General features: G+C 39.4%; 2 protein-coding genes across 6 annotated transcripts; one reads left to right on the top strand and one right to left on the bottom strand.

The window, feature by feature from the left end:
- The first annotated feature begins 94,711 nt into the window (after nt 1–94,711).
- Nucleotides 94,712–330,378, top strand: LOC136882321 (zinc finger protein 570-like). Its single transcript, XM_068229551.1, has 8 exons — nt 94,712–95,062; nt 109,722–109,800; nt 111,901–111,987; nt 147,326–147,408; nt 281,901–281,979; nt 290,837–290,923; nt 314,327–314,370; nt 328,269–330,378. The coding sequence occupies exons 1-8, from the start codon at nt 95,028–95,030 to the stop codon at nt 328,999–329,001; spliced, it is 1,227 nt and encodes a 408-aa protein (XP_068085652.1). The 5' UTR covers nt 94,712–95,027; the 3' UTR covers nt 329,002–330,378.
- On the bottom strand, nt 143,744–502,427 carry LOC136882431 (zinc finger protein). 5 transcript variants are annotated; one of them, XM_067155076.2, is made up of 9 exons: nt 502,248–502,427; nt 488,334–488,435; nt 483,257–483,335; nt 476,885–476,971; nt 451,058–451,101; nt 400,450–400,528; nt 395,983–396,069; nt 391,742–391,785; nt 370,284–371,303 (listed from the first exon to the last, which is right to left on the bottom strand). In XM_067155076.2, exons 3-9 carry the CDS (start codon nt 483,323–483,325, stop codon nt 370,679–370,681), a joined length of 1,035 nt encoding a protein of 344 aa, XP_067011177.2. In that variant the 5' UTR covers nt 483,326–483,335; nt 488,334–488,435; nt 502,248–502,427; the 3' UTR covers nt 370,284–370,678. The 5 variants fall into 5 exon arrangements, with proteins under 5 accessions (XP_068085653.1, XP_067011177.2, XP_067011176.2 ...); XM_068229552.1 differs by lacking the exons at nt 370,284–371,303; nt 488,334–488,435 and adding an exon at nt 143,744–143,884; XM_067155075.2 differs by lacking the exon at nt 488,334–488,435.
- Between the last annotated feature and the right edge of the window lie 25,766 nt (nt 502,428–528,193).

Here is a 528,193-nt window from a genome sequence, read left to right as displayed (position 1 = left end):
GGCAAGAGTGTGCAGCGATAACATCATTGTGCATGTTTAGACTTGCAGATCACAAAAGAAAAATAACAAGAATAGAATTAAACACTGTACTCGATGTCGTTAACTTCAACATGTGATCAGAACATTGTTTTATGTGTTCAGAACACTAACTAGAATCGAACACTGTACTCGATACAACATGTGTTTAGAACATGTTAGGGGATACCTTTGTTCTAAGAAGATCAGATTGAAACATAACAAGACTGGAATCGAACACTGTACTCGATGTTGTTAACTTCAACATGTGATCAGAACATTGTTTTATGTGTTCAGAGCAAAAGTACAACTTCATTGATTTGCCTAGTGTAAAAATTAAAACACACTGTTCACATATCGCGTAGCTAACTCGCTCAGTAAACGATATTGCAAAAGTACAACTTCAATGATTTGCCTAGTGTAAAAATCAAAACACACTGTGCACATATCGCGTAGCTATCCCGCTCAGTAAACGATAGAGCAAAGTACACCATCAATGATTTGCCTAGTTCGAAAATCAAAAACACACTGTGCACATATCGCGTAGCTAACTCGCTCGGTAAACGATAATCTGATTTAGTCACAATAGAGAAAACATAGATTCAAACCCTGTTCTATTATCGCAAACACGGAAAGTGAAATTAAACAGAACGATTTATGCTATAAGAAATACATTGGTTACATTTAAGTCCCTAGCAGTCGAACAATTTATCGCAAAAACATGTAACATGAAATATCCGTCAATCTGTTGGCATGGGTTTCAAGCATGTAGCTTATGCGGAAAGTAAAGTTAAACAGAACGCTAGTGCTATAAGAAATACACTGCTTACATTTAAGTCCCTAGCTGTTGAACAAGTTTTCACATACACATGTAACATGAAATATCTGTTCGGAAACATATTGTTTCAATCTGTTGGTATGGGTTACAAGCATGTAACTTATGCGGAAAGTAAAAACTAAACAGGACGCCTAGTGCTATAAGAAATACGCTGCTTACATTTAACAAGTTATCAGTTATCACATAAACATGTGACATGAAATATCTGTTCGGAAACATATTATTTCAATCTGTTGACATGGGTTATAAGCATGTAGCTTGTGTAGGAGGGACTACTATGCAGGATGATTGCAAAATGCTGAACCGAAAATATAATCGTGATAGGGAATGGAACCCAGGGGTTACGTCTTATCATGAGGGCAAAAGGATGAAAGGACTCTTCATCCACCTCCTCCTCCTGACTTCGTCCTCCTCCTCCTCCTCCTCCTGGGGCTAATGGACTAAAGGGCTAAAGGGCTAAAGGACCAAAGGTCTCCTCCACCACCTCTCCACGCCCTCCTCCTCCCGGAAGGATTTAGCTGAAGTTTTTAACTGCAGCAACACCCTCATCGATTGTTATCGGCAAGAACGCTTCTACTTTGTTAAGTGTAGCAAATTAATCTCTATAGGTAAATGGTTTTGTGTTCAGAACCGAAGACATTCATACCACACATAACAGGCAATGGAACCCAAGGGTCACGTCTTATCAGAATTACCTAATAAAGAATAAAATCCGCGACTTATTAGTGGTGCTATGAATTGCGTTTTCCTAACAGAAATCATTATCTGTTTGATTGTTTTATGTGTTTGGAACGCTGAACTTTTGAAGATGGCAGCAGTGAGGTTAGCGATGTTCTGTTGTTGGATTTCAAATTCCGCGCTACAACATGCATAAGGTGGCAGTCTTGAGGTTTAGCGCCGTAAAGATTGCAGCAGTGAGGTTAGCGATGCTCTATTGTCCTTCAAAGTGAGATTAGGGTTCGTCAAGATGACAGCTGTCAAAAAAGCACGTGGCTTTTTTACCAACAAGAGCACGTGGTCGTGACCTCACGGTCACGTGGTAGGCTACGTCAGCATGCTAAGTTCAAAGTCCACGCCAACGTATTTAAAACTCGTTAAAAGCATAAAGATTTGATCTACGTCGTTAAGAGCAGCATTAAGGATAGCCGTGTTTAAAAATCTTGTGAACATAGCAGTAGTAAGAATAACGATGTTTAACAGCGTGTACGCATCACCTTTCTATTTTGCATGCATCGACAATTTTTTCCGCTAGAGTGTACAACGATCGCTGCTACCTTAGCATGACCTATGTGCATAATCGTAAAGAACGAAGAATAGCTATGTTGAAAAGCGTGTACACATCACCTATCGATTTTACATGCATCGACTATCGTAGTAATCTTCTTCCGCTAGAGTGTACTGCTACCTTGGCATAACCTATGCGCATGTATTTAAAGCACAAAGAATAGCCATGTTTTAAAGCGTGTACACATTACGTATCGATTTTGCATGCATCGACTATCGTACCGGTACTAAACTTCTTCCGCTAGAGCATGCGGCAATCGCATTGCTATTTTAGCATAACCTATACGCACGAACTTAAAGCACAAAGAATAGCCATGTTTAAAAGCATGTACGCATCACCTATCGATTTTGCATGCATCGACTATCGTACTACACTTTTCCGCTAAGTTGTGCAGAAATCGTACAAGTGTGCTGCTATCTTAGAATAACCTAATGTACACGAACTTAAAGCTCAAAGAATGGCTATGTTTAAAGGGTGTACACATCACCTATCGATTTTGCATGCAACGACTATCGTAGTAAACTTTTTCCGCTAGAGTGTACTGCTACCTTAGCATAACCTATGTGCATGAACTTAAAGCATAAAGAATAGCTATGTTTTAAAGGTGTACACATTACGTATCGATGATGCATGCATCGACTATCGTACTATAATTTCCCGCTAGAGCATGCGGCAATCGAATTGCTATCTTTGCATAACCTATACGCACGAACGTAAAGCACATAGAATAGTCATGTTTAAAAGCGTGTACACATCACCTATCGATTTTGCATGCATCGACTATCGTACTAAACTTCTTCCGCTAGATTGTGTAGGAATCGTATAAGTGTGCTGCTATCTTTAGCCCATTAGCCCTTTATCCCTTTAGCCCATTAGGCCTTTAGCGCATTAGCCCTAACAGGAGGAGGAGGAGGACACAGTCAGGAGAAGGAGGTGGAGGAAGAGTCCTTTCATCCTTTTGCCCTTATGATAAGACGTAACCCCTGGGTTCCATTCCCTATCACGATTATTTTCTCGGTTGAGCATTTTGCAATCATCTTGAATAGTAGTCCTCTCCTACACAAGCTACATGCTTGTAACCCATGTCAACAGACTGAAACAATATGTTTCCGAACAGATATTTCATGTTACATATATATGTAATAACTTTTTCAACAGCTGGGGACTTAAATGTAAGCAGAGTATTTCTTATAGCACTAGCGTTCTGTTTAATTTCACTTTCCGCATAAGCTACATCTTGTAACCCATGCCAACAGATTGACTGATATTTCATGTTACATGTTTTTGCGATAACATGTTCGACTGCTAGGGACTTAAATGTAACCAATGTATTTCTTAGAGCACCAAACTTCTTCTTCTTCTTCTGCTTCCGAATTTGGCCAACTGTGGACGGCATGGAACTTAAGGCTTGTTGGCCTTTCTTCTCTTCTCTTCCCAGAACCTTTTAATTCTCTCGCTTCGTATTTTTCTCTCCTCCTCAGAGATTATGCGGTTGGACTTCTCTTTAGGTGGTTTGTCCTCAAAAAATTTGATTTTTTGATTATGTTTCTAAACTCTTTCCTTTTATTTATCACCTCCAGTGTAATTCCAACTTCTTCTGCATCTCTTTTGACCTCTTCTACCCACTTAGTGGTGGCCTTCAATCCTACAATGTACTTAAAGATCTTTTTGGTCAGTCTGCCTTCATCCATTCTTACTAGATGTCCATAGAAGTTCAACCTTCGCTTCCTCATTGTGTCTGAGATCTTTTCCGTATGCTTATAAAGATCCTTGTTTTTCCTTTTTTCCAGGTTCAATCAGTAGTTTTCTGGGGTCCCAGAATCTTCCTTAGGATCTTACTTTCTTTCTTTTCCAGTTCTTATAGCTCCCCTTTTTTATTCAAAATAAGACACTCTGAGGCATACTATCCTTGTGGTTTGACTACTGAATGATAGTGTCGGATTTTGGCCATGTAGGATATCGCCCGTTTGTTGTACATACTCTGGGTTAGTTTGTAGGCCAATTCTAAATTTCTGATTCTTCCTTTGATAGCCTCTTTGTCTAGCCCATTGGGTTGGATCCATTCTCCCAGGTATCTGAACTTCTCTGCCCTTTTAATCTTCCCATACTTTAATCTCCATGTACTTCTCATTTCGGTGCCTATACTCCATATACTCCGTCTTTCCTTAAGAAACTTTAAGACCTGCTTTTCCGGCGATTTCGTGCAGTTTCTCTATCATCTTTATAGCGTCTTCTCGATTTTTAACTAAGACGGCGAGGTCATCGGCAAAAGCTAGACATTTAATTTCCAAGTTCTGGCCTTCTCTTCCAAGGTGTATTCCTCTTATCCCTTCCGATTTCAGAGCTTCTTCCCAAGTTTTCATTATTTTCTCCAAAACTAGGTTGAAGAGGATCGGGGACAGTCCATCTCCTTGTCTGACCCCTGTCTTGATTTCGAACGGGTCAGATATATCTCCGAGGAACTTGACTTTCGAGATGGTATCCGTCAGAGTTTTTTAAATGAGTTCTCTAATTTTCTTGTCAATTCCAAACTCCTCTAGGACTTTAAATAAGGTTTGTCTGTCTATTGAGTCATATGCTTTTGTGAAATCGATAAAGATGACAACGGTGTTCTGGCTCCTTATTGCTCTTGTTCGCAGTATACTTTTGAGGTTGAAAATTTGCTCTGCGCACGACCTTCCTTTTCGGAAACCAGCTTGGTATTCTCCAATGAGGTGGCCAGTCTGTTCCTGAACTCTGTTTAGTAGAACTTTAGAGAATATCTTATAAGCAATTGACAGTAAAGAGATCCCTCTGTAGTTGTTCGGGTCTGTTCGATTACGTTTCTTGTGGAGCGGATGTATAAGCGCACATTTCCAGGCTGCAGGGATCTTCCCAGTTTTCCATATATCCGCTGTGATTTCTCCTCCAATCTTCCACATTTCTGCCACTACGCCATCTTCACCTGGCGCCTTGTTATCCTTGAGCTCTTTAATTACCGGTTTGATTTCGTCTAGATTTGGAGGTTTAGAATCTGGGTTCTCATGGATTGGTTGCTGGGTCTCTAGTCTGTCCAGAGGTTCTTCACAGTTTAGCAGCTCTTTGAAATAGTCTGCTAGGAGTTGGCAGTTTCATTTGTTATTGGTAGCAATGCTGCCGTCTGTTCGCTGGAAGCAGAGACTTGGTGGTTGACAACCTTGTAGTTCCTCTTTGAATATTCTGTAAACATTTCTGGTGTTGTTCTTTCTAAATTCTTCTTCTGCCTTTTCCACCCTATCTCTGTCATATTTTCTCTTTACACCTCGTATGGTTTTGGTTGATTCCTTCCTTTGATTCCTGAACTCTTTCCACTTTTCCTCTGTCTTGTTGGAATTCCACCTCTTCCAGGATTTTAATCTTTTTTCAAGTGCTTCATCACATTTTTCAGTCCACCGCCTGTGCTTACGTTTTCGTGGAGGGTTCCCTAAACCTTCAGATGCTTTGATCAAGGATACTTTCATTTCTTCCCAGTTATTCATGTCCAGGTTTGACAGATTCTTGATGTACTTTCCTTTGTTCTACTTTAGTATTTCTGTATTGATTCTTGGTTTCTTGTTAGCTTTTGGCTTGATTCTGTTCGGTAGAATCTTGTTTTGATTTCCGAGAGGTAATGGTCTGAATCAATGTTGGCACTTTTTCTTACTTTTACATTAAGAAATTATTTTCGATTTCTGGCTGAAATTCCCCCAGCATTGCATTAGGGGAACCCACGTTGTCTTCTTCTTTGGGAGTGCTTTGAAGTATGTGAACATTAATTTGAGGCTGAATTGTCTACAGAAGGCAATGAGTCTTTCACCATTCCTATTTGTTCGTTTATCTGCCGGGTAGTCTCCTACAATTTTTCTGTACTTTTTTCCCTGCCCACCTGAGCATTGAAGTCACCAAGCAATATCTTTGTGTGATGTGGAGGGATTTTTGAAGTTGCATCTTCGAGCATTTCCCAGAAATCTTCCACCTTTTCTGAGTTTTTCTTATTATCTTCATTTATCGGTGCGTGCGCATTGATAATCGTATACACCTTATTTGCAGACTTGAAAGAGAGGAGTGAGATCCTCTCTGATAGTGAAGCGAAATCAATTACGGATTCAATTATGTTCTTTTTGACTACAAAGGTTGTTCCAAGAATCGTTACGTTGGAGTTGTTCTTTATAGCAGGTTTTCCTTTGTAGATTCTGAAACTCTCTGAATCCATTGGGTTTTCATCAAGGTATCTGGTTTCTTGTAATGCCATTATGCAAATGTTCCGTTCTTCCATAACTTTGATTAGTTGCTTCAGTTTTCCCGTTTTTAGGAGGGTATTGATATTCAACGTTCCAAGCAGGTGTTTTTGCTTGGGTCGTACCTTCTGTGATGAGGTTCTGGGAAGCTCCGACTCTTCCCCACCTGATGTTTCAGGCTCTCCAGAATCCGACGGCCTGATTGCATCGCTCATGGCGATGGGGGATTTCCGTTCCCGGCTGACCCCTGGAGTAATCCTTACCGAAAGTGTTTCCATCATGCCTTAAGTTGAACATAATTGAGAGGATGGGTACAGCCCATACCTCAGTGTTAAAACTGAAGTTGTAAGCCCCAGAGTTTATTTTAGGCCGCCCCTAACCTCGAGAACAGACGCCTTTTGCAGCCGCCTCTAACCTGGAGAACAGACGCTGCGTGTGTTTCAAAGATAGTTCTTCCACCTTCTTCGCCGTTGGGAATTATATTCTTCATCCGCCGTTGAAGCTGTTGACATTCTTCTGGATTTATATTGTACTCGTTTTAATCCCGTGAGTACAGGGTTTCCCCTTCTGCCCTCTCCGCCATACCAAAGTCCGCCTTCTCTGCCGCAGACGCCATTGAGGTCATCACCCATAACCCTGGGTTGGGTCCTCCATATTTATGACCCCTGGAGAGAGGGTGTCCCAGTATTATCAACAGCCAGGAATTGGGCTGCCTGTTGGTCCGCGGGTTCCTTTCCGTGGTATTTGAACCAGCCCACATTTCTGTGAGCCCCCTATCCGCCAACTGGGGACGCGCCCTCAAGGGGTTTCAGGCTCCCCCGAGGGATAGCACCAATCGTTCTGTTTAATTTCACTTTCCGTGTTTGCGATAATAGAACAGGATTTGAATCTATGTTTTCTCTATTGTGCCTAAATCAGATTATCGTTTACCGAGCGAGTTAGCTACGCGATATGTGCACAGTGTGTTTTTGAGTTTCGAACTAGGCAAATCATTGAAGGTGTACTTTGCTGTATCGTATACTGAGCAGGGTAGCTACGCGATATGTGCGCAGTGTGTTTTGATTTTTACACTAGGTAAATCATTGGAGTTTTACTTTTGCAATATCGTTTACTGAGCGAGTTAGCTACGCGATATGTGAACAGTGTGTTTTTAATTTTTACACTAGGCAAATCAACGAAGTTGTACTTTTGCTCTGAACACATCAAACAATGTTCTGATCACATTTTGAAGTTAACAACATCGAGTACAGTGTTCGATTCTAGTTAGTGTTCTGAACACATCAATCAATGTTCTGATCACATGTTGAGGTTAACGACATCGAGTACAGTGTTTAATTCTAGTCTTGTTATGTTTCTTTTGTGATCTGCAAGTCTAAACATGCACAATGATGTTATCGTTGCACACTTTTGCCTTCGCGATGCAGGTTTAAACTTGTTAGATAAAGCTATGCCTTGACATAGGGGGTGGAGGGGGTGGTGGAGAGGAGGAGGAGAAGGATGAGGCCTTAACAGCCTATGTATAGCCGCTATTGTTTAAAGATGACAGCTGTCAAAAAAGCACGTAGAATTTTTTTCAATTACCTGCCACCACATTTCAAAAGTATGAGGTATAGTGCTGTAAAGATAGCAGCATTATGGTCTGTTGATTAAAGATGCGAGCTGTCAAAATTGCACATTACCCTCCACCACATGTATAAGGATGAGGTTTAGTGTCGTAAAGGTAGCAGCACGATGCGTTGTTGTTTAAACATGGTGGTCGACAGCTATCAAAACCAGGTAGAATTTTTCAAATTGCTGCCACCACATTTCAATGGTAGAAGCTAAAGATGGCAGCACGGTGCTCTGTTGATAAAAGATGGCAGCCGTCACGTGGACATTGCCGCCACCACATTTCAAAGGTAGTAGCTAAAGATGGCAGCACGGTGCTCTCTTGATTAAAGATGACCGCTGTCAAAAAGAACGTAGCTTTGAAGAGCATGTGGAATTTCAAATTGCCCTCTACCGCATGCATAACAGTAGCGGCTATCTTGCGCAGTAGCCTCTAAGCTAGCTTTCTTCATAAGAGCCGCCGCCATCTTGTGCGAGCACCCCTAGGACATCTCGTAAAGAGCTGTGTATAGCCGCCATCTTGTCGCTGCCATCTTGCGCAAGCATCCCTAGGGTGCCTTATAAGAGAAGCAGTCATCTTGTGCAAGCACCCTTAAGCAGTCTCATAAGAAGCTATGTATAGCCGTCATTTTAAATCCACCATCTTGCGCAAGCATCCCTAGGGAGTCTCATAAAAGCAGCAGCCATCTTATGCAAGCCCCTTAAGCAGTCTCGTAAGAAGGTACGTATAGCCACCATCTTGTAGAATTAGATAGCTTTCAATGCAAAGGGCCTAAGTAGGAACCGAACCGTTGATCTCATCATTAGACTACTTTTTTCTTATGCTATCATGTTCCTGATACTGCGAACCTAGCTACTAGGCAGAAAACTTTTGTCTGTTTTGCTCTACGATGCACCGTTTTCGAGATATATAACATTTTGCATTTAAGCCCCAAATTTCATGAATCGAATCAACACCGCATGTTATAATCTCTACCATAGGAAGACCTAATCAAGTTACGAAAACTTGCTTCAATACAAGCTAAAACTGACTAAATGCCAAAGGGGTTAAGTAGGAACCGAACCGTTGATCTCATCATTAGACTACTTTTTTCTTATGCTAACATGTTCCTTATACTGCGAACCTAGCTAATAGGCAGAAAACTTTTGTCCGTTTTGCTCTACGATGCACTGTTTTCGAGATATTTCACATTTTGCATTTAAGCCCCAAATTTAATGAATTGAACCGGCTCGGCACGTTAGCTTCTAAGCTAGCTTTCTTGATAAGAGCAGCAGCCATCTTGCGCAAGCACCCTTAAGGCGTCTCATAAAGAGTCGTGTATTGCCGCCATCTTGTGTCCGCCATCGTGCGCAAGCATCCTTAGGGCGTCTCAAGCCATCTTGTGCAAGCCCCTTAAGCCGTCTCAAGCCATCATTCGCAAGCATCCGTAAGGCGTCTCATAACGAGCCATATATAGCCGCCATCTTGCGCAAGCTTCCCAAGGGAGTCTCATAAGAACGTATGTATAGCATCCATCTTGCAGCCACCATGTTGCGTAAGCACCCTTAAGGAGTCATGTATAGCCGCCATCTTGTGCAATTAGCGTTGAGAGAGGGTTGCTATAGAATTTTTAAAATTATCCGCCACCCTATTTCAAAGGAGTAGCTAAAGAGTGCAGCACTGAGGTTTGCGATGCAAGATGGCGGATGACAGCTGACGGAATTTTCCAAATTGCCCGCTACTACGATAAAGATAGCAGCACGGTGCTCCGTTGATTAAAGATGGCAGTTGACAGCTGTCAGAAAAGCACGTGGGTTTGTTTCCAAACAAGAGCACGTGGGATTTTTCAAATTACCGCCACCACATTTCAAAGGTAAGTAGCTAAAGAGTGCAGCACTGAGGTTTGTGATGCAAGTTAATAAATAGCTAAAGAGGGCAGCACGGTGGTCTCTTGATTAAAGATGGCGGATGACAGCTGTCAAGAAAGCACGTGGATTTGTTTCCAAACAAGAGCACGTGGAAATTGCCGCCACCACATTTCAAAGGTAAGTAGCTAAAGAGTGCAGCACTGAGGTTTGTGATGCAAGATAGTAAATAGCTAAAGAGGGCAGCACGGTGCTCTCTTGATTAAAGATGGCGGATGACAGCTGTCAAAAAAACACGTGAATTTGTTTCCAAACAAGAGCCCGTGGAATTTTTCAAATTGCCGCCACCACATTTCAAAGGTAAGTAGCTAAAGAGTGCAGCACTGAGATTTGCGATATAAGATGGCTGATGGCAGCTGTCAAAAAGCACGTGGCTTTGTTTACCGCTTCAAATCTCGCGCTAGTAAGGTTTAGTTGGCAGCACTGAGGTTTAGGCCCGTCAAGATAGCAGCACTGAGGTTAGCGATACGTTGTTGTCGATGATAGCTGCCAAAAAAAGCACATGGCTTTGTTTACCCATTCAAATCTCGCGCTAGTAAGGTTTAGTTTGCACCACTGAGGTTTAGGCCCATCAAGATGGCAGCAGTGAGGTTAGCGATGCGTTGTTGTCGATGACAGCTGTCAAAAAGCGCGTGGCTTTGTTTACAAATTCAAATCTCGCACGAAAATTCAAATTTGCCGCGGGAGGTGGAAGAGGCCCCTAGGAAGGCCCCCCAGGAGGAGGAGGAGCGGGCCCCTGGGAGCCGGAGGTGGAGGTGGCTGCCGAGCCCGTGACTTTATCTACTGACATCGTTAAAGGTGTGACAGACGGGCGAGATATGGTGAAAATGATTTATGACAAGCTGAGGAGGGGGATGAACGTCCTGCTGGCAGTGCTTTCTTTTCGTGACAGCAGGTAACTGGTCGGCAATAGTCCGCCTTGTTTCCAGTAGGTGGCAGGACTAGCCACACCAACTGACGTGGAGTTGTTTTAGAAATAACGATATTCTTGAAACATGCAGAAATAATAGCTACACCAATACAATAATGCCGTATAATCCCCATATAGCATGCTACGTTAGTGATTCAGTTTATTATATCTCAGAAGAAACAACTGTTCTACTTATCGTGATCCTGGGTCGAGTGGCATGATGAAACATTCCCTTTACAGGAGATCCGTGGTTACTTCATTTGAAAGTTATCCAAATATTGAAAGTTCGTGATGAAACGTATCGTAACTTGAACAGATGGGTTATTTCGGCACCATAAATGTTGGGGTTATTACTAGTAAATAAAATACTGAATCACTTCACTTCGTTACGGCTAGCATTTTTTAAATTATTACTTACCACAATCCAGTACAAAGAGATTACAGATTTAAGTACACATATTCCCCGATAGAGTGTGTATGAGTCCTTTACTATGAATCTCCTACCAGCTTTGAAAATATATCAGATAGTGTTTGGTGTGCTTACTTGCCTCACTGGAATTAGTCCGTCCACTCATAAGCAGAATTTAGATAACACCTAATGTCTCGTTGGGGACGATTACCTTAGATGTTAAGCCCCTTTAAATAACAATCATCATCATCATCATCATGGTCTTAGTTCATCCAATCATAAGTACATATTGCTTAGTACAAATTCTATAAGCTTGTCTAGTTCAGCGCCCTCATTAACGGTTGAAATTATTATTGAATCCATTTACAAATCCACTGTTCCCACGTCTAGGATTTCCATATTAATTACTGGATTCTATTCTCTAACCGCTCTGAACGAAGGCCAAAATGTACAACTCACAAAGAACTCTGACTTCTCGACAGGCGACACGCACTTCTAGCAATAGCTCTGGACACAAGAAAGGGGAGGCATCGCACCCTCATGTTTTAAAGTCACGGCCCCTCAACGGACACTAGGAAATATTTCTTTCTGAGGGCAGCTGATTTCCTGTCATTGGTTCGCTGTAATTTTCTAGCTTCTACCAGAATGATGAATTAAAGCATGATTGGGCATGGCTGCATAATTCCATGGCCCAGAACGAATGAGTTACAATTCAAAATCTATGTTATTCAAGAGAAGAATTTTGGCCGTTTATATCATTGCCTCTCAAAAATTTACGTGTTTCATAATTTTTATGAAAATTGGTGTGTACGCGAATATTGCGTGGTTGTTATAATGCGAAAATGAATTACAATTCATAAGGCTAGTCTTTTGAATTAAGAAATTGTGACGAATTTCAGAACAATGAAAACTGTTTGAAGTGCTTGCTAAAATAAATGCATTAGATGTTGTGTTGTTACAATTTCGGAGGTCGTAGAGGTCGGCATATTGTAAACATTGACAGAAAAATCTCAGAAAATCATTTCTTGAGTTGTTACTCTTTGATTCTCCTGGCTGTTTTGCCTTTTTATTTCGCACATATCAGGTACCCGTGCGGGATAGAAATCAGTTCGTTGAGTTTTCGAACGTTGAAACATCTCATATTTTCCCCCTCACAATTAGCTATTGTATTTCCCCGAACAAATTGAACAAGCTTGCGTTATCAAATTTCTGTGACTGTCTCGTTTCAGCGTTTCTCTCTTACATAGTGTGGCTTGGCGCGCTCTGCTCTTTGCCTACCTCGTTTGAGAAATAGAGCCTTCCATCGTTGTGGGCTACTGGTTCACGGACTGATAAACGTAGAAAGTAGTGAAAAAGTAATAGGACACCGGAGATGACAAGTTTTTGAAGTGTTGTGCAATGTAGTCAATTGAGAGACAAACTCTTAAATAACGGTAATGGACCTCTCACTTTTATAAATTTAATCTCAGTATGAATCTTGTCTTGCTGTTAACACAGCAGATTTGGTCTGATAATGTACCTACGTGCGTAGTTATAAATCGTTATTCCTCACCACGATCGAGAAGATTACATCTATGAATTCGAGGACCTTGTGTACGAGGTGTCCATAAGAATGAAATATTCTTGTACTTTATCGAGATGTTTCTCCTGCTTGCAAATCTTCTGGAGGGCACTCCCGAGTTCACTACACTCATCATAGAACACCTATATCTCAGTTAACCTGGAATGTTCAGGCATGCTGTCATGTGATGATTAACAGAGGACGAGTAATTGAACCATCCATATTATGCAGTGAATTTATGAATTTTTACAGTCATCGTATGTGTTGCTACACGAGGAATCTTCAAATAAGAGAATATACTCTTTTGACTCGATCCTCACCGATGCTGATTAGCCTACGTGGTTCATTCTGGTGCACCAAATCTACAACTCAACATTGGATATGATATTATTTATAGGTTGTTTTTATTTAATTAGGAATTTTGTCTGATTTGCTCGCATAAGAGACATGGTATCTAACTTGTATGTATTAAGCTTTACTATTTAGTTTGGGGTAGCTTTGTGATGTTGATGATTATCAATCAATCACTGCGAATTAATAAGTGTTTTATTTCAAACATTCCAGGTAGCAACGAGACAGGTCGCTCCATCCCACTATAACAGCCAATATTACAATGAGAAGATGAATAAACGTATGTATTTTCCTTTCAACACAATTAAACATTTTCGAATACGTTAGCCTCGTGTCGGTAGATTTACAGGCACGAAAAATTACTGCGGGAGTAAATTCCGGCAACTCGGCGCCTCCGAAAACCATAAAAGTAGTTAGTGCGATGTAAAGCTAATGTTATTATTATTAAATTATTTTACACGGACAAATTGTTCTTGACCCCGGAGCCCAGAGTTGAGATACCAAACCTGCAAACACAACAGATCATATCCTACCAGCTGGCGACTCTACTTATAAATATAAACTTTATTCCTGCAATCTTGTGCGAGGAGATTTGATTACCCGGCAGAACGTAGGATTCATAATTACTCTCACATAGAATTTTGTTTAAGCGTCAGTGCCGTGTTTAACATTCAAGCTGACGACTACTGGAAATGTAGTCAGATGTAAGAGGAAAGAACATGAGCGGTTTCATGACAATGGATAAAATGAACACTCGTTGTTTTCATCTTGGAAGTTAGGATAAAAACCTGCCACTGTATGTTTGATACGGCCTCTTTGCAGTTATGATGTGACAAGCTTTTACACTGAGAAATACGAATGCAATTAGTGCTGTTTGGAAAGCAATTCCCAGCGTGATCTTTTCCTTGTGTGCTAGAATTTTAAATCTCGTTTCGCATCTGTTGGTATTAGTTGTTAACAGTAATTGTTGCAATTTCAGCTATTTATATATTTGGGTAAATGGCTGCTCGGATAAAAGCCTGATGGTATCGCTGTCCACAAGAGCTTTCCTCCAGCCGTGATGTATTTAGAGGATGTATCTATTTTTAAATAATTACCCTAGCTTCAGACATTTTTGATTTGCAAATTATAATTTCGGTCTTGTTTCAGCACGCACCACTACAGTGAGTAATACCTTTTCATTGAACGATAAAGTTATTCATGAAGAGAGATTTACTTCGTTGCGGACAGTACAGTACAGACATTACACACATCACGATTGTCTAAATATGATAAAATAATAATAATAATCGTATGGCGTCAGCTACCGTGTGCAGACATTTCGATTTGACGCCATCTGGCTGTCTGTTCGTCAATTTCGACGTTCCGTTTTACTCTAGGTCCTCTAGATGAGATACAGAGTAAACCGGATCTCTCTTGGGCGTCTATGGCTGAGAGTGAATTAATTTTGTCGGGTAAATACCAAATATATCACCAGAGATCTTTTACATGCCGACATCGTACGACATGGAGTGTCGAATGGACTTTTTCCCGCCCTTCAAAAATCCGACTACCTCTGCCGGGTTTGAACCCGCTATCTTGGGATTCGGAGGCCGACACTCTACCACGGATCCACAGAGGCAGCTTCTAAATATGATAATACAGTAATACAGTGTGATGCAGGTTATAGTGTGTTTCAAACAGCAAGAGAGTTAATTCTGTAAACGTAATCGGTTATTCAGCTTGTTTATCAAGACGTGGAGACCTTGTCTCACTTGATCCTGTTTCTGTGCCTGTAGGCACCTCGTTCTACTCGTATAATTTTCTGTTATTGTGCACTTTGTTGGCTTTGAGAAATGACGTACTTGAAATAATTTGGAGTTTACAAACATTCATATTTCGGACAAGCACACGACGGCAGGTCTCTCAAACCAACTGACTCAGTTTGGCACTGCTGCTCGGCTATTTTACTCCTCCATCAAATCTGTCACGTTCCGTTTTATCAAACATGCATATTTGCTACATACTCAGATCAACCGATGTGGTCTTTTTGATCATGAATGTTAGTCTGCCCTGCAGCACCGATGATAATATGCTGACTGCTGATACTGTGTTGAAATCCTCAAACAAACGACTCCCCTGCCTCTTCATAGTATGTGGTTCGATAATAAATACATTTATTATTATAACTTTGTCCGGAATTATATGGGAATAGATAGCTTTAGGGAATGTTGAGAGTAAGTTTATCTACTGTCAATAATATTACACTGGTGGAATACATTTCCAAACACAATGAAGTAAGGAATGTAGCACACGGAAATGTTGGCAATATGTTTGTCAAGGTAACGTATTCAATTGATTAAAGCTACAAGACTATATGCTATTATCCACGCGAGAAAAGCCATCGCAAGTGTGCCATGCTGGTCCACTAATAGTTGGTGTAATCGGCTGACACTTCAATGCAGGCATGCAAATGTGCATGCACTGTGTCGTACAGGTGCTGGTTGTCAGCTTTTGGGTTGGAGTTCCATGCCTTTTGCAGTTTGTAGATCAATTCAGGGACGGTAATTGCCTGTTGTGGATGACACTGAAGTTGTCGTCCAGTGATGTCCCATACATGCTCGATTGGGGGCAGATGGGGAAATACAGCGGCCAAGGCAACATCTCGACACCTTGTGGAGCACGTTGGGTTACAACAGCAGCATGGCGGCGTGCCTTATCCTGTTGGAAAACACACCGGGAATGCAGTTCATGAGCGCCAGCACAGCGGGTCGAATCATCAGACGGCTTCAGTGAGGGTGCGTGGGATTACCACCAGAGTGCTTCAGCTGTCATAGGAACTTGCTCCCCAGAGGAGAACTCCCGGTGTAAGTTCAGAGTGTCGAAGCCACAGGCAGGTGGAGTGCAGGCGCTCACCTGGCCTCATTTTAATCAACACATGGCCATCACTGGCACCGAGACAGAACCGGCTTTAATCGGAAAACACAGCGGACGTCCACTCCAACCACCAATGAGCTCTCGCTTGACATTCTGCAAACAGCAATATATTTCTTTCTATAAACGTAATCGGTTTGTTTGTTTATCAAGACATGGAGGGCTTGTCTCCCTTGATCCTGTTTCTATGCCTGTAGGAACCACGTTCCACTCGTTTTCTATTATTTCTATTTCTATTATTGTGCACTTGTGGAAATATAGTCAGATGTAGGAGGAAAGAACATGAGCGGTTTCGTGAAAATGGATAAAATGAACACTCGCTCTTTTGGATGTTAAGATAAAAACTTGCCACTGCATGTTCCATACGGCCACTTTGTAGTGAGGTGACGGGCTTTGTCTTGAAGACTACTAGTTTGGGGTAAGTGGAACGAACACCGCAGATCGGCGACGTTACTGTTGTGACAACTGCCACTGGAATTGCTGCTGCAGACGCATTCCGCTGCACCACAGCCATACGCCAAATACGGTGGTCCTCCCGCTCGGTGGTGCCACGGGGACGTCCAGAACCCGGTCTTCTTGCGAGCGTACCTTCTCGTGAGGAATGCTGCCAGCACGCATGCACAGTGGAGACATTCCTGCCTAGTCGTTCTGCAATAGCACGGAAAGAAAGTCCACCTTCACGTAGCCCTATTATAAGGCTTCCTTCAACCGCAGTAAGCTGTTCATACTGGCCTCTTCGTCGTCGTAAAGGCATTCTTAACCCACACAGTCACTCTGGCCAATCTCACAGGTAACTAACGCTCTCGCACAGTACAGCCTGTACTTAAAGCAAACCTGATGTGCAAAGTCATATGGCTGCTACTAGGGCCACGCTAATGCGATTTGCGGGAAAAATGAATCAACTTCATTTTGCAGATGTATAAACACGTCTGCCAACGTTCATTAATCTAGCATACTCCTTCTTGGTGTTTGGATATCTTAATTCCACCAATGCGATAATCATATTTTTACGCACTTATATCTGCTTTTACTGTTTTTTGAGAAACACCGAATGCCAAAATTTCGTCCCTCAGTTCTTTACCTTGAATAAGAATCTAATAAACGTGACTGGTCGATTTGACCTCCAGCAGACTAAAGAAGGAATGAACCCTTCAACTCTAGCTCAGAAGACCTACACTCTACTCTCTGAAACACTTGGCCTGGCTCACCTTAAATCCCTCGATTTTCGAACAAAACTGCAAATGAACCTTCCTGATTCTTTCGGCTGTTACTATTATTTAGATTGGAGACTGAAAGTTGTGGCACACATATGCGCGTGATGAAGTGAACTAGGATAGTAAGAAAGAAGTAGTACACCGGAGTGCTGACAGAGGGTGAGACTGCAAACACATCCCTGTACTAGTACTCGGCGTGCATAGGGTTGGTTAATTGGGCACTGGTTACTGGATACCTTTTACGACTTGTTTGGGCTACATAAGGGATACATTTTCTGCAGGTTAACAAGGTATGAATGTGTAAACAAAATTATGTGTATTTTTAATATTTTTTTTGTTGTTCATACCGTATATTTCAGTTTAATATAACAATGAGTATTACAGTATAACCTCAAATTATATATTAGAATGTATGCCCTATTTTGCCTTAGATATCGTTATTATTGATTTTTTTTCCTATATGGTGCTGCAAGCCCCAACTAACGCTGTATACGGGACTGATTACAATACAATGTAGTGGAACCGGGGATATACGTGTATCTTGGTATTAGTGATCTTGAAGTGTATATCCATTAGTGCTGGGCGAATTTTCTTGAATCTGTATTAGAAAGTCAGGTGGTTGCGGTGGTGATTTTTGTTTTGAGAGGAATTTCATCTAGGTAATTATCTTCACTGAACAAATTAAGTGAGAAGAATGTAGTGATGAGAAGCCTGAATATATGCCTATCAAGCCCAGTACTCCTAGGTTACCAGAGGAGAGGTTATGTACATGTTGTTCATTCACTTTCAGAGGCAGATCCAACGGTGAGCTGATATTGAAATGTATTCTTTTCCCTGAAAAGCATAAGAATTTAGGCCCACTTTTCAACGGACTCAAATTTTCCTATATGCTGAATTTCCACCAATATGACTCATGATGCGTTTCAAAAATATTGTCATATTCTTGTAAGATTTCTGAATAAATGTAAAAATGACTGATATTTTTAAACTAGGAATTTAGTAGTTAGGAATGAACTAGTTAGATATTCATTTCAGACCATTGGATGCATATTACAGTTGATTTTCAAGAGATTAACTTGGGTAGAAGAAAATGGTTCATTAGTGTATCAGATACACCTAATTACAGATAATCGCTCATCCTAAACAGCTAGCAGTACAGTACACTTCTGTTCCTGCTGTAAAAATGTCAAATCACATGAATTTTTGAACGAAATGTATTTTATATGTTTAAATAATTATTAAACTAGTAATCTATACCATGAAATACATGCTTTAAAGAAAAACTTCATCTAGCCTAGCTCTTTACCAGGTGGCAATGTCTCAAGAATGGATGTGACATTACCTCGCATTAGAGCTATGATGTTGCGCTGAATAAGATCAGCAGTTGATCCCGTATCTCCGTAAATCCTTAATTCCGTTGGCCAAACTCTTTGATGAATTGAAACCTTCGTTACCCCAGGTAGCATTCGTTTCAATGGCTACTGTCACGAAGAATTTGTCAAATCGCTGTATTTTCTTCTTTTAGCATATTTCCTATCCGCGGGTGCACCTCCAGCACTCAGTGATGAAAGGTAAAATCTCACAAGAGAGATTTACCCCTTTCCCATGGCACAAATGTCCTTCCGTCTGGCCTTTTACCGTCTGAAGGGCAGCAGCCAGTGGGGTCTCGTAACATCCGCTGAAATCAGAACCCGCAAAATGATATTGTTAATAGTGGAGTGGCGTATGATCTGCCATTACTTTTCAAACAGGAAATGCCATGGAGGCCACGTCGATCAGCATAGGCACAAAAGCTGAGCGCCGGTGAGGTTCGCAGACGGCTGCTCCCAAACGTAAAGTCACAGCGATACGGAAACTCTCATTGGAAAGATGAAGACCAAGGGAAGCCGACGGTAATGCTTGGAGCAATGCAGCAGATTCAGGAGAAGAAGCAGCGAGGAGACAGGCTTTGTCTTGAAGACTACTAGTTGGCTGCTGCAGAAGCGAGTGGGGGCGACTGATAAGAGCAGCATCCCAAGCAGCTTGAATACTTCTTTTGTCAATATCAGGGGGAATTGCGCCGACCAAGCTTGACCAGTACTTTAGTTTACTTATTTCACTAATACAGTCCTCCTTAAGTTTTTAATGTATTAATTAATTGATTTTAATTTGTTATTTGCATTTTAATTTAGAGGACGTCTTTCCCATTAATGTACTTCAGATCACTTATTTCAATAATGCAGTACTCATTAAGTTTTTAATTTATTAATTAATTGATTTTATTTAGTTACTTGCTTTTTAATTTAGAGGACACCTTTTCCATTGATGTACTTTAATTCACTTGTTTCACTATATAAATGATTAGTTTATTTAGGTAGGGTACCAAGAAAAATATTCTGTCCTTTCTTTCCAGATAATTCAACTATTTCTTACCGTGCCAAATATTTTTAATTTATCTTTGGGATCCCAGCTCTTCCACTTGTGATGAGTATCGTGTTGTTTTAATTTTTTTATTTTTTTATTTTGGGTATTTTTGATGTATCTTGTCTATGTTTGACATGTGCCAGCAAGCGACGGTACGGCTGGTGCAGCCTCTGTGAATTTACTTAACACCCCCAGAGTCCTCTATTTGTAAATAGCCAACGATCTAGAGCGACATAGAGGGACTGTATGCCTGACATCATCGCTAACGCAGGCATTTTCATCAAGTGCAGCCATGTTTTGAGTTGTATGTGTGACGATAGATAATGTTCCCTCTTTCCGACTTATCATAAATGGTTATTTCTTGTTAGCCTACCTGTTTATCTTTTGTCCCTGAGAGTTTATTTTTGTTTCCATCTGCTGTTGGTATGTGATTCACTGAAGTTTGATGTTTAAGTTTCTTCTTTGTTTTTTCCATAATCGTCCTGACGGCTGTGTGTCACTATGTCTTGTGCTTGGGCATTGGTTTGCTGTAGGCCTATTTCTGTCAAACGTGCACCAAGAATAGTAAAAACAGTATTTTGCAGTTGTTTATGAAGTTTGTTAAGTGTTTATTGTGGGTGTCAGTTGCATTAATAATTAAAATTAGGCTACAGTTCATAATGGACGATTTTAAGGTTACCTTTCACCTAGTAAACCCAGTACCGAGCGAGTTGACCTTGCTGCTAAGGTCGCGCATCTGTAAGCTTGGTGGCGGCGGCGGCGGCGGCGGCGGTTGTTGTTTTGAGTGGAAGTACACCTCTCAACACTAATCAAAGGGATATAACGGAAGGTGTCCGACGCTTCGAAAACTGAAGTTGTCTGCCTTAAAGGAAGATGTAGACAAAATTACACTGCTGCAATTTTTAATTTTTTGGCTATTATTAAACCTAGGAAACTGAAACTTACCAACTGAAAACTGTATACATTAAGGATTCCTACCAAATTTATTCAGTCGTCGCCATAAGACCTATCTGTGTCGGTGCGACGTAAAGCCCCTAGCAAAAAAAAATTATTCAGGGCCATGACTTATTATTTAAAATAATTATAATAAATTAAATTTAAAGTTTTGAAAAGAAATGCTATCTAGCGGTACCTTTTTCTCTTACACCGCTGGCGATAGACATCTGAAATTCAGTTCAGCTTTATTCAATGTATGTACAAAGAAATCGGTGGAAGGGAAAATGTTTGAAGTAAAGTAGTTTAAAAAACGAGGTATTTAAAATTTCATAACTTTTGGGCTCTTTACTTACGATATTTTCATGGCTTCAACATAGGTACCCCTTAATTTATCAAAATATCCTTCCACCAAAATCTTTACAGAATTTACGTGTGTATCTGTACAACATTTAATGTTATAATCTATGATACTTTCTGAGAAGAATGTGCAGGAATGTGAAAAAATCACGTTCCTTGAAAGATGCGTTCACAGTTGGACACATTTCACACTTGGAGTTCAATAAAATTCACCACATGCGTATTCTGAGTCTCTTTCTTCAAATAGTAGTTTCTTTTTCTTTGCTGCCCTCGTGTGCTGAGCTAATCTAGACATTGCTTCCACTGCTGCATCTGCAGCAACAACACGTTTGTCATCAATGTCTTTTTAAAATCCTCAATGTGAATTTACCTGGAGAGAAACCGGGGTTACTAATTGTGTCAACTCTTCCAGAATTGCCAATATTAAAAACTACTACTGCATCAAAAACTGCAATCTGTACAACCTTTGCTGAACAATGTGGTTTTTGGGCACCTTTCCTAAATGAGACTGTTCAGACTCTCATTTGGATTTTGCGTCCGTCCATGGACACATTTCTTTAGAAGGCCAAAGACTCTAAAAGTAGGCTTTATTTTATTCATCACGGCTGCACGAAGGTTATTGTTATGCTCAAATGATTCTTCATTGATTTGTGCTTTTTTATATTTGCACCAGGATTCCAGACACAAACCATGTATTTGGTGCTCATCTGTTGACAGCAAGTGGAAGTAAATAGCCCACACAGCTTTTGCATTGCTTTAATATCCTGTATGTTGTTCCTAATTGCACTGCATATAGTTTATTCTCTTGGCAGTGAGTCTATTTTTACCACCAAGTGGCTTACCATCATCCAGACTTTTCTCTTCCGAAACAGCTACCACCTTCATCAGCCTACATTCTATCCGTTTCTGCCCTATGCATTCCGCAATTTCAACTGTGGAATCAGCTCCATACGTTTGGCTTTCACACACTGCCTTGTAAACAGTGGAGTCTGCATCTCCGAGATACTTTACATACCGAAATCCGTACTTTTGGACAGAACGACTAAATATTGCATTCATTCCAGCAGCCTCCATACCGCCACTTGAACCACTATAGATTTTACCACAGGTCTTTTCGTGTTTCTTACTCCACTCGATACCCTCTTGCTTGACATTATGTTCTTTTCCTAACAGCACAAATAAGACTGTGCTTACTAACTACTTATATGTCCAGCAATTTGCCTGTGTCCACAGAAACTACCGTCGACATACCATGAACGGACTGTCCACCACCCCCATACCCTGCTACCATTACACGTCAACACGGTACACGACATATACGCGCAGATACTTACCTCGCTTACCTCTCTTCGTAAATTGCCGTGGATGGACTGGAACGAGCTAAAACAGCTCGGAGCTGGATCCCTGCGTAGACAAAGGGAAGCGAAAGGACAGAAAGGCATGAACCCGTAACCCCCATGAATAAAAGAATGGATCAAGGAAACTGGGGTTTATTATAAACACACATAATATTAGAATGAAAACAGAAATGTGAGGCTGCATTAAAAGTTACTTACATAACTGTAGAAGATTGAAACATCAAGTAGTATCCCGTTCAATGACAGAGGAAGTTTCGTGTAACACGCGGACAGTACACACGATCGCACTACACACCTACGTATGACTACATAGAATTTACAAATTCGTTTGAGAAAAATAATAACACATCATCGAAGGAATCAGAAAATGGAACCACTAAAGGAATAATACAGTCGCGGTAACACGGGCCGCATCCGCTCTCCAAGCGAGCGTCCATTCGATGCCAGCGCGTCCCAAAAAAGCAAAGCACAGCCTCCCAAAGGGAGCAGAAGCGAAGGAGAAGAAGATGTTGCCACAGTTACAAAAACAAAAACTAATCGCCGACAATGGACCAAATAACGGCCTAAAAATATAAAATAGCACACTACACATGGCCCAAATCGGCCAACTAAAACGAAAAGTATAATAAATAAAGAAAAATTAAAATTGAAATTACGAGATACGGAGAGTACAATAGACCGTACACAAGCAGACAGCACAGGCTCGCGCACACACACACACACACACACACACACACACACGTATGAGCAAGAAGAGAGACCCAATATAAAATCGACCCAGATCAGGCCGGAGTGTAAAGGCACGCGACGTATACTATCGCACAGGATAGCGAAGGATGTCATGGGCTCACGAGCATGGTTCGAACACCGCAGATACAATGCTGGACCGCCGCAAAATATAGGCAAGACTGATCCAAATCACAACACTCGTCGACCCGCTACACGGGACATCCAAATTGCCTCACGTGGACAAACATGGATTAAACCCCGTAGCGCCAAATCACACAATACACCAATGCTCAGCCATGATTTCAAATGATGAGTAAACAAAAATGCATGGTCTCAAAACCCACAAACACACACAGGCCCAAACAAACAGATAGGTAAATACCACTCTCCGTTCCCACGCGTGTGCACACAAAGAAAGAAAAAATTAAAACACACACATAAATGAAGTAATTAAGAGCCTGCAAAGACAGGTGATAAAAGACTACCGAAATACAATCACACAGAACAGTTTTTGTAACTGGCTTAAAAATGAAATAAAATGAATGAATACCTGGGAGCAGCAATCAGGTGTCTCGAAATATATACCTCAATCAAAATAATAACTTCAAGCAGAGAACCGAGCCTTGAAACAAGTAAATCCATGATAATAGCAATTCGCAGATCAAGAAGCACATATTAAATTCCAGTCTGCTTATCACGTTTGATCCGATCATTGTTGGCATCGCGAGCAGACCAACTTAACACTCGGAGAGGGAGAGACAGACTGTGTCAAAGAGACTGTGTATAATCACAGATGGCAAGAGCGCTATCTTCAATGAGAAACTGTAAGTTTCACGTCACATTCGGGTAATGTTATCGCTAATGACGACAACGACAGTCAAGGAGAAGTAGTAATAAAGGAAGTGCACCACCAAGGCATGCTTGGTTTGGCACACCTTCCCTACACACCCCGGAAAATGAGACCTTTCCTGGTGATCAGCCAAGAGGGCTCATTTTACCAATGGATGCCACTTAAATTTAAGTGCGCGCACTTATACCCCCAAAAACTTATAACTAAACTTAATCTAGGTGCAATTATATAAACAATTTAAAATAACAAAACATTATGTACAAGGATGAAAATGTATGCAGATATAAATGTTTTTTTTCTTTCTTTCCTTCTGTCACCATTAGTTATTAAGAACTCGCGGAGAGAGATGTGGTTCTATGAGTCCTATCACACACCAACACAGACTCGCGGAGAACAGCAGACGTTAAGTAAACATATATAGTTCATATCTATATATATATATATATAAATGTCATTGTATGTATGTATGTATGTATGTATGTATGTATGTATGTATGTATGTATGTATGTATGTATGTATGTATGTATGTATGTATGTATGTATGTATGTATGTATGTATGTATGTATGTATGTATGTATGTATGTATGTATTACATTTCCTCCTAAACCACTGGAGCGATTTACACCAAACTTGGTACACTTACGACTTAGTATCAGGAGACAAACCGCGTGCGGGTAAGACACCCCAAGTACCCTTAGAGGCGGGGGGCGAGGGGGTTCATATATAAAAATATACGAAAATAGTGTCGAATCTATCGTTTTCGGATTCGCTGAGATGAATAGTGATACTCTGGAATTTTTCCAAGTCCATATTAAGCCTCCTTTTGGGTGGGGGGCCAGGGGGATGTGATATATCAAAGTAATAGGAAATAGTATCTAATCCATCCTTTTCAGGGTCGCTGGGATGAATAGTGACACTGCGGATTACTTTTGACAAAATGCGTGGGGGTAAGACACCCCATGCACTAATATGGGCGGGGGGGGCGAGGGGGGTCACACATAAAATATATGAAAATGGTATCGAATCCATCGTTTTCGGATTCCCTGCGATGAATAGTGATACACCGGAATTTTTCCAAGTCCAAATTCAGCCCCCTTTTGGGTGGGGGGCGAGGGGGGTCACATATCAAATATACGAAAATAGTGTTGAATCCATCGTTTTCGGGTTCGCTGAGATGAAAGGTGATGTTCCGGAATTTTCCAAGTCCAAATTCAGCCGACGATAGGGTGGGGGGCCAGGGGGGTCACATATTAAAACATACGAAAATAGTGTGGAATCCATCGTTTTTGGATTCGCTGAGATGAATAGTGATACTCTGTAATTTTTCCAAGTCCAAATTCAGCTCCGATTGGGTGGGGGGCCAGGGGCTCACATATAAAACATAGGAAAATAGTGTTGAATCCATCGTTTTCGGGTAGATGAAAGGTGATACTCCGGAATTTTCCAAGTCCAAATTCAGCCCCCTTTTGGGTGGGGGGCGAGGGTGGTCACATATAAACATATAAGAAAATAGTGTCGAATCCACCGTTTTCGGATTCGCTGAGATGAATAGTGATACTCCGGAATTTTTCCAAGTCCAAATTCAGCCACCTTTTGGGTGAGGGGCGAGGGGAGGGTGATATAAGAAAATTATCGAAAACAGTGTCGGATCCATCCTTTTCGGTGTCGCTGGGATGAATAGTGACACTTCGGATTTTTTTGACAAACCGCGTGGGGGTAAGACACCCCATGTACTCATAGGGGCGGGGGGGGGGCGCAAGGGGGTGACATAAAATATTCTAAAATATTGTCGTACCCATACTTTTTATGGTCACTGAGGTGAATAGTGATATTCCAGATTTTTTCAAAGTTCGAGTTCTCCCCCTCTTTGGGGTGTGGGTCGAGGGGGAAGTGATTTATCAAAATAATCTAACATGGTGTCGAATCCATCCTTTTCGGGGTCGCTGAGATGAATATTGACAATCCGGATTTCTTTTGACAAACTGCGTGGGGGTAAGACGTACCCACTGAGGCGGGGGGGCGAGGGGGTGACATAAGAAACATTCGAAAAAAGTGTCGAATCCATATTTTTCGTGGTCGCTGGGATGAATAGTGACATTGTGGAATTTTTTAAAGTTCAAGTTCAGCCCCCTTTGGGGTGGGGTCGAGGGGGAATGATATAAAAAATTATCGAAAACAGTGTCGAATCCATACTTTTCGGGGTAGCTAAGATTAATAGTGACACTCCGGATTTTTTAAAGTCCAAGTTCAGCTCCCTTTGTGGTGGGGGCGAGGGGGAAGTGATATATCAAAATGACCGAGAATAGTGTCGAATCCATTCTTTTGGTGGTCGCTGAGATGAATAGTGACACTCCGGATTTCTCATGACAAACCGCGTGATGGGTAAGACCCCACGTACCCATTGAGGCGAAGGGGGGAGGGGAGTGAGATATAAAATGTATGAAAACGTGTCGAATCCATACTCTTCGTGGTCGCTGAGAGGAAGTGTGACACTCTGGAATTTTTTAAAGTCCAAGTTCAGTCCTCTTTGGGGCGGGAGTGAGGGGGGGAGTAATATAAGAAATTTATCGAAAATATTGTCGAATCCATACTTTTCGGGGTCGCTAAGATTAATAGTGACACTCCGGATTTTTTAAAGTCCACTTTTTGGGGTGGGGCGAGGGAAGAGTGATATGTCAAAATGACCGAAAATAGTGTCGAATCCATCCTTTTCGGGGTCGCTGAGATGAATAGTGACACGCCGGATTGCACCCATTGTTTTAAAGTCGAATTTCAGCCCCCTTTGGGGTGGGGGTGAGAGGGGAGTGATATATCGAAATGATCGAAAATAATGTCGAATCCATACTCTTTTGGTCGCTGAGATGAATAGTGACACTCCGGATTTTTTGACAAACCGCGTTTGGGGTAAGACACCCGAAGTACCCTTAGAGGCGGGGGGCGAGGGGGTGACATTTAAAAATATTCGAAAATAGTGTCGAATCCATCCTTTTAGGGGTCGCTGAGATGAATAGTGATATTCCGGATTTCTTTTGATAAACCGCGTGGGGTAAGACACCCCATGTACCCATAAGGGCGGTGGGGACGCATGGGGGTGACATATAAAATATTCGAAAGTAGTGTCGAATTCATACTTTCTATGGTCGCTGAGATGAATGGTGACATTCCGGAAATTTTTAAAGTCCAAGTTCTGCCTCCTTTGGGGTGGGGAGCGATGGGGAGTGATATATCAAAATAATCGAAAACAGTGTCGAATCCATAATTTTCTGGGTCGATAAGATTATTATTTTTTTTTATTTTTTTGGAATGAATCAAATACTTCCCAGTCAAATCTAGCTTCCACAATAACAAGGTTTTACTCGAATATTAAATAATCTAAAACTTGAAATCAGATACATCTAAATAACTCTAAAACTACATAATAGGTCGTAATATCAACATCTCAAAACCAAATCAATAAGCATCCACTTCACACTTAACTAACTGGTGATAAAAATACTAAAGGTAAACATTCAAAAGCTACCCGGACAACGCCAGGTACTACAGCTAGTATATATATAGTTCTTGTATCGTAGGTTATGATCTTCATTTCCGTGTTTACGTTTTATGAAATAGAGTTTGAGTCAGTCCATTTTATGCGAGCCCCATACAGACTCGTAAACATAGACATCGTAATAAATTGCACATTCATACATCATTTCTTACAACAGGTCATTGTTTCCTGTAACAAAAACAAAAGTTTAAGTACACGCCCTTCAAAACTGGGTTGGTATTTTACTCAAATCAAAGTACCATGCAATTATCAAATGAGTTAAATAGAAAGGATTACGAATTCCTGGCGTAAAATCGTTTCAGCATGGAGACGTGTGCTTTGGACTGCACACGACTGGAAAGATCCTCAAGTTTGACTGTGACAGGTCCAAAAAATTCAATGATTCTCCTGGGTTCGGACCATTTCTGACACAGTTTCCCAGTAATGTGATCCACGGCTAAACTGACGGGAAATATTTTTACTAACATCAAGTCTCCGGCATGGAAAGGTACAGATATCCTCCCCTTATTGTACCTCTTAGCCACCCTATCTCTGGCTTTGACAAGGTGCTCGGAGGCTATCTTCCATTTTTCCAGTACGCTCTGGTGGCGGGAGGGCTCTGAAAGATACCTGATATTCCACCTCAAGGAGAGCGGATCGTTGAGTACTCTACCTAGGAATAGCTCGGCAGGAGTGAACCGGCTGGATTCGTGGACTGCAGTGTTGAATCCCAGGCTGAAAAAAGAAAGGCAACAATCCCAGAGGGATTGTGTGTTATAGTGAAAAGCAGACAAGCATATTTTTAAGTTACGATGGAACCTCTCAAGAAGGTTCGGCTGAGGGTGATGGGGACTGAGGCGAACATGGCGGATCCCCCATGAAAAGCAAGGATTGCGAAAATTCGCGCTGGTGAAAGCAGAGGTGTTGTCAGAAACCAGTACTTTAGGTGGGCCAAAAATTCCGAAAATATGTTTAGACAGCAAGTTTACAGTAACGTTGGAATTGATCTTGCAAACTGGGAACAGCCAGATGAATTTAGAGAAAGCATCAATAACAGATAGAATCCCAATGTTGCCATTTCGAGATTCCGTTAAGGGTCCAAAGAAATCCATGAATAATTTCTCGCCTGGAAAATTGGCAACGCCGGCAGAGTGCAGACCGACCTGACTATTTTGGGCTGGTTTGCATTTTTGACAGATGTCACATGATCTGACGTATTCGAAAACATCTTTCTTCAAGTTTGGCCAGTAGTAGATACGGGCAATTTTGTGAATGGTCTTTAATTGGCCAAGATGAGCACCTAAATAGGAATCATGGTAGTAATTTAAAATCATGGGCCTTAAATTCAGAGGGACGAAAATTTTAGAGGAGTGACCGCGAGGATTATTGTGGTACAGAAGTCCCTGTTTCAATTCAAAGGACTCACAACCCGGTTCCTTCCTAGCAAGCTTGTCAATCAGACGAACACATTCATCGTCTTTCTTTTGAAACTCGGACAGATCAGTGAAACTGAAAGGATAATTCTGAAGTACAGAGGCAGGAAGATAATTATCGGGACTGCACCCAATCTCGCAATCAGCTCTTTCAACATCACCAAACATGCGCGACAGACAATCGGCAACAATGTTGTCCTTTCCCCTGACGTGTACAACAGTGAAATTATATGAAGATAATCTGAGAATCCAGCGAGCCGTTCTTCCTAACCTTTTGACATTTGCACTCATCCAAGACAACGCCTGATTGTCAGTATGGACCCAAAAATGCCGATGCTCGAGGTTGGAATGGAATTTTTCGACACCAAGGACTACGGCTAAACATTCCTTCTCGTATATGGAATATCTAGTTTCAGAGTCGAGTAATCTCTTGCTAAAATAGGCAATAGGAGCTAGGCTACCGTCCTCAAGCTCTTGATTCAGTACAGCCGAGACGGCTATGTCTCTAGCGTCACACTGAAGGACAAATTCGCCATTAAAGTTGGGACTGTGCGACACCGGGGCTCGACAGAGGGCATCTTTAAGTTGACAAAAGGCTAGTTCCTGAGCATCGCTCCAGAAGAATCTAACATTTTTTCTTTTTAGAGAATTTAAAGGGGCTGAAATTTCAGAGATGTTAGGGATGAACCTACTATAAAATACAATCATGCCGAGAAATCTACGGACACCACGGAGATTTCTTGGTCTGGGGAAGTCACGAATACATTTAACTCTCTCGGGATTAACACAAATGCCTGACCCGGAGACAACATGACCCAAAAATTTAATTCTTCTCGAACATAAAGATACCTTCTCAGGATTGATGGTGAATCCGTGTCTTTTCAATCTGTCGAAGAATTCCCGAAGATGACCAATATGCTCTTCAAAGGTGTTAGAATAAATAACGACGTCGTCTAAATACGAAAACAGGCAGGAAAATTTCAAATCACCGAAGAGACAGAATCAAGAATTCGACTCAGCGCTTGTCCACCTACCGAAATGCCCATCGGTACCTTATTGAACTGGTACAAGCCAAAGGGCGTGGCAAAAGCTGTAAATTCTCGGCAAGAGGGTTCGAGAGGAATTTGAAAATAGGCGGAATTAAAATCAAAAACAGAATAATATTGGGCCTTTCCAAAAGATTGAAGCGCGGATTCGATGGTCGGAAGAGGGAAGCTGTCGAATACCAGATTCCGGTTCAGGGATCGATAGTCGATCACGAGACGAGGCTGGCCGTCTTTCTTGGGAATCAGAAAATTGGGGCTACTGAAGGAGGACTTAGAGGGGCTGACGACACCTTTCTCCAGCAATTCATTAATGCATTTCCTCATGGCAGCAAGCTTGGGAGGAGAGCAACTAAAAGGGGAGTGCCTAACGGGAGTAGGGTCTTTCAGTCTAATACAGTACGAAAATTCTTTAGCACAACCTAATTTTGCGGTAAGCACATCGGGGAAATCACTTAGGAGATCGTTAAGCACGGAGGCTTGATCGTTGGACAGGTCAGATAAATCGATTAGAGGACTGGGTACTGAAATGGAAAGTTCTCATTAGATCGGAAACGAAAAGCGAACGAGCGGCTGATAAAGTCAATGGACAATCCAGTGGCTAACATAAAATCAGCACCAAGGATCAGGGGAACCGACAGTTTGGGGACAATGTTGAAATTCCAATCCCAAGAAAACTTACGAATTGTGAAATGCATTTTGGTACGTTCTTTGGGACACATGCGACGACCGTCGGCTGACATGTAGGTTATAGAACATCCGCGATCTCGAAGATATTTTCTATTCATTCCCTCCAACACAGATTGATTTACGAATGAACTATAAGATCCAGTACCAAGCAAAGCGTATACAGTGCGCGAACCAGAATGAATTTTGGCCCAGGGTGACGAAAAGGGGAGTCCACAAATTTGGCGAGGAGCAAAGGTTTTAGGCACCAACGGCGGACCTTCACGTCGGTGCAGGGTTAGTTTCCCTGGTTTCCGTTACATCGGGGGCAAATGTTGCGGAATACGTCGGCTAGACCACATTGATAGCACTTCACAGAAGGTTTTGAATTACATTGTTTGAAGCCGTGCCCACCTTTTCCACAATTCCAACATCTGATAGAAGTTGCCGTGTTACGACGGGGAACATTCTGATCAGGGAGCGCGCTGGGTACGCGGCCGCGTGAGCGAGGGGACTCGAAACGGTCGCTAGGGCGTTCAGTAGATGATGCACGGGCAGGTGACTTGGCAAAGGAAACAGATTTTGATGCAGAACGACAGGCGACGTCAGGAAAAGAGCAACTGGAGGGCGGGGGCGGTGGTTGGTACAGGTGATTCGACTGAAGAGTAGACTCGTATTCACGGCCTAGATTCACAATGTCGTCGACGCAGTTTACTTCCGACATTTGATAAACAATTTGTAATTTGGGGCAAGATTTCGATAGAATGTATCAAAAATTTCTGTCTCATGAACTTCGATATCCAAGCGATTAAACAAAGTGAGGATGCCGGTTGCATACTCGTCAATGGGTTCCTCAGGACCTTGTGTACTACGAAGAATCTCCTGTTTTAAAATGAAATTCATTTCTGAGAAACCAAACCTAGTTTTAAGCTCCTTCGTAAAGTCGGACCAACTATGAATTTTATATTTCACCAGACGGAACCATTTGCTCGCACATCCCTCTAACACACCAGGAATAACAGGGATAAAGGAATCTAGGGGCATCGAAGCACATGCAGCAACATCTTCGACCCTCTCCAAAAATTCAATAACTGAAAAACCTTTCTCCACACCGGAGAACCTCAAATTCCACTTCCGAATAATATCATGAGCAATGTTAGGTAGGGGCGTACAGTTAGCAACCGGGTGTGAAATACGACAAACAGGCTCACTGTTAGTATCAGAGATAAATGCACTAGATCGATTGTTTACCATAGCATTGGCATTGTTGTTCTCGTTATTTGAATGAATCGAAGAGCCATCGTTTGATGCGCTCGAAACGTTTTGTTGATCAACACAAGTAGGGTTTATACACACAGGGTCCTGTATATTCTCCATATCGTCAGACAGAATAGATAATGGGGAGGATAATATACAACAATGGCAAACTTAAAAACTGAAATTGTACACAATATGCAAGGGAAATTGTGTCACAGATTAACATAATTTAAGATCCATTCACAGTAGTGTCGTTCAAACATAAAGAAACGAGGTCAAGTTACAAACGAATCCAGCTCTGTTTCACCGAAATTCAACCTCTCGATGAAACCTTCCAGTCACGAACCACGCTCTGCTACCATTTCCACCACCCCCATACCCTGATACCATTACTCGTCAACACGGTACACGACATATACGCGCTGATACTTACCTCGCTTACCTCTCTTCGTAAATTGCCGTGGATGGACTGGAACGAGCTAAAACAGCTCGGAGCTGGATCCGTGCGTAGACAAAGGAAGCGAAAGGACAGAAAGGCATGAAACCGTAACCCCCATGAATAAAAGAATGGATCAAAGAAACTGGGGTTTATTATAAACACACATAATATTAGAATGAAAACAGAAATGTGAGGCTGCATTAAAAGTTACTTACATAACTGTAGAAGATTGAAACATCAAGTAGTATCCCGTTCAATGACAGAGTAAGTTTCGTGTAACACGCGGACAGTACACACGATCGCACTACACACCTACGTATGACTACATAGAATTTACAAATTCGTTTGAGAAAAATAATAACACATCATCGAAGGAATCAGAAAATGGAACCACTAAAGGAATAATACAGTCGCGGTAACACGGGCCGCATCCGCGCTCCAAGCGAGCGTCCATTCGATGCCAGCGCGTCCCAAAAAAGCAAAGCACAGCCTCCCAAAGGGAGCAGAAGCGAAGGAGAAGAAGATGTTGCCACAGTTACAAAAACAAAAACTAATCGCCGACAATGGACCAAATAACGGCCTAAAAATATAAAATAGCACACTACACATGGCCCAAATCGGCCAACTAAAACGAAAAGTATAATAAAATAAAGAAAAATTAAAATTGAAATTACGAGATACGGAGAGTACAATAGACCGTACACAAGCAGACAGCACAGGCTCGCACACACACACACACACACACGCACACACACACACACACACACACGTATGAGCAAGAAGAGAGACCCAATATAAAATCGACCCAGATCAGGCCGGAGTGTAAAGGCACGCGACGTATACTAACGCACAGGATAGCGAAGGATGTCATGGGCTCACGAGCATGGTTCGAACACCGCAGATACAATGCTGGACCGCCGCAAAATATAGGCAAGACTGATCCAAATATAATCGTAGCAATCACAACACTCGTCGACCCGCTACACGGGACATCCAAATTGCCTCACGTGGACAAACATGGATTAAACCCCGTAGCGCCAAATCACACAATACACCAATGCTCAGCCATGATTTCAAATGATGAGTAAACAAAAATGCATGGTCTCAAAACCCACAAACACACACAGGCCCAAACAAACACATAGGTAAATACTACTCTCCGTTCCCACGCATGTGCACACAAAGAAAGAAAAAATTAAAACACACACATAAATGAAGTAATTAAGGGCCTGCAAAGACAGGTGATAAAAGACTACCGAAATACAATCACACAGAACAGTTTATGTTACTGGCATGAAAATGAAATAAAATGAATGAATACCTGGGAGCAGCAATCAGGTGTCTCGAAATATATACCTCAATCAAAATAATAACTTCAAGCAGAGAACCGAGCCTTGAAACAAGTAAATCCATGATAATAGCAATTCGCAGATCAAGAAGCACATATTAAATTCCAGTCTGCTTATCACGTTTGATCCGACCATTGTTGGCATCGCGAGCAGACCAACTTAACACTCGGAGAGCGAGAGACAGATTGTGTCAAAGAGACTGTGTATAAACACAGATGGCAAGAGCGCTATCTTTAATGAGAAACTATAAGTTTCACGTCACATTCGGGTAATGTTATCGCTAATGGCGACAACGACAATCAAGGTGAAGTAGGAATAAAGGAAGTGCACCACGAAGGCAGGCTTGGTTCGATACAACGGGTGGCCTCGCTTCATCCATGTGCCATAACAAGATGCACACAAATCAGTGTCTACACTGTTCTCATTGACACTCACAGCCTGTTTAGCTGCAGGAGTGATACTCTTCTCACAAACAACATCGAGACTCCTCCAAATTACAGTATTTAGAGCAGTGAATCTCGCGGAAGGTGGTAGCATATTCATAATTCCACAAAATAAGTTTGCACCCACTCTCCCTACTCCAATACATCTCATTCCGTACACAAATCGAACGCTTACTTCATATTGCCAGTTAACAGACCTTTACGTTTTCACAGACGTACTACCTTTGCAGTTATCGCACACGGTTTGGAGAGTACAAGCAAGACCTATTCGCTTTCCATCATGAATAAGATCCATACTCTGTCTACCAAACTGTGTTAAACAACATGCAATATTTATAGCAGCAGAGAGAAATCGAATGCCAACTAACCTAAAACCACTATTTAGGCCTATGCCACATTTCACACGCTCTTCAAACAGTCCAAATTTCAGTTTCTGACGGGAGGCATTTGGTGGTGTGGTTTTCACTGGGGGAACGATACTTCCAGCCTTGTCTCTGCAAAGTCAACCTTTATTGGTGAAGCAGGATTCCTAAACTCATTTGGGAAACGCTTCTTGTTTTTTCACGTATTATTCCCTATTTGAGTCTTCTTAACTTTCTTAAAAATTCTAGATGATCAACCCATAGCTGATTAACAAATACACAGATAGTAAAGGACTTTCTGTATTTTACTTGATGTTTACATGGAAACAGTTTCAATAATAGCAAATCACGTAAGGACAAACACACAGGCTTCTAGATCATTGCCTCGGTCTTGCCTACAAGAATAGTGCAAAAAACAAGTAACAGTGTTCTTGAAAGTACCTGCAACAAATGGGAATAAAACTTACAAGCAGGCAAGTACTCTTTGACAGGTGGGCGTGACAGAAACGCACCTACGTGTATTTTCATTGTTTTATGGCAATTAGGTGCACATTTTCGTCCCTGGACTTTGGGAATACATTCGCGAGACTCTGTGCTATGATAAAATAACTTATTTTAAAAATGTATTTTTGTCATATTTTGCCTACATCTCCCTAAAAGGCAAATGCAACGAAAGGCATGAAAATGAGAGACTCTCTTAGTATTCGCAAACCTAATACCGTCGTGGACGGAAAAGAACAAAAGTTGACCAAGGGAGGTCAGATAGGATAGATGAAAGTGAGGAGCCACGCATAAGAAAGTGAAAGCAATACCTGGACTCAGCTAAGGGTCCTGTGGTGGCCAACCCACGCTCCCAAGTGAATATCACGTGGGACACCAATTAGTCGGCTCTTGGGCTCGGCAGGGGATACCGTGGTTGTTATTCTACCACCCTAACACACAAGCGGTGCTATGAGCTTGCATTCGGGAGATAGTGTGTTCGAATCGAACAGTCGGCAGTCCTAAAGATGGTTTCCGTGGTTTCCCATTTTCAAACCAGGCGATACGTTAATTAAGGCCACGGCCACCCCCTTCCCAATCTTAACCCTTTTTCATCTCTCCGCCGCCGAAAACCTTCCATGTGTTAGTGCGACGTTAAGCAAGTAATAAGTTGTCCGATACCGTGAGGAGTGTCCAACCGTTATAGTGCTACTCATGTGTTAGTGCGACGTTAAACAGGTAGCAAGTAGTCCGATACCGTGAGAAGTGTCCAACCATTATAGTACTACTCATGTGTTAGTGCAACGTTGAACAAGCAGCAAGTAATATACCGTGAGGAGTGTCCCCTACATTAAACCATTATAGTGCTACTCGCGGGAATGATTTATGGTCCGGATGAGGTTGTAACCTACCGTAGGTCTCCTTCGTTTTAATGTTTTCCGTCATAATTACTAATTTATTTCCACAGATTTTATTGCAATTTACTCTTAACCGCAACTGCCAAGAAGGATTCCGATTTCGTGGCCTGATCGTATGTTACTGTATGACGATACTTCTTATATCCTTTTCAATTGATGCTGGCCTCGCATCGCAAGGAGGATGTAGTGGCGCTATTCTCACTCTATGATTGTAATGCTCTAAGGTTTCGACTAACGGTCTCTAATTTTGCACCAGTGCTTTAGTACTGTGTGTTTTTAAAATCTTCGTCATTCAAGAACCACTTCCCTTTGATTACGTGACCACAGCAAACATGGCGGACGTAAGTTAAATTAGCTTCCGCCAGAAAGCGCTTCCGCCTCTCTATGTCATTCTAGCTCACTCTAACTAGCTCTGAGGCCTTGAGCCGCACCCCGTCCCTTACCGACAACCTACGTCAGCATAAAACACACACGTCGGGAGATTCGAGGCGTGGACCGCGACTAGGAAAGGTCAATGACACAGCACTGAACTGGAAACGACCCTCATGTCAAAGCAGAAAAGGAACGAGACTATGGCTACTAGCAATAAAATTCAAACTTATTTTAAATGAGGGTTTATTGAGATAATACAATTCAAAAAACAAACAAGAAATGAAGCCATCAATTTAAAGAAAGGATACGTACATATGCAGAGTTCATCCAATTGGAGTCCTAACATTAATGCCTGAGCACAGCTTTTCAAACACCAAGCTTAAATTATTCATACGACGGGCTCACCGTCTCAATTGCAATCTCACTACATAATGTGGTAATGTCAGTACAATCCACACGGATCAACTCGGTCATTCTTTCCACGAGATTAATATAATTCATAACATACGCGTCTATTTTACTTCCACATCGTCTCAACAATTACCACACATCAAAGTTCCCACGCAGCAAGGAGAAGAAAAGAGAAAAATCCCAGGGATGGTAAAATAAAATGAGAAAGATCACAACATAGCACAGAGAGAAACATCTCTCTACCAAGGAAACAAATTCAAACCCAAAGAGAAACACAGGCACGCGTATATCCTGAATATAAGAAAACAAACATGGCGGCCTCGTGGGCAAGCAGACGGCCATGACGATGACCAAGGCAAAATAATTATCAACGTACCGGCAACAAGCATGAGGCTCAGAAACAAAGTCAAAAATATAAATTGAGCTGACCGATACATCATCCTTTCTCTCCTTCAACTCACCAACACACACTCAAATATTCAGACTTTGCCGGTATCGGCAAAGAATACGAGCAGTTGTTCCAGTTAATAAGTTGAACACTAACTCATATAGTATGACTCTCATGGTCACAAACAAAGGTGTCACATATGTCAGAGATAACGTGCACGGCGCAGACAATTAGCAGTAGGATAATAGGGACCCAGTGGTCACGCATAAACCCATCAGCTTACGCACTTCGTACGACACGAATGGATCTCCGCGTCGACAGGCAGGGCGTACATTCATTCGATGGCAAAATACGTTACAATGTAGTGCACGTATAAAAAATCAATCAGAGACCCAGCTATGGACACATCACAATCACGTCAACAACAGACACACAGCCCATTCTCGCTGTAGAGCAGAAGGATGCATATCAATCGACCATCATTATAAGAGGAGAATGGCAAAACAGAACCGTAGAAATAATATTAATACAAGGATTACCATACCTGTAATATCAATACTCAAAATAACAAGAAGGATGGTAGTATGGGTCAAGTTTAAATCTATTAAAAACCCATTTATGGCATAAAAACGCCACTCCAATCTGCGTGGGGTCCATATTTATATTCCACACACACATAACAATGCAAAGATTCGCTCCAAAGAGATAAGACAACAGTCTCGCAGGAAGAATGATCTTCCGTGCTCATGTCCGAGGGAGCTTCCCTCTCTGGTACAATCATGGAAACACTTAACTCAATCGAGGTGAGGCCGATACAAGCCCTTTGCAAAATGGGAAACTTCATTTTTTTTGAAAATGCCATTTTAGCATGGCTCATCATCTCACTGTCCCCTTTTTAATATGTGTCTTTTCTTGTTGATCAGACAAGGAGACACATTTTAAAGCGAGGTTCAAAACCTTAAACATAAAGTGCGCGCAGTGCTAAATACTAAAGGACCTAAAATCTAACTGAAACTAGGGATATACATATTATATACATAATTACAAAAATGAGTTACAACAATGCACAATAAAAGGCAGTGCACCTCGATCTGAGGTCCTGTACATTCTTAAACTATATCACGCTGAATCAGTGTATTTCAAGCAATTCATTCAATACTTCCATGAGTTGGTGTCAGGTAAACAAGGGAAAGGTGTAATTAATCATAACATCCTCACGTCTCCAAGGGATTTGCAATTATTTCGTCTCATCTTCAACCAATGACCGATATTCCTTTCCATTCCCCTTTTTTCCTCAATATTATTTTCCCTGAAAGAAAAAGGACTTTAGAACACAACAAGCAAAATAAACATGTGTTACTACTAAAATATAATGGAAAATAGATAAAGCTTTACTGGCTCCGTTGATGATATGGCTTCAATAAAGACACATGAGCCTTTGATAGCCTCTTACGCGTCAGATCCTCCAATTCTACAGTTACAGGTCCCAGGAACCTTACAATTCTCTTGGGATTAGACCATTTATGGCAGAGTTAGGCCGCGATTTGGTTCGCTGCCGAGCTTATAGGGAACATTTTTACCACAAACAGGTTTCCATATTCCAGGGTGACATTTTCCCTCCCCTGGTTGAATCTTTTTGCCACCCGATCTCGGGCTCTGACCAAGTGTGCAACGGCTTCCTTCCGTTATGCCTCAATATTCATGTTTCTCGATGGCTCGGACAAATACCCAATGTCCCATTTCAACTGGAGCGGGTCAGCAAGGCTGCTCCCTAGAAAAAAAAACAGCTGGGGTGCGGCAGTGAGATTCGTGCACAGCACTGTTGGAGGATAGAACCAAAAATTCCAAATTATCATCCCAGCTGCGCTGATCAGCACTCAGACAGGATTTCAGATTACGGTGAAATCTTACAACGTGAGAAGGTTTGGGATAATGGGAGCTCAGAAAAACATGCTTCACTCCCCACCCAAACCCTCGAGGCCCCATAAACTCCAAAAATATGCCGAGATAAAATGCAGACGGCGCTGCTCGAGTTTATGTTGCGGATCGGGAACCACCATACGAATTTAGAAACGGCATCGACGACGGACGGGATTCCAAAGTTGCCATTCTTGGATTTCGTGAGAGGACCAAAATAATCAGCAAATAACTTTTCCCCTGGGTACATCGCGACGTCAGCGGAGTGGGGTCCAATTTGAGAAGATTGCACAGGTTTACACCATTGACATACTTCGCAGCTCCTCACATACTCTAATACGTCCTTTTTGAGGTTAGGCCAAACGAAATCACGAGAGATACGATGCAAGGTTTTGTATTGACTTAGATGACCACCCAGGTAAGAATCATGATAATAGTGTAACATCATGGATCTTAATTTGAGGGGAACGTAGATTTTGTCATTGCCATTTTTACGGTTACGACGAACCAACAACCCTCGTTTGATACCAAACGACTTGTCTCGAAGAGACCCATCAGCGAATCCTTTCAGCAGTTCTTGACACTCGGTGTCATCCTTTTGGTGCTCAGAAATGTCCGTGAAGGACCAAGGATAATTTTGCAAAATATTGATACGTTCAACACTATCAGACTGACGACAGTTTTCCTCGGACTCGACCTCACACTCATTTACCCCGTCGAACATACGCGACAGACAGTCGGCCACAACATTCCCCTTCCCACGAACGTGCACAACTGTGAATTTGTAAGCTGACAACCGGAGGATCCACCTAGCTGTCCTGCCGAGTCGCTTGACGTTGGCGCTCATCCACGATAGGGCTTGATTATCCGTATGGATGAAGAAATGACGCTGCTCCAAATAAGAACGGAATTTCTCAACGTCTAAAACTACGGCCAGGCATTTTTCATAAATAGAATATCGTGATTCAGCCCCATGCAACAACTTGCTGAAATACGCAATAGGGACTAGCTTCCCGTCCTCATCGGATTGGTTAAATACAGCAGAAACAGCAAGTTCGCTGGAGTCACACTGCAGGACAAAGTCACGGGAAAAATTTGGACTGTGGAAAACAGGGATTTGGCAAAGGGCATTCTTCAGTTGAACGAAGGTACGGGCTTGGGCTTCGTCCCAGACAAAACGGCAGTTTTTCCTTTTCAGAAGTTTTAAGGGGGCCGAAATTTGGGAAATTTGATGAAACGGCTGTAAAAACCAACCATACCTAGGAATCTTCTCACACAGCGGACATTCTTGGGCCGAGGAAACTCTTCGATACATTTAACCCTGTAGGGGTTCACAGCAATTCCGGAATCGGATATGACATGACCAAGGAAATTTAAGCACTTAGAGCGAAGCGACACCTTTTTCGCATTTACAGTGAAACCCTGCCTGCGCAAGCGACCAAGAACTTCACGCAGATGAGCTAGGTGCTCGTCAGAGCTTGGTGAAAAAATGAGAAGATCGTCCAGGAAAATGAAGCAATAGGAAAATTTCAGATTTCCAAAGATCGAATCGATCACGCGGCTCAGTGCTTGTCCAGCATTAGAGATGCCCATCGGTACTTTATTAAATTCAAATAGTCCAAATTGAGTGGCGAAGGCAGTGCAAGGACGGCTTTTGGGATCGAAAGGGATTTGGTAACACGCTGAATTAAAGTCAAAAACGGTGAAAAATTTAGAGCCATGAAAATGTTGAAAGGCACTTTCAGTGGTGGGTAAGGGGAAGCTGTCGAAGACAATATTCTTAATGACCTTCCTATAATTCACAATAAATCTAAATCTACCATCCTTTTTGGGGACAAGGAAGGCGGGACTTCTGAAAGGAGACTTGGAGGGACTAATTACCTTCTTTTTCAAGAGGTCGTTAACACATTCTCTCATAGCAGACAGTTTTGGGGGCGAGCAACCGAATGGAGGCGACCTAACAGGGGTATCATCTTTCAGTTCGATGGAATAAGAGAAATGTTCAGCACAACCCAAATCAGCAGTTAAAACATCAGAAAATTCTTCCAACAGACCGTTTAACATCAAGTTTTGGTTGTCAGTCAAATCACATGATGCGTTGGGAAGTTGAGATTTCGAAAGGGCGCATACGGTAGCACGTTGGAAAGGGGCTTCAAAAGGGTAACTTACGCCTCATTTGAATCGAAAGGCAAAGGTACGAGTGATAAAATCAATAGATAGACCAGTAGCCAACATAAAATCGGTTCCTAAAATAACCGGGGCAGATAGATCGGGAACAACATTAAATGCCCAATCCCACGAAAGATTATGAATTTAATATGACTTTTGATTCGACCCACGGGACATACCTGACGGCCATCAGCAGACATGAAATTTCCCAAGCTTTCACAGACTTGGAGATATTTTAAATCCATAGAAGACACAAGGGATTGCTTCACGAAGGAAACGCAGGAACCGGTGTCTAATAAGGCATAGAGTACGCGCGATCCAACATAAATCTTCGCCCAGGGTGTAGACGAGGGAAGGCCCCAGATCCTTTTATTAAAACCAACATCAGGCGCCAACGACGGGCCATCACGCCCGCGCGCATTTGGTTTCCCTGCCGAGAGTTGCCCCGAGGACACGCATGCTGAGTGACACCAGCTAGACCACACTTCGAGCATTTCAGAGGAGGCTTAGACCGACAGTTCTTTGAAACATGCCCTAGTTTCCCACAATTCCAGCACTTCCTTGCTGCAGTATCGCTTACTATAGGCAAGTTTGAAGGTTGAATGGCGTTTACACAGCGTGGAGGCGGAGATACAACGCTGGACCTGCGATCGGGACTACCAAAGGGGCAAGACGGCGAAGGGGTTGCACCAAAAGAAACCGACCTGACGGGCGTACGACAGGTAACGTCGGGAAATGAACAATCGGTCGGAGTAGGAGGCGGACGGTACAATATATTCTGACTAACTGTCGACTCGAACTCACGACCTAAATTAATAATATCTTCAACACATTCAACCTGTGATCTTTTTATGTATAGTTTATAATCAGGGGCTAGATTTCTATAAAACCGGTCGAAAATTTCAGATTCAGGCACCTTGACACACAAACGGTTTAACAAGGTCAAAATACCGGTGACATAATCATCAATTCCTTCCCCTACTCCCTAGGTCCTTCTGAAAATGTCTTGTTTTAAACAGTACTCCATGTCGGACAACCCAGAGCGCTGTTCGATACGAGTAGCAAAATCGTCCCATGACTGAATGGTAGCTTTGACCAGCCTGAACCATTTTAACGCTGGCCCTCCCAGCATCCCCGGGATGACAGGCACGAACAGGTCAAGGGGTATTGAGCTACATTCGGCGATATCTTCCACCCACTCAAGAAATTCAGTGACACTGGAGCTGTTCCCTTCTCCAGAAAAATTTAGCTTCCATTTCCTAACGACATCAAAAACATGGTTAAGATTAGCGTTACGATCACTAGCGGGTCTAGAATTGGGGAAAATGGGCTCCACAGGGTTCTCGTCGAGGGCAAAATTTCTACTTGCAATAGCATTCTACCGTCAGGGCATCTACCACTATCGCTACCAGACACGAGTGATGCATTAACCTCATCAATACATCCCCTCTTTTCTCTCTCAAGTTTGGAGATTTCCCCGGTAAAATCTTCGCTTTCGTTCACCATAAGAGGCTACAAATTACACAGAAGCGACAAGGCTAATAGAGTCGGAGGTGTGGCAGTTCTGGTAAGGAAGGACATTAAACATATGGAACTAGACTTACCAGAACTGGTCGAGCTGGAGGCATGCGGAATTCCCATGCCAGTGCGAGGAACACTCATCAATGTCATATCGGCATATGCCAGACCTAAAAGCCTTAACACACAAGACATTGAAACGGTACTAACTCGTTAAATTAAATGTAACGGCTAAATCGAAACACAATCCTAGGAGGAGACCTAAATTCGAAACACGCCAGCTGGGGCTGCCTGAGACCTAACTCAGAAGGCACAAAACTGTAAAACCACATGCTATCCCAGGGCTATGTGGTAACAGCCCCCAGTGAACCCACGTTCCTAGCGCCAAATGAACAGGTCAACGGCATACTAGACATAGCCCTACTGCGACATATTTCCCAAAGACACGGCATAAAAGTCATAAACGACCTAGGCTCAAGGCATCAACCACTGATATTTACACTGGAAGCGAACCCAGAAGAATATGAGAATAACCCTAAGCGCCGACTCAACTATAAAGCAGCCAAATGGGGTTAAATTTGGAAGAAAACTCGATTCACTCCTACAGGGGACCGAGGACATACAAATAGTAAACCCAGCCCAAACGGATGAATCCTTAAAACCACTCATAAATGCGATCCAGGCAGCCACAACAGCGAGCATCCCGGTACACAAACCTAAACAACACACTAACATCGAAATACCGGCCCACATTAAAGATCTAATACGCAGACGCAACCAACACAAGCGCAACTGGGACCGATACCACCGCGATGAAGTCCGGATACGTAGAAACGAACTCAGAACTGAAATCGAAACCGAACTAATGGAATACAGGTCGCGGATCTGGAATAACAAACTGAGTACGTTCGACACAAATACCAGACCGGTGTGGAACTCAGCGAGATATTTCACGCGAGAACCACATGTGATCCCAACAATTAAGGGATCTAACGGACCAGTATACGAAAACCAAGATAAAGCCGAGGTGATAGCTGACTTGCTGGAAGCGGCCTTTATCCCCAGTGATGAACCGTCAGATCCCGCCTTCATTAGACAAACAGAGGCCAAGGTAGCGGAATTCTTAGCAAACTCACCTAAGCCCGAGGTTAAGAAGACTAATATCCACGAAATTAAATGGATAATAGATCACTTTAACCCGAAGAAGGCACCCGGCCCAGATGAGATTCAGAACATAATACTCAAAAAGCTAACTCCGAAAGCCCTCGCACTACTCACTAAAATATACAATGCAATGTTTCAATTGCAGTATTACGCGGAACAGTGGAAAAAGGCGAGAATCCTTGTATTTGGCAAACCAGGCAAGGACAAATCTGATCCAAACAACTACAGGCCCATCGGCCTCCTGAACGCCCCCAGCAAAGTATTCGAGAAAATACTGCTGAAAAGGCTAGTAGCACTACGCCCCGCAACTGCTTACCCGGGTCATAGAACAAGCGACCATCGGACTAAACAAGCGGAGGGACACAGGCACGGTATTCCTTGATATCCAGAAGGCATTAGATAAAGTCTGGCACGAAGGACTTTTAGCGAAATGAATAGACCTCGAATTCCACCCAAGGTACATAAGATTAGTTAAATCATACCTGGAAGGCCGAGAGTTCCAAGTAGATGTTCACAATACACTGTCAAGCACGCGACCGATCAGGGCGGGCGTAGCCCAGGGGTCACTAATAGGCCCAATCCTGTTCATCCTATTTACGAATGACATGCCGACAGCGGAACTCACTACCACGCACCTCTACGCGGATGACACTGCTATCACAGTACAACACCCTCAGCTAGCATGCACCCGAAAGATACTACAAGTAGCACTGCGAACCCTCAAGCCCTGGCGAACCAAATGGCGTATCAAGGTCAGCGTTGAAAAATGCCAAGCTGTGCTGTTCACTAGAAAGAACAGACACACACACAGGCCAGCCAATATCAAACCGCTCAAACTATTTAATCAAGATATAGCTTGGCTCGATAAGGTCAAATATCTAGGAGTATTCCTAGATAGAAAACTAACCATGCTACATCACATTAAAGACATCCAGCGGAAAACACACGCATGACTGTCACAGCTCAATCCTATACTGAATAAAAGAACCAGTATTGACAAGAGAGTAGCAATCAACATGTACAAGGCCCTAATTATGCCAATAATAACGTACGCAGCCCCCGCCTGGGGCTACACTGCTATGACGAACCTGGATAAGCTGGAACTAATACAAAACAAATACATTCGAGCAGCGGCTAGACTCCCGAATGACACACCAATACGCCACCTACGCGCAATTGCGAAAGTCAGCTCGATAAGGCAATATATACGAAAACAAACACTCCGAACGTACATGAAGTCATGGGGTAATAAGATCAACCCACTAGTCAGTGGAATAGGACGCTACGACGTCGATCTATTCACCAAATACCCCACGCCGAAACACATTCTGTTCAGCCACAGGGTAAGGAGGCCGGGAGTCCAAAAACGACACCCCTCCTAAGCTGACACCAATCCACTACACCGCTCCACTTAATTCTACGCACACACACCACACTGCAATCACCTGTATATATGTACATGTCTATCTATGTCTCCTATCTTATCGCATGTTACAGGGCATCAAGCTAGGGAGGACTGAGAGAAGAAATACAACGACGAAGGCACCACAGCCATGATAAGAGACGACCCAGTCCACCACCACCTCCCGCCAGTGACAAGGGAGTGGACAGAAAACCACCCTGCAGCTATTACTTAATGATTTAATTTACTAAATTTACAGGACATGAGAGCGGAAGAACGGCCCGCACTCTAGCGAGAAACGTGTAAAGCCTATATGATAACGATGTATGTAAGTGTGTATATGTATGTATATATATAGGTGCAGAGACAAGCGTGTGCCACCAACACCGCAAAGAAGGGACGTCATCAGGCGAGAAGAAGCCCCTTACCCCAAGTAAGGCTTGGCTACACTCTCCTTCGCCTTAAAGGAGACTTGGCACCAGGGACCGCTGACTGCTGGACCAAGGGACTAACCTGTGGCCCATAGCCCAGACGCCAGGGGACCCGAGCCACACCAGGCAGTGACAAGAAGGATTGATTCCCCATTATATAACTGACAAAAGCTAGTAAAATGGTTATGATTGCATGACACATACTCCTAACTAACACAACCTCTGGAATTTTCCAGCCCACAGCCTTGCATGCCTATCAAAAGATGTCAGGTTTTACATGTAGGCTCTTTCTCTTTTTCTGCCTATGTGGTTTTTCCCTGACCCTTCAATACCACACCTTAACACCACCCAACCAATACAAACTCGCCTGGTAAGGTGTCTAACATGGAAACAGGCAGGTACTCCTTGTATCATTTCCCACTCTTCCCAGCCATCTCCTTCTACTTAGAACTATTAGCATGTCGGAGGCAATATAGATTGAGTCGATTGCCACGATGGGGGAGCGGGCTACAGGGGCCCCCCTTAAAAAAATAAAACCGTAAATTTCATACCAGGACGAGCTGACTGTCGCAGCGGAAGGACGTACGTGCCTCTCGCTCCGCCGTCCCTCTCCTCCCACCGAGACCTTCTAGAGTCTACACTACCTGCCCCAACCGGTTACCGCTACTTGGTACCTAGGGTTAGTTAGGGAACACTGTGGCCCAGGGACCCGCTGAACAACGGATCATCCCGCGCCCACAAGCTCGCTCTAGAATGTCCACACACTTACACACACGGAACCAGGTTCGCAATTCCCGAAAGAACAATAATGCGCTTCGGAAAGAGCAATTTGTCGGCGAGCCTGGGACCATCACAGACGCAGTCGATGAACTTCGAGAACTGACGGAGAGTGAGGAGCTGCCGATTTCACAGCACTCTGACCACTCAACGGTCGTCAACCCATCAGCGGAGGGCACAGCTCAGTTCTCACAACGCTCCCCCCTCCCGCCAACCACTCCCAATATGGTAGAGCTGACCAGCCCCATGCCATCAGTCCGGAATATCATTAAGGAAAATCTCTTTAAAATGCCCCAGTAAGTCCCACATAAGCGCATAGCCTATTGCTAGTGACCCCCACTACGGCCAATGACCCGGCCGAGTGGGTACCGTTGGCGACTCACCGCCGCGCGCTCCGTGAGCAGTAAGCGAAATGCGTCAGAGGAGCAGAGAACAGACTTCACCCCTGATCCTCTGCAAGTAAACCTGGCGCAGGAAGTTTACGCAACGGGGTACGCATGCAGCGCTTTGCGCTCACCACCACCACAACCACTACCACAAGCATGACAACTCCTATAACCACCCCGTCAATAGCCACTGTTAAGCACATACCGGTGCAGCAGCCGCCCACTCGGCAGGCCAGCTCTCGAGCCGAGCACCGAAGCAAGAGCGCGCAGCGCCTGAAAAGTGAACCAGAGAGCATGACGCTATGTGCAAGTGAACGGGAACCGGGGCTAGGTCCCGAAGTGCCGGAAATCGCACTTTGGAAGGAACAGTCACATGACTCCACTGAGCCAGTGACTGAGGAGCAATACAAACAGGGGACTACCTCTCCCCCAACACAAACCATGCCCTCAAACCCAACTTAGTGGTCAGCCAGCCGGACGCCGAGAAAGCGGGACGCATTTCCACCAACCCGAGTGAAGAGGCGGCGCACAGGGGAAGGAAAGAGGGCAAGAAAAGGCGGACTCGGCGGATGTTGCCAACTAAAATCCTACCCCCCCCCCCCCCAAGCGAGCCGGCAAATCGGACCCCGACTCGGATGAGCCTAAACTGGTGATTGACGTATCAAGTACATCCCAGGATGCCGACTCTGAAGGTTCGGAGGGAGAGGAGCTTTGCGCGCACGGGGTGACCGAAACCTCGGACCCAGCCAGCCGGGAAACCAGGATGACGGTTTCAGGGAGTCCAAGAGGGGGAGAAGGAGTAAAAGAGAGGGGAAAGGGAAATACCCCCAAACCTCTGAACTGCAAGGCCCCGCAAGGCGGTGTTCGAGACCCGAGTACCCGAGCCGAAAGCTCCACAGACACAACAATCAACATGATTATGCCACCACCAACATCACAAAAACAAACGCGAGGCAGCCACATCAGAAACTACCTCAACCACCCCAACCAACAAAACCAGCCACCCATAAAGGGTCGACCCCCCACCCCTTACGGTTTACACCAACAACATTAAGCAGATAGAAATGGAGCTTCTCAAAAAGCTGACACCTGAGCAGATAAATTATTTCTCCAAGCCGAGAATAAATGCGTACGACGCAGTCCGGCTACATATGTCTAGCTACGAAAGCTACGAAATCGCCATATAACTGCTGAATGAGCTTAATATCAAATCTGTAAAGATAGTGCCCAACGCTACAGTAAAGCTATTCGTAGAGAGAACGCCCAACAACAAGTATGAGCCAAAGGATATCGGGTTTGCGATGCAAGCTCAGGGAATCAATGCTCTTCCGGTGCATCGGATGCGAACAGGAAACCGGCCAGCCAAGGGCTGTCTCTTCCTAGTTGCCGTGGTGGACACCCCACAAGCGGACAACCTGCGGAGAATGCGGATGCTCAAGAATATGCTGGTGACAGTTGAGCCGTACCGCCCCGCAGCCACTGGCGCCCCATGTGGAGTGTGTCAGAGTCATGGGCATACAGGAGCGGCCTGCCAGCTGGATCCCAGATGCCGCAGATGCGCCACCTCCCACTTGTCTCGCGACTGCCCCCACGGCAGCGACCCCGCATAATCCAAGTTCGCTAACTGCGGGGGGAAACACGCGGCTATTTCTTAACAATGTTATTTGCTTTACGTCTCACTAACTACTTTTACGGGGTTTCGGAGACGCCTAGGTGCCGGAATTTAGTCCCGCAGGAGTTCTTTTACGTGCCAGTGAATCTACCGACACGAGGCTGACGTATTTGAGCACCTTCAAATACCACCGGACTGAGCCAGGATCGAACCTGCCAAGTTAGGGACAGAAGCCCAGCGCCTCAACCGTCTGAGCCACTCAGCCCGACCGCGGCTAATTTTAAGGAATGTCCCAGCCGCACGGAATTCGAAGCCGCTTATAAAGGCAAAGAGCAAAAGGGAGACAAGCGGGGCGACATTAAAGCACAAACAGGCCCCTCAGGCACAGGCGCATCACGCAATAAGAAATCAGGTCCCCCAGGCAAAAAGGACCCTCCAGGTCCCGCAAGCCCTTCAGGCACAAAGGGCCAAAGACAAGGCCCTTCAGGCAAACAAGGCCCACCAGACGGAGGCATTTTGAATTTTATACCAGCACGAACGGATGGTGAACACAACCCCGGGCCCTCAGCCCAACCAGCCCCTACCACCGTCCAAGGAAAGACCTCCAACCACAACAGAAAGAAGATGGCACTGCCCCCTAAAACCAACATAAGGCAGGTCAAGTCCAGGCACGTTGCCCCCGAACTGCCGCAGGGCCCGCCCCAGGCCAGCTCCAACCCCCGTAGGGAACCTCCCGCCAGTAAACAAGCAACCGAAGCACCACCCCCAGCACAACACCAGTCTCACCCATCCCCCCACCTACTCCCGAAACCCTAATACAGGTGCAGGAGCCAGAAAGGAACATGGCAGGAAGGGCGTTCAAGGAAAAGATAGACGAAATTCTGTAAAACGTCTTCCCGAACTAGAACTTAACCGCGATCATAACCATGGGAGTTATGATAGCCAAACTGCTGGCTGCGACCCTATCACTCCCATGGCTAGGGAACTTAGCGAACGCGATCTCCGAACTCTTAATCCAAGATGGCTGGTCACCCCAACGAGGATAATAATAATAATAATAATAATAATAATAATAATAATAATAATAATAATAATAATAATAATAAATATAATAATAATAATAAAAACTCAAAAACTCATGAACACAAGAAAGACGGCAGGCCCATAGTGAAAGGATGAGGAAGTTTTGGGAAGATAAGAAGAACAAGAAGATGAAGAATATCAGTGCTATTGAATGGTTCCACGTGCTCCTTAAGGGGCTAAATGAATGTATATATAATAACAACAACACACAAAGGCTTCGAGTACTAATATGGAACTGCCAGGGCGTCAGATCCAGAAAATACGAACTCCAACCCTTCTTAGCCGCCAACACTATACTTGTAGCACTCCTAACGAAACTTTTCTCCCACCGGGGAATAAGTTCAACATAAGAGGCTACAAAATACACAGAAGCGATAAGGCTAACGGAGTTGGAGGGATGGCAGTTCTGGTAAGAAAGGACATCAAACATATGGAGGTGGACATACCAGAGCTGGTCGAACTGGAAGCATGCGGAATTTCCATGCCAGTGCGATGAACACTCATACATGTCATAGCACCATACTCCAGACCGAAAAGCCTACACAACAGACATAGAAGCAGTACTAAGGCTAGATCGGAACTCGATACTAGGAGGAGACCTAAATTCGGATCCCGCCAGCTCGGGCTGTCTGTACCCTAACTCAGCAGGCACAAGGTTGTACAACCATATGATATCCCAGGACTATACGGTAACAGCCCCCAGCGAGCCCACATTTCTAGCACCAAAGGGCAGGTCTCCGACATATTAGACATAGCCTTACTGCGACATATTCATCAAGGGCATAGCATAACAGTAATAAATGACCTACGGTCGAGGCACCAACCAGTGCTATTTACGCTGAATGCAAACCCAGAGGAATATGAGAACAATCCCAAGCGCCGGCTCAACTAAAAAGCAGCCAAATGGGATATATTCGAACGAAAACTAGATGCACTACTACAGAGGACGGAGGACAGACCAATATAAAGCCCAGCTTAAATTGACGCGGCAGTCAAAACATTAGTAGTTGCGATCTAGATAGCCACAACAGCGAGTATCCCGCTAGACAAGCCTAAACAACGCACTAACATTGAGATACCAGCCCACATTAAGGACCTAATTCGCAAGCGCAACCATCACAGGCGCGAATGGGCACCACACCACCTCGATGAAGACCGGGTAATTGAAAACCACCTCCGAGTCGAAATCGAAACCCAACTAATGGAACATAGATCACGGGTCTGGAACAACAAACTGAGTACGTTTGACACAAACACCAGACCGGTCTGGAATTTAGCCAGATATTTCACGCGAGAGCAGTGGCGGCTCGTGGATATCAGCAGTGGGGGGCGCGCCTTAGTTTCATAATTCCATAATATATCTCAAGTTCTTCAAACCATGTTATCAAGATACACACTTCGAACACTATACGGTGCAATGCATATGCAATTATTATTATTATTATTATTATTATTATTATTAACATTTGCCTGTTCTTGTCCACGATCGAATTATGTTTACGAATAGTTTCGCTGTAGTGATCACTCAAACAAGACACGACATTGATTTTACCAAGCATTTCAAAGTCCATGGTACTATTGATATCACCCCTGTGGTGATCCATTTATCTCCTTTCCTAGAACGGGAGAATAGCAGGCAAGGAATGCAGTAAAAGGTTTCTGAGATATCACTTACACATATCCGCGTGTTCTTGTTATATACGTCAGGAGAATTAATTTGTCTTTGGAAAGCCCTATTTTCATTTTCCTTGGTCTCCGGTCTTTTCAACGAGAAGTCTGGTGTCGGCCTACCACACTCCATCAGTTCGACTTTCTTCTCGATAGAAAAAGAAGAAAATGTTAGTTCTTTAATATGTTCGACGGTAATCATACTGTACGAAGTGCAAACATAACACTACGCCAACATATAAATCACAACCTTTCTCCTAATTTCACCTCGTCACAGTCACCTCACGAGATCATACATCAACACACAGCTAAACATCGCGCTCTCCAGTGAGTATGGCCAACATGAGTCAAGTGCGAGGAGACAGTAGCTACAGTCGTTACTCGTTTCGTTAGTTAATAATCCTAAAAACTACAAGACTATTTTAAATATATACCGGCACATTTAACTCAGGTAAGTGCCTCAGTAAAATAGTTCCTAGTTTAGGAGAGAAATGGCACAAACTGACCCCTGTTAAATAGAAATCAAATCAGCAATGTTTCGGGTAGGTTGGCTGCAACCATGGGCTGCGGCAGAAACGCGCCGGAATCTCCGTTAGAACAGCACATCTCTACTGTGCCTCTGATTGGCTCCCTCAAGGCCAGTCAAGCGAGACTCGGAGTATTTGGTCCGCTATGAGAGAGCGCCCTCCTGCGTCGGGCCAGCAGCGCTTCGGGCCGCAGTACAGTACAACTCGCGCCCTTGTTAATAATAGTAAAATATTTCGCTTGTTAACATTTAAGATTAAAATTCCCTAATTTAATGGAACCCCGTGGGGGGCGCGCGCCTTAGCGCCTCCCAAACGAGCCGCCACTGCGCGAGAGCCACACGTGATCCCAACAATCAAGGGAACAAACGGACCGGTATACGAAAACCAGGATAAAGCCAAGGTTTTAGCAGACTCACTGGACTTTTACATCCAACGAGGAACCGTCCGATCCTGCTTTCATTACCCGAACAGAGGCTAAGGTAGCGGAATTCCTACCAAACGCACCTAAGGCTGAGGTTAAAAGACTAACATACACGATAGTAAATGGATAAGAGATCATCTTAACCCGAAGAAAGCACCCGGCCCAGACGAGATCCAAATCACAATACTCAAGAAACTAACTCAGAAAGCCTTAACACTACTCACCAAGATATACAATGCAATGCTCCAATTGCAGTATTACCCAGAGCAGTGGAAAAAAGCGAGAAACCTTGTGTTTCGGAAACCAGGCAAGGACAAATCTGATCGAAACAACTAGAGGCCCATCGGCCTTCTGGACGCCCTCAGCAGAGTATTCGAGAAAATACTGCTGAAAAGGCTAGTAGCACATATTAAGGAAAGAAGGAATCATTCGAAATGAACAATTTGGTTTCAGAAACGGCCATTCCTCACCGCAACTACTCACCCCGTTCGTCGAGCAAACTACCATAGGACTAAACAAGCGGAGGGACATAGGCATGGTATTCCTTGATATTCCTTGATAAAGTGTGGCACGAAGGCCTATTAGCGAAATTAGCAGACCTCTAATTCCACCCAGGGTACAAAAGATTAATTAAATCATACCTATAAGGCCAAGAGTTCCAAGTAGATGTTCACAACACACTGTCAAGCACGCGAACGATTAGGGCGGGCGTAGCCCAAGGGTCACTAATAGGCCCAATCCTGTTCGTCCTATTTCCAAACGACAACAGAGGAACTTACTACCACGCACCTCTACGCTGCCGACACTGCCATAACAGTTCAACACCCTCAGCTAGCGTGCACCCGAACGAGGCTACAAGTAGCACTGAGAACTCTCGATCCCTGGCTAATAAAATGGCGTATCAAAGTCAATGTTGACAAATGCCAAGCTGTGCTGTTCATTAGAAAGAACAGACGCACGCACAGGTCTGCCAATATGCAAGTTATTTAATCAAGATACAGCATGGCACGACAAAGCCAAGTACATGGGAGTAGTCCTAGATAGGAAATTAACCATCGTATATCATATTAAAGACACCCAGCGAAAAACAAACGCATGACTAATACAGCTCTATCCTGTACTAAATAAAAAATCGTGTATTGATACGAGAGTAGCTACCAATATGTGCAACGTCTTAATTAGGCCAATAATTACATACGCAGCGCCCGCCTGGGGCCACACTGCTATGACGAACCTGGATAAGCTGGAAGTAATCAAAACAAATGCATTCTATCACCTACGTAAACAAACACTACGAATGTACATCAAGCCATGGGGTAATAAGATCAACCCACTAGTTAATGGAACAGGACATTATAACGTCCACCTGTACACTAAATACCCCACGCCGAAACACATTCTGCTCAGCCACAGGGAGTCCCAAGAGACCCACACAACATCCTGCACACATCCTACACTGCAAACGCCTGTATATATGTCTATCTACTATGCTACAGCTTTAACCAGCGCAGGGAAGCAAGCGATGAAGGATTGAGGGAAGAAATCCAAACAATGAAGGCAACACAGCCATATAAGGGACGACCCAATCCACCTCCGCCCCCGCCAACGACAAGAGAGTGGAGAAAAAGCCCACCAATCCAGTTATAATTTCCAACTATTGTATATGTGGTTATCACTTTTTCCTACAGGACACGAGAGCGGAAAATGTATAAATGTATAAATGTATATATGTAGTTATATATGCAGTGACAAGTGTGTGCCACCAACATCGCAAAAAAAGGAAGGTTATCAGGCGAAATTGAAGAAGCCCCTTACTTTAAGTAAGGTTTGGCTCTGTTTCCCCTTCTCTTTAAAGGAGACTTGGCACCAGGGACCACTGGCTGCTAGACCAAGGGACTAACCTGTGGCCCAAAGCCCAAATGCTAGCGGACCCGAGCCGCACCAGACAGTGACAAGAAGGACTGATCCCCATAATAACTGACAAACGCAATGAAAATAGTTATGACTGCATGACACATATTCCTAACTTACACAACCTCTGGACTTCTCCAGCCCGCATCATTGCACGTGCTATTAAAAGATGTCAAGTTTTACGTGCAGGCTCTTTCTCTTTCTGCCCATGTGGTTTTCCCCTGACCCTTCAATACCACGCCTTACCAACACAAACCTTGCATGATAATGCGTCTAACGTACAAACAGGCATCTACTCCTGTAATACGTTTCCCACGCTTCCCTGCTATCTATTTCTTCTTAGAAATTGTACCGGTTGGTACACCTCTACGCTGCAAATTTGAATTTTCCGCCTTAAAGTACCTCTCTACAGGAGAAACCCTGAACTGTAACAACTGAATCAACTCTACTGTTTATCAGAAGATGTCACTGGGTGTTTTTGATTTGCTTTTGTTGATCAAGAAGTGTGGACATTCTCTAACAGATGTCTCTACTAAAAAACTATGATAATGCACTCTGGTGTGAAGGCATGAACTTTCTTGGAGAAATTTTGTATTCATAAGTTTTGTCTTTACTAAATTTTGTTCTTTCACTTGGGGGTTGGCAATATTAAGCTTTCTTTCCGCCTGTTTTGAATTTAACCAATCTTAAATTTATGTAATTAATTTCCCACCAATAAGGTGTTTCTTCATCGATTTGTGTGTAACTTTTGCTGTTAGCCAATAAACGTTTGTGGGCGGGTCTTAATCATTCATGAAAGGTCTCGAATTTTCCGCGATGGTATAAAAACTGCTGATTTTCTTGTCTCCGCGCCACTTCAATAACATTTAGCTTAGCGTGTGGATATGTAGCAGGGGTCGGGAAGCGCCTCTTTCTTCGGGAAACAGATCTTCAACAAGGTAATGTCCATTTAACATCTTTTCTTGCTAGCTCAGCAGTTTAACTCGCGGGGAAGGTTCGAAACCTTTAATATGTAACCCATAAAATGTAAATCCCTTTTCAGTCTATGTAAAAACTAGAAATTTCTTCCACTGTAAATCGGGGATAGAGAGTGCTTTACCCCCTCGAGCTCTCCTTCATTTTTGTATTTGAGGTGACTATGTTCTCGTAACCGGTTTTCTCTTCCTTCTAATGTGTTAAATTTATTTTGTATACTAGTCACCTCCATAGATTGGGATTAGCCCCTGTGTAATCGGCCTAGTGCCTCTTAGGTTTTAAAATGTGGATTTAGGAGAGTTAACTCATGCCTCCATTCCTTTTGCATTTATGGCCATTTAAAGTAACCCATTATTTTTCCATTTTAGGCCCAGTAGAGTGGGTACAAGTTACCCCTGTTTATTTATAAATGTGCCTTGAGGGCAGTTCGTAGTAAAGTCCGTTTATGGCCTCTTAATAGGCTTGAAAGATTGAGAGCGGGTCAGCTCTTTCTGGTATTTTGAAAGGTGCCTCGGGGAGGCGTGACATTTTGATTGCTGGGAGCTAGTGCTCCATGTAATTAGGGGCGTTCTGCCCTTTGGTATTTTGTGGTTGTGAGCTGAGAGCTCAAGGATTGACGAATTTGGGCTCGTAGCCCAGAATTTGTAAATACCCCTTAACTTGTGCTTTCTTTTGTAAAGTTCCATTGTACCTGATTTTTTTTTTTTTTTATTTCACCTAGTGAAAATTGTTAAATGTTGTTATATGTTGAAAATATAACCTTTATTTAAATTTAAATTCATCTTTAAGACTTGTAGTTAGACCCATTCCAGCCCGCACCTTCTTTCACCACTGCCTTCCACGGATAACTCCGTAACAGAAATAATAGCATGTCGGAGGCCATGTAGATTGAGTTGATGGTCACGCGGGGGAAGCGGGCTTCTGGGGCCCCCGAACAAAAAAAACGTAGAATTCAGTGTGTGTTTCGTCGTGTCCCAGCTGCCACGGCGTGCGGGCCAGCTGTGGGATTATAGACTCTTATTCTGTCCGGCTGAGGGCCGATGTTGGAACGTACGCGAGACGGTTCGAGTCTCTAAGTGTCGAACGTATACTCGTGGGATTTTAACTTCGTGTGAAAGAAGTAAGTTGCCTCAGAAGACTTGTTCAATAGTAATACAAGTGATAGAATCGGTTTAGCTTATCAACATTATTTTTGACTTGTGAATTTCGTTAATAATAATAATGTTATTTGCTTTACGTCCCACTAACTACTTTTACCGTCTTCGGAGCTTGTGAATTTCGTCTTTCAGGGAGTGTACATTGCTGTCGCATAGACCTTTTTGAAAAACTGTGCTTTTATAAAGAGTGTGATTAACTTAGTGTATAATGTCTGCGCCTTGGTGAGAATTAGCTTCATTTCATAAAAGGTTGTACCTCAAAGTTTAATTTACTTCGCAAAAACTGTGCCTGCATTTCTTTTCGAGAGACTGTGTTTATTTACTTCGTAAAGACTGTTTATCAGCGGAAATTTGTCCGACTCGTTGGCTGAACGGTCAGCGTACTGGCCTTCAGTTCAGAGGGTCCCAGATTCGATTCCCGGCCGGTTCGGGGATTTTAACTTTAAGGTTAATTCCAATGGCACGGGGGCTGGGTGTATGTGTTGTCTTCATCGTCATTTCATCCTCATCACGACGCGCAGGTCTCCTACGGCAGTCAAATAGAAAAACCTGCACCTGGCGAGCCGAACCCGGCCCGGCACTAAAAGCCATACGACATTTCATTACATTTCAGTGGAAAATTAATCTTTTGAAAGACTGTGTTTTATGTATTCCATAAAGACTGTACCTACTTTTCTTCTCGAGAGACTGTGTAACTTACTTCGTAAAGACTGTGTCTTAGTGGTACTTAGTTTTCTTTTCACAAGACTGCGCGTTACAATTCATAAACTGTTCCTCTACGAAAACTTGGTTTCAAGTCACGAGACTGTACTGTGATCAATTAAAACTCTCTTCGTAGAAACCTTAATGTATTTCCAAATTTGAGTGTGCTAAAACATTACATTCGCTTCATCGTATTCATTACGAACATTACGGAAGACTGTGTCCGAGGGACTTGATTTATTTCTTTTCTTTGAACTGTGGTTAAATAAAGTTGCACACGGCTGAACCTCAAAGTCACAGAAAGTTCCAGATTTTGTGTTGCCTATAATTTCAAGTACGTCAAAGACTATTTCATTTACTGAACAGTGCTAACTTTCATCATCATCACGGAACTGTGATTCTGAAATTTTTCTTCGAAGTATTTCTTTTTCCTAGTTGCTTTATGTCGCACCGACACAGATAGGTCTTATGGCGACGATGGGATAGGAAAGGCCTAGGAGTTGGAAGGAAGCGGCCGTGGCCTTAATTTAGGTACAGCCCCAGCATTTGCCTGGTGTGAAAATGGGAAACCACGGAAAACCATCTTCAGGGCTGCCGACAGTGGGGCTCGAACCCACGATCTCCCGGATGCAAGCTCACAGCCGCGCGCCTCTACGCGCACGGCCAACTCGCCCGGTCGAAGTATTTTGCGTCCGACACTATTGACAGTGGAACTCGTGCCACAACCTTCATTGCAGTGCTGAGAGGAGTTCCATGGTGAGGGGAGGAGTTCAGCGACGAGGGACGACGCCCTTCTCTACATCTTTCTGCACACTCACACCCCAGCTATTCATCTGTAAATGTGATATGATTTATCTGTTTTTTCTTGAACAAACTTCAAGTTCCACTTAATGAGAACTTATTGCACTATACTTCTCTCTCCGACTCTGTGAGCATGGACCGTACACACCCTAGCGTCAATCCATGTTCTCCACCAATCTGAAGTACGAGCGTTCCTGTTTTAATATATATATTTCCTGGCATATTTCAGCACGAGAGGGGCCTAGAAAATTCTCTGAGTCGTATATATTGTAACTAATAATCAAGTAGCATCTAGAGTTAAGTTAATCATTTGCTGTAGTCTATATTGAAAACGAAAAGAAATTTAGAAATACAAAATCCTGGTCACTAAGCCCAAACTCTCGTTATTTCTCCGTTTAATTTCTCTCTGTAACCTGCGTTCCTTCAATAGTCTAGAATTAATATCACTTATCTGTCAACCTTTCCCGTGAACCATTGTTATCATCCAGTTGGAATTGAATTTCTGAATTTATTGATAATGATGGTTTACATGCCACTGAGGCTGAAAAGCCCCTTTATGTAGCGTCTCCTTATAACACAATATAGATTTATGAATATACTAATTACATTTTATAATATTAAAATATTAAATTAGATATTAAACGTAAAAATGAAAATACAGATACCAATTCCAATAAAATTTAAACGTAAATTATATAAGAAGTAATAAAGTATATCATTCAACTTATTTAATATTTTAGACTACAAGAATCTAAAGAATATAAAAAACAGAAACAATTTTCTTAGAAATATACATATTTCTGATTGCGAGACACAAGAATGCCTGATCTCAGCCCCTTGCGTACTCTTCCAGGGAGATAGATGTTAAGGACTGCTTTAGTTGAGTACAGTTTCTGTCATTTGCAAAACAGTGAAGATTAAAGACATTGAAGATACGAGATGCAGTGCAAACAAAAGATTTGTTAAATTTAGTGGTACGATAAAGGGGAACTTGAAGGGTAGTTTTTGTAAACCTATTACCTCTGTTATGTACTGACTCCATAGATTTAAATGCATTATAAAGGTGGGGTTTTCAGTTTCAGAATTTTGTGCGTAGCAACGGCTACTAAGATTTCCCGTCGTTCATGGAGTTTCAACCATTGCGGCTGTATGTAATAGTGTGTTATGTGTTCATCACGCCTGGCATTTGTCACATAACGAACACATGCGTTTTGTACCCTCTGTAGTTGTATGTTCAAAGTTTCAGATAAGTCGTTGTATACGACTGATCCATAGTCAATTATGGGGAATGTAAGACTTTGAACAAGTAGTTTTCGCATAAAAGGTGGTATATATGTCACGTTACGTTTCAAAATATGCATGGATGACACAACTTTTCTGGTCACATTTAACGTATGATCAGACCAGGATAGGGTTTTGTCGAAAATGAGTCCTAGAATGTTAACGGTGTCACTATAATGGATATCTGTATCTAGACTTTTTATTGCTGGGAGGGATATGAGGTCAATTGTTTTCAGGAGTTTTGAGTAACCTATGCAAATAAGCTGGCTCTTAGCCACATTCAATTGGAGGTTATGATTTGCGCTCCATTCGATCAGTCGAAAGATATAATGGTTAAAATACATTATACAACAAGGTGCGTTAGTGGGACTGAAGTGGAAGTAAGCTTCTAAGTCATCAGCATACATAATACGAAAGGTACTACTTTTAAAGACTTCAGCAATGTCATTAATATAAATAGAAAACATAAAGGACCGGGGACTGATACTTGTGTTACGCCGCAGTTTACTGATTCCCAGATAGAGGATCGTCCGTTAACAAACGTGACTCTTTGTGATCTACTTGATAGATATGATTCAAATCACGGCAGAGCACTCTGCGAGAAACCTATTGACTTCAACTTTGCAAGAAACAACTCATGATTAACCGAGTCAAATGCCCTAGAGAAATCTAAGAGACATAATATAGTAAGAAAGGAACAAGAAACTCATCAATTAAAGCGTCATCCTCACTAGAGTTGATAGCGATACTGTTTGTTCTGCTTGGCCACTTAAATCAACGAGTTTACACCCGCAGAAGCTCAGCGCAATGGATGACCTCCAAGGACCCTGAGGATCACATTCTGATAACCGAGGGGAGATATGGCATTCAAACGTCCACGCTCACTGACTCATGATAATGACATATGACATGTGTCACATAACCTGTACAAGAACTGCAAGAAATGACCAGAGTTTGGCGAAAGTTTGGGTTTATTGACCTGTATTTTGTATTTCTACATTTATTTTCGTTTGCAGTATAGACTACAGCAAATGATTAACTTAACTCTAGATGCGACTTGATTAATAATTACAATATATACGACTTTGAGGATTTTCTATGCCCCTCTCGTGCTGAAATATGCCAGCTGAGGGAGTATAAATCAGAATGTCGGCCTGTTCCTTATAGTAATCTATAAAGTTTCACCAATCAGAACCAAATGTTGTATACTTAACTTTTAGAACACAGAGGATAACGCTGCCTACAAGAAATTAGAACAACATAGGCTACTATAGGCGAAATATTGAATTTGTCGTACAAGGACGAGACAAAGCTCATTTAAGCTACGTGACACGAAGAACAAACCTTGGCAAGTCGCTGTGGCACACCAAACACAACGTTTTAAGGCTCTGAATCTAATTGTTTTTGAGATAATGTCACTACACTATCCTCGCTTTAGGAATCGGTGAAAAATGACTAGCCGTATCCATGGCAGTTTCAGCTCAAGGATTCTATAATAAAGGCCTGGTGTTCCAAGTGGGCACATACCTAAGTGGAGGCAAGGACTAGAATAGATTCTGTTTAAACATTTTAAGCCCTAACTCGGTGATAATCTGCCGAGATACTTATTGTTTCTGGATCTGCAATTCGATATATTATCAGTATAATGATTGCGAACAGCACCAAACTGTTGTTTTCGCTACTTACAAGGCAGAGAAACAGAAGGGAAAACCTGGCCCTCTTCCGGTAATACCAAATATCGGACATCTCCACAGTCAAAGACTTTTCAGTGAACCTTATAAATTCCTCCCATAGAAATAATACACATTAATATGTATATATACAGGATATTTAATGTGTGTTTTCACGGCTCGCTGTCTTCATAGAAGAAACACTTACAGCACCAGGATCACACGTGTTTCTATGTTTTATCGGACAGCTTCATACTGCTGCTTTAACTAACTGTCATTCGTCATAGTGATTAATGTATGAATAGGAGCGCTATTCTGTCTTGTCTCGGCCTTTTTTTAACTTCTTCTCCATGTTAGGTTATTCCTACTTATCTTATGACACTGTGGAATATTATTTAGAAGTGTGCAAATATGATTTGACAATATATGTGCTATTTTATTAGGCAAGGGACTTCAGAAAATGTGAAGCCTTTTTAATCGTTAGACCGAGTGACAGTTAAACTGATATGAAGCATTCCTTCCATAAATATAATTTTCTTCTGTAATCTGAACCATTAGTGCTTGATGCAGACATCTATATCTGTATTAAAATCACTGCACAAGTCATAAACCTTGTAAGCACTACCACTAATGTAGTATGTGATTTTCTTCAAGGAAATGGAAGTACTCTGGGGAAATCTTGCTCCATAAATTCCTTGAGACTTGCACTTCCTGTGTAATGAACGTCGATTGCATAAGACACAACATCACCTATTTCAGTTCTCACAAGGAGCCATCGACGTTATAAAGAAATATTAGACACTGTGTCCTCTCCACGTACGAATTCCAGACAATGTCTGTGAGTTTTTATAAACAGTTCGGATTCAACATAAAATTGCGTGGCCTGAGGTTATACCGCTGATATCACGAGCCTTGTGAAACTCTGAGACCGGTGGCTATCATTGTGACATGTACTGTACTGTAAGGTAAAACTGCAGGTCCTGTGACTACGTTAATGCCAAGAGTCCCGTAAAACTGGAAAATTATTTCCGTCCCAGTGACTTCTCAAGTAATTAATTTTCAGTGACATATCCGGTCTTCTTCCTCACATGTTCCTTCTCACTCTTTGAGGATCTGATTTGTGAAAAACGTGAAATAGAACCGTCTGAAGTGGTAGTGTCAGTAGTTACAAGAGAACAATCGATGAGAGTACACTTACCGTACTGAATACGGTGCCCATTTACATGTAAACTCGAAATCCTTAGTATCTCGTGGCCAGAAATATTCATTTCTGGCAAGAAATCAGTACAACCGTCAGAACGACCCACTACCTGCTTACACTCTCTCTCATTGGTCGCATCCATTAGATGCGTTAACACATGCACACATCTGAAGAGCGAGGGGAGGTGGAGAAGTCGAAGCATGAGGATATCTGGCATGAACGAAACACACGCGGAGGGGAAGGTACTTGCTTCCGCACCTGCCCACCCGTCGCACTGGCTCGACAATGAAAGGAGAGATGAATGAAGGGAGGAACCACATGGCTCCTTCAAGGCAACAGACGTAATGTGTATGTCAACTCATTGAGGGTCAAATTATCCATTTTCTTTGTAATTCTTGTGTGTGAGGTCTGGCTGAAATGTTAGCGGTCTCGACTATGACTTCCTTATCAAATGGCATCCCGCCCAAGGACTGTAAGAAAGAATTACCCTTATTTTCGTCAATATAGGCCCAGTTAAATACTACTACTAATACTACTACTACTAACACTAGTACTATCACTACACAACTAAAATCACTACTGATCTGCATTTGGGGCAGTCGCCCAGGTGGCAGATTACCTATGTGTTGTTTTCCTAGCCTTGTCTTAAATGATTGCGTTGAAATTGGAAATTTATTGAACATCTCCCTTTGTAAGGTATTCCAATCCCTAACTCCCCTTCCTATAAACGAATATTTGCCCCAGTTTGTCGTCTTGAATTTCAACTTTTCTTTCCTACTTTTACAGACACAACTCAAACTTATTCGTCTACTGACGTCATTCCACGCTATCTCTCCACTGATAGCTCGGAACATACCACTTAGCCGAGCAGCTCGTCTCCTTTCTCCCAAGTCTTGCCAGCCCGAACTTTGCAATATATTTGTAACGCTACTCTTTTGTTGCAAATCAAGCAAAACAAAGCAAAGCCAACTCCGTACAGGCCACAAAGGCCCTTGGAGGAGTGGAAGGTAAAAGCTTCCACCATTGTTAACCTCGGCACGTGATGGGGTAGAGTGGTGAGCTCTACGCCTGTCCGCCTTTGCCCCCAGGAATTAACCTGGTACTCATTTTTGGTGCAGGATGAGTGAACCTCAGGGCCATATGCACCTCTGGAAGTGGAAATCTCGTGTCTTAAATTTTACGACTTCCTGACGGGGAATAGAACCCACGTACTTCCGGGCGAATCGAGGACGCCTTTACCGCCTCGGCCAGGCAGCCCCTTTTGTAGCAAATCACCCAGAACAAATCCAGCTGCTTTCCTTTGGATTTTTTCCAGTTCTGGAATGAAGTAATCCTGGTGAGGGTCCCATACACTGGAACCATACTCTAGTAGTTTTCTTACCAGAGACTTATATGACCTCTCCTTTGCATCCTTCCTACAACCCCTAAATACCCTCATAATCATGTGTAGAGATCTGTACGGAACCCTTTATTTAAAATCATATTTAGGTGATTTCCCCAATGAAGTTCTTTCCTTATATTAAGACCTAGGTACTTACAATGATCCCCAAAGGGAACTTTCCCCCCATCAACGCAGTAATTAAAACTGAGAGGACTTTTCCTATTTGTGAAACTCACAACGTGACTTTTAACCCCGTTTATCATCATACCATTGCATGCTGTTCATCTCAAAACATTATCGAGATGATTTTGCAGTTGTTCACAATATTGTAACTGATTATTTACCATGTACATAAAGCTTTTTCTCTGATTCCACTTCTTTACATAATCATTGATATATACAGTCGAACCTGCTCTAACGGACACCCTTATTCAGCGGACACCTCCCTATACGGACAATTTTCCTCGGAACCGATTTTATTTTACATAAGACAAGTGTTAAATGGGCCTCATTTAAGCGGACGCCTCGAACTCCGGGCAGCGGACATCGCCATTTGTCCCGTCGACTTGGCTTAAACGGACACTTTACACGTTACAGGACAATTTATTACGCCGGACCACATGTCATCCTTTCTTTTAAAACCATTCTTCAGACATAAGGAAATCCCTTTTGAATGTTTGTACTATTTCGAATGCAAGGGGAGAGAAGGTGCATCGGAATGCAATTCTACCTAGTGCTGTATAGGCCTATTCCGAGAATTCTAATTGCTCAGAAATGCTGCCAGAGACTGTTGACTCACAAGTTATACCTGGGGATTTTCTTCCCTCCTTGCATCATTCTATTCATAACTCGGGTTGTGGCTGATTAGATCGAGCTCAGGTAGTCAACTTGAGACGGAAAAGACAGTACAGGCGCTAATTAGTGAGACAGAAATACAGTGCCCACCGTAGCATTTCAGTTGTCTGTTAAACATGAGTAACAAGGGACGATCGTGTTTAGATCTCGAGGCAAGAAGAAGTGTAATATTATAGAAAGTGACAAGAGACCTTCAGTGAAAAATTTAACTGCGGGAAAACTCAAATAAATACTATTGTGAAGAATAGAACTGAAATTTTAAAGGATTTTTCGAGAATATCCCAGTTAAGAAAACATGTGCTAAATTTACACAGACGAAGCTTCACGATTACTTCACGAAGCTGTAATGTTTGTAAATGATTTAAAAACACTTATAATAACTCTATGAAATACTAACACAGAAATGACTTAGAATAATAAAAATGAATACAAATGTATGCTTATATTTAAGGTGGATGTTCTTTACCGTTAAAATGTTCGATTATTTTTACAAACTTGTTTTAGCGGACACCTCTCGTAACGGACATTTTTCCTCGGAACCGACGGTGTCCGCAGAAGGGAGGTTCGACTGTATAAGAAATCATAAAAGAAAACATAAACCTAAACTACTACTACTAATCTTTATCCTCAAAAAACAAGGTAAAAATAACCTAGCATTAAGTAATTATTATTATCAGCGGCGCAAGGGCGTTTAGAATACCATTCCTATGATTTATTGTCAGCGCTTATCAAACAATTAAATGCCATGTGATGGGTGGAATTACATCGTGCACACTTCATCGCAATTAAATTATTGTTAATATGTTTTCCTTGATTAGGAAAAGCTAGTATAGCCAGAATGTTTAACCATACAAACATCTTAATCAGCTCCCGAAGAAATGGAGTTGGGAGTGACCTCTGATCGCGCAACGTCGCAAGCCACACCTCCTAGAAGACGAACAAATGTGACGTTGCCTTGGTTATTTCTCCTTCATCCTCAGGGTTGGCCAAAATCTTCACCAAAACATTACCTGTTTCCTTTTCCACCCGAAATTTTCGTGATCGCGATGGTAATAACGAGTATTGTATTGAAAACGATAAGCAGGATAGACGTAAATAAACGATACAGAGATATACCGTCATTTCTATTTGAAAGTTACATTAAACGTTCTATACTGAAAATAGATATTTACTACACGAACACGCTCTACAGAGCTATTTTACTGACGCGTGCAGTTTTTGAATATATCAACATATTTTGAGGTGTTAACATTTCTGTATCATTCATAATTGGAAATGAGATATTATATAGTAGGCTACGAAATTAAATCTCCGACATCTATATTCGTGCTTCTATTGCTATAAGCTCTTACTATCACAAATTAACTGATTGCAATTCAGAATGCCTCGCTTTTTAATGCAGTGTACAGCCTATATCCTTTAATCGATGTAACCCATCGCGACCTGATTGATTGTGATATTTTTAATGTCTTATGGTTGTATGGTCTTACGGTTGGAGGTCATCTAATAATTTGCCTTACGGAAATGAGAGGCGTCACAAAATATGTTACGGAAGTATAATCTAGTAACCGTGCAGCTGTAGTGTAAGGTCACCCCCGACGGATTTATTTATGAACACTTGATTTTCGCAAAGGGAAAAGTGGTTTCATTTTAATCAAGAATGGTTAACGTTGGTTAGTACTTTCTGTACCTAATTTAATACCGGGATGTATTTAAGGGAAGAACGGCGTGAGCAGGTTTTCTATCTTTCGGCATGAAAATGACCACCTTCAAAGGAACCTTTTGTGCGTGCTTAATTCACTTTCGGTCAACTATTTGACTGCGTAAGTTTGAAACTGTGTTATGAAACAAATGACGTCATAATACCATGCGTTGGGGTCATGGTAACCAAATACCGTATAAACAATACACGATCGTAGTGGCGTGACCTGGAAGTTCGCACCGATTTCAAATATCAGTTGAAATTGATATACGGAAGGGGATAAATAAATAAAGAAAATCAATAGAAAGGAAGTGTTGTTAGCATATTGACTTCAAAGTCACCGAACCAATTCTGGATAAATGAAGGAAGAATTACTTAGCAGCTTATTATTTAAAGCCTAAAATTAGACGTATATTCAAGATATGAATGCATTGCTGTGAAAGGGCTTGATCTTTCATTCATGAATTACTTTTTTGCTTTAGCATTCCTACCTGAACGTTTACGGTTAGATTTGTCTATTCGCCCATTTAAAGAGGATTGGAACGTCATATTAAGCCACTTGTAAATAAACAAGTCGGCACATTCCTGTCTTTTTCTCTTGGGAGGACTACCTATTTTGGAAGTGGCGGTAGCATATGGTGCTTCATTCTTTGGGAGATTCTGTATTGGTACAGATCACGGCTTTGATCTGAGGAGAGGGATAAAAGAAAGCAAAGCACGCTAATACTACTGATAGTTACATTTTGAGGAACATTTACGTACAATTAGAGTAAGAATGTAACATACACATACACTTCGCTTTATAGTCTGGGAATTGCAAAGTCGCTGACCTGGAAATTACCTGAACAGATCTTATAATTCTTATTCAGGCGTAATGTCCTTCTATCGTATATGTCGTATCCAAGTCACTTCTCCGACATTTCAAAACCCACAGTTCACACTTTCAACAACACATCGGTATTGAAGGTTAACTGCTGCACTATTCAATAAAATAAGCTTATTATATTTATCGCGCAGCTCAGAAGTTTAGAAAGTACTATAAAACTCTCGTTGGCACGGGCAGCAGCAGCGATTAGTTGGTGGTGGTGGGGCAATCCCCCACATTGTGGAGGAAACATTACATTTGTATTATTAACTAGCTGTAGTAACCGGCGTTGTCCGGGTAGCTTTTGAATGTTCACCTTTAATATTTCTATTACCAGTTAGTTAAGTGTGAAGTGGATGCTTAATGATTTATTTTTGAGATATTGATTTTACGACCTATTATGTAGTTTTAGAGTTATTTAGATGTATCTGATTTCAAGTTTTAGGTGATTTAATTTTCGAGTAAAACCTTGTCCTTGTGGAAGGTGGAATTGAGTGGGAAGTATTTGATTCTTTCAAAAAAAATGTAATAATTATATGTATTTACCACTCGCACCGTACATAATGATGTACACGATTTCGGCAGTCATTGAGACTGTCACAATCAGCCTAGTGACTCTAAGAGCAGTGTATTCAACACTAATCTCGGTCATTTTATACTATATACTTTTAAACCCTTCTCAGCTCCTGTCTCAATGAATACTGAACGTGGACTTAAACGGTATCAAGAGCGTCACAGTTCGTATAAGAGACACATAAACAATGGCTTTCGACATTAATATAGGTTATTTTCCATCATTTTTGCACGTCAGCCCCTCTAATTCCCCAACCCAGCGGAGGCTGTGATTCTTCATCTCCATAGTATGTTTTCTAAGATGGTAAGTCATATGTGTACCAAGTTTCGTTGAGAGCAATTCTGGAACATACCCACATACAGCACATCCATAATATCCGTTATATTTACATTCATTTTCACCCCCTCTCAAGTGATTGCGGCTGAAGAATGACTTAACCATCCAGAGTGTCACAGATCAACTCTGTGACCTCGTAAGGAACGTATTCGAAATTAATATCAGTAAAAAATTGTTTATATATTTCACCATTTCCCGTAGGTGTGCTAGAGGTGTTTTACCCCAACAGTATTTTTTTCAGATAGCAAGTCATATGTGTACCAATTTTATATCCGTATATTTGATCATTTTGAACATTTTTCTTTCCACCCCTTCTAATATCCACGCCGATAAGGGCTGAACAACGGTAACCGGAGTGTGATTATTCATCTCAGCGACCTCGAAAAGTATGGCTGTACCTTAATTAAGGCCACGGCCGCTTCTTTCCAATTCCTAGGCCTTTCCTATCCCATCGTCGCCGTAAGACATATCTGTGTCGGTACGACGTAAAGCAAATTAGCAACAAAAAATAGAAATGTATGGATTCGACACAATTTTCGATTATTTTTATATATCATTCCCCCATTGTTCCTCCACCCCGAAGGAGGCTTAAATTGGACATTAAAAATGTCCGGCGTGTCAGTATTCATCTCAGCGACAGCGAAAAGTATGGATTCAACACTACTTTTGATTATTTTTATATCTCAACCCTCACTTCCTACTCCTAAGGGTAGGTGGGGTGTCTAGTTCCCACGTGGTTTGTCTCATGATACTAAAAATTCGGAGTGCCGCTATTTATCTCAGTGACCCCGAAAAATGTAGATTCGACATTATTTTCGACCAGGGGAGCTGAATTTGGACTTATAAATCCGAAGTCTCACTATTCCTCTCAACAACCACGAAAATTATGGATTCGACACTATTTCCGGTCATTTGGATATATCACTCCCCCTCGCCCCCCACCCCAGAGAGGTCTGAACTTGGATTTTAAAAAATTCCGGAGTGCCAATATTCACCTTGGTGACCCCGAAAACTATGTATTCGACACTATTTTCGATTAATTTTATGTAACACTCCCCCCGCCTCCACCCCAAAGGGGGTTGAACATGGATTTTAAAAACATTCAGATTGTCACTATTCATCTCAGCGAACACGAAAAGTATGGATTCGACACTGTTTTCGAATTTTTTTATTCGCTCCCCAATGGGTACATGGGGCGTCCTACCCCCAAGGGGTTTGTCAAAACAAATCCGGAGTGTAACCATTCACCTCAGCGAATCCGAAAACGATGGATTCGACACTATTTTCATATATTTTGATATGTGACCCCCGCCCCCCCGTCCCAAAGGGTACATGGGGTGTCTTACCCCACGCGGTTTGGACTTAAAAATATTCCGGAGTGTCAGTATTCATCTCAGCGACCACGAAAAGTATGGATTCGACACTATTGTCGAAAATTTTATGTCACCCCCTCGCCCCCCACGCCCTTATGGGTACGTGGGGTGTCCTACCCCATGCGGTTTGTCAGAAGAAATCCGGAGTGTTACTATTCATCTCAGCGCCCCGAAAAGGATGGATTCGACATTATTTTCTATTATTTATATATATATCACTACCCCCTCGCCCCCCCGAGCAAAAAGGGGACTCAATTTGGACTTGGAAAAATTCCGGAGTATCACTATCCATCTCAGCGAATCCGAAAACGATATATTCGACACTATTTTTGTATATGTTTGTATGTGACCCCCTCGCCCCCCCCCCCGCCCCGACCCTAAGGGTACTTCGGGTGTTTTACCCCAACACGGGTTGTCAAAAAAATCCGGAGTGTCACTATTCATCTCAGCGCCCCGAAAAGGATGGATTCGACATTATTTTCTATTATTTTGACATATATCACTACCCCCTCGCCCCCCAAGCAAAAGGGGACTCAATTTGGACTTGGAAAAATTCTGGAGTATCACTATCCATCTCAGCGAATCCGAAAACGATATATTCGACACTATTTTTGTATATGTTTGTATGTGACCCCCTCGCCCCCCCCCCGCCCCCAACGGTACTTCGGGTGTCTTGGTCCAACGCGGTTTGTCAAAAAAATCCGGAGTGTCACTATTCATCTCAGCGTCCCCGAAAGGGATGGATTCGACACTATTTTCGATTATTTTGATATATCACTCCCCCTCGCCCCCCACCCCAAAGGGGGATGAATTTGAACTTTGAAAAATTCCGGAGTGTCACTATTCATCCCAGCGACCCCGAAAAGTATGGATTCGACACCATTTTCGAATATTTATAATGCGACCCCCCTCTCCCCCCCGCCCCTAAGGGTACTTGGGGTGTCTTACCCCCACGCGGTTTGTCTCCTGATACTAGGTCGTAAGTGTACCAAGTTTGGTGCAAATCGCTCCAGTGGTTTAGGAGGAGATGTAATATATACATACATACTTACAATGACATTTATATATATATATAGATTAATTAAATTATTAAATAAAGAAATTTGTGCAAGCCCTGTTGTCTTATCGGCTATCTTTTCCTTTATTTTCTTTAATTATTAACACAATTGTTAGTGGAAATACGCACAGAATGTCGTTCGTCGTGGCTAACTGATTTGCCGCACGCATTCTCCAGTCCGGCAGTCTCTTTAGTGTCCCTTAGTTTCTTAGTGTGTGGGCAAATACTGCCCTGTATAATCACGGCGTACTTTATTTAATTGCAATGAATGTGTAAAAGTGCTCCTTTGGTGAAAGTTTTATTGTAGGCTATAGAATTAAATCAAAATCTCAAAAATCTATTATTGCCGCACTTGAGTTGTTAAACTCTCAACCTGGACCACTCTGACGAAATTTGCTCAGAGGTCGTAAAAACTTACCATTTTGTAGCTTTGTTTTTAGTTTTGATGTATAGACCCCCCCCCCCCTATATCCCATAAAACCGGGTACTTTTTGTTGGCTGTACATTTCCCCCTCCCCCACTTCTCATTTCCGATCAGTGCTGCTGGTCACTGGAAGAATATGTACGTAAACGGGAAGTGGAGGAAAGGGCGCAAATTCGTCTGGACTTCATAATTATTACAGCTAAATACAGCTCATGATGAGAGGAGATATGAGTGAATGTCACAAGTTATTATTTACTGATTTTAACTTACTCCAAACGCATAAATAACACCAAAAACTTCACAAAGTAATGCACGCCCTCTTATGACAGGCTATCTAACTCCACCTCACACCGCTAGACAGAGTTTTAATCGCTCTCCCTCGATATCTCACAGACTGCCCTGTACAGAGGTGTGCAAATTATTAGATTCAAACAAAAAATCCACATACAACCCAGTTTCTTTTGCAAAACACGTTTATTAAAACACTCTACATAATGTTTAATACTTAGTATGGTATCCCTTGTTTTTTAATAATCATTTTCATACGGTTTGGCATGCTGTTCATAAGTGTTTGACAATTTTCCTTGATATCTTGATCCCTGTGCCATATCTTCACAAGCTACTCCAAAAGCTGAATCTTGTTCGTGATCATCTTCTTCCTCAGCCTTTTTTTAACTACTGCCCACAGGTTCTTGATAGGGTTTGCGTCTGGGCTGTTACCTGGCCAGGGAAGGATATTTACATTGTTTTATTCTAGGAATTTGAGCACTGATTTGGCTTTATGACAGAGTGCTCCATCCTGCATGAAGATGAAATCTCCATCCGGAAACAATTCCTTCAATTGTCGAGTTTCTAGCACTTTCTTGTACTGCTCTTGTCTCATAGAACCTTCTACCAGATACAACCAGCCAGTTCCCTTGGATGACATGCAGCTCCATACCATCACAGAGGGGATAGAACTCCTCATCCTTTGCTCGGCGAACGTACTGAGCGCTTTCTTGGCTTATAGAGAATATTGATTCATCAGAGAAGACGGCCTAAAAAAAGAATGAAAAGGGACCATAAATATCATGCTACAGTAACTTTCGAAAACAAAAAAATATATATCCTGTTGTGAGTTATATATTCACTTCATGAACTGCAACTTCCTTCCTGCTACTGGTTTAAAAAAATTATATTACTTACCCTACTCCAGTCACTACCAAATTTCTCCTGAACTTCCTTGGCCCGAATCAGCCTTTTTGTGGCCATTGCAGGCTTGATTCCTGCCTTCTTACGGGGTCTGTTGCTAACAGACCGACGGCAAATGTCTCCGAACAACAGACGGTGATATCTCCACACCATACGTTTTCAGATCGTCTGAAATGTCCTTACTGGATGCCCTTCTGTTCGCTTTAGCTATCTGCATAAGTTTTCTAGTCATTCGCGGAATCAATTTAGGCTTTCGACAACAGCTACCTTTTCGTTTTGTAACAAGTTCATCACCAGCCTTGATTGCCACATTGATTCGGCTCACTAATTTCTGTGAAACACCAGGTTTCTTGAAATATCACGTTGACAATATACCTTTTCTTTCAAGAAGCATGCAACCAAGGCTTCTTTTCCTTGGTGATAAGTCTGCTGTCTTCCCCATAACCACTTTTAACAGAAAATAAACTTCACAGAAGAATCAGTATTGAAGTATCAAATACAATAATGATACCGCCTTTTTTGAAACAATGAAGCCTTGTAAATCACTAGAAGCAATCCTACTGACCACACATTATCACATACTCCTCAACAAAGCAAGAATGATATAGCAAATTACATATCAAGAGGCTGAACAGAACAGCTTATGTAGAGAAGTAAAACGACCATTATTGCCACCTCCAGAAAAAGAAACTTACCTACCACATATACTTAATACCATGGCCCAATACTATGAGCAGCACATAAACAAAGCTCAATAAAATGAAATCAGTCATTCCCCCCCGTATTTATTAAGATAAAAATCGTGATAAACACAAAAAATGTGAAAATATGATGGTGAGTCTAATAATTTGCACACCTCTGTATTATATCTACTGTATTTGATGGTATCTCAGCGTGCACTGGAATTCAGTAACCGTCCTCCTAAAATGGAACTGCCATTCATCCTTCATGGGACGTCAGGTGTTATTTTAGTTCGTTGTTTTAATTCTTGGGTGTATTTCCCGGTTATTTCTCTTCTTTTATTATTTCTTGGTGTAATTTTCTTTGTGTTTCACTCACCTATAATTTTCTATTGTTATCTTCACGGTACATGTGTGGGTGGGTTTGTTTTCATGGTTATTCTTTTGGGATTGTTTTTGTTGATTTGGTTTGATGTAGAAGTACTGACCGTGGTGCTTGATATTTTTAATAAATTTTGGGATTTTTGTGAAGTGCAGTTGAGCTTTTGTGATTGTCTGTGTCATCTACCTTTGTGTTATATAAAATTTTCCCTCTCTTTTCATTTCAGTTTATTTCGTTTTAGCGGTGCTGAGTGTATATTTCTACTTGAGATTTATCTTTTGTTTTAATGTGACGTTACTGATATTTTGCTCATAATTTTTCTTTGAGTTATGGTACCTAACCTGACGGAACCTTATGTTACTTACTCCAAACGCACAAATGGCAGCAAAAATTTCACGAACTAACGCACGCGCTCTTATGACAGGCAAATTAACTCCAGTTCACACCGCTAGACATACAACAATAGAACAGTTACAGGTGACTTGGACAAAGGAAACTTCCACTCAGGCAGAACAAAAGAAGAGAAGTAACCAGGCAATAAAGCCAACAATTAAAACTATAAACTAAAATAGCACCTCACGTCCCATGAAGGATGAATGGCAATTCTTAACACTTCATTATAACATCGGCCGATAACCATTTTTGAAAGGGACAAACCTAACTTAACTACTCTTTTAGACATGATAGTGTATAGGCTTTTGGGCTTGTGCCGTTTCAAGAAAATAAGGTGAAATTCTTAACGTTTCGCAGAGAATTGTGCTCTGCGTCCTCAGAAAAAGTCTCGACTGTCCACGAGAAAGGCTCCTTAAACAATGACACTTTGAATTTGGAACGTTATAATAGAAGTGGAAATGGTACGTTCATTCGCCACCAGATGGCCCCCAGGACGTGGCACAACGCTAGCGTTCGAAGCGGAAGCTGACTGAACCATCACGATCAGATTAAGCGGTTCACATAACGTGTTTGCGTAACACATGACAGGTGTAAGAAATAGACATAAGCCTGAAATGAAACGTCTGGCGACGAGGAACGTACGAATTTGGAAAACACCGAGACGAAATAACAAGAGTGAAGGGACAGGGAAGAGAACTACCTACGTAAATTCTTAATGGTTAGCAACCAGGTATTACTTAATTGATAGCCGGTGTCTCTGTTGAAATTGTTAGGATTTCTACGTATTTCCAGAGCTTCCCGTATAATCCTGGACCTGTAGTGTCTAGTTTGGGTAAGAGCTCGAGCATCTTGGAACATGACATCATGACCCGACGATAGAGCGTGCTCAGCTATTGCCGATTTGTCAGGTTGGTTGAGACAAATATTACGTTCATGTTCTTTGATACGGGTACCAATGGACCGGCATGTTTGGTTGATGTATACTTTACCGCACATACAATTTCGTATTCCCCAGGATGTAAAAGTTGGGACAATTTGTCCTTGGTTTTACTCAGACTGTGAGCAATTTTAGTGGCGGTGCCAAACACGGTTTTTATATTGTGTTTGCGGAGGACCTTGGCAATTCGATCTGTGGTATTGTGAATGTAAGGCAACTAGGCAGTTCCCTTCACTTCACCCTTCTATGAGCTTTGCCTGGTCGTTTCTCTGGGATGAAGGGCTCTATGAATCTGCGAATCGCTGTAACCATTAACCTTGAACGCGACTTTGAGCGTGTCCATATCCATCTGGATATGGGATGGCTCACAAATTCGTCTCGCCCTCTTGGCGAGTGTCGTGAGAATGCCTTGTTTTTGTGCTGGATGGTGGTGAAAAACTGCATGAAGGGAGCGATTTGTGTGGGTAGGCTTACTATAGACGGTACGTCTATCGGCGAGACGAATTTGTGAGCCATCAAATATCCAGATGGAGATGGACACGCTCAAAGTCGCATTCAAGAGTAATGGTTACAGCGATGTGCAGATTCATAGAGCCCTAAATCCCACAGAAACTACCAAGTAAAGCTCATAGAAGGAAGAAGTGAAGCGAACTGCCTACTTGCCTTACATTCACAACACCACAGATCGAATTACCAAGGTCCTCCGCAAACACAATATAAAAACCGTGTTTGGCACCGCCACTAAAATTGCTCACAGTCTGAGTAAAACCAAGGACAAATTGTCCCAACTTTTACATCCTGAGGTATACGAAATTCCCTGTACGTGCGGTAAAGTGTACATCGGCTAAACATGCCGGTCCATTGGTACCCGTATCAAAGAACGCGAACATAATACTCATCTCAACCAACCTGACAAATCGGCAATAGCTGAGCACGCTCTATCATCGGATCATGATGTCATGTTCCAAGATGCTCGAGCTCTTACCCAAACTAGACACTACAGGTCCAGGATTATACGGGAAGCTCTGGAAATACGTAGAAATCCTAACAATTTCAACAGAGACACCGGCTATCAATTAAGTAATACCTGGTTGCTAACCATTAAGAATTTACGTAGGTAGTTCTCTTCCCTGTCCCTTCACTCTTGTTATTTCGTCTCGGTGTTTTCCAAATTCGTACGTTCCTCGTCGCCAGACGTTTCATTTCAGGCTTATGTCTATTTCTTACACCTGTCATGTGTTACGCAAACACGTTATGTGAACCGCTTAATCTGATCGTGATGGTTCGGTCAGCTTCCGCTTCGAACGCTAGCGTTGTGCCACGTCCTGGGGGCTATCTGGTGGCGAATAAACGTACCATTTCTACTTCTATTATAACGTTCCAAATTCAAAAGTGCCATTGTTTAAGAAGCCTTTCTCGTGGACATTCGAGATTTCTTCTGAGGACGCAGAGCACAATTCTCTGCGAAACGTTAAGAATTTCACCTTATTTCCTTGACACGACGTAAGCCCAAAAGCCTATGAACTATCATGTCGATAAGTACGGGCCGTGAAAGCATTAATGGCAACATAACTTCTCTTTGTTTCATATGTGCTTTTCCCTCCAAATTCCTGTTAATTTTTGTTTTGCATTTGAAAGCTACTCTAGGCTTAATGGGATTAATGGTAATTTCTAATGAAAATGCAATTTGGTGTGGAGAAGAAAGATATTGTCTTAAAACTAAGGTCTTGTTATTTGATTGCTGATTTTGGATATCACTGATCATTTTCAACAATTTCGTGTAATTCCTCTAATTTATATTTTGCCTTCTCTGTTAATTATATTTTATATTTATATTATTTTATTACTATATTATATTATTATAATTATGTTTTCTGAATTTATCATGTTATTTAGCATGTATGCAATAGCACTAACTATTATAATTAAATTTAAACTTGAAAGTTTATTTTTGTTGTCATTTTCTACTCAAATTATATACAAGGATTCCTTCCCGGGTATGGGTTTTATGCACCTTTTCTTGTTGGCTGATATAGGAGCAAGGTGGGATTCTTTATATTTTTCTATTATGATGTAATTATGGATCTTGTATATTAACTTCTTGTGTGATTTTGGTTTTTACTACTCTTTGTTTCATATGTTCTTTTTCCTCCCAATTCTAATAGTGCATGCTCCCCCGAGTTAACAGAACGGTGGCGTCGTAAGCCCTGGTCATTGCAGTGTTGTTGTAGTGGAGAGCATGGTTCATTTTTGAACTAGTATCGAACGTTACTCTGACATTCAGTCAAAGGAGAAAGGTGGTCACTACAATATATATATATATATACACCCTGGTGAAACTATTATAGTTGTGATTTTATCACCTTACCTGTGCTGAATTACGGGATCTTCCTGGCATTATTTTGGACATCTTCACCTTCCCCTTTGATTTTATGTCCTGGCTTGTATCTTAATGAGATAACTGAATGGTAACAAATAAATCTAAATCTAAGATTACTATTGTTAGACTGAGGTGCATTTCACTGATAGCCTTGCTTTCTCTGACTGTGTATTCTATGTCACTTTCCACCGTAACAGTAAAAGAAACACCTAACCCGGCACCTACGTAATGTAGAGTTAATATGTGAATTTACCCCTTAACACTCATATTTCTTCATGCTCCCGTTTTTGTTTGCATACATTGTGAGTGGCTACATATATGGACACTTAACTCACAAATATTTGACCATCTTTCACTTGCTGAACCTGGTTGAATAATGGTTAATTATTTATCCACCCACTACCAGAACAACTATGATAATAAGCGGTCTAAACACACTGGCCTGAACAAAACTACACCCATGCAAACGGTACTAACACAATATCTTGTAGACTAGGGGAAAAAATTAAGTCCAACATACAGAGAAAAAAGCGGTGGCTGTATATTTTGCCACTAAGCTATGAAGCAGGGACGCGCACTCTGAGTTCACAAATCAGGATAAAGTACAAATCCTTTTATCCTGCTCACATTCCCGTTACTCCACCATTGCTTGATCATGAAGGAATTTGTAAGTCGATGACTCATATTTCTTCTAATATTCAGGGAATGGTAGGATTTATCACCTATCTGACGATACTACGTCTTCTTTGGCTCAAGTTAGTAGGATTTAAACTAGAACCGCACACTATGTAAATCGAATTAATGACCTTTTATCGCTGGAACTTGGCATAGATCCTCACCTCGCTGTACTGATTTGTTAGCTTCAGGTACTGCCTTGTCTGCGTTATCCACACCTTGGATATCTATAATGAAACGCAGAATTTATCAGTGACTTTGATTTCAACTAGTCTGATGTCTATCTTCAAAATGGTTAAACTCCCATCAATCGGGAGATAGATGACATGAAAGGGTAACTGTTTATGTGAAGGATTCCCAGTTTAATGTAAATGTTGTGCCTTCACCTGTTTCCAAAGTGTCTGCCTCAATTCAGTTGAAGAAACTGTCCAGTTTTTTGCATAGTGGGTCGAGCTGTTAGACAAATTGAATTTCTTTGATATGACAACCCTCACAATGTTAAAACTTTATTTTCCTCATACTCAAGCGAGGTTGAAGAACAAATTGAATGAGGTAATTTCGGAACATGACATGATATGTCTGAAAATTTTCACAGTGTCTGTTTAGAAAAATACATTCGCTGGAGCACTAAGCTATCTTTGATAAAGAATTATTCCTTTGGGAGTCAGTCCATTAGTTATAACAAGGGGGCGGATTTCTATGACCTAAAAATGTATGAAATATGTATGCACTTATGACCTAAAAACATAAAAATATGACCTATAAAATTCAAAATATGACTCAATGAATAGCATCTACGTTACATACAAGCACTTTTATTACGATTGCTACAGGCTGCAATTAATTTAGAGTTTAAAAAATGTTTAATTCTTCGAAATCTTTAACCCCAAATCAACTAAAATAATGAATATTTCATGAACTCGTTAAGGTTACACTGCATACTCCTAGGCAAGGACGGACTCTGTGGAAGACATAAACACTACAGTTAATTTCACTGTTCGATATTCAATCAGTTTTAATTTATACACAAAACATATGTTATTTGAATGAAACATTCATACCTGATCTAGTCTCCATTACCAGAATTGTTGCAATTTATGACCACATGCATCTTAAGATTGTTGAATGAGAATCCCCTCCTGTTGTCGCTGAGTATCGTCTTGTAGCAGACGTTGCGTATTTTCGAGTACAGAATATCTAGTTACACAATTCTTATGTTTTACAGTATTACAGTGTTGTTGCACAGAGAAGCGTTTTTCGGCAGTAACTTTTACCTCACACAATTTACAGAATAATATCACTACATCCGTACTGAATATGTTTTCACCGAACTCGCGAACAAAATTTCGCAACTTTCCACAAATTGAGACTTTCGTTTTAGGCATCTTGAAAGGAAATGAATGACTGAAGCTCCCTAATGACCAAGGTCATTCAGTGTGTTGAAGGTGGAAGAGGGAAGGGGAAGGGGAAGGGGAAGGGGAGGGATAAGAATGACAAATAACTGCAGAATTACCTCTGCTTCCGTGTAAACGATTGCCCGGTTTCCAGGAATTGGCCCAGCTAGCAAACAATAGCTCCTACCTGTTATAAACATTCCATATACACTACTTTATAATAGTTCTTCAGTAGTATATTCCAGTCTATCCTGAAAAATAATTTCTAGAGCTTATTCTGATTTTTATAATATGAAATTAAAATGAAAATTACCAAAATATGCCGTTATAATGATATTTTGTTGAAAATATGCCATAAAACTTAAGAAAGCCTAAATATGAATATATGCCCAATAAAACATGTTTAATTTTGATTATCATGCTTGGAAACGTGTTGAAAATACAAGTATAAGATATAATGTTAAGGGAAAAAATATGACTGGTCATAGAAATCCGCCCCTAGTTATAACTTATCGAATTTATGGATGTACAACATTTTGCAAGGATTTCAGGCAAAATATCCCAACAGGAAATCTGGTTATCCACGTTCTTTACGATTGGTTTAACGTCGGTCCACGGGCAAACATCTACAGGGCTGTCTATAATGAGTCTCGAACCTACTATCTCCCGAATGCAAGTTCACGGCTGCGCGTCCCAACTCGCTCGGTGGTTAGCCACTTAGTGCGAGGTATTTCACCTCAATACCGATGTTATATGTGCTTCATTTCAAAACCTTAAATCAACTTGCGGCTGCTTGTGTTGAAGCAGAGAATATCCGCTACGAATATTCTTGTCGAGTGATATTTTCCTCCTCGAATTTCTTACAGCTCAATTTGCCCTAATGTTATCTCAACCACTACCGTGTTTGTTAAGATATATCATGCATGTGGTTCCAGGAACACCTCAAAAACAAATGTCCTTTGGTAAAGAAATCACAACCAACTGGTTCTTAAATTAAACCAAATCCTAATTTCTTTCGTTTTAATTATGAATCCAAGATACTTATTGGTACTAAGCGTTTTTGCCGAGTACCTAAGGATTTTCATCCTAACCGACCAAAATTCTGACACTCAGTGGTTGATAATGTAACCGTGTACTCCCCGTTACCTGATGCTACTGAAGATGCATGCAACTTGCTACCCGAATCCATTTGCCCGTCTGAATGTAGAATTATTTCTATATATTGAGCGAGTTGGCGAGTAAACTTGCATTCGGGATGTAGAGGGTTCGAATCCCACTGTCGACTGCCCTGAAGATGGTGTTCCGTAGTTTCAGTTTTTCACATCAATCAATTGCTGGGTTTGTACCTTAATTAAGGCCATGGTCGCTTCCTTCCAACTCCTAGTCCTTTACTCTCGTCACCGTAAGACCTATCTGTAAATGTGCGACGTAAATCCAATTGCAATTGTAAATAAATCTATACATGTTGAAATGCACGTGCTTTCAAAGGGTGTGGAAGAAAATAATGAAAATGTAAGCGTATTTATTGATACTGATAGTGTGATTTCATTAAGTTATTTAATCTGGTATAACCGCATAAACTCTCCCTGTAAGTTATAACCTATTACTATGTGGGCTGATGGTAATGAACAGAGTTAGACCTGTTTTATTAAAAATTCGTATCTCCAGCTTCACACGGAACTTGGGATGTTTTGTAACTGAAAACTTACGTTGTCAGCTTATTCTTGGTGCTTATATTACTTCTAGCGTTGTTATGATCTCGAATTTCAAGCACAAGTAATTGCTTTAAAAATTTTGTCCTATTGTTCAATTTTATATCATGTTCACTTCTAAATTGTATAACCATGTGTCATTCGATGATGATGTGCTGAATTTTGATACGTCTAACCTAGATTTGGTACTCCGTCGTATGCATATCCTTAGGTTCCTAGATTCCCTTACGGGGCTAATCCAGACTGTCACACGAGATTTGCCTCAGGGCTATGGTAATGCAGTCCGGTTGTGGATATGCCTCCTAACTGCGAACGGCTTTATAATTATTTAAGATTTGGAATTAACTTCAAATATTATGGTTGACTAAGTATAAATACAAAGGTATTCTTGGATAAATGTTAATTTAATTATCATGCAAATATTCCGAAATCTACAACTCTAAACAATAAAATTAAATCCCAATCATAATATGCAAGAATGGCTTTCGTTGATGAACAATTTTCAGATTCAGTTGTTATCATAATGTTAATAGTCTCCATTTGATGTCACGAAAGTATCGCGTCAGTCACAAATAATGTTGGCCGAAAATACACTGACTGACAGAGCAAATGCAACACCAAGAAGGAGTGGTCAGAACTTTATGCCAATTGCAGGGTAGACTGACGTCACTGAGGTATGCTCATGATGTGAAATGCGGCGCTGTGCTGCGCACGTAGCGAACGATAAATGGGACACGGCGTTGGCGAATGGCCCACTTCGTACCGTGATTTCTCAGCCGACAGTCATTGTAGAACGTGTTGTCGTTGTGTCACAGGACACGTGTATAGCTAAGAATGCCAGGCCGCCGTCAACGGAGGCATTTCCAGCAGACAGATGACTTTACGAGGGGTATGGTGATCGGGCTGAGAAGGACAGGTTGGTCGCTTCGTCAAATCGCAGCCGATACCCATAGGGATGTGTCCACGGTGCAGCGCCTGTGGCGAAGATGGTTGGCGCAGGGACATGTGGCACGTGCGAGGGGTCCAGGCGCAGCCCGAGTGACGTCAGCACCCGAGGATCGGCGCATCCGCCGCCAAGCGGTGGCAGCCCCGCACGCCACGTCAACCGCCATTCTTCAGCATGTGCAAGACACCCTGGCTGTTTCAATATCGACCAGAACAATTTCCCGTCGATTGGTTGAAGGAGGCCTGCACTCCCGGCGTCCGCTCAGAAGACTACCATTGACTCCACAGCATAGACGTGCACGCCTGGCATGGTGCCGGGCTAGAGCGACTTGGATGAGGGAATGGCGGAACGTCGTGTTCTCCGATGAGTCACGCTTCTGTTCTGTCAGTGATAGTCACCGCAGACGAGTGTGGCGTCGGCGTGGAGAAAGGTCAAATCCGGCAGTAAGTGTGGAGCGCCCTACCGCTAGACAACGCGGCATCATGGTTTGGGGCGCTATTGCGTATGATTCCACGTCACCTCTAGTGCGTATTCAAGGCACGTTAAATGCCCACCGCTACGTGCAGCATGTGCTGCGGCCGGTGGCTCTCCCGTACCTTCAGGGGCTGCCCAATGCTCTGTTTCAGCAGGATAATGCCCGCCCACACACTGCTCGCATCTCCCAACAGGCTCTACGGGGTGTACAGATGCTTCCGTGGCCAGCGTACTCTCCGGATCTCTCACCAATCGAACACGTGTGGGATCTCATTGGACGCCGTTTGCAAACTCTGCCCCAGCCTCGTACGGACGACCAACTGTGGCAAATGGTTGACAGAGAATGGAGAACCATCCCTCAGGACACCATCCGCACTCTTATTGACTCTGTACCTCGACGTGTTTCTGCGTGCATCGCCGCTCGCGGTGGTCCTACATCCTACTGAGTCGATGCCGTGCGCATTGTGTAACCTGCATATCGGTTTGAAATAAACATCAATTATTCTTCCGTGCCGACTCTGTTTTTTCCCCAACTTTCATCCCTTTCGAACCACTCCTTCTTGGTATTGCATTTGCTCTGTCAGTCAGTGTATAAACTACAATCAAATCCTCAATAATATTTTAGATCACTATCGTCGATTTATTTCAGATGAGTGAAATCCCTTGCTTATATTATGAAATAATACATTTAAATATACTAAAGAAGAAATTTGCACTTATAATAATTCCCCGTGACTTAAATAAATAAATAAATACATTATTATATCGCTTGAGGAAAGAAATTACGAATATTCACTACAGATGCTGAAGACTATCTAAGAAAGCAACACAAACAATAATACATTTCACTCATATCACAAATTGGATGTTAACAACAACTACTTGCAAATACATCTACTCAAATATCTACTTAAAATATTAACTCAGAAAAAAAGAACTGGGTTTAATTCAACTGGGGTCAAATAATTTATAACTCACGTATAAAAATCATGACCACTTACATATGTGGTATTTAATACTCTTGAGTTATATCGTCGGTTTGAATTTATTGTAATCACCTCTTACCTTTGCCCATTCACAACTGTGTTTGTAAGCCCTTATGGATATAAATATTATATCTGACAATATCATATCAATGAATTTACATTAAAAGCCAAATACTCTATCCCTATCTTGCAACATCTCATCTTTTCAGAACAAGTTATTTATTCGCAGCATGATAATTTAAAAATATCAATTTTCTCATCATATATTTTCTATAACTTATTAGGACATTATCGACACATCTCTGCATAAATTTCAAACCGTATCCTCATACATTACTCCCGTAGACATTGATATTACGTTTCATAATATTCTTATCATTATCATATCCCTCAAATACAGGTATTAAACAATCTTTCTGCGGCCTTATTTCATCCTCAATAGGTTAATTCCTATTCATTTCATATAAAGGTATGGAAGCGCAAAAGTTTCTAGGACAAATGAACAACATTTAGCATATATCACTCTCTGAGCTCTTTTCAAGTAATATAGAGTAATATATTGTACCAGGAACTGTTCCAGCCCGGTACATTATTTTAAAATTGCCGGAATATGTGGAAAAGGGGCGGCAGAAATATATGTTCGTATGTCCGACTTCTTGTGCGAGCGCAATACGACGTTACTCGTGGCGAGCTGGACACGTCACGAGCAATTAACCTGCGGTTGACGTCACTGCCACATGTGGCACGCCTTTCTCTCGAATGTTCTGGAAGGAAAATTTCTAAATTTTCAGCCGATAAAGATACGGAAATGAGACATCTATCATCGTGTAGCTCATGTTCTGAACGTAAACATATGTTAATTTCAATAAAACCCATCATGGTATTCAAGAGATATAAGCGAGAAAGGAATCGCACTTTCCCCAGTGATGTGGCAAGCAACATTGGGTCGTACGGAATATAAACAGCAGACCAGACCGTAGCATTTCAGTTCGCATTCTTCACAGCTGACTCTCATGTCATGCTGCACGCGACGAGTCGAACTCAGTATTCATCGGGCCGGAACATCGTCAAACTTACACAATTTCGACTCCAAGTTGACACTTCGTTTCAGTGAATACCTGTGAGTAACTTATAAATTGTTGGACTTGTAATTCGTCAGACGTTCAAACTTAGGAAATTAACATGTGTGTAATATGAAAGTCATAAGACTTGTAATATTTCGCCAATATGTGGACTTGACAAATATCTCAAGTTTCGTGTGAATGACTTGAACAAACTTGAAGTTAGCACGGCTACTTTAAATTGAAATGATCTTGAACTGTTTATCGCGAGTATAGGTCGCAACACATTGACTATTTTGAGTAGTATCAGAGCCTAGAACACTTTAATTTGTGCCGAAAGACTGTTCGCGTATTATCGTAACTGATTGTACTATATGAAAGAGCCTGTGTGGATAGACTGTATAATGAACTTTGTAATTCAGTGATATTGTGAAGTATAAAATTCATACATGAATACTTGTAGAACTGTGATAGTGAAAGGAACATTATGAGATAAAACGAGAGACAGTAGCGGCGACTGGGGATTAGAAGTGGGGGGGATATACAACAGAAGGTAGCCGGGTTGAGGGATATAGCGGGTGGGGGAGGGTGTTATACACAACAAAACTGAACAAAAAGCTACAAAATCTTAATTTTTTAATGCTCTTTCAGCGAATTTCGACAGAGAGGTAATGATTGACAGTTTACTAACTAAAGTGCGGTAATAGTAGTTTTTTGTGATTTTGATTCAATACTATACAATGAAACTTTCACCAAAGAAACAATATTACACACGTATTACAATTAAACACCAGTACGGCGTGATTACAAAATTAAAAATCTTTAAGTATATGACTACACTCTCAGAAACTAACAGACAATATTAAAGAGACTGCCAGACTGACGAATGCACGCGGCAAGCACGCGAATCATACCTCAGTGTCCACGACCTTGGCAAAAAATATACCCCTCTTACCCTTCCTCATAACATTTGCAAAATCTCCACTACTTGCTGTGGCGCTATACAAATCGGCATTTAGTACGTATTTTCAATAATAATTTTGTTAATAATTAAAAATTTGCACAAATTGCTTTTAATAATTCCTATAATTCCTGGTTTCAGCCAGTTAAAATGGAATAAAAATTTAATGTTTTCTCTACAAAGTGGGGGGCTACTGCCCCCCCCTCGCCCCTTTAGTCGCCGCTACTGACGAGAGAGAGCTATTTATGTCTTTGTTGTGAAAGTGAGCCTTGATAAACTGTGCTTCGAATGAAAGTTGTTCTTGACAATACGAACAGTGTACAGTAAGTGTCAAGATAAACTATACGTGGAAGTGTGTTTTCTTATTTTTCAATCATCGAAATTTATGATAATAGACAGTGTTTCGACGTATTTCTCATCCAGTGAATGGTGATTATTTATGAGACAATCATAATCAGTCCTAACAGTGCAAATCAAATGGTGAACATTTCAACCTGGTCAGTTGGACTTTCTCGTGTTAAAGCCCCTGAATTGAGACGGGGGAGATCGACGGAGAACGACGGAGATCAACGGAGAACGACGGAGATCGACGAAGAACGACGTAGATCAACGGAGATTTGATGCAGATCAACGTGGACTTGGTACTACGAAGGACAGCCAGGAACGTGGTACTATGGAACATCGTGGTGTTGGCTGTTGGCTGAGATCCAGATTGCTGCCGGCCGAGCAGTATTCAACTGTTCGAGCTCAACAAGAAGGCGTATGTCAGGTGATATCAGTGCTCTTTTCCATTCAAAAACATAAATCTAACTTTGAACAGAACTTTAATAAACAGTGGCATTGCTGACAAAGAACAACAGAAGCTCACTTATTTAATATTTCATAAAGTTGAAAAATGAACGCTTTACGCTACTCAAAAGTAAAGACTTCCAAATAACAGTGTGCTCTCGTAATGTCGTATTTTCTCACTCATTGGAACATTAGGATTTCAACCGAGTGTTTCATTCATATTGAAAGTGTATCATAAACTCTTTGATTTACGACATTTACGCTAAGTGCATAATAAATTACAAAAAATAGGACAAATACTCAGAACTTTATACCAGAAGATCAGATTTAATTTCAAGTGTCTCATATTTGAGTTTTATGTGTTTACAAGAAGGAATTACAGATTTTACTTTATTTAGTTTATGTAGAAAGCATAATCTGAAATCGGAAGTGCCAATAGAAAAGCCTTTTGGATTTCTTCTTTACTTACAACATGCTTTATTCATAATTTATGCCATGAAAGTTATGATGGACATGACTGAATAAGAAAGACATTATTCAGTTGAATTTTCGATAATCTGTTGTTAAAATTGGGATTTATTTTCTATTAAACATCTATGATTCGGCGATATAATAGGATGACATTCCAGAGATTGAATAAAGGACGCCTTGCGATCCTCCCTCTCTGTACCTTCCCTAAGGACTAGGCAACTCTTATAATGACCTCATGCTCCTGAAAATCAACTTTTCCTGGTACAATATATATAGCATCTTAGGGCAAGAGCATATAAACCTTGAGCATTAATACTATAGAGTGCGCTTAGCGCCACCTCGTCCATGTTGCGGCTTGAAGCCAACATCTCGATCAGCTGACTGGGGGGTAGTTCGAAGCAGAGTCCGAGAGGATATAAGGAAATTGTCAAACAGTGACATTCGAAAAGGCAGCGAAATCGAAATATGATATGTACCCTGCTTAGCTGTTGTAGTTAAGCGTAAATTACAATAAAAACCGTGGACATAAATGCATAATTACGACGGAAATGTTTAAAACCAAAAGAGACCTACGATAGGATATACCCTCATTATGATCGTTTTTTTTTTTTTTTTTTTTTGCAATTATTACATCCCCGTGAGTAACACTAATTGTTTAATGTTAATTATTTATTATAATGTAAGAGACAAGTAATTTTTTCCAATTACCGCATCATATTGGGATTAATAGCTAACCTCTGAAAGTTGTCCGTAAGGAAGTGTAGCCTAATTTGAAATATTAATGCGACTGGCATCTACAATAAATACTTCATAACTTACAAAAACAACTTTAAAATACTGTATTTACCGTGCTTGGTGTGCTTTTGACTGAAATAGGCCTACTCCAAACCAATGCCCAACAACACAAGTTGCAAAGAGTGACACATAGCCTACAGGACCATTATGGAAAGAAAAGGACACAAGTGTTATACTTAAGTGAACCATACACCACCAACAGATGGCAGGGTAAAGGATAAACAGGCACCATAACAAGAAATATTCACTTATCATAAGTTATAAAAATTCACTATACAGTAGGGTCAATTGCATATCAATTGGCACTGGTTGTAGTACCGGTATCTATTTATGCCCATGAAGCAGGGATCTGTTATAGTATGCTGCTTCAACAAAATAATAATAATAATAATAATAATAATAATAATAATAATAATAATCATAATAATAATAATAAAGGGATACATAAAATGCAACACAGGTAAAATTTCACTCCACTGCCACCTACTAAATTAAGCTTAGTTTAAAGCCCAACATAAACTAATGTACATGCCACATTTGAAGTAGGCCTAAAATAGGTTACATCTGAAAAAAAAGAAAACATCCTGCAGCATTCAGTAATGTTGTTCCCAAAGTACAGAATGAATTTATATAAAAATCAACCTGACTCATAGACAGAATGATTAGAGGGAATATGCCTAAAAGTAGAACACTAATACAAATCAGTGAAACTAGCATACCACACCAGCATCCTCTTATATTAGCAACTTGAGTCTATATAAATATTCCAGTCACAGGAAGCATAGAAATCTTCATATAGGCCTACACACTCTAGCACGTTTATATAACAAATGCAACAATTATATTATAAAGCCCTCGTACTGTGGATATTCTCTGCTTTCAATGGTTACTGCCATCCCTTTGAACAAAGATTACGGCTGTTCAAGATATCAAATATATTGTTCATGAGCCTAACAAATTTTACAGTCTCCTCACACCCTTGAAACTGAGGAAGATTTAAGTCTCTGTCACAATATGTCATTGCACTTGCAACACTTTCACTGAATGTTTGTGTGGCGAGCTTTACTTTCATGGGTTCCTTCTCCCAGTGAATGTGCCTCTTGGTAAGTTTTGTTCCTAGATGAAGGCCCTCGATACTCTGAAGTTTCTCTAACTCTTCTATGTACCAGTGGTGGTTTCTGGTATAGCGCAATGGAGCAATGAACCTCCAGTTTATATCAAATTGTACTCAACTATGTAATTTTCATAACTCCCTTGTCAATCTCGAAGCTCTTGCTAAGTCCCTCTATCCGTAATATACTCGTACTGGCTTTCAATTCATGTGAGCTGCGCAAGGTCTGTGGCTGGATACTTGTCTGGAATGAACCCCCTTGCAAAGGCGATCCCTCCGTCCGTACATAGGCGAAGGGAGTGGCGAGGTGCGGGGGGACGAAAGCCAGCACTAAGGCAAGACCAGGATATCGCAGAAACGGATCTCTGTTCTTTACGCATGCGCAATAGGCCACTGTCTCAAGACTAGCTAGCCGTGTTGTTGGGGTTGGAGTATGTGCCTGCCATCTGTTGGCCTTACGGGCATTTGACTAGGCAACAGAGAATAGTGCACCTAACTAGCGCTAGTGTTGAAAAGCATCGTTACTACCAAAAGTCACATTAAACTGTCAAATTCCAATTAATATCTTGTCCCAAATATATCATTACTTACTAAACACCTATTAATTTGCCTTCTTTGGAATAATTACCTTTTGGAGAGAAACTTAACTCAAAAATCATTGAGGCAAAGAATAGCGGCAAGGTAATACCAATGAAAACTTTTAAATATAGTTGTTGTTATACGATTCCCATGACATCGGAAGCAGAAAGGTGTTTCTCTACCCTGAAGAGAATAAAGACTTTCTAGCGCAGCACAATGACCGAGGATAGACTTATTGTTCTTGCTATGTTGTCAATTGAAAGGAACTTTGTTCGAGACTCTGAGGACTTCAATGAAGCAGTTATTTCTTATTTTGCATGTGGTAAAACTCGGCATGTAGGCCTACCGTATTTTCTGCTCCTCTCGTATTTGATCACATTTCTAGAACTTTATGTCATCTTAGTTTAGGAGGTCAGGGCCTACGATGGAAGAGAAGCTGGCGGAGATGGGGAGAGGAGAGGTTGGGGGGGATGCAATGTTTTCTTCTTTTGAACCCCCAGTGATGAAAGTCACGTGCCGCCACTGCTATGTACCTCCAATCTATAACATTATTACCCCTGACAAAAGTTCTCTTACCTCCTAAAGTATTCCTCACTAATTTTATAGCATGGCAAGCATCTAGAAGAATAAACACTTTAGAATCATTTGAGGGATTTTCAAACCAGTTCACGATATTATATTCATCAAAAGAAGCTCCCAGACAACGGGCCATGGATAAATTAGAAGCAGCACAATCAAAAGTAAGTGACACTACAATTACATTTAGGTCATTTAAAAATTTAAGGCACTCAATCACTAGGTTTGCTCTCTCCGAGCCACTTAAACCGTTAATCAAAAAATAACCCACTGGAATTTTCCAGTGTCCATTTAGTGAGACCACCATAAACACTAAAGCCTCCTTGACTTCTCGTAAATCCTGATCCTCGATTTCAGTACCACAATTCACATAAACAAAAAATTGTTTTCCATCAAATTCAATGTGCTTCCGGATACACATTTCATCCATCTTCAGTGCACACACTAGGGGCTTTCCATTGATAGCCATCTCCTTCCCTTTCGAAATGAGAGCAGTTGCGGCCTCTGAACTGAATCCTGGCTTACCATCCACCAACTGATACCACCTCCGCAGTGTACTTGGATGGGGCAAACCTTGAGAAAATATATCCCTCAAGTAGCTGTATGCACGACTTGAATAGAAATTCAATGTAAGTGCAAAGCAGCGTAGTTCAGGAGTATACTCTGCTCTTGTATCACCATCCTTTGTTACATCAGAAGTTGGGCAGCAGCAGGAGAAAGACATTTCTGGAACAATGGAAGTTGAAAGGTGCATTATGCTTTTTCACAAGTTAATTTATGGTATTACATTATTTTTGAAATATTTGTTTAACAGAGATTGTGATACAATAAAAACAAATTACAGACTTCTAAAGGCTCCACATTTTATGTGTGTATGTCTGTCTGTTAGGTCATCAACCCAGAGACTGGTTGGATCCTCAAATAGCACCACCAGTCTAGCGGATATAGGGAAATCGAAAAAAAATTAAGCTGTTGTTTTCTTACCTCAAACGTGCAAGCGGCATCTGCAGTTATCATCATTTTCTCCTTCAGATGGTTTACTAAGGCTTTCCCATTCTGCAACTGATTAATAGCTCGCCGATACTTCTGCCTTTCCTATTTAACTACTTATGGGATTTATGAACAACTTCCCTGGCAACCTGCATGAAGGTCTGGGCTTTCCTTGGCGACTTTACCATTTCCTCAGCGTAATCACCAACATAAGATTTTCTGAACACCTTTGTTTTGGGAAGAGACTCATTCTCCTCTTCCTGAGGAACACTGAAAAAATATGAAAATCATAAGGGTCAACAACAAAAATGTCTTATCTATGTGTAATATAGTAACCTGATATGCTGCAATAGACGTTGCAGTTGAACAGTATGTTAAATGTCTTAAACACAAATATTTCACATAAGGATGACAGGACACATTCCTGCATAAATCTATGGAAAATAATTTTAAAATTAAGAAAATCTGCTCACACACAACTTATTGATGCAACAGGATCCACTTGAAGTTTACTCTTCGTAGGAGGTTTTCTCCTCTTCTCAGCTGGTAAAAGGTGGGGTAGAAAATTAAAAATTGTTGGTACTGCATTTGGCTTCAGTTTAACTCCTACACCAAATGCTTCATTATTAAAACATTCCGGTGAGAAATGCTTAGAGCATAATCTTGAATGCTTTCCAGGCAAGAAATTCTCTCTTCTTAATGCAACTACCCATTGCTTTTTTTCTTGCCAAATTAGCAGGAAAACTGAAATCAATAAAAGCACAGTATTCAAAATTGCTGTAACCGGGAAACTGGAACTGTAACCAATAAAATAAATTACATGTAATTGTACGTATTCTACAGACACCTGACAACAACTCTATGAAACCCCTTACATCATCATCATCTTTACGTAAATATTTACTTACCCGTGAAAGGAAATGCCAGATACTTTTTTGAAGGTCTCCTTGCATCCATACGCTACGAAATAGAGCACCATCGCTTCATTAACAGTAGCTAAAAGTCACTTTTAAGTACGCTGATCACTATTCTCGCCTATAACACAATGTTCAAAACTCTCGCACTACCCACCAGTCAGCTGATTGAGATCCTTGCTTCAAGAACGTGACGTCATGAGCCATCTATTGGATATATGATCGAAGATATAAACAATGACTGGCCTGGTTCAGTCAAAATCCAACCGCTGGTGTAATGGCTTTTAAATGACGGTTTATATCGACCTACACATTCGTAAATATCTTTATCATGTTTCTCTACACCATCTTATACCACTCAAAATGTCAAGAAAACTACATTCTTATAAATAAATTTACAAGCAAAGCAAAAATACGGAGATTCCACTCATCTGACACAGGTCGAATTCCGTTTCATGACATCAGATCAATATTCATATTATTCCCGCCCTCCTCGCACACCTATTTATAATCAGTCATGATTTCCTCTATGTAAACCGATTGAAACTTAACATCCAAAGCAGACATAACTGAATCCTTTCCTTGATACATAGAATAGCACAGTTACCCATTTATTCAACATTATGATATACGGTATTCAGTATTGTAAAATTTAAGATTACTCCGATCATTTAAATTACATTTTATACATTATGTTTTGTTCCTTTAGTATGATTAACTTGTAAATTCTATTCTCTTGATCGACTATCTTATAAATATGATCTCTTAACACGTTTCTGCAGTTCAATCTATTCCGTATATTGTCTTCAATAATCTAATTTTTTAATAGAAAGATTAAACGACAAAATCATGACAGTAGTAACTCCAAACCTTCAAAAGTTAATGTTGTCTGTTGTCCGTCATCTCAGAATAGACAACCAATTTTCATATCCATTTTCTCTAAAACGGCAGCCATTTTGCTGGACCTGATTTCTAAAATATGAAAGATTTAAACGTTAGTCTTACGAATTAAACGCAAGCCAGCGTGAACTTTTTGTTAAATTTCTTGATGTCTTCACTAATCGTTTGGGATGTACCCATGTTTTACAGTATAAGATTGATGTTTCTGAATCTGTTCTAGTCTGATCACCAACATATAGTTGAAGCCTTCCTAGAATCAAGGTTTTAAAAGATATACCGTAATGAAATGCTCCAACAAGTTATAAAACACCCTCCATCTTCAGCATATACATGCCTAAATGAAGCCTATTACCAAATCTTTCTCGCCGAAGAATCTAAGCACTGCATCGCCTTTTCCGCGGACTGGAACTTATTCAAGTTCAATCATGTTTGACATTTATACCGGTGCCGGCTTTCTCACTCTATCTCGGTTCAAACCTTGGTGACATTCAGCTCAACATCATTTATCGTTCTTTTTCTTGACGATTTTGTAATTTATAGTAAACATATTTTACCACCTTGTCCATATCCAGCAAATCTTGGAAAGATCGAAAAAAAGTCGGCTTAACCGTTAAATTGTCTAAGGTCATCTTCGCTATACATTGAATGTCATTTCCTCATTGGTTTGGTATTGCCTTGAGTATATATAAACATTCTTAAACGAGTTTACAAGTATATTGTCCACCTGTTCAATAAAAACTGTTACTATTTAATAAATGATCTGTCTAAAACATTATAGGAAATGGTATGTTTCGGCCTTTTATTGAGGTCGTCTTCAGCTTGAGAGTACAAAGAAAAAATATATTTATATAAAACAGAAATATGTAAAGAAACTAATGAGATAAAAATTATTTAACAGGTATAATAAAACCTCAATATTTAAATTGTTCATCACTCTTAAGACTTTCTCGTGGACAGTCGAGATTTTCTTCTGATGACGCAGAGCACATTTCTCTGCGAAACTTAAAGAATTTCACCTTATTTTCTTGACACGGCAAAAGCTCAAACAGTATCAAGTCTACTTGTATAAATACGGGCCGTGAAAGCATCAAGGGCAAAATTATAAATTAGTTTCTGTAAGGCACGAACGAGGACGCTGTAAAGACACTTCACAGAATCCTCTGCAAGGTATATTTCATTGGATTCGATACTATTCTGGATAGCTGTTCGAAGATTATCCTCTTCTACAACAGCAAGACGTCTTACTTTAGGAGTTGTATTCGAACAATATGAAGGTGTATTGGAAAAACAGTTGGCACAGCATTTTCTGTAAGTTTCGGGTTTATTCTAGCGAACTCTTTCAAATCTGCCTTAACCGTATTCCTATCTACGGTACTCGAATTATTTACCGTACGACTCATCAGAATGTTTCAGGCATACTGTACGTTACTAATGGGTTTTACAGTTTACAGAAAACCGTCCATATGTGACGAAGCCATAAATTACGGCGGCTTTCATCCGTCGGGTAAATAAATGGGCCTTGTCTTTTCCGCTTCTGTGTTATAATTCGACTGATAGTCGACACTACAGCGACGAGGCATTTTCAAGTTTTCACATATCTGTAAATAAATAGGATACCGGTATTGATTAATAAATCCATAGCACCGAAGTTGTAATTTATCCAACATTTTAGGAACCCGTGTATTGCAGCTTAACATTGCTGAACGAAGAGAACGTTGAGGTTACATACATATTTTTGTTGATAAATATTTACTTTCACTTCCATACAGAATACTGCCAATGTAAGGAACTGACGCACAACGACTATGTATATACCGCATAAACTAGCATTAACACCGCAAGGACATATGCTAACAAGCTTTACTCCGCCAGTCCTCGGACTACTCTAATCACGCGACTTTACCAGACTATGGCCTCTCTTTCTCGTAGGCCTCGATCTATGACTAACTTGAACTTCAATTATCTGTCGTGTAACTATTCATGAACAGAAAATGTTATGGATCTCTAATCTGTGGATTCGTGTTATTCTGACGGTGGTGACGTGGTGAACTCCATAACATTGGAGACGGGCTTGTAGCGCATCATTAATGTGACCTTCAGATAGTACGCATGTCTTCCAAGTGAGATCGCTTTCGTAGGAGATTGCTTTAAGTTCTTGCTGTCATCTGGTAACTAAACTGTAAACTGTTATGACAAATTCATCTGTTCCGGGGTAATCGCTGACTCAGACATCGCGCACGGCTACCTGCATTATATTATTATAAGTTTCACCCGTATAATTTTTCTTGTACCATAAATAAATTATTATGCTAACTTTCCATTCTGATATTATAGAATGAACGTAGATAAAAAGCATTTTGTCATACTATTTCACTTTGACAAAACTTTCCCACTGCCCTCAATTCCTTTCAGAGTTAATATTAGATATAATTTCTGTTACGATAAAAGAATGACAGTGTTGGCTACACTAATGTAAATACAGTGATAACGTCTCTTTACCCACTGAAGTTTTTATTAATTCGTTTCACACAATTCATTATAACAAAATAGCACAACATTACCGGTACTTTATTTTACTTAAGCGATCCTCTCGTACCGGTTTGTGCCAGGTTTGGCAGACAGATCATCATGTTTTCTTGTCTTCCATCCTTAACTGGGGCATTGTCAAACTCACTCCTCTAGATTTCAGAAAAAGATGCTATGTTGTCTTCTAATTTCATCCACTGTCTGCCTTTTGATAACTTTATAACAAATAGGAATGCGTGTTTTGCTGTGCAACAGTGTGTGTAGTGATGCGTGGGCGCATGTGCGAGTGAATGAATGGCAATTTGCAACACAGCTGTAAGGGAACAAGCTTGAAGCCGTGACCAGGCTGTGACCAGTAAAAGGTGAATAACGTTGGACGTTGTACGGAGACAAGCTTGAAGCCGTGACCATGCTGTGACCGCACAGAACACCAATGTGTGACCGGTAAAAGGTGAGTAACGGTGGACGTTATTTTCCACTAATACTTTTCACAGTTACCTCATTGTAGCAGTGACAGGTGTAGCAGTTACATAAAATAACCGTTTGTCACACACCTCTAGTAGGTTGGATCAACAATTATTACACGAGCTGCAAGAGAAACGGAAGGAAATATGGGGCGATTTCTATGCGACCGAAGCAATGATGTCAACTGACTGGATGGACTCGAACTACGAGCTTCGACATATAGTTACCCGTCTTGCAGTACATGGGTTTCACCATAGAGTGTGCAGCATGAAGAAGTTCCACGTCCCGGATATACAGTGTCTGTGTGAACTATGCGGCCGGCCATGTGACAGATATCACGTACTGTGGTGTAATCGACGCGGCTTCTCTCTAAGAAAATTCTGTGAAAATTAACTACTCCATGCACATTGTGGGAAATTCTATACTAATTTATGTATTACATCGTTCCGGATAAGTATAATAGTGTGTAAGTAGGTCAGAATGCATCTTGGAATGACGACTCCGATGCTCAGATGTAATTCAGCTTAGTATTGATTTTGAAATTCATTTATTTGTAATTAGAAATCAACCCCAACAACACGTAGCTTGTGTATAGAAAAGTGGAAGTAAAATCAATCTTGTAACATTTTCAGTCGCTTATTATAATCAGAACTCTTAAAGCCAGATAAGCTAATGACTCGGTTTAAAATCTTAATTTCGTACTTCTTCAGTACTTGTATAACATGAAACATTTTAGAGGTATGTTTAAATAATATTTCATTTATCCCATTGTTTTGGAGGAAAAACAAAGGGAGGTTTCTCTGTTGAACAGGGCGTCCTTATGTATTTTCCTAGAGTACCGTGGGTAACCTGTCTGGAAAAATCCACATGGAATGAAACCGCGGAGTCGTGTATTTATCAGGATATTTAATTTTATTTTCATTTTTCGATAAAGGTAGCTTTCATGCCACATGACCATTTTAAGAATGATATCAAATGAATGCCTCGTAGTTTTTATGACTGTACTTAATTGCGTTGCCGTGGTACAGGTTGAGGGGAATTCAACTGTAATGTTAACCCTCGAAGAGGAACTCGTCTTTTTCTGTGATGTCGACTATATTGTACTGGAGTTGCTGGCTCTTAATATAAATTCCGACAAAAATATTGGCGAGCTTTCCATCTACAAAACAGTATATTATCTTATTTAAAAAATTGGAAGCAATAAGGAGATTTATAGACCTCGTGCGAATGGCGAAAATTTACCTGCTGGCGCTCCTAGCGGCAACTCGCTCAGAACATTCATGTGACGACTGTGTATAGTGGCTTGTGCGGGAGAATCAAGTGTGACAGTGAAGGAAGCTATTTAAAGCTGAACTGTCGTCGTCCATAGAGATTTGTGTGGAGTTTCAGAATATTCGTTGGGATAAGTCATATTTGAGTAATCACATATTCCAGGTGAAAGAACGAGTGGGAGAAGAAATATCCAGCTTCTGTGTGAGGGAAACGAGCATTAATCAAACGCCTTATGCAGTTAAACTTACAGTAATAGTTACCTTTCTTTTTACACCATAAGTCATATGTATATACAGACTATTAATTTCAAACATAACTTTAATATAGACCTACAGTACACATTTTCCGTGTCCATTGCCGTTGTAAATTATTTTTTCATTAATTAATGCTAGTCTTGTTTTAACATTTAACAGATCGATTCCAACAGGAATATTCAGCCAGCCGAGTGTGAATGCAAAGCAAGCTTTGCCAAATGCTGTAAGCACATTGCTGCGCTTTGCATTTATATTAATACAGAAAGAGATTCTTCAAAGATTTCCTTTCTGCAACAATGGGAAAAACCGAAAAATGTTGCCGCAGAATATTCTAAAGGTGAACATTTAGGAGAAATGTTCAAGGACAGGTTAAGTAAGCGGCTAGTTTGTAGCGTACTGGAAAGTGAGGGATTTGAAACAATCAGCAAAACTGAACTATATGATTAGATTAAATTTATAGACTGCTTTTACAGGCCGAGTGTGAAGGTGAATCCTTAATTATCTCCAATTCCACTGTTGAAGCTACAGTGGACGATGCTGTAGAACAGAGCGAAACAAGACTTTTACTTCAGTGTCTACAGCAATTAGACCTTCAAAACGTTAATAAACTGTTTAGATGCTATGGAATAAATTACTTGTCAAGTGGCAAGATATCAATAGTGCCAAACAATTATTTTGAGTGCACGTTGCAAAGTGACGTCCTGAATTTTTATTATGACAGCGTAAAAGTCACAAAATCGTAGACGTATGCTATTGCGATTGCGACTAGGGCTCAGTCTAAAAATCCTGCGTGGTTCGATCAAAGAAAATTACACATCTGCCAGCCAGAGTGTACACAAGATCATGACACTGCAGAGTGGAGATTTTAATAAACTGGCAACTCAGCTTCTTCTTTCTAAGGACATAAACAGTCCTGCAGTGAGATATGGCAGAGATAATGAGCAGAAGGCACTTCAGGAGTTCTGTTTATCGTCCCAATGTTGCGTGTCACAGCTGGTTTTGTTAATAAACGAAGAGCAACCCTAGTAGCCTGGATGGGATAGTGCTAGGTCAGGACTGACCCTCTCTTTTGGAGATTAAGTTCCCTTACTCGTGTTGGGAAAAGCTCGTGATTGATGAGAACATGTGTAATGTTCCAAATTTGTATATTGACACTGATGGTGATATCAAGTTAAGGAAACTCACGTATATTACACCCAGGTACATTGTGTATTTTGAACCTCAACTCCCGTGACTTTTTGTATATTCTCCAAAGAAAAGTGTGAAAGTGGGTGCCTCCAGAAAAGAAGAATTCCTTTCAAATATTATTCTCACGGCACGGAGGTTTTATTTCGAACATTACCTTCCACTAATTTTCAAGCGTTATGAATAGTGTTACATTGTTACCATACTCAAGCATAGATGTTACCACTATTCAGAGATTTCAAACATGATATATTTCTACTTGAGTTAGAAGTTTAAAAAAAATTAAAAAATAGTGAACTAAATCGATGTAATCATGCACAATTCAATAATTATATAATCATGTTTAAGTTTAGGCCTTTACCTAAAATATACTAGTCGTCTGTTTTATTGATCGGAGGACTGAAGTTCACTAAGACACCTACGAGACGAACAATTCTGTCTAAAAGAGTTAGGTACCGGTACTAAATGTGTGCTTATTGTTTGGGAATACGAAGAATTTCGTTCCATGAGGACAATTTGTATAGGAATAGTTACAACCAACCACAGACCAATTTGTTCTACTCTTTGTAGAACTTTCTTCCATCTTGAATTTGATTTCGTCTCTCAACAAACGCAGCCTGATAATCGCGTTGCTTCACTTCACTGATGAGAGCAAGTCACATGAACTATTCGAGCAACTTGCCGCCAGAGCGCAGCAACATCCATGCGCATGAGGTCTATACTGAAACATTTTATATTGCAAACCAACTTAAGGAAAAAAGAATGAATTTTTAATTCTTTTTCATATTTGCCAATCATTTACTATATCTAATTTGATGAAATGAAATGGCGTATGGCTTTTAGTGAAGAGAGTGTCCGAGGACATATTCGGCTCGCCAAGTGCAGGTCTTTTGATTTGACTCCCGTAGGCGACCTGCGTATCGTGATGAGGATGAAATGATGATGAAGACGACACATACACACAGCCCCCGTGCCAGCGAAATCAACCAATGATGGTTAAAATTCCCCGACCCTGCCGCGAATCGAACCCGGAACCCCTGTGACCAAAGCCCAGCACGCTAACCATTTAGCCGTGGAGCCGGACTGTAATTTGATTACATTTAGATTTTAAATTTTTATAAACATACATGAAAAGGAACATAATTAAATAGCTAATAATTTAATATTTATGCCATGTAAGAGGGATGATCAAAAACTAAGGTTACAAGGCCAATATTCCTGGAGTTTCATCTGTTGTAGTAGAGAAATTAGTAGTGTGCAGTAATTCTAATACATCCAGTTGGCAACTGTGCAAAGTTTTATCCACCCGCCACCTACAGAGCTAGTTGTAGGTAGACACAAATGGTGACTTGTTTGGAAAACTGCCCCTGAAGAAATCCGCCTTGTTATTTGAATTCTGCGGGCGAAACATGTAACTGTGGCTGACATTCACCGGCAGCTTGAGGTTTACAGAGAGACTGTAATGTCCTGTCAGCATGTCGCAGAATGATGTCGAAAGTTTTCGGTCGGGAGAGTAAAGGTCACCGATGAGGATCAGAGTGCCCAATCCAGCACAGCATCAGCAGATTTGAACATAACTCTCGTGGAAGAGCTTATTAATGACAAAAAATAACCTAGGAGCTGGACAATTCACCTCAAAGTCGACAAACTTGACCATGTAAAAGTTTCAAAATTTTTTAAATTTAAAAACCACCATTCCAATACTTTAAAATCTCTAAGTCTAAGATACAAATACTACATACATGTTAAAAGGGGACATGTTTTGCTTAGGCTTTGTAAGCATCTTCAGCCATACTTAATCTAAAGCTAAGTCAGGGCCCTGAACTGGGTTTCTCATTAAAGTATAATAATACAAGATAAAACAGTCATAAAATCTGGTTTGTGGAAAAAGCAATACTTAAATGCAAATAAAATTCAATAATGAACTTGTCATAGTATTATATGTACATGGAATGAATACTAGTTACACATTACTTATTTGTAGAACGAGACAGTCATAATGATCTGACATACATTTGGATTGTACAGATTGCTTGACAAATTACATTACAAAAAGAAATCACTTCTGAATCTACAACTTTACAGAACACATTTGGAAACTTCTTCAAGTATGCCCCCCTTAGAATGGGATTCTTTCTCCAAATTTGTTAATGACAAAGTATCAGTTATAATAAATAAAAAACAAGAAACCCTGGCTAAGAAATTGGAACTTCTAAAGGACACACAATTAACTAACTCGTCTAAAACAACCAAGTCACATTCGCCTAATTTAAACGATATTCCTGTGACAGTTAATTTGTCTAACACTAGTTTTTCGGACAGTGAAATGGCTCTCCTAAATAAAGGGTTGAAATTCAATTGGCCTAATCCTAATAATACGGACGATTTAATCACTACAAGTGCCGAAATTGAGTCCAATATTTCAAAACTTCCCGTTGATAAACAAAATGACATCAAATACGAAATAAAAAAGAAACTCCCTTCTTTAGCAAATGAACTAAGATCCAAGTCCGATCCCATTCTCGAGAAACAGATACGCGAGATAAAGAGTAAAATTAAGAAGAAGAATATAATCATTACGAAAGCAAACAAAGGTTCCACAACCGTGTTGCTTAACACGTTGAGTGCCGAGCCGATTGTAGCACACTATTCCACTGGTGCCAGGCATGTTTTTGAATTGCATTCCGCTGGTGCCAAAGCAATTGTGCGCGTTGTAGTCTGTTTATATAATCTTGGGATGCATTTATATGATGTACGAAGTAAATTTTATCTCACCATACCATGGTCATGTGTGACGCCATACGGTGTCACATCAATTTTTAGGAAAGATAAAATATAGCGTGACGCCATATGGTGTCACAGAATTATTTGTCATGGAATGTGCAATACGAATTTCAAATACGGGATATTTATTTGCTAATTCAAATTTGCGCAATATTTATGAAAACCTAGTAAAATGCAAAACAAGTACTCATATTACATTACATATTGTTGTGAACAGTTTTCTGATAACTCTAAACAATGAAAATATGCGTCTCGGCACGCCCGAGTTCTTGTTACTCGTAATTCTTCAAACCTTATTGGCATCGTTGTTCAAACATCGTCCTTTGTACACTTGTTTCATGTGCTATTTTCATATTTACGTTTTGCACATCTGATCGGGAAGTTAAGGGGAACGCGCTAACTACACGCTTCCTGGCTGCTAGCGCAGCTCGATGCAGTCCGGTTGGTTCACGTCCGCTGCTTCGCTCCTCCCTACCTCTCCGCCACACCCCGATACTCCCGCGGCACTTCTACTTTTATGACTATTTATTTGTTCAATTTTGGCGTTTAAACTTGCGCTGGGTACATGCAGTTTTCACCTTAGCATTCTACTGCCTCCCACGAATATTCCTACCAAATTTCAACCGAATCCGAGTGTAACACATGTATGTGTTCCCTCGTAAGGTTATTACCAATAACTTCCATTTCTTATATTTTTGCACAACTATATAAACTGAGTGATAATACGTACGTAAACGAGGAATATACAATGCCTGGCGCGCTTTCACCTGTGACAATGACCACTGGCCAGTCAGTGGCTTTGGAAGAATACTGTGGCGCCACATGGTGGCATAGAGTAAAAATACATAGCTGGAATAGACCCTGAAGTTCGCACTTCACGTAGTACCAATTTTACGCGCATAGATGTCACAGCTGATTATCTACGGTGCATCACCTGAAACTCAACTGTGACGCCATATGGCGTCACGCCAACTCTGATTTCAAGAACGGTGTGCCGCCATATGGCGTCACGCCTCTCGGATTTGAAGACCACCGTGACGCCATATGGCGGCACGTGGCACCCAACGTGTTAATAAAGATGACTACATCAAAAAAAAAACTGAAGACTTCTTTTCTGCTAATACATATACCATAATAAATAAAGACCCAATCCCTAAGATCCAACGAGATTTAAAGAATTTATTGAAAAATTCGTCCTTTCTCTTACAAGAACACGAATGTCACAAGCTTATTTTAATGAATCCCAAACTACCAACGGCCAAAGCCTTACCAAAAATTCATAAAAACGAAGTACCCGTTCGCCCTATCATAAACTGCAGAAACAGCCCCACCTACGATGTCTCTAAATTCTTACACAGTTTCTTTAGTAATCACTTTAAATTTAATAACCTCGCCTACGTCAAAAATTCCATCGAGTTTTGCGAAAAACTCTCTAAATTTAAATTACAACACAATCATATAATGGTTTCATATGACATTGTCAATATGTATTCGAATATACCTATAAACGAAACTATCAACATCATTAAAACTAATCTTTCAAAACAGAATAACTTAAGTAAATTTGAAATAGAAGAATTCATCAATCTATTGAAATTCGTTCTAAACAATAACTTTTTCACTTTTAACGACAAAATCTACCATCAAAAGGGCCTCGCAATGGGCGACACAATTTCGGGTATTCTTGCCAATATTTTCATGGACAACTCAAACGAATAAAATAATTAACAGAATCAATGGTCTTCAATTGTGGCTGAGATTTGTAGACGACACGTTCGCTATCATTGACAAACATCAAAATAACAGTGATAATATATTAAAGTACCTTAATGACCTTGACAATAATATCAAATTCACTAAGGAAGACGAATCCAATAATTCTCTGAATTTCTTGGATTTAAATTTAACAAGGGCTAAGGATAAATTTATATTCCAAATTTACAGGAAACCTTCGTCTGCTCCGTTGACTATAAAGAATGATTCTTTGCATCCACATTCTCATAAGTAGGCGACTTTTTACAGTTTAATTCACAGGGCTCTAAAAATCCCACTGTGTAAAGCTAACAGACAGAAAGCATTTGGTTACATTAAAGATCTAGCTGAATTCAACGGCTACAAACCAGATATGGTCAATAAAATTATAGGTAAAATCAAACTAAAATCCGCTTCAAAATTAACTCCCGAATAACCCGAAAAAACGAATTTTGATGCTTTTACCTTTACTGACCCGGCTGTATATTGTATAAACAATCCGCTAAAGAAATATGACGTCAAAATCGCGTATAAAACTCGTAACATGAATCGTAATATTTTTTTTACTCCAATACCATAAATTCAATACACAATAAATTTTCGAATTCCGGAATTATAGACTCAAATGCGCCCAGTGTAACTTTACGTACATAGGACAAACCGGACGCAGTTTCAAAACTAGATATTTGGAACATTACAATGCTTCAAAACATAGAAAATATTCCGCCATGAGCAATCATATGAAGGATACCAGCCATAACTTTACCACGATTGAACAAGACCTTCATATTATAAAACACGTCAACAAGAGTAAACTGATGACCGAGTTTGAAAATGCTTACATTTTTCTAGATCATCTTTATAACATTAATAGTAATCTAAACGAAGTTCTTGACACAAATAGCCCATTAATTGAACAAATCCCTAAATTACTCACAGTGTCCAGCATAAATACAAATAACTTCATGAAAATATTCAATTATAAACACGTCAGCAATTTCCATAACGCAGTAGTAGCCACTACCAAGTCACCGATTCATGCCACATCCCCTCCACCTACTCCTAATGTCCTCAATGCTCCGCCTACCTCCCCTCTCCTGACTCATTCTCCGGCTTCACAGACACACCCCTACAATACACGTAGCAGTAGAATAACAACTGCCAGATCGTCTCAGACAACCAACAAGACTAGTCACCTCTCTGTCAACACTAGGGGTAAGTGTTGTTAAACTTCCACTCATTAATAGAATGTTCTCTATGCTTCAAAACTTACATTTATTTTCTTACACATTTCAGTTTTCAACATGCGCTACATTGCGAATTCTCCCACATCTAAGGCTTTATTGAACACCCTATTTGTTGAATCTACGCTAGACAGCTCGGGACTACAATCTGTTACAAAGATTATTCTAGAAGGAAACACAACACTTCTATACTGATGCTTCAAGCGCCTTTTGACCTTATTACGCAACCACTTGGAGTCAACAGCTCTACCGTATTCTACGTACCTGATTCTCTGTCAACAACGCTCGTTTTATTTTTCGACATTTTCAATAAATCCACGCTTCATTAATGTCAAGAAATCTGTACATTCCAAATATATGTCAGATATGACTGTCTCGTTCTACAAATAACTAATGTGTACTTTTTTTAGATGAACACTAGTATTCATTCCATGTACATATAATACCATGACAAGTTCATTATTGAATTTTATTTGCATTTAAGTATTGCTTTTTCCACAAACTAGATTTTATGACTGTTTTATCTTGTATTATTATACTTTAATGAGAAACCCAGTTCAGGGCCCTGACTTAGCTTTAGATTAAGTATGGCTGAAGATGCTTACAAAGCCTAAGTGAAACATGTCCCATTTTAACATGTATGTAGTATTTGTATCTTAGACATAGAGATTTTAAAGTATTGGAATGGTGGTTTTAAATAAATTTGTTTGAGACTTTTACATTCTGTACTCCAATATGGCTATCAAAATGAGACTCATAACGTGTAATAAAACTTGGCCATATCGATCCTTTATGTAAGTCCTAATAATTTACATTTATAAAAGTATTTTAACATGTAACATAGCTTGCTTTTTTTATAGTACTGGAGGAGCATTAGCAGAAACATAATGGGAGGTTTGTTCTGCTCTGTTTTAAAGAGTCCGGTCCTGCAATTGTTGAGCATAACGTAATCTGACCTGATGGCACATACATGGCTAAATTTTAATATGTATACAACTTTGTAATAAATCAGTGCATCCTATAAAGATGTCAAAATTGGATGATAAGATGGTAGATTCCTAGTGGCAGCAACAATACAAAAATGTAGGACAATGCATAATGTTAATAGGATATGATGTTGTATCTTGAGATTTGGATAAGTTTGTTTTTGATGTAAATATGCTGAGGAAGGGAGTTAAGGCTCCCAAAACATCGAACATATAAATAATTCAAGTATTAATAATATATTGACAGGGCGGACTAAACAATCACCCATTGTACATTATTATTATTATTATTATTATTATTATTATTATTATTATTATTATTATTATTATTATTATTATTATTATTATTATTATTATTACTATGATTCACCTCAGATAAGGCGAAACACTTCGTGACAATGTGGCTGAACCTGCAAGGACAGGATTTTTACCAGGAGAGACTATTCAAACTTATTCCATGAATCAAAAAATGCCTAAACAGTTATGGAGACTAAGTTGAAAAATAACCTAATGTATGTACTGTTGGTACTATATGAAATAAAGTGTACACATTTCACTTCAGGCTTCGTAACTATACTTTTTGATTACCCTTCGTATATAGGTTAGACTACTGTACTGAATTGAAAAAGTATTCAGCAACTTACACAACAGGTTTTTGCCACAACTTGTTCACTTCATTCTGGAGTCACTTCCTTTTTACTCCATTCTTATGAGGTCTCCCTAAGTTTGCTATTTTATGATAACCCCTGGTGAATTCCATCATTAGGCCTACACCCTTTACAAAAGTATATAGTTCACTGGTATTTTTATTTCAAGCAAACAACCTGCAGGTTTTTTTTTATTGTTTAGCAGTTTTTCGGGGGCGTGAGAGGGGTCTGCTGCATGACCTGCTGACCCCGCAACTGGTAAGGGAACTGGGCTGGAACTATGCCAGAATGTGCTAGTGCATGTATGATGTCATATTTGTGGGACCTACCTGTGTAGTAACAGGTTTTGGGTGGAGAGAAGCTAAAATAAAAATAAATAAATAGATATGCTAACCTGATTACAGCCATGTATATATTTAACAAAGCCGAGCTTTCTGCCAAATTATATTGGCCTACTTCAGGGCATGTCAAGGTCTGTCTCCAGCAGTGAGCAAATATAATTTTTTCTAAAGAATGTGGAATCACAACCATACTATCCACAGCCCCTCCCCCACCCAGTAACTGGACTGAGGGATTGGTGTGCTGTGGTGGTAGGGAGAGAAATTACAGATTCACCACCATCTGTAGACATTTTCTTGAGTGTGTTATGCTGTGTCATGGCAGTGTTATGGACGTATTTCTTGAGTACAGATCTCCATGTATCGTGTCTCTAAAAGACTTCGATGCTCAATTTCTGAGGGAAGCCATATAGATAGAGCTGCACCCAAATAACATCAACAGGGAAGACGGCTTCAAGTTATCAAATACATTGAGATCTCACCACTAACTTTTCTACTCAGCTGATATGTTACTTGGCAGTTTGATATTTAAAAGTCATATATATGCAGATTCCTAGTACATTAACAGTAAAACAGTAACACAGATTAGCATTGCAAAGTGTTTATCACAAAAGGTGTCTGTTCCATTTAGTACACCTTCCATGATCCTTAGTTTAATATTCTGTCTGCTTGCCTGTTTGAGCAAGACCAACAGCAATACTTGGTTCATATCTGACAAGATACTGTGCTTGTCAAAACACATTTCAATCTTCTGTGATGTTCTGTACTCGTTCTATAAACAATCAGCAAAAACTAAACTTTAGAAAAAAAATTGTGAGCAACTTCCTATTTTTCCTATTTTTTGCAGTAGTGTCCTCATAATTTTAACATTCTCCTGAGATCGGAGGGTGAAATGCTGTGCAGTGAAAAGCAAAGTTCTTTGCAACCAGAAGTGTTGGGATATTTCTTTTCTTTAAAGAATGGAACTAATTGTAATTTCATATTCTGTCTTACTGATTGCTGTATGCTACCTATGTATGTTGTTGGTTCATCATTTCCAATAATTTGTTTAATTTTAATGTTCATTGCCATCAAAAGGGTCTGTCTATTTGGAATACTCTTACCCATAACCAAAGCTAACCCTGGGACTATCAATGGTTTTCGGTGAATTACAGTCTAATCTGTCAGTATGATTGGTTTTCGGTCGATTACAATGATCTTGTCACTACCGAATTCTCCCCTCAGGGGATGCTGGAGGGCTGTTGGCTGCTTTGTGGCCCTAACCTCCAGACCAATGGATTTGTCACTACCTGAGCCTAACCAACCCAGAACAATGGTTTTCTCACTAGCCCAACCTAATAAAACCAATCCAATGGTTTTTCCGCTGGCAGGACATACCTCATATTCCGTTATTTTTTTGTCATGTCATCTGAGCTGCGTTACATTCGATTCTTAATTTATTTTTACTACTTAGTAAGGTTTTAATCCCATGTACCGTGATCACATTGTGTTATGTCAGAACAGCCAACGGTACCAGATCATCATTGTTTTGACATAGCCGGTGCTATATGTCCCTTCAAGTTATCCGTCATTAGTGTAAATCCAAACCTTTCAATGATGTCACACAGTCACACAGCCCACAGTTATGAAGCCCGTGCAGGCTCATGGCAGCAGATCCTAGACTAGTACTCAATTCATTTACCAATCCTCTTAATTATACTGACCGTGAAATCTCATCTCAGTAAAGACTTACAAGTGTGTTTCAGGTACAGGTGTATGCATCAGGTAGTCCCATATCTAGAAGGTTTGAAAAATATCACATGCTTCCTGTACATTCTGGTTGGTATTGAACAGATGGCTAGGTAAATGCACATATCTTTATTATTATTATTATTATTATTATTATTATTATTATTATTATTATTATTATTATTATTATTATTATACCCCCCCCCCTCCCGAAATATATTGTACTTGTGGACCAATTGTGGGATCAAACCTTGTTTTCCCTTTTGGCTCCTAACAATTTTGTTCTCGGTGTGACACCCAGTTGTGAGCCAAAAACCTGGTTTTAATGTTTTCTTCCCATTACAAGCAACCAGTGGAAAGCTTGTCCTAAGTCTACATGTATTTCTTTTTATGAGATGGTAGGACATCCTAAGAAATCCCAAAAATTATCAGTCCTAATAAGGGTGTTTACACATTTACAAATTGAAGATTGTGTATAAATCTACTACAACAATATTTAGAGGCACAGACACAATGTGGAACATTACTCAAGGCTTCAAAAGATTTCTCACTAGCCATTCACATTGAATTTTTCTCACAAGGCAGAAAATTCATTTTGACAGCAGACAGGAAATATTTCATTCATGTTGATATCAGAAGGAAAACTAGGGATTAAATGTAGCTGGCTCAGCTGAGGCATACATGTGGCTGACCAGTGACTATGTAGTGGCAAACACAAGGCAGGAACATTACAAAGCTAGTCCGACAGCTTTACTGTGTGTCTGAGGTTAATGAAGACAATGTACACTGACTGTCAGAGCAAATGCAACACCAAGAAGGAGTGGTCAGAACTTTATGCCAATTGCAGGGTAGACTGACGTCACTGAGGTATGCTCATGATGTGAAATGCGCCGCTGTGCTGCGCACGTAGCGAACGATAAATGGGACACGGCGTTGGCGAATGGCCCACTTCGTACCGTGATTTCTCAGCCGACAGTCATTGTAGAACGTGTTGTTGTGTGCCACAGGACACGTGTATAGCTAAGAATGCCAGGCCGCCGTCAACGGAGGCATTTCCAGCAGACAGACGACTTTACGAGGGGTATGGTGATCGGGCTGAGAAGGGCAGGTTGGTCGCTTCGTCAAATCGCAGCCGATACCCATAGGGATGTGTCCACGGTGCAGCGCCTGGCGAAGATGGTTGGCGCAGGGACATGTGGCACGTGCGAGGGGTCCAGGCGCAGCCCGAGTGACGTCAGCACGCGAGGATCGGCGCATCCGCCGCCAAGCGGTGGCAGCCCCGCACGCCACGTCAACCGCCATTCTTCAGCATGTGCAAGACACCCTGGCTGTTCCAATATCGACCAGAACAATTTCCCGTCGATTGGTTGAAGGAGGCCTGCACTCCCGGCGTCCGCTCAGAAGACTACCATTGACTCCACAGCATAGACGTGCACGCCTGGCATGGTGCCGGGCTAGAGCAACTTGGATGAGGGAATGGCGGAACGTCGTGTTCTCCGATGAGTCACGCTTCTGTTCTGTCAGTGATAGTCACCGCAGACGAGTGTGGCGTCGGCGTGGAGAAAGGTCAAATCCGGCAGTAAGTGTGGAGCGCCCTACTGCTAGACAACGCGGCATCATGGTTTGGGGCGCTATTGTGTATGATTCCACGTCACCTCTAGTGCGTATTCAAGGCACGTTAAATGCCCACCGCTACGTGCAGCATGTGCTGCGGCCGGTGACACTCCCGTACCTTCAGGGGCTGCCCAATGCTCTGTTTCAGCAGGATAATGCCCGCCCACACACTGCTCGCATCTCCCAACAGGCTCTACGAGGTGTACAGATGCTTCCGTGGCCAGCGTACTCTCCGGATCTCTCACCAATCGAACATGTGTGGGATCTCATTGGACGCCGTTTGCAAACTCTGCCCCAGCCTCGTACGGACGACCAACTGTGGCAAATGGTTGACAGAGAATGGAGAACCATCCCTCAGGACACCATCCGCACTCTTATTGACTCTGTACCTTGACGTGTTTCTGCGTGCATCGCCGCTCGCGGTGGTCCTACATCCTACTGAGTCGATGCCGTGCGCATTGTGTAACCTGCATATCGGTTTGAAATAAACATCAATTATTCGTCCGTGCCGTCTCTGTTTTTTCCCCAACTTTCATCCCTTTCGAACCACTCCTTCTTGGTGTTGCATTTGCTCTGTCGGTCAGTGTAGTTACACATCCCAGAATAAATAATGCCAAGTTTTGTCTAGCTCTCATAACTCTATACAGCTGGAGTGTGTTGTGCATGCACTGCACAAAAGTGATTAGAGATATGTAGGCATAGATCTGTCATTGTCTTTTGTTGTTCCATTTCTTTTGTAAATGGCTTTATTCTCTGAATGGTAGGTACTCCTCCTTTTCCTCTTCTGACTAGAATTATGATAAGTTGTTTTTGCCCTTAACACAATAGTGACCACCTGTCAATTTGTTTAAGGGCATATCCATGGGAATATTATTTGTATGTATGTATGTTCAGTCTGTCAGTGATGCTGCTGGTGGATCCTCAACAGCTCTGCCATCAGCTGTCATAGATGGCCTAGGCATCACTGAAGAGGTGTACTAGGGAAATGAGGAGTGAGGTACTTTCCTGTTGCTTTCCTCACCGAGCCAGAGTTACTATTACATATCAGTCTGCCAAGCCCACTGAAATGCATAAACCAACCGACCCTATGAGCAACATTTTCACACCATTCATAGCAGGGACTGGCTACTTAAGGATTGGCATTACTAGCATCGCTCATACCTCAGCCTATACCAGAAGACATAGTAAACTGTAAACTCTAGGTCCTGCCAGCAAAGGCGGAGTATTATTTGAATGATTAATATTTAATACAATAGTTTAAGGTGATTCATAATTTGTGTGCTGGTCTAGTGTTAACAATTATATGGCTTGTATTTTACAGGTTGAAAAGTATGGAGGAGCCTGTGTTTGTCAAATGTGAGCCAGCATGGCCTGCAGATACAGAAAAACCCTCTAATTTTGTAAGTGTATGATCATAAAGTACATTCCTCCAAAGAAGGAGAGAACTTTTTCATTTTACTACAGTTTTTGTATAAAATGCCCTCTTCAGTTAGATGGGCTCCCACCTCATCAATTCCAGCTACCTCATGTTCCTGTTAGGTTTTGTTCTACTTCTCAGGTTCATTGCAGCAGAAAAAACTGGAAGTTCTTGAGTGTACAATTTCAGCTGTGAATGTTAAAATGTTATTTTGTGTCCTACTCCAGAAATGTTCTCTATAAGTTAGAGTTTGCTCCCCCCCTCCCTGTTGGCGCAATAGCCCCGTAAGGCCATGGCCTACCAAGCTACTGCTGCTCAGCCCAAAGGCCTGCAGATTAAGAGGTGTTGTGTGGTTTGCACAACGAATCCTCTTGGGCATTATTCATGGCTTTCTGGACGAAGGCCACTATCTCACCATCAGTTAGCTCCTCAATTGTAATCATGTAAGCTGAGTGAACCTGGAGCTAGCCCTCATATCCAGGTAAAAATCCCTGACCTGGCCGGGAATCAAACATGGGGTCTCCGGCTAGGAGGCAGGCACTCTATATCTACACCACTGTTTGTAACTCTGCATATTTTGTTTCAGTGTAGTGTTTTTATTGGTGGTGTCCAGATTGAAATATAGTGGAAGATGAGTAGGAAAGTAAAAAATATAGTGATTCATTTTTGTATGTCAGTGATACTGTTGGTCATTTAATCTTTGACATAATTGCTGACCTTAAACTTCTAAATAGTTGGTTGGTGTTTAATAAGTTATCATTAAACAGTACCTGTAATTGGCAGTTACAAACAAGTTATGAATTGATTTTATCGTAAGAAATCATGTTGAGCCAGAATTAGTAGAACAATCATTAATTACTGTCAAGGAACTAGTGCAATTTTTTTGTTATATATTAAGTTGCTATGAGATGTGATGAGTATTAATACTGGCTAATACAACAAAGTTACAAAGCAAACAAATAGGAATATTTTAAGGAATTAAAGTGTTGTATCGTCCTGTAAGAAAAAGTTATACTGTGATTTCTGACACGTTTCTCACTGCCTTAACATGTGGTGAATGCCGTCCAAAGGGAAGGAGGGTGTTGTTTGAGAGGCACAGTTTATAGTTCATCATCAATGTGGCAGCATTTGTTACTCAGAAATATCTTGAAAGGCTCCAGCAAATGAATATCACAGGTGATAGGGTGGGTGATCAAGAATCTTAACCACCATTTCCTCACAAACTCTGCTCCACGATCCTAGTGTCATGCAGATATACATTGTGATGAATTCTGAAAAAGAATAATAGGATATAGTTTCCTCCTTCTGCAGCCTCATGGGTTGATGTGCCTTCATTCGAGCAAGCAGTGCGTCCTGGATGGGTTTCATTTGTTCCCACTTCATTGAAACCCTTAAGACCTTGTCCAGTTTGAAATTAGAAAAATGTTAAATAAGCCATCTTTAAGTGATTGCAATTGTGTGAAAATAACTGAACATATTTAAACAGCAACCCCTCATTAAAACAAAAAGCCTTGAATTCTTGCTTTGATATATCGCTAGGTTCAGTGTGGCAACTCTTACCATCACCACTTGGGCTACAATGGTAGAATTGTCAGTTTCAAACAGTAACATGTTGGAGTATTGTTAAGAGTGAAGCGTGGAGTTACGACGAACTGTGGCTTATTTACTGTGTTAACTTTGTTACATGAAATCTGTATATGTATATATGAAATAAACATTAATTGTTTTATGGTTAAAATATCTTCAGACATTTGAAGAAAGGCTATTTCTCGGAGTATCGTATAGTTATCGGCCAATAATGTATTTAAATCTAAATTTATACTGAGGTGTCTATATTAAAACAGGTCTTCCTATCCTGATATTCCTTTCAGTGTCATATTTTGTCATCTTTTTTGTTTCTGCAATATTTTCGCTGCACAAGCCTTTAGTGGAGTATATCAAACTAATAATAATCAGTTTACACTTGTGATATTTTTAGTTTGTTTTAGTATTTCTCTGTGGGTCTGTTACATGACCCTAGGGTTGTATTTTTTTTAAGTCTGCTGTGAAGACATAACTACCTCCTGATATATTTTCCTTATAGGAGGAAAATGCTGTCCAAACCTCTTACGTTCGAGTTAAGATTAAGGAAGATCCACATGCTGCAATTGCTGAGCTGAGTCTCCAGGAGGTATGTGATTTTTCATTAATTTATCCATGCTCATTTAGGGTGTTAAATGGGAAATGGGCAGGCGTGCAGCATACATTTAGAATTCTTCACTAACATAACTACATTAATTACAGTAGAATCTGTCATATGAACTGCTATCTAATTTCATTTCTTCTAAGTTTATGCATAATTTAATATGATTTTGAATTAATACTTGAAATGGATATACTTCCTACCTGGGTCTCCATTGCAGGTGCGGTGCTTCTCATAAAAGGGGCCCAGAGGCTCTCAGATTGGAAGTGTGGGTTGGCAACCATAGTTCCACCAGCTGAGTCAGGCACTACTTCCTCTTGTGTTAAGCTCCTCTCTTTCATCTTTCCTATCCAGTCTCCTTGGTGAACTCCTACATACTCTTCTGACTCAATTTTTTATTAGGTGTACAATACTTAGGGAGTCTTCCATTTTCATGCCCTTCATAGCTGTTGCCTTTTGCCATTACTTTGGTTATATTATTTGATAAAGCTAGTATAAATGTCCACGTAGTCAATTCAAAATTCTAGAAACGTCATGAAACAGCAGTACATGTTTCAGCCTCATTAGGCCATCTTCATATGTCTAGAAATAACTTTATTTGGGAGATAGTAGGTTCTAACCCCATTGTCTGCAGCCCTGAAGATGGTTTTCTGTGGTTTCCCATTTTCACACTAGGAAAATGTTGGGGCTGTACCTTAATTAAGGCCACGGCCACTTCCTTCCCAGTTATAGCCCTTTCCTATCCCATTGTCGCCATAAGACATATCTGTGTCGGTGCGACATAAAGCCAATGGCAAAACAAAAAAAGAAATAACTTTAACTTAAAATTAATGAATTGAAAATTGCAAAACGTGAGTAAAATTTACATTAATATGATATTAATACTTTTAACATAAAATAGGTGCTTGCACAACCATCATTAGATGAAAGAGTTGCTTGATGTAGTGTGATTAAGTCAGAATGCGTCTGACTGTGAACAGTTTTGTGTAATAAATGACAATTATAATATAATTAAAAGTTTCTTCAATTCCTTAAAACATTGACAGTAAATTAATTAAAATTGTTGTTCCACTTTATATAAAATCTTCTAGAATGTTAGAGTTTACAAATGTAGATTAAATTTAATTTAATGCCAGTCAGACAGTTGAGTAGAAAATTAAATTCTGTCAGGTCATGTTGTGAGACATGAAATCTAGAAGGAAACAAAATAAACTTCTTAGTTGAATATTAAAACGAGGGAAGGAAGATTTAGGGATAGAAGAACCATATAGACATAATCAGACATAAATCTCACTTTCAGCAGGTTAATGTTTGCATCATATCATGTATGTATGCTGACTAAATTTACGTTAAGTCTGCAATGTGTTTGTGATGTGTGAGTGTCAGCAATGTTATCGGCAGAGCGGATCGTGGGAGTTGAGGGATAATAAAAAAAAAGGAAGCGAAGTGTATAATGCATACGTGGGAGAGGCGTAGGCAAGGGATAATACAAAAAAGGAAGCGAGGTATAGAATGCATATGTGGGACAGGCGTGTAATTGAACTTATTATAATAATTTATGTTTTCATCATATAAGACATTGAGCTTCTCTGAAATGTCATTGAGATTGGAGGCTGCATTAATGTCTTGGGCACGCCCAAGAAATTCTCGGGTGGTGCGCGCTTGTCCATAACATCACCGCCCGAAAAATTCTCGTTTAGCTGCATTGTTCATTTCGCGATCGCCCAATAATTTCTCGGGTACTGTAATCTCTTTGAAAATTTTTTTCCAGCATTTTCAACAGATGACGGGAGAGTTTACAGCTGTATTCATGAAGTCTCTGGCCTAAAATATGTCTTAACTTATCTACTTTATATATATCTCTGGTCAGCTGGTCAGCTGACGAGGTAAATAGAAATTGCGAGCGCGAAATGGAAGAAATGTTTGAAGACAAAATAAGGAACTACATCGAAGATGAATCTCTACATGACATTAGTATTTCTGATAATAGTGATAATGATTACTTTGATTCATCGGATGATGAACTTCTTAGTATTTCTAGTGAAAGTGATAAGATATTACGTCAAAAGCTAAGGTGATTGTAGAAGATGTTGAACGTACATTCGTGTGGAAAAAGTGTAAACCTGGGGATAGTGTGCTCCCTAATATAATTCCATTTACGGGAAATACTGGTGTTAGGGTTGGATTATTACCAAAGGTGAGTGCGATAGATAGTTTTGAACTGCTTCTAACGGATGAAATTGTAAATTTGGTAGTGACCAAAACTAAAATGCATTGAAAAACTTGTAAATAAATCCCCGCATACAAGGGCACAGTTTTGGGAAGAAACAATCTTTTATGAAATTTGGCAGTTTATTGTGTTAATGTTGTTGGTGGGAATAATACAAAAGACTGAAATGAAAATATTTTGGTCAAAGACAGTATTCTAAAAACACCACTATTTTTATGCAACCATGTCACAGGCCTACTTTAAAAAAGTGTAAATAGAGTTTAAAATAAGTTTTTATTGAAAATTAAAACCTACAACCTGTTTTCCAGTCTTTGACCGGGTCAGGGATGTAATGAATGAAACAGATATAGGCTGTTGTTACAATGGGGTCACTACTCCCAAGGTGATTTATTAATGACTAATAAATGCTATGAAATGATAATGGGAAGTGTTGCTCGAATGAAAGATGACAGGGAAAACCGGAGTACCTGGAGAAAAACTTATCCCGCCTCTCCTTTGTCCAGCACAAATCTAACATGGAGTGACCGGGATTTGAATCGAGGTATCCAGTGGTGAGAGGCCGACGCACTGCCGTCTGAGCCACGGAGCCTATAAGTTCTTATTAACCTTGAATAATATATGAATGTGTTCCCTTAATAACAGTTACTCATTCCTTGCTTCCTAAAAATGAATAATTTCCTCCGAATAAACATCACCTTTCTGGCACAGGAGGTCTGCCAGAATCTGCCATTGAAGGGGTTACATCTTTGATCAAAGTGAATATGGATTTCTTCCTCGATATTGAGTAATTTGCCTTTCTGTAAGATCTTCAGTGTGTTCATGACATTTTCAGTGGATGTTAGGAGTGATTGAAATCTTTCATGTGTTCACTCATGGTAGAGAATTTATTGCACTGACATGTTCTCAGTAGCAGATATTGAAATTCCTACCTGTTGGACCTATATAACTTGTCCAGCCGTGATTGTATTTCATGCTATAGGCCCCTGAATTCAAAAACTTATTAGTAATGACATTTGTTTTGTAAAGTAATCTAGCAGTGTTTTATAGCCAACACTTCAGTTAAAAATTCACTAGATTTCCATAAAATTACTAAGCAAGTAAAATTAAAACTTAATTGTACCATTCACTCGTATGATATAACAAACATGTATGCAAATATACCTATAAAAATCACCATTGATTTAGTAAAAGATAATTGTATACATTGAGTACACTTAGTATGTTGGAAATTGAAGAATTCACAACAATCTTAAGTTTTTCATAGAGAACGTTTTCTTTTCTTTCTTTTTTTTTGCATTATCAGTGACCACGTATGTCAATAAAGCAGGTTTTCTATGGGCTCACCAGCATTGGGTATCCTTGCAGATATTTACGTAGACCTCTTAGAAAATCCCAAAAGTAGTAATAAATACAAAGTTATTTGTCACTGCTACAGATTTGTGTAAAATATATTTACAATTATTGATAAACAGAAAACAGATTAAAAAACTATAGATTTTCTCAACTCATTACTCCCATACAGTAAATTTACTTTCGAGTGGAAATTTGACAATTCATTGTATTATTCAGACCTTAAAATCACCTGGAATCACAACTGTCTTCTCTATGATATCTATAGATAGCCCACTCAGATGATTAGTATAATAAAAAAGGAGTCTTGTCACTGTAATTCTTATAAGAAAACTTTCTTTTACAGTTTGATATGTAGAGTCTTGTATATATAGCTTTAAAAATCTACATCTACATCCTACATTTGGTCTGTTCTGCTTGTAATATTCATACCTTGGTCTCCCTCTACCATTCTTACCCTCTACACTTCCCTCAAAAACCAACTGCAGAAGTCCTGGGTGTCTTAAGATGTGTCCTATCATTCTATCTGTTCTTCTCATCAAATTTAGCCACAGCAATCTCCTCTCACCAATTCGATTCAGTATCTCTTCATTCATGATTTGATCTGTCCATCTCATCTTCAGCATTCTTCTGTAACACAACATTTCAGGAACGTCTATTTTCTTTTCTTCCTGAGCGAGTCATCGTCCATGTTTCACTTCCATATATTGCCATGCTACAAACGAAAGTCCTCAAAAACATTTTTCTAATTCCTATATGAATATTCGTAGTGAGCAAATTTCTTAAGAAAGGCCTTCCTTGAATATTGAATTTTCACGACCGCATTGCAATCGAAAGCGACTTTCAACCTATTAGATCGTGTTATGTACATTTAGTACGTGTTGAAGAGATGTTAAGTACAGAACAAAAATGGCCAACCAGACACCAGTGGGATCCGAACCCACAACCTCCCGATTTCGTGTCGGTTGCTCTACCATTTGAGCTATGGTGGCTTAGGCTATCTTTGTTCTGTTGGAAAGGATCTAAGCTACAGGTCTGGTACTACTACCATCACACTGTAGAGTGCGTTTAAGTTGCCCGTTGAGGGCCAAGTCAATGAATATTGAATTTTCACGACCGCATTGCAATCGAAAGCGACTTTCAACCTATTAGATCGTGTTATGTACATTTAGTACGTGTTGAAGAGATGTTAAGTACAGAACAAAAATGGCCAACCAGACACCAGTGGGATCCGAACCCACAACCTCCCGATTTCGCGTCGGTTGCTCTACCAATTGAGCTATGGTGGCTTAGGCTATCTTTGTTCTGTTGGAAAGGATCTAAGCTACAGGTCTGGTACTACTACCATCACACTGTAGAGTGCGTTTAAGTTGCCCGTTGAGGGCCAAGTCAATGAAAATTGAATTTTCACGACCGCATTGCAATCGAAAGCGACTTTCAACCTATTAGATCGTGTTATGTACATTTAGTACGTGTTGAAGAGATGTTAAGTACAGAACAAAAATGGCCAACCAGACACCAGTGGGATCCGAACCCACAACCTCCCGATTTCGCGTCGGTTGCTCTACCAATTGAGCTATGGTGGCTTAGGCTATCTTTGTTCCGTTGGAAAGGATCTAAGCTACAGGTCTGGTACTACTACCATCACACTGTAGAGTGCGCTTAAGTTGCCCGTTGAGGGCCAAGTCAATGAATATTGAATTTTCACGACCGCATTGCAATCGAAAGCGACTTTCAACCTATTAGATCGTGTTATGTACATTTAGTACGTGTTGAAGAGATGTTAAGTACAAAACAAAAATGGCCAACCAGACACCAGTGGGATCCGAACCCACAACCTCCCGATTTCGTGTCGGTTGCTCTACCAATTGAGCTATGGTGGCTTAGGCTATCTTTGTTCTGTTGGAAAGGATCTAAGCTACAGGTCTGGTACTACTACCATCACACTGTAGAGTGCGTTTAAGTTGCCCGTTGAGGGCAAAGTCAATGAATATTGAATTTTCACGACCGCAATTGCAATCGAAAGCGACTTTCAACCTATTAGATCGTGTTATGTACATTTAGTACGTGTTGAAGAGATGTTAAGTACAGAACAAAAATGGCCAACCAGACACCAGTGGGATCCGAACCCACAACCTCCCGATTTCGTGTCGGTTGCTCTACCATTTGAGCTATGGTGGCTTAGGCTATCTTTGTTCTGTTGGAAAGGATCTAAGCTACAGGTCTGGTACTACTACCATCACACTGTAGAGTGCGTTTAAGTTGCCCGTTGAGGGCCAAGTCAATGAATATTGAATTTTCACGACCGCATTGCAATCGAAAGCGACTTTCAACCTATTAGATCGTGTTATGTACATTTAGTACGTGTTGAAGAGATGTTAAGTACAGAACAAAAATGGCCAACCAGACACCAGTGGGATCCGAACCCACAACCTCCCGATTTCGCGTCGGTTGCTCTACCAATTGAGCTATGGTGGCTTAGGCTATCTTTGTTCTGTTGGAAAGGATCTAAGCTACAGGTCTGGTACTACTACCATCACACTGTAGAGTGCGTTTAAGTTGCCCGTTGAGGGCCAAGTCAATGAAAATTGAATTTTCACGACCGCATTGCAATCGAAAGCGACTTTCAACCTATTAGATCGTGTTATGTACATTTAGTACGTGTTGAAGAGATGTTAAGTACAGAACAAAAATGGCCAACCAGACACCAGTGGGATCCAAACCCACAACCTCCCGATTTCGCGTCGGTTGCTCTACCAATTGAGCTATGGTGGCTTAGGCTGTCTTTGTTCTGTTGGAAAGGATCTAAGCTACAGGTCTGGTACTACTACCATCACACTGTAGAGTGCGTTTAAGTTGCCCGTTGAGGGCCAAGTCAATGAATATTGAATTTTCACGACCGCATTGCAATCGAAAGCGACTTTCAACCTATTAGATCGTGTTATGTACATTTAGTACGTGTTGAAGAGATGTTAAGTACAAAACAAAAATGGCCAACCAGACACCAGTGGGATCTGAACCCACAACCTCCCGATTTCGTGTCGGTTGTTCTACCAATTGAGCTATGGTGGCTTAGGCTATCTTTGTTCTGTTGGAAAGGATCTAAGCTACAGGTCTGGTACTACTACCATCACACTGTAGAGTGCGTTTAAGTTGCCCGTTGAGGGCCAAGTCAATGAATATTGAATTTTCACGACCGCATTGCAATCGAAAGCGACTTTCAACCTATTAGATCGTGTTATGTACATTTAGTACGTGTTGAAGAGATGTTAAGTACAGAACAAAAATGGCCAACCAGACACCAGTGGGATCCGAACCCACAACCTCCCGATTTCGCGTCGGTTGCTCTACCAATTGAGCTATTGTGGCTTAGGCTATCTTTGTTCTGTTGGAAAGGATCTAAGCTACAGGTCTGGTACTACTACCATCACACTGTAGAGTGCGTTTAAGTTGCCCGTTGAGGGCCAAGTCAATGAATATTGAATTTTCACGACCGTATTGCAATCGAAAGCGACTTTCAACCTATTAGATCGTGTTATGTACATTTAATATGTGTTGAAGAGATGTTAAGTACAGAACAAAAATGGCCAACCAGACACCAGTGGGATCCGAACCCACAACCTCCCGATTTCGCGTCGGTTGCTCTACCAATTGAGCTATGGTGGCTTAGGCTATCTTTGTTCTGTTGGAAAGGATCTAAGCTACAGGTCTGGTACTACTACCATCACACTGTAGAGTGCGTTTAAGTTGCCCGTTGAGGGCCAAGTCAATGAATATTGAATTTTCACGACCGCATTGCAATCGAAAGCGACTTTCAACCTATTAGATCGTGTTATGTACATTTAGTACGTGTTGAAGAGATGTTAAGTACAGAACAAAAATGGCCAACCAGACACCAGTGGGATCCGAACCCACAACCTCCCGATTTCGTGTCGGTTGCTCTACCAATTGAGCTATGGTGGCTTAGGCTATCTTTGTTCTGTTGGAAAGGATCTAAGCTACAGGTCTGGTACTACTACCATCACACTGTAGAGTGCGTTTAAGTTGCCCGTTGAGGGCCAAGTCAATGAATATTGAATTTTCACGACCGCATTGCAATCGAAAGCGACTTTCAACCTATTAGATCGTGTTATGTACATTTAGTACGTGTTGAAGAGATGTTAAGTACAGAACAAAAATGGCCAACCAGACACCAGTGGGATCCGAACCCACAACCTCCCGATTTCGCGTCGGTTGCTCTACCAATTGAGCTATTGTGGCTTAGGCTATCTTTGTTCTGTTGGAAAGGATCTAAGCTACAGGTCTGGTACTACTACCATCACACTGTAGAGTGCGTTTAAGTTGCCCGTTGAGGGCCAAGTCAATGAATATTGAATTTTCACGACCGTATTGCAATCGAAAGCGACTTTCAACCTATTAGATCGTGTTATGTACATTTAGTACGTGTTGAAGAGATGTTAAGTACAGAACAAAAATGGCCAACCAGACACCAGTGGGATCCGAACCCACAACCTCCCGATTTCGCGTCGGTTGCTCTACCAATTGAGCTATGGTGGCTTAGGCTATCTTTGTTCTGTTGGAAAGAATCTAAGCTACAGGTCTGGTACTACTACCATCACACTGTAGAGTGCGTTTAAGTTGCCCGTTGAGGGCCAAGTCAATGAATATTGAATTTTCACGACCGCATTGCAATCGAAAGCGACTTTCAACCTATTAGATCGTGTTATGTACATTTAGTACGTGTTGAAGAGATGTTAAGTACAGAACAAAAATGGCCAACCAGACACCAGTGGGATCCGAACCCACAACCTCCCGATTTCGCGTCGGTTGCTCTACCAATTGAGCTATGGTGGCTTAGGCTATCTTTGTTCTGTTGGAAAGGATCTAAGCTACAGGTCTGGTACTACTACCATCACACTGTAGAGTGCGTTTAAGTTGCCCGTTGAGGGCCAAGTCAATGAATATTGAATTTTCACGACCGCATTGCACTCGAAAGCGACTTTCAACCTATTAGATCGTGTTATGTACATTTAGTACATGTTGAAGAGATGTTAAGTACAGAACAAAAATGGCCAACCAGACACCAGTGGGATCCGAACCCACAACCTCCCGATTTCGCGTCGGTTGCTCTACCAATTGAGCTATGGTGGCTTAGGCTACCTTTGTTCTGTTGGAAAGGATCTAAGCTACAGGTCTGGTACTACTACCATCACACTGTAGAGTGCGTTTAAGTTGCCCGTTGAGGGTCTGGGGTCTGGTGTCTGGTTGGCCATTTTTGTTCTGTACTTAACATCTCTTCAACACGTACTAAATGTACATAACACGATCTAATAGGTTGAAAGTCGCTTTCGATTGCAATGCGGTCGTGAAAATTCAATATTCATTGACTTGGCCCTCAACGGGCAACTTAAACGCACTCTACAGTGTGATGGTAGTAGTACCAGACCTGTAGCTTAGATCCTTTCCAACAGAACAAAGATAGCCTAAGCCACCATAGCTCAATTGGTAGAGCAACCGACGCGAAATCGGGAGGTTGTGGGTTCGGATCCCACTGGTGTCTGGTTGGCCATTTTTGTTTTGTACTTAACATCTCTTCAACACGTACTAAATGTACATAACACGATCTAATAGGTTGAAAGTCGCTTTCGATTGCAATGCGGTCGTGAAAATTCAATATTCATTGACTTGGCCCTCAACGGGCAACTTAAACGCACTCTACAGTGTGATGGTAGTAGTACCAGACCTGTAGCTTAGATCCTTTCCAACAGAACAAAGATAGCCTAAGCCACCATAGCTCAATTGGTAGAGCAACCGACGCGAAATCGGGAGGTTGTGGGTTTGGATCCCACTGGTGTCTGGTTGGCCATTTTTGTTCTGTACTTAACATCTCTTCAACACGTACTAAATGTACATAACACGATCTAATAGGTTGAAAGTCGCTTTCGATTGCAATGCGGTCGTGAAAATTCAATATTCATTGACTTGGCCCTCAACGGGCAACTTAAACGCACTCTACAGTGTGATGGTAGTAGTACCAGACCTGTAGCTTAGATCCTTTCCAACAGAACAAAGATAGCCTAAGCCACCATAGCTCAATTGGTAGAGCAACCGACGCGAAATCGGGAGGTTGTGGGTTCGGATCCCACTGGTGTCTGGTTGGCCATTTTTGTTCTGTACTTAACATCTCTTCAACACGTACTAAATGTACATAACACGATCTAATAGGTTGAAAGTCGCTTTCGAAGGCCTTCCTTGCTTGTGTTGGGCTGCATTTTCCGTCATCCTTACTTCTACCATCGTTAGTTATTTTACTACCCAAATAACAATATTCACCTACTTCCTTTAAGACTTCATTTCCTAATCTAATATTTCCTGCTTCACCTGACTTCATACAACTGCACTCCCTTACTCTCTTGTTGCCTTGCTCTCCCCATAAGTCTTGTCAACAGTTTAAAATCTCCACTCGCTTCACTGCCTATATCCTCTTTTATCCAGATCTTCCCTTATTTTAGGTTACCTACGTTACTTAGGACAATTTCCGCCAGCATGGTAGATATTAACACAATTGTAATTGGCCTAGCACCTTTCCCTTTCACTCTTTCCACTCTCTGTACCCTCATCAACATCCATCTCACTAATGTTTATCTTCATTCTGTTCTGTATCATCTCAACCACCTTATAAACTAGTGTCACCCTACCTTCTTTCGCAGCTTCTACTACACCATATACAGAGTGTTAGGGGTATACGTGCAGATATTTTACTAGTGGTAAAGAAAAATACAAGTAGAACACCTGTTATGTGCTTTTTACCTTGTCCTTTTAGTTCCCTTATAAATGAGCCGAATATTTCACGTCCTAATGTGTTTCTTTGCTATTTGCTTTACATCGCACTGACACAGATAGGTCTTATGATGACTGTTGGACAGGAAAGGCCTAGGAATTGGAAGGAAGCAGGCATCGTCTTACTTATGGTACAGCCCCAACATTTGCCTGGTGTGAAATGAGGAAACCATGGAAAACCATCTTCAGGGCTGTCAACAGTGGGGTTCAAAACCACTATCTCCTGGATGCGAACTCACAGCTCTGCGCCTCTAACCGCAAGGGCAACTCGCCCGGTCCTAATGTTTTCTAGAAACAGCCGTAGTAAGAAACGCCGGTAATGCCATACTGCTCTCGTGTAGTAGAGTACAGTAGCAGAGTATAGGGGTTGTTGAAACTGTTTGTTATTGAAGGCCAACACATATTGCTGTGCCGTTCCCTAGCCGCTGGGCAAGTAGGGGTGGTAGAAGCACATGCCAGACCACTTCTTGTATTCGAAAACCTGTCTAGGGTACTCTGCGAGAAGTACACATAATCCTTACCGATGTATCCACTCTTGTACCTTCTCATGTTGCCGCTGAGTGCTATTTTGTACTCGTACAAACCTTTTGTGATAAATGTAATTATTGTGTTATTCGGGTTTGTATGGAAATATTCGTTGGTTGGAATGGAATTGAGCTTATAACGTAATTCATAAAAATATCTAAGGTTAATTTGTTTTAAAATTGTCAATCTTCAAGACTATGTCCGGTAGAAATTCAGTCTTTACTAAGGGCTACGACAATTAAACCCATATGTGACATGGAGTATCCGTACCAGTGCATGCAATCAAGGTGGTGCAGTGAGGTGCAGTGGTGTGTGATCTATAAGATGTCAGTACATTACTCAGTGATCCAGGCTGACAAGAATGAAGGGAAATAGTTAATGAGTTAATGAACAGTAGGTGCACGATTTCAGTCCTATTACTGTGCCAGTCCATCTTGAATTTCTGATAACAGACAATGCGAGTTGTCTATACTATTTTCGTAATATTTTCAGGTCGGCGAAAGAACGGTGGACACTAAAAAGAGCGCTCTCCGTAGATTCAAAGAAATTGTTATTCATGCCACAAATTTCAAGAACTGTAGTTGCATCCATGCTTTTGAAAATTGCTAGGAAGATAAAGTGCCGCGCTGGGCTGAGTGGCTCAGACGGTTGACGCATTAGCCTTCTGACCTGAACTTGGCAGATTCGTTTCTGGCTCAGTGCAGTGGTATCTGAAGGTGCTCAGCCTCGTGTCTGTAGATTTGATGATGATGATGATGATGAATGTTGTTGTTTAAGAGGCCTAACGGCTAGATCCTCGCCTCTAATGGTACAAGCTGCAACGAAATAAAAGGACAATTAAAACCTAAAAATATATCCACAGGCTAAAATCTAAAACGCATGATGATGAAAAAATGACCATGAATTCAAACCAATCAGTGGATCCAATTCACAATGCCTCATCTTCTGAGATGGTGCTTGTTATCCACCAAACCCAAAAACAAAACACCATAGCACAATAGTCTGGAAGGACCAAGGCCTACCAAGCGACCGCTGGTCAGCTTGAAGGCTTACAAATTATGAGGTGTCGTATGGTCAGCACGATGGATCCTTTCAGCCATTATTCTTGGTTTTCTAGACCGGGGCCGCTATCTTACTGTCATACAGCTCCTCAGTTATAAAGACGTAGGCTGAGTAAACCTCGAGCCAGCCCTAAGATGCAGATAAATGTCTCTGGCCTGGTCGGAAAACAAACACGGGGTCTCCGGGTAAGAGACAGGCATGCTACCCATACACCACGGGGCTGGCGCTTGTTGTCCACAGGGGTCCAAAATTTAGATCAACGGCCCCTCATAATTGCACTAATCACTGGTAAATCAGAACCTGGTGTTCCTTGCATGACGGTGCTAATCACAGCTAACGTAGACTCATGGTGTTTCTTGCATGGTGGTACAAATCACTGGTAATGTAGACCCATCATATGTCACATACAGTGGCACAATCCACAGGTAAGAGACCCGTAGCATTGATCACATAAAGGCACTACTCACAGGCAACACAGATCCATGGTGGTACTACTCATTGGTAACGCAATTCAGTGCAGCGCACAGCAGCTCCTCCCGCACAAACGCCAGTGCGTGATGCCGCGCGCCCACTCCACGTGTCGGTGGAATTCACACGATTGTACTAATCATAGGCAATGCCCAAACCAACGGTGTTCCTCACATAATGGATCTAATCGCAAATAACGTAGACTCATGGTGTTCCTAACGTATGTTCAAGCAATCACAAGTAATCTCAAGCTTCCAGTGCCTTCATCACTTGGTCACCCCTTTTACTTGCCTCTTACGTCAGGCAGGAACTACCGTGGATGTATTCTTCGTCTACATTCGCAGTCTGCGGGGGTATTAGTAGATTGCTGGCACGTAAAAGAACTCTTGCGGAAGAAAATTCTGGCACCGCAGCGTCTCCTAAAACCGTAAAAAGTAGTTAGTGGGACGTAAAGCCAATAACATTATTAATATCACCTTACCTGCCAGGTTCATTGGTGTATCGTACCTGGATTTCCTCATAGGTATGTTACTGGAGCTTTCAGAAGCCACGTCCATTCGATTACGCAGAAGCATGTGGTTTTTACACGATGGTGCACTATCTGATATAAGCCGCTTACTACGTGATCATTTGGATCAGACAATTTGGTCAATGGTGGATAGGACAACATGGACCCATCATTTGGCCGCCAGATCTCCAGACTGTAATCCAATGGATATTTATGTCTGGGGAGACATAAAAACTAAGTATATTGAACTGAAGTAACCACTTCGGATGACCTCTGAGAATGTATTTTTAAGCAGCAGAGGATCCGGAACAACCCTGGTGTCTTGGCTCGAATGCATCGCAACTGGATTCGGAGAAGTGATGCTTGCATAGAAGCCTAGGTTGGTCACTTTGAACAATTACTATAAGTTTGAATTTGGTACGTCGGATGTCACACCATTTCTGCAGCTTATTGATTTGGGAGTACAGTACTGAATCAATGTAGCATTTTGAGTCTCAATAGTTTGATAGTTCCATAAATCTGAAGAGAAAACTTGAAGTACCGGTAACAAAAATTATAAATCGACAAGTTCAGTGCGCAAGCGCCTTGTACATTGCGAAAGCTGAACACAACGCATGGAAGATGTGCTCATTAATACATGTTTTAAAGTGTTACATAACATAAGAATAACCAGTTGAACTTTTTATAAATGTTCTAAAGTGTTCCATTATGTTTTAAAGTGTTCCATTACAACAAACATTATCAAGAAATGGTCATTACATGTGTATGTGTTAAAATAGTAGTATATATTGATGATGTCTTATGTATAAATGAGTAATGTTAGACCTTAAGATATGGGGAATATTGATTTATGATGTAGAAATTGCTGATGAAGTGAGTTGGGGCTTCCAAAACATGTACGAGTGAAATAATTGTACAAAATTAGAAACTGATAATATATTGACTGGACAGACCCAGAGTATATTATGTGCTGGATGTCATTTTGTTATTGTTATTGGAAATATTGGATAGTTGTTGGCATTGGAACCTTGTATTCATTATTTTACCCCATGGATAGTTTCATGATTGGTTACATAACACTACTTCTTTTCAGTATAAATTAACTGAGCAGGCCCTATTCTTTAATGAATGAGCACCTTTATCTTACCTACAAGGCCCCAGTAAGACTTCCAATGAATTTGAGATCAGTACCTGAATCCTAGTGCTTTTTCTGGATCCTATCAGTACTATGGACTTTTTTTCATTAGGTAAAACTACTAAGTAAAGTAAACTCATGTCCTCATCCTGAGGTGGTGCAGCTCTTTTCAGGCACACCCCCATTGGAGGTAAGCTGCATGTACCATTTCAACCACATACCAGCCCTCCTGCCAATTTTAAATTTCTGGCAGTACCAGGAATCGAACCCGGGCCCCCGAGGATGGCAGCTAATAACACTAACCGTTACACTATGGGGTCAGACAGGTAAAACTACTGCAGTGACATTTCGGTTACTGTTCATGATAAAATTACTGATTGTGACTGGTCGCTTCCTTTTCGCATAAAATCATGAGGGGATCAAGTCCATTAATGCAGTATTGATAATTCTATATTATCATCCTTGGTACGAACAGATTTAAATTAACATTTATATGGTGAGCTTGCTCATTATTGATATTTACTCATCTCTTCTCCTGATTGAAAAGGTTTTATAACATTGATGGTCAACATTGGATTTTCCACTGTCACAATACTCTTATGGCTTCCTAAAGTGTTTCTTTTGAGATAGCACAGAGGAATAAATCTAAGGGAGTAGTATACTTATTCCCTGTTAGGTTGAGGAATTTGCAGGGCGCATATGGATTGTGAGATGGTTAAGTACTCCAGTGAAATGAAAAGTCACCTTATACTGCATTTAAAAACCAGTTAACCCTTTCCCGCCCGCATTTTTACTCCGCTTATCCCCAGGTTTCAACCTATTATTTAGCAAAAACTGAAACAGACCGTATTGTTTCAGAAAAAGTTAAATACAGTAAAAAACTATTGGTCACAATGAATTCAAATTTTCAATAACATTAGAAAGTATACCATCACATCCATTTCTCTGTTTATTGAGACATAATGTGTCCCCCCCCCCCCGCCTCCTCGTGATACTCGACACAGAGCAGTCTGCATTTGTCACATTCCCATGTTGTCTGAATCCCTCAAAACCAATAATCACGTGATTTTAGAAGTGGAATGATGCCCTTGTATATAAGATTTTATTTCATCTGGGCAAGGGTCTTCCCATTCTGTTTTTATCATACCGGAATGCGACTGTTTGAAGGCTGCATTGTTATATGCGCAATAGTCTATGCCACTGAATAGTTTTTCTCCTCCTAACATACGTAAAAACGATCTCTTTCCCCAAATACTCTTTCCGAATTATGCGCAGGTTCAACATCATCCATTTAATCATTTGGAGTAACGAAACGTACTAATATTTGTGTTACCTGAATTGCCGTGGCATCGCCATCAGGTCCGATTTATCGATATTCGTTTTTCATTCATATCACTCTTATCACTAAAATTATCTTCGTTGATACATTATTAACTCATTAAAAATTCACCTGCACCCCTACTCAAGGATTCTGTGTCACTTTTTTCGCTCATATTCAGCTCAGTTTCAATATACGTGATATTCAATCCCGCCATGTTTACGGACGAAACAGCTGACCCGTGCTCGCGGAAGTTCAAGACCGTTGCCTGGGCAACGTCAAGACAGATTATCTCTCTTCCTTTATTCCCTAAGACTTGTAGATTGCACTGCGTGTTCATAGACGCCTTATAAACACTTCTCCGATGAGAAAAATAAAAAACCATCACACAGATCACAGACAAATGCAGATAATGAAGCCGGGTGCTTTCGGGCGCTAAGGACCGGAAGGCTAAATGGACTTTTGGGCGCTAAGGGCTGGAAAGGGTTAATGGCAAAATAGTTGACCGCCTCTTTTTCCATCATGATATTACAACACTGGTTTCACCTGACCTGATTGTGTGGCTGTAGGTACTGCAACAGCTTTATTTATTATTTTTTTAATGCTGTTTGTTCGGGGCTTTTGCCCCTACTTGCACCATGTAATATGAACCTGCATGTAATTGGAATGGAGGAAGTGGAGTGTGATGAATGTGAGGAAAGGAACATTAAGGATGACACAAATACCCAGTCCCCAGGCCAGGGATATTAATAATTTACAATTAAAAACACCTGACCCAGCCAGGAATCTAACCCGGGGCCGCCGGGTGACAGGCGAGCGCGTTGCTCCCTAAACCACGGGGACAACTTTATTAATGTTATATGAAATCTAGCACAACTGAAGGAATGTTGTAGCAACCATATTATTGTTATCTTTTAAGAAACAAATTTCTGCAGGATTTCATTTAGTTTAGGAGCAAGTCTATAAGTTTAAGAGTGATAGGGCAGGCCGTGATATTAATGAGATAAAAGAATTGTAGTAAATATTAGTTTAACTACAGTGCTCTCCGTAAGACCTCTTAATGGGTCAAGTGCCCTGCCATGTTTACAGACCGCCCAGCTAACATAACCTAGATATGCGCCAATTACATATTGTAAAACGGTTTAGTTAAATGATCAATCATTATTCTCAGCATAATTTCATCAAAGTTTAAGTGTTTAGTGGTTTTGAATGATGTCACAGACCCGTATGGCTCTCCACAGCAATGGAATAGTAATCCCCGGTATTGAAGGATTATGAATGAGTAGCAGAACACTAGAAGTTCAAAATCCTCTGTTGTCTTGTTCAGTGTAAAAATACTAAAATAGTTCAATTTTGCAGTTACTGTTACTCGTCTGTTAATACGAATGCCATGAGGGGAATAGGTTGAAATTTTTTCGTATCCATTTTATTACATACAGTAGTATTCCCCACCTAGCCACTCATTCCTGATACCCGGCTGACAAAATTTCTGGGGAAAACTGTGCACTTGTTAGAGAAGAAGCTGGTAGGATGGCATAAACTGAATGGAAACCTGCATCATTCTATTCCATGGAATGATAAGACATGCATATTAGTAACGACTGTTATCTATATAAATTAAATTGTAACAACTGTGTATTGATATATTCATTATTTTGGCAGCATTTTCTTATAATTATCCATTTCATGTGTAATAATGATACCTAAATATTTTTTAACTTAGGGGTCTTGCCTTTCTTTTTTGTTGTTTGAGTTCTTGTAACTGAAAAACTACAAGATGTTTTTGAACCTACATTTAGAATCCTCTTATCCATGGATAGTTATAGGTTTAATATCATTTCAACATCCATGAACTGACTGGGGATTTATGTGAAGACTGAAACATTGATTTTCCTCTCCCAAAAATATACATGGCCAATCTTACTTGAAATGTACCAACCTCACTGGAAATCTATTTGTAAAACTTTCTGCTCATGTACACTATTTTGATTCGAGGATTAATGAGGGAGATATCTTTTCTGAATGCCTTATAGTCTTAATTCCTAAAGCACATAGCTTGTGAAAAACTTATTTCTACCTGAGAGGAAGTTCACATTTATTGTAAATCACTTAGATTTAATCAGTTTTTATATTCACATGAAGCAGTAGATCTGCTGTCATAATACCATTTTCAGGAGTATGATGAGTCAGACTGTTCATGAGAATGAAAGCTACTGGGACAGTCTTCAGTATCCTCCTTTGGAGTTCTTCCCATCAGCTGCAAGCAGAACCACATCCCCTTCTCCAGTGTTTACTGACATCTTAAAGTGCGCCTGGATCAACTGACTTCGGTACTCTTCTCAAAATCTTGTTGCAACTGTACTAGAAATCAACATCTCCTTGATAAGTTCACATAATCCAGTTGATCAAAATCTAGTATTCCCATGCAGATATCATCTTGCGAAATACTTGAAGGTGAAAGTTGGTTGAGATCTTGAGGCTTCTCAGGCATGTAGGTATGGGGATGGGAATTAACGATGGCTTCACACTCGTACAGTAGCGTCATCATCTCTTCACAACACAGTAAAGCTCTCCCGAGCACTCGTCTCAGATTTCTCTTTACTATATGAATCAGACTTCGCCACCAACCACCCCACCAGCCTGCTGTGGGAGGGTTAATCATCTACTGTATTCCCTGCATTGTGGACTCTCTTTCTGTGTGGACCGAGCTCGATAGCTGCAGTCGGTTAAGTGCGGCCAATGTCCAGTAATCGGGAGCTAGTGGGTTCGAGCCCCACTGTCGGCAGCCCTGAAGATGGTTTTCCGTAGTTTCCCATTTTCACACCAGGCAAATGCCAGGGCTGTACCTTAATTAAGGCCACGGCCGCTTCCTTCCACTTCCTAGGCCTTTCCTATCCCTTCGTTGCCATAAGACCTTCTTAGCTTTGTGCCGTTTTTCATGTCATATGGTCTGGCTGCTCCTTCGTCCTTATATAACCGAAAATCTTTCATGCAAGTGCAACAGTAACTTGAGTGCCAATACCCACAGCCTCTCTATAAACCTGAACAGAACAGAGGGAATAAGTTCAATTAAGTTTGGACCTTTGTCATACAGTCATTCAGTGACAACTCCCCCGTACTTTTACTCGAAGTGTCGAATATTGGCCTAATTTGCATCGTTGCACTGTCTTTAAATACACCCCAATCAGGTAGAATGTAACCTTTACCTCTAGCCTTTTCATAATGGCTCTTTTCAATAATACCATTTTTAGCCCATTCTTGCAGTACAGCATCATACTCTTCAAATGAATTCTCATGAATAATTTTCTCAGTCATAGAACACAGTCTTTTTTCTGCAACATTGCTGTGTCATATATTACTTGCAATCCCTATCTCAACTCTTGTGTCAAAAGGGCAATGATATTGGTGAAATTATTCTTAAGGAATTGGAAAGGATGCTAGGTAAACTCCATTGTCATAAAGCAGCAAGAATAAATGATATGAGACCTGAAATTTTGAAGAATAGTGGGAAGAAAGGGTTGAAATGGCTTCATAAAAAAAGATGATCAATAAGTGTTAGAAAGGTACCTTCAGATTGGATGAAAGCTGTATTTGCAAGCAAAGAGGAAGGATTGCATCAGTTATCAAGGTACCTTAATAATCAATATACCTGATAAGGTGTTCACAGCATCTTGGGAGGTAGGGTGAGGTCAGTGGTTCAGAGGAAGTAAGATGAAAAGCAGTGTGGTTTCAGGCCATAAAGGGGCTGCCAGGATCAGATTTTCTGTGTTTGCCAGAATATTGAAAAATCTTTGTTGTCCGTAGTTTATATAGATCATCTGCTAAAAGGTATAAAGTGGCAGGAAAGTGAAAATTTAGTAAGCAATCTGGCGTATGCTGACAACTTTATCTTAACAGCAGATTTTGCCTAAAACCTGCAGTGGAACTTGAAAATACTTACAATGAATATGGTTTGAAAATTAGCCTTCTAAGGCTAAATTGATGTCAGTACATAAGACGTCCAAGATAATTGAATGTCAGATTGGGGATATGAAGTTGGAACAGGTAGATTCAATTTCAAATATTTGGAATGTTTGTACTCCCAGGCTGGTAATATAGTAAGTGAACTTGAATCAAGCTAATGCAGTCTGCTCACAGTTGCAATCAACAGTATTCTGGAAGAATGAAGTCAGCTCCTGGATGAAACTATCTTTACATAGCTGTGTTTTCAGACCAACTTTGTTTTACGGAAGTGAAAGCTCGTGGAACTCAGGGTAACTTATTCACAACTTAGAAGTAACAGACATGAAAGTAGCAAGAATGATTTTTGTTAAAAACAGGTGGAAACAACAGCAGGAAGGTACTTGTTATGAAAAAATAAAGGCTAGGTTAGGATTGAACTCAATGGATGGAGCTGTAGCCATGAAGTGAATCATGGTGGGATCATGTAAGGCGAATGGAGCAGGTTAGGTTGCCTAGGAGAATGATGGAGTCGGTCATGGAGGGTAAGAGGAATACAGGGAGACTAAGGCGATGATGATTAGACTCAGTTTCTAATGATTTAAAGATAAGACATATGGAGCTAGTTAGAAATCGGGGATTGTTGTGGTGATTAGTACATACACAGAGGATTGCAGAATGAACACCAAAAGGAATAACAGTCTATAATGAATATGTATGTATCTATTCCTTTAACAGGACATTTCATAATGTGCTCTGGATAACAATTACATTAGGGCAGTGTCCGTGTTTGCCACTGTTGGAAGCATGGTCTGAAGTTATCAGGAAGATTCCTCTGTTCTTTATGCAGTACAAAATACTAAATGCATTCTTATATACAATCATCAGTTTATTGCCTTATTACATGATATACAAAAATGCTATCTGATTTGAGTGTTGGTTCACTTTTAATTCACCTCCTTGTTGATGATTTTTGATCAGTCAGCCCCATTAAGGAAGAGTCTTGCTATTAGAATAAGAATGAAACAAATTTTTTTAGGAATGGTCCTTCTCATCTTAATTTGGCCATTCAGAATATTGATAATAATATAATAATAATAATATTAATAATAATAATAATAATAATAATAATAATAATAATAATAATAATAATAATTGTGGCCTGTTGCAGATTTTTTGAACTGACACCTATCGAAAGACATGAATGGCTAAGCACTGATGCAAAGAACAATAACTGTGTCATATCTTCCATACTGTGTATCTCAACCATGATGTTAAGAAAAGGATGTGTTTCATGTAGACTCATTACACTGCACCAATCCACATGTGTCAGTGCTTGTGCAGTACAAAGAAATTATACCTTTATAGGGCTCTATTGGATCCTCATATTCAATACAAGATATGAGTTGCATTAGTGCAGTGTCTGTGCTTTTGCCTATTGGCAGCATGGCCTGAAGTTAACTGGAAGTTTGTGTTGATTAGGAGTATGAAATAAAGTCTTGTAGGTGTGTTATTCAGTACTGCCAGTATGGATATGAAGCTGATATTATGTAACACTGCAAAAGACGCAAAACTGCACATACTTAATTGATTTAGAGGTATATTTTACACACTATTGAGTTAAAAGTAGTATGATGGTTCTGGTATAAATTTTGGACTGGGAACAGTATCCAGAAACACTTTTACAGAGTTTGTGAATTTTAATAACAAACTTGGCTTTTTTGGAAGGATTGTATTGCACAAATGGGAGTCTACCTAGAAATTTCATAACACTGTTATCAATACCTATATATCTGTCAAGATTGTAGATATTCTGAAACTTCGTTTGCAAATACGAAATAACTGGTATGATTTTTCTTAGATGGTCATTTGGATCTGTAAACATGTCATCAGAGAAGTGCATAAATCGTGAAATTTGACAGAATAGTTCAAATTTCATAGTCTATGAAAATATTTTACTTTCTGAACCTTCCTGTTAGAACTGTACAACTTGAGTTTAGGGTTTCTTACCCAAATCATGAGAATCATCAGCAAAAAATATGCTTTTATCTCTCCAACTGTGCAAGGATACCATTTACTGTCACATTTCAGATTTTTCTCATCAAATTATTCAGCTGGAAAGCAGCATTGTCATTGGTTCCTATCGCAATCATTTCCAGAACTCATCCCCAGAAATTCTGAACACATATCTAATACAGTCTTCTCAAAACAATGGCACTGAGACCAGAAACACCTGTGAATGTAATTACTTTTGGTGTATTGGAAGTGTTTGACAAATTCCATGTGGAAGATCCATCTCATAAAGCAGTCACGCCACCTTGGTCTTCTTTTACATTGTCCGTGCTGTTGTCATCACTAGAATCATTTTCCCTAACACTATCATTATTAGGATATGAAATAGCACAGTCTTCTGAAGAAAAATCATTCTCATTATCATTTTCTCAGCACTTGAAGATATCTACATAATCATGTAGAGTGTAGTGTAGTCAAGTGAATATAAATAAAAATCAGCTGACCTTGTATTCCATTCATTTGTACTTCTGAGTAGGTAGTTAGTATCCGTAATTTATATTTCGCTCCCTCGATCTTTCAGTATTTATGAGCGGTTAGCTAATAATAATAATAAAGTTCATATATCCCAGTAATTGCAGTTCAAGTCCCTGGAGTAGTAGTAGTAATTTTGATAGAAATATTTGAGAAATTATTGTAGACAACCTCGTATTTTTCAGTAGGCCTAATATTCTCCGTCCCGTGGAGTAGGGAAAATAATAGTAATCCACCAGCTGTAATAATCACAACCACATTTCAGTAGAATTGTAGTGAAGATAAGGTATAATATATTAGATAGTATCTTGCCAGTTATATTCGTGTTTTTCTTCGTGTACGGCAATCCTTTCGATACTTAAGCATTTAACCAAACGCAGTGTAGTGTAGTGTAGATACACTACATTTAGATAGTGCCGTATCTTGCCTGCTATATTCGTGTGTTATCTTTCGTGTGTATCTATTAGACCCTAATACTAATAGTAATTTGTCTAAGCATTTAGCTTCGTTGGTAATCTTTGAGTACAGTAGTTCTTGCAAATTTCATTTCTGTTGTGCTTAGTAGTGACATACGGTACGGTACCGGTATCGTAATTAGGATACGTCTGAAAGTAGTTTAAAAATTACTGTAGTGTACTGTACAGTAGTATACGAGTAATATCCTATTAGAAATTAGTGTGCTTATTTTGTTATTGTAAAATATTTGTGTAGTACTGGTGTAGTAGAGGTATCCATAGAAACTCTTACTAAAATATTGTTGAAATTAGGATAGGCTTAATTGCAGTTTGGAATTGTGTAGTTCTTGTGTATTACTTTCGATATTCAGTAATTAACAGCAATTTTATCCTGTTAGGGGTTGTAGGATTTAAAAAAAAAAATAGAGCACGACTAAGTAGTATTGTAGTGTAGTCGTATATTAATTACCTTATTGTTGTGTAGTATCCCAGACAATATATCCCTCCGTTCATTTATTTTTTTGCAAATAAGTTACTTTATTTTTTAATTTAAAATTTTCCCCCCGTAAAGAATGGCTAAGGAGCGCGAGTGTACTTATTGTGGGTGTGGTGAGGCATTGAGGGGTATGAGGGAGGAGTTGGAAAGTTTGAGGGAGATAATTAGGATTCTCACAGAAGACAGGAAGGAAGATAGGACTCCCTCAAACAATGTACAGGTTACAGTAGGTGTACAAGAGGGAGGGGAAGGAAAGGGAGGAGTTGTAGAAGACAGGTGGTCTAATGTTCTAAGGGGAAGGAGATTGCAGGCCAAGGGCTCTACTCAGGATCAGAATTCAGGACAGGTGTCTGTGCGAAATCGGTACGAGTCACTCCAGGTAGAACAACAGAGGGAAGATGAGGGACAGGGAACTGTTGCTGAGATGCATGGAAGTAGGAGGAAGGGAAAAGGTAGGAAAGGGAAATGTAGAGTAGAGGATAGGAAAAGACAGGTGGAACAGGGTCATGGGAAGGAGAAAAGGGAGGAGGAAGTAGCTTCTGCAGCTATCAGGAAAGATAGGGCTGACCAGGAGGGGAGGGGATCAAATGAGGTGGGTAGGGTTGAGGCTCTGGTCATGGGGGATTCCATCGTTAGACACGTGGGGAAAGTGTGTGGAGGAAAGGGAACCAGGGTAGAATGTTATCCAGGAATTAGGTTGAGGCAGATGTTGAGGAAAGTAGAAGAGAGGGAGGAGGGGAAGGAGAAGGTGGTAGTGTTTCATGTTGGTACCAACAACGTAAGGCAAGCTGATATAAGTACCAACATAGTTGGAGATGTGTGGGATCTGGTAAATGCAGCACGGGTGAAGTTTAAGAAAGCGGAGATTGTTATTAGTGGAATACTGTGTAGGAGGGATACTGACTGGAGGGTGATTGGGGATTTAAATGAGACTATGGAGTGGGTATGTGGGAAACTGAGAGTGAGATTTCTAGATCCTAATGGGTGGGTAGGAGATAGGGATCTGCGCTCGGATGGCCTTCATTTAAACCGCAGTGGTACGTATAAGTTAGGAAATTTGTTTGGAAGGGTAATAGGGAGGTACATTCAGGGAAACGGGATGGCCTAGGGAGCGGTGATAAGGGAACAGGGAACTGGAAATCAAGTAGGGATGACATAAAATTGTTAGTGTTGAACTGTAGAAGTATTGTAAAGAAAGGAATAGAATTAAGTAATTTAATAGATATATATTTACCAGATATTGTAATAGGAGTTGAATCATGGCTGAGAAATGATATAATGGATGCAGAAATTTTCTCACGGCACTGGAGTGTGTAATACCAATATAAATGGTCCGTTATTGGACATTATAAATTTTCCAGCTAACTCATTCCAGGTTGCCAGCGTTTCGCCCCCGTGTGCTAGGCTGGGCTCATCAGTTGGTACCTAGCACACCTACCAAGACGCATGGCCAGTGCATACCGTGGAGGCCACTGCGTAGGCTAATTGTAGCCACCGGCAGTGCCAATGCACTATGAGACATTGTCTCACTACTAAAATTGATGCCTGCTTGGCCATCAGATGATACAGATGTTGATTCCCATAGGGGATGTGTAATATTTATATTGGTATTATAAATTTACTCATTCGGAACAAATATTACACATCCCCTATGGGAATCAACATCTGTATCATCTGATGGCCAAGCAGGCATCAATTTTAGTAGTGAGACAATGTCTCATAGTGCATTGGCACTGCCGGTGGCTACAATTAGCCTACGCAGTGGCCTCCACGGTATGCACTGGCCATGCGTCTTGGTAGGTGTGCTAGGTACCAACTGATGAGCCCAGCCTAGCACACGGGGGCGAAACGCTGGCAACCTGGAATGAGTTAGCTGGAAAATTTATAATGTCCAATAACGGACCATTTATATTGGTATTATAAATTTACTCATTCGGAACAAATATTACACATCCCCTATGGGAATCAACATCTGTATCATACTGGAGTGTGTATCGTAGAGATAGGATAGGAAAGGTGGGAGGGGGAGTTTTCATTCTGGTGAAAGAAGAATTTGTAAGCTACGAAAAAGTTAAAGATGAGACACATGAAATTCTAGGTGTAAGGCTGATTTCTAAAGATAATAGGCAACTTGATATATTTGGAGTGTACAGATCGGGAAAGGGTAGCACTGATGCGGATTCGGAATTATTTGATAGGATAGTCAGCTATGTGGGAAACGACATGGAAAGAAATGTGATTGTAGCGGGAGATCTGAATTTGCCAGATGTAAATTGGGAAGGAAATGCGAACGACAGGAAGCATGACCAACAAATGGCAAATAAGTTAATATGGGAAGGACAGCTGATTCAGAAAGTGATGGAACCAACCAGAGGGAAAAATATCCTGGATGTGGTGCTGATAAAACCAGATGAGCTCTATAGGGAAACTGAAGTAATAGATGGTATTAGTGATCATGAAGCTGTTTTTGTGGTAGTTAAAAATAAATGCGATAGAAAGGAAGGTCTTAAAAGTAGGACTGTTAGGCAGTACCATATGGCTGATAAAGCAGGTATGAGGCAGTTTCTAAAAAGTAACTATGATCGGTGGAAAACGGTAAATAAAAATGTAAACAGACTCTGGGATGGGTTTAAAGAAATTGTTGAGGAATGCAAAAACAGGTTTGTACCTTTAAGGGTGGTAAGGAATGGTAAAGACCCACCTTATTATAATAGAGAAATAAAGAGACTAAGAAGGAGGTGCAGACTGGAAAGAAATAGAGTTAGAAATGGCTGTGGAAGTAAGGAGAAATTGAAGGAACTTACTAGAAAATTGAATCTAGCAAAGAAGGCAGCTAAGGATAACATGATGGCAAGCATAATTGGCAGTCATACAAATTTTAGTGAAAAATGGAAGGGTATGTATAGGTATTTTAAGGCAGAAACAGGTTCCAAGAAGGACATTCCAGGAATAATTAATGAACAAGGGGAGTGTGTATGTGAGGATCTTCAAAAGGCGGAAGTATTCAGTCAGCAGTATCTAAAGATTGTTGGTTACAAGGATAATGTCGAGATAGAGCAAGAGACTAAGGCCAAAGAAGTAATAAAATTTACATATGATAACAATGACATTTACAATAAGATACAAAAGTTGAAAACTAGAAAAGCGGCTGGAATTGATCAGATTTCTGGGGATATACTAAAGACAATGAGTTGGAATATAGTACCATATCTGAAGTACTTATTTGATTATTGTTTGGTCGAAGGAGCTATACCAGATGAATGGAGAGTTGCTATAGTAGCCCCTGTGTATAAAGGAAAGGGTGATAGACATAAAGCTGAAAATTACAGGCCAGTAAGTTTGACATGCATTGTATGTAAGCTTTGGGAAGGCATTCTTTCTGATTATATTAGACATTTTGTGAAATTAATAACTGGTTCGATAGAAGGCAATTCGGTTTTAGGAAAGGTTATTCCACTGAAGCTCAACTTGTAGGATTCCAGCAAGATATAGCAGATATCTTGGATTCTGGAGGTCAAATGGACTGTTTCGCGATTGACATGTCTAAAGCATTTGATAGGGTGGATCATGGGAGACTACTGGCAAAAATGAGTGCAATTGGACTAGACAAAAGAGTGACTGAATTGGGTTGCTATATTTCTAGAAAATAGATCTCAGAGAGTTAGAGTAGGTGGAGCTTTGTCTGACCCTGTAATAGTTGAGAGGGGAGTTCCTCAGGGCAGTGTTATTGGACCTTTATGTTTTCTTATATATATAAATGATATGAGTAAAGGAGTGGAATCAGAGGTAAGGCTTTTTGCGGATGATGTTATTCTCTATAGAGTGATAAATAAGTTACAAGATTGTGAGCAACTGCAACGTGACCTCGAAAATGTTGTGAGATGGACAGCAGACAATGGTATGTTGATAAACGGGGCTAAAAGTCAGGTTGTGAGTTTCACAAATAGGAAAAGTCCTCTCAGTTTTAATTACTGCATTGATGGGGTGAAAGTTCCTTTTGGGGATCATTGTAAGTATCTAGGTGTTAATATAAGGAAAGATCTTCACTGGGGTAATCACATAAATGGGATTGTAAATAAAGGGTACCGATCTCTGCACATGGTTATGAGGGTGTTCAGGGGTTGTAGTAAGGATGTAAAGGAGAGTGCATATAAGTCTCTGGTAAGACCCCAACTAGAGTATGGTTCCAGTGTATGGGACCCTCACCAGGATTACCTGATTCAAGAACTGGAAAAAATCCAAAGAAAAGCAGCTCGATTTGTTCTGGGTGATTTCCGACAAAAGAGTAGCGTTACAAAAATGTTGCAATGTTTGGGTTGGGAAGAATTGAGAGACAGAAGAAGAGCTGCTCGACTAAGTGGTATGTTCCAAGCTGTCAGCGGAGAGATGGCGTGGAATGACATTAGTAGACGAATAGGTTTGAATGGCGTTTATAAAAGTAGGAAAGATCACAATATGAAGATAAAGTTGGAATTCAAGAGGACAAACTGGGGCAAATATTCATTTATAGGAAGGGGAGTTAGGGATTGGAATAACTTACCAAGGGAGATGTTCAATAAATTTCCAATTTCTTTGAAATCATTTCGGAAAGGGCTAGGAAAGCAACAGATAGGGAATCTGCCACCTGGGCGACTGCCCTAAATGCAGATCAGTATTGATTGATTGATTGATTGATCAGCCATGTTTGTTTACTAACAGGTGCAAGCAGATAGCATTTTCTTTAATACAGTATTCTGTGGTCTGGGAAGGGTGGATTCCATTTACACTAGTGTCCAAAAGTTAAGCATAAGTTACAAGTAGGCAGGGCAACAGGAAATAGACCACAAATCGCACGGCATACGCACCTATTCAAAGATATTAACTACATTTTTGTTTCCGTATTGAACTGGGATCACAGAGATAAGTTTTTTAAGGTTCAACCTTTTCAATACAATTTACAAGTTGTATAAGATATTATTTACAACATTTATTTAATAATGATACTGGTTTTGACATTTAAATGTCATCATTAGCCATAAAATACATTAATCACACATTTGAGAAAGGACATGGTAATTAAAATGGATGTTATGATACATAAATACATACATAGATTTGTAACAATAAAGGATTAAAAAAATTGAATATGTTATCAATGTATAAAAGTCTTTTGAAACGCTTATTTACACTGTGTGCTGAATAAAATAGTTAAAAACTTATAGCAGTCACTTGATACACTGTTTTTGTTGATCTGTTTATGTGCTAATACTCAAATCATCACATATCATATTTACGGTTGCATTTGAATCTTTGGCGATAATTTGTCCATCGTTTCAGACACTTGTTATTCAAATGTTGTCAAAGTGAAAACATAATTTTAGTTGATAACATCTTGTTCATGTAAAGAACTTGTACAAATATGCGTTTGTATATCTCATTACACTCATTGTCTCAAAAGGCTTGTTGCGGTCGTTAAAATTATACAATGATGTATTGATAAAATGATAAAGTATGAAATGATTAATTCTAATTGGTTGTCCTTCCAACTTCTCTTCTGATGTAACTCAGGTGAACTAAAATTTTCCAGTTCAGTCGGAAGGATTTGAATCATCGTAAAGTGAAATCAAAACAAAGGAATTATAAGTATTAAAATATAATGGTCCTGGACAAGCTAAACTGTGAGTAATATACGATATATATGGTTCACCTTGGACAGCGTGTTGAGAAGCTACAGTTTGTGAGAAGGTACTGTCCCTTATCCCAGGGTCACTCAGTCGGTGGAGCGAGAGTCCCAGCGGGTCGAATGTTCGTTGCGCTGTCTTTACTATTTTGGGACAGACCTTACAAAATTTATATTTGTAGGGTTATAGGTGATTGGATAGGTGACATAGCATAAATGAAAATCAGAACAAAACAACAATAATATTTATTAAATTGACAGTCTGGACATGAAAATAAAATTTAAAAAAAAGGAAATTAATAATATTCAGTTTCAACATAATATGAATGCTTTTGGTTTTGTTAACATGAACTTGTATACATTGCATGCTTTTGGTATCCATTTTTTACAATCCACTGTTCCTTAAACTCCTTGTCTGTAATAATGCCTCTGGTCTCAACCGTTGATCTAATGAACTGCATCATTGAACAGATTACAGTATTAGCGAAAGTGTTGTTACAATCAATATTACTACATTTGATTATTTAATTATTCAGTTTTTCTTTAATGAATAAATTCTTCAGCGATTATTTCAAATCCTTTACAAATTCTTGGTGAATTCTTACAAATTAAGTCACAAATTCTTTACAAATTTCTTTGGAAAATTCTTTGGCAATCCTTCTCAGATTACGTCTGACTGTATTCCTATATTCAATTTTCAAATAATCATCCACTTCCTAAATTACTTATTAGCTGAATAGTAGAGTATCTCATAAATAAATGCAACAAACTGTATCAAAATTAACATGACAAGAGTACATGAAAAATCACCAAAAGAAATCCTACAATTTGAAATATACTGATAAACTATCATGCAATCGCATAATCTCCCCAATTATTTATACAGCAAATTTTATCATCGCATCAAGATTATTATTATTATTATTATTATTATTATTATTATTATTATTATTATTATTATTATTATTATTATCTCTCCCTTCGGGATTATGTTGAACACCCTTGCATAATAATATTCATAGATCATAGCAATGAATAACACCGTGATATGCAATAAATGACCATAATTAGACGAGCAAAAAATCATCACCACCATCAGTTATGGATGCTTCAAAGAATACACTCACTTAGCATCATGGAAGAATTTCTCTCTGTATTACATAATACTAGTTGTTGAGCCTTATATTATTATTATTATTCCCTGAATGACTTATTATATTACTATAATCACAAATATCTTCATGACTAACATGTACCCTAGCGGTCATCACGTTGTCACTTATATTAATAAACAGGGGCGGTTTCTCCATAAGGTTGCAGGTTTGCGCTACCCCCAATAAATTTTTGTTTATTTTAGGTAAAGTTTTATCATTTGGATTACTCAACTACTGTATTTTCATTCAACAAGACAAGCCTTTCAAGAGCTTGAAAGTGCAAGTATTGACTACAGGGTACTTTACAAGCCGGTACTCTTAGATGTTCCTGCAGGAGCCGAAAAGTTTGCAGCTGGAAGTCAACCTGAGGTAGGATGAAACTTTGGCTGCTCGAGGGGTGCGCGGGGCTGCTAGAAGTGTGCTTTTAGGCTGCTAGAGGGGTGCGCGGAGAGAGGAAAAGATAGGCGGGGCTTCTTATACATTGCTTAAATGGAGGTTTATCAACCTGGCTCCTCCTACCACGGCCGATTGGATCCCTCGCTGCACTAAGGAGCTACCTAGAGCGACGCACCAAATCGGCCGTGCTCCTACGTAACAGACTACTAGCAAAGTCGCTAGAGACCGTTGCTGCTCAATCTGAGATTCTGTTATAGAACAGGAGTGTCATCTAGCGTCACCGGATGGAAGTTAGTCTGCTGGATCACGGCTGGTTGGATCCCTCACTGCGTAAGGAGCTAGCTAGAGCTATTCATCTTGGCTAGAGCGACGCATCAAGTCAGCCGTGGCTGGATATATAACTAATATCTCTAAATTTGATAATAAACATCGCCAGTTCTTTCAGTATAGTAGTGAGCTTTGTTATGTGCATACAAGCTAAGTAGCTTATTGATTTAATTGTGTAAACGTTCGTGTCAGCATGTGTGTTTTTATTATTGTGCGTTTTAATCAGTTAGTGGTATTTTGCCAGATCATGAATTCGGTGCAGTCTTTAATGTCTAGGCCGTTTCCGCAATGGACTGCCGAGGAACAATCCGAGGTGAAACGAATGGGAAGGCCCATGCGACGTTTAATTTCGAAACCAGATACATTACAAAAGGATATTTTTTTCAATACCGGAATTAGGCTACCTCAAAGTGTTTCATTTCAGTATGGTAAAAGAGTTTTTAAATGAAAAAATGTTAATGCGTTACAGTAATATTCCTGAAAATAGAAATGTAAAATGTTTGTTTTATTTGTAATATTAAAAAAATATTGTTGATGTATCTAGATTTGAAAATTAGCCTGTAATCATATTATATCATTGGTAAAAATTGTGCACCACTGAACTTTTAAAGCACCAGCCGCCACTGTTCATAAAGAAAAATCATCACACAATCGTCACTCGTATTTATATCTCAACAACATCATTACATTATTTCTACACATTATTATTATTATTTCCATGATTATTATCCCGATGAACTGCCTACTGGCTAACAGCTATCACCTTCCCTTTCAAGGTCAGAATTATTCTCAAAAGTCATTCCTTATCAACGCTTTGGTTAAATCATCACTTTTAAGTTGACTGATAAATTTTTCATATTATTATCATGATTTTTAATGCAATCTTCCAGCGTCATTATTATTATTATTATTATTATTATTATTATTATTATTATTATTATTATTATTATTATTATTATTATTATAGCCTTTATTTCCCAGTAATCCATTTTGAGATCTTAATTACTCTCATACTCTCATGAAATTCACCAACAAATGGGGATTAATCAATGAATCAATACAGCAATAATTCAAGAAATCAATAAAACAAGAATCAATGAATCAATAAATCAATATCTACTCTACCAAAACCAAAATTGAGAAATTCTACTCCTCTAACTAAACTCAGCCTTTTCTTTACATAAGAATACAATCCAACTAGTAATCTACAGAAAGAAAGGATAATGTTACAAGAGTACTTATTATTTCGATGTAACTCCAGCGTTAGAAATACAGATGTGGCTGCAGTTTCTTCCTCTGGATTATGGCAGATTATAGATGAACAAGTTCATTGTGCTGGCTCACACATGTCGGCTTAACAATGTATGGTTCCAGTGCAGCCAGATAGTATGGAATCATTCCAGCGATGTCGTAGAGTTCCCCAGGATTTCCTTCTTGGCTGGTCCATGATGTTAATTGGCTCTCGTAGATTTTCTGAAACTAAAATTTTATATTAGAAGTGGATCCTCACTCGTATTCCGATAGTGTACCTTACAATATTTAATTAATGCAATGATGTACAAAGCGGGTCACCACTTTTTAAAGACCTAAATCTTGACCTTATTATAAATTTACAGCACTTCATTGAATCCTCATAATATTGAATACTACACACGAGCTGTTAACTCTTTCTGAAACGATGTTCATCAGCAAGGTTTACTCTCGAAGCTTCCAGTTTGATGATTACATTGCCTCATGGTGCCTACTAGAATATTCTAGAGGTTACTGCGATCAACATTTGGTGAAATGTCGTGCTGTGATGGTCCATGGTTTTTAATATTACACCCAGTTCAATCTAATGCGATGAGATGTCGTACTTTGCTGATCTGTCTGTACGGTAAATTAATATAAACATACTGGAATGCAATAATGCCGTGCAGTACTGTTTCGTAATTGACAAAGACCATCAGTACGACATAGCAGTAACTATCGTATTCAATCCATCTGTGCCAGGCTGAGTGGCTCAGGCGGTTAAGGTGTTGGTCTTCTGACCCCAACTTGGCAGGTTTGATCCTGGCTCAGTCTGGTGGTATTTGAAGGTGCTCAAATACGTCAGCCTCATTTCGGTAGATTTACTGGCAGGTAAAAGACCTCCGCGGGACTAAATTCTGGCACCTTGGCGTCTCCAAAAACCGTAAAAGAGTAGTTGGTGGGACATAAAGCAAATAACATTAAATTTAATTATCAGTCCATCCGTCGCTCAGTCTCACGCTAAAGATACTGTTTCTCTTCCTTCCAGAATGATTTTTGTCTGTAGAGCGGTTTCATTCCTTTTGATTGGTTGACAGCTATTCTGCAACGTGACTCATTCCATATTTGGTATAGATGTTTCTGGAACTCGTTCTCGATTCGTCTCTGGCGCTTGCTGTATGACGTAAGCCATATGACGTAATCTATGCCCTTGGCCGCTTGACCCAGTTTAGCTTGCTCGCACCGGAAGAGCCTGGTAACCAGCTGATGCTTGTTCGTGCGTATACCATGTCTCAAATTACTGAAACTGAACCAATCTCTATAAATTCTATAAAACACCATTTTTGGACCGGTACAGTACGGACTAATACTGACGGGCAGAGTGTGGTGAGGTAGGTTATATCTGGTGGGGAGAGGGGGGCGGGGTGGAGCAGGTTGCGGGAGGAGATGATAGGAGGAGGGGTTTTAAGGCGGGACCTGTGAACAGTGTATTAGGGGTTTGTAACGTCATAGGGTATTGTGTGTCACGCTAAATATTGGCTGTCTATTTGGAAGATCGACACATCTAAAGACTTTAATTAAAAATCAAAGAGAATGTTATTTTTTCTGAGATTTTGTTCACATTCGAATTGGAGTTAAAGAACTGATCGAAGTGAATGAAGCATTCTTCTGTGACGTCGAGAACAGGGCCTTTGTTTACAATCATAACAACCTCTGAATCCTGTTTAATGTTACTGAAGTAATGCTTGAAATCTCAAATGTGTTGTCTGACTGCCGGGTATCTATTACTTTTTATGGCATTTACATGCTCCATGTATATGATTTTGAAGCGTAACGATATTGAATAAGAAAGCCTCTTCTTTGTACTTACAGTACTCCAAATGGTTATGAGCAGCATCGTATCGTAATCATTTCTGCATTTCCGTTGAATCACGCTGAACCCACTTTGATGCAATTTTTCTCATGCCCAGGTGTTCCTTCTAATATGAAGCACAGTCGTATTCACTAACCTGGTGTCTCGGGCCAGCTCACATATCATGACCTTGACCAGTGTCCTTTAACACGGCAAGAGCATGCTCTTCTCCTTCGCTGACACTAGGATGACCGGGCTGACACGTCTGTCACTTATTGGCATCCCTCATTAAAGGCTTTTACCCACCATGCCACTGTCCTGTAAGTCTATGCAGTTTCACTGCAAGTTTCTTGAAGACCTTGAGGACGCTCTCGTGCTGTATGATCTCTGGCACAATTAATGTTGATCCAATTCCATTGTTCCTGTTTCAAAAACATCGTGACAACACTGACTTAGATTGCCGGCTAACCCGAGGCTGTGTTCATTAAGCCAATTTGCATGCATGTGATGTGAGAAGGTATGCCTGAGGTACGGTAGGTATACAACTAACGTGTACTGTCACTGACATTATTAGATTCCATTGCATGGCGTCTCATCAGCAGTGTTGTCACTCCTTTAAGTTCCAACTATCTTATCTTCCGTACTTCAGTTCGCCTTCATTTTCTAGAGCTAATTAAACATCATTTCTGTTTTCATCCATTTGTGGCCTACTTAATCTTCATATGACCAGTCCATTGAAAATATTTTATGGATATATCTGGAGAATCGCCTGTTTCAAGCATGTTTCTTCTCACGAAGTTAATATAGATTGTTGTTTAAAGCTTTGTTGTTGTGAACAAATGGGGTTGCCTTTCCGGTATTAAATTTTACACTGAAGTCAATATAATTCTACATGTGCTTCATGGCCTTAATCTAACATTGCATACAATGTAAAGTATAGACTACTTCAGTTGAATGATAATTTGTAAAAAATGTTAGGCTGTTCTGGTCATGTCTAGGAAACATAATAGGTAGCTTTAACTCTCTGAACAGAGTCTTTTTAAGACCAAACCAAAACCTGTGGCTCTACAGCTCTGATGTGCATTACCCTGTCATGCGACCCCTGCTCACCCTGATGGCCTGCAGTTTTAAAAGTCTGTGTGTGGTGAGCAAAAAAATTTTCTTGGCCTTTATTCTTGGCTTTTTAGACTAAGGACTCTACCTCTCTATCAATTAACAACTTCTTTGTTCTCATACAGCCTGACTGGACCAGCAACTAGCCATCAGAATCTGATAATAATCTCTAAGATGTCTAGCATTGTCCTTTAAAATCTGAATGTAAATGTTGTAAGTCTATATTAATAAAGCCTTCAAATTGTCTAGAGTCAATTAAAAGTCCAATAACTACTTGTTGTACAAACTTGAACATTGTAGGCAAGAGATCAACCTTTCTCTGGTTAAGATCCAATGTATGTCTATCTGACAATCAGAGTCATCTGTGGGAACACGAGAAACAAACAAGTGACCAATCATTTAAGAACACATAATAGGATGAACACGATGACAGGAAGTTGTAGGAAGAAAAAAATTCAAGTTTTTCTTCTTCTTTTGCTCCCTCTTCCAGTGCTGTCCTCTTTATCTTATTATGAGTTCCTTTTCTTGTTCGTGTTCTTCATATAATTTTGTCTTGACACTTGTTTGCTTGTTTCCTTTTTACATTGGGAGAATAAATTGATATTTTTATTGTGCAACTATGCAGTTTATTTTGTCAGCTGTGTCAAGTCTGTTTATAAACTTTTACTCTAGTTATCTGTTTACTCTACATTTTTTACGTTGTTTTGCATATTTGTTCCTTACAGCCTTCCAGTGATATTAAGAAGGAAATAAGTGTAGATGAACACGCAGTAGGTCAGTTGGTCGCTTGCTTCAAAGAAGAAGACAAGTAAGTACTGTTTAGCTTCATTATATTTTATACCCCTAACCCTCGACAGTATAGAATTTGCGATTTATATGTTGAGTAGCTCCCTCTGCAGACAAGAGGTGGAGTGAAGTCCTCGATATCTCAATATCTTGGATTCAAGGTGAGCACAGGTCCATCCAGATCATTCTCGAATTCTGTCCCCTGTATTTTACTCATGGTCCGAACTAGTTGGTTTGATCATGGCTTGTGAGAAAATTCCACAAAATTAGAGTAAGTCAGCCTGTAGTATGTAGTGATCAGCAGCGTGCCTAGTTAGTACCATCAACAAATTATTAAACAAATTAATTTAAAACACCACCTAATCGATACTTTATTTCTTGTCTTTTGGCACAATTATAAAAACATTATCATATGCAGAACATGTTTCGACCACTTAGTGGTCATCTTCAACTGTCTTTTAATAGTTTAGGTGAAACAATTTGATTAGTAAATACATTAAAATCTTTAATTACTTTCCCATGGGAACTTAAAATTTTCCTTAAAGCGTTTGAAATTTGGGGGGAAGGGGGAATAAGTGGGGGGATGTTTTTGTGATGCGGTATGTAAAAAGGTACTTAAAATACAATTCGCATCTAAGGTAATATTAAAGAACTTATTTTCTAATTGAACATATTTTTAAAATCTTAAAACGTCTGTGTGGGCAATTTTTGTAAAAACACAAGGTGGCTTGATCTTGCTTATGTTAAAATCGATATGTATAACAGTCTTCAAGTTTCTTATTGATTGCTTGTTGTGTTGATTATCCTCCTTTAAAGTTGCTTTTTATTTTTAGTGCACCGGGCGAGTTGGCCGTGCGCGTAGAGGCGCGCGGCTGTGAGCTTGCATCCGGGAGATCGTGGGTTCGAGCCCCACTGTCGGCAGCCCTGAAAATGGTTTTCTGTGGTTTCCCATTTTCACACCAGGCAAATGCTGGGGCTGTACCTTAATTAAGGCCACGGCCGCTTCCTTCCAACTCCTAGGCCTTTCCCATCCCTTCGTCGCCATAAGACCTATCTGTGTCGGTGCGACGTAAAGCAAGTAGCAAAAAAAAAAAAACATATTTTTAGTGCCAGGTTGTGTTGAACTGTTAATATACAACTGTCCTATGGTGACTTCTGTATTGACTTGCATCAAATAGCGTTCTTCATATTAGGGCAGCTTGCCTCACGATCTGCAACCAGCAGAAAGATTGCAAAATGTTAAAATGTGTCAGTAAATGAAATTGTTCTAATTTAGTTTGATATCAGGAAGAACATGGTTTTAAGGGGTATATTGTTTTAACTCGCCTTTCTGAAATGGTGTTTATACTCCGCCGCCTTGGGACAGTTTTCTTGTGCATGACCTAGTGTCATAGCGATGTGTCACAGTTTGTTCGTTTGTGCGATTCACTGTAGAGAGAGGAAGCGAGGTCATGTCGTCATCTAATACGTCTCATGAATGAGGAGGGAGTACTAGCTGTGCTTCCATGACATCATGTTTGGTTATTTCACTTGTTCGTCTTATTTTTCTTCTGTTTACGTATTGTATATATTTACTTATATGCTCATATAGGAGGTTATTTTGGTCATTCATTTAAATTCCATTCTTTGTTTTCTAATTTGTCGAGATTAATATGGATGTTTTCTAGGTTATTAATCCTACTAATGATTTGAAGATCTTGCTTAATGTTAGTGAATTTATAGCTTGCCTCTTTCATATGAGCCCCCATAGCAGAGAATCTCCTGTAATTCTCTGCATTATCATTGACCTGTTACGTAGTCAAACACTGCAACTACTATGGTAACGGCAGCCCAAAATACCAACTAGCAGTTACACTACTGCCTCAGTTCATTAATAACAAGTGGAAGCACAAACAGACACAATTCACTCCACACAAAATAACAAATAAACAAGAACTTACCTTAACTAGTGGAGAGGTGTCACGACAAACCGTGGATATTTAAAACAAACCACTGTACCGGACATCAGAACACATAATATGAGTGAAAGGAAGAACACCTTTACTTTAAGAAAAATAAGAAAATTTTAATTCATAAAATTAAATGGTAAATCTATAACATCATCCTCGTAACAGAAATAGACTTCAATAATTTAACGATCTTAAAAAAAAACCATCAGAAGGACCAAATATTAACTAGTTGCGAGTGCTCACTTAAAAGATACAAATAAAATAAACCAATACTACATTTCTGATAATATTACGACCGTAGGGTATAATAGACTAGCATTTACTTAGGTCACATAAAAGGAACAATTTTCAACCTTTTTAAAATTACTACAGTGTAATCCGGTGAGTTTCCCCAAGAGAGTCCAATGCAAAATACATACGTCAACGTAAAATGAAAACAAATCTGTCACAAGGACAGAATTACCAACCCCGAGAAAGGAGAAGGGTAAATTAAATAACATAAAAGGTTGAGTCAAAATAACCTAAATTCCATGGTAGTAAGGGGCATAATCACAAAGGCACAAATTAACCCCAAGAAAACACAGGAAACAACCACAAATCATCATCACCAGTACAATTGTATTGTCATGGCAAAGAAAACAAACTAGGAATGCCACAAACGACCAATCCACATAATACCAAACCCAGGTCATTACCAAAAGGCACGAGCCTCAAAACAAAATTAAAAAAAGAAAATTTAACCATGGGGAAAAGAAAAAGCTCAAATGTAACTTCGGACTTCTTGGTGAAAACACACATAGGCCTAAAACCTACACAGGCTTAATTCTTTGAAACCGTAGATAGGATACATTTAACTTCTTACCAAATTAATTATGATAATAATAAATATATTTTGATTTTACCAAGGTAGAAATAATTTTCTAAAGTTCAGTACATGTAGTATGAAACCAGCACAAGGGCGCCCATGCCTGGGAGCAAGGGAAAGGCAAAAATCTAATGTAGTCAGGCGTTTTTCTTCCAGTAAAATGATTTAAAAGTCGGTATTACATAGAAGTTGTAGTACCGCCCTCACCAACAGGCAGGGGATATCATGGGTGTTATTCTACTATGGAATGCAAGTCGCTGTTCACCTTCCAAAATTTTAAAAATACTACATATCCGCAGGTCTAGGCCCTCCTCTACAAACTGTCATATGGGCACCCTTGAACCAGCACAATATAACATATGAAACCCGAGAATGCTGATACGTAAGACAGACTAAAGAAAATGCCGAGAAATGCTGAAATAGAAACTTGAGAGAAATAGCTTGCACCCAAATCCATAATAATATGATTTCCTTAGTCAACAGTCCAGATGTTGAAGGTCACTTCCAAAGTAAATGGTAAGGAACTTACAATTTCCAGGAGACTGAGGGGAACGCATTAGCTCCCAAATACAATACTCACACTGTTTGTTATCAGAAAGATGCAAATATCCAAATTAAAGGGACGATTACAGAAGGTCAGAAGATGTAAAGGTGAAAAGACCCCCTTTTCAGTGGGAATTTAACCCACATCCATGGTTTGGGCTAAACTCCAGCCCCAGAGAAGACATCAAGCACGCCTTCGTTGCATCTTCGTCAAGCGACCCAACGTTAATGGCGGGCGACAATCGACTAAGACTCTGCCAGCAAGCAACATGAAGCACAGGCTGGCAGGAAAGTCAGCGAGCCTCGGAAGAAACTCGCCCCACACCTAGCTCAACACCAGACCAAAAGATAATGATGGAATTTAAATCAATTTGCTTTCCATACTCAGAATTTATTCTGACCTTTGAAAATTTGATCTTGGGATCCAGTTGCTGAAAATCCAGCAATGTTCCACAGTGGCTGGTGTGTTATATTCCATCATATGCAATCATCTGTATCTTGTTTATTCTTCTTCGCCTCTATCACCTTATTATAAACACTGCTCCATGTAGTTTGGAGATATTTAAGTGTCTAAATGCAAGTCTTTATTGCTCTCCAACATTTAACTTGGCCTCCTGTTGCTCTTTCACAATCTCTGTTCTTACATCTGACTGTAGTAGCTGATTTCTGCACAATCATGGGCAATGTATGGTAGAAATGCAAAACACCACTTACTCACTCATCACAATATTCCAAGAACTATCAAATCGATAAAACTGAAATATGGTCATGAGTAACAGGTAAGCAACCTACTTGAGAAATGCATCCTGGTATAGTTAAATTAAGAAAGTAAACAAAAGCAAAATTGGGGCTGATTCAGTGCGAGAGGTTGGCCTCAGCATCCTCAGTGTTCAGGCAGGTGGAAAGTATACAGGGTGAAGTGAAATTCGCACACTCGGGCATCGCAGTGTGACTCCTTACATGCCAGCAATAAAAAAATGTATCTCACGAAAGTTCGTCCTGCGAGTATATCAGGCAGAAAAAAGACGTTGAAGAGTGGCAATCTGGCAACACTGTAACCATATGTCCAGTAAGTACCTCTGTCAGCAAATATTATGCCTGCTGTACAGTTAATGCAGTGGATAGAGTTTTGGGTTGGCATGCAGGAGGTCGAGGGTTCGAACCTGGGTTGAGACGCATTCTTTTATTTGCTAATTTCTATCGGACATTACATACTGTAATGCAGTCACATGTATCCTACATCTACAACATTTTGTAACGTTGAACACAACAAATACTTTGCTAGGCCTACTGGTAATGTAAGGCCCTAACGAAATGTAATGGACTTGAACGAGGCAAGGATAATAGTTGGTACTAATCTATGAGACCATTGGAGGAGGGTACAAAGAAAACAGGTTTCGCATCTAGCATTATGAAGTGGTGCGAATAAATTCACTCCCACGACGTGGAAAGGGCGTCTTTCAAAGCTGACGAATGAAAATGATTGTTCATCCATTTCTAGGATCGTAGTATGTAAGTGCAAATGGTTTCTAGAGGACCCGCTGCAATCGCTGTTGACGATTATGATGCCAGATACCATACCGCCTGGACTGCATTTATGAAATAAAATACATACACTTCAACCCAGGATCGACCCCTCGACTTCCTGCATGCTAACCCAAAACTCTATCCACTGCATGAACTGTACAGCACGAATGTTGTGTGCTGAAAGAGGTAGTTACCTTATATGTGGTTACAGTGTTGCCAGATTGCCACTCTTCAACATCCTTTTTCTGCCGGATATACTCGAATAACGAACTTTTGTGAGAGACTTTTTTATTGCTGGCATGTGAGGAGTCGCGCTGCGACACCAGAGTGCGCGAATTTTGCTTCACCCTGTATTCTGGGAGAGGAATGTTGGCAACACTACCTCTTGTCTGGCTGTGTTGGATGAAAGTGAAGGATTCAAATGTTTAGTTAGTTCTGCAAGAATGATATTCTTGAATATTTAAATCTGCAGCTCATCGCTACAAAATAACCAGAAAATAGTTCAAGATGGTGGCAAGCAGCTCCGTAGTGGTACGAGTTCTCCGAGTTTGTGTCGTATTTTTAATGGTATAAAGTGTAATAACATCTGCAAAAGTAGTATCAAAGTACTCCTTGATGAACAGAGCATTGCATAGAGTTTTTTTTTCTTGCTAGTTGTTTTACATGTAATTAATCTCATAATAGAACCGTATTGAGGACAATATATTAAAATTATAAAATCTTTTTATTAACAACCACCTACTCAATACAATACATTACTCATTGAATTATAAAATAATCATGAGGTGTCTCAAATAATGGAACATGTTTTGTTCGACATAGCGAACATCATCAGCCGTTAATTTACAAAGATTAGGTCAGGGCCCTGAGCTGAAATGATAAAAAATGTTAAAAGAGTGACAATGCCGTAATAAAAAGTAAAATGATAACATTAGACTTGAAATTATAACAATATGTACAGATTAACAGCAAGTATTTGTAGTTCAATACATTGAACGATGGTAGTCTGTAAAGTTAAAACAATCATGAGGTTATCATTTAGACTTTCACGGCCCGTGTAACTATTCATGAGTTCTATTTTTGGGCTTATGCCGTGTAAATAATTATAAAACACACTCAACGTTTCAACGTTTCAACGTTTCAAAAGGAAAGGCAAGGTTCCTTTTGAAACGTTGAGTGTGTTTTATAATTATTTACACGGCATAAGCCCAAAAATAGAAGAAAGGCAAGGTTCCTTTTGAAACGTTGAGTGTGTTTTATAATTATTTACACGGCATAAGCCCAAAAATAGAACTCATGAATAATCATGAGGTTGTTAAAGTAAAAAAATAGATATAGTGGACCTTAAAATATATGTCAATGCGTGAAGCGTGGATTAATTATTGACGATGGAGTTCTTTAAATTGAGCAAAAACAAAAGTTGAAATAGAGTTTATTGAATAGTACGAGTCAAACTGAACCAGTTAAAAGGCGCATGGCGACGAAACTAAGGTTGATATGACGTGAACTCCAGTAGTTAGGAATTCTGTAGGAGAGCCAAACACAATGCCAGAAGGAAATACAAGTTGAACTAGTCCGTATTTACACGCTAGCAGTAAAATTAATCGTATACAACGCAGGACATCAATGGTGGACTCGTTAAAGAGTAAGTATAATCTTGAAAGTAGGGAGAGTTCCAGCAAACCAGAGACGGATGGAGCATATTATGGCACAATTGGAGTTAGAAATCTGGAATGAAAGAAAAGGGAGGAAAAATGAAGTTATGTTATGTTGACGTCAAGATTATTAAATCAAACCTTTTATAACACAGTAACCTTAGCAAATGCGAAATAGATAATTTCATCAGTCTGTTAGAATTTGTACTTAATAATAACTATTTCACCTTCAATAATAGAATATATCATCAAAAGGGCTTAGCAATGGGTGACCCGATCTCGGGCATTCTAGCTAATATCTTTATGGATGATTTGGAAAATAACAAAATAATCAATAATATTAATGGTCTTCAATTATGGTTAAGGTATGTTGATGACACTTTTGCCATTATTGATACACAGAAAAACGATAGTCACAGTGTGCTAACATCCCTTAATGAGCTTGACAATGATGTCACATTCGCTAAGGAAGACGAGATCAATGGTTCTCTAAACATTTTGGATTTAAACGTTTCAAGAGAGAATAATAAGTTCATTTTTCAAATATTTAGAAAGCCTTCTTGTGCCGTCATTACTATAAGAAACGATTCCTTACATCCGCAATCTCATAAACAGGCTGCATTTTTTAGTCTTGTCTATAGAGCATTAAAAATCCTGCTGACAACTGAAAATCGCAAAAAAGAACTAAACTATATTAAGGATTTGGCCAGAATTAACGGCTATAATCTCTTAATGATTAATAAAATCATTAACAAGATAAAATTAAAAACCGCAACGAAATTGATTCCGGACAAGCCTAAAAAAACGAAATATGCTCCCTTTACCTACACGAATCCAGGCCTATTTCAAGTTACTAACCCTCTAAAGAAATACGACATTAATATCGCTTATAGAACCCGATATATGAACCGTAATATATTCTTCAATTCAAATATAGTTAACATTAATCACAATAAATTCTCGAACTCTGGTATCTATAGGCTTAAATGCACCCATTGTAGATTCTCCTATATCGGACAGACTGGACGTAGCTTTTTGACCAGATACCTTGAACACTACAACGCTTCGAAACATAAAAAGTATTCCGCCATGAGCACCCATATGGAAGAGACTGGCCACAGTTTTACTACAATTGAAAAAGACCTTCAAATCTTGAAATACCTCAATAAAAGTAAACTTATGACAGAGTTTGAGAACATTTACATATTCCTAGACCAGCATTTTAACGGAAATCAAAATTTAAATGATATTCCAGAAATTAAAAGTCCAATAATCGAGAAAATTCCAGAACTACTCTCTCTTTTCAATATAAATAACAATAACTTTACGAGAATCTTTAACTATACAACTGTTAATAATACAACAACTACTACTCTACTGCCCTCTCATGCGACACTCCCTCCACGAATACCCGACCCGCCCAAGGAATCGGTCACCCCTCCTCCTCACATGACTCACTCTCCGCCTCTACGAATACATACATACAACACTAGAAGCAGCAATAAGGTTACTCGCCAGTTTGCTTCACGCAGCCAACGCTAGCGAACACCTCACACTAGTCCCAAGGGTAAGCCTCCTTTTTAAATTTTTTTTTCGTTACAACATAACTTCATTTTTCCTCTCTTTTCTTTCATTCCAGATTTCTAACTCCAATTGTGCCATAATATGCTCCATCCGTCTCTGGTTTGCTGGAACTCTCCCTACTTTCAAGATTATAGTTGCTCTCTAACAAGTCCACCATTGGTGTCCTGCGTTGTCTACGATTAATTTTACTGCTAGCGTGTAAATACGGACTAGTTCAACTTGTATTTCCTTCTGGCATTGTGTTTGGCTCTCCTACAGAATTCCTAACTACTGGAGTTCACGTCATATCAACCTTAGTTTCGTCGCCATGCGCCTTTTAACTGGTTCAGTTTGACTCGTACTATTCAATAAACTCTATTTCAACTTTTGTTTTTGCTCAATTTAAAGAACTCCATCATCAATAATTAATCCACGCTTCACGCATTGACATATATTTTAAGGTTCACTATATCTATTTTTTTACTTTAACAACCTCATGATTGTTTTAACTTTACAGACTACCATTGTTCAATGTATTCCACTACAAATACTTGCTGTTAATCTGTACATATTGTTATAATTTCAAGTCTAATGTTATCATTTTACTTTTTATTACGGCATTGTCACTCTTTTAACATTTTTTATCATTTCAGCTCAGGGCCCTGACCTAATCTTTGTAAATTAACGGCTGATGATGTTCGCTATGTCGAACGAAACATGTTCCATTATTTAAGACACCTCATGATTATTTTATAATTCAATGAGTAATGTATTGTAGTGAGTAGGTGGTTGTTAATAAAAAGATTTTATAATTTTAATATGCTAGTTGTTTTACGTCGCACCGACACAGATAGGTCTTACGGCGACGATGCATAGAGATTTAGAAATTAATAAGCGCTTATTAGTAGTATCTGAATGTGAGATTAATTCTTGAGCATGGTGTAGACGTGAAGGTCTACAGTCCACCGTAGGAATGGGTGTCAGACGTCTGGGGGTTTGGAGGGCCGCTGGAGGGAGCAAAGTTGGCAAATCGCTCATATCATTCCCCCTCCTTGTGATGTGTTCAATTGCTCTTAGTGGAGATGTGGAATTGAATCCTGGACCTAACTCAGAAGTCTCATTCAAATGCCTGTGTAATGTGCGTAATTCTAAACATCATGCGAATCAGCTATTTGTGATGTGTACATTTTTTTACTCACCAGTCCGGAGAACATGTGCAATGATTAATACATCTCTACTGTAGAAAATTAACTCAGGGGTGCAGACATGGTCATGTTGGAAATATAGTTCTCCTCAATCTCAGAATCATTTTTAGCATGACATCAAGTAGTGTAAATAGTGATGTTAGCAACTCAGAATATTGGACTGCACATTACAGGACAGTTACCTTGTTTTGATTTAGTGCTCATAGCCTGAAATATGTGAAGTGTAAACAGGCAGTTCTGGCCACTCCTGCTGCTTTAGACCCACCAATTGTGTGTGTTAGTGAATCCTAGCTAAATTTGTCAATCTATGCCATATACATGGTACCTCAGTCATACACATTATTTAGGAAATCTCAGGGGAAGGAACACTTATTGCCATGAAACCCGAATTCAACCGTGTGTGCTTTGAGCTGCTGGAAACAGAGGCAGAATTTGTTTGGGTGGAATTCATGTGCGCTGGATGCAAGTTACTTTTGGGTTCCATGTACCGAGCTCCGAACTCCAGTGGCGACATCAATGAGGAATTCTACTGTCTCTAAGCCGTACACAAAATATACAACATTTATTCAAAAGTATCTAGAAGGCTGGTGATTTTATCTTGAAAATGTTCTGGCTGCATGATCGCCCTCACCTCCTGCCTCTTCCCATCAGTCAGTTAGCAGCAACTTTCGTTGTAGAATTCTACAATGTGTTCCTTGAACAATTAATTACTGAACAAACCTGTATAATGAAAACTCTTGTCCTTACTAACCTTCCTTCCTCAGTACTGAAAACAGCAGTAATCCCCTGTTCCTCCAAATGCCTAGCAGTTACAGCTACCACAAAATACAAGAAACCACCAGTAAAGAAATGTAATAGAGTAGTCTATTACTACAAAAAAGCTGGCTGGGAACTGCTATTATAACTTCTAAATAGCCATCTACCCATCGTTACCAAAAAAATCTCTCCATAGATCACAAAAGAAATAGTCAAAATGATATCCAAAAGGAATATGCTGTACAGGAAATGGAAACAGGATACAAGCAATCTTATGTGAGACAAATATAAATGTGTGAGGTTCACACCAGGCAAATGCTGGGGATGTACCTTAATTAAGGCCACGGCTGCTTCCTTCCAACTCCTAGGCCTCTCATATCCCATCGTCACCGTAAGGCCTATCTGTGTCGGTGTGTCGTAAAGCAACCAGTAAAAAAAATGTGTGAGGAATACCACCAAGAACCTCATCCACAAAGCATACACAAACTACATAAACAAGATAAGTAACAACAGCAAAGGCATGTGTTAATACGGCAAATCAGCACAAAGTGCATTCTACTCTAATGACAATAGTTGCCTTTGTCCATGCCATTGCCTCAACGTTCAGTGAGAAATTTGAAGGGGGCAATAATGAGCCATGGAAAAGTACAAATATGTACCCAAACACAGCTAAGCCATTACCACTCTGCCTCTCCATCCTTTACTTCACAGAGATCGAGGTAATTAACAGCCTTCAAAATACTGCTTCTGACCTTGACAACATACTTCCAACTATCTTTTGTGCAATGTGCAGAAGCATTAGCTCCCTTGCTGCGGAACTTGGAACAAAATTTCGGCTACACATTGTACTAATGAGACTAGGGACATGGAGTAAGGCTCAATACGTGTGCTTTACTCATAGAGGGGAAAGATTGGAGGGTGATCTTTGGGACTTGGTGCTGGACTTGGAATAGGATGGTGGCTACACATTTCGTTAATGGGACTAGGGAGATGGTGTAACGTTTAATACTGATAGGGGCATAATGGAAGGCAACCTGAAGGAATCTAAGTTGATCTTGTAGTTCTGTACAAGATAGTGAGTATACATTGTTTATATGGGACTAGGGATGTGATGTAAGGCCTAACACATTTGAATTGCTTATATGGATGTAATGCAGGTCAATCTTAGAGCTGAGCGACCACAGAGTCACTCAGTTGTTGGATTTTAGCTTGTTAGCTTACAGATTTGAACTTTAGAGACATCTAGTTGCATACCATAATGTTTACATCACTTAGAGGTTAAAGCTTTTGGTTCAGAATTTTAAAAATGTGTTAAATGATAGTTGTCAAGTGTGTGTAGAGTAACTTAGGAGGTGAGCGCTCCACTGTCATCAGCCTAAAGGGCTGATCTAAGGATCACTGGACAGAGCAGATGTTGAAACATTGCAGACTAACTTAGGCTGAGTAGCTTAGGTAGCAGAGCACTTTTTCTTGAAACACTGCATGGCCTAAGAATGATACTCAGAAGTGAACTTAAAAACTTAGTAGCATTTATTTATTTATTTATTTATTTATTTATTTATTTATTTATTTATTTATTCATTTATTCATTTATTTATTTATTTATTTATTTATTTATTTATTTATTTATTTATTTATTTATTTATTTATTAAATGTGCCACCAATGGAGACACACACATTATAGGTAGCTTTTACAAATTATTTGACACAAATCACACAGAAATACCAAAAAGAAGAAAATATGAGATGATGAAATGGATGAAACAGTATCTCATATACAGAAGTCTGTTACTACATTTAGAAAATAAATTGTAACCAAATCATGTAAATATTATACATATAAACAAATCACTTTGATGAGTACAATTCCTTTAATATATTTACATATGTGTCATATTCATACATAAATTTAAGATCTATATGATATTTATTAATTAAGTTATTGTATGTTTCACACACATATTGATAAATGGAGAGTTATAAAAAAATACAGTTTTGGAGACTCGAGTTATGAACAATTGCTGAAATCTTAAATTTCCTTTTCTAACATTAAAGCATAACTCGTGAATCAAACTATTATCATCAGTTAATGCATTAACAATCTTATAGAGGTAAATTTGTTGAGCTATTATAAGCCTAGTGGCTAGCGATACATATTTAAATTCATTCAACAAAAATTCATATGAAACATAATTTCTAAAAGGGAATATCTTATATTTTTATAATAATGATATCTTAAAAAGCATTTCTGCACTCTTTCAACTTGATTTTGATAAATTATACATGAATATTCAATTTTTAATCGGACAATACTCTTGAACAATAAGGTGAGTGCATACGTGTTAGTGAAATCTCTTTAATTTCCAATTAAAAAACCCAATTTCTTATAGGAATCATTAACCATGGTATTAATATGCTCCCTGAAATATAAATTTCTTGTAACAGTTACCCCTAAGTCATTAACAGAGTGAACAACTTTGAATTCTTCATTATTAATTTTATATTTATAATTCAATGTACTCTTCTTATTTGAAATCTGAAGGAAACAGCATTTATTTATATTAAGTTGCAAACAGTTTTCAGTACTCCATATGTGTAAGTAATCCAAATCACATTGTAATTTCAACATATCATCAACATTTTTATCTCTTTATAAAGTTTGACATCATCAGCATATAATAAACATTGAGAAAATCTTAATTCTAGTGGGCAAATTGTTAATATATAAAATAAAGGATAAAGGGCCAAGGTTAGACTCTTGTGTACAGCAGAAGTAACATTGTATGCGTAAGACTCATGTTAATGATAGCAAACATATTGTTTCCATGCACTAAGATAAGATGTAAGCAGTTTAACCAAGGATGGGTCAGACCAGAACACAACAATTTTCTCATTAAAATGCCATGATCTAATTTACAAAGGAAAAAGTTAAATGTATCCTCCTAATTCAATACAAAACATAATTCCATCATTAGATGGAGCAATATCATTAAAACATGTTTCACCTCATTTGAGCCATCTTCAGTGAGAAAGGGGTTAAAGTAATCTACGTAATACAAGCTAGAAATGTGCTAAAACATAATGAAGGAACAAATGAAATGCAACGGAGACATGACGGAAGTAAAAACAATAACAATATACCATAATAATATTTACATTTAGAATGAGCAATAAATAATTCGCTGAGACAAATTCAGTGAAAAAACATAATTGAGTCCATGAAGTGTGCTTAGCCTAAGAAGAAAAGAAAAGAAAACAAATGATACAGACAGAAACAAACAATAAGTGCTTCTGGTAAGGTTGCGGACCTCTTAATCTAAAAGTTTTTGTTTGATGACAATCCAATAAACAGGATGAAAACACTGTGTTGAAGATTCAGGCTGACAGTGTGTTGTTTTGTAGAAATGCCAACATCATGAATGGCTAGGAGGGGAGCAAAAAGTCTTCAGAAACAAAGTTTGAGAAGAGACAATGTTCCAGATGAAATGCATGTGATAAGTGATTGAAAAACGCCATTGAATTTAAAATTTTTAGAATAGCATTCTCAATTTCTTCTCAGTTTATCAGTCGCGTTCTTGAAGATTTTTCTAATATTGGCTAGGTAATGTAATGATCTAATTTGTCAAAAGCTTTAGAAAAATCTGTGTATATTATGTTGATCTCTCTGACTATTCATAATGGCGTACAAATATTGTATAAATTTTAATATATTAGTCATAGTTGATCTACCTGGCATAAAACTGTGCTGATTAAAAATATATAGCGACCCTCACATGATTAAATATTCGTGTGTGCATTATTTGCACAAATACTTTAGCCGGTGTACTTAAAATACAAACAGGGCAATAGTTTTCAATATTTTTACTGTCCCCACATTTAAAAACTGGACACACTTGCTATCTTCCATACTTTTAGAAAGGTTTGCATTTTTACCACAATGTTATATGAGGCTTGTAAGAGGAAATCCAACACATTCGAACATGCTTTCAGTAGGTACGGCGGTATTCCATCAACACCACATGACCTTTTGGATTTTAATTTTTTAATAGCTAATGTATATTCCTTTTTATCTACAAATTCTAAAGATAACGGATAATTAAGATATAAATCAGGTGTGAAGAATGTCATAGGTTGGTGGAGGTTTCGAATATACCGATCCAAAAAAGGTTGCAAAGCCATCAGCTATACTTTTGTTATTATTAGTAAGATATTGTTAAATTTCATGCCCTGTTGGAGGCTTTCCTTGGTATTTCTTTTGCATTTCATATAGCTCCAGAACTAATTAACATCACTTTTGATATTCCCTTCAAGTCTACAAATATAATTCTTATACACTTTATTGGTCATATATTTTGTTACTCTCCTTATCTGGCTAAATATTTCCCTCCTATACTCTGAATATTTCCCTTGCTTTCTATGGAGGATTTCCTTCAGTTTCAGATTATTTATTATGTTTTTAGAAAACCATGGAGGATATTTTTCTTGGTGTGAAACTTCTTCATTGGTACCGTTTCACAAAACACACAGTGCATATGAGCATAGAAGTACTCAACAGCCTGATCAGTGTTTGTAAATTCTACAATCATACACCAATCCATTTGCTCAAACATTTTATATATTTGAAAGAAATTAGCCCCTTTAAAGTCAAATAACTGGTTAGATTGTTTAAGTTTTTCTGAAACATGGCTACACTCTCTGTTTAATAGTAATGTGACTAGAATCGCAGGATCATAACTATCCTCCTTAACTAAGGGGCACTCATCTCTATATACTGTTAATGTGTTAACATTTACAATAATAAGATCAAGTGTACTTCCATTTGCGTTAATAATATTATTGACCAAGTGCAACTGATAGAATGACATAAACTCAGCTAAGGATTTATGTGCAGGTCCAAAATTTACAAGATTACTTTGCTCGCCAGTAATTAATGGCAAATTAAAGTCACCAGCCATAATAAGATCTAAATTTAAAAGGTCCTTATGGACTTCAAACCATCTATAAAAGTACAAATATGTTTCAAATTTGGTTACAGGTGGAAAATACACTTACTTTATTACATAACTGTGACCATAAAATATAATTTTTATACAAACTGCTTCAGTATCACCAAAATCTAGCATTATTTGTCTTAATACTATAGAAACTTTAACAGCTATTAATGCCCCTCCTCCTTTCTCTTTACCTCTACAATCCTTTCTATACACATTAAAATCCCTACTAAACAGTTCGCTGTTAGCAACATGAGATTGTAACCATGTTTCTGTAATCAACAGAACATCATATTCTGATTCACTATTCTTAACATAAAACTCTGAAATTTTACTGTTTAACCCTCTTACATTCTGGTAGTAAATATTAATTACATTAAAAATCATTTTTTGGAAAATACAACAGCTACACAGTCTCCTTTAACCCATTCACATCATCAAGGGTTTTAAGATTAACCTTCTTGGAGCCACGAGCTGATCTGGTTGGCCGCTCCCCATCAGCTGGAAGAGGCCAGAGCTCCGCCTCCACTCTACTACTGTAAAGTGCCAGGCCGTTTACAGTGGAAATACGTGTATTTTAAAATTCGCGTATATCTACCGGTGTATAGCAAATACCGGCATGAAATTTTCTACATATCGACTAAGTAGAATAACAAACTGGTTTGGAGTGATATAAAGAGTCAAAGACGTTTTATTGTTGATTTATAGTTGTCGATAATGTTTGTTTTTAGGAAGAGAAAAATATTTTTGCACTTTCTCTCTTAATATCCACTTTGAAAAAATAATTTACGATACAAAAGAATATACATAATTATGTATACTGTCTTTCTAAATACAATTCTATAGAATAACTAATTTGAACGAGAAAAATAAAAACGTAAAAAATAAAAATTCAAACATATGTCACTAATAAAAACAAGACAATTTTACTCACCTATAAAATTCGGGTGTATGCATCGATGTTTGGCAAATACTGACAAAAAATTTTCTACATACGGACAACACAGTATTAAAATAATTCTGAATTATTAAATAAGTAAAAAATAGTACTTGATATTATAGTTTTTTATTTTCAGAAAAAATAGTTTCTCGTTTTCGGTTGTAGTATATATTAGAAAAATAAGTTTAAAATACAACAGAATTTACGAAATTAAGAAATGTATGGCACTAAAGCCGTGATTTGCTTTGACCTACTAAGCGACCGCTGCTCAGTTCGATACCTGCAGTTTACGAGGTGAATCATGGTCAGTGAGGCGGATCCTCTCAGTAATTATTCTTGGTTTTCCAGACCGGGGTTGCCCTCTCACCCTCAGATATTTCCTCAATTGCAATCACTTAGGGTCACTTAGATTGAGTGAACCTCGAACCAACCCTCAGGACCAGGCAAAAATTCTTGACCTGGGCTGGAATCGAACCCAGGCACGCTACACTTGGCCCGCGGAGACCGGCATTTAGGTAATGATAGAGGACTGTATGTGACTATGAGGTTTAGCAGAGAGTAAGTGAAAAGTAAATTGAAGTGTGATATGGGCGGAGAATCAGACGGTAGGTCATGTTTAGATCCAAGAACTTCCTTGAAGGAGACAGGAGGTTGAGGAATGTTGTCGGGTTCATTGGGACAAATTTCCACAAAATGTTCTCCAGAGACATCATCATCATATTCGATATCACTAGTTTCATCTACCACCATATTCAGAGTAGCTTTAGTGGTGTTAGACACAATTAAACGTCTCTTCTTTAGCTGCGGTGATTCCGCGGATGTGTCTGGTATAATTTCGTCGCTACTCTCTGAACTAAATTCCCTATCGCTATCTGATAAATCATCTGCATTAACTTCGCACTGTTCTAAATACTGCATTAATTTATTGTCATCAATACCTGCTGAAAAATTATCACGTGAACAACATGCCATTTTCCTGTCACAAATCCAGTCACTGCAAGGAGCAATCTCTTACTGAACGGTTATTGGTATTTGTAAACACAGGAAACGACTCTTGTGAAAGGTATAATACCCTCTTAGAACTGCCAAAGCAAGGCCAGGCACACAATAACGTGTAGCTCCTTTACTACAGGTTGTAACAAAAGTATGCACGTCACTATAGGTTGCCTCAAAATTATGTATATCACAGAATTTTAAGCCGGCCGATGTAATCGGCTCTGGCAACTTCCGACTGGATTGTTAACGGCCGACTAGATCGGCTCTGGCAATTTAAAGGGCGGATGCTCGCACTACCGCCTGGCACCAAGAGAGTTAAGCACCTGCCGGTCACCCTCTCTTTTTTGGAGTTTAATGTTACCTCCATGATATAGCCATAGATAAGCATAATTTCTCTCCTTAATTTTTTGAGCTTGGCCAAGGACCTTTCTTCGTAGGGACATCAAACTATGGTTTATATACACCGTCTCATACTCAGAGAATGGGAGATGAGACGCATTTAAATCCTTTTTAACCTTGTATTTTTGAATGAGTTCATTCTTGACTCTACGGTGTACAAACTTCACTACAATTGCACCTGAAGCTTGATGCAATTGCCTCTTCAAACTTGACATTCATCAATCGATTCATTCTTGATCTCCACATTTTTTTACTCGTCCTACATGCTTAACAATTTCATAAACATCCTCATTAACTCATTCAGGTACGCCTAAAATTTCAACAGCGTTACGACGACCATACTGATCGAGTTCATCTAACCGTGTTTGTGTGTCTTTTCATTGTTTCTTAAGTTTAAATTTTCTGCTCTCAATTTCTCCATCTTCTCCATGCATTGATTTATTATTTCCGACTGTTTTTAATAAATGTTGCATTTTCTTCAACCTTTATGTGAGCTAACTCCAAACTTTTGCCTAACACTCACTCAACCTCTACACTTGATTTCATAACTTCTGCAATTTCTTTCTTCACCTCAAGTAAGAGCTGATAGATGTCCCCAATAGATGGTGCTGTTGCTAGTTCCAGGCCATGTGCACTATTTTGTATTTCCTTTTCACAACGAGCACACCTCCAAACTTGATTTTCAGATTTTAAGAAATTTAATTCAACGTCTCCTATATTAACACATTTGCAATGGAACTAATCTTGACAGTTACTACTCTGAATCTTAGAATTTATATCTTGCCTAGAAACATCCTTCTGACATGCTGCACAAGAGCTCATGATGGTGAAGAATGGTATCACGATCGACATAGAAATCGATTATGTAGGCTCCGGGTAACTGCACTTCACTACTCTTTGGAAATATGTTCAAGTCGGTAGCACTTCACCTCAATGTTAATTATACACAGATTCGTCCTCAAATAACTTAAACTTGACTGGTAACATCACTAATTAAGATCTAATAACAACCTAATACCTACATCAGTTCTTCAAACCTTAGTAATCCAGCGGCACACAGTATCACTTCATTATTCAATTTAGGTACAACCGTAATCACAAAATATTGAGGAGCACTACCATCACACACCCACTACTCAGCCATTGCCATGTAGCCATATATAGTTTGTATAGACTAACTTAGGCTGAGAAATTGTCATCTAACTCTAAATATGGTGCAAACACCCACCCATCTTCCTAGCTTGGTAAACTGCCTAGGTGAGGGGTAAGACTGTTGAAAACTGTGTGGTCATTAGCAATGAACAGTCACTAATGAGCAAGGATCAGTTAATCATCACATAATGAGCAGGGTCTAATAAGCAATTGCAAATGATCAGGGGGCAATTGAGCAAGGGCGTATTAGCAGTTACTAATGAGTGCAGGCTAATTAGCAGTGACTAAAAAGTGTGGATTAATGAGGTGTTCATTACAAGTTTTTTTTTTTTTTAATGCAACTATCTCCTTACAACTCAGTTAAGTTTATGTTCATGAACATCTGTGTTAATATAGCCTGTACAAAAACTTGATGACTCAAGTTCAACCAGATATGATTGGAAATGTTATGTTTAACATCTTTACTTATATAACATTTTTCTATAGAACGACTACTAACACTGTTATACAAGAAATACATTTTATACTTCCCCCTAAACTACCATTTTAGCTAGCCCACTATTTCGGATGTTTCCAGGCTTGAGACCTGCTCTACGGATAAAGTTGGAGATAGATGTTGGTTATTGAAGAGTCTGCAACATTATAGTGTACTGTATGCTACAGAAGAAAAGAAAGGTACTGTGCTGACTGTACCGTAAAATCTATTACTCAGTAATACCCACACAATGTAATTCTTTCCCTATTTCTATAATCTCTGCTTCATACTTTGTGTAATGACAGTCTTGATTGGCTCTTATCTGTTACAAGTGTTCTGCGTGTAGGTTTTGGATCTTACATCTACATACAGTAACACAGGCTTGTTGTTAACATTTCAGACTACGTGTAGACAGTTGATATGCAGAAAACTTTATTTAACTTGCTTTGTTGGGAAAGAGGCGTTGAGACCTTCTCGGTCGTCTTCTTTTTCATCGCCTTCTACATTTTGTACCTCATCCTGCTGCTTTCCTTCTTTAGATGCTTGCACTGTGATAGAGGATGTAGTAGGCTTAGACAATGAAATAAAATTAAAAACTCTGATGGTAAATACCATTCAGATCCTCTTTTTCTTCCTATTCTTTATCTTGCTTCTCTTCCTCTTGAGATGTGTACATAGGAACAGAACTTGTTGTAAATCTTGACAATGAAGTAGAGTTTGAAATAATTTGTTAAGGCTTACTATTCATAAATAAATAATTATCTGGTAGAATACATTTCAGCTCTTTAAACTTCTTTCTCGATGAAGCTACACTACAAGCTTCCTCATGATGTTTGCTGTTGGAAGGGTAGTAGAACAGACTTTTACAGTGTTTGCACAAAAAAATTGTACTACGACATCTTCTTTTTGCTAGTTGCTTTACGTCGCACCGACGCGGATAGGTCTTATGGTGACGATGGGACAGGGAAGGGCTAGGAGTGGGAAGGAAGTGGCCATGGCCTTAATTAAGGTACAACCCCAGCATTTGCCTGGTGTGAAAATGGGAAACCATCGAAAACCATTTTCAGGGCTGCCGACAGTGGGGTTCGAACCTACTATCTCCCGAATACTGGATTTTGGCCGCACTTGAACGACTGCAGCTATCAAGCTCGGTACACGACATCTCTTGGCACTCTTGTTGTACCTCAGAGGAAGCTTCTTCTACAATCTTTGCAGATATAACCTGGGGTAGGTTGTTTCATGGTAGATATTTTCCTAAAGACAGAGAGAGGCAAAGAGAGATGAACCAATCTTTTTAGTTTAATAGTTATTTGATTATCCCCACTACGGGAGCAAGCCATCAGTCTAACAAATGGACACTTTGGCCAATTACATTTACAGATATTTGTTTCAGTTATGGTTGTGTGCTATTTTCACATGTTTTATGGAAGTAAATTTTAAAAAATTCTTCTGCTTTTGTAAAACATGTTGTCAGAAATGAAAATAATTTTCTTGATGAAATATTGAATCACTACAAATATGTCCAACTCATTGGCTGAACGGTCAGCGTACTGACCTTCGGTTCAGAGGGTCCCAGGTTCGATTCCCGGCCAGGTCGGGGATTTTAACCTCCATTGGTTAATACCATTGGCCCGGGGGCTGGATGTTCGTGCTGTCCCCAACATCCCTGCAACTCACACACACCACACGTAACATTATCCTCCACCACAATAACACGCAGTTATCTACACATGGCAGATGCCACCCACCTTCATCGGAGGGTCTGCCTTACAAGGGCTGCACTTAGCTCGAAATAGCCACACGAAATTAAAACTACAAATACATAGTAACAGAACAGAAAACATTATTTTCTCGAAGTGAAACAATGTTAAATATATTTATTTTATATTTTTACTTAGATATATTTATACATATTTTAAGTTTCAGTATACAATCGATGACATTAAATTAGTAACGAATTCTTCTTGATGTGAATACGCCAAGTTGTCATAATTTCTGAGAGAAAAAAACAAGGGGAACCTCGCCCAGAGATGTTAATCTGTATTTGTCCACAATTCCATTTTGATTTTAAATTTATCTATGGTATGACTCCGAAGCGGGAAGTGGTGCTTGGTAGGAGGTGTGATTTGTATGGCTTTTAATCCCCAGGTTTGACCTAACAGCCAGGGGAGGAGGTAAATCCTTGTGGGATGCCTTTTTATAAATTTGTTCCAAATGTACATCCCATTGAAAATTATTTTGAAATGTTATGCCTAGGTAGGTAAATGTAGTCATTACAGCAAGGAGTTGATTATTTAAGGTTAGAAAAGTTTTGTTAGTTGGTCGGCATCTACTTCTACGATTAGGAAAAAAATGATACATTTTTTTGCTGGCATTAATTTTGATATGTCAGAGATTGAGCCATTGTTTGAGTTCATTTAAATTGGTTTAGGGATAGAATTGCAAGGATCAGTTATTGGATTCCACAGCCAGTATTGCTGTGTGTTCAGTAAACTGACACAATGAACATGGGAATATAGTTTGGGTAATATTGATAGAAAACAGGACGTACAAAAGTATCCATCACAAAATATTTACCTACAAAAATATGCGCAGCCCTTACCAGTCTTGATGTTGAGAATGCCTTTCAACGGACTGATATATAAATTCCATCATCTTCCAGTTCCAATGACAAACATCAATTTCCTAGCCAAAATCAGTATCCAAAACACATTTATCTACAACTCTCCAATTAAAGCAGGAGTACCACAAGGTATCCCACTGTCACCACTTTTGTATACATGACCATGTATAGAGTGCTGAGGACAGAAACTGGCATGTTACTGAGGTATGAGATGGAGGGAGTCAAGATAGGTGTTTATACAGTGAGGTAAGATGATTTCTAAGATTTTAGAACACTCGGTTAGAAGATTATGGGACAAAATTATGAAGTTAATTGGGATGGTAGTTTTTGAAGTTTTCAAAATGAAATATTTTTGGTATGTACCTAATTTGGGGGGGAGGGATGGGAAAGAATCCAGTATGGATAATTGTGGTGTATACTTCATTTTGGAGTTGTAGGAAGGGATGTGGAGCTTCTATTATGTGTCAATAAGTAATTTGATCTAGTCGAGGGGCAGTGTTCTCTTTAGTCCTGAGTGTGTCTTTTATATCTTGGACTATAATAGGAGCATTAAGGGGATGTTGGAAGTCAAGAGCTGAATGGAATTCAAAGGTAAGTCAAAGAGCATTTTGTGTGATACCTGAATATTCCGATATTACATCGTGGTCAGAATGATAGATATTTGGATGGGAAGATGGAGAGAAAATTACTTTATGATGATCTGCAAAAATGTCATTGTTTTATTACCACTGAGTGCAGGTTTGTTATGCATTATTAGATAATAGGGGTAGGATTGTTTTATGTTTGTCAGTAAATTAAAGGTATTTTGGGTCCACCTTTTCAACACTAATTTATTGACGTGAATTATATCACATACAGTTTATGAAAGAGTGGTACTAGTTTTGACATTATTTACATGTCATCATCAGCAGCCAGTGATACAATTGAACAAAATACAAACATCCAAAAAACAGTATCAAACACATTGCACACATACAATACTGATTTAAAATAAGTTAAAATTATGGTACAAAAATATGGAATGAGATTACTGTGCATCAGATCATGAAGTAAAATTCTTTAATATCTAAGGTTAGAAACTCTGTTAAGTCCATACACACATGAAAGATGATCCAGCTTGAATCATATAAGTTATAAAATGTTTATATCTGTCTTGCTAAATGAAAATTGCAAAACATGTCATTCATGTGAAGAATAACTCTTGTTTGTATAAGTTGTGGTATTCGACAGTCTTAACTCAGGTTATTCCAGAGAAAATAGTATGGTCTTATTTTGAAACTATGCTTGATTCCCAGTTTGATATGGGACTATGGAAACCTGATGAAAAAATGATGACATTCAAATTAGTCATGTTGGAATTACAAACGCGGAAGGAAGAGTAGAAAAAGGTTTGAATTCTTCTCTTCCTGAATATTTGATGCGCTTGATATGCCACCGAAGTGGGTCCAACTTACTACTGCAAGGAAAACTATCCTTTAGCATACCGTCAGTAGCACTGATGTCATCACAGCGACAGTTGTTGGCGAGAACAAGTCTCAGATAGACCCTAAGGCACCGGACTCTGTTGTTCCTGAATATTTGTTTCACACTTTCGAAGGTATTCCTTGTAATGTTCATGGGAATATTTTTTAATATTTGGAGTGCTGAGGGAGGCAGGGGAGGTTTGCATAGATGGGAGGTGTGGTGAGGAATGTGGAGTCTTTTGACACAATAGTTAGTAGAGATTCTAATTTCTTAACTTTATCTTGTAATAATTCATGCTGTGAAGTAGGTGGTTCAGTATTGCATATTATGTCTGATATTGTTTGTCTGTATGCTACCCAGTAGGTTTGTGTATACCGTATGACTGTTTTGGGATGTTGGTTATGTTGCTATGGGTTTGTTAGTACATTTTTTATGGTTAGTAAGGCAGGCACATGGTCATTACCCTTTGAAGGTGGCATGGTAATGTCACGGTTCATTGCTAGGTTAGGGCTGAGGATCAGAAATTCAGGGCTCGTATTTTATGTAGGACAGGTTGAGGGAAGGGAAGAGTGAGTATATCATGTAATAGTTGATCATAAATAGCTTGTTGTTGTTGTTGTGTATATGAAGTAATTTTAAAATCTATGATCATGATGTAAGTAGTGTATTTATGATCAGTATTTTCTAAAAATTTCTGAGGTGGGGAATAATGTTGTTCTTAAGGGATGGAATTATGAATAATAATTGCTACCCCTCCGTGACATCTATTGGGGCAGCAGTCACTTGACCCTTAAGGAACACACATTAATGTAATAAACATTCATTTACTACGACAGTGGACTAGGATCAAGGAGAAATAATGGTGCATTCACATCCCAGAGAAAGTTCCGTCAGAGTCTGGAAGATCAATCGCGCTGCTAGCTGAATCTGATACAGAACATCAGGACATTGAAATAGGACAATATTCTGGAGCTCCATAGTGATAATTTTCAGTATGGTCTCAGTGGAAGGAGGGAAAGAGTGGAAGGGGAAGGTGGGGCAGGGATGTCAATTGGTGTGATGGGTAATACTTTTTCCAGCTGAGTGGCAGCAGGTTGACGTTTACCCTTGCATTTAACTGAGAAAGGTGGATGATCTTCACTACAAGTGTTGCATTTGAGTGATCCCTTTCTCCTGCAAGCACTTGAGGTGTGTTGACCACTACAAATCGCACATACATTTTGAAGAAAGCAATAGTAGGATGGTCATAGAATTGGCAGCGTTCGCAGTGTCTGCACTGTGGTCAAGATGACCAAGAGGCCTCCACATGATGTCGTTTCACATAGATCAGCAAACCATCCCTCAGAAGCTGGTTAGTTGTTGCCATAATCTGGGACAGGATACGCATCAGCAAGGTGTGTCCGTTAGAATTCCGGATCTAAATGGCCTGGAATGTTTGATGTCCCTGTTTCTGAAGATGGCCAGTGATAACTTCCTCTGTGTAGCTGCTATCAACCCCATGTACTATCGCTGACCAGGTGGAGGCTGGACGCAAAGGCGGTTAGTTGTGCCGCATTGTTGAGCCAGGTTCTCTGCTGCAGCATGTGTACAAAATGTGCCAGTCCTATTTTGTTGAGTAGGCATGTGTAAACATTTCTAGAAGTTTTGATGGGGTGGCCATCTTTGCTGTACTGAATTTGTAGGAGATAATCTTGTGTGGCATTGGGCAGAAGCTTGGTGATTATACTGTAGAATTCGAGCGAGTGGTTGATATCCAGGTTCAGATTTCTCATCTTTACTATGTAGAATGGGACAGGAAGACCAGTGTTTGTTGTTGTGCCACTGCGTTGTACTTTGTATGAGCAGTGTGGGTTTTTTGCTGCCTCTGCTTAGCTCCTGATATTTAATGGCATAAATACCAACAAGCGGTTTGCAGCTTTTAAATGGAACTGTGCTAGAATATCACTCTGATGTTGAGATGTGATGTGCCGCCTGATTGAGAGTGGTGTGTGTGTTCTCCCAGTCAATGCAAGTGGGATTTACTCATCTGGAGCAATAGCAATGTACGTGCAATGATTTGGGCTTGGAGAATCACTGTCTTCTAGGCTCCTAGCCTCTTTCCCTTCATTCTCCTCCATTGTCCTCATGGTGGTAGTGATGGCGTAGAATTTCCAGACACCATGGAAGAAGCTTTTCCTGCAGGTAGTATATTTCTTACTGATGTTGCTCTCCGTTTGCATTGGTTGAAGTTGTTGTGTCGCAGCTCATAGTTGCTTTGCCATACTAAATATCATAGGATATAAACTTCATGGTTTTGATCCATATTGAATTGTGATCACAATGGAAATTAAACTTATATTTTAATGGTCCACCTTTCCAATACTGTATATTTTGTACACATTGCATAATATAGGATTGAAAAGGTGGACCATTGAAACATAATTTTAATTATAATAGTGATACTACTCAATAGTCGAATCTCATGATGAACCGATTCTCTGTCAAAAGATTATATCAATAGCAGTTTGCTATGTGAATACGAGTGTAGTTTTTGTTGTAGTTTTTGGAGTTCAAATCTCTATCTCAGAACAACCACAGACATACAGTAAATAGACTGGCAGCGCCCTATCTCGTAGCATTGGTGCTACAGAAGCCGGAAACTTGCGTCATCTTACGTCACTACAGAGCCACTGTAAACATGCATGTTGCTGCGTTATGTGCAGTTTTGTTTTGTGTTGTTTTTATGCACATTTCACATTAATCCTTCGGCAGACTACTGTGTGGCAAAATGGCGAATATGCGCGTTGTGTTTAGGTGTGGTTTTCCCTATTTACAAAGAAAGAATAAGGAAGAAATATGAGTTTCAGTACATCGGTAAGTGGCGTATATAGACTATGCTCATGTAGCCTACGCCTGTTGCCTAATTATTAATGCAATTAGATTTACTATTAAAGGTGCCTAATTCACTTCTCTCCGGGGTATAGTTTTCGGCGTTAGCCCCTTATGATGGAATGCGGCAAAAACAAAATGCCGGGAGTGTCCGAGGACAAATTCGGCTTGCCAGATGCAGGTCTTTCGATGTGACTCCCGTAGGCGACCTGCGTGTCGCGATGAGGATGAAATGATGAAGACGATACGTACTCCCATCCCTCGTGCCGGCGAAAACCAGTATGGTTAAAATTCCCGACCGTGCGACCCCTCTGACCAAATGCCAGCACACTAACCATTTGGGCATGGAGTTGGAGTGGAGTACGGCTAGGGAATAATAATAATGATAATAATGAAATCATAATAATAATACCAGTAATAACAATAATAATACAACATTTGGTTATAAGTTAACATTTTGTTTTGGTGGTGTTAAAAATGGATAATAATGGTCTCGATCTCTTCTATTCTTTACAGATATATTGTAAGGATGTCAACATTACTGTTAAAATTGGAGTGGAAGGATTGGTAAGCTTTTATCAATCGAAATAGGTGTTGGCTTTATTATCGCAGAATATTATTGAATATATCTCAGAATTTGTAGTAAAGATGTTATTCAATTATCTACAGTGTGGTACTTGCAAGGAAGTACCACGTAATTCTTAGCTGGGCTGAGTGGCTCAGGCAGTTTTGGCGCTGGCCTTCTGACCCTAACTTGGCAGGTTCGATCCTGGCTCAGTCCGCTGGTATTTGAAGGTATTCAAATACGTCAGCCTCTTGTCGGTAGATTTACTGGCATGTAAAAAACTGCGGGCAAAATTTCGGCACCTCGGCGTCTCCGAAAACCGTAAAATTAGTTAGTGAGACGTAAAATAAATAACATTAAACATTATTATTAGAAAATCCTTATCCATTCATTTCTTTCCAGAATAGAGGTAATCTGTATGTTCCTACGTAACTTCTTGAGATGTATTTCGGTAAGCCCAGTCATGAAGTCACAGCTCACTGCTATGAAACATGCTTTAGATCTAAACTCGAAGGACACGCACGTTTATCGCCTTATTAGTGTACTTTCATTACTGTACCTGAAAATACGTGTGAGAGCCCGCCTGGGAGCGTTGAAGTCTCAAACAGTCTGACACCGTGGTTAACTGGTTCGATTCCTATTGGTCAGAATGTTGGCCGGCAAGGCAGGGGAGGTGGTGGTATACAATTTCTAATCAAGAAATTGCGTGCCAAGAGCCTGCATTAAATTCCAAACCTCTCCGCAGTGCTCATATGGAATGAGGGCATATGACGCTGTTGAATGTGATTCGTCTGTCGGATGGAGACGTTAAGCCTTCAGCACACCCCTTGGTGCTATTCGACAGGAGTAGGAGGCTATGTGCCGGCATCTCGCTTCCTACTGTCTATATCACGTCATTCACTTCATCTCTGTTGAGGTTGACGTCAGGAAGGGCATCCGGTCATAAAACTCGCCACCTCACTTAAGACCCGACCCTGTTCGGAAACCAACAAACGTGAAAATACGTATGGACCGTCCCCTAAGAGAGTTGATCATAGATAGGTCTAAAACAGGTTGGCTAGTTTTAAGCATTTGTAAATTGATATACCAAGGTTTCTTTTTTTAACAGTAAAATGGAGAACCTGGTTGTTCTAATTAATCAGTGTTATTATTATTTCTATGGGCTTTTAATTATTGTAATTATCTCCTGCCCAATATTCCCGTTTCGGCTACTATTTTACATTAATGATAGATAGATAGATAGATAGATAGATAGATAGATAGATAGATAGATAGATAGATAGATAGATAGATGTCTTTATTTTCCTCCAGACCTATGGCATTGAAACCTTATTGATCTATTAAAGGAGAAAAATAATAATGCCCAACCTAGGCAGCTTAATCTGACATACACATATAATAATTCTCGTAAAATGAACATAACTAACATCAAAACAAAGGAAAAGGGAAATATTAATGTAAATAATAATAATCAAGTGGCAATGAGGCAGAATGGTCTGTTGACGCTAGTATAAGGCAGTATGGCAATAAGAAACTAAACTGATAACATGTTACTGTGTAGAGTACAATGGTGTGACGGACTGCATCTGCACTTTAAACAAAGAGTATATCACTTCCGGCGGGTTCGCACTCAGCGCATTCTTTCTTAAATACTGACCTCTCTGTTTTTCTACTTAAGTAGTTTACATTAATGCATCGGGGTAGTGTATTGACGCATACTTCAGACTTCAGAATCCTGCTGTTCATTGTCAGTCTATATGTATATGTCTGTACTCAGAACTCGGAGATTCAGCGTTTGTTTCTTTATGGTGGTGGTGAGGAAGGCATTTATTTTAATCTGAATGGATGAAGTATAACTTTTAACAGCAATTCATTTAGGTCTATTCGATAAAGGCGTATGTTTGGTTGTCTGTTAAGAGGTCCGAGAGATAAATCTGAGGTTTACTCAATTTTGCAACAGAAATGTGTACTGAGTAGTACGCCGTTCCCGCGTCCAGGCCTGGTCGCAAATAAATCCTGACTAGCTCATTTTAACATAAAAATTCCTAACTTCGAATATTCTTGAGGTCATGGGTCCCGAGAGTAAAGATGTTGGGTGTACTCGACGGCTAGATTCGCTTAAATTAGTCTAATGGACGTCTCCATCTCGCAAATCAATCCTTTTCGCTTCATGAAATTCCATAATACTTAACCTACTGTTGTCTATAACTATTAGCCTATACTTAAATATCATAAACAAGTTACTAAGTTTGTCCAGGATGATTTATTAAATTAAAAGAATCTTGAAGTAAAATAAAATTGAAAAATTCTTGGAAATAAGTCTCTCTCTTCTCCTAAAGATAATTAATTAATGAATAAAATGTTCAAAGATCTTTGACTCAAAATAAACATTAAATATTTACATTCATGCTATTGGAAAGGAGAAAAATAATCTTGAGATGCTTCGTAACACACTATCAGATTAAATTAAAATCACGTCCCAGTTCATTATTTATCTGCTTGGATAAAAGTATTTCCCTAGACTATTTTAAAAATCACAACACTTTGAAGATCTATCTGGAAAATTACCGGGCATTCCTTTTTGCCTAGATTTATATATTAATATCTTATATAGTCATGATTTTATATCATCATAGCTAATCAATGATATAAGAAAAGTACTAACCTACTGATTTATATCCAGGATTTCAGTTTCATTGGTTCTCATATGGGGATGTGTCAGGAAGAAAAGATAAATGATAAGTCATTCAAGATCATTGCATTCTAAAATGATTAAAATTACCATTACCAATAGCTCATGTGGATACCGTGTCTCTAAAAAATTCCAAGAACTAAAGTTTGTGCCAATTATTTATATCAGGTACAACATATTAACGTGTGATCAGTGACTTACAACACCTTACTCATCATTATTTCTGAAAAATATGTGGTCTATCACCTAACGAGACTTTTACAACCAATATCATCATCAACTAGTTATGGGCAACCTCTTCAATAACATTATTGAGATGAATAAGTATGCATTCTATCTCTATTTACTACAAGAAGCACGACTGTGGTCAAGAATTCGGGTTTGTGTTGGCTAATTCTGCTCATTTTTCTCTATATTGATTCATTTCGAAGATCTACCAGTGCCTATCCGATATGTGTAAGCTGTATCGATCATATTTAATGTTGGAAGTGGAATACCAAGGAATTAACATATATCATGAAATTAAATATATGCACTCTTAACCTTGCGTCCGCTAACTCAGTATCACCATAAAAATAAATCTATTTCTTCTCTCTCTACGAAATAATAAGCATCACCATCATTACTCTTCTTCTTATTCAACTATTCTTCATATGTATATCATCCCTTTCATATTTTCATATCATATTTCTTCTTTCATTTCAGTAACTCTCATGTATACCTTAACTCGACGCAGATGAATCCATAACTATCATCTGTTCATTTAAATATTCCCTTTTCTTCTCAGTTCCTTTCGGATTCACTTCATATTACTCATATGTTTTCATATAATCCAAGTATAACCTGTACATTGCACTGTATCATCTTCACTTCGTAACATAACATTCCAACTTACCCATTACGTTAACCACAATGTCGGTATACTACTCACAATTGAAGTAAATTAACCTCTTATTTATGATAGATAACATTACGAACGCATAATTAGGTTACCATTGTTCTAACACATCCTAGCCGAAGAATTGCTATTTTCAGTCAGATGACTACCTATTATCCTCCTACATCGTCATATGTACGCGATTTCATATATAAAATCACTCTTCTTGAGCTAAATCAACGTTTCCACCGCACAATTATTTGTTTAGCATAGTCAGTAATGCCACTTTCCCAAAAATATCTAATTACTTACTGCTTAAATATTATCAGACTTAGGCCTATCTTTTCTTCCCTTCACTCCATCGATGTTACGGTTACATGTACTGGCACATCTAGCTAGGTATGGTTGCACATTCCGCTGGTCTCTGGGAACTTGTAGGCCAGTCATCAATCCTTCTCCGTCAACTCGGGTCATCTTCCCCGGATATTCGGCCTCGGTCTTTTTAGTGCATGTCGCTGTACATATCTTGCGCAGATAGAACAAAAATATAAACAGACATGGTTAGTTTCGTCATCTTAGTATGTTCAAAGCCTTCTAACATTCATATATATATGTTGAAAAGATTGCTTCTCTAAGTTTAATTCAATTAATATCTTCCAGATTACCAATAGGTCTACCAAACTTCAATTGTATAATTTGATTTTTATTTTTATATGTCGCTTGTAATTCCCGTGGCTTTTTATATTTCTTGCCAGCGATCTTAAAAGAATATCCGCTGCTCCTGTCCGGTGTTTCGTGACGTAGTCTATTATGTAATGTATTTCAGTAAGCCACCTCAATTTCTTGGTTTTTATTATGCGACCCGACGCACTACTTATATAGAATTCGGCTCTCTTCTTCAAAATATTGTATTAAATTCTCTGAACTCTGATCTGCTGCTCGTAATACGCTATTATTCTTGCAGTTAGAACGTTGCTCCGTGTAGCTTGCAATTATTTTTCTTGTGGAAATTTTAATAATAATATCCTAACAATCCTATGTCTTTGTTCATTTTTCACCGCCTTCTTGATAATAATTTCCGGCTTATTTACGATATAAATATTATCTTCTTGACATTGATGATTGAATTCGCGTGCCTTGTTTATTCTTCTCGCGACATAGCGTCCATTTTTGTTTCAAAACGTTAAATTGTACAAGATCCACCTTTTCGATACAAGATATGTTGTTGATCAACATTACATCATCATTTATTAAATGGTACCGGTTTCAACATCCATGGACGTCGTCATCAGCTAAATAGGGTCATTATACAAAGATACACATTAATGTTAAAACACATAAAATTTACCCTCACAATTAAAATTATCTATAACAAGTTAAAATATAAGGCATATTTATGCTAAATGTCCAGGTTTGAATATATAATTAGTACACGATTGACAACTTGTTAGTCATTAATAAAATAAAAAACTGAAGTTAGGAAGCTCACAGAGGAACATCATCACTTCTTTCAACGTATTTAACATTACTGCATCGCACTTAGCATACATTTCTCCATATACGTTGATGCCAATGCTGCACAAAGCACCCAAATCTAAAATATTTTAAAACTGTCAATGACTTCGAATTTATTTCTACGAGGCTTCTCAACTTCAGTTTTTATTTTTGTTTTATTAGTGACTAACAAGTTTTCAATCTTGTGCTAATTATATATTCAAACCTGGATATTTAGCATAAATATGCTTTATATTTTAACTTGTTATACCGAGCTCGATAGCTGCAATCGCTTAAGTGCGGCCAGTATCCAGTAATCGGGAGATAGTGGGTTCGAGCCTCACTGTCGGCAGCCCTGAAGATGGTTTTCCGTGGTTTCCCATTTTTACACCAGGCAAATGCCGAGGTTGTACCTTAATTAAGGCCACAGCCGCTTCCTTCCACTTCCTAGGCCTTTCCTATTCCATCGTCGCCATAAGACATATCTGCGTCGGTGCGACGTAGAGCAAAATAGTAAAAAAATTAACTTTTTATAGATCATGAAAATGTGAAACCACTTTAAAACTATCTTCTTAACTGCGGATTCGAACTTACCATCCCTCGAGTGGATGTTCTTGGCTGTAGGGCATAAGAAACATGTAGCAAAGTCGCTCTATGGAGGAGGAAAGCACGCTGACTCCGGGATGCAAACAGGCTGGTGCAGCATTGAGCATTGGGACTCCAAGCTAAGTTGTATGTTTTATCCCAAAGTTCATTCTAATCCTACCCTGCATAGTGAAGTCATTGAAGCATTGTCAATCGGATCCACTGATTGTTCTGAATTCATGCTCATTTTTCATCATAATTTACTTTAGATTCTTGTCAATGATTACATGTTGAATTTTTAATTATCGTTTAATTTTGTTGCACCTCATACCAGTAGGGTCTGGTTACCTAGCGGGTAGGCCCCTTTAAACCAGAATTATGATGATGATCATCATCATCATCGTCATAACTGATCTAGTCGGTGACCGTGTTTAGTCCCACTATGTGAGGAACACCGTCGGTCTGCATTGCTTGTGAGTAGTACCTTAATGTGAGGAACACCATTGGTCTATGTTACCTGTGAGTGGTGCCATTGTGTTTGGCATGCCATGTGTCTATATTACCTGTGACATACCTGCCATGTATTCCGGTTTTTCCGTAAAATGTACGGATTTTGAGTGTGTTTTACGGTTGTACGAATGAACAACGTTATTTTACGGATTTTGATTATCCGCGCTTGGTTTCGCTTTCTGCGGTCAAATCGGATTTGTTTGACTTTCGATAGTACCTGGTAATACGAGATGCAGTGTTTGAAATTCGACCGGTAAATGTATCGATAGTCACATTATTATCACCGTACTTTTGTCACCTGTTCTACCTTAACTGCTACTTCATTGAATGAGATTTTCCCAAACAAGTAGCAGGCAGCGATTTTGAAGAAACGAAAACCGTGAAAAGTAGCAGCTGAAAGGCTTTGTTTGCGTGTGTAACATTGGCGGTAGTTCTGAAACTCGTGGAATTGTGTGACGAACTTCTAATTGATTTAGTAATGTTCGTAATGTGTTCATCTAAGAAATGATAATATCAGTCTTTTCGTGAGGCATATTCTGCTTAATTTCCTTGTTTTATACGATCACGGGAAGTGTTCCCAGTATTAAGTGAAAACAGATGAGCACTCAAGATGTAACTTTGTGTAAGTATTTAATTTCAGTGGTGAACATAACAGATACAGTAAAACCAAATACAGTAGAGACAGTACGGTAGGTACTGCACGAAGGCAGGTCCGAACCTCCGCAGAGGTGTGCCTGAGCGGGAGTTTACGTACGGTAGGGTGGCCTGTTCCTTTCCGCTCCTCCATTCTCTTACCCCCACCAACAGCGCGTGGCAACCCATCCAAATCTTGACCGCGTCCAATGTTGCTTAACTTTGGAGATCTCACGGTTACGAGCGTTGGCTGAGACAGTACTGTATTTGATAAAACCTCGATGCATCGTTTTTCAGGGGGCAGGGGGGAAAATGACGACGGATGCGGTAAAACTATAAACGCGGGCAACAAAAAAGGGGAAAACAAAAAAATTAAATATAAAAGAAAGGACATCATTTAGGAAGAAGGTTGCTGGATTGAGGGATGCGTCTGAAGAGCAACATGCGAAGCCACGGAACATCTCGGTGGAAGAACGAGCAAGAAGAAGTCAAAGACTCAAGAATCTTTGGCGAGAGTGTAAAGAGATGGGTATCAGTTTGCGTGACAGGAGGAAGATAGTGTAAACGTGTCCCACAGGTGGCCGTATCGATAAATAATAATAATAAAATACGGGTACTGTATTGGGACATTTTTCGTTATGTAAATATATTATTATAAAAACAACAATAATGGCGCGTTGGCTCCGGACCCAGGAGCAGGTTTGTCGAGTTGACGCGTGATAGGCGATCTACGCGCATATGTAAATGCGGCCCTACCTAAGATGAATTCTAATGTTCAATTCGGCAAACAGCAGCCGTATACCGTTGGAATTAAGCAAGGAAAGTTAAAATCCTCGACCCAATCGAAACCCCTTGAACCGTAGGCCAACACGTGCTAACCACCGGTATCAAAATATTGCAACCATGATATAGGCCTACGAGATGAAAATATAAAGCGTGACTTTTACGCCGTTTCGTTTCACATTTATTTACACATTTCGTAATAATTGAAAACCTTTAAGTTCAGTTCTCTTATTCCAAATTAAAGATATACGTGGATATTACGGTCATAACTTGTATTTAGGAAAAGATTCCGCAGACCCTTTGTGAACGATGGGTTAGATACCCAACACGGCGCGGCTCCCGCAGCTCAGGTCACACGATGTCACAGAGGTTAGAACTTCAACGCGGCGCGTCTCGAACGATGTCACAGCGGCTTGTGCGAAGCTGGCCAACTTAGGAACTAGTTACAAGACTAGACTATGAGAAAATATTATTGGTGGGGCTTGGTTAGGTCCGGCTTTTCAAGACTGTTGGGCAGAGGGCAACAAAGCGGTCAACAGGCCTCTAGCATCCCACATACTCCACAAGGTACGACGCGATTTATCACCCTGTGACTAATTAAAACGTATCTGGTGCACTGCGCGATTTTCCCCCTTTTTTTTTCAACGAAGTTGGCAGTCATAGCCAGCCAGCCTATACCAACACAGACAATGGTGACAAATTTGAGTTTTACGCTGTGTACGTTTTAATTCTTGTAAATAAGAATAATTCTAGGGGTCGCTTAGTGGGCCGAGAAGAAGCGTTGTCACCAGGAGGCACGTAGTGAGGTTGCGCGTGAATGACCTGGGCACAGCACTCCAGCCTACAAGATCCTTGTTCAAGACTACCAACTACGAATCGCTCGTACATTCTCGCGTAACAGTTTGCCGCTATTATTATATTATATGATAAAAGTATTGAGCAGTTCCTCTAAATTAAAAAAAAGTCTTATGCATATATTTTCTTACGTACGATCGATAAAGGCGGGAAAATTGTGACCGAGGACAAATAAATTTTCGACGATCGATGCGATGAAGTGATAGTTCGAGAAACGATGGATGCGGGGAAGTTTAACATTGGTTTATATGGAACATTTTTGGGACCGAATAAATTCAACGATGAATGCGGGAAAACGACAGTTGCGGGAACGATGCATCGAAGTTCTATTGTATTTGATATATATAATCTCCACCCTCCCCCTTGCCGTCTTTTTCATTATGTCAAGACTGTTAAGCATGCGCGTGTTGTTAATCATTTTACGCTTAAGGATCTTCCGGATTTCCCTTTTTGAAAGTTGGCAGGTATGCTGTGATTATTACCACTATAGGAGGAAGGCAGTGGTTCTGCTTTACCAGTAATCTTATAAATAAAGTTGTTCGTGTCTGTTTGTTCCACCATCACGTCGAAACGGCTGGATAGATCTCAACCAAACTTCATATTTAGAGTATACTCACCCCGGGAAAGGTTTCGATATGCATATCATTTTAAAATCTTTGAAAAGACGGGGGGTTTTATAGGAAAAACACAACGGTTTTATAGACAAAATATCGAATTTGTCGTATAAGGACGAGACAAAGCTCAATTTAATCCTCTTGACGCAAAGAACAAATCTCGGTAAGCCCTACGGGCCCGAGGACCATGTTTTAAGGCCCTAAAACCAACCGTTACGGAGATATTGGCACCACACCACCCCTGCTCTAGGAATCGGATAAAGAAATGTACTGCCGTAACCATGGCAACATCAGCTCCAGGATTCTAGAGCAGTGAGATTATGTATGTACGTTTGGGCATACTGCCAACCAAAATTAGTACAAATAAGACTTAATATCTGGAAAAAATATACTGCTGTGTAAGGCACTCATAGGACTCCTTTGGGCGGGGATGGAAAGGGGGTGAAGTACGAGTATAAAATCTTACTATATATAGGAATGGAAGTGTGTGTGTAAATGACACATCTCCTCCTAAACCACTGGAGCAATTTCAACCAAACTTGGTACACGTATTACTTACTATCGGGAGACGATCACTGTGAGTGGTAAGCCATCCCTAGCGCCCTTAAGGGAGTGGGTCAAGGGGGGGGTGTAGTTACAATAATAATCGAGAATAGTGTCGAATTCATAGTTTTCGGGGTCGCTGAGTTGAAAAGCAATACTCTAGAATTTTTTAAAGTCCAGCCCCCTTTTAGGTGGGGAGCAAAGGGGGTGAGATATAGAAATAATTAAAAACAGTTTCGAATCCATAGATTTCAGGGTCTCTGAGATGAATAGTATTACTCTGGATTTTTTACAAGTCTAAGTGGGGAGCGAAGGGGGTGAGATATAAAATTAATCGAAAAACTACATATAAAAATATTATCTTCTTCTTACTATATATAAAAATTGATGTATGTGTGTGCGTGGGTGTGTGGGTGTGGGTGTGTAAATGACACATCTCCTCCTAAACCACTGGAGCAATTTCACCAAACTTGGTACACTTATCAATTAGTATCAGGAGACAAACCGCGTGAGGGTAAGACACCCCTAGCACCCTTATGGCCAGGGGGCGAGGTGGGTGGTATAAAAATATAGAATATTATCGAATCCATAGTTTTCGTGGTAGCTGAAATAATTAGTGACACTCCGAATTTTTTTTAATTCATGTTCAGCCCCCTTTGGGGTGTGGGTGAGGGGGTGTGAGATATAAAAATAATCGAAAACAGTGTCGAATCTACAGTTTTCTGGGTCACTGAGATGAATGGTGGCAATCCAGATTTTATATCTCTTAGTGGTGGAGGGCGGGAGGGGGACAGTCTCATTGACAGTTGAAATCCTATACATCGTATCTATAGTGCGACGGCTAAATACATATAGTTATCACATTAATTTTTGACAGGATCAAATACTTCACAGTCGATTCGAGCTTCCATAAGGACGAAGTTTTATTCGAAAATTAAATAATCTAAAACTTGAAATCAAACACATCTAAATAATTTTAAAACTACATAATAGATCATAACATATCAATCTGCAATTCAAAAAGGAATTCTATAAAAATTCACATCACACATAACTAACTGGTAATGTAAATCTTAAAAGGTAAACATTCAGAAACTATCCGGGCAACGCCGGGTACTACAGCTAGTTAATACTATTGCAAGGTTGGACACCAAGCATTATCCCTGAAAATAAGGCGGCATGAATTGGATCCACTGATTGTCTTTGATACATGGCCTCTTTGTCATTGTCATTCGTCTTAGATTTTATTTCACAATACCAACAAGAGCATTTCCTTTAATTGTAAGTGTTGAAATCTTGATCATCATAGCAATTCTCATTGTGGAAAATTCAAACAAACATTGATTATCGCCGCAAGTATGTGAGGGAAAATAGTCTTTGGTATCTGTTTTTTTGCTTCTCATTTATCTAAACAGTCTAAGCGACACAAGTGCCCCGGTACAATGGACCCCACACCTTATTGGTTTGTAAAGAACGAACAATTCCCAATAATGATATAAATGTTAGAAGTTCTGCAATTGGTCCACCCACTCAAATATTCAGTTAAGCACAGCTTTTGTGTAGCATTGAAGAACAGTTCAGGAGAGGTTGTACTAGTGAAAGATTTTTTTGGATTCGGGGAGTCATTTATCCTTAGTGTCTTATAGTCATGTCTCGAAGCTTGGCATTTGTACGAGGATTTGTTGGCTGCCCATTTTCGCTATAGGCAATACTGGTGTATCGCCTGGATGATCCACAAGCAACCTTGTTTCGTTCTCTAATGTGTCACATTATACATTGAAGTTGAACTGTGCAGTTGTGAATACAACCACAAGCCAACTTCCTGCAGAGCAAATCGGTTGTTCCAGTTGGTATGTTGCTCGTGATGTCATTTTAAGTGTTAGTATATTTAAGCAGCGTTCTGCTATTTATATCTTGCTAAGAGCTGAAGTCTACTGCGATAATTTGTCTTCTAATACCTTGCATAAGAAAGGTTATCTCACCTTGTTAGATTACCTAATTTGGTTGGGAATTGTCGGGCACCATCACTGAGTGTTTTGTTAAGAATAATGCAAAGGTTCGGTATGACAGGCTTATAAAACTTGATTCTCTTTACACAAAATTGCAAAGGTTCTGGAAGCTTGAAGAACTCCATCAACCATTTCTTACTCCTGAAAAAATGGCATGTGAAGAACATTTTCTTGAATAATGATCAAATGGATGATTCTGGCAGATTCAATGGCAAATTTCCTATTCGTCCTGAAGCTGTAGCTCAGTCTAAGCATAATGCTGTTAAAATGCTCGAACACATTGAAAATAAGTTTTCTAGATTTCCAGATTTGAAACAGCTCTTTGTAATTTTCATGCGTGAATACAGTGAAACGGGACACATGGAAAATGTACCGCTTATGACTTCTAACGCATCAAGCTTTCATATGCCTCATCATTGTGTGCTCAAAGATTCTAGCATGACAACCAAGCCAGGAGTTGAGTTTGACAGATGTTGTGAATCTTGAAATGGGATAGCTTTGAACTGTTTGTAAATGGTTGACCCTGAAATTCAGCCTGACTTCCTGTCTATTGATCGATTGATGTTTGTTGTTCAAAGAGGCCTAACATCAAGGTCATCGGCCCCTAATGGTTCGAAATGAGACGAAATGAAATGACATCTTAAAAGTCCAAAATCCTCCACTGACCAGAATTCAAAGCATGAGGACGAAGAATGAATGGATGGACGGATATGAATTTAAAACGATCAGTGAATCCGACCCACAGGTCCTTACATGCACAGAAGCTGGCACAAAACAATAATATTACTGACCAAGGGACTGCTTCCATAGCACAATTTTGAATCGATTATGCTTATAGTCGAAACGGGTCCAAAATCCAGGTCATCAACCCCTCATAATGGTATTTATCGCTAGGAAAGTAGGACCATGCTATGTGTAATGTTGCAGTACTAATCAAAATTAGCGGAGACTCGCAGTATTCCACACATTATGGTACTATTCACAGGTAGTGTAATGCGCACATGTAACACAGACCTATCGTGTTTCGTACATTGCGGGGCTATTTCCAGGCAACGCAAACCTATGGCGCCCCTCACATAAGTGGACTAACCACAGGGACTCGTACTATCCCGTGGAATTCCTCACATAGTGGGAACTGAGCATAGGTTAGGCAGAACCATGGTGTCGCTAATCCCATGGTGTCGCTCATATAGGGGTACGAATCACAGGTATTGTACGACCCACCTCCTGATTCACACAATGTCGCTACTAATCACAAATCTATTGCGTACATAACATAGTGGTACTACGCGCAAGTAAATTGCACCCATGGTGTTCCCTGCGGGATGGTACTAATTACAAGTAGTTTAATGGTTCTAATTGGATCATCCCTTGGTTGCCCCTTTTAGTCGCCTCGTACGACAGGCAGGGGATACCGTGGGTGAATTCTTTCTCCACCCACCCACAGGGTGTGTGTGTGTGTGTTTGGTTCGGGAGAGGTATTTTATTTCCCTCAAGTGCGCCGGCAAGCCGGTAAGGACCCCCCTATCTGCCACTTGGGACGCGCCACGTGGGAGTATCACCTCTCCCCCTGTTACGCCAGCGTAGCAGGTTCGTAGTTCCTGTCTATTGTTTTAAGGTTCATAACTTATCTTGTTACTCATTCAGGTGATATTCCTAAGTTATACAAATATGTGTTAATACATCCCGACTACAGGAATCTTAAGAATATTGCGTGGCATGAATCCTCTGATGAAGAGATCAAGGACTACCACCTTACTACTGTTACCCTACTGCATATTCTTGTTTTTACGTTGATGTGTTGACAGGTACTAGCTCAGTTGAAGTAGCTGAGGAGCTTCAGTAAGAAATTTCTTCTCGATTTTATAGTACACATGTGTATCTCAGTAGTTGGACGTCAAATTTTCCAGAAGCCCTTGCCAGTGTTTCAGTAGATGACAGAGAAATCTTGTCAACATGTAACCTCCCTAAGGATGAAGCTATTAAAACATTAAGTATTATTTGGCATCCTAAATATGATGAGAGTAGAGGAGCAGTGATGGTTCTAAATTCGCTGAGTCAGCACTTTTTCTGCAGCGTTATCACCCGATGTCATTGACCCCTAGTAGTGTACCTAGGCCGGTTCCGACTTCGCGGTCATTGACCCCTAGTATAGTAGAAGGGCTAGGCCGATTTGTGGATTTTGCGTAAGAGAGCAATCCTAACCTCACAGTCGCCATTTTGAAGGGCGTAACCTCACTTTAACGCCTAGTTGCCCTTCCCGATGCCTAAGAGAGCGAGCTTAACCTCACATCCGCCATATTGAAGGAAGCTATCCTTAGTTTAAGGCAAAATGCCCTTCCCCACACCAGTTGCACAAGATGGCGGCTATACACTGCTCGTAATGAGACGGTCTAGGGGCGCTTGCGCAAGATGGCGGCTATACACGGCTCCTCATGGAGAAAGATGCCGGCCATGGGTGCTTGCACAAGATGGCGGCTGCTCTTATGAAACGGCTTAAGGGCTCTTGTGCAAGATGGCGGCTGCTCTTATGGAGAGAGCTGACTGAGGGGCCTGCTGCGCAAGATGGCGGTTATACACAGGGTGCAACAATGACGTCATCATAGGTGTACATGTTTAGACTTGATCGTTATGAGTGATGCTAACTGAAGGCATTATAGATAATATGAGTAAGAATTTTTCTTTAGTCTTCGAGATACAGTAATAGAGAGTAGAGCACTTTATTCAAATATGACGAAAACATTAATAGTTGATGTACAAGCTTCAAAGTAAACGGGAACAAATTTGTGTTTAAAGATGTGGCTGTGTTTGATTGCAGTGTGTTGTGGGCATCAGAAATTGTTAGTTTAGTATTTAGTCCACTTTTCCCCTGCTGTTTGCAAAAAGATGAAGATAGAAAGCAGACTCAGTGGATTGAAAAAGTTAGGTTTTCAGTGGGAAGAAAAAGGAATACGATATCGTTTTCTATCTTTCGTGGTGAACGCACATTTGGCAAGAGCAGATCTTGGTTTATTTAAGGGTTGTGAAAAGAAAGAATGGTTGCGTCAGTATCTACCATCATCGTGTGAAATTATCGACATGCATGAATTAGGGTATCCATCATTTAAAACTTTTCTTAAGGAGCATAGTGGAGAAACAAGTAAACAGTCCTTACAACTTGTGTGCATGCTATTTGATTGGTTGTGTTGCAGTGCAGTGCAGGCCGGGAGGTGAACAACATATGTAAATTGCACTGCCAAAGTAATGTTAGTGTGAAAGAAGCATTTGTAGAGTAAAGCCATCATGTCATTTCTAAATGATAATAAGTGTAACGCAGTTCAAAAGGCAGTGGTGAAGTTTTATGCATGCAAAAATATACTAAAGACTTTTACCAAAGGCATTTTTGTCAATGTAGCCGCGAATGCTGTAAAGAAGATCTGGTATAAGTTGCCTCGTGAGTGGACTCAAGATCCTGTTTTGTCAGAGCTTCAAAAGTGTAGTTTACATCATGAACACGTGAGTTTAGGTAGGATACCTTCTGTGATACAGTGTCGTACATGTCAACTGATTAAAATGTATCACGTACCTAAAACTAACGAGTTGTCATCAGTCATAAACACTTATCATGGCTGCGAAAAGAGTAAACCAGAACAGTAAGAAGAAACGTGCTGGGAGAAAGGTGAGGAGGCATCTCTTCGAGCTTCATCTTCCTAGTTACGAGTACTGCGGCCCTAGAACACGACTGGACGTTCGCTTGGGACGTGATGTTCCTGGTATTAATATGTCATATGCTGCCTGCAGAGAGCATAACGTTGCTTATCGACAAAGTATCCTGAACTAAGACGTGTAGCTGATTAAAATCTGCTTCATAAAGCGATGCTGCGTGTGTCGTCACCCAGTGCTTCAGTTGCTGAGAAGATAGCAGCACTTGTCGTTGCAATAAAAGGAAAACTGTTACTAGGTAGTGGCAAAGACAGTACAATAAAAAAGGATAAAACAGATGAACAAAAAATGCATATATTATAAAATAAATAGGATTTGTCAAAACATATTACAGGCGTTGTTTAGTATTAATTCTATCCTACAGCATGTCCTAAATGATCTAGTTGTAATAATGTTGTGTATTAACTTAGAAAGAAGAAGTAGAGGATCGAGAATTAAAAACACGCACAAGATTTAAAGTACATCCTCTTTATTAATTCATGAATTAAAGCTGTTATTAGGACTAAGCCATTTAACATAGAGTCCCACAACGTCGAATAACACGTTCAATTAAATGGTGATGAGGATATTAGGTCATGTTACGTACATGTAGTACGTGTTGAAGAGATGTTAAGTACAGAACAAAAATGGCCAGCCGGACACCAGTGGGATCCGAACCCACAACCTCCCGATTTCGCGTCGGTTGCTCTACCAATTGAGCTATGGTGGCCTAGGCCATCTTTGTTCTGTTTGAAAGGATCTGAGCTACAGGTCTGGCACAGCTGCTAGCCCACTGTAGAGTGCGTTTAAGTCGCCCGTTGTGGGGCAACTCAATGAATATTGAATTTTGACGACCGCATTGTAATCGAAACAGACTTTCAACGTATTAGGTCGTGTTACGTACATGTAGTACGTGTTGAAGAGATGTTAAGTACAGAACAAAAATGGCCAGCTGGACACCAGTGGGATCCGAACCCACAACCTCCCGATTTCGCGTCGGTTGCTCTACCAATTGAGCTATGGTGGCCTAGGCCATCTTTGTTCTGTTTGAAAGGATCTGAGCTACAGGTCTGGCATTGCTGCTAGCACACAGTAGAGTGCGTGTAAGTCGCCCGTTGTGGGGCATGTCAATGAATATTGAATTTTGACGACCGCATTGTAATCGAAACAGACTTTCAACGTATTAGGTCGTGTTACGTAAATGCAAAATTAAAATCAAAATATTTTATTCCATCTTTAACCAGATCGTGCATTACAGTTTGTAGAATAGTATATAGCGGTTGATAGAGTGACTTTGCAAAGACGTAAATATTCTCGAAGCGTATACCATTTACAGAAGTAATAAGTGTAAGTAAAAGATTTGTTTTCCCGCATTCCGATGGACCTGATATAATACATCGAACAGTAAAAGGAAACAACGTTCCATGACGTTTTCTTGTAATTGCACTAGAACTAGGTAAGAGATGTGGGTCATTGTTACTAACAGCTAGTGTGTCTTGCTGCTTTATAATCTTCATGGTAAGTGAGAAATAAAGTGGGCAATTATATATATATATATATATTAAACGAAACAAGAGGTAACGATTAGTTTATAATTTCTTCTTGACGAGTAAAGCCGTGTACAGAAAGGAGAAACAACGATATCGAAACGATATGAAGAAGATGAAAACTAAAACTGTTGGACGGAAAGATGTTACAAAGGCTGCACAAAAAGCTGTTCGAGGGGAATACAATCCGCTTGTAGGTATTACTAAGACACTACGCGCTGCAAGAGCGAGAATTTCTCCAAAGTGCACAGCAGTGTTTAATAAACGTGCACGAATTATTCCTGTACCAAAACGTGGAGGATTTCTTCCTGCGCTGTTTGCTGGACTAGCAGCTTTAGGGCCATTGCTGGGTGGTGCTAGTGCTGTAGCAAGAACTGTTAAGGCTGTAGAAGAAGAGAAACAACAGATGAAAGGGAGTGAATGTCATAACAAGACGATGGAGGCAACTGCATTACAAGGCAAATGTGTACACATGAAACTAACACCATACAAAAAAGGGCTTGGCACCTACATTTCTCCAAAAACGTCTACTGAATGCAGTACCACATCGAGCTCCTACGCATGAAGAAGTGTTTACGTTTGGTAAATAACTATGAATTCGTTATTTCCAATGTGTGTATATGTGCAATCAACTACCAGCGTGTCCACATGAACGTGAAAGTGCCGTAATTAACGTAAAGAACAGTCGCGGACATGGAACTCATTACGTTGCTTATGTAAAACAAATCTAAAGTAAGGTATTTCGATAGCTATGGAGACTTACCTCCTCCCTTTGAGTTCATACGTTATTTCGGAAGCAGTGCAGACATTGTTTACAATAAAAACCGTGTGCAAAAATTCAATGCACGCATGTGCGGGCGATTATGTCTTATGTTCTTATATCAAACCCGGACAGTAGAGAAAGAGCATTAGTGTGCACGTGATGACTAACAGTGAAATAACGTTTGCTGTACGTGGAGAAGGACCTGAAACAACCGTCTATTTTAATCCACCGATCGAACTTGGATATCAGCTACATAGTCTTGGACTAGTATCGTTTGAAAGCTACAATAAAATCTATAATGTGCGTGATTGTGTAAATAAGTTATATTACGATGAGTATATGCTAACGCTACCCTCAGGCAGTTATTCAGTAGACGATAACAATAACTACATTGAAAGTACGTTAATGGATCAATTTGGAGACGAGAGTTTTAGTAATCATAATTACAAGTTCTCATTTACTGTAAGCAACATCACACGTAAATGTGTTATTGAATCATCATTTAAGATTGACTTCAAATTACAACCTGATTCGATCGGCCCATTGCATGGATTTTTGCCAAGGGAGCTCCTACCGAACGTACGTTACGAATCTGATCTACCTGTAGTACAATTCGATGATCATCATGTGAACATTACTTGTAATATTATTACAGATTTGAATAGTAATCAGCAACCTTCGCACGTCCTGCACGGCATTATTATTATTACAGAAGAACGTGGATTTACTATTAGCGAGAAACCGGCAGTAGTTCTTTACCACCCTGTGTCTGTAAAACGCATTAGTAACATTTTACTCCTAGGCTTGTAAATAATCAATCAGCTTATTCATTTAGATCAGCACACGTACGTAGCTTACAAAGTTCATCTACAACGAGTATAAAAATAATATATAAAACACGGTGTACTTTCCGAAGACATACTACATATTTGTGAAGACTCGTCGAGTTAACAGATAACCCTAAGCAGATACTTAGGTTATATGCTACAACAACAACAAAATCGAGGAAATGCTAGACATTATGAATACAGTAGGAACTCGTGAATATGTAGTACGAAGTGAGCTTCATTCTCATCAACCTTTTACGTTTGGATTAAATAACAATGATCATTTTCGCTTTATCATTAATCAGCAAGATGTATACACCTACCACACGAAAGCTACCTCTATATTGAAAGATGACTAGATATGTCAGATGGAAGAGCACCAATACATCGCAACTAAACAACCATCCTTTAGCTTTTGTCTTTTCTGAAGCGCGATATGTAGTAAATAATGTCGAAATATATAGAACGAAGGATGTTGGTATTACAAGTGCAATGAAACTCTACCCTTCTTTTTGTGATGAAGAAAGTAATCTTTTGCGGATGGCAGGATGGTGTCCCAAAGCTACTAACAACCTGATGATTAATGACTTTACACGTATTATAATCAAGGCAAAACAAGAGCTTATTCTGATCCGTGATCGAAGTGATTACAATTGTCTTAAAGCAGCAAAAACACCAGTAGACTTGAAAATTACACTTCATCGTATATTGTGGAGGATTCCACATGTAACCTTATCTGATCGTGAAAAACTTATATTGCTCAAGATTGTACAAAATGATACGCCATTACCTGTGTCTTCAAACTTGGGAGCTGCATGAATTTCCTGCGTTGCCACCTACAAGCAAGCGTAACTGGGGTGTTAAAACGTCACTTTTTACTGAGAAGCACTTGTATATTACTTTTGGATTTCAAACCAATCCTAGATTCAATCACGAAAAATATAGCTCAATGTTTGATCGCTGTAAATTAAGAAATACTAGACTGTATCTCAACGGAATTACGTAACCCTACGAAAACGTAGGCTTTAATTTTAAGAAATATAAATTTTGGATATTCTATGGCACGTTTTGTGTATCCCAATCATCGTATTATCAGAAAGAAGATTGTCCGCTATTTTCGCCTCAAGAATTTAAAAATAAAGCACCGATTGTAGTTTTAGACTGTTCTTATCATGAAGAATCTGTGAAAGAATCTCCCGTCGATATTCGTTTAGAACTTTCAACATCTGAAAACATTCCCGCTAACACAGCAGCCTATTGCCTTATTATTCATATGAGTGATGTTACTTACCATCCGCTAACGAATATTGATACAAGACTATAAGGATAGCCGTTTATCATCAACAGTAGTGTGTGCGTGACATCGTACGCTATGTGACAGAAAGATTACATTGTTAATAACAAACAAAACTCAATGCGCATGCTGTTTGCATGCTCATACGCAACATCTTATTTATCTTACACCGAGCTCGATAGCTGCAGTCGCTTAAGTGCGGCCAGTATCCAGTATTCGGGAAATAGTTCGAACCCCACTGTCGGCAGCCCTCAAATGGTGTTCCGTGGTTTCCCATTTTCACACCAGGAAAATGCTGGGGCTGTACCTTAATTAAACCACGGCCGCTTCCTTCCCACTCCTGGCCATTCCCTGTCCCATTGACACCATAAGACCTATCTGTCGGTGCGACGTAAAGCAACTAGCAGAGCAAAATTATCTTACATGAGTAAGTGAGGCTATTAAGAAGTTCTATAAACATAGAAACTTATATGAGATGCCTAAACATCTCATTCAATATATACTGCCAGGATTTTTATCTACGTACGCTGCCCCGTACGTACATGAATTTTGGGACATCCTTCCTCTACACAGTAAGATGTCAATCGATGTAGCTTTATGCAGAACCTGTCAACGTCATTGCAAGCATCGGGGTGAAAATGGTGATGATGATTGGGATGGACCAAATCCGAGGTTTGAACACTGTACACAGTGTATGGATGAACTTCTTCCAGTACCTAATGACGCTGATTCAGAAAACGAACAAACCACATGAATAACAAGGTAAGAACTGCATTATCTTCTTTGTAAAGCATAACATACCTAGGATAATATATTTCTATACGTTTTGTTCAATATGAATGTTGGGCAGGAGGCATTACAATTTCGGAAGCACGCTACCTCTTTGCAATACGCTGTTAAAGAGCATAACAACCTTGTCAGCGGCAAAACGAGCACTGTTCTAGTACATTGTAAATAAAAATTTCATTGCATTCAAAATGTACTTATTGCATTTCTTTGTCTCCTTACACCTACTCATTCTATCTATAAAGGCCTGAGGAAACGAACAAGGCTAAACTTGCATAACTATAATGACGTCATCACTGCAGGTTGAAAAACAATAATAGCACGTGCTCAATCTAGCGTCAAGCACAATATCGCGTCGTTATAGTAATGCATGTTTAAACTTGTTCGATAGAGATATAAAGCTATGCCCCAAGAGAGGAATAGGAGGAGGAGGTCATAACAGCCTATGTATAGCTGCCATCTTGTGCAGTAGCCTCTATGCTAGCTTTCTCCATATAAGCCTGTTCATAACAATCATCTTTGTTTGCCTCCTCAGCCAGCTTTCTCCATAAGAACCTGTGTATAGCGGCAATCTTGTGCAAGCGCCCATGGCCGTCTCATAAGAGTATGTATAGCAGCCATCTTGCGCAGTCGCCCGTGGCTGGCATCTTTTTCCATAAGAAGCCGTGTATAGTCGCCATCTTGTTCAAGCGAACATAGCCGTTATCCATAAGGGCCCATGTATAGCCCCTATCTTGTGCAAGCGCCGACTGTCGTCTCATAAGGAGCTGTGTATAGCCACCATCTTGTGCAATTGGCGTCGGTAAGGGCATCTGGCCGCATAACTAATGATAGCCCCCTTCAAGGTGGCGGATGGGAGGTTAGGCTCGCTCTCGTAGGCGTTGGGAAGGGCAACTAGCCGTGGAAGTGAAGTTACGTCCCTCAAGTTGGCGACTGTGAGGTTAGGCCCGCTCTCTTACGCAAAATCCTCAAATCGGCCTAGCCCTTTTACTATACTCTGACCGCGCAGTCGGACCGGCCTATGTACACTCGGGTCAGTGACGTCGGGTACTGACGTTGCAGAAAAACTGCTAATTCAGCCAATTTAGAACGATCACTCCTCCTCTGATAATGAGTCTCAGTTAAAATAAAGTTGAAGAACGCACGTAAGGAAATCTCTAAGGGAAGCCTTCTAAATATAATTTCATCCATATTCGACCCTCTTGAATTGTTTGGATGTACTGTCGTTAAGTGGCAACTTATCATATATATTATTTGGCATTTGGAACTTATATGGGCTTATGTGTTAGAGGCTTTTGTCTCAAATTATTAATATTTGGAGTGCTATGTAATGTGATAAGAAGCCATCTTAATACATATTGCGTTTGCTTCTGAATATTGTATTTGATTTTGTTATATTACTCGTAAAATATACTATCTTTTTGTTATATGTTTTCTAGTTTTGGGAACGTTTCAATATTTACCGGAGGTCCAGTGTGTGCATGTAACAGTAGGTGCAAGCTATTAAAAGAAGGAAGTGAGGTAATGGGCATTTTGCCGACTCGTAATGAATGCAACCTACACATGTTCTCTGACTCTGATCAAAGGCCAATCCATCCCAATAGCCAATGCGCACTCCGTTGTAATGAATGTAGTCCGGAGTTTCCTCGGAAATCGCATCTTCGACAACCCCTAGTTAAACTTACTGGAGACCGTTCATATTCATGTAAAGAATGTGGTAAAACGTTTTCTGATAAGTCGAATCTTCGGCGCCACCTTTTGATACATACTGGCGAGCGGCCACATTCATGTAACCAGTGTGGTAGGAAGTTTTCGGAAAAGACAAATCTTCGGAAACATATGGATATACATACCCGGGAGCGTCGTGCATCCTGTACTCAATGTGGTAACAGGGGGTGTCAATATTTATGTGAACTATGTGGTAAGGAGTTCACTCTGAAGTCGGTTCTTCGGCGACACCTGCGTAGACATACCGATGAGCGAAATTATGGGTGTAAACAATGTGGTAAGAAGTTCTCTAGGAAATCGCATCTTTTGACACACCTCCTTACACACACTGGTGAACGGCCTCATTCCTGTAAACAATGTGGTAAGAAGTTTTCTCAGAAGTCTGTTCTTCGGCGTCACGTGCTGACACATACTGATGAGCGACCACATTCCTGTAACCTATGCAGTAAAAGGTTTTATGAAAAGTCAAATCTTCGAAAACACTTGCTAACACATTCTACGGACCGTCGTCACTCCTGTAAAATATGTTGTAACAAGTTTTCTCAGTAGTCGTATCTACCGCAATAACTGATTCGACATAAACTTGAGCGACAGTACCCTGTGAACTGTGTGGTAATATGTTCACTCAGTTGTCGGACCTTAGGCATCACTGTATGTTCAACAACACCTGCTTATGTGTACTAGTGAGTAGTATAATTGGATGGTTCGGCGGCCTCCTCCTCCTCCGGCTCTCGGAAGAGGCCTCCTCCTCAGCCAGTGGCCTCTCACCTCCACCTCAGCCAGTGGCCTCCCAGTGGCCACCTCCACCTCAGCCAGTGGCCTCCTCCACCTCAGCCAGAGGCCTCTTCCAGTGCTGCCAACTTAACCTAACTAGCGCGAGATAAACAAAGCCACGTGCTTTTTGACAGACAACAACGCACCGCTAACCTCAGTACTGCCATCTTGACGGGCCTAAACCTCAGTAGTGCCAACTTAACCTCACAAGCGCGAGGTAAACAAAGCCACGTGCTTTTTGACAGCCACGTGCTTTTTGACAGCTGTCATCGACAACAACGCATCGCAAACCTCAGTACTACCATCTTGACGGGCCTAAACCCCAGTAGTGCCAACTTAACCTAACTAGCATGAGGTAAACAAAGCCACGTGTTTTTTGACAGCCACGTGCTTTTTGACAGATTTGTAAACAAAGCCACGTGCTTTTTGACAGACAACAACGCATCGCAAACCTCAGTACTGCTATCTTGATGGACCTAAACCTTAGTGGTACCAACTTAACCTCACTAGCGCGAGGTAAACAAAGCCACGTGCTTTTTGACAGCTACGTGCTGTTTTGACAGCTGTCATCCGCCATCTTTAAACCACAAAGCACTGTGCTGCCCTCTATATCGCAGTAGCTGCAAAATTCGTCACCTGTCATCGACAGTGCTGCCATCTTGACGGGTCTAAACCTTAGTGCTACCAACTTAACCTAACTAGCGCGAGGTAAACAAAGCCACGTGCAGCTGTCATCCGCCATCTTTGAGCACAGTGCTGCCCTCTTTAGCTACTTACTTTTGAAATGTGGTGGCGGATAATTTGAAAAATGTTTTTTGACAGCAGCCATCTTGCATCGCAAACCTCAGTGCTGCCCTCTTTAGCTAGATACCTGTGGTAGCAGACAATTCCACGTGACAGCAGCCATCTTTAATCAAGAGAGCACCGTGCTGCCCTCTATGTGGTGACGGCAAATTCCACGTGCTCTTGTTTGGAAACAAACTCACGTGCTTTTTTTGACAGCTACCATCCACCATCTTTAATCAACAGAGCACAGTGCTGTACTCTTTAGCTAGATACCTTTGAAATGTGGTGGCGGCAATTTGAAAAATTCTATGTGCTCTTGTTGGGAAACAAAGCCACGTGCTTTTTTGACAGCTGTCATCCGCCATCTTTAATCAATAGAGCACTGTGCTGCTATCATGCGGGCAATTTCGTTAGCTGTCATCCGCCATCTTTAATCCAGAGAGAACAGTGCTGCACTCTATGTGGTGGCGGTAAATTCTATGTGCTCTTGTTTGGAAACAAATTCACGTGCTATTTTCTGACAGCTGTCATCCGCCATCTTTAATCCAGAGAGAACAGTGCTGCCCTCTATGTGGTGGCGGTAAATTCCACGTGCTCTTGTTTGAAAACATACTCACGTGCTTTTTTGACAGCTGTCATCCGCCATCTTTAATCCAGAGAGAACAGTGCTGCACTCTATGTGGTGGCGGTAAATTCCATGTGCTTTACAAACCTATGTGCTTTTCTGACAGCTGTCATCCGCCATCTTTAATCTAGAGAGAACAGTGCTGCACTCTATGTGGTGGCGGTAAATTCCACGTGCTTTACAAACCTATGCGCTTTTCTGTCATCCACCATCTTTAATCTAGAGAGAACAGTGCTGCACTCTATGCGGTGGCGGCAAATTCTACGTGCTTTACAAACCTATGCGCTTTTCTGTCATCCACCATCTTTAATCTAGAGAGAACAGTGCTGCACTCTATGTGGTGGTGGCAAATTCTACGTGCTCTTATTTGGAAACAAATTCTACTCGCTCTTCAGCTGTCATCTACCATCTTTAATCAAGAGAGCACCGTGCTGCCCTCTTTGTGGTGGCGGATAATTTGAAAAAATTCTTTTCGACAAGCAGCCATCTTTAATCCAGAGAGAACAGTGCTGCCCTCTTTAGCTACTTACCTTTGAGGCGGTTAATTTGAAAAATTCTTTTCGACAAGCTGCCATCTTTAATCCAGAGAGAACAGTGCTGCCCTCTTTAGCTACTTACCTTTGAGGCGGTTAATTTGAAAAATTCTAGCTGCCATCTTTAATGAAAAGGGCATCGTGGTGCTATCTTGCGGGTAATATTTTACGTCACAGCTGTCATCCACCATCTTGCATTGCTAACCTTAGTGCTGCCCTCTTTAGCTACTTACCTTTGACAAGCTGTCACCCGCCATATTGCATCGCAAACCTCAGTGCTGCACTCTATGTGGTGGCGGATAACTTGAAAAAATCTTTTTGACAAGCAGCCATCTTTAATCAACAGAGCACCGTGCTGACATCTTTAGCTACCACCATCTTACATCGCTTACCTCGCTGCTGCACTCTATGTGGTGGCGGTTAATTCGAACAAGTTTAATCACGCATCGGGTAAGCTAGAGTAAGCACGTGCTGCAGTGATGACGTTATCATGCATGTTTAAACCCGTTCGTTGACTAAAAGCTTTAGTCTTCGGGAAACAGTGATAGAGTGTGGAGTGCAAACATGACGAAAACATTAATAGTTGATGTGCAAGGCTTTAAAGTAAACGGAAACAAGTTTGTGTTTAAAGAGGTGGCTGTGTTAGATTGCTGTGTGTTGTGAGCACCAAAACTTGTTAGTTTAGTATTTAGTCCACCGTTCCCTTACTGTTTGCAAACATATGAAGATAAAAAGCAGACTCATTGGATTGAAAACAATTTAGGTTTGAAGTGGGAAGAAAAAGGAATACCTTATCGTTTTCTACCTTTAATGATGAATGCACATTTGTCAAGAGCAGATCTTGTTCTTTTAAAGGGTTGTGAAAAGAAAGAATGGTTGCGTGATTTTCTACCATCATCATGTGAAGTTATCGACATGCATGAATTGGGGTGCCCATCATTTAAAACTCTTCCGAAAGAGCATAGTAGAGAAACAACTAAACAGTCTTTACAACATGTATGCATGCTCTTTGATTGGTTGTGTCGCAGTGCATGTCGGGAAGTGAACAACATATGTAAAGTGCAGTGTCGAAATAACCTTAGTGTAAAAGAAACATGTGTAGAGTAAAGACATCATGTCATTTCTAACAGATACTAAGTGTAACGCAGTTGAAAAGGCGATCGTAAAGTTTTATGCATGCAAAAAGAAACTAAACACTTTTACTGAAGAAGAGTTAAATGCATTACCAAAGGCATTTTTGGTCAATGTAGCTGCGAATGCTGTAAAGAAGATTTGGGATAAGGTGCCTCGTGAGTGGACTCAAGATCCTGTTTTGTCAGAGCTTCAAACGTGTAGTTTACATCATGAACACGTGAGTTTAGCTAGAAGACCTTCTGTGAGACAGTGCCGTACATGTCAACTAATTAAACTGTATCACGGACCTAAAACTAACGAGTTGTCTTCGCTTATAAACACTTATCATGGCTGTGGAGAGAGTAAACAAGGAAAAGGTGAAGAAACGTGCTGGGAGAAAGATGAGGAAGCATGTTGGGCGTGGACTCATCAATAGAGTGATTGATCTTCTTTTCTTCGTGCTTCATCTCCCCTGCGGCCCTAGAACACGTTCGCCTGATACGTAGTTACATGCTGCCTGCATAGAGTGTAGCTGTTAAAATCTGCTTCGTAAAGTTATGCTGTGTGTGTGTGTGTGTATGTGTTATTACCTAGTGCTTTAGCTGCTCAGAAGAATATAGCAGCACTTGTCGTTGTTGGTGCAATAAAACGAAAAACTGAGTGACAAAGACCGTAACATGAACAAAGGATAAAAATGTATGTATATAGTCTAAAATAAATATGAATTGTCAAAACATATTACAGGTGTTGTTTAATCCTACAGCATGTCCTAGTGACTTAGAAGAAAGGAAACGTAGAGGATTAAAAGAAAACACACTTAAGATTTAAAGTACATCCTCTTTATTAATCCATGAATTAAAGCTGTTATTAAAACCAAGCCATTTAACATACAGTTTATTACCACGACGTCGAATAACACGTTCAACTAAATAGTGATCAGGATATTTTGTTTTCTGCAGTTCTTCGATGTAGAATCCTCCTTCAATAGGCTGTCCTCTGAGATCGCGAAGTAAATACGTAACTGGATTAGTAAGCTTAACACTTCTGATTTGAAAAATTTCAGTGCTCCAGTTAGGTGTGTATCCTTTTGCAAAGATAGACTTGTGTTTGCTGATGCGAACGAAATCACCTTCTTTAAAGCGATAGCGACGTGGATCAGCTGTTTTGATTACAAGATGAATAGCATCTAGACGAGGTGTATTCTTTGTAACAAGACGTGGCTTTGTTCCGATAGTGCGATGAGGTGTATCGTTGTAGGTAGATAAAAGTCTAGGTAGCAGATCAATCCAACGATATGAACCTTGCGCTGTAAATTCTCGCCACATCATTGTTTTGAGTGTACGATTAAAGCGTTCTACAACACTTGCCTTGAGATTACTGAACGTAGAGTAGTGTTGAATGCCAAGTAACTTGAGGTAAGAAGAAAAATCCTTGTTGTAAAACTCTTTACCTTGATCAGTTTGAAGAAGCCTTGGGCAGCGTTTCGATTCTTCAACAATATGTTTAAATGCTTCTTTAACTTGAGCTGCTGTTTTAGAACGCACGGGTTGTGCAAAAGCAAACTTTGAGTACACATCGATAACAGTAAGTAGATACTTATAGCCCTTATTACTAGAAGCATATGGAATCATTTCTACTAAGTCTGCTTGCCAGAGATCATCTTTTCCTCGTGTAATAACGCGTCTGCGACAGTAGGTGCGACGTGCTGGTTTATGTAACTCATGTGCGATGTTTACCTTTACAGGTGAGATCTTCTCTTGACGAGCCATTATAAAATAATACCGGCATAACGTAGTTCTCTTTCTATTTCTAGAATTTCTGATCCGTGACCAGTGTGACCAGCCTCTTGCGATGCTCTTAAAAGTTGTAATCGTTCAACGAGTAAGTTTGGGTCATTCCAGTATCTTACATCCACATACGGCAACAAAGGCTTGTAGATAACGTCTAGACTACGTGCAGTCGGAAACAGCTTAGAAATAAACTCACGATACTTGTAACTCTTATTCGCATTTACAGCTTCTGTTCTCTTGTAATTACGTCGTGTTGCATCGGTAGCAAAAAGTATTGCTTTATACTTTTTAAGATCATCTTGTAAAATTATATCCTTGTCAGGTATTCGTGAGAAAAGAAGTTCTAAGAGTCCTTTCGTAGGTTTATAGGTAACACCTTTTACAATGAGTTTGTTGCTATTAATCTTAACATTTGAATTTCCTATCCGGAAACAGTCATCTTCGTAGCGAATACCATAGGTAGTGTCAGTTTGTCCTGTAAAAAGTTTTTCTATATAAGGTGCAAAGAGAGATCCATAGGTATCTTGAATAAAAGTTCTAAACTGATTGCGATATTCTGGTGTAATCATAACCTCAGACAAAGATGGTAGATTTTGCGTCGATGTAGTAGGTGTTTCTGCAATAACATCTGTAGTTAAAAACTCAACACGCTTAGATGGTGATGCATCATTAAGTTCTTCTTCTTCTTCCTTATCTTCCTCTTCTTGATCTACATCCTGCTTCTTCTCTTCCGTATCTTCTTCATGCTTTTCTTCTTCATGCTTCTCTTTATGATATGATGTTTGCATAGAAGCAAAACTTGAAGTAGACTGCGGTAATGAAGTAGAATTAAAAATTTCTTTGAGTGGTGTACTTAGTTGTGTTTTTAAAAATAAATCCGTGTCTGCTTGAATACGTTTAAGCTCTTTAAATTTCCGTCGAATATTGTTTCGAGCTTGGATGATATGTTTTGTGATCTCCTTGCTAGATGTTAACATGATGGTGGTTTTTAATCAAGTAGTTACTGTAATTCTGTGTTAATGCATATAAAATGATCGAAACCCATGCGATATCGTCCATGCTGTACATCACTTTCTTTATCAATAACTAAAAAGCTGTAACGGTGTAATGACCAACATTTAGCACACATACGTTTAAAGTCATCGAATGTCATATCAGTGTTAACATGATCGTTATACACATGTCGCATGTTGCGCTCATCTTGCCGAAAAAGCACAATAACATTTGCGTTGTCGCGTATCAACTGCTTGGGCACACGAGAATAGGTTTGGCACAAATAGATGCAATCAACATATTTATGTCGACCCATACTAAAGAATGCACGAATAACGTTTTGCTGTTCTGTTGCGACATCATCAAAGATCATTAGAGAATTAGGAAGCACATCGTCTGGTGATGGTACTTGCTCATGTGAATTAAATTTAAAATATCTTATTCCATCTTTAACTAGATCGTGCATTACAGTTTGTAGAATAGTATATAGCGGCTGATAGAGTGACTTTGCGAAAACGTAAATATTCTCGAATCGTATACCATTTACAGAAGTAATAAATGTGAGTAAAAGATTTGTTTTACCGCATCCAGACGGACCTGATATAATACATCGCACAGTAAAAGGAAACAACGTTCCATGACGTTTTCTTGTAGTTGTACTAGAACTAGGTAAGAGATGTGGTACAATGTCGGTAACAGGTAGCGTGTCTTGCTGCTTTATAATCTTCATGATAACTGAATCATAAAGTACGTAATAGTAATATATATATATATATATTAAACGAAACAAGAGGCAACGGTTAGTTTATGATTTGCTCTTGACTAGTAAAGTCGTGTCCAGCATGGTGAAACAACGATATCCAAACGACATGAAGAAGAAGAAGAAAGTAAAAACTGTTGGATGGAAAGATGTTATAAAGGCTGCGCAAAAAGCTATTCGAGGGGAATACAATCCTCGTGTAGCTATTACTAAGGCGTTACGCGCAGCAAGAGCGAGAATTTCTCCAAAGTGCAGAGCAATATTTAGTAAACGTGCGCGAATTATTCCTGTACCAAAACGAGGAGGATTTCTTCCTGCGCTGTTTGCTGGCTTAGCAGCTTTAGGGTCATTGCTAGGTGGTGCTAGTGCTGTAGCGAGAACTGTCAAAGCTGTAGAAGAAGCGAAACAACAGTTGAAAGAGAGTGAACGTCATAACAAGACGATGGAGGCAATTGCGTTACGAGGCAAAGGTGTGAACATGAAGCTAGCGCCATACAAGAAAGGGCTTGGTATCTACATTTCTCCAAAAAACGTCTACTGAATGCACTGCCATATCGAGCTCTAACGCATGATGAAGTTTTTACGTTTGCTAAACAACTAGGAATTCATTATTTTCGAGGAGTGTATATGCGTGATCAACTACCAGCACGTCCACGTGAACGTGAAAGTGCCGTAATTAACTTGGACGACAGTCGTGGACCTGGAACTCATTACGTTGCTTATGTAAAACGTAAATCTAAAGTATGGTATTTTGATAGCTATGGAGATTTACCTCCTCCTTTTGAGCTCATACGTTATTTCGGAAGCAGTGCAGACATTGTTTACAATAAAAACCGTGTGCAAAACTTTAATACACGCATGTGCGGACGATTATGTCTTATGTTCTTATATCAAACCCAGACAGTAGAGAAAGTGTATTAGTGTCTACGTGATGACGAACAGTGAAAGAACGTTTGCTGTACGTGGAGAAGGACCTGAAACAACCATCTATTTTAATCCGCCAATCGAACTTAGTTATCAGCCGCATAGTCTTGGACTAGTATCGTTTGAAAGCTACAATAAAATCTATAATGTGCGTGATGGTTTAAACAAGTTCTATTACGATGAGTATGTGCTAACACTACCCTCAGGTAGTTATACAGTAGATGATATTCACGACTATATTGAAAGTACGTTAATTGATCAGTTTGGGGAAGATAGTTTTAGTAATCATAATTACAAGTTCTCAATCACTATAAGCAACATTACGCACAAATGTGTTATTGAATCATCATTTAAGATTGACTTCAAATCACAACCTGATTCGATTGGTCCACTGCTTGGATTTTCATCGAGGGAGCTCCTACCGAACGTACGTTACGAGTCTGATCAACCTATAAAACTCTTCGATGATTATAATGTGAACATTACTTGTAATATTATTACAGACTTGAATAGTAATCTACAACCTTCGCACGTCCTGCACGACTTTATTGTTACAGAGGAACGTGGATATACTATTTGTGAGAAACCAGCAGTAGTTCTTTATCATCCTGTGTCTGTAAAACACATTAGCAACATTACTCTTAGACTTGTAAATAAACATAATCAGCTTATTCATTTAGATCAGCACGCGTACGTAGCTTACAAACTACATCTTAAACCAGTATGAAAACCATCTATAAAACACGGTGTACATTCCGAAGGCATACTACATGTGCAGAGACTCATCGAGTTAACAGATACCCATAAGCAGATACTCCAAGATTTAGGATATACACTACTACAACAGAATGGAAGAAATGCTAGACATTACGAATACAGTAGAAAGTCGTGAAGGTGTAGTACGAAGTGAGCTTCATTCTTATCAACCTTTTACGTTTGGATTAAATAACAATGATGAAATTCATTTTATTATTAATCAACAAGATGTTTACACCTTACCACACGAAAGCTACCTCTATATTGAAGGACGATTAGAAAAGTCTGATGGAAGTGGACCAAGCACTTCACAACTAAACAACCATGCTCTAGCTTTTCTCTTTTCTGAAGCGCGATATGAAGTAAATAATGTTGAAATAGATCGAACGAAGAATGTTGGTATTACAAGCGCAATGAAACTCTACCCTTCTTTCTGTGATGAAGAAAGTAATCTTTTGCGGATGGCTGGATGGTGTCCAAAATCTACTAACAACTGGATGATTAATGAGGATGGAACTTTTACGGGTATGTTATCACTGAAACATATTTTTGGATTCGCAGAAGACTTTACACGTATTATAATCAACGTAAAACAAGAGCTTATTCTAATCCGTGATCGAAGTGATTACAATTCTCTTAAAGCAGTAGAAACACCTGTAGAATCGAAAATAACACTGCATCGTATACTGTGGCGGATCCCACATGTAACCTTATCTGATCGTGAAAAACTTCGATTGCTCAAGATTGTAGAAAATGATACACCATTACCTATACGTTTTAGAAGTTGGGAGCTGCATGAATATCCTGTGTTACCACCTACAAACAAGCATAGCTGGGCAGTTAAAACATCACGTTTTACTGAGAAGCCCTTGTACATTATTTTTGGATTTCAAACTTATCGTAAATTCAATCACGAAAAAGATAGCTCACTGTTTGATCACTGCAAATTAAGACACGTTAGACTATATCTCAATGGAATTACGTATCCCTACGAAAACATCGACATTAACTTTGAGAAAAATAAGTTTGGGATGCTCTATGACATGTTTTGTAAATTTCAATCATCGTATTATCAGAAAGAAGATCGTCCGCTATTTACACCTCAAGAATTTAAAAATAAAGCACCGATTGTAGTTATAGACTGCTCTTATCATGAAGAATCTATAAAAGAATCTCCAGTTGATATTCGTTTAGAATTTGAAACATCTGAAAACATTCCTGCTAACACAGCAGCCTATTGTCTTATTATTCATATGAGTGATGTTACTTACCATCCGCTAACGAATATTGTTACGAGACTATAAATAAGAATAGATCTTTATCATTTTCATTAGTGTGTGCTTCGACATCGTACGCTATGGAACAAAACTGTAAATGTGCATGCTGTTTGCATGCTCATACGCAACATCTTATTTATGTTTCACGAGTGAGTGAGGCTATTAAGATGTTCTATAAACGTAGATCATCGATGCCGAAACATCTTATTCAATACTTACCACCAGGATTTTTATATACGTACGCTGCCTCTTGCGTACATAATTTTTGGGACATCCTTCCTCTACACAGTAAGATGTCAATCGAAGTAGCTTTATGCAGAACTTGTGAGCGACATTACAAGCATCGAGGAGAAAATGGTGATGATGATTGGGATGGACCAAATCCGAGGATTGAACACTGTACACAGTGTATGAATGAACTTTCTCTAGTACTTCATGATGATGATGATGATTCCGAAAAGGAATAACAGCAAGGTAAGAAGTACATGATCTTCTCTGTAAAGCATAACATACTTAGTATAATATATTTCTAAATGCTTTGTTTAATTTGAATGTTGCAGGAGGCATTTCGGAAGCATACGTTGTTAAGAAGCACACCAACCTTGTCAGCAGCAAAAACGAACACTGTTGTAGTACATTTGTAAATAAATATTTGATCGCATTCAAAAAATGTTGTACTTATTGCATTGCTTTACACCGACTTACTCTTAAGAAAACGATCAGGTCTAAACATGCACAATGACGTCATCACAACAGCACTTGCTTACTCTAGCTTTCCCGATGCATGTTTAAACTCGTTCGAATTTACCGCTACCACATTCCTTTACATCGACTTACTCTTAAGAAAACGGACAAGTCTAAACATGTATGATGATGTCATCACAACAGCACGTGCTTACTCTAGCTTACCCGATGCGTGATTAAACTTGTTCGAATTAACCGCCACCACATAGAGTGCAGCAGCGAGGTAAGCGATGTAAGATGGTGGTAGCTAAAGATGTCAGCACGGTGCTCTGTTGATTAAAGATGGCTGCTTGTCAAAAAGATTTTTTCAAGTTATCCGCCACCACATAGAGTGCAGCACTGAGGTTTGCGATGCAATATGGCGGGTGACAGCTTGTCAAAGGTAAGTAGCTAAAGAGGGCAGCACTAAGGTTAGCAATGCAAGATGGTGGATGACAGCTGTGACGTAAAATATTACCCGCAAGATAGCACCACGATGCCCTTTTCATTAAAGATGGCAGCTAGAATTTTTCAAATTAACCGCCTCAAAGGTAAGTAGCTAAAGAGGGCAGCACTGTTCTCTCTGGATTAAAGATGGCAGCTTGTCGAAAAGAATTTTTCAAATTAACCGCCTCAAAGGTAAGTAGCTAAAGAGGGCAGCACTGTTCTCTCTGGATTAAAGATGGCTGCTTGTCGAAAAGAATTTTTTCAAATTATCCGCCACCACAAAGAGGGCAGCACGGTGCTCTCTTGATTAAAGATGGTAGATGACAGCTGAAGAGCGAGTAGAATTTGTTTCCAAATAAGAGCACGTAGAATTTGCCACCACCACATAGAGTGCAGCACTGTTCTCTCTAGATTAAAGATGGTGGATGACAGAAAAGCGCATAGGTTTGTAAAGCACGTAGAATTTGCCGCCACCGCATAGAGTGCAGCACTGTTCTCTCTAGATTAAAGATGGTGGATGACAGAAAAGCGCATAGGTTTGTAAAGCACGTGGAATTTACCGCCACCACATAGAGTGCAGCACTGTTCTCTCTAGATTAAAGATGGCGGATGACAGCTGTCAGAAAAGCACATAGGTTTGTAAAGCACATGGAATTTACCGCCACCACATAGAGTGCAGCACTGTTCTCTCTGGATTAAAGATGGCGGATGACAGCTGTCAAAAAAGCACGTGAGTATGTTTTCAAACAAGAGCACGTGGAATTTACCGCCACCACATAGAGGGCAGCACTGTTCTCTCTGGATTAAAGATGGCGGATGACAGCTGTCAGAAAATAGCACGTGAATTTGTTTCCAAACAAGAGCACATAGAATTTACCGCCACCACATAGAGTGCAGCACTGTTCTCTCTGGATTAAAGATGGCGGATGACAGCTAACGAAATTGCCCGCATGATAGCAGCACAGTGCTCTATTGATTAAAGATGGCGGATGACAGCTGTCAAAAAAGCACGTGGCTTTGTTTCCCAACAAGAGCACATAGAATTTTTCAAATTGCCGCCACCACATTTCAAAGGTATCTAGCTAAAGAGTACAGCACTGTGCTCTGTTGATTAAAGATGGTGGATGGTAGCTGTCAAAAAAAGCACGTGAGTTTGTTTCCAAACAAGAGCACGTGGAATTTGCCGTCACCACATAGAGGGCAGCACGGTGCTCTCTTGATTAAAGATGGCTGCTGTCACGTGGAATTGTCTGCTACCACAGGTATCTAGCTAAAGAGGGCAGCACTGAGGTTTGCGATGCAAGATGGCTGCTGTCAAAAAACATTTTTCAAATTATCCGCCACCACATTTCAAAAGTAAGTAGCTAAAGAGGGCAGCACTGTGCTCAAAGATGGCGGATGACAGCTGCACGTGGCTTTGTTTACCTCGCGCTAGTTAGGTTAAGTTGGTAGCACTAAGGTTTAGACCCGTCAAGATGGCAGCACTGTCGATGACAGGTGACGAATTTTGCAGCTACTGCGATATAGAGGGCAGCACAGTGCTTTGTGGTTTAAAGATGGCGGATGACAGCTGTCAAAACAGCACGTAGCTGTCAAAAAGCACGTGGCTTTGTTTACCTCGCGCTAGTGAGGTTAAGTTGGTACCACTAAGGTTTAGGTCCATCAAGATAGCAGTACTGAGGTTTGCGATGCGTTGTTGTCTGTCAAAAAGCACGTGGCTTTGTTTACAAATCTGTCAAAAAGCACGTGGCTGTCAAAAAACACGTGGCTTTGTTTACCTCATGCTAGTTAGGTTAAGTTGGCACTACTGGGGTTTAGGCCCGTCAAGATGGTAGTACTGAGGTTTGCGATGCGTTGTTGTCGATGACAGCTGTCAAAAAGCACGTGGCTGTCAAAAAGCACGTGGCTTTGTTTACCTCGCGCTTGTGAGGTTAAGTTGGCACTACTGAGGTTTAGGCCCGTCAAGATGGCAGTACTGAGGTTAGCGGTGCGTTGTTGTCTGTCAAAAAGCACGTGGCTTTGTTTATCTCGCGCTAGTTAGGTTAAGTTGGCAGCACTGGAAGAGGCCTCTGGCTGAGGTGGAGGAGGCCACTGGGAGGCCACTGGCTGAGGTGGAGGTGGAGGTGGCCACTGGGAGGCCACTGGCTGAGGTGGAGGTGAGAGGCCACTGGCTGAGGAGGAGGCCTCTTCCGAGAGCCGGAGGAGGAGGAGGCCGCCGAACCATCCAATTATACTACTCTAGTGAGACACCAGATTCTGGTAATTACTCTGCGAAGGAGTTTTCTGTAAGAAAAGTTCTTTAACAATAAATGCTGACCTATACTGGGAAGCGTCAACACTTTTGTAGTCGATGCGATGATTAGTTTTATTACAAAATCCAGTCTTCCAAAACACAAGATATATTGCAGCTCTCCCTCTTTGTTGAAAATGATGTGTGTGCCAGGCTTTTATCAAAAGTCTGAGTTGAATATGCACTTGCTTATATATCTTAGTTGTGCGAAAAAGGACAGCGGTTATTAGACGCGTGCGCATCATTTTGTTCAATGTGGTAATATTATGACCTAATTTAATATTCGACAACACATTTCTACTATTAATGTATAGCGCCCACATTGTCGTATTGGATGTGGTAAGAAGTTTCTTGAAGAGATCAAACTGGATATACAATATCTTACACACACAGTAATATATGTGAATAACAATTAAAATCAATAATAACCATCGGCATACGACTAAAATAATCGAATGAAATACTAAAGCGCCTCACGCTGGGCGCCATTTGTAATACAATGTTAATAATTTACCATTGCAATATGATTAAAATAAAATCAAATATGAATAAAATACTTAATCGCCTCAAGCTTGGGCGTCAAATGAAATCTGAATAAATTACTAACATAATTAAAATATTAAAATACAGTGCTCTCCCCAAAAAAAATTCGTCAGCCGGGTATCAGGAATGGATAGCCCGGCGGGAAATACGGTGCAAAAAATGGATATCATAAAATTTCAGTTTATTCCCCTCAGGGCATTAATAATATCGGGCAGGTAAACATTAACTGCAAAACTGATCTATTTTAGTGTTATCACAAACAAGACATAACAGGGTATTGTGAACTTCTAGTGTTCCACTCTTCGTTCAAAATCATGTAACATGGGGGCTTACCATGTTGCTGCTATGAAGTGCCGTACGGGTTTGTGACATACGGAATCGCATGCTATTCCACGCTAATCCAGGCACCGGTCGCACACGACACTATGTGGTACTCAAGCTAAATATTTACATTTTTCTTTACATCGCGCCGATGCAGGTATGTCTTATGGCGACAATGGGATAGGAAAGAGCAAGGAGTGTGAAGGAAGCAGCCGTGGCCTCAACGTACAGCCCCAGCATTTGCCTCGAATGAAAATGGGAAATCATGAAAAACCATCCTTAGGACTGCCTAAATTAGGGTTCGAACCCTCTATTTCCCGAATGCAAGATCACAGCTGCGCACCCCTAACTGCACGGCCAAGCTAGACGTTTAAACTACGATGTAATCGATGCAGTTATTCTGACCAAAATGAAGATTTGTCATTTAAGTAAACAGTTTTACAGTAGTTAATTTCAAATTTTGATCTCCCAACGACTCAAATATATATTATGGAACTAGCACATATCTAGTTTATGCTAGCCGGGCGGTCTGTAAAAATGGCAGGGTGGTCCGCCCCTTTAAAAAGCTTCTAGGCAGGACAGTCAAATATTATTTCGAAATGTCCGTAGTATAGGCACCCTCGAATTTGAATAGTGCATGATAATTCCTTCTCTAGCAGGGCATGTACATAAGGCTGTGTACTGGTACATCTCCTTCATGCCTTACCTAGCCTTCTGAAAACGACTTAATAGGTAGGGACTTCAGCTAGCTTCATCAATAACTCCACTGATTCTAAAATAATTAACTATATTCTGAAAAATATCCGTGATGGGCACCTCATCAACACACCAAAATATATATAAAATACACTTAAATATATCCCTGGAGGACTCCATATTTACTCAATAATCGACAACGAAAACAGTGCATACCAAAAGCGAGGACCAAGCCACCACTTGCAGTAAAAAGAAGTCGTATGGCTTTTAGTGCCGGGATATCCCAGGACGGGTTCGGCTCGCCAGGTGCAGGTCTTTCTATTTGACTCCCGTAGGTGACCTGCGCGTCATGATGGGGATGAAATGATGATGAAGACAACACATACACCCAGCCCCCGTGCCATTGGAATTAACCAATTAAGGTTAAAATCCCCGACCCGGCCGGGAATCGAACCCGGGACCCTCTGAACCGAAGGCCAGTACGCTGACAGTTCAGCCATCGAGTCGGACACCACTTGCAGTCAACCCATTGAACAATGCACATATTTAGATAAGTACCCTTCACTGCATCTATGTATCAACACAACTTGCATATTCTCATTATTGGCATTTTTTATATCACACAGATGCTGTACCTTTATAATACTGTGTTCACTGACTATAACACTTGGTTTAAGGATACATCACTCGAGCAACACACGCTTGTTGTTCCGGATCATAAATTCTGGAAAGTCTGAAATACAGTACTACATACTGTGCCCTGGTGGGGGTGTGATAAGCGTCATGCAATTATAATTAGTTATGGAGGAATATATATTTCATTTTCAGAAGCAAGAAGATCGTACTGTACATACAGTAAGAACAGGCCAGGCCGAGATGGTATGGTGAAACATGCACAGAATATTGTCTCCATTGAGATTAACAAAAACAATGAACAGCAGAATTAGAATTCTCAGAAATCGTGACGAGGGGGAAAGAGAAAGGCACGAGTTGTTGACTAGTTGTGGAAGGTTTTCATAGCCCCGGGCAGTCTAGGTAGTGGAAAGAGCGCAGAGAGCCGGGTGCAAAGTTCTGAGAAATGATGGCGGGGTATCTCCATGTAACTAGCGGGAGTTGAACGCGGGGTTGGCACTGGAAGAAATAAATATGAGCCTTCCCGGTAACGTGGTTTAGGTGGACCAATGGAAAAATTCACTTGACCAAAGCAAGGCAACAACTTCGTATTGTAAGAAGCACTAGCGAGGCTAACTCCGTGGATTAAACTGATAGAAGGAAGTGAATTATCAATTCAGAATAAAGTGGAATTTAGGAGCCTTACTATATCATAAAACTTCAGTGAATAATTGCGGGAGATTGCATGGTGTAATTCTGAGAATTCATGGACGCTATTCGTTGATTGGCTGAAGGCAAAGGAAGCCACAAAAGAGCGCTAAATCCCGAGCCGGGATATGGCAGCTAAATTCGCGAATATATCCATTACCAGCGAACGATAATAGTTGAGAATTGGTATAGAGCATTTGAGAACATAATTACATCATTGGATCATATACTAAAGCCACGGGCCAAACCGCAAAGTGTCGTATGAAGATATTGGGACTGCGCGTCCCAAGATGAACTCCGGTGAACTCGGAAGAGAGGGGATACAAGTATAAATATGAGGTCGTGGACAAGGACTGACAACTACTTCTGACAAAGTGTTCGGGCGGTCACCATGCCAGTGGTGTGTAACTATTTTTGACAAAGCGTTCGAGCGGTCACCACGCCAGGGGTGCGTGACAACTTCTGATATTTTGTTCGAGCCGTGATTACGCCAGAGGTGCGAGTGTGTACTTACTCGTGGAGTAGAGTTCGAAGTATTATATTGTTACATAGTACAGTGATTCATGACGTGATGTAGCTCATATTACAGTCTTGAGCAGTATACTAGTATGAAGTGTTTCAAATAGACAGGACTCAGTAAAGCATAACTTACGGAGTGTGAGATTCTACCAACAGATTAGGAAGTGCGTTACATGAGAACGGTCACGAGTGTTTGTCACCTAGTAAACAGTCGATTCTAAACTGATACCTGGTCAGCTACACGAACGTGAGACGGGAATTTCAAGTGCGCGCACGGGCCGTTGTAAAGGGGATCCCGAGGTATCCCATGTTCCTATGTCCGGGAAAGGAATGAAGAATGTATATCTACATTAAGTGGGCTAGATACAAGGCCGAGAGTGTAAAATTTGTGAGTAGAATTTGGGGTGGAAATTATTCCAAAGTGCAACAGTTATTTTATTTGTTTTTATTCAAAATGTGTAAAGTTGAAAAGTGTCAAGGATTAATTCTTCAAGCTGGCATGAATACCAGTGGAATGCAGGGCTAAAGACTGGACGGGGCCTGTGCTTCTCGTCCGGTTTTAGCAGACTACAATGGCAGAGATGAGTAACCTTTTAAAATATTTGTAGATTGCTATCGTTAGGGGGAGGAAATCATATTATTTTATCATGGTAACTTGATTGTGAAACGAGCCGTTTCCGGCTCGTATAAATTCAAAGATAGATAGGCAAAGGGACAAATTAATATGTACATGATTAGATCGAGCACTCATCATAATTTTGATTATTAAATAGAGTATAGTAGTGCTTGAGTTGTTTGATATGATAAGGAGCACGTTTCACGTACAGATAATGTTAATATTCATTTAGAAGTGCTTCCAAAGTGTTTTTCCGTTATCAGAACCTTTATAGATATTAAGGCATGTTGTTAAGATAATCCAGAGGTAGGGTTTCCAAGTGATTTAAATTTTTGTGGGACGGAATGAAGTCCATTGAAATGTTTGTAAATATCGCGTAGTTCGCCAGTGGACAAAATAATGATAATCTGTACAAGTGTCGAAGTAGTACATTAAAATTTGGTAATGTGTAAAGGCGTGTTTAATAATAATCTTTGAGAATAAAGGCACGGGCCTAGTTGGATAGAAAGATTGCAAATTAAAGTAATTTAAATGTGGAGATCACATGTACCATGAATAAATATAATTTGGGCATTGAATCCGATTTTAACACTAATTGTTGATTTAACGTTTTTGGACTCCATAATAATCGTAAATAAATTTGGTAGAAACGAGATAGGAACTTTTTATAATATGGTCACGCTATGTTTGAGATCCAGAGGGATTTGAGCCACAGGTTGAGATTTGGAGTTTTATGGGACAGAAATTCGGCCCGAAATGAAAGTGAATTGTACTGATGTTGATGAAGAAATAGATGGATCTTAAGGCCCACATAGAGGTTGTATTTATATACCGGTGTATTGAGTGGCAGAATAGAGCCCACACACCGACGGTTAATTAGTGAAAATGTTTTGAAGAGTTCCGATGGATAAATGGACTTCAAAATGTAAAAGGAAGGAATAATTTAACACTTGCAGAGATTGGAGGTATTTGCCCAACTGCGAGGTGTTATGGGATTTGAGAATTGTCTTAGGAGCATATGTTCTCCATTAATTAACGACAGTACGAAAATAAGGTTGCGGGTTCGAACACTATTATGTCCCGACCGATGTGAATTCGGAGCTTGGTGTTTTCTGTTTGGGAGAGAACGTATGTGACTACATTATAAAGATGGGGAATAAAAATAAAGATTCTCGAAAGAATAATAATAATAATAATAATAATAATAATAATATTCCAAGTAAATCATATCTGGATTGATTAGTGCCAAAATAAATCGGAATTGTAAAAGGGGTTATGCGTTAAACATATTAAGAGTGGACTACCGTGTAACAGGCGAAATTAATTTTTTAAATTAATAATAATAATATTTTTTTTATTTTTTTTTTATTATTTCGGATGCTGATGATGGATGATACTATGGAAGTCAGCTGGCGAATTAACGTAATAATGTCAATTGGTTGTAAATAATAAGTTAAGTTAATATGTGTAAAATGTAGGCAAATCCCTACATCTGGACCATTAGGTTAGAGTCCCTTTGTCGTATTCCTTCAACTAACGATTAGCATATCTTGGTTAGAAACCCGGGGAGAGTTTGTAGTTTCCCGGGTTGGTCTCATCTATATCAAAGTGGAGGCGATAACATGGTCCATGTGATCGCGCCTACTTAGCCAACAGGTAATTGGTCCATGAGCAAATATGGTCATTGTGTTAACGAAGGTAAATCTGACACCTTCAGATATCAACGGTTCCACCACCCAAATGGAAGGGTGGTCAAAAGTGACAAATATTATGTAATCATTTTTCAGGAATAATTTGCCAAATTACCGGCAAATCAAGGGTCAACAAATTTTGTTGTGTGTAAAAATTATTTTGTTTACTTAAATAAAATGCTCCTTTAGCATTTGCAAGGAAACAGTTCCAGGTTCTTGTTCTTGTAGAATAGTAAACCCTTAGTGACCGTTTAAATATCCGTCCCCATCCCTAGGATGGAGCCTTCATAATTTCCCTTTGATCTGAATATATATATAATTTGTGTGTTTTATGATGAGCCTTAAAGTTAAAGATTAGAGTGTCCCGTTCAACCCTGTAGTACTGATTGGATGGCGCCCTTACATTTAATTTGAGATCTTATATCTCAAAATATTTTTTATTGTTTATGAGTTGCGATAGATTCGGACCGTAACACTCCCTGAGATAAATGCTGGTTGGGACTCAGGCTTTGAGCGGGTACAATACCTCTCACCAGCATATAATACAAAGCTATCTAGAGTGGTACAATACCAAGTACCTAAGCACTCCACAGTTATAGGTTATTACCACAATTCACAAACACAATAAAGCCAGGTTCTTACAAGTTACGTCTCCTCTCCTCCGCTATTGAAGTCAAGTTTTCTCCACTAAAGTTTGAAGTCCAGTCCAGTATGCTTCTCGCCGTTTGATCACATGCCTATATAGACCTCTTACACGATACGTCTAGATTGATCCTGGCCATCCAATCACGTGTAGAAGATCTTGTCAAGACCACGCTCCGAAACCTCTCCCGGATCTCATGACATCAACAAGGCCAGCTCATCAGACTGTGGGCTATTCACATGACTCATAAGAACTTTTCGACAACATCAACATGCTCACCTCATCGGGCTCTGGGATGTCCGCATGACTCATGAAAATTCCCGAGTTGTAATTAGCACTGTTTCCCATCCGTTTGTACAAAATAAATTACTCATATCACATATGGATACCTTCCAGTTTAAAATATTAAATATAAATGCACAAATGAAATAATGATAATAATAAATCAAATGCTGACAATAATAATATCTTCTACTTTTGAACATAGTGCGACGGTGTGATATATGTACTCTCACAACACACACTGGATGGGTATTGTCACACTTTCATGTTGAATGTTGTAGTGCGTTTTCCGCCAATATATTTTTCGGAAACATCTGTCGCTCAAACTGTCGTAACTAATGTGGTAAAGTTTCGTGAAAGGAGCACACACAATGGGCATCTGCTTAAAGGCTTTTATAATCTTCTGTACTCTTGTGGTTAGCGTTTCTCCTGATATCTTGTCTTCAGACACACCTGCCCACTCATATTGCTGGGTGCCTACAAATTTGTAAAGAATATGACAGTAACTCAAGAAAATTAATTTGATAATGCACAGGGTCACTAATAACGGTAAACGTTCAAACTGGGGTACCGAATGAGGTAAAAGATTTAGGGAAGACGCATGTTGGAAGACATCCGGTGAGTCATCCCAAGCTACGGTCACACTCTTGATGTCAATGTGATGGTAAATTTTCTCAAGCGGGCAATAAAACTACATTGCTGAATTGTGGTACGGGACGAGTGTGGTAATTTTTGTAAACATCTGCTCACTCAGTCTCCAAAATAGATGCTTCAGTGTTATGAGTGCGGTAGTAGATTTCGTAGAAGAATTTATCTTAAGAAGAACTCACCTGCCAACACTGCAGAACGATCAAGCCATTTTAATAAATGAATTAATAACGTTTTCGCACAAGACTCGTTTCTGGGCAGACCTGGTAGCTCACCTTAGTGAATGTCAGTACATCAACACTGATATTATGAATCATTGGTCGTTTGTTCTTTATGTAAGTAAGTAGTGTAAATAGGACAGTTCGGCCGCCACCTCCACCTCTGGCTCTCGGGAGAGGCCTCCACCTTCCGCGGGAAATTTGACTATTGGCGGGAAATTTGAGTTTTGGCGCGAGATTTGATTTGTAAACAAAGCCACGTGCTTTTGACAGCTGTCATCGACAAAAACGCATCGCTAACCTCACTGCTGCCCTCTTGACAGGCCTAAACCTCTGTGGTACCAACTTAAAGTCCATTCGACACTCCATGTCGTACGATGTCGGCATGTTAAAGATCTCTGGTGACACATTTGGTGTTTACCCGACAAAATTCATTAAAATCTCAGCCATAGACGCCCAAGAGAGTTTCGGTTTACTCGGTCTGCCATCTAGTGGGGGCCTAGAGTAAAACGGAACGTCGAAATTGACGAGCAGACAGCCAGATGGCGTCAAATTGAAATGTCTGCACACGGTAGCTGAGGCCATACGATTATTATTATTATTATTAACCTTACTAGCGCGAGATTCGAATTTGTAAACAAATCCACGTGCTTTTTGATAGCCACGTGCTTTTTTACAGACAACAACGTATCGCAAACCTCAGTGCAGCCATCTTGACGGACCTAATCCTTAGTGGTTCCAACTTAACCTCACTAGCGCGAGATTTGAATTTGTAAACAAATCCACGTGCTTTTTGACAGCTGTCATCCGCCATCTTTAAACTACAGAGCACCGTGCTGCCCTCTTTATCGCAGTAGCTGCAAATTCGTCACCTGTCATCCGCAGTGCTGCCATCTTGGCGGGTCTAAACCTTAGTGCTACCAACTTAACCTCACTAGCGCGAGATTTGAATCGGTAAACAAATCCACGTGCTTTTTTGACAGCTGTCATCCGCCATCTTTAATCAAGAGAGCGCCGTGCTGCACTCTATGTGGTGGCGGCAAAGTCGAAGTGCTTTACAAACTCACGTGCGTTTGCTATCCGCCATCTTTAATCCAGAGAGGACCGTGCTGCCCTCTTTGTAGCGGTAGCAAATTCCACGTGCTCTTGTTTGGAAACAAACTCACGTGCTTTTTTCTGACAGCTGTCATCCGCCATCTTTAATCAAGAGAGCACCGTGCTGCTATCATGCGGGCAATTTAGTCAGCTGTCATCCGCCATCTTTAATCTACAGAGCACAGTGCTGCAATCTTTAGCTGAAATGTGGTGGCGGTAAATTCTACATGCTTTACAAAGCCACGTGCTTTTTGTCATCCGCCATCTTTAATCTAGAGAGCGCCGTGCTGGTATAATGCGGGCAATTTCGTCAGCTGTCATCTGCCATCTTTAATGAACAGAGCACCGTGCTGCTATCATGCGGGCAATTTCGTTAGCTGTCATCCGCCATCTTTAAAGAACAGAGCACCGTGCTGCCATCTTTGTGGTGGTGGCGAATTCCACGTGCTTTACAAACTCACGTGCTTTTTTACAGCTGTCATCCGCCATCTTTAATCAAGAGAGCACCGTGCTGCTATCATGCGGGCAATTTGAAAAGCTGCCAAGAGAGCATCGTGTTGGCATCTTTATTCTTTGACATGTGGTGGCGGCAAATTCTAGCAGTGATTCATTTTCAGTCTTGAACACACATACTACTGTTAGAAAACCTATTACGACTAGAATCGCATACTATAGTTCGATGTTGTAGAACACAGCATTGCAAGACTGGAATCAAGCACTGTTTAGAAAAGCAAAAAATTCTCTTCTCAACATACTTACTGAGCTGTTCGTCCTGCTCTGTGATTGTAAAACATAACAAGACTAGAATCGAACACTGCGCTCGATGTTATTAACATCAACATGTGATTAGAACAATACATCAGATTAAAACGTAGCAAGACTAGAATCGAACTCTTCCTGCTTTGTCAAGGTACATCTCTATCGAACATGCATTGCAAAAGCAAGATTGTAAAACATAACAAGACTAGAAGCGAACACTGCACTCGATGTTGTTAACTTGAACATGTGATTAGAACATTAAAACATAGCAATACTAGAATCGAACACTGCACTCGATATTGTTAACCTTAAGATGTGATCAGAACATTAATTGATGTGTTCAAAACACTATATAAGTGATCAAGACTAGAATAGAACACGATACGACATGTTTGAGAATACCTTTATACATATCGCGTAACTGCAGTGATGCATGTTTAGACTTGAACACATACTGTTGTTTAAAACCTATTACAACTACAGTTCAGTTATTATGAGTTTCGACTTGACGTTTGAGCGCTGCCTTTTGGCGGAGGGTAAGTGAATTAATCGACAGCCAATCATAGGCAGCCGATCGCTCCGAAAGAGCGCGTTAAACTCGAGTTCCGGTTAGCAGTGTTGTCGTCCTGTTGTTTACGGTAACCACGTGCTATCAGCTGTGTGTCGTATTGAGCTCCGTTCTTTTCGCGGTCTTTGTGTGTCTTTGTGCTAGGCTGTTGTTCGTTTATATTTCGTAGTGTAGAGTTTATAAAAGTATTGTTTATTTTTTAATAGTATAGCGCGTTATATTGTAGTGAATAGTGTGTAAAAAGTGATCTAGTTTATATAGTAGCTTAGTTTAATATTTCGTTCGGTAGTTATATTGTAGGTTAATTTTAGGCCCGTGTGTGAATTTGATATTCTGTCATGTCGACGCCTACGTCTAAGGATGAAACTCCCAAGAGAAGAAAGCCCTTCGGACGCGGTACTCCACTAAGGAGCCAGGCCCGGGAAATTGTTTGCAATGTTAGGGAGTATTTCGAGAAGGAGAAAGATAACGGCGCGCCTCTCTTGCCTGTTGCGAAAGCAGTTCAGAGAACAGCCGATGCGACCAAAATCAACAGGAGCACAGTTATAAGCATAGGGAAGGAGAAGTACTCTGCCGAGGACCAGACAGCGGGGCCGTCCAAACTTGAAACTCCAGGGAAGAATAGGAAAAAGCCTAAATCTGTAACGGAATTAGACTCTTTTCAACAAGATGCTATTCGCCGGCATATTTACGCCTATTACCGTAGGAAAGAATATCCTACTCTTGAGAAATTGGGTCGTTCTCTTGAAAGCAGTGAACTTTTTAGTGGGAGCAAATCTTCTCTTAGAAAAGTAGTTAAAAATCTGGGTTTTAGGTACAAGGAATTTAACGGGCGAAGAGTGCTGATGGAGAGAAGCGATATCGTGATGTGGCGGTGTAGATTTCTGAGAGAGATTATAAAGGAGAATTTTGATTCTATTGTATGGTTGGACGAAACTTGGGTTAATGCTTCTCATTCCCAGAGCAAAGGCTGGACGGATGATTCAGTAGAAGGCACTATGCTAGTACCTGTTGGGAAGGGGGGCAGAGTCATAGTGATTCACGCCGGTACTTCGCAAGGTTTTGTGCCAAATTGCTTGTACATGTTCCGATCTAAGAAAACCGGAGATTACCACGAAGAAATGAATAGTGGCACATTCCAGAAATGGTTTGAGGAAAGGCTGCTGAGCAACTTGCTTGAAAAGAGCATTATAATCATGGACAATGCCCCCTACCTCTCCGTCATTCTTGACAAAGCACCAACAATGGCGGCTAGAAAGAATGAGCTGATTAATTGGTTGAAGGAGCACGATATTTCGGTTCGCGATGACATGAGGAAGGGAGATCTCATGCAACTTGTGAAACAAAACAAGCCCCAGCGCCCAGTTTATGTGGTGGATGAAATAGCTAAGAGGCATGGCCATAAAGTCGTTCGCCTTCCACCATACCATTGCCACTTTAACGCGATAGAACTGATTTGGGCCCAAGTGAAGGATTATGTAGCTGAAAATAACCGACTCTTCACAGTTTCGGAAGTTGAAAGACTTATTTTAGAAGCCATAGGCCGTATAAGTGCGGAGGACTGGAGCAACGTTGTGAGACACACGAAATCAGAGATGATTAAAGCTTGGGAGAAAGAAAGTCTTACAGACGATTATGTTGAAGAGTTTATTATCTCTTTAGGGTCAGGCGAGAGTGACACCTCAACAGACGATGACAATGCCGATAGTGACTCAGAAATGAGTGGTGTGTTCCCTTTGTAGGATTATTTCCTTCATTAGGGGAAATTGAATCTAACAGCAACGCGAGCTCTTCTACATGGTGAGTAGAAATTTAATTTAATTTACTCACGTTTCATCTTATCTTTCCGAGCATTGATATATGTTTGTCTTGTAGTCTTATCCTAAATGTGTTGTGTATTTTTGTTCATCTTATGTGAATTATGTATGTTGCTACAAAGAATAATTGATTATAGACATATTCCAGTATATATATTTCCGTTCGTGTTGTGTATCGTAAATCAGCTGTTTGAATTCGTAGCAGTTTGGCACCACAGTCTGACTTCCGGTTAACTGTCAAGTCGAAACTCATAAAAACTGAACTATAGAATCGCGTACTATAGTTCGATGTTGCAGAACACAACATTGCAAGACTAGAATCAAGCACTGTTTAGAAAAACAAAAAATTCTCTTCTCAACATACTTACTGAGCTGCTCTTCCTGCTCAGTCAAGGTACATCTCTATCGAACGTGCATTGCAAAAGCAAGATTGTAAAACAACAAGACTAGAATCGAACACTGCGCTCGATGTTAACTTCAACATGTGATTAGAACATTACATCAGATTAAAACACAGCAAGACTAGAATCGAACTCTTCCTGCTTTGTCAAGGTACATCTCTATCGAACATGCATTGCAAAAGCAAGATTGTAAAACATAACAAGACTAGAAGCGAACACTGCACTCGATGTTGTTAACTTCAACATGTGATTAGAACATGAAATGAGATTAAAACGTAGCAAGACTAGAATCGAACACTGCACTCGATGTTGTTAACCTTAACATGTAATCAGAACATTAATTGATGTGTTCAAACCACTAGATAAGTGATCAAGACTAGATTCGAACACTGTACTCGATACAACATGTATTTAGAACATGTTAGGGGATACCTTTGTTCTAAGAAAATCAGATTGAAACATAACAAGACTAGAATCGAACACTGCACTCGACGTTGTTTACTTTAACATGTGATCAGAACATTAATTGATGTGTATAACTTCCTTTACCTTTACTTAATCTGCCAAGGTACATCTTTATCGAACATGCATTGCAAAAGCGAGAGTGTGCAAGTTTAGACTTGAATACATACTACCGATCAAAAAACATATATATACATACTATAGTGCGATGTTGTAGTACACTGCATTGCAAGACTAGAATCATGCACTGTTTAGAAAAAAATCTCTTCTCAACATACTTACTGTGCTAGACGATAACATACGAATTTAATCAACACCTTCTTTCTTGCTCTTATTCTTCTTCGAGAGGAAGGAGTAGGAGGAGAAGGTAATGCCTAATCTAAAATAAAAGAATATGCCAATTCTACAGTATTTATTTACATCTTGTATGTACAAGTTTTATCATGAATGATTTTACTTGTAGTGATGTTTGCGTACTTTTGCCTCCTCGATGTAATTCTTGTATGTACATGCTTTTACGCGTCAATAAAACTAATAACACAAGATTTGTTCTCTATCCCGCGATATATAATGAAAATAGAACGCTGATTTAGTTCTTATATTTCTAAATCAGTTAGCACGCTAAATCTATTAGGTAAAAAAACTTGAAAGTCTTTGCAGACGCATAAAATCCTTTCTCCAAATTTCGTTTTTAATCTTCGTAGTGAAATTACTTTAAATTGCTCATTTGGCGGTAGACTTGTTAGCGGCTTGGTAGTTGGAGTTGAAATATGACCTAGCTGGTTAATCTTCTCCATGGTTTTTCTAATAAGAACAAATATATAAATGTAGCGTTAGCACTTGCATCACATATAGTAATAATAGGATATAAAAGGGTAAGTGTGCTAGCCTAGAGTTACGATGTTCGGAAGAAACCAAGTTTCAACCTACAGAGGTCAGACGTTGCTGTAAGTTTGAAATTATAAGATTAACCTCTTCTACAGCATGAGGATAGAAGAGAATAACTATTTATCAATGAAGCTTAGCTTAAACTCACGATGTTCGGAAGAAACCATGTTTCAACCTATAGAGGTCAGACATTGCTGTACGTTTGAAATGATATGATTAACCTCTCCTATTGCATGCGGATTAAAGAGAAGAACTATTTATCATTAGACTAAAGTTACGACGTTCGGAAGAAACCAAGTTTCAACCTATAGAGGTTAGACATTGCTGTAAGTTTGAAATTATAAGATTAACATCAATAGAGATTAGTTTAAAGTTACAATGTTGTTGCAACCTATAGAGGTCGGGCATTGCTGTAAGTTTGAAATTATAAGATTATCATCTTCTATAGCATGCGGATTAAAGAGAACAACTATTTATCATTACACTAATGTTACGATGTTCGGAAGAAACCAATAGAGTTAGACATTGCTGTACGTTTGAAATTATACGATTAACCTCTTCTACAGCGTGCGGATTGAAGAGAATAAACATTTATCAATAGATATTAGCTTAAAGTTACTATATTCGGAAGAAACCAAGTTTCAACCTATAGAGGTTAGATATTGCTGTAAGTTTGAAATTTTAAGATTAACCTCTTCTATAGCATGCAGATTAAAGAAAATAACTATTTATCAATAGACTAAGGTTACGATGTTCGGAAGAAATCATGTTTGATCCTATAGATGTCGGACATTGCTGTGAGTTTGAAATTATAGGATTAACCTCTTCTACAACATGCGGATTGAAGAGAATAACTATTTATTAATAGAGATTAGCTTAACGTTACAATGTTCAGAAGAAACCAAGTTTCAACCTATAGAGGTCGGACATGGCTGTGAGTTTAAAATTATAAGATGAACCTCTTCTACAGCATGTAGATAGAAGAGAATAACTATTTATCATTAGACCAAAGTTACGATGTTCGGAAGAAACCACGTTGCAACCTATAGAGGTCGGACATTGCTGTAAGTTTGAAATTATAAGATTAACCTCTTCTATAGCATGCGGATAGAAGAGAACAACCATTTATCATTAGACCAAAGTTACAATGTTCGGAAGAAACTAAGTTTCAACCTATAGAGGTCAAACATTTTGTAAATTTGAAATTGTAAGATTAACATCTTCTATAGCATGCGGATAGAAGAGGGAAACTATGTACTAATAGACTAAAGTTACGATGTTCGGAAGAAACCATGTTTCAACCTATAGAGGTCAGACATGGCTGTGAGTTTGAAATTATAAGATTAACCTCTTCTATAGCATGAGGATTGAAGAGAACAACTATTTATCATTATACTAATGTTACGACGTTCGGAAGAAACCAAGTTTCAACCTATAGAGGTTAGACATTGCTGTAAGTTTGAAATTATAAGATTAACCTCTTCTATGGCATGCAGATTAAAGAAAATAACTATTTATCAATAGACTAAAGTTACGATGTTCGGAAGAAACCAAGTTTCAACCTGTACAGGTCAGACATTGCTGTGAGTTTGAAATTATAAGATTAACATCTTCTATAGCATGTGGATTAAAGCGAACAACTATTTATCATTAGACTGAAGTTACGATGTTCGGATGAAACTAAGTTTCAACCTATAGAGGTCAGACATTGCTGTAAGTTTGAAATTATAAGATTAACATCTTCTATAGCATGCGGATAGAAGAGGGCAACTATTTACTAATAGACTAAAGTTACGATGTTCGGAAGAAACCAAGTTTCAACCTATAGAGGTCAGACATGGCTGTGAGTTTGAAATTATAAGATTAACCTCTTCTATAGCATGAGGATTGAAGAGAACAACTATTTATCATTAGACTAATGTTACGATGTTCGGAAGAAGCCAAGTTTGAACCTGTACAGGTCAGACATTGCTGTGAGTTTGAAATTATAAGATTAACATCGTCTATAGCATGTGGGTTAAAGCGAACAACTATTTATCATTAGACTAAAGTTACGATGTTCGGAAGAAACCACGTTTCAACCTATAGAGTTCAGACATTGCTGTAAGTTCGAAATTATAAGATTAACATCCTCTATAGCATGCGGATAGAAGAGGGAAACTATTTACCAATAGACTAAAGTTACGATGTTCGGAAGAAACCAAGTTTCAACCTATAGAGGTCAGACATGGCTGTAAGTTTGAAATAATAAGATTAACCTCTTCTACAGCATGTGGATTGAAGAGAATAACTATTTATCAATAGACTAAAGTTATGGTGTTCGGAAGAAACCAAGTATCAACGTATAGAGGTCGGACATTGCTGTGAGTTTGAAATTATAAGATTAACCTCTTCTATAGCATGAGGATTGAAGAGAACAACTATTTATCAATATACTAAAGTTGCTATGTTCGGAAGAAACCAAGTTTGAACCTTTCGAGGTCAGACATCGTTGTGAGTTTGAAATTATAAGATTAACATCTTCTACAGCATGTAGATTGAAGAGAACAACTATTTATCAATAGACTAAAGTTACGATGTTCGGAAGAAACCAAGTTTCAACCTATAAAGGTCAGACATACCTTAAAATATTCGCGCTGCAAACTGTTACTCGGATGAATGAAATGCGTACCTTCAAGCCTGTAACTCGAACGATAATATTCTAGTTGTACCTAAAAAGAAAACAAAATATATGAATGTAGATGTTTATTACCTAGCGTAGAAGTTTCTTTGCAAACACCAACCAACAGTTCAAGCTTGCCTTAAGTTGAAGGCTGAAGAATAATTTTCACAGCAGACAGTACTTAGACGGGGATGTGCACGCAATAAACACACACACAAAGAACTGTGAGCGCTTCACCCAGACTGCAGCGAGTAAATATGCTGCTTGTTACCAAGCGGATATCAGAGTCGCTGACATCTGCATCTTGTTTATGCAACAAGAGCTCTCCTGAGTGCCTTACGCTGAGTTCTGCAGGCTGATGTATTTAAGCACTAAGCCGGGATCGAACCTGCTGTCGATGCCGAGGTGCTAGAATTTAGGAGTTCTGCAGCGGATCGAACCTGGGAAAGTTAGCCCGTGATCCTCGACCTCTGAACTTAAACGGGAGGGTACTAAGCTAAGCAAAAAGCCGACATCCGCGGTATTCCTTGCCTGTAGGTACTTAAAGGCACTGAGCTTAGATCACATCTACGGTATCCCCTACCTGTACTTAGCGGGGTGCTGAGCTAACCCTACATTTACGGTATTCCTTATCTGTAGGTACTGAGCTAAGATCACACCTACGGTACCCCCTACCTGTACTTAGCAGGGTTGCTGAGCTAAGCCTACATCTACGGTATTCCTTACCTTAGGTACTGTGCTAAGATCACATCTACGGTATCCCCTACCTGTAAGGGTGCTCAGCTAAGATCACATCTACGGTATCCCCTATCTGTACTTAGCAGGGGTGCTGAGCTAAGCCTACATCTACGGTATTCCTTACCTGTAGGTACTGAGCTAAGATCACATCTACGGTATCCCCTACCTGTACTTAGCAGGGTGCTGAGCTAAGATCACATCTACGGTATCCCCTACCTGTACTTAGCAGGGGTGCTGAGCTAAGCCTACATCTACGGTATTCCTTACCTGTAGGTACTGTGCTAAGTTCACATCTACGGTATCCCCTACCTGTACTTAGCAGGGTGCTGAGCTAAGATCACATCTACGGTATCCCCTACCTGTACTTAGCAGGGGTGCTGAGCTAAGCCTACAACTACGGTATTCCTTACCTGTAGGTACTGAGCTAAGATCACATCTACGGTATCCCCCGCCTGTAAGGGTGTTCAGCCAAGTAAAAAGCCAACATCTACGGTATCCCTTGCCTGTAGGTACCGAGCGAAGACTGCATCTACGGTATTCCCTACCTGTACTTAGCAGGGTGCTGAGCTAAGCCTACATCTACGGTATTCCTTACCTGTAGGTACTGAGCTAAGATCACATCTACGGTATCCCCTACCTGTAAGGGTGCTCAGCTAAGATCACATCTGCGGTATCCCCTACCTGTACTTAGCAGGGGTGCTGAGCTAAGCCTACATCTACGGTATTCTTTACCTGTAGGTACTGAGCTAAGATCACATCTACGGTATCTCCTACCTGTACTTAGCAGGGTGCTGAGCTAAGATCACATCTATGGTATCCCCTACCTGCACATAGCAGGGGTGCTGAGCTAAGCCTACATCTACGGTATTCCTTACCTGTAGGTACTGAGAAAGATCACACCTACGGTATCCCCTACCTGTAAGGGTGCTCAGCTAAGATCACATCTACGGTATCCCCTACCTGTACTTAGCAGGGGTGCTGAGCTAAGCCTACATCTACGGCATTCCTTACCTGTAGGTACTGAGCTAAGATCACATCTACGATATCCCCTACCTTTACTTAGCAGGGTGCTGAGCTAAGATCACATCTACGGTATCCCCTACTTGTACTTAGCAGGGGTGCTGAGCTAAGCCTACATCTACGGTATTCCTTACCTGTAGGTACTGTGCTAAGATCACATCTACGGTATCTCCTACCTGTACTTAGCAGGGTGCTGAGCTAAGATCACGTCTACGGTATCCCCTACCTGTACTTAGCAGGGGTGCTGAGCTAAGCCTACATCTACGGTATTCCTTAGCTGTAGGTACTGAGCTAAGATCACATCTACGGTATCCCCTGCCTGTACGGGTGCTCAGCTAAGCAAAAAGCCAACATCTACGGTATTCCTTGCCTGTAGGTACCGAGCTAAGATTGAATCTACGGAATTCCCTACCTGTAAGTAGACAAAGAGAGGACTAGGCTAAGAAGCGATTTTCAAAGGCGCTAGGCTGAGAAGTAATCCTCAGGAGCACTATGCTAAGCCTACATCCACAGTACCCCCTACCTGTTAGCAACAACACGAAACGCTGAGTTACCGAAATATACAAGTTCTACAAGCAGACGTATTTGTACTACGATTAAACGGGAAGGTTTGAGCTCAGCTCTACAAGCTTCTAATAATTTTAATGCGAACTGTACGCGTGCAGTGGACTTCGTACTCCGCTGAGGCAAACACATTCCAGGTAGGAGCTCGCTAGCCGGATGCAGCTTGCGCGCGCGCGCGCGCGCGCGCGTGTGTGTGTGTGTGCAGGCATGCTTCAAAACCACATCCTAGATATTTTTTCTCGTTCTAGAGTCTGCTTATTCTAAATCCGGTGTTAGTACATAGCTACTCGTAAGGCATAACACCTGAAATGCACTAGGAAGCAGCTAGCTGCTGCTCTCCTCCTGTTTTTACAACCGGTTGCCCCTTTCTAACATGAGATTTTAAATTGTAAGAACTTATTTTACGGCCGGATGCCCTTCCTGACGCAAGAATCTGTTTTTACAGCTAGAAATTTAAACCACAGTTTCTTGAGCTATTGTTTTACCGCTAGATGCCCCTCCTAGCACTGAAAGACCAGGATTTAGCTAGTTAATATTCCTGATGTAACAACAAGCATGTTAGGTGCAAGTTATGCTAAGCAAACAATCGCTGTCTTACGCAAGCTATTCAAAACTGTAGTCTGGTTTTCTCTTAGAACAAATCGATATTCTGATCATATATTGTATCGAGTACAGTGTTCGATTATATTCTTAATCGCTTCTTTTTAAATTGTCCGCTACTACGATCAAGAGCGCAGCACGGTGCTCTCAGATGGCGGATGTGGAATTTGCCGCCACCACATGTCAATGAATAAAGATGCCAACACGATGCTCTCTTGGCAGCTTTTCGAATTGCCCGCATGACAGCAGCACGGTGCTCTCTTGATTAAAGATGGCGGATGACAGCTGTCTAAAAGCACGTGAGTTTGTAAAGCACGTTTAATTCGCCACCACCACAAAGATGGCAGCACGGTGCTCTGTTCATTAAAGATGGCGGATGACAGCTAACGAAATTGCCCGCATGATAGCAGCACGGTGCTCTGTTCATTAAAGATGGCAGATGACAGCTGACGAAATTGCCCGCATTATAGCAGCACGGCGCTCTCTAGATTAAAGATGGCGGATGACAAAAAGCACGTGGCTTTGTAAAGCATGTAGAATTTACCGCCACCACATTTCTGCTAAAGATTGCAGCACTGTGCTCTGTAGATTAAAGATGGCGGATGACAGCTGACGAAATTGCCCGCATGATAGCAGCACGGTGCTCTCTTGATTAAAGATGGCGGATGACAGCTGTCAGAGAAAAGCACGTGAGTTTGTTTCCAAACAAGAGCACGTTGAATTTGCTACCGCTACAAAGAGGGCAGCACGGTCCTCTCTGGATTAAAGATGGCGGATAGCAAAAGCACGTGCGTTTGTAAAGCACTTCGACTTTGCCGCCACCACATAGAGTGCAGCACGGCGCTCTCTTGATTAAAGATGGCGGATGACAGCTCACAAAAAAGCACGTGGATTTGTTTACCGATTCAAATCTCGCGCTAGTGAGGTTAAGTTGGTAGCACTAAGGTTGAGGCCCGCCAAGATGGCAGCACTGCGGATGACAGGTGACGAATTTGCAGCTACTGCGATAAAGAGGGCAGCACGGTGCTCTGTAGTTTAAAGATGGCGGATGACAGCTGTCAAAAAGCACGTGGATTTGTTTACAAATTCAAATCTCGCGCTAGTGAGGTTAAGTTGGTACCACTAAGGTTTAGGTTCGTCAAGATGGCTGCACTGAGGTTTGCGATACGTTGTTGTCTGTAAAAAAGCACGCGGCTGTCAAAAAGCACGTGGATTTGTTTACAAATTCAAATCTCGCGCTATTAAGGTTAAGTTTGTACCACTGAGGTTTAGGCCCGCCAAGATGGCAGCACTGCGGATGACAGGTGACGAATTTGCAGCTACTGCGATAAAGAGGGCAGCACGGTGCTCTGTAGTTTAAAGATGGCGGATGACAGCTGTCAAAAAGCACGTGGATTTGTTTACAAATTCAAATCTCGCGCTAGTGAGGTTACGTTGGTACCACTAAGGTTTAGGTCCGTCAAGATGGCTGCACTGAGGTTTGCGATACGTTGTTGTCTGTAAAAAAGCACGTGGCTGTCAAAAAGCACGTGGATTTGTTTACAAATTCAAATCTCGCGCTAGTAAGGTTAAGTTGGTACCACTGAGGTTTAGGCCCGCCAAGATGGCAGCACTGCGGATGATAGGTGACGGATTTGCAGCTTCTGCGATAAAGAGGGCAGCACGGTGCTCTGTAGTTTAAAGATGGCGGATGACAGCTGTCAAAAAGCACGTGGATTTGTTTACAAATTCAAATCTCGCGCTAGTGAGGTTAAGTTGGAACCACTAAGGTTTAGGTCCGTCAAGATGGCTGCACTGAGGTTTGCGATACGTTGTTGTCTGTAAAAAAGCACGTGGCTGTCAAAAAGCACGTGGATTTGTTTACAAATTCAAATATCGCGCTAGTAAGGTTAAGTTGGTACCACTGAGGTTTAGGCCCGTCAAGATAGCAGCAGTGAGGTTAGCGATGCGTTGTTGTCGATAACAGCTGTCAAAAAGCACGTGGCTTTGTTTCCAAATTCAAATCTCGCGCCAAAATTCAAATTTCCCGCCAAAATTCAAATTTCCCGCGGGAGGTGGAGGCCTCTCCCGAGAGCCAGAGGTGGAGGTGGCGGCCGAACTGTCCTATTTACACTACTTAAGTACACTCGCAAGGAACACATATTTAGACCTTATCGGTAACGCCCATGTTGTTATATGGTACGTTTCAACGTTATTTTCTGGAATTCTTAATCTTAGAAAGGATTTGATAGAACGGCTACACCCTTGTATTCAACGTGCAGATATGTTTACGTCTGAAGTCTCATCTTGTTCGACTACTGTTTAACCCTAGAATATGATTCAAAGCCTGACCCTGATTTTGTGGTAACGAGTAATATTGAATTCAACAGCTCATTTATTGAAGGAGAAGAAGATATTTGATATGCAAATATAGCTAATTCCAGCTTTACGGTGATTGCAAAGGATTCGAATGCAAATAGTTCTCCTCGTTATTTTGTTGATATAGGCAGAAGAAACCAACGAATGTGATCCATTTGGAACTTCTCTGAGTGTCATATACATGTTACATTTTGCATGCCAAATTGAGAATCATTGTGTTCATTTTTGGACAATACACTTAACAGATAGATAGAGATATTATTATTATTATTATTATTATTATTATTATTATTTATTTTCCTTAAACATATTGCTTAATACAAATTTTCATATCCGTGTGTTTTGAACCCTAAATGTTATGCTGATATTTTAGTCGACATTTAAAAAATGTATTAAGTCGACTATTCTAAGAATGTTTTCAGGGTATTGACATGCCATTTTATTGTAAAATATTTTTGGTGCAAAATTTATCACTAAAATGTTTTACGTAATTTTTTATATTGGTTCTGTCACACGTAGTCCGACCGTTCATGTTACGATTTTCACACTATTATTATTATTATTATTATTATTATTATTATTATTATTATTATTATTATTATTATTTATTTTCCTTAAATTGTACATGTACAATTTAGGGGTGGTAGATGGAGAAAGGGCAAGCCCCACATACACGGAAGTGCCTCCATCGTGGAGATGTGTACATAAACTCTACTGAATATTTACATACAAACTTGTGTAGACAATTTTAAATTTACATATTTACACTACAAACACTGTGCCCTTATAATAATAATTATCTTGATTTATCCTGAAAATATTAGAGTAAGAACACCCAGCCATCTATACTCTCACTCAGACCCCTGTACACACACTCATTTACAACCACTCCCACACGCGCACGCATACAGTACATATTCGCCCACATACACCTGTACTTGCACCCATCCTTCTTACAATTCTAATTTATACAAGTTATATACATCGCATATGGGTTTCTATTTACATATACATTTTCTTTACTTCGCGGAGGAAGTGAGGAAGAGGAAGTAGCTTTACCTCAGATGGTATAAGGTTCCAGGTACGAGCAGCCCTTGAGTAAAACCCATTTAAATATGAGGTTGTTCTAGCGAAGGGAGGGACAAGAGTAACTCCTTGGCCTCTTTTAACAGAGCGGTAATTGAGCTGCAGGCGGTGGAAAGGGAAGAGGTGTGTGTTATCTGTCAGGGATTTCCTAAGGAAGGCTACATCTATTTTTGTACATAACGAGCTCACTGGTGGCAATGACCTGGCTGTGTTTAAGGGGATTGTTCTAGGGTTAACATGGTTTGGGTAACGCCCATCCATAGTGATGTATACGATAGTAAATTTTCTCAGTGGCAAAATCGTCGATGTTACCAGTCCACTAACACACGATTGAGGCTACACTTTTCTCATGTATACAGTGCCACGTTTTTCTAACAGGCCTTTCCTTAAACAGGCGGGATGTGTGGCTCAGTAACATTATTGCTATTATTACATAAAAATTCTTATCTCTCTCTGGAGAAGTGTCGTGTAGTTTTGCTGTGCCTGAAAATTTGTTTATCCAACTAGTTCCCCTTTATGTACTTCTATCTACCTACTGTGGAGTATGAGGGATGCGCTTGGGAACGGTTGGCTCTTGAGAGAGCTCTTGCATTATTGTAGTGATAAAGTAGTTAAAACCTATTGAAGTAGCTTAATTTTGTGTATTTCTGATTCATTTAGTGCTGTTTATATAGTGGTGTTTAGTGCTTGTTGGTAGTAATTGGGAGTAGTGATATTTATTTAAATTTTATAACAAGTAATTCAGTTGGTCTTCACTAAATTACGTTTTCTACGTTAAGTAGGCTGGCTAGGTGTAACTTGTTTCGAATTTAGGTTTAGGAAATGTTTTAGGTAATAATATTAACTTAAAAATATTTGTAAATATCTATAGGTTCGTTGGTATAATACTTACGAAGGTAGATTATCATAAGGAATAGTACCGTAACTTCGGTATTTCGTACAGATATCCGTTCAAACTATCGCGAAGGTAATAATTTACTACATTAAAAAACACGATACGCCTGTAAACTTCCATTTAAAAAGAAATTAAAGAGATTACACGGTAATAGTTAACAGTCGTTGTACTGTTATTGATTTTTGTCGCTCTTCATATTCAAATATTGCATTGTTGGCTACAACCGTGAACGAAGGGTGTAGTGTAGTCACGTAAATATAAATAAAAATCAGATGATCTTGTATTCCAATCATTTGTAGTTCTGAGTAGGTAGGTAAAGTATCCGTCATTTATATTGCGCTCCCTCGATCTTTCAGTATTTATGAGCGGTTAGATAATAATAATAAAGTTCATATATTCCAGTAATTGTAGTTCACGTCCCTGGAGTCGTAGGAGTAGTTTTGATAGAAATATTTTTGAGAAATTATTGTAGACAACCTCGTCTTTTTCAGTAGGCCTAATTAAGAACACTTGTATTCTCCGTCCCGTGGAGTAAGGAAAATAATAGTTATCCACCAGCTGTAATAGTCACATAACCACGTTTCAGTTGAGAATTGTAGTGAAGATAAGGTATATTAGATAGTATCTTGCCTGTTATATTCGTGTTTGTCTTTGTGTACGGCAATCTTTCGATACTTAAGCATTTAACGAAACGCAAGGTTTCATTTCTATTAGAGCATAGTAGGATAAAGTTATACCCTAAAGAAATAATCTTCTGTCTACGCGTTTAACTTTGTTGGTAATCCTTGAGTACGGTAGTTCTTGCGAATTTCAAACTTTAGGCCTAATTGCGAATTTCATTTCTATTTGTGCTTATTAAAAACCTATTGTAATTAGGATACGTCTGAACGTAGTTTAAAAACTGTTGTAGTGTATTGTAGTGACTTATTAGGATTTAGAGTGTTTATTCTATTATTTTGAGTAGGGAAGTAGTATAATTGGATGGTTCTGCGGCCTCCTCCTCCTCGCGCGGCGCGGGAAATTTGAATTCTGGCGGGAAATTTGAATTTTGGCGCGAGATTTGAATTTGTAAACAAAGCCACGTGCTTTTTGACAGCTGTCATCGACAACAACGCATCGCTAACCTCACTGCTGCCATCTTGACGGGCCTAAACCTCAGTAGTACCAACTTAACCTAACTAGCATGAGGTAAACAAAGCCACGTGTTTTTTGACAGCCACGTGCTTTTTGACAGACAACAACGCATCGCTAACCTCAGTACTGCCATCTTGACGGGCCTAAACCTCAGTAGTGCCAACTTAACCTAACTAGTGCGAGGTAAACAAAGCCACGTGTTTTTTTGACAGCCACGTGCTTTTTTTGACAGCTGTCATCCGTCATCTTTAAACCACAAAGCACTGTGCTGCCCTCTTTAGATGCAAAATTCGTCACCTGTCATCCGCAGTGCTACCATCTTGACGGGTCTAAACCTTAGTGCTACCAACTTAACCTAACTAACGCGAGGTAAACAAAGCCACGTGTTTTTTGACAGCTGTCATCCGCCATCTTTAATCACAGTGCTGCCCTCTTTAGCTACTTACCTTTGAAATGTGGTGGCGGATAATTTGAAAAATGCTTTTTGACAGCAGCCATCTTTGTGCACCTTGCTGCCCTCTTTAGCTAGATACCTGTGGTGGCAGGCAATTCCACATGACAGCAGCCATCTTTAATCAAGAGAGCTCTGTGCTGCCATCTTTAGCTAGATACCTTTGAAATGTGGTGGCGGCAAATTGAAAAATTTCACGTGCTCTTGTTTGGAAACAAACTCACGTGCTTTTTTGACAGCTACCATCCGCCATCTTTAATCAACAGAGCATAGTGCTGCCCTCTTTAGTTTGAAATGTGGTGGCGGCAAATTCCACGTGCTCTTGTTTGGAAACAAAGCCATGTGCTTTTTTGACAGCTGTCATCCGCCATCTTTAATCAACAGAGCACCGTGCTGCTATCATGCGGGCAATTTCGTCAGCTGTCATCCGACATCTTTAATCCACAGAACACCGTGCTGCCCTCTTTATGGCTACTACCTTAAGCACGTAGTAGCGGGCAATTTGAAAAGTTCTGTTAGCTATCATCCACCATCTTTAATCAAGAGAGCACCGTGCTGCCATCTTTAGCTAGATACCTTTGAAATGTGGTGGCGGCAAATTGAAAAATTTCACGTGCTCTTGTTTGGAAACAAACTCACGTGCTTTTTTGACAGCTACCATCCGCCATCTTTAATCAACAGAGCATAGTGCTGCCCTCTTTAGTTTGAAATGTGGTGGCGGCAAATTCCACGTGCTCTTGTTTGGAAACAAAGCCATGTGCTTTTTTGACAGCTGTCATCCGCCATCTTTAATCCAGAGAGCACCGTGCTGCCCTCTTTATCGTAGTAGATAAATTCGTCACCTGTCATCCGCAGTGCTGCCATCTTTAGCTAGATACCTTTGAAATGTGGTGGTGGATAATTTAAAAAGAGAAATTCTACAGCAGCCCTCTCTCGACGCTAATTGCATAAGATGGCGGCTATACATGACTCCTTAAGGGTGCTTACGCAAGATGGCTGCTATACACAGGTTCTTATGAGACGCCCTTGGGATGCTTGCGCAAGATGGCAGTTATACATGGCTCCTTATGAGATGCCCTAGGGATGCTTGCTCAAGATAGCGACTGCTCTTATGGGACGGCTTAAGTGTCCTTGCACAAGATGGCTTGAGACGCCCTAAGGATGCTTGCGTAAGATGGCGGACACAAGATGGCGGCTATACACAACTCCTTATGAGACGCTTTAAGGGTGCTTGCGCAAGATGGTTGCTACTCTTATGAAGAAAGCTAGCTTAGAGGCTAACGTGTCGTGCTAGTTCGATTCATTAAATTTAGGGCTTAAATGCAAAATGTTAAATATATCGAAAACGGTGCACCGTAGAGCAAAACGGACAAAATGTTTCTGCCTAATACCTAGGTTCGCAGTATGAGGAACAAGAAAACCATAGTCTAATGATGGGATCAACGGTTCGGTTCCTACTTAGGCCCTTTGACATTTGCTCTGTTTTAGCTTGTATTGAAGCGAGTCTTCGTAACATGATCAGGTCTAACTATGGTACAGAGTATAACGTACCGTGCTGGTTCGATTCATTAAATTTGGAGGCTTAAATGCAAAATGTTAAATATCTCGAAAACGGTGCATCGTAGAGCAAAACGGACAAAATGTTTCCGCCTAATACGTAGGTTCGTAGTATCAGGAACAAGAAAAAACATAGTCTAATGATGAGATCAGCGGTTCGATTCTTACTTAAGCCCTTTGGCATTGGCAGCTATCTATTTCTACAAGATGGTGGCTGCTCTTATGAGACACAAGATGGCTTGAGACGTCCTAGGGATGCTTACGCAATATGGCGGACACAAAATGGTGACTATACATAGCTCCTCATGAGACAGCCTAGGGGTGCTCGCACAAGATGGCAGCTACTCTTATGAAGAAAGCTAGCTTAGAGGCTACTGCGCAAGATAACAGCTGCTGTTATGCATGTGGTGGAGGGCAATTTGAAATTCTATGTGCTTAATCAACAGAGCACCCTGCTACCCTCTTTAGCTGAAATGTGGTGGTGGATAATTTGAAAAATTCTTTTGACAGCTATCATCTTTAAACAATGGCGACTATACATAGGCTGTTAAGGCCTTATCATTCTCCTCCTCCTCCTCCTCCTCCTCCTCCTCCTTCTCTACCTCCTCCTCCGCCTCTTATGTCAAGGCATAGCTTTATATCGAACAAGTTTAAACCTGCATCGCGAAGGCAAGCGTGTGCAGCGATAACATTATTATGCATGTTTAGACTTTCGAAACATAAGAAGAGTAGAATCAAACGCTGTACTCGATACGACATGTGATCAGAACATTGATTGATGCGTTCAGAAAACAAAATAAGTGATCAAGACTAGAATCGAACACTGTACTCAATACATCATGTGTTTAGAATATGTCAGGGGATACCCTTGTTCTAAGAAGATAAGATTGAAACATAACAAGACTAGAATAGAACACTCTAATCGATGTTGCTAACTTCAACATGTGATCAGAACATTGATTGATGTGTTCAGAACACAAAATAAGTGATCATGACTAGAATCGAACACTGTACTCGATACAACATGTGATCAGAACATTGATCGATGTGTTCAGAACACAAAATAAGTGATCAAGACTAGAATCGAACACTGTACTCAATACAACATGTGTTTAGAACATGTTAGGGGGTACCCTTGTTCTAAGAAGATCAGAATGAAACATAACAAGACTAGAATCGAACACTGTAATCGATGTTGTTAACCTCAACATATGATCAGAACATTGTTTGATGTGTTCAGAGCAAAAGTACAATTTTGATGATTTGCTTAGTGTAAAATCAAAAGCTATGGAAACACACTGTGCACATATCGCATAGCTAACTCGCTCAGCAAGCAATATTGCAAAACTACAACTTCAATGATTTGCCTAGTGTAAAAATCAAAAACACACTGTACCCATACTGCGCAGCTAACTCGCTCGGTAAACGATATAGCCAAAGTATAACTTCAAATTATTTACCTTCCATCATTCGTCTTGTGTGAAAATCAGTCGAACAAGTTATCGCATAAACATGTAACATGAAATATCAGTCAATCTGTTGGCATGGGTTACAAGCATGTAGCTTATGCGGGAAGTAAAATTAAACAGAACGCTAGTGCTATAAGAAATACTCTGCTTACATTTAAGTCCCTAGCTGTTGAACAAGTTATTACATAAATATGTAACATGAAATATCGGTTCGGAAACATATTGTTTCAAGGATGAAAGAACTCTTCCTCCTCCTTACCGCACATTCCTTGTAGGGCTAAGGGGCTAATGGGCTAAAGGGCTAATGGGCAAAAGGGCTAAAGGGCTAAAGCGCTAAAGGGCTGAAGGAGCAACAACCTCATCGATCGCTATCAGCAAGAACGCTTGTACTTTGTTAAGTGTAGAAAATTAATCTTTATTTGTAAATGGTTTCATGTTCAGAACAAGGAATGGAACCTAGGGGTGACGTCTTACCTAATAAAATCCCCGAGGTGCGATGAGTTACGTTTTTCGAACTAGTGTTTGGAACACTGAACTTTTCAAGATGATAGCAGAGAGTTTAGCAATGTTCTGTTGTTGGATTATAAATTCCGCGCTACAACATGCATAAGGTGGCAGCCTTGAGGTTTACTGCCGTAAAGATGACAAGAGTGAGGTTAACAATGTTCCGTTGTTGGATTTTAAATTCCGCACTATAACATGCATAAGGTGGCAGCCTTGAGGTTTGCCGCCGTAAAGATGGCAGCAGTGAGGTTAGCGACGCTCTATTATCCTTCAAAGTGAGGTTAGGGTTCGTCAAGAAGACAGCTGTCAAAAAAAGCACGTGGCTATGTTTACCAAACAAGAGCACGTGGTCGTGACGTCACGGTCACGTAATCAATCCTTAGCTCGACGTCGTTAAGAGCAGCATTAGGATTAGCTATGCTCAAAAGTCTTGGGGACAGAGCAGCAGTATGAATTGCAATGTTTCAAAGTGTGTACACATCACCTATCGATTTTACATGCATCGACCATCGAACTAAACTTCATCCGCTAGATCGTGCTGCTATCTTAGCATAACCTATACACATAAAATTAAAGTACAATGAATAGCCATGTTTCAAAGCGTGTACACATTACCTATCGATTTTGCACGAATCGACTCTCGTACTAAACTTCTTCCGCTAGATTGTGCTGCTATCATAGCATAACCTATACGCGTGACCTTAAAGTACAAAGAATAGCTATGTCTCAAAGCGTGTACACGTTACCTATCGATTTTGCATGCAACAAACATCGTACTAAACTTCTTCCGCTAGATTGTGCTTCTATCTTAGCATGTCCTTAAGGTACAAAGAATAGCCATGTTTCAAAGCGTGTACACATTACCTATCGATTTTGCATGCATCAAATCTCGTACTGAACTTCTTCCGCTAGATTGTGCTGCTATCTTAGCATAACCTATACCCATGAACTTAAAGTACAATGAATAGTCATGTTTCAAAGCATGTACGCATCAACTATCGATTTTGCATGTATCGACTCTCGTACAAAACTTCTTCAGGTAGATTATACTGCTATCTTAGCATAACTAAGACGCATGAACTTAAAGTACAAAGAATAGCTATGTTTCAAAGCGTGTACACATCACCTATCGATTTTGCATTCATCGACTCTCGTACTAAACTTCTTACGCTAGACTGTGCTGCTATCTTAGCCTAACCTATACGCATGAACTTAAAGTACGAAGAATAACCATATTTTAAAGCGTGTACACATTACTTATTGATTTTGCATGCATCAAATATCGTACTAAACTTCTTCCGCTAGGTTGTGCTGCTATCTTACCTGTACGCATGAACTTAAAGTACAAGGAATAGCCTTGTTTCAAAGCGTGTACACATTACCTAATGATTTTGCACGAAACGACTATCATACTAAACTTTTTCCACTAGATTGTGCTAAAATCGTGTAAGTGTGCTGCTACCTTAGCAAAACCTATCGATTTTACATGCATCGACTATCGTACTAGACTTCCTCCGCTAGAGCATGTAGCAATCGCTTTTGTGTATCCCTAACCCATGTGCACGAACTTAAAGCACAAAGAAGAGCTATGTTCTAAAGCGTGTACACATCACCCACCGATAATGTATCGAATATCGTACTAAACTTCTCCTACCGGAGCGTACGACTATCGCTTGTGTGTGCACGAACTTAAAGCATAAAGAATAGCAATGTATAAAAATCTTGTAAACAAAGCAGCAGCATTAAGTATAGCCATGTTTAAATGCGTGTACACATCATATATCTATGATGCACGCAGTACTAAACATATTCTATTAGAATGTACAAAGTTCGCATGTGTTTGTGCTGCTATCTTAGCATAGCCTATGTGCATGAACTTAAAAGCATAAAGAATAGTTATGTGTAAAAAATCTTGTGAACACAGCAGAATGTTTACTACGTAGGTGTAGACATTGAACTTTGCATGCTGAGGCAGCATACTACATGACCGTGACGTCACGACCACGTGCTCTTGTTTGGTAAACATAGCCACGTGCTTTTTTTGACAGCTGTCTTCTTGACGAACCCTAACCTCACTTTGAAGGACAATAGAGCGTCGCTAACCCCACTGCTGCCATCTTTACGGCGGTAAACCTCAAGGCTGCCACCTTATGCATGTTATAGCGCGGAATTTAAAATCCAACAACGGAACATTGTTAACCTCACTCTTGTCATCTTTACGGCAGTAAACCTCAAGGCTGCCACCTTATGCATGTTGTAGCGCGGAATTTATAATCCAACAACAGAACATTGCTAAACTCTCTGCTATCATCTTGAAAAGTTCAGTGTTCCAAACACTAGTTCGAAAAACGTAACTCATCGCACCTCGGGGATTTTATTAGGTAAGACGTCACCCCTAGGTTCCATTCCTTGTTCTGAACATGAAACTATTTACAAATAAAGATTAATTTTCTACACTTAACAAAGTACAAGCGTTCTTGCTGATAGCGATCGATGAGGTTGTTGCTCCTTCAGCCCTTTAGCCCATTAGCCCTTTAGCCCTTTTGCCCATTAGCCCTTTAGTCCATTAGCCCCTTAGCCCTACAAGGAATGTGCGGTAAGGAGGAGGAAGAGTCCTTTCATCCTTGAAACAATATGTTTCCGAACCGATATTTCATGTTACATATTTATGTAATAACTTGTTCAACAGCTAGGGACTTAAATGTAAGCAGAGTATTTCTTATAGCACTAGCGTTCTGTTTAATTTTACTTCCCGCATAAGCTACATGCTTGTAACCCATGCCAACAGATTGACTGATATTTCATGTTACATGTTTATGCGATAACTTGTTCGACTGATTTTCACACAAGACGAATGATGGAAGGTAAATAATTTGAAGTTATACTTTGGCTATATCGTTTACCGAGCGAGTTAGCTGCGCAGTATGGGTACAGTGTGTTTTTTTTATTTTTACACTAGGCAAATCATTGAAGTTGTAGTTTTGCAATATTGCTTGCTGAGCGAGTTAGCTATGCGATATGTGCACAGTGTGTTTCCATAGTTTTTGATTTTACACTAAGCAAATCATCAAAATTGTACTTTTGCTCTGAACACATCAAACAATGTTCTGATCATATGTTGAGGTTAACAACATCGATTACAGTGTTCGATTCTAGTCTTGTTATGTTTCATTCTGATCTTCTTAGAACAAGGGTACCCCCTAACATGTTCTAAACACATGTTGTATTGAGTACAGTGTTCGATTCTAGTCTTGATCACTTATTTTGTGTTCTGAACACATCGATCAATGTTCTGATCACATGTTGTATCGAGTACAGTGTTCGATTCTAGTCATGATCACTTATTTTGTGTTCTGAACACATCAATCAATGTTCTGATCACATGTTGAAGTTAGCAACATCGATTAGAGTGTTCTATTCTAGTCTTGTTATGTTTCAATCTTATCTTCTTAGAACAAGGGTATCCCCTGACATATTCTAAACACATGATGTATTGAGTACAGTGTTCGATTCTAGTCTTGATCACTTATTTTGTTTTCTGAACGCATCAATCAATGTTCTGATCACATGTCGTATCGAGTACAGCGTTTGATTCTACTCTTCTTATGTTTCGAAAGTCTAAACATGCATAATAATGTTATCGCTGCACACGCTTGCCTTCGCGATGCAGGTTTAAACTTGTTCGATATAAAGCTATGCCTTGACATAAGAGGCGGAGGAGGAGGTAGAGAAGGAGGAGGAGGAGGAGGAGGAGGAGGAGGAGAATGATAAGGCCTTAACAGCCTATGTATAGTCGCCATTGTTTAAAGATGATAGCTGTCAAAAGAATTTTTCAAATTATCCACCACCACATTTCAGCTAAAGAGGGTAGCAGGGTGCTCTGTTGATTAAGCACATAGAATTTCAAATTGCCCTCCACCACATGCATAACAGCAGCTGTTATCTTGCGCAGTAGCCTCTAAGCTAGCTTTCTTCATAAGAGTAGCTGCCATCTTGTGCGAGCACCCCTAGGCTGTCTCATAAGGAGCTATGTATAGTCACCATTTTGTGTCCGCCATCCTGCGTAAGCATCCCTAGGACGTCTCAAGCCATCTTGTGTCTCATAAGAGCAGCCACCATCTTGTAGAAATAGATCGCTGCCAATGCCAAAAAGCTTAAGTAAGAATCGAACCGTTGATCTCATCATTAGACTATGTTTTTTCTTGTTCCTGATACTACGAACACACGTATTAGGCGGAAACATTTTGTCCGTTTTGCTCTACGATGCACCGTTTTCGAGATATTTAACATTTTGCATTTAAGCCTCCAAATTTAATGAATCGAACCAGCACGGTACGTTATACTCTGTACCATAGTTAGACCTGATCATGTTACGAAGACTCGCTTCAATACAAGCTAAAACAGAGCAAATGTCAAAGGGCCTAAGTAGGAACCGAACCGTTGATCCATCATTAGACTATGGTTTTCTTGTTCCTCATACTGCGAACCTAGGTATTAGGCAGAAAAATTTTGTCCGTTTTGCTCTACGGTGCACCGTTTTCGATATATTTAACATTTTGCATTTAAGCCCTAAATTTAATGAATCGAACTAGCACGACACGTTAGCCTCTAAGCTAGCTTTCTTCATAAGAGTAGCAACCATCTTGCGCAAGCACCCTTAAAGCGTCTCATAAGGAGTTGTGTATAGCCGCCATCTTGTGTCCGCCATCTTGCGCAAGCATCCTAGGGCGTCTCAATCCATCTTGTGCAAGGACACTTAAGCCGTCCCATAAGAGCAGTCGCTATCTTGAGCAAGCATCCCTAGGGCATCTCATAAGGAGCCATGTATAACTGCCATCTTGCGCAAGCATCCCAAGGGCGTCTCATAAGAACCTGTGTATAGCAGCCATCTTGCGTAAGCACCCTTAAGGAGTCATGTATAGCCGCCATCTTATGCAATTAGCGTCGAGAGAGGGCTGCTGTAGAATTTCTCTTTTTAAATTATCCACCACCACATTTCAAAGGTATCTAGCTAAAGATGGCAGCACTGCGGATGACAGGTGACGAATTTATCTACTACGATAAAGAGGGCAGCACGGTGCTCTCTGGATTAAAGATGGCGGATGACAGCTGTCAAAAAAGCACATGGCTTTGTTTCCAAACAAGAGCACGTGGAATTTGCCGCCACCACATTTCAAACTAAAGAGGGCAGCACTATGCTCTGTTGATTAAAGATGGCGGATGGTAGCTGTCAAAAAAGCACGTGAGTTTGTTTCCAAACAAGAGCACGTGAAATTTTTCAATTTGCCGCCACCACATTTCAAAGGTATCTAGCTAAAGATGGCAGCACGGTGCTCTCTTGATTAAAGATGGTGGATGATAGCTAACAGAACTTTTCAAATTGCCCGCTACTACGTGCTTAAGGTAGTAGCCATAAAGAGGGCAGCACGGTGTTCTGTGGATTAAAGATGGCGGATGACAGCTGACGAAATTGCCCGCATGATAGCAGCACGGTGCTCTGTTGATTAAAGATGGCGGATGACAGCTGTCAAAAAAGCACATGGCTTTGTTTCCAAACAAGAGCACGTGGAATTTGCCGCCACCACATTTCAAACTAAAGAGGGCAGCACTATGCTCTGTTGATTAAAGATGGCGGATGGTAGCTGTCAAAAAAGCACGTGAGTTTGTTTCCAAACAAGAGCACGTGAAATTTTTCAATTTGCCGCCACCACATTTCAAAGGTATCTAGCTAAAGATGGCAGCACAGTGCTCTCTTGATTAAAGATGGCTGCTGTCATGTGGAATTGCCTGCCACCACAGGTATCTAGCTAAAGAGGGCAGCATGGTGCACAAAGATGGCTGCTGTCAAAAAGCATTTTTCAAATTATCCGCCACCACATTTCAAAGGTAAGTAGCTAAAGAGGGCAGCACTGTGATTAAAGATGGCGGATGACAGCTGTCAAAAAACACGTGGCTTTGTTTACCTCGCGTTAGTTAGGTTAAGTTGGTAGCACTAAGGTTTAGACCCGTCAAGATGGTAGCACTGCGGATGCCAGGTGACGAATTTTGCATCTAAAGAGGGCAGCACAGTGCTTTGTGGTTTAAAGATGACGGATGACAGCTGTCAAAAAAGCACGTGGCTGTCAAAAAACACGTGGCTTTGTTTACCTCGCACTAGTTAGGTTAAGTTGGCACTACTGAGGTTTAGGCCCGTCAAGATGGCAGTACTGAGGTTAGCGATGCGTTGTTGTCTGTCAAAAAGCACGTGGCTTTGTTTACAAATCTGTCAAAAAGCACGTGGCTGTCAAAAAGCACGTGGATTTGTTTATCTCGCGCTAGTTAGGTTAAGTTGGCACTACTGAGGTTTAGGCCCGTCAAGATGGCAGTACTGAGGTTAACGATGCGTTGTTGTCTGTCAAAAAGCACGTGGCTGTCAAAGAACACGTGGCTTTGTTTACCTCATGCTAGTTAGGTTATGTTGGTACTACTGAGGTTTAGGCCCGTCAAGATGGCAGCAGTGAGGTTAGCGATGCGTTGTTGTCGATGGCAGCTGTCAAAAAGCACGTGGCTTTGTTTACAAATTCAAATCTCGCGCCAAAATTCAAATTTCCCGCCAAAATTCAAATTTCCCGCCAGAATTCAAATTTCCCGCGCCGCGCGAGGAGGAGGCCGCAGAACCATCCAATTATACTACTTAGGGCGTCTTGAAAATTTCAAACTTTAATTGCAATTTCTATTTCAGATTAAGCTCAGTAATAACCTGTTGTATTATAATTAAGTTACATCTGAACGTAGTTTAAAATCATTGTAGTGTATTATAGTAGGTATTTTATTATAAATTAGTGCGTTTGTTCTATTACTGTGAAATATGTGTGTAGTATAGTATCTGTAATATCTATAGATTCCGTGGTATCTATATTAACTCTCTTACTAGAATTCTGTTGCAGTAATTAGGGCAGACTTAACTGCAGTTTAGAATTGTATAGACCTAATTCTTGTGTATTACTTTCGGTTTTCAGTAATTAACAACAATTTTCATTCTGTTAGTGTGTTGTAGAAAAAAATTCGTACAACTAAGTACCGGTAGTATTGTAGTGTAGTAGTAGCTTATATTAATTACCTTGTTGTTGTGTGATTTTTGTGAACTATCGTATAAAATATTTCTTTCCTTTCATTTTTATAGGCAATATTTCTTTCCTTTCATTTTTATTTGCACGGAATAACTTATTTTATCTTTATTTTTCTTCCCATTATTCCGTAAATAATGGCTGAGCACTGCAACTGTAGGAACTGTAAGTATGAGGAAGGAGTTGGAGAGTTTGAGGGAGATAATTAGGATTCTCTCAGAGGACAGGAAGAAAAGTAGGCCCCCTCAAATAATGTACAGGATACAGTAGGTGTAAAGGAGGGATGGGAAAGAAATGGGGGAATTGTAGAAGACAGGTGGTCTAATGTTTTAAGGGGAAGAAGATTGCAGGCTAAGGGCTCTGTTCAGGATCAGAATTCAGGACAGGTATCTGTTAGAAATCGGTACGAGTCACTGCAGGTAGAACAACCGAGGGAAGATGAGGAACAGGGAACTGTTGCTGAGATGTATGGAAGTAGGAGGAAGGGAAATGTAGTATAGTGGAAAGAAAAATACAGGTTGAACGGGGTCATGGGAGGGAGAAAAGGGAGGAGGAAGTAGCTTCTGCAGCAGTGAGAGAAGATAGGGCTGACAAGGAGGGGAGGGGATCAAATGAGGGGGGTAGAGTTGAGGCTCTGGTCATGGGGGATTCCGTCGTTAGACATGTGGGGAAAGTGTGTGGAGGAAAGGGAACCAGGGTAGAGTGTTATCCACGAATTAGGTTGAGGCAGATGTTGAGGAAAGTAGAAGAGAAGGAAGAGGGGAAGGAGAAGGTGGTAGTGTTTCACGTTGGTACTAACAACATAAGGCAATCAGGTATAAGTACCAACATAGCTGGGCATGTGTGGGATGTGGTAAATGCAGCACGGATGAAGTTTAAGGAAGCGGAGATTGTTATCAGTTGAATACTCTGTAGGAGGGATACTGACGGGAAGGTGATTGGGGATTTAAACGAGACTATGGAGTGGGTATGTGGGAAACTGGGAGTGAAATTTCTAGATCCTAATGGGTGGGTAGGAAACAGGGATCTGCGCCCAGATGGTCTTCACTTAAACCGCAGTGGTACATATAAGTTAGGAAACTTGTTTAGAAGGGTTATAGGCAGGTACATTCAGGGAAACAGGGTGGCCTAGGGAGTGGTGTTAAGCGAACAGGGAACTGTAAATCAAGTAGGGATGACATAAAAATGTTAGTGCTCAACTGTAGAAGCATTGTAAACAAAGGAATTGAATTAATTTAATAGATACATACTTACCAGATATTGTAATAGGAGTTGAATCATGGCTGAGAAATGATATAATGGATGCAGAGATATTCTCACGGAACTGGAGTGTGTATCGTAGAGATAGGATAGGAATGGTAGGAAGGGGAGTACTCATTCTGGTGAAAGAAGAATTTGTAAGCTACGAAAATGTTAAGGATGAAAGACAAGAAATTCTGGGTGTAAGGCTCTTCTCTAAAGGTAATAGGTAACATGATGTCTTTGGAGTGTACAGACCGGGAAAGGGTGGCGCTGACGCTGATTCAGAATTATTTGATAAGATAATCAGCTTTGTTGCAAACGATATGAAAAGCAATGTGATAGTAGCAGGTGATCTCAGTTTAGCAAATGTCATTTGGGAAGGTAATGCGAACGACAGGAAGCATGACCAACAAATGGCAAATAAGTTAATATGGGAAGGGCACCTGATACAGAAAGTGATGGAACCAACTAGAGGGAAGAATATTTTGGATGTGGTGCTGATAAAACCAGATGAGCTCTATAGAGAAACCGAAGTAATAGATGGTACTAGTGATCACGAAGCTGTTTTTGTCGTAGTTAAAAATAAATGTGAAAGAAAGGAAGGTATTAAAATTAGGACTATTAGGCAGTACCATATGCCTGATAAAACAGGCATGAGGGAGATTTTAAAAAGTAACTATGATCGCTGGAAAATGGTAAATGAAAATGTAAAGAGACTCTGGGATGGGTTTAAAGCAATTGTTGAGGAATGTGAAAATAGATTTGTTCCTTTAAAGGTGGTAAGGAATGGTAAGGATCCACTATATTATAACAGAGAAGTAAAGAGACTAAGAAGGAAGTGCACGCTGGAAAGAAATAGAGTTAGAAATGGTTATGGAAGTAAGGAGAAATTGAAGGAACTTACTAGGAAATTGAATCTAGCAAAGAAGTCAGCTAAGGATAACATGATGGCAAGCATAATTGGTGGTCATACAAATTTTAGTGAAAAATGGAAGAGTATGTATAGGTACTTTAAGGCAGAAACAGGTTCAAAGAAGGACATTCCAGGAATCATTACTGAACAAGGGGAGTGTGTATGCGAGGATCTTCAAAAGGCAGAAGTATTCAGTCAGCAGTATGTAAAGATTGTTGGTTACAAGGATAATGTCCAGATAGGGGATGTGAGTAACACTAAAGAAGTATTAAAATTTACCTATGATAACAATGACATTTACAATAAGGTGCAAAAGGTGAAAACTAGAAAAGCAACTGGAATTGATAAGATTTGTGGGGATATACTAAAGGCAATGGGTTGGGATATAGTGCCATATCTTAAATACTTGTTTGATTATTGTTTGGTTGAAGGAGCTATACCAAATGAATGGTGAGTTACTATAGTAGCCCCTATTTATAAAGGAAAGGGTGATAGACATAAAGCTGAAAATTACAGGCCAGTCAGTTTGACATGCATTGTATGCAAGCTTTGGGAAAGCATTCTTTCTGATTATATTAGACATGTTTGCGAAATTAATAACTGGTTTGACAGAAGGCATTTTGGGTTTAGGAAAGGTTATTCGACTGAAGCTCAGCTTGTAGGATTTTAGCAAGATATAGCAGATATCCTGGATTCAATAGGCCTAATGGACTGTATTGCGATTGACCTATCTAAGGCATTTGATAGGGTAGATCATGGAAGACTACTGGCAAAAATGAGTGCAATTGGACTTAAAAAAAGAGTGACTGAATGGGTGGCTATATTTCTAGAAAATAGAACTCAGAGAATTAGAGTAGGCGAAGCTTTATCTGACCCTGTAATAATTAAGAGAGGAATTCCTCAAGGCAGTATTATTAGACCTTGACGTTTTCTTATATATATCAATGATATATGTAAAGAAGTGGAATCAGGCTGTTTGCAGGTGATGTTATTCTGTACAGAGTAATAAATAAGTTACAAGATTGTGAGCGGCTGCAGGGTGACCTCGATAGTGTTGTGAGATGGACGGTGGACAATGGTATGATGATAAACGGGGTTGAAAGTCAGGTTGTGAGTTTCACAAATAGGAAAAGTCCTCCCAGTTTTAATTACTGCGTTGATGGGGTGAAAGTTCCTTTTGGGGATCATTGTAAGTACCTAGGTGTTAATATAAGAAAAGACCTTCATTGAAGTAATCACATAAATATGATTGTTAATAAAGGGTACAGATCTCTGCACATGGTTATGAGGGTATTTAGGGATTGTAGTAAGGATGTAAAGGAGAGGGCATATAAGTATCTGGTAAGACCCCAACTAGAGTATGGTTCCAATGTATGGGACCCTCACCAGGGTTACTTGATTCAAGAACTGGAAAAATATCCAAAGAAAAGCAGCTCGATTTGTTCTGGGTGATTTGTGACAAAAGAGTGGCATTATGAAAATGTTGCAAAGTTTGGGATGGGAAGACTTGGGAGAAAGGAGACGAGCTGCTTCACTAAGTGGTATGTTCCAAGCTGTCAGTGGAGAGATGGCGTGGAATAACATTAGTAGACGAATAATTTTGAGTGGTGTCTTTAAAAGTAGGAAAGATCACAATATGAAGATAAAGTTGGAATTGGGGCAAATATTCGTTTATAGGAAGGGGAGTTAGAGATTGGAATTACCAATAGAAATGTTCAATAATTTTCCCATTCCTTTGCGCTCGTTCAAGAAAAGGCTAGGAAAACAACAGATAGGGAATCTGCCACCTGGGCGACTGCCCTAAATGCAGATCAGTAGTGATTGACTGATTGATTAGACGTTCGATTTGTGGAAATATCTTTAAAAGTGTAATTGTGTGAAAACAACAGTGGAAGTAGATCTTTGATTTATTGTATGAATAGAATAATATTGTTGCCGCTCAGCAACCTATAGTTCCACACTTCGAGCTCGATGACACTCCAAAATACTGTTATGCACGTTTATTTACTCTGTAATAGTGTTCCGTGCTATAGTCTACAAATTACTGTGTTGTCTGAAATCTATTAAATGTGTAGTCACCTGTATTGATTGTAATTGTGATGTATAATATCCGTGGGGCGGCACAGGGGCACAAGTAGGTAATTTTTGTTTAAAATGTTTTAGGAAACGCTATACGAGGAGTAAATACTCTCTCACTGCAGTAAACGGGAATTTTAAATATTAGAAGATTGGTATTCATGTGCAGAAAGGCAACACAGATGCGATGGCAACTTGAGATAAATGAGCAATAGAAATTATACACAAGGATATTATTATTTACTTGCCACTAGTCATACACAATTCATGTATACTACCAGTTACCATGGACAGACCTTTTAAATGTAATTTGATGTCACATAAAATTGACATCATTACATCTGTAATTGATGGTAACTCGGAATATCGGAAGGTAAATTGTAATTCTCCTCAAGGATATCAGACTTATTTTCCAGTATGTTTATAAAGAAGTAAATCAGGATATGTGGTGCAATGGCTGTTGACTCTTTTATTACCTTCCTACCAGTTTCATAATTTATTATTTCCCAAGCAGTGTAACATTACTTTTAGAATCTCGAATAAATTTGTCGTTGACAATTATTTTTATATTTCCATTCCATATAACATTTTGTTCGATTTCTATCGCCATTTTTCTTCAGAAATAACCTGCTTAGTTATGCAAGATGAGGAATGTAGCTTTTAATCGTAAGCTTTCTTATTGTAGTGCTATGAATTTTGTAATACCTTAGTTTGGTGTATAGCTGTCTTTTGGGGAAGAGCTTAAATACATTTCAAATATTTCAGTCTCAAAATATTAGTGTGTTTCTGAGTTTCCTTCTTCCACTGGGATAATATTCTTCTGCCTGATCATCACGGCCCTCTTCCGGTAATACCAAATATCGGACATCACCACTCTCAAAGACATTTCATTGAAACTTCTAAATTCCTCCCGTAGAAATAATACACATTAATATGTATATATGCAGGTTATTTATCGTGTGTTTTCACGGCTCACTGTCTGTATAGAAGAAACACTTACAGTACCTGGATCACACGTGTTTCTATGTTTTATCGGACAGCTCCATACTGCTGCTTTAATTAACTCTCATCCATCATACTGATCAATGTATGAATAGGAGCGCTATTCTGTCTTGTCTCGGCCTATTTTTAACTTCTTCTCCATGTTAGGTTATTCCTACTTATCTTATGGCAGTGTGGAATATTATTTAGAAGTTTGCAAATATGATTTGACAATATTTTATTAGGCCGAGTGACAGTTTAACTGACATGAAGCATTCCTTCCATAAATATAATTTTCTTCTGTAATCTGGACCTTTAGTGTTTGATGCAGACATCTATATTCGTATTATAATAATTGCGCACGTCATAAAGCTCGTAAGCACTACCACTAATGTAGTATGTGTTTTTCTTCATGGAAATGGAAGTACTCTGGGGAAATCTTGCTCCATAAATTTATTGAGACTTGCAGTTCGTGTGTAATGAACATCGATTGCACAAGACACAACATCACCTATTTCAGTTCTCACAAGGAGCCATCGATGTTATAAAGAAATATTAGACACTGTGTCCTCTCCAGGTACGAATTCCAGACAATGTCTGTGAGTTTTTATAAACAGTTCGGATTCAACATAAAATTGCGTGGCCTGAGGTTATACCGCTGATATCACGAGCCTTGTGAAACTCTGAGACCGGTGGCTATCATTGTGACATGTACTGTACTGTAAGGTAAAACTGCAGGTCCTGTGACTACGTTAATGCCAAGAGTCCCGTAAAACTGGAAAATTATTTCCGTCCCAGTGACTTCTCAAGTAATTAATTTTCAGTGATATATCCGGTCTTCTTCCTCACATGTTCCTTCTCACTCTTTGAGGATCTGATTTGTGAAAAATGTGAAATAGAACCGTCTGAAGTGGTAGTGTCAGTAGTCACAAGAGAACAATCGATTTTAGTACACTTACCGTACTGAATACGGTGCCCATTTACATGTAAACTCGAAATCCTTAGTATCTCGTGGCCAGAAATATTCATTTCTGGCAAGAAATCAGTACAACCGTCAGAACGACCCACTACCTGCTTACACTCTCTCTCATTGGTCGCATCCATTAGATGCGTTAACACATGCACACATCTGAAGAGTGAGGGGAGGTGGAGAAGTTGAAGCATGAAAATATCTGGCATGAACGAAACACACGCAGAGGGGAAGGTACTTGCTACCCCACATGCCCACCCGTCGCACTAGCTCGATAATGAAAGGAGAGGTGAATGGAGGGAGGAACCACATGGCTCCTTCAAGGCAACAGACGTAATGTGTATGTCAACTCATTGAGGGTCAAATTTCCATTTTCTTTGTAATTCTTGTGTGCGAAGTCTGGCTGAAATGTTAGCGGTCTCGACTATGACTTCCTTATCAAATGGCATCCCGCTCAACCACTGTAAGAAAGAATTACCCTTATTTTCGTCAATATAGGTAATGTTAAATACTACTACTACTTCTACTACTGTCATTAAACAACTGAAATCACTACTGACCTGCATTTGGGGCAGTCGCCCAGGTGGCAGATTCCCTGTCTGTTGTTTTCCCAGCTTTTCCTTAAATGATAGCATTGAATTTGGAAATTTATTGAACATATCCCTTGGTAAGTTATTCCAAGCCCTAACTCCCCTTCCTATAAACGAATATATGCACCAGTTTTTCGTCTTGAATTTCAACTTTTCTTTCCTACTTTTAAAGACACAACTCAAACTTATTCGTCTACTGACGTCATTCCACGCAATGTCTCCACTGACAGCTCGGAACATACCACTTAGCCGAGCAGATCGTCTCCTTTCTCCCCAAGTCTTGCCAGCCCAAGCTTTGCAACATATTTGTAACGCTACTCTTTTGTTGCAAATCAATTAAAGCAAAGTCACCTCCGTACAGGCCACGAAGGCCCTTGGAGGAGTGGAAGGTAAAAGCTTTCACCATTGTTAACCTCGGGACGTGATGGGGTAGAGTGGTTAGCTCTACGCCCGGCCACCTTTGCCTCCAGGAATTAACATGGTACTCATTTTCGGTGTAGGCTGAGTGAACCTCAGGGCCATATGCATCTCCGGAAGTGGAAATATCGTGTCTTAAATTTTATGACTTCCTTACAGGGAATCGAGCCCACGTCCTTCTGGGCGAACCGAGCACGTCTTTACCGCATCGGCCAGACAGCCCCTTTTGTAGCAAATCACCCAGAACAAATCCAGCTGCTTTCCTTTGGATTTTTTCCAGTCCTTGAATCGAGTAATCCTGGTAAGGTTCCATACTGTACCGGTAAAAGAGCCCGACTCTCAGATTATATTTTAAAGTAAGAAAGAATATAGTTCTCAGGGCTAAAACTGGGTGACTAGTAGCTAGGGCTCGGTACAGGAGGTAGGGTCCTATATACAAGAAAACTTTGACTCTGACTGAACATGAGTTTATTAATATAAGACATGAAATTGCACATCACCTCCAGGTAGATATGAGTTGTCTTCCACATAGTCCTATAATATGGCTCGGGTTCTCCAGTTCACCAAGCCGAGCAGGTTGGAACACGTTCCAGAAGATTCCAGGGACTCCGTACAGAAGCGGCTGGACTGTCTGGGTTGGTAGAAGGTAGCGATGCCTCGAAATTTCGAGGCCCAGGTTGAACCCCGACGATCTTGGTGATGTTGCAGATAATCATTTACTACCTCAGTCCAATGTGACTGAGAGGGTTGATGTCTCCAAGGTCACTCGCAGTACTGATAAATCTGAGTTCATAAAAACCTTGGGTGATTAACCTATTAGCGAAGTCACTGGTTATTATTCGTCAAGACTTTCACAATTTAACACTCGTAAAATGATATATCTCTGTATACGAGGAAAATAATTTCAGAGTTCACCATTAGCAAAAGTCTTCGCCTCTGAATAAATACTGGTAAAAAAAACACAAGTCCCTTCTCATGAAACTATGACCAAATTTAAAGTTCATCACTGGCGAAGGTACAAGTCTTTGAATGAACACGGACGAAAAACATAAGTCCATCCACATGAAAATCTGAATAGATTTAAAGTTCATCACTGGCGAAATTTATAAAGTTTTGAATCAACACTGGCGAATGTACAAGTCTTTGAGTGAACATGTACGAAAACACAAGTCCGTCCACATGAATAAATTTATAGTCTATCACTGGCAAAATATCCAAGTCTTTGAATAAACACAGGTGAAATCTTAAATTTATGTTTTAAAGACGTTGAATGAAGTTAGAGTTCATCACCGGCAAAGTTTATAAGTCTTTGAACCAGTACCGGCAAAATCACAAATTTTAGCTTACGGGAACTTTGAGCACATTCAGAGATCATCACTAGCAAAGTTTATAAATCACTGTTTATTAGAGGAATGAGTCTCTTAACACTCGCAAATATTGCAGGTTCAATTTATGAAGAATTCGTTCTTTAACACACGTAAATAATACAAGTCCAATTATGAACTTAACACACGTAAATAATACAAGTCCATTTCTTGAATAATTGGAAAAATTCCAGTCTCGAACACCCGTAAATATTGTAAGTTCAATTATGAAGACTTAGAAAATGTTCTTTTACACTCGAAATATTGCAATTCCACTTGAGAATACTTGGAAGAATTCGTTCTCGCACACTCGAAAAAAAAATACAAGTTCACTTTATGAATACTTAGAAAATTACAGAGTTCCTCGTCGGGACTGTCACTACACGACGATAGTAGCAGCGAGAGTGTCCACGCTGACTACTCAGCTGTAACTGAGTGAACAGGCTACAGTGGGCCCTCCTTTTATTCGATCCGGGACGTCTACGTCACAATACGGCTTGACTGAATATCTCCTGAATCCCTCGATGGATTTACTTGAAACTCGAACATTGCGACGTTCAGATGATCCCAAATAAGATGACATATCGCTCAAGCCGCTAGCATAATTATTACGGGAGTTACACAATTTTCCCCGTCGAACATTCCGGAGGGTGCGACGTGGAATCTAGAATATACGAGTCCAGGCTGGGAACACGTGGCGTGACGGGCGGGCGGTCTAGCTAGCCCCTGTGGCTACGTCACAGCTCACAGCTGACCTTCACTCGCTTGCTTGCCCTGCTGACGGTAAACAAACCAGGCGTGCTCAGAACATTACGCGTGATAATTAAATGTCATTTATACTCAAAAAATAATCATGTACAGGTCGTAACCGGTACAATACATTGGAACCATACTCTAGTGGCGTTCTTATCAGAGAAGTATTTGCCCTCTCCTTTACGTCCTTACTACAACCCCTAAACACCCTCATAATCATGTGCAGAGATCTGTAAGGTACCTTTTATTTAAAATCTTATTTAGGTAATTTCCCTAATGAAGTTCTTTCCTTACATTAAGACCTAGGTACTTAGAATATTCCCCAAAGGGAACTTTCACCCCATCAACGCAGTAATTAAAACTGAGAGGACTTTTCCTATTTTTGAAACTCACAACGTGACTTTTAACCCCGTTTATCATCATACCATTGCCTGCTGTTCATCTCACAACGTTATCGAGGTGATTTTGCAGTTGCTCACGATCTTGTAACTTATTTTTTACTCTGTACAGAAAGCCTTATCTCTGATTCCACTTCTTTACACAATCATTAATATATATAAGAACACATAAAAAACATAAACCTAAACTACTACTACTAATCTTTATCCTCGAAAAACAAAGTAAAAATAACCTTGCATTAAGTGATAATGATTATCAGCGACGCAAGGGCGTTTGGAAAACCATTCCTATGATTTATTGTCAGAGGTTATCAAACAATTAAATGCCATGTGATGGGTGGAATTACATCGTGCACACTTCATCGCAATTAAATTATTGTTAATTAATATGTTTTCCTTGATTAGGAAAAGCTAGTATAGCCAGAATGTTTAACCATAGAAACATCTTAATCAGCTCCCGAAGAAATGGAGTTGGGAGTGACCTCTGATCGCGCAACGTCGCAAGCCACACCTCCTAGAAGACGAACAAATGTGACGTTGCCTTGGTTATTTCTCCTTCATCCTCAGAGTTGGCCAAAATCTTCACCAAAACGTTACCTGTTTCCTTTTCCACCCAAAATCCTCGTGATCGTGATGGTACCACCGAGTATTGTATTGAATACGGTAAGCAGGGTGGACGTAAATAAACGATACAGGGATATACCGTCATTTCTATTTGAAAGTTACATTAAACGTTCTATACTGAAAATTTTTACTACATCAACACGCTCTACAGAGTTATTTTACTAACGCGTGCAGTTTATGAATATATCAACATATTTTGAGGTGTTAACATTTCTGTATCATTCATAATTGGAAATAAAATATTATATAGTACGCTACGAAATTAAATCATCGTCATATATATTCGTGCTTCTTTTGGTATAAGCTCTTATTATCACAAATTATGTGATTGCAATTCAGAATGCCTCGCTTTTTAATGCAGTGGACAGCCTAGATCCTTTAATCGATGTAACCCATCGCGACCGGATTGATTGTGATGTTTCTATTGTCTTACGGTTTTTGACATAAATACGTCTTATGGTTGGAGGTCATCAAATAATTTGCATTACGGAAATCAACGGCGTCACAAAATATGTTATGGAAGTGTAATGTAGTAACCGTGCAGCTGTAATGTAAGGTATGGATGGACGGCCACGCCCCAGGGATTTATTTATGATCATTTGCTTTTCGCAGAGAGAAAAGTGGTTTCATTTTGATCGAGAATGGATAACGTTGGTTAGTGCTTTCTGTACCTAATTTAATATCGGGATATAATTAAGGAAAGAACGGCGTGAGCACGTTTTCTATCTTTCGGCATGAAAATGACCATCTTCAAAGGAACCTTTTGTGCGTGCTTAATTCACTTTCGGTCATCTATTTGACTGCGTAAGTTTGAAATTGTGTTATGAAATAAATGGCGTGGTAAAACCGTGCGTTGGGAACCATGGTAACCAAATACCGTATAAAAAATACACGCTCGTAGTGGCGTGACCTGGAAGCTCGCACCGATTTCAAATATCAGTGGAAATTGAAATACGGAAGGGGATAAACAAATAAAGAAAATAAATAGAAAGGAAGTGTTGTTAGCATATCGACTTCAAAGTCACCGAACCAATTCTGGATAAATGAAGGAAGAATTACTTAGCATCTTATTATTTAAAGCCTAAAATTAGACGTATATTCAATATGTGAATGCATTTTCATTCATGAATTACGTTTTTGCTTTAGCATTTCTGCCTGAACGTTTACGATTAGATTTGTCTATTCGCCCATTGAAAGAGGATTGGAACGTCATATTAAGCCACTTGTAAATGAACAAATCGGCACATTCCTGTCTTCTTCTCTTGGGAGGACTACCCATTTTGGAAGGGGCTGTATCATTTGATGCTTCATTTTTTGGGAGATTCTGCATTGGTACAAATCAATGCTTTGATCTGAGAAGACGGATAAAAGAAAGCAGATGCTACCGATAGTTACATTTTGAGGAATATTTACGTACAATTAGAGTCAGAATGTAACATACAATATTTGCGTGCAGTTTGAGTAAGAATGTAACATACATCTCGCTTTATAGTCGGGGATTTGCAAAGTCGCTGACCTGGAAATCACCTGAACAGATCTTATAATTCTTATTCAGGCGTAATGTCCTTCTCTCGTATATATCGTATCCAAGTCACTTCTCCGACATTTCAAAACCCACAGTTCACAGCTTCAACAACACATCGGTATTGAAGGTTAACTGCTGCACTATTCAATAAAATAAGCTTATTATATTTTGTCGCGCAGCTCAGAAGTTTAGAAAGTACTATAAAAATCTCGTTGGCACGGGCAGTAGCAGCGATTAGTTTGGGGTGGTGAGGCAGTCCCCCACATTGTGGAGGAAACATAACATTTGTATTCCATTTTAGCCGACTGAAACTAGGAATTACTAAATAAAGAAATTTGTGCAAGCCCTGTTGTCTTATCGGCTATTTTCCCTTTATTTTCTTTAATCATTAACACAATTGTTAGTGGAAATACGCACAGAATGTCGTTCGTCCCGGCTAACCGATTTGTACAGCGCTACGGAAAGTAGTGGAGAGTTTGCAAGTGCTCTGAGGAAGGGTAGCAGGGGTATGTTTGCCAAGGCCGTGGACACTGGGGTATAGTTCACCCAATTGCCGCGCGCATTCCCCAGTCCGCAGTCTCTTTAGTGTCCCTTAGTTCCTTAGTGTGCTGCAAATACTGAATGATTTTAATTGTATAATCACGGCGTACTTATATTTAATTGCAATGCATGTGTAATAGTGCTCCGTTGGTGAAAGTGTTATTGTATAGAATTAAATGAAAATCTCAAAATCTATTATTGCCGCACTTAACTTGGTAAACTCTCAGCCTGGACCACTCTGACGAAATTTCCTCAGGGGTCGTAAAAACTTACCATTTTGTAGCTTTGTTTTCAGTTTTGATGTATAGACCCCATCTTCCCCTATATTCCATAAAATCGGGTACATTTTCTTCCCCTCCCCCACTTCTAATTCCTGATCACTGCTGCTGGTCACTGGAAGAATATATACGTAAACGAGAAGAGGAGGAAAGAGCGTAAATTCGTCTGGACTTCATAATTATTCCAGCTAAATACAGTTCGTGATGAGAGGAGATATGAGTGAATGACACAAGTTATTATTTACTGATTTTAAATTACTCCAAACGCATAAATAACACCAAAACTTCACAAAGTAATGCACGCGCTCTTATGACAGGCAAAGTAACTCCAGGTAACATCGCTAGACAGATAACAATAGAACTGTTACGGGTGACTTGGACAAAGAAAACTCCCACTCAACAGAACAAACGAAGAGAAGTAACCAGGCAATAAAACCAACAAGTAAAGCTATGAACTAAAATAGCACCTCGCGTCCCATGAAGGATGAATGGCAATTCCTAACACTTCATTATAACATCGGCCGATAACCATTTTTGAAAGGGACAACCCTAACTTAACTACTCTTTTAGAAATGATAGTGTATAGGCTTTCGGGCTTATGCCGTGTCAAGAAAATAAGGTGAAATTCTTAACGTTTCGCAGAAAACTGTGCTCTGCGTCCTCAGAAGTATCTCGACTCTCCACGAGAAAGTTTTCTTAAACAATGACATTTTGAATTTTGAACGTTATAATAGAAGTGGAAATGGTACGTTCATTCGCTACCAGATGGCCCCAGGACGTGGCACAACGCTAACGTTCGATGCGGAAGCTGACCGAACCATCACAGTCAGACTACGCGGAACACATAACGTGTTTGCGTAACATATGACAGGTTTAAGACATAGGCATGAGCCTGGAATGAAACATCTGGCGACGACGAACGTACGAATTAGGAAAACACCGAGATGAAATAACAATAGTGAAGGGACAGGTAAGGAAACTGCCTACGTAAATTCTTAATGGCTAGCAACAAGGTATTACTTAATATTGATAGCCGGTGTCCCTGTTGAAATTGTTTGGATTTCTACATATTTTCACAACTTCCCGTATAATCTTGGACCTGTTGTGTCTAGTGTGAGTAAGAGCTCGAGCATCTTGGAACATTACATCATGACCCGATGACAGAGCGTGCTCAGCTATTGCCGATTTGTCAGGTTGGTTGAGACAAATATTACGTTCATGTTCTTTGATACGGCTACCAATGGACCGGCATGTTTGGCCGATGTATACTTTACTACACATACAGAGAATTTCATATATCCTAGGATGTAAAATTGGGGACAATTTGTCCTTTGTTTTTCCCAGACTGTGAGCAATTTTAGTAGCGGTGCCACACACGGTTTTTATATTGTGTTTGCGGAGGACCTTGGCAATTCGATCTGTGGTGTTGTAAATGTAAGGCAAGTAGGCAGTTCCCTTCACTTCTTCCTTCTGTGAGCTTTGCTGGGTCGTTTCTCTGGGATGAAAGGCTCTATGAATCTGCAAATCGCTGTAACACTTACCCTTGAACACGACTTTGAGCGTGTCCATATCCATCTGGATATGTGATGGCTCACAAAATCGTCTCGCCCTCTTGGCGAGTGTCGTGAGAATGCCTTGTTTTTGTGGTGGATGTTGCTGAGAATCTGGACGAAGGTTGCGATTTGTGTGGGTAAGCTTACAATAGACGGTATGTCTATCGTATATTGAAGTGCAGAATTTATCAGTGACCCTGTTTTCAACTAGTCTGATGTCTATCTTCAAACTGGTTAAATTCCCATCAATCGGGTGATAGATGGCATGAAAGGGTAACTGTTTATGTGGAGGATTCCCAGTCTAATGTAAATGTTGTGCCTTCACCTGTTTCCGAATTGTTTAAATGTCTGCCTCAATTCAGTTGAAGAAACTGTCCGTTTTTTGCATAGTGGGTCGAGCTGTTAGAAACATTGAATCTTTGATATAATAACACTCACAACGTTAAAACTTCATTTTCCTCATACTCAAGTGAGGTTGAAAAACGAACTGAATGAGGTAATTTCGGAACATGATATGTCTGAAAATTTTCACGACGTCGGTTTAGAAAAATATATTCCCTGGAGCATTAAGCTATATTTGATAAAGAATTGTTCCTTTAGGAGTCAGTCCATTATTTAAAACTTATCGAATTTATGGATGTACAACATTTTGCAAGGATTTCAGGCAAAATATCCCAGAAGGAAATTTGGTTAGCAACATTCTTTACAATTGGTTTAACGTCGGTCCACGGACAACCATCTACAGGGTAGTCGACAATGAGTCTCGAACCTACTATCTCCCGAATGCAAGCTCACGGCTGCGCGTCCCAACTCGCTCGGTGGTTAGACACTTAATGTGAGGTATTTCACCTCAATGCCGATTTTATACGTGCTACATTTCAAAACATTAAGTCAACTTGCGGCTGCTTGTGTTGAAGCGGAGAATATCCGCTACGAATATTCTTGTCGAGTAATATTTTCCTCCTCGAATTTCTTACAGCTGAAGTTGCCCTAATGTTATCTCAACCACTACCGTGTTTGTTAAGAAATATCATGCATGTGGTTCGAGGAACACCTCAAAAACAAATGCTTCTTTGTAAAGAAATCACAACCAACTGGTTCCTAAATTAAACCAAATCCTAGTTTCTTTCGTTTTAATTGTGAATCCAAGATACTTATTGGTACTAAGCGTTTTGCCGAATACCTAAGGATTTTCATCCTAACCAACCAAAATTCTGACTCTCAGTGGTTGATAATGTAACCGTGTACTCGCAGTTACCTGATGCTACTGAAGATGCATGCTACTTGCTACCCGAATCCATCTGCCCATCTGAATGTAGAAACATCGAGCGAGTTAGCAAGTAAACTTGCATTCGGGAGATAGTGGGCTCGAATCCCACTGTCGACTGCACAGAAGATGGTGTTCCGTAGTTTCACTTTTCCATATCAATCAATTGCTGGGGTTGTACCTCAATTAAGACCACGGTCGCTTCCTTGGAACTCCTAGTCCTTTACTCTCGTCGCGTAAGACCTCTCTGAAAATGTGCGACGTAAAGCCGATGGCAATTGTAAATAAATCTATACATGTTGAAATGCACGTCCTTTCAATAGGTGTGAAAGAAAATAATGAAAATGTAATTGTATTTATTGATACTGATAGTGTGATTTCATTAAGTAATTTAATCTGGTATAACCGCATAAACTCTCCCTGTAAGTTATAACCTATTACTATCTGGGCTGATGGTAATGAACAGAGTTAGACCTGTTTTATTAAAAATTCGTATCCCCAGCTTCACACGGAACTTGGGATGTTTTGTAACTGAAAACTTATCTTGTCAGCTTATTCTTGGTGCTTATATTACTTCTAGTGTTGGTATGATCTTGAATTTCAAGCACAAGTAATTGCTTTAAAAATTTTGTCCTATTGTTCAATTTTATATCATGTTCACTTCTTCTAAATTGTATAACCATGTGTCATTCGATGATGATATGCTGAATTTTGAAACGTACAACCTAGATTTGGTACCCCATCGTATGCATATCCTTAGGTTCCTAGATTCCCTTCCCGGGCTAATTCAGACTGTAAGTCACACGAGATTTGCCTCAGGGCTATGGTAATGCAGTCCGGTTGTGGATATGCCTCCTAACTGCGAACGGCTTTATAATTATTTAAGATTTGGAATTAACTTTAAATATTATAGTTGACTAAGTATAAATACAGAGGTATTCTAGAATAAATGTTCATTTAATTATCATGCAAATATTCCGAAATCCGCAAGTATAAAGAATAAAATTCAATCCCAATCATAATATGCAAGAATGGCTGTAGTTGATGAACAATTTCTAGATTCAGTTGTTATCATAATGTTAATTGTCTTCATTAGATGCCATGAAAGTATCGCGGCAGTCACAAATAATGTTGACCGAAAATATACAATCCGCAATCGCTACGCATAAACACATTAATTCAATCAGCAATATATAGACTATAATCAAATCCTCAATAACAATTTAGATCACTATCGTCGATTTATTTCAGATGAGTGAAATCCCTTGCTTATATTATGAAATAATACATTTAAATATACGAAAGAAAGAAATCAGCACTTATAATAATTCCCCGTGATTTAAATAAATAAATAAATACATTATTATATCACTTGAGGAAAGAAATTACGAATATTCACTTCAGATACTGAAGACTATCTGAGAAAGCAACACGAACAATAATACATTTCACTCATATCACAAATTGGGTGTTAACAACAACAACTACTTGCAAATACATCTACTCCAATATCTACTTAAAATATTAACTCAGCAAAAAAGAACTGGGTTTAATTCAACTGGGGTCAAATAATTTATAACTCACGCATAAAGATCATGATAACCTACATATATGTTATCTAATACTCTTGAGTTATATCGTCGGTCTGAATTCATTGTGATCACCTCTTACCTTTGCCCATTCACAACTGGTGTTTGTAACCTCTTACGGACGTAAATATTATATCTGAGAATATCATATCAATGAATTTATATTAAAACCCAAATACTATATCCCTACCTTGCAACATCTCATCTTTTCAGAATAAGTTATTTATTCGCAGCATGATTATTTTAAAATATCAATTTTCTCATAATATATTTTCTATAACGTATTAGGACATTATCGAAACATCTCCGCATAAATTTCATACCGTATCTTCATACATTACTCCCGTAGACATTGATATTACGTTTCATAATAACCTTATCATTATCATATTCCTCAAATACAGATATTAAACAATCTTTCTGCGGCCGTATTTCATCCTCAATAGATTAATTCCTATTCATTTCATATAAAGTTATGGAAGCGCAATAGTTTCTAGGACAAATTAACAACATTTAGCATATATCACTCCCTGAGCTCTCTTCAAGTAATATAGAGTAATATATTGTACCAGGAACTGTTCCAGCCCGGTACATTATTTTAAAATTGCCGGAATATGTGGAAAAGGGGCGGCAGAAATATATGTTCGTATGTCCGACTTCTTGTGCGAGCGCAATACGACGTTCATCGTGGCGAGCTGGACACGTCACGAGCAATGAACCTGCGGGTGACGTCACTGCCACATGTTGCACGTCTTTCTCTCGAATGTTCTGGAAGGAAAATTTCTAACTCTTCAGCCGATAAAGATACGGAAATGAGACATCTATCATCGTGTAGCTCATGTTCTGAACGTAAACATTTGTTAATTTCAATAAAATCCATCATGGCATTCAAGAGATATAAGCGAGAAAGTAATCACACTTCCCCAGTGACGTTGCAAACAACCTTGGATCGTACGGAATATAAGCAGCAGACCAGACCGTAGCAATTAAGTTCGCATTCTTCACAGCTGACTCGCATGTCATGCTGCACGCGACGAGTCGAACTCAGTATTCATCCGGCCGGAACATCGTCATACTTATACAATTTCGACTGCAAGTTGACACTTAGTTTCTATGAATATCTGGGAGTAACTTATAAATTGTTGCACTTGTAATTCGTCAGACGTTCAAACTTAGGAAATTGACATGTGTATAATATGAAAGTCATAAGACTTGTAATATTTCGCCAATATTTGGAATTGACAAATATCTCAATTTTCGTGTGAATGACTTGAACCAACTTGACGTTAGCACGGCTACTTTAAATTGTAATGATCTTGAACCGTTTATCGCGAGTATAGGTCGAAACACATTGACTATTTTGAGTATTATCAGAGCCTAGAACACTTTAATCTGTGCCGAAAGACTGTTCGCGTATCATCGTAACAGATTGTATTATTTGAAAGAGCCCGTGTGGATAGACTGTATAATGAACTTCGTAATTCAGTGATATTGTGAAGTATAAAATTCATACATGAATACTTGTAGAACTGTGATAGTGAAAGGAACATTATGAGATATCACGAGTCGAGAGAGAGCTATTTATGTCTTTGTTGTGAAAGTGAGCCTTGATAAACTGTGCTTCGAATGAAAGTTGTTCTTGACAATACTAACAGTGTACAGTAAGTGTCAAGATAAACTATGCGTGGAAGTGTGTTTTCTTATTTTTCAATCATCAAAATTTATTATAATAGACAGTGCTTCGACATATTTCTCATCCAGTGAATGGTGATTATTTATGAGACAATCATAATCAGTTCTAACAGTGCAAATCAAATGGTGAACATTTCAACCTGGTCAGTTGGACTTTCTTGTGTTAAGCCCCTCTTTTATTAACATGAGAAATCCTGAATCGAGACATGGAGATCAACGGAGAACGACGGAGATCGACGAAGAGCGACGTAGATCAACGGAGATTTGATGCAGATCAACGTGGACTTGGTACTACGAGGAACAGCCAGGAACGTGGTACTATGGAACATCGTGGTGTTGGCTGTTAGCTGAGTTCCAGATTGCTGCCGGCCGAACAGTATTCAGCTGTTCGAGCTCAACAAGAAGGCGTATGTCAGGTGATATCAGTGCTCTTTTCCATTCAAAAACATAAATCTAACTTTGAACAGAACTTTAATAAACAGTGGCATTGCTGACAAAGAACAACAGAAGCTCACTTATTTAATATATATATTCGTTTACGGCCATTAGAGACCACGTTAGATAACAATTACATGTTTCTGGAAGCCTTCCTCACAGCCCAGAACTTCAGAACTTCAGCATCCTCTCTCTGGCAGCCTGTCTTCTTTCGTCTGTCCACCCACGGTTAAGTTTTGGTTCGTCATGGAATCCCTGAAATCTGTCGATCACTGACCTAAACTTTGTTCGGTTTGAGATGTCTTCCGAATTTAGTCCTACCTGTCTGAGATCCTTTCTCACCTCCCTGAACCATTTGTCCGACACTTTAGGTCTGCTGTCTAGTATTTTGGCTCACTTATTTAATATTTAATAAACTTGAAAAATTATCGCTGTACGCTACTCCAAAGTAAAGACGGACTTTCAAATAACAGTGTGCTCTCGTTATGTCGTATTTTCTCACTCACTGGAACTTTAGGATTTCAACTGAGTGGTTCATTCATATTGAAAGTGTATCATAAACTCTTAATTTACAACATTTACGCCAAGTGCATAATAAATTACAAAAAATAGGACAAATACTCAGAACTTTATACCAGAAGATCAGATTTAATTTCAAGTGTTTCATATTTGAGTTGTATGTGTTTAAAAGAAGGAATTACTGATTTTACTTTATTTAGTTTATGTAGAAAGCGTAATTTGCAATCGCAAGTGCCAATAGAAAAGACTTTTGGATTTCTTATTTACTTACAACATACTTTATTCATAATTTATGCCATGAAAGTTATGATGGACATGACTGAATAAGAAAGACATTATTCAGTTGAATTTTACTTGATCAACTTGATTTTTCGATAATCTGTTGTTAAAATTGGGATTTATTTTCTAGTAAATATCTATGATTCGGTGATATAATAGGCTGACATTCCAGGGATTGAATAAAGGAAAGAAAGATATAATATCAATTATTTCGCCTTCCGATCCTCCCTCTCTGTACCTTCCCCTAAGGTCTAGGCACCCCTTAGAAAGACCTCATGCTCTTGAAAATCAACTTTTCCTGGTACAATATATATAGCATCTTAGGGCAAGAGCATATAAACAATGACTGGCCTGGTTCAGTCAAAATCCAGAATCGCACTGCTGGTATAATGACTTTCAAATTAATGGTTTATATCGACCTACACATTCGTAAATATCTTTATCATATTTCTCTACGCCATCTTATACCACTTAAAATGACGAGAAAACTGCATTCTTATCAATAAATTTACAAGCAAAGCAAAAATACGGAGATTCCACTCATCTTACACAAGTCGAATTCCGTTTCATGACATCAGATCAATATTCATATTATTCCCGCCATCCTCGCACACTTTCTATTTATAATCAGTCATGATTTCCTCTGTGTAAACCGACTGAAACTTAACATCCAAAGCAGACATAACTGAATCCTTTCCTTGATACGTAGAATAGCACAGTTACCCATTTACTCAACATTATGATATACAGTATTCAGTATTGTAAAATTTAAGATTTCTCCGATCATTTAAATTAAATTTCATACATTATGTTTTGTTCCCTTATTATGATTAACTTGTAAATTCTATTCTCTTGATCGACTATCTTATAAATATGATCTCTTAACACGTTTTTTAGTTCAATCTATTCCGTATATTGTCTTCAATAATCTAATTTTTAATAGAAAGAATAAACGACAAAATCATGACAGTAGTAACCCCAAACCTTCAAAACTTAATGTTGTCTGTTGTCCGTCATCTCGGAATAGACAACCAATTTTCATATCTATTTTCTCTAAAACGGCAGCCATTTTGCTGGACCTGATTTCTAACAAATGAAAGATTTAAACATTAGTCATACGAATTAAACGCAAGTCAGCCAAATTCGTGAACTTTTGGTTAAATTTCTTGATGTCCTCACTAATCGTTTGGGATGTACCCATGTTTTACAGTATAAGGTTGATGTTTCTGATTCTATTCTAGTCTGATCACCAACCTACAGATGAAACCTTCCTAGGGGTTTTAAAAGATATAATCGATTCAATGCTCCAACAAGTTATAATACGCCCTCCATCTTCAGCATATACATACCTAAATCAAGCCTATTACCAAATCGTTCTCGCCGAAGAATCTAAGCACTGCATCGCCTTTTCCGCGGACTGGAACTTATTCAAGTTCAATCATGTTTGACATTTATACCGGTGCCGACTTTCTCACTCGTATCGTGGTTCAGTCCTTGATGACATTGAGCTCAACTTCATTTATCATTCGTTTTCTTGACGATTTTGTAATTTATAGTAAACATATTATACCACCTTGTCCATATCCAGCAAATCTTGGAAAGATCGAAAAAAAGTCGGCTTAACCGTTAAATTGTCTAAGGTCATCTTCGCTGCCATTTCCTCATTGGTTTGGTATTGCCTTGAGTATATATAAACATTCTTAAACGAGTTTACAAGTATATTGTCCACCTGTTTAATAAAAAGTGTTACCATTTAATAAATGATCTGTCTAAAACATTATAGAAAATGGTATGTTTCGGCCTTTAATTGAGGTCGTCTTCAAATTGAGAGTACAAAGGAAAAGCACGTTTATATAAAACAGAAATATGTAAAGAAATTAATGAGATAAAAATATTTAACAGTTATAATAAAACCTCAATATTTAAATTGTTCATCGCTCTTAAGCCTTTCTCGTGCACAGTCGAGCTTTTCTTCTGATGACGCGGAGCACAGTTCTCTGCGAAACGTAAAGAATTTCACCTTATTTTCTTGACACGGCAAAAGCCCAAACAGTATTATGTCTATTTGTATAAATACGAGCCGTGAAAGCATCAATGGCAAAATTATAAATTAGTTTCTGTAAGGTACGAACGAGGATGCTGTAAAGACACTTCACAGAATCCTCTGCAAGGTATACTTCATTGGATTCGATACTATTCTGAATAGCTGTTCGAAGATTATCCTCTTCTACAATAGAAAGACGTCTTACTTTAGGAGTTGTCTTCGAACAATATGAAGGTGTATTCGAAAAACAGTTGGCACAGCATTTTCTGTAAGTTTCGGGTTTATTCTAGCGAACTATTTCAAATCTCCCTTAACCGTATCCCTGTCTACTCGAATTATGTACCATACGACTCATCAAAATGTTTCAGGCATACTTTACGTAACTAATGGGATTTTACAGTTTAGGGAAAACCGTCGATATGTGACGAAGACATAAATTACGGCGGCTTTCATCCGTCGGGTAAATAAATGGTCCTTGTCTTTTCAGTTTCTATGTTATAATTCGACTGACAGTCGACACTAGAGCGACGAAGCATTTTCAAGTTTTCACTTCTCTGTAAATAAATAGGATACCGGTATTGATTAATAAATCCATAACACTGAAGTTGTAATTTATCCAATATTTTAGGAACTCGTGTATTGCAGCTTAACATTGCTGAATGAAGAGAACGTTGAGGTTACATACATAGTTTTGTTGATAAATATTTACTTTCACTTCCATACAGAATACTGCCAATGTAAGGAACGGACGGACAACGCCTATATATACCGCATAAACTAGCAATAACACCGCAAGGACATATATGCTAACTGGCTTTACTCAGTCAGTCCTCGGACTACTCTATTTACGCGACTTTACCAGACTATGGCCTCTCTTTCTCGTAGGCCTCGATCTATGACTAACTTGAACTTCAATTCACTAGCCTGCAAAAAAACATTTTTTTGTGCGGTAAAAACGAAAATGTGTGGTTTTTATGAATTTCTTAACGCAGAATTCGAGAAAAAATTAGTTTTGGCGTATCACGTCTGGTTTTGTGGCAATTTTACAAAATGTTATTTTGTTCCTACGTAAAATTGTTGATACTTAGTATTGATTAAATTTGATATATTAATGTAAATTTCAGCTTGCAAAACGTAATCATATTTTTAATGCATTAAATACACATAAATGCTGCTTTGTAAGCAAGTAGATGGTTTGTATTATATTTTTAATTTATATTGAAATTCATGAAACTGAAGCATAAAGCGCCTATTTAGTTTTGACTGTACAGTTGCTTTTTAATTAATATAACCGTACCTTGAATAAAAATCACATGGTTAAACATACATAGTTTTGTTACTTACATTATGTGCAGGTTAGATTCACACCTCCGTCTTTTTCCGTTTTCCAAGGAATTTCCGGGTTTTTGAAGTTCTTGAATGATTTCTAGAAAGGTCGTCCCGTGCAGTCGACCAACGGTAATCGGCCCTCATATTCACATCCCAGCGTCGTTCTGCATCTTTGATATCCTAGTGAAACCTTTCACCTTGTTCTTCACTGACAGCTCCTAAATTTGGAGGGAAATAATCCAGATGCGACGCTAAGAAATGAAGCTTAAGGCTCATATTACAACCGAGTTCTTTAAACTTTACCAACATTTTCCTTGCAATTTCTTTGTATTGAAGGTCCTTAACCCGCGAGTGGTCGCTAGCCGAAATGTAACGTGAGTGATCGCGCGTGAGACTTTCTCTCACATTAAAATAAATAGGACATTTTTCACAGTTTTGTGGGGCGTAAGGCTGAAATTTATTACTGAAATAAAGCAAAAGTTCTACCTTATATATTTTACATAAAAATGAAATGATTAACTGTGTGTGAGAGAGAGATGGCGTATGGCGTTTAGCGCCGGTAGTGTCCGAGGACAAGTTCGGCTTGCCAGATGCAGGTCTTTTGATTTGACCCATAGGCGACTTGAGCGTCAAGATGAGGATGAAATGATGATGAAGACGACACATACACCCAGCCCCCGTGTCAGCGAAATTAACCAATTAAGGTTAAAATTACCGATCCCGCCGGGAATCGAACCCGGGACTTCTGTGACCAAAGGCCAGCACGCTAACCATTTAGCCATGGAGCCGAACATGATTAACACGTTCCGTGCGGCTCGGTTCACCATGTGCCCCGAAACATGTTACATTTATCCGTCGGCGCGAACTTCCCAAAACTGCGAAGTAACTACGTCCTAGTTAAGAATTTCCGTTAACTAATGGCAACATAGTGTTCCAATTGAAGTAAAGGATCGAGGCATACTGCTAGTTTTGATCGGCCCAACGGTGACCCGAAGGAAGTTTTTTTCATCTTCCATTCATATCGCTTCGGGTCACCCTGAGTCCCGATTGTTGTCTGACCCATATTTTTACGCGGGAATCGCTTGGCGCGATTACGGTGAATGAAGCCTTGAGTGTTGCTGCCCGCAGGTGGTAGATTGTTGGTTAAGGAGTACCACCCTTCTGATATCTGCTTTCTGCATTGCTCTTAGGTAAGCGAATAGAGGTTACTGGAGTAGTTATTGACATATTTGTTATCTTCCGTAGATAGCCTAATATTTACAAGCAATTTCACGTCCTTTTTAGGCATGGAGCCTTCACATTCTGACACAGCGGTGGCACGGAAAAGAAAGAGGTTTAGGACAGCACTGGATCCCGGACGAATTGTTCATTATTTGGAACAAAGTGACGACAGTATAAAATAATTAACATAGGCCTCTCATATTACAATAAAAACTGATCAATGAACGAGAATCTAACTCTTAATTCCGGGGTAATTTCTGTTTCACGCAATTGTTGAATCGGAACAGTGTCGCACAGGTAAATACGCTGGAATGTCTCCTCAACAATGACGCACACAACTATGCACATGCATTGTTTAGGATTTCATACTAGGGAGTAAACAAAGTCAATTTCGTCAGGTCACCGGTGACCCGAACCGATAATAACTAAAGGCAGCATCGGGTCACCGGTGGGCCGATAAGACGTAACATTAAGTCATCGAAATTCACTGCCGCAGGGAACGTGTTAACTGTTTATTAAAGACACAAATGACTACTTAAAATAACATATGCAATGTACATAAAAATAACTTCCGTCCTGAAGTTGTAAAAACTAAAATCTCAAAACTTGCATTATGTCTAATAATATTTACATGCAAAGCAAGGTTTCTGAACACAATAACATTTAAAAAAAAAAAAGAAGTTTCCCACTCCACTTCAAAATAACACCAACGTCATTGGTCGCGCGATGAGAGAAACTCTCACGCAGCGCGCTCGGACACATAGGAACCTTTGTCCTGACTAGTGGAGGGGGTGCTTACTCTTCAAATGTGAATCACTTTACTCACGACAGTTATAGACTCAGCTAGAAGAGGGAACAGTCACCTTCCATTCATCACTGTGAAGTAATATCACAATAAAGAATAATTTGAGAGAAAATCTCATAGAGCGACCACTCGCGGGTTAATGTTGCCAAGGATTTTAGTCACTACATCTTTGAATGCGTTCCATGTCTCCTTGGTCATCGTGTCGGTGAAATTTTTATCCTTCATCAGTTTACGACAGTTTACGAATCTGTGGTCCTTCTAATACGCCTTTTTTTTTTTTTTTTTGCATCTGATAATGAGTTAAATTTAGTGGATAAATATTGGAAACATAGGCTACTTTTATCTAATGCCTTGACATACTGTTTCATCAATCCTAATTTGATGTGCAAGGGTGGAAGTAGAATTTTTTCACGGTCAATAAGACTTACATTCAAGACATTTTTGGATCCTGATTGTAGTTGTTTCCTTTCTGGCCAATTCACTGTATCCCAGTGTTTATCCCACGCCCTGCTATCCCATTCGCATAGTAAATAGGGAAATTTTGTGTAGCCTTTTTGTTGTCCTAGCAACAATCCAATGTCTTCAAATCACCGCAAATTTGCCACCCATGCTCGTGATATTTAATTTTTTTAAGCACCAACGTTAAGGTCTCGTATGTTTCAGACATTTTTGTGGCGTGTGCAAGTGGTACGGATGCCATAACATTTGTATTATGAAGCAAAACAGCCTTTAAACTTATTTTGGAAGAGTCAATGAAAAAACGCCAGTTACTAGAATTATACTCTTTCTCTCCCAATTGACGCAGATGATTTGAAACATCCGTACAAAGTACAAGTTCATCTTCTTGAGCATAATACTTTCGGAATTCTTTGTCACGATTGCGGTACCAGGAAAATGTAACACCGTGTGCCAACATATTCTTTTCGCGCAATCTTGAACCAAGTAATTCACTTTTTTTCTCTGGTTAGCTCTAAGCTCCTTATCAGTTCATCCTACATATCTCGCGGTGTATTGCGTATCTGGGGGAGTTTGTTATGAATTTACCAGGAAGCCCCCAACTATACAATGAAAATTTAGACAGCAATAAACCTATAATAAAATGCAAACAATAACAAATCAAATTACATAGTTGTATTCTAAAAAATGTTGCGCGAGAACATCTCTCAACATTACATCTTACGAATTCATGCAGATATTAAAACACCCAATTGCGTCAAAATTAGACGTGATAGGAAAAAAATAGCATCATTTTCGGAATCAGGGCAGCGATTTCCATAAAAATTAACCGCAAAATCATGTTGGCTAGTGTTATCTGTCATGTAACTATTCATGAACAGAAAGTGTTATGGATCTCTAATCTGTGGATTCGTGTTATTCTGACGGTGGTGACGTGGTGAACTCCATAACATGGGAGACGGGCTTCTAGTGCATCACGCGGAGAATTTGCTTTTTCCTGATTGGAGGTAGGTTGGATTCTATGTATTACATCGATCCGGATAAGGAGTGTGTAAGTAGGTGAGAATGCATCTTAGAATGACGACATCGATGCTCAGATGTAATTCAGCTTAGTATTAATTTTCAAATTAATTTATTTGTGTTTAGAAGTCAACCCCAACATCACGTAGCTTGTGTATAGAGAAGTAGAAGTAAAATCAATCTTGTAACATTGTAACATTTTCAGAACTGTTGAAGGCAGATAAGCTAATGACTCGGTTTAAAATCTAAATTTCGTACTTCTTCAGTACTCGTATAACATGAAACATTTTAGAGGTATATTCAAATAATATTTCATTTATCCCATTGTTTTGGAGGAAAAACAAAGGGAGGTTTCTATGTTGAACTGGGCGTCCTTATATATATTCCGAGAGTACCTTGGGTAACCTGTCTGGAAAAATCTACACTGGAATGAAACCGCGGAGTCGTGTATTTATCAGGATATTTAATTTTATTTTCATTTTTCGATAAAGGTAGCTTTCATGCCACATGACTATTTTAAGAATGATATCAAATGAATGCCTAGTAGTTTTTATGACTGTACTTAATTGCGTTGCCGTGGTACAGGTAGAGGGGAATTCAACTGTAATGTCAACCCTCGAAGAGGCAGTCTTTTTTTTGTTTTGTTTTTTTGTTTTTTCCTGTGATGTCGCGGATATTGTACTGGAGTTGCAGGCTCTTAATATAAATTCCGACAAAAATATTGGCGAGCTTTCCATCTACAAAAGAGTATATTATTTTATTTAAAAAATTGGTAGCAACAAGGAGATTTATACTCAAACATTTTATATTGAAGATTTATATTGAAAACAACTTACGGAGAAAAGAACGAATTTTTAATATTTTTTCATATTTGCTAAACATTTACTATATGTAATTTGATTAAATGAAATGGCGTATGGCTTTTAGTGAAAGGAGTGTCCGAGGACATGTTCGGCTCGCCAAGTGCAGGTCTTTTGATTTGACACCCGTAGGCGACCTGCGCATCGTGATGAGGATGAAATGTTGATGAAGACGACACATACACCGTGCCAGCGAAATCAACCAATGATGGTTAAAATTCCCGACTCTGCCGCGAATCGAACCCGGAACCTCTGTGACCAAAGGCCAGCACGCTAACCATTTAGCCGTGGAGCCGGACTGTAATTTGATTACATTTAGGTTTTAAATTTTATAAACATACATGAAAAGGAACATAATTAAATAGCTCATAATCTATATATATAAAGCAAGATGTCCTGACTGACTGATAATCAACGCACAGCAAAACCTACTGGAGATAATTGCATGAAAATTTGCGGACATGTTCCTACCGTAGCTTAGATGCGCACTAAGGAAGGATTTTTAAAACTACCTATTTTAAAGGGGTGAAATGTGATTTTACTTTCTTGTTGAATTTCTCCATTTCTGTGAAAAAATATTATACTTATATTCATTCAGATATTTATTTTCATGTATCACAAATATCATAATACTATTTTTAAAAAATTTTTAAAATTCCTTTTTTAAAGGGGTGAAAAGGGGTGATATGTGGTTTTACATTTGTGTTCAAAATATCCGTTCTTTAACAATATTCTACATATATATATAAATTCAACCTTCCATATCGTCTCAATAGTACAGCAAAAATCTTGCATTTCTTTAAAAGTCAACGGAAATATATTTATTTTCAAGATTTTCCAGATGAAATGCTTGTCTTGCGCGCATGAATCTTTGGCTTTTGCGAATTAAAAATGGCAGCGGCACTTTTCCAACACATAAGTGTACGCGCCGATTCAATCCGCTTCCGCGTATTTTAAGACGGTTTTAAACCAAATCCTTAAAGAAAAGAAAATACAATTAACAGTACAGTATATAGGCCTACATATACGAATGTTTGTGAGTTAATTCGTAAGCAATTGTACGCTGTGCTGATAGCGCAACGGTTAAGTCAACGGACTAAAGACTCCAAGAATGCAGGTTCCAATCTGCCTGTGGGCAGCCTTTTTTTAACTCAGGAATATTGTTTTATCAATGAGATTTATTACAGTTTTATATTTTGTTAGTGAGTTATGCAGCCGCTTACAGTTTAAATGAATTGTTTCATCCGTACAACTGGTAAAAAAGGCTAGGCGAAAGCAGTACCAGTTCGGCGCGCGCATGCGCATTAGCAAAGCTGTCTACTGTTCGAAGATATGTCACTCATATTGACAAAGGAGAGACCGGAGGCAACTTGCATAATATTGTCGACCAGTAATGAAGTGAGTGTGATAGAACTCTTAAACAATAAGGGTTTGAACCTTGGCAATCCTTGCTAATAACTACTACTCCTCAGAAGAGTACAAACATTTCATACCAGAAGATTTAACGTACTTGCGTGTGATATTTCAAGGAGACAGCTAAATAACAGACTGCAGCGCGATAACGTGAAGTTCGTGAAGCTATTGTTTCGTAAGTTGTCTCCATTTTGTCCGAAAATCATCTTGGTAATAACTATTCCTCTTCATAATAGTGCCGACTTTTCGTGTCAGAAGATTCAACTTATGGTGGAACATGTGAGTTGACGGCAGCAGGCAAAATATTTCCATTCCGCTTTGAAGTTTATCGTGATAAAAAGTTATAGTGGACATTTAGTGATGAAGCTAATCCCGTAAAAAGATTGCGATTTACTGGTAATCTCTCTGTGCGAAGAAACAAGTGCTTCATTCGTTGTTACAAAAGTTTCTGAAAAACGTCGTACTCGATACTCAAACGCTACGAGAAAGATACAATTTAAAAAAGAAGCAGCCACATTTTTACAAAATAATCCTTCCGCACGTACCATTGCTGAAAGTAAATACCAAAATAAAAATCCCGAAGTCCATAGAGCAGCAGCGGACACGTACCAGAAGAATAATCTCAAGGTTCATAGAACAGCGGCAGTCACGTACCAGAAGAATAACCCCAAGGTTCACAGAGCAGCGGCACCGATATACGAGAAAAATAATCCCGAGTTTCATAGAGCAGCGGCAGCTACACACCAGAAAAATAATCGCGAATATCACAGGACAATTCAAATGCGATTTGAGCAACATCACCCTGGGGTCCGAAAAGAAAGGCGATTGCGTCCATGTAAAATTAAATTTCGTTCCAGGATGTCTTCCAATCCTGAAATTAATTTCGAAGATAACAGCTTGATAACCATTGGTACAGTGATCCATAAATGCCAACTCTGCAATGCTCTCAAGTGGAAAGATGAAACACCAGGCATGTGTTGCGATTCTGGCAAGGTTCAGCTGCCACCATTCTAATCTCCACCTGAACCATTGTACAGTTACCAATGGGTGCCCATCCAGATCATGGTCATTTTTTGATCGAATTAGAAAACATAGCAGCTGTTTTCAAATGATATCTTTTGGTGCTAAGCAAGTCATCCAACCCGACTTTATGCCAACTTTCAAAGTACAAGGTCAAATTTAGCATTCCATAGGCAGTCAATTACCAAATGCTCATCAAGATCCTGCATGTTTGCAGATTTACTTTAATGATACGGCTAATGAATTAAATCAGGGCCTCTCAGGGTGCATGCGCCTGGTGTATGCACTGTGCACGGTGCAAAAGACGACTTCGCTCGGATGACCAGAGTGCGGAGCCCCACTCCTCGATTTGGAGCAATAGCGCTGCCTCTCTCTTTCCCCACGCCTGTCTCGCTCGCTCCCCCTGTCTCTCTCTTACTCATTTGCTCTGTAGCGCTCCAAATCCGAGTCGAGTAGCCCAGAGACGAAGCGTTGGTGCGAGCCGAGCCGAGCGGGACCGATGCACAGTGCACGGAGCTCTTGCGCCTCGATTTGCATGCGTGAGATTTTGGGCGTTTGAGAGTTCCTGAATTAAATGAAGCATTACTTACATATTTTGATGCAGAAGAAATAGAGTCTAAATCGGTCGACACGGTGTAACAAACGGACGATGCTCTCAGTTATCCTGTAGAATTCCTAAATACTCTTAATCCTCCAGGATTCCCATCTCACAACGTTTGAAAGTAGGAGCACCTATAATGTTGTTACATAACCTCAAACCACCTAAGTTGTGCAATGGCACTAGATTACGTGTACCGAGCTCGATAGCCGCGGTCGCTTAAGTGCGGCCAGTATCCAGTATTCGGGAGATAGTGGGTTTGAACCCCACTGTCGGCAGCCCTGAAAATGGTTTTCCGTGGTTTCCCACTTTCACACCAGGGAAATGCTGGGGCTGTACCTTAATTAAAGCCACGGCCGCTCCCTTCCCACTCCTAGCCGTTTCCTTTCCCATCGTCGCCCTACGACCTATCTGTGTCGGTGCAACGTAAAGCAACTAGCAAGAAAAAAAGAAAAAGATTACGTGTGACGTGGTTAAAAAATAATAGAAGCTATTGTTATTACAAGAGAATTTCATTTAAATGCGAACTCGGAACACGCGTGAAACTTTCAATTCCGGCCGAAGCCGGAACGGGAAAACACATCATTTACGTTCATGTCTTACATTTCGTACAAAAGTCGATGAACGACGCATAAGGTTGGTTCAGTGGACTTCAAAAGAAAATGGGAAATAATATAATGGGACATAACTCAACTATGACACGAGCGAAGCCGCGGGCAAAGCGCTAGTTTACTATATATGCCATGTACGAGGGATGATCAAAAACTAAGGTTACAAGGCCAATATTCCTGGGGTTTCATCTGTTGTAGTAGAGAAATTAGTAGTGTGCAGTCATTCTAATACATGCAGTTGGCAACTGTGCAAAGTTTTAGCCACTCGCCACTTACAGAGCTAGTTGTAGGTAGACACAAATGGTGACTTGTTTGGGAAACTGCCCCGAAGAAATCCGCTCTGTTATTTGCCTTCTGCGGGCGAAACATGTAACTGTGGCTGACATTCACCGGCAGCTAGAGGTTTACAGAGAGACTGTAATGTCCTGTCAGCATGTCGCAGAATGATGTCGAAAGTTTTCGGCCGGGAGAGTAAAGGTCACTGATGAGGATCAGAGTGCCCAATCCAGCACAGCATCAACAGATTTGAACACAGCTCTCGCGGAGGAGCTGATTCATGACAAAAAGATAACCTAGGAGCCAGACAATTCACCTCAATGTCGACAAACTTCACCATATCGGTCCTCTATGTAAGTCCTAATAATTTAAAATTATAAAAGTATTTTAACGTGTAACATAGCCTTTTTTTACAGTACTGGAGGAGCATTTGCGGAAACATAACGGAAGGTTTGTTCTGCTCTGTTTTAAAGAGTCCGGTCCTGCAAATGTTGAGCATAACGACATCTGACCTGATGGGACATACATGGCTAAATTTTAATATGTATACAACTTTGTAATAAATCAATGTATCCTGTAATGATGTCAAAATTGGATGATAAGATGGTAGATTCCTAGTGGCAGCAACAAGACAAGCAGTGGCAAGTAACATTTTATCAGTGTCTGACTTCGCTAATTGATGCACCCAAGGTGATGATACACGTTGTAAGAGTGTAAAGGATAGGAGGAATGAGTGAACTGTTCAAGAGTGTTTTTAAATATGTTCCATGTCGTAAGTGTTGGGTTACAACAGACATTAATATAAAAAAGCAAAGTCTACATATGTTGGTCAAGAGTTGATGTTATGTAGGACAATGCATAATGTTAATAGGATATGATGTTGTTTTTTGAGATTTGGATAAGTTTGTTTTTGATGTAAATATGCTGAGGAAGGGAGTTAAGGCTCCCAAAACATCGAACATATAAATAATTCAAGTATTAATAATATATTGACAGGGTGGACTAAACAATCACCCATTGTACATTATTATTATTCTTTTATCGATTTTGGCCTGCTATGGACCACGTAAATAACTCCTCATGATTTAAACTTTCTTTGGTGCCAGTACTCATCCCATGAATCGAAAAATGCCTAACCGGTTATGGAGACTTAAGTTGAAAAATAACCTAATATATGTACTGTCAGTACTATATGAAATAAAGTGTACACGTTTCACTGCAGGCTTTGTAACTATACTTTTTGATTACCCTTCATATATAGGTTAGAGTACTGTACTGAATTGAAAAAGCATACAGCAATTTATACAATTTTGCCACAACTTGTTCGCTTCACTCTGGAGTCACTTGGGTGGGTCTTCCTTTTTACTCCATTCGTATGGGGTCTCCCTAAGTTTGCTATCTTATGATAAAAAAACCCTGGTGAATTCCATCATTAGGCCTACACCCTTTACACAAGTATATAGATCACTGGTACTTTTCTTTCAAGCGAACAACATGCAGGCGTTTTTTTTTTTTTTTTTATTGTGTAGCAGTTTTTTGGGGGCATGAGAGGGGTCTGCTGCATGACCTGCTGGCCCGGCAACTGGTAAAGGAACTGAGATGGAACTATGCCAGAATGCGCCAGTGCATGTATGATGTCATATTTGTGGGTCCTATCTGTGTAGTAGCAGGTTTTGTGTGGAGAGAAACTATAATAAAAATAAAGAAATAGATATGCTGCATTGATTACAGCCACATATATATTTAACAAAGCCAAGCTTTCCGCCAAATTAGTGTACATTGGCCTACTTCAGGGCTTGTGAGGGCCTGTCTCCAAGAGTGAGCAAATATAATTCTTCGAAAAAATGTGGAATCACAACCATACTATCCATAGCCCCTCCCCCACCCAGTAACTGGACTGAGGGATCGGTGTGCTGTGGTGGTTGGGAGGGAAATTACTGATTCACTGCCATCTGTAGACAATTTCTTCAGCGTGTTGCACTTTGTCATAGTGGTGTTATGCATGTATTTCTTGAGTACAGGTCTCCATTTATCACACCTGTAAAAGATTTCTGTGCTCTATTTCTGAGGGAAGCCGTATAGATAGAGCTGCACCCAGATAACATCAACAGAGAAGACAGCTTCAAGTTATCAAATATATGGTGATCTCACCACTAACTTCTCTACTCAGCTGACATGTTACTTGGCAGTTTGATATTTAAAGGTCATATATGTGCAGATACCTAGTACATTAACAGTAAGACAGTAACACAGATAGCATTGCAATGTGTTCATCACAAAAGGTGTCCGTTCCATTTAGTACACCTTCCATGATCCTTAGTTTAATATTCCGTCCGCTTGCCCATTTGAGCAAGACCAACTGCAATACTTGGTTCATGTCTGAGAGGATACTCTGCTTGTCAAAACACATTTCAGTCTTGTGTGATGTTCTGTACTCGTTCTATGAACAATCACCAAAAACTAAACTTTAGGAAAAAGTCGTGAGCAACTTCCTGTTTTTGCAGTAGTGTCCTCATATTTTTAACATTCTCCCACGATTGGAGGGTGAAATGCTATACGGTGGAAAGCAAAGTTCTTTGCAGCCAGAAGTGTTGGGATATTTCTTTTCTTTAAAGAATGGAACTAATTATGATTTTATATTCTGTCTTACTGATTGCTGTATGCTACCTGTGTATATTGTTGGTTCATCATTTCCAATTAATCTACCAGACAGAACCTTGGTAGATCAATAATTTGTTTAATTTTAATGTGTCTGTTTTATCGTGTCTAATGATGTCCTTTGTCCTCGGTATTTGTATCAATTGCGCTTTTATCCCATTTTAGTTTGTGTTGCGTATTTTAATGTGTTATTTTAACATCTAATGTAAATTACATCTATATATCTGCACTACCAGGCAATGCCTTATTCCTTTCTTCCTGTATTTTCTCTTATTTTATTATAAACTAGGGCATTGCGAATTAGATCCACTGCTGTTTTAATCTCATACTCATTTTCCCATCACCATTTTTTTAACTCTTGTCAGTGGATATATTTTAAAATTTTGAGTATCATGTATCATGTCGTCCATCTCGTTCCATTAGGGGCCGATGACCTTCAATGTTAGGCCCCTTAAAACAACAAGCATCATCATCATTTAATTTTAATGTTTATTGCCATCAAAAGAGTGCTTCGACAATAGTCTGTCAATTTGGAATACTCTTACCCACAACCGAAGCTCACCCTGTGACTATCAATGCTTTACGGTGAATTACAGTTTGATTGGTTTTCGGTCGATTGCAATGATCTTGTCACTACCGAATTCTCCCCCCAGGGGATGCTGGAGGGCTGTTGGCTGCTTTGTGGCCCTAACCTCCAGACCAATGGATTTGTCACTACGTGAACCTAACCAACACAGACCAATGGTTTTGCCACTAGCCCAACCTAATAAAACCAATCCAATGGTTTTGTTGCTGGCAGGATGTACCTCATATTCCGTTATGTTTTTGTCACGTCGTCTGAGCCGCGTTACATTGGATCCTTAATCTCTTTTTTTAACTACTTAGTAAGGTTTTAATCCAATCTATCGTGATCACATTGTGTTATGTCAGAACAGCCAATGGTACCAGATCATCAGTGTTTTGACATAGCCGTTGCTATATGTCCCTTCAAGTTATCCGTCATTAGTGCAAATCCAAACCTTTCAATGATGGCACACAGTCACACAACCCACAGTCACGAAGCCCATGCAGACTCATGCCAGCAGATCCTGGACTAGTACTCAATTCATTTACCAATCCTCTTAATTATACTGACCATGAAATCTCATCTCAGTAAAGACAATAACCTGGTTTTAATGTTTTCTTCCCATTACAAGCAATCAGTGGAAAACTTGTCTTAAGTCTACATGTATTTCCTTTTATCAGATGCTAGGAAATTCCAAGAAATCCCAAAAATTATCAGTCCTAATAAGGGTATTTACACATTTACAAATTGAAGATTGTGTATAAATCTACTACAACAATAATTAGAGGCACGAACACAATGTGGAACATTACTCAAGGCTTCAAAAGATTTCTCACTAGCCATTTACATTGAATTTTTTTCACCAGGCAGAAAGTTCAGTTTGACAGGAGACAGGAAATATTTCATTCAGGTTGACATCAGAAGGAAAACTAGGGATTAAATGTAGCTGGCTCAGCTGAGACATACATGTGGCCGACCAGTGACTATGTAGTGGCAAACACAAGACAGGAACATTACAGAGCTAGTCCGGCAGCTTTTCTGTGTGTCTGAGGTTAATGAAGATAATGTAGTTACACATCTCAAAATAAATAATGACAATTTTGTCTAGCTCTCATAACTCTAAGCAGCTGGTGTGTGTTGTGCATGCACTGCACAAAAGTGATTAAAGATATGTAGGCATAGATCTGTCATCGTCTTTTGTTGTCGTTCCATTTCTTTTGTAAATGGCTTTATTCTGTGAATGGTGGGAACTCCTCCTTTTCCTCTTCTGACTAGAATTACGATAAGTTGGTTTTTTTTTTCCTTAACACAATAATGACCACCTGTGAATTTGTTTAAGAGCATATCCATGGGAATATGATTTGAATGATTAATATTTAATACAGTAGTTTAAGGTGATTCATAATTTGTATGCTGGGCTTGTGTTAATATCTATATGGCTTGTATTTTACAGGTTGAAAAGTATGGAGGAGCCTGTGTTTGTCAAATGTGAGCTAGCATGGCCTGCGGATACAGAAAAAACCTCTAATTTTGTAAGTGGATTGATCATAAAGAACATTCCTCTAAAAAAAGGGAGAGGACTTTTTTATTTAACTACATTTTTTCTATAAAATGCCCTCTTCATTTAGATGGGCTCCCACCTCATCAATTCCAGCTACCTCATGTCCCTGTTAGGTTTCTTTCTACTTCTCACGTTCACTAAAACAGAAAAAATTGGAAGTTCTTGAGTGTACAATTTTAGCTGCGAATGTTAAACTGTTATTTCGTGTCTTACTCCAGAAACTGTTCTTTATAAGTTACAGTTTGTTCTCTCCCCCCTCCCCCCCTCTGTTGGCACAATAGCCCCATAAGGCCATGGCCTACCAAGCTACTGCTGCTCAGCCCAAAGGCCTGCAGATTATGAGATGTCATGTGGTTTGCACGACGAATGCTCTTGGGTGTTATTCATGGCTTTCTGGACCAAGGCTGCTATCTCACCATCAGATAGCTCTTCAGTTATAATCACATAAGCTGAGTGAACCTGGAGCTTGTCGTTCTCTATATGCGATTTTCTATTTTACGCAATAAAAATATCACATGAGAACACTTTTACGTATTTCTAAAACTACTTTATTCCACTACGAAACTCATCCTGTCAGAAGAAGAAAACATTCAGTGCCTCTCTCAGAATACAAAAAAACAATCGCTCTCTAAAACAATTCTTCTTCTTTTTCTTTTTCTACCGCTTATCCCACACCTGTGGGGTCGCGGGTGCGAACTGTGTCGCACATGTGGATTTGGCCCTGTTTTACGGCCGGATGCCCTTCCTGACGCCAACCCTATATGAAGGGATGTAATCACTATTGCGTGTTTCTGTGGTGGTTGGTAGTGTAGTGTGTTGTGTGAATATGAAGAGGAAAGTGTTGGGACAAATACAAACACCCAGTCCCCGGGCTAGAAGAATGAATCAGAGACGATTAAAATCCCTGACCCGGCCGGGAATCGAACCCGGGACCCTCTGAACCGAAGGCCAGTACGCTGACCGTTCAGCCAACAAGTCGGACCGCTCTCTAAAACAATCTACATAGAATTTATACATGTTTTACATCAGAGATCTAATGGTGCTGTTCCTTGACGCCATATTGGAAGTCTGTGTGTCCGTACGTCCGTTGCTATGTTAACCAGGCTAAGCATATGCACGTTATACGTCCATGGACACGAAACATAAATACAATAACATAATACTTTCGGCTCATCGTAAAACTCAAAATAAGAGTATTGAAGGTTTTATCCTAATTAGGATACCTGACCTACGACAATTATCCCCCCTAAAACCTTCAATACTGATTCCGGACCTTCTCTTCTCCAGGTCCCAAATTACAACTAGTCGTCTTGTTATCTATGTCTACAGCTATTCCATCCTCCAGAACAGGTATCAGTGTATGTTGATCCTCTCCGAAGTTCGTACTCCTCCGGGACCCCCTAGTGAGTGCCCACTCTCCGGTCCCTCCGCTATCCTGTAGGGATCGAGATAACATCTTCTCCTTGAGAAACCTCACTGCCATTTCAGTCGTCTTTTTTCTTTTTCTTGGAAGATTCACCTGTTGTATCTTCTGAGCTTTTCTCACCATCCTTCTCACTTTTTTTCTTATTTTCCGCTGTTTTACTATCTGATTGATCCTTCTCTCCAGATGCCTTTCAGAACCTTGCTTCTTTTTCAGAATCTTTCTTGCCAACTTTTTCTGATGAAGTCTCTCAGCCTCTTTTCTAAGAAATCTATCTTCACGATAACGTACATGTCGCCGTAAGCGTGCCCTTGAGTGATAATGGATGGTTAGAACACTCTCTTGTTCTTCATACAATGACAAGTAGGTACGACACCAATCATAGTAATACACCCCCACAATCCGGGCATATTCAGCACCTATGGTTTCAGTTTTGTCTTTAGATTTGGGTACTATTTCATTCTCTTCTTCTCCCCCGGCTTTCTTTTCAGCTTTTCCATCTCCTCCGCTTTTTCCTTCCTTACTACCAACAGAACCTACTGAATCAAGAATCATAAAGTTGACAAGGTTGAGCTCCTTTTCATCATCTTTTCCACCACTCTCTTCATCGTCACTCTTGGATTTGTCGGCCAAGAGAGCCTTGAACTTGATGTGATCTAAGGAACACAGATGATGTTCGTAAGACATTAGTGTATTGAATCTTTGTTTACACACCCGGCAATATGGATTCAAGAATTTCACCATATTCTCATGATCCTCAGAAGTCATGTGTGTTGATTTGGGTTGCTTGTAATTGAGCTTACAAATGGCACAGAACTTCGTTCTATCAGACAGTGTATGCCGGAACTCTTCAGTTTCATCTAGCATGCGGTGCTTTTGACGTTGATTCATACGCATTCGCTGCAAGGTCTGCTTATGTAGTAATGGTTGTTTCCTCATGACATTTATGTGTTTAGGTGAATAGAGGTGCATTTTGTACTCCTGTACTGTGTCACATTGTATTAAGCAATGAGGACAGGACAGATCATACGCAGGTTTCCTTCGTTGATCTTCTTCAGTTGTAGAATGAGCATCAAAATCTTGATCTTTTGCATTGTTAGCCTCTGAAATGGTTTTCTCTTCGTCTTTCTTCTTCTTGACTTCGTTTTCCAAGGTGTTCATATCACTTACTACTTTATCTACCAGTACATCTAATTCTACGCTGTTGCTTTGGTCATTAATTTTGGAAATATCCTCTTTCAGATCTCTTACCAAGGAATCGATTCGGCCTTTTATCTCCTGAGCCTGGGCCTCGATTTTCCTTTCGAGTTTTTCAGATTGTATCCCAATCAAAGTAGTTAATTGCGTAAGCATCATGCCTACCCGGTCGTTGGCTTCCTTCTCCGAGACAACTTCAAAAGCGAAACTACCTGGGTCTTCCTCATTTTCTATCAGATCCCGGCGTAGTCTCTCTTGTAGTTCCGACTTGCTCCCAGCCGTCGGTAACCCTCGGGATATCAGCGCCTTTCGTAAAATCACAACGGTCATTTGATCAATCTTCATCATTAAACTTCGAAAGTCCTGTCACGGTCGCCAATTTGTCGTTCTCTATATGCGATTTTCTATTTTACACAATAAAAATATCACACGAGAACACTTTTACGTATTTCTAAAACTACTTTATTCCACTATGAAACTCATCCTGTCAGAAGAAGAAAACATTCAGTGCCTCTCTCAGAATACAAAAAAACAATCGCTCTCTAAAACAATCTACATAGAATTTATACATGTTTTACATCAGAGATCTAATGGTGCTGTTCCTTGACGCCATATTGGAAGTCTGTGTGTCCGTACGTCCGTTGCTATGTTAACCAGGCTAAGCATATGCACGTTATACGTCCATGGACACGAAACATAAATACAATAACATAATACTTTTGGCTCATCGTAAAACTCAAAATAAGAGTATTGAAGGTTTTATCCTATTTAGGATACCTGACCTACGACAAGCTAGCCCTCAGATCCAGGTAAAAGTCTCTGACCTGGCCGGGAATCAAACATGGGGTCTCCAGGTAGGATGCAGGCACTCTACCTGTACACCACTGTTTCTAACTCTGCATATTTTGGTTCAGTGTAGTGTTTTTAGTGGTGGTGTCCAGATTGAAATATAGTGGAAGATGAGTAGGAAAGTAAAAAATATAGTGATTATTTTTTGTATGTCAGCTATACTGTTGGTCATTTAATCTTTGACATGAATGCAGACCTTAAACTTCTAAATAGTTGGTTGGTATTTAATAAGTTATCACGAAACAGTACCTGTAATTGGCAGTTACAAACAAGTTACAAATTGATTTTATCCTAAGAAATCATGTTGAGCCAGAATTAGTAGAAAAATCGTGAATTACTGTCGAGGAACTAGTGCAATTTTTTTTGTTATAAATTAAGTTGCTATGAGATGTGACGAACTGAAACCTGTGTATTAATACTGGCCAATACAACAAAGTTACAAAGCAAACAAATAAGAAAATTTTAATGAAATAAAATGCTGTGTTGTCCTGTAAGAAAAAATACTGCAATTTCTGACACACATCTCACTGCCTTACCATGTGGTGAATGCTGTCTAAAGGGTAGGGGGGTGTTGTTCAAGAGGCACAGTTTTTAGTTTCATCATCAGTGTGGAAGCATTAGTTATTCATAAATATCTTGAGAGGCTCCAGCAAATGAACATCACAAGGTGATAGGGTGGGTGGTCAAGAATCCCAACCACCATTTCCTCACAAACTCTGCTCCACGATCCTAGTGTCTTGCAGATATACATTGTGATGAATTCTGAAGAATAATAGGATATAGTTTCCTCCTTCTGCACCCTCATTATGGGTTGATGTGCCATCATTGGAGCAAGCAGTGGGTCCTGGATGGGTTTCATTTGTTCCTACCTCATTCAAACCCTAAAGACCTTGTCCAGTTTGAAATTAGAAAAATGTTACATAAGCCATTTTTAAATGATTTTGATTGTGAAATAGCTGAACAGATTTAAACAGCAACCCCTCATTTTGAAAAAAAAGCCTTGAATTTTTTCTAGTTACTCTGATGTATTGTGACATCAGCGTCTTGCCCCATCGATTAGCACTGGGAGCACTCTACACTCAGGGTCTTGACGGGTTCTTCTTGTTGTGGGGCTGTTTCAGAGAGACGCATGTATGTGTGCCGCAGCTAGCTGAGGTATTCAGATGAGTACGTTTCGCGTCTGTGGTGGGAGATCGGATCTGGAATTCTATTGGGCGACCTGGATTCTGAATCTATGCATTGAGGTTTTCAGGCCATCGCTGTTTTGTTTGCATTACCTATTTTTGTGACTTGAACCATGCATGTAACGAGCGTGACTTCGTTTTAGGTTAAAGTTACTTATATTTCAGTATGACCTTGAGGTTTGAATCAAGTTTACAGGTAAGGTTGTTTACATCTAGTTTATAATGAAAGGATGGAGATATTCAGGATTGGATTCCGTTTATTCATTTAAGTGATCCTACCTAACCAAGATGAAACCAAAGTGTGATCTTAATTTTAGATATCTGAAATCATTGCTACTGACACTATGACTGCTAAAATTATTCAATTGATTTAGCCCTATTTCAACATAATGCAGTAATCTTGAGTTAATCAATCCTCATTTTCCAAGAGCTATTCGTAATTACGAACACATGTTTACACTTATTCATTAATCTACATGGACCTTGAAATTAATAATTATTTTCGAGATCTCGTTTTTAACCTGTTCTGTTTGAATGTATCACCTATCTGATCATACTCCTTGTTTACTTTCATTGTTATGGGTACCCTTTTGTTACTTTCGTACAAGGTTTACATTATGCGAAGTTTAATTTTATTTGCGTCGAATGAGTCCAGCCAATAATGCCTTTTCATGTATTACCTATCCTAACTAAAATCAATAATCATCACTATCCTAATTAACTTATGTTTTTCTGATGAGGCTCATCTTGACGCAACAATAATTACACGTCCATCCTCACACATACCTTCGAGGATCGTATCAACTTAATACTACTGCATGAAATGAATAATAAGAAACAACACATGTAAGAACAAGAAATATGTACACTCAAATGTCAACAAGGCATCACATGATATCTCTACTACTTAAACTTAACTACCATGTCCATGAAGTAAAACACCTAACCTAACCGATATCATGGTATGTGTCTTCGATGCTATGTGCGTGATAAGCTTCCTACACACCGCAAGCGTATCACTATCGTACCAACTGAAAATCATAATAACCAAACGTAAATTCCGAATATGGCATCCGTGTGTCGTGATAATCGATTGAATAACCGTGGCCGACATCGCATCACAATTAATAATCATCAACATCACCATCTTAGCTTACACTTACATATGAACATTACAATCTTAGCATTCACTCATGTATGGATATTACAACCTTAGCATTCACTTACACATGGATATTACAATCTCAGCATTAACTTGTACATGAACACTTCCATTTACATGATCTATCTTCACAGTAACATAACACAGTTAAATAGCACGTTCTACATAACGAATTTAGGATAAATTTTCACTATCACATCTCAGCTTATTACCTCATTCTCATGGCGCAGCACCTTTCACTATCTGAATCACTTAATATCACATGAGCTTGCCCACGCATCAATAGCATACCACGATATCACCCTACACTATATTATTTATCAACACAATAACTATCACCATTGCAGGCACTTAATACACTTGGCACTCACATCACCATCATTATTATATTTATTTCACATCGATTCACATTATTATTATTATTATCACTCGTACCTTCATTATATTTGTATCACTTACCTGCATAACATCTTCATTGATACCTCGATATGCCGTTGCTTCATAACCATTCTCGTAATTGTAGTAAACCTGCTGTAATTATCATTCGAGGAACAATTTGCCCTTGAATTTACAACGTTCACTGTCTCCTTACACGTATTAAATGACGTCTCCATTTCCCTGCGTTACCTGTGTTAACTTCACAGTAAATATGCTCAGATTGTATGGAAACGCATGTTACATATGCACACGTAAGCTCGTACCTTCCAGTAATCACGATACCACAGCATAATGTAAACAATGCCGAAGTCGCCTACTACCATAACTAATCGTTCACTCACAAGATACCATAGGATTTCTAATACCGTGTCGCCAAACGCGTATATGAATTAATACAGACCTAATTACATAATATCACGTCGCTCATTGTGCATTTATTCTTACGTCTTTACGAACTACTTCAGGACATGTACTGTATTTATACTACTATCTACATCGTGTATACTAATAAATGCAATGGAATGCAAATAAATGTTGCATAAAATAAATTGCGAAAAGACATTATTAATAATGTAAAGGTTACTGGCTTGGTTGGCCAAGGTGGCAGAAAGCGCATGGCCTATGTTATACTTCCTCGTAACCACGCCATCATCTCAGCTGGACACGCTTTTACTTATTTAACTCTCCATGCTCTCCTGTTTGTTTCCTGAATACCTTTCTGGCATTGTTATCTTACTTTCATGCAGATCACAGTTGAAAAAGGCTAATATTAGATTATTCAGTACACACAATCACTATTGAACCAACAATGCGTATACTTCCTATTATACGTAGCCGTTTACGAGATACCGACAATTTTTTTAAGTATCACGTTGCTTTCCTTGTAATGGCTTTGCCTCGTACAACTCTAAGTATTTCCTTGTTATTTCACACTGTTGGCACTCATTTACTGCGTACGTAACACACAACAACTATCTTCACACTCAATTTGCATACGCTTGAACTTCTCTTAATGTATACCAGTAATATGCTCATTTAACAACAACTTTTCTTAAGCTTCCCATATATCAACTTCACGGTACCATTACATCGACAACAACAATGGCCAGGCTTTGTGTTCCGCCTTTCTCGTTTAAACAAGACGTGGAATAACAGAATTATACACTATGTGGAAGTTTATCTTACATACCTACTGACATCTATCGATACCTAGGTGTCGCCACCATCCTTCTTAACAACTATTGATGTTTTACCCTGCATAACATTACCTTTGTATGTAAGATCTTTGGTTTTGTCTTATTTTATACATTTTATATTCTTCATTTAACTTAATTTTAACATTATATACTTGCTTTTACACGTCTTTTTGCTCAAAGAGGAAAGCAAAATATCTCTCTTCACGCACACACGCCGGGCTGAGTGGCTCAGACGGTTAAGGCGCTGGCCTTCCAACCCCAACTTGGCAGGTTCGATCCTGGCTCAGTCCGGTGGTATTTGAAGGTGCTCAAATTCGTCAGCCTCATGTCGGTAGATTTACTGGCACGTAAAAGAACTCCTGCAGGACTAAATTCCGGCACCTCGACGTCTCCGAAAATCGTAAAAGAGTAGTTAGTGGGACGTAAAAAAATAGCATTATTATTATCATCTCTCTTCACGAACACTTCTTCGCATATTTGACGCATATAGTTGAATTCTTGCCTAGACTGTTCCAGCACCATGTTTCTGGACCTCGTGCTTGCTGTTCACACTCGCGCTGTGGCGTTTGTTCCACATGGAAACGGCACAGTAGGCCAGTATCCAGTATTCGGGAGATAGTAGGTTTGAACCCCACTATCGGCAGCCCTGAAAATGGTCTTCTGTGGTTTCCCATTTTCACACAAGGCTGTACCTTAATTAAGGCCACGGCCGCTTCCTTCCCACTCCTAGCTATTTCCTGTCCCATTGTCGCCGTAACACCTATCCGTGTTGGTGTGACGTAAAGCAACTAGCAAAAAAAAGAAAACGGCACAGTATGGGTAGGTTCCATGTGGCAACTCGTACCATCACCACTTGGGCTACAATGGTAGAATTGTGAGTTTAAAACAGTAACATGTTGGGATATTGTTAAGAGTGAAGCGTGAAGTTACGATTAACTGTGGCTTACTTACTGTGTTAACTTTGCTACATAAAATCTGTATATGTATATATGAAATAAACATTGTTATATGGTGAAAATATCTTCAGATATTTGAAGAAAGGCTTTTTCTTGGAGTATCATATAGTTGTCGGCCAATAATGTATTTAAATCTAAATTTATACCAAGGTGTCTATATTAAAACAGGTCTTCCTATCATGACATCCCAATATTCCTTTCAGCGTCATATTTTGTCATCTTTTTTTTCTGCAGTATTTTCGCTGCACAAGCCTTTAGTGGAGTATATCAGACCAATAATAATCAGTGTAGACTTGTGATATTTTAAGTTTGTTTTAGTATTTCTCCATGGGTCTGTTACATGACCATAGGGTTGTTTTTTTGTTTTTTGGAGGGGGTTCTGCTGTGAAGACATAACTACCTGCTGATATATTTTCCTTATAGGAGGAAAATGCTGTCCGAACCTCTGACATTCGAGTTAAGATTAAGGAAGATCCACATGCTGCAATTGCTGATCTCAGTCTCCAGGAGGTATGTGATTTTTCATTAATTGATCCATGCTGATTTAGGGTGTTAAATCAGAAATGGGCAAGCGTGCAACATACATTTAGAATTCTTCATTAACATAACTACATTAATTACAGTAGAATCTGTCATATGAACTGCTGTCTAATTTCATTTCTTCAAAGTTTATGCATAATTTAATATATTTTTTAGTTAATACTTGAAATGGATATACTTCCTACGTGGGTCCCCGTTGCAGGTGCGGTGCTTCTCATAAAAGGGGCCCAGAGGCTCTCAGATTGGGAGTGTGGGTTGGCAACCATAGTTCCACCAGCTGAGTCAGGCACTACTTCCTCTTGTGTTAAGCTCCTCTCTTTCATCTTTCCTATCCAATCTCTTTGTTGAACTCCTATACTCTTCTGACTCAATTTTTAATTAGGTGTGCAATACTTAGGCCCGGTTTCACAGTTTGAGTTTAAGCCGAAGCTTTAGTAAGCCACGCACGCCGCTTAAGCAAGGCTTACTCTTTGGCTTAAACACTACGAGTTTCACAGTACGGGGACCATGTGCAGCTTTACTAAGCTGAACATCTCCGAAGTTGGTAATGCTTGCGCATGCGCAATGATTCAGTTCTCATCTTTGTTTACATCCGTAGCCTATGATTGATTGACTTGTAGGTTATACATCGTTTACCAGCCAAGATAATTGAGAAAAATGAACGGAAACTGTGATTCAAATAAGCGTACTGCAAACTTCAGTTCGCAAGAAGTTTGCATTTTATTGGAGATTGTAAGAACTTATAAGCATATAATAGAATGTAAACAATCAGATAAATTATTGTGGAATAGGAAAGCTCAAACATGGAACAAAATTGCGGATACATTTAATGCCAGGAGTGGTGCAGTGCATAGAGATGCTAATGTGTTAAAAAAGAAGTATGAAAATATGAAAAAAATCACCAAAAAGAAGTATGCGGACGAAAAATGTGCTCTTCGAGGTACAGGTGGTGGTCCAAGTAAGCCATCGCTAATAACACCAGTCTGTCATAGAAAGAAAGAGATCCACCTTATCAATACTAAATTTAATATTGTTATTTAAAACAGGACCGGTTTCGACTTATTACAAGTCATCTTCAGCTGTCATTTACATACACATTAGAATACATGTTCAAACAGTTGTATCTTACAAATAAACATGTCGTGTTTGATAGACATTAGGTAGTATGTCTAGAAGTGAAATTCTGCTTCTTACATCTAAGTTTAAAGGATCAAGAATATAAAAAGATATCTATCTTTAACACATTAAAAAATTACAACACATGATAAAATTTGTTGTTTACACCTGACCTTGAATATAGCATTATCGTTCAAGTTTTACTAATAATAGTTCTTTAAAAGGACTTTTATATTGCATTGTTTTTAGTCGACTAAATATGCTTAAATGTAGCCGCATGTGCTTATACAGATACTTCTTATTAGGCTTAGACTTTGTCAAAATGAGTACAAAATAGTACACGCCAAGCTGCCAAGCGATACACTTCCCAATCATCTCACGACTATAGTTAGCAAGTATCATAGACCGAAAAAGAACCACCTACAACAACAGCTTTCATAACCCCAGCAGCACATTCATCTTCAATCTGTATATTCAACAAGACAATATAAATTTATAGTGATTGGACTTTAAGCAAATAGTGGCCAATAGTGCCCCATTTGAACTTGGCATGTACACGTGAAGAACAGTACTTCATATGAAGTTTTACAAATTTGCAGGACTGCCTCTTACCTTTTAACTTATATTGAAAGGTACCATTGTTTTATGTTGAATTTATGTATTTTACACAGTATATATTTGAAGAGGTCATTCAATACAGGTTTTAATTACCTGGCATTTCATTTCTCAACGCAATCTCAAAATTCAGTTTCACATTACTTAATTTGACAAAAGTTTATATAAAGTATACTACCCCATTTGAAATTGACACATACGCATGAGGAAAGAACATTACTTCATATGAATTTCACAAAACGTATATGATTGTTTTTATACCTTTCTACTTTTATATATTGAAGTGTGCTAATGTCTTCTTTGCATGAAATGTATTTTAAATAGCATATAATTGCAGGAGTTATTCAACAGAGGTTACAATTACCTAGATCACTATTAATTCAAACGCACTTCACTTTGTTATTGTAATTTCAACTTTGAATTCACATTACTCATTTTGACAAAGTCTAAGCCTAATAAGAAGTATCTGTATAAGCACATGCGGCTACATTTAAGCATATTTAGTCGACTAAAAACAATGCAATATAAAAGTCCTTTTAAAGAACTATTATTAGTAAAACCTGAACGATAATGCTATATTCAAGGTCAGGTGTAAACAACAAATTTTATCATGTGTTGTAATTTTTTAATGTGTTAAAGATAGATATCTTTTTAATATTCTTGATCCTTTAAACTTAGATGTAAGAAGCAGAATTTCACTTCTAGACATACTACCTAATGTCTATCAAACACGACATGTTTATTTGTAAGATACAACTGTTTGAACATGTATTCTAATGTGTATGTAAATGACAGCTGAAGATGACTTGTAATAAGTCGAAACCGGTCCTGTTTTAAATAACAATATTAAATTTAGTATTGATAAGGTGGATCTCTTTCTTTCTATGACATACTATAGATATCAATACGGAACATCATGAAAAAAAAATTTATTAATCAAGAATAACACCAGTCGACGAAGAACTGAAAGAGTTAATTGGTGTTCAAATTGATGGGTTCGTTTCAGTTTATGACTGTGACGACATTAATATAGTGCAGAGTAAGTAGGCATATATTCCATTTTCTTTCATTTTGTAAAATGTTATATAGGCTATTCTATTGCATGTTAAATGGAAGTAGGCATTGGATTTAAGTGGCTCGATACTATTGAAATATTGTCCATATTTCTCTGTTTTTAATTTCAGATTCGAGTGATATTGCTATTGCTGGTTGCAGCTACATTGAAAAAGATAAGTGTGTGTCAGGTCAGTAACTGATTTTTTGTTTGTACAATTTGCTTTACATCGCACCGACGCAGATAGATCTTATGGCGACGAATTTATTTTGTAGAGTGAATATCAGTGTTCTATTTTCTGTGTAAAAGAGGCTTCATTCATTTCATTTAATCCTTGATATTATCCTTCGGTAGATTTTTATTCTAGTTTCCCATACATTTATATAATTGTATCTCATTTCTCTATCTTGTAGGCTAATGATTCCTTCACAAAAATTACCGTATCTGTATTTCATCTTACATGGTGTGTCATTTCCTAACTGGATCATTGCTGATTTGTTTGTTGTAATATAGAATTATTATATACTCCAACCTAAGATTCATCCATTCACCACTGATCTGCAGTTAGGACTGTCGCCCAAGTGGGAGATTCCCTGTCAGTTCTTTACCTATTTTTTTCTGAAATGATTTCAAAAAAGTCCGCCTCTGTAGTGTAGTGGTCCTGGAGCGTGATTATCTGCCACCTCAGCCATCCTCAAAGTGGTTTTTCTGTGGTTTTTCTGTGGTTTCTCAGTTCACCTCCAGGCAAATGTCGCGATGGCCATGACCGCCGCTACCTACCCTCTTCCTAGCCTATCCCTTCTAATCTTCCCATCCCTCTGCCAGGCCTCCGTTCAGCATAGCAGATGAGGACGCCTGGGCAAGGCACTAGTCCTCCTCCCTAGTTGTATCCCCCGACCCAAAGTATCACGCTCCAGGACACTACCCTTGAAGGGGTAGAAGTGGGATTCCTTGCTGAGTCCGAGGGAAAAACCAACCCTGGTGGGTAAACTGATTAAGAAAGAAAGAAGGATTTCAAAAAAGTTGGTGATTTCACTTACTCCACCCTAGCTTACCTCACTTGAATCTTCTTTTCCATAGACTGGCAGTCTTTCGTATATAGTTTCTGGTTCATATTTGCGATTCATTGAGTTATGGTGGTAGGCCTAAATAAATATAATGTGTCTGAATATTTAAAAAACTACATGTTTTTCACTGTGCTGCTCTAATTCATATATTTATATTTCAGGTTCCAGTGATAATGCCATTGCAGAATGTAGTAACACTGGGAAAGACAGCAGCTTATCAGGTCAGTAATTGTTCTGTAAAGTGAATCATATGCATAGAAGGATTGCTTTATTTGTCATGAACATATCAAAGGTATAGGTAATGAGAGTTATAATATAGTACAAGAATGCATTATTCAAATTTTAAAATGATTTTAATTGCTTGAAATTTGTAGGACCAGTTTTCAGTATTACATCTGTAAAGGGTTTTTTTTTTTTTAAACTGTGCCATCAATGTTGAGGCAATCCATATCAGTGTGCTGTTCAATGACCCAGATGATACCTTTTAATTGTTAAAAAAAATAGACTTTCATAGTGGCACATATAGCAATCCATGAAATTTTTTAAAGTTTGTTGGATGCATTTTCATAATTATTTATTATTTTAGGAACTCCCAGCAATGACTGGAGTAAATATGTGCCAGCTATGTTGAGGCAACCGATGTCCAAAGAACTGAGATTTGTAGTGGATGATGATGATGATGATGATGATGATGGGAATTATTTATTTCCTGAACCTACTGTTTGTGGTGAGTCTGTACATACTGTTAGCATGCTTATTTCTCTGCTAGGTAAATATCAGTTTTTAGGTTTATGTCATGACCAATTGAATAAAAAATAACTATGAATGTTAAATAATATATGTCCTATTTCATAGTTGCAGCATATTAGGTGAATAATAATTATTCACCTCATAATTATTATTCATACATGTGCTATATTGTTAAGTTCCATGCATTTTAAGAATGGTTTACTTATTTCTACCATTAGGTTTGTTTGGTTTTCATGTAATAATTCACACACCTCATGACAAACTAAATTTATATTCCTACCTATTTCTTCAAAAATGGTGTGCATATGGGAATGTATAATAAGCTGATAAACACATGATAATGATTGCTGGCTTAGAATGCATATTTAGGTATGTGGGAATTAATGTTTGTAAAGCAATATAGTAAATTATGAAGGATGATGAAAAACATTTATTTTCTAGTTACAACATCACCGGATGTCAAGAAGGCAAATCAGAAGAATCCAACTAAGAAAAACACAGGTATTTTTATTTAAACTGTTAATGATTAAATGCAGAACACAGAAAAAAGTGTTCCAGTTAGTGCTTCCACACAATGTGCCAGCCAAGATTTTCTCATGTTTTGTAGTAATGTACATTACCTACTGGTAAAATTAACAGTATTTTTTTAATTTGTGGTATTATACTTGCAGGTAAAGTCAAAGACTCTACTGGGCAATTAATGACCAGTGAAAAGTGGGATCGACTGGCAGAAGCAAAGTTGAAACTTGTCCACTTACAAACCACGCTTCTTCAAAAAGAACATGAATTAAAAATCAAGCAAATGAAAGAACAGCACGATTTGATACTGGAGAGTCATGCACTGAAAATGAAACTACATGAAGATGAACACAATTTAGTGAAGGAAAAGTTAAAATTAGAGATAGAAATATTTTTAAAAAAGCCTGTGATATTTTTATTTATTTATGAAGTATATTGTACATTACATTCTTGACAATTAAAACATGTTTTTAACCTTGAATTTGTCTTAAATTTTTGAAATGGTCATAAATAATTGCATTTCTTACAGAGTTATTGAAATTCTGAGTTTCCCTAGCATTAGGTACATTATTCACAACATGAACTGCATTTTCAATATGTGGCTCCAACACTGGTAAGTTCATGTCATTATTAAGGCAGCATATATTGTGTAGTACAGCTGTTGCTACCACTATACTCTGAACTTTGTTATGGTGAAGTCGTATGCCTGTGGAGAGTATTGGGAATCTTCTTTTCCATACACCATAACTCCTTTCTACACAGTTTCTGGTTCGAATTTGTGATTCATTAAACAATTGTTCTTCAGGTGAATCGGGTGCAGCTAGTGGCGTTATCAAATATGGCCTGTTTGGGTAGCCGCTGTCTCCAACGATTAGACTACCATCATCGATAACACCACTCTCAAATCGAGCTCTTATAACAGAATTGTTAAATATAGTAGAATCGTGTGTTGAACCAGGCCATCGAGCAACAATGTCAGTGATCTTTAAGTCAGGATCACACAGAGTCTGAACATTCATGGAAAAAAATCCTTTCCCGTTTTGGAAAATCTCTGCATTCTCTCTTCCTAAAATGAGACAATGACAAGTGGTAGTTAATATGTCAGAGTACAAGAATGTAAGTTACATGGAGTAGTAATAAAAATTCAGAAAGGTTACATGCACAAATTTGCCATGAACAGATAGAAAGCTAAGCTACCTGCTTTTCTATCTAACCTAAACTTCTTCATAGAATCATTCACCCTTTAAGGTGACCTGGATGTGAATCTGTATGTTTATTGGCTTATTTCTGAAGACCCATATCCATGAAATTAATGGCATTTGTCTTAATTTATCAGCCATAATTATTCTTATGCAAGTTAATAACACTATTACCTGAAATAAAGACTTACAATTATATCCAAATAGTTATTGCACCTTACTGAAATAGGTTCTCAAAAAATAATTTTTTCCTTCAAGAAGTTGGAGAGGGTGAGTACCATGTAACTAATATTTTGGGGAAATTAACTTCTATAAGCCTCTATTGTAGCCATTAGGGTTTTAAAGAAGAGTGCTAAGTTTTCTTGCACAAGATCTTACAGTTCCCGAGGAAACTGAACCTAAAAATTGGAAAACATCACTTTTGGTGAAGCTCAAAGCAGACACTTCATGATGTTCAACTCACTCTTAACTGTTTCAAAATTTTCCAGCTCCATATTCACTTTCATCCTATTTTGGTTAAATTGGTGTTAATAGCCTTGAGAACCTCATAGGAGGGGAAGTGTTTGTGGCTATAATGCTTTCCAGTGACCACAGCTTTTTTGGTACAAGACAAAAACTAGGTATTTAACTTGTAATGATAAATGACAGATGAGAGGGATTGTCATGGGTTCAACCATATTTAAAAAAATAAACTTTTGTTGTGCTACCCCATACACATTATATACCTATGAATTCAGGAAAACTCAGTCTGTACACAGAAGTGAAAAACCAAAATACTATTTTTTGATGACTTTTTCACATCCAGGTTCCCTTAAGACAGTCTTCCATACATGAGTGCAACCTTCAAAATGAAAACCCAGCCTTGGAGTTTAAAATTTAACTGTTTAAACTGAATGTACACATCGGTGTAGCCTTCCTGGAGCTGTCGAGCTGATCACAACAGGAAAAGGTCAGTTACATACCATAGGCCTACAAATACAGAATGGATGCATGCACGAGTACTCATCCTAGGGTAGAAAGGTAAGGTTATTCATGCACTGTATTACATACATTTACCACAGGCTTCAGTGCATGCGTGCAGCATTTCAACTGAAATGTTAAACTCCAATGTTAGGTTCTAAGCGGGGAAGTTGAAAGTGTACATTAGTGAGGTATCCATCCTGCAGCTGTTTAGCTGAACACAACATAAGCCCATCATAACAGGAAAAGGTCAGTTACATACCATAGGCCTACAAATACAGAATGGATACATGCACGAGTACTCATCCTAGGGTAGAAAGGCAAGGTTATTCATGCACTGTATTACACACATTTACCACAGGCTTCAGTGCATGCGTGCAGCATTTCAACCGAAATGTTAAACTTCAATGTTAGGTTCTAAGAGGGGAAGTTGAAAGTGTACAATAGTGAGGTATCCATCCTGCAGCTGTTTAGCTGAACACAACATAAGCCCATCATAACAGGAAAAGGTCAGTTACATACCATAGGCCTACAAATACAGAATGGATACATGCACGAGTACTCATCCTAGGGTAGAAAGGTAAGGTTATTCATGCACTGTATTACACACATTTACCACAGGCTTCAGTGCATGCGTGCAGCATTTCAACTGAAATGTTAAACTCCAATGTTAGGTTCAAAGCGGGGAAGTTGAATGTGTACATCAGTGTATCCATTCTGCAACTGTTCACCTTAGCGCAACAAAACCTCAAAGCTAGGAGTGACACAAAATATATTTGTACAGAGAAAAGAGAATAATAATAATAATAATAATAATAATAATAATAATAATAATAATAATAATAATAATAATAATAATAACTGATCATAATGCATACCTGGTGATACAATTCTGACATGAGTGCAGTCGAGAGCTCCGATAAGATGAGGAAATCTGGCTATTTTATAAAACTGTTCCCTCAGTTTAATCCTTTCTTCCTGAGTGGCAGGGAACTTGATAAATCTATCCCTCAGCAGAGCAATGTGGTGTGAAACAACTTGGACAGCTCTGCATGCTGTCGATTTCGAGACGCCACAGAAATCGCCGACCGTAATTAACATACTGCCACTTGCATATAACCTCAATGCTAAGAGGAGGATTGTTTCGGGTGAGAGGGCCTAGTTCCTGAAATATAAAGTAAATTGTTGGTTATGCGACGACATGAATGCGATAGAAAAATGAATTGCAAATGCAATATCATACATGTACGGTATATATTAATTAATAGGTCTATTATATTTGTATCTATTATATACCGTAGGTACTTACCAGTCGGTTTTATGTTTAATAGCATCACCAATCATTTCTAGTACCATCATTGCTGACTCTTTACTTAACCGAAATCTGTCGTAGAATTCTCTGTCATTCCACACATGAAAATGATTTGGACGCGTTCTAAATATTCTTGGTCTTGGTCTTCTTCTGTGCTGCATATGAGCTAAAATAATTTGCATTTCCTCGTCATCAAAGTCGTCTTCTTCAGAAAACATCGTGGTAGAGTGAATCCTTAGCTTAAACCTCAGTTGCATACAGCTTAAGCCAGTCACAGATAAGCTCGGCTTACCACTTGCACTCCCCACTGTGAAACTCGTCCAGAGTTTAAGCTCCCACTTAAGCCCTATCCAAGGCTTAAGCGTATACTGTGAAACCGGGCCTTAGGGAGTCTTCCATTTTCATGCCCTATCATGGCTGTTGCCTTTTGCCATTACTTTGGTTATATTATTTGATAATAATAATTTCGTGTGGCTATTTCTAGCCGAGTGCAGCCCTTGTAAGGCAGACCCTCCGATGAGGGTGGGCGGCATCTGCCATTTGTAGGTAACTGCGTGTTATTGTGGTGGAGGATAGTGTTATGTGTGGTGTGTGCGTTGCAGGGATGTTGGGGACAGCACAAACACCCAGCCCCCGGGCCATTGGAATTAACCAATGAAGGTTAAAATCCCCGACCCGGCCGGGAATCGAACCCGGGACCCTCTGAACCGAAGGCCAGTACGCTGACCATTCAGCCAACGAGTCGGACATACTATTTGATAAAACTAGTATAATTGTCCACCTAGTCAATTCAAAATTCTAAAAACATCATAAAAGAGCAGTACATGGTTTGGCTTCATTATGCCATACTCATATGCCTAGAAATAACTTTATTCGGGAGATAGAAGGTTCTAACCCCACTGTCAGCAGCCCTCAAGATGGTTTTCCATGGTTTCCCATTTTCACACCAGGCAAATGCTGGGACTGTACCTTAATTAAGGCCACGGCCGCTTCCTTCCCAGTTCCTTTTTTGTTGCTTTACGTCGCACCGACACAGATAGGTCTTATGGCGACGATGGGACAGGAAAGGGCTAGGAGTGGGAAGGAAGCGGCCGTGGCCTTAATTAAGGTACAACCCCAGCATTTGCCTGGTGTGAAAATGGGAAACCACAGACAACCATTTTCAGGGCTGCCGACCGTGGGGTTCGAACCTACTATCTCCCATATAATGGATACTGGCCGCACTTAAGCGACTGCAGCTATTGAGCTCGGTCTTCCCAGTTCTAGCCCTTTCCTGTCCCATTGTCGCCATAAGACCTATCTATGTCGGTGCGACGTAAAGCTAATAGCAAAAAAAAAAACTTTAAGTAAAAATTAATAAATTGAAAACTAAAAAACATGAGTAAAATTTACATTCATATGATATTAATACTTTTAACATAAAATAGGTGCATGGAAAAACATTGTTAGATGAAAGAGTTGCTTGAGTAGTGTGATTAAGTCAGAATGAGTCTGTGAACAGTTTTGTGTAATAAATGACAATTATAATATAACATAAACCAGAGAAAGACAGTGTACATGGCTTTCCAAAAAGGGGGAAAACTAGCAGCGGAAAACAAAATAACTCTCGGCGAAGAAGAACTTACGTCGGTCAATACCTACAAATACCTCGGCGTCACCCTGCACACAACGTGCCACTCTTTCAGACACCACATAAAGCAACGAGCAACAGCTGCCATCAGAGGAATATATGATCTGAAGAACATAACCAAACTCTCACTACGAACAGCAATGAAACTCTTCCACGCCAAAATAACTCCCACTATCTCATACGGTCTAGAGATAATATGGGAAAGGCTAATCACAAACGACCTCACCACGATAGAAAAAGTGAAAGCACGATTCCTTAAGAGAGCACTGGGCATGGCAAGATCGTCACCGTCCAGACTAATCTATGAATTAGCAAGGGAACCTTTCTATATAGAAGTCCTCCGATTCAAACTACACCTGCTTATCTACCCTGCAAATGGAGAAGGTACTTGAGCAGAAGCATCTGAAGCAACAGGACATACCACTGGATTTTTACGCAACGGAAGCAATGACCGATAGACGATGGACACAGGAAAATCAGGAACTAAGAAACGTAATCACTAGACTCGCCGTACACGGCTTCCATCACAAAATTTGCAAAAACATAAAATATCATGAACCGAACAAAGAATGTATATGTTCTCTGTGTAAGAAGCCATGCGACAAATACCATATAACACTGTGTAGTAAAAGGAAAAAGAGCATAGTTGACTATAGTAAAGACTAAACCGCCTCGAGCATCTGTGAATCGCAGTATGTAGTGTGACAATATTTCATGCTTACTTTGTAACCTTGAAACCTATTGTTGTATCCCATTATATGGCCATCTGGCTGCAATAAATTCTTTTTAAAAGTTTCTTCAATTCCTTAAAACATTGACAGTAAATTCATTAAAATTGTCGTTCCACTTTATATAAAATCTTCTAGAATGTTAGAGTTTACAAATGTAGATTAAATTAATTTTAATGCCAGTCGTACAGTTGAGTAGAAAATGAAATTCCTTCAGGTCATGTTGTGAGATATGAAATCTAGAAGGAAACAAAAGAAACTTCTTAGTTGAATATTACAATGAGGGAAGCAAGATTTAGGAATAGAAGATCCATATAGCTATAATCAGACATAAATCTCACTTTTAGCAGGTCGATGTTTGCGTCATATCATGTATGTGCGCTGGCTAAATTTACAGTAAGTCTGTAATGTGTTCGTGCTTGTGCGAGTGTGAGCAATGTTATTGGCAGAGGAGATTGTGGGAGGCGAGGGATAATACAAAAAAGGGAGCGTAGTATATAATGCATATGTGGGAAAGGCATGTAATTGACTTATTGTAATAATTCATGTTTTCATCATATAAGACATTGAGCTTCTCTGAAATTTCATTGAAATTGGAGGCTGCATTAACCTCTTCAGTGGCACGCCTGAGAAATTCTTGGGTGGTGCGTGCTTGTCCATAATGTCACCCCCCGAAAAATTCTCATTTAGCTGCAGTGTTCCTTTCGTGATCGCCCAATAATTTCTCGGGTACTGTAATCTCTTTGGAAAATATTTTCCAGCATTTTCAACAGATGGTGGGAGGGTTTCCAGCTATATTCATGAAGTCTCTGGCCTAAAATATGTCTTAACTTCTCTACTTTACATATATCTCTGGTCAGCTGGTCAGGTAAATAGAAATGGCGAGCGTGAAATGGAAGAGATGTTTGAGCACAAAATAAGGAATTACAATGAAGATGAATCTCTACGTGACATTAGTATTTCTGATAATAGTGATAACGATTATATTGATTCTTCAGATGATGACCTTCTTAGTATTTCTAGTGAAAGTGAGAAGATATTACATGAGAAGCTAAGGTGATGGTAGAAGATGTTGAACGTACATTCGTGTGATCCCTAATATAATTCTATTTACGGGAAATCCTGGTGTTAGGGTTGGATTATTACCAAAGGTGAGTGCGATTGATTGTTTTGAACTGTTTCTAATGGATGAAATTGTAAATTTGATAGTGACCGAAACTAACTCGTATGCTAAAAGTGCATTGAAAACAGTTTTGGAAAGAAACACTCTCTTATGAAATTTGGCAGTTTATTGTGTTAATGTTATTGGTGGGAATAATACAAAAGACTGAAATGAAAATGTTTTGGTCAAAGACAGTATTCTAAAAACACCACAATTTTTATGCAACTATGTCACAGGCCTACTGTAAAAAAATGTAAATAGAGTGTAAAGTAAGTTTTTATTAACCTTGAATAATATATAAATGTGTTCCCTTAATAATAGTTACTCAGGGCCAATGACCTTCGATGTTAGGCCCCTTAAAACAACAAGCATCATCATCATCATCATCATCATCAATAGTTACTCATTCCTTGCTTCCTAAAAATGAATAATTTCCTCCAAATAAACCTCACCTTTTTGGCACAGGAGGTCTGCCAGAACCTGCCACTGAAGGGGTTACATCTTTGATCAAAGTGAATATGGATTTCTTCCTCGATATTGAGTAATTTGCTTTTCTGTAAGATCTTCAGTGTGTTCATGTCATTTTCAGTGGATGTATAGGAGTGATTGAAATCTTTCATGTGTTCTCTCATGGTAGAGAATTTATTGCACTGACATGTTCTCAGTGGTAGATATTAAAATTCCTACCTGTTGGACCTATATAACTTGTCCAGCCGTGATTGTATTTCATGCTATAGGCCCCTGAATTCAAAAACTTATTAGTAATGACATTTGTATTGTAAAGTAATCTAGCAGTGTTTTATAGCCAACACTTCAGTTAAAAATTCACTAGATTTCTATAAAATTACTAAGCAAGTAAAATTAAAACTTAATTGTACCATTCACTCGTCTGATATAACAAACATGTATGCAAATATACCTATAAAAATCACCATTGATTTAGTAAAAGATAATTATATACATTTGGTACACTTAGTATGTTGGAAATTGAAGAATTCACAACAGTGTTTCCTAGAGAACATTTTTTTTTTTTCATTATCAGTGACCACATGTCAATAAAACTGGTTTCCAGTTGGCTCACCAGCGTTGGGTATCCTTGCAGATATTTATATAGACCTCTTAGAAAATCCCAAAAGTAGTAATAAATGCAAAGTTCTTTGTCACTGCTACAGATTTGTGTAAAACATATTTACAACCATTGATAAACAGAAAACAGATTTAAAAACACTTTAAATTTTCTCAACTCATTACTCCCATACATTAAATTTACTTCAGAGTGGAAAATTGACAAATCTTTGTATTATTCAGACCTTAAAATTGCCAGGAATCACAACTCTTCTCTATGATATCTATAGATAGTCCACTCAGATGATTAGTATAATAAAAAAGGAATCTTGTCATCGTAATTATTATAAGAAAACTTTTTTTTTACAGTTTGATATGTAGAGTCTTGTATATTCCGCTTTCTAAATATAATTATAAAAAAGAGGTTCATACCATCTACGAAATAGCTTTAAAAATGGTTGTAACAGGAACTATGTTATTGTTTGAGTCATCATTCCATAGACTTGTTTGATGCAGCACTCCATGCCACCCTATCTTGTGCTAACATTTCAATTTCTATATAACTGCTGCATCCTACATTTGCTCTATCCTGCTTGTCATATTCATACCTTGGTCTCCCTCTACCGTTCTTACTCCCTACACTTCCCTCAAAAACCAACTGCACAAGTCCTGGGTGTCTTAAGATGTGTTCTATCATTCTATCTCTTCTTCTCATCAAATTTAGCCACGGCAATCTCCTCTCACCAATTCGATTCAGTATCTCGTCATTCACGATTTGATCTATCCATCTCACCTTAGCATTCTTCTGTAACACAACATTTCAAGAACGTCTATTTTATTTCTTTCTGAGCGAGTTATCGTCCATGTTTCACTTCCATATATTGCCACGCTACAAACGAAAGTCCTCAAAAACATTTTTCTAATTCCTATATGAATATTCGTAGTGAGCAAAATTTCTTAAGAAAGGCCTTCCTTGCTTGTGCTGGCCTGCATTTTATGTCATCCTTACTTCTGCCATCGTTAGTTATTTTATTACCCAAATAACAATATTCACCTTAAGACTTCATTTCCTAATCTAATATTTCCTGCATCACCTGACTTCGTACGACTGCACTCCCTTTTGTTTTGGACTTATTTATTTTCACCTTGTACTCCTCACCCAAGTCTCCGTCAGCACCATTCAGCAACTTCTCCAGATCTTCTGCAGTCTCAGATCAATTAACAATATCATCAACAAATCTCAGTGTTTGATTTCCTGTCCTTGCATTGTGATTCCCTTTCCAAATTTCCCTTTGATTTCCTTTACTGCCTGTTCTATATAATTGTTGAAAAGGAAGGAGGGACAAACTGCAGTCTTGCCTCACCCCTTTCTGGATTGCTGCTTCTTTTTCATAGCCCTCGATTCTTATCACAGCAGACTATTTTGTATATAGATTGTATATCATTCTTCTTTCTCGGTACCTGATCTTGATCACCTTCAGAATCTCAAATAGCTTGGTCCAATCAACAGTATCAAGTGCCTTTCCTAGATCTACGAATGCCACGTATGTAGGCTTGCCCTTCATAACTCGATCCTCTAAGATCAGACATTAAGTCAGGATTGCTTCACGTGTTCCTACATTTCTTCTGAAACCAAATTGATCTCCTCCCAACTCAGTTTTGACATGTCTATCCATTCTTCTGTAAGTAATGTGTGTTACAATTTTGTAGGCATGAGATATTTAACTAATGGTGCGGTACTTTTCACACTTGTCAGCACCAGCTTTCTTGGAAATAGGAATAACAAAATTCTGCCAAAAATTGGATGAATAAAATCATCACCAAGGTGAAAAATATGCCTGTACAAACTTAAAGAAATATTTCTGGTTGCTACTTGCTATATTTTTTAGAAACTTAGGGCCGATTGTAGAAACTGTGTTTAGATGATGTTTATGGTTAAACAATGTCTAAGTATGGCTGCCGCATTGCAAAGACGTTATTTGTCACTTAGACACTGTCTAAAACTGATGTTCAATTGGCCAAGTTTAAACACTGCTGAGAACACTGTTTAGCCTGAATTTTTAGGAGTGAATCACAATCAGAAGTTATGTACCATGAAACATATTACACAAGGGGCAGTCCAGTAACTGTCAACTTGAATAGAATTCTTGGCAACCATTGTATTCTATTATATTTGGGATAATTTCCCTGGAATTATAGGTCACTTAGACTACATCCATATCAGAATAACTTGTCCCGACTATCAGAAGGATGTCACATACATCGGCTGGAAGGGATTGAGTTATTACATTTACTGCCAAGTAAGCGCACATAATATTGACACTAAAAAGTAGGTTGTGTGTGCGTGAGTGTTTCTTTTAAACTGATAATCATCACGCTTATTTAGGTATGGTAAGTTTTTAGCAACTATGAGATAGAATGCAAGCACTGGGAAGGAACAGCCATGGCCATAATAACAACCCCAGTATTTGCCCGTTGTAAACATGGGTAAACTACGGAAAACAATCTTCAGGGCTGCCGAGGGTGCATTTCGAATGTATAGCTACATCTGTGGCCAGTACAACTCATTTGGTTACACAGTACTATAGTTTCATCTTCCCTTCGCAGAAACTATTTGGATTACTCTCACCGTAACAACACTACGATCAAACCTACACTTCCTTGTACGATGGCGTGTCACTCAAGTGTTGATAATATGTGATTTCATTTCCACCAAAAGCAATATTCTTATTTGTGAGCAAGTTATGCTCATGCTCATTTGAGTGATGTGTAGGAAGACGACAGCTGACTAACGTTTGGTGCACGCACTGACGAATTTCATTGGTTGTGACAAGCAAAGAGTTGCATGGAAATACTTGTATTTCCATTTTCAAACCAACCTTGAAACTATAACTGATGTGTAGCTATTCAACCACACCTTACTATTCATTATACTATTTCCGTTCTTTGACATGTATCGCACCGTGCGATCTATTATATTGGCTCAATATGGCTGATCACCCAAAGAGTATGTCTGCATTATCGAACAACTCATCTCTATGTAGACAGATGGCAACTCTCGCTGTCAAGTCTTGTCATTTTCGTCTGCCCTCTTGTTTATTCTTGTTCATTTTTGAAAAATTAAATGGCGATTGAGGTTTATGACATGGCTTTTCTATCCTATAAAAGATACATTAACCATTTTAAATATTTCCACAAGATGGCAGCCGGTGCAGTGTGAGTGTAAAGTGCTCTCTGTTATATCTTGCAAAAACAGCAAGAACAACCACATCTACGTACGAACTGTGTCACTAAAAACATCTGTGTAGTGTTGTAGTTAAAAATTATCACTAAAAATGACACTTAAAGTAGTTAATCAAAGAATTACTGTCTTTGAAAGTCAACTGAGTGACTTCCAAGCTCACGTAACAGCAGCGACCACCAGTGCTGTGGCCACTACTGCCAACTCGTGACAGGAAATACTGAGCCTGGCTGCCGAATTTGAAACCTTCAAGGACCAAGTGACCACTGAAATTGCCCAACTAAGGACTAAGATATTGACGATGGACGAGGCTCTAACCCGCCATAAAGAAATTTTGACAATTTGGCTCAGTATGGCTGTCATAACTGCCTTCTACTGCATGGTATTTCTGAGGAACCTGGTGAAGATGTATAAAAAGTTACGGACTTCATCACGGATAAGCTACAACTGGACATCTCACTAGGAGACATTGACTGCTGCCACAAGCTTGGTGAGCGGAAACATACAACAGCTGAAGCTGTAGCGATAGGAAGGCAACCGATCATCGTGATATTCCTTAGGTTTCAAGATCGTAACCGGGTGTGGAGAGTCGCCAAACTTCTCAAAGGATGTAAATTTCTAATAACTGAATCGCTGATGAATATCCGAAAACAGATTCTAAACAGAGCTAGAGATATCCTAGGGCATAAGCGGGTATGGACAGTCGAATGGCGCATAGTAATGCTACTAAATAATGGAAGAAAATGATATATTAGTACTGTAGGTGAATTGAACAGAGCTCTAAACTCAGCAGGTGTAACAGTGAATGAAGGTTTAAGTCTGAAAATGTTAAGTAGTTTTCATGTGTATATATTTGTGTGTGTGCAAATTGAGTCAACGGATATACCTGGGAAATTCTCGATAAGTGTTTAGTTATGCGTGATAATGGCTCAGACTAATGAGCCTGTGCTTGTAGCATATAATGAATTCCTTCATGCCACTAACCTGGACGCAGTACAAGGTAGTGACAACCCTCTTTCACATTCACCAGTAGTTCCCTTACCCCCAACCTGAGCCCATAGGAATCCTATCGGAATGTGCCTTGTCGCAGTTTCCTAGAACCCTGCAATGTTGCCACATTAGCTGTTTATCACTTTCAGTCACTTTGATGAAGTCTGTTGTCTAGTTACTGATACGAATATGCATTTAATCGGTCTGAGTGAAAGTTGGTTGACTAAGAGTATCAGTTCCGCGCTTGTAAAAATACATGAGTATACCTTACACGGGCATGACTGTGCAGGTAAACAAGGCGGTGGTGTGTCAGTGTACTGTAGAGATGACATTAAGAGCAAAATAATCTGTAAATCTTCTCCCGATGACACCCCGCATACGGAATATATGTTTCTGGAGGCAATTGTCAACCAGCAGAAAGTGTTAATAGTAGAAGTCTATAAGCCACCCAAAGTAAGAAATGTAGACGCACTTGAAACAGATCTGCTGAATCTTATACCAGGTTACGAACATACCATAATCCTTGGTGATTTTAACATAAATCTCCTGACCCAGGCTAGTGACTCGGACCGAATTCGCAGACTGTTCACTTCAGTGGACATGACCATCTTACCTTTAGATGGAACTAATCACATATACACATGTAACAGCTCAACCCACACCCTAATTGACTACTTAGTGACAAATAATCCCCATAAATCTGTCAAGCATGGGCAAATCTCTGCCCCTGGTATCGCAACACACGATTTTATTTATCTGTGCTACTCACTGCGGGTGCTGTAGTGTAAAGCTAAGTATATAAACTACAGAGACATGAAAAATATAGACTTAACTCAAGTACAACATGACGCATATAATTTGCCTTGGGATGACATACAACAGTTGCACGATGTGAACTTAAATGTACATCGATTTAACTCCTTATTGATAGGACTCTGACAAGCATGCTCCCTTTCTGCAAGCAAGGGTTACTCGCTCCCCTGCTCCGTGGTTAAACACTGAGATAAAAGCAACAACCTGCCGTGATGCTTTGTTTCGTTGGTACAGAGCAACAAAAGAACAAACGGACTTCAAACATTGCTGTCTTTTACAGAACAAAACGTAACAATTAATTACAAACAGTAAATTTACGTATATCAGAAATCAAACCAAAAATCTCAATACAGTTAATGCTTGGAATCAATTACTGTATATTCAATAGGAATAGGAAAAATTAAAGAGCCTCATATTCCAACAATATCGCCTGACGCACTTAACTCTCATTTCACTGGTAAACAAATTAAAGAAACTCGTCCCCAATCTGGAATCCAGTCACACAAAGATGGCAATTACTTGAATATTGAACCAAAATTCTCATTACGAACCGTCAGTATAAACGAAGTAAAACGAGTCTTAAATTCCATTAAATCTCGAGTGAAAGAAGCAGATCATATTCCAATAGGCTTCATAAAATAATGTCTTCGGTGCATTGTTACTGACAATTACTCCCATCTTTAATTACTGTATAAATTCAGGAACTTTTCCAGCCATTTGGAAGGATGCTCTACTGATTCCAGTATTAAAGAACACCACTTCAAATTATCCATCAGATTACCACTCTATATCTATACTCCCTCCGCTTGCGAAAGCCCTTGAATGACTAGTAAATGAGCAACTAACTGAATATCTCAGAAATCATTCACTATTAGACCCGTTGCAATCTTGCTTCAGGAAGGGCCACAGTACGACGACAGCACTTCTTTGGGTAACAGATTATATCAGGATTGCTATGGATAAACAACAGGTGATGGTACTCACACTCCTTGATTTTAGCAGTGCATTTGATACAGTCAATATACAACTCCTCCTTTCAAAATTGCGCTCCCTTGGCATCGACCAGAGTGTGCTCAATTTCTTTATATCCTACCTCACAAATCATTGTCGATGTATCTCAGTAAACGATGTTATGTCCAAATGGGCTATCAGATTATCTGGCATGCCTCAAGGACCTGTGCTGGGACCTTTATTATTCAGCCTGCATATTAATGATATTTCATTCCCACTCGTCCACTGCAAATACCATCTGTGTGCTGATGACTTACAGGTATATTACCATACTAGTATAGATAGTATATGTGAAGCGATCCAACATATGTATACAGACCTACAATGACTCACAACGTTCAAGAGAAACAACGCCTTACTCATCAACCCACGAAAGACTCAAAGCATAATAATTGGACACAAACAACTACTGTGTGCTCTAAATAATAATCACAATCCTCCTCCAATTGCAGTTGATGATGCTGAAGTGCCATACTCCAAGATAGTTACAAACCTTAGGGTCACATTAAATGAGGCTCTGACCTGGAATGAGCATATAACTAATGTGTGCAGAAAAGTACATGCATCCCTTTGTCCTTTAAAGCATCATAAAATGTTCTCCCACTGGACCTTAAATTAAAACTCATGCAAACATTTATATTTCCAATTTTGGACTAGTGTGACAGTATACTGATTGACCTAACCTGCGTACAAGCAGCAAAACTACAATGTGTACAGAAGTCTTGCATTTGATATGCCTTCGAGCTCCGACATGATGCTCATATAACACCACTACAAAAAGTTGGGATGGCTACGTTTAAATGACCATAGAAAAACCCACCTAATAACCGTCATCTATCAGTTGCTTTCTTCAAACAGTCCCACCTATCTGTCGTCCAAGTTTGGCTTCTTTCTTCATTCCATGAAATTAACTTTTTCCCAATCACTACTCAAAACATCACCGCATCGAAAAGATACCTACAGCCATTCATCCCCGGTCTCTGCTTCGAGAGAATGGAATACGATCCCGGAAGATATTAAAAAGTCTTGCTCATCTAGGACATTTAAAGCAGCCTACTGTAAATTCCTCCAGAGTACATATAGTTGACTTGAATGAATGTAAGAGTGAATGACTTGTGAATGAAACCAAAAATTATGTACTAGATTTAAGTATCGTAAGCTATCCCATTTACATTCTTACTCCCCTCATTTTTTTTGTGCTAGGGGCTTTACGTCGCACCGACACCGATAGGTCTTATGGCGACGATGGGATAGGAAAGGCTTAGGAGTTGGAAGGAAGCGGCCGTGGCCTTAATTAAGGTACAGCCCCAGCATTTGCCTGGTGTGAAAATGGGAAACCACGGAAAACCATTTTCAGGGCTGCCGATAGTGGGATTCGAACCTACTATCTCCCAGATGCAAGCTCACATCCGCGCGCCTCTACGCGCAAGGCCAACTCGCCCGGTACTCCTCTCATTTAAGGCCGTGTACTGTTGCTAGAAATAGATTACATAGTAGCATCAATTTTATTATACTCAGATTGTAACATAGTAATACGCAGTTAATTTAGTTTAGCCTTATATTTGAATAAGTTTTCCTTTAAGCTAGTTAGTAGATTTATTCTTTAGGTATTAAGTAGATATCATTTTGCTATTATCCACTCTCTGTTTATCCTATAATTTTTCATCAATAGTAATCTTAATTAATTGTATTATTGTTATTCCTTATCTGACTTACTTATCTTATCTCAATAACTGTAACTGATTACAATGATATTTTAAAATAATACTGTGAAAATCCAAAAAAAAGTATGTGGTCAAGTATAAGAGAGGGCCAAGAGCCCTAACTTTGCCACTTAATAAAGACACAAATAAATAAATAAATAAATAAATATGGTATTGTGGAACTGTCAGTTCCTTCGGGAGACTTCTTGTTCTTATTAACCATAAGGTAATTATTTTCTTCAACTTATTTTGCTATTTTTGATCCCCCCGAGACTTGCCATGATTGTCTTTACGTGTTTTCTGGGGTTACGTATTTGTTCTACTTTAATTTTATTGCAGATTTGTTTCTCATTGATCTTATATTCTTGTATGTCTGCCAATTTTTATGGTCTGTTTGGAAACCAAGGGCAGTGTAGAGCCTGTTATGTTTTCTGCTCAGTTTGATTGGTTCGTTTTGTATGTGTACAAGTGTGGAGACTTATTTTTTGTATGCGTGGGCATTCCATATTTTGCTCGATTCCGACACCCATTGGTGTTTTCTTGCTCGTCCACTCTGTACTATTCATGTCCACTCTTGGTGCGTGGTATGGATGTGTACTGATAATGAGAGTTTTGAATGCGTGATACGTTGTTACTGGTGTGGTGTATGTTTTCCCTATTGCCCTGTTTCTTTGTTTTACCAGACCGGATTCACGAGCAAATTGATTGTTTTGATTATACTTGTAAACTATTATGACATGCTTTACTGGCTTGTCCCTCTGCCTTACGTTTCTGTGTTTCGGTCTCTGTGTGTGTTCATCTGAATTAGTTTGATATCTGGACGTACATTGGTTTTTTTAGGTGTCAGATTTCCAGTATCTTTGTTATTTCATTCTTGTTTCTGGCTTCCCCACCCATTCTCTTATTTTATTTTTGGCTCTGCTAACTTTTAACTTCATTTGTGTATTTTGAAGGTAACCATGAAAATATTTTATTTGTTATTTTTTTCTCCATGTTCGTATTCTATGTATACTTCCTTGCCTCGCCCACCTGCCCTCACCTTACTTCTTATTTGTGCCGAAGGATAATAATTTTTGGGAGGGGGGGGGGGCGAATTGTTGTTGCCGCAAAAATGGGAGGTAATGTGGTAAAAAGGAGGAAGACACTTTGATTCGTGGTCACTTCAGGGACTCAAAATATAAAAGAGTAATACTCTAATACCCTCTTGTAATAGCCTTTTTCTGCATAAGTGGTGGTGGTGGTGATTATTGTTTTAAGAGGAAGTACAACTAGGCAACCATCCTCTATATAACACTAATCAGAGGGAAAAATGGAAGGGGTCCGACACTTCGAAAAATGAAGATATCGGCCAAAGGAAGGCAAGGGCCACGAAGGGCGTGAAAATGAAAGACTCCCTAGCCCTCGCAAACCTAATAGCGTCGGGGTCGGAAAAGAACAAGAGTTGACCAAGAGAAGTCGGATAGGACAGACGAAAGTGAGGAGCCCGACACAAGCAAGTGGAAGAAATGCCAGGACTCAGCTAACGGCCCCGCGGTCGCCAACCCACGCTCCAAAGTTCAGAGCCCCTGGGGCTTTTCTGCATAAGAGAGGCGACTTCTTAATTCGGTGTCATTTTTATTTCATTCTGATGATAGTGAAAAAAAAGAAAAGAAGGAAAGACAGAGAGAACCTGGCGTGGCTCAACCATACATATTCTGATGTACCTGTATGTTATACGTAAGTAACGTACCCCATTGTATTCTTTTCTTCTCTATTATGAGGGTAAGACAATTTTTATTATGTGTTTCCTTTTCATTTGGATAAACCCCCTGTTATTTAAGAGTATCACTGTCTTAAGGTATGTGTATCAATTTTAGTGTTGCTCCCTATACTTGGTCTATTGGTATCGGAAGCCAAGTTCAGCTACTGACTCTTTCATGTCAGTTTCAATCACGATCTGCTTTTATCCTCCCTCTGCGTCACTTTGCTATTCTATTTAATGTGGGGGTGAAGAAGTGACTAAACACCGGTTGAACATTGTTGATGTAATGGAAGATTGTGCTCAACTTAGACATTGTTTAGGTAGACATTGTCTAAGAATTAACACTTGTATCGTTTCTGCAGTCAGCCCGTAATCTTCAAGTTTCTTTTAAGACTGATAATATTATTAATGTTCATTAACAGGGGTCAATCCCACATCAGTCCTATTGTAAATATTACCAGGCCACTTTTATTTTTCCCACCCTGTATTGCTTGATCCTTTTCCTATTTCTTTGTGTATTACATTTTTATTTGTTCATTTCCAGTTCTTATATTTTTAAGTTGAAAGATAAATTAATACTTTTTTCTTGTGCACACATGATACTTATTTTCAGCTTTGTCTTTATTTATATATTTTTATTCCTGTTACTTCTTTACTATACTTTTGTTAATTTCCTTTCCATATTTCTTATTTATAGCCTTCTGTCTACATTAAGGACGAAATAGTCAAAGAAGAAAACAAGTAAGTACAGTTTAGCTTAGTTATGTTTTGCACGTTTAACCCTATACAATATGGAATTTGTCATTTATCTATCCATCAGCTGCCTCTGTGGATGAAAGTTAGTGTTTCTGTCTCTAGTTACAGACATCTGAGTTCAAACCAGGCGCAGCTAGTTGGATTATTGAAGGGTGGGAATGAAGTTCATTCGGCACTGCATGTTGTACTGTGTCAGCAAGTAAAAACTCTCTGGTGACACACTTGGTGTTTACCTGACAAAATTCATTAAAACACAAACGTAGATGCCCAAGAGAGATTCGGTATACTCTGATGTCTAGTAGGCCTTTGTTAAAATTGACTAGCTTCAGGTAGCATCAGATGAGGCTGCCTGCGCATGGTAGCTGAGGCCATAGATAGCCTTCAATAGGAGAGGATTTGTCAGAGTATATGTAAATTATTTCAGACTGAATAAAACTATACTGTTGCTACTTACTAGGTGTGGTTGTCCCACTGCTATTACTCTTGATTACCTTCACAGAATATTCTTTAAAAGCTGTTGAGCACCAGCCATTAATGATGAAATTGGAGAGCATACCTCTTATATTTGCTATTCCCAAGGTTCGAAGTGATAAACTCACACACATGGGCAGTATACACAAATATTGATTAAGACAGTTATAGTTTGTGATCACATTCCCACAATAATTGAGGATTATATTTTGGGGAGTACGTTAAGTTTTATTCATTACAGTATTCAAAAGCATAAGACACAGGACTTCCATTATCCTGCTCCTCATTTTCTACAGAAGCTGCAGTATTCAAGGATTCAACATACGTAAATGAATGATTTCAGGTCCTCTGAAAGTTTTCTGGACTGAGTACTTCCTAGCCTCATTATTATTATTCTTCTTCATATTTTTTCTTCCTCCCAAGTATTGAACAAATACTTGAGGTGCCTAGTATCAAACATGGACAAAAGCCATTTTGTTAATTTTTCAGTAGGGCCACATTTTTGTTTCTCTATGTTAAACCCCCGTTACATGTGTGAAAATTTTTGTGTGTCATATTTCTAGCCCTATGAAAAAAAATCATGGTCGACACTTAGGAATTTCAGTCTAAGTCAATGTAAAACAGGTTCAGATATGACGATGTCCATTTCTGAAACCAAGATTGGCTTTTGTCCATTTTTGATACAAACATCCATGTAATTGTCCACTTTTGAAATGAACTATCCCAATATTGGGAAAAAATGTTGCAGGATGACACGGAAGTAAACTTCCATTTTAAAAGAAATATAATTAAAATATGAAAGAAATAAGGCTATTGTTATATTTTGTTATCATTTTTAACATTCATTTCAGTACTTGCTTCACTGTATTTTTGGGCAAATAACCTCTGGTTCACCACAAGGGTCTTCAAAACAATCACATTCATAAATAATAATTAACAGCTTGTTCATTTTTACTAAATATGTTCTTATTGATGACTTCGACATACCACTTAAGAGAGGCATTCCTTTCCAATCTTTTCCAAAGTGCTTTCCTAGTAATTTGTCAACAACTTTAAGTTTCTGTGGGTTTACATTCATGCCAATATCAGTAGGTAAATGATTCATCAACATTAGACTTACCTGTCATGCTTTCGTGATCTTATGCTCAATACCTGTTTCCAATTAGTAGCCTACCTCACCTTTAACTACAACATTGCCTCTTTTCGTGCTCCTGAGTACAATTCTTTTACACTGTGAAAACATGAAATGAAGTTGACTAGCAGATTTCAGATAAATCTGTGCATGTTCTTTCTAGTTCAGTTGTTCTAAGGTTTGTCCAATCACTTTCACTGTGCCGTATATTTTGAACACCTCAAGATATTCATCAGGACTTACTATGGTCGTCATCTTCTTAAGGTCTTTCTCAGTGAGTCCAAAAATCCTATCTGGAGGCAAATGTGAGTGTCCAGTAACTGGAACTACCAGTTTTTACTTGTCAACAGAGGATGGTGCATACGTTGTAATCCACTTTGCACACATCGCCAACATATTAATGTTTTTATTTTGGCCAGCACAGCCATCAGCAATCAACTTGACTGAAGTGAAGCCTTGTAAATCATTAGATCGTAACTCATTGACAACCGCTGATGCTATTTCGTTTGATGATTTCTTTCCATCATCCTGCAGGCACGTATAAACAGACACATTGTCAGGGCGCAGTTTGCTTTGAGATGTGCCTATTACAACAGATAGATTGCAACAGTAGAGTTGTCTGGACTAATAAGCCGATTGATCACTTAATTTTGGCAAAACGAGGTTCTTTTGTCAATCCTAGGACATTAAAGAACAGTCCTCCTTTTCCCTTAAGATGTCGATAAAAATTCTCTGGTCACCATGACAGTTTGATGTCACTTGCAGCAATATGATTGGCTGAAACGGTCATGTCCGTTTTTTATATATATAAACTACATTTGGAGGTGTCCGGTTATGAAAGAAACTGCATATTTCTATGTTAAAAATTACATAGAAATATTTGTTTATGAAAAACACGGACCACTAATTCAGAGAGAGCATTACCGGGCGAGTGGCCATGGCGTAGAGGCGCGCGGCTGTGAGCTTGCATCCGGGAGATAGTAGGTTCGAATCCCACTATCGGCAGCCCTGAAAATGGTTTTCCGTGGTTTCCCATTTTCACACCAGGCAAATGCTGGGGCTGTACCTTAATTAAGGCCACGGCCGCTTCCTTCCAACTCCTAGGCCTTTCCTGTCCCATCGTCGCCATAAAGCCTATCTGTGTCGGTGCGACGTAAAGCCCCTAGGAAAAAGAAAAAAGAGAGAGAGCATTAAAAATGCTATAAGGATCAATCCTTAACTCATTTTTGATATAGGTGTCGCATGTCCATGTTTGATATTAGGCACCTCAACAGATACTCTAGTAATGCTGTGTTATTGAGATATTTGTACTTCAGTCAACTTCAACACTTCAGACACTCGTATAAACTTCCTCTAGGAATATTTCCTCAGCTTCAATTTTTAATTTCACACCTGCGCTAATAAATATTTTTCTTCCTCTTATACTTAAACAAAATAATACTTCAGTTAGTAATGTACCTATATTGTTCTAATTTGTCTCCTTCTTCACTCTCCTAATCATCAATCTCATAACCAAACTCAGATCTCATTTCATTTCTCTCATCCATCATCATGGCAACACATTTACATTGTTTCCCTACGAACTATAATCTATATATATAAAGCAGAATGTCAGCCTGTACCTTATACAAATCCATACCATTCCACCAATTTGAACCAAATTTTGTATAGTTAACTTTTAGGACCCCGCAGGTAACCCCATCTGCAAGAAATTTTTAACACCCCTCTCCATTCCCTAGATTTAGGTCATTTGGCACATTAACATAAGCTAATTCATTCCGGCGACATGCTTGTAATCCAAAGCGCTCGTATACCAAAGCAAGTTTTCCCATGAGAAACAATTGAAACGTGGATGATTCATCCATAACACAAATATATTTATTCGCATACCATTTCTGAAACAAAATATAACTTAAAACAAATTAAATTGCACTTTACTTTACAACAGAATCATTGTTGGTGTGAGGGAGATGTGAGATGACATAGGAAGAATTACTGTGTAGCACGAATTTCACTAGGAGAATCACTGCTATCTGTTGGTTCAATGGAATTGTTTCCTTTTCGTGCAAATTTAATGAGGAACCTGACCGATGACTGTGTCTTTTGCCTCGTTTTGAGGATTTCATGAAAATATGACCTTGCATTGTCATTGAACTGGTTCATCGTTCGTACTACTACAGCCTTATTCAGGTGGTGTTTTTCTACAAAATTGTGCACCATTTCCCACAATTTGCACTTCTCCCGAATCTCAGTTGAAGTGAGAGATTCCATTGACTTTTCTTCCTCCTCTTCCCCACGCGAGATCTCCTCCATAACCTCCTCCTGCGATTCGCGATGCAGTTCCATCAGTTTATTGGTGGACAGTTCCTGGCTATTTTCTTCCACCAGCTCTCGAATATCCACGTTATTCACCTCCAACACCATAGTCTTCTTTAAAGACACAATTTCATCGACAATCGGTAGCTCATTTTCACCAACAGTCCCCTCAAAGTCTCGCCCAAGAACACAGTCAGGCCACTGCTTTCCACAAGCGGAAGTGAGAGTTCCCTTAGTGAGTCCATCCCCGGCTTCATCGATGATCTTCAGGCAGTTCACGATGGGGAAATGATTTCTCCCAAGCTCTCCAAGTGTAAGGTTTGTTCCTTCGGTCACTTCAAAGCATCGCCGAAGTAGTGCTTTGATGTATAGCTTCTTGAAGTTTGAAATGACTTGCTGATACATAGGCTGGAGTAGTGTTAGGAGGAAGGAACTTAACAAACTTGAATTCCTCCAGTAAGGCCTCAAGGCCTAGAGGATAAGCAGGAGCATTAAGGTATTTCTTCCCTACAGGAACAAATACCTCATTCCTCCATTCAATAAAGGCACAGGGGAGGAGAAAACATAGGCCCACGTGATGCTCGTACAGCGGAACCTCACTCGCTTATCAAGTTACAACTTATTTAAAATGTTTGCTTGTCTTGCAAAACACTCATAGACCGAGTTACTCACATTCCGAGGTTTCACTGTATAGGCAAAATATTCAATTTGTCGTACAAGGACAAGACAAAGTTCATTTTAAGCCTCAAAATGCCTAAAACCAACCCTTTTGGAAATATTGCCATCACATACCCTGCTCTAGGAATCGGATGAAGAAATGACCAGCAGTAACCATGGCAATGTCTGCTCAAGGATTCTGCAGTAGATTACAGGCCTGGTGTGGAAAAATAATTACATGGGTAAGACACCCCTAGCACACCTGGCGGAGGGAATGATACTAAAATTTATTGAAAATGATTATTATTGCTGTTGAATCCACAGTTTTTGGGGTCGCGTAGAAGAATACTGACACTCTGGATAGCATTTAGTTGAAGGTCAAACCCCATCACAGCTCTCAACCAAACTCGGTATGGATATGAGCTACTATTTCAAAAAGATACTTTAGTGGTAAGACACCCCTAGCACCCCTGGCAGAGGGGATGATACTAAAATTTATCGAAAATGATGATTATTGCTGTTGAATCCATAGTTTTGCGGGGTCACTGAGATGAATAGTAACACTCCAGATGTCGTTTTAGTCCAAGTTCAGCACCCATTGGCATGGTGATTTAGAAGGGGGATAAATAAAATGCCCAAATTCACTGAGATTAATGTTGTTTACACAGTTTTAGGTGTCGCTTGGCTGATTGGTGGCAGTTCCAGGGATAGATAGAATTGTGTACATCATATCTGTAATGCGAGACATAAATACATTACGTTATAACTTATTTTTATTATTGTTTGGAAGGATCAACTACTTCTCAGACAATCTGAGCTGCCACAAGAAAATACTTTGAGGCAAAACAAAATAATTTGAAGCTAAAATGTAAAATTATACACACAACAATATTTCTATATTTACGAAAGAATTCATAAACAGTCAGTCAATGTTACAATTAAGAAAACTTAAAAAGAACCACTTGAATCAAGTAATACAAATTCTAAAAGTAAAAGGTGTGAAAGAAAATTACAAAAATTGTAGATGTACGTGTGTACAATATCTTCCAGAATAGCTCTCAACCAAACTTCATACAAATACGAATTACTATCTCCAAAAGATACTGGATCAGTTTCATGTCTGTATTGATACTTGGTATACACAATTACAAAGATGGGTACCTTCCACCTAATCAATACTTTATTATATCTTGTTATTATACAGTACCAGTTTCGACCTTCACAGGGGTCATCTTCAGCTAGTCATGAGATCTAAAGTTACCAAGTCTAATGAATGTCATATGACAGGCGTGATGATATTAAAATATACAATGATATTAAGTGTCCCCTAGTTTTTAAAAACAAGCGTCGATGTTTATGTGACATGTTTATGCTACTTAAAATTCTGGTGTACTGTTCGTGAGTAACACGTAATTTGTTCAGATACAATTTCTATAACTTAAAATGCTCACAGTATTCTTGAGGTACACTTTGGAGTTTAATTAATGTTGGTAAAGCGTTGCGTACATTCACAGGTATGTTTGTACCAAGCATTCTAGAATATTCAATGATGTGGATTGTTCATCTTGTGCATTCATGCAGTTCTTATGTTGAATGATTTACATCGAAATATTGTAGCGTGTTATTAGTTTCTTTAATACTAATCTCATTATATGATATTATATGATAAGAAACATTGACGCTTGTTTCAAAAACCAGAGGACACTTAGTGTCATTGTATATTTTAATATCATCACTCATATCATATGACATTCTTCATTAGACTTACAAATTATATATTCACTTTAGATCTTATGACCAGGTGAAGGTCGAAACCGGTACTGCATTGTAACAAGATATAATAAAGTATTGATTGGGTAGAAGGTACCCGTCTTTGTAATTGTGAACATACTGGAAGAGTAAAACACCTTGTACCAAACCTATGGGAGGGGATGACGAACAAGAATAAGTGAAAACTACCGATATTAGCGTTGAATCCATTGTTTCCGTGGTCGCTGAGTGGTATGGGGGCACTATGGATGCCGTACCTGTTCAGCTGCGTAGGCATGGCGAAAAGTGGTGTTTTAGAAAATGTCCAAACTTACCAACATTACTTTGATTAATTAGAAAGAAAATAATCTATACAACTTGAAATTATATACAAGATGCACACTTACCTCGGTAGAAGTAAGTCCTTCTCCGCACATCGGGGCCAATAATGAGTAAGTAATACGATTTTATTACATTACGTTATATTTATTTCATCTTCCATTTCACGTTACTTACACTTATATTATTTTTTATTTTTTCATTTTATTTCAGATCAAAATTATATCCATTACCACACAGAACTTTACCATCACGGCCCCGATCTGACTTTAAATTCTGAAGCACTTAAATTTTATTATATCATCTAAGGAATGCTTATTAAGTTTTAACAAATCTTCTACCTAGAGATACACATCAAGTGTGCTATTTACAACAAATGATAATTTAAGATTTTATAAGCAAAACTGGTATTTCCCAAGAACATCAACAAGAGAAATATGGACAATTTAACTGTTTTATCTGTCTTATGACTTGCAATTTTAACAAAAGTTTGAAGATCTTATTTTAAATGTCAAAAAGTTTTAATGTGTCCTTCCAATTTTAATAATATTTATTTCTGATATATTAATGTTAATTTATTATTAGCTGATGATGTCCCTTAGGGGACGAAACATGTACTAGATATAATAAATTATATATTTTATTGAATAGGCAGACCACTTAATTACAATATTTAAGTTTATCTTGAATATTCATTGATTGATTATAGTCAATACGGGATTAGTATTACTTGAAATGAAGCTGTTACAGCTTATCACTTGTAATATGCTTCTTATGAATTGCCATTTGGAAAATCTAAAGTCATGGATAATTATATGTAGAACATGTGCTTAACCCTCTTGGAGCCAGGAGCCGATGTGATCGGCCGCTCACTAGCAGCTGGAAGAGGCCAGAGCTCCGCCTGCACTCTACTACTGTAAAGTGCCAGGCCGTTTTTAGTAGAATTACGTGCATTTTAACATTCGCGTATATCTACCGGTGTATGTCAAATACCGGCAAGAAATTTTCTACACGTCGACTACATAAAATAAACAACTGATTTAGAGTGATATAAATAATTAAAAAGTATTATTGTTGATATTATGGTTGTCGATAACGTTTACTTTTAGGAAGAGAAAAACATTTTTGCACTTTCTCTCTCAATATCTACTTTGAAAATATCATCTACGATACAAAAGAATATACGACTAAATGCAGAATTTATTTCCAAATATAATTCTATAAAATAATTATTTTGAACGCGAAAAATAAAAATATAAAAAATTAAAATTCAAACGTATGTCCCTAATGAAAATAAGACAATTTTACTCACCGATAACATTCATGTATATATCGATGTATGGCAAACACTTAAGATAAATTTTATATATGTGGTGTAGATTGTATAAAAATAGTTCTGAGTTATTAAAAAGTAAAAAAATAATAGTTGAGATTATAGTTTTTATTTTATCGGAAATCCCCTTTTCTAGTTTTCTGTTTCAGTATCTATTTTTAAAAACATCTTACAATACAGTACAATACAATATGCGTAATTAAAACATCTATGGCACTAAAGCCCTGATGGGCCTTGGTCTACTAAGCGACCGCTGCTCAGTCCGAAGACCTGCAGTTTACGAGGTGACGCATGGTCAGTGAGACGAATTCTCTCGTTCATTATTCATGGTTTTCTAGACCAAGGTAGCTCTCTTAGCCTAAGATCTCTCCTCGATTGTCATCACTTAGTTTGAGTGGACCTCGAACCAACACTCAGACCCAAGTAAAAACCGTTCACCTGTCCGGGAATCGAACCCATGACCTCCGAGTGAGAGGCAGGCACACTACACTTGACCCGTGGGGACCGGCATTTACGTAATGATAGAAAATTCATTTATGAACAGAATAATTGCTCTGAACGAGAAAAAGAAAAACAAAAAATGCAAACACAAATTTACTATGTCACTAGTAAAAAAGAAGGAAAATGACAAAATAAATTTACTCACCGAAAATTTTTGATAAGAAGACTCGTCACCGCTATATAATGTTGTTCAAAGTTTGAGATCACTGTTGAAGCACTTAAGGTTATTTACACTAACACTAATCACTTATCACTAACACTAATAGGAACAATAGAAAGCGTAACGCAACGTCATATAAAATCTCTGTTTTTTGTTCAAGTAGAAGTTTAAATATATTTTGTTTATTTAGGGCATTTATGAAGAGCTGCACATTTAGTATGCAGGCCTTTATCGCACTTGATGCACACAGTTCGCGACCTCTTTCTCTGTTGCGGAGAGCTACATACAACGCACCGTCTTTCTAATGTACCTGACAAAAGTTTTACGCCACACACGGGAATATTCGTGATAATCTTTTGTCTATTCTCAAACCATTCAGTACTCAGAGATTCAATTATACTGGAGTAGAACTGGAGCCTAGTCATTTTCTTTCCGTTACAGTTTTCTAAATACATCAAATAAGCATTTAAGACCATTCTCGAAATTATATTGAATGCAACTTTTTTCCAGAATTTCAAAGTTCTACGTTCATCTAAATAAAAATACACCATCATGTCATTTGTATCAATGCCACCCATATAACGATTATAGTCTAAGATCACGTTAGGTTTCTTCTTGGGTTGATTAATGTTTCTAGCAGTTGCAGGCACTTCTGTTTCTATTGCAGCTCCGCGTGTACTTATAAGCACCACCTGATTTTTCTGAGATTTTTTCTGTTTGGATCCCACTAGTAAAATTGGCCCCTGTCTGAAATATTTATTACAAACTAATTTAAATGGCTTTTTCACAGCATCTGGTAGTCCCTTCCTGTTTCTTCGTATAGTGCCGGTAATAAATGTTCCAAGTGAGTATAAATGTTTTGCAAGGGGGATTGACGTAAAATAATTATCTGCGTAAACGTGAAAACCTTTCATAAAATAATTCCCTAGGGACATGAGTTTGGTCACTACAGTGTAGGCCAGTCCATTAATTCTGATTTCGTTTCTGTCTTCAGTGGATCTTGCTCCTCGGTAGGTATAAAAACCAACACAATACTTACTAACTGCATCACACAACATCCAAAATTTTATCCCCCACTTGTGATGGTGCTTATTCGGCATGTATTGGAGTAGTTGTGTATGGCATTTAGTTCCAACTAAACTTTCGTCTATGGAAAGTTGCTGATGGGGAGTATAATGATGTCTAAATAGCCTATTAGCATGATCTACAAGAGGCTGGAATCGAGCACAGGGATCGTAGTTTGGAGAGCCAGGAGGAGAAAGCTTACTGTTGTCAACTAAATGAAAAAATTTCAAAATAAGCTGAAACCTATTCCTTGAGAACATTTCACCAAACCAAGGGGTAATGAAATGGTCTACAGTACTCCAGTACGAAACAATGGTAGGTTTTCTTATTAGTCCCATATTCATGATGACAGCTATGAACGCCCTTATTTCGTCAATTGTAGTGCGTCTCCAACATCGAGAGCGGGAATTAGGTGACAGTTCATTACAAGTAAGGAGTTGGTCAGCATAGCGATTGGTCTCGGTGACTATAAGGTTTAGCAGAGAAAAAGTGAAAAATAAATTGAAGTATGATATGGGCGGAGTATCAGGCGCAGGGGCATGTTTAGGTCCAGGAAGTTCCATGAACGAAACAGGAGACTGAGGGACGTTGTCAGGTTCATTGGGAGAAATTTCCACAAAATGTTCTCCAGAGACATCATCATCATCATCATCTTCGTCATCACTAGTTTCATCAACAACAGTATTCACAGTAGCCTTACTGCCATTAGAAACAAATAAACGCCTCTTCTTTAGCTGTGGTGATCCCGGGGGCGTGTCTGGTATAATTTCATCACTACTCTCTGAACTAAATTCACTATCGCTATCCGATAAATCATCCGCGTTCACTTCGCATTGTTCCAAATATTCCATTAATTTATCGTCATCAATACCTGCTGAAAATATATCACGTGAACTACTTGCCATTCTGCTGTCAAGAATCCACTCACTGCAAGGAGCAATCTTGTACTGACCGGTTAGCGGTATTTCTAAACACAGGAAACAACTCTTGTGAAAGCTAGAACACCCTCTTAGAAATTCCAAAGCAAGGTCAGGCACACAATATCTTGTAGCCCATTTACTACAGGTTGTCACAAAAGTATGCACGTCACTATAGACTGCCAAAAAAGTATGTATATCACAGAATTTTCAGCCGGCCGATGTAATCGGCTCTGGCAACTTCCGCACGGATATTTAAAGGCCGATCTCATCGGCTCTGGCAATTTAAAGGGCGGGCGCTCGCAGTACCGCCTGGCTCCAAGAGAGTTAAGCATCTGGGAAGAATTAGAATTGAACAACTCCATTTCATTGGCTTGATACAATTCCAAAATATTCTCAAGGACAGAATTCTGATTGTCAGTCATTCAAAATTGAAAACTATTGAAGGAACATAGAACAAATATTCATATTCAGCAGGAAGTAGACATATTCATGTTTCTCAAATTAATTAGATTAGAATAAAATAACATACATTATAAATTTATGTGGAATATTTTCTGTCTGCAAGCTTCTGTGAATAAACTAGCACATTCACAAAATCTATATATATGCACACCTCTTTATGATAAAAACGTTAAACACCAAGTCTAACTGTCATCACCAGGTGAGTTTGCCATGCAGTTAGGGTCACCTGGCTGTGAGCTTGCATCCGGGAGGTAGTGGGTTGGAATCCCACTGTCGGCAGCCCTGAAGATTGTTTTCCGTGCTTTCCCATTTTTACACCAGGCAAATGTTGGGGCTGTACCTTAATTAAGGCCATGGATGCTTCCTTCCAACTCCTAGGCCTTTACTGTCCCATTGTCGCAATAAGACCTACCTCTGTTGGTGCGACGTAAAGGCATAAAAAATAAATGTCATCACCCACTTCTGTTCCTTTTATTCTACCTGGCAGGGTCTGTTATTGTCCTAAATAACCTATCCCCCTCCATTTTCCCGATATGGCCACACCACAGAAGATGGTTTATATCTGTGGAATTTCCACTTGGCCTTTATCTCCTAATTTTGAATACTTTTCTGATATTGTTCCTCATCCCTTAGCAGTCATTCTTCATCATTTCTTATGCGTTACATTTAATATGAAAAAATACATCCAGAATTCTCACCTTACCTTATTTTCACTCCACCGTAGAGCAACGGAAAGATAGCCATTTTGATAATGGAGAAGAGATTGAACTTCCAAGTTGATGAGCATTAGCTCTCTTATTTTAACAGCAGATGATATCCTGATATCCTGTATGTGCCAGCTTTTCCTAATGGCTACATCATTGTTCCTTCTATCTAGCTTGAGACGCTGTCAACCTTAATGGAGTAAGGTACCATCTTGAATATGCAACTGTAGTTGTTGAATGATAGTTTCCAGAATTTTCATAGATATTTAAAATTGATTTGAACTTACAGCAACCTTGATAACAGTACTCAGATATTTTATTTGCATTTTTAGGAACCATGTTTATATGACTTAACACATTTAATTGGTTTTACCTTGTTGAACAACAAGATGTCAAAATACAGCCTGTAAAACTAAATCTGTTAAAATACTCTTTGTCTCCATGGCAAACTGTAAGTGCCAAAGAAACTTTTTAAATTATAAATATGCATGTTAATATTTAGTTTATTAAAAACCATACCTTTTCTATCCAGGTTAATGGATAACCAGGCAGATATTTTTAGAATATGCATGTTCCTCATCTTAGTGGAGTAGGTGTAAAGATAGAAAAAATGCGTACCAAAAATGACACCCAACAAAGACTGACTCCAATGGGGATGTGTATGTATGTGATACAAACAGTGCAAAACAAAACGTTCTTGAATCCAAGAAGAGGTTGTGAGAAAATTTGGATAATAAACTGGGAGGGCTAGGTCAAGCAGCAGCAAAACTTTTCTGGACAGTAATAAAAAATCTTAGAGAGAGAGAGGGGTTAAGGAAATGAATAGTTTTTGGTAAATCCGGTAAACTCTTAATAGATCCCGGGGAATCATTGGACAAGTGGAAAGAATATTTTGAAAATCATTTCAAAGTAAAAGGAAATCTTTCTGTGACGTTTAAATAAGTGAGCTCATGGGGAGGAGGACAATGATGTTGGTGAAATCATGCTTTTGGAAGTGGAGAGGATGGTAAACAAATTCATTGTCATCAAGGTGCAGGAATAAATTCAAATAGACTTGAAATGTATAATATAGTGGAAGGCAGGGATGAAATTGCTTCATAGAGATATGGGATTAGCATGGGATTGTGGAAAGGTACTTTCTGATTGGACAGAACCAGTAATTGCACCTAGTTATAAGCAAGGGAGCAGGAAGGATTGCAACAACTATTGAGGTATCTTACTGATCAGTATACTCGGCAAGGTGTTCAGTGCGAGCAGTGGCCAAGAGTACTGTAAGTTTGATAAAGACCAGTGTGATTTCAGACCACAGAGGGCCTGTCAGGAATGAACTTGATGGATGACTTATTAATTATCTTTGGTGTTGTGGTCATGTGAGGTGAATGGAGGAGGATAGGTAGGTTACCTAGGAGAATAATGGATTCTTTCAATGAGGGTAAGAGAAGTAGATTGAGATGAAGATTACAATTGTCGGACTGAAGTTCTAACGATTTAAGGTAAGATATATAATGCTAAATGAGGCCACAGAACTAGTTGCAAATAGAGGAATGTGGCAGTAGGTAGTAAATTCAAAAAATCTTGCAGTCTGACTGCTGAAAGTCTTCGCAGTCTATGCGACGTTGTATGCATGCGTGTGTCCATAATCGGTATACGAGTCTTCAACATTTTGCATGTTTCAAAGCTGTGTATCTAACTACAGAGGCTATTAACTCATTTCACCCCACTGGATTGTCAGTGCACAAGACTGCTATTAGACAAATACCAGTTTTCTGTTGATTTTCCATAACATTGAAAAGAGTGCACTTAACTCCAAATAGTTGGCATTGAACGATTTGAAACAAAAGATTCTTACTAGCTCCTCCTCCAGCATCATTAGCTGAATTCATGAACAGGGTACACTTTAGGAATCTTATTAAGCAGAAAGAACAATAGTCAACTCTCAATAAATAAATTAGCAATAACTAGTTACATTGTGTGATGTGAGAAATGCACGCTTTCTATTATCATTTTCTTGCTAGAATCTAAGCCTGTTTGTTCATTGTTCCTCAGAAATGGTAATAACTTTTGTGTATTCCAGTCTGGAGGATTTTGCACGATTGACCGAAGTTCCAGTGCTTTCATCCGATGATAGCCGTCAGGCATTCAACGAAGGAACTCGTATTAAATGCCAATCGCTATCTGCAACTGCAGAAGTGTCGGATCCTCCTTTCTTCTGCAGCAATACAGTATCCCAAGATCAAGATGTAATGTCAGAATTGTTAACTACCTCTCCAGCAATGCGCTTTGTATGCAAGTTGTGTAATGAATCTTTTTCGAAGAAGGAACTTATTCATGAACATTTGTCGATACATTTTAGACTGCACATATGTGAAGTGTGCAATAAAACTTTTGCTCGGATGAGCTATAAGAAAAGACATATGCTAACTCATAGTACAGAAAAACCATTCTTTTGTAATATATGCGATAAGAAATTCAAACGTGAACGATCTCTAAGGATTCATAAGGAAATGCATATCGGGGAAAAGCCATACTCTTGTAATGTATGCGGCAAGAAATTTTGTATTCGGAACGAGCTTTCAAATCATACCGCAACTCATTCCGTTGAAAAGCCATACATTTGCAGTGTGTGTAAAAGCGGTTTTGCACAGAAATATACCTTAAATAGACATATGGCTGTTCACTCTAAACAAAGGCAGTTTCCATGTAATGTATGCAGTAGGGTGTTTGAATTCAAGGCGACGCTTACTCGACACTTGTTAACTCACTCTAAAATAAAGGCCGCGTCCTTGTACTGTAATGCAATGCAGTAAAATGTAATATTCCAAGGTGCCTCCATTTTGAAACCAAACTTGGCACTCGCTTTCCAAGACGGGTGTTTGTGGTGTGTGCTTGATGTACTTTTGAACCATTTCCGAATTTTTTACTTCGAACAAATCATTTTCCGTGTGCCATACTCTATGAGGCACTGACATGTTGTTCCTTGTGTTTTTATTGTATTAGATTACGATTCGGGAAGTCTTTTTTGATGAGGACTGTATTCAGCTTAAAGTATGTAGAAAAGAATTCTTTATATCCAGCAACATATATAAAAAGCCATTTGAGGTCAAGCATATGATACTTCGAGAACACCTGCTTTATTTCATATGAACATCGTCCATTTTACCTTGCAATATTTTGTAATGAATGCTAAAATAATTTCCAACATCCAGCTCATTTCAACTGTCGCCTTGGAGCTGTCCTACAATGTATATGCCAAACATTGTGAAAGGCTGCTCCCAGTAAGTTCCTCAAAGCTCATAAAATTGTTGACTACCTTATTTGTGAAATAATGGCAGACTGAAAAACGGGCAATTATGAAGAAAGAATTAAGCTTTAATTTCGTGTTTATTTTCTCTTGGAAAACTACTGGGAGTGAATATGTGTGTCTGTTAGGTCATCAGCCCAGAGGCTGGTTGGATCCTCAAATAGCACCACCAAAGGCTATGCAGTTATAGGGAAACTGCAAATACCAATGGCAGAGCCCAAATGAAGCATACTAGGCAAGATGAGGAGTGAGGTAGTTTGCCATTGCTTTCCTCACTGGGCCAGAAGGTGCCACTGCACACGACTGATCCTATGAGCAACATCTTTCATAACACTCAGACACTACTTGTGCCCCAAATGTCATTACTCAGCACCACCCATACCCCAGCAGCTTCCACATTATCACAGCCATGCATGAGACTGGGACTTCGGTGGAAGCTACACTTTGCTCTGGCCTGTGACAAGAGACGGATTCAAAAATACTGCATCCATCAAGAAATGGCAACATGCGAGGGGAGTGGATATAAAAGACATTATTTTTCTCTTGTTTACTTTTGAATCATTTTACTTCAGCTTGCTAAACATATAAATATGTTATTTTCAACAAAGGTCAGTGTTCATGTGTTGCACTTGTGATTTCACAGATTGATTTTGTAGAGATTCATTGAATATTGGATTCAGAAGATTATTTTAGAATAAATTTGCATTATCATTCATTATATATTTTCAGGTAATATGCCCTGAAATAAACTGTTTGAAAATGTAAGTTAAAATATAAAAATTTAATTAAAAAATAAAAATACTCACAACCCGACAATTTAAGAAATTTACAAAATATTTTGTTCAAAATTTATTACAATGTTTCTCAGTATTTTTTGGGATATCCTTTTGATTTAATTACTGCCTCGAATCTCAGTGGCAATGAGTGTTCCAAACGTCAGAGATCATCTGGTTTGATCATGCTGAACTGTGAATTGACGATGACCTATAGCAATTCTTTATTGTTACCTGGATTCCATCATAAAACAAATTTTGCGGCATGACCACAAGTTCTCGATTTGTTTGTGGTCGGGACTGTTGTCAGTCCACGGATGCGCATTACAGTACAAACAATAACAAGGTCCTAATAATAATAAATGTAATAATAATTGTCTGTGAACCACGATTCTGGTGCTAAATCATGGCACACTGTCTTGATGAATGATGGACTGATGGTTGCTGCCTTGAAATAATTTATAGACAGAGTGCCGGTAAGCCTTCTTTTTGGTTGCTTTTAGTGTTAATGTTGAGATGTAAAATGTACCGACGCCCAATGCCATGTATTGCCATGCAGCCCCACAGCATGCCACTGATGGGATGTTCCATAGTAGCATTGGTGCACTCATGCAACAAGTCTCTGCCAACAGACAGACATTATTCTGTTGCTTTCAATGATGCTGATCTTGGGCTTGTCACAGTAAACGACTCTGGCATTGAATGTTTCTTCCCCTACATTTTGTTCTCTTTCCTGGAGTCCTCACTCACAAACACTTCTTGAAATTTTTTGCCTGAAACATTAACCTCTCTCCAAATCAAGATGGCTTTTATATATTTCGGGGTACACTGACAATCCTCCATAGAAGGACAGAATATTCTAGGACAGTCTTGATTAGTCAGTATTGGTTTTCTGCCAGTGCTTGGAGCAGTTTTTGTGGATGAAATAACTTCATACTGCTTGCAAACTTCCTCCCACCTGATACTTTAGCACCTCCATCCAATCCTTTTACTGTTTCTGCATAAGTATAATTGTCATAACAGTGTTATTTCTGTACTCCTATCCTTCAGTGACGAATCAGCATATTTTAGTACAAGAGAGATTGCATTGCCTTCCGTCTCATCTCGGTTCACTTTGAAGGAAAATATTTCAACAAAAATATTTTGCTGACTACTACTCTTACAACAATGATCAGAACACATTTCTTAGTTAGATCAAGCAATAATAATATGCATTCATCATTTGATTTATCAGAACAGAAAACATGTCAAAATTGCTTTGCAGCTGCAGAGGCATGTAAAATAGTGAAGTATTAAATCATTGTCATTTAAGATTATTTTATCCTTTTAAAGTGATAAATATTTAGTGTACATATTGGCATATAAACTTATTTGACTATCAGGCTTCATCCCTTCTGATATTAAAAGATGCATATCCTTATCAATTGAAGGAGGGCAGTAGTGTTATGTCTCACCTATTCTAAGTTTTGAGAAGCTGAAACAGTCTCTTTCCTTACACAGTTCTCTACAAGTATACCACAACAACTATCTCATATCTACCAGTTACATATGTCTACATTGTACCTAGGACTAACACTACAAACAATAACAAGATCCTAATAATAATAATAATAATAATAATAATTGACAGTAATGTACTAATTAAACATTCTGAATTCAGCAACAATAGAATAGTGTCATACAATAAATTCAAACTTTTATAGTCTTTTTTTATTGTTTGGTCGTTTTTCTACAAGTTTTAGGCCATTATTGTGTTTATATTTTGCATATATTATAAACTTATAACTCATTGAATACTTTGCCGTGGTAATAAATATGAACGAGAATTTATCAAAATGGTAAAAAAATGCAAATCTATATGCACACTACATTTTTCATGACTGCCATGTTTCCAGCATTATAAAAAATTTATATACATTCTATTCGTTGTAATTGGAAGAGAATGCCCAAAATTTTAGGTCATGTGATAATGGAGGAATTAAAAGCAAAAAATGGTGGTACAAGTTTAAAATGTACCCTTGTTGCTAATAGAGTTATGTCTGCCCTAAATTATAGAAATCAATATAACCACAGAAGAATTTTCTTCTGCAAGAGTTATTTTACGTGCCAGTAATCTATCAATACCCCCCGAGGACGGGGAACGTAGACGAAGAATACATCCACGGTATTTACTCCCTGTCGTAAGAGGCCAGTAAAAGGGGCGACCAAGTGATGAAGGCACTGGAACCATGAGGTTACTTGTATTGCTTGAAAACATGTGAGGAACACCATGATTCGATGTTACTTGCGATTAGAACCATTATGTGAGGAATACCATTGGTTTGGGCGTTGCCTATGATTAGTACAATCGTGTGCATTCCACCGAGGCGTGGAGCGGGCATCCGTGCGGGAGGACCTGCTGTGCGCCGTGCTGAATTGCGTTACCTATGAGTATTACCACTCTGTGAGGAGCACCATGGATCTGCGTTGCCTGTGAGTAGTACCACTATATGAGGAGCACGCTGCATCTGTGTTGCCTGAGTAGTACCACTATATGAGGAGCACCATGGATCTGCGTTGCCTGTGAGTAGTACCACTATATGAGGAGCACGCTGCATCTGTGTTGCCTGAGTAGTACCACTATATGAGGAGCACAATGGATCTGTGTTGCCTGTGAGTAGTACCACTATATGAGGAGCACAATGGATCTGTGTTACCTGTGAGTAGTACCACTATATGAGGAGCACAATGGATCTGCGTTACCTGTGAGTAGTACCACTATATGAGGAGCACAATGGATCTGTGTTACCTGTGAGTAGTACCACTATATGAGGAGCACCATGGATCTGCGTTGCCTGTGAGTAGTACCACTATATGAGGAGCACAATGGATCTGCGTTGCCTGTGAGTAGTACCACTATATGAGGAGCACAATGGATCTGCGTTGCCTGTGAGTAGTACCACTATATGAGGAGCACCATGGATCTGCGTTGCCTGTGAGTAGTACCACTATATGAGGAGCACCATGGATCTGTGTTACCTGTGAGTAGTACCACTATATGAGGAGCACGCTGCATCTGTGTTGCCTGAGTAGTACCACTATATGAGGAGCACCATGGATCTGTGTTACCTGTGAGTAGTACCACTATATGAGGAGCACAATGGATCTGCGTTACCTGTGAGTAGTACCACTATATGAGGAGCGCGCTGCATCTGTGTTACCTGTGAGTAGTACCACTATATGAGGAGCACCATGGATCTGTGTTACCTGTGAGTAGTACCACTATATGAGGAGCACAATGGATCTGTGTTACCTGTGAGTAGTACCACTATATGAGGAGCACCATGGATCTGTGTTACCTGTGAGTAGTACCACTATATGAGGAGCACAATGGATCTGTGTTACCTGTGAGTAGTACCACTATATGAGGAGCACGCTGCATCTGTGTTGCCTGAGTAGTACCACTATATGAGGAGCACCATGGATCTGCGTTGCCTGTGAGTAGTACCACTATATGAGGAGCACGCTGCATCTGTGTTGCCTGAGTAGTACCACTATATGAGGAGCACCATGGATCTGCGTTGCCTGTGAGTAGTACCACTATATGAGGAGCACGCTGCATCTGTGCTGCCTGTGAGTAGTACCACTATATGAGGAGCACCATGTATCTGTGTTACCTGTGAGTAGTACCACTATATGAGGAGCACCATGTATCTGTGTTACCTGTGAGTAGTACCACTATATGAGGAGCACGCTGCATCTGTGTTGCCTGAGTAGTACCACTATATGAGGAGCACAATGGATCTGTGTTGCCTGTGAGTAGTACCACTATATGAGGAGCACAATGGATCTGCGTTACCTGTGAGTAGTACCACTATATGAGGAGCACAATGGATCTGCGTTGCCTGTGAGTAGTACCACTATATGAGGAGCACCATGTATCTGTGTTACCTGTGAGTAGTACCACTATATGAGGAGCACCATGTATCTGTGTTACCTGTGAGTAGTACCACTATATGAGGAGCACCATGGATCTGTGTTACCTGTGAGTAGTACCACTATATGAGGAGCACCATGGATCTGCGTTGCCTGTGAGTAGTACCACTATATGAGGAGCACCATGGATCTGTGTTACCTGTGAGTAGTACCACTATATGAGGAGCACCATGGATCTACGTTACCTGTGAGTAGTACCACTATATGAGGAGCACCATGGATCTGCGTTGCCTGTGAGTAGTACCACTATATGAGGAGCACAATGGATCTGTGTTACCTGTGAGTAGTACCACTATATGAGGAGCACCATGTATCTGTGTTGCCTGAGTAGTACCACTATATGAGGAGCACAATGGATCTGTGTTACCTGTGAGTAGTACCACTATATGAGGAGCACGCTGCATCTGTGTTGCCTGAGTAGTACCACTATATGAGGAGCACCATGGATCTGTGTTACCTGTGAGTAGTACCACTATATGAGGAGCACCATGGATCTGCGTTGCCTGTGAGTAGTACCACTATATGAGGAGCACAATGGATCTGCGTTACCTGTGAGTAGTACCACTATATGAGGAGCACAATGGATCTGTGTTACCTGTGAGTAGTACCACTATATGAGGAGCACGCTGCATCTGTGTTGCCTGAGTAGTACCACTATATGAGGAGCACCATGGATCTGTGTTACCTGTGAGTAGTACCACTATATGAGGAGCACGCTGCATCTGTGTTGCCTGAGTAGTACCACTATATGAGGAGCACCATGGATCTACGTTACCTGTGAGTAGTACCACTATATGAGGAGCACCATGTATCTGTGTTACCTGTGAGTAGTACCACTATATGAGGAGCACGCTGCATCTGTGTTGCCTGAGTAGTACCACTATATGAGGAGCACCATGGATCTGTGTTGCCTGTGAGTAGTACCACTATATGAGGAGCACCATGGATCTGTGTTACCTGTGAGTAGTACCACTATATGAGGAGCACCATGGATCTGTGTTACCTGTGAGTAGTACCACTATATGAGGAGCACCATGGATCTGTGTTACCTGTGAGTAGTACCACTATATGAGGAGCACCATGGATCTGTGTTCCCTGTGAGTAGTACCACTATATGAGGAGCACCATGGATCTGTGTTGCCTGTGAGTAGTACCACTATATGAGGAGCACGCTGCATCTGTGTTACCTGTGAGTAGTACCACTATATGAGGAGCACCATGGACCTGCGTTGCCTGTGAGTAGTACCACTATATGAGGAGCACCATGGATCTGCGTTGCCTGTGAGTAGTACCACTATATGAGGAGCACCATGTATCTGTGTTACCTGTGAGTAGTACCACTATATGAGGAGCACCATGTATCTGTGTTACCTGTGAGTAGTACCACTATATGAGGAGCACAATGGATCTGTGTTACCTGTGAGTAGTACCACTATATGAGGAGCACCATGTATCTGTGTTACCTGTGAGTAGTACCACTATATGAGGAGCACCATGGATCTGTGTTACCTGTGAGTAGTACCACTATATGAGGAGCACGCTGCATCTGTGTTGCCTGAGTAGTACCACTATATGAGGAGCACCATGGACCTGCGTTGCCTGTGAGTAGTACCACTATATGAGGAGCACGCTGCATCTGTGTTGCCTGAGTAGTACCACTATATGAGGAGCACCATGTATCTGTGTTACCTGTGAGTAGTACCACTATATGAGGAGCACCATGGACCTGCGTTGCCTGTGAGTAGTACCACTATATGAGGAGCACCATGGATCTGTGTTACCTGTGAGTAGTACCACTATATGAGGAGCACCATGGATCTGTGTTGCCTGTGAGTAGTACCACTATATGAGGAGCACCATGGATCTGCGTTACCTGTGAGTAGTACCACTATATGAGGAGCACCATGGATCTGTGTTACCTGTGAGTAGTACCACTATATGAGGAGCACCATGGATCTGTGTTACCTGTGAGTAGTACCACTATATGAGGAGCACCATGGATCTGTGTTGCCTGTGAGTAGTACCACTATATGAGGAGCACCATGGACCTGCGTTACCTGTGAGTAGTACCACTATATGAGGAGCACCATGGATCTGTGTTACCTGTGAGTAGTACCACTATATGAGGAGCACAATGGATCTGTGTTACCTGTGAGTAGTACCACTATATGAGGAGCACGCTGCATCTGTGTTACCTGTGAGTAGTACCACTATATGAGGAGCACCATGGATCTGTGTTACCTGTGAGTAGTACCACTATATGAGGAGCACCATGGATCTGTGTTACCTGTGAGTAGTACCACTATATGAGGAGCACCATGGATCTGTGTTACCTGTGAGTAGTACCACTATATGAGGAGCACCATGGATCTGTGTTGCCTGTGAGTAGTACCACTATATGAGGAGCACCATGGATCTGTGTTACCTGTGAGTAGTACCACTATATGAGGAGCGCGCTGCATCTGTGTTACCTGTGAGTAGTACCACTATATGAGGAGCACCATGGATCTGTGTTGCCTGTGAGTAGTACCACTATATGAGGAGCACCATGGATCTGTGTTGCCTGTGAGTAGTACCACTATATGAGGAGCACCATGGACCTGCGTTGCCTGTGAGTAGTACCACTATATGAGGAGCACCATGTATCTGTGTTACGCGTGGGTCATGCCACTGTATGTGACATACGATGGGTCTACATTACCAGTGATTTATACCACCATGCGAGAAACACCATGAGTCTAAGTTAGCTTTGATTAGCACCACCATGCAAGGAACACCATGGTTCTGCTTTACCAGTGATTAGTGCAATTATGAGGGGCCAGTGATCTAAATTGTGTACCCCTGGGGACAACAAGCGCCGGCCCCGTGGTGTATGGGTAGCGTGCCTGTCTCTTACCCGGAGGTTCCGTGTTCGATTCCTGGGCAGGTCAGGGACATTTATCTGCGTCTGAGGGCTGGAACGAGGTCCATTCAGCCTACGTGTTTACAGTTGAGCAGCTATATGACGGTAAGATAGCAGCCCCGGTCTAGAAAACCAAGAATAACGGCCAAAAGGATCCGTCGTGCTGAACACACGACACCTCGTAATATGTAAGGCTTCGAGCTGACCAGCGGTCGCTTGGTAGGTCATGGTCCTTCGGGGCTATTGCGCCATGGGGTTTGGTTTTTGGTTTTGGTGGACAAGAGGCATCATCTCAGAATATGAAGCATTGTGAATTGGATCCAATGAGTGGTTTGAATTCATGGTCATCTTTTCATCATCATTCGTTTTAGATTTTAGTCAGTGGATATATTTTTCGGTTTTAATTGTCGTTTTATTTTGTTGCTGCTCGTACCATTAGGGGCGATGATCTAGCTGTTAGTCCCCCTTAAGCAACAACATTCATCATCATCAAATCTACACACACGAGGCTGAGCACCTTCAGGTACCTCCGGACTGAGCCAGAACGAATCTGCCAAGTTGGGGTCAGAAGGCCAACGCCTCAACCGTCTGAGCCACTCAGCCTGGCGCGGCGCTTTATCCTTCTAAAAATTTAGAAAAGCATGGATGCAACTACGGGCTTTGAAATTTGTGGCGTGAATAACAATTTCTTTGAATCTACGGATAGCGGTTTTTTTAGTGTCCACCGTTCTTTCGTTGACCTGAAAATATTATGAAAATAGTATAGACAACTCACACTGTCTATTATCAGAAATTCAGCATAGACTGGCACAGTAATAGCAGTGAAATCGTGCACCTACTCTTCATTAACTCATTAACTAGTTCCCTTCATTTTTGTCAGCCTGGATCACTGAGTAATGTCACTGACATCTTATAAATCACACACCACTGCACAACACTTGATTTGCTTGGATGCACTGGTACGGATACTCCGTATCACATACTGGTTTAATTGTCGTAGCCCTTAGTAAAGACTGAATTTCTACCGGACATAGTCATGAAGATTTACAATTTTAAAACTAATTAACCTTAGGTATTTCTTATCAATTACATTATAAGCTCAGTTCCATTTCAACCAACGAATATGTCCACACAAATCCGAATAACACAATAGTTACATTTATCGTAAAAGGTTTGTACGAGTACAAAATAGCACTCGGCGGCAAAATGAGAAGGTACAAGAGTGGATACGTCGGTAAGGATTACGTGTACTTCTCACAGAGTACCCTAGACAGGTTTTTGAATACAAGAAGTGGTCTGGCATGTGCTTCTACCATCCCTACTTGCCCAGCGGCTAGGGAAAGGCACAGCAATATGCGTTGACGTTCAATAACAAACAGGTTCAACAACCCTACACTCTGCTACTGTACTCTATAGTACCGCACAAGGGCAGTATGGCATTACCGGCGTTTCTTACTACGGCCGTTCCTAGAACAAATAAGGACCGGGCCAGTTGCCCTTGCGGTTAGGGACGCAGAGCTGTGAGTTCGCATCCGGGAGATAGTGGTTTCGAACCCCACTGTTGACAGCCCTGAAGATGGTTTTCCATGGTTTCCCATTTTCACGCCAGATAAATGCTGGGACTGTACCATAATTAAGGCCACGGTCGCTTCCTTCCAATTCCTAGGCCTTTCCTGTCCCATAGTCACCATGAGACCTATCTGTGTCAGTGCGACGTAAAGCAAATAGCAAAAAACACATTAGGTCCTGAAATATTCGGCTCATTTATAAGGGAACTAATAGGACAAGGTGACAAAACACATAACAGGTGTTCTGAGATGTATTTTTTTACCCACTAGCAAAATATCTGCATATATACCCCTAACACTCTGTATATGGAGTTGTAGAAGCTGCGAAAGAAGATCGGGTAACACAAGTTTATAAGGTGGCTGAGATGATACAGATCAGAATGAAGATAAAAATTAGTGAGATGGATGGTGATGAGGTATAGAGAGTGGGAAGAGTGAAAGGGAAATGTGCTAGGCCAATTACACTTGCGTTAATATCTACCATGCTGGCAGAAATTGTTCTAAATAACGCAGGTAGCCTAAAAGATGGGAAGATCTGGACGAAAGAGGATATAGGCAGTGAAGCGAGTAAAGATTTTAAACTATTGACAAGGCTTATGGGGAGAGCCAGGCAACAAGAGCTGAGGGCGTTCATTAGAGTCCAAAAGCTGATAGTGGGGAACGGCAGATGGTGAAGAGAATGGTCGGTTAAGAAGTTGCAGGAAATTGATAAAAACCTATCTTCAGACTGTTACGGAAATGGTAGCGGAAGGTGTAAGAAGAGACGAGAGGGTCCGGCTGGTTATGACAGGGCACAGGCTGAAGGTGATGGGAAGAGTAAAGACCAGTGTGAGGAAGGAAGAGCTAGCAGAGAATACCGGAAGGACGAGGAAGCGACTGATCAACGAGCGTCGACAGAAGAGGGCAGCAGAGCGACACCGGCAAGTGCTGTGTTGATTGGGGAGGAGAGAAGCTGAAGAGAGGTAATGTGCAGGGCTAGAATTTTAAGCCTAAAAGATCTGTCGGGGGGAAGCAAAGTGGAGGAGGAGAGGAGATGAAATAATTTACAAAGACGTTCAGAAAAGGAAGAGAGCAGTGAGGAAAGAGAAGAACTAGAAACCCTCAACTCAGTGCAGGCTAAAGAGGACTTTCCCACTACTGGTGAACAGTGGGAGTGGCAGGAGGGGGTGACCGTATGTGTTCCCGTGGAGGGGGATCTAGACTACCTGGGAGAGAATTGTCCTAGGTCGGGAATGATAGGGAAACACGTGCGGCCACACGCCCAGTAAGAAGCTTGTAGGTGGTGTTAACCTTTTATTGTATTTTGTGGTATGTGTTTCTGGTTTTTATTTGTATTTCTGTTTTCTCCGTATGGATCAATTAGTTTCATTACTGTAAAGATCTGGAGAAAATAAATTTTGTCATCTTATGCATTACTTAATTAAATATTTCACTGGTATTTACTACGTTTACGTATATTACATTACATTCCGAATCCTGCTCATAATTCAAATGTTCAAATTAACACACTAGGGCTCTGCATTCACGAGATGAATGGTTCGAACCACTCTCTCATTGTAGTGAGAATGGTATTCCATGCTTTTGCATTCTTATTATCACTTCCAACACCTATTCATAAGCCATAGTCAATTACACCGATTCCCTCACTACTCAATTTTATTTTCCATCACTCATTTCATCTTCATTAGCTCTCCAACTGAGCTTAGCATCTAAAAGGGCATCCTATAAAAACTTGGCATATAAATTTATCAGACCTCATTTCCGACGAAGTATCAGGAGACCGGGACTACATCGTTGAGGATTTTCAATCAAAACTGATTTAAAATATCTTAGTAATATCCAAAATATGTATGTAGGGTAAATTTAGATCAATGAACCTCTCATGAGGAAACTGCTTGACGATTTGAGTAGCGTTCGTGAAATTCGTTTTGGAAGAAAATAAATGAACATTCTCAATTTTGCACAACTTCTTAGATTGGTGTGAAGGACAATGTTTGTACAAATCAGCAGTGTTCGTGATTATCAATTAACTCTGGACACTTTTTTGAAATGTTCATTCATTTTAACCTCACGAAAACAAAGTCACTTTATTTGCAAATGAGGTGTCTACCTCGGTGGCACCTGAAGGGCCTTCATAGCTACCGTAACGGTCCCAGGGCCCTCGAAGTCCCCGCCGTACTTCACCCCTACAGGCAGTCCCCTACTTCGGCTGTCCATTGTCCATAGACCAGGGAATGGAATTAATTTATTCACAAATATTTTTTATTTAAAATAACCTGCACTGGTGGAATACCCTCTAGCATTGTATTTCTTTTCACTGTTGCTGTTTATTCTCTTCTTCAATATCTGTACAGATTTTGGAAAAGGATCAAACACTACCCCTGGTTAAACTATTCCGCTCTTTCACGCCCTTCCCAATGAATGAAAATTTACCCAAATCGTAAATGTACGTACGGTTTACTTTGACTTTATATAATGACTAATGATGGCGAGATTCTGGTCAACTTCCAGCAGAAGTTTACTGCGCGATCTGCTTGTTTATATTCAGGTTGATTTGACAGATTCATCAATAACACTTTCATCCCAAAAGTTTACGCCAAGTTATCTGATGCGTCCGTCATTTTTTGTGAAAAAATGTGTAATAAAACCGTCTGAAGTGGTAGTTTCAGTACTAACAAGACAACCATCGATTTGAGTACATTTACCGTACTGAATACGATCCCCATTTACATGTACTACTGAGTACTGTATTGAATACGGCAAGCAGGATGGGCGTAAAAATACGATAAAGAGATATACCGTTATTTCTATTTGAAAGTTACACACTTCATACTGGAAATAAGACTTTTTACTACATGAACACGCTCTACAGAGCTATTTTACTGACGCGTACAGTATACGAAAACATCAACATATTTTGGGGTGTCACAATTTCTGTATCATTTATAATTGAAAATAAAACATTATATAGTACGAAATTAAATCTTCGTCATCTATATTCGTGCTTCTATTGATATATGCTTTTATTAGCACAAATTGTCTGATTGCAATTCCGAATTCCTCGTTTTTAATGCAAGGGACAGCCTAGATTCTTTAATCGATACAACTCATCGCGACCTGATTGATTGTGATGTTTCTGTTGTCTTACAGTTTTGTGACATAAGTAAGTCCTATGGCTGGATGTCATCTTAAAATTCGCAAAGGGAAAATTGGTTTCATTTCGATCAAGAATGGATAACGTTGGTTAGTGCTTTCTGTACCTAATTTAATACAGGGAAATAATTAAGGGAAGAACGGTGTGAGCACGTTTCCTATCCTTCGGCATGCAAATGTCCATCTTCAAAGGAATATTTGGTGTGTGTTTAATTCACTTTTGGTCTACTATTTGACTGCGTAAGATTGAAATTGTGCTATGAAACAAATGGCGTCGTAAAATCACGCGTTGGGAGCCATGATGTCCAAATACCGTATAAACAATACAGGAAACTTATTAAAATGGGAGAAAATTCGCAAGCAGCGCTCGTAGCGGCGTGACCTGGAAACTCGCACCGATGTTAAATATCCGTGGAAATTCATATACGGAAGTGGATAAATAAATAAAGAAAACAAATAGAAAGAAAGTGTTTTAGAATCTTCACTTCAAAAACGCCGAACCAATTTTGGATAAATGAAAAAACTACTACTTAGTAGCTTATTATTTAACGACTGAAATTAGACGTATATTCAAGATATGAATGCATTGCTGATAAAGGGCTTCATTTTGCATCCATGCATTATTTTTTCGCTTTAGCATTCCTGCATGAACGTTTATAGTTAGATTTGTCTATTCCCTCATTTTTAAAAATTTTTATCGTCATATTAATCCACTTGTAAATAAACAGATGAGCACATTCCTGCCTTTTCCCCGTGGAAAGGGGCGGTAGCATTTTCTATTTCATTTCTTTGGAGGTTCTGTATTAGAACAGATCACGGCTTTAATCTGAGGAGAGGGATAAAAGAAATCTAAGCATGAAATTACTACCGATAGTTACATTTTGAGGAATATTTATGTACAATTAGTGTAGAAATATGACATCCTTCGCCGTATAGTCGGGGATTTGTTAAGTCGCTGACCTGGAAATTATCTGACCAGATCTTATAATTCTTATTTAAGCGTATATATCGCATCCAAGTCACTTCTCCGACATTTCAAAACAAATAATTCACACCTTCAAAAACACCGGTATTGAAGGTTAACTGCTGCGCTATATAATAAAATAAGCTACTGTCGCGCAGCTCGGGAGTTTAGAAAGTACTATAAAAATCTCTTTATCACGGGCAGTAGCGGCTATTAGTGGGGGTGAGGGGCAGTCCACCCACTTTGTGGAGAAAACATTACATTTGTATTCTATTTGTATTCCATTTTAGCCGACTGAAACTAGGAATTATAGGAAATATTAAAAAAAGAGAATGTACAAGCCCTGTAGTTTTATCGGCTATGGTTTTCTTTTCTTTTCTGGAATACTCCGGTCACATAATGCGGAATGATAAGTACAGAAACCTGCAGCTTGTTATACAAGGACGAATAGAAGGACGTAGGAGTAATGGTAGACGACGAACTCTAGTGTTGAAGAACCTCGTAGGCTGAAATGGGCTGGACACGATGTCTCTGTTCCGTGTCGCTGCACCCAAATTCAAGATCACCATGTTGACCGCCAACCTTCACTAGAAGATGGCACATTGAGAAGAAGAATTATTAACAACATTTTTAGTGGAAATACGCACAAAATGTCGGTCAACCTCTGCTGACCGATTTGTAGAGTGCCACAGCAAGTAGTGGAGACTTTGCAAGTGCTCTGAGGAAAGGTAGCAGGGTTTTCTTGCCAAGGTCGTGGACACTGGGGTATGGTTCAACCACTTGCCGCGCGCATTCTCCAGTCCGGCAGTCTCTTTAGTGTCTGTTGTTTTTTAGTGTGTAGGCAAATACTAAATGATTTTAATTGTATAATCATGGCGTACTTCTATTTAATAGTAATGCATGTGTAATAGTACCCCTTTGGTGAAAGTTTTATTGTATAGAATTGAATCAAACTCTCAAAAATCTGTTATTACCGCACTTAAGTTGGAAAACTGTCAAACTTTACCTCTCCGTCGAAATTTGTTCAGAGATCATAAAAACTTACCATTTTGTAGCCTTGTTTCCAACTTCAATACCTCACAAACCCGGGTACATTTTGTTGTCTATACAATTTTCCCCTCCCCCACTTCTAATTCCCGATCACTGCTACTGGTCACTGGAAGAATATATACGTAAACACAATATCAACTTATATTTCCTTGTCACGAAAGAAACGGAAGAAAGACCATGAATTCGTCTGGACTTCATAATTATTACACCCAAATACAGCTACAACAGTTACAACCCGTTAAGATTACAGCTGCTATCTCGGCATGTCCTAATCACGTGCACTAACTTAATTACGTGGAGCGCGGTACTACTTGCAAGTGAAGGCGACCCGCGGTGTTCCCCGCGTGATGGTACTAATCACAAGTAGTTCCATGGTTCTAATACAATCATCTCTAGGTCGCCCCCTTAAGACAGGCAGGGGATACCGTTGGTGTATTCATCGTCTGCGTCCCCCACTCACAGGGGGTTTTCAAGGCTTTGACAGAAGATTATTACAACCTAGCTTTATTTCAAATACAATTTGTTTATTGCAAAGCTGATAAAGTTAATTTGCGGGGATGTGTAGTGTGATTGTGGAATGCTGGAAGTAGAAGGTGAATTGATGTTAATATGTCCGTCGGACATGTTTGATTTTGGAAAGAAGTGCGAAGCTAGTGCGTTGAGCGCAGGTGCGTTGCTATCCTTACCCAATGGGTCGAACATTTGTATCATAATGAAAATCTGAACGCTGATTAGTGGAGAACATGTATCATAATGAAGCAAAAACTATAATGAGCCTCATTAAGATTCACCTTTCTGACATAAGTTATAAATTTTATATGTCGACATCGTCGATCATAAGAATTTTTATTTCAAGTTATAAATGATACAGAAATATTAACACCGCAAAATATGTTGATATGTTCATAAACTGCACGCGTTAGTAAAATAGCTTTGTAGAGCGTGTTCATGTAGTAACAATCTTATCTACAGTATAAAGTGTTTAATGTAACTTTCAAATAGAAATGACGGTATATCTCTGTATCATTTATTTACGCCCATCCTGCTTGCTGTATTCCATACAATACTCAGTAATACATGTAAATGGGGATCGTATTCAGTACGGTAAATGTACTCAAATCGATGGTTGTCTTGTAACTACTGAAACTACCACTTCAGACAGTTCTATCACACATTCCTTCACAAAAAATGACGAACGCATCAGATACCTTGGCGCAGACTTTTGGGATGAAATTGCCATTGATTAATCTGTCAAATTTAAGAGGACCTGACAGTTTTGCTAAGGATCGGTATTGTAACTGGTTGCTTCAGTCAGTTCACGATGGGTATGTTGACCCAGAAATTGTATTTTATAGTGATAAAGCATGGCTACACTTAAGTGGCTATGTAAATAGTCAGAACAATTGCTACTGGTGTGCAGAAAATCCCCATCTTACCTGTATGAACGATTTCATAGCCTTTCTGAACACCATGATAAAAACACCAGAGCGCTGAGGTCGACATTGCTCGCTATTCCTAAGCATAAATCCTCAACCTACAACAATTCCTTCACTGTTGTGGCCAGCCGTGAATGGAACTTCCTTCCGCAGGAGGTCAGAGGGATATCAAACCACGGAAGATTTAAAAGTATGTGTTCAAAATATCTCTATGAAACGAGCTCGTAGTGCGTCAGTCTTATTCTTCTTTTTCTTCTTCTTCTTCTTCTAATGGTCATTATTCATCATCATCTTCCTCTTCTCCCCATGTTCCTTCTTCTTCTTCCTCTTCTTATTATCATTATTGATTATTATTATTATTATTATTATTATTATTATTATTATTATTATTATTATTATTATTATTATTATTATTATTGAAATTGTAATTCGTTCTTTGTTGTATGTTGATTTCTTCGCAGGAAGCAAAATGTTAATTTATATTGTGTATTATAATAGTTATTTTTATGTACAGCAGGATATCATAGTACCGTAGTAATTTGTTTCATTCTCTTTTTTCATTTATTCAGTATGTTATATATTTTTATGTTAATTATGTATTTCACTGGTTAAGTGTAAGACAGGGACACATGTCCCTAACTTTGCCAGTTAAAATAAATCATGTCTATCTATCTATCTATCTATCTATCTATCTACCAGCTTCATATCCGTCCACTTCATGATGTGGAGATAGGAGTTTGGTGCGCAATAAGTGCTCGCAGAATTATAGGGCCTATATTTTTCCGTGAAACAATAAATGCTGATCGATATATAGACCTCATTCTCAGACCATCCTTTCAAGAACTGACGGAAGAAGAAAGGAGTAATGGTTACTTCATGCAAGATAATGCGACGGCACACACTGCTAATCGGTCTATGGAGGAAATACGGGAAGTTTTCGAAGATCGTATATCTCCTGATTTAAATCCCTGTGACTACCTGTGGGGGATGCTGAAGGGAAAAGTGTATGTGAACCACCCTCACAAAAGATGAGAACTACAAGAGAACATTACACAAGTTATTTCGAACATCACACGGGCTGAGATTCGCGGAGCGTCTGCAAACCCATTTACGAGGTGTCAGGCGTGTTGGACAGCTGAGGGAGAACATTTTGAACGTTAAATGTAATGCCACGGAGGTTTTAGACAATTAGTTTTACTAGAAATGGACTTCTATAAGTGTGGTACCTTCCCATCACCCACAAGGCCCCCTGTTCAGCATAGCACGTGAGGCCGCCTGGGCGACGTACTGGTCCTAATTCCTATTTGTATCCCCGACCAAATGTCTCACTGCCCTTGCTGAGTCTGAATAAAAACCAACGCTGGAGAGTTGATGGATTAAATAATAATAATAATAATAATAATAATAATAATAATAATAATAATAATAATAATAAATGTCCATTCAGTGAGCGCGTCTGAGCTTGTTCGTTGGCCTGATGGTTTTCGCCTTCTTATTCTCCCAAAATCTCTTCATGAATACACTGTGTTGCATCTTGCATTCAATGGAGCACTTCCTACCAGTTTTGTTTCTAAAATTCTCCATGAATTTGTGCTTGGCTGCTATTGTACTAAAAGCTCCACGATTTTCTATGATGTCGCCCGTGATGTTCATTTCTTGGAGGTCGGCCTTCTTATTATTATTATTATTATTATTATTATTATTATTATTATTATTATTATTATTATTATTAATAATTTATCAGTGTTTGTTACTAAATACTCTTACATCGCAGTGATAATCCAAGGAAAGGTTATGCGCCGAACAAATTACCCAGCTAAATAATGACATAAGAAGTGATAAGGATTGCAAGTATTAAAAAACATGACCTCAGATATGTGTTGCAGTTACCTTCTATGTCCCGTATATTAAAGGAAAACAGAGCACAAGAAAAACAAATTTCTTTATTAATTGCTAAATATGTATTCTAATATGGAGATTTAATAACAGTGCCGTTAATCACGCTATCCGTTCTCAAGTTACGCGCGGAAATAGTAACTGCTCGTGACGTAACTGCGCTATCGAGTCAACACAGTAAACATACAGGGCCGATTGCAGAAACTATGACTAGTTTTAAGCCTTACACAACGTCCAAATTGAGCACGATCTTTCATGGCATAAACAATGTTCAGCCGATGTTTAACTAGACATCGTTTAAAGTTTCAATTTTGGTTCGATAATGGAGATAGAAGTACTTTTCATGCAACTCTTTGCTTGTCGCAACCAATGAAATTCGTCAGTGCGCGCGCCGAACGTCACTCAGCTGTTTGTCTTCCTACATATTACTCAAAAGCATGATCATGACTTGCTCACAGATAAGAGTATCGCTTTCGGTGGAAATTAAATCTCATTATATTATCGACACTAAAGCGACACGCCACCGTAAGGGGAAGTGTAGCTTTGATTCTAGTGTTGTTACAGTGAGTGTAATCTACTTGTAAATACAGTAGACGGTAGCTTCGACGAAGGGAAGATGAAGCAACAGTAATATGTAACCGAGTGTGTTGTACAGGCCACATACATGTAGCTTGCATTCTGGAGATCGTAGGTTCGAAACGCGTCATCGGCAACCCAGAAGATAGTTTTCCGTATTTTCCTATTTTTCATCAGGCAAATACTAGGGCTGTTATTATGGCCACGACGCTTCTTCCCCAGTCTTCCTTAAACAATAATCACCACCATCACCACCACTTGCCTTTTCCTATATGATAGTTGCCGAAAACTTATACGATTATATACATAAAAACCACATACAACTTACTTTTCAGTTTTCTCTATTATGTGTGTTTACTTGGCAGTAAATATAAGTGAAACCTTCCTAGTTGATGTATGTGACAGCCCTCTGACGATTGGGACAAGTAATTCTGACATGTACACTGACTGACAGTGACAATGCAACACCAAGGAGGAGTGGTTCGAAAGGGATGAAAGTTGGGGAAAAACAGAGTCGGCACGGAAGAATAATTTATGTTTATTTCAAACCGATATGCAGGTTACACAATGCGCACGGCATCGACTCAGTAGGATGTAGGACCACCGCGAGCGGCGATGCACGCAGAAACACGTCGAGGTACAGAGTCAATAAGAGTGCGGATGGTGTCCTGAGGGATGGTTCTCCATTCTCTGTCAACCATTTGCCACAGTTGGTCGTCCGTACGAGGCTGGGGCAGAGTTTGCAAACGGCGTCCAATGAGATCCCACACGTGTTCGATTGGTGAGAGATCCGGAGAGTACGCTGGCCACGCAAGCATCTGTACACCTCGTAGAGCCTGTTGGGAGATGCGAGCAGTGTGTGGGCGGGCATTATCCTGCTGAAACAGAGCATTGGGCAGCCCCTGAAGGTACGGGAGTGCCACCGGCCGCAGCACATGCTGCACGTAGCGGTGGGCATTTAACGTGCCTTGAATACGCACTAGAGGTGACGTGGAATCATACGCAATAGCGCCCCAAACCATGATGCCGCGTTGTCTAGCGGTAGGGCGCTCCACAGTTACTGCCGGATTTGACCGTTCTCCACGCCGACGCCACACTCGTCTGCGGTGACTATCACTGACAGAACAGAAGCCTGACTCATCGGAGAACAAGACGTTCCGCCATTCCCTCATCCAAGTCGCTCTAGCCCGGCACCATGCCAGGCGTGCACGTCTATGCTGTGGAGTCAATGGTAGTCTTCTGAGCGGACGCCGGGAGTGCAGGCCTCCTTCAACCAATCGACGGGAAATTGTTCTGGTCGATATTGGAACAGCCAGGGTGTCTTGCACATGCTGAAGAATGGCGGTTGACGTGGCGTGCGGGGCTGCCACCGCTTGGCGGCGGATGCGCCGATCCTCGCGTGCTGACGTCACTCGGGCTGCGCCTGGACCCCTCGCACGTGCCACATGTCCCTGCGCCAACCATCTTCGCCACAGGCGCTGCACCGTGGACACTTCCCTATGGGTATCGGCTGCGATTTGACGAAGCGACCAACCTGCCCTTCTCAGCCCGATCACCATACCCCTCGTAAAGTCGTCTGTCTGCTGGAAATGCCTCCGTTGACGGCGGCCTGGCATTCTTAGCTATACACGTGTTCTGTGGCACACGACAACACGTTCTACAATGACTGTCGGCTGAGAAATCACGGTACGAAGTGGGCCATTCGCCAACGCCGTGTCCCATTTATCGTTCGCTACGTGCGCAGCACAGCGGCGCATTTCACATCATGAGCATACCTCAGTGACGTCAGTCTACCCTGCAATTGGCATAAAGTTCAGACCACTCCTTCTTGGTGTTGCATTTGCTCTGTCAGTCAGTGTATGTTGTCGAAGTGACTTGTAATTCCATGGAAATTACCCCATGTATATAATAAAATATATCGGTTGCCAAAATTGTATTCAAGTTGACAGTTACCGGACTGTACCTTTGTCAGTCTCAAGAAACAAGTCTCTTGAAAAGCGAAACCTTATTTTAAGATCTATCTCCTCGTACATGTTAAATAAATTGCTGCGATTTAGCAGCGGACGACCCGCAGACTAACCTTTCTTCCCGAAATCATCTCATCATGATAATACAAATTACATGTTTCATGGTACATAACCTCTGATTGTGATTCACTCCTCTCATTTGAGGTTAAACAGTGCTCTTCGGCAGTGTTTAAACATGACCGGTTGAACATCGGTTTTAGACAGTGTCTAAGTGATAAATAACGTCTCTGCAATGCGGCAGCCATTCTTAGGCATTGTTTAACCGTAGACATCGTCTATACACTGTTTCTCAAATCGGCCCACAGTAGCTCCCTTTTGGAGGGAAAAATGTTCCCTCTTGCAAAATTGTACCCAACTGCTGAACCTACGGTGCGACTTACTTCGATTTGGAAATCTATGGAAATGTATCTTTCCCTTTACACTTTCGGTTTCTACTTCTTGTGTTTTTACAGCCGTACACATTACAGGTAGACATATGATTTTTTCTTTTAATAAACAATGCTTCAAATAAACGGAAGATTGGCAGCGCGCGTATTCTTGCAATCAACTGGATGGAGCGGTTACCTCACTCAGCGCAGTGACGTCATAGCCACTCGTGTTTCCTTCGTATACAGGCCTGCGCAGCGGCGCTCAGCGAAATGAAAATACGGTATATAGTCGAGAACAGGAGAGGTAATTTGCCTTTTTTGATTTGATCTCCTTTAAGAAGATAAAATGCGCCAGTATTTGTTTGTAGTACGTAAAACAAGTAATATTAACAAATACTGAACTTAAAACGTAGACTCAGACTTAAGGATTTACAGTGTTAAGTACTCGTAGTACCGGTACCACAAATTTCACATTTGGGAGATCATGGGCCTGCAGCGTAATGGTTATCGCGGTCGTCTTGAAACTAAAAGACACGAGTTTCGAATCCAGTCGCTTTCAACTTGTTTTACTGTAAGAAAATATTATTTCAGTGAATTACTGGCATAGGACTGAACACCAGTCCAACCAATGTAATACATACGTATGATAATTCTTCACGCATAAAGTTGTAAAAGAAACTTTCTGAATCACCAAACACATTTTCCTTGCCAGGAACATCGGAGTTCACTTGATGTCAATAGCCTGTTAAGCATTTCTGTCCTCAGAGGTAAAACAGAACACTCAAAGTACAGCAAAAGCGAGATAGCAGCCTGAGGTGAGCTCCGGCCGTATCGAAGAATAAATGAAGAAGACAAACTGGGATACAAAACTTTCTTCTTAATATGTTTACCCTCCAGGGTTCGTTTTTACATTGAACTCAGTACGGGATTCCACCTCTGCCGCTTCCTGAAGCGTGAAACTTTGGATCAAGGGGTCGCAACTGAGGAGGGGGGCAGTATCTCGCGCAGGCAGCCTCACCTGCTATGCTGAGCACATGCCTTCTGGGAGACAACGAAGGGTGATGATGATGATGCTTGATTAAAGGAGCCTAACATCGAAGATCATCGGCCCCAAGGAAGAGTAAAGAAAGAGACCGTGGCCTTAATGCCATCGCAGAATTTGCCTGGAGCAGAAGTATGACTGAGGTGGGAATCGCAACCCCCTCAACTAAGTTGACCCCCATGTTGAGGTAGACGCGTTAAAGCCTTCGTACCACATTTCAAATTTCAAGGCAGAGCCGGGAATCGAACCGGGGCCACTGAAGGGGTGGCAGCTAATCACACTAAACATTAGCCATAGAAGCGGTCATGGACAAAATTATTATTCCTTAATTGGGGAGAATCAGTTCAAAAATCGACATTTCGACCACATGCATTACAGTAGTTGAATATTATGGATTGCCACGAGAAATCCACACCAAACAGATATAATTCCTTAATATTTGTGCAAACCCGATCAAGAGTACGTTCCTTGTGAGTTTTATTTTACGTTTCTTGCGCTTTTACCACAACATTCTTAAGGTGGATATAGTGATGCAGTATCTGACAGACAGTCTTCAATTATAGCTTCTCCTTTCCGAGACGTTAATAAAGCATGTATGTTGTTATCTGCCCCGTCCGGCGCTTTGGCTGAATGGTCAGCGCTTCGTGGCCCCTGTTTCTTTTGACGATTCTTCAAAGTATTGGGCCTCCTTCCATATTCTTTCTGGTTGGTGTTAATAGAGGAAGGTTGCCCGCTTGCAATCTTTCTTAAAACAATAATCACCACCACGGAATGATGAGCGTACTGGTCATCGGTTCAAGGGCCCCGGGTACGATTCCCAGGAAAGACGGCAATTTTAATCGTGTCTGTTAATTCCTGTAGCTCAGGGGCTACGGGTTTGTGTTCGCATACATACGCATCTTCGGATACGTACAACCACAGAAACAAGCAATAGTGTTGTGCGAAATCGGTTAGTATAATCTCTTTGATTCTTGTGTAACTCCGTAAATTTGTTCCCTATGACTATGAAATAAGAAAAGAAACGCACTTCAAGAGACTAGATTATGATCTTTTGTTGAAATTGAAAATAAATAATAAATAAATGCATATTGATATTGCATTAAGGAGTGTTTTAGTACCAAGAATATATGTAGTTTCTTCCCACGACATCCCTTCACATAGGGCTGGTGTCAGGAAGGGCATCCTGCCGTTAAACTAGATTCAGTCCCTACAAAGTACTAACCCCAGGTAACTGGGAAAACGCCAGAAAGAAGAGTAGAGGTTAGGTTAAGTATTCCGCCCGGAAGATTGCAATTACAGGCAACATTTCTATTAAAAATACAGCACATTTGACGATTCATTGAAAACAGTCCACCTAAAGTATTTAAGGAACTCTTCCAGCCAAACTTATTTTCGTTCAAATCTGGATTTATGTCTGTTCAAATAAGCATTCATCTTACTACAGCAAGGCTGAAGAACGATGAACATTTAAATACTGAGTCTTTATTATAACTGTTAAATATATTTTATCTAATCAGTTTCTTCAAATCAAAATCAAATCAAAATCTCTTTATTTGCAAATGAGGTGTCCAGCTCGGTGGCAAATGGTACACTAAAATACATTATTATCAAGCACTAAATATTAAATTAACAAGAGAAGAAAATTTTCCTATAATACAATATTATATAATTTACGCTAACAATTTTTTCTATTAAACACACAGCTCATCCTTAATAAATTTACATTGTCTACAAAATTCTACTTATAATATCTCCTGTACTACTTACAAATATAGTCAACTGATATACAGTATGTGGAATTACTTCAAATGATACTGTACAACAGGTATAAGATTAAAATTTACATTGCATTTATTTAATTTTTCTTTACACATTCTGGAACTTAAGTAGCATAACGACCTGCTGCGTCTTAACCAGAGCCCCTTTTACCACCACTTTTCAGAGTTCCTGAAGGGCCTTCACAGCTACCGTAGCGGTCCCAGGGCCCTCAAAGTCCCCACTGTACTTCACCCCTACAGGCAGTCCCCTACTTTGGCTGTCCAAACTCCTTAGACCAGGGGATGGAATTGATTTATTCACACACATTTTTTTATTTACATTAACCTGCACTGGTCGAATGCCCTCTAACATTTCATTTATTTTCTCTGTTGCTGTTTATTCTCTTTTAGAATATATGTACAGATTTTGGAAAAGGATCAAACACTACCCCTGGTAAACTGTTCCACTCCTTCACACCTTCCCAATGAATGAAAATTTACCCCAATCGCTTCGGTTAAAATTCCTTCTAATTTTATATTTGTGGTCAGTCCTGCCGATATAATTATTTTCCAACTGAAGCCTCCCATGGATATCTCCCCATGCTTCTTCTCCTGTATAGGCTCTATATAATCCTATAAGTCTAGTTTTCTCCCTTCTCTTACTTAAAGTTTCCCACCCTAGTTCCTTTAACATTTCTGATACACTACTCTTTCTCTTGAAATCCCCTGTTACAAATCCTGCTGCTTTCCTCCGCACACTATCTATTTATTTTATCAGGTATTCTTGGCGAGGATCCCAAACACTGTTTGCATATTCCAATAATGGACGAACCATACTCAAGTAACTTTTTTCTTTTAATTCTTTCAGGCATCCTTTAAGTAGCCTCATTATGACATGTAACAATCTGTATGCTTTCCCAACAATGTCATCCACATGACCCTTCCAGTGCAAATTACTTTCAAATCTCACATCTAAGTATTTGCACTTGCCATCTTTTGGGATAACTACCCCATCCAAAGTATATTCAAATTCAGTTTTAAAACTCCTGTTTGTAAATGTTGTAACAGTTGATTTGCCTCCATTAACCTTCATGTTATTCTCTTCAACCCATTGTTGGATATTCTCAAGGTCCCTTTGTAATTCTGAACAATCCTCAATATTATTTATTTCCCTATAAACAATTATGTCATCTGCATACTATCTTATTTTTGATGTTATATTGTTCCCTAAATCATTTACGTATATTAAGAAAAGTAACGGACGGATTATACTACCCTGTGCAATTCCCTTCCAAACTTTCTCTTCCTGCAATATGTTAATTCCTACTTTGACTTTCTGAACCCTTGAATTTAGAAATGTTTTTACCCAACGTGTAACCCTTACGTCCAATCCTATTCCCTCCAATTTCTTTAATAATATTCCATGTTCCACTATATCAAAGGCTTTGGAAAGATCTATGGCTATGCAATCTAACTGGCCTCCTGAATCCAATTGATCTGATATGTCCTGCTGAAATCCCACCAGTTGTGCCTCACAAGAAAATTTCTTTCTAAATTCATACTGGCTCCTCATGAACCAATTTTTATCATCACATATCCCTCTGATGTACTTTGATATTAAACTCTCCAGTATTTTACAAACTATACTGGTCAGGCTGATTGGTCTGTAGTTCTCTGGCTTCCTTTTATCACCCTTTCCTTTATAAATTGGTATTATTATAGATTCCGTCCATTCCTTTGGTATTACACTATTATTTATGACATAGTCAAAGGGAAATTTTAATTAAGGCACTATGTACCACACCATTGTCTTAATCACCTCCCCAGTAATTTGATCACTTCCTGCTGCTTTTCTTTGCTGAAGCAGTTGGATTTCTCTGAAAATATCTTCATTTGTGAATGAGAAGCTTCTTGTTTCCCTCTGTGTCTCTCCCTCTGTAACTTCTGTTTCGGTTTCCAACTCCTGACAATCATCTACTGAATCTCTGAATTCCTTACTAAAGTATCTGTTAAATAGTGTTCACTCCCTTCTCCCATCATTGTAGGAATTTGGATTCCTTTTCCTTTTTGATTCCTGATATATGAATACAGCTTTTTCCATTTCCCTTTGTGGTCATTACACTCTTGAGAATGCCATTTATATAATTCTCTTTTGCTTCCTTTTTCACTCTATTCAGTTCGCTCATTAGCTGTTTTCTACTTTCTCTACTCTCCCTACCTTCTTTGATTTTCCTATCTACTATTCTACATTTTCTTTTTAATTTTCTTATTTCCCTTGTATAATAAATAGGGTCTGAGATCATTTTACCCTTCTTAACAAGTACAAATCTCTTCTCTCCTTCCCAAACGACTCCTTTGAATTTAGCCCAAAGAGTATCCACATTACTCCCTTCACTTATCCAACAACTGAATTGTGATTTAAGGTAAGTCCAAAATTCATCAACTTTAGTTTCTCTGTACAATTTCTTGTCATGTGTGACCCTCTTATCAAGCCTTTTTGGTACCAGTCCTACATCCATTATTACAGCCTTATGGTGACCTATTCCTTCAATTACCTTAGTTTTATCAACAATTTCCCATGGTTTAACCAAGAATACATCTAGTAAGTTATTGAGACGACTCAGTTCTTGTACTACTTGTGTAAATCCTCCCTCCTAAATTAACTTATTTGCCACTTTATGTTCATGGGCTTCACTTGCAGCTCCATTCCATTCAATCTCAGGCAAGTTTAGATCTCCCCCAATTAATACCACATCATTATTATTGTTTTTATGAGTATAATCTATTATTTTCTGAAATATTTCCATGTCTCTTTCCTCTCTTCCAGGCCCCCTGTATGTTCCTATAATTCCCACCTTCATATTATCACAAATTAATTTTATCCCTAATAGCTCATCCCTTTCATCGGTAAACCATTCATGTGAACAATAAGTTTCCTTCTCCAGAATAAACACCACCCCTCCCTTTTTATCTCCTCGGTCTCTACGATAGACTGTGTATATATATGTATCTTTCTTTGTACCTCCAACTAAGATAACCTCAACTAAAGGCCGAAATATTGCATTTCCTGTAATGTTTTAGAAAGATCATTTATTAAATGGTAATAACTTTGTATTGAACATGTGGACAATAAAATTTTAAATTCCTTTCAGAATGTTTATATATGTTCAAGGCAATACAAAACCAAAGATGAAATGATATTCAATGTATAGCGAATCTGACCTTAGACAATTTAACGGTTAAGCCGACATTTTCGATCTTTCCACGATATGCTGGATGAGGTCAAGGGGGTCAAGAATTTTTCACTAAAAATGACAAAATCGTCAAGATAATGATAAACGAAGTTGAACGCAATGTCACCAAGAACTTAACCGAGAATACGAGGGAGAAAGCCGGCACCGGTATAAAAGTTAAAGGGGATTGAAGTCGAATAAGTTCCATTCCGTGGGAAAGATGATTACGTCTTAGATTCTTCGACGAGGATTTGATAATAGCCTTGATTTAGGCATGCTTATGCTGAAGTTGAAAGACGTATTGTTCCTTGCTGGAGCATTTCATCGATCATGTCATTTAAAACCTTAATTCCAGGAGGGTTTATCTGTGTAGAGTGGTGATCAGACTAGAATAGAGTCAGAAACATCAATCTTACACTGTAAAACATGGGTATATCCCGAAAGATTAGTGAAGACATCAAGAAATTTAACAAAATGTTTCCCAATTTGGCTGGCTTCCATTTCATTCGTATGACTATACCATTATAGAATTCAGGTCCAGCAAAATGGCTGCCGTTTTAGAGGAAATGGATATGAAAATTAGTTTTCTATTCCGAGATGTCAGATAACAGATGGTACCACGAAAAACATTAACCTGTAAAGGTATGGAGTTACTAGTTACTGCTGTCATGATTTTGTCGTTTGTTCTTTCTACTGAAAATAATATTACTGAAGATAATATACGAAAAAGATTGAACTGCAGACACATGTTACGAGAAACTAAGATCATATTTATAAGATAGTCGAGCAAGAGAATAGAATTTACAAGTTAATCATACTAATGGAACATAATATAATGTATGTAATTTAATTCAAACGATCGGAGAAATCATAAATCTTCCAATACTGAATACATCACTATGTTGAATAAATGTGTAAATGTGCTATTCTAAGTATCAGGGAAAGGATTCAATTATCTCAGCTTTGGATGTTAAATGTCAGTCGATTTACACAGAAGAAATCATGACTGACTATAAATAGGAGTAGTGCGAGTATGCCGGGAATAATATGAATCTTGATCTGACGTCATGAAACGGAATTCGACTTATGTCAAATCTTTGCTTTGCATATAAATTTCTTTATTAAAATTCAGTTTTCTTGCCATTTTAAATAGTATAAGATGATTTAGAGTAACCTGAGAAAGATACGAATGTGTAGGTCGATATAAACCACCTTCTTAAAATCATTACTGCAGCGGTTCGATGCAGGATTTTGACTGAACCAGGCCAGTTATTATTTATATGTTCTTGCCCTAAGATGCTATATATATGCAACAAAGTTCAGTGAATAGTCCTGTACTATCAACATAGATAGATAATGCACAACAGTGACCTTACAGTCCTTCGAAATACTCCCCTCCCATAACTATGCACTGCTGAGATCGACGATACATACTTTTTCATATATGCTTTTGATCGCTCTTCTCATTTTCTCCCCGACTCCTACCCTCTCCAGTCTTTCAAAACAAGGCCGCCCTGCTCACTGTATCGAACGCCTTCTGAAAGTCTATAGATGCTATAAACACTTTGGTACCTTCTTTTTCACGTATCTATCCATTATTGGTGTAACATTCATTAAATTGTCCGTCGTCCTCCTCCCTTTTCTAAAGCCACTCTGGAATACTGATCAAATATAGTAGTCCCCCGCCCTCTCCCTCAGCCTATTAGTCCTAGTTACTATGCAGAGAGATGTGACCGGTAGATATGAGGTAGTTGTTGTGGTATACTTTCAGGCAACTGTGTAACGGAAGAGATTGCTTCAGGTTCTCAAAAATTAGAATAGGTGAAACATAACGCTACTTCCCTTCTTTGTTTGATAAGGATGTGCATCTCTTAAGATTAGAAGTGGTGAAGCATGATAGTGTGATAATTTTATTTGCCAATATGTATACTAAACACTTATCACTTTAAAACATCAATAGTATTAAATGACAATGATTAAACACCTCAATACTTTACATGCTTGTGCAGCTGTAAAGCAAATTTGACATTTATTCTCTTCTGATAAATCAAACAATTAATGCATATTTTTATTGTTTGAGCTAGTAATAAAAAGTGTTCTGATCATTGCTGTAACAGTAGTAGTCAGCAAAATATTGTTGATGAAATATATTTCTTTAAAGAGAGCCGAGATGAGATGGAAGACAGTACTAAAAACAATGTCTCTTGTACCAAAATATGCTGATTCGTCACTGAAGGAAAGGTGTAAGGCAATAACACGGTGATGACAGTTATATTTATGCAGAAAAAGAAGGCGCTACGATATCGGTTGGGAGGAAGTTCGCAAGCAGTATGAAATAATTTGGTCCAACAAACTGCTCAAAAATTGGCAGAAAACCAATATTGACTATTCAAGACTGTCCTAGAATCTGCTGTCTTCCTCTGCAGGGTCGTCAGTGTACCCCAGAAGATATAAATGCCATCATGAAGACTTCAGGGTTTGAAGTTTCAGACAAAATACTAAAAAAGTATTTGTGAGCGAGGACTCCAAGAAAGAGAACAAAATGCAGAAGCAGAAATATGTGCAATGGGCTAGACTACAATAGACTCGTTTTCTGTGACAAGCTCAAGATCAGAGTCATTGGAAGCATAATGTCTGCTTGTCGGCAAAGACGCGAAGACTTGTTGCCTGAGTGCATTACTGCTATTAAAGAATATCCCATCAGTCATGGTGTGGGGTTGCATGGCAATTCATGGCATTGGACGTCTTAATGTTTTACAGCGCAACATTAACAACAGAAACAACCAAGAAGAAGGCATAGTGTTGAAATTGCTGCACGCTATTAGTTGTTTCAAGGTAACAACCTTCAGTCCGTTGTTCAGCAAAACAGTCTGCCATGTCTTAGCACTAGAATCGATAAGAAATGGTTTACTAAAAATCGCATTAGTGCGCTTCCGTGGCCTAACAGTCCCGACCACAAACAACTCGAGAACTTGTGCTCAAGGCTGAAAATTATTTTAATGATGGAATCCAAGTAACAAGAAAGAACTGCTAGAGGCCATCGTCAATTCACACTTCAGCATCATCAACCCAGATGATCTCCTATATTTGGTACACTCAATGTCATAGAGAATTGAGGCAGTGGTTAAATCAAAAGGATATCCCAAAAACACCGAGAAACATTATAAAATATTTTATACAAAACTTATTGCAAAGTTCTTATACTGGAGTTGTATTTTTGTTTTTCAATTTTTAATTATTTCTTATATTTCACGTAAATTTTTAAACATTGGATATTAGGGCATATTTCCTGAAAGTTTGTAATAAATGACAATGCTAATTTATTCTAAAATAAACTCCTGAATCCAATATTCAATGAATCTCCACACAATGTACAGAATTAATGCCACAACAGTATCCTTTTGGTGACCAACACAAACCTGTGTTGAAGATAACATGTCAGCAGGTTAGGAGAATATTTAGATGATTATCAAGGTCAAATAAAATGTTTCTAAAGTAACCAACTGAAAGAGAATGCAAAGCAAAAAGTCTTTTACGTTCACTCCCAGCAGTTTTCCAACAGAAAATAAACAGCAAATTAAAGCTTCTTTCTTCATATTGGCCCGGTTTTCAATTTGTCATTATTTCACAGTTAAGGTGGTCAACCATATTATGAGCTGCCATGTGCCTACTGGGAGCAGTCTTCCACAATGTTCGGCATATACATTGTAGGACACGCTCCAAGGTGACGGTGGAAAAGAGTTCGATAATGGAATTATTTTAGCAATTATTACAGAAAATTCCATGGCAAAAAAGACGGTGTACCATATGATTCACCACAAATGACTTTACACACATTGTTGGATAAAGATATATTTTTACATGTTTTCAACGAAATGGAAAACAGGAAATTAAAATTTATTGTACACGTCATCAGACACAACACTTTCATCACTAACATTCTTGAAGGGAAATTGCTGGGAAAGAAAGGCAGAGGAAGACTTAGGATGAAGTATTTGGACATGAAGAAGAGGTTAAGTTGGGTCAATTACATGGAACTGAAACGAACAGCCAATCAAAGAAAAGGCATTAGCCTTTAGAAGATTGATTGATTGATTGATTCATTCATTCATTCATTCATTCATTCATTGATTTTTAACCCGAGTACTGTACTCATCAAAAAGGCCTAATTGAATAGATGGAAAAGATAAATCAGTGCCCTGTAAAATACGGCAACACTGAAAATGACTTGTTACATGTTGGAAATTTGGAAATGGTTCAAAAGTATGCGATAAAATTTACGTAATCAATGCTGAGTGACCGAGCTCGATAGCTGCCGTCGCTTAAGTGCAGCCAGTACCCAGTATTCGGGAGATAGTAGGTTCGAACCCTACTGTCGGCAGCCCTGAAAATGGTTTTCCGTGGTTTCCCATTTTTCACACCAGGCTCTACCTTAATGCCACGGCTGCTTCCTTCCCACTCCTAGCCCTTCCTGTCTCATCGTCGCCATAGGACCTATCTGTGTCGGGGCGACGTAAAGCAACTAGTAAAACAAATGCTGAGTCAATACATCAAGCACACACAACAAACTGTACAATGGAACACCCTTCCCGGGGAGTATTCCCAAGTGTGGTTTAAAAAATACAAGCATCTAGGATTATTACTACTGCACAGCATTATAGCGGACTGCAAAAAGCTTTTCTTTTCCAGAGTGAGTTAACAGGTGTCGAGTAAGATGAGACTTGAATTGAAACACCCTACTGCAAATTTTACAGCCAAACGGGGGTTGCTCAAAGTGGACTGCCATATGTCCTTTCATGTTAGATTTTTGCGCAAAGCCCTTCTTACACACACTGCATTTGTACGGCTTTTCTGAGGAATGAATTACGGCATGACTGATTAGGTAACTCCGAAATGGAAATTTCTTCCCGCACATTACACAGGAAAATGGTTGTTCTGCTGTATGAATTCGCGAATGATTTCTTAAACATCCCTTAGATTTGAATTTCTTATTGCATATATTACAACAGAATAATCTTTCTTGACTGTGAGTTAGCTTATGACTTTTCATGTTGCCCTTCCTAGCAAAAGTTTTACTGCACACTTCACATTTGTATGATCTGAAATGGGTTGACAAGTGTTCATGAATAAGTTTCTTCTCTGAAAAAGATTCATTACACATCTTGCAAACGTAGCGCATTGCTCGAGAAGGAGTTGACACTTCTGCCGTTACATCTCTATTTAGAGATAACGTATCGCCGGACAAGGAAGGAAGATACAGCACTTCTGCAGTTGGACTTAGCGATTGGTACATAATACGAGGTCCTTGATTGAATGTCTGCCTGCTATCATCAGATGAAAGCACTGGACCCTCGGTCATTCGTACAAAATCCTGCAGACTGAAATACGCAAAGGTTATCACCATTTCTGAGGAACAAAGAACAAACAGGCATAGACTCCACCAGGAAAATGATAATAGGCAGCACGCATTTCTCATCATGGCACAATATAACTATTTATTGCAAATTTCCTTACTGAGAAATGACTATTGTTCTTTCTGCTTATTAAGTTTCGTAATGCGCACCCTGTTTATAAATGCTAGAAGAGCAGTAAGAAACAATCATTTGTGTCCAATTTTTCATGCCAACTACCTGCAGTTAAGGGCACTTTATTCAGCATTATGGAAAATCAACAGTAAACTGTTTTTGTCTAATAGCAGTCATATGCATGGACATTCCAATGGGATGAAATGAGATAATTGCCTCTCTAGATAGATACACAAATTTGTAAACGTGGAAAATAATGAAGGCCCGTATACTGATTATGACCACATATGCAAACATCATCATACAGACGCTGATGACTTTCAGCACTCAGACTGCAAGATTCTGTGAATTTACTACCCACTGCCACAATCACCTATATGTAACTAGTGCTGTGGCATCATTCTGCCCTATAGCTATCATCTTTACGTAGTTAGAAACTTGAGTCTGACAATCATAGTCTTGGTCTCCCTCGGCTTGCCTTACCCTCATTGACAGAACCCATTATTCTCCTTAGTAACCTACCTATTCTCTTCCATTCACCTCGCATGACTCCGAAACCAAAGATGGTTAATAAGTCATCCATAAGTTCATGCCTGACAGCCCCTCTGTGGTCTGAAACCACACTGGTTTTCATCAAGCTTACTCTCAGCCACTGATTGCACCCTTCCAAAATCACATTGAACACATTGTCTGGTTTACTGATCAGTAAGATGTAAATCCCATTAATCTATAAAGCCATTTCATCCCTGCCGTTACACTGCATTTCACATTTTGATTCTATTTTAATGTATTCCTGCACCACTTTCTCAAGCGTGATTTCACCAACACCGCTGTCCTCCCCATTAGCGCAGTTGTTCGCAACATCACAGGAAAATTCTCTTTATGCAGAAATAATTTTCAAACCATCCCTTACACCTGTCCAATGATTCCCTGTGGTCTATTACGAGTTTATCTGATTTACCATAAATACTATTCATTTCCTTTTCCCCTCACTTTCTAAGGTTCTTTATTACTGTTTTTAGTGTTTAGTTCTTTTGGTTTTGCTGCTGCTTGATCTAGCCTCTCCAGGGTATTATCCAAATTTCCCCACGACTTCTATTTGTTTTGCTTTGTTTCTGTCACCTACTTCCACATACCTGTTTGAATCAGTCCTTGAAGGGTGCCGTTTCTGGTTCATCTTCTTTTCAAATTTACAACTGCTCTTACTTCATCACACCACCAAGATGATAAACATTCATCTTCTAAAAATATTTGCCTGATGATTATCCATAAACCTGGATTGAAAACGTCTGTTTTTTTATAAATTAAACATTAAAATGCGTATTTATCATAAAAACTTCTTTAGCACTTGCAGGTTGCCATGGAGACAAAGAGTATTTTCACAGATTCGGTTTTACAGATCAAAGATCAGTTTTTCAGATCACAAAATACGATCATGGCCACCAGATTGGCTTACGATAGTGATGGGTCTATCATGAACGAACTGACCTCTTCGAACGACTCAACAGAAAAAGCTAGCTCCTTGAGAAATGGTTGTTCAAATACGAGTTGACAAGAGTAAAGCCAATCAAATGTTTTAAGTCATATTGTAGCGGTATAATTTAAGGACTATGTGAAATTACCGCTACACCGGAAATTTGATTATGTGGAATTCACAAAAAAGGGGGAATGGAAACCATCGTTTAATCTTGCCCCAAAAGAAGGGAACTCTGCGATAGCTAATTGTTGTACTGTTGGGATTCTTATTGGTGCAAATTATAACATAACTGTGGGCAATTGCTTCGCCATTCGACTTTTATTGAACGTTGTAGTCTATGAGTTTGTTATTGGGTAGCTCCGCTGCTCGATAGTTAACTGTTCTGCATGGCGCGCCCTAGCGGCCATGATTCCAAACGAACACTTCTGTTCCAGCGGTCGGCTAGTGCAGGCGTCATGTCGCTTTGGCTTGCTGCCAGTCGCTATGGCAGGCAAGAATGATTTGAAACCACCGTAAGGTGATTGTGAAGGAAGGCGTAGGCCTGTGTAATGACATTTATATGTGGTGGTGTAATTTTAACTTGTAAGTGTGGAATGAAATTTTTTCGACTACGAGTGCCTGCGGCTGATTATAATATTTTTCTTGGGAATGTTTTGAACCAAACTGTATAAGTGAGTATTTAAAAATGTCTTCAACAATCCGGTAACTGATCGTCTGGCATCTTATTTACCCTAACAGACCTTCCATGTAATCTTCAGCAAATTATTCTGCAGTGAGTAAATCGCCAACACGGCTACCTGCATCGATGTTTTGAATTAATAATAATTTCTTTGGGAGACGTCTTGTGAATCACAACCTCGACATACCACTTGCACGAGAGCAATGTGTATTCGCCAAATTATGTTCTGAGACGATTCCCGTGTGAAACCTCTTTGATACGCTGATATTTGAAAGTAGCATTAATAATAATAACTGCTTCCGTCGAGAACTCATAAAATCTAGTCGTGAACAATGTGCTTGTTTCGTAAGCAGTCTTGTGGGTTTCTTCTCCCAAATCTGCTTGGGTAAATATTATATTGTGCCACATCTTTGTGATGTGATAAAGCTGCGGTCCAGGCCGTAATAAATGCAATGTTTCGAAACTACTTGTTAAAAATATTAGCTGCTGGACACTCTCGCAAATTTATATTTGTTAATTTGAAATTTTAGGTAGATTCATTATATTTTCTTCCTTCTGAGTTATACGGAAATTGCTAATGTGCATACTATTATTGTAATATTGATCTTGTGACCGTTAGGTTGAGTTATATTGATCTTATTTGTGATTCTCGGTCGCATCTTCCATTATTGAATTCCGCTAATCTAAATATGCCCTACCAATAATTGGTATACTTATGTTATACTTAAATAAGTGAATAATTTTTATTGATGCACATACTTATGCGTCACCGGAACAGTGTGGTTTAAAATGATCTGCTCTTTGAACTGGAGCTGTAACAAGTGAAGGTTGTGTAGTCTCTTGTATCATTAGCCTCATAAAGGCAACTGGATATGTAAAATTATTTTAAACCCTAGTAAATACTGAAGCGTGCTTTAGATCGAAGTGAATTTAATTTAATTTTCTCTTTCAAATTAAGTTTTATTATTATTATTATTATTATTATTATTATTATTATTATTATTATTATTATTATTATTATTATTTTGAAATCTTCTTGTCCCTGAATTTCGATTAATGTTACTGATCTGCAGCTTCACTCCATTTCTGTTCCATTGTTGTTGGTATGCTTTCATTTGTTTTTTCTGATAACGGTGTGATAAGTTTGCATTGTAGCGGTGTGAGTGTTTTAACAATCCTCGTGACGTGCAGACGTTCGTTGCTGCATGGCGTACCTGTGTTGGTGATGGGATGTACTGGTCATAAGATGAGTTTTAGTTCTTTCTACATTATTGTGCTGCCTTATTATTATTATTATTATTATTATTATTATTATTATTATTATTATTATTATTATTAATTTCCTTCCGTAATTCTTTTTTTTCTTTTTTGCCTTCCTAATGTTTCTTGAGGACATTGTTAGTGTGTTAGGGGACGCGGTTGTAGGTATAAATTTGAAACGCTTCCATGTTCACTGACGAATTTCAAAAATGTAATAAGTTATCATTTTGGGGAATTTTATTGGGACGCGCATACCCACAACTGGTGCACCTGCGTTATTTATGACTTCCCTCAAGGAAAGATGGGTTCGAACTCGAACAACCAAATTGTAATTAACAAGTAAATTATAATAAACAAGTAAATTGTCACAAACTAGCTAATTGTAATGAAACTTTTAAATCTACTGAAGTTAATTGTGTCTGGGAAATATTGTTAAATTTCTTCTAAAAAATCAGTTGTAACTACTGGTACGGTGACTACGATTGGTGGTTTTTCTGTATACGAGCACTGTCATCAGTTTTCTCTTAAAGAATAATGTTTTGTTTTTATTTTCTTATATTTTAAATTGCACCACCCACCCTTATTATTCCTTTGAATCAAATTATATTTTGGTCTTTTTAAGTGTGACTGAGTGTGTCACTATTGTGAATTGCTCTACCTCATACCCCTTCCACCCTCTGTTATGGTTGTTAAGCTATTGGCTTCGCCCAGATTCCCATCGCTTCCCATTTCCGGTTTTTGTGTTCTATTGAGGCCCTTCTCTAAGTAGCTGGCGTGATTCACGCTGAGAAGAGACTCTTATCTCTTTGTGGTTGCGCTGACGGTCATGGACTCGGGCTGCGGTGTTGTGCCGCCTGTTGCTTGATTGCCCTCTTCTGCGATTATCAGTGTGCCACAATATAAACATGGTTCCTAAAATGCAAATAAAACATCTAAGTATTGTTATCAAGGTTTTTAAGACCTAATCAATTTTAAATACGCATCAAAATTCTGAAAACTATCATTCAAAAATTACTGTTCCTCATTTAAATTGGTACCTTACTCCATTAATCGAGAAATGCTTGCCAGTTCACTTCCTGCATGCACTCATGATCTATGGGAGATGTACTGTAGATCCAGTACGTCAAGTGCAAATAAACTACACCAAGTTGACGTCAACTACCCTAAACTAAGCTCGAACAACAGTCACTATACAGAATACTGAATTTACCACCTTCATCTTCACTTCACCTGCTTCACATTTTAAATCCAGTCACCTCTATTTTTAATCATGATGAAAACATATGCCTTTCTTGTAAAGTGTAGTTTACATATAGATTCAATTATGCACTTTATACCATTTTAATAAATTCCCATTCATATTTATTATTAGGGCAAAGTATTTAAAGAGTTCTATTTTTACAATGTACGCAAAATATCAACACAATTATGGCCTAAAACTTGTAGAGAAAGGACCAGACAATTAAAAAATGACAATAAAGGTATGAATATATTGTATGAGACTATTATTGCCGAATTAAAATGAGTATATTACTGCCAATCATTATTATTTTATTATTATTATTAGGATCTTGTTATTGTTTGTAGTGTTAGTTCTAGGTACAATGCACACATATATGAGGTAGTTGTTGTGGTATACTTGTAGAGAACTTTGTAAGAACAGAGGGTGTTTCAGCATTCTCACCTATTCTGCTTCACTACAGGATTCTAAGAAAGACTGTCTTTGTAGTTTTCCTAACTATAGTTAATTTACGCCATTACAAAAACGTCAGTAGGAATGTAGGGGTTAAAAGCAATGTTAACATATAAAATACTCGCTCGAAAGAAAACCCGCACATTTTCTCACTTTTAACGAACAGTACTACGATGCAGATCTAACAGTCCAACGTTCCAGTGCTGGTATGACCAGGCCGCAGACAGCCGTGAACACTCCTCCGCCATTGTTCCATTAAATATACACACTGCTCATTCCAGTCAGTGCCTCAGGATAGGGATTGAAAGCTCTAGAAAGCTACGATGAACCAGTTTGTTACGTACCAGTAGTATCAGAATATGTATGAACCAGGGGAATGGCATGCTTAAGAAGATAGTTATCTAACTCCCCAGCTACTTCCCGCCAGTATTCAGGCAGGTTGTTATACTCGGTAGACCGGACGAGTTGGCCTCGCGGTTAGGGGCGCGCAGCTGCGAGTTTGCATTCGAGAGGTAATGGGTTCGAAAACCACTGTCGACAGCCCTGAAGATGGTTTTCCGTGATCTCCCACTTTCACACCAGGCAAATGCTGGGGCTGTACCGTAATTAACGCCAGAGCCTCTTTCTCTCCACTCCTAGCCCTTTCCTATCCCATTGTCACCATAATACCTATCTGTGTCGGTGCGACGTAAAGCAAATAAAAATACCACGTATACAGCAGTTATCCCATCTATCGGACATGACTGGCAGCGGAAGACACAAAGTACATCACAATAAACAATGGTGAATGTAATGTTACTGTTGTTCGATGTTATAAAGCTTTCTGTATTGTAGGCATTGACATTTAGTATTCTTTCGGCTCTGTGATGTCACGGGGCCTTATGAAATTATTTTCAGCGTAGGCTGCAGTTCCTTATTCCCCGACTTTACATAACGATTTTCATTAAATTCTGTTTAACCTTCTTCTCAAGACTTGGCACTGATATAAACTTAGCAACAAAAATCCAAATTCTTGAATATCTCCGTTATCAAAGCCGGTACGGAAACAATGTATGACATAAATGATCAAAAATTTAACGCTATATAACTTTAGTAATGTAGTACATGGCGATAGGACCACTAATAACACCCACGTTTGAGAATTACATTTTGGGCCTTCCCCTAAACTACCATTCCACTCAGCGTGAATAAAATTATTTACATCCCAGGTTGTAGCAACTTATTTTCCGACTTTACATACCGATTTTCATTAAGATAGGACCATTAATGTCATAAAAATTTGAGAATCAAATTTTAGGCCTTCCCCCAAAACTACCATTTCTCTCAGTGTGATTATTTATGGCCCAGATTGTAGCACTTATTTCCCGACTTTACATACTGATTTTCATTAAATTCTCTTCAGTCGTTTTGTTGTGATGCGTGCACAAACAAACAGACAGACAGAAATTACGGAAAATTAAACAGTGCATTTCCTTGCTACAATGGACATGATCGAAACAGAAATACCATCCTTTTTAAATTCTGAGCATTGTAAAGTCAAAACTTATTTTATATAGAGGGATTTATACTAAATAATTATCACATTAAAAAATTAATAGTCTTAAATCACAATGATTAAAAACTTCACTATTTTACCTGCTTGTACAGCTGTAAAGCAAGTTGACATTCATTCTGTTCTGATAAATCAAACAATGAATGCACATTATTATTGTTTGATCTAAATAAGCAAAAGTGTTCTGATCATTGTTGTAACAGTAGTGGTCTGCAAAATATTGTTTTTGAAATATATTTATTTCAAGTGAGCCGAGATGAGATGAAAGGCAACACTAGAAAACAATCTCTCTTCTAGCAAATTATGCTGATTCGTCACTGAAGGAAAAGAGAAAGACAATAACACTGTGATGACAGTTATACTTGTACAGAAACCGTTAAAAGGTTGGGTGGAGGTGCTACAGTGTCGGGTGGGTGGAAGTTCACAAGCAGAATGAAGTAATTTGGTCCACAAAAAATGCTCCAAGAACTGGCAGAAAACCAATATTAACTAATCAAGACTGTCCTAGAATCGTCTCTCTTTCTCTGCAAGATTGTCAGTGTACCCCAAAAGATATTAATGCCATCCTGAAGATTTCAGGGGTTTAAGTTCGACAAAAAATGCAAGAAGTATTTGTGAGTGAGGACTCCAAGAAAGAGAAAAAAGTGCACAGGAAAAAACATATGCAATGGGCTAGACTATGCTAGAGTCATTTTCTGTGACAAGCCCAAGATCAGCACCATTCAAAGCGACTGAATAGCGTCTGTATGTCAGCAAAGACACAAAGACTTGTTGCCTGAATATGCCACTGTTATTATGGAACATCCCACCAATGACATGGTGTGGGGCTTCAGGGCAATACGTGGCATTGCGTGTCTGTATGTTTTACTGTGCAACATTAACACCAAAAAGAGCCAAGAAGAAGGCTTATTGTTGAAATTGCTGCACTCTGTGACTTGTTTGAGTGTAACAACCACCATCCCTTCATTCAGCAAAAGTGTGCCATGTCTTAGCATTAGAATTGATAAGTAATGGTTTACTGACAATCACAATAGTGTGCTTCCATGGCCTGACAAAAGTCCCGACCACAAACAAATCGAGACAATGTGGTCAAGACTGAAAATTTTTGTTTTATGATGGAATCCGAGTAACAAAAAAGAACTGCTACACATAAAGGTCATTTCACACTTCAGCATGATCAACTCAGATGATTTCCAACATTTGGTACACTCAGTGTCGTAGAGAACCAAGGCAATGATTAAATCAAAAGGATATCCCTAAAATAATGATAAACTTTGCAATAAATTCTGTACAGAATCATTTCTAAATTTCTTAAATTGTTGGGTTGTAAGAATGTTGTTTTTAAATTTTTAATGATATTTTTATATCTTAACTTAAATTTCCAAACAGTAGACATTAGGGCATATTTTCTGAATATTTGTAATAAATGATAATGCAAATTTCTTCTAAACTTAACTCCTGAATCCAATACTCATTGGATCTCTACAAAATATCAAAAATTAATGCCACTACAGTATCTTTTAGCGACCAGTCAGTGGAATCACAAGTGCAAAACATGAACACAAACCTGTGATGATTAGCAAGGTCGAATAAAATGTCGCAAATTGTAACCAACTGAATAAGAATGCTAAGCAAAAAGCCTTTTATGTTCACCACCAGCAGTTTTCCAATAGAAAATAAACAGCAAATTAAAGCTTTATTCCTTCTTCAGTCTGTCATTATTTCACAGTTAAGTTGGTCAACAACATTATGAGCTGTCATGCACTTACTGGGAGCAGCCCTTCATAACGTTTGCCATATACATTGTATCACAAACTCCAAGGCGACGGTTGAAACGAGCCGGATGTTAGAATTATTTTAGCAATTCACAGAGAAAATTCCACGGTAAAAGGGAAGATGTACCATATGCTTAACACCAAATGTCCTTTACAAACTTTGCTCGATATGAAGATATATTTTCTACATGCTTTCACTTGAACACTCTCCTCATTAAGAAAGGCCTAACCTAATCATAATCTAATACAACAAAAAGACAATGCATTTCATGTCAATGCATTGTCAAGTATGGCAACACTGAAAATGGTTTGTTACAAGTCGAAAATTTGGAAATCGTATAAAGTATGCAGTAAACTTTACATCATTAAGGCTGAGTCAATACATAAAGCACACGCCACAAACCGTACAATGAAACACACTTCTTGGAGACCGAGTCCCAAGTTCGGTTTGAAATTGAAGGCAAGTTGGAATATTACTACTGCATTACAGTATAGTACACTGCTACAGCTTTTCTTCTCCAGAATGAGTTAACAAGTGTCGAGCAAGCAGGGACTTGAATTGAAACGCTCTATTGCAAACTTTACATTCAAACGGGCATAGTTCAAAGTGAACTGCCAAATGTGCCTCCAGACGACATTTCAGCACAAACCCCTTCTTACACACACTGCATTGGTGCGGCTTGACTCCTGTATGTATTAGGGAATGACTTGTTAAAGCTCGTTTAACTTTGAATTTCTTGTTGCATATACTACAACAGAATAATTTTTGAGTACTGTGAGTTAACATATGTCTTTTCATATTGCCCTTCACAGCAAAAGCTTTACTGCACACTTCACATTTGTGCGGTTTAAAATGGGTTGACAGGTGTTCATGAATACGTTCCCTCTCTGAAAAAGATTCGTTACATATCTTGCAAACGTAGCGCATTGCTCGAGTGGGAGGTAACACTTCTGCCGTTACAGCTCGATTTAGAGATAAAATATTGCTGCACAATGAAGGAGGATAAGACACTTCTGTAGATGGAGTTTTCGATTGGCACTTAACATCAGTTTCTTGATTGAATATCTGACTGCTATCATCGGATGAATACAATGGACCTTCGGTCAATCGTACAAAATCCTGCAGACTGGAATACACAAAAATTATCACATAGCACAATGTAACTATTTATTGCAAATTTATTTAATGAGAAATGACTTTCTTTCTGCTTAATAAGTTTCCTAATATGCAACCTGTTTATAAATTCACCCGAGGATCCTAGAGGTGCAGTATGCAACAAACTTTTGTTTCAAATTTTTCATGCCAAGTAGCTGGATTTAAGTGCACTCATTTCAGTGTTATGCAAAGTCAAAAGCAAACTGGTGTTTGTCTAATAGCCGTTATGTGCATTGACATTCAAATGGGATGAAATGAGTTGTTTGCCTCTGTAGACACGATAAACAGCTTTGTAGCTGTGAAAATATTGAAGACCCGTATCCGATTATGACCACACATGCATACATCATCATACAGACTGTGATGACTTTCAGCACTCAGACTGCAAGAGTTTGTGAATTTACAACCCACTGACACAATCCTCTGTTTGTAACTAGTTCTGTGGCTTCATTCAGCTCTATAGCTCTCATCTTTAAATAATTAGAAGGTTGAGTCTGACAATCATAGTCTTCATCTCCCTCGACGTCCCTTACCCTCCTTGACAGAATACCTTATTCTCCTTATTAACCTACCCATATTCCTCCATTCACCTCACATGACCCCAACAAGAAAGATGGTTAATAAGTCATCCATCAACTTCATTCCTGACAGGCCCTCTGTGGTCTGAAACCACACTGGTTTTTTGGCCACTGATCACACCCTCCCTTCCAAAATTATATTGAACACCTTGCGTGGTTTACTAATCAGTACGATACCTCAATAGTTGTTGCAATCTTTCCTGTTCCGTTGCTTATAGTTGGGTGCAATACTGGTTCTGTCCAATCAGAAGGTACCTTACCACCACTCCAATCCAATCCCATTATTCTATGAAGCCATTTCATCCTTGCCTTATCACTGTATTCGACCCTTTCGAGTCTATTTTAATTTATTCCTGTACCTTGATAACAATGAATGTATATACCATCCTCTCCACCCTCTCAAGCGTGATTTCACCAACACCACTCTCTTCCCCATGAGCTCGGTTGTTCGCAACGTCACAGGAAAATTTCTCTCATGCCGAAACGATTTTCAAAACGTTTCTTACATATGTCCAATGTTTAACTGATTTACCATAAATACTATTCATTTCCTTTTCCTCTCTAATTCTAAGATCCTTTATTACTGTCCACAAATGTCTTGCTGCTGCTTGATCTACCTTCCCAGGTTATTATCCAAATTTTCCCATGACTTCTTCTTGCGCTCAAGATCTATTTGTTTTGCTTTGTTTCTATCACATACTTACACATCCCTGTTTGAATCAGTCCTTGATGGGTGCCATTTCTGGTATGTCTTCTTTTCCAATTAACAACTCCTCTTACTTCATCATTCCACCAAGATGATGCATATTCTACAAAGATTTGCCTGATGATTATCCATAAACCTGGATTGATAAGGTATGGTTTTTAACAAATTAAATATTAAAATGCGTATTTATCTTTAAAATTTTCCTTTAGTACATGCAGGTTTCCATGAAGACAAAGAGTATTTTAACAGATTCAGTTTTACACGCTGTATTTTGACATCTTATATTTCAACAAGAGTAAAAGCAATTAAATGTGTTAATTCAAATAAACATGTTTCCTAAAGATGCAAATAAAACATCTGATTACTGTTATTAAGGTTGATGTACGTCCAAATCAATTTTAAATTTTAACATTTTAAGTAAACCTCGGACCTAAGGGAGTAATGGAGTCCCACTCCCATTTGACAGGCGAGGGACTCCTTGGAAACAACTTGGCGAACGAAATGGAATTCGATGGGGAGCTATCAATATTAATGGGTCTTATGGAAGAAAGAAGGTAGAACTGGCTGAGTCAGCAAAGAGGATGCATCTGGATGTGCTAGGAGTAAGTGATATTCGGGTAAGGGGAGATAATGAGGAAGAGATAGGAGATTATAAAGTGTACTTGACGAGTGTCAGAAAGGGAAGGGCAGAGTCTGGGGTAGGGCTCTTTTTCAGGAATAACATTGCACGCAACATAGTTTCTGTTAGGCACGTAAATGAGCGAATGATGTGGGTAGATTTGTCAGTTGGAGGAACTAGGACAAGAATTGTGTCCGTGTTTTCACCATGTGAGGGTGCAGATGAGGATGAAGTTGACAAGTTTTATGAAGGATTGAGTGACATCGTGGTCAGGGTCAACAGCAAGTATAGAATAGTGCTAATGGGCGATTTCAATGTGAGAGTTGGGAATAGAACTGAAGGATACGAAAGGGTGATTGGTAAATGTGGGGAAGATATGGAAGCTAATGGGAATGGGAAGCGTTTGCTGGACTTCTGTGCTAGTGTGGGTTTGGCTGTTAGGAATACATTCTTCAAGGATAAGGTTATTCACCGCTACACATGGGAGGCTAAGGGTACCAGATCCATAATAGATTATATCTTAACAGACTTTGAATTCAGGAAATCTGTTAGGAATGTACGAGTTTTTCGCGGATTTTTCGATGATACAGACCACTATCTGGTCTGTAGTGAACTAAGTATCTTTAGGCCTAGGGTAGAGAAAGTGAAATGTCTGCAAACGAATAAGGGTAGAAAATCTCCAGGACGAAGAAATTAGACAGAAGTACATGGATATGATTAGTGAGAAATTTCGATCAGTAGACAGTAAGCAGGTTCAGGATATAGAAAGTGAATGGGTGGCATACAGGGATGCTGTAGTAGAAACAGCAAGGGAATGCCTAGGAACAGCTGTGTGTAAAGATGGGAAAAGGCAAACATCTTGGTGGAATGATGAAGTGAGAGCAGCCTGTAAACGTAAAAAGAAGGCTTATCAGAATAGGCTCCAAACAAGGGCCGAAGCAGACAGGAATTTGTACATAGATGAAAGAAACAGAGCGAAACAAATAGTTGTTGGATCCAAAAAGAAGTCATGGAAAGATTTTGGTAACAACCTGGAAAAGGTAGGTCAAGCAGCAGGGAAACCTTTCTGGACAGTAATAAAAAATCTTAGAAAGGGAGGGAAAAAGGAAATGAACAGTGTTTTGAGTAATTCAGGTGAACTCATAATAGATCCCAGGGAATCACTGGAGAGGTGGAGGGAATATTTTGAACATCTTCTCAATGTAAAAGGAAATCATCCTGGTGGTGTTGCAAACAGCCAAGCTCATGGGGAGGAGGAAAATGATGTTGGTGAAATTATGCTTGAGGAAGTGGAAAGGATTGTAAAAAAACCTCCATTGTCATAAGGCAGCAGGAATAGATGAAATCAGACCTGAAATGGTGAAGTATAGTGGGAAGGCAGAGATCAAATGGCTCCACAGAGTAGTAAAATTAGCATGGAGTGTTGGTAAGGTACCTTCAGATTGGAAAAAAACAGTAATTGCACCTATCTATAAGCAAGGGAACAGGAAAGATTGAACAACTATCGAGGTATCTCATTGATTAGTATACCAGGCAAAGTATTCACTGGCATCTTGGAAGGGAGGGTGCGATCAGTCGTTGAGAGGAAGTTGGACGAAAACCAGTATGGTTTCAGACCACAGAGAGGCTGTCAGGATCAGATTTTCAGTATGCGCGAGTAACTGAAAAATGCTACGGGAGAAATAGGCAGTTGTGTTTAGGTTTCGTAGATCTGGAGAAAGCATATGATAGGGTACCGAGGGAAAATATGTTCGCCATACTGGGGGACTACGGAATTAAAGGTAGATTATTAAAATCAATCAAAGGCGTTTATGTTGACAATTGGGCTTCAGTGAGAATTGATGGTAGAATGAGTTCTTGGTTCAGGGTACTTACAGGGGTTAGACAAGGCTGTAATCTTTCACCTTTGCTGTTCGTAGTTTACATGGATCATCTGCTGAAAGGTATAAAATGGCAGGGAGGGATTCACTTAGGTGGAAATGTAGTAAGCAGTTTGACCTATGCTGACGACTTGGTCTTAATGGCAGACTGTGCCGAAAGCCTGCAGTCTAATATCTTGGAACTTGAAAATAGGTGCAATGAGTATGGTATGAAAATTAGCCTCTCGAAGACTAAATTGATGTCAGTAGGTAAGAAATTCAACAGGATTGAATGTCAGATTGGTGATACAAAGCTAGAACAGGTCGATAATTTCAAGTATTTAGGTTGTGTATTCTCCCAGAATGGTAATATAGTATGTGAAATTGAATCAAGGTGTAGTAAAGCTAATGCAGTGAGCTCGCAGTTGCGATCAGCAGTATTCTGCAAGAAAGAAGTCAGCTCCCAGACGAAACTGTCTTTACATCGGTCTGTTTTCAGACCAACTTTGCTTTACGGGAGCGAAAGCTGGGTGGACTCAGGATATCTTATTGATAACTTAGAAGTAACAGACATGAAAGTAGCAAGAATGATTGCTGGTACAAACAGGTGGGAACAATGGCAGAAGGGTGCTCGGAGTGAGGACATAAAGGCTCATTTAGGAATGAACTCGATGGATGAAGCTGTACGCATACGCCGGCTTCGGTGGTGGGGTTATGTGAGGCGAATGGAGGAGGATAGGTTACCTAGAAGAATAATGGACTCTGCTGTGGAGGGTAAGAGAAGTAGAGGAAGACCAAGACGAAGATGGTTAGACTCGGTTTCTAACGATTTAAAGATAAGAGGTATAGATCTAAATGAGGCCACAACACTAGTTGCAAATCGAGGATTGTGGCGACGTTTAGTAAATTCTCAGAGGCTTGCAGTCTGAACGCTGAAAGGCATAACAGTCTATAATGATAATATATATATGTATGTATGTATGTATGTATGTATGTATGTATGTATGTATGTATGTATGTATGTATGTATGTATGTATGTATGCATGTATGTATGTATGTATGAAAATTCTGGAAATTGTCATTCAATAATTACCATTCCTGATTCAAGTTGGTACCTTACTCCATTAATGTTGACAATGTATCCAGCTAGATAGTAAGGATCAGTGATGTAACCATGAGGAAAAACTGGCTCATACAGGATATCAGAATGTTAACTCCTGTCAAAATAAGAGAGCTAATGCACATCAATGTAGAAGTTTAATCTCTTCTCCAATATCAAAATGACTATATTTCCACTGGTCTACGATCAGGCTGACTTTGCCACAGTGGAGCGAAAATAAGGTCATGTGAGAAGTTTGGACTTTTTTATATATTAAATGTAACATATAAGAAATGATCAAGAATGATTGTTAAGAGGTGAGGAACAAGTTCAGAAAATTATTCAAAATGAGGAGATAAAGGTTAAGTTAAGTGGGAATTTGATAGATATAAACCATCTTCTGTTGTGTGGCCATTTGTGGCAAATGTTGGAGGATACGTTAAGTAGGACAATAACAGACCCTGCAGGTAGAGTAAAAGGAACAGAGGCGGGTAACGACAGTTAGACTTGGTGCTTATTTTTTATGATAAAAGGTGTGTAGCAAATAAATATTCATGAATACTGTGCATGCTACATCATTCACAGAGGGTTGCACACAGAACATTATGAATCCACAAAAAACTGTAATGTACGTTATTTTATCATGATTTGATTAATTTGCAAAACATGAAGATGAACAAAATACGCTTGTTATGTCATATACTTTGGACAATCGACGGTCTACGCGACATATATTTAAATTGTCTCTCTCATCGGCACTTGTAATTTCGGTGAATTATTTCATTCTGTTATGGACCTCGTATTCACGGCCTAGTTATTGTACGGAGCTGTGATTATACCATGATTATATGAGACTGGAATTCTACTATATTTGAAGTATTGGATGAATAAAAATTTGTATCTGGTGGACTCTGATAAATTGTGCCTAAGCACTTTCAACTCTTTGCCTACTGGTCATCTACTCTGTCTATACGAGGAGAAGTGAAACTTTCGTCACTTAGTTATACTGTGTGTTATTATTTCTAAGGGTATAATTGCACTGCGGACAGCTACACATACTCTTACGCTATCTATGAGACCACATTGTTACTACAGTGTGTATTTAGACCATTGCCTGCTCGATCAGCATCCGATGGCTGCTTATACTGCCTGCTCATTTCAAATTCATTCGTGTAACACGACTTACAAACAATCTGCGGCTAGATGGCAGCACCAGGCGTACCCAGTTATCGTGTGAATACAACAGGTAAGAGAAAAATTTAAGAATTTTACGTATAAAGTGGTGCTGTAGAGAGTTATAGCTTCAGCACTTTTCGAGAAAGAGGTTTTGACGAAGAAGAAAACCAGGAAACTTTGTCTGTATGGTACTTCCCTGCATTACTAAGTAGAGGTTTCACGAATTTGGCCAGCACTGTTTCTGACACAAGTTCCTGGTGATTATTGTTACTAAAACACTTTAAAACCTTACATTGGCACAAAGAAGGTAGAACACAGTTTTTTATAGTCTGGAGCAGACTTGCAGAGTTCTTGCAGTACGGTAGAGCCGCCTCAACAAATTTCTGTAGCCCCATAATTAGGCCAATAAATCGTTACTAGGGATAGCACAGGCCTCCTCTATCCGACTGTGTGATCAAGTTCATCAATGGGGATGCATTAAATGAGGTGGAAACGTTAATCAAGCACGTGCTACATTGTGTTTCTTCTTCGATTACACACACTAATGCCTGGTAATCAGTTTCCAAAGTGACACACACTGACTCAGGGGGCTCACGAAAATCTCTCGAGTAAATCAAGTACATACTCAGGGAATAATAATAGACGGCCTATTAGGCGACTTGCATGTCTGTGAAGATAAAGGCCCTACCTAGAATGATTTCTAATGCTGAAGACGCCACACACACCCAGCCCCCGAACCACTGGAATTAACCAATTACCGTTAAAATCCCCAACCCGGCCGGGAATCGAACGCGGGACCCTGTGAACCGAAGGCCAGTACGCTGACCATTCAGCCAACGAGTCGGACATACTCAGGGAGCAACAATGGTTCTGTTTCGTCAAGTCCGGGAGAGAATACTGAGGCAGTAAATTTTGAATTTTGCTGTGGATAACGTTAGCCACATCGGTGGAGAGAACCTGACATTAGTTTAGCTATAACTGTAAAACCAAAACAACTAAATAGGCCCCACTTGCGTAAATGATAATAGTAATAAAAAGAGCAGGATATTGACACGATTTTATACTGCTAGCAAACGACTCGTAATGGAATCAATCTGCTTACCTTCCAGGGTTGGTTTTCCCTCGGACTCAGCTAGGGATCCCACCTCTACCGCCTCAAGGGCAGTGTCCTGGAGCTTCAGACTCTGGATCGGAGGGATACAACTGGGGAGGATGACCTGTACCTCGCCCAGGCGGCCTCACCTGCTATACTGAACAGGGGCCTTGCAGGGGATGGGAAGATTGGAAGGGATAGACAAGGAAGAGGGAAGGAAGCGGCCGTGGCCTTAAGTTATGTACCATCCCGGCATTTGTCTGGAGGAGAAGTGGGAAACGACGGAAAACCACTTCCAGGATGGCTCAGGTGGGAATCGAACCCACCTCTACTCAGTTGATCTCCCGAGGCTGAGTGGACCCCGTTCCAGCCCTCGTACCACTTTTAAAAATTTCGTGGCAGAGCCGGGAATCAAACCCGTGCCTCCGGGGTTGGCAGCTAATCACACTAACCACTGCACCACAGAGGCGGACAATGGAATCTATGACAGCATATTATTCTGTTTTGTACCTTCACATTAACAGTACAATTGTCCCCAGAAAATATATTACTTAGTATGTAATACTTCAATCCTTATATAACGCTTACCATTTTCTGCAATGATGTTTGAAGAGCTCTTGTTAGACGTCTCTGAGCTTGAATCCCTTCTCTTAATCATCGCTGAAATTAGCGGTTGTTTATAAGCTGGATAATCAGGGAAAGGGCTGGGTACAGATCCTGTTTTTAATTTTCGCGTTTTGCTGATCACTTTGAAATCGTCATTTACGAAATGTAGACTGCAAAGCGCGGAATAATCAGAAGAAATCCATTTACTTCCCTTGCTGTTTCCTTCCCTGGATATAATACTTAACCACTTTCGACGCAATTGTGTACTTGAAGATATTTGGAATGAAATATCACGGCATTCTGGTTTCCCTTTCTTTAATTTGCAGAAAGGCACGCAGCAGTACACCATTTTCACTGAAAACAAGTATCCTATTACCCGCTATTTCATTCCGACAGGTCTGGAGCCGGTTGGTGCTGCTACCTGCTGCGGGTATTTGTAAACGGGGTGTTTCATTTAGTGCCATGTTAAAATGTTGTAATGAGCAGGCAGTATAAGCAGCCATCGGATGCAGATCGAGCAGGCAGTGGTTTAGACAGCACCCACCAGGGCGACTTTCAGTCTAGTCCGTGTCGCTGATCTAGTGGGGAACTTGGTAGTTCACGAGTCTACGCTTGGTGGTGTTTGAAGAGAGACGTTACCTGGTCACCTCGCAGCTATGGCTTACATTACCACTGCCAATACTATGCGTCTCCAGACTGGTATTGTATTGTATTGTATTGTATTGTATTGTATTGTATTGTATTGTATTGTATTTTATTTCGTCCAACTGATCATACAGTGATATGGGACACGTCAATAATCATATTTACAGTAACAAAGGATAAAACAGTAATATACATGCCATGATAAATAAAGAGAAATATACAATGTGGTAAAGAGGCCCAGATTTAAAAAAATAAAACAAAAGTGATACATAAGTTAATTTTCAAGAGCTAAGTATTCTTCAATAGAATAAAAACAATGGTTAGAAACAAATTTGAATAATTCTTTCTTAAATTTTGAACATGGTTTTATCTGCTTAATGCAGTCTGGTAATTTATTAAATAAATGTACTCCTGCATAACTCAAACTTGATTCATATAGCTTAGTTTTGTGTGGTTCTATGTGCAGACTGTGTTTATTTCTAGTATTATACCTATGTACATCAGAATTTATGGTGTAGCTGTTTACATTCTCCTTCATATATACAAGTGTATGGAAGATATAAAGGCTAGGCAATGGTAAAATAAAATAAAGTTTAAAGTATTTCTTGCAGCTTGTCCTCCTGCCGACACCGGCCATTCCTCTAATTATTTTCTTTTGTAACTTAAAGATGACTTTGCTATATCGTGAATTCCCCCAGTAAATGATTCCATAGGTTAGTATGGGATGGACATATGCAAAATATATAATTTGGCAAGCCTTTAAATTAAAACTATTTTTCAAAGACATTATCATGAAATAAATTCTACTAAGCTTTTTCCCTATAAACTCTGTATGTTTATCCCAGGTTAATGATTCATCCATCCACAAGCCAAGAAACTTTGTTGATGATGAGTACTCAATTATGGTCTCTCCAAATGATATTGGACTAACTTCCATATTTAAATTAATCTTATGGTGAAATCTAATCACAGAAGTTTTCTGTTTACTTAAAATTAATTTATTATCCTCAAGCCAGCTCAGGATATTACTCACTATATTGCCTGCCTTCAATTCTAACCCTTCAGAACTTTCATCAGCTACAAAGACAGTAATATCATCTGCAAACAAAATTAATTGCACTCCTTGAATATCATCAACAATTTGGACGATATCATTAATAAATACTAAAAATAATAATGGTCCTAAAACTGACCCCTGTGGAACACCATGATCTATGTTTCTGGCACAGGAATACACATTCTTAATTACATTTTTGCTCAAATCAGTACCGGTATATGATATTTCAACAATCTGCCTTCTATCCCCTAAAAATGATTTGAACCAGTCATAGGCCATTCCCCGAACTCCATACATGTATAACTTTTCTAAAAGCAAGCTGTGGTCAATTATATCAAAAGCTTTTGTTAAGTCCAAGAAAATACCTAAACATGCACCCTTCCCATCTAGTGTGTCATATATCCGTTCAATAAAGTTAATGAATGCTGTGGTAGTTGATCTATTTTTACGAAAGCCATTCTGGCAACCAGCTAATATATTATGCTTCTCTAAGAATGATAACAGTCTATCGTACATAATTCTTTCCAGTATTTTGGAGAATACAGAGGGGAGGCAGACAGGCCTATAGTTACCAGCATCTTCTTCACTACCCTTTTTATGTATCGGAACAACTTTGGTTACCTTGAATTTGTCTGGAAATTTACCAGTGGTTAGTGACAAATTTATCAAGTAACAGAGAGGCTTGATTATGTATTGGTAACAGCATTGAATAAGGTAGTTTGAATAACCATCTAAACCAGAAGACTTCTTTTTACCCATCTGTTTTATTATCTTATCTATCTCTTGCTCAGTCACAGGAGTAAGAAACATGGATGATACATTCCTGTGAACTGTATTCAAGTTTGTTCTTGTCACTGATGTTTGAAAATTTTCCGTTAACCTCAAAACTGCTTCTATAAAATAGTTACTAAATATTTCTGCAACTTCTTCTGGATCACTGATTTCTTTCCCTGCATTTGTAAGAGTAATATTATTTTTTAATGGAACTAGAGTACCTTTTTCCCTTTTTATAATGTTCCACATACATTTAGACCTGTTTTTAGAATTTTTTAGCTCATTCTCATTATGCAATCTTTTGGCAGCCTTCAAAACTTCTTGATATATGTTCTTATACTTCTTATAATAATCCTTCAATTCAGATGAGGTGTTACTCCCTTTCACACATTTGCTTAAAAACCTTAATCGTCTACTTGAATTTCTAATTCCTGTTGTAATCCACCCATTCCTATAATTCTTTACAATTATCCTTTTGACTGGTATTGCCCCTTGATAATAATAATCGAACAAACCCAAAAACTCACTGAAGGCCTCATTAGTTGAGTTATTTCTATATACACTCTCCCAAGTTTCCTTGGCCAATAACTGGTTAAAATATGAAATATTTTCCTTGTTGCACATTCTAGTTTCCCTGTAAATTACATTGTTATTTTTTAAATTATGGTTTCCTATTACCCTAAAATTTAGATGCACAATTTGAGCAGAATGATCTGAAAAACCTGTATCATAAACTTCTATTTCATAGTTCCACATTTCCTCATTCAATACGACTTGATCTACTGCTGACTTTGTATCCCCAGATATTCTAGTTGGTTGATTTACAACTGCCTTTAGACCGTACAAGGAAAACAACATTTCTAGCCTTTGCTTATCTCGCCCACCATTATTCCCTAAAAAATCTACATTGAAGTCACCCATGATTATTACATTTTTGTTATGATTCTGTAGGTCATCTAAAATAATTTCAATATTATTATAAAAAGTTTCAACATTACTAGAAGGATTTCTATAAATGCATATAAGTATTAACTTATAATCCACTAGTTCAACAAAGCTAGCCTCGAAATGCTCCTCTACATTCAGATATTCAAATTTATCCAACTGCTTACATTTGATATTATTATTCACATATATACATGAACCTCCACACTTCATTTTCTTTCTACAAAACTTACTTGCAAGAGCATAACCTTCTAATACAAAATTTGAAATCTCATCCTCCATCAACCAATGTTCAGTTAAGCATAAAACATCATACCCTTGTAGGTTATCTGCCAACAGAACCTCCATACTTAGAATTTTATTTCTTAAAGATTGAACATTCTGGTGGAACAAATTTAGCTCTCCCTTTAGATTATAACTATTGCTACCGGTACCTTTTACCATAAAAAATCCTGCTCTAGTATAGGGTGATGCCCTTAAACCTTCCCATCTGGGGATTTATGTATGTTTTTTTTTTTGTTTGTTTGTTTTTTTTTTGTTTTTTTTAATGTGTAAATTTGTTCTAGTGTAAATATGTAGTTGTATGTGAATATTTAAGTTTATTTCTTACTGGTGAGCTGTAAAGATAGTTCGGAAACACGATTGCCTTACCTAGGGATACATGGATTAAAGTATGTACGCCGTTATCATTTCGTTGTGCTCATATTTTTTGTGTATGTATGTTATATGATCGTGCGTGTCCTTTGTGATTTTAAAATATACATAGTTTTGTGGTAAGGCGTAATGTTTCAAGTGTGTTCTGTGTTTAACGAGTAGGCCATTATTGCCTAGGTACTTTCTAAATTCTCCTCCACCTTGTCTGAAAGTTGATTTTCCATTCGGTTTATTTGTTTCTTGTATTTCTGCGAGCTATTTTAGCCTTTGTTTGTTGCGTGTGCCGTTCCTATTTTGAATATTTTTAAAATGTTGCTGTCGTGGTGTGTGTTTGGTACACATTCCCGCGTGTGATTTTCATCTAAATTTTTCGTACATCTTTCCGCGTGTTTTGGCATTTTATTTGCCCATGTTCGAACTAACACTACGCTTACACTGGTTTCTCAAGTTTTTTAAGTTTATTATTATTATTATTATTATTATTATTATTATTATTATTATTATTATTATTATTATTATTAATTTGAAATTTCTTTTTCTCTCTCTGGGAATATTTATTTAGGTTTAGTTAGTTTATTTTCATCCCTATTGCGAGCTTTTAATGAGATCCTTGTTCTAATTATTTCAGTAAACCCGCATTTACGTTAACGTTTGTCAACAATGCCATTGTAACGTATTCATTTCAATCGAGGGCTTCGACAACCCGAGTGCGGAAGATATGGAGCCTGGTCCTTATCTTATCGATCATGATTATCATTGTGTTATCTCTTCGTTCCTGACGGTTACGTAACATAATATTATTATCATCATTATTTGGGATATTGTGAATTGTCGCCGGCGCGATAAGAGCATCTTGTGGATTGCTCCATGATCATGATTATTATTATTATTATTATCATCATTATTATTATTATTTGTTTCCTTCTGAATCTGTGTTTTTGTTGTTTGGGTCTCGGTGATGTTATGTGAACTGGATCTATCCTGTAAATTATGTTTCTGTGTTTAATTTATTGTCTCTCTTTAACACGACATTGTGGTCTTAAATTTTGGTTTTATCTGGGTTGTATTTTATATTTTCGGGACGTGTTTGCTGTGTTCTGTATTAATGGTGATATGACGGGTTTCTTCATTAATATGAGGTTTGGTGGGATTTTAGTTTCCACTGGGGTGCTGTCAAAAGCTCTCGAATTACAATCCAAACACTTCCTTTTTCTGTATTAAATTTTAAATTCATTTAATATTAATATACTTCAAACATGTGTCTATTAGTGGTAATTGTTAAGCTAAGCTGATGCATCACTATATATATATATATATATATATATATATATAAATTTTTTAGGAACAGAATAGTACTATTTATTAGGGATACGAATTTATTTACATCCAAGTCATTTATTTATGAATATTCATTTTACGCCTTAATGTTGTGTTCGTTTGTATTTTCCAAGTTTTATTATCCCTCTGAGTTGTTTACTTTTTTCAAATTTGGTGTATAGTTGTAACCATTATTTATATTTTTATTTTATGAAAATTCTGGTGTCATTTTGGAGATGTACTGCCTTGTGATTACTTGGATCCCCTCCTCTATCCTATTTTATGGGTTGGTTCCAGTACTCTTCCTTACTACCTTTTTATTTTGATGTGCTATTTCCTGTTCTGGGGTTTATTTGCTCCTTGTTTATATTTATCTTTTTTTTTTTTTTTTTTGCTAGTTGCTTTACGTCGCACCGATACAGATAGGTCTTATGGCGACGATGGGACAGGGGAGGGCTAGGAGTGGGGAAGGAAGCGGCCTTGGCCTTAATTAAGGTACAGCCCCAGCATTTGCCTGGTGTGAAAATGGGAAACCACGGAAAACCATCTTCAGGGCTGCCGACAGTGGGGTTCAAACCTACTATCTACTGGATACTGGCCGCACTTAAGCGACTGCAGCTATCAAGCTCGGTTTATATTTATCTTGTGTGCACACGTCCCTATGACGCATGTCATTCATTACCATTGTTAGGGGGTGTTGCAGATTCAACAGAAAGGGTTACCTCTTTGAGAAATGGATGTTCAATACAAATTGACTCCATCATGGTCTGCATCATCAACGGGGGAGAGCTACCTCATCTTGTCTCTCGTCATTTGTAGCCTATACTTCAGATAATCACATGACATGCAGTCTAGCCTCTTCCTGCACTCAGTCAGTACAGAGTTTGTGCCATGGTCTTGGCAGCCTGCTGCCTAACTAAATAATAAAATGAACATTTTATTGAGAAATGGTTGCCAGTTCACTTCCTGTATGCACTCATGATCTATGGGAGATGTACTGTAGTTCCAGAACATTGAGCGCAAATAAACTACACCAAGTTGATGTCAACTATCCTAAACTAAGGTCAAACAACAGTCTCTATCCAGAATACTGAATATACCACCCGGTAAGTAGTAATAGCATAGATTTGTTCTGTCTGAAATTATTTAGAAATACTCTAACAAATCCTCACCTATTTCTTAAATGCAGTCAGTTATGAATCAATATATTGTCAACATCATTTAGTTTCACAGTAGTGCATAGAATGATACACCGTACCATAAAACTGAAATTAAGAAAAAGCTAAAATAAAGCTAGTTTTCCATTTTTTTTATCCATGGGAGCAGTAATCGCAATCATAGCTGGATTTATTCAATTATATCCTGTATTTACAGGACTAACACTAAACCCTAAATGATTAAAAATTCAATTTACAATTATATTTGTAGGGGTAAACTTCACATTCTTCCCCCAACACATACCACATAAAGTGGTATACTGCAGTATACCACAGCATATTTTCAAATAATTATTTAATAATATACAGTTGTGTAAGTAGCACCAATATATCGAACGTAATCACATGGTGCCAATCAGTCTTGAAAGACAACATTTTAAGAAAGAATGGTGGTACAATTGTAAGATATATTTTCCTAAGGGCTGTGTTATTTTGACCTACTTTGTATTTCCTCAGATATTACAAGCTAACATTTTTGGCACTCTTCAGTGCTGACAGATTTATTACTTCCCTTCACCATGTTAGTCTTAAGTCATCAAATCACCCAAATCTCAGAGAATTTTAAACTCATGACCGGCCAAAGGTAACTAACTAAGGGTGAAATGAGTGTTTTGTTTCAAGAAAATATCCTCTGTGAAGATTCACTGCTTTAAATTTGTTATTATGTAATACACAACAAACTTTACAAAGCATTCAATAAATATCATATATGATAATATTAAGGCTCTAATTTATTTTCCCCTAGGCTTGCTAGCTGTGTCTTACCCCCATAGTATCCTTTTCCAGATAGTAAGTCATAATATTATGTAATCCACCAATTTTAATGACAGGCAATTTTTTGTATGTGATAAAATTATTTTCATATTTCCATAAATTTGCATAACATATAAATTTTAGGATATTTCTTTACTGATATCTTGTCAATGGAATATGATAAAGCATTTCACTGAATCATCATCATCACTTTCATCTCCCCTTGCCGAGCTCCTGCCACAATTCCCCTTTAATAATTGTATTAAAGTCCAGTATTCTCTTTCTTATACTGATCTTGACAGAGTCCATCCATCTTGTTCTGGGCCTTCCTCTTACAATCTTCCCTTCTATCTTAGCCTTCAACACTTCTTTTAGTATTCTCCCATTCTCCATCCCCATAACATGTCCAAACCATCAAAATTTACTCTTCCCCATCCCATCGCTCAGTTTTTCTAACCCCATCTCTTTTCTGACCTTAACATTTCTTACCTGGTCTCTCCTTATCTTCCCTACCATACTCCTCTGGATCTTCATCTCACTGTCGTGAATTTTGCTCTCATTTCTCGCTGACAAATTCCAAGTCTCTGATGCATACATTAATATAGGGGTATAATACATCTTTAATGTTATCTCTTTGCATTTGATAGGAACTTTTCTGTTCCACACCAGGTTCCTTACATTCTGGTAGAGGGAATTTCCTGCTTGCACCCTTCTGCTGATCCTATCCAACCTTGCATCTTACATGATTTCACTTCCTGAACATTTCAATATTAAACCACCACAAGGTTTTGTCCCCTAATACTAACAATTCCTTCTCTTCACCTCTTGTCATTACCACTATTCTGCTTTTCTCCACACTGATTTTCATACCATATTTCACAAATATTGTCATTTAAAATCTCTACCTGGATTTGCACTTCTGTACTGTTGCTTATCTGCCAACTTTTGAAAAGGGCTATCAGTAAAACTCTTATGCAACAAAAAATCTAAGGATTTTTGACATAGCCCAGCTTTGCATGTTATAAACCTCACTCTTACACCATCAAACACTCCTCTTCACTCTTACATGCTTTAAAAGGACTAAACATACATTTTCAAAAAAAAAATTCCCTCCGCTTTATTCTAATTTCAAGCCATTTAAGATTTAATTTGATTTCCTACACTCTCAATCCTTTGCTGAGCGCCTTTTAGCAGTATTAACTGTTTCTACAAAATTATATTGCTATAGCTACTTATAACGCAACTACTTGTCATCGAGCACTCTTCCTCTATTACAGAATTTTTCCCATTAAAAAAATTCTTAGTTTCGCCAGTCTATTAATGCTACAATTTGAGTTCTTAAACGCTTTACTGTACACCTTTTAACGAAATTAACTGAGTTCTTATAGAACTTTATAATTATGGATGTTTACTCTCACACTTTCCCTCGCTCCCGCATCGTAATTCGATAGGAAGGCTAATTTATCTCCTCACAAAAGATTGACTATAGACTGGTCCTAACTTTTACTTGAAATCCACTTGATGCTGATGATATCGTTCTCTTTATATTGTTCTAAGGATTGAACTCATTTCCTGCTACCCGCCACGGCCAATAGCATATAAACCTGGCACACCGCTTCGAGCCTCTACTCCATTATTCCCAAATCATCTGTAACACTAGTAACTTAAATATCAGTTATTTCAACGCTACCTTAGCAACTATTTAACTCTATTACTATTGAAAATAAATGAAATTACACACAACGTTTTTCTCTCCAACTCTTCTTTACGTCAACCAATTTAAACATTACTAAAGAGGTAAGTGTTTTTACACACTTCGATTTCCCTTTAAACTCTTTCATTCAATTTCATTCATTAACACGTAAATTCTCCTATTGTTACAGACTTCATATTTAACACAGCTACTTACCATCAAGCACTCTCTTTCACTCGTGCTTCTAAAACACTGCAGTTTCATCTCTTCACATGAGAGTTTCAACAGTCTAACAATTTTTATCCTGACATTTGAACTGTTGAATACCTGATAAATTCCTCTAAAACCCTCAAACATCAAAAGGCCCCGCTTTACTTGTTTCAACGTAACAATTTATTTCAAACCTCACTTGAAGTGAGCAACGGAAACGTCTCCTTACAAAATTTACGTTCTTAAAAAACTACCAGTATACAATTTGTTACCAATTTTTAAACACGGACATTCATAAATTTACGACTATTTGTATATTAGACTTTATTAAGGTTTCATTTTAAGAATATCAAAACTATTGTCAACCATTTCGCTCACCATTTGAAACACATTTCCAACATCACCTTCATATTCATATGTAATTTAATTACAATCAGGTACCTGATTAATTAACTTTCAGATTGAGATCAGACTGAAGATGCCGTTAATTAAAGAGCGAAACATGTCTCTATAGTTTTATTTACAGATCTAATTCTTTATTAACATCTCTTTTTATGTATTGAATAGGTGGATTAATTAAACTTTATTATTTATTTGACTTCATACCCCGGCTTGACGAAAATATTAATACTTCTGGGCTACAAAATGCAATAATTCATGCTTTCAACAGAATATTTCAATGAAATCAAATCTACTTAAATCATAGGCTAATGATTTGTAGAAGAAAGTAACAATCAAGAAGATTAAGGTGGCAAATGCAACCTATGACGGCAATACCTGGTTGAACTTCCTTCAGAACTGCTGAAACCCCATTTTTGTGTCCTATCATAACAGGAGCATTGTCGGAGCAGAAAGCCACACAGTTTTCAATTGGTATGTTATGAGAATATCAGGATAATATCAGGTTACCTATGTTTCACCCCGTTGAGTCCCCCTCTAACGCTGGTATGGATAGCACAGTGCTCACTACTTTTTCCCGCAGAGTATCGTAGAATGTAACAACAATAGGATACAACTTGGCATTCATATCATTGCTTCCATCTGTTGCTAAAGAAAATGGTCCATTCTGAAGGCACTTAATAACTTCAGATGATACTTTTTTGCAATTTTATTTACAATGCATGCCATTTTTGTGCGACCGCAAATGTATACCTTTGCAACTTCTGATGTGGGAAACATCTTCTTAAATAAAGCACCAGGATGATCAGCCGCATTTAAAGGCACATTGTGCTCCAACACAAAGGAAGTAAGCAGACACTCAGCCCTAATTACGTCATTGTCAACATTTCCAGACTTGGCAAAAAAGGTGTTGATTTTCTTGTTGTCTTCCTTCGATTTAACGTAACTTACGTATTTACTGCACTTCACATGATTAAATAAATCGTTTCTTCTACCATGTGCAATATTAATATCACACCCACATACCGTACAAAAGGCAATTTTTCTCCCTTTCTTGATTTTAGTATGGACGGAAAATCAACAGAATATGATTCTTTAAATGTCTGGAATTACTGTTTCTTGTTAGATTTATTCATGATAACCTATAATAGGAATACAGCGTATGAAAATGTCCAAGAAAAAGTGTCTCTATATCCATTCAAACATCGAAAAGAACCTGGATCACATAAAATTATAAGAAAGACACAAGGCAGTCAAACACTTCCTTAAAACATGGCGAAGCACAGAAAGCCTTAAAAGATTAAATAAACACGACACCAACCTCGTAAATGAAGAATGTGCACATGGTAAAAACATACACCGTGGAACAAATGTAATTATTCTTCTTCTTTGTAATTTAACGGGCTTCGCTAATAGCGGTATACCCAGTCATTGGAACGAGTGTAATTAGTCCAAGGAATACAGGAAACTGCAAAGCACGAAGTTATAACACAAAACCTCGAACCCCTCATTAAAATATGTCATAACCTCAAAAGGCCACCAAAGAACAACAATCACGTGGTCAAAGAATATAGGATAAATCACAAGCGAATGGAGCATCATAATAGTTTGTTTAAAAAATTATTAAAAAAAGGAAAAGAGAAGCCTATAACTGTCAGACATTTCACTTCACAATCCAACGAACGGAGCAGAACAAAGAATTTGCAGAGTTGAGCCTGTTGATACCTAAGATTCACACGGGCACAGAAGTACTGTTATCCCAGCTTTAAATTCAATTCCAACAATGACACAAACATCACACGATTAAAAATACCAATCGTATCAAAGGATGAGTTATCGACTATCGTGGACTTGCCTTCGACCAAGACTTTTTTTTTTTTTTCTTTTTGCTAGTTGCTTTATGTCGCACCGACTCAGATAGGTCTTATGGCGACGATGGGACAGGATAGGGCTAGGAGTGGGAAGGAATCGGCCGTGGCCTTAAGTAAGGTACAGCCCCAGCATTTGCCTGGTGTGAAAATGGGAAACCACGGAAAACCATTTTCTGGGCTGCCGATAGTGGGGTTCGAACCTACTATCTCCCGATCGACCAAGACAGACTACGATATATTGTAGTCGGTCTTCCCAAGACTGAGCGTGCTTTGACCCATGCAAACAATCGATTGTATAGAAGTGGAGTGATTATCTAATGTTAATGTTTCAAATTTTTGTCCACGAAGTCGTAAAATGACACTGTCCATCCGATAAAACCATAAAATGCTGCAATTTCCGTAAATATTATGGACAAACCATAAAAGTTGGCAAGTATGCTGTTGACTCCCCAGATCACTATGTCATCTGCACATAATATTTTTATATCGCCTCCATATCTTGCCTTTGTGTCCTTTAGAATTTCATCCATAACCATTATTAACACATTACTACTATACACTAATATTAGCAATGTTCATGTATTTTGATGCTTGGTAAATATTTTCGAAACATGATGAAATAAAACTTCTAATTTCCATAAATTCACATTAAATCTTGAACACTGATATAAAAATATCAACTTACATACAATCTATACATTATGGTGTTTTCAAAATGAGCTCCTAATTTCACCGAAACCAGGAAAACATTGCAGGCTAGTGTAATCTATGGCCTCAACTATCATTCCCAGGCAGCTTCATCTGATACCATCTAGCGGCACTCAAGTTTAATAAAGGCTTACTAGACGTCAGAGCATACTGAATCTCTCTTGGGCATCCACGTCTGTGTTTTAATGAATTTCGTCAGGTACACACCACGTGTGTCACCAGACATTTTTCACTTGCTGACACATTGCCGAATGAACTTCTACCTGCAGAAATCCAACTAGCTGTGCTGGGTTTGAACTTGGATACTTGCATCCTAAGACAGGGACACTAACACTCATCCACACAGCCAGCTAGTGAATAGGTAAATGACAAATTCCATATTGTGTAGGATTAAGGGTGAAAAATTTAATTAAGCAAAACTCTACTTACTTGTTTTCTTCTATGATTATTTCATCCTTGATATTGACAGCAGGCTATAAGTAAGAAATATGGAAAGTAAACAGTCTCGTAAAAATAACAGGAAGAAAAACAAATAAAATAAATAAAGACAAAGCTGATAATAAATATCATGGGTACACAATAAAAATACCATTACTTTGTCATCCAATTTAAAAATATAAGAACTGGAAATGAACAAAAAATGTAGTACACAAAGAAATAGGAAAAACCACCACACAATAGAGAGTGGGCAAAATAAAAGTGGCCTGGAAAATATTTACAATGAGACTTATGTGAGATTGGCCCTTGTTAATGAACATTAATGGTATTATTGGTCTTAAAAGGAACTTGAAGATTATAGTCCGACTGCAGAAATGACCATTTTTAACACTTAGAAAACGTCTACCTAAGAAACATATAAGTCGAGCACAATCTTCCATTCCATAAACAATATTCAGCTGGTGTTTAGCTAGACGTAGTTTACAGTTTCAATATTGGTTCGAAAATGAAAATAGAAGTAACTTACATGCAATTCTTTGCTTGCCACATCCAATGAAATTCGTCGGTGTGGGTGCAAATGTTAGCCAGCTGTCATCTTCCTACATATTAATCAAATATGGCTCAGCAAGAACATGGCTTCCCCACAGAGAAGAATATTGCTTTCGATGTAAATGAAATCGCATAATATTATCAACACTAAAGCGACACACTACCGTACAGGGAAGTGTAGCTTTTATTATTGTGTTGTTACGTTGAGCGTAATCTAAGTAGCTTCTGCAAAGTGAAGATGAAACTATAGTACTGTGTAACCAAATGAGATGTACGGGCCATACAGATATAGCAATACTTTCAAAATACACCACTGGCAGCCCTGAATATTGTTTTCTGTAGATGACCCATGTTTACATCAGGCAAATAAGGGGGCTGTTGTTATTGCCATGGATCGTCCTTCCCAGTCCTTGCCTTCTTTATCTCATAGTTGCCAAAAATTAACCGTACATAAATTAGGGTAATGAATATCTGTAAAAAAAAACCACGCACATACACGCAACCTACTTTTTAGTGTCACAATTATGTGTGCACACTTTGAGGTAAACGTAATAACAGAATTTCTCCCAGCTGATGCATGTGACAACCCTCTGACAATCAGGCCATGTTATTCTGATATGGATTCCAGTCAAGTTGACAGTTACCGGCCTGCTCCTTGTGTAATATTTTTCATCGTACATAACCTCTGATTGTGATTCACTCCTAAATTTGATGTTAAACAGTGTTCTTGGCAGTGTTTAAACATGCCCCATCAAACATTGGTTTTAGACAGTGTCAAAGTGATAAGTAACATTTTTGCAATGTGGCAGCCATACTTAGATATTGTTTAACCGTCAACATCGTCTAAATACCGTTCCTGCAATCGGTGCTATGTGCCTTAATATTATAAGTAGCAACCAGAAACATTTTGTTACTGTTGTATGTGAACGTAACATATTACATTTTACTGCCAGCGGTATCTTTCTTTAGGTGGAGACAGGTATATTTTTCACCTCGGTGATGATTGTATTCACATAGTTTCTGTTAAAAACATTTTTAAAGTTATTTCATAGATGGTAATAATCTCTTTCTTATAATTGTACTTCGAAAGCTGAATATTCAAGACTCTATGTATCAAACTATAAAAGGAAGTTTTCTTATGTGAATTTTCAGTGACAAGAGTTCTGTTTTATTATATTAATTTTCTCAAAGCCTTTCCACAGATATCATAGGGAAAACGGTTGTGATTTCTGCTGATTTAAAGTCTAAATAATTCAAAGACTTGTCAACTTTCGACTCGAATGTAAATTTAATGTATGGATCAAAAGACTTGAGAAAACCCAAGGTGTTTTTTTTTTCTGTTATCTGTTGGTAATGATTGAGAACATATTATACACAAAACTGTACCACTGACAAATAACTTCATATTTATTAATACTCTTGTCTATTTCTAAGAGGTCTGTATAAATATCTGCAAGGATACCCAATACTAGTGAACCCTAAGGGGATCTGTTTTATTGACATATGTGCTCATTGAAAATGAAAAAATTGTTCTCTAGTACAAAACCTTCGATTGTTATGAATTCTCCAATTTCCTACATACTTTTTTTTGCTAGGGGCTTTACGTAGCACCGACACAGATAGGTCTTCTGACGATGATGGGATTGGAAAGGCCTAGGAGTTGGAAGGAAGGGGCCATGGCCTTAATTAAGGTACAGCCCCAGCATTTGCCTGGTGTGAAAATAGGAAACCATGGAAAATTATCTTCAGGGCTGCCGACAGTGGGATTCGAACCCACTACCTCCCGAATGCGAGCTCACAGTCGCGCGCCTCTACGCGCATGGCCAACTCGTCCTGTCCTACATACTAAGTGTATTAATTTTATTCAAATTATCTTTAACCAAATCAATGGTGTTTTTATAGGTATATTTGCATACATGTTTCTTACATCAAATGAGTGATAGGTGTAATTAGGTTTTAATTCTAACTGTTCAGCAATTTTACAGAAATCTATTGAATTTTTAACTGAAGTATCGGCTAAAATCATTGCTACAATACAAATATCATTAATAATAAGTGTTTTTAATTCAGAGGCCTATAGAATGAAATGCAATCAATGCCAGGCTAGTTATATAGGTCCAACAGGTAAGAATATTTATATCTGCATAGTGAGAACATGAAAATGCAAAAAGATGCAATATATTCTCTACTATGAGTGAACACATGAAAGATTTCAATCACTCCTATACAACCATTGAAAACAACATGAACACAAAGATGATCTTACAGAAAGACAAATTACTCAATATCAAGGAAGAAATCCACATTTACTTAGATCAAAGATTTAATGCAGCCTCCATTCTCAGTGAAATTTTAGAGAAGCTCAATGTCTTATTTGATGAAATCATAAATTATTATAAGTTCAATTTATTGCCATTTCCATATTTCACGCCTACCTCACATATGCATTCTAAAACTCGCTCCCTCTGTTTACATTAACCCTCACCCCCCACAATCCGCTCTGCCCATAACATTGCTCACACTCACGTAAGCATGAACGTACTACCGAGTTAATGTCAATTTAGCCAGCACACAGACATATGACACAAACACAGACGAGCGGAAAGTGAGATTTATGTCTGTTAACGTCTATATGGTTCTTCTAATATTCAACAAAGTATTCAAGAATTCAACTAAGTATTTTCTTTCGTTTCCTTCTAGATTTCATGTCTCACAACATGACCTAACGGAATTTCATTTTTAACTCAACTGACTGACTGACACTAAAAATTAATTTAATCTACATTTGTAAACTCTAACATTCTCGAAGTTTTTATATAAGGCAGAACAAAAATTTTTATGAATTTACTGTCAATATTTTACATGAAACAAATTTTAAGGAACAGAAGAAACTTTTAATTTTAACTGTCATTTATTACATAACACTATTCAAAGTCAAACTGATTCTGACTTCATCACACTTCATCAAGCGACTCTTTCACCTAATGATGTTTTAGCACTAAACTATTTTATTTTTAAAATATATGATTGTAAATATTATCCCTGTTTTGCAATTTTCAATGCATTAATTTTAAGTTATTTCCAGAGAGCTCGAGACACTAGTTTTTTCAAATAATATAACCAAAGTATTGGCAAAAGGCAACAGCCATGAAGGGCATGAAAATGGAAGGCCCTGTAAGTATTGCAAACCTAATAAAAATACAGTCAGAAGAATATGAATATATATATATAGGAGTTCACCAAAGAGAATGGATAGGAAAGATGAAAGGAGCCTAACACAAGTGGAAGTAATGCCAGACTCAGCCAGTGGGACCATGGTTGCCAACCCACACTCCCAAGCTGAGAGCCCCTGGGGTCTTTATGACAGGTAGGGAATTCTACCACACCCACAATCTCGCATGCAGAGCACCTCTAGTCCAATTTTTATTTGCCCGTTATGACAAGACCGCACCCGCGAGGGGGAGCCAGGTATTAAGTGTACCATTTCAAGTATTACATAAAAATCATTTTTTAATCTGTGCATAAACTTTGAAGAAATAAGATTAGATAGCCGTTCATATAACAGATTATACTGTAATTAATGAAGTTATGTTAATGAAGAATTCTAAATGTATGCTGTAGACTTGTCCATTTCCCATATAGCACCTTAAATGCATATGGATTAGTTATGAAAAAACAGGTACCTCCTCAAGATTCAGATCAGCAATCACAGCATGTGGATCTTCCTTAACCTTAACTTGATTGTCAGAGAGTCGGACAGCATTTTCCTCCTATAAGGAAAAAAGTAAATCATATCAGGAAGTAGTTATGTCTTAGAGCAGATCAGAAAATACACCTCTGCAGTCATGTAAAAAAAACCATGGGAAATACAGAAAAGAGCTTATTAGATCACAACTCTAAACTCTATACTATTAGTCCGATGTAGTTGACTAATGGTTTGTGCAAATAATATTGCAATAACAATAAAAGGTAACAAAATATGGCACTGAAAGGAATATTAGGATGGTAGACTAACATAATCATGCCACAACAACAAAACCTGTTTTAATATACACAACAAATTTAAAATTAAATTATTGCACCACAACTACGAGATATTCAGAGGAATTACATGTCTTCAAATCTCTAAAGACATTTTCACAATAAAACCATTACTGCTTATTTCATATATAAATGTACAGATAATATACAGCAAAGTTAACACAGTAAGTAAGCCACAGTTCGTAGTAACTTCACGCATCATTCTTAACAATACCCCACTATGTTACTCTTTGAAACCAACAATTCTACCATTCTGGTGCAAGTGGTGATGGTAAGTGTTGCACAGGAAACCTAGCCACACATCAAAGTAACTAACAAGAAAAATACAAATCCTACTCAAACCTTTCCTTTTTTTCAAAATGAGAGGTTGCTCTTTATATTTGTTCAGCTGTTTTCACACAATCTCAATCACTAAAAAATGGCTTATGTAACATTTCTCTAATTTAAAATTGCACAAAGTCTTTAGGGATTGAATGAGGTGGGCTCAACTGAAACAATTCCAGGGCCCACTGCTTGCTCCAATGAGGGTACATCACCCATAATGAGGCTGCAGGAGGAGGAAGCTATATCCTATTATTCTTCAGAATTCATCAGAATATATACCTGCACGACCGTAGGATCGTGGAGTGAAGTTTGTGAGGAAATGGTGGTTGAGATTCTTGACCACCCACCCTATCACCTTGTGATGTTCATTTGCTGGAGCCTTTCAAGATCTTTCTGAATAACAAATGGCTTCTACACTGATGATGAACTAACAACTGTGGCTCTCAAAAAGCAATGCCCTCCTTCCCTTTAGATGGCATTCAGCACTTGGTAAGGCAGTGAGATGCATGTCAGAAATTGCAGTATACATTTTTCTTACAGAATGATAAGGCAGTTTCATTCCTTCAACATTCTTATTTCTGTTTCCTTTGTAACTTCATTGTATTAGTCAGTATTAATAAATAGGTTTTACTTCATCACATCTCGTAACAACTCAATATATAACAAAAAAATTGCACTACTTCCTCAACAGTAATTCATGATTGTTCTACTAATTATGACTCAACATGATTTCTTAGGATAAAATCAATTTGTAACTTGTTTGTAACTGCCAATTACAGGTACTGTTTAGTGATAACTTATTTAACATCAACCAACTATGTAGAAGTTTAGAGTCTGCAGTTATGTCAAAGAAGATCAAGAGTATTGCTGACATAAAATAATTAATCACTATATTCTTTACCTTCCTTTTTTTATATGGCTTCTTTCTTATCTCACATTAACACAGAAATATTTCAAAATGGTCTCCTCTCAATGTATATCCTGATGATGGTGAATGCCAGACTTGTTCAGAATCCAGGATCAAAAGGCCTTATCAGAACTAGGAAAACATGAGAGCCTATTATTATGAGGATCTCGAGTTTGTTGTCGTGTCAGCTTCAAGTTCCTCCCTCTTGCCACCACTGACCTAATACTTTTTTTTTTTTCCCAATGTGTGTTCCAACCCCAGCTCCTACCTTCCTCTACTTCAATGATCACAACATTGCTCAGTATTTTAAATATGACAAGCAGAATAGCAAACATGTTACACTACACTACCATTTCTGCCGAATCTCTTCTCCAACGCCAATATATTAGATTCAAAATTTTCTGCACCACCTACCATTATGAACAAGTCATTGAAATAAGCCAAAACACTTCCTACATTTTCACTCAACTTCATCCTTCAGTCATTTTATACCTTTCACTTAATGACTCAAGAATAATATAATTTACCTTTTTACAATTTACTTTACAACACAACAGGTCTTTATAATAATGTTAGAGCAGGAAAAGGCTAAGTGTGTGAAGGATGTGATCATGGCATTTATACGGAACAGCCCAACTTTTGTCTAGAGTGAAAATAGGATGACGATGATTATGATGATGCTTGTAGTTTAAAGGGGCCTTATATCTAGGCCATCAGCCCACGTGAATATTGGAAACCATGAAAATTTTCCTTTAGAGTTGGCGACAGTGGGGGGTCAAACCCACCATATCCTGAATTAAAGTGGACAGCTAAGTGACCCAAACTTCACAGGCACTCACTAGTTCATGCCTATTATGCATATCAAATCAAGATTACAGACCCTACTAACCTCTGCAACTGCTTTGAACAAATACTACATTCAGTTATCAATTCTCGTAGTGGTTTGATGGTCAACATTAATACGAATGGTTGCCTGCAGTACCATACCCTTCATCCTGCAATTCCCTAGCATGGTTGCACATATTTCTAGGCACCCTGTCATTTGCCCACCATAGAGGCTAACTGGCTTTCCAAATCTTAGCAATATTCTTCATACTCTTTACTACACTGCAAATCATCATATTGCCTGGCATGCAAATAAATGAAATACACTACTCACTCATCCCTACTCCCTGACAATATGCAATCATGCAATTCCTGTAATACTATATAACACATACATTTCTACATTCTCAATATAGCCTATTAAGCATTTTTAGATCTAATTACAGCTATTCTAGCTGCATTACAAGGCTGTACTTTATTTACCATTCTCTTTAATTCCTCAAGTTTAATTTCACTGTCATCTATGTTCTCCTCCAAACAGGCAACAAGAAGAAAAATGACCTGATTTAAGCTATCCAAGTACACATCTATAGTGATTCTAGGAACCTTTAACCCTATGAACACCAACCAAAATCCACTTAACAACTAAATTAATACTTAAAGTATGAAATTCCTATTACTAGGGATTACTGAAGATTTGCTAGTAACTGTCAGATATATTATGTACTCCTAATACAGTATAACAAAACAAACATAATTACTGACCAGTAAGTAAGAAGTAATGATGAACTTTTGATGCATGTTTGAAATTAAGAAGTTTCAAAAGAAAAGTAAATTTATAACTTCAAAACTATTCTCATGTGTAATAGATACACAACACTGTATGTATGTCTACTCCTTACATTTTGTTTCCTGGTGCGGAGTTGGGGGTGAGGCAAGGTGAAATTACATGGCTTGTTTTTATGGCTGATAGCCCATCCAGACATCAACCCCATTTGACAAACTAATGACTATGAAAATGAAAGGTTGTGAATAACTGAATGGGTATGGAGGTGGAGAGAATCAACTGTAGCCTATGAATCAAACAGTCACACCACCTGCCTGGAAGAAAAAATTGAAAACTAAGAGGAAACTCTATTCTCAGGAGAGCCGAGGGTGGGATTCAAACCCTCTCGTCTCCTGAATTCAGAGCTCATAGCCATAGTGTATTAACATGCATGCCCATTCTACTCAGTATAGATACATAGCATTACATTTAACAAATATAATGAATATTTAAATCAGTTGCCTGAATTACCAGCTGTTTCATAAAAAAGACAGTAGCAAATAGCTACCCACTGGTAGCTGAATGGAAGAACATAATTCCTCCCCATTTTACTTTCTAAATACTCATCTTCCACTATATTTCTATCTGGACAGAACTTTAAAAAAACTACATTGAAACAAAATATGCAGAGTTACAAAATGTAGGTATGCTGGCCCCATGTTCTTACCCACAGGCCCCATATTGAATTCCCGGCCAGGTCGGAGATTTTTACGTGGATCTGCGGGCTGGTTCGAGGTTTCACTCAGCCTACATGATTACAACTGAGGAGCTATCTGATGGTGACATAACGGCCTCGGTCCAGAAAGCCAAGAATAATGCCCAAGGGGATTTGTCATGCTGACCACACTACACCTCATAATCTGCAGGCCTTTGGGCTGAGCAGCAGTGCTTCGTAGGCCATGGCCATTGGGGCTATTCTGCCAACGGGGTGAGGGCCAACTCTTAACTTATAAAAAACAGTTTCTGGAGTAAGGCACGAAATGACATTTTAACATTCGCTGCTGATATTGTTCACTCATCGTGACAGTTTAGTTCATAGTCAAGAACTTCCAATTTTTTGGCTTCAATGAAGCTGAGAAGGAATAAACTCATTGGGAACATGAGGTTGCTGGAATTGATGTTTTGGAAGCCCATCTAACTGAAGAGGATATTTTATAGAAAAAATTTAATTAAATAAAAAAGTCCTCTCCTTCTTTAGAGGAATGTGCTTGATGGTAATTAACTTACAAAATTACAGGTTTCTTCTGCATCTGCATGCCATGCTGGCTCACATTTTACAAACACAGGTTCCTCCATACTTTTCAACCTGTAAAATACAAGTCACATAGATATTAAAACAAGCCAGCATACAAATTATAAATCACTTTAGACTATTGTATAAATATTAATCATTCAAATAATATTCCTGTGGATATGCCCTTAAACAAATTCAAAGGTGGTCATTATTGTGTTAAGGGAAAATAACAATTTCTTGTAAATTCTAGTCAGAAGAGGAAAAGGAGGAGTTCCTACCCTTCAAAGAATGCTATTTGCTTTACGTCGCACTGACACAGATAGGTCTTATGGCGACGATGGGATAGCAAAGGCCTAGGAATTGGAAGTAGCTGTGGCCTTAATAAAGGCACAGCCCCAGCATTTGCCTAGTGCGACAATGGGAAACCATCTTCAGGGCTGCCGACAGTGGGATTCGAACCCACTATCTCCCGAATGCAAGCTCAAGCCGTGTGCCCCTGACTGCACAGCCAACTCGCCCGGACTTCAAAGAATGAAGCCATTTACAAAAGAAATGGGACAACAAAAGATGATGATGGATCTTTGCTTACATATCTTTTATCACTTTTTTGCAAAGCATGCACAACACATACCGGCTGCTCAGAGTTATCAGAGCTAGACAATACGGCCCTATTTATTTTGAGATGTGTAACTACACCTTCATTTATTTATTTCTCATTAAGCTAAGACACATAGGTGAAGTTGCCAGACTAACTTTGTAATGTTTTTGTCTTGTATTAGCCACTGCATACTCACTGGTCGGCCCTATGTATGTCTCAGCTGAGCCTGCTACACTCAATCCCTAGTTTTCCTGATATCAACCTGAAGTACTGACATGCATTCGTATTACCAAGATCGAAATATTTCCTGTCTTCTGTCACACTGAATTTTCATCTTGGTGAGAAAAATTAGATGTCAATGGCTAGTGGGAAATTTTCTTGAAGCCTTGAATAATGTTCCACATTGTGTTTCTGCCTCTAAATATTGCTATAGTAGATTTATACACAATCCTAAATTTGTAAATGTGTATATACCCTTATTAAGACAGATAATTTTTTTAATTTCTTGGCATGTCCTACCACCTGATAGAGAGAAATACATGTAGACTTAAGACGAGATTTCCGCTGGTTGCTTGTAAAAAGAAGAAAACCTGAAAACCAGGTTATTGTCTCACGATGGGGAGTCACACCGAGAAGAACATTTTAAGGAGCCAAAAGGGAAAACAAGGTTTGAACCCACAACTGGTCCACTAGTACAATATATTTCTAGAAGGTATAATAATAAAGATACATGCATTTACCATGTCACCTGTTCCATACCAACAAGAATGTACTGGAAGTATGTGTTATTTTTCAAATCTTCTAGATATGGTATTACCTGATGCATATACCTGTACCTGAAACACATTGGTAAGTCTTTATTGAGATGGGATTTCATGGTCAGTGTAATTAAGAGTGGCAATGGTTATGTCAAAAAATTGATAATCAGGTACTGTTGGTTGTTCTGACATAACACAAAGTGATCAAGGTAGATTGGATTAAAACTTTCCGAAGTTGTTCCTAAAAAAGAGGATAAGAATCCAAGGTAACATGGCTCAGACGGTGTGACAAAAACATGACAGAATATGAAGTATATCTTATTAGTGACAAAACCACTGGAATGGTTTTATTAGGTTGGGCTAGGGAAAAAAACATTGGTCTGGCTTGGTTAGATTCAGGTAGTGACAAATCCATTTGTCTGGAAGTTAGAGCCACAAAGCAGTCCACAGCCCTCTAGCATCCACTGGGGAGAGAATTCTGTAGTGACAATATCATTGTAAAAGTAACTAATCTCATGTTTGTTCCGTATTGAAGACGGCATTAAGTAAGATTTCATTAGAATAAAATTTATCGTTGCCACCTACTTTATTCTAATAGAATCTTACTTAAGATCATTGCAATTGACCAAAAACCAATCGTACTGCCGGATTAGATTGTAATACACCAAAAAAATTGATAGTCACAGGGTTAGCTTCGGTTATGCGTGACAATATTCCAAACTGACAGATTATTGTCAAAGCACACTTTTGATGGCAAGGATTTAATGCAATAAACATTAAAATTAAACAAATTATTGGTCTATCAAGGTTCTGTCTGGTAGATTAATCAGAAATGATAAACCAACAACATACATAGTTAGCATACAGCTATCAGTAAGACAGAATATGAAATTGTAATTAACATCATTCTTTAAAGAAAAGAAATATCCCAATACTTCTGGTTGCAAAGAATTTTGCTTTTACCTGTATAGCATTTCACCCTCTCTTCATAGCAATAAGTAAAAATATATGAGGACATTACTGCAAAAAGTAGGAAGTTGGGCACAATTTTTCTCTAAAGTTTAGTTTTTGTGAATTGGTTATAGAACAAGTACAGAACATCACAGAAGATTTAAATGTATTTTGAGAAGCACAGTATCTTGTCATACATGAACCAAATATTGCAGTCATACTGAGTTCGATAGCTGCAGTCGCTTAAGTGCGGCCAGTATCCAGTATTCGGGAGATAGTAGGTTCGAACCCCACTGTCGGCAGCCCTGAAAATGGTTTTCTGTAGTTTCCCATTTTCACACCAGGCAAATGCTGGGGCTGTACCTTAATTAAGGCCATGGCCGCTTCATTCCCACTCCTAACCCTTCCCTGTCCCATTGTCGCCATAAGACCTATCTGGGTCGGTGCAACGTAACGCGACTCAAACAGGCAAGCAGACAGTATGTTAAACTAAGGATCATGGAAGGTGTACTAAATGGAATAGATGCCTTTTGTAATAAACACTTTGCAATCCTATCTGTGTTACTGTCTTACTGTTAATGTACTAGGTATCTGCATATATATGACCTTTAAATATCGAACTGCCAAATAACATGTCAGCTGAGTAGAGAAGTTAATGGACAGATCTCCATGTATTTGATACCTTGAAGCCACCTTCCCTGCTGATGGCATATGGGTGCAGCTCTATCTATGTGGCTTCCCTCAGAAATCAAGCATAGAAGTCTTTTAGAGGCACGATACATGGAGACTTGTACTCAAGAAATACATGCATAGCACCATGACACAGCGCAACACACTAAAGAAATTGTCGGCAGACAGTGGTGAATCAGTAATTTCCCTCCAAACCACCAAAGCGTGACGATCTCTCAGTCCAGTTACTGGGTGGGGGAGGGGCCGTGGATAGTATGGTTGTGATTCCACATTCTTTCGAAGAATTTCTTTGCTCACTGTCAGACACAAACCATCACATGCCCTGAAGTAGGCAATGTAATTTGGTGGAAAGCTCGGGTTTGTTAAATATATATGTGGCTGTAATCGAGTTGGCATATTTATTTGTTTATACCTATTTTAGTTTCTCCCCACACAAAACCTGCTACTACAGAGATATGTCCCACAAATATGACGTCATACATGCACCAGCGCATTCTGGCAACGTTCCATGAATCCATCCCAGTTCCTTTACCAGTTTCTGGGCCAGCAGGCCAGGCAGCAGACTACTCTCATACCACCAAAACACTGCTACACAATAACAAATGTCTGCATAGTGTTTTTATAAAGTAAAGTACCAGTGTAAATGGTGTAGGCCTAATGATGGAACTCACCAGGAGCTTTTATCATAAAATAACAAACTTAAGGAGATCTCATAAGAATGGAGTAAAGAGGAAGAGTGAAGTGAACAAGTTGCAGGAAAAAAACTGCTGTGTAAATTGCTGTATACAGTTCAGTACAGTATTATAACCTATATATGAAGGGTAATCAAAAAGTACAGTTACAAAGACTGCATTGAAACGTGTACACTATTTCATACAGTAGTGATAGTACATATATTAGGTTATTTTTCAACGTAGTCTTCATAACCGTTTAGGCACTTGGTCGATTCGTAGGATGAGTTTGAATCTTCCCTCCTGTTAAAAATCCTGTTACCGAGCTCGATAGCTGCAGTCGCTTAAGTGCGGCCAGTATCCAGTATTCGGGAGATAGTAGGTTTGAACCCCACTGTCGGCAGCCCTGAAAATGGTTTTCCGTGGTTTCCCATTTTCACACCAGGCAAATGCTTGGCCTGTACCTTAATTAAGGCCACGGCCGCTTCCTTCCCACTCCTAGCCCTTCCTTGTCTCATCGTCGCCATAAGACCTATCTCTGTTGGTGCGACGTAAAGCAACTAGCAAAAAAAAAAAATCCTGTTCTTGCAGGTTCAGCCACATTGTCACCAAGTGTTTCACCTCCTCGTCTGAGGTGAATCTTTGGTCTCCTATGTGATCCTCTTCTTGTTCTGAATCAGCTACTCCACGAGAGCTGGGTTCAAATCTGATGATGCTGTGCTGGATCAGCCACTCCGATCATCGTCGATGACCTTTACTCTCCCAGCCGAAAAGTTTCGACGCCATTCTACGACATGCTGACATGAAATTACAGTCTCTCCGTAAACCTCTAGGTGCCAGTGAATGTCAGCCGCAGTTACATGTTTTACCCGCAGAAATCAAATAACTGAGCGGATTTCTTCGTGACACCAGTTCTCCCAATGGGTCGCCATTTGCGTTTACCTACAACTAGTTCTGTAGGTGGCGGGTGGCTGAAACTCTGCACAGTTGGCAACCGTATGTATTAGAAATACCGCACACTACTAATTTCTCTACAACAGATGGAACTGCAGGAATATCGACCTTGTAACCTTACTTTTTGATCATCCCCCGTACGTGGCATATATATTAAATTACTAGCTATTTAATTATGTTCCTTTTCATACATGTTTATAAACCTAAAGCCTAAGTGTAATCATATTATATATAGTAACTGTTTGGCAAATATGAACAATATTGAAATTTATTGTCTTTCCCTTACGTTTATTTCTAAGATAAATAAATGTTTCAGTATAAATCTCCTTATTTCTACCATTTTTTTAAATAAAATGATGTGCTCCTTTTTTAGATGTAAAACTCGCCAATATTTTTGTCAGAATTTATATTAAGAGCCTGCAACTCCAGTAAAATATCCGCGACATCACAGCAAAAATGACTGCCTCTTCGAGGGTTAACATTACAGTTGAATTCCCCATAACATGTACCCCGGCAGCGCTACTAAGTACAGTTATAAGAACTTCGAGGCATTCATCTGAGATCAAACTTAAAATGATCATGCGGCATGAAAGCTACCTTTATCGCAAAATGAAAATAAAATAAAATATCCCGATAAATACAAGACTCCACGGTTTCACTCCAGAGTGGATTTTTCCAGACAGGTTACCTGTACGGTACTCTTACAAGATATACAAGAACGCCCAGTTCAACATAGAAACCTCTGTGTTTTTCACTCTGACCAATAGGTGAATGAAATATTATTTAAACATGCTTCTAAAATGTTTCATGTTATACTGGTACTTAAGAAGAACGAAACTCAGATTTTAAACCGGGTCTTTAGCTTATCTCACTTGAACAGTCTACATCAGTGACACACTAAGTTCTGAAAAGTAACAAGCGACTGAAAGTGTTACAAGATTAACTTGTACTTCTATACAAGCTACGTGATGTTGGGGTTGATTTCTAAATACAAATAAATGAATTTCAAAATAAGTACTAAGCTGAATTACATCCGAGCATCGGTGTCGTCCAGATCAGTGGTGTCGTCATTCCAAGCTACATTCTAACCTACATACTACACACTCCTTGTCCGGAACGATGAAATACATAGAATCCAACCTACCTCCAATCATGAAAAAAAACATTCTCAACGCAATGTACTAAAAGCCCGCCTCCATTGTTATGGAGTACACCACAGTCAGACTAACACGAATCCACAGATTACAGGTCCGTAACAGTTTCTGTTCATACATAGTTACACGACGGATAGTTGAAGTTCAAGGTAGTTATAAATCGAGGCCTACGAGAAAGAGGCCATGACACGGTAAAGTCGCGTGAGTAGACTAGTCCGAAAACTGGCGGAGTAAAGCCGGTTCGCACGTATGTTCTTGCGGTGTTATTGTTAGTTTATTGTGAATTATGGAAGTAAGTTACGGATATTTTTTTTGTTTATGCGGAATGTAATATAGGTGTTGTGCGTCAGTTCCTTACATTGGCAGTATTGTGTATGGAATTGTAAGTAAATATTTATCAAGAAATGTGCATGTAACCTCAACGTTCTCTTCATTCAGCAATGTTAAGCTGCAATACACAAGTCCCTAAATTGTTGGCTAAATTACAACTTCAGTGCTATGGATTTAGAAATTAATATCCTATTTATTTACAGATATATGAAAACTTGGAAATGCCTCGTCGCTGTAGTGTCGACTATCAGTCGAATTATAACACAGAGACTGAAAAAACAGGAACCAGTTACCTATTTACCGGTGGATGAAAGCCGCCGTAATCTATGGTTTCGTCACATATCGACGTTTTTTTTTTCTATACTGAAAAATCCACTAGTAACATACCGTTACAGTATGCATAAAACATTTTGATGAGGCGTACGGTACATAATTCGAGTAGATAGGGATACGGTTAAGGGAGAATTGAAACAGTTCTCTAGAATAATTCCGAAACTTGCAGAAAATGCTGTGCCAACTATTTTTCGAATACGCCTTCATTGTTCTAAGTCAGCTCCTAAAATAAGACGTCTTGTCGATGTGATTAATTTAAAAGTTCAGAGTGGAGTGCCGAGGATTAGGCGCGCTGGAAAGTGGAGGCAGCGAGCGCAGTGTCCGCAGTGACAAGCAGGCATAGACGGCTGAAAGAAGCGGCATTATTACGCCTACAGAAACTAAACGAAACTGAACTCTTCGGCTACACAGATGCTCTAGACAAATAAGTAAATGAATAAACAAATAAATAAATCAACTAGGAAATTAAACTGAACTCACTGGTGTTTACAGACGATGCTGAAAGTGATCTCCTTCAGCTGCAATGCAAGCCTCACATCTTGTAATGAGATTTCGAAACACACTTTGTACTTCACGGACACCGATAGAACGCACAATGTTCCTAATTTCAATTTTTAATTCTTCTGCAGTTCGAGGATCATTCCTGTAAACTTTTCCTTTAAGATTTCCCCATAGATAAAAATCACATGTGCTTAAATCAGGCGAACAATGAGGCCGTAATCTATGGCCTTTACTGATGATCTGATCATCATCGTACACTTCCCGTAAACCGTCCCATAGAGCTACGAGCCGTATGGGCCGTTGCAGTATCCTGCTGGAAATAGCCGTACCCTTTCTCTTCTTCAGTCAGTTTAGCAAAACTGGTTCCAGAATGTTGTGAATATAACGGTCAGAAGTAATCGTGTCCTGAAAAAAATATCGGACCGATAATTTGTTGGGCACTGATAGCGCACCACACACCCACCTTCACATCGTGCAGAGGTTTCGGCTGTAAAATGTGCGGGTTGTCTGTATCCCAGATTCTATTGTTCTGTGAATTGACATATCCACTCAAATGAAACCAGGCTTCGTCGCTCATAAAAAAGAAAGTTGGGATCCACAATACCGTCGTGGACACTAAGCCAATTGCAAAATCGTATTCTTGCATTGAAATCTGTAGACAGTATGTTATGGACTGAATGAGTCCGATAAGATCGTAAATGTAATAAATTTGTTGCATTACGTGCTGAAGAAGGTGAAATACCACTTTCCTGAGCTACTCTCCGAAGCGACTTATGTAGAGTGACGTGGAGTCTTCCCTGTATATCTTCTAACCTCTCCCGTATGAGAGCAGTTCTCCTTCGCTTCTTTTTTCTGATTGCTTACGGAACCAATTCTACGCCATTTGTAAACGAGCTGATGCATGTAACGTTTTGATGGTACTGTCGCACCGGGAAATTTTCTACGGAATTTTCGAAGGTACCTTTTAACTGGTTTTTCTTCTTGTACAAATAACACTCGACAAAAAAATATATTTTGTTCTATAGTGTATTTAACGATCGTGATAATAACCTCACAACACACCTTAAAAGTGCAATAGTTTCTAGCGAACTGAGGGACAGAGTGCTAAACAGCTACGGACCGGCAGTGAACAATTCTTAGCTCCCGAGTGTTGACACAAGCCATTTGGCGCTCGCTCGGGAATTCCCACGGCATGCGAGCAGAAGTCTGAACTCTTAAATTATTCTCCCTGTAGAAGAGAATAATCCTCGAACAGCTATTCAGAATAGTATTGAATCCAATGAAGTATAACTTGCAGAGGATTCCGTGAAATGTCTTTACCTCATCCTCGTACCTTACAGAAACTAATTTCTAATTATTAACTAGCTAACTAGAAAAGTTTTACAAAAGTTTAAATGTGATTGCGATATATGTAGTGACTTTACCTAAGTAAAGAAGTTAAGGTGGATTCATATGATTTTGTTAAGGAACTGGATACAAGTAAATTAACGTTGCCATCTGAGGTAGTTGTATTTACAGTTGGATTGGTGTGGCATACCGTCTCTTTACTTGTGAAAGATTCTATACAGCATTTTATGTAATGTGGGAAACAGTTCTATGATGCTCAAAATAAAAGCATGTCAAAATTAGAGAAATCAGACATAAATAATTCTGAACGTAAGTGTTCTCTTAACAATACACTGTTAAACGAACATGAAAGGGTGTCACTCTGTGCAAACAAAATTTTATTTAATAATTTTTAGAAGAACATAATGATAAATCGTGTTGTTCCATGGACTTCTAGAAAGATAGAAAAACTTAAGAATTATGTATGATGTTGAAGCCAGATGTGGAGTGGAACATCTGTAAGTTTAAACATGCCATTTAAAAAGAATTTTAAGTAGCTTACGATACCTTTAATTCTGGATTCAATAAGATTTATAACATGATTGTTATTGTCGACTATCTGGGAATATTAGGGAATCTGTCACCTGGGCGACTGCCCTAAATGCAGATCAGGATTGATTGGTTGATTGATTGATCGATCGATCGATCGATTGTACATTAACCAATTACATTAGCAATATTTGCTCTCGATGAGTGTGCATATCTTTATTGCCGTAAGATTTTACTTTTTGTTCAAACAAGGATAATAAGAGACACTGTGTTTCATTTGATCTGTAATTGAATAGCGTATTTTTCGTAGGTTGCAATGCGCTTAAGCATATTATATTTACCACGCTGCCATAGTCTCTCAAGTCAACCTCGGGATGTATTCCCTAGATAAGGGGTTTCCAATTAGTAAGAATTCAAGGGCCACATTGGAACCTGAAGCATGACCGCGGGCCGCACTTTAATAATAAACCAGTTTCCGTAAAATTCCGCAAATAGAACAGAGGTACCAGTATACAAAATAATATGCAGTGTTCAACTGAAATTAGGGTTGAATAATTTTAATTGCTTAAAACACTATTTTAAAATAGCATAAAAGGGTGAAATTAAGAATAATCGCTATTATACCCAGGACGATTGAATTTGGAAGAAGAGCAACAATGTCAGTACATTTGAATTAATATTTGAGAAATGAAAAAGTAAAACAATAGACAAACAAAAATTAATAATGTAGTCAAAACAAAAAGAAGGCAAACTTAGTGGGAGTAGTGTGAAGAGCGCAATGCTACATATTTGTAAGAGCCTAAAATTCCAAAAATGTACTCCCAGGAGTACTTCCCTGAAAATTTTCACTGTGTACCATGGTGCTTCCAATGAGAGAAGACCAAAGAAATGAAACCACTTCTTACATCAATGGCTTTTAAAGTATTCAATGCATGCTACGTTGAATATAAAGATCACAGTGAGGTTGGCATGGAGTTCAAGAAGTGATATTAATCCCATAGCCATTTTTATAATGGTTAAGACCTAGAACTGGTATTTATGAGGACTTATTTTCTGGCGAAGTTTGGATTTTAGTTTTATTAAATGAAAGAATCTATTTAGCACAAGTTAATACTAAAAAAACAGGAGATAATATTAAAGAATGAATTAGTTCTGACTTTGGTCTATACAGGATATAAAAATGAATACATCTTTGAACGACCTATGAAATGTTTTTCGTAAATTTTCTCCACATTTCTTTAAATACATTTTTAAAGCCCTTGCGGGCCGCAAAATATACCTTCCCGGGGCACATGCGGCCCACGAGCCGCCATTTGGAAATCACTGCCCTAGATCTAGGCAGACGGGGAAAGTCGCGTGACGTTCAATGTGTGACGTGCGCGTCACGGCCTGTCTTTCTCGTCGGTCTCGTTATAAATAAACATTGATGGTGCCTCACTCCATCCACATGTGTTAAGTGCACAGATTGTGTGATAAAATAAAGCAGGAAAGTTATTTTGTTACGTCATCAGCCTAGCAATAGCTGAATCCTAGAATAGAGGTGAGGCCAAATACTATATGATACAAAACCGGACAGCTTCCGATTTTCAGAGAGAAAGTCGATAGTGGTCTAATAAAGGTTTTTTTTTGTTTTTTGTTTTTTGTTTTTTTAGCTGGCTCCGTGTGTCAGGCGTACATGCACGGAAGGCGATAGCGCGGCCGGGTGACTCATTTGCCGAGAAGAATATTGCTTCATGAGCGGCTTCTACCGCTTCTACCGCTTCTACCCGCTTTAACAGGAAATAATTATTATTTATTTTCCCCTTGAACCTCTTACCGCCCAACACGCCCGGTCAGCCTGCTGTTTATCTTTCGACTGCGCACGTTGTTCTCACTCTTGCTTTTATAAAATAGAAGCGGATAAAGACATTTTAATCTCCAAAGTATTTATGAAAAGTGTAATTTGGGACAAAAGGTTGCAAGCCCATGCCAACGTTGTTTACAAAGTATGGAAGGAAATAGCTGCGAAATGGGTGTTGAAGACGGTAAGTGAGAAATAGACAGTTCTTTTATTCTTACAATTATTATTATTATTATTATTATTATTATTATTATTATTATTACTGGGTTACCCATCATGCAGAGGTGAAAGAAGGTGCAGGCTGGAATGGGTCTAACTACAAAGCTGAGATATTGATTAAAATGGCATTAAAGGTTATATTGTCAAAAATAGCAAAACAATTTTAAACATAAAACTTCAGATTTTAACAAGTAACAACAAGTCAAATCAGGTACAATACCAGGAAAGCCAAGATTTAGAGACACTTTAACAATCTGGGCCACAAGCCCTAATTTTTACAATTTCTGAGCACTCAGCTCACAACCACATATTACCAAAGGGCAGAAATCCCCTAATTACATGGAGCACTTGCTCCCACCTAGCAATGTCAAGCCTCCTAGAGGCACATTTACCACAAATAAGAGAGCTGACCCGCTCTCAATGTTCTGAGCCTACCAAAGGCCACAACGGACTTTACTATAAACTGCCCTCAAGGCACACTTACAGAGAAACAGGGGTATCTTGTACCCAACCTAATGGGCCTTAGTTGAAAAATAATAGGTTAAGATAACGGCCCAAAATGCAAAACTGAATGAAGGCGTGAATCTGCACTCCTACATGAAACATGGAGGTGACTCGTATACAGAATAAATTTAACACATTAAGGAACAGTAGAAGAACGGTTACGAAAACGTAGTTACCTAAAATTCGAAATGAAGGGGAGCTCGAGAGGGTAAAGTACTCTCTATCCCTGATTTACAGTTAAAAATATATGAAGTTTTACGAAAGTGACGGCAATTTACATGTTTGAAGATAGATTACATAATAAAGATTTCGGACCTCCCCCGCGGGTTTAACTGCTGAGCTAGCAAGAAATAAAGATGTTAAGCGGCCATTAACTTGTTGAAGAACAGCTGCCTGATGAAAGGGGCGCTTCCCGCCTCCTGCTATACTTCCATACACTATGCTAGATGTTGTTCGAGTGACTGAGAGACAAGAAAATCAGCAGTTCTTATACCCTTGTGGAAGATTCGAGACCTTTCATGAATAATCAAGCCACCAGTGGCGAAACTACTTGGAGTCATTTGAGGCAATGCCTACCCTACGAAATACGATTAAACATAAATATCGTAACAAATTTATCTGCCGTTGTTATTGTGTTAAATCAACAATAATCTCTCTTTGATGTGTGCTACATGATGACAGCAGATGATGTGCTTCGCTGATCGCCCCGCTAGATGGCGACAGCAGACTACTTGCTCTGACAAGGAGGCAGTCTGTAAGTTGTCTCACCCAGGACGTTTTTGTTTTGTTTCCCTTCAGTCAGTTTGAAGACTGGTCCGGGGCGGTGGAGGGAAGATAGGTTTACCGCCCGCACTCCTCTCTCCACAAGGTCTAGACCCCAGTGAGGCAAGCCTCCTGTGTTATTTGAAAGCGTAGTTACTCCCAGCGCGAAGGTGACAATGAAGTAGCGGTACCCTATTGTTAAGTGTGTGTTTTTTGTTTTGATTTTTGGAATTTGTGGGAAATCCGTGCATTACGTGATTGGCTTTATTCGTAACAATTCAGACATGGATTGTGAGTTGCGTAAAACGAGGCTGACATCATCCGGTTGAAAAATCGCGTTGAAATGATATGTGATGTAGGCCCCTTCGGGAACTTACCGAGTCTTTTGAACTCTTTAAAACGTAAACCGTTCTCATCTTGGACTTACGAAAATAAGAGTGAAGCCAAATACATACAAAAGATGTATGCCTAATTTGGTTATTAAGTATTTTGACGGTAAAGTAGCGAAAAAATTTCAATTTTCTTGGTATGCACGATAATCGTGGTTAACAGCCTGTTCCGAAAGCAAAGACCTTTTTTGTTATACGTGTGTTTTGTTTGGTAGTGAAGCCCTAATTATGCAAATGGAAATACGGTTTGGCGATTTTGAAAGCATCCGGTTTGTTGAGTTGTTGGATCCAAATCAGTTCATAGTTTACAACGAGAGCTTCCCTGCTATTAAACTGGACAGTCTTATGAACATTTATCCCTTTTTAATAGGGAATTATTGGAAAATGAATTGATTAACATTTATTCCGATATAGAAAAACATTTGTCGCCTCAAAAAAATTACATTATATTGTCCTCAATGACCTCGAACCAGTGTATGAGGAAGTGTCAAAAATGATTCATTTAATATATACATTTCCTCTACCGGACGAGTTGGCCGTGCGGTTAGGCGCGCGCGCCTGTGAGCTTGCATCCGGGAGATAGTGGGTTCGATTCCCAATGTCGGCAGCCCTGAAGATGGTTTTCCGTGATTTCCCATTTTCACACCAGGCAAATGCTAGGGCTGTACCTTAATTAAGGTTACGGCCGCTTCCTTCCAACTCCTAGGCCTTTCCTATCCCATCGTCGCCACAAGACTTATCTGTGTCAGTGCGACGTAAAGCCGCTAGCAAAAAAACATTTCCTGTGACCACGGCTTCCTCTGTAAGGAGTATGATCACTCTGAAGAGGATAAAAACATTTTTGCGTAAGTCAACGAACATTGAAAGACTCAGCAGTCTCAGTACCATTTCTATCGAGAAAATGCTTGTGAATGAATTGATGAGTGATCAAGTACTGAAGGGCCGTGTGATTGATCATTTTACAACCAAGAAAACTCGACTTAAGGAACTCCTCAACAAGAAACTTTAATGTAAGATTTCCTGCCTACCCGTTAATTAACTGATAGCTTTGCCAATGCAAGCCACAGCCTCTTTCTTTATTGGTCCGTCTTGAAAATACACTCAAAGTCGAAGAAGCAATACATTAGTGGTCAAAAAACAATTACAGAAATCTGGATTGGCTCATTTCAAAACTGGCGGAAAGAAGAGATTAATATTTCCAAACCACAAATGAAAAAACGAAATTTAGTAAAGATCAAACTTATGAATACAAAATTTCTTCGAAAAGTTCCTTAACTTCGCACCAGGGTGCATGACCATAGTTTTTTTTTTTTTTTTTTGTAGAGACATCTATCAGAGAATGTTCACACTTCTTGATCAATAGAAAATCAATAGAATAGAAAACAAAACAAGTTGAACTCCACACAGTATTGACAACTTCGTAAGCACAAAATTTACGGTAGTGACATCTTCTGAGTTTTTAAAGTTCAGAGTTTCTCCTGCAGAGGAGTACATTAAGGCGGAGAATTCAAATGTGCGGCGTAGAGATGTACCAGCCAGTACAGTTATTATTAATATTATTATTATTATTATTATTATTATTATTATTGTACCGGGTGGTACACCTCCACGCCGCTAATTCAAACATTGCGCCAGTTGAAACTCCTCTACTGGAGGAAGTCTGAACTTTATCTACTGTGTTAATTCTCAAGTTTCTCTGAAGATGTCCCTACTTGTAAATTTTGAAGTTTCTGAACTGGTTCGGTTGCGATGTATTTTTATTTTGCCTGGGGTAAGAAGTGTGAACATTCTCTACTAGAGGACACTACTGAAGAACTACAATTGTGCACCCTAGTGCGAAGTGAAAGAACTATGCTTTTGGAGAAATTTTGGGTTCATAAGTTTGCTCTTTGTTAAATTTCTTTCAGTCATTGTTTAAGTTGGCAATATTAACCCTTTCTTTCCGCCAGTTTTGAATTTGACCAATCATAATTTTCTGTAATTAATTTTCCACCAATAATGTGTTTCTTCTTCATCTTGTGTAGCGGTTTTCGTGGGTAGCCAATAAAATTCTTGTGGGAGGGTGTTCTCATTCCTGAAACGCCTAGAACTTTCCACGAGGGTATATAAACTGCTGAGTTTCGGGTCTACGCGCCACTTCTGTAACTACTATCAGTGTGTAAAGTAGCAGGGGGCGGGAAGCGCCTCTTTCTTCGAGCAGCAGTTCAACCATCAGGTAATGGCCGTTTAATAACTTCTTTTCTTGCTAGCTCAGCAGTTTAACTCTCGGGGCAGGTCTGAAGCCTTTCACCATGTAACTTTCCTCTAAAATGTAAAGACACTTAGTTTCAATCCTATCTTTTTAAACTACAAATTGGGATAGAGAGTGCTTAACCCTCTTGAGCTCCCACTCATATTGCATTGAGGTGAACTTATTTTCTCAACCGTTTCTTCCTTAACGTAATGTAAATTGTCTCCTTCTATAAGTCACCTCTTTAGTATGGGATTAGCCCTTGCATTAACGACCTAGTGCCAAGTAGGTTTTGATAAGGCGTATTTGGAGTGCAGTTTCGCCTCCTCTCTAGTTGGTATTGTGCAGGCCATGTAATATTTCTGTTTCTTCACTGAATAGGCCTCAGTAAGTTGGGTATTTTCACCCCTGTGTATATGTCCTGGGAGGACAGCTTGAACGTGGAGTTTGGTGTGGCCTTTGAAAGGCTTGAACTTAAGAGCGGGTCGCTCTTTCTTAAAATTTGTTTCTGTATGCCTCGAGGAGGCTTTTCTGTGTAATTGGGAGCAAGTGTTCCTAGACATGATTGGGGTTTTCTCCCCCTTTGTTGAACCCTGTATATAGTAAAGTTGGGCTCATTGCTCAAGAATTATGTGTCTGGCTCTCGGAGCCCAAATCCTGTAATTACTGTAATTGTACATTTTCGAATTGTGTTTCGGCTACTGAGTACCTGTTCTATTTGTTATTTCTTAATCTTGAAAAGAAAATATAACCTTGTTAAATTTTATCTTAACTTTAATTTCGTATTTTGAGACCTGTTCACCCCCGCACCTTCTTTCACCTCTGCTAAACCACCAAACTACGGTAACAATTGGTAGCAGAGCGTGGTTGAATGGGTCTCAATTTAGCCCCTTTTTACGGCTAAACATTGCTTTGATTCGAACTCTAACAATTTTCTCTGTTGCTGGAATTTTTTTATTTTTCCTTTGTCAAAATTGTTCTGTCATCATGTCCGGCCCTCGCGACGTTCTTCATCCTTTTTATTTGCGTAAAGAGGAATTAATTTATGAGCTATCTCTCAGAAATGTTCAATCTGGAGGCACGGTTGCAGTCGACTCCAATAAGCTAAAAGATTCCCTTGATTTGCCTATTACCATCCCGACTTTGGGAGAGAAAGAAATTGACGACGCTCTCTCCACGATCAATGATAATACTACTGAGCTAGCATCTGTAGTTAGTTTTTTTGAAGAAAATGACCCTTCTCCTAATCAAATTAAACGTGTGCAAGCAAGGTTATTTCATTTTTCGAATAGAGTTAACGACCTATTGTCTCTGAAGTTGAATGACATTCAAAGGAAGGAAGCTAATGTTATTCGTGAAAATCTTTCCGAATTGTCTAGTAAGGTGACCCAATTGTTAACTGGGGAAGTTCCTTCCAAAACTGATCAACCCTCTACGGCGAATGTAGGTAGCGAGGAAGAGTCTCCTAAGGGGGAAGTCCATAGGAAAACTGTTGGAGCTCAACAAACCTCTGCCCCATTAGACCATGAATCTGAACGACGCACCTCATTGAATAATGTACGTTCTGAACTAACTTCTTTGCCACTTAAACCTTTACCTACTATGTCACCCGGGTTCAGCAGCTTACCTCATCCATTAGCAATGTTGCTTAGAGGTATTTCGAAGTTTTCCGTTAACACTACTAGTGAAGTTATTTCATTCTTAAGGTTTTTAGTTGAATTTCAGGATCTTGCCCTTGTTTTTTCTCTTTCTCCGTGTCAAATTTTGCAGATAATTTATCCTTATGCAATTGGTGTTCTCTCAGACAAAATTGTTAGAGCAATAGCTGAACAGTCATCTATTGAAGATTTTCATGCAAACCTTCTTGCAAATTTCATTCCTGCTCGTGCGAGGTCATCCCTGATTCAGAAGTACTATTATCGTGTACAGCGGTTGGATGAAAACTTGGCAGATTTCATCCAAGATATTAAGTTCTATACTAGGGTATTTGCTCTTCATTTTCCCGAAGACCAAATAGTTCATGATATTGTGGACGGTATTTCACCATCCTATAGGTCATATTTGTGTTTCGCGGCGTGCCCGCAAACCTTCTCTGAACTTAAAGCATTGGCTGTGTCAGCCGAAGGGGTTAGGTATGCGGACACATTACGTGTTGTCAGGGAGCCCCCTCCGCCATCAAGTAACTTTCGGCCAACACCTCGCCGAACCATCACGGTCCGTAAATGTTATGCTTGTGGGTCCCCTGACCATCTTCGAAACAAGTGCCCATTAATTAAATCTAGTGGAACAAGGAATGGAACAGGGTCATCGCAAGGTTGCTTTAAATGCGGCACGTTTTCTCATATTGCCAAGAACTGCACAAATTCGAATAGCACCCCCTCCTGCTCAATTTCTGGTGCAAATTCCACCAATGCCAATAATAAAAAGTGACTAGTGGCTTCGGCTGAGTCAACTAATCCATCTTCCCGAGGCTCAGCCCCTGGTAAACAGGTCGAAAATTCAGGGAAAACTCAGTCTTCAGATTTATCTTTTGAATGCCCCAAAGAATGTCTTAAGATTGCGGCGGATTCCCCCGCACCTGTGCCCTTCCTCAAAATTGAGTTAAACAATGAACCTGTAACAGCTCTTTTAGATTCAGGCAGTGTTTGTTCAATTATTTCGGCTCAATGGTATTCGAAATTGAAATCTATTTGTAAACTTCCTGACTATTGCTCATCTCCTGTTCAATATGTTTCGGCTAATTCTTCTCCATTAGAAATTTTAGGTTCCTTAAAAGCCAAAACTCGAATTTCTAAATTTACGTGGAAAGTTAAATTGTTTGTGGCCAAGCACTTGTCTTGCCCCATTATATTGGGAGCTGACTTCATTTCTCATACTGGTCTTGTGCTCGATCTTCAGAGTATGTCGTGCACTTTCAAATTTGCTTCTAATTGTAAAATCCCCTTATTGAAATGTAATTCTGCACCATTTTCATCTATTTCGCATACCCAGGATGAGATGTTGTTAGACCTTAGACATCTACCTGAGGAGCAGGCTGATAGTATTCGTAAGTTGTGTCAGTCGTTTCCAGAGGTGTTCTCTGATACTCTTGGTGTTACTGACCTGATCGAATACAAAATTGAGGTCACGGATTCGATCCTTGTGCGTTTTCCACCTTATAGGCTATCTCCACCTAAAATGAAGGCTCTGAAAGAAATCATCGATTAGATGTTAAAGGATGGTATTATTCGGCCCTCTAAGTCGGCGTATTCTTCGCCTATTTTTCTAGTCCCGAAACCCCAAGGGGGTTTCAGGCCTGTCATTGATTATAGGGCTCTCAATCGGAAGGTGGTGTTACAATCGGTGCCCCTTCCTGACCTTCCTTCTTGTTTTTCATGGTTTCGTAAGGCCAAGTTCTTCACCATCTTGGATTTGAATCAGGCTTATAATCAAATTCCCCTAGCTGAAGAGTCTAAACACCTTACAGCGTTTGCCACGGATTGGAACTTACATGAATACAACCGCGTGCCTTTCGGGCTCCCCACGGGAGCAGCTGTACTCACTAGACTGCTAGATAGGGTCTTCTCCGACATCAAATTCGAGTACTTGTATCACTATCTTGATGATGTCGTCGTATTTTCGGAGACTTTTGAAGAACATCTAGATCATCTGCGATAAGTTCTCAATCGCCTCCGTAAGGCCGGGTTAACTGTGAAGTTGTCCAAGGTTGCCTTTGCTAAGCCCTCCATGTCGTTCCTAGGGCATATTGTGTCACCTGATGGTGTTGCAGTCGATCATTCTAGAACACATGCCATCCGTGATTTCAAACCTCCCAAGGACATCAAAGGTATCGCCAGGTTCATTGGTATGGTGAATTTCTTCAGGAAGTTTATTCCTAACTTCGCTAATAGAGCGGCGCCCTTGAACCTTCTTCGTAGGAAAGGCATCAAATTTGAGTGGGGACCTTCTCAACAAGCCGCTTTTGAAGATCTTAAATTAGCTCTCTGTAATGCCCCTGTCCTTGCTATGCCAGATTTCTCGAAGAAATTCATCGTCCAAACCGACGCGTCGTTGTCGGCGGTACCTGCAGTCCTTCTTCAAGAGACTGAACTAGGGAGGCGAGCCATCGCCTATGCATCTAGGACTCTATCGGCTCAAGAAGCCAAGTATTCCATCTATGAGCTCGAAGGTTTGGCAGTCTTATTTGCCTTAGAAAAGTTCCGTCTCTATCTGGAACATGTCAAATTCGACCTGGAGACGGATAATCAAGCCTTAAGCTGGGTCTTAGGTAGGCCGCGTCGTACTGGTCGTATAGGCCGGTGGGCTATCCGAATTTCGGCATTCCAATTTGACGTTAGGCATATCAGAGGTACTGAAAATGTTGTTGCAGACGGACTCAGCCGTATGTTTTCCAACAACTTCGAGACCCATGAACTGGTCGATAGGTCATCATCTCCCGAGTCCATACTATCTGAGGTTAATGCCATCTTAACAGATGCTCCCATGCTCTTTAGGGACATTGAGAAATACCAACGTGAAGATCCGACGCTGGCTCCGATCATGGAAACCCTTTCTTCTGGGGAACATGTTGTCCCTTATGTATTGAGGAATGGTGTTTTATGTTGCCCGTCGAGGCATGATCAAAAAATGAAAGTTGTAGTTCCAACTGTACTTGTGCCCATGATCTTCAAGTACTATCATGAGACCCCATTAGGGGGGCATTTAGGAATCTTTAAAACCCGTGAAAAGATTCGTGAAATGTTCATCTGGAAAGGCATGGACGGTGAAATCCGTGAACTAGTAAAGGCTTGTAAATCCTGCTTGCTTAGTAAACCAACCATGTCTACCAAGGTAGGACTTTTGTCTTCTCATCAAGCGTCGCGCCCCATGGAACGTCTCTACATCGATTACGTAGGACCCTTCCCCCAGTCAAAGGGAAATGCCAACAAGTTCATCTTTGTATGTGTAGATGGTTTTACTAGATTTTCCTGGTTATTTCCGACCAAGCTGGCTACCGCTCAGTCCACCATTACTTGTTTAAATTCAATCTTTGCTTCTTTTGGTCCGTGTCAATATATTGTGTCTGACAACGCCAAGGCTTTCACATCCAATCTCTTTCGTAAATTCTGTTTTGATCTGTCCATATCTCATGTGACAACGTCTGCTTATTATCCTCAACCCTCTCTGGCTGAACGGGTTAATCGTAATCTGAGGTCCGCGTTGATTGCCTATCATCATGAAGATCATTCTAGGTGGGACACGTCCCCGCATTGGTTAGCTTTTGCTTTGAATTCGGCGGTTCACGAATCCCATAAGTTTACTCCAGTTTCTTTGATGTTCAAGTTTGTTCCCAACTCGCCGCTCTCTAACCTCTGGTCTCTGAGTGATATTCTACCTGAGACAATAGATCCTGATAATATTAAAGATCTTTGGAAGAAGGCTAAAGCCAATCTTAAAGTGTCTCATGAAGAAGTCAGGGAAAGATATGATCGTGGACGGAGACCCACCCATTTGAAGGTAGGCTACCAGGTGATGGTCAAGAATTTTGTTCCCGCGGGCAAGCTTGCCCCCAGATTTCATGGGCCGTGCATAATTCTCGATTTTCTTACGCTGGTCACATTGTTATTAAGCAATCCAGCCACCGAGAGGATATTTAGGGTTCACCTGTCGCAGGTGAAACCTGTATAATTTCTGTGCTAACTTGCTTCGTATAATTTTGAAAGAAATATGAAGGTTATATTTTTGTTTGAGGGGTTTCTCTTTTAAGGCCTTCTGCCCTTGGAATCTGTTTCCCTGTATGTATTTTGTAAACCTTCCCCGACCAGTTAAACTGCCATCCTGTCCTTACCACGGCCATTACCACGCTCCCGTCTCCTGCTCCACAACACACAGTGGCTTGTATATGAAATGAATTTCTCCACGCCGCTGGCCCCTCAACCTCACCACAATGAATGTACCCTAAAATCATTCTGGTCCAACAAAAATTCTGCCGCCGAGCTTTAATGTTTCAGCGCCCCCGCAGCAGCGCGGCGCCGTACCGCTACTGAGGTAGGGTATGGGCCCGCCCTTCTCCAGTGAGGCCAACCAGTGTACGGCGAGCCGGAGTCCTCCTCCCGGCCAAGGATGATGTGCGGCGCACGACCTGCTACTTGCCCGCAGCCTGTATATGTTCGCCGCGGGCGCGGCGTGCTTCAACACCACTACTCCTCTCATAGTGCGGGCGAGCGGTATCTCAGGGTACTTGAGGGGTCCGAGCGGCCTCCTCTGGACACAAGCTGCAGCGGCCGGTCTGGCCATCCAACTTAATCAACCTTGAAAATATTTAATCAGCTACATGGACATTTAATATCAACAATTACTACCTTTTTGAATTCAACTGCAATATCTGGTGGACTTAGAAAATTTTCTTCTCTTTCAAGAATGTAAAGTTTTTCGTTCTGAATTCAACTTCTACAAACATAAAGACATTACATCAACTATAACTACAAAGTATTTTGAAACTGGATCCAATAATTTAAGAAAATTTGGTTGTAAAAACTTCTACTATTAACTTCGATATCAACATCATAACTTGGACCTTATTTTAAAACAAAAGTTTATGTTCTTCTGTGTTACCCCTTGGAGGAACTTTTGGGGGGGGGGAGGTCTGTACCGGGTGGTACACCTCCACGCCGCTAATTCAAACATTGCGCCAGTTGAAACTCCTCTACTGGAGGAAGTCTAAACTTTATCTACTGTGTTAATTCTCAAGTTTCTCTGAAGATGTCCCTACTTGTAAATTTTGAAGTTTCTGAACTGGTTCGTTTGCGATGTATTTTTGTTTTGCCTGGGGTAAGAAGTGTGAACATTCTCTACTAGAGGACACTACTGAAGAACTACAATTGTGCACCCTAGTGCGAAGTGAAAGAACTATGCTTTTGGAGAAATTTTGGGTTCATAAGTTTGCTCTTTGTTAAATTTCTTTCAGTCATTGTTTAAGTTGGCAATATTAACCCTTTCTTTCCGCCAGTTTTGAATTTGACCAATCATAATTTTCTGTAATTAATTTTCCACCAATAATGTGTTTCTTCTTCATCTTGTGTAGGGGTTTTCGTGGGTAGCCAATAAAATTCTTGTGGGAGGGTGTTCTCATTCCTGAAACGGCTAGAACTTTCCACGAGGGTATATAAACTGCTGATTTTCGGGTCTACGCGCCACTTCTGTAACTACTATCAGTGTGTAAAGTAGCAGGGGGCGGGAAGCGCCTCTTTCTTCGAGCAGCAGTTCAACCATCAGGTAATGGCCGTTTGATAACTTCTTTTCTTGCTAGCTCAGCAGTTTAACTCTCGGGGCAGGTCCGAAGCCTTTCACCATGTAACTTTCCTCTAAAATGTAAAGACACTTAGTTTCAATCCTATCTTTTTAAACTACAAATTGGGATAGAGAGTGCTTAACCCTCTCGAGCTCCCACTCATATTGCATTGAGGTGAACTTATTTTCTCAACCGTTTCTTCCTTAACGTAATGTAAATTCTCCTTCTATAAGTCACCTCTTTAGTATGGGATTAGCCCTTGCATTAACGGCCTAGTGCCAAGTAGGTTTTGATAAGGCGTATTTGGAGTGCAGTTTCGCCTCCTCTCTAGTTGGTATTGTGCAGGCCATGTAATATTTCTGTTTCTTCACTGAATAGGTCTCAGTAAGTTGGGTATTTTTACCCCTGCGTATATGTCCTGGGAGGACAGCTTGAACGTGGAGTTTGGTGTTGCCTTTGAAAGGCTTGAACTTAAGAGCGGGTCGCTCTTTCTTAAAATTTGTTTCTGTATGCCTCGAGGAGGCTTTTCTGTGTAATTGGGAGCAAGTGTTCCTAGACATGATTGGGGTTTTCTCCCCCTTTGTTGAACCCTGTATATAGTAAAGTTGGGCTCATTGCTCAAGAATTATGTGTCTGGCTCTCGGAGCCCAAATCCTGTAATTACTGTAATTGTACATTTTCGAATTGTGTTTCGGCTACTGAGTACCTGTTCTACTTGTTATTTCTTAATCTTGAAAAGAAAATATAACCTTGTTAAATTTTATCTTAACTTTAATTTCGTATTTTGAGACCTGTTCACCCCCGCACCTTCTTTCACCTCTGCTAAACCACCAAACTACGGTAACAATTATTATTGCATTTCACAGTAATATGTGTTCAGATTTTTTCTAATGGTTGAATAGTTTTGAACGGGACTTCAGATGATCGGCGAGTTATTAACAGTATAAAACTAAGTAAATAATCGATAAACTAATAATTCTGTTTGTTTTCTCAGATGGGGTTCTGCGGAAAAAGTGGAAGTATCTGAGAGACCAATTCGCCATAGAAATGGGAAAGTTCCCTTCCTGTCGTTCAGGTGGCCATATTCTAAATCACTGATGTTTTTAGTGGGCATCGTCAACCCAAAAACTATATCGAGCAACTTGAAAAACAGTAAACTCCAGCTCGTGCGGTAAATAGGCATTCTGAAATGGTTGCTCACACTGCTGCTGGGTGTGGAATTGTACTTACGGAGGGTGTTTAGGAAGTGGAAACTCAACACAGAGCTCAGGAAACACAGCAAGATGAAACCATACGCTTGCCAAGAAAAGCGAGACGAACTAAGTTCAAAGTATTACGAGAAAATTATACTGATTAAGGAAAAAGAGGCTTCTTTGTTGGAACGCGTCATACAAGAACGCAGATGTGACGACAATGATGATGCATTGTTCTTTCGAAGCCTTTTGCCTTATGTAAGCAAAATACCGCAACATTTGAAACTGCGGTTCAGAAATAGGGTTCAGCAATTAGTTGACGAGTTCGTTTACCCGAGTACCCAGGATATTCCACACATTCTCAGCCCTCATTCCAGTCATGGTGGTACTTCATACTCAAACGAACAGACCGTTCAGACCGCACTTCATGGTGATGCATTTGAGAAATTGCGCACTGCATCAGACGAACCTGTTTGGTAAATTTGTGTTACGTTAAAAAGTGTAATGCTAAACATTTTCATTAATATTTACTTCGTATTCTTTCTCTAATAAAATTAGTTTTGGAAAAGTGAACTTTTAACGTTTCCGCCATTAATTTATCGTTGAAATTAAATGTGTTTTTTATGTTATAAGTTGATTTACGTCGCACCGACACAAATAGGTCTTATGACGACGATGGGAGAGGAAAGGTCTAGGAGTGAAAAGGAAGTCTCCGTGGCGTTAATTAAGGTACAGCCCCAGAATTTGCCTGGCGTGAAAATGGGAAACCACGGGAAACCATGCACAGGGCTGCCGACAGTGGGGTTCGAACCCACTATGTGTAACTCGGTGTAACGTAAAGCCACTAACAAAAAATGTTTATTTCGTGGACGTTTGTAATTCTTTCTTATTTAATTTTATGATAAATATTATCTGTTGTCAACATACATATTAGATCCTCGCGTGACAGCTCCATGTTGCCTATTGACAGATGCTTTCGCGAGCGGTGCACTATGGACGTACCCTAAGATGATCTAATGCAGTACGGTAGCGATAACCATTGCTTCACAGCAATAGTTTAACATCTGTCGTATTGGTAGCGTGTTCAATGTGTTCGCCTTAAAATAGCGTCGTTTCTGTACGAATATTAAAGTAATCGTGTATTCATTTAGTTGTATTATGTGTGAAGCGTTCTTCTTATACAGAGTGTTGCTTTCGATTCATTCGCGAATTTCCTGGCATCCTCCCTCCCCATAGGAGTACGGTAAGGAAGTTCCGCACCACCGGGTCCATTCTTAACAAGAAATCACGCAGAAGACGAACCGTTTTAACAGAGGAAAAGCTTGACAAAACAGGAGCTCACTTGGAAAGAATTCCAACAAAATCCCTGTCGCGTCTCGCTGTATGAGCTAATGGGTCATTATCTTTTGCCCACAAAGCAACAAAACTCATAAAAGCAAAACCGTACAACCCACACCTGTCCAATATTTAAGAGGACCTGACAGTTTCGCTAGGGTTCGGTACTGTAACTGGTTGCTTCAGTCAGTTCAAGATGGGTATGTTGTCCCAGAACTTTTATTTTATAGTGATGAAGCATGGCTACAATTAAGTGGTTACCCGTTTTTTTCAGCCGTGCAGCAGTATCAACACAGCTAAGCCATGTTGAGTATTATTACGAGGCCATATCAGTCGATCAACCTGACTGCCGCCCTTGTAAATTCCAAAAGGCTGCTACCCCCTCTCGATGAACTATTCGTTAGTCTGGTCTCTCGACGGATACCCATCTGGTATGGTTGCACCTGCGACTCGGCTATCTCCTTCATTGGGACCCGCAAGCCTCCCCACCACGGCAAGGTCACATGGTTCGAGGGGAGAATCATTACAGTAATAAACCTAACTGAGATATACGGAGAAAATAGAAATACAAATAAAAACAATACCACAAAATATAATACAAGGTTAACACCATCTGGGCGTGTGGCCGCACGTGTTTCTCTCTTCACGGCGATTCCCCTCCCACTGTTCCCCAGCAGTGGGGAAGTCCATTTTAGCCTGCAATGAGTTCACATTTCATGTAACAGGATCATCCACTACCTCTCCACTTCACACGCCTGAGATTTTGCTTTAAATGCAGGTGTACATCTGCACTTTATTCTACTCAAAAACTTACATATCAGTCACTAATGATTTGTATTTAGAGCAGTCGCCCAGGTGTCGGATTCCCTATCTGTTTTATTTCGTAGCCTTTACTTAAATAATTGCAAAGAAATTGGAAATTTATCCAACATCTCCCTTGGTTAAGTTATTCCAATCCCTAACTCCCCTTTCTATAAATGAACATTTGCACCAATTTGTCCTCTTGAATTCCAGCTTTATCTTCATATTGTGAGCTTTCCTACTTTTAAAGACACCACTCAAACATATTCGTTTACAGATGTCATTCTACGCCATCTCTCCACTGACAGTTCGGAACATACCACTTAGTCAAGCAGCTCGCCCCCTTTCTCCCAAGTCCTCCTAGACCAAACTTCGCAACATTTCTGTAATTTTGTCCGAAATCATCCAGAAAAAATCGAGCTGCTTTTCTTTGAATTTTCTCCAGTTCTTGAATAAAGTAATCCTGGTGAGGGTCCCATATACTGCAACCATACTCTAGTTGGGGTCTTACCAGAGACTTATATGCCCTCTCCTTTACACCTTTACTACAACCCCTAAATACCCTCGAACCTTATTCCGAGATATGTGCCCTTTAGTTGCAATCCCATTTATGTGCTTGTCCCAACGCAGATCTTTCCTTATATTAATAAGTAGGTACTTACAATTATCCCCAAAAGGAACTTTCCCCCCATCAAAGCAGTACATAAAACTGAGAGGATTTTTCCTATTTGTGAAACTCACAACCCGACTTTAAAATCAGTTTATCATCATACCATTCCCTCCTGTCCACCTCACAACATTATCGAGGTCATTTTGCAGTTCCTCACAGTCTTGTATAATTTAATACTCTGTACAGAATAACATCAAATGCAAAAAGCCTTAACTCTGATTCCACTTCTTTACTCATATATATAAAAGAACACGAAAGTACATTAATACTGCCTTTAGGAATTCTCCTCTTAATTATTAAAGGGTCAGATAAAGATTCAATCATACAATCAATCAACTTATACTGATCTGCATTTAGGACAGTCGCCCAGGTGGCAGATTCCCTATCTGTCGTTTTTCTAGCCTTTTCTTAAATGATTTCAATTACATTGGAAATTTATTCAACATCTCCCATGGTACGCCTCCTCTAATTCTCTGAGTTCTGTTTTCTAGAAATATAGCAACCCATTCAGTCATTATTTTGTCCAGTCAAATTGCACTTATTTTTGCCAGTAGTCTCCCATGATCTACCCTATTAAATGCCTTAAGATAGGTCAATTGCGATACAGTCCATTTGACCTCCAGAATCGAAGATATGTGCTATATGTTGCTGGAATCCTACAAGTTGAGATTCAGTGGAATAACCTTTCCTAAACCCTAACTGCCTTCTATCGAACCAGTTGTTGATTTTTTAGACATGTCTAATAAAATCAGAAAGAATGCTTCCCTAAAACTTACAACATGCAATGCATGTCAAACTGACTGGTCTGTAATTTTAAGCTTTATGTCTATCACCCTTTCCTTTATATACAGCGGCCACCATAGTAAATCTCCATTCATTTTGTATACCTCCTTAATGCAAACAATAATCAAATAAGTACTTCAGATATGCTACTATATACAAACCCAATTGCCTTTAGTACATCCCCAGAAACCTTATCAATTCCAGCTGCTTTTCTAGTTTTCAACTTTTGCATCTTACTGTAAATGGCATTTTAATCATGGGTAAATTTGAATACTTCTTTAGTATTAGTCACCTCCTCTATCTGGACATCATCCTTGTAACCAACAATCTTTACATACTGCTGACGGAATACTTCTGCCTTTTGAAGATCCTCGCAAACACACTCCCCTTGTTCATTAATGATTCCTGGAATGCCTTTCTTGGTAACTGTTTCTACCTTAAAGTACCTATACATATACTTTCATTTTTACTAAAATTTTCATAACCGTTAATTATGATTGCCATCATGTTATCCTTAGATGACTTATTTGCTAGATTCAATTTCCTAGTAAGTTCCTTCAATTTCTCCTTACTTCTACACCCATTTCTAATTCTATATCTTTCCAACCTGCACGTCATTCTTAGTCTCGTTATTTCTCTGTTGTAATATAGTGGACTTTCACCATTCCTTATCACCTTTAAAGGTACAAACATGTTTCCACATTCCTCAGCAAATGCTTTAAACCCATCCCAGAGTCTGTTTACATCTGTTCCACCGATCATAGTTACTTTTTAAAAACTCCCTCATGCCTGCTTGATCAGCCATGTGGTACTGCCTAATAGCCCTAATTTTAATGCTTTCCTTTCTATCACATATATTTTTAACTACGAGAAAAGCAGCTTCGTTACCGCTAATACAATCTATTAGTTCGGTTGCTCCATAAAGCTCATCTAGTTTTACCAGCACAACGTCCAGAATATTCTTCCCTCTAGTAGGTTTCATCATTCTCTGAATCAGCTACCTTTCCCATGTTAACTTATTTGCCATTTGTTGGTCATGCTTCCTGTCGTTCGCATTACCTTCCCAACTGACATTTGGTAAATTAAGATTACCCGCTAAAATCACATTCCTTCGCATATCGTTTCCCACATACTGATTATCTTATCAAATAATTCTGAATCAGCGTCACCGCTACACTTTCCCGTCTGAACACTTCAAAGACATCAAGTTTCCTATTATCTTTAGAGATGAGCCTTACACCTAGAATTCCATGTTTGTCATCTTATCTTTTTCGTAGCTTACTAATTCTTCCTTCACCAGAATGGATATTCCCCCTCATACCATCCCTATCCTATCTCTACGATACACACTCCAGTTCCGTGAGCATATTTCTGCATCCATTATATTATTTCTCAGATATTATTCAACTCCTATTACAATATCTGCAAGTATATATCTACTAAACTACTTAATTCTATCCCTTTCTCTACAATACTTCTACAGTTCATTACTAACATATTTGTGTCATTCCTATTTGACTTTCAGATCCCTGTACCCTTATCACCGATCACTCCAGCTTGTGCACCACCTCTGTTTCCTCCCCGTTTATTATCCACTTTTTCCAGTTTTTCTTTATGTTACCTTTCCTACGAACCATAGCAGTTTTTTCTTGCTACTGTTGATCTTCAATGACCATTTCATATCAAAACTACAAACCTTGTTCAAACTCCTTTGCATGCTCCCCGCTGACAACGTCAACAATAATACATCATCGGCAAAAATCAGCCCTGGAATGTCTTCTACCCCTTCAACTGGACGGGCCCATTTTGTTTCCCCGTGGCCACCTAATAATTCGTTAAGCAGCAGGAAAAGAATTGGCGAGAAATTACACCACTCAGCCCAACTTTCGATTCAATGAGTCCACTAATGCTACAACAGACTTTTTCATACATGTTTTTCATCGCTCTTCTCATCTTCTGCCCGGTGCCTACATTCTCCAGTCTTTCAAAAAAACCTGCCTTGCTCACTATATCGAACGCTTTCTGAAAGTCTATAAGATGCTCTAAACACGTTGATACCTTCATTTTTCACGTATTTATCAATAATTTTTCTAACAATCATAAAATTATCCGTCGTCCTCCTCCCTTTTCTAAAGCCACTCTGGAATATTGATGAAATAGACTAGTCTTCCACCCACTCCCTCAGCTTATTATCCAAAATATCCATGTATACCTTGCTTGGATATTCCAGCAAGATTATACCTCTATAGTTGCTGGGGTTGGCCTTCTCTCCTTTGTTTCTATAAATAGGACATATAATTCCTTTCTGCCATTCATTAGGGAATTTCGCACCTTCGAATACCTTGTTTAAAAGTGTAAACAGAATCTCCCTAATCTGACTAGTTTTGCCCCTTCCTTACAATAAACATGTCATTCCATTTTTCCCCTCCTGCTATCCCGTTCTTTAATTTACTTATCAATTCCATCAACACATCACCTGTTTTCCCTTGTCCAACTCATGACTACCCATCTCTAACTCCCATTCAACTTCATATCTTTCTTCAGCCATTATCCACATTTCCTTCTCTCCTAACAGTTTTTGGAAATACTTCACCCACATTTCATACTCTATTTCTGACCTTGAAGCTCTAATTTAACACCTGTTAATTTTAATCACTCTCACCCATACCTTTCCTCGTTCCCTGCTTTATACTCCCTGTTTATCTGTTCCGTTTGGATTTTTTGCCATGCCTTTTCTCTCTATACTACTATTTTCTAAAATTATTTCCTCAACCTACAAAACTCCTCACTTAAACGCCCCCCTCCATATTTCCTGTACTCACCTAGAGTTCTCATCGCTAACTTAATCTTCTCCTTACACTCCTTATTGTACCAGTCCTCTCCCTCTTCTCTAATCATCGTCCTACATGATTTTTCCACTGCCACTCTCCTAATAGGATATTCCAGTAACTTTTTTTTGCTAGTTGCTTTACGTCGCACCGACACAGTAGGTCTTATGGCGACGATGGGACAGGGGAGGGCTAGGAGTGGGAAGGAAGCGGTCTTGGCCTTAATTAAGATACAACCCCAGCATTTTCCTGGTGTGAAAATGGGATACCACGGAAAACCGTCTTCAGGGCTGCCGACAATAGGATTCGAACCTACTATCTACCGAATACTGGACATCGGCCGCACTTAAGCGACTGCAGCTATCGAGCTATAGAACTCTAAAGCCCTACCAAAATTATTACCCTCTAATGCTACATCGATCCCTATCCTAATAATCTGAAATTCTGTATCTTCAAGGTAGTTATTCAACTTCGATTTGCCCTCCTCTATCCATATACACTTGAGAACTCTACGATTTTTTCTCCTTCCCCCCTCTCTACTAACCCACTCCTATTCATAATTACATATACCGGGGAATGGTGTGATTCCACACAAACTCGATCTTGCTTATTCTAATATATCTTCCGAACTAATTACTAAATCAATAACACTTCCTCCCTCTTTCGTAATGTATGCCATTTTCCCTTCCCTATCAACCTTCCACCACTCGTTCAGAATGTACAAGTTCCACACCCGGCAAAATTCTAGCAACTTTTGCCCGCAGCTGTTTCTCCCTTCATCTTCACTTCACCTGCTTCCCATTTTTAATCTGGTCACCTCTACTATACTGGAGCCCTATTCTCGCATTCCTACCCCATAACAAAATTAATCCACCTTTTTCATACTTCTCACCAATCATATTTTTCCTCTCCATCAAGCCTTCAAAATAGTATACATTCGCACATATATAACAATAACAATATACCCCAGGTTTCCTTTCCCTCCTTCCACGTTGAATTCCTTATCACGAATCCTTTCCATGTTAAATGTTTTCCTTTTCCGAGCCATGTCTCTAGGAGGGCCGCTATATCAAAACTCTGCAGGATCGTACCTACATTACTTCTTCATTAGCAAGCTTACTTACTACCCCTTCAATATTTACAAAGCCTATCTTCCACCCTAGTTATCTGCTACTCTCTGTTGTCCCCTCTTTCTCTCCCTTATTTCTATTTACGTCCGCTGCATTTGTCATTTTACTTCTAGTTCTCTGCATTCCTTCTCTTTCCTCAGTGCTCTCTTCCTTTTTGGACGTCTTTGTGAATTATTTAACCCCCCTCCTCCTGCCGTTAGACTTAAACTTCCAGCCCTGCTCATTACCTCTCTTCGGCTTCTCTCCTTCCCCATCACCACAGCACTTACCGCTGTCGCTCTGCTGCCCTCTTCTCTCGCCTCTAGTTGATCAGCCCCTTCCCCGTCCTTCCGGACTTATCTGCTGACTCTTCTTTCCTCACAATGGACTTTACTCCTCTCATCATCTTCAGCTTTTTCCCTGCCATCACCAGTCGGATCCTCTCGTCTCTTCTTACACCTTCTGCTACCGTTTGCATACCATTCTGTAGATAGTTTTTGTCCATTTTCTGCAACTTCTGAGCTGACCATTCTCTTGACCAGCTGTTGGACTCTAATGAATGCTCTCAGCCCTTGCTGCCTCCTCTCCCCATATATCTTCTCAATAGCATTAATATAGAATCTGTCTTAAACCCCACTAAGTAACCTAAATAGCAGGTAACCTTCTATCCTGAGGCACAGTGAATCACCAAGTACTTCTCCAGGCTTTTCATTATGTTTTTCTGGCAGTGATGCAATAAAATTGCCTTGTAGGCTGATAAGGACCATTCAACATTGTGAAAAGTTACCAGTGCATATTTTATAAAACTAACTTTTCTTGCTTGCCACTGATGATGTTGCAAAAAAAGAGAGCATAAGCAACCTAGATTTCATTTCAAGAGCATAGAGTTTGTCAGCAATAAAAGACACCTAGCCATCCCAGATTCTGAGAAAGGATTATTGCTGTTGTATGCAGTTGAGGCAGTCAGACCTTCTGTATTTCACAGTCAAGGGGTTAGAAATTCCACTATTAAAGGAATTTAAAAGCTAACTTCAGGAATTCAAACCTATTCCATATAATCAAATATTTTACTATAATCTGAAAATTATACGAGATGAAAAATGTTTTAAATTTTTATTAAACAATTACCAACTGTCGATATGTACAAGAATATTACATTATTCACATAACGTGTAAAAATATTTACTATTATTAAGAATATGTAAAAATATACAAACCACAATTTTCTGAATTTTTTAATTTCCAGTTGTCTACAAGTAAAGAAGGGAATATGTACTTATATAACAATCTGGGCCCCAGTAATAAGCTTTCGTAATGATAGTAGTTACATACTACAATAATTTTAGGTAATGTATATACTTGGCATGCCTCACCTGTTGTGAAAGCCTTTTCTGGTTATATTGATTTCTATAATTCAGGGCAGACATAACTCTGTTAACAGCTACATTTTAAACTTGTACCACCATTTTTTGCTTTTAATTCCTCCATTACTGCATTACTTAAAATTTTAGGCATTACTTTCTAATTACACTGAATAGCATGTATATTTTTATGAAGCTGAAAACATACGGCTTTTATGAAAAATTTAGTGTGTACACAGATTCAATTATGCATTTTATATCATTTTGATAAATTTCTGTTCATATTTATTACTGAGGCAAAGCATTTAATGAGTTATAAATTTACAATCTATACAAAATATAAACACAATGATGACCTACAACTTGTACAGAAAAGACCAGACAATTAAAAAAGAGAATGAATGTTTTAATTCATTGCACGACACTATTCTATTTTTGCCAAATTTACAGAGTTTAACAAGCATATTATTATCAATTATTATTATTAGGATCTTGTTATTGTCTGTAGTGTTAGTCCTAGGTACAATGAAGACAGATGTAACTGGTACATATGAGGTAGTTTTTGTGGTATACTTGTAGAGAACTGTGTAAAGAAAGGGGATTGTTTCAGCTTCTCAAAAATTAGAATATGTGAGACATAACACTACTGCTCTTCTTTGTTTGAAAGGATATGCATCTCTTAAGATCAGAAGGAATGAGCCTGATAGTGTGATAATTTTATATGCCAATATGTACACTAAATATTTATCACTTCTAAAAATAGTCTTAAATGACAATGATTAAAAACTTCACCATTTCACATGCTTGTGCAGTTGTAAAGCAAGTTTGGCATTCATTCTGTTCTGATAAATCAAACAATGAATGCATATCATTATTGCTTGATCTAGTATGAAAAATTGTTCTGATCATTGTTTTAAAAGTAGTACTATCAAAGGATAGCGAAAGGTCCACCTATTCAATACCATAAACTTGTATATTGTCTTATAAAACTGGGACTAGTTTCGACCCCACATATACTGGGCCATCTTCAGGCATGCTAAAATTGGAATAAATTTTGGAATAAATATGCACACATATAATCATTAATAAATTAAGCACTTGGGTATGCCACAATTTCCAATCATAATATAAAACATTTTTTTTGCTAGTGGCTTTATGTCCCACAAACACAGATAGGTCTTATGGTGACTATGAGATAGGAAAGGCCTAGGAGTTGGAAGTGGCTGTGGCCTTAATTAAGGTGCAACCCCAGCATTTACCTGATAGAAAACCATCTTCAGGACTGCCAACAGTGCGATTTGAACCCACTATCGGCCACATGCAAGCTCACAGCCACACGACCCAACCGCATGGCCAACTTGCCTGGTAAGAAAAACATTTATGAAGTCCAAATAACACATCCAAACTTGAAACTAAATGACACATCAAAACTGCTGTGGTTGATGCCAGACTATGTCGTCGCTCCTACAGCAGTCAAATGTTCCCAAGTTGATCTGGGAGTTTGCATCCCTATCTGTATAGACAAGCAACACACGATGGTGTTGGTGTCCATGCCAGATGCACACAACTTACAAAGAACTCAGGAACATTCACTTCAAACCAAATTAAACAATAGATCACATCTGACGAAAAAAGAATACCTATTCAAAAATACAAATGTTCCCCCTCAGGCCACATAAAAGTCATTACCCACATTACATTTAACAAACATAAATTATAAACCAAGTTGCTTGTCTATATGGATAGGGGTGCAAACTCCCAGATCAACTCGGGAACATTCAATTGCTGTAGGAGCAATGACAGTTCAGCATCAACCACAGAAGTTCTGATGTGTCATTTTCTTTTAAGTTTGGATGTGTTGCTTGGAATTAATAAAAGTTTTAAATTAAGATTGTAAATTGTGATATACCAAAAGGTTTAATTTATTATTGGTTGTACATATGTCTTCTGACTGTAGCAAGGCTGAAGATGACCCAATATATATGCAGTCAAAACTATTCCCAGTTTTATAAGACAATATATAAGTTTATGGTAGTGAATAGCTGGACCCTTCTATATCCTATGATAGTGATCAGTTGTCAACATGGACCATTATAAAAAAAACTTTTGATGCAACAGTAGTAATCAGCAAAATATTGTTGTTGAAATATATTTCTTTAAGTGAGCTGAGATGAGATGGACGACAGTACTATAAACAATGTCTTTTGTAACAAAATGTGCTGATTTACCACTGTAGGAATGGAGTAAGGCAATAACACTGTGATGACAATTATACTTATGCAGTGTGATAGTATATATATCACACCCCCGAATTATCTGTAGAAGTTAGAGATATTATTGTCAGTATTCGATTTATTATTAATAATATTATCATCATCATCATCACCATCATTATCAGTATTTCATTTGTATATTTTGCCATTTATATTTGTAAGCTGGAAGATATCCACATATGTAGGTATGAGTAATTTGTTTTGCACGAGTGGGAAAACATTGCTTTAATAACTCTGGTGATTCAGATGAGTCATGTGGCTACCCCAGTGTTTGTTGTGATGTACTTGTGTCGGGATATTCCATGAGTCATGTATATAACCCAGCCTGATAAGATGAGCTTGTTGTTGTATTAGGGAAGTTCGTTGACTCATGTATATAAACCCCAGAGTTTATCTCTTGGAAGCAAGGAGAAGTTCAGGGCTTGGTCTTGACTAGAGATCATTCATGATTTGCTGGCAAGGACCAATCCAGACGTATCATCTGAGAGGAAGGGGAATGCCGAAGTCTTTATATATTCCGACATCACAGCGGAAGGGAACGACTACAACTACAAGCAGTAACACTGTATGAAGGAACGACAACTGACACACTGTACGGGAAGGAAGTGGTGCTGATAGACTGTACTCGAGTGACACGGCTGCAATGGACTGGACTTCAAATGTTCGTGGAGCGTAGTCTGGTTATGTTCGTGGAAAGTGGATGATCAACAAATTGTGGAGGGCGTACGCATTAAGTGTTGTTAGTACTTGTGGAGGTCTGGCTTTATATGTTGGTGAAAGCTATCTCAGACTTTCCATAATTTATGTTGAGGATCGACAGACGTGTGTATATATCTTTACAACAAGTGTTAAAATATGTGAACACAGTATTACAAGGTACAGTATCGGTGTGATGTGATAACTGCCAATTATGAGAATCGGTAAGTCGAATTGATATAGAGACAGTGAAGGGTATTTATCTTCATACATGTACATAGTTCATCGGACTATCTACAAATGGTAGCTTAGTTCTCGCTTTCGTTTTCCCACTGTTTTCATTGTTATTATTGTTGTTGTAAATATGGAGTCTTCCAGCAATATTTTGTGTGTATTATATGTATAATTATGTGTGTTGATGAGGTGCTCATCCACGGATTTTGTTAAGAATATAGTTAGCTATTTTAGAATCAGTGGAGTTATTGATGAACCTAGGTGTAGTTCCTACCTATTTAGTCGTTTTCAGGAGGTTAGGTAAGGCCTGCAGCAGATGTACCAGTACGCAGCATTATGTACACGCGCTGGGATATAAAGTTTATCATGCTCTATCAAAATTCGAGGGATCCATTCTGGTGAACTCTGGCGCCCATACTACGGACATTTCAGTTAATTATGTTTATTAATTTTATTACGTTTTTGAGTAATTTTATTTATTTACATGTTTTTATTTATATGATTTTATTTATCAGTATTATCAAATAGTTACAGCAGAAACAGTAAAACGGCTGGGTGGAGGCACTACAATGTCAGGTGGGAGGAAGTTTGCAAGCAGTATGAAGTAAATAGGTCACCAAAACTTCTCCAAGAACTGGCAGAAAACCAATATTGACTAACCAAGACTGTCCAAGAAGCTGCTGTCTTTCACTGCAAGATTGTACCTCAAAAGATATAAATGCCATCCCGAAGGCTTCAGTGCCTTAAGTTTTGGACAAAAAATTTCAAAAAGGGCTGGTGAATGAGGACTCCAAGAAAGAGGAAAAAATGCAAAGGCAGAAACATATACAATGGGCTAGACTATGCTACAGCGTCATTGGAAGCAATGGAATGTCTGTGTGTCAGCAGACATGAAAACTTGTTGACCGCGTGCACCACTGCTATTATGGAAAATCCCATTAGTGTCATGGTGTGGGGATGCAAGGCAATAATGCCACTGGATGTCTGTAAGTTTTACAGCACAATATTAACACCAAAAAACCAAGAGGAAGGCTTATTGTTGAAATTGCTTCACTCTGTCCATGATTTGTGTCAAGGTAACAACCATCAGTCCATCATTCAGCAAAACAGTGTGCCTTGTATTAGCACGAGAGTCAAAAAGAAATAGTTAACTGGCAATCACATTAGTGAGCTTCAGTGGCCTGACAACAGTCCCAACCACAAAAAAATTGAGAACTTGTGTTCAAGGCTGAAAATTGTTGTTTTATGATGAAATCCAAGTAACAAGAATGAACTGCTGGAGGTCATCATCAAATCACAGTTCAGCATGATCAGACCAGATGGTCTACATTTGGTACACTCAATGCCATAGAGAATTGCGGCAGTGATTAAATCATAAGGACATCACAAAAAATACTGAGAAACATTCCAATAAATTTTGTACAATTTCTTCAATTGTTGGGTAGTATTTCTTTGTTTTCAAATTTTTCAATTAAATTTTCATCTTTGGACTTAAATTTTCAAACAGTGTAATAAGTAAGAATACAAAATTCTCCTCAAATGAAGTCCTGATTACAATAATCAGTGAATAACTAAAAAATGTCCAGAATTAATGCCACTAGAGTATCATTTTGGTGACCAATCAGTGGAATCACAAGTGCACTACATTAACATGAACCTGTCTTGGAGATAATATATCAGCAGTTAGGAGAATATTTAGATGATTAGCAAATTCTAATAAAATGCCAACTGAAAAAGAATGCAAACCAGTTTTTCAACAGCAAATATAGAGCAAATTAAAGCTTCATTCTTTCTTCTTAGTTCCCCGTTTTTCAGTCTGCCATTATTTCACAGTTAATGTAGTCAACAATATTATGAGCTGTCATGTGCCTACTGGGAGCAGTCTTTCACGTTTGGCATATACATTGTAGGACAGGCACGAAGACGACAGCTGAAATGAGCTGGATGTTGGAATTATTTTAGCAATTATTACAGAATCTTTCCCAGTACAAGCGGCGAAGTTCATATGAAATATAGCAGGTGTTCTTGAAGTATCATATGCTTAACCTCGAATGGCTTTTTACACACGCAGCTGGGTATAATGAATTATTTTCTACATGCTTTAAGCTGAATACTGTCCTGATTAAAAAAGGCTTTCCCCAATCGTAATGTAATACAACAAAAACAAAAGGCATAACATGTCAGTGTCTTGTAAAATCCGGCAACACTGAAAATGATTTGTCACGAGTCAAAATTTGAAAATGGTTGAAAAGTATGAAGTAAAATTTATATCATGAAGGCTGTCATATCAGTCACAAACCACAAACTGTACAACGAAACACCCTTCCTGGAGCGCGGGTCCCAAGTTTGGTTTCAAAATGACGGCATTCCATTATACTAAACAGTTACGGCTTTTCGTTTCCAGAGTGTGTTAACAAATGTCGATTAAGCGTCGACTTGAATTTAAACACCCTACTGCAAACCATACACCCAAATTCCCTTTCCTCAGAGTGAACTGCCATATGTGTTTTCAAGCGAGATTTCTGCGCGAAACCCTTCTTACACACACTACAAATGTGCGGCATTTCTGCATAATGAGTTGCGGTATGATCGACATAGGTACTCCGATACAGAAATTTCTTGCCGCATACTTTACAGGAGAATGACTTATCTCCTGCATGTTTTAGCGAATGTCTTGATAAAGCTCCTGCAACTTTGAATTTCGTATTGCATATATTACAGCAAAAAGATTTTTCCGTACTGTGAGATAGCATATGGTTGTTTTTGTTCCACTTCCGAGCAAAAGTTTTACTGCACAATTCACATTTGTACGGTCTAAAATGGGTTGACATATGTTCAAGAATAAGTTCCTTCTCTGAAAAACATTCATTACACAACTTGCAAACATAACGCATTGCTCGAGAGGGAGTTAACAGTTCTGCCGTTACATCTCGATCTTGAGATAAAGTATTGCTGCACAAAGGAGGAGGATAAGAAACTTCTGCAGTTTGAGTTAGCGATTGGCACTTAATACGAGTTCCTTCATCGAATGCCAGACTCCTATCATCGGATGAAAGCACTGGAACTTCAGTCAATTGTGCAAAATCCTCCAGACTGGAATACACAAAATTATTACCATTTCCGAGGAACAAAGAACAAACAGGCATAGATTCCAGCAGGATGATAATAGACAGTATGCAATTCTCATCATAACACAATGTAACTATTTATTGCAAATTTATTTATTGAGAGTTGACTATTGTTCATTCGGTTTAATACAATTCCTAAAGTGTACCTTGTTTATGAATTCACCTGATGATTCTGGAGGAGCAGCAATAACAATCTTTTGTTTCAATTCTTTCCATGCCAACTACCTGGAGTTAAGTGCACTCTTTCAACTGTTTTGGAAAATCAACAGTAAAATGGTGTCATGTGCACTGCAAATACAATGGGGTAAAATGAGTAAATCGGGGGGGGTCTCTTCCCGCATCGCGCTCACTTTTTTCTCTCCCTGGCCGCCTTCTGCGTGACGTCATGTGATATGAGACAGCGCTCGCCCTTCCTGCTGACACGTACTACCACTACAGTCTAAAATGGTCATAACTTCTGAACCATCCATGCAAATAATGTCCTGACAAGGTTATTGTAATCCTTAAAAAATACTGGAGGAGGTCAAACAATTTATTTTGATGAGGAACTCGAGGATAATATCGAAATAATTATTTAATTTTAAGGAGTTATTTTTTTACCGCGGACTGTTGCATAAAATCGCTTCTATAGAGCATCCAGAGTTAAGAAAAGACTACAGGCCTTATGGGCTTGCTGCCTTCCACTGTTGCCATACACGCTCACTCACCGCGGCTCGGACACTGCTTGTGAAATACAGTGATGACATAAAATTATACATCGCTTGGTACAGCTGTTGTAAATGCCAGATTATCTCCAGTCATTAATGAATTAATGAAATTACAGTCATGACATTTCGTTTTGCCATAACGTTTCTAAGGATAATAGCCACTGACTGTATCATTCGAAATAGAGTAAGAGTTTGAACATGCAGGGATGCAAACTAAATAAGAAGAAGAAGAAGAAGAAGAAGCAAGCCCAGAAACCGAAATGATAGTCTTGTTTCTTATATCTGAGAACGTTTCATGATCGTTGTTGCTTTAAGGGAGCGCAGTGCCGAGTCTATTAGCCGCCAGAAATATTTCATTATTAAGGCAAATACTGTGTGGTTACAACACAGGAAGCTGACGGCGAGATATCTCTATCTCGGTGATGTATCCTTCAGCTCATTTCAGATAAATTTTCTCGTAAGTGACAACAGATGCAAGGGCTTCATGTTTATCACAAAATACGATAACTTAAATATTCTTCCGCAACATAAAATACAGAATGCTGAATGACCTATTCGTATGATTTCTTAAAATCAGGTAGTTCGGGGTTGCAGTTTACGGAAGTGAGGATTGTGTTCAGAGTTGGCGGTTCATCTCTAAAATAGAATTCATGAACAGTGCGCCGTATTCCACTTCTGACAAAATCATGGTATTTAATGAGTTTGGAATTACTGCGTTCCTTTCCCGCTTCTTGCTGGGACTCTGGAATGGCCCTTCGCTGGCTTCCTTCCTTATTTTAAAGACAGAAGACCTCGAAATTCCTAAAAACTTTGCGGCTTTATCTACTACCCAGTTTACACTTCGTCCTGGATGCTTTGTTTTCAAATATGAAAATGAATTAAGCACCATTTGCCGTTCCTTTCTCCTGACAACTTCACTACTTCTCCTTTTCACATGTTCAGCTATAATTTAAATGTATTACTCGCTGATTGATTATATAAAATACTAAACAGAAAAAGACAATACACGATACACACAACAAAAAGCAATGCAATACACGAAAAATGAAACACAATATACTGTATTTATAACAAAACACTATGCGCACCAGGAAGACGATCACTTCACTCTGCCGAATATCTCCCTTACATAAGCAATCGCTGTAATGAGTGACACACACAAAAAGGGAAACATGCCGCACTGACCTCTTCAATGATGATTCGCAGTGGTTAAGCTGAGTTATTACACGTGTTGACTACTGTACACACTTCCGCACTACACGCTGAAATGTGGCGCGCAGTGCGACAAGCATGGCCGGCTGTTCCGTGCACTGAACCGCATATACGATATTTAAAAGGATAAACTCAAAGATATCAAAATGATTTTACGTCTTCTTTAGTATTGTATGGCATAACCAATGCTTGTTTCATAAGAAAAATTATACATTTCGATAGGAATTAATTATAATTTTTATATACATGTAGAACTAAAATGGGTAACACCAATAGAAGTAAAAGCCCATAAGGCCTGTAGTCTTTTCTTAACGCTGGATGCTCTATAGAGGGCAGCCGGTTGGAAATAGGTATGTGCCATCGCGGACTTTTTTTTTGTAGAGGTTTCTATGCTCTACATTTCGTATGCTTACACTTGGGGTCTATCGTTGATGGTTCACGCAGCATAAGCCAAGAAAGCAAGTGACCGACCGACCGACATTTTTATCTCTTTCTACGTATTTACTGTATATCGGATCACGGATACATAATACTTTTATAGTGGTTCACTACGTGAACAGTGTTCGTGTTGTCAGTATCTGAAGTAGAACCACTGTACTGATTAAAATGCAGTCAACATATTATGGAAACGTGTGTGACGCTATAAATTGTCGGCACGTAAAAGAACTCCCGTGGGACAAAATTACGGCACCTTGACTCTCAGAAAACCGTAAATGTTGTTAGTGAGACGTAACATAAATTACATTATTATTTTGCATATTATAAAGATAATAACGACAACAACCATCATAGCCAGTTAGTTTGCTACTGTGATGGCATAACAATGCTTCCTCGTCAGCAATGCTTGGTTGTTGAAACACTTTGTAATAAACTCTTGAATGTCTCCATTATTACAGTAAAAAGGTGTCAGATATATATGACTGAATAAAAATCATATTTTCTACAATTATTGTTAAGTGCTAATAGCCGGGCTGAGTAGCAACTCAAATGGTAGAGCGCCAGGCTTCTTAGCCCAACCTAGCAGGTTCGATCCAGTCTCAGTCCGGTGGTGAAGGTGCTCAAATACATAGTGGGACGTAAAATCCAATAACATTAACATTATTATGTGCTAATAACTTATATTTCTGAATATATTTCGAAGCTTGTGAAATAATACAGTATCTGTGATTCGATATATAGTAAATACGAAGAAAGAGATAAAAATGTCATGTGAAAAGAGATCTGTTACTGGATCGCGGTTATTTCAAAAGGGGCCTCACACATCCCAGTCATGAGTAGTTAAATAATATAGCCCAGTTCGAAATTTCATATGGTGTGTTTCACGCTAAGACTGTATCCAGATGCAAAAACGTAATGAAAACTCTTATTTCTATTATTTAGTCAAAATTTCTAGTATTCCATGACAAAATAATTTCTCTCTACGTAAGGACCAGGATATTTATGAGGATATGGCATTTTAATGCAAAGAGTAAGGAGCTAGCACTGAGAAAATATGCCAATAAGAAGGCTAAGCTTTGGGCTGGTTCATCAAGTAATTAAGTCTCCTGATATGTACGTTTTAATAATTTAATATAATTCCATAAAGATGTCCATATGATGTATATTTTCCTATGCCATTTGATATAGACGTTTACTTCATCAGGAAATAAATTATTTTGAATTGCATGGCAATATTTTATTTCTTATCGTATTATATGTCATGTCTTTGATAGTTAATGTTCTACCTGCTCAGCATGTGACGAAATTTAACGCATTTTCACGTTTTTAAATCTATTGGAAGTGCCGTTACTTATCGAATCGGACTAAACCAGACTATTATTTGATGAAAGATTGAGAAGATATCTCACAGGCACGAGAAATCACAGGTTGCTGTACTGCGACTGTGAACCTTACTCGCTATCGTTCATATCCCGTGACATCATAGTGCTCCAGCCAATGGAAGCTTCAACCGCCGGAGTAGCCTACCTTTTATTCGTTACCTTGTGAGTAAATAGCCTCTGTAGTTAGATACAGAGCATGGTAAACATGCAGAGTATTGAAGACTCATATACCAATTATGAACACACACACACATGCATACATTTTCCTATAGACTGTATTGACTTTCAGCACTCAGACTGCAAGATTCTGTGAAGATACTACCTGCTGCCAAAATCCTATATTTGTAACTACTTCTGTGGCCTCATTTAGCTCTATAACTCTTATCTTTAAATCATTAAAACTTGGGCCTTTCAATCGTAGTCTTCGTAATCCTCTACTTCTATTAGCCTTATTGAAAGAATTCATTATTCTCCTTGTTAACCTAGCTGTCTTCCTCTATTCATCTCACATGACCCAACAGCAAAGATGGTTAATAAGTCATCCATCAAGTTAATTCCTGACAGGTCCTCTGTGATCTGAAACCTCACTGGTTTTCATCAAACTTACTCTCAAACACTGATCACACCCTCCCTTCTAAAATCACATTGAACACCTTGCCTGGTATACTGATCAGTTAGATACTGCAACAGTTGTTGCCATCCTTCCTATTCCCTTGCTTACAGCTAGGTGCAATTACTGGTTCTGTCATATCAGAAAGTACCTTACCACCACTCTATGCTAATCCCATTACTCTATGAAGCCATTTCATCCCTGCCTTAACACTAGATTTTACCATTTTGAGTCCATTTTAATTTATTCCTGCACCTTGATGACAATGAATTTATATACCACCCTCTCAAATTCCTCAATCGTGATTTCACCAACACCACCGTTCTCCTCTCCATGAGCTCAGTTGTTTGCAAATTCACAGGAAAATTTCCTTTTGTGCTGAAATGATTTTTAAAACATTCCTTAAACCTGACCAATGATTCCATGGGATCTATTGTGAGTTTACCTGACCTACTCAAAATACTATTCATTTCCTTTTCCCCTCTCTTTCTAAGATTCTTTATAACTGTCCAGAAAAATTTGCTGCTGCTTGATCTGGCCTTCACAGGTTATCCAAATTTTCCCACGATTTCTTCTTGGACTCTATCACCTACTTACAACATCCCTGTTTGAATCAGTCCTTGATGCGTGCCATTTAATTTTAAGTTTACAATTGCCCTCACTCCATCATTCCACCAAGATGATGAACATTCATATATATGCATTAGGCCCTCTAAGGAGCACGTAGAACCATTAGTTAGCATTCTTCTTATTGTTTCTCTTATCCTCCCAAAACTTCTTCATCCTCGCACTGTGAGTCTGTCGTCTTTCTTGAGTCCATGCCTCCTGGAGTTTCAAGTTTCTTGTACATTGTCTGGCTGCAAAGCTGTGCAAGTTAATTTTGTGTCTAAATGTAGCCCGTGTAGTTGTCAGTGGGTCAACGCCGACTTCTGCGAGATCTTTTTGGGTGTCAGCAAGCCACCGTACTTTAGTTTGTCGGGTTCCGCTGATAATGAGGAAGATTTTCTTCGTCAGTCGCAAGTCGTCCATTCGTGCTAGATGTCCGTAGAATTGCATACGTCTTTTCTGAGCGATTGAAGTGAATCTTTCGGTCAGCGAGTAGAGTTCTTCCGAGCTTTTTCGCATCCATATTCCATCTTGGAACTTTGGTCCAAATATTTTCCTAAGTATTTGCTGTTCCATTTTCTCGATGCCATTGATATTGATGGTCAGTGTTGATGTTTCAATTGCGTAGAGTGCTTCAGGAAGAACTACTGTATGGTAGTGACGCAGCTTGGCTTGGATGGAAAGGGATTTCTTATTGTAGATATTCCAGGTGACTGTGTAGGCTTTACGTAATTTTTCGGCACGGGTTTTGTTGGCTATCCTGTCATTACCAGTGCTTCCGATAATTCCACCTAAGTACTTGAAATGTTTAACTCGTGTGATATTTCCATATTTGGTCCCAAGTGATTCCACACTGGTGTTCTTGGAGTCCATGTATTGTGTTTTCTCATATATTTGGAGGCCAGTCTTAATAGCAATCTCATGCAGATTCTCAAGAGCAGTTCTGGCTTCCTCGGGAATGAGGGTGATTACTGCTAGGTCGTCAGCAAAGGCAAGACAGTTAATATTGATTCGCTTATCTCTCGTTCCCATATTTATCCCGTGTACTTCTTTCTCCCATGTTCTAACGATCTTATCTAGTACAAGATTGAACAGCAGTGGAGATAATCCATCACCCTGCCTCACGTCTGTTCTTATCTCAAATGATTCAGAGATTTCGCCCATGAATTTCACTTTAGAAGTTGTGTTAGTTAAAGTCTGTTGGATTAACTTCGTTGTTTTGTTGTCAACACCACATTCATGAAGTACATCTAATAGGGTGGCACGGTCAATCAAGTCGTAAGCTTTTTTTAAAGTCAACAAAAGTGACCACTGTTCATATTCTAAACATTTTTACCTAATCCATTAACCTTGATTGAAATGGTATGGTTTTTAATAAATAAAATATCAAAATGCATATTTATCATTAAAAAATTTCTTTAGCTCTTGCATGTTGCCATCGACACAAACAGTATTTTAACAGATTCAGTTTTACATGCTGTAATTTGACATATTATATTTCAACAAGAGTAAAACCAATTAAATTTGTTTAATCATGTAAACATGTTTCCTAAAGATGCAAATGAAACATCTGAGTACCGTTATCAAGGTTGCTGTAAGTGCAAATCAATTTTAAATATCCATGAAAATTCTGGAAACTATCATTCAACAATTACAGTTCCTGATTCAAGTTGGTACCTTACTCCATTAAAACTGACAGTGTCTCCAGCTAGATAGTAGGATCAACAATGTAACCATGATGAAAAGCTGCCTCATACAGGATATCAGATTGTCAACTGCTGTAAAAATATGAGAGCTAATGTACATCAATTAAGAAGTTTAATCTCTTCTCCATTATCAAAATGGCTATCTTTCCACTGGTCTACGATCAGACTGACTTTGCTACAATGAAGTTAAAATAAGGTCAGGTGAGAATTCTGGATGTCTATCTTCATTTAAATGTAACACATAAGAAATGATCTAGAATGACTGCTAAGATATGAGGAACAAGTTCAAGAAAGTATTCAAAATGAGGAGATCAAGGCTAAGTTAAGTGAAAATTTGATAGATATAAACCATCTTCTGCGGTGTGACCATTAATGGCATATGGGGGGGGGGGGATATGTTAAGTAGGACAATAACAGAACTTGCAAGGTAGAGTAAAAGGAACAGAAGTGGGTGATGATAGTTGGACTTGATGTTTAATATTTTATGATAATAGCAAATAAATATTCACTGTGCTAGTTACATATAGAATATTGTGAATGCTACTTTATTCACAGAGGGTTGCAGACAGAACATTCTAAATCCACAAAAATCTATAATGTATGTTATTTTATCCTGATCTGATCAATCTGAGAAACATAAATATGTCTACTTCCTGTTGAATACAAATATTTGTTCATGTCCCTTCATTAGCTTTCAACTCTGAGAAGCTGACCATTAGAATTCTGTCCGTGAGAAATTTTGCACCTGCCACAATCCAATGAAATGGAGTTGTTCAATTCTGATCTTTCCCAAATCCTTGAGCACAAGTTGTACATTTAATCATTCACGGCTCTGAATTCTTCAAATGGCAATTCATAGGCAGCATATAACAATGTAAGCAATTCTGATGGTGTAATGTCACAGATGAGCACATCACATGCACTCGCTAAATGTGAACATTGCAGCAACGTTTGGAATGAATCCAGAATTTTGATTAGAAAATGTATACTAGCTGCCAAGACTCGATCCACCTACCATAGTGAAAGACCACAAAAGACGTTATGCATTAACGATCATGGCCACCAGATTGCCTTATGATGGTAATGGGTCTTTCATGAATGAAGTGACTCTTTCGAACGACTCAACCGAAAGAGTTAGCTCCTTGAGAAATGGTTGTTCAAACATGAGTCTACTCTTATTTCCTCAGATATTATGAGCTAACATGTTTTGCACTCTTCTCTTCAGTGTTATCAATGCTGACAATTTATTACTTCCCTTCTCCATGTTGGTCTTACATCATCAAATCATCCAAACCTCCGAGAATTTTAAACTCATGGCGAGCCAAAGATAAAGCACTATGGGTGAAATGGGCGTTTAGATTCAAAAAAATATTCTCTGTGAAGATTCACTGCTTTCTACTTGTCAGTATGTGATACACAACAAAGTTTCTGAAGCATACAATAAATCTCACATACAATAATATTGAGGCTGTATTTTATTTTCCCCTAGCTGTGCTAGATATGTCTTACTTCCATAGTATCCTTTTTCCACATAGTAGGTCATAATACACTGACTGACAGTGACAATGCAACACCAAGGAGGAGTGGTTCGAAAGGGATGAAAGTTGGGGAAAAAACAGAGTCGGCACGGAAGAATAATTGATGTTTATTTCAAACCGATATGCAGGTTACACAATGCGCACGGCATCGACTCAGTAGGATGTAGGACCACCGCAAGCGGCGATGCACGCAGAAACACGTCGAGGTACAGAGTCAATAAGAGTGCGGATGGTGTCCTGAGGGATGGTTCTCCATTCTCTGTCAACCATTTGCCACAGTTGGTCGTCCGTACGAGGCTGGAGCAGAGTTTGCAAATGGCGTCCAATGAGATCCCACACGTGTTCGATTGGTGAGAGATCCGGAGAGTACGCTGGCCACGGAAGCATCTGTACACCTCGTAGAGCCTGTTGGGAGATGCGAGCAGTGTGTGGGCGGGCATTATCCTGCTGAAACAGAGCATTGGGCAGCCGCTGAAGGTACAGGAGTGCCACCGGCCGCAGCAAATGCTGCACGTAGCGGTGGGCATTTAACGTGCCTTGAATACGCACTAGAGGTGACGTGGAATCATACGCAATAGCGCCCCAAACCATGATGCCGCGTTGTCTAGCGGTAGGGCGCTCCACAGTTACTGCCGGATTTGACCTTTCTCCACGCCGACGCCACATTCGTCTGCGGTGACTATCACTGACAGAACAAAAGCGTGACTCATCGGAGAACACGACATTCCGCCATTCCCTCATCCAAGTCGCTCTAGCCCGGCACCATGCCAGGCGTGCACGTCTATGCTGTGGAGTCAATGGTAGTCTTCTGAGCGGACGCCGGGAGTGCAGGCCTCCTTCAACCAATCGACGGGAAATTGTTCTGGTCAATATTGGAACAGCCAGGGTGTCTTGCACATGCTGAAGAATGGCGGTTGACGTGGCGTGCAGGGCTGCCACCGCTTGGCGGCGGATGCGCCGATCCTCGCGTGCTGACGTCACTCGGGCTACGCCTGGACCCCTCGCACGTGCCACATGTCCCTGCGCCAACCATCTTCGCCACAGGCGCTGCACCGTGGACACATCCCTATGGGTATCGGCTGCTATTTGACGAAGCGACCAACTTGCCCTTCTCAGCCCGATCACCATACCCCTCTTAAAGTCGTCTGTCTGCTGGAAATGCCTCCGTTGACGGCGGCCTGGCATTCTTAGCTATACACGTGTCCTGTGGCACACGACAACACGTTCTACAATGACTGTCGGCTGAGAAATCACGGTACGAAGTGGGCCATTCGCCAACGCCGTGTCCCGTTTATCGTTCGCTACGTGCGCAGCACAGCGGCGCATTTCACATCTTGAGCATACCTCAGTGACGTCAGTCTACCCTGCAATTGGCATAAAGTTCTGACCACTCCTTCTTGGTGTTGCATTTGCTCTGTCAGTCAGTGTATCATGAAATCCACCAATGGTTATGATAGGCATTATTTTCATATTTCCATAAATTTGCACAATATAAGAATTAAAGGATATTTTTAATGATATCTTGTCGATGGAATATGATAAATCATTTCACTGAAACATCATCATCATTTTCATTTCCCCTTGTCCAGCTCCTGCCACCACTCAGCTACCATAATTGTATTCCAGTCCAGTTTTCTCTTTCTTATACTGTTCACACAGAGTCCATCCACCTTGTTCTGCACCTTCCTCATGCAATCTTTCCTTCCATCTTAGCCTCCAACACCTGTTTTGGTATTTTCCCCTCCTCCATCCTCACAACATATCCAAACCATCAAAATTTATTTTTCTCCATCCTATCGCTCAGTTTTTCTACTAATATCTCTTTTCTGATGATGATGTTGATGCTTGTTGATGAAAGGGGCCTAACATCAAGGTCATCAGCCCCTAATGGTATGAAAGGAAAAGAAATGTAATGACAAATTAAAAGTCCAGAATTCAAAACATGACGACAAAGAATGAATGGATGGATATGAATTTAAAATCATCCAAGGGACTGCTTCTATAGCATAATACTGAATCGATGAAACTTGTAGTCCAAAGGAATCCAAAATCTAAGTCATTGGCCCTTCATAATGGTACTTATCACCAGGAAAGTAGAACCATGATATTTGTCATGTTGTGGTACTAAACAAAAGTAGCATAGACTCACGGTATTCCTCACATTATGGTGCTACTCACAGGTACTGAAATTTGCACGTGTGATACAGACCTATGGTGTTTTGCACAATGTGGTGCCCTTTACAGGCTATGCAAACCTATGGTGTCCATCGCATATGTGTACTAACCATAGGGACTTGCTCTATCCTGTGGTGTTCCTCATACAATGGGTACTAAACATATGCAAGCCAGAACCATGGTGTTGCTCACCCATGGTGATGCTCCTAAAATGGTACTAATCACAAGTACTGTACAAGCTGGCAACAGACTCTGTTGCTACTAATCACAAACCTATCTTGTACCTAACATAGTGGTACTACACACAAGTAAAAGTGACCCATTGTGTTCCCTGCGTCGTGGTACAAATCACAAGTAGTTTCATGGTATGAATACAATCATCTCTTGGTCACTACTTTTAGTCACCTCTTACAACAAGCAGGAGATAACGTGGGTGTATTCTTCGTCTGTGTACCCCACCCACAGGGGGTTGTATGTTTGGTCTGCGAGAGGTATTTTATTTCCTTCAAGACTGTCGGCAAGCTGGCTAGGACCCCATTTCCCGCCACCTGGGATGCACCGCGTGGGAGTATTGCCTCTCCCTGCTAAGCCAGCGTAGTAGGTTCGCGGTATCTCGTTTCTGACCTCAACATTTCTTATTCTGTCTCTCCTTGTCTTCCCTACCATACTCCTCAGGAACTTTATCTCACTGGCCTGAATTTTACTCTCATTGTTTGCAGTCAAACTTTAAGTCCCTGATGTATACGTTAATATAGGTGTACAATACATCTTTTATGTTATCTCCTTATTTTTCATAGGAATATTTCTGTTCCGCACCAGGCTCCTTACATTCTGGTAGAAGGAATTTCCTGCTTGCACCCTTCTGCTGATCCTATCCAACCTTGGATCTTACATTATTTCACTTCCCAAATATTTGAATATTCAACAACCTCAAGGTTTTGTCCTCTAATACTAACAATTCCTTTTCCTTCTATTTCACCTCTTGTCATTACCAATATTTTCCTCTTCTCCACTCAGATTTTCATAACATGTTTCACAATAATGTCATTTAAAATCTCTAATTGGATTTGCACTTCTGTACTGTTGACTCTCAAGATCACTATGTCATCTGCACATGACAATATTTTCATATCCCCTTCATATCCTGCCTTTGTTTCCTTTAGAATTTCATCCATAACCATTATTAACACATTACTACTACACACTAATATTAGCACTGTTCACGTATTTTGATGCCTGGCAAACATTTTTTAAATATGAAATAAAACTTCTAATTTCCTTAATTCACATTAAATGTTGAACATTGGTATATGTAAAATATCTAATTACATAATATCTGTACATTATGGTGTTTTCAAAATCAGCACCTAGTTCCACCAAAACCAGGAAATCATTGCAGGCTAGTGTAATTTATGGCCTCAGCTATCATGCCACGGCAGCTTCACCTGATACCATCTAGAGCTAGTCAAGTTTAACAAAGGTCTACTAGACGTCAAGAGAATACCAAATCTCTCTTGGGCATCCACATCTCTGTTTTAATGAATTTGGTCAGGTACACACCACGTGTGTCACCAGAGATTTTTCACTTGCTGACACATTGCCAAATGAACTTCATTTCCTACCTTCAAAAATCCAACTAGCTGTGCTGGGTTTGAACCCAGATGTTTGTATCCAGAGACAGTCACACTAACACTCATCCACAGAGGCAGATAGTTAATAGGTAAATGACAAATTCCGTACTGTGTAGGGTTAAGGGTGAAAATTTAATTAAGCAAAACTGTACTTACTTGTTTTCTTCTATGAATATTTCATCCTTAATGTTGACAGCAGTCTATAAGTAAGAAATATGGAAAGTAAATGAACAAAAGTCTCATAAAGTAACATAAACAAAAATAAATAAATACAAAGCTGAAATAAATGTCACATGTGCACAGTAAAAATATCATTACTTTACCTTTCAATTTAAAATATAAGAACTGGAAATGAACAAAAAACATAATATACAAAGAAATAGGAAACAGACCACAAAATACAGGGTGGGCAAAATAAAAGTGTTCTGGAAAATATTTACAATAGGACTGATGTGGGATTGACCATTGTTAATGAACATTAATGGTATTACCGGTCTTAAAAGAAACTTGAAGATCATGCGCCGATCGCAGAAACGATGACTAGTTTTCAACCTTAGACAACATCCACCTGAACAATGTGTAAGTCGAGCATGATCTTTGAATGCATAAACAATATTCAGCTGGTGTTTAGCTAGACATCATTTAAAGTTCAAATATTAGTTCAGAAATGGAAACAGAAGTATCTTTCTTGCAATTACTTGCTTGTCACAACCAATGAAATTCATTGGTGTGGGCACCAAACATTAATAAGCAACCAGAGTAGCAACCAGAAATATTTTGATACTGTTGTATGTGAATATAATGTATTACTTTTTACTATCGGTGGTATCTTTCTTTTGGTGGTGACAGGTATATTTTTCACCTCAGTGATGATTTTATTCACAGTTTCTGTTACAACCATTTATAAAGCTAGTTCATAGATGGTATTAATCTCCTTCTTATAATTATACTTAGAAAGCAGATTATTCAATACTCTATGTATCAAACTGTACAAGGAAGTTTTTTATGAGAATTAGGGTGACAAGAGTCTTGTTTGACTATATTAATCATCCGAGGGCTTTTCTAGAGATATTATAGGGAAAACAATTGTAACTCCTGGTGAGTTTAAGGTCTAAATAATTCAAAGATTTGTCAAATTATGACTGTTTTCAGCCTTTCTCCCAAGCATTTCAGGTCTAGGTCACTCGCCTTTGAAATTTGTATCACTTTGGAAACTTATTCCACCTCTGTTTTAATTTTATTTCCTGTGCGATTTAGGTTGCTATTCGTAACTGTCTTTTCTGTCAGCGGAGGAACTGCCATCGTTTATATATAACGTGTTTTCCTATTTATTTTCAGATCTCATGTCTCTTGTCTACTGGTCTAATGGCAGGCCAGCTGAAGAGCGAGCCTCTATGGTCCGCTGGCTAATCCTATGCTCTACTGCTGGACATCGCCTTGCTGCCATGAGTTCAGTCGATTGTCGAGCTACCGAGCTCGATAGCTGCAGTCGCTTAAGCGCGGCCAGTATCCAGTATTTGGGAGATAGTAGGTTCGAACCCCACTGTCGGCAGCCCTGAAGATGGTTTTCCGTGGTTTCCCATTTTCACACCAGACAAATGCTGCGGCTGTACCTTAATTAAGGCCACAGCCGCTTCCTTCCCAGTCCTAGCCCTTTCCTGTCCCATCGTTGCCATAAGACATATCTATGTCAGTGCGACGTAAAGCAAATAGCAAAAAAAATTGTCGAGCTCCAAGATGGCTAGAAGCTTAGCGCGTGGGCTCTCTGAAAGAGCATCCTTTCTTTTAGATATGCTTGGATGATATGCAATGGATATGGGCTAAGGCCCTGAAGTGTTTTATTTTTCCTTAAAAATGTATTATCTTCTTTTCTCCAGTGGACGTCTGTTCTTTATTCTACTTAAATTGTATGCTACAAGGATGAAAGTAAACTGCATCTCAAACTGACGCCATGCGTTAGTTTTCTACTCATGGATGAAATGTAAGTCGACTATTATTTCTCCTTTTTCTCCAGGAGCTGGATTGCATCGTTTTAAAACCTTAATTTGACCAGTGAACGTTAATCTGTTCTATGACCTCCAATTCCAATAGACCTTCATTTTGAATGAACTTGAAATGTTCACTACATGAAAGGTTTTCAGCCTACTGACTGCACTGTTTAAACCAATTAATTGTGGGAGTAATACTTTTCGGTGAAAAGTTAATGGGACTAAAAGATTTTTCTGTTACAGTTGGTGTTAAAGAAGTCGGGAGTAATGTAATTTAAAAAAATGTAAAGGCATCTATTGAATGGTACGAGATCACGAGATTACCTCTGTGGGTCGGAACCTGTTTTCTGCTTTAATTTGTTCTTTTCTGTATTTTTTTTCTAGGGGCTTTACGTCGCACCGACACAGATAGGTCTTATGGCGACGCTTTTCTGTATTGATCAGGAGGATTTTATAAATATTTTCATTTGTAAAGTGATAACCGTCAATACGGAATGAGATTTTCAACTTGCAATGAAACAATACTGGACGAGCCATTGATGAAACAGATTTGCAACAGAAAAATAAGAAGCGATTAGAACAAGAAATTGCATTTTCTTTTGGTGAAATTTTCTTTTTATGCTCCGGTAACGCTGACTCTTGTTGACGTTTTCATGGCAACTGTAGCCCATGGGAAGTATTGTTCTGAATAATTTAAAAAAAGATTGTTGTGAATTGCCTCTGAATTTTGGCGACGTACGTGTCATTACAATTAGAATTAAAGAAGGTTCAACCTATTCAATACAAAGTGTGTTGTACAAGGTGTTCACAACATGTTATTTATTATTACAAGTACCGGTTCTGACGCTTAATGGCGTCATCATCAGCTAGAAATCACAAAGTGGGCAGGGTACATAACATAAAATTGTATACATGATACATGCATTGCAAAGAACAAATAATTGACTGTTTTTACATTAAGAGCTGGATGAATAATGAGTAAAATATGATGGCATAATATAACACATAGAGGTGTAATAGTCTAATGGGGCAGGTAGGTATTTGTACAATAAAATTGGTCTGATGATCTCCATTGATAACAACAGTTGAATGGATAATTTTACCGCATCATTTTATTATTATACTAAGACTTTTACTCTCATTCATCATTCATCCACGAGTATCTCCGCCAACCTAGAAATTATTCTTGCCAGTAGGTAAATGGAGAGTTTGTCCATTACAAGTAATCAAGGCTATTCTAGGCCTAATTTTGAGAATGACTAACCAGGTTGCCTCTAATTATTGCTACCATAATGCATGTTGTGTGACTACTCCTGTTTTAGAGACTTTATTGTCATGCTAAAATGTCACTCCTCATAATTCGCTGAAAGAGTTATTCCATGGAGTTAGGAATTTTTCAGTTAATTCAATTGATGAGTGTATTCACTTTTTGCGGTTTCTTGTTGAAATGACAGAATCGGGCAGTGTATATTCTGTAGATGACCTGGGTATATTCAAGGCATTATTCCCCCATTCTGAGGGTATTTTAAAGCGAGAAATTTCTGAAGCTCTTTCTAGGAATTAAAAAATAAAAGAATTTCATGACTTAGTCCTCTCAAAACCCATCCCCTCATTGTTCCTCCAGAGGCTGATCCTTCAGCACTATTTTAGGGTACAGCTTTTGCATGAAAATTTGTTGACATACATCCTTGACTTGAAATTTTACTGTAAAGTATTCAGAATAGCCGTACCAGAAGAAGAGATGGTAACTAGGATTATTAAGGGTTTTATTTATTTAGCGTATGGCTTATACAGACATAATCAGTAATATACATATATACATATTTACAGCTGAGAAACAAAGCAACTTGTGCTTCACAATTGAATGTCTAATTCTTCGATCCAGCGTGCAGCATCCGGAGTTAGCAGCAGGAAGTCATCCTCATCACCGTGATAGGCTCGAATCCTACATTCCCTGACGATATGACGAACAGTCTGGTGTGGAGCTCCGCAGTCACAGTCTGGGTTAGGTAGCTTTTTCCACTTATGGAGAGCGGCTCTGCACCGACCATGTCCTGTTCTGATTCTATTCAGGGCAGTCCAGGTCTTGCGTGGTAGGTGGGATCCACTTGGAAGTCTGGGACCTGAGAAGAAGGTATGAAGGCGCACATCCGTTGCTGCTTCCCATCTACTTTTCCACTCATCAAGAGATTTAAAATCTTTAGCATCCATGTTAGAGGCATCACGCAGAGTTGGATGGCGTGATTTTAGTCTGTTAAGATTCAGAAGTGGCAGGTCACTATTCACGGGTAGACTAGGATTTCTTGAGATCTTGTGAAATTCCTTCATAAGGGCATTAGATCGGCGTAGATCAGGTGGCATTATACCAGTTAGCAGTGGAAGCCAATGAACTGGAGTAGATGTGATTGCGCCAGATATGATGCGCATTGTGGTATTAAGCTGGGTGTCAACAAGCCTTGTATGATGACTGTTCATCCAAACAGGTGCACAATACTCGGCACTTGAATACACCAAACCCAGGGCTGAAGATCGCAAAGTGGTTGCTGAAGATCCCCAAGTAGTTCCACACAGTTTATGAAGGATGTTATTTCGAGACTTCAACTTTTGTGCTAAGTTCAGGAGGTGTTGTTTGAAGGATAGTGTACGGTCCAAGATGACACCAAGGTATTTTGGGTTCCAGTTATGATGAAGAATTCTCCCTCTGAAACTAACATTCAGTTTCACGTTCGCCAAACGATTATTTAAATGAAAGCAGGACACTTCTGTTTTGCTCGCACTGGGTTGGAGTCTCCAGATTTTGAAGTAGTCTTCCAGTAAAGACAGGTCTTTGGTCAGAATCTCTTCAGTCGTCTCCATTACCTGATCTTGTACAGCTAGAGCCAAGTCGTCGGCATAGCAGAATTTTCTGGATGAAGTGTCAGGAAGGTCAGAGAGATATAAGTTGAACAATAATGGTGAGAGAACTGATCCTTGGGGCAATCCGTTGTTCAGCTTCCTCTCCTTGCTTATCTTGCATCCAGTGATTACTTGGAACTTCCGATCACTTAACATGTTGTTAATCAGTTGAGCCATCTTTCTGCATGGTATGATACGAAGAAATTTGTAGATAAGGCCTTCCCTCCATACAGTGTCAAAGGCAGCAGTAAGATCAACAAATGCTACAGATGTTTTCAGCTTCATTTGATATCCTGCCTCAATGAAGGATGTAAGAGACAATACTTGGTCACAGCAGCTACGTCCTGGTCTGAAGCCTGCCTGTTCAACTGGAATATGCTCTAGGATTGCGCTACTTATTCTGTTATATATCAACTTTTCAAAAAGTTTGTAGCAGCAGCTAAGAAGGGCAATGGGTCGATAGCTTTCTACCTTGTTGCTGGGTTTGCCAGGTTTCAGAATAGAAATTATCTTTGCCTTCTTGAACTCCAATGGAAGTTGACCAGTCAGTAGGATGTCAGTAAAGAACTCTGCCAACCATTTCTTAGCATATCCTCCCAAATGAATAAGAAATTCTGGATGGATGCCATCGAAACCAGGTGACTTAAAAGGTTTGAGGTCCTTCAGTCCCATGTCAATGTCTAAAACTGTGAAGGGGCGTGCATATTCAGATGAGGGAGATGTTGTCTTTTTCAAGTCACGAAGCTGCCGTCTGATATGTTTGGTATGTTTCTTGTCGGGAGGCACTCTTGATGTGGTAATGATGTGGGAAGCAATTTGGTCAGGTGTTACTCCTGAAGGTTTCCTGCATACTGATCCACTTCCTCCCAATCTCCTCAGAAGACTCCATGCTTCCCTGCTTGAGTGGGTAAAGTCCATACTTTCAATTGTGTCTGTCCATTTCTGCCTACGAGATAAGTCTAAGCTGGTCAAAAGTTCTGTAGCTATCTCTTGGTCACTACTTTGCTGGAATTGTTGGTACAGTGTTTCACTTTCATCACTCCATCCTGGGATATATTCTTTTCGATATCCTCTCGGCATACACTTTTTAGCTGTTGTTGTTACTGCACCGATGAACCGATGGTAGTTCTTATGAGATGGAGGGATCCAGCGAATGCACTTATCCAGTTCCCTCGAAAACTTTGCCCAGTCAGCTTTCTGGAAGTTCCATCGAGCATGTGGAGTTGATCGTATGACAGGGACCGTGCAACCAATTTGTATTATTACAGGTCTGTGCTGGCTGTGGGGGAAGGCATCTATCACTTTTCTTGTGGCATTGATCGGGAAACCTCTGTCATTGCAGGTAACAAAACATAAGTCAGGATTAGAATCCTTACTCCAAGCAGCTGACCTGAAAGTACCTTGATCTTTGGCATCGAACACTAGATGAAGATTGTTCACTTCAGCCCATTCTGCAAGCATACTTCCATTCTCATCATTGTCAGAGTATTTCCAAAATTCATGGTGACTATTGAAGTCCCCTATATAAATTGCAGGATGTTCTGCAGTTTGTAAGACAAAATCGGGCCAGGGTGTCTTAGGTGGCTTATAAACATTTGTTATAGTGATATCATGCACTTGCATGACAACCGTATGTATATCTTCCTCCACATTAACAGATATTAGTGAAGCCTTGTTTAGGTTGCTCCGAACATACGTAGCAATACCATATACCTCGTGATAAGTTGCACCAAGAGCAGTATATCCAGGAATTCGACCTCTGCTTCGGAATGCTTCTTCGTTGGAAACATGAGTTTCCTGAATGGCGACAATGTCGATGTTATTGTCCAACAGGAATTTCGACAAATAGTCACACTTTGCCTTGCTAATGCCCTCGACATTCAGTTGTAGGAGTCTGATAGATGGACCAATGTTTCTCGCTAGTGAGTTCTGAGAAGAACTGTTTCTATTATTTCGTCGAAAATATGTCATTGCCAGGAGATCCTGTGGATAGTCTGGCTGCCTGTTTGCACTGTTCACCCGCATACCGTTCTTACTTGTCACTGACAAAATGCCCAACTACCTTTTCTGATCTTGCGGCTGCATGTTCGTTTGCGGAAGACATTAAGCATGGAGATGCTTCCCGATAAATTCAACATCCCCCACCTACTAATCTAGTAAATTCGGTTCCACATCAACTTGCTAAAAACAATCTGAATGTCAAAAAATGCTTTAATTGTGGTAGTAGGGAAAACCTAAGAAATAATTATCCTTCGGTGAAGCGAAGTTCTGGAATTTGCTGTTATATCTGTGGTTGAGACAACACTCCAAAAATAACTGCCCCTCGTCTTTCCAAAATCATGGTCAATGACTACTGAAAAAAAGATATCAATGGTAAAATTCATAATGTTGAAACCTTTGATAATTGTGACACTGTTGTATGTCCTCAAGGATATGGCAGAATCACAGCTAATATTGTGTCCAAGGGAACCTTTGTCCCTGTTGAGGTTTATAATGAACCCCTAATTGCCTTAATTGATTCAGGTAGCGTTGTGAACGTTATCAATTCTGGTTGGTACTGTCAAATGAAGTCACCTTGTAAACTGCCTGATCTACAGAGTATTAATGTTGAATGTGTCACTGCTGATGGAAAAAAATGGAAATTTTAGGATCTATTAAGGTTAAACTTAGAATTGGTAAATTTACCTGGAAAATAATGTGTCTGGTTTCTTCTAATCTTTCATGTAGCATGATTCTTGGAACTAACTTTCTTTCTAGTGTGGGGCTAGTGTTAGATCTACAAGATAGAATTACTTTTTCAAATTTGCCCCTGATTGTAAATTTTATTTAATTGATGCCCCTTTTAAGGCTGTTAATGTTTCTGGTGTTGCTAATCCCATTCAAGATGAATGTAGTGACATCAAACAACTAAAACTTAACCATTTGAGTGAGGATAAGGCCGATCAAATTCGTGCTCTTTGTCAACAATTTCCTGAGGTGTTTACCAGCAAACTTGGTCTAACTGATGTCTTGGAGTATGACATTGAGTTGACTGATAACCAACCTGTCAGATCTCCTCCTTATGGACTCTCACCTCCACGTATGCTCGAACTGAAAAAGATTATCAATCAAATGCTCGATGGTGGTGTTATTCGGCCCTCTACCTCGCCTTATGCTTCTCCGGTATTTTTAGTGTCTAAGTCCTCTGGTGGCTTCTGAGCTGTTATAGACTACTGTTTGCTCAACCAAAAGGTGGTTCTGCAATCTATACCATTGCCTGATTTGCATACTTGTTTTGGGTGGTTTTCTGGAGCTAAATTATATACAGTACTGGACCTTAACCAGGATTATTACCAAGTGCCTCTATCTAAGCGGTCCATACCTCTTACAGCTTTCATTACTGATTGGAATCTGTATGAATTCGTCCGTTTGCCTTTTGGTTTGAGCTGTGGCACAGCTGTTCTAACTCGTTTACTAGATTCTATCCTCTCAGATGTTAAATTTAAATTTGTTTTTAACTACTTGATGATCTGGTGATTTTTTCAAAAACCTTTGAGGAACATGTGAACCATGTCTGGGAAGTTCTTGAACGCCTGAGAAAAGCTGGTCTTACTGTTAAGCTATCTAAGGTAGCCTTCGCTCAGCCCAGTATGTCCTTTCTTGGGCATGTTGTGTCGTCAAATGGAGTTTCCATTGATCAATCTAGGACCCAGACCCCCTAAAGATGTCAAAGGCATTGCCCGTTTTGTGAATGGTTAACTTTTTCCATAAGTTCATCCCAAATTTTGCTGAGGTAGCAGCTCCCCTTAATCATTTGAGCCGGAAGGATGTGAAGTTCTTCTAGGGTCCTTCCCAACAAAAAGCTTTTGAGAAATTGAAACTTGCCCTTTCAAATGCTCCTGTTTTGGCCATTCCGGATTTTAATCGCCGTTTCATAGTTCAGACTGATGCTTCTGGAAAGGCTATAGCTGGCGTACTGCTTCAAGGATATGAGGATGGACGCAGACCTGTAGCCTATGTATCTAGGATCCTCACAGACCTAGAGAGCATGTACCCTATTTATGAGTTGGAATGCCTTGCCGTACTGTTTCCTTGAAGAGTTTAGGTCGTTCATTGAGCATGTTAACTTTGATCTTGAGACAGATAATCAGGCTCTGTTGTGGGTACTGAATCGCCCCAAAAGAATGGTAGAATTACCAGATGGGCTCTTCGAATCTCTGCTTTCAGTTTTAATGTTAAACACATAAGGGGAACTGAGAATACCATTGCCGACAGCCTATGTCAAATGTTGATGGTCTTGAGGCAGTTGAGGAAAAATCTGATTCAAGTTATCCTGAAGTAATTAACGTGTTTGGAGTTAATGCTATTCTTTCTGATCTACCTTTGCTATTTCATGAATTTGCTGATCATCAAAAGGCTGATCCTGAATTGAAAGAAATCATGGATAAAATTACTGCTGGAAGTTCGGTAAAACCCTATTCATTGTCTAAAGGGGTCCTTTGTTGTAAAGGTTGTGATGACCGCAACCTCAAAATTGTTGTTCCTAAAGTTCTAGTGCCAATGATATTGAGATATTATCACTCTTCTCACCTAGCTGGTCATTTAGGCATCTAAAAAACCAGACAAAGAATTAGGGAATTCTTCATTTGGAAAAGAACGGATCAGGATATTAGGAACATGGTCAGAGCATGTACTTCTTGTGCTATTAGCAAACCTTGCATGAATTCCAAGGTTGGTTTTTTATCTTCCTCTCAAGCGTCTCGCCCTTTAGAGAGACTATTTATAGATTTCGTGGGTCTGTTTCCTTGATTCTCCTTGGGGAACACTCACATTTTTGTGTGCGTTGATGCATTCTCTCATTTTCCTTGGATTATGCCAACTAGATCAACTAATTCACGGATGTCTTATCAATTGTTTAAATGCTATTTTTGCATCATTTGGTCCTCCCAAGTTCTTGGTTTCGGACAATGCTAGTGCCTTCACGAGTCACTCATTTAAAAGGTACTTGTTTGAGTTGTGCATTTCCCATGTCACTACCATTCCATACTACCCCAACCCATCTTATGCTGAGAGAATAAATAGGAACCTGAAATCTGCCTTGATCACCTACCATCATGATAATCAGGCTAAGTGGGATACTTGTTTACATTGGTTGGCTTATGCTTTTAATTCAGCCTGTCATGAATCACATGGCAAAACCCCTATGTCCCTCATGTTTTGCTACACACCATATTCTCCCATCTCCAACCTTCTTCGGATTGAAAATCTCCTGCCTGAACGGTCAAGGCCTAACAATGTTCATAAAATATGGAACAAAGCTAGAAAGAACTTGTCTGTGTCATATATGAAGATAGAGAAAAGATACAAGGGTAGGAAACCTACTAAGTTAAAGGTTGGTGATCAAGTTTTCATCAAATGTTACCCTATTACTAAAGCTGTTAACAAGTTTTCAGCAAAACTTGCCCCAGGTATCAAGGGCCTGTACTATCTTACAATTCCTGTCACTGGTGTCAATGCTGGTGAGTGACCTCATTGCCAAGCAAATCCGACGGATTCACCTCTCTCAGGTGAAGCCGGGTTAATGTCCAGTGTACAGTTGTCATTATTAAGTAAATGTACCCACAGAGTTTTCTAGTTCTACTTGAGAACCGTATGTGCAAACTACGTTTCAGTGATCTGAATAATTAGAATCTGTTTGGTAAAGTGTCTCGATTAACCAGGTAATAGTGATTTCTATTCCGGTAATAATTGAACTACTATTGAAACTAGATCTGAAATACCCTGCAATATCTTTGCCATGGAGTAACATTTTGATCATTTTATTTGTAATAACTATTGTGTTTATTTTTTGTATGGTGTGTAAGGTCAGTATGTAGTAAAATATCCTAAAATCATCTACTTTCAGTATGTCTATTAATGTGTGCTGTTGGTGTGAATATGGTTGATAATTTCTGAGTATATGCCATTCACTGTTTATTGTGAAAGGTTGTATAATTGCTACTTACTCACATAGTTGTGTGTCACCTTCATTGTGGGAAATGGTCACTACTGTAAGGTACTATCGATTGGGAGTGCGGAAGGGTAACCTGTTTGCCTCGTGCATGGATTTTTAATCTTTTACTTTGTTTCCATTTCTGGTTCCCTGTTGTGTGTGCTTCACAGAGGTGAACCTTATTTGTAAACCTCATTTTATTAATAATTATTTATCTATCATACCTTCTGCACCTTCAGTTAACCCTTATTATGCTTGTTACCACATCTGAAATCTGGTAAGGTTGAAATTACATCTATTCATCAGTAACCCTTGTTACTCTCTCAACGTGGTTGTAGTTAAAGTAAAGCTCTGTTGTGGATGTTGCCTCTGTGCCAAAGTAGTTCTGTGCTCTACTGAAATACTTATTTACCTGGTTAATTGTTCCTGAGTCTACCGATTGTTCTAGCGTGTTGTTCCATTTGAGTTGCAGTTGCCCTTTGTGTGAGCTGAGTGCTATCCTTTCCCTTCATTCTTGTTTTGGTGTGTTATGCAAAAGGGACCCTAATCCTGAGGAGCTGACTTCTCTTTTAAAAATTAGATGGATGGTTTTGGTCCTGTAGTTGGGAGAAAGTGGTATGGTATTGTGAGATTATTAGGAATTACCTTTTGACTCTGGAGCATGCTCTCGAGGTTATTATACCTTTAGCCCTTAGGTTGACACATGTCTCTATGGGTGTTCTTAATGGTGTGCATACCGACCTCGATAGCTGCAGTCGCGTAAGTGCGGCCAGTATCCAGTAATCGGGAGATAGTGGGTTCGAACCCCATTGTCGGCAGCCCTGAAGATGGTTTTCCGTGGTTTCCCATTTTCACACCAGGCAAATGCTGGGGCTGTACCTTAATTAAGGCCACGGCCGCTTCCTTCCCATTCCTAGGCCTTTCCTATCCCATCGTCGCCATAAGACCTATCTGTGTTGGTGCGACATAAAGCAAAATAGCAAACAAAAATGTGTACATTGTGATAATAAGGTATTGGTGGTATTTTGGTGTAGGGATGTGTTGTATTTAATTAACTGATTGATGCTGTAACTTTGGAGAGTAAACTCTTGTATGATTTTACAACTCTTTTGGGATGATGGTGCAACTTATTGGTTCTGAGTGGTTGTCTTCTTTATTTCTTCATCTTTTATGTCATACATATCCTGCTAAGCTGATGTCTTCTGGTATTTCATTTAAAGCCACGTAAAGTTCATTTAATCTTACCTGCCACTCTATGGTCTTTTCCTCCTCAGTGGGTTTTGTATCTCTTGACGAAGTCAACTAGTCATTTTACCGTTCTGTGAATCACTTGTGAAATATGGAATTAACCTGTGTTTCCTAGGTGGTACTGAAGTCACCCTATTGGCAGACTGTGGGATCGGTTGGTTGGGGTCCCTTCCTCTTCACTGTCTTCTGTACTTTCTAGCATGCTGCATCATTATCTACCTTTATATTTTATTTAACTGTCCTCCTGTGGGATGGAGGAAGATACCTGTTCGCCATGAAACGACAGGGTGGTTGATATATAAGTAATAATAATAACAACGTAAACGTTTCCACCTTTTCAATACTAAAATATATTCACAAAATTATAAATTACACGGTACTAGTTTCGACCCTTCTAGGGGTCATCGTCAGCCGTATTGGAGCAAAGATCACTTTTGGCGAAATCCTAAGTGATCTTTGCTCCAATACGGCTGACGATGACCCCTAGATGGGTCGAAACTAGTACCGTGTAATTTATAATTTTGTGAATATATTTTAGTATTGAAAAGGTGGAAATGTTTACGTTGTTATTATTATTACTTATATATTATTCTCAGTTCAATACGGACCAAAAAACATGAAATTCATAACCATTAAGGGTGGTTGATATCACTTATCTTTAGACCGGTTAGCTACCGAGGCCTTATAGGCAACTGGTAGATTATGCTCCGTGTGACATTAATTGTAACTCTCTCAGTTATCTGGTTTGAGGGTATGTTAGGCACTTTTGTTCAAATTTAATCAGGTATTCTCTGTGGAGGGTAATTATTGTAATTATGTGAAACTGGGATGTTTTGTGACTTCTGATTTTTCTGTTCCCCTGAGGTGGTTCTTCTCAAACATCATTCTGTCCCATTTTTCATGGAGTCCTAGGTGAATGGGTTAAACTGAAACTGTAATCTATTCTTGGCTTGATACTGGTGGATATACCTGTTGTTGATGACAAACCTCTCTGGACCCCACCATCTTGCAATACGTAGAGGTCTCCGACAGTGTTTTCCATGGTCGTCCTAGCCTAAAAATATATATAGATATTGCCCTAACCATGATTTTGATTATTGTCCAAACTTGTAATTCTGTGTGTTACTGATTATTCAGCATAACTGTTTCCTAAATTCTACTCTTTTCTAAGCAGGTAGTGTATTGTGCATGTGAGATCATTAAACTTATTTTATATTGCAAAATTCTTAAATGGTTATGGTGGCTAACGTTGAGATTTTGGAAATTATTGAGATAACTGATTTGTGGTTCTGCACATCTTACAATTTTATTTTACTCTGTAATTCTAAATCCCTTCAGATAATATGTTGGAAACCTATTTCGATGATCATTGGCTTTATATTTGGTGCTCTTGTATTTGTGGTTGGTGTATTCCTGGTTGGGATAATTCTTTCTCTCCTTTTAACTAATGAATCTGGGAATTTTGATGATGCAGTATCTATGCATTTGTGTATGCCTGTAGATGGGTGTAAATAACTATGTAGTTGAACCTTGTGAGTTATGCACTTGTATGGTAAGTGTGGTCTAACAAATGTTTTGGTGTATTTTCCCCTACATCATTTAATCTGTTTGTAGTTGTTTATGCCATTTTATTTTTTTAGTTGCCTTGTGTTTCCTGTGCATATCCCCTATTTCCCTATGTGTTTGTGTGCTCTGAGGATGAGCCGATCGATTTGTATGTAGAGGTATGTTTAAACTAATTTATGGTAATGGACATCATGCGGTGACTCATTTACCTATTTCTTTAACCTTCGATTTTTTTCCTTGGGTTTCTTTTCTTTCTGGTTAACCTAACTTGAGGCTTAGAAAGAAGCACAAACTTGCACTACTTTAATTTTGAAAAGAAGTTCCAACATTGTAAAAATGTCTTTTCAAGTTACCCATTTGATGAAGTAACTGCTGGTTGTGTAAAACTAATCACTAAAGCTTGAGGTACCACAGACTGCTTGTGGTTATGAGGAAAAGTGTATCTCTGGTTGTAAAGGAACCTTGGTAATTAATGAAAGTGAAAATTATCTGATCAACATTGATTTGGTTGAAATTATATTTAAATAAGTAACTTCTTATGGATAAGTGAGCAAGATGAACGGAATTATTCTCAGTGATTGCAAAGGAGGTTCAGTGTGTAACAATCATATTAGATGGTTTATGTGATGAACTTCTGTTGTGAAAGTGATGTTCACCAAACATTGAACTGCTCTTGAGAGTTGTAAGTGATATTAGTGATTGAAAATGAATTGAAACTGGGTGTTCTAGAGGTATGCCATGATGGTTTTGGGTGCAGTGATCATAATCTCTTGTGGACTTATTACTTGGAAATTTAGTTTGTTTCGGGATCACTGTACGTGGAAGGAGATTATCGTGTGTTTTCCAGGGGGAGGCTGTCCCTGCGGGGACATGTTTTTAGCCTTTCTCCCAAACATTTTAGGCCTACGTGACTCGCCTTTGAAATTTGTATCACTTTGGACACTTATTCCAACACTGTTTTAATTTTATTTCCTGTGCGACTTAGGTCGCTAATTGTAACCGTGTCTTCTCCGTCAGTGGAGGAACTGCCATCGTTTATATATAATGTGTTTTACTATTTATTTTCTGATCTCATGTCTCTTGTCTACTGGTCTAATGGCGGGCCAGCTGGAGAGCGAGCCTCTATGGTCCGCTGGCTAATCCTATGCTCTGTTGCTGGACATCACCTTGCTGGCGTGAGTTCAGTCGATTGTCGAGCTCCAAGATGGCTAGAAGCTTAGCGCGTGGGCTCTCTGAAAGAGCATCCTTTCTTTTAGATATGCCTGGATGATATGCAGTGGATATGGGCTAAGGCCCAGAAGTGTTTTATTTTAACTTAAAAATGTATTTTTATCTTCTTTTCTGCAGTGGACATCCATTATTTATTCTACTTAAATTGTATGCTACAAGGATGTAAGTAAACTGCATCTCAAACTGACACCATGTGTTAGTTTTCTTGTCATGGATGAAATGTAAACCAACTATTATTTCTCCTTTTTCTCCGGGAGCTGGATTGCATCATCTTAAAACCTTAATTTGACCAGTGAACATTAATCTGCTCTATGATCTCCAATTCCAATAGACCTTCATTTCGAATGAACTTTAAATGTTCACTACATGAAACGTTTCCAGCCTCCTGACTGCACTGTTTAAACCGATTAATTGTGGGAGTAATACTTTTTGGTAAATGTTAATGGGACTAAAAGATTTTTCTGTTACGGTTAGTGTTAAAGAAGTTAGGAGTAATGTAATTTTTTTTAATGTAAAGCAGTAGCGTGCATTGTGGGTATGCAGGCTAAGCCGGGCTTACCCGTTGGACTTGAGAAGCAAATTAAGCAGTAATGCAACTGTAAGTGCAACAAATAATTTTATCTTGTCAGTTGGCAATACTATTTTTTTAACTAAGAGCATTTACTGCAGTATGGTTTTCTACAGTATGCAGTAAGGTTATTCTGCAGTACGAATTTCTGCATTAGCGAGGGTACGCGACACACCTACCGCTTGGCTCGCCCAGCGTTGAGTTCAAAGTGAGGCATGCGTAGTAACCGCACCAGTAAGTGAGCTTGGTAAGCCGACAACTCAACACTGCCCGGCTTGATCGCGTGGTGTAGCAGTGTGAAGCAACTTTGTGCTGGTTTATGATACGTTTATTTATTGTTATTTGGCTTATTGCTGAAACAGCTCTTGCAAGTGATAACTGACAGCAGTGAAGAACATTTTAAAAGTACGAATACCCAGTTCATTTTAGAATTGAAAATTATTTTTTTCTTAAATGTAACAGTGTGGGAAAAACTTGCCTTCTATATAGTAGATACCAGCGTTGTTGTGGATCATGTGGCGTGTTTGTTGGGGCGTACGTTCTAATGATTTTCATAATAATAACATGCAACGTGGACAGTGCTGTGTTGTGAGTGCATAATTGTGTATTTACGTAGAAATATTAGTGAAATATACGGTACGGTAATTTCTTATTAGTTTCAAGTATCGTAATATTTGCGATGGCTGACTCTATTTGTGTGATTGAACAACTGCTGGACAAACCGTTTCATTTTAGGAGCTTATGTGAGAAACTAGAAATGGTTCAATCTGGGAAACCTTCTCCAGATATGCCCAACCTTAAAGGGATGCATAAAAACAAGAGTCAAGAGTACGTTCGTCATTTCCAAACTTCACAGTACAGTAAAACAGAATGGATTGCTGGAAGTTCCAAATTTAATAAACTGTTTTGCTGGCCATGTTTACTCTTTGCAAGAGACCGAACTGTTTGGTCTGACACTGGTTATGATAATCTGAGTAACTTGCATAACGCCATTCAAAAGCATGAGAAATCGCAGTCACACATTTCTGCACTATTAGAGTTGAGAACATTTGGGAAATCTAGAATTGATATTCAGCTTGATGTTCAATTCCGTGCAAGCACTGCACAATATAATGAGACCGTTCGGAAAAACAGAGAGGTGCTCAAGCAATTGATTGATTTATTGTGGTTTTTAGCTACTCACGAATTACCATTCCGTGGACATTCTGAGGATGAAGATTCTTTGAACAGGGGTGCTTATTTGGGTGCAGTGAACTTACTCACCACTTACGATGCGACGTTAAGTACACACCTAGAAACATCGACCGTGTTCCGCGGGACTTCAAACAGGATACAAAATGACTTAATAAGGGCAGTCAGTAATGTAGTTTTGGAAAAAGTGAAGTCAGAAATAAAACACGCTATTTTCGTTGCTCTTCTTCTTGAAGAGACTTCAGACATTATGAATTTGTCTCAACTATCAACCACTCTGATACAGATACGTTGATTCTGAAAGTGGTAAAGTTCACGAAAGGTTCATTACTTTCACTGATGTCAGCGCAGATCGAACAGCCAGCAGTTTGTTTGTACATGTGAAAAACATTGTTACTGAGTTTGACTTAAACTATAGGTTGGTTGCACAAACGTTCGACGGAGCAGCTGCGATGGCCGGCCATACAAGTGGACTAAGAACCAAAGTACAAGAACTCTTTCCCAAGGCCATATTTATCCATTGCTTTAGTCACAAGATTAATCTGATTTTGTCACAGTCAGTTTCCTGTATCAAGGAATGTAGAATATTTTTTCAGACCTTAACGGGATTAGGATCATTTTTTCACAAGTCCTCTAAACGATCTCATGAACTGAAAGAATTTACCGCAAAGAGGATGCCTAGAAATGCTCCAACACGGTGGAATTTTTCATCTCGTCTTGTCCACACAGTGAAAGAACATCGCGCTTCATTCCTTGAATTATTTCGAAATGTTTTAGATGAAAGCTCAAACTGGGACAGTGAAACAGTTGTAGCGGCACAAGGCTTCATGAAATTTCTAACCAGCACTGAAACTTCCTTTTTGTTACTGATTTTTAGCAACATTTTCACCTTCACTGATATCGTTTTCAATATCCTTCAATCCAAGCATTTAGACGTCCTATATTGCTCCCAAAAGGGGCTGCCTGGACGAGGTGATAAAGGCGTGCTCGGTTCGCCCGGAAGGACGTGGGTTCGAATCCCCGTCAGGACATCGTAAAATTTAAGAAACGAGATTTCCACTTCCGGAGGTGCATATGGCCCTGAAGTTCACTCAGCCTACACCAAAAATGAGTACCAGGTTAATTCTTGGGGGCAAAGGTGGCCGGGCGTAGAGCTAACCACTCTACCTCATCACGTGTCGAGGTTAACAATGGTGGAAGCTTTTACCTTCCACTCCTCCAAGGGCCTTCATGGCCTGTACGGAGGTGACTTTGCTTTGCTATATTGCTCCCAAAAGGTTCAGGAAATCAAAAGAGAGATACTAAACCTCAGGAAAAAGTGCGATGTAATTTGGGCCGAAACTCTGATCTAGCGACAATGTCGGGAAGAAGATCCAATAATGTCAAGGAAATGCCTTTACCACTCTATTTTTGACAACATTGTTGTACAATTAGACGAACGATTTGGGTCATTAAACCAATTATAGTTTACTTCCTTGTTGGATCCTCTGAAGTATGAAGTGTACAAAGCTACTTTTCCTCATTCTGCCTTTGAAAATCTTAAACTGTCCTATAAAGACTTGTTTGATTTTATCCGGTTGAAGAATGAACTTACCGTGCAGTATTCGTTTGATGAATTTTATGGTCAACACCCTCATTAGTTAGTGTGTTCCCTGAAAAGCAAACAATTAGATACAACCCTGGCTGAAGTGTACAAATTGGGTGTACTTAGAGTAACTGTTCCAAGCACAACAGCGTCAGTTGAAAGATCGTTTTCAGCCCTCAGGAGGATTAAAACTTATCAGAGGTCAACACAGAGTCAAGAGCAGCTATCAGGCTTGGCAGTTCTGTCCATAGAAAAGGAAGTTCTGCATGATAATGTCATCACAATATTCACAAAACAAGAGAGACGACTAGATTTCACCTTCAAGTAGACTCAAAGGAACCAAAAATCTTGTGGAGGGACTTAAGGCATACTTTTGTTAGTAGTAGAGCATACAGTGGACAATAGAAGAACTTCTCACAAAAACGTAGCAAATAATTTACTATCAATTTTTGATAGACCTACGTGTACAATATAATATGCATGATGCTGTTGCATTAGTGTCAGAGGTATTTCAAGTTGGCTTCTATGCTGAAGGGTGAAAAGTGTAACAGGACAGAGAGTTTTCTGATACATACATAAGAGATCAATAGACGTGATTTCTACTAATCAATGCACTTTGATGTAGGAAACTGAATAAAATAATTTTTAGACAAAAACGCAACAATGATACGTTTGTCTTCCTTTTTTAACGGATTATGCATTGTCATTGGGCATAAATAAACTATTTCTATAAATCTCAATAAGTTAATTGCAGCTTTAAAAATTATATCGATTTTTTAAATCTATAGATGTGATGTCACTAGTTATTTTGTGTTTCCTGAAGAGCCAAGGATTTGACATGATATCGTACGCTCTGGTTAGAAGTCCTTCAATTTTCATGAGATTACACATAGGTAAGTCTCTATGGTTACAGATTTATATAATGATGCACTTTAAATTATACTTCCTACGCCCGGTAATTAGTACGCCCTACCTTGGACAGCATACCCACTTTTCAAAACCACCGCACGCCACTGATGTAAAGGCATCTATTAAATGGTATGAGATCACGAGATTACCTCTGTGGATCGAAATCTGTTTTCTGCTTTGATTTGTTCTTTTCTGTTCTTTTCTTTTGGTGAAATTTCCTTTTATGCTCCGGTAACGCTGACTCTTGTTGACGTTTTCATGGCAACTGTAGCCCATGGGAACTATTGTTCTGAATAATTAAAAAAACGATTGATGTGAATTGCCTTCGAATTTTGGCGACGTGCGTGTCATTAGGTTGGGAGCTGTTGGCTCTTTATTCTTCTCCCTAAGTGATCTATGATTTAATTGTGGGAGCTTTTCCTGGAGGATTGAGATACCTGGCTTTATGACGATATGATTTTACTTGTGCGCGCTCTGTTATGAGTTGAACTGCTTGCCCTGATAACTAATGATTGAACTCTAATTTGGGTGGGCGCGTTTTCAGCCTTTGAGCTATCTTGTCCTTCCATTTCTAAGCGTGGCATATTTTACAGTCATTTGGTTCCCTGTTTCATGTCTACTTATTTTGGTGTGGGCTTTCCATTTTGGATATGCCTTCTAGACACGTTAAATAATTTTCCAGTTGTACCCATTGTGATCCAGTTTAAGAGCAAGATCTCGCAGTCTCACCTGAGCATATTTTGACCTAGTGTACAAAATATTCCTGGAGAAAGAATTTGTTTTTTCTAATAATTATAATTTTCAAGTAAATCCTTGTAAGTACTTACTCGAGCCCTTCTGACAGGTGGTAAAAATCAGTCCGTGGACATTATTGGCAATCAAGTACCTTTTAATTTGATCTTCTTTCAAGTTTACCTTTAATTAATTATTTTACATCTGAGGACATCCCTCAACTCCAAGAATCCTTTGCTTTTTCAATCCTAATCTATTTAGTCAATTTAATGTTTCATTAATTTAGTTCAAAGTTTATTTTATTAATCAATTGAACAGTTAGGCAATTAATTTTATAGTTTTTTAAAGGTGCACCACCTAGTCATTATAGGTTTGTTTTTTTAATCATATGTAAATGTCTTTAATCACAGTAATTAAATAATCAAGGTTTTTTTAACTCAACAGCATTTTTCTTTCATGTTTTCCGATATTTACTACTGTGAAGCTCTTTAGGTTACAATCTAGTTGCCTCTGATTTATGGGCCATTACTGAACTTTGCGTGAGTATTTGCTGTTTCCTTTTTTTCATGCATTTTGCTCTCTCTTGTTCTTATTTACTCGTAAGAGTAATTGCTGGTACGTCTGGTACACGACGATTAAGTAAATTTAATGTATGGGGCTAAAGACTTGAGAAAACCTAGTGTTGTTTCGTCTGTTTTCTGTTGTCAATGACTGTGAATATATTAAACACAAATCTGTAACAGTGACAAATAATGTCTATTTCTAACAGGTCTATATAAATATCTGCAAGGATACCCAATCCTGGTGAACCAATAGGGAACCTGTTTAATTGACATATATGCTCATTGAAAATGAAAAAAATTTCTCTAGTACAAAAATTAAGGTTATTATGAATTCTTCAATTTCCAACATACCAGGAGTACTAAATTTATTCAAATAATCTTTAACTAAATCAATTATCTTTTTATAGGTATATTTGCAAATGAGTTTATTGTATCAAACGAGTGAATGGTATAATTAGGTTTTAATTCTAATTGTTTATTAATTTTACAGAAATCTATTGAATTTTTAACTTAAGTGTTGGCTAAAAATGTTGCTAAAATACAACTATAATTAATAATAAGTTTTTTAATTCAGGGGCCTATAGAATGAAATGCAATCACTGCCAGGCAAATTATATAGGTCCAACAGGTAAGAATTGTAATATCTGTTATTGAGAACTTGTAAATGCTAAAAGATGCAATAAATTCTCTACCATGAGTGAACACATGGAAGATTTCACTCACTCCTATACATCCACTGAAAATGACATGAACACAATGAAGATCTTACAGAAAGGCAAATTACTCAATATCAAAGAAGAAATCCATATTCATTTAGATCAAAGATTTAATGCAACCTCCAAACTCAATGAAATTTCAGAGAAACTCAATGTCTTATATGATGAAAACATAAATTATTACAATAAGTTCAAATTATTGCCATCACCACATTACATGCCTGTCTCACGTATGCATTCTATACCTCGCTCCCTTTCTTTACATTATCCCTCACCTCCGACAATCCGCTCTGCCAATAACATTGCTCACACTCACACAAGCACGAACGTATTACTGACAATGTCAATTTAGGCAGCGCACAGACATGACATGATGCAAACACCGACCTGCTGAAAGTGAGATTTATGTCTGTTTTTGCCTATATGGTTCTTCTATCCCTACGTCTTACTTCCCTCGTTTTAATATTTAACTAAGTATTTTATTTTGTTTCCTTCTAAATTTCATGCCTCGCAACATGACCTTGCAGAATTTCATTTTCAACTCAACTGTCTGACTGGCATTAAAATTAATTTCATCTACATTTGTAAACTCTAACATTCTAGAAGTTTTTATATAAGGCAGAACAACAATTTTAATGAATTTACTGTCAATATTTTCAGGAATAGAAGAAACTTTGAATTATATTATAATTGTCATTTATTACATAAACCTGTTCGAAGTCAGATTCATTCTGGCTTCATCACACTACATCAAGCGACTCTCATCTCATGAAGTTTTAGCACTCACCTACTTTATGTTAACAATATTAAAATCATAGTAATCTAGTTAGACGGGCAATTTTTTTTTTTTTTTTCTCTCTATCAATCATACTGCCCAAAATGTCGGCCATTTTACACAGCCATGGAGACTACGATGCAGATGGGAACTCTACCCTATATTTTATGCGTTGCCTAGCCCACAGAATTTAAATTATTTATTTACACCTTCTGCCCTTACTTAGCCATCTTCAGGCCGGGGTCGACGTTGCTTCACGTCCGTAGGTATTAACCACAAAGTGCCCTACACATGACCCTCGAGTGGTTCTAAGGAAGCAATAATTGTGGCTGCTGGACCTATCTTTTTAAAGATCTCCCAGCAATGACAAGAGTATTTCATGGAAATAGCTCTTCTCAGAGCTACCAGACAAGAAACATTGGACCTTTCATCCGTGTCTTCCAGCTTAATATAGAAAGCATCAGCAGAGCAAAATGTGACTACCTATCCAAAGTTCTCCTGGATAATAATATATAGATGTTCTGGCTATACAGGAAACCCACAGAGCCAATGAAGAAGAGTTTCCGAAAAGGGGCCGCATTAATGGTTACACAGCTCTTGGTGCAACATATCAAAGTGCACATGCTATAGCTACTTATGTTCATAATAATATCCAAGATGCCTCACTGCTCTTTCAGAACGAAAACGAAGACATCCATTGTGTTGCTGTCCGAGTGGCACATGTTACTATTTTTAACATTTATAAACCCCCAAACGCACAGTGGCCAAGTACCATTCTACCTACTGCTCAACACCCTGCAGTTTATATAGGCAACTTCAACAGCCATCACGAACTATGGAAGTACTCGAATAACAGTGAATGTGGAACTAAACTCGTAGAATGGACAGAAATGAACAATCTCCATCTGATTTTTGACCCAAAAGATCTTGGTACTTTCCAATCAGCTGCATGGAATAGGGATTCCAATCCTGACCTGTATTTTGTTAGCTGCAATGAGGTAGGTCAGCCCTTACATAACAGTCGTAAAGTGTTAAGGCATTTTACCTACAGTCAACATCACATTATAGTGGATATTGGCATCAAAATTCCTGTTGTACGGTCAATACCACATGCTCAGTGGAACTTCAGAAAAGCAAATTGGTCAACATTCACCACTGAACACAAGCGTTTCGTAGGTGCAGTTATGATGGCGGCTAAGAAGAGTATGCCTAGAGGCCATAGAAAAGAATACATCCCTGGTTGGAATGTTGAGGCTGATGCACTCTGTAACGAATATCTGCAGAGTGGTGATGAAGACATAGCATGGATACTACCCGGAGAGAACGGTAGATTGAAACAGTGGAGAATATCGACCTAACTCATTCCAGTAGAAGAGCTTGGGGACTCCTCAGAAAACTTGGAGGAAGCACACCTTTGGTGAAGCAACTGCCTGGAGTTACTCCGGATAATGTAGCATCTCACATCGTCACAACTTCCCAAACTCCATCAGATAAGACACATACTAAATACATACGGTACCAGCTCCAAACTCTGAAATCAGAAGCACCACCCACATCAAGATATTCACAACCGTTTACAGTGCAAGACATCAATGCTGCTCTCAAAGATGTTAAACCAAATAAATCTCCAGGTTTTGATGGCATTCATCAAGAATTTTTTATTCATTTAGGGAAGAATGCCAGAAGTTGGCTGGCAAGGTTTTATACTGACCTTCTACAGAATGGACAACTCCCAGCAGAATTCAAACGAATGAAAGTGATTTCCATCTTGAAACCAAGTAAGCCTGCCAAGACCCAAGCAGTTATAGACCAATTGCCCTTCTTAGTTGCTGTTATAAGCTTTTTGAAAGGCTAATCTACAACAGAATCAGCGCAATTATTTTTCAGCATATTCCAGTTGATCAAGCCGGGTTCAGAACAAATCGCAGCTGCTGCGATCAAGTGCTTTCACTAACATCCCACATTGAAGCAGGTTTCCAGAAACAACTCAAGACCTCACCTGAATTCATTGATCTTACAGCAGCATTTGACACAGTCTGGAGGGAAGGATTAATTTACAAGCTTCTCCAAATTGTACCCTGTAGGACCATCGTGCAGGTTATAATTAATATGCTCAGTGACAGAAGATTTTGAGTGTGTATGGGAAACAGTATGAGAAGAGAAAGGAAGCTCAAAAATGGATTACCTCAAGGATCGGTACTGTTTCCCCTACTGTTCAATTTGTATATCTCTGATCTCCCACAAACATCATCACGAAAATTCTGTTATGCTGATGATATAACACTAGCCCACTCAACATCATGACCTGAGTGTGACAGAAGTGGTGCTACAAAGAGACCTGATTTCTCTTGAAATGTATTTCAAGAAATGGTGACTGAATCCTAACCCTAACAAAACAGAAGTGTCATGTTTTCACCTGAATAATCGCCAAGCTGGCATTAGGCTTCACACGTGTTTTTGTCATCGTGAACTTAAGCACAGCTGGCATCCAAAATATTTGGGCATTACACTTGATCTCACACAATCTTACAAACAACATCTTATGAATCTGTCCAGAAAGCTCATAACACATAATATCCTTCAGAATTTGTGTGGCTCAAGTTGGGGTTCATCAGCAAAGACTTAGATCTTCTGCTTTGGGACTGGTTTTCTCGTGTGCTGAGTACTGTGCACCAGTTTGGCTGAATAGCCCACATACAAGACTCATTGATACTCAACTGAATGCTAGCATGCGGTTAATATCTGGTACTATCCAGACCACATCCCTTTATTGGCTCCCAGTTCTGTCAGGAGTAATACCGCCTGATTTAAGAAGATCAAATGCTCTGGATGATATTCCTGTTCTCGAGATAACAAGGCTCAAGTCACGTCATCCATCTTTGCATGATGCTGTCACATTGACTGATGGGAATTTTCACCCTTTAGACGAATGGAGAAGTCGCTGGAAAGCTGCCACAGACAGTTCCTTGCACAACATCCTTTCTGGTGAACATCATCTACCGCGTAAGATTTGGACCAGTATGAATCGGGTGGGAACAAATCATGGACGATGCAGGGATGCCCTTTATAAGTGGAAATTTATTTCATCACCAGAGTGTGACTGTGGTATATATCAGTAGACAATCCCCCATATTGTAAGTGAATGTACACAACGTTCCTACACAGGTAGCCCGAGTGACTTTTTGGAACCAACAGAGGAAGCCATGCAGTGGATCACCTAACTGGACATTCTGCTATAAAACATGTTTCTTGTCTGTGTATATTTGTAAATATTATATACTTGTATATATGTATCTAACTTGTTGCCATACACCAATAATAATAATCATGAGTAATGTAAATTTTACTCATGTTTTGCAATTTTCAATTCATTAATTTTAAGTAAAAGTTATTTCTAGACAAATGAAGATGGTCTAATGAGGCAAAAGCATGTAGTTGTTTTAGTATTCTGAATTGTGAATGAACTTATGTATTGACTAGGTGAACAATTATATGAGTTTTTCAAATAATATAACCAAAGTATTGGCAAAATGGAAGGGCATAAAAATGGAAGACTCCCTAAGTATTGCAAACATAATAAAAATTGAGTCAGAAGAGTATAGGAGTACACCAAAGGAGACTGGATAGGAAACATGAAAGAGAGGAGCCTAACACAAGTGGAAGTAATGCCAGACTCAGCCAGTGGGACCACACTCCAAAGCTGAGAGCCTCTGGGGCCTTTATGACAGGTAGGGGATTCTATCGCCCTCACAGTCTCACATGTAGAACACCTCTAGTCCACATTGTAGTTGTCTGTTACGGCAAACACCCAGCTCGCGAGGGGGACCCAGGTAGGAAGTGTACCATTTCAAGTATTACCTAAAAAGCACATTTAAACCCTGTATAAACTTTGAGGAAATGAAATTGGATATCAGTTCATACAGATTCTACTGTAATTAATGTAGTTATGTTAATGAAGAATCCTAACTGTATGTTGCACACTTATCCATTTCCCATGTAAGTTAACACTTTAATGTGCAAGGATCAGTTATTGAAAAAGCACATACCTCCTCGAGACTCAAATCAGCAATCACAGCATGTGGATCTTCTTTAATCTTAACTCGATTGTCAAAGGTATGGACAGTATTTTCCTCCTATACGGAAAAAATGAAAAGTTATCAGGGGGTAGTGATGTCTTACAACACGAAAAAATACATCTCTATGGTCATGTAACACACCCTGGGAGGGATACTGAAACAATAGATCATATATAGTTCACTAATGGTTTGTGCAACCAAAATATTGCAGTAACAATAAAAGATAACAAAATATGGAACTGAATGGAATATCAGAATGGTAGACAAATATAATCATGTCACAACAGGAATACCTGTTTTAATATACCGGTACATCCCAAATTTAAACTTTAATAAATTATCATACTACAACTACCAGAAACTCAGAGAAATTGCTTGTCTTCAAATGTCTGAGGACCATCTTCACCACAAAAGCATTAATGTTTATTTCATATATGCATGTACAAATTATATATAGCAAAGTTAACACAATAAGTAAGCCACAGTTCGTAGTAACTTCACGATTCATTCTCCACAATTCCCAACACCTTAATGTTCAAAACTGACATGTCTACCATTATAGCCCTAGTGGTGATGGTAACAGTTGCCACATGGAACCTAGCCACACATCAAAGTAACTAGCAAGAAAAATAAGAATTCTATACAAGCCTTTTTTTTTTTTTCTTTCAAAATGAGGGGTCGCTGTTTAAATCTGTTCACCTATTTTCACACAATTTCAATCACTTACAAATGGCTTATGTAACATTTTTCTAATTTGAAACTGCACAACGTCCTTACGATTTGAATGAGGTGGAATCCAGGACCCGTTGCTTGCCCCACTGAGTGAACATTAACCCATAACGAGGTAACTATATCCCATTATTCTTCACAATGTATATCTGCATGAGGCTAGGATCATGGAGCAGAGTTTGTGACAAAATTATGGTTGAGATTCTTGACCACCCACTCTATGGAAATGATATGTCACCTTGAGATGTTAATTTGCTGGAGCCTCTCAAAATATTTCTGAATAACAAATGTTTCCACACTGATGAACTAAAAACAGTAGCCCTCAAACAGCAATGCCCTCCTTCCCTTTAGACGGCATTCACCACTTGGTAAGGCTGCAAGATGCATGTCAGAATTTGCAGTATAACTTCTTCTTACAGGATGATACAGCATTTTTATTCCTTAAAATATTCTTATTTCTGTTTGCTTTGTAACTTCGTTGTATTAGCCAGTATTAATACATAGGTTTCAGTTCACCACATCTCATAACAACTTAATATATAACAAAAAAATTGCACTAGTTCCTCAACAGTAATTCATGATTGTTCTACTAATTCTGGCTAAACATGATTTACTCACAATAAAATCCATTTCTGTAACATGTTTCTAACTGCAAATTACAGGTGTTGTCTTGTGACAACTTATTTAACATCAACCAGCTATTTAGAAGTCTAAGGTCTGCGTTCATGTCAAAGATTCAATGATCAACAGTATCATAGACATAAAAAAATGTATCACTATATTTTTTACTTTTCTTTGTTTATATGGCTTCTTTCTCATCCCACATCAACACAGAAATATTTGAAAATTGTCTCCTCTGAATGTATGTCCTGACGAAGGGGGGTACCAGACTTGTACAGAATCCAGAAAGAATTGGACGTAACAGAACTAGGGAAACATGACAGCCTATTGTTATGAGGATCTCAAGTTTGTTCCTGTCTCATCTTCCAGTTCCTCCCTTTTGCCACACTGACCTACCACTTTGTTTTTCTCAATGTGTGTTCCTACCCCAGCTCCTACCTTCCTCTACTTCAATGATCACAACATTGCTCAGTATTTTTAAAATTACAAGCAGAATAGTGAACATGTTACACTACACTGTACCATTTTTGCTTAATCTCTTCTCCAACACCAAGATATTAGATTCGAAAGTTTCTGTACCACCTACCATTCTGAACAAGTCATTGGAATAAGCCAAAACGCTCCCTACATTTTCACTCAACCCGATTCCCCCATCATTTTATACCTTTCACTTAATGACTCAAGACTGTTATTTTTTTTACAATTTGCTTTACAACACAATAGGCCTTTATAACGACGTTAGGATAGGAAAAGGCTAAGATAGTGAAAGATGTGATGATGGCATTTATAAGAAACAGCCCTGCATTTGTCTAGAGTGAAATTTGGACGATGACAATGATGATGCTTGTTGTTTAAAGGGGCCTTAATTCTAGGCCATCGGCCCACGTGAACATTGAAAAGCATGAAAACCTTTCTTCAGAGCTGGCGAGAGTGGGATTCAAACCCACCTTATCCCGAATGAAAGCGGACAGCTAAGTGACACAAACCGCATAGGCACTCACTAGGTTCATGCCTGTTACACATATCAGATAAAGATTACAGACTCTACTAACCTCTGTAACAGCTTTGAACCAGTACTACATCCTGTTATCAATTCTCATAGTGGTTTGATTGTGAACATCAATACGAATGGTTGCCCTCAGTACCATACCCTTCATCCTGCAATTCCCTAGCATGGTTGCACATATTTCTAGGCACTCTGTCATTTGCCTACTATAGAGGCTAACTGGCTTTCCAAATCTTAGCAATATTCTTCATACTCCTTATTACACTGCAAATTATCACATTGCCTAGTTTACAAATGAATGAAATACAGTACTCACAATCCTCCCTACTCCCTGGCAATATACAATCATGCTATTCCTGTAACACTATACAATAAATTCATTTCTACATTCTCAATATAGCCTATTTGGCATTTTAGATCTAATTACAGCTATTCCAGCTGCTTTAAGAGACTGTACATTATTTACCATCCTCTTCAATTCTTCAAGTTCAATTTCAGTGTCATCAATGTTCTGCTCCAAACAGGCAGCAAGAAGAAAAATGACCTGACTTAAGTTTTCAAAGTACACATCTGTAGTGATTCTAGGAACCTTTCACCCTATGAACACCAACCAACATCCTCTTAACAACTAAATGAATACTTACAGTATAAAGTTCCTATTACCAGAGATTACTGAAGTTTTGCTAGTAACTGTCAAATATATTATGTACTCCTAATACAGTATAACAAAAGAAACATAATTATTGACCAGTAAGTAAAAAGTAATGATGAACTTTTGATACATGTTTGAAATTAAGAAGTTTAAAAAGAAAGTACATTTATAACTTAAAAATTATTCTCATGTGTAACAGATACACAAAATTATTCTCATGTGTAACAGATACACAACACTGTACGTACGTCTACCCCTTAAGTTTTGTTTCATGGTGCGGAGTTGGAGATGAGGTAAGAAGAAATTACATGGCATGCTTTTATGGCTGGTGTCTCTTCCAGACACCAACCCCATTTGAGGAACTAATGAATATGAAAATGAATGGTTGTGAATGACTGAATGGGTATGGAGGTGGAAGAAATCAACTGTGGCCTATAAATTAAAATTGTCCCACCATCTGACTGGAAGAAAAAATGGGAAACTAACAGGAAACTCCAATCTCAGGAGACCCGCAGTTGGGATTGGAACCCTCCTGTCTCCTGCATTCAGAGTTCGGATCCAGAGCCATAGTGTATTAACATGCACGCCCATTCCACTCAGTATAGATACATAGCATTACATTTAACAAATATAACTATTTTTTTATTCAGTTGCCTCAATTACCAGCTGTTTTATAAAAGTGACAGTAGCAAATATCACTGTCCTTTATCTACTAGTAGCAGAATGAAAATACATACCGTATTTACTCGCGTATTAGACCCTCCCGGCTTTTCGAGACAAAGAAAATGCAAAAATATATCTTGCCTATAAGACCCCCCAACATAATTTGTCAGAGAACGATGACGATTCCGCGATTACAAGCCTTATTGCAGCTCTGATGACATCACACAAATTTGTGAATAGTTTTGTCCGTACGACATACGCAATGAAAACGCGTCGAATCCATGCAGTACATCTGTGTTTCGTAGTTAAGAAATGTCCACCTCTGTAGCGTAGGTATACTGCAGCTCTGATGATGTCACACAAATAGATGAATAGGCCTAGCTTCATGTCCAACCTGCGCATTGAAAGCATGCATCAGTCATGCTATATGTCTGTGTTATGTAGTTAATAATGTCTGCCAGCACAATGGTTAGCACAATTAGTTGCTGTTTTTAGGGGTCTGACTTCGATTCCCAGTACTGTACTGCCAGAGATTTACGAATGGCAGGAAGGTTGATATGCGGTAAAAGCGGTACATGTAACTCCCCTCCACTGGGGCTGTGTCTAAAAAGAGCTGTACCACCTCGGGATGAGGGAACGAGTTTACCTTAGTTGAGAAATATTCGCGGTTTTAGCTAATTATACAGCAGGCGAGATCATTAACAAAGTGGTCGTTTAATATCTCGTAACTCGGGCCAATATAGGTATATATTTGGAGACAAGTAGGTTTAAAATGTGATAAAAACTACCCAATTAAAATGACTGTTTTAGTCACCAACGTACCTAAAAAATAATAGTAATAATTTTATGTCCCCACGTATTTTAAATGATTTTCACAGATGCTAAACAAAACATACTAGGGTATGCGTTAATTTCAAAAAAAGTACTAAATTAAACATTATGATGATAAAACGCATTACCACTACACCTGTAGTTATCCATAAATGCGGTATATTTTCCTGTTATTTATTTTTCCCATTGAACTTTTGGCACTATCAGGGTGATAATATACCTAACCTAAACAATGTAGTCTGTCTTATCTCATGGACAGATGTTTACCAAAATCCTGTTGTGATAAATGTAGAGAACAAGCATGAAATGTACTTAAAAATAAGGGTCTGTGTTTCAGCAGCCGCAGTTATCAAAAGAATGTTTCCAGTTACTATATTTTACATTCGGAAGTACAACTCATCAACATATGCTAGTTATCAGCTGGTGGTTTGGCATGCCTTCTACACACGGCTTTATTCGAAAGGAGTGCCTTCTGCTACATATACACCAACTGGGAATAGATTTACACTGATTAGATTCTATAGTCGGGAACGAAATTATTTTTAAGCGGTTCAAAAAGACGGGACCTCGTATGCTCTTGATTGCACGTGACTGATGAGAGATAGCAGTGAAGATGTCACTTGAAATGCCGACACGCCGGTAGCAAAGCAGGAAAGTTGGCAATAATTCAAATTAAAGCAGTGATCAGGTTTATTGTGTGGTAGGCCTACTGCTGAACTGACAGAGACAAATGACTGGCCATTACGTTCCTTTTACGGCCGTATGCCCTTCCTGACGTCAACCTCACCAGAGGAATTAATGAGATGTAACGAATGACATGATATGAGTAACTAAAACAGACTTTTATATGCACCGTAGGCCTAAAAGTCGTGTTCACCATTTATTGTCTATTTACATTTAGAAATATTGCCTTCCGACGAAAATAGCCAGTATAACTTATATACATTCTAAGTTTGTTAAATAATAGTATAGAATGTTTACACGTACAATTTATAGCTCTTTATAACCTAGAAGTCATGTGTTCGCTGCACAAAATTTTGAGGTTATTGCATATTGGACCCCCCTTTTAATTTTTGGCTGTAAAAGTGGGAAAAAAAGGGGTCTAATAGGCGAGTAAATACGGTAATTCCTCCACATTTTAATCACCCCCACTCATCTTCCACTATATTTCAATCTGGACAGAACTAAAAAACACTACATTGAACCAACATATGCAGAATTACAAACTGTAACACATGCTGGCTCCATGGTGTAGAGGTAGCGTGCCTGCCTCTTACCCGAAGGTCCCATGTTTGATTCCCAGCTAGGTCAAGGATTTTTACCAGGATCTGAGAGCTGGTTTGAGGTTCACCCAGCCTACGTGATTACAATTGAGGAGCTATCTGATGGTGAGATAGCAGCCTCAGTCTAGAAAGCCAAGAATAATGACCAAGAGGATTTGACGTGCTGACCACATGACACTTCATAATCTGCAGGCCTTCGGGCTGAGCAGCGGTAGCTTCGTAGGACATGACCTCTTGGGGCTATTGTGCCAACAGGAAGGGGCAAAGTCAACTTATAAAGAACATTTTCTGTTGTAAGGCACGAAATAACATTTAACATTCGCAGCTGACACTGTACATTCACAGTGACAAATTACTTCATAGTCAAGAACTTCCAATTTTTTTGCTTCAATGAAGGATGAGAAGTTGAAAGAAACTCATCAGGGACATGAGGTAGCTGGAACAGATGAGGTGGGAGCCCATCGAACTGAAGAGGGCATTTTATTAAAAAAAATGTAGTAAAATAGAAAAGTTATTTCCTTCTTTAGAGGAATGTACTTTTATGATAATCCACTTACAAAATTGGAGGTTTCTTCTGAATCTGCTGGCCATGCTGGCTCACATTTGACAAACACAGGTTCCTCCATTCTTTTCAACCTGTAAAATACAAGCCATATAGATATTAAAACAAGCCCACCATATGAATTATGAATCACCTTAGACTATTGTATTAAATATTAATAATTCAAATAATATTTCTACAGATATGCCCTTAAACAAATCCATAGGTGGTCCATTATTGTGTTAAGGAGAAATAACACCTTATTGTGATTCTAATCAGAAGAGGAAAAGGGGGAGTTACTACTCTTCAAAGAATGAAGCCATTTACAAAAGAAATGGAACGACAACAAAAGATGATGATGGATGTACACCTAAATATCTTTTATCAAGTTTGTGCACTGCATGCACAACACACTCCAGCTGCTTAGAGTTATGAGAGCTAGACAAAACTAGGCTCTATTTATTATGAGATGTGTAACTACACTGTCTTCATTTATTTATTTCTCATTAACCTAAGACATACAGGTGAAGTTACCAGACTAGATTTGTAATGTTTCTGTCTTGCATTTGCCACTACATACTCACTGGTCAGCCCCATGTATGTCTCAGCTGAGACAGTTACATTTAATCCCTAGTTTTCCCTTCTGATATCAACCTGAAGTACTGACATGCACTCATATTACCAATATCAAAATATTTGCTGCCTTCTGTCACACTGAATTTTCTGGCTGGTGAGAAAAATTACATGACAATGGCTAGTGGTAAATCTTATTGAAGCCTTGGGTAATGTTCCACATTGTATTTGTGCCTCTAAATATTGTTGTAGTAGATTTATACATAATCTTAAGTTTGTAAATGTGTAAATACCCTTATTAACACTGATAATTTTGGGGATTTCTTGGGATGTCTTACCACCTGATAGAGAGAAATATTTGTAGAATTAAGACAAGTTTTTCACTGGTTGCTTGTAAAGAGAAGAAAACATGAAAACCAGGTTATTGCCTCACAGCTGGGTGTCACACCAAGGAGAAAATTGTAAGGAGCCAAAGGGGTAAACAAGGTTTGAACCCACAACTGGTCCACAAGTACAATATATTTCTGGGAGGTATAATAATAAAGATATGTGCATTTACCACCACCTGTTCCATACCAACCAGAATGTACTGGAAGCATGTCTTACTTTTTAAATCTTCTTGATGCATACAACCTGAAACACAATTGTAAGTCTTTACTAATATGAGATTACATGGTCAGTATAAGAGGATTGGTAAATAAATCCATTACTAGTCCAGGATCTGCTGGCACGGGCCTACATGTGCTTAGTGACTGTGGGTTGTGAGACATCACTGGAAGGTTTGGATTTACACTAATGTCGGATAACTTGAAGGGACATATGGCAACGGCTATGTCAAAAAACTGATGATCTGGTACAGTTGGCTGTTCTGTCATAACACAACGTGATCAAGGTAAATTGGGTTAAAACTTCACTAACTTGTTCATAAAAAGGAGGTTAAGAATCCAATGTAACGTGGCTCAGACAATGCGACAAAAACATGACGGAATATGAGGTACGTCCTGCCACTGACAAAACCAATGGACTGGATTTATTAGGTTGAGCTAGCGACAAAACCATTGGCCTGGGTTGGTTATGTTTGGGTAGTGACAAATCCATTGGTCTGGAGACCTGTACTCAAGAAATATATGCATAACACCACCATGGCACAGCACAAACACACTCAAGAACTGTCGACAGATGGCGCTGAATTAGTAACTTCACACCCATACACCACAGCATAGCCGCAAAGCAGCCAACAGCTCTCTAGAATTCTTTGGGGGTGAATTTGGTAGTGACAAGATCATTGTAATCAACCAAAAACCACTGATATTGAGACATTAGGTTGTGATCCACTGAAAACCATTGATAGTCACAGGGTTTGCTTCGGTTATGAGCAATAGTATTCCAAATTGGCAGACTGTTGTCGAAGCACACTTTTTATGGCGAAGACTGAATGCAATAAACATTAAAATTAAACAAATTATTGGTCTATCAAGGTTCTGTCAGGTAGATTCATTAAAAATGATGAACCAACTACATACATATATATATTACAGCAACCAATCAGACAGAATATGAAATTATAATTAGCACAATTCTTTAAAGAAATGAAATATATCAATACTTCTGGATGCAGAGAACTTTGCTTTTCACTGTATAGTATTTCACCCTCTGTTCACAGGAGTATGTAAACAAGATGAGGACACTATTGCAAAATATAGCAAGTTGCTCAAAATTTCTGTTTACGTTTAGTTTTTGTGGATTGTTTACAGAACGAGTACAGAACTTTACAGAAGACTGAAATCTTTTTTGACTGGCACAGTATCTTGTCAGACATGAACCAAGTATTGCAGATGGTCTTGCTCAAACAGGCAAGCAGAGGAATGTTAAAGTAAAAATCATGGAAGATGTACTAAATGGACAATACACCTTTTGTGGTAAACATTTGCAATGCTATCTGTGTTACTGTCTTAGTGATAATGTACTAGGTATCTGCATATATATGATTTTTAAATATCAAACTACCAAGTAATATGTTAGCCGAGTAGAGAAGTTAGTGGACAGACCTACTTGTATTTGATAACTTGAAGCCGTCTTCCCAGTTGATATTATTTGAGAGCATATCTTTCTATCTGGCTTCCCTCAGAATTTGAGCATAGAATTCTTTTACAGGTGTGATATAGGAGACCTGTACTCAAGAAATATATGCATAACACCACCATGGCACAGTGCAACACACTCAAGAAAGTGTCGACAGATGGCGGTGAATTAGTAATTTCCCACCCATCCACCACAGCAGTGTGTGTCAATCCCTCAGTCCAGTTACTTGGGGGGCCGTGGGTAGTATGGTTGTGATTCCATATTCTTTCAAAGAATTTCTTTGGTCACTCTCAGAGACAGACTTTCACATGCCCTGAAGTAGGCCAATGTAATTTGGCAAGAAAGCTCGGCTTTGTTAAATATATATAAGTGACTTTAATCAAGTAAGCATATTTATTTCTCTATTTTAATTTTAGTTTCTCTCCGCCCGAAACCTGCTACTACACAAGTACGTCGTGCAAATATGACGCCATACATGCACCCTGTTCCTTTACCGGTTTCGGGGCCAGTAGGTCATACAGCAGACCCGTCTCATGTCCCCAAAGAATTGCTATAGAATAACAAGCGCCTGCATGTTGTTTGCTTGAAAGAAAAGTACTGGTGATCTATATACTTGTGTAAAGGGTGTAGAGCTAATGATGGAATCCACCACGGGTTTTTATCATAAACTAGCAAACTTAGGAAGACTTCGTAAGAATGGAGTAAAGAGGAAGACCCAACCAAGTGACTCAAGAGTGAAGTGAACAAGTTGTGCGAAAAAACTCTTGTGTAAATTGCTGTATACTTTTCTGGATCAGTTCAGTATTATAGCCTATATACGAAGGGTAATCAAAAAAGTACGGTTACGAAACCTGCAGGGAAGCGTGTGCACCTTATTTGATATAGTACTGATAGTACATATATTAGGTTATTTTTTAAAACGTAGTCTCCTTAACCATTTAGGCACTTGTAGATTTGTGGGATGAGTTTGAATATTCCCTCCTGGTAAACATCCTGTCATTGCATATTCAGCCACATTGTCATGAAGTCTTTCACATCCCCATCTGAAGCGAATCGTCGCCCTCCTAGGTGATCCTCTTGTTGTTCTGAATCAGCTCGTCCACACAAACTGTGATCAAATATGTTGATGCTGTGCTGGATCAGCCACTGCTATCCTCTTCGGTGACCTTTACACTCCCGGCCGAAAATTTTCAACACCATTCTGTGACATGCTGACGCGACATTACAGTCTCTCTGTAAACCTCTAGCTGACGCTGAATGTCCCCTGCAATTACATGTTTCACCCGCAGAAATCGAATAACTGAGCGGATTTCTTCGTGAGACCAGTTTTCCAAACGAGTCATCATTTGTGTTTACCTACAACTAGCTCTGTTGGTAGCGGGTGGCAGAAACAGTTGCTAACCGCATGTACTAGAATTACCGCACACTACTATTTCTCTATAACAGATGAAACTCCAGGAATATCAGCCTTGTAACCTTAGTTTTTGATCATCCATCATACATAGCATATACTAAACTATTCGCTATTTAATTATGGTCCTTTTCATGTACGTTTATAAAATTTAAAACCTAAATGTAATGAGATGACATATAGTTAAGTTTGGTAAAAATTAATAATATTAAAAATTAGTTGTTTACTTCTTAAGTTTATTTGGAAGATAAATTACTGTTTCATTATAAAAATCCTTATTCCTCCTAATTTTGTAAATAAAACAATATACTGTTTTATAGATGTAAAACTCACCAATATTTTTGTCAGATTTTATACTAAGAGCCTGCAACTCCATTAAAATATCGGCGACATTACAACAGGACGAATAGAAATGCATTGTATGATGACTTCTGCTGGTTGATATATTCCTACACTACATGGCGCTGGTGTAGATAGGTGATCAGCTGTCTCTGAACATGTGATTCTAAATGAGAACTGATGTGATTTAATTTGGAATTTATTGTTCAAATAAATGTTTTAAACCGTGAGTAAATTATTGGGATGTTTTAGGATTGAGCCTTATGTTTACTGACCGATGACTGTGTTTATGGGAGACTGTGTTTTTGTTCAAATTAAGATATAGTGTTTGTTGTTTTGAATGTAATATGTGAAAAGTACGTAGGAAATACTTTGTACTTAGTAATAATTTAATGACATTACTTCTAAAATTGGTTCGTCAGTATCTTAACGAATATCTCAAACGTGTATGTGTCTACAGGGCTACATGATCTTTCATTAATTCACTCCGAAATCAAACTCAGGTACAATTATCAGTTATAACCTTAAAAACCTATGTTCAACTGTTAGTGTACATGCTATGTAATATAAACATATTATAACTCTACAGGCACCCACATGATTGTTGCGTACCGGTATGTCATACACATTTAATTCCCATATAACCACTTAAATTATATGTTAATGTGCTCAGCTTAATGAATCTTACCAGCACTTCACCCCATCAGACTGTTAACTGGACACATTTGACATTTTCTGGGTATGTTTTGTGGTCGTATGAGCCTGCATTTCATTCCTTACTTCTTTTACTCTGAAATAAAATCGGTATCGTATGTAATGGAAAATTAATTTTGGTACCAAGTCCTGAGCATGTTCAGTACAGCACCCAAGTCCATAAGAAACAGTAATTGGAGGTAAACTATCCCAGCAGTCTTGAAATATTTATCCTCATAATGCTTTTTGTACACCAAAGTTTCTCACAACTTCCTCTACATGAGAAAACAAAAATGATAATTAATTCCTCGTCAAATCAGAAATACCTGTATCTCTTCTGTATTAAATAACATGGCGTATGGCTTTTAGTGCCGGGAGTATCCAGGGACAAGTTGGCTCGCCAGATGGAGGTATTTTGATTTGACAAGGCGACCTGCGCATCATGATGAGGATGAAATGATAATGAAGACAACACATACACCCAGCCCCCGTGCCAGCAAAATTAACCAATGATGGTTAAAATTCCTGACCCTGCCGGGAATCGAACCTGAAGCCCCTGTGACCAAAGGTCAGCTTTAGCCATGGAGCCGGACTCCTCTGCATTGTTTTGCAGAGAACCACTAAATGCTGTAAAATCTGTCACTTTGCTTGCATGTTTAACAATATACCCACAGAGGTGTTGAAAAACATTCATTTTTGAACTGGTGAAAGGAACTATTTGTTCGTCTTCCCAACTTGATAATAGTGGCTGATCAAAGGTAAGCTAGCTGTAATTCTTTTCCCGAGCTGTACTTACGATTTTGGAATTCTCTTTGACAACAGCTTTTGCCATGGCTCTAATCTGACTGCAAAATTATGTTAAGGGTAATATCACTTAAAGGCAGATCTTGGCATGGGATAGGCTTTGACCACATTGAGAACAGAGTGCGATCCTTTGCGGGTGAAAAAAATTCCCTTTTTCATTTGAATGTTTATCGTAACCCGACTTGCAACCCTGGACATAGCAAGTTGTAGGCATATTCACATGTGTTAGTAAATTGAAGCACATGCCAAAGTATACGCCCTACTTCTCAAATGTTTAATCTTTTTCACTTTTCAATTCACGAAAAGTTAATACCAGATATTTTGCACGTATAAAACTACCGAAAAAGACCACAAACTGTTTACACACTTCCACATTAAGCCGACAAAAAGAGCACGTACATGGACTTTTATCGACAGCAGTGCTGCAGGTGGTGGAGAACATGTACACTATGTCTGTTAACATGTGATTCAGAGGAAGTTGTCACACTATTCATTTCTATCAGTGGCAGCTCGTGCATTGAACACTAGTGGGGGGAGGGGTTTGCTGCATATATTAATTACTGAATTTCAAGTTATTTATAGATGAGCTGCATTCGGCGAGACTTGTAGGTTGAAGATATGTTGATAACCTCCTCGTTGAAATTTTGTATATTTCTCATCAAAGTAGTTTCCATCGACAGCATTGCCAGAGCTGTCAGTCTTTCTTCACCCATAGTGCTGCAAGGTACGTTTTTGTCCTTTTCATGGCTGAGAAACACCTTTCTGGTTCACTCGTGGTAGTTGGCAGAGTTGCTGCAATGCGAAGAAGTTTCACTACTTCTGAAAATGATGACTGAAGATTGTTCGAGGTGATGAACTGAAGCAGCTGGATAGCATCAGACAGTGATCTGAATTCTTCTCTGAAGTGTAAAACAGATAGTTCCGTTTGTAGTTTTTCTTTGTCAAAAGTAGGAAAAACGTAAGATAGGAAACTTAAAAGGGTCCACCTTTTCAATACAAATAAATGTTATAAGTTTATTTACAGCATATATTTACACTTGGAACTAGTTTCGACACTGTTTGGCGTCATCTTCAACCAAAATGTGGGAAATAGGCATAGGCATAAGCATACAGACATTTACATTATACAAGATGTTAAATCAGTGTGATTAAATAAGAGACATGAAATAATGAATTACAATGTCAGTTTACAAAATGGTCATGAAGGGTGAGTCAAAATTGTATAAACATGAGTTAGGGCTCAAAAACATAATCACTTAAAAAAACATATAAACCGCAACAAAACCACACGGAAATTCGAGATGATATTGGCATTGGAGATTCAAATTATTTCAGACACTCTTCATTGAATGTTGCCTGCTGCGAGTGTATTACAAGACATAGGTTAGATTTTAACAAACACAATCGTCTCAAAAATGCACATAACATTTTTAAAATATTTTTGGGTTGAGATGAAATTTGGCAGTTAGGGATTGAAATCACTTATTCACTAAGCATCAATTCAAAACCAGCTGTGAAGGGTGAGGCAAAATTTCACAAGCATGAGTTTGGACTCGATAAATGCAAAACCTGAAAACACATGCAACACACTTAAAACTGTAGGTTCGCGATGAATTTGGCACATAAACGTCTGCGTTCACTCATTCATTGAATGTCACTGGTGCGAGTGTAGTTCAAATACGAGCTCATCTCGTGCCATAGCTTTACCGCCTTACGTCCCGCAATGAACTGTGAACATTATAGAAACTGCCCCCACCCTACATGTAACGTTGCAACAATAGACCACAAGTATTAGTACAGTCAACTTCTAAACTCTCGGAGGAGCGTCTTACATAATTCGAATTTTGTATTCTTGTCGAGCTGAATATGTTTACTACACCCTCAACAAATGTGATTCTTTAACTACCATGTTCATCTCACACTTGAATTTAAATATGTTATATGCATTTGTACAAGTTTGGATATGTTGAGCCCTGTTCTCATACTTATGCTGCGCTTGACCTATATGGCATCTGACGAAGAAGTGCCTACAAAATTTTAATTCTTTAACTGCCAATTTCACCTTGTACTTACGAAAATTTGAATATGTTATATGTATTTGAAATTAGTATTTAATGAGTCCTAACTCGTGTGAGTTATAGCTTTTGTTTCACCCTTCATGGACTGTTTTGAAGTGGCATTACTGAATATCTACAAATTCGAACCTTTACTGCCAAGTTCATCTCTCACCATGGGTTCAAATGTCACGTGCAATTTTAAGAGGCTTGATTCTGTTAAATAATAACTTGTATTTGAACTACACTCGCACCAGTGACATTCAATGAATGAGTGAATGCAGACGTTTATGTGCCAAATTCATCGCGAACCTACAGTTTCGAGTATATTGCACGTAATATATAAGTAATAATAATAACAACGTAAACATTTCCACCTTTTCAATACTAAAATATATTCACAAAATTATAAATTACACAGTACTAGTTTCGACCCATCTAGGGGTCATCATCAGCCGTATTGGAGCAAAGATCACTTTTGGCGAAATCCTAAGAAAATGTTATTTTAAAGAATAACAAGTGAAATGAGATGTTATTATGGTAATAGTTAATAATACAAGGAATATACATACTAAGAGGTTTTTAACAAAGAATAAAGTATAAATGGGGTGTTGTAAAAATTATAATCATGGAAATCAGTAAGTTCTTGTATTGAAATAACATATATAAAAATTATATATGGCTTAGGAAGAGGGCTTAAGGTGGGGCTGAAGGGTGCGGGAGAAAGTGTAATTGTCTTGGAAAAGTACCTTTGATTAAATTTAGGATTGAGTTTAGGTTGGCTGCATTATTGTTTCTGAGGAAAGTGATAAATAGATCGAAGAGTATGTTGGGTTTCTCTGAGATTTCATTGAGATTGTGACTGCAATTAAAGTATTGGTCTAGGTGTATGTAGTAATTTTCCATTATGTTGAGTAAAGGGCCCTTGTTTGCTAATACGAGGATGTCCATGTCTTGTTCAATATTGGTGAAATTATGGTTATAATCTTGCATGTGTTGGCCGATGGCTGAAAACCTGTTGTATTTTATTGCGTTAGTGTGCTCGTGGTATCTGATAATGCAGCCAACTTAAACTCAATCCTAAATTTAATCAAAGGTACTTTTCCAAGACAATTACACCTTCTCCCACACCCTTCAGCCCCACCTTAAGCCCTCTTCCTAAGTCATATATAATTTTTATATATGTCATTTCAATACAAGAACTTACTGATTTCCACGATTATAATTTTTACAACACCCCATTTATACTTTATTCCTTGTTAAAAACCTCTTAGTATGTACACTGACTGACAGAGCAAATGCAACACCAAGAACGAGTGGTCAGAACTTTATGCCAATTGCAGGGTAGACTGACATCACTGAGGTATGCTCATGATGTGAAATGCGCCGCTGTGCTGCGCACGTAGCGAACGATACATGGGACACGGCGTTGGCGAATGGCCCACTTCGTACCGTGATTTCTCAGCCGACAGTCATTGTAGAACGTGTTGTCGTGTGCCACAGGACACGTGTATAGCTAAGAATGCCAGGCCGCCGTCAACGGAGGCATTTCCAGCAGACAGACGACTTTACGAGGGGTATGGTGATCGGGCTGAGAAGGGCAGGTTGGTCGCTTCGTCAAATCGCAGCCGATACCCATAGGGATGTGTCCACGGTGCAGCGCCTGTGGCGAAGATGGTTGGCGCAGGGACATGTGGCACGTGCGAGGGGTCCAGGCGCAGCCCGAGTGACGACAGCACGCGAGGATCGGCGCATCCGCCGCCAAGCGGTGGCAGCCCCGCACGCCACGTCAACCACCATTCTTCAGCATGTGCAAGACACCCTGGCTGTTCCAATATCGACCAGAACAATTTCCCGTCGATTGGTTGAAGGAGGCCTGCACTCCCGGCGTCCGCTCAGAAGACTACCATTGACTCCACAGCATAGACGTGCACGCCTGGCATGGTGCCGGGCTACAGTGACTTGGATGAGGGAATGGCGGAACGTCGTGTTCTCCGATGAGTCACGCTTCTGTTCTGTCAGTGATAGTCACCGCAGACGAGTGTGGTGTCGGCGTGGAGAAAGGTCAAATCCGGCAGTAACTGTGGAGTGCCCTACCGCTAGACAACGCGGCATCATGGTTTGGGGCGCTATTGCGTATGATTCCACGTCACCTCTAGTGCGTATTCAAGGCACGTTAAATGCCCACCGCTACGTGCAGCATGTGCTGCGGCCGGTGGCACTCCCGTACCTTCAGGGGCTGCCCAATGCTCTGTTTCAGCAGGATAATGCCCGCCCACACACTGCTCGCATCTCCCAACAGGCTCTACGAGGTGTACAGATGCTTCCGTGGCCAGCGTACTCTCCGGATCTCTCACCAATCGAACACGTGTGGGATCTCATTGGACGCCGTTTGCAAACTCTGCCCCAGCCTCGTACGGACGACCAACTGTGGCAAATGGTTGACAGAGAATGGAGAACCATCCCTCAGGACACCATCCGCACTCTTATTGACTCTGTACCTCGACGTGTTTCTGCGTGCATTGCCGCTCGCGGTGGTCCTACATCCTACTGAGTCGATGCCGTGCGCATTGTGTAACCTGCATATCTGTTTGAAATAAACATCAATTATTCATCCGTGCCGTCTCTGTATTTTCCCCAACTTTCATCCCTTTCTAACCACTCCTCCTTGGTGTTGCATTGTCACTGTCAGTCAGTGTATATTCCTTGTATTATTAACTATTACCATAATAACATCTCATTTCACTTGTTATTCTTTAAAATAACATTTTCTTAGGATTTCGCCAAAAGTGATCTTTGCTCCAATACGGCTGATGATGACCCAAGGTTCATAGAGAACAGTAAGGTTAGTCATTCCGCGTTACGGGCTGCCATTGGCTGTCGCTGTGACGTCACCATGGAACATCGCTGGTAGCCGCTGACGGCAGACTGTATTAGCGTGCGGGTAATGTTTCACATTTTAATAATATACTGTAGTGATATTTTAGAATTTTTGAACGTCATACAATGTATTCTATAGAAACATACATTCTGTACAAGATAAAGTACGTATAACATCGTAGCGCTACAAAATAAGATGTATTTAGAAGTGCGCGATATGTTAGGTTTAAATCAACAGATTCGGGACAAATAAGACTATTTTTATTTACTGTTATTCACTCTTACCTCAGTGAAGATGATGTTGACGAAATTCATGGAATCTTCACCTCACTCTGACTAACAGATGGGTTTTGTTTTATATCACAAACACTGTTAATTTGTTCAACACTTCACGGTGAAAACTTACAGGATACATTGCGATATGTAATAACTTCAAGTCTTGGAACGCTAGCACCAAATAAACGGTTTGTCTTTCTTTCCGTTAACATAAGTCTAGAAGAGTATCGCAGTCTAGTATATTCACTATCTATCCGATTTTCATCAAAAGGGCTACAGTTCGAATCGTAGTCAATGAAAGCGAGACAGGGTATGAAATAAGTTCTTTTCCGAGTTCTGCGCATAAGGCAAAGGTCCCGTGGCTTTGCACACGAAGTTTAAAACAACAAATACAACGGTAACGAACATTTCTTGACATTTACTTTGTTGATAAATGCCACATTCTCGTTTTTCGCTTACGGGCAGCCTCTTTGCCGGCTGAGTGGCTCAGACAGTTGAGGCGCTGGCCTTCTGACCCCAACTTGGCAGGTTCGATCCTGGCTCAGTCCGGTGGTATTTGAAGGTGTTGAAATACGTCAGCCTTGTGTCGGCAGATTTACTGGCACGTAAAAGAACTCCTGCGGGACAAAATTCCGGCACCTCGGCGTCTCCGAAAACCATAACAGTAGTTAGTGGGACATAAAGCAAATAACATTAATTAATTATTACGGGAAGCCTCTATTGTTTTATTTCTGTTTTGCAGCCAACCAACGCAAACGGAGTAAGGTTCGGATCTTAGCACATGATTTCAAGACTTGTGGATGGACATCAGGAAAACGGCTTTTCAACTTCACAAACATATTGTTCACAACTTCTGGTTCCCTGTTCAAATATGTTCGTCCGTGAACTTCAGCAAATATCAGTTCGAATTTAGTGATAATTTCCATAAAACTATCGGAAGGGACGAGCAAACCTTCCCAAAACAGCACGTGTACCCACCCCAGACTTGGGTCATCATGTGGTATCAACAAATCTCCTGTAGGCGTGCCTAGGGACCTGTCAAATTTTCGGCAGCGATATGCGATGAACCCTGCAACGTATTTGAATCCCTCCAGACTACACTCAGTATTTTCCTGTAAGGATAGATCATCACTATCAACAGCTTGCAATTCAATGTCATTAATATCCTTGTCACCCTCAGTCATCGCCAGAGCTTGTCATATGGAAATTCTAAGTTCCCATGAAGGGAATTAGATTCTTTTCCACCAATAGAGCATATCAAAATCAGATCAAAAATTAGATGGATGGCTTTTCCGGCGTTTGCCCACTCTGAAGAGTCTAGTGTCAGACCTAAGACGAAACGCTGGTTAATAGAGCAAACGCCGGAAAAGCCATCCATCTAGAGCTTGTCATATCCGGGAGGATGTTGCCAAACATAGCCGATGTAACAAATTCTCCTCCTTCGGCAGGAGCTACAGGTGACTCATTGGAATGAGGAATATCGCTGGAATTGGCTCCTAACAACAACAGTCTGATGCTATTTTTCACATCAGGTGGAGATGGATGATCGTAAAAATGCCCAAGACCGCTTAGGCGCGAAAAGAAATTTTCCAGGCAATCTTGATTCAAACTTGCTGTGATAATGTATTTAAGAATAATTAATGTTATTTGTTTTACGTCCCACTAACTACTCTTTTACGGTTTTCGGAGACGCCGAGGTGCCGGAATTTAGTCCCGCAGAAGTTCTTTTACGTGCCAGTAAATCTACCGACACGAGGCTGACGTATTTGAGCACCTTCAAATACCACCGGACTGAGCCAGGATCGAACCTGCCAAGTTGGGGGAGAATGTATTTAACGCCGAAAGATTCCATGTATTTGAACAGCACAAACGAAAAAAGAAACTAGGTCCTCTGACACTCTTTTAAACACCCACGCACTTTAAAGGTAAACAAATACATCCGATACATGTGATAACTGAAGAATTTGCCTCGGTCTACCCCGGTCCCGCGTGGTTAGCTGTTCCACCGTGACGTCATGCGCTAAGCGAGGAAAATGCAACACCTACTGCGCACGGCTGAGTGCACCCCCCTGATGATGACCCCTAGATGGGTCGAAACTAGTACCGTGTAATTTATAATTTTGTGAATATATTTTAGTATTGAAAAGGTGGAAACGTTTACGTTGTTATTATTATTACTTATATATTATTCTCACCGAGCTCGATAGCTGCAGTCGCTTAAGTGTGGCCAGTATCCGGTATTCGGGAGATAGTAGGTTCGAACCCCACTGTCGGCAGCCCTGAAAATGGTTTTCCGTGGTTTCCCATTTTCACACCAGGCAAATGCTGGGGCTGTACCTTAATTAAGGCCACGGCCGCTTCCTTCCCACTCCTAGCCCTTCCTTGTCCCATCGTCGCCGAAAGACCTATCTGTGTCGGTGCGACGTAAAGCAACTAGCAAAAAAAAATATATATTATTCTCAGTTCAATACGGACCAAAAACATGAAATTCATAACCATTATATTGCATGTGTTTTCAGGTTTTGCATTTATCGAGTCCAAACTCACACTTGTGCAATTTTGCCTCACCCTTCACAGCTGGTTTTGAATTGACGCTTAGTGAATAAGTGATTTCAATCCCTAACTGCCAAATTTCATCTCAACCCAAAAATATTTTTAAAACGTTATGTGCATTTTTGAGACGATTGTGTTTGTTAAAATCTAACCTATGTTTTGTAATACACTCGTGGCAGGCAACATTCAATGAAGAGTGTCTGAAATAATTTGAATCTCCAATGCCAATATCATCTCGAACTTCCGCGTGGTTTTGTTGCGGTTTATATGTTTATTAAGTGATTATGTTTTTGAGCCCTAACTCATGTTTATACAATTTTGACTCACCCTTCATGACCATTTTGTAAACTGACATTGTAATTCACTATTTCATGTCTCTTATTTAATCACACTGATTTAACATCTTGTATAATGTAAATGTCTGCATGCTTACGCCTATGCCTATTTCCCACATTTTGGCTGAAGATGACGCCAAATAGCGTTGAAACTAGTTCCAAGTGTAAATATATGTTGTAAATAAACTTATAACATTTATTTGTATTGAAAAGGTGGACCCTTTTAAGTTTCCTATCTTACGTTGTCAGTTCAATACGGACAAAAAATGAAATTCTTAGATTTAAAAGTAGGAAAAAGTCATACACCGTCATTTAGCTCTTTCTCAGGAAAATCTTATTTGAAGGAAGAAAAATTTGATGGCATCACCAGAGTTGACACTTGGAGATGATTTGTAAATTGAAACCGGCTATTTGCCTGGGTTATGATGACATCCCATATATCCTTGGCCGCAGACACTCTTGTCTCAGTTTCCTGAACATGGCGTCGTTTGTTTATATTTCCAGTTTCAGAATTTTCATTGGAATTCAGTACTGTATTTCTCACATCATTAACAGCTTTAACAAAGTTTGAAACAAGGCAACGAATTTTTGCTACATCTGCCTGGCAATTTTGAATCTGATTGTGTAAAATATCAACATGATGCATGATATGATGAAAGAATTTCAGCCAGAAGTTGAACTCTTCATCCTGAAGGTACTTGCACAAAGCAGATGCTTCTCTGACTGTGATGTCACTTGAAGACTCAGATTCCATCAGTAGTTTAAAGCAATCAATTAAAGTATCCTTTTTCTTGAATACATTATTGACTGTTCTCGATTTAAAATTCCATCTTGTGGCTCCAGCAGCATGTATCCATTTAGCCACACAAGAACCTAAAACAGACATTCTTTGGGGTGATCGGGAAAAGAATGCCGGTGTTGAAGACAAATTTGCAAAAAAACATTCTTGCTTTCGTGTTTTGCTTAGCAGCTCTCTTCATTATCAAATTAAGTTGGTATGCAAAGCAATGTATAAAACGGGTACACTTCCTTAACTCTCATCTGCATGCCAGTGACGGCACTACTCATAACAGACGCGCCATCGTACGTCTGGGCAATGAGTTTATTCTTCTTATCTTTCAGAATAATGCCAAGCTGGAAAAGAATACATTCTGAAATAATCTCTGCATTTTGACCAGAAGGATTAAAAATTCCCAAAATGGTTCTGCAGCATTACCTTGTGAATCACAGTACCGTATCACAAGAACAAGCTGAAATTCATCCGACACATCCATCGTCTTGTCAGCCATGATTGCTAAAAATTCTGACTCGGATACCTCTTCCAAAATAGCCTCTCTGCATACCTCTAGCATACAATGCAACAATTCTTCCTGGATCATGTTTTATGTTCCTTTGAAACACGAAGCACTCTCTAGATGTGACTTTAAAACAGAGTCTAGTTCACTCTTGTATTTAATTAAATTAAGAAATATACCAGGATTCTCGGAGTCTGGCCTCTCATGTCCTCTCAACGCCAGTTCGTTTGACCCACAAAACTTAATACAGTGTATTATTCTGGATATTACTTGCCAATTTTTGCTTACTTCATTGTTATGACGCTGTACAGATTCCTCGTAGGCCTTACTTAAACCCTGGTGCGCATCTACGGAACCTAGAAGAGCTAAGTCTAGCACACTGTTCACATGTTTTTCTGATAATTTTATGTTTCTTTATTTTATCACCAAGTCTCTTCAGATCACAAACTCCTTATCAACCCACGCACTGTTTGCTCCTTCACTGGCACTTCCATAAATAAAGCACAGGAAACCAAAAAGTGCATTTTGAACTTCGCACCCACACAACCATTCATGTTTACTATATACCGTACATCTGGATTGAAAATTCTTGTTTACTCTTTGTCACGGCTCTTACAAGTCTGAGAGATTTTTCAATTCAGGGGTAGGTGTTTCTGGAGCTTTAATATCACACTTTTCATTTAGGGTTAAAGTGTTAAGTTTGATAGTTTTTAAAAACTGCACTGAGTTAACAATACTCATGTCAATGTTAGAACTTCTACTACCGCGATCGGTGGACAACAAATAAGACACACTGGTCTGCAATGCATGTAGACCGCTAGAGCGGGGTTGGCGGGCGCCTTATAGCGCACACGAAGGGGGAAGTGGATTCAAAGCCTTATGGCCAGATAACAGAGCATGTCCTGGCAGTCCCAAGAGAGGGAAGTGGAATCGTACGACATTATCCTGTGAAGAGAAGCATTCCATTATTGCACTATTCCGAAGTTGAAAATCAAGTGTTAAAGGAACTCGCAGAATGGATTGGCAATATTTCCCTATTGAATATGTAATGTTGCTTCGTGTAAACTACGTGTGAAGAACCGAGAGGGCTGCAGTCCTGCAGACCACCCACTAAATCCGCCACTGATTTCTATTCGTCCTGATTACAGCAAAAAAAAAGTACTGCGTCTTCGAGTGTTAATATTATAGTTGAATTCCCGTCAACCTGTACCCCGCCACCGCAACTAAGTACAGTCATAAAAACTACGAGGCATTCATGTGATATCATTCTTAAAATTGGTCACGTGGCATGAAAGCTACCTTTATCGCAAAATGAAAATAAAAGTAATCTATATATATAAAATAAGAGTTTTGTCTGTACATTGCTCAGAATTTGAAAAGAATTGTATTTCTGTATCGGTCATGTCCATAGCAACAAGGAAATGCACTTTTTACTTTTCCGTAATTTCTGTCTGTCTGTCTGTCTGTCTGTCTGTCTGTATGTATGTATGTACACGCATCACAAGAAAACGGCTGAAGAGAATTTAATGAAAATCGGTATGTGAAGTCGGGGGATGAGCCCCTACAATCTAGGCTATAAATCATTTTACTCACGCTGAGTGAAATGGTGGTTTAGGGGAAGGCCTGAAATTTAATCATCAAATATTTATATTATTAGTGGTCCTATCGATACATACTACATAACCAAAGTTATATAGAATTAAATTTCCGATCATTTATGTCATACATTGTTGCCGTACCGGCTTTGATAACACAGATATTCAGGAATTTGTATTTTTGTTGCCAAGTCCATATCAACGCCGAGCCACGAGAGAACGGGTTAACAGAATTTAATGCAAGTAGGTATATAGAGTCGGGGAATAAGAAACTACAGTCTAAACTATAAACAGTTTTATGTACCCTGTATGAAATTGTAGTTTAGGGGAAGACGCCTAAAATTTAATTTTTAAATACCTATGTTATTGGTCCTATCGAAAAGTACTACATAACAAAAGTTATAGAGAATACAATTTCCGACCATTTATGTTTTATTCAGTTTCACCGTACCGACTATGATAAGAGTGGTATTTCAGAGTCGGAAGAAAACTAAATGTGAAGGCCTACAATATTGAAAGCGCGTAACATTGATCAACAATAACATTACATTGACCATTGTTTGTTGTGGTGGGCATTGTGTCTTCTGTTGCCACACATCTACGATAGTTTGGATGAAAATTGCCTTACGTCGCACAGACACAGATAGGTCTTATGGCGACGATGGGATAGGAAAGGGCTAGGAGTGTGAAGGAAGCAGCTTTGACCTTAATTAAGATACAGCCCCAACATTTGCCTGGTGTGAAAATGGGAAGCCACGGAATACCATCTTCAGGGTTGCCGACAGTGGGGTTCGAATCCACTGGATGCAAGCTCACAGCTGCGCGCCCCTAACCACATGGCCAACTCGCCCGGTCGTACCGCGTGTAACAACCTGCCTGAATATTAGCGGGAAGTAGCTGGGGCGTTGGATAACTTTCTTCTTTAGGATGCTATTCCTCTGGTTCATAAATTTTCTGCTACTACTGGTACATAACACACTGGTTCATCATAGCATTCGAGCTGTTCAATCCGTACTCTGAGGCACTGATTGGAATGAGTAGTTAGCATATTTAAGAGAATTATGGCAAAGGAGTGATGACGGATGTCTGTGGCCTGGTCATTCCAGCTCTGGAACTTTGGACTGTTAGATCGGCACCGTAGTACTGTTCGTTAGAAGTGAGAAAATGTGCGGTTTTTCATTTGGTCGAGTATTTTATACGATAATATTGTCCGGCTCCATGGCTAAATGGATAGCGTGCTGGTCTTTGGTCCAGAGGTCCCGGGTTCGATTCCCGGCCGGGTCGGAGATTTTAACTTTAAATGGTTAATTCCCTTGGCTCGGGGACTGGGTGTTCGTGCTGTCCACAACATCCCTGCAACTCACACACCACACACAACACTATCCTCCACCACAATAACACGCAGTTACCTACACATGGCAGATGCCGCCCATCCTCTTCGGAGGGTCTGCCTTACAAGGGCTTCACCCGGCTAGAAATAGCCACACGAAATTATTATTATTATTATTATTATTATTATTATTATTATTATTATTATTATTATTATTATTATTATAACATCGCTACTTTCCTACTGACGTTTTTGTAATGGCCTTTGTTTACTTCAGTTAGGAAAACCACAAGGTCAGTCTTTCTGAGAATCCCGTAGCGAAGCGCGGGTACATCAGCTAGTATTCTGATAAATACAAGACTCCGCGGTTTCATTCCAGGATGGATTTTTTCAGGCAGGTTACCTGTACTCTTAGAAAATATATAAGGACGCCCAGTTCAACCCAGAAACTTCCCTTTGTTTTTCCTCCAGAATGGGATAAATGAAATATTATTTAAGCATACCTCAAAATGTTCCATGTTATACAAGTACTGAAGAAGTACGAAACTCAGATTTTAACCCAGTCATTAGGTTATTTTACTTTAAACGTCTATATCAGTGACACACTAAGTTGTGAAAATAATAAGCGACTGAAAATGTTGCAAGATTAATTTTACTTCTACTTATCTACAAGCTACGTGATGTTGGGGTTGATTTCTAAATACAAATAAATGAATTTCAAAATCATTGGTCCTAAAGCCGAATTACATCTGAGCATCGGTGTCGTCATTCCAAGCTGACCTATTACACACTCCTTGTCCTCAACGATGTAATACATAGAATCCAACCTGCCTCCGATCAGGAAAAAAGCTAATTCTCAGCGCGATGTACTAGAAGCCCATCTCCAATTATATGGAGTAGTGATGGGTAGCTCGTGAATGAGTCGCTCAAAATTAGCGCTGTGAAGAGGAGGTTGACCTCCTGTTGATTGAATCGGATAATACGATTACAGCGTTCCTCGTTCCTCCGGAGACCTCCGGTAGTCCTCCGATTGAATTCACTGGCGGAAAATTCAAATACTTTGATGTGGGCAATGTTGCAACGGTGATCTTAGGAGGAATTACAATTTAGATTTCAGTACTAATTCCACAGATGCATGTGTTCCCCTACGTTTGTCATTCAAATGATGTAGTCGTCTCAAGATCGCCGTTATGAATAACAGATTTTGATCTGTTGACGTTCAGTTTGCAATAGGTGCAGGTGGATAGGATACTGTAGATTGAATATTGGCATATATTATACCGTTGCAAATGCGTTAACAATATTATTAATACTCGTAGTAAAATAGTTTAAGTGGTAATTATATTCCATTGCATGTAAACATGTATTATATACGATGTTCTTACATTAATTATACTCGTAGCTCATTTATTACGGATCAGTACTCCGGCTCCATGGCTAAATGGCTAGCGTGCTGGCCTTTGGTCACAGGGATCCCGGGTTCGATTCCCGGCAGGTTCGGGAATTTTGACCTTAATTGGTTAATTTCGCTGGCGCTGGAACTGGGTGTATGTGTCGTCTTCATCATCATCTCATCCACATCACAACGCGCAGTTCGCCTAAAGACGTCAAATCAAAGGACCTGCATCTGGTGAGCCGAACTTGTCCTCAGACACTCTCGGCACTAAAAGTCATACGCCATTTCAGTTTTTACTGAAGAGTACGAACTGATTGGAACTGGTTATAAGCTGTACCGGGCTGAGTAGTTCAGATGGGAGAGCGCTGGCCTTCTGAGCTCAAGCTTGCGGTTTCAATTCCGACTTTGCTCGGCGGTACCTGAAGATGGTTAGGTGTACCGGCAGTAGCGGCGATTGGGAATTAGAAGTAGGGGGGCAAAAAATGTAAAGACAACAAAGTACCCCAGTTTGTGGGATATAGCGGGGAGGGGGGTATATACGTTATACATTAAAACTGAAAAAAAAAAAAAAAAAAAAAAAAAAAGCTACTAAATGGAATTTCGACAGAGAGGTAAAGATTCTCAGCCTACCAACTTACCTGTGTTGATAATATTTATTTGAGATTTTGATTCAATACTATAGCCTAAATGAAACTTTCACGAGAGGAACAATATTACACATGTATTACAATTAAATAGATGTACGGCGTGATTATATAATAAAAAATCATTTAGTATTTGACTACAAACTTTAAAAAAACTGACACTAAATAGACTGCCAGACTAACGAACGCACGCGTACCCTTCCTCACAACACATGCAAAGTCTCCACTACAGTACTCGCTGTGGCGCTATACAAATCGGTCAACCGCGTGAACGACTTTGTTGCGTATTTCCGCTAATAATTTCGTTATTAATTAAAGCAAATAATTAGCTGATAAGACAGCAGGGCTTGTACAAATTGCTTGTTGTAATAATTCGTATAATTCCTTGTGTCATCCAGCTAAAAATGGAATATAAATGCAAAGTTTTCTCCACAAAGTAGGGGAGCGACTGTCCGCTCTCGCCCCACCTAATCACCGCTACTGTACCGGCACATGAAAGAACTCCTGTGGGACAAAATGTCGGCACCTTAACGTCACAGAAAACCTCAGAAGTGGTTATGGGAGTACAATAATAATAATAATAATAATAATAATAATAATAATAATAATAATAATAATAATCCTTCCATCAATTTACCCTCCAGGGTTGGGTGTTCCCTCGGACGCAGAGAGGGATCCTACCTATACCGCCTCAAGGACAGTGTCCTGGAGCGTGAGACTTTGGGTTTTGTTTTATGTCGCACCGACACAGATAAGTCTTATGGCGATGATGGGATAGGGAAGGTTTGGGAGTGGGAAAGAAGCGGCCGTGGCCTTCAGTTAGGTACCATCCAGGCATTTTCCTGGAGGAGAAGTGGGAAACCACGAAAAACCATCTTCAAGGCTGCCGACAGTGGGATTCGATCCCACTATCTTCCGGATGAAAGTGGGTTCGAACCCCACTGTCGGCAGCTCTAAAGATGGTTTTACGTCGTTTTCCATTTTCACGCCTAGAAATTACTCTCCTTAGCCGTTCCTATCACATCATCGTCATAAGACGGCATGACGTAAAGCAAATTGTTACAAAAGTAATCGACAAATGAAACACGAACGATAAATGAGAACGTATATATTTCCTATATTCTCCTTCGTCATACTTATAAAGCAGTATTTACTATGTCGCTAGCACATCCGTTGCGCACCACGGATGGAACGGCAAGCGAGGCACACATTCAGTACTGTTGCTCCGTCCTCCGCTCGCCCTCCGCTCGCGTGCCGAAGCACCGATTGGTTTCCCAGCAACAGTTTACTACCGGTAGGGATGGGTCCAGTCAGTTCATTCGCTTGAACTAGTTCATTCGATACCGTTCATCGCCTTGAGTCGTTCAAATGAACTAGTTCAAATGAACGAGGTAGTTCATAAGCAGGTGAGAAATGTGCTGTCACGTGACCATTAACATGGCACGCCATTGGCCATTTTTGAACGAGCTTATTTTGTCGTTCAAATGAACGAGGTAGTTCATTTGTGCTCCGCGGCATTTCGTTCAAATAAACGAAGTCGTTCAAACGAACGAAGTCGTTCAAATGAACGAGGTAGTTCATTTGTGCTGTCTTCATGGAAACGCTCTCGTGGTACGTCGTTCAAATGAACGAGGTAGTTTATTATGAGCTCTCTTGGCAACAGCACAAGCGGCGTGAGGAGAGGTAGTTTACCGTACCGCACGCGAGCTAGTACGTAAATTTTACAACAGATGGTACTTGCGAACGTCTTCGTCTTCCTTTAATTGAATGGCAAACCATACAGCCTTGACCCCACCCCACCTCCTACGTTGTTTAAAGCTCCGTGGTTTTAAGGGGCGTATGAATCAGCTGTTTGAGAGAGAAGAAGCTACTGTATTTACTGCCTTTATACACGGGAAAACATTTTGCACTAAGGTTATAATTGTCCTTTTTATCTGTTAAAGAGCTGGGAGGACGAACCGTATGAAACGCCCTGTTAATAAGGGATGTTTCTGAATAGCTAACTAATAAAATGTCAGATGTAAGTCCTTTAAGGCGTTTGCTGTATAACACTAGAGTTTCGTCTTAGGCCTGACATTACACTCATCAGAGTGGAATGTGTCAGGCCCTATCCACTGACGATGATAGGGTGTATGCACGTGAATTTATCAGAAGCCCATTAACTTTTGATATGCTCTATTCGTATGAAAAATCTAATTCCCTCATCGATAAACATTCCCCATTAATATTACAACATATTACAGTGAATTGTGACTGACATTATGAACTTGAAATGCGGTCAGTGGATTCTTAACCCAGACGTAATTAATAGTTTCGTTGTCAGGGAAGAAATGTAGGAGATACACAATTTCAATGTGTCTTCGTCACACCATTGTTAAAGCGTAGTTCTTTGCTCTATTCACTTGATCATAAGAATGTACGGTAATTTCGAAGGAATATGATAGAAAAACATTTTGTATGCGACAGAGTGACAATAAATACGTACTTAGGTTAATGGCAATGCAAAACTCCCTCTGTAGATCAGTAGTCTACTTCCGATCCGCAAGATTGGGGGTTCAAACCCGGCAGAAGTACTCGGATGTTTGAAGGGCGGAAAGAAATCCGTTCGAAACTATATCGTGCTATATCGGCATGTAAAAGATCTCTGGTAACACATATGGTGTTTACCTTAAGTCAGTCAGATCACCCTGCTGGTGAAATAAAGCAGAACGTCAAATCAAAATGCCTGTACATGGTAGATGAAGCGTACTTAAAATAATAATAATAAATTTATTTATTTATCTGTTTACCCTCCAGGGTTGGTTTTCCCCTCGGACTCAGCGAGGGATCCCACCTCTACCGCCTCAGGGCAGAGTTCCGGAGCTTGAGACTTTTGGTCGGGGGATACAACTGGGGAGGAGGACTAGACCTCGCCTAGGCGGCTTCACCTGTTATGCTGAACAGGGGCCTAGTAGGGAGGGGGGAGATCAAAAGGGATAGACAAGGAGGAGGGAAGGAAGCGGCCGTGGCCTTAAGTTAGATACCATCCCGGCATTTGCCTGGAGGAGAAGTGGGGAAACCACGGAAAACCACTTCGAGGATAGCTGAGGTGGGAATCGAACTCACCTCTACTCAGCTGACCTCCCGAGGCTGAGTGGACCCCGTTCCAGCCCTCGTACCACTCTTCAAATTTCGTGGCAGAGCAGGGAATCGAATCCGGGCCCCCGGGGATGGCAGCTAATCACGTTAAGTACCACACCACAGAGGTGGACATTATTATTGTTATTATTATTATTATTATTATTATTATTATTATTATTATTATTATTATTATTATTATTATTATTATTATTATTATTATTATTATTATTATATTTTTGCTGGTTGCTTTACGTCGCACCGACACAGATAGGTCTTATGGCGACGAAGGGACAGGAAAGGACTAGGAGTAGGAAGGAAGCGGTCGTTGCCTTAATTAAGCTACAGCCCCAGCATTTGCCTGGTGTGAAAATGGGAAACCACGGAAAACCAACTTCAGGGCTGCCGACAGTGGGGTTCGAACCTACTATCTCCCGAATACTGGATACTGGCCACACTTACGTGACTGCAATCGAGCTCGATATTATTATTATTATTATTATTATTATTATTATTATTATTATTATTATTATTATTATTATTATTATACAGCAATTGAATGAGTGCAGTTGTTAAACACATGACCACTTCCTTTTAAAATTTAAAATTTGTGCTTGGAGCTGTAAAAACGGTGGTAGGGTGATAGTATTTACATTTTTATACAGGAAAACTGAACAGTTTTCAAAGCCCGAAACTGAAATATTGATAGGCCTATTTTAAGGGAAATAGCCAAATTTTCACTCCTGATTCACCTCAGCGTAGTTTACGGTATTATTTGCTCAAGATGAATTTGTTTAGAGAAAATATTCTTAAGGCGTATTTTTTATGTGGTTTATGATGGTGGAAATGATGAAAACTTTCGCGTATTCTGTGTCAATCGCATCTTAAGATAATTTATGTGTACTGATGTCTTGTATCTGTTACCATGTGCTAGCATGGTTTTGCTACTCCGTTCCAAATGCGTGTAATTTCGTTGTTGACATTGTTTATTTTGTGTGTAGACAGAGTATTTATTTACCGGTGCCCGTGTATTATTCCCCACAACTGTCTTGTGTGATAGAACGCTTACGTAAGTGCCAGACAGTGAACGCGGTTTTTTTTTTTTTTTTTTAATAGAATTCTGAGGAATCTCGAATACGGTATTGTTCGTTAATATTATGTGGGATAACGTTGTTATAAGAGGTAAACCAGCGACATTATCACCCCATCGTGTGTTTCGTGGACCGTATCTTGCATAGGACCGGACTCGAACCAACATGCGCTCAGTTACAAAGCTAAGCGACTAGTACGACATTCTGTGAACTTGGTACTTCATCGTCTTGCGGAGCGCCTAGCACGAGCAGAAAACAGCTGCCCAGTGCCCAGCGGCGCCGCCAGCCTGCCTAGGTGGAGAAGTCATCTACGAGAGACAGAGATACAGGTAAACTTTCTAATTTTTTATAACTCTTCTCCCTGCTCCATCACCAGTTGAGAAATGTGCTGTCATGTGATCATTAACACGGCACGCCATTGGCCATTTTCGTGCGTGCTTATTTTGTCGTTCAAATGAACGAGGTAGTTCATTTGTGCTCTCGCGGCATTTCGTTCAAATGAACGAGGTAGTTCATTTGTGCTGTCTTCATGCAAGCGGCCCTCGCGGCATTTCGTTCAAATGAACGAAGTCGTTCAAATGAACTAGGTAAAGCTATCTTAGCAACAGCACCAGCGGCGCAAGAGAGATACCTAGTATTCCGTGCTGGACGTGAGCTAGTACGTAAGTTTTACAATAGATGGTGCTTGCTTACGTCTTCGTCCTCCTTTAATATGCTGTATGCTCGCGTGAACGACTCGTTCAAAATATTTGAACGAACTCGAACTAGTTCAAATAAACGAGTCGTTCAAATGAACTAGTTAGTTCATGAACGACCCAACTCTACTACCGGAGAATACCGGAGGGAGCGCTGCACTCGCACTACCGATTGCAATCATAGGAGCAACTGCTCCGTTCCCAGGTCTATTCGCAACAGTAGCTCCGAGTGTAAGGACTTAGTGGGCTGTAATTTCAAACGTACGTCCATGAATGTAGGCGCCCTGTAAAAATCGTTACCTACATAAACAAAAATTGATCTATATCACCGATATTCCATACAATACCCCTTAACAAAGAACGTATAGTCATTCAGAATAATTAATGCATCCTCTCATTTGTTATCAAGAAAATGCAATTATATCGACATATAATACATACCCCATATACCTGTAGGTATAAACCCTGTAGATACAACAAACAATATATCTAAATAGGTTCAGTTGTTTATCAGAAGTCCGCCTCTGTGGTGTAGTGGTTAGCGTGATTAGCTGCCACCCCCGGAGGCCCGGGTTCGATTCCCGGCTCTGCCACGAAATTTGAAAAGTGGTACGAGGGCTGGAACGGGGTTTTCCGTGGTTCCCACTTCTCCTCCAGGCGAATGCCGGGATGGTCCCTTCCAATCTTCCCAGCAGGTGAGGCCGCCTGGGCGAGGTACTGGCCATTCTCCCCAGTTGTATCCCCGACCCGATGTCTGAAGCTCCAGGACACTGCCCTTGAGGCGGTAGAGGTGGAATCCCTCGCTAAGTCCTAACCTGGAGGGTAAACAGATGATGATGATGATGATGATGATGATGATGATGATGTTTCCCAGAAAAGTGCAGGCCCTACCTGTGTAGAACTTACACAGTACACTTCGTTCATTATTATTATGTCCGCCTCCGTTTAGTGTTATTAGCTGCCGTCCTCGGGGGCCGGGGTTCGATTCCCGGTACTGCCAGAAATTTAAGAATGGCAGGAGGGCTGGTATGTGGTTGAAATGGTACATGCAGCTCACCTCCAATGGGGGTGTGCCTGAAAAGAGCTGCACCACCTCGGGATGAGGACACGAGTTTACTTTATTATTATCATTATTATGGAAATATTCCCATTGTATTGGCACTAGAATACAGTAGTTTCAAGTTAAATTTGAATTCGCTTTTAATTTCTGGACATATGTAAAAAACGCGAAAGACGTGCAGAAGTAAATGATGATTATTTACGAGTGGACGGAGGAGTTCAAGCGGTTCAAGTCTGTAAGTGCTGCTCTGTAAAACATGGCACAAACAACTCGTAAACACCGGTCTCACGGTGTAGGTGGCAACGCGTCCGCTTGTCACCCGGCGGCCCCGGGTTCGGTTCCCGGCCGGTTCAGAGTTTTTTATTTAAATTATTAATATCCCTGGTCTGGGGACTGGGTGTTTGTGTCGTCCTTACCGTTCCTTTCATTACATTCAACACTTTACAATACCGCCATTTACATAATATACGCAGGTTTCCTCACATATGGTGCAAGTAGGGGAAAAATATCTTCAAAGGTCGACGCCCCGAACATGTAGCATTCAAAAAAAAGTTAAAGAAGGGGTGTAGTTTCGCGCAATAATAGCGACAAGTTATAAATTCATGTGAGAATGCTCGTTCATTCCTCCCGTATGAAGTTCACACTACGCGCTTGTCATTCAATGTCTTTTCTTTTTGCTAATTGTTTTACGTCGCACCGACACAGATAGGTCTTATGGCGACGATGGGACAGGGAAGGGCTAGGAGTGGGAAGGAAGCGGCCGTGGCCTTAATTAAGGTACAGCCCCAGCATTTGCCTGGTGTGAAAATGGGAAACCACGGAAAACCATTTTCAGGGGTTCGAACCTACTATCTCCCGAATACTGGACACTGGCCGCACTTAAGCGACTGCAGCTATCGAGTTCGATCATTCATTGTCTGTACGTAAGAATGCTATCTGTATTATCGTCCATTAATAAGGGTACCGGTATAAACTGAGGGACCTAGTTTCTCCCGATAATAGTGACAAGTGATAAATTCCTGTGAAAATGCTCGTTCATTTCTCCCGTACCAAGTTCAAACTACGCGCTTGTAATTCAATCGGAGGTTCTGTTACATAATTATTATGTTTGTACGTAAGAATGCTATCTGTAATATCGCCAAATAACTAAAGTATTAACGGAGGGGCGTAGTTTCTCACATTAACAGCGACAAGTTATAAATTCCTGTACAAATGCTCGTTCATTTCTCCCGTACCAAGTTTAAACTACGCGCTTGTAATTCAATCGGAGGTTCTCCGGAGGCACCGATTGAAAGCGCCCGGAGCCTCCGCTCCGTAAACAACCGCTCCGTTAACAGCGCTACTCAAAATGAACGCTTCACTCCTATGAAGTGTGAACTAACCACTCAAATCAATGAACTGGTAGTTCGAACACTTCACAGTTATCACACTTCATATCATTCACAGGTCCCAAACTTCACATCATTCACAACTCATTCTCTCTCTCTCTCCCTCCCTCTCTCTCTCTCTCTCTCTCTCCCTCCCTCTCTCTCTCTCTCTCTCTCTCTCTCTCTTTTCCCACTCTGACTATCTACGTCATTCATTTCCTCCTTCACTTCCAGTCCCATCCTACTTGTCAACTGTGTTATTACACTATATACGAAGACACTGCCAGTCCGACAGAGTAAGCAGAGCAGACATGCAAATAAAATGCTTACCTTGTGAATCTGGAAGTTAAAAATGCGTTGAATCCACAGCCGAAAGAGTATATTCCTTGCAGGAGTGTTTATCTCATACCCAACACTTAATTAATAAAACAAAGGTGCACTTGGGGAATAAACTAATTAAATAAAAATATAAAAATAAACGGACATTCTATCACTTCTTAAAAGTAAAGAATGGTACTGTGAAGGTCATCTTTGAAAGTCAACATCTCCCCAAAAGTGTTTCCATCTTTAATGTGATTTTAGAGGTTCAGGCATTTCTTTTTAACAATGAATATTCAAACGCTGTCAGCGGTATGGCCATACTGCTACAAATTGTCGCTCAAGGGAACCTAGATGTGGTAAATATGCCCTCAATTACAATTCAGAAGACTGTAATCAACAACACTTCAAATGCGCCAATTGTGCAGGTAACCATCCAGGGAGAGCTGAACGATGCGAAAGTCAAAAATAACAAAAAGGAATTTAAAAGTTTAAAAGTATTGAAAAGAAATCATACTTAAAGTCAAAAATTATTTTGCCCCATTAGATTCCGTATTCAATCCCCTCATGATGCCTCAACACTTCCCCTCCTCCACTACCAAATGCAAATTATCAACAATCAGAAGACACCTTTCCTCGAAATCGGAAATATACTATGGTGGTCAGTAATCCTCCGCACCCACCCATCAAATCAACTTATGAAAAGACAACGTATCTTAATATTTTAAGTAATCCGAAGGTAGAGTAGTTTAAGAAAATTCTGGACCTCCAGTAGTAAGACTGATAAATGCTAATACCAACGAGGCTGCATCTACCTCACGGGGGCCGAATCAACAGGGACAAACTTCAGATCAGGGTGCCCATATATCTGTATTCACCTTCTCCGCGGAGGTGATAGATTATAGTAAAAACGTTAATTCAAATGAAATAATGTCGAATCTCTTCTAAGTAATTTGAGTTATAAACGGATCTATACAGGCAAAACGTTCAATGGAAACCCCTTGTAAATTCCTGACATGATGATGTTCTTTTTATTGGGAAATTCCGCTATCTCAAAGGAAAACATGCGGTTATTTACAACAGAACTGTCGGAGTATTCTGAACATGAATTAGTGAGTCTGTTAAACTCTTTCGCTCCCCATCTATTTTTATTGAGTGGAACTTGGCTGAAACATCATTTTAATTTTCATATGAAAGGTTTTTCTTCGATACGGCATGATGCGAACATATCCGGAGGAACTTGCAGTTTAATTCCCTTAAATTAGATTACACAAGCAACTCAAACTATCGCAGTTCAAATTAAAGATTGTTATATGGTTTCAATATACTGCCCACCGTGGGTAGAAGTCAGTTATACTCAATGGGACACCTTCGTTTCACACCTTTCGAAAACACGATATTTCAATTCCCACAGCCCTGTTTGGGGAAGCATATCCAGTTGCCCAAAAGGGATGAACATAGAAAAAATTACCGTAGAAAACGAACTAGTTATCCTGAACGATGGCTCTCATACTCGACTAACAGCTCCAAACATTAATAAAAGTGCTGTAGACCTAACGATTTGCACTGTTAATTTAGCACATAAAACAAATTGGAGTGTAGTACATGATACACACCAAAGTGACATTTTCCCAACAATAATAGACACGATGATGCTTGTTTAAAGGGGCCTAACATCGAGGTCATCGGCCCCAACAATAATAGATATATTCACACAATTTTATAGGAATGTCTCTCATTTTACTATATCCCGTAATCTCCGTTCTTTTGATCATGACTTATTCGCAAATTTCATTGCTGATAAAATACGCTCTACACTTCAAAATAAAAATTCTCTCGACTGCAATCTTCTATTGTAGCATCCGTAGCTCAGGCGGCAGCGCGCCGGCGTCTCACCGCTGGATAATGTGGTTCAAATCCCGGTCACTCCATGTAAGAGTTGTGCTGGACAAAGCGGAGGCGGGACAGGTTTTTCTCCCGGTACTCCGGCTTTTGCTGTCATCTTTCATTTAAGCAACACTATCCAATATCATTTCATCTGTCAGTCATTAATCATTGCCCCAGAGAAGTGCGACAGGCTTCGGCAGCCAGCACAATTCCTATCCTCGCCGGTCACTGACTGGAAAACAGGTTGTAGGTTTTCATTTTCACAATCTTCTATTACATTTTATTCATTCATATTTAGATACCTATCATCCCATCGTAAACAAGCAGATATTTAAAATAGCAGAACAATCCCATTAGATTATGGGATTCCGAATGTCTTTCTTTAGTCCAACGAAGACAAGCTGCCTTAAAAGCATATCGAAACCATGGAACATACGATAACTATGTATATTCGGTATAAAAATAGTCGCTTCTATACAGTACATTTTTAATGAAAAAATACGAAATGCGTGGAAGGTTTTTATCATGTCTCTCAATATACAATCTCCTCTGCAATATATATGTGCGGCCATTAAACATCTAAGCCATACTCATAAAAATCATGTCATTAAATCAGACCCCATCGAAATTTCTCAATGTTATCAACAACTGATACCAGACTACGCGGAACCTTCCTACGAATATAATTTCATACACTCCTCCATTAAAATTCTCTAGTCACTAAATGAACTTGATATGGTACTCGACCATCGAAAAGATACTAGTCCAGGTAGAGATTATATAACTTATAAAATGTAAGTATCTACCGTCTCACGCTAAGTGTACGTTACTAAATAAATTAACAACATACTCGTCTGCAATACAATTCCTATCGATTGGAATGATTTTCAAATCATACCAATATTAAAAAAGGGAAACATCCTCAGGATGAAAACGAGTATAGGGGGATGGCTTTGGCATCATGTCTTCGGAAAACATTCCAACGAATTCTCTTGCACCGTCTAATATGGTGTTTGGAATATTATAATATACTCCCAATCTATCAGTTTGGTTTTTGGAAAGATAAAAGTACGGCAGATGCCCTCAACATATTCTTTACCGACTTATTACTTGCTAAAAGTCGAGGCGACTGTTTGACTGTTTCTTGATATCAAAGGGGCATATGATAATGTGGACATCGGAGTACTCCTCGCCAATTTCCTATCAAGTTTATTAAAACAAAAGACAACTGTTAACTAACCGTCGCATTTTCGTAAAGAACAACGGCCAAATCCTCCATTCTACGTACACTTCCAAAGGACTTCCACAAGGCGATATTTTGAGCCCGATTTTGCATCTTTTATATACATTCCAATTAGAGCAAGTGATCACTCAACAAGCTAGAATCAAACAATACGCCGATGGCATAGTTATTTATTCCATTAAAGAATCTGTAATAGAATCACGCATTACTATTGAAAATACAGTAACGATTCTTCATAGGTGGCTTCTAAATCATGGTTTAGAAATAGAATAGAATAAATCTACTGCAATGACCTTTTTCTAGGAAACGTAATGACCATACGCCAATAAAATCAGGCCACCATGAGATTAGTATTAAAAATTCGGCCAAATATCTAGGAATAAAAACTTTATAGTAAATTACTTCTGCCTGCTGTCATTTCTTGATGGATACAGTACTTTTGCATCCATCTCTTGGCACAGGCCAGAGTAAAGCGTAGCTTCCACCGAAGTCCCAGTCAACATCCATGGCTGTGACAATATGGGAGTAGCTGGGGTATGGGTAGTGCTGAGTAATGACTTTCAGAGCATGACTAGTGCATCTGAGTGTTATGAAAGGTGCTGCTCATAGGGTCAGTCGTGCTGCAATAGAACTTTCTGACCCAGTGAGGAAAGCAATGGCAAACTACCTCACTCCTCATCTTGCCTAGTACGCCTCATTTTGGTGCTGTCATTGGTTTTTGGGGTTTCCTTATAACCGCATAACCTTTGGTGGTGCTATTTGAGGATCCAACCAGCCTCTGGGCTGATGACCTAACAGACAGACAGTAAATTACTCTCAAAAGAACATATCGATTATTGTATCTCCGCATTAGAAACAATATATAATATTATAAAATCTCTCACCAAACGCACATGCGGATCTCATCCATATACACTTCTTACAGTATATAATAATATAATCCGATCAGTATTTGAATATGGTTGCAATTTTATTGACGTAGCTTCCTCTTGCCACATACGAAATCTAGATACCATTCTGTTTAAAATAATCTGTTTAATAATGGGAGCTATGTCCTTATCCCCAACGAATGCACTCTTAGCTGAAGCATCGGAACCGCTATTAAGGTTTAGACGACGACTACTTGCAATCAAATATCTAAACAAATTAAATAAATATCGCCATCCCATTCTTCCAAAATTACAGCTTTTAAAAGAATATTATCAAAAACGGAATGTTAATGAAGAACATCAACCTGCTCTATTATAGGCATTTAACCAATTTCGACATTTTCGTATTAGTATGGTACAAACTTTAAGCCACCCAGAAATCTCAATACCTTTCCGAGCTAGTACATTTAAACCCGACATCCTTCACACTACCTTCGGAGACAGCTATTCATTACTAAGAAAAAGGTAGCCACGTTACGAAAATTATAATCAACCGAGTTTTAAACAATCACGATCAGTATATTACTTTCTACACGGATGGTTCAAAACATCTTATATCTCCAACTGGCGTAGACGCAGCATTTTACTCGCCACAAATGGCTGTTGAAAAAAATACACTCTACCATATCTAGCTTCTTCGTTTACAGTCGAAATATTTTCAACACGACAGGTATTATCTATGTTATATAAAATAAGAGTTTTGTCTGTACATTGCTCAGAATTTGAAAAGAATTGTACTTCTGTATCGGTCATGTCCACAGTAACAAGGAAATGCACTTTTTACTTTTCTGTAATTTCTGTCTCTGTCTGTATGTATGTATGTATGTACACGCGTCACGAGAAAACGGGTGAAGGAAATTTAATGAAAATCGGTACGTAAAGTCGGGGGATGAACCACTACAATCTAGGCTACAAATTATTTTGTTCACGCCGCTAAGTGAAATGGTAGTTTAGGGGAAGGCCTGAAATATAATTCTCAAATATTTATATTACTAGTGGTCCTATCGATAAATATTACATAACTAGTAGTATAATAGGAGAGTTCGGCGGCCTCCTCCCGCGGGAAATTTGAATTCTGGCGGGAAATTTGAATTTTTGGCGGGAAATTTGAATTTTGGCGCGAGATTTGAATTTGTAAACAAAGCCACGTGCTTTTTGACAGCTGTTATCGACAACAACGCATCCCTAACCTCACTGCTGCCATCTTGACGGGCCTAAACCTCAGTAGGGCCAACTTAATCTAACTAGCGTGAGGTAAACAAAGCCACGTGTTTTTTGACAGCCACGTGCTTTTTGACAGACAACAACGCATCGCTAACCTCAGTACTGTCATCTTGACCGGCCTAAACCTCAGTAGTGCCAACTTAACCTAACTAGTGCGAGGTAAACAAAGCCACGTGTTTTTTGACAGCCACGTGCTTTTTGACAGACAACAACGCATCGCTAACCTCAGTACTGCCATCTTGATGGGCCTAAACCTCAGTAGTACCAACTTAACCTAACTAGCGTGCGGTAAACAAAGCCACGTGCTTTTTGACAACCACGTGCTTTTTTGACAGCTGTCATCCGCCATCTTTAAACCACAGAGCACTGTGCTGCCCTCTTTATCGTAGTAGATGTAAAATTCGTCACCTGTCATCGGCAGTGCTGCCAGCTTGGCGGGCCTAAACCTTAGTGCTACCAACTTAACCTCACTAGCGTGAGATAAACAAAGCCACGTGCTTTTTTGACAGCTGTCATCCGCCATCATTAAACCACAGAGCACTGTGCTGCCCTCTTTATCGCAGTAGCTGCAAATTCGTCACCTGTCATCCGCAGTGCTGCCATCTTAACGGGCCTAAACCTTAGTGCTACCAACTTAACCTAACTAGCGCGAGGTAAACAAAGCCACGTGCTTTTTTGACAGCTGTCATCCACCATCTTTAATCTATAGAGCACAGTACTGCCCTCTTTAGCTACTTACCTTTGAAATGTGGTGGCGGATAATTTGAAAAATGCTTTTTGACAGCAGCCATCTTTGAGCACCGTGCTGCCCTCTTTAGCTAGATACCCGTGGTGGCAGGCAATTCCACATGACAGCAGCCATCTTTGAGCACCGTGCTGCCCTCTATGTGGTGGTGGGAAATTCTACATGCTCTTGTTTGGAAACAAACTCACGCACTTTTTTGACAGCCGTCATCCGCCATCTTAAATCAACAGAGCACAGTGCTGCCCTCTATGTGGTGGTGGCAATTTGAAAAATTCTACATGCTCTTGTTTGGAAACAAACTCACGCGCTTTTTTGACAGCCGTCATCCGCCATCTTTAATCAACAGAGCACAGTGCTGCCCTCTTTAGCTAGATACCTTTGAAATGTGGTGGCGGCAAATTCCACGTGCTCTTGTTTGGAAACAAAGCCATGTGCTTTTTGACAGCTGTCATCCACCATCTTTAATCAATAGAGCACTGTGCTGCTATCATGCGGGCAATTTCGTCAGCTGTCATCCGCCATCTTTAATCTACAGAGCACCGTGCTGCCCTCTGTAGTAGCGGGCGATTTGAAAAGTCCTGTTAGCTGTCATCCGCCATCTTTAATCAACAGAACGCAGTGCTGCCCTCTTTAGCTACATACCTTTGAAATGTGGTGGCGGCAAATTCCACGTGCTCTTGTTTGGAAACAAAGCCATGTGCTTTTTTTGACAGCTGTCATCCACCATCCTTAATCAATAGAGTACTGTGCTGCTATCATGCGGGCAATTTCGTCAGCTGTCATCCGCCATCTTTAATCTACAGAGCACCGTGCTGCCCTCTGTAGTAGCGGACAATTTGAAAAGTTCTGTTAGCTGTCATCCGCCATCTTAATACAAGAGAGCACCGTGCTGCCATCTTTAGCTAGATACCTTTGAAATGTGGTGGCGGCAAATTCTATGTGCTTTTGTTTAGTAAACAAAGCCACGTGCTTTTTTGACAGCTGTCATCCGCCATCTTTAATCCACAGAGCACCGTGCTGCCCTCTATGTAGTAGCGGGTAATTTGAAAAGTTCTGTTAGCTGTCATCCACCATCTATAATCAAGAGAGCACCGTTCTGCCATCTTTAGCAAGATACCTTTGAACTGTGGTGGCGGCAAATTCCAAGTGCTCTTGTTTAGTAAACAAACTCACGCGCTTTTTTTGTCAGCTGTCATCCACCATCTTACATCGCAAACCTCAGTGCTACACTCTTTAGGTACATACCTTTGAAATATGGTGGCGGATAATTTTAAAAGAAAAATTCTACAGCAGCCATCTCTCGACGCTAATTGCACAAGATGGTGGCTATACATGACTCCGTAAACGTGCTTATGCAAGATGGCCGCTATACATAGGTTCTTATGAGACGCCCATGGGATGCTTGCGCAAGATGGCGGTTATACAAGGCTCCATATGAGACGCCCTAGGAATGCTTGCGCAAGATGGCGGTTGCTCTTATGAGGTGGCTTAAGGGTCCTTGCACAAGATGGCTAGAGACGCCCTAAGGATGCTTGCGCAAGATGGCGGACGCAGGATGGCGGCTATACACGACTCCTTATGAGACGCCTTAAGGTTGCTTGCGCAAGATGGCTGCTGCTCTTATGAAGAAAGCTATCTTAGAGGCTAACGTGTCATGCTAGTTCGATTCATTAAATTTGGGGCTTAAATGCAAAATGTTAAATATCTCGAAAACGGTGCATCGTAGAGCAAAACGGATAAAATGTTTCTACCTGATACCTAGGTTTGCAGTATCAGGAACAAGAAAAACATAGTCTAATGATGAGATCGACGGTTCGATCCCTACTTAGGCCCTTTGGCATTGACAGCTATCTAATTCTACAAGATGGCGGGTATACATGGCTTCTTATGAGACAGCTTAAGAGCGCTTGCACAAGATGGCTGCTGCTCTTATGAGACGCCATAGGGGTGCTTGCGCAAGGTAGCAGCGACAAGACGGTGACTATACACCGCTCCTTATGATACGGCCTAGAGGTGCTCACACAAGATGGTGGCTGCTCTGATGAAGAAAGCTAGCTTTGCATCGTGCAGGTATCTTTACAGCACTAAACCTCATACCTTTGAAATGTGGTGGCGGCAAATTCTATGTGCTTTTGTTTAGTAAACAAAGCCACGTGCTTTTTTGACAGCTGCCATCCGCCATCTTTAATCCACAGAGCACCGTGCTGCCCTCTATGTAGTAGCGGGTAATTTGAAAAGTTCTGTTAGCTGTCATCCACCATCTATAATCAAGAGAGCACCGTGCTGCCATCTTTAGCAAGATACCTTTGAAATGTGGTGGCGGGTAATTTGAAAAATTCTACGTGCTTTTCTCTTAACAGCAGCTATCTTTAAACAATAGCGGCTATCCATAAGCTGTTAAGGCCTCCTCTTATGTCAAGGCATAGCTCTATCGAACAAGTTTAAACCTGCATCGGGATAGCTAGAGTAAGCACGTGCTGCAGTGATGACGTCATTATGCATGTTTAGACTTGCAAATCACTAAAGAAACATAACAAGACTAGAATCGAACACTGCACTCTATGCCGTTAACTTTATCATGTGATCGGAACATTGATTGAAGTGTTTAGAACACTAAATAAGTAGAACCGAACACTGTACTCGATACAACATATGTTTAGAACATGTCAGGGGATACCTTTGTTCTAAGAAGATTAGGTTACCGCACATTCCTTGTAGGGCTAATAGGCTAAAGGGCTAATGGGCAAAAGGGCTAAAGTGCTAAAGGGCTAATGGGCTAAAGGGCTAAAGGGCTAGGGTGCCTCTCCTCCCTTTATCCGGGCTTGAGACCGGCTCTACAACTAGAGGCGGAGTTAACACCCTAAGGAAGGAAGAATGTTGGGAAATAATCTATACGAATATAGCTAATCGATCGACTATATACTACAGACGGATGACTTAGGTGGGGGTAAGCGCTTACTTAATAATACCTATACGACGTAATTCATGCTCTATTTCAAAAATATCTTCTTTGTACTGTATGTAACCAGCATCATGATAGGCTCTTAGCAGTTGTAAACGTTTTACGAGTACGTTGGGGTCTTTACAGTATCTTATATCTACATAGGGTAACAGAGGCTTCTTGTGAACATTGAGTCTATATGCATACAGTTGATGTGTAGGGACTTGTTTTGATGTAATACGTGCTTCAGCAGTAGCGTTTCTAGGTACAAACTTAACTTGTTTCGATAGCGATGAAGCGTTGAAATTTCCTTCTTCTTTACCTTGCATCTCTTCTTGAGATGTTTGCACTGCGACAGAACGTGTAGTAGGCTTAGGAAATGAAGTAAAATCATCAAGCTGTAATGGCAATGAAACATTAAGATTTTCTTCTTCTTCTTCTACTTTCCCTTTACTACTGTTTCGATCAACATCATTATCCTTATTATCATAATCATGATCTTGCCTCTCTTTATCTTGATGTTTGTGCTTAGTAAAACATAAATCAGTGTTCGCTGGAATATGGTTGAGCTCTTTGTATTTTGTTCCCGATGAAGCTACATTACACGCGGCTTCATGACGTTGAGCGTTGTATGCGTTCTTGAACTCTCTTCCACAATGTTTGCATTGAAAAATTGTCCTACATGATATCTCATGACGTCTCCTGTGATAGCTTCGGGAAAATCCTTTTCCACACTCTTCGCAAATATACCTAGAAATAGGTTTTTCCATGACGGACTTTTATCTTCTGCTAACAGATTCTTCTTTGAATCTACTTGACATTTGTTACTCTCTACTTCGATGATGCGAACAGCTTAGCGATTAACAGTAAACTAACACAAAAGCGTATAACCAAGGTAGCAACAGTAAGGTTTAAGCCCATCAAGATGGCAAGAGTGAGGTTAGCGACATTCTGTTGTTGGATTTCAAATTCCGCGCTATAACATGCATAAGATGGCAGCCTTCAGGTTTACCGCTGTAAAGTTGCAGCAGTGAGGTTAGCGACGCTCTATTGTCCTTCGATATGGGGTTAGGGTCCGTCAAGAAGACAGCTGTCAAAAAAGCACGTGGCTTGGTTTACTAAACAAGAGCACGTGGCAGTGACGTCACGGTCACGTAATCAATCCTTAGCTCTACGTCGTTAAGAGCAGCATTAGGATTAGCTATGTTTAAAAATCTTGGGAACAGAGCAGCAGTATGAATAGCCATTTATCAAAGCGTGCATACATCACCTACCGATTTTACGTGCATCGACCCTCGTACTAAACTTCTTCATTTAGATCGTGCTGATATCTTAGCATAACCTATACGCGTGACCTTAAAGTACAAAGAATAGCCATGTTTCATAGCGTGTACACATTACATATAGATTTTGCATGCATCGACTCTCGTACTAAACTTCTTCCGCTAGATTGTGCTGCTATCTTAGCATAATTTTATACACTTGAACTTACAGTGCAACGAATAACCATGTTTCAAAGCGTGTCAAAAAGCATTTTTCAAATTATCTGCCACCACATTTCAAAGGTAAGTAGCTAAAGAGGGCAGCACTGTGCTCTATAGATTAAAGATGGCGGATGACAGCTGTCAAAAAAGCACGTGGCTTTGTTTACCTCGCGCTAGTTAGGTTAAGTTGGTAGCACTAAGGTTTAGGCCCGTTAAGATGGCAGCACTGCGGAAGACAGGTGATGAATTTGCAGCTACTGCGATAAAGAGGGCAGCACAGTGCTCTGTGGTTTAAAGATGGCGGATGACAGCTGTCATAAAAGCACGTGGCTTTGTTTATCTCACGTTAGTGAGGTTAAGTTGGTAGCACTAAGGTTTAGGCCCGCCAAGCTGGCAGCACTGCCGATGACAGGTGACGAATTTTACATCTACTACGATAAAGAGGGCAGCACAGTGCTCTGTGGTTTAAAGATGGCGGATGACAGCTGTCAAAAAAGCACGTGGTTGTCAAAAAGCGCGTGGCTTTGTTTACCGCACGCTAGTTAGGTTAAGTTGGTACTACTGAGGTTTAGGCCCGTCAAGATGGCAGTACTGAGGTTAGCGATGCGTTGTTGTCTGTCAAAAAGCACGTGGCTGTCAAAAAACACGTGGCTTTGTTTACCTCGCACTAGTTAGGTTAAGTTGGCACTACTGAGGTTTAGGCCCGTCAAGATGGCAGTACTGAGGTTAGCGATGCGTTGTTGTCTGTCAAAAAGCACGTGGCTGTCAGAAAACACGTGGCTTTGTTTACCTCACGCTAGTTAGGTTATGTTGGCACTACTGAGGTTTAGGCCCATCAAGATGGCAGCAGTGAGGTTAGCGATGCGTTGTTGTCGATGACAGCTGTCAAAAAGCACGTGGCTTTGTTTACAAATTCAAATCTCGCGCCAAAAATCAAATTTCCCGCCAAAAATTCAAATTTCCCGCCAGAATTCAAATTTCCTGCGGGAGGAGGCCGCCGAACTCTCCTATTATACTACTATAACTAAAGCTATATGAAATTAAATTTCCCATCATTTATGTCTTACACTCTTTTACCGTACCGGCTATGATAACAGAGATATTCGTGAATTTGTATTTTTGTTGCTAAGTCCATGTCAACGCCGATCCACGAGAAAATGGGTAAACAGAATTTAATAAAAATCGGTATATAGAGTCGGGGAATAAGAAACTGCAGTACAGTCTAAGATATAAACAATTTTATTCCCCCTGGATGAAATTTTAGTTTAGGGAAAGGCATCAAATGTTTAATTTTTAAGTACCTGTATTATTGGTCCAATCGAAAAGTACGGTACTACATAACAAAAGTTAGAGAGAATACAATTTCCGATCATTTTGTTTTATTCAGTTTTACCGTACCGACTATAATAATAGTGGTATTTCAGAGTCGGAAGAAAACTATATATGAAGGCCTACAATATCGAAAGTTCTTAAAATTGATCAAAAATAACATTAAATTGACCATTGCTTGTTGTGATGTTTTTGTCTCTTACGCTGCCACTGATCTCCGATAGTTTGGATTACTGCTGCGTACCGGGTATAACAGCCTGACTGAATATTGGTAGGAAATAGCTTGGTAGTTAGAAAACTTTCATCTTTAGCATTCCATTCCTCTGGTTCGTACATTTCCTGATACTGCTGGTACGTAACACACTGGTTCATTGCAGCTATTCGATCCTTACTTTGAGACGGTGTTTTGAATGAGCAGTGTGCACATTTAAGGTAAAGGCTCACGTAGTAGTAGTAGTAGTAGTAGTAGTAGTAGTAGTGGCAGTAGTAGTCGTAGTAGTATGACCTGGTCTAGAATGACAATTTAGGCCTATTCCAAATTATAGCACCACAATTCACTAAATAACTTAAAATTCAACCCTCAAAAGAGCCCTTTCTTAGGAAAAGCTTCTTCCTCTTCACTTTTATTAAATTCTACATTCATTTTATTCCAAATTAGCAGTGAAGAGGGGGTTTCTCCTCTGGCTTGGAGGAAGAATTTGCCTCCAAGTCGGATAGTTCTTTCCACCGCCAGTGTAGTGAACTGAGGTTTTCCGATTCATCGGGTACTCCTAGAAAACATATTATCTATATAGCATAGTTTTTGGCCTGGGACTCCCCACTATTCAACCCCCCCCCCCTCTTCCGAAGAAAGACGAAGAGTTTTCACGGTTCACGGCTGTCTGCGGCTTGGTCATTCCAGCTCTGGAACTTTGGACTGTTAGATCAGCAGCGTAGTACTGTTCGTTAAAAGTGAGAAAATGTGTGGTTTTTCATTTGGTCGAGTATTTCATATGAAAGTATTTTAATCGTGCTATTCCTACTGACGTCATTGTAATGACCTATGTTCATTTCAGTTAGGAAAACTACTAAGAAAATCTTTCTGAGGATGTAAAAAGGCAGGTGGATATTGAGTGCCTACACATTATAATGAAAACTCCCCAGCTTGATTGTGATTGATAGTAGGCAAGCAGTTCAGCTTAAGCCACGAAGGAGAGCGGACGCATGAGTAGAGAGCTCGGGAGTGGGAGTAAGGAGTGAGTGCTGAGTGCAGGAAGCTTGTGAGGAGTTTGACAACAATGATTGGAGTAGATCAATACAGGGCGGCTGTTGGAGGATGGCAGAGGAGAATCAAGAAAGACGAAGTAAAATCAGGTGGGTGTAAAGTGGATTTGGTAATCAAAGGAGAAGTAGTGTTAACAGCGGCGGTGGTTATAATGTTGCTACTGATTGGAGGTGTAGAGCCGAACCCAGGCCCGACATCTAGTGGAAATGAGGGATGGGAAGACATAGAAGAATTCAAAAAATGGGTAAAAGAGACGGTGGTAGAAGTGTGCCCCTTTGAGCAAATTAAGAATATGATCCAAGAACAAACCAGGGAGTTTGGAAAAATGAAGTTATGGCTGCGAGAAATGGCGGACGATATAACATCACAAGTGAGAAAGAACGACGAGGAAGTGGCAATATTAAGAGAAAGAATAGGACGACTGGAAGAGGAGACGTTGAAATTGAAAGCGGGAGTGAATGCCAATACATTGAATCGCAGGAAGAAGTGCTTATTTATTTATGGGGTGCCTGAGGAGGTGAGAGAAGAAAAAGTACGTACAATTTACAAAGTAGTCGACTTAATACAGGGGAAATTGAAACTTAACTTTAGCGAAGTGGACATAGATGACGTACAGAGAGTGGGAAGAACTAGTGGCAACAGGCCTATCAAAGTAGAACTGTTTTCTACGTTGATGGCTGATGCTGTGATAGGCAATGCGAGTAACATTCAGAGAGAAAAAATATGGATCAAGAGAGACGTGGGATGGGAGGCCATTAGGAATGAGAAAATACTCAAAAAACACAAGATACGTGCGATAAATCAAGGACTGAGAGCTACTATTAAAGGACAAGAGCTAGTGGTATCAGGCAGAAATTGGAAGAGGAACTGGTCTGTGAATAGACTGCTGGACTTAGAAATGAAGATTAAAAAAGACGAAGAAAAAATGAGCAGTGCAACGAGAGGTGGGGAAGTGAGGAGAGATAACAGTAACAGTGTAATGTGTGAAGAAGGTCAGAGAGGAGCGCCAAGTGAAAATGTAACCATTAACAGTGAAGAAGTCCAGGAAGAGGCGACATGTGAAAGGGTGACCATAAGCAGTGAAGAAGAAAGGCAGGGGAGCGAAAGCAGTGAAGTAAGCGAAGTGACGGGTAAAAGGGGACGTCAGAGGCAACCGGAGGATGTCCCAATAGGAGTTGGGAAAGAGGCAAGGGCAGAAGATTAACGGAGATGATGGGAGCTGAAGGTGGAGGCAGAAGATCACAACAGAGTGAAGATGGTGATGAAGTAGCGGCCAAAAGAGGTGGCAGAGAAACAGGAAAGTATAGAAAACTGACAGACATGTGGGATTCAGGTAGAAATGAGAAGGGTGTAGTCACTAGAAGTAAAAAGAACAATAGTATAGGGAGTAGTGAAAATAAACATTGTTAGATGTAAGAATGTAGTGTTGAGGAATGAGTGTTTGGTATTTGTAGGTAAAGATGAAGTGATATTTTGAAGGTTGTGATGATGTATGAGTGTGTGGTATTTGTAGATGGAGATTTATTTGATGGTAGACGAGTGTGTGCTAGGGCTGAAATATGGTGTTGGAAGTAGAGGTGGTATATGTTGAAATGTGGTGTTGGAAAGGTATGGAGAAGTGGTGGTGCACTCATGAGTAAGTTGTATTTAATGTGATGGTATATGAGTGGGTGGTATTTGTAGATGTTGAAATGTGGTGTTGGAAAAGTATGAAGATGTAGTAATGTAATTTGGCTATTTGTAAATTTTGGTTTGGTGGAAGATGGAGTTTTCGGTAGGTAATTATGATGGGTAATAGGATGAGTATGAGTGTATGGTAAATTGAGTATGGTAGATGAGTGTGTGCTAGAGATGAAAGGTGGTGTTGGAAATAGAGGTGGTATATGTTGAAATGTGGTGTTGGAAAGGTATGAGAAGTAGTGGTGCACTCATGAGTAAGTTGTAAATGAAGGTGGTTTGGTATTCAATGTGATATGAAATTTGGAGATGGAGAAGTGGTGGTACTTTTCAATGGCAGATTTTAAGTGTTGAGAGGGACGAGAACTGAGAAGTGGTGTTTGTTTAAGTGTTGAGAGGGATGTGAATAGAGAATTGGTGTTTGTTTGTAAACTTTGGTTTGGTGGACGTGATGACAAATGGATGGTGGACGTTTAATTATTGCTATATTATGTGAGTGTTAAGTGATGATGTATTGGTATTAAATTGCAGTAGAGGCGGTAATTTATTGCTGAAATGTGGAGATGGAGAAAGGGTGGTATATGTATTGGCAGAATTTAAGTGCTGAGAGGGAGGAGAATTGAGAATTGGTGTTTGTTTGTAAACTTTGGTTTGGTGGACGTGATGACAAGTTTCAGGTGGAGTATGGCTTGGTATTTAAATTGATTAAGCGTGGCTGACAAGGATGAATTTGCAACGTGAGCATGAATACGCAATGGCAGAATGTAACGTAAGTCTGGACTCAGCAACCTAGAGTGGGTCAAGTAAAATAAGGTAGGAAGGAATGGAATGTGCAAGGGTTTGCGTGTCTAGTTAAGAGAGGCATGAAGGTCTTTGACATTCTTAATACTGCTGATTTTATTTCAACTTTATTATGTCCTTTAATTATGTTTATTTAAACTACACATTCTGGTAAGACAACAGGAATATTCAGCAAAGACGTTGGACGTGGCATGAAAGGGCCGAGGATGACTACCGTGGTGACCCTCACTTTGGGGGTTACGTTTCCGGAGTATCTGAGGAATTTCATGGCATGTCCATGGAGTACGTTTGATTTTTTCTTTTCTTCTTTCTTATTAATATTGTTTTGTTTGCCCATTTTTGTTCTCTGCGTGTTTTATTTTTCTTTTCTTTTTTCTGTACAGTATGTAGAGTTTGAAAGAGTGAATTTTGGCATGGGCTGAACATGTTATTTTTCTCATTTAAAGGATCAAATGGGTATTATTACTGTAGATCTAGAGAAAAATAATAAAGTATCAAAGTATCAAAGATAATAGGCAAGCAGACCTGCCGTTACAATGAAAATTTCCTAACCCAGTCTTCATATGAGAAGAGAGATTTGGTGACTTCTCCGTCGCGTTTCTAGAGTAACGTTAAGAGCTATGCAATTTAATACAATCTTTCTCACAACGTGTACACTACCTAAGCTAGAATTCTGTATACAATGTAGAATTCCGTAGTGAAGCACGGGTACATCAGCTAGTTATATATAAAATATTCCGGAATATTAAAATCTTTCATATGTCCCGATTCACTAAGCACTCTGATGGCATTAGAAAACCCTGAACATACAAATAACTGGTATATTCAGAATTTACGTAAATTAAGCTATAAATTGTTCCTCCGAAATATTAAGTTAATCTTCACGTGGATACCAGGGCATTCTGGCATCCTGGGCAACATAAAAGTTGACACAATAGCAAACGAGGCTGCAACGATTCATCAAAGACCTGTGGAACGAGGAATGGCGTGGATCATCACAGACGAAAGGTAAACACAAATTTACTCTTATTAATGACATTCCTAACAAATCGTGGTTCGCTTTCAGAAAATACACTCGCCGTCATATTTCTACAATCATGTGGATCCGTCTAAACCATGTACGTACGCCGGAACATCTTTATCGCCTCAATATTATTGAAAGTAATATGTGTCCATGTGGACAGGCACTTGGCAGAATAAATCACACCATCTTTCAATGCCAGACATACGAACATCAACGGCACGAGTTCATATCCAACCTCCTCAAATCAGGCTACCACCTGCCTTTAAATGTTTCGTGTTTGGTGTCACATCCGACAGTTCACATTGCAGAATTAATAACCATTTTATAAGTGCAGTAACATTCAATTGTAACTTTTTCCTTTCAATCAAAGTATGTACATCAGCATCCTACTCCTTATTTATGGTCCGGTCTAGTTCGTTTGTAGTAGAGGCCGTCGTGACGGATCACAGACGAGAAGATTTAGAACCCTGTGTCCCAGTGTTCTGTGCAATGTCCAG

This window comes from Anabrus simplex, chromosome 10 (assembly GCF_040414725.1).
Source record: "Anabrus simplex isolate iqAnaSimp1 chromosome 10, ASM4041472v1, whole genome shotgun sequence".
Taxonomy (NCBI): Eukaryota; Metazoa; Arthropoda; class Insecta; order Orthoptera; family Tettigoniidae; genus Anabrus; species Anabrus simplex.
This window is presented reverse-complemented; position numbering and strand designations above follow the sequence as displayed.

Bases quoted from the DNA above. Each gene is read 5' to 3' on its own strand.
- LOC136882321 (XM_068229551.1), top strand. From the start codon at position 95,028: ATGTATTACATCGTTCCGGATAAGTATAATAGTGT. The intron at 147,409-281,900 runs GTAAGTACTGTT...TGTATTTTACAG, and splicing joins TGCTTCAAAGAAGAAGACAA to GTTGAAAAGTATGGAGGAGC. The intron at 281,980-290,836 runs GTAAGTGGATTG...TTTTCCTTATAG, and splicing joins CAGAAAAAACCTCTAATTTT to GAGGAAAATGCTGTCCGAAC.
- LOC136882431 (XM_067155076.2), bottom strand. From the start codon at position 483,325: ATGGAGGAACCTGTGTTTGTCAAATGTGAGCCAGCATGGCCAGCAGAT. The intron at 451,102-476,884 runs GTATGTGCTTTT...TCTTACTTATAG, and splicing joins CTGATTTGAGTCTCGAGGAG to ACTGCTGTCAACATTAAGGA. The intron at 371,304-391,741 runs GTAAGTAGAGTT...TGTGTATTCCAG, and splicing joins ATAATCATAGAAGAAAACAA to TCTGCAGGATTTTGTACGAT.